The sequence below is a fragment of the Asterias amurensis genome, chromosome 18 (assembly GCF_032118995.1).
Source record: "Asterias amurensis chromosome 18, ASM3211899v1".
NCBI classification, from domain to species: Eukaryota; Metazoa; Echinodermata; class Asteroidea; order Forcipulatida; family Asteriidae; genus Asterias; species Asterias amurensis.
The window spans coordinates 2784270-3203603 of record NC_092665.1 but is presented as its reverse complement, the minus strand read 5'-3'; the positions used below and the strand labels follow the sequence as shown (position 1 = coordinate 3203603).

At 39.1% G+C, this 419334-nt stretch overlaps 21 protein-coding genes, 2 long non-coding RNA genes and 1 other non-coding gene across 42 annotated transcripts; 11 read left to right on the top strand and 13 right to left on the bottom strand.

Annotated features, from left to right (window-relative positions):
• Nucleotides 1-3148: 3148 nt before the first annotated feature.
• LOC139950881 (alanine--glyoxylate aminotransferase-like) lies at nt 3149-13017 on the bottom strand. Of its 2 annotated transcripts, XM_071949722.1 has the most exons (11): nt 12825-13017; nt 11828-12020; nt 11039-11103; nt 10374-10474; nt 9507-9577; nt 8886-8970; nt 7693-7788; nt 6552-6800; nt 5931-5976; nt 5108-5250; nt 3149-4972 (listed from the first exon to the last, which is right to left on the bottom strand). In XM_071949722.1, the coding sequence occupies exons 1-10, from the start codon at nt 13005-13007 to the stop codon at nt 5131-5133; spliced, it is 1209 nt and encodes a 402-aa protein (XP_071805823.1). In that variant the 5' UTR covers nt 13008-13017; the 3' UTR covers nt 3149-4972; nt 5108-5130. The 2 variants fall into 2 exon arrangements, with proteins under 2 accessions (XP_071805823.1, XP_071805822.1); XM_071949721.1 differs by having other exon boundaries at nt 3149-5250.
• Nucleotides 13018-13730: 713 nt separating this feature from the next.
• On the top strand, nt 13731-40012 carry LOC139950448 (phosphatidylinositol 4,5-bisphosphate 3-kinase catalytic subunit beta isoform-like). Its single transcript, XM_071949128.1, has 18 exons — nt 13731-13921; nt 20568-20786; nt 22286-22514; nt 22990-23225; nt 24259-24429; nt 24852-25091; nt 25634-25867; nt 26627-26923; nt 27236-27412; nt 28188-28309; nt 29541-29684; nt 29926-30025; nt 30528-30709; nt 31301-31410; nt 31811-31889; nt 32379-32558; nt 32862-33128; nt 33915-40012. Exons 2-18 carry the CDS (start codon nt 20652-20654, stop codon nt 34177-34179), a joined length of 3168 nt encoding a protein of 1055 aa, XP_071805229.1. The 5' UTR covers nt 13731-13921; nt 20568-20651; the 3' UTR covers nt 34180-40012.
• A 7036-nt stretch (nt 40013-47048) lies between these two features.
• LOC139951112 (cholecystokinin receptor-like) lies at nt 47049-48332 on the top strand. Its single transcript, XM_071949950.1, has one exon. The coding sequence runs from the start codon at nt 47049-47051 to the stop codon at nt 48330-48332; it is 1284 nt and encodes a 427-aa protein (XP_071806051.1).
• A 12530-nt stretch (nt 48333-60862) lies between these two features.
• On the bottom strand, nt 60863-63427 carry LOC139950919 (uncharacterized). Its single transcript, XM_071949758.1, has 4 exons — nt 63302-63427; nt 62454-62618; nt 61940-62164; nt 60863-61449 (listed from the first exon to the last, which is right to left on the bottom strand). The coding sequence occupies exons 2-4, from the start codon at nt 62587-62589 to the stop codon at nt 60863-60865; spliced, it is 948 nt and encodes a 315-aa protein (XP_071805859.1). The 5' UTR covers nt 62590-62618; nt 63302-63427.
• Nucleotides 63428-65527: 2100 nt separating this feature from the next.
• Nucleotides 65528-68464, bottom strand: LOC139951053 (uncharacterized). Its single transcript, XM_071949872.1, has 4 exons — nt 68285-68464; nt 67575-67697; nt 66701-66961; nt 65528-66090 (listed from the first exon to the last, which is right to left on the bottom strand). Exons 1-4 carry the CDS (start codon nt 68322-68324, stop codon nt 66074-66076), a joined length of 441 nt encoding a protein of 146 aa, XP_071805973.1. The 5' UTR covers nt 68325-68464; the 3' UTR covers nt 65528-66073.
• Nucleotides 68465-70202: 1738 nt separating this feature from the next.
• Nucleotides 70203-75399, bottom strand: LOC139950826 (ubiA prenyltransferase domain-containing protein 1-like). Of its 2 annotated transcripts, none has more exons than XM_071949653.1 (2): nt 75161-75399; nt 70203-74896 (listed from the first exon to the last, which is right to left on the bottom strand). In XM_071949653.1, exon 2 carries the CDS (start codon nt 74885-74887, stop codon nt 73844-73846), a length of 1044 nt encoding a protein of 347 aa, XP_071805754.1. In that variant the 5' UTR covers nt 74888-74896; nt 75161-75399; the 3' UTR covers nt 70203-73843. The 2 variants fall into 2 exon arrangements, with proteins under 2 accessions (XP_071805754.1, XP_071805755.1); XM_071949654.1 differs by having other exon boundaries at nt 75255-75399.
• A 272-nt stretch (nt 75400-75671) lies between these two features.
• LOC139950614 (serine/threonine-protein kinase mTOR-like) lies at nt 75672-179182 on the top strand. Of its 5 annotated transcripts, none has more exons than XM_071949376.1 (58): nt 75672-75773; nt 76564-76801; nt 77271-77503; nt 78288-78389; nt 79648-79746; nt 80595-80729; nt 81587-81649; nt 84592-84645; nt 89043-89234; nt 89729-89841; nt 89944-89989; nt 90277-90410; nt 90911-91039; nt 91563-91726; nt 92620-92822; nt 93534-93630; nt 94488-94693; nt 95244-95366; nt 95967-96050; nt 96663-96755; nt 97026-97160; nt 97530-97659; nt 98291-98541; nt 98912-98998; nt 99515-99682; nt 100394-100506; nt 100867-101122; nt 101267-101404; nt 101981-102123; nt 102591-102753; nt 103308-103441; nt 104011-104095; nt 104263-104402; nt 104861-105077; nt 105590-105775; nt 106130-106255; nt 106848-106991; nt 107496-107614; nt 108257-108374; nt 108996-109241; nt 109778-109966; nt 158629-158727; nt 159355-159477; nt 160230-160412; nt 160604-160738; nt 161100-161274; nt 162075-162210; nt 169461-169611; nt 170200-170322; nt 170584-170666; nt 171604-171676; nt 172039-172113; nt 172735-172870; nt 173486-173551; nt 174462-174536; nt 175232-175312; nt 175543-175648; nt 176281-179182. In XM_071949376.1, the coding sequence occupies exons 2-58, from the start codon at nt 76591-76593 to the stop codon at nt 176294-176296; spliced, it is 7605 nt and encodes a 2534-aa protein (XP_071805477.1). In that variant the 5' UTR covers nt 75672-75773; nt 76564-76590; the 3' UTR covers nt 176297-179182. The 5 variants fall into 5 exon arrangements, with proteins under 5 accessions (XP_071805477.1, XP_071805479.1, XP_071805481.1 ...); XM_071949377.1 differs by lacking the exon at nt 75672-75773 and adding an exon at nt 75943-76000; XM_071949378.1 differs by lacking the exon at nt 84592-84645.
• Nucleotides 111688-139579, bottom strand: LOC139950620 (complement C1q tumor necrosis factor-related protein 4-like). Of its 3 annotated transcripts, none has more exons than XM_071949391.1 (2): nt 139388-139579; nt 111688-114911 (listed from the first exon to the last, which is right to left on the bottom strand). In XM_071949391.1, the coding sequence occupies exon 2, from the start codon at nt 114589-114591 to the stop codon at nt 113731-113733; it is 861 nt and encodes a 286-aa protein (XP_071805492.1). In that variant the 5' UTR covers nt 114592-114911; nt 139388-139579; the 3' UTR covers nt 111688-113730. The 3 variants fall into 3 exon arrangements, with proteins under 3 accessions (XP_071805492.1, XP_071805491.1, XP_071805493.1); XM_071949390.1 differs by lacking the exon at nt 139388-139579 and adding an exon at nt 131514-131644; XM_071949392.1 differs by lacking the exon at nt 139388-139579 and adding an exon at nt 115845-115862.
• A 1591-nt stretch (nt 179183-180773) lies between the features above and the next one.
• On the top strand, nt 180774-190121 carry LOC139950478 (uncharacterized). Its single transcript, XR_011787659.1, has 3 exons — nt 180774-180888; nt 185637-185794; nt 186475-190121. It is a non-coding gene; the product is annotated as an uncharacterized lncRNA (long non-coding RNA).
• A 149-nt stretch (nt 190122-190270) lies between these two features.
• Nucleotides 190271-207288, bottom strand: LOC139950477 (mitotic spindle assembly checkpoint protein MAD2B-like). 2 transcript variants are annotated; one of them, XR_011787658.1, is made up of 9 exons: nt 207132-207288; nt 206259-206377; nt 205659-205730; nt 205145-205245; nt 204633-204727; nt 204364-204437; nt 203735-203827; nt 192291-192598; nt 190271-190738 (listed from the first exon to the last, which is right to left on the bottom strand). XR_011787658.1 is itself a non-coding variant. In XM_071949169.1 (8 exons), the coding sequence occupies exons 1-8, from the start codon at nt 207178-207180 to the stop codon at nt 198688-198690; spliced, it is 660 nt and encodes a 219-aa protein (XP_071805270.1). In that variant the 5' UTR covers nt 207181-207288; the 3' UTR covers nt 198612-198687. The 2 variants fall into 2 exon arrangements, 1 of the variants encoding a protein (XP_071805270.1); XM_071949169.1 differs by lacking the exons at nt 190271-190738; nt 192291-192598 and adding an exon at nt 198612-198744.
• Nucleotides 192777-196169, top strand: LOC139950476 (uncharacterized). The gene is made up of 5 exons (XM_071949167.1): nt 192777-193064; nt 193870-193993; nt 194458-194517; nt 195266-195427; nt 195791-196169. Exons 1-5 carry the CDS (start codon nt 192844-192846, stop codon nt 196136-196138), a joined length of 915 nt encoding a protein of 304 aa, XP_071805268.1. The 5' UTR covers nt 192777-192843; the 3' UTR covers nt 196139-196169.
• A 1779-nt stretch (nt 207289-209067) lies between the features above and the next one.
• Nucleotides 209068-292840, bottom strand: LOC139950619 (uncharacterized). Of its 2 annotated transcripts, XM_071949388.1 has the most exons (8): nt 292542-292840; nt 280268-280396; nt 274284-274390; nt 239790-240069; nt 230307-231215; nt 220848-221013; nt 220314-220416; nt 209068-212914 (listed from the first exon to the last, which is right to left on the bottom strand). In XM_071949388.1, exons 4-8 carry the CDS (start codon nt 239860-239862, stop codon nt 212744-212746), a joined length of 1422 nt encoding a protein of 473 aa, XP_071805489.1. In that variant the 5' UTR covers nt 239863-240069; nt 274284-274390; nt 280268-280396; nt 292542-292840; the 3' UTR covers nt 209068-212743. The 2 variants fall into 2 exon arrangements, with proteins under 2 accessions (XP_071805489.1, XP_071805490.1); XM_071949389.1 differs by lacking the exons at nt 280268-280396; nt 292542-292840 and adding an exon at nt 275360-275428.
• LOC139950622 (neuroblastoma suppressor of tumorigenicity 1-like) lies at nt 279735-295037 on the top strand. Of its 3 annotated transcripts, none has more exons than XM_071949394.1 (5): nt 279738-280032; nt 286241-286369; nt 291143-291391; nt 292099-292212; nt 293427-295037. In XM_071949394.1, exons 3-5 carry the CDS (start codon nt 291164-291166, stop codon nt 293556-293558), a joined length of 474 nt encoding a protein of 157 aa, XP_071805495.1. In that variant the 5' UTR covers nt 279738-280032; nt 286241-286369; nt 291143-291163; the 3' UTR covers nt 293559-295037. The 3 variants fall into 3 exon arrangements, with proteins under 3 accessions (XP_071805497.1, XP_071805495.1, XP_071805496.1); XM_071949395.1 differs by lacking the exon at nt 279738-280032 and adding an exon at nt 283257-283425; XM_071949396.1 differs by lacking the exon at nt 286241-286369 and having other exon boundaries at nt 279735-280032.
• Nucleotides 295038-295182: 145 nt separating this feature from the next.
• Nucleotides 295183-301992, bottom strand: LOC139950617 (D-2-hydroxyglutarate dehydrogenase, mitochondrial-like). 2 transcript variants are annotated; one of them, XM_071949384.1, is made up of 8 exons: nt 301935-301992; nt 300608-301084; nt 299901-300098; nt 299323-299516; nt 298545-298713; nt 297995-298098; nt 297225-297410; nt 295183-296312 (listed from the first exon to the last, which is right to left on the bottom strand). In XM_071949384.1, the coding sequence occupies exons 2-8, from the start codon at nt 301041-301043 to the stop codon at nt 295863-295865; spliced, it is 1737 nt and encodes a 578-aa protein (XP_071805485.1). In that variant the 5' UTR covers nt 301044-301084; nt 301935-301992; the 3' UTR covers nt 295183-295862. The 2 variants fall into 2 exon arrangements, with proteins under 2 accessions (XP_071805485.1, XP_071805486.1); XM_071949385.1 differs by lacking the exon at nt 301935-301992 and adding an exon at nt 301499-301850.
• A 400-nt stretch (nt 301993-302392) lies between these two features.
• Nucleotides 302393-305673, bottom strand: LOC139950621 (ciliogenesis and planar polarity effector 2-like). The gene is made up of 4 exons (XM_071949393.1): nt 305485-305673; nt 304655-304807; nt 304057-304181; nt 302393-303621 (listed from the first exon to the last, which is right to left on the bottom strand). Exons 1-4 carry the CDS (start codon nt 305603-305605, stop codon nt 303199-303201), a joined length of 822 nt encoding a protein of 273 aa, XP_071805494.1. The 5' UTR covers nt 305606-305673; the 3' UTR covers nt 302393-303198.
• Nucleotides 305674-306312: 639 nt separating this feature from the next.
• LOC139950618 (F-box only protein 42-like) lies at nt 306313-311629 on the top strand. The gene is made up of 7 exons (XM_071949386.1): nt 306313-306531; nt 307363-307614; nt 308204-308468; nt 309027-309123; nt 309826-309882; nt 310481-310597; nt 310768-311629. The coding sequence occupies exons 1-7, from the start codon at nt 306345-306347 to the stop codon at nt 311476-311478; spliced, it is 1686 nt and encodes a 561-aa protein (XP_071805487.1). The 5' UTR covers nt 306313-306344; the 3' UTR covers nt 311479-311629.
• A 1710-nt stretch (nt 311630-313339) lies between these two features.
• Nucleotides 313340-316210, bottom strand: LOC139950616 (uncharacterized). Its single transcript, XM_071949383.1, has one exon. It carries the CDS (start codon nt 315993-315995, stop codon nt 314052-314054), a length of 1944 nt encoding a protein of 647 aa, XP_071805484.1. The 5' UTR covers nt 315996-316210; the 3' UTR covers nt 313340-314051.
• Nucleotides 316211-326330: 10120 nt separating this feature from the next.
• On the bottom strand, nt 326331-333334 carry LOC139950615 (uncharacterized). The gene is made up of 3 exons (XM_071949382.1): nt 333203-333334; nt 331510-331591; nt 326331-329967 (listed from the first exon to the last, which is right to left on the bottom strand). The coding sequence occupies exon 3, from the start codon at nt 329930-329932 to the stop codon at nt 326333-326335; it is 3600 nt and encodes a 1199-aa protein (XP_071805483.1). The 5' UTR covers nt 329933-329967; nt 331510-331591; nt 333203-333334; the 3' UTR covers nt 326331-326332.
• An 856-nt stretch (nt 333335-334190) lies between these two features.
• LOC139950612 (ribonuclease Oy-like) lies at nt 334191-347647 on the top strand. Its single transcript, XM_071949375.1, has 8 exons — nt 334191-334612; nt 336149-336239; nt 336796-336872; nt 337147-337219; nt 338188-338255; nt 341541-341654; nt 342412-342538; nt 345289-347647. The coding sequence occupies exons 1-8, from the start codon at nt 334515-334517 to the stop codon at nt 345454-345456; spliced, it is 816 nt and encodes a 271-aa protein (XP_071805476.1). The 5' UTR covers nt 334191-334514; the 3' UTR covers nt 345457-347647.
• Nucleotides 334750-334822, bottom strand: Trnak-uuu (transfer RNA lysine (anticodon UUU)). The gene has a single exon. It is a non-coding gene; the product is annotated as a tRNA-Lys (tRNA).
• Nucleotides 347648-347798: 151 nt separating the features above from the next.
• LOC139950611 (sulfotransferase 1B1-like) lies at nt 347799-368265 on the top strand. Of its 6 annotated transcripts, none has more exons than XR_011787678.1 (7): nt 360626-361120; nt 361954-362168; nt 362567-362693; nt 363269-363363; nt 364923-365082; nt 365454-367055; nt 367673-367796. XR_011787678.1 is itself a non-coding variant. In XM_071949371.1 (7 exons), the coding sequence occupies exons 1-6, from the start codon at nt 360967-360969 to the stop codon at nt 365582-365584; spliced, it is 882 nt and encodes a 293-aa protein (XP_071805472.1). In that variant the 5' UTR covers nt 360626-360966; the 3' UTR covers nt 365585-365614; nt 367673-367796. The 6 variants fall into 6 exon arrangements, 5 of the variants coding, with proteins under 5 accessions (XP_071805475.1, XP_071805474.1, XP_071805473.1 ...); XM_071949371.1 differs by having other exon boundaries at nt 365454-365614; XM_071949374.1 differs by lacking the exons at nt 360626-361120; nt 361954-362168; nt 362567-362693; ... (1 more) ...; nt 364923-365082; nt 365454-367055 and adding exons at nt 347799-349170; nt 355525-355742; nt 356545-356668; nt 357756-357850; nt 359022-359181 and having other exon boundaries at nt 367673-368265.
• A 1585-nt stretch (nt 368266-369850) lies between these two features.
• On the top strand, nt 369851-376153 carry LOC139950613 (uncharacterized). Its single transcript, XR_011787679.1, has 3 exons — nt 369851-369999; nt 371113-371220; nt 376014-376153. It is a non-coding gene; the product is annotated as an uncharacterized lncRNA (long non-coding RNA).
• On the bottom strand, nt 373310-389314 carry LOC139950609 (probable polyketide synthase 1). Its single transcript, XM_071949367.1, has 4 exons — nt 389214-389314; nt 384870-385038; nt 376920-383806; nt 373310-376319 (listed from the first exon to the last, which is right to left on the bottom strand). Exons 2-4 carry the CDS (start codon nt 384940-384942, stop codon nt 375984-375986), a joined length of 7296 nt encoding a protein of 2431 aa, XP_071805468.1. The 5' UTR covers nt 384943-385038; nt 389214-389314; the 3' UTR covers nt 373310-375983.
• Nucleotides 389315-402663: 13349 nt separating this feature from the next.
• Nucleotides 402664-416711, top strand: LOC139950610 (flavin-containing monooxygenase 3-like). The gene is made up of 9 exons (XM_071949368.1): nt 402664-402744; nt 406238-406356; nt 408489-408947; nt 409463-409636; nt 410516-410601; nt 410971-411160; nt 411497-411741; nt 412272-412370; nt 413601-416711. Exons 2-9 carry the CDS (start codon nt 406251-406253, stop codon nt 413832-413834), a joined length of 1593 nt encoding a protein of 530 aa, XP_071805469.1. The 5' UTR covers nt 402664-402744; nt 406238-406250; the 3' UTR covers nt 413835-416711.
• The last annotated feature ends 2623 nt before the right edge of the window (nt 416712-419334 follow it).

The following is a 419334-nucleotide window of genomic DNA, read 5'->3' as shown; positions in this document are numbered from 1 at the left end:
TCACTGTGATCAAAACCACCTGGTTCACAAAACGAGAGTGCGACACATAATGTGGTTGGTCTATTGTGTTAGAAGGGAGAGTCGCCATTTTGAGTAAACTACATTAATCACGTAAAAACCCAAGAATTTGTACACAAAACTGAGGTGAACCCAAACAGAGTTGAATATAATTTGATTTGTATAATCCCTAAAATAGGAACTTGTTTCCTGTTTGAGCTTTAGGCATACACACACAACATCCCATAGGAAGTATATGCTCGATTGTTGCCTTTGTTTCATTTTAAACATCCGATGACGTCATAAGTTACAAGAAGGGAACTATAACTTAGACACTGGATACCAAAGGCACTGGATACGTTTGGTTATTGTCAAAGACCAGGCCCCAATTTCAAAGAGCTGCTTAAGCAAAAATATTTGCTTAAGCAAAAAAATCATTGCTTAGTAAAACCAGATTACAGGCCAAGACTCCACTCAATTGTTACGCTAAGTAAACAACAGCTAAATACCAGTCAAAAGCAATGTATATGGAAAGAAATTTCGGCCAGTAACATGTGTAAAATAAGCAAGCTATTGTAGTGCTTTAGCAAATTATTTGCTTAAGCAGCTCTATGAAATTGGCCCCAGTATTCTCACTTGGTGTATCCCAACATTCCCATAAAATAACAAATATGGTTACATTTTGATTCAAATGGTCATCGAAGTTGCACGAGATTAGTGACAGAAAAACACCCTTGTTGCACTTTGTGTGCTTTCAGATGCCTAGTTATAAACCTCATTCTCAACGACTATGATGCTTTAGAGGGAGCCGTTTCTCACAATGTTATATACTATCAACAGCTCTCCAATGCTCGTCACCAAGTAAGGTTTTATGCTAACAGTTATGCCGAGTAATTACCAATAGTGTCCAGGGGTGGATTTCACAAAGGTAGTCCTAACTTAGGAATAGTCCTAGGCAATGCTAAGAGATAGGACCAGTCCTAAGTTAGGATGAGTTACTGGTCCTAACTTAGGACTAGTCCTATCTCTTAGCATTGCCTAGGACTAGTCCTAAGTTAGGACTACCTTTACTAGTCCTAGGCAATGCTAAGAGATAGGACCAGTCCTAAGTTAGGATGAGTTACTGGTCCTAACTTAGGACTGGTCCTATCTCCTAGCATTGCCTAGGACTAGTCCTAAGTTAGGACTACCTTTGTGAAATCCACCCAGTGCCTTTAAGCACTTGGACCACTATACCCCATTCCCCCACATGAGATCGAAGTTATATCCTTGATTATCGATTATCGAGTTGCACACCAACTTTTTACAAGCTGTCTAAACCCATGTACATGAACATTGTTGGTACACTCTAAAAACTAAAAAGTTGAGTCCAACACTTGCATGAGTTCGGTGAGTGACTACACTTTGAAAGTGTTGAATCCAGCATTTAATGTTAAATCCAGAATTTTAAAGTATTCAGTCAACAACTTAAGTGACAGTTTAACGTTTAAAAAGCTACTCCAATAATTCATATTAGGAATTTGTTTGAGAAATGTTGAAATAACACTTAATAAATTGTTGAATTAACCCTTTTTGTGTTGGATCAAAAATTTAAACTGCTAGATTTAACAAACCAAACGCTGGACCCAACACTTTCAAAGTGTAGTCACTCACGTCACCGAACTCATGCAAGTGTTGGATTCAACTGTTTAGTTTTTAGTGTAAATGTCAGTCGACAGTGTGAGTATCACGGGTACACTTTCCAGCTGAATATAGAGGTACGATCGATTATCTTGTTGTCTCCAAAACGTGGCCTATCGTCAACTCAAGTTAATAATTTTCCAACATCAAGTTATTGGTATACGTACATGTATTTTGTAACATGTAGGGATTTGCTTATAAACTATTCGCTTTATGTTGACAGTCTGTTGTGTTTGTTGATTTATCACTTTGTGCACACAATGTCGGGAGTAGATTTTACTCGTCTTGTACATTAGACTTTGTACATAGTAGGCCTTCTATATAAAACACATTATTGGCGTACACTCGGCCGGATTTCCCCGGGCCCGGATGCCTGACCTTTTTTCGTGGAAATACAACTACCTCACTCCACATAAAATATACAGAAATATTTGCATAATTACAAGAAATATCACGTGACACGCTAATAGGTACCCAGGTGCCATTGTAGCTCTGTATAGAATAATGCAAAACCTATGGTGTGCAGCAAAAAACAGCAAAATGTTGACAGTATTTATATTGTAGGCCTAAAAAGCGGCCATTTTGAAATTATTTGTGAAAATATAAAGCGTGTCTAAATCGACCAAGTAAAACCCCTGATGAGTAACTTTGTTGTGTGAACACATACCCGATTCGCAATATTTTGGGAGTGGACATATTTCGAACAGAAATGATACATATTGGGTTGTAAACATCACCGCCTGCAAATGGGAAGTATAGCTTAGTACAGGGTTTGTAAAGGTTTTCCAGGTCAATTTCATCAAAAGTGTAAGGTATTCAAGTACACGTATTTTCCCCGATTCGATCAAAACAAAGGTGAAACTTTTTAGCTACAACATGCATTGCATTTAATTTAGTTTTCGTGGACGTGTTATTCCGTTCTGCTCAGTAATTAAAGTTAATTCTAGACATTCATTTCATTTTAGATTTTCAAGACTACATTTTTCATTATTCTTCAATTTCATTTCAATGGCGGCGCGCCACGGATCATGTTTCCACCTAGACTGGTCCCCTGTCTTCATCCGCAAGGGTAAGCGATTTCATTTGAGAGACACCAGCGATTTAATTTGATACAATCATTTCATTGGATAAACGTGCAGTGACGTAGGCTTTCTATATCTGTTTTGATTGGTCCGAGGTGACGTTTGGCAGCTGCACTTGCGCTCGTCTGCATATGAATGCAGGTGAAAGGTGATTATGGACGAGAATTTACCATTATGCACTCTCTGGAGTTATTCACAAACTCGAAGTGTGACGTCAGATGTTCAGGCTAGTTTGCACCCTCCTTTTTTTCGAAGACACTACCCGTACCTGTTTTTTGTGTGGGCACCTTTTTTGGCGTTCCCTTATGGGCTTTCCGGTCTTATATAATTTAAAACAAAACTACTTTAATTGATGTTTATTGAGACGGTGAAACAAATTGGAACTCTTATTTACTCATTTTAATTGGTAATTTCAAAATAGATATTAAATTTTTATTGAAATATTAACAATATTGTTCTTTATGGATTACCGAATACTGATCATAAAAAGCAACTTCGTTGATAAACGAGACCACCAGATAATGTTTGGACGTAGTTTCGCATAAATTAAAACTGAATTCTAACATTAAAGGCAGTGGACACTATTGGTAATTACTCAAAATAATTATTTACATTAAACCTTTCTTGGTGACCAGTAATGGGGAGAGGTTGATAGTATAAAACATTGCGAGAAACGGCTTCCTCTGAAGTGCTATATACTTTCCGAGAAGAAGTAATTTTCCACGAATTTGATTTCGTGACCTCAGATTTAGAACTTGAGGTCTCGAAATCAAGCATCTGAAAGCACACAACTTCGTGTGACAAGGGTGTTTTTTGCTTTCATTATTATCTCGCAAGTTCGATGACCGATTGAGCTCAAATTTTCACAGGTTAGTTATTTTTTGCATATGTTGAGATTCACCAAGTGTGAAGGCTAGTCTTTGATAATTACCAATAGTGTCCACTGCCTTTAAGAACAAAAATTTTTTTAAATGAAAGTTTAGAAGTAATAGTTGTCCCTATGTTCAAATCTATAAGTCATAAAGACAAGAAAACATGTTTATTAATTTGTTTGTCATAATTTCATTGTTTCTAATCTAATTTCTGTATAAATCTAGTTTATAGTATACTTTTGAAATATACAACATAGGCTATGGTTCAAAAGCTAAGGCCAGCTAACCCATTCATTAAATAGGCAACGTATATAAAAATCTTTAATAATTAAACAAATCAGTTTACCCGCCACTAAATAGTTAATATTGAAACATTTGTTAACTTACAGAAAGGGAAAATATATTAACCCTGTGATTGACGCTTAAGTAGAAAAAGCTAACCAGTCAAAATGCCAAAAAACTTTACGGTGCCTTTGTAAGTTTGGCTTAAAAAGTAGTGGCTTATGAAATTTTGCTTAGTTTAAAATAATTACCAAAGTTTTATTCATTTGTTAAGTTGGCATCGATGCAATGCAAAATTTGTAATTGGTTTGTCACTGTTCTCTTGTGACCCAGATGGCCGATCGATCTCAAACTTCTACAGGTTTGTCAGATTTTGTTTATGGTGGATTACATAAAGTGCTTATAACACTGCCAGCAACCTGTGAAAATTTGAGCATGATCGGTCGTCGGAGTTGCAAGATAACTATGAAAGAAAAGAAAAAACCTTGTCACTCGAAGTTGTGTACTTTCAGATGCTCAATTTTGAGACCTCAAACATTGTCAAATTCTCAACTTGAGGTCTCAAAATTAAATTTATGGAAAATTACTTCTTTCGTGAAAACTACTTCACTTCAGAGGGAGCCAAATGTTTTATACTACCAACCTCTCCACATTACTGATATTTAGTTTCAGTAATTACCAATAGTGTCCACTCCCTTTAAATAATAATAATAACAAATTCTTATATAGCGCATTTCACAATAAACCGTATCAATGCGCTTTACACTAGTCCCCTGGTCATTGGGCCAATAAACATCCCTTTAATCTTTCTCAGCTCCCATTAGGGAGTATACAGCCCCGAGCTGCCGTGGCGCTCCGAAAGCTTTTCATTCACAATATCAACCTCTACCCTGGCAGGTACCCATTTATACCCCTGGGTGAAGAGAAGCAATTATAGTAAAGTATCTTGCTCAAGGACACAAGGGTCACGACCGGGATTCGAACCCACACTCCGGTGAATTAGCACCAGAACTTGAATTCGATGCACTTAACCACTCGCCGTGACACTCTACAAATGATCTGGGGATTAAACAAAGAGTTGACTGGAGTGGAAAACAGCACTCTACCAACTGATATATAATCCTATGTTGGCGGCATTAGATAAAATGATTATCAAAGTGGAAGAATTAGGATCTTTGGTTAATTTTTTTTTACCTCTTCCTTGTAGAGTAGTGCGACTACAGTTTGGATGATGGGATCGTCATTCCGCAGTGTTGAAGTGCTTCCTTGAAGGCATTTAAGAGCTTGTCAACGTTGTATGGTCGACAGTTGTGCCCCATCAGACCAATCCTCCAGATCTGAAAAGAAAAACCATATCAAAAATCAAGTGGTCCTCATTGGAATTTGAACCCAAAGACCCACGACTTCCCGGGTAGATGCTCTACCAACTGGGACGGGTTGCAATAAAATGGTCTAAGTCAGCGGTCTGGGACCAGTCAGTTATCATCATCATAATGCCTCCCATGGGTGTAATCTATTTCTAAAATAAAATCTAATCCTAGAGCTCTTTGTATCAAATCATCTACAACTAACAAATGTAGTGCCATCTTTAAAAACAAAAAACAAAGATCGATTATAGCCAGCTCAGAGCAGGCTACAGATTAAAGACTGGCTATAATTATAGACCGCGCTATTGCAATCGGTCTATAATTGAAGACTGTCTAAGCGCGTCTCAAGTTAGCCGACTATAGCGCATAGACAGCAGTATCAGAACCACATTTTTCTCTCAGTGTTGCACGTATACGCAATTTTTGGTTTTTGAATTTGGTTTTTGGTGTGAATTTATTTCATACTTTCTGGAAATGATATGTTGGGATTCAACTGGTCTAACTAATAATGATAGCATGCATTGATAGCGCTTAATACAGGGTTTCCAAGACCCCCCCCCCCCCCCCCCCTATGCCATCTGTAGCATGAGGAGTCCATGAGAAGTCAACTTTTGAGAATGTTACTTTTCTGTAAGAGAAGTGCACCCTACCTTTCCAGCCAAAGCACCAAGTCCGCCAGAGATCTCAATCTTATGCCTGTGATGACGAAAAAAGAAGAATATATCACTGACCGCAACTACACCTGGGTCACAACCCTCAGAGTCCCTGTACTGAGGGCACAATAGGAATGTTGTTCAAAGCAAAACAACGAACCAGTACAAGTTTTAAAGGTAGGTCATAGATTGGTTAGACTCTCGGTGAGCAGCAATGCAACTGTTCAGAGCATAAAGTATTTTGAGAAAGTTTTCCTTTGGCAAAAAAAAAAATGTAAATTAATTTCACCCCAAATTACTCAAATCTAAAGATGAATCATTTCTTGGATTTCTGAGGGTTTGTGTCATTCGTGAACGCTGCAGCCTGAGATGCGGTTGGAAACCACTGTCCCTTGGTACACAATGATAGATTTGAAGTTCTCGGAAATCACCAGGACAGTTTTGTTTCTGATTTCTCAGAAACCAGGGGCATATCAAAGCACTCAGTATTTTGTAATGCAAGGTATGTGGAGCTAGGTTTTGAAGTATGAGGCATGTATTCCTTTAAAGCACCATGTATACAGTGCTAACACACGTCGGTGTAAGGGTGAAACCGGAATGAACATAATGTCTTATTACTTGTCCATCATATACACGGCAACCTCCTTCCATGGGACACCAACAGGTACCATTACCCCTGTCACTGTGGGTAGACGCACTGAGGGGTCCGATACCAGTAGCTTCAGGCCGAGTTTGTCCAGTCCAGCATACAGCATCTTGGAACACTCCTTGTGTCTCTTCCAGGAGTTCTCTAGACCTTCCTCAGCTAGCATCGCTAGGCCTTCTCGTAAAGCGTAGACAGAGTTGATCATGCCGGTGTGATGATACCTTAAGGGTGAAGACAGGTGAATGTTTCAATCGAGAGATCTTATTAATACAATTAACCAATAAAACTTATCTCATTATTAATAATCATTATAAATAATCATTATGGTGAGGGTCAATTCCGATAATCAATTAATACTTAAGAGAGCATTGCTAGGCCTTCTCGCAAAGCGAAGACAGAGTTGATCATTCCGGTGTGACGATACCTTTAGGGTGAAGACAGATGAATGTCTCAATTGAGAGATCTTATCAATACAACTTATTAATAAATCTTGAAAATTTGCAGCAGGGATAAAGAATGTTCATTTTTGGTTTTTGGTTAAAAATATATAAATATAACAAAATAATAATAAGCCTAATCTCTTTACTAATAATAATAATGGTTAGGGTTTAATCCAATAATCTCACAATCCTTCTCAAAAAAGTGTTGCTGGTTTTTGTTCTTCAAAATTAACGTAATGGCTTATAAGCCGCCAAGCGTATCAATATAAAATAATCAATGGCAATACATTAAACCTGTCAGGGAAATAAATCAATCACTTAAGCAATCAATCAATCAATCAATCAATCAATTATAAAATATTCAAGCTGATCAATAAATCAAAACAATAAATGAAATGTTTCAAAAATAAATACATTTATTAATTCAATGCAATCAATTACTTAATCAATCAATCAAGCAGTTAGTCAATTAATCACATTTCAGGAAAGTTCTATATCCAAACTATTTGAAAATCAACAAATCAATCAATAGTCACATTTCACATAAATGAGTCAATCAAGAATCACCATTCAACAATCAATAAAACAAAAAAATCAATCAGCAATCACCAAATCAATAAGTCAATCACAATTCTCCAATCAATCAATAAATCAATGAATTGATTAAACTGACCTCCTGGGATTCTCGTCACATCCCCAATAATTGCCCAACTCAGCCATATCCAGGTAGAACGAAGGAACTTTGGTCTTCCTGCGAGCCATCTTCTCTCTAACAAACAAATACAATCGACCAAAATTGGTAAGAAACAAAAATCACGAAGATCACAGATTTACATAAAACTTACACGGTCTAATGATGATGATAGTAGAAAACATCCCTTGAAATATTTCTGTCTGAAATGTCATATTTGATGAGAAATAAACAATCTAATTTTGCGTTTGGAGTTTATCGCTCAGTGAGCGCTTTATTCATTTTTGTTTTGGCAGCGATGCAATGCAAAATTTTTAATCGGTTTTTCACTATTCTCTCGTGACCCAGACGGCCGATCGATCTCAAACTTCTACAGGTTTGTCAGTTTATGTACATGGTGGATTACACTGCCAGCAGCTAATTTGCAAGCAAAACCAATTCTGTAATGTTCCTTTAAAGCTCAAATTTAATTCCGAAAACCTTTCCATAAACTTATTACAATAACATGAATTTAACATGGGTGTACAGAGATTCTCTGGTAAAAAGGGAGGCACAAAAGAAGAATTGTCTAAACCTATACAGAATAAATCAAAATATGTCATATTCACTACCAATATCGAGACCGAAAAAGAAAAGGGAACACACAAAAAGGGAACACTAAAGACTGGGGAGTTCCAAAAAAAATGTTATGTAAAGCCATTGGACACTTTCAGAACAGAACAAAAATGAAAAGTTCACAGATTTACAAATAACTTTTACAGGGTTTACAGAAGGTAATGGTGAAAGACTTCCCTTGAAATATTATTCCATGAAATGCTTTGCTTTTTGAGAAAACAATAAAATAATTATCAATTCTCGTTATCAAGAATAACACATCATGACACGGCGAAACGTGCGGAAACAAGGGTGGGTTTTCCCGTTATTTTCTCCCGACTCTGACAAACGACTGAGCCTAAATTTTCCCAGGTTTGTTATTTTATATATAAGTTGTGATACACGAAGTGTGGGCCTTTGGACAATACTGTTTATCGATGTTTTAACTACAGGGACAAACGTTAGAACAAAAGATGCAAACAAACTGAATATTTGTACTTGTTTCTAACAATATACTCTGCTCCTCTTCAGGAGAATGAAGACAATACTTATGGTAATCATTGTTTCGAGATGTCTCTTACCTGGCCCTCAGACTGAACGAGATGGGCGCGGTACCGGGCGGGGCACCAAGCACTTTCTGGGAACCGCTGTAGATAACATCAATACCTAGGAGACATTACAAGTTATAGGGGGTGTCAAGGTTACAGCACTTCTATTCAGAGCAGGGACCAACTTCATTGCTTTACTAAGCACAATCACAATGGTGGACTTATGGGCACTAGGTGGCATGGGTCGATTTTACAAAGAGTTAAGGCCCGGTCCCACTGCAGCGATAACGGGATGATAACGAGAACGATAACAATAACGACGCCAAGTTTTGTGAAATCGACGACAGCAGACTTACCAGGTTAAACCATTGACGTTGGTAGTTTGCGCATGCTCAGAACAATCTAAACAATGGAAATTTACCCGTTCAGTCTGCTGCCAAACAGCATTCCAAAGTCTCTCATTTCTGTCTCAACAGCGCTTCATACTTCACGCAAAAGGAATGTGAAGCAGTTCTGTGTCACAAACGATATGTAACGTTTTCCAGACAGTGACATAAGAAAATTTGCTTTGCTTTTGCGATTCGCGTTAAGTATCAATAGGGCTGGATGCTGTTATAAATTCTTTTATTGTGTTTGGTTGTATTAATATCTTACCCCAATCATCAACAAGTAACGGCACACCTCCCATTGATGCTACTGTGTCCACGAGTAAAAGACAGTTATACCTGATAATATAACAGAATAGGGGTGGGAGTCATCAGTTACTAAAATGTATTAATAATTTTCGCAGATTTCTAAGGGTTGGTGTCCATTCCGGAATGCTGCTGACAGATATACGGTTGGTACTCGCTGTCACCTGGATCGCGTTTTCTCGGTCATAACCTATAACTGTTTTGGTTGAATTTGCCATTGGCTGATCACTTGCCATTGAGTGAAATTTTGTTTGGTTAAGGCCGCGAAAATGCACTCCTGCATTTGTGGATTCCACATTCTTGATGAAAAGACTGTGACAGTTTTCTACTGTTTTCTTAAAGGATTTGGGTACCTTTTCAAAATGTCCATAGATTTACATTAAACTTACAGGGTTTGAAGATAATGATGGTAGAAAGCTTCCCTTGAAATATTACTTACTGAGGTGCTGTAGGTTTTTGAGAAATGAGTAAAACAATGTCATAAAAATAAGTTTGTAAATGATTAAAATAATTGTCGTCTCATGAGACGAAAATTATTTTCATGACATTGTTTTACTCATTTCCCAAAAACTACAGCACATCAGCACGTAACTTTTTCAGGAAAGCTTTCTACTATCATTATCTTCAAACTGTGTAAGTTTAGTGTAAATCTGTGGAAATTGTGTTTTTTGTCCTACAAAAGTTACATAGACCCTTTAACAAGTAGACACTGAATTCAGCAAAACTTTTCACAGGTGAATTTTATTCTTCCCATACATGTAATTGAGCATTACTTTGACAACAACCAATCGTTGACCCAACTTTAAAAAGTAGGAAGATTATGACCAACCTGTGACAAAGGTCTCCGACACCCTGGAGGGGCTGAAGTGATGTACCGGAGGATTCTCCTTGAGTGATGAAGAAGACGGAAGGTCTGTACATCTTAAGACCCTGGTTGAAGAGGACGGAGAGGAATGATTAGGAGTTGGAGTTGTTGCTTGTAATGATTGCGAGTAATGGGGAGAAGTTGCTGGTATAAAACATTGTGAGAAACCGACTCCCTCTGAAGTGACATAGTGTTCGAGAAAGAAGTATTTTTTCACAAATTTGATTTCGAGACCTCAAGTTTAGATTTTGAGGTCTCGAAATCAAGCATCAGAAAGCACACAACTTCCTGTGACAAGGGTGTTTTTTCTTTCATTATTATCTCGCAAACTCGACGACCGATTGAGCTCAAATTTTCACAGGTTTGTTATTTTATGCATATGTTGAGATACACCAAGCGAGAAGACTGGTCTTTGACAGTTACCAATAGTGTCCAGTGTCTTTACATCCTAAGACTAATCCTAAGTTAGGAAGAGTTTGGTGAAATCGACGGCTGGAGTTATAGAATTCAAGGACTGAGATTGAACCCCTCGGCCATGACACCAAACATGTACATAGGCTGGTTCAATAACTGAATCCTGGCAGCTGCAAGATTGGAAGTGTTTTTAAATAAATAATTCCTGTACTTACGTTTTCAATGTCAAGCAGTGAGAAGACTTGACCCATTGGCTTTTTAATGACTTTCACATTGGCTCCTAGAGATGAAATAAAAGAAGAACAAAGTGATAATAATAAAATATTAATATTAATATAAGGAGAAGATGAGTGGTGAATAAATTGTTAACAACAATGTTGATTTAAGAGATGTTAAATTTGCATCAGGGATAAAGAATATTAATTTTTGTTTTTACCCTTACACCGATGTGTGTTAGCACTGTATACTCAGTACTTTCCCGAGTCCTGTGAAAAAATATCACAGGCATGTTACTCGGGTGGGATTCAAACCCACGACCCTTGCAATTCTAGAGCAGTGTCTAACCAACTAGACTACCGAGGTTGCGCGATAGCTTTAGAGGCAGTTAGAATCCTATGTTTTGGCAGCAATACCGCAGCGATATAAAGAGATGTTAAATTTGCATCGGGGATAAAGAATGTTGATTGTTGACAGAAATACTGTTCCCTAGGGCTCATCACGTATCAATTTACGTAGTACCAGTATGAATACAGTACAACCTCTCAATCTCTATTTCTAATACTGTACAAAGCGCTGGAAATTATCAACAATGGGCATGTTAAAAGAAATATATCTGGTTGGGTACATCAGTCACTCATGACAGGAGTGATGTACCCAACCGAATATATTTCTTTTAGGCATGCTCCCCTAAGCCATTCATGCCATGACGGCAGCATTACATTACTGGCTCTCGACCCCCAAAAAATTCACGATCTATATCATGGTTGACTGTGTCTCTTGTTTACCAAGTCTATCGGCCAGACCAGCGAGTCTTTGTCCCCATAATCCACTCTCAGCTACCAGGATTGTATCTCCTCTCTCTACGATGTTCATTGTCGCTGCCTCCATACCAGCATGTCCAGTCCCACTCACAGCTAACGTCAGTTCGTTCTTAGTTTGAAAGGCATATTGAATTCCTGCTTTCACGTCATCCATTACCTGTTGACAAAACAAACACCATGCAACCACTCTGTTAAAATTTGGAAAATGGTAAAAATCTGAGTTCTAAAAGTACTAAAGATTTGAGGCAATTCTTTTCACAGATCCAGTTTTTGTGCGTTTTCTTTTTAAGGGGGGAACTTCGACAAGCAAAACATCTTGATAGAGTTACAACTGGAATTATTCTGAGTTTTGTTCCAGTTACTTATCACCTCTGAGTGATAGTATAGTACACTGATAGCAAAACAAACTCATATAGTTCTATGGACTGGTAGAAGGCCTAAGTATAATAATATTAATACTACTAGTACTACCACTAATATATTTTGATTCAATAGACAATACAACTTGTTTTATCAAATTTATACCTTTCCATTCTGTTTTCAGGGCCTATAAATAGATAAATAAGTATTTTAAATCCACTTTGAACCAAGGGCAAGGCCAAGAGAGTAGAGATATTTGTCTGTTTTATACTGAGTGCTCACTGACCGCTTGCTTGTTCTTGGTGTTGCCATTCATTTCAGCTAGTGGCTAGGCATGATTTGTTGTGGGGGAGCTTTCTTTGCCAGTTTGCAGAGTAAATAACCAACAAACGAACAGTAATTTTGTAAGGGGCGAGCTAGCTAGGATTAGGAACGACACGTTGGCAAGTCTGACAGTTGTAGTAGTAGTAGTAGTAGTAGGACCACACATTATTCCGAAATAAAGGAATAACTAAGACGTGGCACGTACGTCGCGCACTGATGACGGCACTTTTTTTGGCAGATCAATCAATTAAAAGTTTGATGTAAATATGAAACTTACCTTTAAAAACTCAGGGTGTAAATGTCCCAAAACAGGCAGAGAACCGGCAGCAAGAACTCTGGGCGGAATATTAGACGGCCCCGGTCCCATTAGCAACTTATGTGGGACATTAATGGGCTTGAGTAGCTCACTAGAAGGAGAAATGCGGAGCTTAAAAGTCGGTTCTCTCGAAAGATGCGCCATGTTTACAAACTTTTCACGAACGACGTTTGGGTACAGTGGTACGGTACGGGTACCCGTCTAAACAAATATTGACATTATGCTCAACAGAGGGCAGTATACATGATTACCGTAGAAGTTTTTTGTCTGTCAAATCTTGAGTTAACATTAAAAAAAAATTCTGTCCGCTGTCTTCCTGTCTCTCTGACTACATGTATCCTTACCGATTTTACCCATGTCATTTTGCTCTACAATAAATTGCTCAAAAGATATTATTTGAAAAGGGCGATTGTAATTACACTTCCAAGGTCATAAAAGCAATGTATATTAGCGAAATAAAAATAAACAACTTGACACAACTTGGGTCTGGGATTTGGGGAGGGGCCGATTTCTGTGTGTGGTGCTTCTTGCAAATGGGTGACTCTCAGCTTTTATTTTAATATGAAAGTATTTTTGGAGCACAAAATATTAATAGTAATAACTTGGTTTTTGTTTTTTATGAAAACATTGTTCAATCACAAAAACAAACTAATAAACTTTCAGATAAACTCAATTTTTTTCACTTTTATATATGTACAAAGATAATGTGGGAGCGAAAATCACAGTTTTAAAAACATTACTAAAACACCCTGGGGACGAGAAAAATTTAGCCAGGTACCGTCAAAGTGAAAATAAATCATGTGTTTCGTGTATAGAGGCATCGGGTTCCATGCACAAGATTTAGAATTTTATTTTCACTTCCTTGTCCGCTCTATCTAGTTCGAAGTCAACATCGGAAATTTTCCCACACCAAATGTTCTAATCTTTTCGGAAACTTTTTACAAATGACATTTTGAGAAGTGAGGTATGCGTATCATTGATTGTATTTCGAGCTACTCTTTGTGGTGAAATCAGCTGAAAGGATGGGATTCAAGGTCGATTACGGGCGAGCTGTTCAGGTAAAGTTCTGAAAAAAATATTTTCTGTTTGACTTTTCGACTTCTTCGTGTGATGTAACTCATTGAACTTCAACTTGCTAACAAAAAACATAAACAATGCTTTGTAAACAAATGTATCACCCGTAACTGTGTGTGCAAAACAATTTGCATTGTTGATGTTCACTAGTAACTGGAGATTGTTAGATATGTGTGGTATTGAGGGATTTGAGAAAGTAAGGAAAGAAAGCAATGGCAATATTCTGATAGAGAAACTTAGCCCCACCCATAATCATGAACATTATTAGTTCAACTTAGGAAATTTATTTGTGACCATTTCACTCCAGGCTCTGGTAAGTTCTGGTACATTATCTGGTTCTGGTACATTGTCGCTTGCCGCTCGAGAGAACCTTGTAAACTTCGTAATTGCACAGGGCAATGGAGGCGATGAAATATTCGGGCCCAATTTCATAAAGCAAATTTCTTTGCTGTAAGCAAGAAATGAGTAGGGTACCAGTCAGTCACAGCATGTAGGAAGGAAGAGAAGGAGCTCGAACGACCCGCAAAACCGCAGAGTAACAAAAGAATACCCTGACAATGCCCATTCTGACCAGTGGAAAAAGATAGGAGACCTCTAGCTGGACGGCCGATTAACGAGCAGGATTAGATCTCTTTGTACAGAAGGTGTGGTACCGCCAGACTGCGCTGTTGCCTTCGTGTAAAGTTGAATCATTGGAGACAAGAATTGTGAATATATACGTTTTCATTTACCGTTTGTGGTGTTTCACGGAAACATCATGGCATATTTTTACATTTTTGTGACTTTCCGCTCACTAGCGCTGGTCTCAAAAAAAGTTGTTTTTTCTGTATTATATCCATACGACATACGACACCATAGTTGAGTGAAGAACCAAGTGCGCACGCACAAACTCACATACGCCAGGTCGCCCATTGTTTGTAAGGTATGTGGGTGATTATGAGGTGTCGTTAAACGACCGCGGTACCGCAGGTTCGACTTTTGAAGTCCCTTCGTTCGAGCTCCTTCTCTTCCTTCCTCCATGGTCACAGCAATGTTAATGTGCAGTATCTTAGCTGGTAATCTCTTGTTACTAAGCAAGAGTTTTCTGTGCTTAGCATTAGCAAGTTTTATTGCTTACAGGCTTTATGAAAATTGGGCAGTTGTCATGAGGAAGTTAAGGCCTGAAATGATCCTATCGGCCCATCAGAGGGATTTCCCCTAAAAATGTCTGTCTTTTGTTTGTCAATAAATTGTTGTTGTTGATCCTCACTGTAGTGTTTTATTTTAAATCCACTAGGGCCTAACAGTCCCAAACTCGAAGCAAAGTACGCAGAAACACTGAAGTAAGAGCAAACTCTTTGTTTGTTTGATACAACAGTCACATGTAGTACATATGTACATACATGTATGAACAATGTACATTGATAACATTACAGAATTGTGCATTATAATTTTTATAAAAGAAATCGAGGGAATTTTCACTGAAATAATAAAGGTAAAAAGTGTCATTTACTAGTGAAACAGACAACACCATTGAACACACTGATAATCACAACCATAACAAATAATTAAATTCAAAATTTTGACAACATACATGTTGGCCTACTTACAATGTAGAAACTCTCAACCAGGGCCCAATTTCATAGAGCTGCTATGTAAGCACCAAAATTTGCTTTGCATGAAATTTCTTCCTTCATAAAAACAGGATTATCAACTAAATTTCCATTTGTTGCATATTGCTTGTTACTGGTATTCAGCTGTTGTTTGCTTATCCTGAAAATCACGTGGACATTTGGCTGGTTATCCTGTTTTTATCAAGGAAGAAATTTCATGCTTAGCAAATTTTGGTGCTTAGCAGCTCTATGAAATTGGGCCCAGGCTTGTACATCCTTCTTATTATACATGTTATAGGGTAAGACAATTTTTCCAAGGGGCACTTCTATAAGACAGGGTTACAACATTTGTACTGTAAACATTCTTCAAAAGGCATCAAAGGCATTAACTTGGGGCATTGAGGCGATTGCCTCAATCGCTGTGATTTCCTCAACCGCTGTGATTGCCTCAATCGCTGTGAAGACTTGCTCATGATGCTCCAGAAAATAATCCAAAATAATCCTACATACATTGTAATTGAAGCGGAACAAAAGATGACAAAAAAAATACAAATACGGTCTTCACACTGACCAGTAACAACCGAAAAAATTGTGCTGGCCACAAGCAGGATTAATCTGTTTTCATGGTCATGGTGACTGACTGAAGGATGTTGTATTCTGCTATTACTTTATCACTAGCAACTCGGAACAAACAGGAAATTGACAATTCCCTTTGGGTAGATAATAAGGGTGAACGTTTAGTTGTCCATACGTTTGGATTGTTGTACGAAGGACCAGGGATATTCTACGGGTCTTACGAGCCGGTGGCCAAATCAACACGTCTTTTTGTATGCTGGAGTCGAAAGTAGGTCATTCGCATGCATTTCTAACATTCTAATCTGGTGTTTTTTTATGGCCTCATAAATTTTCTTTATGGTTTGAGTATTAGGGCAGTGGATTGGTATTTACTCAAAGCATTATTAGCATAAAACCTTATTTGGTAATATCATGTTCCTCCATGTGAATGGGGAGCTGTTGATAGTATATTATAAAACAAATTTGATTTTGAGACCTCAGATTTAGAATTTGAGGTCTTGAAATCAAGCATCTGAAAGCACACAACTTCGTGTGACAAGGGTGTTTTTTCTTTCATTATTATCTCGCGACTTTGATGACCGATTGAGCTCAAATTTTCACAGGTTTGTTATTTTATGCATATATGTTGAGATACATCAAGTGAGAAGACTGGTCTTTGACAATACCAATAGTGTCTGGACAGTGTTTTTAAAGAATTGGTTTGTAATCACTCTCAATGGAACAAGTAGTTGGATCTGGATAGAATAATGTAGAAAAGTGCTTTGTTTTCCACACTGATGCATATTACCAACAATTTAATTTTCTCTAAACTGAAAACGAGGAGAGGTGTGTTATTATGCATCCTCTGTATGTTATGTTGCAGAAACGTTGGCATATTTTTTGGTAATGTCATGAAACAAGTACGGCTCATAATTGAACTTAATCACTGTAGCTCATAAGCCTGAGGAACAAACAAGGGAGCATTTCTTTTCACTACAATTTATTTTGTTTACAGTGTATGTTAAAAACAACAATTGAGTTAAGTACGCATGACCATTTTTTATTTGTACTTTTATATTTGATTTGATTTTATTTGCAAAGTTCTCTGTGTGCATTGTAAATAAGACAAAAAGGAACGCTGTTTTTAATACATGATGTAAAGTGTATCATGTACTCATTTGATGGGTTTTTCATTGCGTTGCCAAAAAATGGAGAAGAAAAATAAATGCACAAGGCAACATGCAGGGAACGATTTCATCTGGCAATTTTGCATAGCAAAACATTTTGACTGAACCGATTTTGTGCACCATAAATGCCAATATTGAGTAGTAAATGATGATTTTTGAACAGCAACGACTCATTTTGCGTAGCATTTTGCTCTGCTATACAAAGGAAATCGTTCTCTGACATGTCATTTTTTTCATCTCTGCTTACACCCAGTGTTGTGTAAAGTTCACATGATGATAACCCTGGGAAAACCCCAAGAGATTTGGGTAATTCACACTTGCATTGTGTTCATGGTTTACCCTTGAGAAAATGTGATTATGGAGGTTGTACTTAATGAACAGTGTGAACATGTATGAATGAATTGACTGAGTCTATTCATTAAACCATTTATAGTGACAACATGTGCCATTTCAATTAAAACCAGTCCAAAACAAGGCCAGACAAGAACAAAATTATGTTTCTTTGCAAAACATCTTGACTATAGATACAATGAAGGCCTACATTGTAGGGTACTTGGGCAGGATATGTTGATGGCAGTTGGATGACAGGTGAATTTATATTGATATTAAATTATGATCAATTGCATTGTACAGTATCTGTTATGGATTGCACAGTATGGTGACGATGCATCTGATTGCTTTGAAAAGAATCATCAACAATTTCAGGCCTGTATACTTAAAGGCTGTGTACACTATTGGTAATTGTCAAAGACCAGCCTTCACACTTGGTGTATCTCAACATATGCATTTAAAATAATAAACCTGTGAAAATTTGAGCGCAATCGGTCATCAAAGTTGCGAGATAATAATGAAAGAAGAAAACACCCTTGTCACACGAAGTTGTGTGCGTTTAGATGGTTGATTTCGAGACCTCAAGTTCTAAACTTGAGGTCTTGAAATCAAATTCGTGGAAAATTACTTCTTTCTCCAAAATTATGGCACTTCAGAGGGAGCCGTTTCTCACAATGTGTTATACCACCAACCTCTCCCCATTACTTGTCACCAAGAAAGGTTTTATGCTAATAATTATTTTGAGTAATTACCAATAGTGTCCACTGCCTTTAACTTTTGAAAGGGCAAGGGCACCAAGGTATTTTCTCCTTGGTAAAAGGCACCCATCGAGGAAATTGTAAATATCTACTGTAAGGGCACCTACATGTACATAGGCAACGACGGGGCATGGAGGCAAACCCCTACGATGCCTCTGTGAAGTACATGTAGCAGGCCTGCTGTGTAGATGGCGGTTGGATGACAAGTGAATTTACATAAAAATGTATTTATATTTGATAATGACCAATTGCACTGTACAGATGTAGAATGGATCACAGTATGGTGTGTGTAGGATGCATCTAGTTTGCTAATTGAAAAGAATCGTCAACGGTTTGTGCTGAAGGAAGGTCTATTTGCATGACTGGGGTTAGGGTGTGTGGGCACAGTGCGGGGGCTGTTAATAGGCACTCATATTTGCCATGTTTGCAGTCCATTTAAAAATAATTGTAAAATATTGTGTACATCATATTCCATACTCTGCTGAGAAATGAATTTCAAAATAATGTGCATCGGGCAAAACAAATTTCACTCATTAAAGCCATTGGACCCTTTCGGTACAGAAAAAAAAAGTTCACAGATTTACAAACAATTTACAGGGTTTACAGAAGGCAATGGTGAAAGACTTCTCTTGAAATATTAGTCCATGAAATGCTTTACTTTTTGAGAAAACGGTAAAACAATATAAATTCTCGTTAACGAGAATTACGGATTTGTTATAAACACATGTCATGACACGGCGAAACGCGCGAAAACAGGAGTGGGTTTTCCCGTTATTTTCTCCCGACTCCGATGTCCGATTGAGCCTAAATTTCCACAGGATTGTTATTTTATATATAAGTTGTGATACACGAAGTATGGGACTTGGACAATACTGTTTACCAAAAGTGTATAATGGCTTTAAAGCAAGGCTCAATCCAACAAAATCTTCCTAAACACCATAAATGGTAATTGTCAAAATTGATAACTTCTTTAAAGGGTGCCCTTTACCCAGGAGAAAATGCCTTGGTGCCCTTGCCCGAACAGTCGTCGATTTCACCCAACTCTTCCTAACTTAGGATTAATCTTGGGACTTAAGACGAGTCCCAGCCTTGAACTGACACAAGTAAACATTGAGGTTAAGTTACATGTGTATGTGTATGTATGTAGGACTAGTTAGTTCCGCGCCCTAACTCGAGATACAGTACTTAGGATTAATCCTAGCATTTTGTATTCAGCTGTTGTTGAAAATTTGGTTGGTAATCCTGTTTTTGGTGCTTAGCAGCTCTATGAAATGGGGCCCTGCTGTAATGTAAAAACAACTGAGCCAACGATAAGCAAATGACATTATTTTTTTATCCCCACAAAAACAAGTACGGTACATTACAGCAAAGTCCGGGTCGGATACCGCATTATTATTGCAAGATGCTTGAACAGTGTTTCTGAATTAATACATGTAAAGTCATTGGGTTGGCTTGGGTGATCAAGCGTGAAGACTGTACCACTGCCCATGCTCAGATGCCAGTGATGTTGCGATAGACTCTGGAATGCATTGAGTCATACTGAAGGCCAATATCATAAAATGTAAAAAATATGAATAAATTATTTTTAATTGAGTAATGATCTAGAATTTGAGGCATTGCATGGTGAGGTATCAGTATTTATATATATTTGGTTTGTGGTAACACCATGTGTGTATCTACTTGCCAGGTAGAGTTTGTTCTTAGAGAACTGTCTTGCTTAATTCTACTACTTAAGATTAATTGTGAAGTTTTATAAAAACACCCCGACCCTAATTTTGAGTGTTGGCAAGAGGTTCCTGGTTTTTAGCATACAATGGATTTTTTGTGACCTACATTACATGTATGCGCAATACATCCTGGACTTAAACCAAATTTCGCAAACTTTACTGCGTAGTTAGTTTAATTTGCATGAACATGTAATGCAGTCCTGTATGCTTTGTTTTTGAAAGGGCAAGTGCACCAAGGCATTAACCAGGGGGCATGGAGGCAATCGCCTTCGTTGCCTCCGTGAAGTATCAAGCCTGGTAACTACTTATGTCATGATCATGACTGTGTAGTATTTAAGACTACACACATCATGAAAATTGTTTGGTAGATCAGGAAACTGAGTGTCATGTTCATATGGCAAGCAGATCTTCCTCAAAGTACAAAGTCTAATCTTGGATTGGCTCGGTGAATTAAATCGTTTACATCTTTTTTCCACTCCAGGCCTAACATCATCGGTTCAAGTCTCCTTGTTGACAGTTTCAATCTTACCGGCACATTACCATAGCAACAACAACAATAACAACGATGCCTCCCTCGGTTTATGACCTTTGGAGCGAAGAGGAGGTGACTACTGAGATTGAGATTACGTGTTTTCTACCGAACTCCATCGTTATTCCGCTGAAGTGTAAACGAGACGCGACCATCACATCAATCAAAAGGGTAAGTAAACTCAAATTTTTATTTTAGGTGAAAAAGTGCAATTTGCTGGAGTGGGACTGGTGTGGCGGTTTCAACTTTCCGCTGTGTTCAGTTTTCCGAATGACCAAATACGGTAGCATTACGTCATGCGATGCCTGCGCACAGCAAGCGAAAGTAGTCCATTTTTAGTGCCGTATTGAGTCATCCCCGTTACCCTCCGGTAGCTGTCATGGCGGCGTTCACGAGTCGAGTACAACTAGCGGCAAACGCGTGGATCATATGAGTTGTTTTTTATGCAAGCAGAGTGTGACCTGCCTAAAGTTGTACCCATGAATACATGTAAAGATGGGGCAAGAGATTATGTGACTACACATAAAAGAATCGTAATATAAACAATGTGGGTTACTGCTGAGAGAACTACCTACAGTACTCGCCAGGGTACTCGCGGCGGTATCTGACAGGTCACCCGGAAAACTGAACACGCCGAAAGCTAAAACCGTTCGGACAACGTGCTGATATGTCCGACTACATCACCCGGAAAACTGAACACGGCGGAAGACTGAAACCGCCACACCAGCACTCTACAAAACGAGTTGGTCAACCTCTATGGTAGTAGGCCCCATTCACCCAATGGTACACATGTCACAACTATAGACCTTTATCACGCTGTCACCATCTTTGTCATGTTCCCTGTTTCCATAACAGTAATGAATGCTAACATTCATTGCACACACATGGCACCAGACTATTATTTCGTCCAGCCTCAGTTTGGTTACAATGAGTTGGAATGGAGTAAAATCAAGACGGCCACACTGCGATAAAGGTCTATTTACTGGAGTGGGACCGGCACTCTACGAAATGATTAGTCTTGGTGAAAGACATTCTTGCTGAGTTAGTGAAAATTAAAAGTGTGTCTAATTAATGGAGTTATATATAAGAACTAGAGGGCGCACTGGTGATGCTTCTTGCCCGAACGCGACGGGACCGCAAGGAGACACGCGCGCGCCATTCCGTGCAAGCGTTGAATATGAAACACACGTTGGAGTTTGTGTTTACTGAAAGCTACGCGATGCTGTTTTGTCAACGTACAAAATGGCCGCAAAAACACACGCTGTGCGATGCCTGTTTTGTCAACTTAGAAAATGGCCGCCTGCGCGCATGCCGGGGCGCGTATATAGGCCAGTGCGCCCTCTAGTTCTTATATAACTCTATGGTCTAATTTCATCTCGTAGGCTCCCCTGAGCAAATTTTTGGTGTTTAGAAAGGCCAGATTCGCAATACTTTAAAGTTAAAAATTGTTTCGACCGGGGCCCAATTTCATAGAGCTACTTAATTATGCTTACCAGAATAAGATTACCAGCCAAGTAACCATGTCACATGCACTGTTTATGATCGGTATCCCGCTCTTTTCTGCTGAGCAAAAAATTGTTAAGCAGTATTTTCTGCTTAAGCAGTATTTTCTGCTTAAGCAGCTCAATGAAATTGGGCCCTGAAACGCGTTATCATTTTGCTGTTTCCAGGATCTATGGAAGCTCGCGGAGACTTACCCTCTTTATGGCAGCCTCCTTGACCTCAACTACTACATCTTCCAGTGTATCAACCAAAGTGCTGAGCAAGAGGAACTTCTGGATGGAAATCGAAAACTTTGTGATGTCAAGCCGTTCTGGCCCATGCTTAGGGTCATCCGTAAAGCAAGCGACGTTGAAGAGAAGGTGTTGAACTCCAAGATCGGGCTGCTCATTGGCAAAAGTAAGTAAGAGAATGACATAAATGGATGTTATTGTTTGTTTGTTTGTTTGTTGGGGTGTTATAATTGCTTTTCTTTACTTGGGGGTATAAATGGGTACCTCCTATTTAGAGGTTGATAAGTGTGTTTGAAATAGCCTTTGGATCACCATGGCAGCGCAGGGCTGTACACTCTCCAGGGAGCTGAGAAAGATTGTAGGAATGCTACTGGCCCAGTCGCCAGCCGCTGATTTCACCAAACGCATTCTTACTTAGGATTAATCTTAGGACTTAGGACGAGTCCCAGCCTTGCACGGTAGCATGTAAAACTTAATCTTAAGCTAGGACGGGTTACTCATCCTTACTCAAGATAGGATTAATCCTAGCGTTTCGTGAAATCGGCTACTGGGCACTAATGTAAAGCGTGGTTATTGTAAAATGTGCTATATAAGAACTAGTTGCTATTGTTATTATTCATTAATATTATTATTATCTACAGGTTTGCATGAATGGGACATGATGAAAAACCCAGAGGTGGATGATTTCCGTCGTAACAATCGACGGATGTGTATGACGATCCAAAGACAACGAGCCTCCTGGGAGTGGGAGAGAAAAGCCCTCTATCTCTATCCTCCTCAAGTCAGCGCCTCCAGCGAGTTGCCTGAACACATCTCCAAGATCTTCAAGAGGAACAACAGTGCGTTTTATGCTGACATTACCTTCGTCTCCAGTAAGGTGGGTGGAATATTTACATTGCTCTAGAATTGCTCTAGAATTGCAGGGGTCGTGGGTTCGAATCCCACCCGAGTAACATGCCTGTGATATTTTTTCACAGGACTCGGGGGGAAAGTACTGAGTATACAGTGCTAACACACAACGGTGTATGGGTAAAAACCAATTAATATTCTTTATCCCTGATGCAAATTTAACATACTCTTATTATCGTTGCGGTACCCGCTGCCAAAACATAGGATTCGAACTGCCTCTAGCTACCGGGCAACCTCGGTAGTCTAGTTGGTAAGACACTGCTCTAGAATTGCAAGGGTCGTGGGTTCGAATCCCACCCGAGTAACATGCCTGTGATAATTTTTCACAGGACTCGGGAAAGTACTGAGTATACAGTGCTAACACACATCGGTGTATGGGTAAAAAACTATTAATAATATTTACAGAGAAGTCCATTCTCTTACTGCAGGCAGTTTGGCTGGCATGGTTGGCTTGTGCGTAAAGCGCTCGCCTCTCACCAAGGTGGGCCCGGTTCAATTCCCGGCCAGGGCCATATGTGAGTTGAGTTGTCTGTGGTTCTCTGCTATGCCATGAGGGTTTTCCAGACCATCCGGTTTTCCTCCCTCGGGGAAAAATCAAACACTTTCGATCTTTGGCTGTGTTCCGTGGTCATAATGGGTTGATGTGGCTGGCAGCCAAAGGCGCCCTTGCATGCCTGCTTCTCGAACACGTTGTAGCCGCGTCCTTCGCAATTCAGGTCTTACGTAGCTGCGAGTAAGAATAATTACTCTCACCCTGGTGTTCCTGGCTGTGGCTGCTGTATGCGCCATAGCACCTTGTTAACCCTTATAAGGTGCTAACTAATTGGGTCTCAAAATTCATCACTGCAATAACGTATCTTTCTGAAAGTTTGTATATATACTCAGCACCTTGAGTACCTTGTTTTACGTGCGCTATATAAGACTTCGATTCTACATTATTATAAGACTTCGATATTATTATTACTATTATTACACCCCCCTCTTATCGTTACATTCACCAGGCCAAGCAGAAGTCTGTCCTCCCAGTTAGCTGTCATGATTACCCGTCCGATCTCATCAAGCGAGCCGTCAGGAAGGTCCATCAGCAAGGCATCGCTGAGGATCAGTATGTCATCAAAGTGAGAGGCCGAGAAGACTTTCTAATGGGCAACTATCCTCTTAGTCAATTTATTGTAAGGACGTTGTACGATCTCATAACCCCTGACCCTCAGATTTCTTGACCCCTAACCCCTGACCCCTGACCCTCAGATTTCTTGACTAGGACTATTCTCATCTATTTGAAATTAACCTTTAGACTGTCGGAACTTGACATTGTAACCCGCAACAATTTTCAGTAGCTGCTACCTGGACCCAATTTTATAGAGCTGCTTAAGCAGAAAATAGTGCTTAACAATTTTTTGCTAAGCGGAAATGAGAAGAGTACCAGTCACAAATTGAACAAAAGAACATAATCTAACCAGCAAGTAGATATACACATGGTGTTACCACAAACCAAATATACATTGATACCTCACCATGCAATGCCTCAAATCCCTTATAACTTTCCAAAATAACTTTTTTATTATTTCTCCAACCCCATTTTTTTTTCTCACAGTACATCAGACAGTGTGTTAGTAAGGACATAAGACCTGAGTTGCTCCTTCTCCAGAAGTCCGAGATGAAAGTTGAGGAGATGTTCATCGATCCGATGCTCAACGCCCTCCTCCAGAAAGAGGAAGAGTCTCCAGTCATTCCGGCCAAGAAGGGGAAGACGCTGAGCTGGGACATCCACAAGGAGAAGATCCGGGTGACCTTTCATGGTGCTTTCAACGTCAACTTTGTTGAAAAAGCTGGGGTGAGTAAAACCTGGTTCATACTTAAGACACTGGACACCTTTGGTAATTGTCAAAGACCAGTCCTCTCACTTTGTGTATCTCAACATATGCATAAAACAACAAACCTGTGAAAATTTGAGCTCAATTGGTCGTCGAAGTTGTGAGACAATAATGAAAGAAAAAAACACCCTTGTCACGAAAAGTTGTGTTCTTTCAGATGCTTGAAATCAAATTCAGGGAAAATGATCTCTTTCTCGAAAACTACGTTACTTCAGAGGGAGCCGTTTCTTACAAAGTTTTGTACTATCAACAGCTCTCCATTACTTGTAACTACCAAGTAAGGTTTTATGCTAATAATTATTTTGAGTAATTACCAATAGTGACCAGTGCCTTTTAGCGAATGCGAAGCCAAATGTGAACTCACATGGCTGTTTTCGCAGCGAACTTTTTGCAGGAGTTTGACACATTTCAACTGTTTTATTCGTTGCGAGTTTGTGTCGTAAAAAGAAGTATGAACCAGTCTTTAGTTCTAGTTTCAACTATTATTTGTCTTTCCTCTTAGCTGCGTGTTCGTGCCGGGGTCTACCACGGCGGCGAAGAGCTCTGTGAGAAGTTTTTCTCCAAGGAGGCAGAAGCGCCGGACCCGGTGTGGAACGAAGAGTTCTGCGCCGATATTGAAGTCAGTAACTTACCCCGTATGGCCCGGCTCTGCATCCTCATCTGTTCTCTCAATAAGAAACTCGCTAAGAACCTGTCTGAGAAGGAGAAGGCAAAACGTCTTAAATATCAGAAGAAGGTAATCCTATCAACAATTTCATTTCCTGAAACGTACTTTTTTCTTCACGAATGCTTTTAGTGTTTACAAAACAATTTTCAGAAGTCAAAAACTTCATTTCCTAGTTTCATCAATCAGACTTTTATTTCTTCAAGATTACTTTTAGAGTTTACAAAGAAGAATGAGAAGTCAGAACACATAAACTTCTTTTATCAGAACTCTCAATTATCCTAGTTTCAGCAATTGTACTTTAAAGGAACGTTACAGAATTGGTAAGAAACATAAATCATGAAGATCACAGATTTACATAAAATTGATACGGTCTAATGATGATGATAGTTGAAAACATCCCTTGAAATTTTTCTGTCTGAAATGTTATATTATTTGATGAGAAATAAAGAATCTAACTTCGCGTTTGGAGTTTATCGCTCAGTGAACGTTTTATTCATTTTTATTTTGGCATCGATGCAATGCAAAATTTGTAATCGGTTTTTCACTATTCTCTCGTGACCCAGATGGCCGATCAATCTCAAACTTCTACAGGTTTGTCAGTTTATGTATATGGTGGATTACATAAAGTGCCTACACTGTCAGCAACTGTTTTGTGGATTACATAAAGTGCCTACACTGTCAGCAACTGTTTTGTTAGCAAAAACCAATTCTGTAATGTTCCTTTAATTTCTTCATGATTACTTTTAAGGGTTTACCAAAAAAAAAAAATATTATTATTATTATTATTACATTTTTGAAATTATTGAAATTTATTTTTTTATTTTGCAGGAACTGATACCCCTAGCGTGGGTCAACACAACGTTCTTCAACTACCAGAACAATCTCCAAGCGGGCCGGATCAAGTTCTACATGTGGCCTGCGTCAGAGGACGTTGATCTGAATCCCCTCGGGTGTGTGGGTTCGAATCCAAACCATGAAGATACAACGATGATCGAGGTTTCCTTCAGTACGTACAAGGCGGCACAAAGAGGGACCGTGTCCTATCCACCTTTCGATACGGTCTTGGAGAGGGCGGCCATGATTGCCAAGAAAGAAGAGAGGAATTTTACGCACGAGTCAATAAATGTACGTACATCCTATTAATAATAATTATGGACCTTTGTTTACAATAAGTGTGACCTTGTACAACCTTGTCATACGATGTTGGGTGCTTTTTAGATGCTTGATTTCGAGACCTATACTTCTAAATCTGAGGTCTCGAAATCAAATTCATGGAAAATAACTTCTTTCTCGAAAACTACGTTACTTCAGAGGGAGCCGTTTCTCACAATGTTTTATACTATCAACCTCTTTTATGATAATAATTATTTTGAGTAATTACCGAAAGTGTCCACTGCCTTTAATATATGTCATGTCATGGTTTTGTTTAATATCTAGGACCAAAAGCTGGAACAGCTTCGCAATATGGTGGAGAAGGAGCCTTTAGAGCCTCTGAGTGAACAAGAAAATGAACATCTCTGGGCGGCCAGGCAAGATTGCCGGGATCACATCCCGCATTCACTACCCCGCCTGCTGACGTGTGTACGATGGTCCGATAAAGACTGCGTGGCTCAGGTACAAAAAGATTTCATTTCAGTTATTCATTCTGGTTGTGGAGCCAGGGACTCACAGAGAAGGGAACTTAAAGGCACTGGACACTATTGGTAATTGTCAAAGACAAGTCTTCTCACTTGGTGAGAAAATAACAAACCTGTGAAAATTTCAGCTCAATCGGTCATCGAAGTTGCGAGATAATAATGAATGTAAAACACCCTTGTCACACAAAGTTGTGTGCTTTCAGATACTTGATTTCAAGACCTCAAAATCCAAACTTGAGGTCTTGAAATCAAATTCGTGGAAAATTACTTCTTTCTCGAAATCTGCGTCACTTTAGAGGGAGCTGTTTCTCACAATGTTTTATACTCTCAACCTCTCCCCATTACTCGTAATCAAGAAAGATTTTATGATGGTAATTATTTTGAGTAGGCTAATTACCGATAGTGTCCACTGCCTTTAAGGGGAGAGGACAAGGAAGGAAGTATCAGTTTTAAACATTGGAAGGAAACACCATGAAAATCCGCCCAGCATAATTGACCTGTCATTGAAAACAATGTTGATGAGATTGAATGGTTAGACAATAGGGCTATTTTCAGTGTACTGGTGTATGACATCATATTGATGATATTTAATGGTCCTAGAGTAGGAGGGTTAACGGTTATATCATAGGCTTGCACAGTTTTTTATTCAAACCACAGTGGGTGATATTGAAAAGTAAGACCGTTTTGAAGAATTTCTTGATAAATTGACTAGGGGTTTTAACATTTGAGTGACTGATTATGTTTGAACATAGATGCAAGCTTTACTTCAGATCTGGCCTGAGTTGAAGCCAGAGGAAGCAATGGAACTATTGGATTACAGATATCCAGATTTGTCCGTCAGGAAGTTTGCAGTAGAATGCCTCAGCAACCTACAGTAAGTCAAAGATTATCTGTGTTTTACCCTAAAATCGATGCAAAGGTTGTGGGTTCGAATCCCACCCGAGTGATTTGCCTGTGTGTTTTTTTTCCAGGGAGCTCTGGAAAGTACTGAGTATACCATGCTCATTGCATGATTCAGCACTGTATACTCAGTACTTTCCCAAGTTCTGGGGGAAAAAAAACCCAGCAAATCACTCGAGTGGAATTTGAACCCAGGACTTTTGCATTGCTAAAAAAAAATGATTTTACCCTGAGCCCGATGTTTGTTTGCACTGTATGCTCCAAGTTTCCCAAGTTCTGTGAAAAACCCAACAGGCAAATCACTCTTAAGTCAAAGATACCATTCATTTCCAGTATTTTCTTGCAAGTTTTCTTTGTTTTATATATCTTGAAGGTACTTAAAGGTCATACTGGATCCTTCCCTTAATCCCCTTTTCCTTTTTTTTTGTATAAATGGATAAATGTATTTGTTTGCACTTGCCTCTGAAGAAGGTCCGGTTTGGATCGAAAGCTAAGGCCATCTACCCTACTCATATTATTTTTTTAATTACTGATTTGTTTTCTTCCATTTTACCTATTGAAATGTTGTTGCTACTATAATGGCTTGTTAAGAAAAATATTTATTGACTTTCATTTGTTATATGAGTTTTTATTGTCATGTATTTTGTATCACTGTTTTTTGTGTAATTTTGTCTAATAATTTTCTATTTTTTTGTTTGTGATGTTTACATACACCTCATTTGATTTGGTTATTTCAATGTAATTTTAATAGTGTTTTAATAATGATGTTTGTGTTTATTTGAAGCATGTTCTTTTGTTTTTGTTTAAGTTTTAAAGCAATAATGTGTAGAATCATAAACATAATATTTTGTTTGTTAAGTAAGTAAATTTGATTAAATATCTTAGCCAGTGTTTTAAATGTTTTTCAAAACAGTTCTTAATCAAGTGTTAAAGAACTATGAAACGATACGTAATGTGTTCATCAAAATTTGCATAACTACATCCTAATGTAATTTGTTTTGTTTAGAATACTTCTTAACAACTTTGAAACTAGGCTTAATGTTTTCTATTGTTTTTAATACTTTTCTAACATTAATGGATAGTTTTGAGTTTACTTCTTAAAAACTTTCATACAAGGGAAATAGTATTCTATTATCCATTACATACTCTATTTAAAATTAAACATGGATAAATTTGAGCTAAACTTTTAAAACTTTGTTCCACAGCGATTCCCAACTTTCACAGTATCTCCTGCAACTCGTTCAAGCCCTGAAGTACGAAACACATCTTGACTGTGAGTTGGGACAGTTCCTACTCAGGAGGGCATTAGCCAATCAGAGGATAGGACACTTCTTGTTCTGGCATCTCAGGTGAGATATGTGTGCGTGTGGTAAAGTACAAGTGTCCTGATTGGCTGGTGCTGTGTAGTGTTAAAAAGCAAAAATACATGTAGGTGGATGAAATGATTTAGAAGTGTGTTAGCCAATCAGGTAATAGGTTTCTTGCTGTTCTGAACACTAGGGTGAGATAATTATGTGTGGGTATTATACAGTGTTTTTGATTGGTTATAATCTAAATAGTTATAAATTTAAATATTTATGTTGATGACAGGGCTGAGATGCACCAGGCAGCTGTAACGACAAGGTTTGGTTTAATGCTGGAGGCATACTGTCGAGGTAGCATTGCACACATGGCAGCTTTAATCAGACAGGTTCGTAAACGTTCTATTTCTTTTTAAAGACACTGGACACTATTGGTAATTGGCAAAGACCAGTCTTCTCACTTGTTGTATCTCAACATATGCATATTAAGTAACAAACCTGCGAAAATTTGAGCTCAATCGGTCGTCGAAGTTGTGAGATAATAATGAAAGAAAAAACAACCTTGTCACACGAAGTTGTGTGCTGTCAGATGCTTGATTTCGAGACCCTCAAATTCTAATTCTGAGGTCTCGAAATCAAATTCGTGGAAAATTACTTCTTTCTCTAAAACTACGTCACTTCAGAGGGAGCCTGTTCTCACAATGTTTTATACTATCAACCTCTCCCCATTACTCGTAATCAATAAAGGTTTTATGCTAATAATTATTTTGAGTAATTACCAATAGTGTCCACTGCCTTTAATCAAATGCCTCTGGGACTATCTCAACCGGTACCGGCCTACTATTTTATTTATTTTAAAGTTATTCAAGTGTTTCTTTTGATGTTTTCCAGGTGGAAAGCCTGAACAAGATGCGGACAGTCAATGAGCTGATTAAGACCAAACAAGCCAAATCGCAGACCAATTTTGACTTACTGACCAACATGAGAGAGATCTTAAACCAAGAGTCTTATCATGAAGCCATGTCTAACTTCCTATCACCTCTGTCTCCATCGTACAAACTCAAGGGACTACGGTAAGCAGATCATTTAGAATTAGTTTTATTTTTGCATTTTCTGATATGTATGTTATCTCTACTTAGTGAAGGCTATTTTGATAAAGCCATTCTCCTCGCTTCAGGTGTTTTAAACAAAATGTCAAAAACAATATTCACTGATGAATAAAAAACATTTTTCATTTGTTATAAACTGGGTTGACTACAACCTGGGCCAAACCATACATGGCCCTATGTCAAAAAGCCAGTGCATATAAACTTGCTAAGCACAACAAATTTTGCTTAATAGAAACTGATTACCAGCTAAACATTTCTTAAAGTTAGCCTGTAAGTATAAAAACCTGCTAAGCACAAATGTATCTTGGGTACCAGCTAAAGAATCCGTAAAGTTTACAGTTGTTGCAACTGTAGCCTAACTCAATTTTTGCTTAGCAAAGAAATTTGCTAAGCATTGTTTTCTGTTTAATAGCTTTATGACATTGGGCTGTGTGCCGTTGAATGATTTCAAATGGTTGATCGACATGCTTGAAAATGTTACTTAGAGTGTAGAAGGGTAAACATTGCCTTGTACGAGCTCTCCGTCATGCTGATATTTTCCCTCCATTTTTTCAGACTCAAGAAGTGTAAGTTCATTTCGTCCAAGATGCGCCCTCTATGGTTGGTTTTTGAAAACAATGATCCAATGGGAGACGACATCTACATCATCTTCAAGAATGGAGACGGTAAGTGAATAATAAAAGCGTCGAGTTGAAACCAACGGTTCTTTTCAGAACCACCCCAACTCATTTAGAGATTGCCATTACATGGTGTTACAGCAAACCTTTCTATATATCGTATTTCCACCATGCAAAGTTTCAAATCCTACTTTATAGTAATCATAATAGTTGCTTCTTATATAGCGCCCATATTCACCACTCAGTGGCGCTCAAGACGCTTTAACATACAGTATTTTCCTGCAAGGTATGTGGGACTACGTTTGAGTTATGAGACCTACTCCTTTTACATAGCACCATGTTATGGTTTACAAGGTGCTGTGGCACAATATGCTACCAATCAAACCAGGAACACCAGGGCGGACCCCTTCTCTTTTAATTATTGCAGTTTATTATTTTCTTGTCACAGATCTCCGCCAGGACATGTTGACGCTTCAAGTTATGCAAATCATGGACAATATCTGGCAAGAGGAAGGGCTTGACCTCAGGTCAGTTTCACTGGGGTCATGGGTCATATCTTAGGATCAGAAGTCAGATTCTTGTTTCAGGGTCAGGAGCACTGCAGATATTAGGAGAAACTTACATTGCATAAACTGTTATACTTTTTATACACTACCAACTGGGAACCTTCACCCAACTGGGAACCCTCACCCAACTGGGAATCCTCACCCAACTGGGAATCATATTGTCTTAACACATTCAATTGCGGATCTTGTATTACCCCAATTTTGTTTGTCCTTTAAAAAACAAAAAAAATGAGACTTCCTTTTAGATAAAAGATCTTGATTTTATTTCAGGGGCATACCCTTGGGGTCAGGGTTCAGATTTTTGGTTTAGAATCAGGGTAGAACAATGTAAGCATATTCTAAGGTGTCCCAAATGTTAGGCATTTTTAATTTTCTAGTTTTAAGTTCTTCTGAAACAAAGTTCTTTATTCTTGATTATAAATCTTCTACATTTACTTTTCCCATCCCTAGGTTGATTCCTTACAAGACCTTAGCGACGGGGAACAAAGTCGGAATGATCCAAGTCGTGACGGAGGCTGAAACAATCGCAAAGATACAAAAAGAACACATTGGTGCTACCAAATTCAGCGCAGCGTTCCGCAAGGGGGCGCTGTTTGAATGGTTGAAGAAACAAAACCCTACAGAAGCTCAGTAAGTTGTAGTAATAGTAAATAATAATAATAGTTGTGCAATTAGTATTCTCATCATTGTTGTCTTCATCATGTCTGTCTTTGTTCTATTTGTCAGTCCGTTCGTTCTTGTCCCCGTTTATTGTCTGTCCCCAGGCATCCCTACATAAGCCTCGGCTTCCAGATGATGCCTCCATACTCTATTTACTTATTTATTTTTCTCACCCTCATTAAATAGCTTTATTCCTTTCTATCTGATATTCCGGATATTGATAACAGAAATATCGATATTGTTTTAATATCGATGTTGTTCTTTATTGTACAGATTCACACATGCCATTGAGGACTTCACGCTTTCCTGTGCTGGTTACTGTGTGGCTACATATGTGCTGGGCATCGGCGACAGACATAACGATAATATCATGATCAAGAAAACAGGCCAGCTTTTCCACATTGACTTTGGTCACTTCTTGGGAAACTACAAGCGTAAGTTTGGCTTCAAACGAGAGCGTGTCCCCTTCGTGCTGGTCCACGACTTTGTACACGTCATTACCCGCGGGAAAGGCAACAACACTACGACGGAGTTTGAAACGTAAGTGATGCAAAATCTCATAAGATTCCTGCAATCCAAAATTTCTCAGTGTGATTTTGATTTGAACGTAACAGTGTTTTATAAATTGAATCACCTCAACGCAGTAAACTTGACTTTGTTTATTCCAAAAGTGGGTGTTCTGAAACTGCTGTTTCCTCAAAGTAAATGGACTTTCAGTTATGAATAAATATTTCTGGTGCGGTATGAAATTTACAATCACAATTGACCTCTCAGACCAAATTAGCCATATTTGTTTTTGGCTGACATGTAATGAATACCAAGCCTGTACTCTGATCTTGGCGATCGTGCTTTTCGGTCATAGCTCCAACACTTAGGAACAAGCTATCCACCCACATTCAAGAGCAAGTTCGAGTGGGCACAATTAGTCGACTCGTGGTAGACTACTGACCAGCAACGCACATGCGCAGTGTCGCACCCACCCGAACGACTCATTTGGAAGTCTAGTCAACCTTCCGCCTTTTCGCTACAGTGTCACTGGTTCCCCTCTGCGCTTTACACATGTCAGAATGGAACATGCTGTTGGGACCAGTGAAGAAACCATGGGCTCGAGGCTGGTTCCAAATGGTCGACCACAGTAGTCAACCAATGGTCGACCAGTCTGGGTTCGAGTCAAAATAGTCAACCTTTAGTTAACCATTGTGCACACTCGAACTTGCTCAAAGCAGCACCTTCATTGAAAACTTTATCTGGTGTTAGCAATTACAAACATCTGTATTTAGCACTTTATAAATGGTGTATATATTATTATCATCTTGAAAAAAACAGTTTCCGGAAGTGTTGCGAGGATGCGTTTATGATCTTACGCCAGCGTGGCAACCTCCTCATCAACCTCTTTGCCATGATGTTATCAAGCGGCATTCCCGAGCTGTCGGATGAGACAATCAAGTACCTCCGAGACACCCTCGTCTTAGATCGCAGCGATGACGAGGCACTGAAACACTTCAAAGGGAAGTTCAACGAGGCACTTAAGAACAGCTGGAAGACGAGTATAGACTGGATGGCACACATCATCGCACACGCTAGGGACTAGTTAGAATACTCGGCTCTGAGTACCTCCGAGCACATTTTCATGAGTAAATTTGTTAAGGAGTAACATGAGTACAGAGCAAAATTAGTGCAAAAACATAGAGTTAAGACCAGTCCTATCGCCAGTTAGGACGAGTTACTCGTCCGAGTATAGCTCGGATGGCACACATCATCGCACATGCTAGGGACTAGTTCGAATACTCGGCCCTTGAGTTCCTCGGAGTACATTTTTATGAGTAAATTTTTTTAAGGAATAACATGAGTACAGAGCAAAATTAGTGCAAGAAAATAGAGTTAAGACCAGTCCTTTCTCCAGTTAGGACGAGTTACTCGTCCGAGTATAGATTGGATGGCACACATCATCGCACATGCTAGGGACTAGTTCGAATACTTGACCCTTGAGTACCTCCGAGTACATTTTCATGAGTAAATTTTTTAAGGAGTAACATGAGTACAGAGCAAAATTAGTGCAAAAACATAGAGTTAAGACCAGTCCTTTCTCCAGTTAGGACGCGTTACTCGTCCGAGTATAGCTCGGATGGCACACATCATCGCACATGCTAGGGACTAGTTCGAATACTCGCCCCTTGAGTACCTCGGAGTACATTTTCATGAGTACATTTTTACAAGGTCTGATACTTCACGGAGGCAACAAAGGCGATTGCCTCGATGCCCCCTGGTCATTGCCTTGGTGCCCTTGAAATGCTCCTGTAGAAATTTACAATTTCCTCATAAGGAGAAAATGCCTTGGTGCCCTTGCCCTTTCAAACATGAAGCATACAGGCCTGGAATATATGTACATATATACTATACTATACTACTATACTACTATAGTATACTATACTATACTACTATAGTATACTATACTATACTATACTATACTACTATAGTATACTATATTATACTCTACTACTATAGTATACTATACTATACTACTATAGTATACTATACTATACTATACTACTATAGTATACTATACTATACTATACTATACTACTATGTATAAGAAGAATGACTCAAGAAGTAAGGAATATCATTGCACACACTCGGGACTAGTTTTAAAATACTCAGCCCTCGACTTCCATGGACACTTTCCTGAGTATAAGGAATAACATGAGTACAGATCTAGAGTACAGATCTAGAGTACGTGTACAAATGTATGAGATGTATAGTTTAAGAGTACTTAACTTTTAAGTTGTAGATGAGTACATATACATCTGAGGAAATGTACTATGAGTACAGAAAAGTATCAAGACATGCAGGAGTAAAAGAACACAATGCTACTGCTGAAAGTTGTAGTGGAGACTATTTGTACATTATATACCTGTATAGAATAAGTGTTTTGTATGAAGAGCTGTTTATAAGTACTGCAACTCTTAGACAGAGTTAGGTCAGCATTTATAGAAGTATTTCTGTTATATAAATTTGCAAATTTTGAAGAGAGACTTTTCCAAAGGCAAGCTGCAAAACAGAGCTTTGCGTTAACTGAAGTATGTGACATGCTGATGGTAAAGTCATCTGGACCTTTTGACAAATGTTTCAGTCATCGATCACACACTAAAGGAGCAGCAATTATATTTAAAGGCAGTGGACACTATTAGTAATTACTCAAAGTAGTTATTAGCCTAAAACCTTTCTTGGTGACGAGTAATGGGGAGAGGTTGGTGGTATAAAACATTGTGAGAAACGGCTCCCTCTGAAGTGTTATAGTTTTCGAGAAGGAAGTAATTTTCCACGAATTTGATTTCGAGACCTCAGATTTAGAACTTGAAGTCTCGAAATCAACCATCTAAACGCACACAACTTCGAGTGACAAGGGTGTTTTTCTATCATTATTGTCTCGCAAGTTCGATGACCAGTTTGGCTCAAATTTTCGCAGGTTTGTTAATTTATGCATATGTTGAGATACACCAACTGTGAAGGCTAGTCTTTGACAACTACCAATAGTGTCCAGTGTCTTTAAAAAGCTGTATACATTGTACACGTTTTGCTTCCATGTTGGGTTACCCCCCAAAACAAATTTCTTTGCAGTTTTGTATTTTGGTATTAATTTTTGTGAGGCTTTTCTAGTAAAAGCTGTACAAAATAAAGTCTTTGTTGAATGTAATAAAGTTAGAAATTGTATTTATATATTGTGTTATATTATTTCAATTCAATTGATAGAAAAGAGAACTATTGTTATTTTTGCAAATCTCAATCTGTACATTACAGAGGTTTTATATTATTTTTTCTTTCTTTCTCGAAAACTTTCTCTCACAAGTAAATAAATATATGAATAAGTGATCAAAAACAGCTGGGAAAGTTGGTACCAAACATCATAAATTAAAAAAATCTTATGTTTTACCTAAAGAGCAATTTTTTTTTTTCATGTCGCCTGACACACAAGGCCTGAAGGCCACTTCAAGGTGTGGGCTACAATTATTTTTTTTCCAGAGGCCATTGCTACCTACTTCTAGGGCTGAAACGGGGTTGCCCCTTTTACAGTCCTTACAGATGTAGGGCTTGGGTATCATCAGTCCGAAGCCTGGCCGGTAGAGCAGAAAACACTACCTCCCAAATTTTACGTAGCAAGTGCCACGACCGGGATTCGAACCCACACTCTGCTGATCAAACACCAGAGCTTGAATCCGGTGCTCTTACCGCTCGACTATGACACGCCACAATGACAGGCCACACGTTTACAACAATAGAACATTAAGTACAATTTCATTTCTTATAATGTTAATTTGTAGATTATTATGTTCAATTCAATTCAATTCACACTTTTTTCCCCAAAAAAATTTCCACATATTATCACAGAACTAGAAAAAAATTGCGGGCAAGGCCCAAAATAAGCCAGGTAGGTTGTAGCGGCTTGCCTTTACATAATAAAATACATAAAATGTTAACTATATTTTTGATGTAACTGTTCTTGCTGATAATTATGCACTTTATACTGTTTTCTATTATTTCGTAAATTCATATTTTTGCTATATATGTGTTTTTGTGCATTTAGTTGACTTTTCCTGCGACAACACATGTTTCTGTGTGTTTATAACTGTCGCATTGAAGAATGGAGCTCTGTAGCAAACGTGCAATTGTGTTTTGGGGTAGGCCTACCTTTTGTATCTATATCAAAACCACTAATAGTTCTTGGTTAACATTCTTAATTCAAGGGCCTTTTCGAAACCTTGACTTTAATCATCCGGCTCTGGCTTGGGGTTTGTCATCCACTTTGAAGCAATGTGAGTTTTGCACAGTGTTTTCAACTTTAAACGGATCCGGAAGCCGAAGCATGGGCCGAGGTTTGGACAAAGCCCAAGTTTCACAGGACTGCTAAACCGCACACATTCACTAAAGACTTAAGACTTTTCCTCAGCAGAATCTGGGCACCAGTGGAACTACAATGAATTGTGTATAGTATTTATACTGGTCCCCACGTATTGTTGTTAACGAGATAACTTATGCTTATATATCCGATTTTGTACACATAAATTAGGCTGAGGATGTGCGGCCATCTTGATTTTCTCCCATGCAACTCAATGTTATAATACCAAACGAAGGAGAAATAGTCTGGTTCCCGTTGTGTTAAATATTAGCATTGATTACTGTTACTGGGTACAGGTGATGACCAAATTGGTATGATATAGACCTTTCTTTTGTTGATAAACAAACCGCCTTGGTTGGCATGGTCGGCCGAATGTTAGTAAAACACTAAATCTTAAAAACAGATGTTTTAACCAAATTCAGCATTTTCTGCAAACTTTCAATTAAATTAAATACCTCTCACAACTAATTGTTTTGTTTTTAACAAAATCAACAAATTTGGTTACATTGTCACCAAAAATAACGATCTTTTATTGTTTTGCACTTATGGCTTTCCATAGTTTTCCAATCTGGGTTGGCAAAAACTCGGGCTGTGACGTTGCAAAAGAAAGGTCTATAAGGTTAGATGTTAAAGGTATTAGCGGGAAAACCCAGACAAGGTATTTATTCAAACAATCAAAAATCATGTAATCCATTAAATTTTACATTCGTACTAACTTTGGCTATTGGTTAACTTCAGACAATTATTTATCTTTATGACCAAAGTATATACACTGTACATAATAATTTTTCAACGGCTACAAATAAGGTAATTTTGCACGTGGAATATCCATTCGAAGCTTTAAATACTTAAAGGATTTGGGTACTTTTTGTAACATAAAACACAATGTCCACAGATTTACATTGAACTTACACAGTTTGAAGATAATGATAGTAGTTGTAGTTTTTGAGAAATGAGTAAAACAAGGTCACTAAAATAATGTGCGTCTCACTGAGATGAACATTTTCGTGACTTGTTTTACTCATTAAAAAAAAAAAAACCTACATCACCTCAGTAAGTAATATTGTAAGGAAAGCTTTCTACCATCATTCTCATTAACTGTGTAATTTGAATGTAAATCTGTGGACATTGTGTTTGGTGTCCTTCAAAAAGTACACAGACTTTTAGTCTTTATTTTTTGACTATATTTTAATGGTTCATTTTCGCAGCTGTGGTGCTGAAATTATGCGGTGCATAAGTACAATTTCTAGTCAGACAACGACGTTACGTATCTGCTTTAAAAGTACACTATATATATGGAATAAAAGAAATCTACTCGGTGATAAATTACTTCGGTTCTTTACTCGAATAAAACCTGTAAACAATCTTTTACTATAGAAGAAAATTCGACAGTATATGTGTGTAGATTATGAGGCTGGTTGTCTTAATGCGAAACTTAGTTTTTGTACGAAAAAAAAACTCGATTTATTTTATGATCACCAGGTATATGTTGTACTTTGATATGAGTTTCTGACTTAGTGTTTCTCAGCTCTTGTCATCGACAATTTAAAATTTGAAACTTAAAATTGAAGTACAGAATCTTGCCGTTCCTAGAAAGGTCCTCATTTTGGTTAACATGCTTGGAAGTACAATTTAAAAATAACTTGGGCCAATTTCTTGGGCCAAAAATGCTTAAGCACGAAAACAGCTTGCTTATTTTATATAGTGTAACTGGCCAAAATTTCATGTCGTATACATTGCTTGTGACTGGTATTTAGCTGTTGTTTACTTATAGCATAATAATTGAGTGGAGTCTTGGCCAGTAATATGATTTTACTAAGCAAGGATTTTTTTGCTTAAGCACAATCTAGTGCTTAAGCAGCTCCATGAAATTGGGCCCTGGTGTGAGAGCAACATTGAATTGGTTCCCAAACTATCAGTTGGTGTAAAACTCGACGTTTCGATCCGTTCTTTTGATCATCTTCAGCATTTATAGATTTATTTTCGTAAGTTTTAAAATCATCAAACTTTATGTTATAGCAATACTAGAGAGTTTTTTTTCTCTGGATTTGTTGTGAAGCTACTGGTCAGGCTTAAAGGCACTGGACACACTTTGTAATTGTCAAAGACCACTCTCCTCAGTTGGTGTATCTCAACATATATGCATAAAATAACAGACCTGTGAAAATTTGAGCTCAATCGGTCGTCGAAGTTGCGAGAAAATAACAAAAGAAAAAACACCCCTGTCGCATAAGTTGTGTGCTTTCAGATGCCTTGAATTCGAGACCTGAGCTGAGGTCTCGAATTAAATTCAAATATTTTAGTAAGCAATTACTTCTTTCTCAAAAACTACGTTACTTCAGAGGGAGCCGCTTCTCACAATGTTTTATACTATCAGCAGCTCTCCGTTGCTCGTTACCAAGTAAGATTTTATGCTCACAATTTTTTTGAGTAAATACCATTAGTGTCCGGTTCCTTTAACTCCTTTCAAAACAGTCTTATTTTATTGTAGATGTTTATTTTGTTTCCCAAGTGTACAGTGATTACTTTGAAGAGCTAAGTTAAATAAATAAAATATTGAAAATTTTGAATCTGAATCAATTTTGTGAATATAATTTCCAATCCTAGGTTTGTTCTCACCCAAAGCCTATAATATTAAAAGCAAGGTAGACGTTTGCTAATATTGTCGAAGACCAGTATTTCCACTTGTACTCCAACATGTAAAGACACTGGACACCTTTGGTAGTTATCAAAGATCTGTCTTCTCACTTGGTGTATCTCAACATATGCAAAAAATAACAAACCTGTAAAAGGTTGAGCTCAATCGGTCGTCGAAGTTGCAAGATAATAATGAAAGAAAAAAAAAAACACCCACGTCACACGAAGTTGTGTGCTTTCAGATGCTTGATTCCGAGACCTTAAATTCTAAATCTTAGGTCTCGAAATCAAATTCGTGGAAAATTACTTCTTTCTTGAAAACTACGTTACTCCAGAGGGAGCCGTTTCTCACAATGTTTTATACTATCAACCTCCCCCCATTACTCGTTACCAAGTAAAGTTTTATGCTAATAACTAGTTTGAGTAAATTACCAATAGTGTCCACTGCCTTTAAAGGGTGACGTTTCTATCAATGTATCAATGTTGTATACTGCCAACAGCTCTCCAGTGCTCTCTACCGAGTTGTTATGGCCACCAATTTTTGGAATACATTTTTAATAGCCAAAGGTATAGTTTATTACCTCCCTTCAATGCAAAATAACAGTTTTCAAAATATTTGTAGCTACCAGTTTTGCTGATATGAAAACCCTTCTCGATTCAAAGCAAGCCGCGATGTTACATCACTATATTCTCGTGCCTTGTATTGATTCAAAAGCCCCATTCAAACGACAGCACTTTAACTTGGGTCCCTCGCTTAATTTAAGCATGGTTGTAAAATGTTGCACTGTTTGACAATATTTTACAAGGAACTTGGACTGTGAACAAATTGTTTGTTCTTTCACACGAGGGTTAACTTTACATTAATGCTACAATTTAGCAAGGGAACCTTGCTAAATTACTCTCGTGTGAAAGGGGCTCAAGAGTACGCTGAATAAAATATACAAGAACACCGGTGCAACAGGTTCAATGTCATCATCATCACGTTAATGTGCGTTTTATTCTTACACTGATGACTCAAATTCTACAGCCCCATTATAGTATATTCCGCCTAATGGTTATCGTACTAGTCTGAAATGAGCCATTACTGTGAAAAAATACATTTATATTGATGTTTCTTTGTCTCGCAATGTGATTAACTCATGATGTCTTGCTCTATTACCCAGTGGATTTATTATTAGTCCATTAAACTATAATGAAAGTACTATGCGCGCACGTCGGAAACGTTTCTGTAACACAGGCTTGAGCTTAGGCTCACGCATAGTCTTGGTGCAAGACGTTGTTATTTACTATCACTCAAATCGCGAACCATACGGCCTATGGTTTTACCATAGAAAATTTACCAACTTAACAAGAACGTCTTGCACTAAGACTAGCTGCGCACAACTCTTAGCCAATGATAGCTCTTCATTGCCTCAGTCAAGGGCTCTTTTGGGATGTGACTTCATATGAAAGGGGTGTATAGACATTTTGTTAACGAACATAAACCCTCGATTTGTATGGATGCCCAACCCATTGAATAGCTTAAATGCAAAAAGTGCCTTTTCAGCAAAACATTAAAAAAAAAATTATTAAGTAAACGTTTACCTTGTTTAAAAGGTACTAATTAGTAATATGAGTTTTAACTTGATAAGAAACTGCTGTACTTTTTGGCAGTGAGGGTCACCCGTACTTTCGCCTACCAAGGTTTGCAAAACTTTTGTCTGTGGCAAGAAAAAAAGAAGGTATTTATATAACATAACACAGTGTGTGCGTCATTGCAGGTTTATGATTTATGACAAATGAAAACATTGTATTTGCAAGAGCAGGCTGGATTTCACAAAGCTCTTAAAGATACTTTAAAATATCAGTATCACCATAGTGATTTATATTGTGGCATCACACTGTGCTTATCCGATAAATCTACTCCGCGATAGTAAAATAAAGTAAGACGGTTCTCTAAGAACAAACTCTACCTGGCAAGTAGATACACACATGGTGTTACCGCAAACCGACGGTTCTCTAAGAACAAACTCTACCTGGCAAGTAGATACACACATGGTGTTACCGCAAACCAAATATATATTGATACCTCACCATACAATGCCCCAAATCATAATTTGTTATACACTGTACTAAGTCATTTAGAGTGATACACAGCTATGATCGATCTTTTATTTGCAATCAGCACCAGTGCGAAGACAAGGGACCAATCTACTTTGACTGCGGTCAATGTCTGCAGCGGCAATCAGCTGATACCACTCGGAGGCAACGCATGCGAGAAAATGCCTTGGTGCCCTTGCCCTTTCAAAAACGAAACATAACATGCCTTGGCAATGAATGTGACTTGTTGGTATCCCGGCTTATAGCCACTGCTGGAAGCAAATACGTCATACCCGCGGCTTCTCTCTTATGGTGTACCGGTGTCGCATGCAATGATGTCATCTATGCGATACTATCCGGAGGATTATTGCATATGCATATGCTGCTGCATAATACAATTGTGTCCACCCGGACACATTTGCATATGCAGTTGTGTCCCCCCCCCACCGTGCAAAACCGTCCTTGAAATTTAACGCACGTGGTCGACGGAACACGTTCGCCAGTTTTTTATAAGCTAAGTGCATGTCATGAATGACATGGGAAATGTTCGGCCGTTGGGTATTCGCTGCAATCATAAAATACGTGAATATTCATGATGCATATATACACTCACGTAGGTTCAGTGCATGCACGCTTGCTTACGCGCGCGCATACATGTACAGTCATGCAGGTTTTTGCGATTGCATATGCAAAAGTGTCCGGAGCGAACAGTATTGCATGGCGGACTCAATTGCATCTGACACCGGTAAGCGTAATATCTAGATTCCATTATTGTGAATGAAGACTGGTTTCGTACCAGCCTCGGTTTGGTTGGACCACAGATTATAACAAGTACTACGTCACCATGACGTAACCGAAGCGGTTTCATCACCTATGAAGTTTCAAGTTCATAATAAGCTTTTAAAATAATCTGTATTGTTTTACTACTAAATCCTGTTCACGGTGTTCATTAGACCGGCTAACTCCCATAAAGAAAAAAAAGAATGAATAAATAATGACCATTAGTGGCAATTTTCAGCTTTCATAATGTCGCGTTAGTACAACTCCATACTGCAGTGTCAAATGACTTTCCAGGGTAACTGGTATCCAATAGCAACTATTATTCTCTTGCTAAGGTGTGAGGAAAAATACCAAACAATGGGCCTTGGATCTGTGAAAATTTTGTCAGACCACATATTTAAAGACACTGGACACTATTGGTAATTGTCAAAGACCAGACTTCTCACTTGGTGTATCTCAACATATGCATACAATATCAAACCTGTGAAACTTTGATCTCGATTGGTCGTTGAAGTTGTGAGATTTTATATTCAATTCAAATATTTCAGTTAGAAATTACTTCCTCTCAAAAACTAAGTTACTTCAAGGGGAGCCGTTTCTCACAATGTTGTTATCGATAGCCGTCCATTGATTGTAACAAGTAAGTTTTTATGCTAACAATTATTTTGAGTAATTACCAATAGTGTCCAGTGCTTTTAACAGTGATGCAGAGCCGCAATTTTTATGGTGGCATAACATACTTTGCACGTAAAAAATTCAGAAACCCATTGTGTTAGAAATAATAAGCGTTCGATCCACGATACGTGTTTGAATTTCATATAAGGCACTTATTGGGCTTTAAATGAACCCGTTCAGGAGTCACTAACGTAATTAGGTCTGGTACCCAACTTCTTGTAAACCGTATGGACGAGCGAATACACGGCATCGCTTTGTTCACATACTTATTAATAAAGACCGCAGCGAGGAATTTAGAAAAAAGGCTCTTGATTCGCTCCTGCTTGTCTGCACAGAATTGACCCGAATTCTGTGTTCTATACAGGGCGGGTTTGATCCATTTCAGGTCAGGCTGACCCGAAACATGGATTACCAATTGATTTTTAACTCGGGTACCATTGGGTCATTTTGACAGAGGTTCCAGTGACCCTGGAAAAGGGTAAAGCCTCACGGGACCCTGATCCGGGTCAAGTTTGACCCTGAAGTGTTTAGAGTGTGTGCTTATGGGCTCCATCAGTTATTTAGAAAACATGCGCTTGTCTTATGGAACTTCAGTCAGGTGGACGGAGCCCAATACAAAGCCCAAACCCAATTTAGAAACCATGTAATTAGCTAATCATAGGGGTGGAGTAAGTAGATTGGCTGAAATTGAGAATATGCAACATATTTCTGAATTGAGAAAAAAAAAATAACCGAAAATTGACAAGAAACAAAACCCCTGGGTTTTATCTAGGGCAGGTATGATGAATTGTTAATTTATGGGCCAGTTATGGTTCCATTGTTGTGTTTCACAATGTGAAATTGCCGTCCGTTTGTTCCCGCACGCTCAACTACAAAGACACACCCGTCCTTGGGGGGGGCTGGCGGCTAGCTAGCAATGTTTCATCGAATACTGTAGAAGATGGCCTTCCAGTTATTTCACGATCAAAACCAAACAAGCCACCGTTCTATTAGACTTGTGGACAAGTCGTTAAATGTCTGTCGCGGTGATAGCGTTCAGAGTCTCCCCGCGATTCCCGCGGTATTGCACTACTGCTGTCACGACTACGGTCCCAGTTAAGGGACACGCCGCTTGGATCGGTCGAGTTGGTCTTTGAAAAGCTATGGAACGTATGACTCGAAATAGCGTGGTTTTCCTTTTATCTCGTCGACTAACACGGTCGGCCATTAATGGGAGTCAAATTTTTGACTCCCATAAATGGTTTTATAACAAACGGTTCGAACGCTTTTCAAAGACCAACTCGACCGATCCAAGGCAACGTGTTCCTTTAACGGGGAGCAGAAGTCGGCAACCAGCAGTTCGCACGAGAGCAGTGATCTCGCCGTAGCACCACAACAACTCGACTATCTCACCGCGTGGGACCATTAACGACTTGTCCACAAGTCTACCATTCTATCGATGTCAGCACAAGGTAATTATACGCCGTGGTTATTTCTATGGAAACCAATTTTGTTTAGACCGCGCACGTTTTTTTTCCTGTTAATTTTTTTTCTTTTTTTTTTCTTTTTTTTTTTTACATCTGCGCATCACACATTTTCATCGGTACAGTAATCATTGTGAGCGGCGGACAAGATGATATCCCCTCGTTGCTATGGTAACGCGTCCTCCCAATTTGCTTTGCGTTTAGGTGTCGACGAAGTGTGCGGAACGGTTCTTTAGGATTAAACACTTCGGTTAACAAGAGCTCATATCCGATTTATGAAGAACTAACGACAGTAAACAAAACGACCGTGTTTCTTTGGACCTGGTGTACCGTGATAAGGCTCAAGATCACCGGTGCAACAGGTTAAACTTTCCGGTCGTTGCACGGTGCACCGAATCATGCATGGAGATGACTGTCACGTTCACGCTATATGACTACGATGCTGACTGCATGAATTAAGAAATATTACATCTGAAACTACCCACTGATGTCGCAGTTGGTGTCTTTACTGGTGTAGTTGAGACACAACCAAAGGGAACGCGACCGATTGTCTATTTGTTGCAGCTACAACAAGCATTCATGATAACAATATTCCGATGACAACTGGAGCTGGCTTCCCGCCGCCTTTAACCACCTCAAGAGACAATACAATATGCTTCTCTGCTAATGCCAGAACAAGAAACTCAAACATGAAGAGATTCCACTGATATAGAATTGCTTCATAATAATCTTCGTCTGAATTATTAAAAATGCAACCACTCGATCTACAAATTTGCTGATTCTCGCACCACCTGAACAACAACCACAATATGAATTTCAACCTTAAAGTCAACATTGCGATACTTTTGGAAAACAATACTATCTTTGCTGTTGCAAAACGGTCGATCAAATCCAAACCATGCATTGTTGCAACTATTTAAAATCTCCCTAAAAAAATGGTAAAACGTCGTCTCCAGCGCAGAGTGACTGCTGGTCAGTTAATATCAAACCCCGTTCTCTAAAACTGGGACTGAGAAGGATGTCTGGACAATAGAACTTCAAGTTAATATTAAACCTTTTCATTTTGAGCACAGATAGATCTGAAATGGCGAAACCCGGATTGTGAGTTTACGTTGACCAGCACACCTTCATTGAATGTCTAAGTGACTTATACATACATTAGCTCGACTTAGGTTCCCCGGTTAACTATTAGCAAGATGGCTTGTAATTACTGGCTATTGTGGACGCTGGTAATCTATTAATTAACGGGTTGACGGCACGACCATAAGGGGACTCGAGCTGAAACCTTGGCCGTGCGTTGGTTGTGAAGCAACGGCGAGAGCACTTCCGTTTTCTCGGTGGATATCTGTAAGGGAGTTGTTGTCCAGGATAACTTGCCTCGTTTTTTTTTAATACAATAAGGGACATTTCTTTAAAGGTAGGGCTTCGTAACAATTAAGTTTTAAACTATTAAAACAGACGATAACGGTATTTGCTATATGTCCTACTCTTTATAGAATGGAAAACTATTCCAGCCGACTTCAAAGGTTTTGACGAGTGCACATTGTGTCGCAAAAACTGGTTTGGTAATTAAATGGTGCCGATATTGGGCATGAAACAGTCGGATAGTGCCTGTCATCTTGCAAAGACAATGGAGATTAGCACCCTGTGACTATTTCAAAGTTTGTTTGAATTTCTGTTCATTGGAGTATTGACGCATTGCAGAGGCAAATGTTTGGACTGCCGAATTTGGGCATGAATCAGCCGTTTATTCTTTACTTTACTAAGAAATGATTCTTAAATCCGGTAACTATTCTATGCTTAGTTCATTTCAGTAGAGTTGTGCTCAGAGAAACTGTTAAACTTGTTTTATAAACAGCAACTGATAATCAATGTACAAATCGTGACGTACACATTTGATACAGCGACGGTTGATGGAGACTATTTCAAACAATGGCTTTATACACGTGGTTTCTAGTGGGATTGCTTTGCATTGTCGCTATCATCGGAATACCAGGTAACATTCTGGTTATTGTAGTCTACTACTCCAAAACAAAGCGAAATGGGACCCGTGTGTTTATCTTAGCCCTAGCTGGGGTGGACTTCTTCATTTGTGCCCTTTCATCTTATCGATTTTATTTCTGGATTGAGGAGAATAGTTTCTCAGACGTCTTCGTCTGCCGGCTGTTCACATGGACCGGCTTGGCTAGCGAGTTATCATCCGCGTTTGTTACTACAGCAGTAGCCGTGGATCGCTACCTAGCCATATGTCGGCCGCATCTAGGATGGATGACGCACGCACGCGCGCAAAACTTGAGCATAGCTGGTATAATAGCCTCTGCTTTCCTCACTTTACCCGCTTTCCTAATCTACGATGTTATTACTGAAACTGTAAATGGAGAGGTAACGACTCAATGCAAGACTAATGATGACATTAACGAGTGGGTGTTCATAGCCTTGTTTCTAATCGTTATTGCCTTCGCTGGTATGATGACGCTATCTTTAATCATGTACTTGCTCATCTATAGAGAAGTCCGAAAGCGACTGAAAGTCAAGCCTGCTTTGGTGAAAGTTGCCCAAGTAGAGAACACCACTGAACAAGAACGACCTCCGCCAATGTCCAGCCTACTCGAAGTGACTGAAATGGACTCCATTATAGGTATATCACTCAAACCAAGACAGAGTAGGAATACTCGCCGACACAGCATTGGAGGAGTTGAAGGGATTGCAAGTAAAATTTGCCAGGCTCATCAGACCCAGCGTCAGCGCGCCGGATCACCCGTGGCAAAGCACATGAGTCTACGGGATCGCTTCGTAGCTGCTGCAACATCCCGCGATAAGAGCTCCTCCCTGGTCAACAAACGCTTGACTTTAACCGCTTTGGGGTCATCAAGCGAGGACACAGACAACCCTAAGACCAAACTGAACAACGGACAGAACGAAACCGTCGATCAACCCAAGATAAAGAAGAACAAGACAGGCAAGATGCTCCTTCTGGCTACCGTCGTCTTTGTAGTGACATGGTCTGCACGTTGGATAATGTGGATCATATCGTACCTCTTGCACGCAGAGTGGACATATTTGGAACAAAATAATGAAGTCGGTTTTGCGTTTTTGATCCTCTTGCAGCATTTGTACTACACCACGCCCGCAGTCAACCCCGCTATTTATAGCTTTGTTAATAACAGATTCAGGGAGGATTGTGTGAAGGTTTTACGTAGAATGCGATGGAGGTAATCGGGATTTTATGATTTCTTGACAATCATGCCCAATGAATACAGTTGTAACTTAAAGGCAGAGGACACTATTATAAGTTATCTTCAAGTACGCGCTAATCATCCAATCAGATTGGAAGAATGGAGTGGTGATAACTTATATTATCACACAAGCGCGAGTGGAATACGGACAAATATAGCGCTTCTGCGTCCCATATCCAACGAGGCCGAAGGCCGAGTTGGATATGGGACGTGACTCCCGAGGTGATCCCCGGAGCGTTCTATTTTCCCGAGGCGAAGCCGAGGGAAAATAGAACGCTACGGGGATCACCGAGGGAGTCATAGTTTTTAACCATTGCACGAGTAAAAGCAGTCAATATTTGTTTTATAACACCCCAAACATTTCTAAATACTGTACTATTATTATTAAGTTACAGACCTGAATGCTACAATCCACGGACGACGCGAATACAGATTGCAAACACTTTTACTTACTGTGTTGTTGCATGTAGTGTCGTGCAATACGAAGTGGTTACAGACTATTAATTTATCATCCCAGTACACGCAACGGACGTCTGGGTACTGCACGCCATGTGCTAGTCTGTCGGACTAGCGCATGGCAAACCGACGCTCTATCACACGGCCGTCGTCTGGCAAAACTAAGACATGTCATGTGACGCGCTCTAAACAAATGAGCAGGCAGAATACTTGCAAGGGGTGTTATAAAGGTTTTTATCACCACTCCATTCTGCCAATCTGATTGGAGGATTAGCGCGTACTTGAAGATAATGGTAATTGTCAAAGACTAGCCTTCACAGTTGGTGTATCTCAACATATGCATAAAATAACAAACCTGTGCAAATTTGAGCTGAATCAGTCATCAAAGTTGCGAGATAATCAGGAAAGAAGAAAACACCCTTGTCACACGAAGATGTGTGCGTTTAGATGGTTGATTTCGAGTCCTCCAGTTCTAAACTTGAGGTCTCGAAATGAAATTCGTGGAAAATTACTTCTTTCTCGAAAACTATGGCACTTCAGAGGGAGCGGTTTCTCACAATGTTTTATACCACCAACCTCTCCCCATTACTTGTCACCAAGAAAGGTTTTATGCGAATATTTATTTTGAGTAATTACCAATAGTATCCACTGCCTTTAAACTTTAATATTGAATTAGCACTAAAAAGATGGGATGGGCAAACGTAGTAACCACGCTCATTTGTCTATCTAGAAAATACTCAATCCCATCATGCATAACACTCACATTGCACTATAGAAATACACTGCACGCGTGACATACTTCCTGATCAAGAATCTGCGCAAGCGATTAGCCCATCCCAGCGGTCCTGGATAGACCCACGTTCATGTGATGCTGTTCTAATAATGACAATTTTGTTTGTCATAATCTAAACCATCAACAACGACAACAAAAATAAGCCTAAGAAAGAAAACAAAATCTAACAACTATGTTGTTGTTGAATTCCACGTTGATCTTGATAAAACAAGCTAGTTTTCCAACATGTACCATCACAAATAAGTAGAATTTGAAACTTTGCATGGTGGAAATACCATATAGAAAGGTTTGCGGTAACACCATGTAATGACTATCTCTAATGAGTTGGGGGGGGGGGGGGTTCTAAAAAGAGCCCTTGGTTTCAACTCGACGTTTCGATCAGTATGCTCTGATCGTCTTCTGGAGAAAGCTGCATCATCACTACATCAGAACAAATATGTAATATCAAATAATTTGTTATGGTAAAATGATAATTGAAACATGAAGCCTGTTTGATATACGGTGGTAAGATGGTTGACGATGTACAATGGTTTTTATTGAATATTTAGGTTTTATATTTTGTATATTTCTTTTGCACTTATCTTAATATAAAACCACTTTAATCCAGCGAGTGCTGCTAACTTGTCATCAGAGTAGTTATCATTCACCCAAACTGTAATAAACACAGACTTCTTTTGCGATTACAAAGGCGCTGGACACTATTGGTAATTGTCAAAGCAGTCTTCTCACTTGGCGTATTACAACATTTGTGCACAACAACAAACCTGTGCAAATTGAACTCAATTGGTCATGGAAGTGGCGAGATTTTAATGGAAGAAAAAAACACCATTGTTGCACAAGTTGTGTGATTTCAGATGCTTGATTTCTGGACTTCAAAATCTAATTCCGAGGTCTCGAAATCAAATTAAAATATTTTAGTCGAAAATTACTTCGTCCTCGAAAACAATTCAGAGCGAGCCGTTTCTCACAGTGTTTTATACTATCAACAGCTCTCCATTGCTCGTTACCAAGTAAGATTTCATGCTAATTACCAATAGTGTCCAGTGCCTTTAATCCAAGTGCCAGTGCTGCTAGCCTATCATCAAAGTAATTGTTATCACCCAAACTGTAATAAACACTGCCTTTTTTGCGATTTTAACATGTAATTTACGACTTTCAATTAAACTGCGTGCGCAGCGATCGTTGATTTACACTACTGCTCTGAAAGTGTTTAGACCAACAACTTGATGGGCAATAATTCATGACAGTTTGCTGTTTAAAGTTTCCAAACCGAAAGACGCCTCAGTTTAATTACATTTGACTTTGATGTTGTTCGGTTTGGAAAGGTTGCATCCGCTTGTTGCATCTATAGTAAATTAGGCCTATAATATTAAAGGCACTGGACACTATTGATAACTCCTCAATGGCATAAAAACTACCATGGTAACGAGCAATGGAGAGCTGTTGGTAGTATAAAACATTGTGAGCAACGGCCCCCTCTGAAGTAACGTAATATTTGAAAAGGGGGTAATTTCTCGAGCAAATATTAAAATACTTCAGGCATAAATATTGTACATCAGAAAGCACACAGGTGCAACAGTGGTGTGTTTTCTTTCACCATTATCTTGCAACTTCGATGGGGGCCAATAATTGAGTCAACATTTCCACATATTATTTTTCATTTCATGCATAATGTTGTGTTAGCACCAAATGGGAACACCGCTCGTTGACAATTACCAAACGGGTCCAGTACCTTTAAGAAGTACGTGGTTCTTTAGAGTTAATCACCGTTTTCTTCTGGCCTCCACAGATGATTTATTCAGCACAAAGCGAAGCCAGACAGACAAAAACGCAGACAGGATTAAATGTTACAATTGCTTAACACCATACCTTTTCAGTGTATAAACGAACAACTTGCACTTACATATTCATAACATAAGTGCAAAAGAAAAACAGTTCAAAGAATTTTAAATATAATATTTAAGTATTTTTAATGTAGATTTTATGGGAGAGGCTAAGGACTACAGCCTATTTTATTGTCTTAAAGGTAATCAAAATGGTTAAAATGAAATTTGTTGATGTACCCATCAATCCAAAATAATTTGCCGTTTCTCGGTTTTAATCGACCTTTTTATGTGATTTCTAAACTACAATCCATGGCCTAATTTCTTGGCAATTTGGTGTGAATTTAAATAATAAGATTATGACGGTTTCATGGAGTCGACGGAGAGGCAATTTTGACCCGCATTTCCGGGGCATTTTGAAGACTACGGGTCGTACAAAGCTCAGAATTAGGTCAGCCACGCCCCGATTCTCGGTCAATTCTCAATTCTGACGGAAAATGACCAGCCCCCCCCCCCCCCGCCAATCCTTTGGGGCCAAGCCCTAGTTTAATAAAGCATTGTAAGCATAGAAACTCGCTAAGCGTAAACGAATGTTGCTTAAAGAAAAAGAAAAAAAAAAACAGGTTACCAGACAAAATATTTTACAGTTTATATTGCTGCGACAGGTACCCCGCTCAATTATTGCTCAGCAAAAATATATTTACTAAGGAAACATTATCTGCTTAACAGCTTTATGAAATTGCGCCCAAATATGGAAGAAAAATACAAAAAAGTGGGCGTGGCCTAAACACCAATTCTCGATGCTGATGATGACGTTCCACGATGCGTTAAATCTGATTGCACATTCTCATGATTTGCAAAACGCCATAACGATATCTACAGGTCTAACATATTAAATGACTGTTTGAAAAGGAGGTTGGGTCATCTGACTATAATAATATCAGAATTTTTCTCTCGAACAGTATAAAGGCATAACTAGATAGCCACCAGTTGCATGGCTCTCAAACCATTACAACCTTGAGGTGTTAAAGGCAGTGGACACTATTGGTAATTACTCAAAATAATTATAAGCATAAAACCCTCCTTGGTAACAAGTAATGGGGAGAGGTTCGTAGTATAAAACATTGTGAGAAACGGCTCCCTCTGAAGTGGAGTAGTTTTCGAGAATTTTCCACGAATTTGATTTCGAGACCTCAAGTTTAGAATTTGAGGTATCGAAATCAAGCATCTGAACGCGCACAACATCGTGTGACAAGGGTGTTTTCTTCTTTCATAGTTATCTCGCAACTCCGACAACCAATTGAGCTCAAATTTTCACAGGCTTGTTATTTTATGCATAATTATGTTGAGATAGAGCAAGTGAGAAGACTGGTCTTTGACATTTTACCAATAGTGTCAACTGGCTTTAAGGAGATTGACATTTTTTAATACTTTTTTCATGGCTCTAGAAAATAGAAGCAAACTGCCACTGGATATCGTCTAAGCTGTTGAGATGTCAATTAAGTGAATTGATTTTGAAAGGTATGTTTAAAGACACTGGACACTATTGGTAAATGTCAAAGACCAGTCTTCTCACTTGGTGTATTGCATAAAATAATAAACCTGTGAAAATTTGAGCCCAATTGGTCGTCGAAGTTGCAAAGTAATAGTGAAAGAAAAAACACCCTAGTCACACAAAGTTGTGTGCTTTCAGATGCTTGATTTCGAGACGTCAAATCCTAAATCTGAGATCTTGAAATCAAATTCGTGGAAAATTACTCCTTTCTCAAAAACTTCGTCACTTCAGATGGAGCCGTTTCTCACAATTTGTTATACTATCAACCTCCCCCCATTACTCGTTGCCAAGTAAGGTTTATGTTAATAATTGTTTTGAGTAATTACCAATAGTGTCCACTGCCTTTAAACCAGTATGTTAGCCTTATCATGACCCGGGGGTGCCCCTACCATATTCGTGCCCGTAAATTTTAACGTTTTTCAATAAGTAAAACATGATTTATCGTCGGGATGAAGACACCATCTTGCATCAATTTCGAATGTAAAATTAATTGTGTGTGTTGTCCGTGGTTGTGTGCAAAACAAATAGCATGCTTTTCGATTTGTCACCTGTCAAAATTCGTTCAGAGAAAAAAAATCCCAAATAAAAACACTTCTTGCGGCAAAGAGAGGTGTCATGCATCTTGAATATTGTTAATTCACGATTCATGTTTTAATGTGGGGATTAAGTTCCGATCAAAATCGTTGTTCACCTTTGACCCCAACCCTACATGTTATGTATACGGAACCACAGGGGAGCCAATTGTCACTCAATCTATAAACAAAATGGCGCATTCAACATAAGCGACATGACATTTTGTCCAGAAAAATCTTGCACAGATCTTTTTTAAACAAAGTAAGTTACCAGTATTTCACTATAATTCTTTTAAAAAAACCTTAAGTTTCCCCAAGTTCGCAGTTTGGCGAATATTGGCTGAAGATTTTGAAACACTTTTCAACAACCCCCTTTTGTCGCAATGAAACATGCCGATCGTTGGCGCAATTACCAGTTGCATGCATGCCTCTTGCCAATAATGTTTTTAACCCGGGAGTCAATAACGTGACAATGGTTGGTTACGTGTGGCAAACTAGAAGGTTTTCCCAAGGATATGTTCAGTTATATGTTTGGAGGACGAGAGTTCGCCATTTTGTTTTCTGGTATCAGAATAGCAGAAAAAGCAGATTTTATGTGTTTTTAATATGAATTTTTCTTTCTTTTCACCTTTCCTGCTATCTGAAAATCAGACTAAATATTTTTCTTCATTCCTGCTATCTGAAAATCAGACTGAAGTTTTGTGAAAATTGCATTTCATAAAAAAATATATATATAAAATCTGCTTTTTCGGCTATTCTGAAAAAATGGCCACTTTTCGTCCTCCATAGTTACTTTTAATTATCTGTTGACGCTGTTAAAAACGGGGTTTGTTTTATTAATAATTTGTGTCGTATACAGGGGAAAATTCAAAATTTTCCCTATAAGGTTTGGTGCACAATGTTTCTTATCCTCTAAGAAAAAAAATATGTTTGTAAAAATAGAGCATTTTCAATGGTTGGTTTTGTTGTGGCAAACAAGAAGGTTTTCGATGTAAACGTTCAGTTACCTTTGATTCTCTATAGACTCTGATGAAAAAAAACCTATTATATTTGAAATACATTGTGTGGACAGGGGAGACCGAATGGTTCTTATCCCACGAGCAAACAAGGAATTAAAACAAATAATTTTTTTTATCTCGTCTCTCTTTTCGGCACACAAAAAAAAAAAACTAAAATAGACATAAATCACACTGAAACAAAACCAGAATAAATCTATCGGCAGACAAACCCACAGAACGAATTATCTGAATTTAAATATTAAAACAAATGATTGTCTTCGAATTCCGTTTTTCGAAGCAGGGTTTTCTCTTGATTTCCCCCGTGACTATTACTCCAGTGTTTCTGTCATCACCAAAAAGCAAGAAACAATACACGTCATCACAAAGCCACAAAGGCTTCTCATGCCCCAATGCTCGGCCAACGCCCTCATTATTCAGAGTAGGTTTTGTAATCAATGATTGAAAACACAGTAAATAATGCTCTTTTGATGGATTCAAGAATCATCTTTTCTTAATTTCCGAGCACTCTCTTCCATCTTAATCCATCTACAATCCTGCCACATCAGACGGGGGAAAAATCACGTTCGCTGTCCATCCTATTAGCTTCAACTCCACTATCCCCATCACTCATTGTGGACATTTCGTTTCCGAGAGTATAAAAAGCACACACACGCTCGTCAATTATTTTTTTATTATTCGGTGGTGGTTTTAATCGAAGTCATGTCTGTGCATTAAAGGCAGTGGACACTATTGGTAATTACTCAAAATAATTATTAGCATAAAACCTTTCTTGGTGACAAGTAATGGGGAGAGGTTGATGGTATAAAACATTGTGAGAAACGGCTCCCTCTGCAGTGCCATAGTTTTCGAGAAAGAAGTAATTTTCCACGAATTTGATTTCGAGACCTCAGATTTAGAACTTGAGGTCCCGAAATCAACCATCTAAACGCATACAACTTCGTGTGACAAGGGTGTTTTTTCTTTCAGTATTATCTCGCAACTTTGATGACCGATTGAGCTCAAATTTGCACAGGTTAGTTATTTTATGCATATGTTGAGATACACCAACTGTGAAGCCTAATCTTTGACAATTACCAATAGTGTCCACTGCCTTTAAGTTGGCTCATAAGGTGGGTAAAGCTAATTCTGAAGACACTAACAGAAATAATTGAAACGTTGCGGTGTTTCAATGTACTCAGCTGGTTTATCAAAGTCTTATAAAAATTTCAAAAATGTCTCTGCAATCAAGTTGGCTAATAAGGTGGGTGGTAATCATGAAGACACTCACATAAATGATTGAAACGTCGCTGTGTTTCAGTACGAGGTTATTGTCTTATTATGGTGTGGTGATTCATAAAAATCTAAATTGCAAACATGTATCTACACTAATATTGGCTGATAATAATCCTGAAGACACTTACATAAATAATCGAAACGTCGCGGTGTTTCACCAGCAGGTTATTATCTTATTATGCTGTGGCGGTTAATCAAAGTCTAGACTAGACTTTTGCTATAATTTAAAACATTATCCATCTTTAAACCTTTACAAGGCGAAACATTGCCCGTAGGATAGCTTTTCAATATGGAATTATCCAAAACTTGTCTAATCAGTGCCCAATAAAAAAAAAAAAACTAATTTCGTTCTGGATGAATGCGAATTAGAAAATGCAAGTGTCTGTGATACGGACCCTATCTATTGATCACTTATGAATACAAAAGGGGAAGGAAAGCTTGCTCAATATTGGTCTTATAATTTCCCCTCGGTTGGGTCACATAGACTTGAATGGTTGCAAGAAATATTGACATCAAGGCAATTAGTGGTGGTCGACTTAATTGCAATGATCATTGATATCAATTTTGATCAGTAGACTATTTCCCTAACGTTCACTTTCCAAGTACCCCAGGTCAAATCCATCCTTGGGGGGGGGGGGGGGGGGGCCCGGTATCAACTGGATTTTTTAATGGGATAGTACACAACCATACACCAGTCAATGGGAAACTACACAACCATACACAAGTCAATGGGAAACTATATAACCATACACAAGTCAATGGGAAACTAAACAACCATACACATGTCAATGGAAAACTACACAACCATACACAAGTCAATGGGAAACTAGACAACCATACACATGTCAATGGGAAACTACACAACCATACACAAGTCAATGGACACTTCACAACCATACACAAGTCAATGGGAATTGACACAACCATACATAAGTCAATGGAAAACTACACAACCATACACAAGTCAATGGGAAACTACACAACCATACACAAGTCAATGGGAAACTACACAACCATACACAAGTCAATGGGAATTGACACAACCATACACAAGTCAATGGGAATTGACACAACCATACACAAGTCAATGGGAAACTACACAACCATACACAAGTCAATGGGAAACTACACAACCATACACAAGTCAATGGGAAACTACACAACCATACACCAGTCAATGGGAAACTACACAACCATACACAAGTCAATGGTAAACTAAACAACCATACACATGTCAATGGGAAACTACACAACCATACACAAGTCAATGGGAAACTAGACAACCATACACAAGTCAATGGGACACTTCACAACCATACACAAGTCAATGGGAAACTACACAACCATACACAAGTCAATAGGACACTTAATACAACCATACACATGTCAATGGGAAACTACACAACCATACACAAGTCAATGGACACTTCACAACCATACACAAGTCGATGGGAATTGACACAACCATACACAAGTCAATGGGAAACTACACAACCATACACAAGTCAATAGGACACTTAATACAACCATACACATGTCAATGGGAAACTACACAACCATACACAAGTCAATGGACACTTCACAACCATACACAAGTCGATGGGAATTGACACAACCATACACAAGTCAATGGGAAACTACACAACCATACACAAGTTGATGGGAATTGACACAACCATACACAAGTCAATGGGAAACTACACAACCATACACAAGTCAATGGGAAACTACACAACCATACACAAGTCAATGGGAAACTACACAACCATACACCAGTCAATGGGAAACTACACAACCATACACAAGTCAATGGTAAACTAAACAACCATACACATGTCAATGGGAAACTACACAACCATACACAAGTCAATGGGAAACTAGACAACCATACACAAGTCAATGGGACACTTCACAACCATACACAAGTCAATGGGAAACTACACAACCATACACAAGTCAATAGGACACTTAATACAACCATACACATGTCAATGGGAAACTACACAACCATACACAAGTCAATGGACACTTCACAACCATACACAAGTCGATGGGAATTGACACAACCATACACAAGTCAATGGGAAACTACACAACCATACACAAGTCAATAGGACACTTAATACAACCATACACATGTCAATGGGAAACTACACAACCATACACAAGTCAATGGACACTTCACAACCATACACAAGTCGATGGGAATTGACACAACCATACACAAGTCAATGGGAAACTACACAACCATACACAAGTCAATGGGAAACTACACAACCATACACAAGTCAATGGGAAACTACACAACCATACACCAGTCAATGGGAAACTACACAACCATACACAAGTCAATGGGAAACTAAACAACCATACACATGTCAATGGGAAACTACACAACCATACACAAGTCAATGGGAAACTAGACAACCATACGCAAGTCAATGGGACACTTCACAACCATACACAAGTCAATGGGAAACTACACAACCATACACAATTCCAGAGATGCCAAGTCCAGAGGCCAGCTATGCGTGAGATTTTTCAAAGCTCAACCCCCCCCCCCCCCCCGAAAAAATTGCCAGTTTTAGAAGGCCTTCCGAAATCGCCCACATCATGAAGTGACCGGGTTTTTTTCCCAGGACAAACGTGGGTAATTATCATCACACGTTCGTCCTGGGAAAAATAAAAAAAAACACGCCACACACCGGGGTCAACCCAGGCAAGCTAAACGAACGCACCCGTTATAAGACGTGGGGCCAGTCTAGTTCTCGCCAATTTACACGACCGTTAGAATTAAAGAGCGCCCTCAATCAGGTAGTTGCAGCAATTTATTGACATTGTAGAAACTTGTGGAATAAAGTTTGCTCTACCGTCTTGCTGCTGTGTTCTTCTTGTAAAATGCGGTTAATTTACGGTTTCCAGTTGCCCAGGATGGCCATATAGAACGCCGTTTTCATTGTACAAGCTATACACGTAAATTCTCGCAAGTTGTGTTTGGAACTGTCAACAACTTTGCAAGAAAAATGACAACATGTGATTGTGTGTTGTGAGCAGACGATAAATCTACCTCAGACAATACTCATGAAAACCGGAAACCAAAAAGTCGCCGTTCACCCTCGCTGAGTTGTCGAACCAAGGTAAGCCAATTCAAAAAGGTTTTTGTTCAAGAATTATACACATTGTATGTGTGTACAACAGCTGCTGCCATTGTTATGTTTTTAGGCTGTGAATGGTGCTTTTGACTTGTAAGTTATGTCAAACATTAAACATGCGGTAACGTTTCGTATTGAATGTATGTCATGGCGAAGTGAACTCAGAGTATACTTTGAGTCCGGAATGTTTGATAGAATACACTGTTGCTTCATTGTCCGCAGTTTAAATGAAAACAGTTGTTACTATTTATCAGTACATGTGATTGACTTAATGTACAACATAACCTACAAACTTATCAGAGAACTTATCGAGATACTACTGTGGTATGAACATGTTCTTCAAAACTTCATGTCAGTCTCATGTGTGGTGGCGCCATGTTTGTTAACCACTAATTAATTAGTAATTTTAACATCGGGAATGGGCAGTCTGGGAAACCGACAAAGTGAGTAGTGAATCAACAAGTTGTGTTATTCATTAGCCCTTCTCTACAAACAGTACTACTCCTTCGTCACATCACAGATGATGCTTACAAAAACCCACAATTTCGTGAACCTAGTTTTAAACTTTTCATGAGTTTTAGCATTTTAGAAAAAGATGCATAACATTTCGTACTATTTAGTAAAAAAACTTCCGTGAAAATGGTGTACAAAGACAAATCCAAACGATCTCAGAGCTTGTTCATCAAAAAATCTAAGTCATTCACAAGCCAAATTCTAACATTTTTAAAACTTTGTAAAAAACTAAGAAATTTAACGTCTGCTCATTTTTACGTCGTACGACCTCCGGATAATTAATAGGCGTGCACTTGTCTGTGCAAAATATGACCGCGCGTGACAAATCCACTGAACTTCATTGGCTGCGAGAGACGCGTGCGCGTCGCAGGAACGACCAATGAAATTTGGTGAAACTGCAAAACAGGTGCAACTCAATACCTGTGCACAATAAGATCGACCAATGAAATTGCGTGAAATTGCAAAACTATTTATATATTGTGCACTAGGGACGTGAAACGCCTGGTTGTTGATTTACGTATAATTTGCGTGTAGTTTTGTAGGATTTATTTCGCAAATATTTGAACCTTTGAAACATTGAGTATATTATTTCACGCAGAATAATATTAAAATATTTTCTACTAAAACATAATGTGACACACTGATAAGAAATACTCTAATATAACTTTGCCTTTTTTAATGAACACAATTCAAACTTTGATTAAAAGTCGACAATTTTAAGGAATGCAAATAATTAATATAAACAGGATAAGTATAGGCCTATAGTGAACGCACACATTGAACTTGCCCACGTCCACGGGCCCAATGTCAGATGCAGAAAAAGGAGCCAAGACCAACAAATTAAGTAGTAATCAGCCAAAACACTATTCCTCGTGCACCATCTTTGACTGGTATCATGCTAATATTTTTGCTTAGCAGAAAACGGTTAATCAATATTTTGTTGTTTAAGCAGCTTTGTGGTTGGTCCATTGTCTTCATACTTATCTCGCCACATGGATCGAGCCTTCTTCGTTTGTGCTCACAAACGTTAACTTTGAAACAATCTCCTCGACGTCATTATGTGATTCCCGACAGTAAACACTTTCGAAAATTATATTTGGAAACAATATTCTACTTTGTTTTGGATGTATAACATTGTATTCATTTTTTTGTCAATGCTTATGATATTTCATGTTCTTGTAATTCTTTGTAAAATACTTATTCACTGTGTATGAAGCACTAAATATAATGTTAACAAATAAAGTGGTTTTGTTTTTCAAAAAACAAGTTAATGGATAAATAAATTACAATTAAAATTAATAAGAATATGATAGGAGAGTTGTTACGTATAAATGCATCATGCCCCACTGAGGTCTTTAACTGATAATATCTTCCTTGTTTTCAACCACCACTTTAATTTGTTTATCCTTTACTTGTTCTTCCCTGGCTTTCTTGGATCCCTTCTGCGGCACACCCTCGCCTTCTTTACCCGTCTCAGGCCCCTTCTGATTGTTGCCCTTACCCTGCCCATCATCTTCTTCCATGTCAACATTAACCTCCTTAACTTTCTCCTTCCCTTCCTCCTTATGATCCACCACCCCATCCCCAGCTCCACCATCCCGCCCCTCCCCTTCTTGCAGTGTATCCTCCCCTTCTTCCCCCTCCCCTTCCACATCCTCCTCCTCTTCTACTTCTGCATCATCCTCCCCTTCTACTTCAATATCTTCATACTCCTCCTCATAATATTCCCATTCATGGAGCTCCTCATCTTCAGTATAACCATACCCCCCGTCTACCATCTCCTCGTCCCCTCTCTGTGAGTACCCATCCAGCTCGTGGATGACATCCCCGTTCTCGTATTGCTCTCGGGTGTATTCGGGATACGAGTATTTAGCCTCGGGTGCTTCGACATCCAGCCCGTAGTCTTCGTCGTAGTGGTCGGAAGCATCTACCGCACATTTGCCTGTATTTGTCCAGAAGAAAAACCAATTGATTATTTATGAATGAAAATGTTCTATGGCTTTCTGACTGTCATCCCCAAATTACAGATATTGACAAAATAGGGAGACCGACAACATGTAGGGCTAGATAGCTCAGTTGGTGGAGCACCGGCACGTTTGTTAAGGAGGTCGTTGGTTCAAACTTCAAATCCCGATCAGGTGATTCTTTTAGTTTTTCAACCCCAAATAGATTAACTAACAAAACCATTGTTCCTTGTGGTTTGTTATTTGAATGAGAAGAATTATAGAGGTGAAGAACAAAACATAAAAAGAGAAAAAGAGAGAGAAGACATGGAAACTTTCCCGCAGTTTGAAACTTTTTTGGGGATGCGACGTGCCATGGCCAACGTGGAAACGGACCTACTCTCGGAGCGCATACGAGTCAACGGATTTTTACCTTGTATATGCGTTACTAGCATTCAAAAGCTAACAGGAATCTTTATTTTGACTTACCGTCTTTGCAATCCTCTACTGTCTTCATGACATCATCGTGGGGTTTCCCCTTACATGGGCACCGCCCATCGCATACTTTAAAGATAGGCCTGTCCGGATTGTTACACGCGTCCTTACACAGGAAACACTCGTTAATGTGACTCGTGCCATCATTTGCACAAGCCATCTCGACCTTTGTTGGGCACCTGAATACACATGGGTTGGGGTCGACCAGCTTTGGTATATCTGGGAACGAGGAAAGAAAACATTACATTTTAAATTAATCGTTTGTAATCTCTTTAAACAACCTTTCTTTTTGGAGGACCACAATGGAAATACGCTTTTTCTAGTATGTATTATCTTTGACAACACCTCAGATTCCCATGTAGTTTATGGTTGTAATTAATTTACTATTATGTGTCCACTCGTTGTATTTTAAAGAACTCTAAAAGATAAACAAACTAATAAATAAACAAATCAATATTAAATGAGCATCTTAAATGAGTAAATAATGCATTAACAGCATAATACTTACTGATGGCGTGGGTTCTTTCTTTGCAAGCCGGGAAAATCGAATCCACTTTCTCTGCTGCCCCCAGCGTCAGAAAGAGGTACACGATGACGATGGGTGATATGATCACCCTAATGACCCCACAGCCACATCCTTCCATTATAGCCGATAATCGATCTGCTGATCAACCTTTCAATGATAAAATCGATAAATCAATTCACACCCTTACGAGTTGACACCCTTACGAGTTGAAATGGAACACAACAGTGCAGTTTCATAGACTAGAAGACTGGAGGTGTAAAAAGTTAAGCTTACCAGTTTTCTGCTTAGCAGACATGAGCATGGAACCAGTTATTAATTGTACATGTGACATGATCGTTTGGCCGGTAACCTTATTCTGGTAAGCGTACTTTTATTGTGCTAAGCAGCTCTACGAATTTGGGCCAAAGTCAGAGTCATCCACTCGTCTCGTGAACTAGATAGTAGCTAAAAAGAAACCCTATTTTATTTATTAAGGAGGAAACTTGTAAGTTGTGCAAATGATATTTAAATGAATTTTTGCTGAAGTTAACAGGGAGAAGTTAAGTCGAAAATATTTCAAACATTCAAATTGTTAAATACAAAATGCATGTTTAACAAGTCAGTTTTAAACTTTTCATCACACCAAACAGAACTCAAAAATCAAAGTTTACCCCCTTCAAGGAAGCGAGCATTACACTTTAGCGTCATTGTCACAAAGCTATTAATTATTAGTTTGTCATAATGATTTTTCTCGACAACCGGAGAGTTAAAACATAACTTTGATTCTTCACACACACAAAGTCAGTTGTAGGCCTACCTCCGTAATATTTGAAAACAATCTACAAACTTACCCTTGTACGTCAGTTTTCAAAACAAAAGTTGATGAAAATCTTTCACGCTGTCTGATGAGTAAAAAATATATTCGAAGGTATTCCCGTAACAAAAAACCAGGATCTCCGCTACGCACAACACACAAATACCGCTTCGGCAAAATATGACCTCTATTTTCACTCAAATCTCAGTCAGTGTTTTGGTTATTTTGTTCTATAAATTATTGTCACAATACCTTTTGATTTTAAGCCACGTATATGTAACGCGAACGACAAAGCCAAAGTGTATTAAGTACACGTGGCTACGGTTCAGGGGATGATGAAGGGGGGGGGGGGGGGTGGGGGGGGGGACACCAGACCAACAGATGTGGTATTTTAAATCTGAGAGTATTTCTGTAATACTTTATTAAAGGGAACCAACTTTATTTACATCTCCATTCGTGTTTGTGTTGTTTCCATGTTCAAAATTAGTAGTGTTTGGAAATCCATTGTAAGTTATTTTAAAAATACCAACCGTGGTAAATAATTTTAATTCCTTGTGTTGACGTCTGAAGAATTATAACAAAATCATTTCCTTCTGTCAAGAAAGGGCAGAAATGTTGGGTACAGGTTTGATATGTTAAAAAAGCATTTTCCCAGAAATTCTGCCCTTTACTTTAATCAGTAATGCGCTGACAATGTCATTTTAATTCTTCATAATTCTCTGTTTTAAGAGGGGACTGGTGTTCTGGCTTGTGGCAGAACTTGGGGTCTTTATGTTTTGACGCATCTACTTTTTAAAACAAACAAATCTGTGGCACAACTTAGCTCACCACAATAAAATAGAGCCTAGTGTGTTGTCGTTATAAAAGTATAATTAATCAAACTTGGCAGTACTGTAGATAAATCAGAACCATGGACCATTCGATTGGAGTGCCCCTTTAAAAGATACAGACCAGTGAGAACAAATCGATAACATTCACAATTCATTGCAAAATCAGAATACAAGGGTAAATATAATGTGGATACCTCTGATTGGTTGGTCCGAGAGAAAACAGGTGGCTCATTTGCATATTGCTCAGCGTGTGTGCGCACAGGTGTCCATGCTAGGGCATTGTCTGGAAAAACAATAGTGCGACAGGCGCGTCTAACAAAACAGTAGTTTGAGAAAAAAAAATCAGAAGTGTTTTTTTGAGGGCGCTCTTTAATTCTAACGGTCGTCAAGTTTGGTGGGAAGTATACACTGGCCCCCAACAACTGACGTCAAACTTCGTGGCTCGCGAATTACCATATCATGATCTTCAGCCTTTAGCCTATAAAATGACGTCACACTGCAGATTTGCATAAGTGAATTATTATTTTAAAACGTTTATTGCACGTCCGATTTCTGCAAAATACTTGCCCACCATGACTTCAACTACGTACCCAAAATACCCCCTTTCCAAATTTCTTAGAGGATTATTATTTCACAACAAATTTCATGAGACAAATGATAAACCAGGCCGAAGACATTGCTGAAATGATTCAGCCCCGGGAGTCACGAAGCACAAGGTGACCCCCTAAAGAAGCTAAAGATAGATTAAAGACACTGGATACTATTGATCATTACTTCAAAATAATAGTAGGTACATAACGTCCTTGGACATGAGTAAAGGAAATATGATAATGGTATAATGTATTATCAATGTAACTCATAAAATCAATAAAACATATTGTGAGAAATTGCTCCTTCTGAAGTTATGTAAATTATTAGAAAGAGGTAAATTTCCCCTCAAATAATATAACAAGGGGTCTCAGCTTAAACATTTTTTTAAACCGTCTGAAAGCACACAGAGTAAAACAAGGGTGTTTTCTTTTGTTATTCTCTTGCAAACTCGATGACCAGTTCATCCCAAAATTTCACAGGTATGTTATTTTATGCATATGTTGGTATACACCAAGTAAGAAAACTGGCCTTTGTTATTACCAAACGTATCCAGTGCCTTTAAAGACAAATGGAACCAATTGACAAGCAATGATTATCAATTGAATACCGCCCTCTTGAAGCACACATGAGCTTTGATTGATATCTCTCTGATAGAACAGGTGTCTCATTTGCTTATTGCACACTGTGTATGCGCACAGGTGTTCACGCTGGGGCATTGTCTGGGAAAACAATAGCGACAGGCGGGGTTAACAATACAGTAGTTTGAGAGCAATAAGTATACGTTGGGAAATATATTTTACTGCAATGGTATTAGTTTATTTACAATTTAACTACCCTTTTAACATGACATCAACACATGTTACTAAACAATAATAAATATTAATGAAATGAAGACAATTTATCACAAATTGACCCTTACATTTATCTGCCTGACTGGTAGAACACAAACACAGTTCCTGAAGCCATTTATTTTGTACGGCCTTGCATACAAACATACCCTGAGTGTATACCGTTAGCAAGGGCACCCCAATTTTATTTAATGTAATACATTATTCGGTCATTGTTTCCCATCTCATTATCACTAGAAATTGGAGTATACAGAAAATACACAAACGTCTTGTTCATCTACTGATTTCCCCGTGTTTCAATAGATTATGGATTAATGTTGATTACAATGTTGATCAATGTTGAATAATAATAACAAAACAATAGCCCTTATGAAATTGTATTCTAAACTATTTACAGCACAACGGGGGTTCTTTGTTCTTTGTTATTAACTGCAAGCGGGCTGATTAATTGTGAATCATTTTTTTATGACTAGCTCGTTCTTATTCAGTTTAGTAGATTTGAAACTCCGTTCTGCTCTGAGTCGGCGAAATACTTTAACGTCATTTTGGGCATGTTCCTGCAATGACAAAAGAAAAACCAATCGTTTTATGGCGTTATAAATATTAGAACATTTTACGAAGCTAGAGGGTGTCTTTCAGCAGGTGCCATTTTCACATAATTTATTTTTTACATAGTAATTGTTCGTTTGTTATTGTATAATTAACCCCTTGAAAAAAAATGTCAAAGGTAGCAATGGTCTGCCAATGGTCTATCCTTTTTTTGCGAACTGTCAGAACACACTAGGGCCTTTTCGAAGCTACAGCTAGGCTTATAGGCTGCATCATGGGCACCTTCTGTACTTTCTGTAAGGAGCTTTGATCAAAGCGGTATGTGCTTAAAGTCCGGACCAACTAAACCATGGTTTCGAAAACGGCTGGAGGAAATAATTATGAATCCAAAGCAAAGGAAAATATTGCTTAGCAGAAACAGGTTACCAGCCAAAATACCTTGTCATGTATAAATTGTTTGTAACTGGTACCCTTTTTACTTGTGTAATGAGTAATGACGTCATTGTGTCTTGTTTTTGTTTTCTTCTTATATAAATCGCGATAGCGCAAAAACTGAAGCCACGGTTGTTTTATCAGTTAGTCATTCGACAGATATAAATTATTTCAGTATATGCTTACCATCCATTAAGCAAAACCCACTTGCTGCAATCTTCGGAAGTTTTGGGTCTAAAACTTTGGGGTCTAAAACAGTCGCCGGGTTCTTCAGTGCCCCACAAGGACAAAATCCATCACACTGTTTAATCAACTTGTGATTGGTGCATGCTGCTTTGCACAGTGAACAGTCGTTGAGATATTCCTCCCCATCGCCGCCACAAACCGGTTTATACCGGCTGGAGCACAGAATGTTCGAACAATTATTTGTTCCCATTTTGGGAATTGCTAAAAGGGGAAACAAAATATGAACAAAAAGAAATGGTCATTCATAATTCTTCATCCGGGGACTTTGGGATAATATTAAGTGGGCGCAGACATTACAAACTGAGCATGCGTAAGCTTTTGAGAACAATGTATAATTATATCTGCCAAATGTTTTTCTTTGAGCAAATTCAAATGTTAAAGGTAGGTTTTGGTTTTTATCAACGTAGATTTATAGGAAAATGCAAAAAGATGCAATTGTAGTGCTCTTGAAAGTTTCAGCTATCTACAGGATGGGCATATTATTGTCGAATTCGTAAGGCTTTATGAGGTGACGCCGCGGGTACCAGCCGTATCTCTGGGCGCATAATTTTAAACCAGGGAAATTTCGAATCTCCAAAAGTCGTCTCGGGGTGATCTTTGGAAATTCAAATTTTTATTTAATTGAATTCTAATCCTTAATTGATCGAGAGCACGTCAGATGAAATAACTTCTCAGGATGCTTACTACCAACTACCATCTTGGCTTTCGAATCGAAGTTTCAAGGTCATTACCCGAGAATTAAGTAATTGTTATGATAAACCTGAGAAAATAGAAGTAGAAATAATTAAATGAACCTGATATTACTTTTTCTCACATTTGATGCCATTTCGGCAGCTTGGGTAGTACGGTGTCTCAGCCATGACACTTGAAAACACAACAAAGAACGCGCAATGTATCAATGAAGCCTTCATGGTGTGATAGAGTGGGGGTGGCTTTCCTGAATACAAAATAAAATAAAGTGTACAGTACTTTATATGATTGCAAAATCAAATAAGGTATAGTTTAAGGTCACTTGTATTAAAAACAGTGGACACTATTGGTAATTACTCAAAATAATTATTAGCATAAAACCTTTCTTGGTAACGAGTAATGGGGAGAGGTTGATAGTATAAAACATTGTGAGAAACGGCTCCCTCTGAAGTAATGTAGTTTTCGAGAAAATAGTAGTTTTCCACGATTTTGATTTCGAGACCTCAGATATAGAATTTGAGGTCTCGAAATCAAGCAACTGAAAGCACACAACTTTGTGTTACAAGAATTTTTTTTCTTTCTTTCATTATTATCTCGCAACTTCGATGACCGATTGAGCTCAAATTTTCACAAGTTTGTTATTTTATGCATATGTTGAGATACACCAACTGTGAAGGCTAGTCTTTGACAACTACCAATAGTGTCCAGTGTCTTTAACATTCCCCTCAACACCAATATTATTTTATTTATGGATTAATTTGGTTTAACAATATTTCTGAACACAAGTATATCGCAATATTTAAAACTGGGTACCACAAAAATACAATTACTCACCGATAACTGGATGACGTTTTTCAACCACAAAGCGGGGCATCAATTGCACACAAAGGCTCGAATAAACTCACATGGTTTGCTCAAATTTTTGTTTCACTATCTATCGAGGAAATGTTGATTACAAAATTGTGGGTTTTTTTAAGTAAAAAACCCTCGTACTCTGATCGGAGCTTTGCAGGAAAAAATATGTGCAGTTTTCATAGTCCTATTGTTCTGATAGGTAATGAATAGATCAATAGTCTGAATTTGTTTTCTCTTACACGTGACCAAAAAATAAATCAATCAGTGTGCGGGCAAAAGCGTTGTCATTATTAGTAAGGTCATAATCGATCAATACTAGTTGAGAGCCCCCCCCCCCTTCTAACCCCGCCCGAATGACGCGGCCAGAACTCACAACCGCAAGAGGGCGCAATTAATGAAAATCGTTTTACTGTTTTGCCAACTTTCTAATAACGCGAACCAATTAAAGTTCACTGTGTGGGCAAATTAAAATAAACTATCAAATAAAATGTGTTGTTAAAACTGTAGTTTACCAAACTTGAAAGGGCCTATGCGAAAAGAAAGACAGTCTTTTATTAAAGTCAGATGTAAAACTGTGAATTAGCGAGTCATATGCATAGAGCTAAGCTCTGTGGTATATGTCATAAGTAATTGAGTCCAAGAATTACGAAAGACTTGTAACTAAGTCATAATTATTATATTTTCTTCTTCAACGGTTTCGTATCATTTTAGGTAATTGGGATGAAAGATAAATTAATGTTATACAACAAAATTAATTGCTTGCTGGTAGAATATATCTCATACAACTCTAAAAACGTAGGCCTACACGAAGCCTAATTTGCACACATGTACACGTGTCCAAATTAACAAAGAGCAATAATATTAGTACCGGCAAGTTGATGCTCTTGACAAAATGTTTCAATTATAATGTAGATTCTGCTGGTAATTAATGAAAAGTAAAACACTTAAAACAACCCGTACATTAACTAATTAGCGAAATAACAGGACACAATCCATCCGAGTTGAGTGTTCTGCCCTTGTAATTTTCAAGGTGAATTAACTCTGTGCTCTTTAAATAAAGTATTAATTATTTTTATAGAGCGAGTCTGAAAAAAGTGGATTACGAAAACCAATATTTCATGTATATTCCCCCACAAAATTGAATTCCTAATTTGTATAATGGTTAATGAGGGATAAAGCAACCTGGGACCATTTTATAAAAGCTGCCTCTAAGGACGAATGATGATGATTGTGGTTAATTAAAGATTGGTAATCATTATAAGAAACGAGCAAGGGCGTTGCAAAGACTGTCTTGATGTTGTGACGAGAGGGCGCTGTCGCAATTGATGACAAACCGACGATGGCGCGCCAGAATTTGTTTTGGGAGGTTGGGGTGTGCGAGGAAGAACGAGGTACATGTAAAAAGGGTGCCTTTCATTGTAATCTTCGATTTTCAATACATGAATGAAGGGAGTGGGTCATGTTCCCTCGCATTGTTTCGTATTAAAGTTTTTATTGGTAAAAGTTGTATGCATATAATACAACTTGCGGTGACACCATGGGTGGGTATAGTCTCTTTTTTTTTCTTTTTCTTTTTTTTTTAGTTAGAGGCATATGATGACGTTTCTACCCTAGCAGAAGGCTAAAAAGTTAACAATCTTTTTAAATAAAAGTAGTGGCTTTCAGAGTACCAGTGGTTGTATGCCACGTATCTGTTAGCCTTTTTTCAAGGCCTGGCTTCGCCACTCGCGTGCGTGGTCTCCCGTTCAAGTCGCTTGGGATCGCGGCTCTCCAAGCCACAAGGGCATTGACAAAAGGCTACGTATGTGTTGGCAGGGAAGGCTGTACGGATGACGAGTTGACGATTTTGACCAAAAACGCAATAATTCAAACCCAACTAGATATGCACATTATCATCGTTTGACAAACTGGCTTAAATACCACATTTTAATTGCAGCAAATCGAAAATGCAAACTATTAAGAAACATGTCAAGACTTTCAACCACAGAGGAAGGTTCCTTTCTATATGTTTAAACAACAAACAGGTTCTGACTTTAACACGAAGAAACTGGGATTAATAATGCCCATAGTGCATGTCCATTGCATTGGTGCCCTTATGTTAACTTTTACCCTAACCCTTTTGATTGTATATCAATAATTTTAAAGATGCTATGTCAGATTTTTGGCCCCAAACATTAAAAAGTAGATTTTTTGAGTGAATGGTATTTCAAAGAGTATCACCCGCTCTAAGGAACAACAGTTTAACATTTACTTTTAATGGTCAGGAACCATGACACAAAGTTAAAACGTTTCTTATAAAACACATAAGAATTGGTCACGTGATATATTGTCGGGATCCAGACAAAAACTAATTTTGAGCACTTTATTTCACTGCTACTAACAACTGGCGGACTTTTTCGAACAATGGCTCAAATGAAAGCTTGTAACTTTCCCGACCCCCATCAAAATACCTATTGAATTTTAAATCAAAATTTTTGGGTCAAATCGGCAAATAAATCTGACATAGCATCTTTAAATTGCAAAGTGCCTTTGCAAATTAGGAGATAGAATGTGTAATTAATGCCTACCACATATTCAGGGCAAGTCTAATCATATTATTAGATTAAATTTGATTATTAGTTATGTATTAACTATTTATAACAAATCATTTCATTAGGTGTTTATCTTTTAATAACTAACATTTTTAACTTTTCAGACAAAGTATGTGACATTTAAGATTAAATTTTGTAGTAAAGGTGTTATCTTTTCCCTGTCATTTTCAGCAAAGATTAGTTCAGTTTCATCATCACCACGCATTCAAATTCACTGAAACAAACAAGTTAAATCTCCAAACAAAAGAGAAATTAGTTTCTTAGAAAATATTCATCAACAGAAGACAAAATAAAAACGGATAATTTATTATTTAGATGGATACTGTATAATTATTAGTAGAGTATCTGAGACATTTATTAAGATTCTTCCTCGCTTTTACAAATTCCAAAGCCATGGTACATGTACATAACTCAACTGGGCTCTGATAGTATGGTGGTACAGTATGCCTGATCCAGGCCTGATACTTCACGGAGGCAACGGAGGCGATTGCCTTCGTTGCCCCTTGTCATTGCCTTGGTGCCCTTGAAATGTTACAGTAGAAATTTACAATATCCTCATAGGGTGCCCTTTGCCAAAGAGAAAATGCCTTGGTGCCCTTGCCCTTTCAAAAACGAAGCATACAGCCCTGCAGTGATCCAATGTAAAAGCACTTAGTCCAGTACTCAGTCTAACACCATAGGTAACTGACTCCACACCCAAACTATTGGACTCTGATTATGGTGGTATACCTGATCCCATGTAAAGCATTTTAAAAGTTAACCAGTGTAGTCTTCAGTCAAACAGAATCAATCAAACAAACACACATTAGATTTTGATGGTTGAGGGATGGCTAGGGTTAAATGATTAACAAAGGGAAAGTCTTGCCATATTTTTTTATACATATTTAAATTGTTGGCCCATCCCTCCGAAATCAAGTAACCAATGAGTTGGATTAAACATTTGAGAGAAACAAAAGAAACACAAAGAAATTAAATGTAAATTTAAAAATAACGGAACATCTTAACTTATTTAAAGTATTAGTAAACCATATACATGTAAGCCCCAATAAAATCAAAGGTAATCCATACTAAATAAAAACAGAACAAAGCAATAGTTCAAATAAATACAACATGGTGATGATGAATAAATAACTTTCATAGTATTGCACATGTACATGTTACCTTAAAATGTACATTGTATGTAATGTATTTGTGTTTTTAAGCTAACGTGCATACTCATAGATGTCTGTGCATTGCTAAAAAGCCATTTGTGAGAGCTCTAGGTTTGAATGTCTAAAACCATGCATCGTTTGGTCAAAACTGGATGCTCATTTTGAATTCCTCAGACTACATCCAGTATTGCTGTGAACATTGTATGCCACATGGTCAGCTAGGCAAGCATTTTTTTAACGCCCATACACAATTCTCAATGCAATGTGTGTTTAAAGGCAGTGGACACTATTGGTTATTACTCAAAATAATTATTATCATAAAACCTCACTTGGTAACAAGTAATGGGGAGAGGTTGATAGCATAAAACATAGTGAGAAACGGCTCCCTCTAAAGTGGCGAAGTTTTCGAGAAAAAAGTCATTTTCCACGAATTTGATTTTGAGACCTCGGATTTATATTAGACTTTGAGGTCAAGAAATCAAGGATCTGAAAGCACACAACATCGTGTGACCAGGGTGTTTTTACTTTCATTATTATCTCGCAACTTCGAAGACCAATTGAGCTCAAGTTTTCACAGGCTCGTTACTTTATGCATATTGTTGAGATACAACAAGTGAGAAGACTGGTCTTTGTTAACTACCAATAGTGTCCAGTGTCTTTAATAAGGACATCAGTCTGTGCTGATCTGAACTCGGGAGGTTGTAATGTAAAAGCTTGCGCTGAATCACATGTGCATTTGCATCCATATGGCTACAAAAGGATAGTCTAAGGAATTCAAATTGCGCATTTACTTTAAGCGACAGTAACCAAACAATGTACATGTACATGTATTGTTATTCTAGACATTCAAATCTGAATAGCAAATGACTTTTCACAATGTTTCAATTTGTCCTTTCTATGACAACTGGTTTTGTCATTAAAGACACTGGACACTATTGGTAATTGTCAAAGACCAGTCTTCTCACTTGGTTTGGTGTATCTCAACATATGCATAAAATAACCAACCTGTGAAAATTTGAGCTTGATTGGTAGTCGGAGTTGCGAGATAAGTATGAAAGAAAAAACACCCTTGTCACACAAAGTTGTGTGCTTTCAGATGTTTGATTTCGAGACCTCAAATTCTAAACTTGGTCTCGAAATCAAATTCGTGGAAATTTACTTCTTTCTTGAAAACTACGTCACTTCAGAGGGAGCCGTTTCTCACAATGTTTTATATTATCAACCTCTCCCCATAACTTGTTACCAAGTGAGGTTTTATACTGATAATTATTTTGAGTAATTACCAATAGTGTCTACTGCCTTTAAAAACCTTCACACTGCATGCACACAGGTACAAACAAATCCACTTGTTACGTTCAGTTAGATCGATGGCGAACTTGACAAAAGGCGAACTTGTATAAAAAAACATGGGCCTTCATTCAAAGAGATCTCACAAACACACAAAAATGCTAAGCGTTAACACATGTTGCTTAGCAGCTAGCAAGTACAGTACCAGCCAGAGTGCAATGTAAAGTACATGTGTATTGCAAGTGACTGGTTGGTTCTCTGTTAATTTCTAAATTCATATTTGTTTATGAAGTTAGACCTTGGTGATAAATTGTGATGGTTTATGTACTGTTGTGTCAAGTTTCTACATGTACAACCCAATTGAACTAGCTTCACTGACCAAGATCAAACAATGTAAAGCTATGTGAGAGGGCACTGTTTGAGCTTGTGTTGTCATACATCAGGAGCAAATTCAATAAGTTATCAATAATCAACAACTTAATATTTTACACACAATTTTTAGAACACAGTTACTCTGATAGAGCCGCAACATCTAAAACTCCTGGCATAGCATTCCTATTTACAAGCAAACATGCTAGGATATACAACGCTCCGAATAAGAGGTTTAGTTTCGCTGTTCGCTGGGGTAGCTTCGCCATCTCGCCTCTCCGGAAATCCTTCTCCAGACTAAAAGCCATCGGAAGAGTCAAAAACGGAAGTAGATACGCCAAGGAGAAGTTGACGCCCATAATTGCAAATGTGATGTAAGGGACGAACATAAGGAGGGTGTAGAGAATATAGGAGCCTGTCTTGCCTAAACACATCGCAATTGTGACTATCCCAGCTTTCTTATCAGCTTCCATGTCTCGCGTGTTATTGCTATGAAGTATAGCTTCAGTGTTCATAGCTAGTGGGATGGCATATAACAATGGTAGAGTATGCATTGTGCCGATTTGCATCGTGTAAGCGAACATAACGGATAATGGTCCAAAAGTAAACATAATCACAAGATCTCCGAGCGCTAAGTACTTCAGTCCGAGTCCGCCTGTGTATAGGAACGAGCTGGATAACCCGCCGAAGTATAAAAGAGCAATATGCTCCAGTTTAGCCGGCGAGAAAAAGTACAAGACTGCGATGGCGAGACAACCAACAATATACAAGACTTGGCCGAATGTCGCTACATCATCCGGGGAGAGAATTCCATCGACTAAAGTTCTATCGTCACTCTTTTTGCTGTCGATTCCTTTCATATAATCATAGTATGTGTTGACAAGATTTCCTGCACCGTGCACAGACAGTACAGCGACCAAAGCGGCCATGAAGATTACAAAGTTACCAGATGTCACGCTCTGCTCCGGCTGTGTCTTAAACGCTATCGCTGAACCGAGAATGACGGGGTTGAGCGATGCACTGAATGACCACGGACGTAATGCAACGATGTATGACTTCAACGTTTTTCTCAGGTCAGGTTTGACTGATACTTGGGGTGATACTCGTCCGTCCGGTTCTGAAACTGTTGTTATACTCAAAGCTGAACCGTTGCCATTCATCATTTTATTATTCGAATGGTCCATTTTGAAAACCTGAAATAAAACAAAATTAAAGATTTTCCATCATTTCAAAGAAAAAAAAAGTTATGTAGTTTGAGAAAATTGATGACAACAAAAACTGACATGATTAATTTTTAAACACTAAAGTGTAGTGCAGTGTAACGTGTACTGTAGCATGTGGTGCAGTGCAGTGGAATTCAGATATGGCGCGCGCGTACATTTATGTACGTAGTCGTAGCCTAGGCGTAGTAGTAGGCGTAGGCCCTAACTAGCCTAGCACAAAATCTTTTTACTTACTTCAGAGTTCAGAAGATGAAAAACTCAAAATTAACACCTTTCTTACAGCTCAATCAAAGTCAAAGAAATCAAACACGACCAAAACCTGTTATACCTCAAGCCCTTCACTGCATCTGAGTGTTAGTCAGTCGCAACTTCCACTAGTTAAATGTTACAAACAATGAGTGTTTTTCGGGTGATGCAAAACCCGTCGCATATGTCATTTCGAGATTACAAAATAGTACATGTGTGTATCAGCTAAAAATAGATCATTGCGATGACTAGTTGGTGCCGCACAAATGTATTGGCTTACACCTGGAATTGCACACGCGTACCAGTTACAATTTAGTGACATTTGACATTTAGCCTCCGTCCAAATATTCTTATTTAGATTTATTAATATAATATTAAAAATAAATAATATTTAATAACGCAGTCACTAATGTAGTTTTCTCAAGCAATAAGAGTTTTTAATTTTATAAAATATATAAAAACAAGATGTAAACACTAAATAGACCATCTGTTTGAAAGAGGTTACATGAAAAATGGCGACTTCCAGGGCCGATAAACTTTTCGGAGTTTGATGTTGTCTGTTTCATGAGGTTGCAGAGCGAGAAATACGCTTAGTTTTTGGGTAAGAAAATAATACAGACACACCTCGTTTATGGAGATAATCTTGAGCTACAGACTGTGGTTTAAAGCGACCCACGAGCATTTGTTTTTTTCTTACAAAACGCAACTTGAACTTTAATTTTTTTTATCGTAGGCTGCACTGTGGGTCAAAGGTCAAACATGTTGACATTAATTTTTTCGCGAAGGAGTAAATGTTGCCAAAAAGTGTTCTAAATGTCAAATGACAAAGTAAGATTGAACATATATTTCCATTATTTCATTTGTTTCATATTAATTATTATTTCTGTTTGTGTTGTTGTTTCCAATCAATTCATGCAAAAAAATTGATAATTTTGTCAAATTACAGTTTCTAAAAAATCCCCGCCCACACCACAAGTCCAAGTCCAAAGTTGAGCGCAAGTGCATATATAAAATGGATATCTTTCCGTTTGGTGCCACCACTTTTTTACTATTTTTCTTTTCAAAAAGGGATATCTCATTGAGGTAAATTAGGCCTACTAGTAATTAGGCTGTATTTTTATTATTTCATATGGAATGAAAAGTGGTGGCGCCACATCGCCATATGGAAACTTTTCTAATAAAGTATCAGGATAAATTTTCCCAATATGGCTGTATCCTCTCTAACCTCTCTAAAATGAAATTCTTGAATGAAAGATTTATGAATCCTGTCCTGACTTTTTCACTTAAAAATCATCTTATATTTTAGAAAAGAATCACATTTTTAAGTAAAAAAGAATAGATGCTACTTTATTTCATAACTAATGAAAAACTTATGACGTTTCATTTAACAGTCATTCAGTTAACCACCAAACGCTACGATGATTAACCAGTTTGTAAGCGGCCTGAAGAGCCGCAACGAAGAGACACGGACAAAGACGGCAAAAAACCTGCAGCATTATGTAACGACGGAGCTACGTGAGATGTCGCAAGATGAGAGGACGTCATTCATGGATGAACTCAACCATCACATCTTTGAATTGGTTTCTAGTCAAGATGTGAATGAGAAGAAGGGAGGAATCATGGCTATTGGTAAGTAGTCAATTTATTAATCAACCACTTTCTGGTTTACTGATTATTTGAATGGCTTAAGGGTCTGTGTGGTCGTGATTGAATTGGTTTCCAGTCAATACGTGAACGAGAAGAAGGGAGGAATAATAGCTGTCAGTAAGTAGTCAATTTATTAATCAATCACTTCTTGATTTATTGATTTGTTCCCTAGTGCTTTGGGAGTGATGCCAAGTGCTCCAACTGCTACAGGGACTACCTTCACTTTCACCTGGTAAACCTTACAGTGTTCCTTGGCCATGTCTTGGTACTTTTGGATCTTTTCCATCTCATGTGAAGCTACCCTTAAATCTTCCGACACAGCTATGTCTAGTATAAGATGACACACCTTCTTCACCTTATCTAAGACTACAACATCCGGACAATTTTCTAAATTGTTCTACCCGAATCTTATTATTGTTAATTATCCCCTACTTTTCTGACTATTTTACAGTAAGCCTGATCAGCATTGATAGTGACAACGCCAATCGTATCACCCGCTTTGCCAACTACCTTCGTATCCTTCTCCCATCTAATGATGTTGCCGTTATGGAGATGGCTGCTAAGGCGATTGGAAGACTCGCTATGGCCGGAGGTACCTTCACTCCCGAGTACGTGGAGTTTGAAGTTCGTAGAGCGCTGGAATGGCTTGGAGGGGACCGGAATGAGGGAAGGAGACATGCAGCTGTGAGTTTACATTAATAATAATACAATAATTTATTCATCTCTTAAATGCAAGACATGTTTCGACGGCTAGGGTTGGCGAATTTGAGGTGTACATGTACTTCATTCATTTCACAGATTTATTCTGGAGCTTCTGTGTGTCAGTGATTCCATGTTCCTTTACACATTGATTCCAGGAATTGCGGTTTACTTTCTTTAATAGTGTCTAGTCAGCAGGTCCAGTTAGCTTGTCATTTTACTAACTCTGTCAGCTTTTTTTACTTGACCTTATTCAAATATAGTATGGTTGCTTACCAACGCAATGCTAGCCAGCTGAACCATTTTAAAAGAATTCTGACTAGTGACCAAGGTCCAGTTTCATGTCTCTGCTTACCGTAAGCACAGAATCGGCGCTTACAGAAGCGGGGAATTCTGTGTTTACGGCAAGCGTATTTCATGGGTAAGGGGCAAATTTTGGCTTCTGCGCGTGCATACTCTGCATTACTAGGCATTCTACGCTTACAAGGCTAGCGCAGAAATTTGGCATTTGCAGGTAAGCGGGGAATCGCGATCGTAAGCGCAGAATTTGGCGGTAAGCAGAGCCATGAAATTGGGCCCTGGTGTTTTAACTGGCATTTGGCCAGTGGACCACTGTTAAGGGAGAAACTGACTGATTAGTGAGATCAATGATTTTACCATATACATGCGTATTATTAACCCTTTTTGACAAATGTGGGAAGGTGCCCCATTCAAACGATGCTGAGTGCTAAAACAGTATTTGATTGTGTTTTGTTTGATCTTGATGTAGGTTCTTGTGCTTCGGGAGCTAGCAGAGAACACCCCGACATTCTTCTTCCAGCAGGTGCAGAGTTTCTTTGATCATATTTTCAATGCTGTCAGAGATCCAAAGGTAAGAAGCATTTTAACATCTCTTCATTCTTCCATCTTTATTAGGCCTGGGCGAATTATTCGAATATCCGGTTAATGGCGAATAGGTTTTCCTATCCGTAACCGCGAATGCCTTTTTTTTCTTAACCGGATATCCGCATAGGGCGCGAATACCTATTTACAAACCGGATATTTCTGTAATTACAACCGAGTAACCGGATATTCTTTAATATCCGAATATCCGCGGACGTCGGGCGACAACTGACATGAATGTTTTCTCTGAATCCTTATGAAACTTCTATTAAAACAGCATAAAACAGCATATATTAAGTATTTAACTATGCTCACCTCCGTGAAGATTTAAAACAATGACATTTCTGACGTAATTTGTTCAAAGATTACAAAAGTTTTCCTTCACGTAGAGTCAATCACGATCAAAAGAAAAAGCAAATCGCCATCTTTAAATAAGATCCGGTCATTTTTATGAATGAACCGAGTGACACTGTCTAAAACTTATATCAATCCGCCCATATGATCTCATTCACAAACGAACAGCGCCCTCTAGCGGCAAAAAAAAAAATTTTTTATTTTTTATTTTTTATTGTTTATTAAATAGCGCCCTCTAGCGGCGAAAAAAATTATTCGAATATCCGGTTAATTTCGGATAGTTGGCCAGCGGTATCCGAATAACAAAATTTCACTATTCGCCCAGCACTAATCTTTATACAAGTCCTTAGCCCTGTAAAAGAGCCTATAAAAGCCCAAGCCCGAGGCCAATGAATTTAACATCTGTCCAGTAAATTCAGAACCAAACAAGTCCAGCAGTCTTGGCTTTTCAATCGAGGAGCAATAACAAAACAAATTGGGTTCAAACGTTGTCTTGGGGGCGGATTTTAAATACCTTTTATTCTGTTGAGTGACAAAGTATACTTTTGAAAGACGAAAGAGATTTATATCCTCTTCACTGTCTTAGTGTATTCAAATAAATACAATAAATTGAATGCATGTTCAATTCTGTCTTAGTAAGTTTTGCTCTCATTTTGAATCTTATCTTCTACAAAAAAATCTGGTCCAGTAGTTATTTTGAGCTACAAGCTCTGTGTTCTTGTGGATATTCCCTCCAAATTCGAACCCTGCACAAGTGACTTGTGCCAAAAATAGTCATAGCAGTCATAACGACCCAAAATTTTACCCACATCGATTCCACTTACAACCAAACAGGTTGAAACAGATGTTGTCTCTCATTGTTTCATAATTCTTTATATCCCTTTTAATTTCAGCAATCCATTCGGGAGGCTGCCGTGGCAGCGCTTAGGGCATGTCTAGAGCTGACGTCACAGCGAGAGACCAAGGAAATGCAAAAACCACAGTGGTACAAGGTACAGAAACTTGCTTAGTCTCTTCTTCCCAAGTGACAGGAATAAAAAACTCAATCTTGCCAACGGTAGTCGAGCAGATCACATTCAAAAAATAAAGAATAAAAAAAGTTGCACAAAAGCAAAATGTGAAATAATTCAGAGGTACCTTTGAACAGGGAACTTGACACCATTATGTTAGAGTGTCTTGATATAACAAGCCCTCAAATTTGATTTGGTGCTGCATACTCTTCAGGAGTTCTCGAAGATCTTTCAAGGATCACAGCATGCCAAAGAAAGATCACTTTCCTCTGTGCCGGTAAATCCTTGAATCAGGCTTAGATACCAAAGGTATTTCTCAGAACCCTTGATGTTCCCAAAAGCGTTGCCCTCTGTAAGGAACCACCCTCACATATATGCCCCTTTTACATAAACATAGGTCCCCAGTGATTTGGGAATGGTGCCAAGTGCTCCGACCACCACAGCGACTACTTTCACTTTCACCTGCCAAATCTTTTGAAGTTCCATGGCCAGGTCTTGGTACATTATTATTACTAGGCTGTTGGATTGGCGTCTTGGTATCTTGCCTTGCCTTCCACCTCTAGGCCACTGGTTCAAATCCCATTAGGGGAACTACAATGAACTACGTGGATTGGGTTTTCAGTCCCTACCTGACTGCGTTGGTTTTCCCTGGAGTAATTCTCTGGCGTTTTCCTCCCACATCTAAAACTGAAACTTCCTTCATTGTCTTCTCTCTATTGGGTGCTTGGTTAGTACAGTGATTAAGTTCGCATTTCTGAGAATCCTTGGTTCACAGCCAGAATTAATAAATGACAAATGAAACTCTTATTATAATTTTTCTTTTCCTGAAGCAAACTTACGAAGAGGCAGAAAAGGGGTTCGAGGAAGTAACTTCGAGGGAGAAGGGTCTTAACCGAGATGATCGAGTCCACGGTTCCCTTCTAATCGTCAATGAGCTCATTAGGAACAGCAGCATGGAAGGAGAGGTTGGTTACCAGTCACAAGTTGACATTAACTTTTTATTTTAAGGAACTAAATTTTATCAGATGAAATAAAGATTTTTGTTTGTTCTGAGAAAAAGCTTGAAGACGCTCTTGCTCGGGATGAAAAATTCCGATCTGCAGGTGTATTCAAAGGGATTGTTTAAGATGGCAATTGTTTCTTTCTTTGACGGCGGTTTTTTTTCATCTCAGTTTGGGAGGAATGCAAAATTAAATGTGCTGAGGGGTCCATTGCACCAGTTTCTGGTTCTTTCTTTGTATAAAAAGTTGATAAAAATTGGATAGGGCGATCTTCTTTAAATACAATATTTGATGTGTTTTTTTCCCTTCGGGCTGTGTACAGTTCTTGCCTGCAGGAAGTCCATGCTTTGTGGCTCTTTTGTAAACATGTGATGTCATGGGTCACACGGTCCATAACAACTGGGTACATGTACTTGAACCTTATGTAATCCCAAGGTTTTACTGAAGTACACGACGGCTTTAATATTAAAAGCACTTCAACGCTGACTTGCCATTTTTTTAATCTCGCATTCCACCCTTACTAAATCTGAGTAAGTATTTGCATGAATCAAAAATTTTGGAGTAAAACATCCTTTTTTTTCGCAGGTTGTATTCGAAATTCATGCTTAAAGTTGTTGATGTTTTTGAGTGTACGAAATTGTTATAGGAACAACCACTAATGCATGCAGTGTGTGTATGTCTTACCCAAAAGTGTTTTACCCATAAACCCTACGGCTGTTGCATGTCTCATTTTACACCAAAAAGAAGGTATGTTTTCCGCCCCTGTCTGTTTGAACAAATTTCAAGTATTTTCTTTTGTCCACATATATTTGATTCCACAGCGTCTTCGTCAAGAGATGGAAGAAGTTTCACATCAACAATCACAACATGAACACAGCTTTAAGGTATAATAATAAAATAGAACGCACACTTTTTCTTTTACACACTTTCCGTAGCGAAGATTCTCACCCTGTACCTGTTAGTTGATGAGTCACAATTTTTTCTGGGCGGGAATGGATGTGTATGGTACAATGGTAGCAGGGTTCGCTCATCTGTTGGTTGCTATACAAAAGCTTGTCTGGAACCATTTGACATAGCAACTATCTTTATAGTCTGAGGAATTCAATTGTAAGCGGTACATTTTGACTAAGTAAGTCATTTTACCAGACATTTTTTACCCGACTCTAACTCGTAGCCTGGAACGAATGTGGCTTGTTGTGCGGATATTTGGTGGTGGCCATTCTTGTCTGATTTGTCTTTGCCTTTTCCTTGGTGGCTATTTGCTGTTGTGGCTTGCAGAAATTGCCTGCTTTATAAAGTGATTCACTTGTCTTGCCTCTTGGCTTTTGTTATATTAGGCTTGGTACAGGTTTGTTGGCTTGTGCACAGGTTTGTTGACTTGTCTTTTGCCTAATCGCTGCTGGCCGTCTGATTTTCTGGCTTGCTAAATTGGCTGATGTTTCGGGGTAGCAATTAAAGGTTTATTCATTGTATTGGTTTGGATTTCGATTATCGGGCTTGTTGATTAAAAATGGCTGGTTTGGAGGTCACTAGTTGAGCGGTTGATCGACCTTCTTAAGTTGCCTAATGGCTTTTCTCGATGGCTTGTGCTGGTAGGGTTTTGGGTATGTGGCTTGTAGATTGTGGTTGGTTAGAAAGTGCTGGCTTTCACTTTTGAAAAAATGGCTTGAACATTGAATCTGGCTGGTTGGTGGTAGCATAGGGTAATTCATGGTGTGGTTGGCCAAATTTCATGAAAATTTCTACTAATTTTACTCACTGATGAATTCTCCAGTTCGCAGTAGAAAATGTTGGAAAATGTATAATAATAATAATAATAATAATATCGGAGTCTTATATAGCGCACGTATCTACCAAACAAGGTACTCAAGGCGCTGAGTATATACAAACTTTCAGAAAGATAGGTTATTGCAGCCACAACCAGGAACACCGGGGCGAACCCCTTCTCTTTTCGACAAGTGCACTGGGTTCTTTTACATGCGTTACACAACACATGGGACCAACGGCTTAACGTCCCATCCGAAGGACAAAGCAATGGTAAAGTGTCTTGCTTAAGGACACAAGTGTCACGGCTCGGGATTCACAATAACTAACTGAAGTACACTTAAACATCACATGCATTAAACATAGAACTGCATGCCTTTTACATGATATGATTTTTCTCTATTTCCCCTTGTGCATGTGCATTGCCAGTATTTAATTTTCCAAATGTTTGTTCAGTTGTATTATTTACTCTGCATGTGGCATTCATGTTTGCTGAACAATATTAATCGATATGAAAATAGAAATTAAACCCAATTGTCCTGAATCCTCCTCAGGAAGATGTTTGGTTGCAGAGGACTGTAAGACCAGCAGGACCAAATAACAATTGCATATTCGCTGCATGGGACAGGCATGTTAATTAACGTTTGGACAGTTGGTTGTTGAGTTACCATAGAGTGGAGTATTTTGGTGGATTTGGAACTGTTCCCCAAACCACACACTCTAGACATGCTAGATATGAAGCCAAGAAAATTTTATTAGAGTCCGATCATTTGAGTTTTGAGTTACCATAGAGTGGAGTATTTTGGTGGATTTGGAACTGTACCCTCAAACCACACACTCTTAGCATGAGGCCAGGCATACCAGTCTAAACAAAGTCCAAATATGTTGGTGTTGAGTTAACATAGAGTTGAGGATAGCGGAGGATTGAGGAAGATTGCTTTTTTGGAGGTCTGTTAAGTGGTTTCATGGAACTATTTTTGCAGAGGTTTTTCAAAACATTTCTACGTCTTCACTTAATTTACTTCAAGATAAATAGCCTTAATATCCCTTATAACTGTTTTTATAATCAAATACTTTGCAAGATGAATGTCACTTAAAAAAATACTGTCTGATGAAGAAGAATTTGGTTTGCTCTGGTAAAACCCCTAACTTTGCCAGAGGTAGTCATGTGCTTGCAAATTAACCTTGCAGTCTTTCCCATTTAGGCATTAACGAAGGAACAATTATTTTACTAACTCATACATGATGTCATTTTTAACCCATTTATATACACTGTGACAATAGTTTCATTTGTTACATCAACTGCACTGTGAAAAATCACATAACATTGGTACAGCTCACTGCATACGAAAATGGAAAGTAGTGGATATTGAACCTTGTAATTTATATTCCTACACATGGTGTGGCATGTATTTAAACAATGTCATGAAAATAATTTTGGTCTCATAAGACCAAAATTATTGTAAGCATTTACAAACGTATTTTCATGACATTGTTTTGTTAATAATTATCTCCAAAACAGCACCTCAGTAAGTAATATTTGAAGGGAAGCTTTCCACTACCATTACATTCAAACCCTGTAAGTTTAATGTAAATCTATGGACATTTTGAAAAAGTACCCAAATCCTTTAATGTATTTTCATTGCATGAGTATGCTGCATGGTTTGTGATTTGGATTATTTGTTAGTTTCTGTTGTATTCTAAACATAACGTACATGTAGCAACACTGAATTAAGTCTTGTGAATTCAAATTGAGCATTTACTTGTAACTGGACAAGGCATTGTACTTGACATCATTCTGAATCTAACTCACAAATTCTCAGTCATACAAATATCAGTCACTAAAATAATGTCATAGAAACACACTCTCAAAACAATACTAATCTTGCACTTTTGAGTGGGTGGGGCTTGGGATTGGTTTAGGAAGGGGGTCAGCAAATGAGTTTGGGAGGCATTCATTGTAGGTAGCTCCCAAACTCTGAACATGGAGGCCGTTTGAATTCCAAACCCTCCATTTTTAGTACTTTGTTCCACCTTGATTCATTTATTCCTCTTGTTGCAGCCGATCTCAGCCGACAGTTGGTATAGGCGCAATCGCTTCCTGCGGTTGCCGAAGGTATAAATCTATCTCGCTACGGCTCTAAAATACCCATACGCCCTCTAGAGGCTTCGTTTTTGCGTGGCTACCCATAGAAATTTGCGCTTTTGGTGATACAACTTTTGTGGTTGTTTCGAGTAACAACTTTTTCTGGTGTCCCTGTGTGTCTACAAATAATTGAATATTTTATTTTCTGGAAAAACTGTTTCAAGAAAGTGGAAAATAAATTTACCACAAACTGTTGTTAAATTTTGCTTACAACTACAGATATGTACATAGTGTACAAAATTGTGAAGAAGTGCAAACCTTTTTTTTATATACAGTTTTATATTTTGGAAGAATTAAGAAACTAAAAAACTTTCCGAAACCCTTGCTCCAGCTTAGGCTCCAGCTCTGTCTCCAATAGAAACTGTATGGGCTAAGCTGAAGAGCTATCATCTAAAAACTGCCAGTATATTTACATTGTGTACATCACCCACACCGCGTTGCGACAATGAAAAAGCGCCCTCTATAGAGCATGGGTATTCTAGAACGTAGAGAGTTTCTGACGAGGTTTGCAGAGTTTCTCGGAGGTCATATATCCTAACACCAACTCGACACATGTTTGAAGTTAAACCTGCACAGTTGACATTCACATTTTTACTGCAACATCTTTAAGGAGGGGCTCTATGGTAAAATTCAGTTTTGTGATGCACTCATTTTCTAATAGTAGAGTCCTTGTGAGAGTGGGAAAAATGTTACAAGTCTCCTACCTCATATTAATTTTGGTTTTTACCCATACACCGATGTGTGTTACTGTTAGCACTGTATACTCAGTACTTTCCCGAGTCCTGTGAAAAAATATCACAGGCATGTTACTCGGGTGGGATTCGAACCCACGACCCTTACCATTCTAGAGCAGTGTCTTACCAACTAGACTACCCAGGTTGCCCGGTAGCTAGAGGCAGTTCGAATCCTCATGTTAAAATTGGTGTACAATGTCTTTTATTTGATACTCTTTAAGAGCAAAGTTTGAAACGTTGTCAAAAGGTTCACACTCAACAACATAGTGATTAAATTTCATTGTGTTTTAGGATTTAACTCAGAGTAGAGATGAAAATAATGTCATAGGACGGTTTTGGATATTACAAATTTTTACACTAGAAGGGCACCAGATACCATGGTATTTGAAACATTTTTAACGGGTGTTTATTTAAAAGACTTTTACGTTTTTCCCACTTTCATAAGGACTATATATAATGGAAAATGATAGTATTACAAAACTGAATTTGACCTCAGAGCCCCTCTGTAAACATAACAGCTTTTCCTATTGCTATCCTTTTTCACTTACAATTTCCTAAAAGCAGAAATGTCTTCACAAAGAGTTAAGATTAGTCTTATCTCAAGTTAGGACGAGCTAACTTAGGACTAGCCTTAAGTGTTTAACAACTCCTAGGACTTGTCCTAAGTTAGGACTATCTTTGTCAAATCAACCCCAGGTCACTTAAAGACACTGGACACCTTTGGTAATTGCCAAAGACCAGTCTTCTCACTTGGTGTATCTCAACATGTGCACAAAATAACAAACTTGTGAAAATTTGAGCTCAATTGGTCGTCGAAGTTGCAAGATAATAATGGACGAAAAAAACACCCTTGTCACATGAAGTTGTGTGCTTTCACATGCTTGATTTCCGAACCTCAAAATCTAATTCTGAGGTATCAAATTCAAATATTTTAGTTGAAAATTACTTCTTTCTCGAAAATTACATTACTTCAGAGGGAGCCGTTTCTCACAACGTTTTATACTACCAACAGCTCCCCATTGCTTGTTACCAAGTAAGTTTTTATGCTAACAATTATTTTGAGTAATTACCAATAGTGTCCAGTGCCTTTAACACTGGAACAGAACTATGGTGTCTAGAAAATACCTGTTGGTGGATTGGGTGAATAGTGACAGTTGTAGTTACATGTAGCAAGTGTCACAACCGGGATTCGAACCTACACTCTCATTTAGGGCTACACATATCTTTGTGAAATCAACCCCAGGTCACTTAACAATGGAACAGAACTAGGGTGTCTAGCAAATACCTGATGGTGGATTGGGTGAATAGTGGCAGTTGTAGTTACAAGTACCAAGTGTCACAACCGGGATTCGAACCCACACTCTGAAGACTCAGACATCAGAACTTGAGTTTGATGCTCTATCTAGTCCATGCGGCAGGCATGCCATTGCCAGGACACGCTCGCTCATCATGTCATATTCAAGTGCGACACAATTTTTACTTCTTTCTTGCTTTTTCTCGTACTGTAATAATATTCTCTCCAAGCTTGCTGTGTTTCACTACCACGACGTTTCTTCTATTTCTTCCGCTATCCTTTAAAGCTCTTGCTCTAACTGAACTTTCTTCCCGAATTTTGGCCTAACATTACGCTAGCTTTTCTCCATACAGCTGATTAATCAGAGACATGCAAAAGTGTCTCGCATATAATCTTGCCTTCACTGCATGTGCATCTTGCTTCTTTTCATATATCTTTGTTTTATTATACTTTCTCAGACAACGGTGAGTATTTAAATACTGGCATTTCACAATGAAGTGCCCCCTCTACAGTTTGACCTAGGAGAGGCCATTTTTGTAGTGTATCACGTGAGAAACGTTAACAAAAATGTGGTTGCTGCTAGTGCCTGGCAGCGACCTCGCTTGTTTGTGTTTGTTTTTAGGTTTACATGCTCTCAGTTGCAAAGCATTACAGGGTCCAATTTCATAAAGCTGCTTAATCACAAAAAGCAGCTAAGCACAACAATATTATGCTTACCAGAAAAACGTTGCTAGCCAAACTACCATGTCACAATTTGTGAGTGGTATCCTGCTCATTTCTGCTAAGCAGAAACATGTCGAGCAGTATTTTCTGGTTAAGCAGCTCTATGAAATTGGGCCCATGAGTGATGTTGGCGTACCTTCATACATCAGCAAGGTTGTGTTTCTCTGCCATGTTTATGGCATAAGATCCTTGTTTTGTGAAGCTGGTGAACATTTTACACATTAATGTCGGCCATTTAAAACTACCAAACTGTCCCACCCGCACTGAGTTGTGAGTGCAATTTTGTAAGTTGACCTATTTTTTTTCGGAGGACGGCTACTCTTAATTAAACTGTAAGGGTGCAATGCATTGTGAATCAGTTGTATTGAATGACACGTTCTTGCCTTTTTTAACGGATGTAACAATTAACAATTTCTTCCTTTCTTTGTCTACTCTGTTGAAACAATGCTATACATTTTGGACTAACAAATATTTTTTACTTCCACTAAACAAAACAAATCAGGTTACCAGTCAAAGTCGTTACATCTGATAAGATATTTTTGCTGGTAACCTTGTTCTGGTTAGCACAATGTTTTGTGCATTGTTACTGTTAGTTCTTTATGAAAATCTAGTTATTCGATTTTCCTCATTATAGCGACTCAATCTTTAGTGACTGTTCGGATCAAACTACCATACTTCTGATAGAAGTTAGCGCCAGTCTAGAAAAAACCCATCATGCCTGCGTTAATCATGAATATACAGTAGGTGTACTTACTCACCCTTCCCTAAGTCATAACCAACGTCCTTTACATATCTAGTGAAGTTTGCTGGAACACCATAGCTTGAAATCTCTTTCATGTGTTGTGGTGTTTCTGAAAAAATAACAAGTGGTGAAACAACTTGATGTTTCGATCAGTTGTCTTCAGGACATAGCTTTCTCCTGAAGACCATCAGGGCCCAGTTTCATAAACCTGTATTAAGCAGAAATTCTGCTTAGCATATTTCTTGGCCAAGCACGAAATGAGTTGGGTACCAGTCACAGCAATGGTAACTGAATGGTATTTTGGCTGGTAACCTATTTTTGCTAAGTAAATATTTGTTTGTGCTAAGCAAGTTTTTGTGCTAACAGGCTTTATGAAATTTGGCCCTGAGAATATTGATCTAAATATGGAGTTGTAACACCATTAGTTTGTCTCAGAACCGCCACAGCTCATAATTTCATGTAGAAGATAATACCCCAAGCCTCGCTTATCCTCCATGCTAAGTTTCAAATCCTACTTGACTATCACCTAATTTCATGATGCTTTGTCACACATCCCTTCTAAGCATAGAAAAAAAGATGCTAAGCTCAAACTGCATACCAGTCAAACATACACTGCTTTCAAGTGATCTCTGCTAATCCATGCTCAGCAGGTAAAAGTAGTAAGCGATATTTGCATTTCGGTCCAACCAAACCAATTTATGCTATGTCACAAATCACTCTGCTATGCAAAGAAAAATTATGCTTAGCTCAAACACATACCAGTCAAATACACTGCTTTCAAACGGATCCTCGCTAATCCATGCTCAGCTAGTAAATCTTTTAAGCGATATTTGCATGTCAGTCAATTTAACTGAGACTTGTGTTTTCTTTGAAGGAGTTTTCTGGTTCGTCCGGGTCCAAGTCTAAATTCCACATCCTGACTGCAGGGATAGGTCATAGCCTTCAGCACTCTCAGCGTTCGTCTAGCGCCCTCTCTTCATTGGTGTCGCCCAACCTCGTGCAGCAGAAACCACGCTTTGTTGAGAGCCGTTATTGCCGTGAACTCATGGAATCCAAGTTTGATGAGGTACATGTATGAACCAGTCTTGTTGTCAAGTCCTCACTCCTTTCCTCACTTCCATTCCTCAGTGTCGGCAATTTACAGGGATGTGATTTCTCTGTTTTTTTTCTGGAAAGGCGTTTTTTTTAACTACCCCAACCTTGACAAAAAAGGAAAACTAATTATTATTATTATGCTATTTTTTAATTAAAATCAAAGTCATTAAAACCTAAAGATAAAACCAAATTGACTGCCCCAGACCGATCAGGGTTTTTAAAACCAATAATAGGCTTTGCACTTGAAAGCTTTCAACACTTGCAAACATTCACGCTCTGCGCACACAGTTCAATTTGTTTTTCAACAGCCCTGACTTTAACTTTAGGGCGGCGGTTTCAAATTCTGCTCTAGTAAATTCGTCTTTGTTCAACCCAAAACTATATTGAAATCTGCCCAATCGGTTTTCCCTGTAGTTTATTACTTGATGTTGTTTAATGAAATCATTTGATCTTGGATATTGGCAGGTTTGTCAGCAAGTCTTAAAGTACCGGAACAGTCGTAGTCCTCTGATTCAGCAGACTCTCCTGACCCTCATCCCACGTCTCGCTGCTTTTCAACCCACTCTATTTGTCAGCCAGTAAGTACCACCGATTTTTTTTCTTTCTGTATAAAACCCTTTTTTTTTTTGTACAAGCCAGTTGACATAAACTTACATTTATCCACATTTTTCAATCCTCAGTTACCTAGATGACTCTGTTCAGCATCTACTCAGCAGTTTAAGAAGGGTAAGGACTTTCACATCATTGTTTAACCCTCCTACTTTTGGTACCATTCTCCATCCAGAACTAACTGTGTACATCTGTGTAGATATTTAGGCTAGTATGTTTCAAAATATGAAGAATTGATATGATATTCCACACTGAAGTATACATATTGAACTGAAAAACATAAGCCAGGTGGACTATCCAGTAGTAAGTTTACTACCCGAACGCTCTAATCGCTCTTATTATTGATCCCTGATAAATTCATTGATGTGACCTCTGACCTTTGTTCCTAAATCTTAATTGATTAGGAGCGAGAACGAAGCAGTGCCTTCCAAGCTGTGGGTCTACTCTCGGTGGCCGTCAAGCATGAGATTATGCCTCATCTACCCAACATACTGGCCATCGTCAAGTCTGCCTTGCCGCATAAAGACTACCACAACAAGTACGTATGACCTCTGGATCTTTGATATGACCTTTGACCTTATTTGTAATGACCTTTTATGAGATCATGCCTCATCTCCCCCAGTCATACATGTGTTAAAATATTACCTACTGACTGTTATTGACCTTTTATTTTGATTGAGCAAATTTCAAGTGCATTCATACAAACAAACTAACAGTGGGGCATTTGAAAAACATGTTAACCCCCTTTGTGTTTTTAAATTCTGAACATTCAAACATCGGAACATTATTAGGTTGGCTCAGTTGTTTTTTTCAGAGCCTTTTTCACCTCTGTGGACCCAGTTTGAGTTCCACCTCAGACCGGAGCCTTGCATGTGGATTGGGTTTTCAGTCTCTACTTGATTGTGTGGGTTATCCCCATTAAGATTTTCCTCCCACATCTAAAACGTAACACCTCGTCTTGTTCTTATTCATCCTAGTTATAGTTATTGGCGCTTTTTGTGCTGTTGGATTTGATAAATTATTGTTTCATGAATTTAGGAAACATAAGACGAGTCCAGTAGACCCATCAGTCTTCACTTGTATTAGTATGCTGGCTAGAGCCGTCGGGAGCAACATCTACGCTGACGTCAAAGATATACTGGAACCTATGCTAGCTGTTGGTCTCAGGTAGGGAAATTGTAGTATTGTAAGAGCAAGACAGTTTGTCACTTTAATAAGGATAATGTAAATTGTACTTGAACATTTAAAGAAGCACTATGTCAAAGATATACTAAATAATAATAAATAATAATAATATCGAAGTCTTATACAGCGCACGTATCTACCAAACAAGGTACTCAAGGCGCTGAGTATATACAAACTTTCTGAAAGATGAATTTTGAGACCCAATTATTTAGTGTCTTGCTTAAGGACACAAGTGTCACGGCTGGGGATTTGAACCCACACTCTGCTACTTGAACCTATGCTAGCTGTTGGGCTTATTTCAGGGCATGACGTTTGTATTGTTGAAAGAAGAAGGTAGTTACTCACAATGTTTTATACTAGCAACAGCTCTCCATTGCTCTGTACAAAATAAGTTTTTATGCTAACAACAAATATTTTTTAGTAATTACCAACATTGTCCTGTGCCTTTAAGTAAGACAAAATAAATAAATGAATAAGTCAATACTTTTTTGTGTCTTTGATGCAGCCCTGCTTTGACCGCCTCCCTGCATGACCTGGCTCAGCAGATTCCTCATCTCAAGAAAGATATTCAAGATGGTCTGCTGAAGATGCTCTCCCTCGTCTTGATGAATAAACCACTCAAGCATCCGGGCACTCCAAAGGGCCTCATGTCACCAGGCGTTCTAGCTGGTAGGTTGTTCTTCACCCCACCCCATCCCCAACATCCTACCCCAACACCCCAACCCTGATAATAATAGTGGCTTCTTATACCGCGCTCGGGTCCGTCACGCAGTGACGCTCATTGCGCTCCAACATTATTACCCCTGGTCACTGGACCTTAAATCAATCCTTAAACCATCTCAGCTCCCTGGGGAGTATACAGCCTTGTGCAACAAATGCGCTACTCGGCTAAATGAATCACAAGAACCATCTCTGCCCTTACAGGTACCCATTTACCCCTGGGTGGAGAGAAGCAATTGTAGTGAAGTGTCTTGCTCAGAGACACAAGTGTCACGACTGGGATGAACCCACACTCTGCTGAACAGAATCACCAGAGCTTGAGTTCGGTGCTCTTATCCTCTCGGCCACGACACCCCACCTGATAATATAAGGCCCATGTCACACCATGCTTTTTACAGGCAATCAGTTCCAGGCAATCTCCAATAAGAAATGGCATACACATTCTAATGTTTACATAGTTTTCTTTGGTAAGACATTGTTTTGAAATTTACTTGTGTGCCACCGCAGTGGTCCTGCAGCGTGCCCTACAGTTGGTGGTCCCTGTAAAAGTTGTCTCAGGGGACAAGTCCACAGGGGTCTAACTTTACTGTGGTAATTTTTTTAGAAAAATTATGAACTATAAAGCGCATTGATACTCTGGAAGGTTTTTAAAAGTCACCTGGGCTCGATTCCACAACACTAAGATTCATCTCAAGATGAGTGGCCAGTATTAGCAACCAAAAGCAGTTGAATGGTTCAATTTGTTTTGTTGGCTCGCTGGCAAATATGAATAGTAGGATGAATATTAGAAAACTTTTCCTTGGCCCTCCAAGAAACCTTTTTTTGAATCTTTTTGTTTTAAGGCTCAAACCAAGGAGGTACAGACTTTGGAGACATCACCAGCACAGTCCTGGCTCTGCAGACCCTAGGAAGCTTTGATTTCGAGGGTCACTCCTTGACTCAGTTTGTCCGTCATTGCGCCGATCATTTTCTCTCTAGTGAGCATAAAGAGATACGGGCTAAGGCTGCTAGAACCTGTGCACAACTCCTGCAGCCTTCCATCAATGTAAGTAAGGAACTTAGGGCTTAGACTTTCATCTTTGGGAGGGCAAGGCCATTTTCATTTGAAACCAAAATGAACAACATATATATATTAAGTAGTTCTTTGCAGATCTTGTATTTGACAAAATGACCTTTCATTCATCATTGACACAGCGATGGTAATTGATAAATAAATAACATTGAGATAACTGCTACATCAGTGGTTTTCAAACTGTTCGTTCATTATGTGGACGAGGACAAATGTTTACCCAGGATTGTGGCCTTGCACTTTTGCAAACGGCACTTTCATTAGAAAATCTTAAAATCTATACAATTTATTTGAAGTGGGGCCAAGGCCAAGACCAGGGGCAACAAAGACCATGACCTCTGTGACCTTCATGTAGTTTCAGGCTTGGATTGTTGGAACTTTGTATTGTTTAACGTAGTCTGCACCTTACTTATGGAACAATCTCCCTCTACACATCAAACAAGCCACCACGATCTCAAGTTTCAAGACTCTTCTCAAAACACATCTATTTAAATTAGACTTTCTTTTGGAGGTGTTACATGTAGGCGCTATAGAAATGTGGTTGTTGTTACTATTATTATTATTATTTAAATTGCCCTCTATAAAAAATCTGCCGACACACCATGTTTTTCACAAGTTTGGTTAAGTACAATAAAGGAGTGAAGTCAAATGTGACATAATTCAAAAATTTGATTTATTCTTTTGTAGCTTCGTTCTAATCGCCCTCACCCAGTGAGTACTACCAATATACAGGTGGTTGCGGATGTACTCAGTAAACTACTCGTTGTTGCTATCACTGACTCAGGTACGTCGGTTTTCTGACTCGTAACATTAATCACAATTTAACATTTTTCAAGAGGTTGGCTCGGTGGTATATTTCCCTGCCTTTCACCACCTCTGTTGACCTCAGTTCGAATCCATGGTGAAAATTGTTCTCAAATTCTATTCCTGGTTTTAGTGCTAAATTAATGTTATGTTACAGGCAGTGGACACTATTGGTAAACACTCAAAATAATTATTAGCATAAAACCTCACTTGGTAACGAGTAATGGGGAGAGGTTGATAGTATAAAACATTGTGAGAAACGGCTCCCTCTGAAGTGCCACAGTTTTCGAGAGAGAAGTAATTTTTCACGAATTTGATTTCGAGACCTCAAGTTTAGAACTTGAGGTCTCGAAATCAACTATCTAAACGCACACAACTTCGTGTGACAAGGGTATTTTTTTCTTTCATTATTATCTCAGAAGTTCGATAACTGATTGAGCACAAATTTTCACAGGTTTGTTATTTTGAGATGCATATGTTGAGATACAACAACTGTGAAGGCTAGTCTTTGACAATTACCAATAGTGTCCAGTGTCTTTAAAACACCAAAGGACCAGTCATAATACACTATTTTCTATTTCATTTGAAATATTGACTAGTGATAAAGATAACAGAATAGTGAAATGACAAGCTAAACTGGTCCTGCTGGCTAATCACTAAAGAAGTGAAGAGCAAACACCGTGACGTGATGTTGGATGAATAAAAGTACTGTACTTTAACAAATGCAAAAAAAACTTATAAAGAAGTGAAAATCATATAGAAAAATAGATTTGTTAATAATTCCGCTGTTGAATTTACTCTTTAACAATTTCCTCTCTTTCTACAAAATCCTTTCAGATCCAGACATTCGTTACTGCGTCCTTGCATCACTCGATGATCGTTTCGATGGTCACCTTGCGCAAGCCGAGAACCTCGGCGCCCTCTTTGTTGCGCTTCATGATGAGATATTTGAGATCCGAGAGCTAGCCATGTGCACCATCGGTAGACTGAGTAATCTTAACCCAGCATTTGTTATGCCGTCTCTACGTAAGACATTAATTCAGGTATGTTTGTTTTTAATATTTTCCCCTTCTTGGGCGATACTATTTTTCAATGGTTGGTGTACATTTTTCTTCATATTAATGTTGCACAGGCTGCATACTCCCCACCAGGGAGCTGAGATGGTTTAAAGAATGAATTAAGGCCCAGTGACCAGAGGTAATAATATTGGAGGCGCTTTGAGATGCCCTACGGATGTGAAAAGCCGATATAAAAGCTGGTTATTATTATTAGTAGTATTCTTTTGTTATGAAACAAAAAGTTGTAACAAGTGTATTTACTCAAAAAATATTTAAAGTCTCTCATCCTGTCAATCAATCAAACATGTTTTTCTGACAAATAAAGTTCTGGGCCAAGTTTCATAGAGCTGCTTAATCTGTAAACTTTGCTTGATGACTTTCTGCTTAGCAGAAGTGAGCAGGATACCAGTCACAAGCTTAATACACAACGTACAAAGTGTTGCAATCTGAACAAATAGAATTTTAAACGAATATTTGTGTGACCATTTCCATTACGAAGCTTTTACACCGGAATCGTTTTCAAATTGTATTCCAGATATTAACAGAGTTGGAGCATAGCGGAGTAGGGCGTAACAAGGAGCAGAGTGCTAGGATGTTAGCTCATTTAGTCTCCAATGCACCACGGCTGATCAGACCCTACATGGAACCTATCCTCAAGGTAAAATAAACAAGAACAATGGTCTTAGTTCAAACAAAATGAAAACCCTATGTAAGTGTGGGCCTAATTTGCGCATCATGGTAGAGCGGTTAAGAGCACCGGACTTAAACTCTGTTGTTTTTTGATCAGCAGAGTGTTGGCTCGAGCCCCAGTCGTTGCACTCGTGTCCTTTAGCATAATAATTCACCATAATAGCTTTCCTGGGGTTTTCCTCCCACGTCTATAAGCTGAAACTCCATTGTCTTCTCATGAGGTTCTTGGCTAGTTACAGTGATTAAGTTCACTTTTCTGAGTAGGAGAGTTCTTGGCTTCACAGCCAGAATAAATAAATGAAAAGGAAACAAAGATTAATGAAATTTGTCAATCAGAAAGAGTTAAGTTAAGGAAAAAGTGTAGATTCGTGAATAGAACATGTAGAATGTACGAGCCGAAGGCGAGTACATTGTATTCACGAATCTATACTTTAGAGTATTCTCTGTAACGAGTCTACAGTTAAGTGTACATTCGTAAAAATAATCCACACTTTCAACAATAGAGTGACGTCACAGAAATAGTTTAATATCAAATATTTGGTAACTCATGTCTGTTTTTCTTGATCAGGCTCTGATTCCGAAACTGAAGGAGGCAGATCCAAACCCAAGTGTGGTTATAAACGTCCTGGCTGCAATCGGAGAACAGGCTCAGGTAAGAGCCCATATTACAAATGAGATAAATCTTATCAAAGTGCTTTTTCAAACTCAAAACAGTTCAGTAATTGGTAAACTGTATGAGGTATTTTTTCTTCTCATTTTGAATCTGCTCTTGTACACAAACTTCTGGTTGAGTAAATATCTTGAGCTACAATCTCTGTGCGGACTTGTTCAATCCTTGATATCCTATTTGATCTGGCAATTTCATTGGATGTATTGGCTCTGCATTTAAGAGCCCTTTGAAGTATGCCTGCCACTCTGATAGTAGATCTTTTGTGTTTTTTAACCAGGTGCGATCCCTATTGGCCTTGTTCTTTCCAGGGATTTTGTTAATAACTACCCATGCTCGGTTTACTTGGCCCGTCGTTGCTGCAGCGTTAAGAACAACAAGCTCCTCTTTAAGATATAGAACGCCCCCCACCCAACACCCACACCCTCGACAATCCTAAGGTTTAACTTTACCATGTAGATTTGATAGAAAAAGTACAAACCATAAAGTACCTTGATACCCTAGAAAGATTTATGTCACCAGGCATTCTAGCTGGTAGGTTGAGCTAAAATCTCTGTGTGGTGTTTTCAATCCCTGATATCCTATTTGATTTGCCAGGTGAGTGGTATCGAGATGAGAAAGTGGATGGATGAACTCTGCCCCATCATTCTAGACATGTTACAAGACTCTGCGTCACTCAGGAAGAGAGAGGTAAGAACATTAATCAGTTCATCTTCCTTGTACAAATACTCTCTTCAATCGATGGACTTCTCACAAGTTCTGTTAACAGGGCTCGAACTTAAAACTAGACTGCAGACCTGTGGCCAGTAAGTTTAGCATCGTTTAGTAAGTTTAGTATCAAAATTTGAGCCCTGTTAAACCCTTACTCCCATGGCTGATTTACTAGGATCCTTCCTATTTTGTTTGTTCAGCCATTCCCAATGATTTATTAAACCTTCTACCTAAATCTTTTTTTGTTAGGTTGCCTTGTGGACTCTGGGACAGCTCGTTGAAAGCACAGGGTCTGTCGTTCATCCCTATAAGAAATATTCCAACTTGTTAGACGTACTTCTGAACTTCTTGAAGACTGAGCAGTCTCCTAATATCCGCAGAGAGGTGAGTCTATTTTATTAGTTTATTATTTGATATTTGAGATAAATAGTCGCAGTCAATTGTCTATGTTCAACCCAATATTATTCTTATTATTCTTCAGACCATCCAAGTGCTGGGTCTCCTGTGGGTCTTAGACCCTTACAAACATAATCTGGAGGTCTCAGGTTCAGGTCCTGCTGTAGTCAATTGTTCTACATTGTGTATGCTCATCCAAACGTTATTTTCTTATTCTTCAGACCATCCGAGTGCTGGGTCTCCTGTGGGTCGTAGACCCATACAAACATAATCTGGAGGTCTCAGGTTCACGTCCTGCTGTAGTCAATTGTTCTACATTGTGTATGCTCATCCAAACGTTATTTTCTTATTCTTCAGACCATCCGAGTGCTGGGTCTTCTAGGCGCCTTGGACCCTTACAAACATAAAGTCAATCAAGGCTTCGTAGACAGCCACGGTGAGGGAGGTGCAGCGCTGAGTATCTCAGAGGTCAAGATTGGAACCGAAGGTAAGTCGCCCTCAGGCCTCGAAATAGCCCACGACACCCCCAGCCGTACAGCCCACAGCAGTTGATGTGGTGCCCTGTGCTTTTGCTGTGGTGCCCACTGCAAGGTTCAAATAAAAACTTACTATTTCTTCAAAGAAGTACCCTTAACAAAGGAAAACTGCTGTGCCCCTTCAAGAGTGAAGTTCAAGGCGTGCACCCACAAATAAGATTGGAAACTTTGCATGTGAAGTTAAAAGGAGCACAAGTTTGTTGGTGATGACACAGGTTGATGTTTTGGGCGACTTGCATTAAAAGAAAAAAACAAAACAAAAACGTAAACCTCTTGCGTATGACCTCATCAACTGAAACAGTCCCCTCACTGGGTTCAAAGGAAGACTTATCATATTTGAGAATTTTGTTTATGGTGTGCACACAAGTGCAGGTTAACATTATTTTACTTCACGATGGTGGCCTACGCCAAGCATTTCTATCCCATCGGTCTACTTCGGGAGTGATTTTATTAGATGCAAAGTGCTAGTCAGTCCTATGAGGGTATCCGTTATTGGAGTGTGAGCATCAGAACAAAATGGTTGGATCTGCTGCCACCAACATGTACCAGCTAAAAATTTGACGTCTTTGGTTTTTATGATAGGGGAGTACACAGCGAGTGAGATGCTAGTTAACATGGGCAGCGCCACTCTGGAGGAGTTTTATCCGGCTGTTGCCATAGCAACACTGATGCGCATCATGCGAGACTCCTCATTGGCCAATCACCACACTGGAGTTGTCCAGGGGATTACGTTCATCTTCAAGAGCCTTGGAGTGAAATGCGTGCAGTTCCTTCCACAGATTATGCCGACGTACCTGAATGTTATTCGCACTAGCGATGCAGGAATAAGAGAGGTAAGCCCATCAATCAATCAATTAACCAGTCTGTCCGACCGAAGTGACCCACCTGATTGACCTGATCGATTTTGACAAATCTGATTGACCAACCGGCCGACTGACCTGGCTGACCAGCCTGACCAACCTGAATGACCTAACCAACCTCACTGACCTCATCGGTCGACTGTCTAACCTGACTGATTGACCCACCGACCTGACCGGCCAACAGACCAGACCAACCTGACCAAAAGTCAGTGGTTTGAATCCCATTCGATTGATGTGCCCGTGGATTTTTTCTTAGGACTCAGGGGTAAAGTACTGAGTATATGTCAGTGTATGGTTAAAATACTAAAAATAGCCCCTATAACATTCTTTTTATTTTATCCAGTTTTTGTTCCAGCAGCTAGGCATCATGATCTCGATCGTCAAACAGCATATCAGGAACTATCTGGATGATATCTTTGATCTTATTAGAGTAAGTATGATCTATTTCACTCCTGCTTTCATGACCGTAAGAATTTCATGCTGATTTTGTGGTCATAGTCTGTCTGCTTGTGAGAGTGTGTGAATCAGGAAAAATCTCCTCTTTTGTTTCTTGATTTATTTGTAGATTCTGGTTTTGATGTTGAATGTCTCAATTTTTTTGATTTTGGGGGTTTGTTTGTTGTTGTTTTTTTGTTTTTTTTCTTGATATCTAGTCCTCTTTGTTTCTTGTTTTCTAGATTTCTTGATTTTCTGTTTTTTATTTTCTTTATTTCCTCAAATCTTGATTTCTTGATTTCTTGATTTCTTGATTTCTTGATTTCTCGATTTCTTGATTTCTTGATTTCTTGATTTCTTGATTTCTTGATTTCTTGATTTCTTGATTTCTTGATTTCTTGATTTCATAAAAACATATTTTCTTGATTTCTTACTTTCTTGATATCTTGTTACCTTTATTTCTTCTTCTGTTATTAAAGAAGACTGTTGTCTATTTTGTTACAATTTCCAGGATTTCTGGACAGTAAACAGTCCCCTGCAGAACACTGTGATTCAGTTAGTGGAGCAGACAGTGGTGGCCCTCGGGGGTGAATTTAAGCTTTACCTCCCACGGATTGTTCCTCAAATGCTGCGTGTCTTCATGCATGATAACAGCCAGGGGCGGATGGTCACAACAAAGGTAAAACAAATTATTATTGATAAAATTAATACATATGTGTACATTAAAATGCGCATAATTTTTTTTTTAATTCACTGTTCGTTTTTATGTCTAATCTCGTTTTGGGGTTTTTGTAGTGCCTTTTTGGAAATTGTGTATACCTGCTCCCTAGTGTAAAATGTGTCTGTTTAACTTTAATGGTTTTTGTATATATGCATCCGCAATTCGGCTTTTTGGCCGCCATTTTTGCATTTTTAATAAACCAATAATAATCATATAAACTATACTCCCTACATGCTGAGAGAGGGCTAGATATGAAATTCTTCAGGATTTTTTACTGATAGAAGGATTTTCTCAAAATCTCAGTTATTTTCATCTTAAATGTTTTTGTCTTTTAGCCCCTTATCGAGAGTTGCTTTAGCCTTGTTTTGGGGGAACTTGCATAAAGAAAGGAAACAATTTAAGTTAAACGAACTATGTTCGACACAAGTACTGGGACCCGAACCCACTCATTGACGTCACCCGGGCCTCAATTTCATTGTTATGTGTACAACTTCTGCGAAGGGGAAAAATGTTAAGCAACACTTTCTGATTAAGTAACTCTATGAAATCGGGCCAAGAACTTGAGACCAATGCACTAAACCAGTTCAGACTCATCACTCCACTTCCAGTTTTCAATAATTGTTTTTAAAAGATTTCTTTTCATTGTTTGAAATGTTCTTGTTGTTTTAGCTTCTGAAAGCTATGCAGAAGTTTGGTGCCAACTTAGACGACTATCTTCATCTACTTTTGCCACCGGTGGTGAAACTGTTTGACTCAAACGACATCCCCATGCCAGTGAAGAGGTAAGCATAGAGTTAACTCTTACAGTATTTTAATTGTAAATACATTTAATTCACACTTTTGATTTGAATAAAGACTTCTTTTTCAACAGACTGATTTATAAACAGATCTTGTGTATTTTGACTGGCACTTATTTCCACATAAAGTTCCCATAAAAAAGCTGTATCTCATAATTTTTACACCAAATAAATTTGATGTTGGAACGACCACTTTAAAGGAATTGAAATTGTTGATCAATTAAACAGAGTGTATAAATATGGGAAGGAATTAAAAAAAAAAAGTTTTCAAAGTTGATCAGTTCTTTTTAAAATTTATTATGCCAATCAATAAAATAACTTTTTCTGTTTTGTTTGTTGTTTCAGAACCGCTCTTGAGACCATCGACCTCCTCTGCGGAACCCTCGACTTCACCGATTTCGCTTCCCGCATCATCCACCCCTTGGTTCGCTCCTTAGACACCACCCCCGAGTTGCGTATCATCGCCATGGATACCCTTGCCTCCCTCGTCCTCCAACTGGGCAAGAAATACCAGATCTTCGTCCCGATGGTTAACAAGGTGTTGGTGAAACATCGAATCAGCCATCAGAAGTATGAAACGCTGGTGCTGAAAATTATCAAGGTAAGTCAGCAAATGTTATTGGCATGTCGTGGATTTGACGTGACGACACCCTGCATAGTGACTACCGGCCTGATGAAAAGTACAATTTAGGAAATCTGAATGTTGGGAACTTAATTTTTCAATTGAATGGTTCACCTTTTTCAGGGAAACTCAATCGCCGAGGATGAGATTTTGTTGATGCGTACAAAGGCCAAGAAAGCAACCCAGAAGGACGATGGAAACGCTGGGATGGAACCTGTCAGTCTCAAGAAACTACACGTCAAGACAAATAATCTGACCAAGGTAAGAAAGAAACTTCTCTGCAGAACTTGAAAGATGAGAGCTGCTGTAGCAAAAACCAAAACTCCTCTTTAAGAACTCACTCCGTGGTAGTGAAGTTAATAACTAGAAGTCCCCTTGATCCACTTAGCCCAAGTAGTAAGTCTTGGCCGATTTCCTACCTTCCTCCTATGTTGTAGTTTAAAAGCAGGATAGTTCATTTCAGAACTGAAAAGTCTCCCGAAAATCTACTCCGCGGTGGTAGTGAAGTCTCCTGAATTGCGAAGCTCCTTTTCATCAATGGGTGTGTTTACATTGAATTACTTGAGCAGTTAATCTACCTAAGGTAGTCAGCAGCCCTTTATTTGTGCATGATCCAATTAAGTCCACTGATTGTTAAAGGAATTACATAAAGATAACAGGTGTGAGTTGGTTAAGACGAAAATGATGTGTTATTCTAGCCTTTCCTTTAATGGAGCTTTCCAGTAATGATAGTTTTTTATCATTCTCTGAAAAAGATAATTTGATCATTCTAAGAAAAATACTCATAAAAACCACGTTTTTATTCAGTGACTCATCATCCGCTTTTTGTTTGGACAGGCCTGGGCAGTTACTCGCCGAGTGTCTCGTGATGACTGGGTTGAGTGGTTGAGGAGATTGAGTGTTGAGTTACTCAAGGAGTCACCATCTCATGCTCTAAGATCCTGCTGGGCTCTCGCTCAAGCCTACAACACCCTGGCAAGGTATGACCCTTGAGCCATGACCCCTGATACTAACCATACATGTAAATCGTTTTCTTTGAGCTGTAAGAATTTTTTTTCATGAAAGTGGCAACAAACTGCACACTCTTAGCATGAGGCCAGGCATACCACAGACTCCAAACATTTAGGCATTGGGTTATCATACAGTGGAGAATTTTGATGGATTTGGTACTATACCGCCAAAACACGCTCTTTATGCGCTTAGTATTAGAGACTAGGGCCCAATCTCATAAAGCCTGTAAGCACAAAAAATTTGCTTAGCATAAAAAAGTGTTGACTTTGGGTGAAGAAATGGGTTATCAGCCGAATTTATGTTAGGTTTACATTGTTGGGACTAATGCCCTACTCAATTTTTGCTTAGCAATGAAATTCATCAAGCAGCTCATGTTTCAAATCCTACAATCAAGCTTTGTTTATTTTGAAGGGATTTGTATATATTTATTTTGAAGGGATTTGTTCAATGCTGCGTTTGTTTCTTGTTGGTCGGAGCTGACGGAGACGGATCAAGATGGACTCATTCAGAGTTTGCAGAAGGCTTTGACGTCTCAAGATATCCCAGAGATTGTTCAGATTCTGCTGAATCTTGCTGAATTCATGGAACATTCCGACAAGGTAAGGTTAGCGTATTGTCATTGAGCAGTCAAGCACATCTGACTCAAGCTCTGGTGTTTCTGACCATCAGAGTGTGGGTTTGAGTCCTGGTCCCAATTTCATTCTGCTTGGCAAACTTCTTAGCTTAGCAAGAAATGACTAGGGTACCAGTCGCAGCAATGATATCTGTATGGTATTCTGGCTGGTAACTCTTTTTTGCTAAGCAAGGTTTTGTATGCTAAGCAAGTTTTTGTCCTTAGAGGTTTTATGAAAAGGGGCCCTGGTCTTGACACTTGTGCACTTAAGCAAGATACCTTACCTTAACTTTCTAGGGTTTTCTTCCACCATGCAAAATTGAAACTTCCTTGTCTGCTTGCTCTATGCAATCCTCAGAAAGCACCATCAGTTTTTTCAATTGCCCCTTGCCATGTGTAAACACTCCATACTTGTTTATATCATACGTTTAAACATGACCACAAGGTCTGCTTTAGACCAATAAGAATGGATAAGCTATACCAGCTATTTATGAATAACATTGTTACTAATTTTACTTTTATTGATTAAACCTCTGCCAGGGTCCGCTACCTCTGAATACAATTCTGTTGGGGGAATGTGCTTCAAAATGCAGAGCGTACGCTAAGGCACTCCACTACAAGGAAGAGGAGTTCAACCGCGGACCAAACACTGAAATACTAGAAGCTCTTATCAGGTGAGGACCAAGTTAAACATGACTGCGGTATTTTGCTGGTTGACTCACAGACATTTGAAAATTTACACAAGTGTATAGGAGTGAGTTTAACGGAGGACCAAATACTGAAATACTAGAAGCTCTCATCAGGTGATATTTCATATTTTGTCATGATTGACGCGCGGACATTTGAAAATTTACACAAGTGTATAGGAGTGAGTTTAACCGAGGACCAAGTACTGAAGTGCTAGAAGCTCTCATCAGGTGAGGATTAAATTAAAACAGGGCTGCAGTATTTTGCTGGTTTGGTTATTTTGATGGAAATTACTTGTTCCAGCTTTGGGCCAGATTTCACAGAGAAAACAGAGTGGCTGAATCTTGAATGTTTTGTAGGCCCTCAATTTGTCATTCTATACTAGACAGATTTAAGAGTCAAATAAAAGGGGTACAGTGTAAAAACGTTTTCCAATTCGTTGGCTGTTGACTTGAAACTTCAACTTGAACTTTTCCTGACTTGGCTTCACTTTGTTTTGAGATGCTTAGTCTTAGTGACGTAAATATCTTTCTGTTTTGTTTGTGGTAATCTTCAGCATCAACAACAAACTGCATCAGCCGGAAGCGGCCTATGGTGTCTTACAGTATGCTATGAAGAACTACATCAACAGAGCTGAGCTGGTAAGTATGTTGCCTTTTCAAAGTTCCACTCTTTCAGATTGGCTAGCTCCTCACCACTTATCAGAATCCAACTACATTTTGCTTAAATCTGTTGGACAGAGGACTGCACCAGTAAATTATTTACATATTAGTTTAGCTGATTGTGAACTTCTGATTTTGACTTTCAGCAAATCCAAGAGACGTGGTACGAGAAACTGCACGATTGGGACAACGCCCTCGCTGCGTATGAGAAGAAGCAGAAGGAAGATCCAGAAGACTTTGATCTGACCATTGGAAGGATGCGCTGCATGGAAGCTCTTGGAGACTGGTAAGGTTTCATTTAAGATTTGTCATGCGGTGTCATGGCCGAGCAGTTTAAGGTATCGAATTCAAATTCAAGTTCAGAGTGTGGGTTCGAATCCCAGTCATAACACGTGTGCCCTTAAACAAAATGCTTTAGTATAACTGCTTCTCTTCGCCCAGGGTTATAAATGGGTACCTGTAAGGGTAGAGGTTGATATTGTGTATGAAAAAGCCTTCCAAGCGCCACGGCAGTTCAGGGCTGTATACACCCCAGGGAGCTGAGAAATATTATTTGCCCAATGACCAGTAGATCGGCGCGACGGGATCGGCACGACAGACCCTTGCTGTCTCTGCGGTCGATTGATTGATTGAATGACACAGGCACTAATCTAAAGCGCATTACATTAGTGTTAAATGAGCTACATGTATATAAGAACTAGTTATTATTAGTAATAATTATGTTGTATCTTTTTGATTGTCTAGGCGGCAGCTCCATGATCTTGCCTGTGAGAGGTGGCCGATGGTTTCTGATGACGGCCGGCAGCAGATGGCCCGGATGGCCGCCGCAGCAGCATGGGGGCTAGGCAATTGGGACAGCATGGAGGAATATTCCTGCTTGATCCCTCGGGAGTCGTACGACGGGGCGTTCTACCGTGCCGTCTTGGCCGTGCACCAGGATCACTTCGGACAAGCTCAACAGGTTCGTAAAAGTCTTGATTTTTTTTCTTGAAGGGGTACAGCAATTTTCTTCTGGTAAGGGGCACTTCGATGAAGAAAGTTTATATTTGTTCTAAAAACCTTGCAAAGGGCACCACAGCCAAAGCACGGGGCACTACAACATTTTCTGTGGGTACCGTAGGTTGTCTCAAGGCCTGCCACATACTGAGCAACACAGACTGCATTCTCCAAGCTGGGCTATGATGGCTTTCAGAATAGACCGATCCATTAGGCTCCGTCCACGGCGCATGTGTGAGCAAGAATACCTGAGCCTCTCCAATGCTATTCTGCACAACTCTGCCGCGCACGCCAAACATACGGACAGGCATGTCGGACCCTATTTGTCGGACCTTTGGTTGCGCCATGGGTTGTGATTGGTCAATGCGCAATTGGGCGGAACTTAATGATTCGGTCTGTTTGAACAAACAACTTTCGAAAGTATGGGGGTACACCATTAACATCATAAACACATTCTTTATTGTATTTTTGTATTAGTGCATTGACAAGGCTCGCGATATTCTTGACACGGAGTTGACAGCCATGGCTGGTGAGAGTTACGATCGAGCCTACGGAGCGATGGTCTCGGCTCAGATGTTGTCAGAACTGGAAGAGATTATTCGATACAAGCTGGTCTCGGAGAGACGAGATATTATCAAGCAGATGTGGTGGGATCGACTACAGGTTTGTGAAAAATTGTAAAAGAATGTAAGAACAGCCTCTGGCCACTGGACTAGCTTGGTGGTCTAGTGTTCAAACATCTGCTTTAGCATTGCCAATGTCTTTGGTTCAAATCCCATCCGAGTGACCTGCCTGTGGATTTTTTTTTTCACAGAACTTGGGAATGTTCTGAGTTTACAGTGTTTGATACACTTCAGTGTCAGGGTAAAAACAAAAGATACTATTCATGGTATTCTAAGGTCGTGCTGAAGACGATAAACCAAAATGAACTGAAATCATGTACTCTTTTCGAAAGAAAAAGTGTTGTAAATTTTGTACCTTTTTCGTGAAGACTTTCATGTGATTTTTTTATGACAGGGATGCCAGCGTAACGTTGAGGATTGGCAGAGGATTATCCAAGTGAGATCTCTGGTCATTAATCCTCAAGATGATCTCCGCACATGGCTCAAGTATGCCAGCCTCTGCCGCAAGACTGGACGAATGGTATGTATAGTCTGATGTATAGTCTTTTAACCCCTTAACGTCGGTATTATCAGGCCTCAATGCCCAGCTTACACGCATGACTGCATAGCAGCCTTTGTTTCCCCACAGCTGTACCGGCCACAGACTGCATTTCACGACTTACCACATACTCAGTCCACAGCATTCCGGAAAAGCCTTCCGCCTTCAAGGGGTTAATGCACAACTATGTGCTATGCATTATATCGCATGTGGCACCCGGTGGGGCTTTATCAAATTTCTTTCATGATTGGTCACCCTCTTGAGGCGTAGCCGGACCCGGTCTTCACTGCGTGGTAATGGCCTTGGTTGGTGGCTGGCGCTGTTAACGGACCTCGTCGTTAACCACCATAGCTGTGTAGAAAAGTAACAGTGCTGACACAGCCTTAAGCCAAAACCCAAGTTTTCCGTAAAGTTGGCATCTATTGAAATCTATCTGTAGAAATAATTGTAACAGTCTCTTTGGAAGCTTACAGTATCAGAACCATTGTTTTCCCCTGCTCAAGTCCAATTTTAAAACCTCCACTTGTAAAGATTCAATTCGCTTACACCATTTTGTGCTTTCTTTTTTACACAGCAACTTTCCCACAAGACTCTGGTGATGTTGCTCGGGGTAGACCCTAAGAGTGTTCCAGACACGCCCTTTGAGACTCTAACGACGGTCAAACACCCTCGCGTTGTCTTTGCGTACCTCAAACACATGTGGAAGGAGGATAAACAGGTAGGAATGTTGGCGGAATTAGAAAACAATTTCTAGAATTATTACCACTTGAGCAATTCGCAAGACTCTCCACAAAAATTTGATGATGCAATTCTTCAACAGGCATTACAAAGTACTCAATATTTTTATGACAGACATTATGAAACCAATTTTTATTCCACCTTGTAAGAGTTTACAAGTTGCAGTTAGTAGCTTGGTTCCAGAGCCTGTCGATCTTGCTGGGTGGACCCAGTTGCTTGATCCAAGATGTTTCTGGATGGCCTCTACAGGGCCCAATTTCATAGAGCTGCTAAGCACAATAATTTGCTTAGCATGAAATTTCATCCTTGATAAAAACAAGGAAGAAATTTCATGCTAAGCAAATTTTTGTGCTTAGCAGTTCTATGAATTTGGGCCCAGGTCTTGACCATCTAACAGCCAGAGGAATTCTGCCTTTGCCTATGTTGTCCTTATCAATCACAGTTCCATTATCGATCCGTTATCCTTGATTTCTCTTGATTACAGTCCCAGGCGTTTGAGCATTTGCATCACTTTGTCCATTCGACACTGACCCAACACATGCAAGGTGTGCTAGGCTCCTCAGACGAAGCTGAACGTCGAGAGCTACAAACACTCATGGCAAGGTAGGGCACATTTTTCTTCCTAAACTTGGGTGTTATCCCTGGCTACACAACAGTTTTTTGGGTTATTTTATTTTAGATGATCTTCTCCTTCAGGGGAACTCAGTAAAGCTCCCTCAAGGGGATATAAACACCATGCTGGCAACAGCCAATCTCTCTCATACAAACAATGTTTTAACATTTATGATTATGAATTGCACTTATTGGGAAACCATTTGAACAAGTCATGCAGTCCAAGCACTGGACCACTGGCAACCCCCGAACAAAGCTATTGACTAATAGGGAGACCACCAACATACAGTAGGGGCTGGATAGCTCAGTTGGTAGAGCGCTGGCATGTTATCCATGGTAAATGTTTCTTTTTTTTCAACCCCAAATATTTTATTTGTAGGAGTTGGAACCATACAGCGTTCACCAGGGCCAAATTTCATAGAGCTGCTTAAGCACAACACTAATGCTAAATAAGGTTACCAACCAAACTACTATGTCACATATACAATTTGTGAATGGTACTCTGCTCATTTCTGCTTACCCGACTATTGATTCAAAAAAGTTACCTACTTAAGCAGCTCTATGAAATTGGGCCCGGATTCTGTTTTTGTTGGACAAATGTTCACTGGTACTCTGCCCCCTCTATCAATGTAGGTGTTATTTGAAGCTTGGTGAATGGCAACAGAGTCTGGAGGAAACCAGTCAACACACCATTGAAGACAGTCTGGTGTACTTCAGTAAAGCCACTGAGCATGATCGGGATTGGTATAAGGTAGGGGGACACTTTTTACCATTTCATTTCATTTGTCTTTCTGGTTTAATTGTGAACCAAATTTCTTTAGTCTTTGACTTTTATTTGCTGATGTAATTTTTTAAATAAACAAAAATTTAATTGAACTGAACTGAATTGAATTGAATTGGATGGAAGCCAAGGACTCTCGGAAAAGCGATCTTAGCCACTGTACTAGACTAGAACCCCATGGAGAGAATTCTGTTTTAGATGCACGAGGAAAACCCCAGAGAATTATTCTGTGGAAAACAGAAGGGACTGAAAACCAAATCCACATGATGCTCAACAACATTAAAATCGGAGTCCTAGATGTGGAAGTCGAGGAAAAATACCACTACACTGACCTGACAGCCCAAATAAATGTAATGGATCAGACCTATCTATCGCTGCGTCACAGCCAAAGTTTTTGCCTACCGAGGTTGGAAATCTATGGAAAGCCATAAATGTGAAGCAAAATCAAATGGGCACAGTTTGTATCATTGTCAAGCACAGTTCTGTTGTGCTTAGCTACTTTTGAGGGCGTAAGCAGCTCAATAAAATTGGGCCCAGATTAGAAGTTGAAGATATTTCTTGTTTTCAAACGTTTCTTTTTTCTCAAACCAGGCGTGGCATTCTTGGGCGTTTATGAACTACGAGGCCACCTTGTACTACAAGAATCAACCCAGCTCGGCATTCCAAGTCGTTCCTGCACAGCCATCCTCCAGCACCCCTAAGAGCAAGACGGATGAGGAGGAGGAAGAGGAAGGGGAGGGGCCTACTGAGGAGAAGAAGGGGGAGGACTTGTCCGAAACGTCAGATGAACTGAGATCGGAAATAACCCCGCATCAACAACCAACAACAACTCAGATGGTAAGCGAGTATGCTGAAAGATTTTTTTCTTTTGAAGGTGCCAAAAATCCACCCACACTTAGCATTGTGGTGTGTCACGGCCTAGGGGTTAAGAGCACTGGAATCAAGTGTGGGTTTGATTCTGGTCGTGACACTTGTGTCCTTTAGCAAGACATTTAACCATGATTGCTTCATCAAGTTGGGGAGGTAGTGCTTTCTGCTTAACCAGCCAGGCTTTTTATTGATGCTACCCAAGCCTGCATCCGTACGGACTGTATTAAAGGGGGTAACCCTGTTTCAGCCACAGTAGTAGGTGGAAATGGCCCCTGGAAAAATAGTTGATGTGTAGCCCACACCTTGAAGTGGCCTTCAGGCCTTGTGAGATTGTTCATGTGAATGTTAAGGCTCAGCAACAAAAATCAAATTACTCCGTCGATTGTTGAAATTTTGAAATTATTTTGGGATCATGTTTTACATTTTCATACTGAGAAACAAAGTTGATTTATGGTCAAACAGGGCCACTATTACAATCTTATTGTTGCTTGTTGTTCTTGTAGAGTCACATTGAGAAGTACGCAGTGCCGGCTGTCCAAGGATTCTTCCGTTCTATATCCCTGTCGAGAGGGAATTCCCTACAAGACACGCTTCGTCTCTTGACGCTATGGTTCGATTACGGACAATGTAGTGACGTCTACGACGCTCTTGTTGAAGGGATCAAGTCTATACAGATCGACACTTGGCTCCAGGTAAGTGGAACTTTCCAAATATCCTAATATTTGACCCACTAATAAAATATAGGATTCAAACTGCCTCTACATGTAGCTACCTGGCAATCTCAGTAGTTTAGTTGGTAAGACACTGCTGTAGAGCGGCAAAGGTCATGGGTTCGAACCCCACCCGAGTAATCATGTGATTTAGTCACAGAAGCGGCACTGAGTATACAGTGCTTACACACATTGCTTTGATGGTAAAACCAAAATGAATATTCCTAATTTAGTTCAGCAGAATTTGGTCACCAGCCAAAGTGACATGTTATGTATGTTCGTTGTTGATGGTTCCCTGCTTGTCTTTACTGATTGGTTCTGGGATAGTGAGATCGTATTACTCCACAGTGAATGATTTTTTTTGGTGAAGTTAGAGACTTACGGGGTACAGGTTCCATGGAAAACAATCAGATCGACAAACTTTGGAAAATTATCAGTTTCCTTCCATCTGCCACCACTTACACTGGCATATATAGAAGTATACCGTTTAAAGGATGTCTGCTGCCACCTAGCGTATTGGAGTCCACTATTTATAATGTCTGCTGCCATCTAGTGTTTGGTGTCACCCTATTTGTTTTCTTTCCATGTACCCTTTTCTATACCAAAATTTACTGTTGGACATGTTGGAAATATTTGTAGTGGTTTTTGGAAATGGGCTATGTAATATTTGAAAGTTCATAGAGTATATAAGAAAGAGAATGGTAAATTTCTTTGTCAACGTACTGGGAAAAGTTGGTATGACCTTCAAATGGTTTATAATTCTTAGTATTTGAAAAAAAAATTATATAAAAATCATTGATATCTTTTTGTGTTCCTGCTGCGGTCTTGCAAAGAATTACCCGTAAAGGATCCCAAAGAAGTTCTTTCAACCTAGTTGATTAGTGAGAGATTCACTATACAAATAATGTTTTAATCTTTCTTCAGAGCTGTATAATTTAGTCGCCATTCATTACCCCCGCCCCCCCCCCCCCCCCCCCCCCCCACCTGTCAAAACTTTGTGACAAGTCAAAACAAATGTGTGAAGGATTGTGTGTTGATGGTTGAATTTTAGTTTAGAAAAAAACTTCTAAAACCGGAAAAGATTAGAGTGTATTCAAACGTGAAGTACTTAAAATGTCTTGAAATCCTTCAGGGGTGTTGGTTTTAAGTCTTGGTCTAATTCTGTGTCCTTGTGCAAGACACTTTGACTGTAATTGCTTCTCTCCATGGTTTAAAGGAACATGTTGCCTTGGATCGGACGAGTTGGTCTATAAAAAGCATTTGAAACCGTTTGTTATGAAATGCATATAATGGTTAGAAAGATGTTTTAAAAGTAGAATATAATGATCCACACAAGTATCACTCAAAATTGCACGGTTTTCCTTTTACGTCGCGAACTAACGCGGTCGGCCATTTATGGGAGTCAACCATTTGACTCCCATTAATGGCCGACCGTGTTAGTCGACGAGGTAAAACGAAAACCACGCAATTTCGAGGCATATTTGTGTAGATCATTGTATTCTACTTTTACAACATCTTTCTAACCATATCAATTTTATAACAAACGGTTACGGAACGCTTTTCAAAGACCAACTCGACCGATCCAAGGCAACGTGTTCCTTTAAGGATGAAATAAATGGCCCAGTGACCAGGGTAATAATGTTCGAGCGTCATTACTTGGTTGATTAATTTTTACAAAACTTTTGTTTTATTTATATCACTCATCAACTTCTGTCAACTTATGTGAACTTTTACAAGAATCTAATTTCAGTAACATTGTTAAGAAATATATATAATTATAAGCCTGAGCTTGCAAAATGAAATTATTTAATTTTTTTTTTAAAGAACTTTGATGGATTTCAAAGAGCAGTAGTCATTTAGATTTTCCACTGACTAAATATCCAAATAATTGTTACTTGTGAGGCCCCTCTCCTCCCCACAAAAATCAGGCAGTTATTGGATAAAGTGAAAATGACTTGCTATTTTAAATTTAAAAGGAGGGTATAACTGTGGTAATTGCTCCAAAAATTAATGATCATAAACATTGTTTTGGTAAAAAGCATTGGTGAGCTGTTAATATAAAATATTGTTAGAAAGCAGTTTTAGGGAAAGAGGTGATTTTTAACACAAAAAAAATTAAATCTGAGAAAGGCTCCAGGCATGGAAGCCTTTTCAGGCAACTTAAAGCAAAACATTTTAATGCAACAATTTTTTTCTTCTTTCATAATTTTCTTGCAACGTCAATGACCATTTCAGCCCCAATTTTTATTTTATTTTATATGTTAGTCTGTGACAGTTACCAAACGTATACCCTGCCTTTTAGATTTTTTGTTGCAATGTTCTTGGCTCTGAATCCAAGTCCCTTTTATTCAATCCATTTTGATTTCGTTTTTTTTTTTTTTTAAATGAGTCGTATTAAATTACTTTAAATACCCCCAAATTACTGTTGATACTTCTAAACATTGCCTTAAAGATAAATAGTTAAAAACAAATGCAGTTTACAAGATTACTTAAAAAATCCTAATATTTCATTAGAATATCTGTCGCTTACAAAGTTTCAAGTTAAAATTAAAACATAACAATAATACCATTCTATTAGTATTAGAAGCAATAATTTGTAAAATTTCTTGACAAACCTTAAAGTCTGATACTTTAAGGTGAAGTTGATTTCTTTAGAACAACAGTAGTGATTGATTCTTGAACAGTGGTGTAAAATAGGGACATTATGTTTTAGTTTCAACAAATAAATTCTTGAAATTCTTGGAGTGGAAATTCTCAAAAAGTTATTCAAGATTTCCACTCCAATTTTATAGCATTCAAAATTTCATTTGCTTTCGATCATAACAAAGCTAGATACTTATTTTTAATCTAAAAATACATAAACAACTCAAATCTAAATCAATTTTAACAGCTGCCATCTTTGTCTTGTTCCTGATAGGCATGCTTAACATTAACTATAACAGAATCAGTCCATCATAAGCACCATACTATTTTCACCACAAGCCTCGCTTTCACTCTCATAGCCTTGTGTGTAAACATTTCCAAAATGGTAATTTTTCTATGATGTACAGCTTCACTGTACATAGCACCCTGTATTTTTCTACTCTATTCAAATAATTTTGAGTGATTTGCGATTACAAAAATAAAGCAGTGGGGGTGCAGGGATTAGTGGAGAACCTTTGCTTTTGCACTTGTATACTCCACGTCTCTAGACATTCTTTGCTTAGACTGCTAGCGCTTAAAATCTGCGCTTACCCTGTTACTGTTAGTGAAGAGTGCTTATAACAAGCGTAGAAGTCGGAAGTAAGCAGAGACTATAAAAGTGGACCCTTGTTGCCTTTTAGAATTTTGGTTGTATACAACAAGGAGTTTCTTCTACGTTTTTGTAAATTTGATTGTAAGAAACTCTTATTCTTATAACTTGATGACTCAAAAGTAACTGGGTTTGATGACAATATATTTATCTATAAGTAGGAAATACATACAGTTTTGTTCATGCCTGGAATAACACCGTTGCGCTGGTCTTGGCCTTGGTTCCCCAAGACCTATCAAAAGATAGACTTGACATTTTTCGAATGGAATTGCCCTTTGCAAATTGAAAGTGGTCTTGCCCTTTAACAGATGAAACTCCAGGCCTGGGTTTTGCAGACAAGTTCCCAGAGTGTCATTAGAACAATTTACTGTCTACTATGATTATGGTTCTTCGTGGATGCTGAGTTTGAGGAATTGTAAAACTGTCTCTATATATTCCCCATGGAGTTACAATTCTAAGGCAGTTCAAATAGCATGTTTCCAGAAAACGTAGTGTAGCGATTTGAGTTACTGTGAACTTCGTTCCCCATGTCGAGCTGCAGCCATACCTGATCTCCCTCTTCTAGCTCGATGATTAAGCTGTTACTCGCAGAGTCGTACGCATCGCTGGCGTCGTAATCATGAACCGCGAGAAGCATCTGGTTGTTATGCATCAATTTCACGTAAGGGCTGTTTGTGGTCGACGCCATGTGGATGTTGATGAGGAAGGTGTAGGCGCCATGTCGAGGGGCCCTGTAAATGCCAGTTTTAAGATCCATATGTTGACCGATGTTACAGAAGACGTGCTCATACTTGATGTTGACATCTCTGTCCGACGGGGCGACTAGCGTTGTCGTACGGGCCACGGAGAACGCAGAATGGAATGCTGGAGTCGGGACTGTGGATGGGGCTAGTACGTTAGCTTGCTGCTCGCTTGGTGAATGTCTCTCACCAGAGCGACCTTGGAGTCCTGCGATGCCGGCTGGACCGGATTCACCCTGGTCACCACGTGGACCTGCCTCGCCCCGCTCACCAGCCTCGCCTTTCGGTCCTGGCGGTCCAGGCATCCCGTTCATCCCATTCCCACCGTGGTTACCGGGGATTCCATGCATGCCAGCTGCACCGGGGGTACCAGGGGGACCGGGTGGGCCTGCTGGCCCCTGCATGCAACACGACCCACATTGTCCCTCGGTGTTACTCGTCGTTGGCGCGGCATCGGCAATCTCTGCCCCCCTGGAGGAGGCTGACCTCGTTGAGGATGATCTGGCAAAACCAGATACGACATCCTGTGTCACAAATGCTAACAGTACTATCACAAGCACAATTTTCTCCATCATTGTCAATAGATAACTTCAAAAATCAAAACTGACGACGAGTTTTTAGTTCAGATCTCCAGTGCGTCACAATCCACTCTGAACACTGAAAATTTCTGAACACTATTTGTCGGTATCTCGGAAGCGGATGTCAAATAGGGCCACCGACAATTTTACTTTTGAGGAGATCTCTGTGAGTTGAGACGTCCTCTGAACACAAAGTGAAAGTTGTTTCAGTTGAATTCTTGGGCTGCGCTCATACACTTGAGTTGTTCACATGTCCTTGACTGTGACGCTATTCCAATAAAGTCAGTTGCAGCACTTGTTTATCAGGGAATCATCCACTAAAATTTAAAAACATAAGAAAATTTGTTAGTATTTGAGCGACGGTTTTCAGTATGATCTGCCCTCTAAGCAGATTCAATTTATTCTAGACTGCAAATCAACAGCACGTCTTTATATATATGAGAAAGGTTGCAACTATTCACTACAAATGACTTTGGGTGATCCAGAAACAACAAAAGAGTTCTTTGTCAAAAGTTGTGACATCAAAAGTCTGGGAGCGGCTGACTGACGAGACAGTTTGCTGGGAGTTTTTTAGGGGCCGTCCTGTCATGCATTCTAGAGAGGTGGTGTTAGAGTTCAGATGGATAACAATAGGGTTCCTTACATCTGCCTGGTTGGTAGTTTTGTGGTCTATTGTTATGCAGGACAATAGATACCTCTGAGGGACAACAGAACAGGCCTAGAGGGTATTATTCAAACAACACTTTTCATGGAATATGATCATTGCCGAGGTCCTTGGATGTCAGGGGATACGCAAATAATTATTTAATACATGCTGGGAAGGGCTATTGAAGTGGGAAACATGATATGGTGGGGCTGGGAACGTGCAGTCCCTTGTTCTATTTTAGTTGGCTGTGGACCAAGAATGAAGTCCTGAGAAGTGAAATTCAATGTTTAACTGTTTGTGACCCTTTTTTTGGGTGACATTGTAAGTTAGATTTGCATTGGTGTTGGCTTATTTACATTTCATTCGTGGTTACAGGCCAAATTGATTGAATGTTACAATAATATAAAAACAAACATTTAAGTGGTACCGAAGATTCATGCAAAACACTGAAGCCATAGAGAAAGGAACACTCCTTTATCTATAGATACTAAAACAAACAAACAAACAAACAAACAAAACAACAAACAAAAGTTGTGTACCATTGTAAGTGATCAAAATGTTTCTATGCTTTAAAAACTCCCAGTTTGCCCAGTTTAAATTTTACCTTAAGAGGACAAGACCATTTTGCTTGAAGTGTAATTCCAGGCCTGTTAAACACTCACAGACACTGCAACAGAGAAGTTTATTGGATTTATTTGTGGTTGATCTTTACCATCTCACTTGTGATGGAGTTTGTTTTGTACAAGTTTTTATGAATGTTTATTGTACCAATAGGGATACTGAATAACAAATATTTGTTGGGGAGTGCGTTAGACATCTTCACTTCACTGCGCAGCTCAGTGTTTTTTGTGTGGTATTATTTGCTTTTGTGCTAAGAACTTCGCCCCGATGCTCTTTCCAATAGTACACATGGCCGGAGGGGGTTATTTCACACAAACATGTGTTTACTATTAGTAAATGTATAAACCTCTAGGGTTTACAGAATTTTTTTTTAAACTAACTTTGAAAGAGGACAGGATCTGGTTCACAAAAGCTGTGTCAGACAGGGGAGATTTCCACTTTCAGTTATTAATACACAAGCACGCCAGTTCCTCAACAATGAAAACATTTCAATCAGAGATTCCTGTGCCATGGAGCTCTGATCAAAATGATTTTGCAGTGTAATCATAAATCAGAACAACTGATTTTGTTTTTTTCTGCGAAAAATAAGTCATACTTTAAAGAAATAAAGAACTCACTCCCCGATAGTGAAGTTTACATCAAGAAGTCCCATTGATCCACTAAAGCTAAAGTAGTAGTCCCAACCAATTTTCTACCTTCCACTTGGGTAGTTATAGTAAGCAGAACAGTTCTTTTCAGAACTGAGAAGGTTCTGAAAATCTACTAGGGGTAGTAGAATACAAAGCAAGACAAGTTCTCAAAAGAATATGATCTACCTGGCGAGTACATGTAGATGCACACATGGTGTCACCCTAAAACCAAATTTACACAGCTTTATAAAAATTTGGCTCTGAATTGTACAGGCTGTAAGAGCATACAGCAGTATTCCTGCTCATCTGTTGTGGATTATTTCCCACTGGCCATCCACGTGAAAAAATCAAAATTCATAACTGCCTAATTTCTACCCGGTGAAACAATTTCGGACTTAGCCTTGCCTCACCCCATGACCCCCTCGGGTGGTCCCTTCATCTTTATTTGCCACAATTTTACAACATATTTTCTGGGTCGGTCTAAACTGACCAACCGCAAAGTACCCCCTGTGATTGGGAAAATATATTTTGCGTGTTGGAAACAATTTGATTATGTATGAACTTGATGTTTGTAGAGTCGAAGAAGCAGTTGTTCAAATTATTTGTTTTGTAAATTGCACCTTTGTGTGTGAATTCGTCTTGGGCTGTTCACTCTGGACTTAAAGTATACAAGTTGCCCGATTTGCTCAGTTAGTTAACCCCCCAAAAAGTCCAGTGTGAACACCACATAAAGATGATATTTGGCCGTTACAAAATACACCATTAGCGGTCTTAACTTTGATCAAGCAAATCACTTTATCACTAAACTAAGAATTCCTAGTCGGTGGTAATAGAAACTACAAGTTATGTACTTCGATAACGCTTTAACAGCCCTTGGGAGGGCGCTCTAATCGCCCCTGGGAGGGCTTAGATTGCACCAGCGAGACACCTTAAAACGGCCTTACCTACCTCACCCCTAACACTCAATCCCTCCCCACCCCTGACTCTAAGGGTCATCCATATGTGTCAATTTTCTCCTCAAGAAGGACGCCTAGAGCTGCTCTAGGGTCTGAAGGATCTTTAATGATGGGTCGCTTGGGGGTTGGTGACCAATCACTTTGCAGTCAGTGATACAGTGGTAGATAATAACTGGTCCCCCGATGAATGGAAGGAATGTGTGTGGATCGATCCTTGTGGATTGAGGACTGTCAAGGAGTAGTTTCGAGGTGGATTTGAAAGTTTTGTGTTGTTTTGTGTTCCAATTGGGGATTGATAAAAATTGTCCAACATTACTTGTTCTGTCGGCTTGTATTCCTCAAATTCTCAAGAAGTTCTTTTTTTTAGTATTTGTGAAATGCATAAAGTATTAGACCTACATAGTACATTTACAAATTTTTCCTTTCCAACATACACTGTGTTAGATACATTGTAATACCAGTCACATTTATGTATCGGCTCTTTAGAAACATTTTTCAGCAAGTTGGGCAATTGTTTGATGGAATTCAGTGGGTTGTGTTAGTTGGCACAATTGTGCACAAAAGTAACTGTGTACTGTTCAATGTACATTGTGTTGAGTAGAGATGTTACGTAGTACTCAACACATGATATTACTATTGCAGGCTGGCAAAGCTTATCGACCATTCACAACTACAGAGGATGATATTGACTGATCACATAGTAGGAGGGTTAACTGTGTGATATCAAATACTAGGTTATCATCATTATTGTCAGACCGTTAAATGTACTTTCTCATGGTTCTAAAGATGGTTTAAATAAAACAATCTCTGCGATTTCCTTTAACAGTTTTATCAGTCGTCAATCACTCCAATATAAAATCATTATGGGGAATTTGTACTTGCGCACAGGTTAGATATTTTGATTATTTTTTAACAAGTTTTTCATCAGAGAATGTCTCGTGAGATCCCAGTCAGTGCAACCGGACTTGCTCATTCATCATGAACATCTCTCATGTTTCTCTTTAATTATATGATGAGACATTTTGATTATGAGTGATGGATTTATTTTACTAATTGGAGTAAATAGTGCAGGCATGACCCAGTTCAGTAGCAGCAGCGAGCATGGACTCATTTTGTCAACATCTCAAATATTTTATGATCTAATTTGACATTTTATTATGATGTATCTGTCGGAAAAATTATTGCAATACCTGAATATGTCAAAGAAACTGTCTAAAAAATACTTAGTAACTTTGAGACCTTGGCCCAATTTCATAGCGCTGCTAAGCACACAAATTTGCTAAGCATGAAATTTCTTTCTCGATAAAAACAGGATTACCAACCAAATTTCCACTTGTTGCATATTGCTTGTTACTGGTGTTCAGCTGTTGTTTGCTTATCCTGAACATCACGTGAAAATTTGGTTGGTAATCCTGTTTTTATCACTTGAGGAAGAAATGTCATACTAAGCAAAGTTTTTTGTTTAGAAGCTCAATGAAATTGGGCCCTTGTTTCAAAAATTAACAACTTTGGGTCCAGAATGGACAACAGTTTTGGAAGAAAAAATACTACGGACATGACAGAGAACCCTGATAATGATACCGATCAGGCAAAAGCCTGTAAGGCACCCAGGCATTTTCTTTTTGGCACCCTAAAGCCCGGTTCATACTCCCTGCGAATGCGAATGCGAATGCGAAGCGAATCTTGACGTCATAAATTCGCAACGAACAATTTGCAGCAGTTGAACTCTGCTCTACTCCCTTGCGAATAATCGCTGCGAAAGGAGGGGTGTGACGTCAAATTCGCAACGCATTCGCATTCGCAGGAAGTATGAACCGGGCTTTATAAGTAAATTGTAAATTTCTACTATAGAAATTTCAAGGGCACCAAGGCAATGACTAGGGATCATGGAGGCAATCGCCTTCCTGGAAATACATCATGTATCAGGACTGCAGGCATAACCTAAGGGACATGGCAGCGGGCTGTAGCCCTGCTCTAAAAAACTATTTTTGCTTTATTTCATTACCTTAAACGTATTTTTTTTCTTCTGAATTCCAATGTGCAGCATGTTCTACATGTTGATATTCATCTCAAATATGAAAAAGAGCTGTGGATTTTCCTTTAAAGAACCTTTAAAGTTTGGCCTACATAATAGTGGTCTGATAAAAGAGTGAGTAGTTTAACATTACTTGTGTCTGTAACACTCCTTCGAAAAAATCCTACAAACTAATTTATCATGTTGATTTCTCTGTTAACCTTTTAAAGTTTGGCTACATTAGTAGACTGATATAAGAGTGAATAGTTTTTACACTACTGTTGTCTGTACCTCAGATGAAAAATCCTACAAACTACAACCCAGACTTGCGGTAGCCAGACCCACATTATTTTCATTTCTGTTATCACAGCAGGTGTTCTATTACTGTCAAAGATGACACAATTTGCTTTGTTAGAACCCTGCGAGTTTAACCTAGTTTGTAAAGATCCTAAACTCGCAGACAACTCGCTGCCGACCCCCTGTGGATTCCTGCGTGGTGCCTCCCACCTTTAGAGGGAGGGCTTGGATGGGTGAAGAAAATGTTTTATCGTTGGACTGTGAGAGATGATAAGTTTTGCATGAAGGATGAGCTAGATTGGTCATGTTGGGTCTGCGGCTTTGCAAAGGTGTTGGACGACCGGCCGGCTGGCATACCAATAAGCTGAGATCATCATGGGATAGTCCTGGTTGTCTTGTGGGATTTATAGGTCCCCAGGGGTGGATTTCACAAAGGTAGTCCTAACTTAGGACTAGTCCTAGGCAATGCTAAGAGACAGGACCAGTCCTAAGTTAGGATGAGTTACTGGTCCTAACTTAGGACCAGTCCTATCTCTTAGCATTGCCTAGGACTAGTCCTAAGTTAGGACTACCTTTGTGAAATCCACCCCAGGAACTTCAATTTTGTATTTATTGAGTTTGTTTGTTTGAGTGTCAAAGTGAGTGTTGTTATAGTGTCAAATAGTACTTTCTTTTAATTTTCCATATAATATCTGCTTTGGAGACTGCTAAAGAGGCCATGATTCTTTTTTTTTTTTTACACAATGCACAGCGGACAATTTTAATTTGGAAGCAGTTTGCACTGTTTTTGTGAACTCTCTGTATTGATGCAAGGCAATCGTGTCCATGTACTAGTAGCTAATACATAGAACATCGTCTACAGTACATGGCCCAACCGGTGAATTAATAAATTGAACTACCCTACTCACACTTAAAAGTTCCTACTGTACCCGACAGTACATTTGTAGCTTAGTTTACTTATTTTTTGCCAGACAACATAAAAAAAATAAACATCGAAAAAATGTATTCAGCCACAAAATAATAACCTAGAAAGATTAGTAGCTTCTGTGAAATTTTCTACCCCAGAACGGACCCTCATATCCCAGGACATCACTGTAGAATGTATAGGCCTAATAACTTCAAAGCGCTAGTCCTCCTTGGCGAGCTTTACCAAGTAACAAGTTCAGGTTTTCAATGTTGCCCCACCACAGATTTACTCCCAAGCTACAATGCCCCACGAGGCCCCTACATTGATTTACTCCCATGCCACAATGCCCCACGAGGGCGCTAAACAATCACAGCACGTACAGGAATAAAACGGCATTGTGAAAACGGAGTAGTAGTGTTGTTATGTTGACCTTGGGAGGTGGGGTCCTTAGGGAGGGTCTGTGCTGTCAGTCTAGTGGGGGACAACAAACCATAATTTGTTTTGTACGTATGTATCATCAGATTTTCATAGTGTTGGAGCTCATACTTTAAAGTAGCTATGTCAGATTTTTGGCCCCAAACATTAAAAAATAGATTTTTTTTGAGGGAATGGTATTTCAAAGCGTATCACCCGCTCTAACGAAAACAAGTTTAACTTTTACTTTTAATGGTCAGGAACCATGACCAAAATTTAAAACGTTTCTTACAAAACACATAAGAATTGGTCACGTGATATATTGTCGGGATCCCGACAAAAACTTATTTTGAGCACTTTATTTCACTGCTACTAATAATTGGCGGACTTTTTCGAGCAATGGCTCAAATGAAAGCTTGTAACTTTCTCGACCCCCATCAAAATACCTGTTGAATTTTAAATCAACATTTAGGGGTCAAATCGGCCAAAAATCTGACATAGCATCTTTAAAAGCCGTAGTTATATACAAGAATTCATATGTGAGCAGCAACTACCAGTACTTATGTTATAATAAGCAAGGAAATGTCAGAGCTTTTGTTAACACCCTGTCACTGTTTTCACAAAGAGTTACTTAACCCTATTTCGAGACTATTCAATACTGTACACCAATGTATTTATAATCATTTTACCATAGCCCAGACATGGGTTTATTGTTGATTTTCTTTTTATGTCTGAAAAAATAGTATAATACAGAAAGGTTTATTAAAGTCAACAATCTTTCATGTTGTGAGAAAATTGGGTTTGTGTGTACGTGTACTTCAACAATGTTTATCAATCATTGCTTCTGAGATTTTGTATTCACTTTATTTTTGACATTTGACTAACCATGCAAGTAGATAACTCAACTGAAAATGAAAATATGCAATTCTGTTATTACTCATGGCACCTTTTATTATTGAGAAGTTAATCTTAAAAAAACCCAGAGCCCGCAAATGATTTTTGAGAAAATCTTACTAGTCTATCAACGCAAATACATTTTTACACTTTACATGGGTGTGTTTCAGAGAGCTACAGCTGCTCACATTTCTCCCTCATAACATTGTCGGAAATAAATCTGGATCGCTGCGTCCACAAGGCGGTCTGCACTGATGAGATATGAGGCTCCCACTGGAGTATATTAAAGATGTATCAAACAAAAAGTTTTGAAGGTTTTTCTGCTTGTTATACATTTTGATATTTTAAAGGCAATGGACACCTTGTTGCACAAAATTTGTGTGTTTTCAGATGGCTAATTTTAGGGGCTTGTCACACGAGGCAACGTTTGCAGGCAACTTGGAGACAACCACTGCAGTGCACGCTACAGGACCACTGTGGTAGCAATTGAGTAATTTTTGAAACAATGTCTTACAATCCCAAAGAGTAATTTGTGAACATTTAAATGTGAATTGATTCTTTTCATGGAGATTGCCTGGAACTGGTTGCCGGTATTAAAATTACCTCGTGTGACATGGCTTTTAGGCTTCGGGCATGAAGTCATTTGATTTTTGTGTGAGAAATTACATACAGTACTTCTTTCTCAAAAATTATGTTACTTTAGAGGGAGTCGTTTCTGGGGGAACATGTAGGGGGAAGGGGTAGGGTTGGCATGCCTCGAAGAACTTCAATCTTGAAGGGGCACAACAACTGCCTCTGGCGGGGCATTTCTATGAGGAAAATTGTCAATTTGTATTGAAACCTTGCGAGTGGCACCCCAGCAAAAGCACGGGGCACCACTGCAATTGCTGTGGGCTATTTCAAGGCCAACAAGTTCTCGATAAAAAAAAAGAGTTTCTCAACACAAACATTCATGACTGATGATGTTCTGAACAGGTTCAATTCCCTTTTAGACACACTGTTAAAGCTTCAACATTTTACTTTCTGTTATTCTTTCTGCCATTCAGCAAGTTTCCTCCTTTGTTTGTCCCTTTTCCGATGTTGTTCCAGACCCTTAAAACCTCGCCCTTGCACCAATCCCTAAAATTACCCAATGGCTACCTTATTTATCTTACGCCTTGCTTAGTTTATCCAGCGACTGGTACCTTATAATCCAGATAATTTGAAGTTGTTAACCCCAACACTGTCACAAAGCAAAATTTTCTGGGAGTAGAATTTTTTCAGTGTCAGTCAGACTCAATTATCATGGGCACTCTAGAGACGTTAGGGGACTGGCCACATTATAAAGGTCGCTGCCGTGTGGGTGTGTGTATAATGTTAGAAATCTGTCAGGGATATGAGTGACTGCCCACAATGGACAGGTGTGCTGGTTGTTGCACTTAAGTGGGTAAAATGGTTACCAATTAAAGACGTTGGACACTATTGCTAATTGTCTAAGACCAGTCTTCTAACTTGGTGTATCTCAACATAAGCATAAAATAACAAACCTGTGAAAATTTGAGCTCAATTGGTCGTCGAAGTTGCGGGATAATAATGAAAGAAAAAACACCCTTGTCACACGAACTTGTGTGCTTTCAGATGCTTGATTTTGAGACCTCAAATTCTAAATCTGAGGTCTCGAAATCAAATTCGTGGAAAATTACTTCTTTCTCGAAAACTATGTTACTTCAGAGGGAGCCGTTTCTCACAATGTTTTATACTATCAACAGCTCCCCATTCATCGTTACCAATTAAGGTTTTATGCTAATAATTATTGTGAGAAGTTACCAATAGTGTCCACTGCCTTTAAGTCAGACCTGGAATTTCATCTTTGAGAGGGGGAGGCCTTTTTGATTTTGCAAAGGGCACATCCATTAGGCTCCGCCCACCAGGCATGTGTGCGTGAGCCTCTCCAATGCCACTCCACACAACTCTGCCGCGCGCGCCAAGCATAGGCGCACGCATGTCGGACTTTTGGTTGTACAATGGGTTGTGATTGGTCAATACGCAATGGGGGGGGGGGGGAGCTTACTGGATCTACATGTATTGGTCTACTGGTCTATTGGAACATCTGCAAAGAGAATTGTTTTTTGTTTAACCCACCAAGAACATTAGGTTTTGTAGCCAATGTTAACAGCCTGCCAAACTATTATTTTGACAGACGGAAGGAAAATATTTGTAGAGGTTGACAACATTACACGTCCTAAAATTACCATCTTTCAACGAGCTAAACTTAGTTGTTTGTTTAGTAAAGGAGGCTTTGTGAATTAACAGACTTCCACTGGTTTCCTTGACAGGAAAACATCACGGATACCGGTGATAACATGCTGTGACAAAACCATAAGTCATAAGATGGGTATTTGCTTGTAGGTGATTTTAAAATGGCTCCTGTCAACTTTAGTTAAATCGTTTTTCCTTTGTCATGGTTGAAGAATGTTGCTTTTTGGTCAAAGTGTATAATTTGTACTTTCAGAAGTTATAAAGCAATTTGGGTCTCTGCACATAGTATGCAATATGTGGATAACTTGACGGAATTTCTCAGCAACAAAAAAATAAGTTAAAGATTATTTAGATAATGTTCTTTGGTCAAAATGGATTTGGTCTTGGTTATGATGGTTTTGATCTTTTGTTAAACTGGGATTGATCCTAGTTGTTAAAATATCTTTGATCTTGGTTTGATTATGGTTAAACTGGCTTTGATCTTGGTGAAACTGGCTGACATCTTTTTTTCTTTAAACTGGTTTTAGAAACTGGTCATGCTCTTGGTTATACTGGCTTTGATCTTGGGTAAAATAGTATGATCCTTTTAAGAAATGAAATTTGAGTTGCCTTTACTTCTGGGTGCCGATTTCTCCAGCCAGCTTTCGTGGCACTCAATTTCTCCCCAAGGCTCTTTAACCAATTTTACTGGTTAATTTATAACTTCCCTCCAGTTATGTCCCCCTGTGGTTGGTTGCAGATGAACTGTCAAATGATCTTAGCTCTCAGACCATTGACGACCGGTCAAACCATGGGTGTACAGACCCTCCATAGACCCACTGTGTCTGACCCTTCAGCCTGGTGAAATTATGACCAAATTATTAGAGTAAATTGTGTAATCAACACTTGTATTAAATGGTCACCCGTGAAACTCACCTGTTCTCATACTTCACCCTAAATTCCTGATGGAAATTTTCCCCCAAAATGTGGTTAATTTCTTGTAACTTAACTGTCGAATCAACTTCATTTCTTAGATGTTGTTTCAATTTGGTACTGTTTAGACCACCTACCCTGCTGATATTTTTTTAACAAAAAAATAATTGTATAAATTATGTTTCCCATTTTGCCAAATGCATAGAAGTATCATATTTCCATTTACAATTAATCTGAATGCAAAACTGTTCTTGATGACACAAAAGAATGTCTAACTCTTGGTATCACAATTTGTTTATATGTTTTGATAAAGAAAGACCTAATAATAGTAATAAAAGCATTTGTAAAGCACCTTTCGCAAAAACCTCTAAGACGTACGGTCTACACTGCCCTACACATATTGTTCCTCTAGATTCTTAGACCAAGAATAATAATTGTAGATTGCGCTTGCGCATAATGAGAACATTTTCTGCCCACAAGAAATTTTGTCAGTTTTAACTTGTATCTTTTTATACAAGAAAACATGCCCCCAAACTTTTATTGAACCTACCACACAAGAACTTTTCCACAAAGCCCCAGAAAACAACTTTTACATTTCATCCAAACACACAAACATTTTCCAGATGGACAAAACTGAACTCCACACCAACCCCTTACTGTGATAATTTAGTTTCAAGAATAGGTTAATACGCCTACATGTACATAAATATAATTTAAAAAATATAAACAACTAAATAGCTACCCATATCTTGAATACATTCTTTGACTGATTACTAAAACGTTTTGCGATAATTGAAAGGTCACACCACAGCTGTAGGTATTTCATGGTTTATTAGAGTGTGGTTTGAGAAATTCAACATCTGTGTTCAAGACAACTTCCTTTCGAACTTGCTGAAAATATCCTCAACACACACCACTTGTACTCACAGCATACTTTTCAACAGGTCAGTAATTGGGTTGATACATCAAATGCACTCCTTATTTTTTTGTTAGTTTATCTTGATCTGACCATGGAGCATGGTCTGACAGTAAAGGTATTTGTTTTCTGTTGTTAGGGGGGGGGGGGTTGGATTGCAAAATTTGTAGAATCATGGAGGAAGTTTCTCATGGAGGAAGGAAACTTCCTCCATGGTAGAATCTAGTACAAAAGGCTTTTTAGGTAATGGCCAATGCTTCGATTGAATGTAGTGTGTCGTGGTCGAGCATTTAATAGCACAGGACTTAAGTTCTAGTGTTCTGATCAGCAGAGTGTGGGTTTGAGTCCTGCTGGTATTGGCACTTGTGTCCTTAAAGCAAGACACTTTACCATCATTTATTTGTTCTTCGGATGGGACATTAAAGCCGTTGGACACTTTCTGAACAGAACAAAAATTAAAAGTTCACAGATTTATAACTTACAGGGTTTACAAATGGTGAAAGACTTCCCTTGAAATATTATTCCATGAAATGCTTTACTTTTTGAGAAAACATGAAAACAATTGTCAATTCTCGATATCGAGAATAACAGATTTATTTTAAACACATGTCATGGCACCGCGAAACGTGCGGGAACAAGGGTGGGTTTTCCTGTTATTTTCTCCCGACTCCGACGAACGACTGAGCCTAAATTTTCCCAGGTTTGTTATTTTATATCTAAGTTGTGATACACGAAGTGTGGGCTTTTGGACAATACTGTTTACCGATGTTGTGCGATTGCTTTAAGCCGTAGGTCCTGTTTACTAGGATTCATAGCGCCCAGAAAACTTAGGAAGAGTAGGGTTTTTCTCCCTTAAATTCTCTCAAATGTAACACCCCGAAAAAACAGAGATAAAACAGCTATATCAGCACTTTCCATTTCCCCAAGATTGTTTTTTTTTCGAAATGTACATTTATTTCACCTTTCAACACTCTGAGCTTGAACTTTGGTCAAATCATCACAACCAATTGCTAAGTAATCATTATGGGGCTACATTACAGCATTTCCCCACAAGTCCAAGGTAAACTTTTAATTTCTTCCAACTGTCAAAATTAATCACACTCAAACAAGCCATCTGTGATGTCGGAAATTGTACTGATTACTTGTAAAAGTGTGTATATTTGGTAACACCTGTTACAGTTTGAGGATAATTATTTTAATTAAATTACCCGTCCTCCCCCCTGCTGGACACAGTTGACACCTCTGTTTAATGAAGTCTTGATCTTGTTATGGAGCAATCCATTAATGGATCCAGGGGAGTAAAGGGAGGCATGCCTGGATTAGTGGCTGTCCACTAATTGAAAGAAGATTCAAATCCGACCTTTCCTCACATATAAAGTCTGGGGAAAAAACAAAACACTAAGGCCTGTGTGTGTCGTTTTTGAAAGGGCAGGGGCACCAAGGCATTTCCTTCTTGGTGAAGGGCACCCTAGATGAGGATATTGTAAATTTCTACTGGAGCAATTCAAGGGCACCAAGGCAATGACAAGGGGGGCATGGAGGCAATCGTCTTCATTGCCTCCCCGCAGTATCAGGCCTGCACTTAAAAAAGGGTTTAGGATCGTTAACTCTCACTACCGTGGAATAACTTCCGACTCGAAAGTTTTTTTTTCCTAAAGTGATGATACAAAAGTTCTTCAAGTTTTTCAATCTCCCAGTTTAATTTTAGTCCATGATTCATAAGAACTGACTCACAGTTCTTCTTTAAACCCCTAGTAAAGTCAGTCTCACCTATCACGTACCGGCTTGTAAATTTCTCTTATCACATATGCTCATGTGAAATCACTCTTCCTTCACCCTCCCTTAACACCCTCCCCTCTACCCCAATTTCTTACCCTCTAGAGGTATTTTCATGTTACCAAACCTCTTAATAAAATGATTGCATATGAAGTTGGTCTTTCCTCAGGGTGTTATTAGGCACTGGACACCTTCGGTAATTGTCAAAGACCAGTATTCTTAAGCCCAGTTCATACTTCCTGCGAATGCGAAGCGAAGTTGACGTGAATTTGAAATCACAACTCTGTTTTCCCTGCGATATTGGTGTATGCCAGTAATATGCATAAAATAACAAACCTGTGGAAATTTTTTGCTCAATTTTTGCTCAATCAAATTCGCAATGAAAGAAAAAACACCCTTGTTCGATTACTTTGTGTGCTTCTGATGATGCATAAGAAAAGGCTTCTCACGTGACAAGTAGCATGTCTTAAAGCCATTGGACCCTTTCGGTAAACAGTATTGTCCAAGGCCCACACTTCGTGTATCACAACTTCTATATCAAATAACAAACCTGTGAAAATTTGGGCTTAATCGGTCATCGGAGTCGGGAGAAAATAACGGGAAAACCCACCCTTGTATCCGCGCGTTTCGCCGTGTGATGACATGTGTTTAAAATAAATCCGTAATTCTCGTTAACGAGAATTGATATTGTTTTACTGTTTTCTCAAAAAGTAAAGCATTTCATGGAACAATATTTCAAGAGAAGTATTTCACCACTACCTTCTGTATAAACTGTAAGTTATTTGTAAATCTGTGAACTTTTTTTTTTTTCCCTGTACCGAAAGGGTCCAATGGCTTTAAGAATAATTTAGTTTTTATGATTAATGACATGGGCTCCAGGGGCATTACAGGGAGGACATTCTGCTCGAGTAGATTTCCTGCCTCGCCGCTTCCTCAAATCATTCCCAAAACTATGTCAAATGAGCTGAGAAATATCCGAATGTAGTTAAAATGATCAAAACAAGTTTCTTTGAACAAAGTTAGGAGTGAGTGGAGGAAACTGAGTACATCTTCCCTCGAGATGGGATCTTCAACTGGGTCATCCATTAGCCAATCCCGCCTCAATTAATGGCAAGTTGTATAAATGTGCCCGGAATAACAAAAAGGTTTCATAAAACCCTCGCAAGATTTATTAAGGACTCTTTGGTCATTTGATGATCTCATATTCCATTAGATAGAATCCTTATGAAAGTGGAAGATACTTGAGTGTCTTAAACCATAATTGCTTCTCATCACCCAGGAGTTAATTGATGCCTGTGTGGTTGGACATTGTTGGTGTGAATGATCAGCAACCTGTCCTACCATTTGGTTGCAAGTTCTGCATACACCTAAGGAGTTTAAATTTTCAGTTTCCCTTGTGGTCTATTACTTGATATTATTTGACAGAACACAAAAACACCATACTTTTGAAAACTTACAAACTTGAAACTGATATTACATGTATTGAAGTTACAGACTACACGTTGACATGAAGTTGAACAATTTCTGACATGCAAGGGTTTGGCTCCGAGCAGCTGAGTTCAATCTTCACAGAGGAAATTCCCTCGTTTACTTTCGCTCACATGACAAGAAAAGGGAACTTGCTGATAACAAACTTTTACCTCAGTGTTGAAAGCCGAAAGGGAATTCCTCAACGCCAAATAGTTTTTATTTTTAGATTTTTTTTTTCTTGAGGCGCATTTCCCCCAAATTTCTCTAGGAATGTATCAGACACAGTGACAAGCTACATGTACATGTATCTTGAATCTTTTTAATGGAGTTAATTGAGAGATCGGTGGTTTTAGCAATCTTTGTTCAAGTGTTCTGGAAAGTTCAACGACAATTATGACACAACTACATGTACTTCTGTCAGCATACCCAAAGCTTGTAAAAACGTGGAACAGTTTTGATTTTCAGACATACTATGAACTGCATACTATGAACATGGTGAAGTAACAACTCTAGATCACAGACTTCCACAAGGTACCTTACCTTCCAGGCTAGCTTTTGGTTCATGGTTTCTTATGTTTGTATATATTGTATTATCAAGAAACTCTATGATCTGTGTGCTGTGGACTTGGTCTTCTGTGGCATTTTGTGGCAAGAGCCAGTTGGGCAGGAGAATAAACTGATCGTGGATTGTGTACTATGAACTTAGTCTCCACAATCTCTTGTGGTATTTTGTGGCAAGAGCCAGTTAGGCAGGAGAGTGACGAATGGTTTTAATAAAAACATGAAACTGAATTCCAGGCCTGAAATATGGTTGATTAGGGCAACAGAGGGCAATGCCTCCGTGGCTAATTGTCATTTTAAGTTCATATAGAAGAGAACAGAACAATCCTGATTCCTGACATATGTAGGCACGCGTGGTACAAACAACCCAGAGTTTCAAACCAGCAACATTTTTACAAGATATTGTTTTTAATATACACAAACTCTCACAGCAAATAACCCCTTTTGATTGTGGATAGAAACCATTTAACAATAGCTCCGTGGGTGACATTTCCAAATTAAGCCGCAGGTCCTAGCCTTTGTAAACGAATGTCAATACTGGAGGTGGAGTGATTTATGTGGATTTATAAATTATAAACATACACTAAGAGAGACATGGCATGGATGTAATCAAAATCTACAATGAACATGTTTGGATAGCACCATAAATAGTGGCAATACTCTTATGATTATGAGCGGTGATTTGATTTGCTGCAGCATCGACATTAACTACTCCTAGAAATATGAGGTTCTTTCTGCTATAGTACAAACCTTTAGTTCTAGGTGTAGGCATTACCTATCTAGTCTATCTAGTCAGGGAAAACCATAGAGTTATATATAAGAACTAGAGGGCGCACTGGTGATGCTTCGTGCACAAACGCCACGGGACCGCAAGATGACAAGCGCGTCATTCTGCACGCGCGTTGAATATGAAATACACGTTTGAGGTTTTGTTTTATTGAACGCTCACGCGATGCTGTTTGTTCAACTTACAAAATGGCCGCACAAACACACGCTGTGAGATGCTAGTTTTGTCAACTTAGAAAATGGCGACATAAGCGCATGCCGGGGCGCGTATTTAGGCCAGTGCGCTCTCTAGTTCTTATATATTACTCTATGGGGAAAACCCACGGAATCATGTAGGGACTGAAAACCCACTCCTCGTATAGTGCCCCTGGCATAATTCGAACCAGGGTCCTAGAGGTGGAAGGCAAGGAAAGATTTAAAAAAAAACTACTAAAAAGTACTATGCCAATCCAACCACCCCTAGTCCTGCCGTCGATTTCACAAAGAGTTAGGACTAGTCTTATCTTGAGTTAGGACGAGTAACTCGTCCTAACTTAGGATTAATCTTAAGGTCTGCATGCTACAGTGCAGGGTTGGGACTCGTCCTAAGTCATAAGATTAATCCTAAGTTAGGAAGAGTTTAGTGAAATCGACGGCTGATCTCTGAAGCAAAATCTTGAAGATCTTTTGTTCTAAAAAAGACCCAAAGTCACAAATTTATCTTTATTATCTTCAAAAAAATTTCATGTCAAAATTCATTTTATTTTGCTTAAAGCCTCTAGAAATTTATACAAACCAACCCAAATCAATTTCAGCTTCACGCGAAGTTTCAACTTAAAAACTAAAAAAAAAAAACTAAAAAACTATTTCTAACACTTGCAAACTGTTAACCAGTGAACTTACCAACAACTAAGCAGCCCTGTAGAAATTCACCTTTAGTCCTGACTCAAGAAAAAGATTCCTGACAAAAACGGCTTGTCGAAGTGTGATTTGAGGTAAAATTGATCCAAGTTCACACGAGTGTGGCATTTACTACAATGTGAGTGTCTGTGGTACTGCATTAGCTTTTGTCCACTTGATAAGCTTTATTCATTGGCTTTCACTGGATGTGCAATTGACCAATGAAATTAGCCCTGATGAGCCATAGAAAAAGGAATTTATGTTCCTTGGGCATGTGGGGTAGACTCTTGTACAGCCAGTGGATTTATTTTTGCACAGTGAATGATGAATAACTTAGCAGTGCTAGTGTAACAACCGAATCTGGCATTTTGTACTATAGAAATAAAAAGTTATGTTAGTTGGGTCTGTGGTGTACATTCTTATACAGCCAGTGGATTGTTTTCTTCATACACAGTTGGATGATTTGGGCTCACAAGTAGCTTAGCAGAAACAGTGTACCAACTGCATAGTGTACCAACTGAGTATGGTATGTTGTGTGTAGTGTTTGCAACTGACCCCCGCTGTTTTTTTATTCAGCTACGCACTAGGAATTTTTTAAGAGTCACTAAATAAGCACAGTGAATTCTACTCACTGGTTAGATTCAACTGGTCCCCTGCTGTTTTTCACTGAACAAATGTTTTTTTTTACTCATATTTTCGGCTTTTCATCAAAATTTGGCCCAAAGTAAAAAGAAGAAGTGAACAGTCAGTTGGGGGGGGGGGATTAGTCGACTCAAATAACATATCCTAAGGGAAAATATTCAACGGGAAACGCAGTCAAAGGCTTTCACTATCGGAAGCAATTATTGTTAGCGCTAACTTTTCTATCGCTTGTGTAAAAGTCACCAAGCTGGTGTGAGAGCCAGGAATTCCTTGGTAGGAACCAAGTTTGACGTTATGTTAGTCACTTGAGTGATTCTTGTCATGGAACTCTTAAACAGATGTGAGGGTTTTTTTTTTCCTGTTTTTTTTTCATCTAAATTTGATAAGATCAGGGATTAACTTCATGTTCATCAGCAGGTCTGGAATTAATTGGAGGCCACGGTGGCATCGACCTCTGTTACCCCAATTCTTGGCCTTGGTGCCCGTTCAAAAGTTTTCCGTAGATTTTATGATTATCTAATGGAAGTGCCCTGTGTAAAATGAAAATGGCCTGAGACCTTCTAAAGATGAAATCCCAAACCTGCCGCAAAAAACAAAAACAAAACACTTTTTAGAAAATGTCCTTGCTTAGCAAACAAGTAGTGGGGCACCAGTTGCAACAGTGTAAACTGTACGGACGGTTGGCCAGTAACCAGTTTCTGCTAAAAGATTTTTCTGTGCTAAGCATGCTAAGCAAGTTTTGTGCTTACATGTAACAGCCTTTATGAAACTGTAAAGTGATGTTAGAGACTTTTTTCCCCCAGCTATCATGAGGACTCTTATCTGTTGAAAAAGGAGTGCATCACAAAACTGAATTCGATCTTGTAAAGTTTCTTACATCAATCCTGAAGAGAAACAAATGTAACTTTTGAATCAGAGGTCATGTAGTTATTGGTCAAAATTTTTCAAGATTATGGCCATAAAGAAAACATTGACAATTTGTTTTATCCTTGGTTCTAGAACATAAATCGCTAGAACAAAGGTTGATGTTGGCCTTGAAAGTTTACGACTTGAATCTTTCCAAATTTCGAGAAAGACTCTGCTATGTCACCATCTATAACCATACATGTAGGTCCTTTTTCATTTCATTTCATTTTATTTGCCAGCAAACATGAATAACACAAACATGTATTAACAAAATTGCACATCAAAGATTTACAGGTAAAAGCGATACAATGGTTAAAAAGAATGATAAGCCAGTTGCAAACAGCTACATGTGGTTCTATTTTTCACATAAATCTTTCATTAAAGAGGCACTTCAGGGAGAGGGCGAGAATTTTTATGAAGGTCAAAAAAGTCCCCCCATTAAAATTGTTGGCTCCTTCGTCAAGTTTCTGTTACAGTTCAAATCAGGTTCATGTTAAAAAATATCTGCTGAACCATAAATAACTTAAATCTGACAAATCAAGGTACAAAATTCTGAATCTTACATTTACCTCATGTTGAATTTTGTCGTGAGTTTTGATTCACTGCCCGTCCCAGTAACCCCAAAATTGATAAACAAATAATATTTCAGTCGAATCATGAGTAACCGAAACTAAGATACATGTAGTATACAAATATGGTTTGAGGGCGGACAGATGATATTTAAATGTGCATGTATTTAGCGACGTCTACAGCTTAGTTCTTTGGCACACTTCCAATGGAACGATGCACCACCCTGCATTGACTTGTGTGCTTCTGACAATTTTGGATTGATTTAGGCATTGTTGTGTAAGCCATTACCTTTATGCATTTATTTATTTATTTATTGTTGTATCTAATTTATTGATATAACACATCCAACTGTATAAGCAGACCTCACATGATGAATTGCAGCTATAATATTTGTGGATACGTGAGCGATATGTGACGCTGCCCCTGGTTGTGATGCACCGGCGCCCTTGGGTCAACAATACACCCTCAAAAAGACTGGCAATGAGGGCACTAGTGCACATCTATCGCCCTCAGGGTCTTTAAGTTATCCCCAAGAGGACATTATGAATTCAAGGAAGCTTGGAAAGCATTGACAAAGTCACAACAGGATATCTTTACATTAATTTGCCATGGTAAATCCACAGCAACAAAGCAGCTTTAGGCAGCAGCGTGCTCTCTACATTATTAAAATGTTTTGGAATGAAGAAAAAAAATCATTTCAAATTTTAAAATACAATGAATTATATAGGATTTTTATACATGTACTTTGAAGCGTTATTGCAGGGTCTAGCCTTTAAAAAAGTACGTCTTGCAGTTTTCAAGGCATGTAACATGGAGGTAGGATTACCTCCATGTGTGTAAACTAATCTACTCAAAAGCATTACCATTACACGGGTCTGTTACTGACATGTACTTCCTTCATGCAACAGTAGCAAATGCCCTTTATACAGTTTATACATGTATTCCTGGCAAATGCCCCATTGCAGGTCTGGAATTACACAAAGGCAACGAAGGCCTTTGTTGCCTCTTGTATTGGCCATAGTGCCCCCTTCAAAAGTGTATTCAGAGACTTTAAGTTCTAATGGTAGTGCCATTTGCAAAATGAGAATGGCATTGCCCTTTCAAAGATGAAATTCTTGGCCAAACATGCCAAATGACAACAACTTGACTTGCCGCCCAGGCTCTTGTCTTGGAAAAAGGGCACTATTTACAAAAATGTAGCTAGCAAATTAGGGCTATTTTTTGCCAGTTGGTGTTTTGTTTAAGGGGGGAAAAAGGAAAGTTATGCCATAAAAGAGAGAGAGTGTTTTTGAAGGGATTGAGGTTTTTCTCATAAATCAGTCAAGGAATTCCAGTGATAGAGGAGCAAGGTTTGAGTCAAGGGCTGAGTCATTAAGGATCAGAAGCTATTTCTGTTGGAACCTTTTTAAAAGGTATCAAGGCCTACAATGCAGACCAGCTGAGACCGTGAACTTAGTTGACCCCATGTCACACCACCTTTAACATTCTTTAGGGAAGGAAAATATACTCAAATAGTCTCAAACATTTTTGCTACATGTACTTGCCAAAATAAAGCAACAATATGAAATTTACTGATTGTAATAAAAAAAAGGGAAAAGGTGGAGACCAAGGTCAACGAATGTAATGTAAATATTCAGCCCTAAATCCAAATCTTTGTGGCGCCCGTTTCCAGAACTATTTTCTGCCATGTTATGTTTTCATTGTAGTCGATATTTACTTAAGGGTCTTTCCACTTGGTACTAACTAATTGGTTCTGGGTATTCTGTTGTCACGTACACGCGTATCAAGTTCAAATGAGGTGGATACAACTTGGAGAAACCATGAGCATGCATTTAGTTCGGTGACGAGTTTGTGTGTGACTGGGCTGCGCAAATATGCCCCCAACCCCCCCACCATGCTTCCCCCTTGTACACGTACTTCCATTATTTCTGACTGGCTCAGTTTAGTTACATTTTTTACTCAACCAAGGTAGCCCCATCAGTTTTCAAATCGTCCAATGTTTGTTTGCTGTTGTACATCGTGCCAGTTTTAAAGACACTGGACTAAATGGTAATCGTCTAAGACCAGTCTTCTCACTTGGTGTATCTCAACATAATAAATATCAAACCTGTGAAAATTTTAGCTCAATTGGTCGTCGAAGTTGCAAAATAATAATGAAAGAAAAAACACCCTTGTCACAAGAAGTTGTGTGCTTTCAGATACTTGATTTCGAGACCTCAATTCTAAATCTGCTAAGGTCTCAAAATCAAATTCATAGAAAATTACTTCTTTCTCGAAAACTATGTTACGTCAGAGGGAGCCATTTCTCACAGTGTCATACTATCAACAGCTCCCCGTTGCTCGTTATCAAATAATGTTTTATGCTAATAATTATTTTGAGTAATTACCAATAGTGTCCACTGCTGTCCAGTCTGTTCTGGGTTGGTACAAATGTGTTAATTCCCATTTTGTCAGATTGTATTTATATAATTTATCAATGTATCTATACAAGTTTCAATTTACCTTATCATGCAGTTTCTTTGAAATCAAATCCCCTGCAATTTCTTTCCCTAAAAATAAAAAATTGATGAATTCATCTTCAATCACAGGAAAAAAGGCAATAAATTCTGGGTGAGGCTTCGACAAAAGAAAACGGGTTGCGGAAAAACAATTTCCCAGGGCGTCCGGCTCAAATCCCACACCCTGAATTCCTGGGAGTCTATCAGCCATACAGAAAGGCTCAGTGACAATCTTTTAAATATTCTATAATGATTAATTGCATTTAGCTACAGGTGCATGACCAACAATATTTTTGTGAAAAAGTTACTTTGTTGATCATTTTGAACTTGACTTGTGGAAAAAGGAAATATTTATTTGAGAAACCTACAAGGGGAAAGTTATTGTTGTTGAAATGCAACATGCAACCCTTGTTGACGCTGCTGAAATTATTTAAGGGGTTTACAGTGTATGATCATGAGCATGATTGAGCATTGGGCATTCTAGACCCAAAGTGTTGGAAGTTTTGCCAAAGCACACTGACTTGAAAAAAGTGTTTTCTATTTTTCTGTTAAAAAGCTGTACTGTGCAATATGGATTAATCCAAACGAACCAGCGCTTTAAACCTTTGTAAAAGGGGCTTTGTGAATATTATTTTGCGGTTGCACAAATCAAAATTTACTAGAGCAAGACTTAAATCAGCGACCTCAAGATTAACATGTCGGTGCTCTACGAACTGAGCTATCTAGCCCTATGTTTATAGGATTTGAGGCATTGCATGGTGAGGTATCAATTTGGTTTGCGGTAACACCATGTGTGTATCTACTTGCCAGGTAGAGTTTGTTCTTAGAAAACTGTCTTGCTTAATTCTACTACCGCGGAGTAGATTGTTCGGGTGTTCGGGAGACTTCTCAGTTCTGAAAAGAACTGTCCTGCTTATTAACTATTACCCGGGCGGACGGTAAAGAAACAGGCTTGGACTACTACTTAAGCTTATAGGATTGTAATTAACTGTACTACCGCGGATCCGTTCTTGGGTTGGTCTCAACGTTTCGACTAGCTTGCTCTAGTCATCGTCAGGATGGCAGACTTTTTATTTTTATTCAAAATCGTTGTTCAGGGATGTCAGTTAGAAGCCATTCAACGTGATAGTGCAGGTTGCAATTTTAGCTGCAATTTTCTAGGCAATCCCAATGTTAGACTTTAAAAGTACAGAGTACTGCCTCTGTTTATTGAGAGATTCTGCCAGAACTTAAAGGGTTGCTGTACTTTATTTTGAACCAGGTTGACGAAAGTATCCCCTAAGTGAACTTCGGTGTTGTGGTTTAACCCTTCCTTTCAATCGAGGGATTCAAATTGCCGAGGGGATTTGCGGGTGTATGTGGTTAGCCACAAACCTTATGATACATTGTCAAACCACAACACATGGATTTTCTACGTGGTCAGACTTGTGAAATTTAAGATAAATTCTAACCCTGTAAAATCTTTCCTTTACTATTAGTTTTCAAATGACATTTTAAAAGCAGAAAATAAAGTTTGGCCGAGCAGAAAAGAATTATGTTTAAGGTCTATGTGTATTTATAAACTCATCAAGGTATGAAGGTTTTTACACCACAATGTGGTTAGGTTTGAATGTCAAATAAAGAGGTTGGCTCGGTGGTTTCCTCTCCTTCCTTTCACTTCTGTGGACCCCGCGGTTCCAATCCCACTTCAGATCTGGAGCCTTGCATGTGGAATGGGTTTTCAGTCCATGTTTGATTTCGTGGATTTTTCCCCCACTGGGGTTTTCCTCCCACATCTAAAACTTAACTGTTTTTATTGGTTCCTATTCATTTTTTTAATGGCCCTATTTGTGCTGTTGGATGTGTAATAAAATTAGTAAATTTTGGGTTGAACAAATACAAATTTTCTAGAGCAGGACTTGAACTTGTGACTTCTGGATTACTGTGCTGGCACTCTACCAACTGAGCCATCTAACCTTAAAGTTGACAGTCTTTCTATTTGTCAATATTTTTGTTTGGGGTTACCAGTCAGAAGCCATACAACTGACTACTGCCGAATAGCCAGGGATCACACCCAAGTTTACGATACAACCTGGGAAGTAGCTGCAGAGGGATCACCTTAAGTAGATTCGACTTGAGTATTTTTCAAATATCAATGTGGTAAACCACAAGGGAAACGGACTGGGAAACATAAAATAAACAAATAGATATTGAATAATGAGTATTTCTTGGAAGAGTATTCCAAACTTGCAGAGCTGCCACTACGAGCAATTCGTTAACCAGATACACATCTTGATCCAGTCCCAGACATCCTTTAGATTTAAAGACAGTGGACACTATTGGTACATGTAATTGTCAAAGACCAGTCTTCTCACTTGGTGTATCTCAACGTATACATAAAATAACAAACCTGTGAAAATTTGAGCTCAATCGGTCGTCGAAGTTGCGAGATAATAATGAAAGAACAAAACACCCTTGTCACACTAAGTTGTGTGCTTTTAGATGGTTGATTTCGAGACCTCAAATTCTAAACTTGAGGTCTTGAAATCAAATTTGTGGAAAAATACTTACTATGTCACTTCAGAGGGAGCCGTTTCTCACAATGTTTTATACCATCAACCTCTCCCCATTACTCATTGCAAAGTAAAGTTTTATGCTAATAATTATTTTGTGTAAATACCAATAGTGTCCACTGCCTTTAAAGACCAGAGCAGCTAAGCATATGGGTCTGAAGAAGCTCCGAAATGTGACATGTACATGCAGGAACCTAACATTTTATCATTCCTGACTTTCTCATCCGACTCCAAATTTGGTTAAAAATTTCTGTCGCTCCCTTGGGAATCCACATGATAAAATGCATCACAAAGAATCATACCCTCATGCAACCAGTAATCAGAAATGTTCTCCCAAGCATACCACTCGTTTATTTGGTGAAAGGGCAGTTGCAATTGCCAGGCAAAGGTATGTGGGGACAGTTTGTCGGTAGGAGAGTCCAATGCATTCCTCTTTTTTGTTGAATTCATTTCAACAAAATGGAGCTGGCCGTGGTTGAGGTGTTTGAGGGTTGTGGGTTCAAATCCCACTCAAGTACTGTGGGTTTGTTTTTAAAAACAAGACTCTTGTAAAGTTGAAATTGTTTGAAAAATAATTTAGTTTGACAGTGGACGTCATATATTATTGTAACGGCTGCCAATCCCAATAAATTCTGTTGAATTAGAATAACATAGAAGAGAGAACTGGCTTTTTACAAATTTTAGAAATCAAACCAAACATTGTCCTTACCACTTTGTTGCTTGCTGCTGCTGCTGTTGTTGTTGTTGTTGCTGTTGTTGGTGTTGTTGCTGTTGTTGTTTTCAAGAACACGAAGTTTATACGGTTACATCCGTGTGTAGTACGATCATCTAGCAATATGGCGCCCTACATATCTGTTATGTACATGTAGCTCTCCGCAAAAACGTTTTTAACCCAATTTTGAAAATAGAATGACGGGCTTGTGGCTAAATAAATATTGGAGCATTATCGTTTACATTAAACATGGTTAACGTTGTTAAAATTGTTATTGACCCAGTCGTTTCGTTTCAATTGTGCACACATTGTTGTTTCATAGACAGTTGAAAAGTTTGGTGGCTCGGAAGGGTAGAAACTCACCATTGAATTTGACTATTTGACTGGGTTTTTTGTTGTTGGAGTCGCTGAATAATTGAGGAAGGTCTTGTTGACAAATGGGGGATTAACTTCAAAGTTTTTTATGGTTTGTAAAATTTGGCACGGTTCGTTTAATTTGTGGTGTTTGAAATGGCCTAGTAGGAAAAAATTTTGTTTCTGTGTCGGAACTATGCTTTATTGGACATAAGTTTTAAAATTTGTATAAGGAGTAAAATCAATAGTCATGACTCAAGCTCTTGTTGCTACTTGTTAGTTATCTACTATGGGTCTACCGTCTGTAAACCCAGTCTTGAAGGGAAGGTACACGTTTGGTAGTTACTCAAAACAAATATTAACTTAAAAACTGACTTGGTATTAAGCATTGGAGAGCTGTTGATAGTATAAAACATTGTGGGAAACGACTCCCTCTGAAGTAACATAGTTTTTGAGAAAGAGGTAATTTCTCACTAAAATAATAAAAGACTTCTAGCTAGAGGTATTTTATTCTTATCTGAAAGCACACAAATTCGTCAAACAAGGGTGTTTTTTTCTTTCATCATATTTGTACAACTCCAATGACCAATTGAGCTCAAATTTTCACAGGCTTGTTATTTTATGCTAATGATGGGATACACCAAGTGAGGACATTGGTCTTTGACAATTACCAAGCGTGTACCTTCCCTTTAACACTTGTGTCTTTGAGCAAGGCACTTAACCTGTTAAGTACATGACTACAATTGCTTCTCTTCACTCAGTGGTAAATGGGTACCTCAGAGGGCAGAGATGGTTCTTGTGATTGATTTAGCTCAGTGCGCTACATGTTTGGCAGCACAAGCTGTATACTCCCAAGGGAGCTGAGATGGTTTAAAGAAGGAAATATTCAGTCCAATGACTGCAGTAATAATGTTCATTCAAAGTGACGTCTACTACTGTACGCTATACAAAATGCCTATCGTGCTTTGTTAAGCAGAAAATATTTGGTTTACTAAATGCCCAGTCAGCATGGAACATCAAATACTTATTTAAACTAAGCCAACGTTTTTAGTTTCCCTCCAAAGATTACTACTACCAGAAGTAGATGTCAAATAAATTTATTTTTGAACTTGAAAACAGCTGACCGGATCTCGGCCGACACCAATTTTGGACTTATTCTTTATCCTTTGCCAGTTTACCTTGAATTTGACCAATATAATACCTTAATCTTTCACTTTTATTATCCAATTTTAAGGACGCTTGAACATTTTTTGTAACTCTCGGGTCATCAAAGAAGTTTGATGGAGAAACCGCGACTAAATTGTGATGGATCAACAGATTTCGCTCGGACAGTTAGAGGGATTTTTTAGTTTGTTTTATTGGTTTACGGAAGTATTAGTTTATCAAAAGCAGGGGGTGGAGGTTTAACGACCACCCAACCTCAAATATGTGACCTACTCTCGCAGAATTGGAGTCAAATTGGAATGGCCTGCCAGTGAGATTAACTAATAAAATGGGAATGTTGAAACAGTTTCAGATTTAGGCTCTGAAGAGCGCAAATTTCGGCCAATACACCCCCCTAAAAAAAAATTCAGAAAAAAAAATTTTCATTTTAAAGTCATCATGATGATACTAGTGCTCCAGAGTGCACATTAGGGCATTTATAACCAAGATAAAAAACTTTCCGAAGTCCTTGTTTCGGTTCAGCGTCCTTTCAAATCTTTGGTCCCGAACATCCTGGGGAGAACCTTGAGGTGGTAGAAATTGAAACTGACGGTTGAAGCAAATATTACCAATGAATGGACTATTAGGAATGTAATGCTCACACAAATGCCTGACTTTTCCATCTGCACATCCAGATTCTGAATTCTTAATTACATTGAGGGTAAGGACAAAGCTCATTTAAATTACACAAAAGGAAAAAGGTTGGGCTATAAAGCCACTAACCATCTATCATTTGTTCATTTAGGTGTTGGGCATTAATCTCCGAAACGCCTTTTATCTTGTCATCACTTTGACAACATTCTTTGTGATGCTTGAATTTTGGAGTCCACCCAGGGTCGTAGGGGGTCACTGTCCACCGATTCCAAATAGCCGGCCGACATCAAAGAACTTCTTAACAACTGTTTGACTGACAGCGTGAGCAATTTGAAGTCAATTTGCTCCCCTATTCACACATAAACCCAATATAATGGAGTCTAAGCAAAACTATAGACTTGTGATTTGGGACATGTCGAGGACAATGAACTGGCGGAGCGTAGTCGGGGTTTTCACAAGACCGTGAAAGTGTCGAGGAGGGGAAGTCACCTTGGCCGGCTTGCATGATTTGAAGTGTTGAAAGTTTTTATAAGGATGCGCATTCATGCTTGGTGTGAAGGACATGGTGGCTGAGATTGAATAGATGGGAAAGTCCTGGCAGTTGGCGGTCTTGGAACATGCTGAACTTTGAGTATTGAGGGAGTGTGTTAACTTTTGTTTTGGTGTGCGTGCATCCATTTGTAATGTAGTGTGTGTATAGCAAACGGTCATGGTTAATCTTGAGCAGACGTTTCCCTGAACTTGTATTTTCACTTGCCTGCTGCCTGCCTGACTAATTTTTATTTACTTTTAAAACAAAATTTCTTACACATCCAATCAGTATAATAAGCACAAACAGTGTCCAGGATGAATGGGAACCAAGAAATTTTCTTTTTAAGATGTGGGAAGAAAACTCCTTTTGGGAAAAACCCGCATGATCAGGTAGGGACTGAAAACCCTATCCCAATACAATGTCTGAGGTGGGATTCGAACTAGGGTCCCTGGAGGTGACGCAGGAAAGGAAACCACTGAGCCAACCTAAGCAATGCAATTTGTTCTTTTTGGAGACAAAGTTTTTTTGATGTCTCATGTCTTAAGCCTTCACAGCTTATCCTAAATCATGGACCACACTATACTTATTTACAAAGCCCACAAATATTTACACTATTTATTTCACTGTCATAAACTTGACTGCAGTTTTAGTCTTTCAAGCTGGTATGCACTCTGTAGCTGCATTGTTGGTTTTTTGTGTTGTATTTGTGTCAAACGATCTTGTCATGTTGGTCTGTTTTGAGGTCGTTCACCTCAGGTTTAGTTACAACTCTCGTTCATCTATAAGGGATACAAGTTCAAACCTTTCAGATTGGTTAAAGCCATTGGACCCTTTCATTACAGAACAAAGAAAAAGTTCACAAATTTTCAAATAACTTACAGGGTTTACAGAAGGTAGTGGTGAAAACCAGTATAAACACCGACCTAGGTTTCAAATCCTTTAATTGGACCAAGAATTATACCTCAGAATTTCACAAGAGCATTCACCAAATTGTATGTCTCTTATACAGTAGCCATTTTGTCACAAAATCCAGAAACAACTTATCACTCTGGAAGTGCATAAGTACATTCCTGCACATGCTATGTGGAGTTGGCACAACATTCTGGATGTCACATTCACTGTACTGTAGCTATGGTAGGAAATTCCAACTGGTGTGTTTGAAACCGACCCATAGAATTTAGAGCTAAACTGGGAGCCAATCCTGTAGTATAAAATACAAAGCCTGAACTTGTCTGCGTGTGAATGTTTTGCTTTAACATTCACGAGCAAGCGTTATAGATCAATAGAAGTGTTTGTTTGGAGTCAAAGGGAAACTTTGCAGGGAATTCCGCACTTACGTCATGCGTATTTCACCGGTTAGCAGGGAGTTTTGCTTGGAGTGTGCGTTCTCCACTTTACTACGTAGGTACATGCTTGCACAGTAAGCGGAAAATGGAGATCATAAGCGCAGAATTTGGCGTTTAGCAGAGCCTTGAAATTTGGACCTGGTTTGTAATACACATTACTCTGATTGCATGTTTCATGAAATCGGTGACAACATTTCTTTTCTTACGAAGATACTGATGAAAACACCCAGTAATTCTTACACCAATAATGTTTAAAGTTATCCCGAAACATTTCTCACTTCCAAGCACCTGGAGCTTCAGGCTTGGACACCATATTCTTCTGGCAGTCGTTCCATCTTTAACTAATTGAGATTAATATATGATTTCCAAAACGATTTTGTTGTGGCTCAGTTTAAAAGGAAGCTTCCGTCTAGACGTTGTTCCTGGGTGTTGTGGGATCTTAGCAGGCCTGCTGTTGTTGTCCAGAAAACACCCTTGTAAATGATCCCAAATAGTTTTTTTATTTGTCGTCTCTTAGCACATGTTTTCACACGCTTAAGTTACTGTAAGTTAGTCTTTGGAACAGTTTTGGCGATTTGGTGCTAATTGTTTCTCATAAATCAGGTTATGCACGTTAGCATCAGTCATAACTGAGGAAAAACTATGGTTTATTTTTTTAGGTATTATTTATATTCATTTGACTCTTAACATTCCCAAATTCTCCGAAATCCTATGACTAAGTTTTAAAGGCAGTGGACACTATTGGTAATTGTCAAAGACTAGCCTTCACAGTTGGTGTATCTCAACATATGCATAAAATAATAAACCTGTGAAAATTTGAGCTCAATCGGTCATTGAAGTTGCGAGATAATAATGAATGAAAAACAACCCTTGCAACACGAAGTTGTGTGCGTTTAGATGGTTGATTTCGAGACCTCAAGTTCTAAAGGTCAAATTCCTGGAAAATTACTTCTTTCTTGAAAACTATGGCACTTCTCACAATGTTTCTCACAATGTTTTATACCATCAACCTCTCCCCATTACTCGTCACCAAGAAAGGTGTTATGCCAATAATTATTTTGAGTAATTACCAAGTGTCCACTGCTTTAAGGATTGAGAATATTTTGATGGATTTGGTACTGCTCTACTCCCCAGCCACCAACATTGAGTTACTACGGACGGAGCATGTAGAGTTGAGTATTTTGATGAATTTTCATGTGTAGTACTGTACCCCAAAACCACCCACTCTTAGCATGAGACCAAACATTTGGGTGTTGAGTTATCGTAGAGTCATTTAGGGGATGGAAGGGTCTCAAGCCAAAATAATTACAGGTGAAGGTTAATAAAAAATAGTGAAAATAAAGTTCACATCATTGTCAAAATATTGTTTCTCCAAAACTCCTGAAATAACTGTTTATCAACCCAAATCAAGGCTGATTTGCAGTCACAAATCACTGTGTTTAAAGCCATTGGACACTTTCAGTAAACAGTATTGTCCAAGGCCCACACTTCGTGTATCACAACTTCTAAATAAAATAACAAACTGACAAACCTGTGAAAGTTTAGGCTCAATTGGTCATCGGAGTCAAGAGAAAATAACGGGAAAACCCAACCTTGTTTCCCCACGTTTCGCCGTGTCATGACATGTACTGTTTAAAATAAATCTGTAATTCTCGATATCGAGAATTGATATTGTTTTAATGTTTTCTCAAAAAGTAAAGTATTTCATGGAAAAATATTTCAAGAGAAGTCTTTCACCATTACCTTCTGTAAACCTTGTAAGTTATTTGTAAATCTGTGAACTTTTTTCTGTACCGAAAGTGTCCAATGGCTTTAAGATCTACCCAAACATACGTACATCTTTCATACATGTAGATAGATAAAAGTGTACACTTTAATACATACATGTAGATAGAAAAAAGTGCAGAGATTTTGACAATAATTTGCAATTACAACTAGGTTAATTCAATAATCAAATCAAACCTCCTAGGCCCATAATCCATGTGCAGAACTCCTTCAATCTCATTTACTTGAGTCTAAACCGCATGAGGAAACTGAGCTATCGCCCATGTGTCCTTCTACCGTAACCCACCAAGTAAGCATGTAATGCTAACCGTAGGAAACATGTTGCTAATTGTGACGGGCAGGAAGGGAATGAGCTCAGACATGAATGCTGAGATAAGACGTTCCCTTAGGGATACATCAAGATCAGGTTCGGACTACTGGGGGATTGTAGAGAGATTCGCAGGATGGAAGTTCGTCCAATGTGATCCCAATTCCAAATTGTTTTCTTGGGATTTTTGGGAATGAGAAATGAAATGTCTAGCTACCATTCATTGATTGTGATTTCGGAAGAAGTTAATTCATAAGGCATGGGGAAGAGACTCAGGTACATGTATTGCCATTTTGTTATTCTTCATTTCAAACTGATGCAACTAAAATGAGATTTGAGGGATAGAAACAGTAATAGTAATAGTTTAAAGTAATAATAGTAATAGTATTAGTAATAGTAATGGTAATGGCAAGTGTGTGAACACTTTTGCTTTATTATTCCTTGAATTTTGTATTGGAGTTAACAAATAATTCTGTTAAACTGAGGCTAGTGTTGCCTTTTTTCTGAGTCAGTTTTCAGAATGGCTTTAAAATATTTTAGGATGATCAACCAATGACAAATCACTGATTAGAAGTCGTTGCCAAGTTGTCAAGCCTACTGGACTGAAGCAGGCATTCAAACCTTTATTATTCCTTGAATTTTGTGTGTGAGGTAAAAAACAATTCTGTGAAACTGACACTGGCATCGCATTTTTTCAAAGTCAGTTTTCAGAATGGCTAGGAAGTGTTTTAGAATTGAAGAGATAAATCAATAGATCATGGAGTTAGAGGTCGTGGCCAAGCGGTCAAGCCCACTGGACTCAAACTCTTTATTCAGACCTTCATTATTCCTTGATTTTTGTGTGTGAGTTCAAAAACAATTCTGTGAAACTGAAACTGCCTCGCATTTTTTCAAAGTCAGTTTTCAGAATGGCTATAAAGTGTTTTAGCATAGAAGATATAAACCAATAGATCATGGAGGTAGAGGTTGTGGCCAAACAGTCAAGCCCACTCGGCTCTAGTCTTGAAGTCAAGACGGTAATTGTTAAGCGCGGTGTGTAGTTACAGCGCGGCGTAGCTACGGGGACGATACACACACCCTCGATCCCAGTATGTGTGTGTGTGGGTCAGTCGCGCGCTACCTACGACTGTTGCATGTGTAATATCGCACTGTGACTGTTGCATGAAAGGCAGACAAATAGGCAGCGCCTAACGACTTGTCATCAAGTCTAACTCGGCTCAAACACACAATTCAGACCTCCATTATTGTTTGAATGTTGTGTGGTAGTTCAAAAACAATTCTGTGAAACTGACACTATAACGGTATTTTTTTCTGAGTCAGTTTTCAGAAAGTCTGTCAAGTGTTTTATGAGAGATAAACCAATAAATCAAATTAGCGAAGGTCGTGGCCAAGTGGTCAAGCCGGCTGGAATCAAACTCTTTTTATGTCCGCTTGTAATAATTTGTTTTTACTCTTACACTGATGTGTACGTATTAAGCACTGTGTACTCTCAGTTCTTTCCAGGGTTTTGAGAAAACAAGTCCACAGGCAAATCACTTGGGTGGGATTTGAACCCATGACCTCTGCATTGCTAGAGCAAAATGTTAAAAAAAAATTGTTTTTTCAGATATAAAGAAATCCAAGCTTTTCGATCTAATAAAGAAATCGTGCTTTTTTATCTACTTTTCAAGTACTGAGGATAATGTTTCGTGGGGTGTATTTCACAAAGGTAGTCCTAACTTAGGACTAGTCCTAGGCAATGCTAAGAGATAGGACTGGTCCTAAGTTAGGACCAGTAACTCATCCTAACTTAGGACTGGTGAAAATCCACCCCAGAAACTTATTGAAATCTACAGTTTCAGGGGTTACCTAAAAGTGGCAATGCCCTCATTTCTACTAATACCTCATAGCATATGGATCCAATGTTTCAGACCTTGTTGTCAGCGATAACGCTCACCTCTGTTACAAGCGGTGTAAGAGGATCATTGTCAGCTGAACGCTTGACTTGAAATCTGAAAGAACAATGTTACACAGAATGTTTCCTATGTTGTTCTTCTGGCTACCTCTCTCAACCTAGAGCAATTAGAAAATACTGTAACTGAACTCTCTGGACATCTTGAAACGATTATTGGAACTCCGGGCTACCTCCTGCGAGAAAACAAAACCCAGATTGTGTCTTATTTAGGTCGGAGAAAACATTATAATAACATCCTGGTATCTTTCATATCCTTAAAGTCAAAGAGTCATTGAAACAAAAACAATACTTTTGAAGTTCAGTGGTTATACAGTTTTATGTTGAACAAGGAAAGGTTTGGCGAGACTTTGGTTGACTTCCTACTCTGCTTTGCTTTCCGTTTCTTCTTAAAGATTTTATAATAGAAATATAATGTAGTGTAAAAATCAGGGTGATTTCACTTAAAGACACTGGGCACTTTTGGCAATTGTCAAAGACCAGTCTTCCCACTTGATGTATCTCAACATAATAACAAACCTGTGAAAATTTGAGCTCAATTTGGTCGTCGAAGTTGCGAGATATGAATGAAATAAAAAAAAACACTTGTCACACGAAGTTGTGTGCTTTTAGATGATTTCGAGACGTCAAAATTCCAAATCTGAGGTCTCGAAATCAAATTCGTGGAAAATTACTTCTTTCTCGAAAACTACATTACTTCAGAAGGTGCCGTTTCTCACAATGTTGTAGACTATCAACAGCTCCAAATTACTCTTTACCAAGTAAGTTCTTATGTAAAAAATTATTTGAGTAATTACCAGTAGTGTCCACTACCTTTAAACTACCCTCATTTGGGTATACCTGTACCCCAATGGAAACTCTCTACCTAAATGAGGGTATAAGTCATAACCAATCTGGAGAAACCCTCATGAGACAGCCCACTCTCGTTGAAATATTCTCATCGGCATCGATGAAACATTTGTATTATATCTGTCACTTAGACCAGTGTCAAGGGAATTGTTACATTTGTAAATGGTAGATGCGTGATGAAGCTATCAAGTTGTCCCTTCAGGGGGATATGAATATTCTATCTCCATACTTCTCTAGTTTGGAAGATAAATACCTCGCCAGGTGTCTCAGAACATGAGCAGCCCTAAAGGAAAGGCAACACTCTTTCTCAAAAAAAGAAAATTTCAAAGATGTCAAATATCTCCTGTCGTGACCTCAAATTCTCTTTTTCGGTTCTGAGCCTTCGAGCTCCAGAAACCTAAATAGTTTCTGAAGTATTTAGGTTGAAAATTATTGAAATTTTCTTTGATTTAGTTTGGAGGAACCGTTGTATGGAAGAAATGGCAAGGATAAAAAAGCAGGGTACAAGTGAAACTGACAAAAACAGTCACTTCTACTTTACCATTTAAATTAACAGTTAACTTTGTTCTCTGCGTGTACATACTTCATATTGCTAAGCATATTTGCTTATACAGCTAGCACATATTCAGTGCTGATCCTGTAAACCCTGTAAGCAGAAATGGTTACTGTAAGTGCAAAATTTCTTGATAAGCAGATCCCACCACAACAGGTTTCACTTGATAATGTCTTCCAGACTCGCGACAACATCAAAGTTTGCTGTACCAAAATCTCAAATTTCCTCGGGAAAAAACAAAAAGACTGAAACAATGTTCTCCAGATTGCATAGGTCACATAGATATAGGTTAAAGCATTCTGTATTGAAAGCCTCACTAAACTCAACAATATTTCTTCCTGAGACGGGATTTATCAAAACAAAAACACAAGCAGTCTCCTAAAAGCATTATTTATTTCCTATAAAAAAAAAGAGAGACACAAAGTGTCCTGAAAGTTCTTGCGTAAGAATGAAACAAACAATTTGGAGACTTAAAGGTTGTACCAATCCTAGTAGTACAAATGGCTTAATGTCCCATCCAAAGGATAAAGCAATAATGGTGAACTGTCTTGCACAAGGACGCAGGTGCCACAACCAGGACTTGAACCTTCACTCTGCTGATTAGAAACACCAGAGCTTAAATTCGGCCTCCTAGCCAATATACGTCGAGCCATACCTACACATTACAAACTTTTCCTGTTAGCTGGCACATTTGAGCTAAGCGTTCAAAGTTTGTTTCAGTTAGTGAATTTCAAATCACAAACTGGTTTCTAATTCTAGTAAAGGTAAACCAAACTCACCTCAGATCAAATAAAAAGAAACATTTAATACATCCAAAACATTGTTAACCTCATCCACAAGATAGTAAACGCAACTTAGTTTCCTCATGGCCATAGTTCATACTGAACTTCAAGAAATGTAGTACCTCTACATTACACTTCAGCTGTTGTTCTTTCATTGATTCTAATTAAAAATGAAAACAACAACACATGTTGATATATATACATGTGTGTGTATACTGGGATTGATTGCACCCATCTGGACCTACAGAGGCCAAAGCAAGGGTGGACATTTTTTCATCCTAAACAATTTGAAGTGAAGAGTGAAGTTCTACCCTTGCGTTGTTGCTTTTGACTCTAAACATGCTAAAAAGTTCCATTAATTTGTTTGTGAGAACAAAAAATTCATAAGTTATTAAGGGGTTTCTTTGAAAAAATACCTCCCTGGCTCGCACATGTGAGAGAGCCCAATTTCTGAGTACTCTGCAAGATTTTTTTCAATTGAAAATGCAATCACCATGTGGAAGTGTTATGAATTTTCAACCGTTTTAACTCCCATTTGGCAAGCAGCCGACTGCTAAGGTCAAACTTAGCTGTTAAAAAAGGGAAAACATTGCTTAACCTATTTTAGCTTATGATACTTTCATAGCTTCTCACAATTATCAGGGAAACCCTTTCAATGCTTCGCACATTATATGCCATTGCATGGTGTGCCCAATTTCATAAAAGCCTGTAAGCACAAAAGTGTGCCAAGTATAGAAAACTGTTGCTTAGTAGAAACTGGGTACCTGCCAAAACTCCATATAGTTTACATTGTTGCAACTGGTGCCTCACTCAAATTTTGCTGAACAAAGATATTTGTTAAGTATCTTCTGCTTAACAGCTTTTTGAAATGTGGCCCTGTGGTCATTTTGGATCCAACAAAACTTTTAAGAGAATGTATTTTGTAGCTGCCACAGATTTCCACTCAGTCTCTGCACCCTGAAAAAAATAAATTGTTTCATTTAATTTTAATATGGACAATTCCATTCTAACATCCGATCAGAAAATAGAATTAGCTGTTGCAAACTGCTTACCAACCAAAAAGACCTACATGTACAATGTATGGTATGAATGCAATAAAAACTAGTTTGTCCTGACGTTTCGACCCTAGCAGAGTCTTTCTCGAAAAGGACCTACAGGTACAAATGCAAACAAAACAGGTTTGTCCTGACGTTTTGACCCTATCAGAGTCTGTCTCAAGGGCTAAATCCTTACAACCAATCCACTCCCAACATTAATTTCACAGCAGCAGGTTTGATCGAGCCTGAGTTCAAATCTTGGCACTGATCTTCTTAAATAGGTTACAGTCGAGGAATTCCGGAACTGACCTATATTTTCAAAACCTTGGGAGACTAACCTAGCCAAGATTTGAAAACAACAAACTAATAACTGCAAACCAAGTTGTAGTCTATTGATTTGCTACAGTGCAAGGGCAACAATTATGCAGGGTTCTGCTGTGAGATTTAAAGGCACTGGACACCTTTGGTAATTGTCAAAGACCAGTTTTCTCACTTGGTGTATAGTATCTCAACACATAAAATAACAAACCTGTGAAAATTTGAACTCAATTGGTCGTCAAAGTTAAAAAACACCCTTGTCACAAAAGTTGTGTGCTTCAGATGCTTGCATTTGCTATATATTTTGCCTTAAAGGCAGTGGACACAATTGGTAATTACTAAAAAATAAGTATTAGCATAAAACCTTTCTTTTTGAGTACGAGTAATGGCGAGAGGTTGATAGTATAAAACATTGTGAGAAACAGCTCCCTCTGAAGTGACGTAGTTTTCGAGAAAGAATTAATTTTCCACGAATTTGATTTTAAGACCTCAGATTTAGAATTTGAGGTCTCGAAATCAAGCGTCTGAAAAGCACACAACTTCATGTGACAAGGGTGTTTTTTTCTTTTGTTATTATCTCGCAACTTTGACGACCGATTGAGCTCAAATTTTCACAGGTTTATTATTTTATGCATATGTTGAGATACACCAACTGTGAAGGCTAGTCTTTGACAATTACCAATAGTGTCCAGTGTCTTTAACTACAGTGCTAGGGAAACATTCATGCAGGGTTTTGCCTTGAGATTTAACTTCAGTGACGAAAAAGGGTCAGAAATAAATCAAGAGGTCCATTGGACAATGTTGGATCCAAGATACTTGATCAGTAAACTTTCCTCCCATGTCATCATTCCCTGGCCTGTCATCAGCGCCTGGCCTGTCATCAACATTAGGAACCCAGTCTCAACTCATCCTTGTCAAACTTGTCACATATCTCAAGAACTTTCCTATTGTCTTAAAAAGAAAACCTACAATGTCTGAACAGTGCATTTATATTCTCTTTATCAAAAGTCAAGGTCATGTTTTGATTTGAATTTTCTTGTGGGTCATGAGGGTCATACTTTCTGGCGGCAGATGCTTGATCCTGCCCTAGATCGATCAACAGCTGAGTTAGACTCCTGTCGCTATCGGTAGCAAAGTTCAGGCCCTATGCTAGGGTGGTAGTCTATAGTGGTTTATCCTTAAGGGACCACACCTCCAATCTGGCTTCAAGCACCGCCGACTGTCTCCCCCCTTTGGTTCACTACACTCCTGCTATCTTAACCTTTCATCTAGTACCCAGTAACCTACATTTACCACCCAATGTATCCCAGGTGGGATATGGTTAAAGCCATTATACACTTTCGGTAAACAGTATTGTCCAAGTCCCACACTTCGTGTATCACAACTTATATATAAAATAACAATCCCGTGGAAATTTAGGCTCAATCGGACATCGGAGTCGGGAGAAAATAACGGGAAAACCCACTCCTGTTTTCGCGCGTTTCGCCGTGTCATGACATGTGTTTATAACAAATCCGTAATTCTCGTTAACGAGAATTTATATTGTTTTACCGTTTTCTCAAAAAGTAAAGCATTTCATGGACTAATATTTCAAGAGAAGTCTTTCACCATTACCTTCTGTAAACCCTGTAAATTATTTGTAAATCTGTGAACTTTTTTTTTTTCCCCTGTACCGAAAGGGTCCAATGGCTTTAAAGACAGCAGACACTATTTGTAATTGTCAAAGACAAGTCTTCTCACTTGGTGTATCTTAACATGCATAAAATAACAACCCTGTGAAAATTTGAGCTCAATTGGTCATCGAAGTTGCGAGATAATAATGAAAGAAAAAACACCCTTGTCACACGAAAATGTGTGCTTTCTGATGCTTGATTTCGAGACCTAAAGTTCTTAACTTGAGGTCTCAAAATCAAATTCGTGGAAAATTACTTCTTTCTCGAAAACTACGTCACTTCAGAGGGAGCCGTTTCTCACACTGTTTTATACTATCAACCTCTCCCCATTACTCGTTACCAAGTAAGGTTTTATGCTAATAATTATTTTGAGTAATTAACAATAGTGTCCACTGCCTTTAATTCTATAGATGGTACGCAGTGGTACCTATTAATTAGTTAATGTCCCTGAAGTAAGAACTCATCACTTGAAAATAATGTTAATACAATAAACCAGGGGTCGATTTCACAAATAGTTAGGACTAGTCCTAACTTAGGACTAGTCCTAGGAGATATACAAATTGCATGGATAGTCCTAAGTTAGGACGAGTTACTGGTCCTAACTTGAGATAAGACTAGTCCTAACTCTTTGTGAAATCCACCCCAGAATCCTTTATATAAACTGATATCTTTCTCCATAAACCACATTAATTCAAAGTGAAACGATTCTCAAAAATGCTTTATAAAACTATCGGAAGCTGCTGTACTTCTAACCAAGTAAGTTTTTATTGCCATTAAGTTTAAAGGAACACGTTGCCTTGGCTCGGACGAGTTGGTCTATAAAAAGCGTTTGTAACCGTTTTTTATAAAATGCATATGGTTGGAAAGATGTTTTAAAAGTAGAATACAATAATCCACACAAGTTTACCTCGAAATTGCGTGGTTTACCTTTTACTGTGCGAACTAACACGGTCGGCCATTTATGGGAGTCAAAAATTTGACTCCCATAAATGGCCGACCGTGTTAGTCGACGAGGTAAAAGGAAAACCGCGCAATTTCGAGGCATGTTTGTGTGGATCATTGTATTCTACTTTTACAACATCTTTCCAACCATATGCATTTTGTAAAAAATGGTTACAAACGCTTTTCAAAGTCCAACTCGACCGATCCAAGGCAACGTGTTCCTTTAACAGTGATTACCAAACATGTACACTAATCACCCTTATTGTTCAGTTTTTCTTTACAGCAACTGCTTTGCATTGAGCTAAATATTTGGCAAATATTCAGTTTATATTTGGTTTGCGGTAACACCATGTGTGTATCTACTTGCCAGGTAGAGTTTGTTCTTAGGGAACTTGTCTTGCTTATTCTACTGCCGTGGAGTAGATAATCGGAGGTTCGGGAGACTTCTCAGTTCTGGAAAGAACTGTCCTGCTTTTTAACTATTACCAGGGCGGATGGTATAGAAATTAGACTGGACTACTACTTTAGCTTATAGGATCGTAATAACTGTACTGCCGCGGAGTCAGTTCTGAATTGGTCTCAGAACAAGGCTTTTCTGGTGAAAAAGTTATTCTGTATTTGACCTTGACTTTGTTGCTACTTTCCCCCTAAAAAATAACTGCTCTGAGTAGGTCCTTCCTATAGAAACCCACCACCATCATTCATTGTGTCCATTTACGCATCAATTATTCCTACTGCCTTTTGTATTTCTTTTTTCATGGAAACACCTGTTTTTATCTCTTGAACTTTGACGACAGCCAGCTGCGGATACCGGTCACTGTCAAAGAACGAATTCTTTCTTTTTTCATGAAATCTTTTTGACTTTTGCAAATCCGGGCTCATCTCCTTTGGGGATTGGTCAGCTTAGAAGTTTTATTAACTGGAGAAATTCCAGTGAAACTGGTAGTGGCGTGATGTAACCATCATGGGTGAACTTTGTCAACCCATCGGGGTCCAATTTTATGGCACTGTTTACAACAAAATTCTAGGCTTACAGCACCCTATAAAGTTTTGAAGTTAGTGCTCTACCAACCAGGTTACTATAGTGGTTGATACCCATGCCTACATCCTTGTGGAATGTGAAGGGGTTAACCCTGTTTCAGCCCCAGGAGTATGTGCACATCATTGTTGGTGGCATTGTGCTCCTGGTGACAGTTGATTTGGGTCAACAGCCTGGAGTTGAGTGATATATTTCATTTAAAAAACGGTTTTTAAATAAATAAAACAATTGGCCCTATAACGATGGTCACAGAGGAATCCATGTAACTGCCTTTGAAATAATTTTGTGTGATACCCTCACATTTTTAGTCAAAACCACATTTTCATATAATTTGCCAATAGAGGGAGCCCTTGTGCCCGTTACCATGTTCAGTTTTATGTTGTACTCCAGAATTCCAAGCAATGCACACACTTGTCATAGTTTACAAAATTATCGTTTTCCTGTAAACAAGAAGCTTGCTGTAAACCCAACTTGAGCAATCAATCATTTGTCATTTGTAAAGATGCAAGTAAGGCTGCATTCCATTTGTCTCTGTGTATTTTGGGAGAATATTATGGCATTACCCCGTAGAGAGACCATTGATTTCTGTACTTAATCATTCGTAATACCAAGTTGTGGTTGGTGCCCATCGGGTCCGACCACTGTAGCTACAACCTTACCTGACACAACTGAAATAAAAACCATTCCAAAGTGCTGTCAGATTTTGTGCGACTTTAAGAAGTAAGACGATTGAGGAGCTCAGTCTCCCACCCCTTCATTCCCCGGAAGATCGTCAACGAGACCTGTCTATAGTTACCCATCAATCCCTCAGGAACATCTGCGCATTTCTTTGAACCGTAAATATTTTTTACGGAAGTAGATAAAAAACTGCCAATGCGTGATCAATAATGAATTATGATTGGGAAAACCATGTCCGCTTACATATAACAAACCTCAGATGGTTAGGGTGGGGGAAGCCGGGGGAGGGTGGAAGGGGTAGGTTCATGCTGAGGCCAGGAGGGTCTTGGCACGCAAGGAAGTCAGCCAATTGTAGTTTCCTCAATTTCCCACCAAAAGTTGTTCCCAGCCAGGGTGGAGGCAGAGCGTGAAGCGGCTCGGAAGGCCCACATGAACCGAGAAGTTTTAAAAGTTGTACGGAAGGCCGTTTTCACCAAGTACATGTAGTTTTAAAAAAAGGTACTTGAAGAAATGACTTGCTTAAAGGAACACGTTGCCTTGGATCGGATGAGTTGGTCTATTAAAAGCGTTTGAAACTGTTTGTTATGAAATGCATACGGTTAGAAAGATGTTTTAAAAGTAGAATATAATGATCCACACAAGTATCACTCGAAACTGCACGGTTTTCCTTATACGTCGCGAACTATCACGGTCGGCCATTTATGGGAGTCAAAATTCTAACCATATACATTTTACAACAAACGGTTACAGAACGATTTTCAAAGACCAACTCGACCGATCCAAGGCAACGTGTTCCTTTAATGGAGAACATCTTTAGGAAGAATATTTGCTAAGAAAATGAGCCAAGGTGTGATCTGTAAAGTGGGCGTACATGTATCTGCTTGCCAACCCAAAGTACCATGTGTCATGTGAACTGTTCATAATAGGATCCCTGCTTATTCTTCGTAGCAAAGTTAATTTGGGGGTACAACAGAAATGGATTTGAACCTGCTACCGCTGGGTTTACGTACCAGTGCTCTACCAACTAAGCTATCCAGCCCTTTTGCTGTCTTCCTATTTTGTCAATGTTTGAGAAGGTGCCAGAAGTCATACAACAGCTGCGCTCCCCCATAACAGTGGCTCGCTGGTCAAATAACACAATTAAAACACCTGGGGACCAGTCAAAAATTCAGTTCAAGTGGTCCAACTGGCTAGTTCATTTTTTTTTAAAGCTTCCCTATTTTGATTGAAATATGGACCAGTGAAAAAAGTTTTGGACTAGTGAAAAGCCAAGCTACATGTAGCTGGTCCTGCTGGTCAATTCACTAAAAAAAGTTACAGGGAAACTGTAACCCTAAACTGCCGTGTTGCAAAGGAATCACACCAAATTGTGATATTACCTAGTAAACAGATATGAAATTTGACCTCTGTGGTTTTATTAAAAATTCAAAACTTTTGGCGGTCAAGATGAGTTAAACTGTCATCAATGTTGGATCTTGTCTCGTTAGGATGAAAGTATCGTCTGGTCAACTGACAAACTTGGCAGGATAACTAAGTGATAGTTTCCCTATTGACTGCCTTCTAGTTGAACATCAAGCCTGGGACGTCATAGTTGACCTATATTGAGATGACAGGCCGAATTCCGTCTCAAAATAATAAGAATATAAACCACAAGGGAAACTGACCGGGTAAATTTGTAAATGATTTTTGGGGTTGAACAAAGAATTGGCTAGAGTGGGATTCGAACCAACGACCTCCGGATTAACGTGCCGGCGCTCTACCAACTGAGATATCTGGCTAGATAGCTCAGTTGGTAGAGCGCCGGCACGTTAATCCGGAGGTCGTTACAGATAGCTCAGTTGGTAGAGCGCCGGCACGTTAATCCGGAGGTCGTTGGTTCGAATCCCACTCTAGTCAATTCTTTGTTCAACCCCAAACATCAAAATAATAAGAAAACGGAAAAAGCATCATCCACCAAAGATTTTATCTAAACATTTAGAGATCAGTGTATAAAAAAGACTTGGCCGACGTTAGCCCCAAATAGTCTTAAAAAGCAGGGCTTGAACTACAAGGGGGCCCTGTAGGTCATGGTCTCTGTTGCCCTAGTTTTGGCCTTGGTGCCCCTTCAAAAGTTTCCCAATAAGATTTTGCAGTGGAAGTACCCTTTGCAAAATGAATATGCCCTTGCCCTGAAACGTTTTTAATTCCATACTTGAAACAGCAATCAAATTTGAGTTAAGCATTATAAATAAGTAGAATAATGCGGGCAACACAGGTTGAGGTCACTGTGGTCAAGTGGTTAGACTGCAGGACTTGCAGTCACAAGGTTGTGGGTTCAAACCCTATCAAGCTAACTGCTGACTTCACAATGACAAGAATAAGTATAAGCATCTACGATTTCTTGATTTGTGCAATTTATAATCACAGACATTAAACCAATGTTTGTATGAGAGAAATTATAGCTGTTGCCAGCTTGGCGTTTGTATCCCCCTTGTGGGAGTTTGCTGAGTTCCTTTGACGGGAAGATCATGCAAAACAAACAAACATTTCTATCAAGGAATGGATACCGGTTACCGCTGGGATATGACTTTGCATTTACCTCCTAGCCACTTGTGCCACCAGCTCGTACCCCGCTAAAAATAGAAACATTTAGGTGCCACAATCTTGAAGCCGAGCAACGTTGCCGTCTCATCAGGAAGTTGGTTTTTAGCGGAGGGGTTAGAATGAGCATCTTTTGGGTCGTGGTTCGTTTGAAACACAAGTAATCTTGAAACGTTTGATTTCCTGATTTGAAAGACCTAGTTTTTTTTCTGACATGCCTGAGGAAATAACCAAATTACCTTTAAAGGGGGTACTAGTTAGAGTTTGTATAGGCAAAGTTGACTGACTTAAAGGAACTGTACTGGTTATTGGAAGAGTACATTCATTCCAATCATGTAGTTGTGTTAAGAAACATTTCATAGAGGGATGGTACACAGAATAGACTAAAGCAGGATTCGAACCTTTGACTCAACGACCAATTAAGCTCAAATTTTCACAGGTTTATTATTTTACGCATATGTTAAGATACACCAAGTGAGAAGACTAGTCTTTGACAATTACCAATAGTGTCCAGTGTCTTTGAAGGGAATGTGACTTTTTATCTGAAATAGGAAATGATTTGGAGTTGAACAAGGAAAATTTTGCCAGAGCGGGATTCGAACCTGCAACCACCGGTTTAACGTGCCAGCGCTTTACCAACTGAGCTATCTAGCCATATGTTGGTGATCTTTCTATTTATATAAATTAATTATATTTTTAATTTGTCATTATTCAGGTTATTCCACAACTCATTGCGAGAATAGACACACCAAGACAACTAGTAGGTCGGTTGATTCATCAGCTACTGATGGACATCGGAAAACAACATCCACAGGTAAGAGGCGAGGGAAATTTAGGAAGGGTGTTGGGAGGCAGTAGAGGAAAGAACAAAGTTCATATTTGGACAAAAACATTTGCTCCAGTCTTCAATTTTCCAGAAGCCTTAACCCGTATCATACTTCCTGCGAATGTGAATGCGATACGAATGTTGACGTCACATATTCGCAACAAATAATTGGCAGCAGTTGAGTTGTGCTCAACTCTCTTGCGAATATCGCTGCGAGAACAGAGTTGTGACGTCAAATTCACGTCAAGTTCGCATTGCGCACGGTATGAACCCGGCTTTAAGAAGAATCCATGGCTCAGTTTCACAAAACATTGTTATTTTTGGTATAACAAAAACGTTCAAGCTTCGCAGCCAAAGGCTGGAATTGTGTTTAAAATACAGAGTTTTATAAAAAATAAATTTAAGATTCATCTTATAAGATGAGTTTTCATGATTTTTGCAGTGATTAGTATTGTGATATATCACATTTTGCTTAGCAATTTTTTATACCGACTTAAGATCAAACTCGTTGTCTCTTAGTGAAATCAAGCCCTGTATACATATCTTGCTGAGTTTAATATTTTTATTTGTGGTTAAAAGGGAGGAAAACTGTTTTTTTTATTTTGTGTTTCACAGGCCTTGATTTACCCACTGACCGTGGCCTCCAAATCGCAGAGTACGGCTCGACACAATGCTGCAAATAAGGTGCTCAAGAACATGTGTGATCACAGCAACACGCTAGTTCAGCAAGCTATGATGGTATGTATTCTTGTGTCTTATTTCTAAAGAATCGTGGTGAGGTAATCTTGAAGAAAGATATAAAAAAGATATAAGGAAACAAAAGAAAGAGTTTGGAGGTAAAGGTGTCACATTGGTATCTGTGACTGGTTTGAGGGTTCGAAGAAGTAAGCTTCACAGTGATACATGTAAGGGCCCATTCAGTAATGTCAATGTAAAAATATTTCAATTTTGCAAATTGGTTTGACCCCCCCACCCACCCCAAATTTTATGATACACGTGTAGTGTTAACACTGAAGGACAGAGTAATGCCTCAAATAAACCACATATGTTAGATCAACTGTCTCTTACATCAGTTAATTTCAATCTTGCCAGCTTATATAATTTGTCTTCTTATGATTTGACTTTAATAAAAACTCAATTTGAATTTTTAGATTTTAAATTTCTTTTTACCCACCCACAAAAAAAAAAAATTGAGAAAAAAAAAATCACAATTTTTAAACATTGACTTTTCTGAATGGCCCCTTGATGTACATTGTAACTCTGCTTTAAATTATTCTTCCATTGCATCTTCCTCCGGTTTGAGGGTTTAAAGGAATAAGCCTCTTATAAGTACCTCAGTTTGACTCTTTGTATCTTGCTTTTGTTTCAGGTCAGTGAGGAGCTGACTCGAGTAGCAATCCTCTGGCATGAGTTATGGCATGAGGGTCTAGAGGAATAAACCTCACATTTAGTACCTCAGTTTGACTCCGTGTATCTTGCTTTTGTTTCAGGTCAGTGAGGAGCTGATTCGAGTAGCAATCCTCTGGCATGAGTTGTGGCACGAGGGTCTTGAGGAAGCCTCACGACTCTACTTTGGGGAGAGGAACGTGAAGGGAATGTTTGGGGTTCTGGAACCTCTTCATGCTATGATGGAACGCGGACCTCAAACCATGAAGGAAACCTCATTCAATCAGGTATTTATTCTGCCTCAAACCGCCTTCTCAAAATTTTTTCGCAGGAGTTGAGATTTCAACTGATGTGAATTATTCATTGCGAATTTGTGCTGTCAAAATTTGTATCGCATTCGTATTCGCAGGAAGTTTGAACCCTGCTTTAGGGCATCCCTTTGAATCCAAACCTAATCAGATTAATTTCTTTCATACAGGCGTATGGTCGTGATTTAATGGAAGCGCAGGAATGGTGCCGGAAGTACACACGCTCCCGCAACGTCAAAGACCTGACGCAAGCCTGGGACCTGTACTACCACGTGTTTAGACGTATATCAAAACAACTCCCTCAGGTAAGTCTCAGTCTAAATTAAGATGATCTTTCAAAGCTTTTGCGAAGTTACGTAAGAGACGGTGAACACCCATACACCATTCCGAAAGAATGAGGATGGCACAATGGTACCACGGTGTGCTCATCTGGAGGTTGCTATACAAAAGCTTGCCCGAGCCATTTGACATAGCAACTGTCTTCTATCGTCTGAGGAATTCAATTGTAAACAGTAACTTGTGACTAAGCAAAATATTGTACCGGGCATTATTCAAATCTAACTGGCAAATGGCTTATCACATGATCTCAGAAATTATTGTCAAAAAAAATTTTTGCTTTGGTATTGTCAATAATTTATTTTCAATTTGTGTTTTTTTTTCTTGTAGTTAACTCAGCTTGAGCTGCAGCTTGTATCTCCCAAACTCTTGATGTGTCGAGACCTTGAACTGGCCGTCCCGGGAACTTACAACCCAAATCGACCAATCGTACGCATCCAACGAGTCCAATCATCACTACAGGTCATCACCTCTAAACAGCGCCCTCGCAAGCTCAGTATCTTTGGTATGTTCATCCGCTGAAATATCTCCATATTTACCTGATTCATTTTTAAGATAATAATAAAAATAATGATATCGAAGTCTTATATAGCGCATGTATCTACCAAACAAGGTACTCAAGGCGCTGAGTATATACAAAGTTGTTGCAGAGATGCATTCTGAGACCCAATATAGTTGCACCTTATATGGGTTTACAAGGTGTTATAAGGGACAAGTACTGGAAATTCAATCTGAAAGCTCGCTGATTTTAAAGTTCATTCCAGAACAGATTCTCCAGCAGAGAAATAAATCCATCTGAAGTGCTGCCAAAGTTGAGGAAACTACATTTCAAGACCCTCCCACTAAAAACCTGGGGCCACGTTCATGAAGCTGTTAAGCAGAAAATACTGCTAGACAAACTTCTTTGCTAAGCAAACATTTAGTGGGGCACCAGTTACAAACAATAATATCTTAATGCTGTTTTGGCTGGTAACCTTTTTCTGTTAAGCAATACATTTCTGTGCTTACATGGCTTAGCAATCTTTTGTGCTTGAGGAGGAATTTCCAATATTGAAAAAAAAAACAGTGGTCACAAGGTCTAGAGCGGAGTTCAGCCCGAGTAGCATCAACAATGAAATTTGGCCCCGATTGTCAAGGTTTTCCCAGTTGGGGTTTCCCTATCCCTTCTAAAACTTATAAAATTCTGTAACATCTACTGCTTATAGTGCAGTTACTTTTGAGGGTTTCTTGGTTTAATTACTAGAACCTGGTCGTTATTTAAAAAAAATGTGTCTTTGATTTTTTAATTTTGTGTTTTTGCTTTAGGGAGTGATGGAGCAGAATACATGTATCTGTTGAAGGGACATGAAGATCTAAGACAGGACGAAAGAGTGATGCAACTGTTTGGTTTGGTCAACACCCTCCTCGCTAACAACCCAGATACATTCAGAAGGCATCTCAAGTAAGTTGGGAGAAAAGTCTTAAAACCTAACCCCAAATACAGAAACTAACCTTGAGTTCCCAGGCCTCGTAATAACCCATGGGACCAACAGACTTTTGGACAGTCCTTTGTTACAGTTCTCACCAGGGCCCAATTTCATAGAGCTGCTAAGCACAAAAATTTGCTTAGCATGAAATTTCTTCCGTTTTCGCAGTTCTCGCCAGTAGTGCGCATGCTCAGACCTTCGCACGCAATAATGAGCATGCGCGCACACTCAGAGCCACAAAAAAGGACCGTTATGTCTGCTGCCGCCAGCATCTCAAAAGTCTCCCATTGCCCATTGCCATGACGCCCTGTGCCCTGTGCAAAGTTCCAATACAAACTTACATTTTCCTCATAGAAGTGCCACTTCAAGAGAGAAGTTCAAGGCTTGTAGTCATCAACATGCCCTGCAGTTTGAATGTATTGATATTGACATCGTTATCTTGCACACCATTTTCTGTCCCACAGGAACTGCTTGGTTGCTGATAAAAGGGCTTGTTCACACCTCCACCCCCCCCCCCACCTCCTTCCCCCATCGGACTCCCAAAAAAAGTTTCAGCATATACAGACAAAGAAAAAGCTACCCACATTTTAGAACATGCCCACTGTGGTTTAAAATTGCAGACTTTTTAATTCGTAGTCTCAGATACAATGTCCCCCGGAAGTAACCACTGATTTTTATGAAGGGCAGGCCTTTTAACTTTTTTGAGGGCCCAGCAATTTTTCTCTGGTAAGGGGCACTCTAAGAGGAAAATGTAAGTTTGTATTGGAACTTTACATTGGGCTGCAGTGGGTTAAAGGCAGTGGACACTATTGGTAATTACTCAAAATATTTATTAGCATAAAACCTTTCTTGGTGACGAGTAATAGGGAGAGGTTGATGGTATAAAACATTGTAAGAAACGGCTCCCTCTGAAGTGACATAGTTTTCGAGAAAGAAGTAATTTTCCACGAATTTGATTTCGAGACCTCAGGTTTAGAACTTGAGGTCTTGAAATCAACCATCTAAACGCACACAACTTCGGGTGACAAGGGTGGGTTTTTTCTTTCATTGTTATCTCGCAAGTTCGATGACCGATTGAGCTAAAATTTTCACAGGTTTGTTATTTTATGTATATGTTTAGATACACCAACTGTGAAGGCTAGTCTTTGACAATTACCAATAGTGTCCACTGCCTTTAAAGGTCCTAGCTCTATGGTTAATTCAAGGCCTAGAAGGGGTTAAAGCCATTGGACCCTTTCGGTACAGAAAAAAAAAAAAGTTCACAGATTTACAAATAACTTACAGGGTTTACAGAAGGTAGTGGTGAAATACTTCTCTTGAAATATTATTCCATGAAATGCTTTACTTTTTGAGAAAACAATAAAACAATATCAATTCTCGTTAACGAGAATTGCGGATTTATTTTAAACACATGTCATAACACGGCGAAACGCGCGGATACAAGGGTGGGTTTTCCCGTTATTTTCTCCCGACTCCGATGACCGATTAAGCCCAAATCTTCACAGGTTTGTTATTTGATATAGAAGTTGTGATACACGAAGTGTGGGCCTTGGACAATACTGTTTACCGAAAGGGTCCAATGGCTTTAACATCACCACATAGCCCACCTTCATCTTAGCCCCCCACCCCTCGTTCCCCAATACCAAACACAGAGGGCTGTTCTGACAAACCAGGCAAATCTAACTTGATACTTCCCTTAACATCAATCCAAAAGGAAATCAGAGTTCCTTTTCCCACTTGTGGCTGAAACTCTCGTAATAGGAAGTCGAAATTGTGATCTCTTAGATTAGACTGTTTTGCAGTGGGTCGTCCAAGCTGGGGTTGATTACCATAATACCTTGCCCAATCCTGAAACTTGATTTCAGAAAGAGATAAGATTTAGATCTAGATGTGGTTCCATCACATGATGATTTGTGTTGTGACATCACATTTTACTTACATAGGAGTAAAGATTGATTTAAGACTGATTTGTGGTCTAACTGTAAGAATAGAACATGGCAAAAATTCTGAGTGAAGTTGAAGTCTGTGTCTGCCTTTCATACCCTCTTTGTCAGCTGTGAAAACAGAGTATCAATACCAGTTAGCAATTTTGTAAAGCTGTTCAGCAGAAATTGCTGTTTAGCAAATTTTTGGTTCTTTTACATGCAGTACCAATCCTAAGAACAGTGCAATAATGGTAAAATGCAGGCATGTCAGACTTCCTCTTTTCAGCTGATTTCCTCTTATTTGGTTTTGACTTTCCTCTTTTTTCTTCACTTTCTGTGTAAAAAAGTATAGGAATATTATATTTTCCTCTTTTTTCTTGTCCAGTTTTCTCTTTTCCTCTTTTTTCATGGATAGTTACTCACATGCCTGAAAATGTCTTGCACAAGGACACAAATGTCATGGCCGGGACTCGAACCCACACTCTGCTGATTATAAACACCAGAGCTTGTGTCCGATGCTCTTAACCGATCATCCACGACACACGGTTACCCTGCAAGTTCCTTGGCTTCTTTGTAAACTTCCAACCAAACGAGGACTCTTGTTAAAACGATCAGTGACTTACGATCAGAATAAAACAAATCGATTTAGGTGATCATCAACCTTGTACTTTGCCTTTGAAGTACATTGTCCAAGGCGGTGACTCAGGCAAGTAAGGTGCTGGAAAATTGAGTAAAACAAGATTGCGTCAGTCCTTGTAGATTTCATATTTAGGAGGGAGCAAATCCCAGTGTCCCTAGGTCCTTACGCCCTACACTATAACCCCTATCATCTAACCCACTTTCTCTCCAATGTATTCCTTGACAAAACAAACAAGGCATTGACTTCATCTCCAGAGGCGGATGGTCGACTATTTTAAGACTTTGTTTTTCAATATACCTTCCTGTACCCATCACCGAAGCGGTTTGAGATTTTGCCGCCAGCAAACTTCCCAGTGGGACTTCAGGTATCAGGTAGTTTTGCCATATCCTGAGTTCTGGCCAGCTCTTGTTGATCCTTTTTCGGATATGGAATCTTGAAGTTATTTTGGCAACAACAAGTTTCTTGGTGTTTAATTTGTGACTCCGTATTTTGAAGCCATTTATGCACGTTCAGAAAACTTCTTTAGGCCAGCGACAGTAGGTGTTTTCTTACATTGGTATCAACTCAAGTTCCTGAACAAAACCATGGAATTAATTAAGATCCCATCAAGAACACTATTTAAGATTGATTTTTATTTTTGTCCAGACATCTTGACATAATAAGTGATAATGATCAGGCCTTTCTATTCTGAATACGCTTTTAGGTCACCAACTTGCAGATGGTTTATATTGTTTTTTCAATCATGGCGTGTTGTGGCCGAGTGGCAAAGAACTCAAACTCTGCTGGTGTCTCTGATCAGCAGAGTGTGGGTTAGAGTCCTGCTTGTGGTACTTGTGTCCTTTAGCAAAGTACTTGACTATAATTGCTCTGTCCTCCGAATGGGACATTAAGCGGTAGGATCGGTAATGCACGTAGGACCAGAACACTTTGTCGTGGGAGAGTAGGGGTTGACCAGGTGTTTTTGGTTTATTACAAGCACCCTTGTTAACAGGTTTCCTTTGCCTTAAGAGTTACAGCGATTAGGTTCACCTTTTTGTTATGGTGTGACTGCAGGTTTTGGATTGTACTTCACTTGTGTTTTCTGTCTGTCAGTGAAATTAACTCTGTGACTCCTTTTTTTAGGGTTGTCAGTTAGAGGTGATTTTGTTTGAACCAGCCTCCTGCAACCACTTTTTACAACCACATTAATTCGGATTTTCCTTTAGGAGTCCCTTTTTACGAATAAACTGCTAGTTTTAGATTACATATTCAATTGTAGATTAACTATGTCCCTGCCAGTGAAATTAACAGCATTGCTTTGACTTCCATTTCAGCCATTGATAACTTGTACGTGTTTTTGTTCCAACCTTCTGCAACCACCTTGATGTAATCATCAATTTAATTGACAAGACCCTTTTTGAAGCCCTGGAGGCCCCTTAACAAGTTTTCTTTAGACAATAGGATTTTTCAATTGAGGTGCCCTTTGCAAAATTAAACTGGCCCTCTCAAAGATGAAATTCCAAGCCTGATTTTAGACTAATAATCTTGTTATCGTGGAAGTGTCGTGGCCGAGCGGTTAAGATCACCGAATTCAAACTCTGGTGTTTCTCATCAGCAGAGTGTGGGTTCAAATCCCTAGCTGTGACACTTGTGTCCTTAAGCAAGACACTTGACCATTGCTTCGTCCTTCGGATGGGACGTAAAGCCGTTGGTCCCATGTGTTGTGTAACACATGTAAAAGAACCCAGTGCACTTATCGAAAAGAGAAGGGGTTCGCCCTGGTGTTCCTGGCTGTGGCTGCTTAACGCGCCGTAGCACCTTGTAAACCCTTATAAGGTGCTAACTAATTGGGTCTCAAAATTAATCACTGCAATATTCTTTCTGATAGTTTGTATATACTCAGCGCCTTGAGTACCTTGTTTGGTAGATACGTGCGTTATATAAGACTTCGATATTATTATTATTATTATCTGGTACTCCCTTTAACCACTTTCCTGTACCTATCAAAGAAATAGAGTATAATTTGTAGTCGCAACTTATGTACGCCAGCATTTACTGGCATTAGTTGTGAACTTCCTCCTACATGTGACTCTACTAACTATCAGGGTAATTGATTGAGATTTTCCGTTCTGAGAACCCCTTTTAAAACTATCAATTGCTGAGTATTTAAAGAGGCTTTAACTTTTAACCACAGTGAAATTTGTTGCTGTTGTTGGTGGGGCTGGGGTGGTTTTGTTTGTGTTACTGTGCCTGTCTTTTAAGCCCTCCGATCATTTGCGGAAATTCTTTTTTAAATGGACTTCCTGTCTGCTAAAGTCTTGGATTCATCAAAGAAATTGATTGATTTTTCTGCTCTGAGAACCCCTTTTAAAACTATCAATTGCTGGGTATTTAAAGAGGCTTTAACTTGTAACCACAGTGAAATTTGCTGTTGTTGTTGTTGTGTCTCTATTTTCCGATCATTTGCGGAATTCATTTTAAAGTGGACTTCCTTCCAGCCCAAGTCTTGAAATCATCATCAAATTTTGTTGTAATTTTCCGTTTGTAGTTTTAAAAACTGGCGATTGTCAGTGAAATTCACAGAAATTTGTTGTTGTGTCTCCTTTAAGGCACTGGACACCTTTGGTTATTGCCAAAGACCAGTATTCTCACTTGATGTATCCCAACATACATGTATGCATCGAATAACAAACCTGTGAAAACTTGAACTCAGTTGGTTATCAAAGTTTCAAGAGAATAATTAAAGAAAAACACCCTTGTTGCAGAAATGTTTGTGCTTTCAGATGCATAATAAAAGGCTTTAGGCCTGAAGTCTTTTAATATTTGACAGAGAAATAACCTTTTTCTCAAAAACTACATTACTTGAGAGGGAGCCGTTTCTCACAAAGTTTTATACTATCCAACTCGTTACCAAGTAAGGTTTTATGCTAACAATTATTTTGAGTAATTACCAATAGTGTCTAGTGCCTTTAAGTTAACCAGGGACTGTTATTTATTTTTAGTTGGACATGGGTTGAGGTTTGACCCGACGGGGAAACCTGTTGACTTTTAATTCCAGATCTTAGGTTGTTTGACGGGGAAACTATTTGTCAAGGGAGTAATTGGACATAGCACTGTCCATGGTGGATTGCTGTGCAATCTGTTACGTTTTAATCATTTGAGTCTAGACGTAAACCTGTTAATTCTTACCACGCAAGACTGGTACGGTGTCCTGAAATTACCATCCACATTTCTCTGTTTCAAGCTGACTTATTGTTTTTGTAGATGTTAAATTTGCATCGGGGATAAAGAATATTAATTGGGATTACCCTTACACCGTTGTGTGTAAGCACTGTGTACTCGAGAGTTCTGTGGGGGAAAAAATCACTGGAATATTACTCAGGTGGGTTTCGAAACCACAACCTTTGCCAATCTAGAGCAGATATCTTACCAAGTAGACCACCAAGATTGCCCGGTAGCTAGACACAGTTCGACTCCTATATTTTAGCAGCAGGTACTGTAACAATTAAGTAGATGTTAATTTTACAACTGGGATAAAGAATACAATTTGTTTTTACCCGTACTCCGATGTGTGTAAACACTGTACAATGTATGCTTGGGTTCTGGGTTCTGTGCAAAAAAATCACAGCCGTCTGTTTGTGTTTTGACCTACTTTGTGGACAAACCAATATTCAGTCAACCAGCCCGTCTAGTGTGCGCAGTTTATCACCATGATTTATGCTGTTTCCAAAAATAGTTGTTTTAAAGTCGGAGAAAATGTAAACAGCAAAGTGTTTTCGGTCAGGTTTGAAACTCTCGTAGAATAAGAGATTTGAAAGTAACTGTTTTGTCTTGAGTTTATTAGAGCTGCTGAGGTTTATAAATGGTCCCAAGCATAAACACGTGTGGTTTGTCAATGAAGATTATGGGTTCCAGTTAAAGAGGGGCTCTAAGGTCTAACAGGTTTTTTTTTAAAGCTGCAACAATATTCCGGAGAAGAGATCCAAAAATAGGATATATGTCCTTTAAGGATTTCCACTGGGTCAAGGCTTTTACAGGAAATATTTTTGATCCAAAAACTTCCTGAATTTATTAGATAATTCAATGAATGTTCAAGTGATAAGAAATGCATGACGGCATGTTTGCTGGTCCATGTACCATCCTATCTCCCCCCCCCATTCCAATTAAAGTATTTGAGCTGATGGGGCAATTGCCCTGCGGTTACTTTCTTTGCCCCACCCCCAATTTCTACCTTAAGTTTTTCCCCTTTGGTCGGACACCAACGCAACAACATACCACAACTATACTTAGAAGCAAATGAACATTCTATAACACCAAATATGCTTTATACTAATTTTAGTTTTAACCTTATATGTTACATCAATGTTTTATAGCACTGTATACTCAATACTTTCTGAAGTCCTGTAAACAAAATCACACGCATATAACACTTGGGTGAGACTCGAACCCACGACCCTTTGCAGTTCTAGAGCAGTGTCTTACCAACTACCAACTTTATGGAAATAAAACAAACAACCAAAGACTACCAAGATTGCCTGATAGCTATAGGCAAGTTTGAATCCTTTGTTTCAGCAAATGGAAATTGCCTAGCCACTTGAAGAGAGAAGTTCCAGACCTGCTGTTTTTTTTTTTTAATGGAAAAAGCACATAACCAATATGATTTGTTCTTGTTTTCATTTAGCATCCAGCGTTACTCCATCATCCCACTGTCGACTAACTCTGGTTTAATCGGATGGCTGCGTCACTGTGACACTCTTCATACCCTCATCAGAGATTACCGAGATAAGAAAAAGAAGATCTTGCTCAACATCGAGCACAGAATCATGCTTAGGGTAAGTTGAAATAAACCAGGGGTGGATTTCACATCAAACTATTAAAGCCACTAGTCTTATCTCGAGTTAGGACATGTTACGCGTCCCATGGAGGTCGTCCTAACTTAGGACTAGCCTTAAGTTTTTAATAACTCCCAGTTAGTACTATCTTTGTAAAATCAAACCCAGAGCCTAGTTTAAGGGCAATGCTTACTACAGAGTTCTGCGCTTACAGCCAGCACCAAAACTAGGGTAAAAAGTTAGGGGGGACAAAGGGTTGCACCATGTTTTCTATGGAGGGTTTCTGGCCAATTAACAGTAGTTTCCGTTTTTCTATTTAACAAGCTTTTTTCAGCATTCTTGTTATGTAATTTACTATTGTTGATAAGATCATCTGAGTAGGATTTGAAACTTTGCATGGTGTCAGGGAGTATAATTAAGTATGGTTTGTGAAAGCACCATGTGTAAATCTCTTTTGGGTAGTGTTGGTTATGAGAAGAACCAGTGGTTGACAAGTCAACATCATCTGAAGTGAGTTTCAAAACAAATACAACTCACCATGGACTCACAGACTTTTAATGAGGATAGTTGTTTATTTTCTGACACTAGATGGCGCCAGACTATGAGCATCTGACCTTAATGCAGAAGGTAGAGGTATTTGAGCATGCATTGGAACACACTCAAGGAGATGATTTGGCTAAGCTGCTTTGGCTCAAGAGTCCAAGCTCAGAGGTAAGTAGACATGACTATACTTAGGGGAAAAAAAGGGTAGCGACGAAAACAAATCCTTTCGCATATATCACTTCAGTGGTATCCGACGACCTTTGCCGTTCCAGAGCAGATATCTTACCAACTAAACAACCAAGACTGCCTGGTAGCTAGAGGCAGTTCAAATAATATAACATAAGCAGCTCAAGGTGTTTTCTTCTACATAATATTACTGTGATTATTATTTAGTTCAGTTCTTTACCATGTTGTTGATCTTCTCTCTAGGTTTGGTTTGAGAGGCGTACCAACTACACACGATCTCTTGCAGTCATGTCCATGGTGGGTTACATTCTAGGACTTGGAGATCGGTAAGTCACTAATTATTTTGTCCACTTATTTTATGCCAGCTCCGCAGCAGGCTATTAGTGATGAAGTGGTGTGTTTGGGTGTTTGCTGTTGTACCTTACAGTTAGCTCATTGGAAGAGAGGGTGGTCAATCATTGGATGGGAGACTATTCCATGTTTTGTCACGTTTAGTGGCTTGTCTGACACATAATAATAATGTAATAATAATGGCTTCTTATATCGCGCTCAGGTCCGTCACGCAGTGACACTCATGGCGCTCCAACATTATTATCCCTGGTCACTGGGCCTTAAATCATTCCTTAAACCATCTCAGCTCCCTGGGGAGTATACAGCCTTGAGCAACAAATGCGCTACTCGGCTAAATCAATTACAAGAACCATCTCTGCCCTCATAAGTACCCATTTACCCCTGGGTGGAGAGAAGCAATTATAGTGAAGTGTCATGTTCAGGGACACAAGTGTCACGATCAGGATTCGAACCCACACTCTGCTTAACAGAATCACCAGGGCTTGAATTCGGTGCTCTTATCCGCTCGGCTACGACATGATAGTAATAGAGCTCTGTACCATCAAGCCTGCATCTTCTGGCTGTGACATAATGTTCCCTAAAAATAAACAAATCTTTCTATGTTCTGATGAACAATTTGAAAATCTTCCTGGAAACTCTTTCCCCATTATGTTAAATGTAATTCTAAATATATCTCCCTGATTGTTGTACACAATCTCCCTGATTGCAAGATGCAAATGTTGGATGGTTTGTTAATTAACATTAAACACTTTATTCTGAAAGTAAGAAGCTGGCCAAATGGTGTAATACAATGTTGTAAACTCCTGACTCGTTTTATTTGTAACCACCTCAAGTTTTAGTTTTATTGACAGGGAATGTTTTGTTAAAGTATGTCAAAGAAAGTTTATAATTGAAAGTCTTATTTTTTTTCAGCCATCCGTCAAATTTGATGTTGGATCGTATGTCAGGAAAGATCATTCACATTGACTTTGGTGATTGCTTTGAGGTGAGACGTAATTCTTGAATATTGGAATAAAAAAGCAGGTGACAAGGGGCCTTTCTCAAAGCTCGGCTTGGGCTCCGGCTCAGGCTCCGCGTGCTGATATTATCCGTGCAATACGCGCTGCTCCAAAATGCAGGTTAAATGCAAGCTGCGTACACAGTACGCGGAGCCTAAGCCTGAGCCGGAGCCCAAGCCGTGGTTTGAGAAAGGCCCCTAGTCTTAAAACAGCCGTTTAAATCTGGGCGGGTCATTGCTGTGCAAGGTTTTAACTGGCCATTTAAGATGGATTCACATGAAATGTTTGTAACATCAACTTGGCAAAAAAAAAAGGCGATGTATTTAAAATCTTTTTGGGGTTTTGATAGGTTGCCATGACGAGGGAAAAGTTTCCAGAGAAGATTCCGTTCCGTCTCACGAGGATGCTCATAAATGCCATGGAGGTAAGTAGACTTGTGTCAGTCCAGTTTCCTGATCATGTTCTGATGAAAAATTCTGAAAATCTCCCTGTTATGGAAACCTTGTGCCTATTTATGTTGAATGTAATTCTAAATAACTGGCCTTCCCGCACCACCCAGCCAAGCCCAGCTACCAGTTAATCCCCCCGCAAGGCAGTTCATAAGCAGCATTCAGCAACAGAGTCCATTTATCTCCTAAAGACGATCAGAGCATACTGATCGAAACGTTGTGTTGTTTTAAAACCACTGGTTCTTTCCAGAACAAACACTACACAAAAATAGTGGTCACCTGATGTTATCTCAAATCTCTTATTTATACTTCTACCATGCAAAGTTTCAAATCCTACTTACATGTATGTTCTCCCTGATCGTTGTGCAAAATCTCCAGTGCAAAATGCAAATGTTGGCAGCTCTTTGCAAATACTTTAAATTCTGCAAAGTTTCAAATCCTACTTATATGTATGTATCTCCCTGATCGTTGTGCAAAATCTCCAGTGCAAAATGCAAATGTTGGCAGCTCTTTGCAAATACTTTAATTCTTAAAAAGATACTAATTTATACAGTCCATTTTGAGTGACTTAAATTTGTATTCTGTCTCTTAAAAAGGTTACCGGTATTGATGGGAACTACAGGATCACGTGTGCTAGTCTCATGCAGGTGCTGAGAGAGCATAAAGACAGTATTATGGCTGTGCTGGAGGCTTTCGTCTATGATCCACTGCTGAATTGGAGACTAATGGATAGTAAGTAACTTTATCCAGTTACATTAGTGTTACTAACAGGTTGAATGTTTTTAAGAATATTTATTCCTATTGTTATAATTCAGGTTGTCCATACAAAAGGAGATTTTTGAAATGCTGGCGGCAGCAGACATAACGATCCTTTTTTTTTGCTCTGAGCGTGCGTGCGTATGCTCAGTATTGCGAGTGTACATATGTAGGTCTGAGCACACACAGTACTGTGAAAAAGGATTGTCTAAAAGTCTCCAATTGTACCTGCTTTGTTTTTGACTAGTGCCTCTTATTCAGCACCCTAGAGCATGTCTTAAAGGTGCTATGTAAGTTTTGGTATTATGATGATAAAGTGGTTGGAAGTGGGTGAATAACGGCTTGAAAGATAGACTAGCATCACTCATTGATGGGGGAGATTTGGGGTGTACAGATGTATGTGATGTCCCACAACATTGAGTGTGAATCCAGGCTTTCTGCTGTTCTCACCCATACACTTTTTCTTTGCTGAGATGAAGAACAAAAAGCCAGCTGTATCCAATTTCTACCACAAACACTCCAAGTTTAAATGTACTTCTAAATGTACTTGAAATATTCCTGAGTTAATCGTGTATTCTACTTTTATTACAGCTGCTCCGAAAGCCAAGCGCTCCAAGGCACGATCAGATTCCTTCTCATCAAGTCAGAATAATGCAGGTGAGTGTCGGTATGAATTGCCTCGGTGCCCCTGAGCAATGCCGTCTTGCCCCTGGGTCTGGGCATTGCCCCTGGGTCTGGGCATTGCCCCTGACCCCTTGGCATTGACTCCTTGGTTCTTGACATTGCACCCCCATCCCCCAGGGTATTGCTTCCATGCCCCCCTGGACATTGCCTCCTTGGTCCTGGGCCTTGCCCCCTGGACATTGCATCCTTGCCCTTTGGGTATTGCCTCCTTGCCCCCTGGGCATCGCCTTCATCAATTCCGACATGACTAAGAGTTACCTAGCAAGCCTGCTGCCATCTAGTGTCCCTAAATGTTCCCATTGGTAGTCGTACAAACTTTCTGCCAAGAAGGCTACATGTACCTGGTGTTATTTTGATATTTCACCGATTATTAAGTAATCAGATGAATGTTTTCTGCATCCTTTTCATGCTTTCATGTTCAACAAACATTGTGTTTTTTACTAGATGCCCACTTTTTCATATTTCACTTCAGAGCTGTTGCATAACATCCATCGCTCTGCATCCATTGTTCTGATTGATTCACTAAATAAATAAAAAGAATAGTTTGTCAAAATCAATGACTAGAAGCAGCTGAAACTTGGTTACCGTTTTGAGCAGGATTTTTACATGAGCTATTAGCTTTTGAAAACTGCTAACTAACCAAAAGGACCTGTGGTATAAAAGCAAACAAATAGTTAATGACCTGACGCTTCAACCCTAGCAGAGTCTTTCTCAAAGGCTAAAAACATATCAAGTTTTTTCTGGGACTTTAAGGCATGAATCCAAAGCTGTGATTGGTCAGCACATTCAGAGGATTGGCCAATCAGAAACCCTACATTCCTTTGTTCTATTTTTAGTCATTCATTATTGCACAAGCTTGCTTTTCCCGATTCATGCATTTTAGATCTCCTTGACGATGTGAATATAGACACACCCAAACAGAAGAAGGCGGGCGAGGCCGGGTCGTTGCAATCATCTGGTAAGGTCAAAGTTCAAGCAGAACATTTTTTCTTCATCAGATATTTTCACCTCATGTTACCGAGAACATTAATTTCACTGCTGAGTGCAATAGCTTACTTTTCATGAATTGAGAAATGCTCCCTGGAAAGTGAGATTTACGCCCTCATTTTTGTTATCAGACACAAGCTCTGGTGTTTCTGATCTGCTGGGTGTGGGTTCAAGTGTCCTTGAGCAGGATCTCTCTCTATTAGACATACATGTGCATGTAGGTATTTGCCTGTGGTCCCCTCGTGTTTTACCCTGCTTGAATCACTGGTTGCTCCCATCACAGCCCATCTCTCCAGTGCTGCTGCTTTTTGTTCGGTGGTATCACAACCTGACCAATCATGGATAATAATAATAATAGTAATAATAATAATAATAATATTAATAAAGACTTGTATTGCGCACATATCGACCCTGCTGGGTGTTTAAGGCGCAGATGGATGTTGTCCACTCAGTGCATCTTTGGTCTGCCCACCGAACGGTGGCATCCGTCTGGCATCCCATCTTCATCGGCTGCTGCCATATCGCCTTCGGCGGACCACATGGCCCAACGAGATACTTTACCATAATTGTTTTAATCTATAGGTCCTGTGTACTAGGACTGGATTACCAGAAATATATAATAATAATATGATTAATACAATGTATACATTATACTTTCTCAACTAGACATTGAGGGCGCTGTTCAACCGGAGGCTCTTAACAAGAAAGCCATCAGTATTATCAACAGAGTTCGAGACAAACTCACAGGTACGTACATGTAGTTTTTTTTTGTTTTTTTCTCTCTTCCATTTTTTTTCTTTTAGCAAAATATTCATGCCCCCGCTCCCCAACAAGTTGTTCCTGTTTTTACCACTAGCCTTTGTAGTTGACATTTCAAAATTGTTTACAGTAAATGGTTTTATGCTTACAGTACATGTGTAAATGGTTTTATGCTAACCGTAAATGGTTTCTTGCTAATTTTGTTTTGATTCCCCCAGGTTGTGACTTCGCTCAGAAGGATTCTGTGGACGTCGCTAAGCAAGTTGAGCTGCTGATACAGCAGGCTACATCCCATGAAAACCTCTGCCAGTGCTACATTGGATGGTATGTATACATTGTAGCTCCATAGGTCAGAGGTCATTGTAGGCTCCACTCAAGGCTGAAACCTTGACCGTTGTCGCTATAGTCTGTGTATGGGATGTTTGCAAGTGCTGACTGGGGACTGGTTGTCATACACAACATGACGCCAGTCTGACCATTTAGCCTCACTTGGATAGAATTAAAGGCACTGGACACCTTTGGTAATTGTCAAAGACCGGTATTCTCACGTGGTGTATCTCAATAAATGCATCAAATTACAAATCTGTGCAAATTTGGGCTCAAGTGGTCTTCGCAGTTGCAAGAAAATAATCCCCCCAAAAAACACCCTTGTTGCGCAAATTTGTGTGCTTTCAGATGCCTGAGAGAGGCTTCAGGCCTGAAGTCTTTCACAGATTCAAATGTTCAATTGAGAAATTACCTCTTTCTTAAACAAAACTACGATACTTCAGGGGGAGCCGTTTTTCACAATGCTTTATACTTTCAACAGCTCTCTATTGCTCGTTACCAAGTATGTTTTATGGTAATATATTTTGAATAATTACCATAAGTGCCTTTAATTAATTGTATTCCAATACACCTTATTCTGATTGCCATTATTGTTTCGCTAACATTTGTTCTTGTGGTTCTTTGTGCAGGTGCCCGTTCTGGTAAAGTGAGCTGCAGGCACACATGCGTAAAGCTCAACAAAGATGGCTTCCAATTGGTGAAGATCTATACCCACAGAGTTTAAGATCATCCTATAATCTATTTATACTTGCAAGCGCAGTGTCCGTTCTGGTAAAGTGAGCCGCAGTCACACATGCGTACAGCTCAACAAAGATGGCCTTCAACTGGTGAAGGTCTACCATAGAGTTATATATAAGAACTAGAAGGCGTACTGGTGATGCTTCTTGCACAAACGCGACGGGACCGCAAGGAGACCCGCGCGCCATTCTGCACGCGCCTTGAATATGAAGTACACGTTTGAGTTTGTGTTTATTGAACGCTACGCGATATGCTGTTTTGTCAACTAAAAAAATGGCCGCACAAACACACGCTGTGCGATGCCGGTTTTGTCAACTTACAAAATGGCCGCCTGCGCGCATTTCGGGTCGCGTATGTAGGCCAGTGCACCCTCTAGTTCTTATATATATAACTCTATGAGATCTACCCACAGAGTTTAAGATCATCCTACAATCTATTTATACTTGCAAGTAAATGTGCCAAATACTTCAAAGGGAAAATACAGAATCTAGGGGGGGTTTTGGGTTTGGGTGGTTTTATTTCTGAAGAGCAAATTAAAGCTTAGTTCTCATACAGAGTGATCTGTCTATCTAGATAATCTATGAATTTAGAACAAATTAAATTCTACGTAACATTGTTTTGATTATGAAAAATGCATTATTTTCTACTTAATGTTTTTCCAAATGCCTAACCTCAGGGGTTTAGCACTACAGTTTATGGCCTTCATTTTGTGATGGTTTAGCAAGGAAATGTTGTAGTGAAGATTGCTTAAATATTACACTAAGCCACAATAAGCCACAAGAAGCCTCAAGAAGAGAGTGGTTTTATCAAATCCTGCTGTAACCAAAAACCATTTAACGTAGCCCTGGACACAAATTGTAGGCGCAGAGTTAGTTTAAGTTTTCATCTCCCACCAATGTTTACACAATCAAATTAGTAAACAACAACAATCGCCCCAGAAGTAAAAAATGGTCTCAAAAGGTGACTTGACTTTTTAAAACAGTTTAAGGAAATAAATTTAGATATGTTTACTCTTAGAAGATGTGTATCTAGAGACAGTTTAAGGGTGTTTGTTCGGGGGGAATGGGGGGGGGGGTTCGTTTTTTTTTTCTTTGGCATTGTCAAAAGAAGATATCTTTGCTTTGTGTAATTCTTGTACTCGTGTCATGTGTGGAGTAATGTTACTTTCCTTATACAAAAAAGTTGCAAACATGTATGAATAATCATGTGAGGATTTGCATAAATTACCATAAATTATGTATATAATATTGATTGTGTAATGCTTTATATAAGTTACTTCAAATGTCAACAGATTTTTGGTTTGTCTCACTAACTTCAGCCATTGCAACAGAAACAGATGTCATATGTAGTCATTATTTCTTTTAAAAATAACAAAGATTTTATTTGTTGATAAGCAATTTACTTCTGTGCTTAGCAATTGTATGATAAAGGGGCTGTGTCATTATTGGTAATTGTCAAAGACCAGTCTTTTCACTTGGTTTATCTAAACATATGCATACATGTACAATAACAAACCTGTGAAAATTTGAGCTCAATTGGTCGTCGAAGTTGCGAGATAATAATGAAAGAAAAAAACACCCTTGTCACACGAAGTTGTGTGCTTTTAGATGGTTGATTTCGACACCTCAAATTCTAAATCTGAGGTCTCGAAATCAAATTCATGGAAAATTACTTCTTTCTCGAAAACTACATTGCTTCAGAGGGAGCCGTTTCTCACAATGTTTTATACTACCAACCTCTGACAATTACTCGTTACCAAGCAAGGTTTAATGCTAATAATTATTTTGAGTAATTCCCAATAGTGTCCACTGCCTTTAAAGCAGGCCTGTAGCTATAAGTATGAACTCTAAGACAGTTACTGCACGTGCACGCATCCCTTCATATCTATGGAGAGCATGCATGCAGTAACTGGAATGGATTTAATTATTACAGACACAGACTGGTTTTGATCAAGATGACACAGCCCCTTTAACTTCAAGGAGTCCACCGAGCTTGCCTATTGAGAAGCCAGCCTAATTTATGTATAAGTAAGCGGAATATATTTCAATTTAAAGGGTCTTGGTGTTTTTTGTAGAACACAAAACACAATGTCCACAGAATTACATCAAACTCACACAGTTTGATGGCAGAAAGCTTCCCTTAAAATATTAGTTGCTGAGGTGCTGTAGTTTTTGAGAAATGAGTCAAACAAGTCAAAAAAATAATTTTCGTCTTAGGAGAACTTCAGCATATAATACTTTTTTTCGTGAAAATGTTCATTTCTCAAAAAAATACAGCACCTCAGCAAGTAATATTTTAAGGAATGCTTTCTACTATCATTATCTTTAAATGGTGTAAGTTTAATGTAAATCTGTGGACATTGTATTTTGTACCCAAATCCTTTAAAAAAATTGATACAAAATCATGCGATTCTTTACCGATGTACATATCAAAACGGTGGCGTTGAAGGGACTTTGCAAATCTCAAATACAATTTTGTGCACATTATTTGCGAGGTTTTCTATCATCTTGTGCAGGTATTGCATAATGATGTTACATTATGACGGCAAATGTAGGCAACATCACAAATGCGCATATTATATTTATGACTTGCGATGTCTCTTCAGGGCCACCACAGCTTAAGGACTTTCTTTTTATTTAATTTTTTATATTATTTTGTTGCGCGCTAAAGACTTTTGGGTACTACCAGACAAACTAAGAAATGTCAATGTTGTTGTCGGAGAGTAGTTTACAAAATGATTAAAAACAACTTAACAGTGAAATAATTGAAGTAAAGACACATGAAAGAATAATGTTTTTATCACATTAAATAATCTACAAGAACAATTGTTCAATATAAAAGTCTTGTTTACATCGTGTTTGATTAAGTTTTTCTCTCCACATTATTTTTTTAAAAAGACAGTCTGTAAGAAAGCCTTAAAGTGGCATTGGGAAAAATTAGTGAAACTTGTCTGTTATTCCATTCCATTCCAGCGCTATACCCCTTTGACTTTAAATCTGTTTTAAAATGTTGGGGCGGATCAAGAATGGCGAAAAATTGGGGTGCATTTGGGATTGATACCGATTTGAAGTTAAAGGGGTAAAATGTTGGGGGTGGGTCCTGAATAGCAAAAAAGTGGAGTGCTTTTGGGGTTGATTTTTTTTAATTAAAAGGGTAAAATGTTGGGGCGTGTCTAGAATAGCAGAAAAGTGGGGTGCATTTTGGATGGATTTATATTTGAAGTTAATGGGGTGGGTCCTGAATGGCATAAAATTGGGATGCATTTGCAACTGATTTATTATTTGAATTCAAAGGGGTAAAATGTTGGAGGGGGTTCTAGAATAGCAGAAAAGTGGGGTGCATTTGAGATTGACTTATATTTGAAGTAAAAGAGGTAAGATATGGGGCAGGTCCTGAATGTCAGACAAGTGGGGTGCATTTGGATTGAAACAGATTTGATGTAATTCAATTAAGGGGTAAAATGTTTGGGGCGGGTCCTGAATGGCAGAACAAGGGGGTGCATTTGGATTGGAACAGATTTGAAGTAATTCAAAGGGGTAAAATGTTTGGGCGGGTCTTGAATGGCAGAACAGTGGGGTGCATTTGGGATTGGCACAGATTTAGAATAAAACGGGTTAAATGTTCGAGGGGATTCTAGAGTAGGTGGGGTGCATAGTTGAAGTAAAAGGGATAAAATGTTGGAGGCGGGTCCTGAACGGCAGAAAGATGGGTACATAATGGAATTGTTTTATATTATTTGAAGTAAAAGGGGTACAAATGTGTGGGCGGGTCCTGAATAGTAGAAAAGTGGGGTTCATTTTGGATGATTTTTTTTTTTTTTTTTTGGGTGGGGGGGTGGAGGGGCTGGGCTGTCATAGCTATAGAAAGCACTAAATAAAACTTATAATTGTATAATGGCAATAGGTAAGATGTCTCTGCGGTTCTCGTCTTTGCAGATAGCAACCTTCATCTCTGTTTCTCACAATCTCATTTCAAGAAGACATTTGGGTTAAATATTCAAAATAAAATGATAATTATGAGGTTTTTCTGCAAAAATGGACTTGGATCACATTCTCTAATTGTGGCAGGCTATGAACAGGCATAGACGCAAAAAGATAATGCTGGAAATAAATGTTTATTGAAAATTGAACATGAAGGCGTCATGAAGGCGAATTGATAAATGTTGGTGTCCATTTTTATTTTTTGTCTGATTAGTATAAAGGCCATGAAATCACTCCTAAAAATTATATGCTTCCCCTCTCTGCAGCGAACTTGTTACTCTCCCTCAATTACCCCCAACTGTGTCGAAAAGCCGATGTTGTGAAATATCTTCCGGTAAAAATAAGCACGTGGATTTGTTTATGAAGTGCGCCCTCCATAGTCCAATCTGAGGCAGTTTCTAAACAATGGAGGGAGGTTTGACGTCTGACAGGATGGGACGTCTATCTAACAACCTCTTTTTGCTGTTTTGTCTCCTCCAAGACCACCATAATGCTCCATCTTTCGTTCACCAATGATGGGTAAGTTAGTCCATATTGTAAGGGTAAATTTTGGGGGTATACTAGTGTAACAAGTTGCAAATTTTCCGGGTTTTGTGTTACTGTTCTGTTGCGTTTGTCAGCTATCCGTATACACAGTCGAGTCGTAGTTTGTGTTTATTTACGTGTAGTGTAATGCCATGTGTCTTGCACCGTTCTACGACATGACGCTAGCCTAGACAGGGCAAATTTCATAGAGCTACTGAACGGCAGATTTCATGCTTACTGTGCAAAGCCCTGCTAACTGTATGAGCATGCAAAAAAGGTATGACAACCTTCCAGTGCTTACTAAGTTCTGTAATAAAGTTAATAAGTATGAAATTGAAAATGATCGACGTGACATAAATCAGTACACACAAGAATTGCCGCCTTCTTTTCTTTGCCACCCTTTGAAATACGCTTGTTAATGCTTCAGCACATTTTTCTGCTATAGTTAGCATGAGAATGTGCTCGTTGTTAAGCGGCACTATCTGATAGAAATTGGGCAGTGGTTGAATTTGAACCTCTCCGTTGCAGTAACGGGGACTGGCGAGACGTCTCTTTAGGAGTCAAGAATAAGGCAACTAGGTCTAGGCATTGTCCAATCAATAATAAAATTCATTCACGTTTAATATTCAATCATTATTTCCTTCGGGATGTTAGAAAGTACTTAGAAGTAGGAATTCTGTCAAAGGCAACCCACTTTTCAGAAATTCTAGATCCGCCCCACAAGTTGTTACCCCTTTTACTTCAAATCGGAATAAATCCAATATGAACCCCACTTCTATGACATTCTAGACCCGCCCCCAACATTTTCCCCATATACCCACTTTTCTTTAAATCTGTATCAATCCTAAACGCACCCCACTTTTCTGCTCATCTAGACCCGCCCCAAACATTTTACCCCTTTTATTTTAAATCTGTATCGATCCCAAATGCATCCCACTTTTCTGCCATTCTAGACCAACCCCCAACATTTTTCTGCCACCCCCAACATTTTACCCCTTTTATTTCAAATCTGCATCAATCTTAAATGCACCCCTTGTCTGCTATTCCAGACCCGCCCCAAAATTTTTACCCCCTTTATTTTAAATCTGCATCAATCTTAAATGCACCCGACTTTTCTGCTATTCTAGACTCGCCCCCCCCCCAACATTTTCCTGCCCCCCCAACATTTTACCCCTGTTATTTCAAATCTGCATCAATTTTAAATGTACCCCACTTGTCTACTATTCTAGACCTGCCCCCCCCCCCAACATTTTCCTGCCCCCCCAACATTTTACCCCTTTTATTTCAAATCTGTATCGATCCCAAATGCATCCCACTTTTCTGCCATTCTACACGTACCCCCAACATTTTACAGACTTTTCTTTAAAACTGTATCAATCCTAAATGCACCCCACTTTTCTGCTATTTTAGGTCTGCCCCAACATTTTACCCCTTTTATTTTAAATCTGTATCAATCCCAAATGCATCCCACTTTTCTGCCATTCAACAACCCACCTCAACATTTTACCTTTACTTAAAATAAATCAATCCCATATGCACCCCACTTTTCTGCTATTCTAGACCAACCCCCAAAATTTCCCTGCCACCCCCCCCAACATTTTACCCCTTTTATTTCAAATCTGCATCAATTTTAAATGTACCCCACTTGTCTGCTATTCCAGATCCGCTCCAAAAATGTTACCCCTTTTATTTCAAATCTCAATCCCAAACGTACCCCACTTTTCTGCTGTTCTAGACCCACCCCAACATTTCCCTGCCCCCAGTATTTTACCCTTTTTATTTAAAATCTGTATCAATCCCAAATGCAACCCACTTTTCTGCATTGTAGACCAACCTCCAACATTTTACCCCCTATTTTTCACATCTGTATTAATCCCAAATGCACCCCACTTTTTTACTATTCTAGACCCACCCCCACATTTTACCCTTTTCATTTCAATTCTTTATTAATCCCAAATGCACCCCACTTTTCTGCTATTCTAGACCCACCCCATCATACATTATCCTGCCCCCAACATTTTACTCCTTTTATTTTAAATCTGTATCAATCTTAAATGCACCCCATTTGTCTGCTAAAGACTCGCCCCAAAAATTTACCCCTTTTATTTCAAATCTCAATCCCAAACGCAGCCCACTTTTCTGCTATTCTAGACTCGCCCCAACATTTTACCCCTTTTATTTCAAATCTGTATCAATCCTAAACGCACCCCACTTTTCTGCTACTCTAAACCAACCCCCAAAATTTACCCCTTTTACTTAAAATCTGTATCAATCCCAATCCCAAATTCCCAAATGAACCCACTTCTATGACATTCTAGACCCGCCCCCAAAATTTTACCCATTTTCCTTCAAATCTGTATCAATCCCAAACGCACCCCCCTTTTCTTCTATTCTAGACCCAACCCCAACATTTTACCCACTAAATTTACTTCAAATCTGTATCAATACTAACTTTACCCCCTTTTTCTGCTAAGACCCGCCCCCAACATTTTACCCATTTTATTTCAAATCTGTATCAATCCTAAAAAATGGACCCCACTTTTCTGCTAATCTAGACCCGCCCCCAACATTTTACCCCTTTTATTTCAAATCTGTATCAATCCTAAAAAATGGACCCCACTTTTCTGCTAATCTAGACCCGCCCCCAACATTTTACCCCTTTTATTTCACATCTGTATTAATCCTAAACGCATCCCACTTTTCAGCTAATCTAGACCCGCCCTCAATATTTTACCCCTTTTATTTTAAATCTGTGTCTGTATCAATTCTAAACGCGCCCCCTTTTTCTGCTATTCTAAACCCACTCCGTATATTTTACCCTTTTTATTTCAAATCTCAATCCCAAACGCAAACCACTTTGCTGCTATTCTATTAAACCAACCCCAAAATTTTACCCCTTGTACTTCAAATCTGTATCAATTCAAAATGCACCCCACTTTTCTGCCATTCTAGACCAACCCCCACCATTTTACCCCTTTTCAAATATCAACCAATCCCAAATGAACCCCACTTCTATGATATTCTAGACCCGCCCCCAATATTTCCCCTTTTATTTCAAATGTGTTTCTATCCCAGATGCATCCCACTTTTCTGCCATTCAGGACCAACCCCCAACATTTTACCCCTTTAATTTCACTTCAAATCTGCATCAATCCCAAATGCACCCCACTTTTCTGCCATTCTAGACCAACCCCCAACATTTTACCCCTTTCACTTAAAATCTGCATCAATCCCAAATGCACCCCACTTTTCTGCCATTCTAGACCAACCCCCAACATTTTACCCCTTTCACTTAAAATCTGTATCAATCCCAAATGCACCCCACTTTTCTGCTATTCCCAGACACGCCCTCAACATTTTACCCCTTTAAATCTGTATCAATCCCCAATACACCCCACCTTTCTGCCAAGCTAGACCCGCCCCCAACATTTTACCCCTTCTACTTCAAATTTGCATCAATCCCAAATGCACCCCACTTTTCTGCTATTCCAGACACGCCCTCAACATTTTACCCCTTTAAATCTGTATCAACCCCAATTACACCCCACTTTTCTGCCATTCTAGACCCGCCCCAACATTTTACCTCTTTTACTTAAAATAAATCAATCCCATATGCACCCCACTTTTCTGGCATTCAGAACCCGCTCCCAACGATTGACCCCTTTTACTTGACCTATAAATACCAATTGCACCCCACTTTTCTGCCATTCAGGACCCGCGCTGAACATGTTACCCCTTTTACTTAAACTATAAATCAATCCCAATTGCACCCCACTTTTCTGCCATTCTAGACCCACCCACAAATGTGTACCCCTTCTACTTCAAATCAGTACCTTATGCACCCCACTTTTCTGCCATTCAGGACCTGCCCCCGACGTTTTACCCCTTATACTTCAAAATATACATCAATACCAAATTCACCCCATATTGCTGCAATTCAGGACCAGCCCCTAATTACCTTTTCTTCACCTCAAATCTCTCTCAAAAATGGACCCACTTGTCTCCCTTTTCGAGACTTCCTCCCAACAATGTGTCTCCAAACATCACCCCACTGTTGCCATTCTTAAAGACAGTGGACACTATTGGTAATTGTCAAAGACCAGTCTTCTCACTTGGTGTATCTCAACATACATAAAATAATAAACCTGTGAAAATTTGAGCTCAATTGGTCGTTGAAGTTGCGAGATAATAATGAAAGAAAAAACAACCGTGTCACTCGAAGTTGTGTGCTTTCAGATGCAAGTTGATTTCGAAACCTCATCTAACTCTGAGGTCTCGAAATCAAATTTGTGGAAAATTACTTCTTTCTTGAAAACTACGTTACTTCAGAGGGAGCCGTTTCTCACAGTGCTTTATACTATCAACATCTCCTCATTACTTGTTACCAAGTAAGGTTTTATGCGAATAAATATTTTGAGTAATTACCAATAGTGTCCACTGCCTTTAACCCCCCTCCCCCAATCCCCTATCTTCATATACTTTAATACCAAGTAAAACCTTTTTTTGATTGGGGGGGGGGGGGGGACACACGAATTTATGTGCATCTAAGGATTTGCCTTTTATGATTTCATCAATGGGGGAAAGGGGGAGGAAGTGGGCAAAGTTTCTATGGGGCGTGGGGGGGGGGGGACTGCCCATATTCCTCTCCTCACGGTTATTGACCTTTAAACATGTGATTAGTTTTCGTTCTTAACTAAAATGTAAGTCATGCAATTATTGATTCTTTTAATTTCTGTTTCTAGAACACTCAAGGTGATGGCGAGCCCTGATATGAAAGATGGGCCAGCTTGCCTGAAGAGAGCCCCAGCATCATCATGAATTCAAGTACATCATCTCCTCACTGCATGCCCCAAGCTACTTCAGTTCAACTCGGCTAGTTACTCAATACTTGGATATTAAGGTACAATGATGTAAATTTTTCAACTATAAATACTGCCAATTTGGACCCATCCAAGAATATTTGTTGACCCGTTGTGCTTCAAATCTGCATCAATGCCAAAAAGGAACAACATCCACTTGCACCCCCTATTCTACAATCCCGGCCATATCTCGTTGGGCCCCCCCGCCCCCTTTCAATGTTGGTTCTGATTCATGGTCTTCTGCATTACAGTCTTCTGCGTTACAGTCAACATTGAGCAAGGGAACGGGGGATGGGGGACGGAGGAGAGAATGATTAATGTCAGTGGGAAGTGTAAAGGGAATGGTTTTATGTAACGTTATAGGAATGGGTGGCCCAAGCAATTAGGCCGGGATTGTAGGCCTGTCCCCAATACTATATTGCCCCTTGTACTTCTTTGCACACAACTTGTCCGTTAATCTAGACCCATCTCCAATACTATTACCCTTTCGACTTCAATATGTATCAACGCCAAAGATGCACAAAACTTGTCTGCTGTTCTTGACCTGTCCCCAGTATGATCACCCCTTGGGATGTACGACACTTTTCTGCCAATCTGTATCCACCATCAATCATTAGCCCCTTCTATGAACTGAATTACACACGTCATACAATATGCAACTGTTTTCCTCTTGGCATATATTTCATGCATTAATTTTGTCCTTTGAATGTTTTGTTTATAGAACACTCAAGATGATGACAAGCCTTGGTATGAAAGATACGCCAGCTTGACTGACGAGAGTCGTGAGATGCTGCCTCATCATCTCAGCGTCTCAAGCTAATTCAGTTCAACTTTGTGATTCATTCAATACTAAGATGTTAAGGTACGTCTCACGCAGTGAGTTTTATTTATTGTAAAAAGATCTGTTTACATGGACTCTTATAAACCACTCAGACAAAAGTTGTTTGATGTTTACAACTGAAACAAAGTTGTTATTTATTTCAAAAGCTATGAATTTAATTCAAAGCAAAAGTGTACTTCGTGAACAGATCTTTACCACGTACAGCCCTATGAGGCTGTTTTTGTTATGGAGTGAAAGCTTTGCTGAATATAGTTGTGTACATTTTGTAACTCCTTTGAGTCATCAGGCCTGATACTTTGCGGAGACAAGTTACGCAGCAATTGCCTCTATGCATACGGTCTTAGTCATTGCCTTGGTGCCCATTGAAGGTTCTTGTACTAATTCAAATTTCCCTCACAATCTTGCGTTGTACTGAGAATTGCTGCCTTGCCCTTACAAGAATGAAGCATCAGGCCTGAAGAATGGGTAGTGAAATGCAGAAATCAAAGGGCTTCTAGCTACGACTACAGTTTTTACTGAATACCAAAGCAGTGTAGTGTACAATCATGCAATCTTGTTGTGCGTATATGCTAACATGTACAGTTTTAAAACATAACTTTACACAGATGTCAGAGTTTGAAACATGTTTTAAATACTTAGTTTGATATTTATATGTGGTAAATTTGATGCATTTGTATCACACGTGATGATATTCATCTCCAAAACATTGTACGAACCGAGTAGGGCTCTTAGTTTTAACGGAATCCAAATGTATGGAAACTTAGAGTGAACATCTGCATTGCAATAAAGTTTTATGCTTATTACTGAAAGTACTGTACAGTATCTTTCCACCACTTTATATTGAAAGCCAGATACCGCAAATCCATCAGAACCCAAAAATAAATAGTTATCATATTTTTGTATGATTTTTTTGATGTGTTTAACTTGGAAACTTGGCAATGCAGATGGTCCTTCTAAGCTTCCATACAATTTTTGTCACATCTTTTGAAGTCTGGCTCCTAGTCTCTCAGTGCTAATACAACACATATTCTTTTTTTAGGTGCCAGACTAATTTCTTCACACACTTGTTTGATTTCTCCTATACATGTATATAGGTATACACTTAGCTGATAAGTTATCAAGGTTATGTGTGTAAAGGCCCCTTTTAAACAGCTTTTAATGTATGCCAGCTTCGGAATTCACAGCTAAGCTGAGCAGACATACTTTGAAATACTTAAAATAAGAAGTTTGAAGGTTCCCAGAATTCACAAACGTGTGTTTACCTCCGTGTTTCTGTGCAATTAAATTGTAAACAGTTCTATAGCACTTATAATAATATTACAACTTTCGCTAAGTGCCGTTTGAGAGTAATTTTAAGCAATTATTTATTAAAAAGAGACTTTTCTGTAAGTTTGTTTGTCACCAGAATGCGCATTGCATGTAGAATGTTAATAGGACACTATTCCGCACTGTTTAGGGGGTGTAATGAAGGTTTTGACTCTCAATTTTTGTAATTTTCAGTGATTTTTATGGTTTTTTTCCCCAAAAAATTTTGATTTCAAAAAAAATTAACGAGCATGCGTTTCAGGCGATTTTAAGAAAATGAATTACCAAAAAAAAAAATTAATGGTGATTTTTGCAAGTTTTTACAATTTTGGATTTTTTTTAATGGAAAATGAAAAAAATTAACGAGCGTGCGTTTCAGGCGATTTTAAGAAAACCATTCACCGTTAATTTTTACTTTTTTTTTTTTTTTTTTAATTAAAATTAAATAAAAATTAATTAAAAAAAAAATCTCGTCTCCACTTTCCTTCCTACCCGGTCCACCTCTCCCCCCTCTCTCTCTCTCCGGGTCCACGCCTCCCCCTGGTGTATCTCCGCCTTGTTGCCTCCTCGTCGTGGTCCGGGGTCCGTGGGCGTTCCTCTGGTGTCTCCATGGTGGTGGTGTCCTGGCCGGGGCTCGAACCCGCACAGATGTCTCCAGTGTAGTCCTCCGAAGCCGTCTCCTTATCCGCTAGGCTATGGCGTCTTCCGGGTTGGAAAAAAAATTTTTGAGGTGATAAACATTAGAACGAAGTGTTGATGCGCACATGCATTATACGCGTATATATACACAGTAGCGATTAGTCTCTGGATCAGTCGTCGAGAGAGCGCCCTCTTGTGACGATAACAATTAATCTGTTGTTAATAGTGCCGCAAACAATTAATATTGCCACAAGAGGGCGCTCTCTCAAGAGTATTGTCTTGAATCAAGACTACCAATCAATAGCTTACTCGGCCACGAGGAAACATAAACTTGTTTGTCGGTTTTGTTTTAATATAAAATTTAATACGTTTGTCGCTTTTTTAAATAAAATTTGAATGAGCTAAGATTGCCTGATGTGCACATTTTTGTTTCGTTTAATGAAGTGAAATAAATCTTGTTTAACAAATAAATACAAATTTGACCAAAAATAAGTCAACCAGAGACAAAATGATTCAGATTCTTCATAGTTTTATTATTTATAAATTTTAATATTGATTCATTGTTAATTATTGATTCATTGTTAATATAATAAACTTTTACCAGTAAAATATTGACAAGTCACTTGTTTGCTTATTAATCAATTTTAAAATTCTGATGTGGAAATAATTGTGCCAACACTAACGACATGGCTCTTCAGAATTTGTATATCTCAACACATGCATTAAATAACACCATGTGAAAATTTGAGCTGAATTGGCCGTCAAAGTTGCGAGATAATAATGAAAGAAAAAAGTTGTGTGCTTTTTGATGCTTGATTTCGAGACCTCAAATTCTAAATCTGAGGTCTCAAAATCAAATTCGATGAAAATTACTTCTTTCTCGAAAAATACTTCACTTCTGAGGGAGCCGTTTCTCACAATGTTTGTTACTATCAACCTCTCCCAATTACTCCCTACCAAGTAAGGTTTTGTGCTGATAATTATTTTGAGTAATTACCAAGAGTGTCAACTGCCTTTAATAACAACATGATGAAATAAAACTTGACTTTTCAAATCTGAGTACATTAAATGTTATCAATATAAACCACAAGGGAAACTGACTGGGTAGTTAAATGTTGTTTCAATTATCCATCAAGCCGAGAATAGTCGTTTCTTGATAAGGGATATTTTTCCTGATTATCACAGTGCACACTATGGTTATTACTCAAAATATTTGATAAGCGTAAAACTTTATGAACCGTAAGGGAGTAGTAATGTTTTTGCAGAAAGAGATTATTTCTCGGTCAAACAATTTAGTGCAACTGCATGCAACAAGAAGGCACTGGCCACTACTGGTTGTTACTCAAAACAGTGTTGGCATAAAAACTCACAAAATAATAAAAGACTTCAGATCTGAAGCTTTTTATTATGCATTTGACAGCACCCAAACTTAATGCATGCAACAAGAGGGCACTAGCCACTATGTGTGATTACTCAAAATAATGGTTGGTAAAAAAACTTACAAATAATAAAAGACTTCAGGCCTGAAGCCTTTTATTATGAATGCAACTTAAAACCCACAATATCATGCAACACAGGCGTTTTTATAATAAAAATTCGTGACGATTGAGGGAGCCAAGGTCTCACAAAAGTCTCTTCTCACTGACTAAGTTTCTCTTTGCTACATTAGTCACAAAAATCAGCTTTTCCACAGTACAATAAAATGTCCATGTGAGAATCAGATTATATGGCTCTCCATGTATGAATCAGTTGTTGCTCTCCATGTAGGATCAAGCGTTGATCACCTTGTAAAAATCAGACGGTTACTGTCCATGTGTCCATGTAGGAGTAAGACGTTGCTGACCATGTAGGAATCATGCGTTGCTGTCCAAGTAGGAATCGGAAGTTGCTGTCCATGAATCTTTGAAGTTGCTGCCCGCTTAAGAATCTCATTGCTGTCCATGTAGGAATCAGATGTTGCTGTCCATCTCAAAATCGGAAGTTGCTGTCCATCTCAAAATCAGAAGTTGCTGTTCAGTTAGGAATGGTGTGGATGTCCATGTAGGCATCAGAAGTTGCTGCCTAGTTCTTTGGTTCCAGTTAGGTGTTGCTGTCCATGTAAGAACCAGACGTTCCTGCCCAACTGATGTTCTCCGACCTGAATTGTTGTGTTACTCATCAGGGCAGACATCTCATTAGATTCCAATTGCCCATGTGAGACCTGCAGACAAGAAAAGTAAACCAAAAATAATGCATGAAGCAATGAGCATCGTGTATAACAAATTGCTAACCATTCAAGTTTGTTAGAGAATTCTCAAACTGTATTATTTAGCATCAAACTGACAAAAAAATATTCTACTTTATAAAACCAAGGGAAAAAATATGTTTCTCAAAATGAAACCCAATTAAAAATTTAACAAAGTTGAAAAAAAACCTCTTTGGTGATCAATTAAAATAAGTTAGTATTTAAAGCAAACAAAATTAAAATCTTTTCTTTAAATAGAATGATTTTTGGGGATAAAAATTAAAGCAAAAGCATATTTATTTGTGTTCAATCCTTTAAGCAGATTTATTTGTGTTCAATCCTTTGAAACATCCCCAGTTTAGATTGACATGTCTTTTTTTGCATCAATTAATTTAAAACTTTTGAAGTGGATGCCAATACTGATGACATGGATCATGAATAATCGTAACATTTTAAAGTTTTAAACATTTAAATCATTTTAAAGTCAATCTAACTGGGATGCTTTATAAAATTCTCAATTCATTTTGCATCAAGCCATTGAACTGTCAAAGAAATTCATTTTTTTGTTTTGAGAAACACAATTCTTTTCTTGAACCAGGAAAAATAAATTGTGTTTCTCAAAAAAAAAGGGCAAAAAATAAATTTACTAAACTGAAGAAAACAAATTCAGGGCGAAACAAAAACAAGTTAACAGCCAAGTATTTGAAACTCAATGCATGGTTGGGTTGGATTATAAATGGGGTTTCAGCCCAACATTTTTTGCTAAGTTGGCAGAAAACAAAACAGTTTTTGCGGTGACAGGTACCCACATATTTTCTTGCTAAGCCAAGAAATTTGCTAAGCAGAATTCGTCTGCTTTTATTTTATTTTTAAGAGCTTTATAGATTTAAATGGCCCTAGTCCCAATGGTACAAGGGGGTCAATTGACGAGAGGATAAATACCTTCAAATTTTCAATGTCTTGTCTTTAATAAGCAAGCACAATTTAAAAACTTGCTAACCTCAGAACCGAATAATTTTGCTTAGCAGGTAACCAGTCAAAAGTTCCATTGATTGTGGCTGGTGCCGCACTCAATGTTTGTTTAGCAAAGAAGAAGTTTGTCAGCAGTATTTTCTGCTTTTCAGCTTTATGGAAGTGGGCCGTGGTCATGGTGTTCAGAATTGTTTTCCTCCATGTCGAATGTCATGATATCCTACATGATGTCAATCATCAAGGGTCAGTACTTAATTGGTCAGGAAAAAACTCTGCCAGAAATCCCTTTTGGACAAATTTTTTAGCTGTGAGTGAGTAACCCTTTGACTTTGTGTTTTTCAAAGTGACAGTTGAGAATATAATTTATTAATTTCACAGTTTCAATTTTTTTGGGTATTATGGGCATGATGGGTCACTGACTGTGACAGTATATGTTGTTTAACTTGTTACTGACTATCACTATTAACAGACAATGACAAGAATTGGCAGAACTTGTCCTGCAAATCCGAGTGAGATTTTAAGTTGTTTAAAATAATATTGCATTTGCAGTACTCACATCCATTGTCGATCATTCTGCTGTTCCATGTTGGATCTGACATACTCCATGAAATACTGTGAAGATCATGACTTTCCTTGCCTGCCTGATGGCTGGTCACGTACGTCGCCATGGCTCCAGCTGGCTCAAATTTCTGTAAAACGGGGCGTCTAGCTCGGCAGGAAGTGAAGTGAAGTAGCCCCATATGATATACTCCTGGCTGAAGTCGAAGATATCAAATTAAAACAGTCGAAGGTTGCCCGTTGTTTTTCTTTAGTGTCAGAGTTGTGTACATTGTATCCACTGTCAGCATGTCCATAGAACAAATCCTAGTTGATAAACGATCAAAAGAAACACGATCACTTTTAATGTGTTGAATATGTCTGTCGCACTTTTTTTTGACAGTTGACAACATGTGTTGTCAACAAATTGACAAAAATAAATATTTCAGATCAGCTGTCTAGACAGCGCCCTCAAGAGTCGACACTGAATGAAAACAAATACACGTTGATACACCTCTCTGCCTTTTGTCCTTTGATTTTGAGCAATACAATTAGAAATTACAGCAAAAACAATGAGCAATTGTCCTCAGTTACGAGTGGAATGTATTGTAAAACTTGGTGGGAGTGCCGTCACTGTGAAAGACCGCGTAGAAACGGAAAAACTTGATGAAATCAGGAAGATTGCTGAGTTTCTAAAAGTAAAATTACAACAACAGCAGCAGACGGCGGTACACAGCGACAACATTGAAGAACGCCATCAAAACAAACCGTGCATTTTGGTTCATGGCGCTGGGTAAGCAAAGCGGAACTTTCTGTATCCTGCCAACACTTATTCACTAATTTTTGCCAACAGGAATATCTCATTTGAGTATACTACGTTTATTCAACCATCATCATTCACATGAAAGTAACACAAAAGGGATTACTTTCCGTATGGCGCCACCACTTTTTCACTCATTTTTACAAAAAGGGATATCTCATGAGATAAATTAGATACTGTATTATTTCATATCGAATGAAAAAGTGGTGGCGCCATACAGATACTTTTCCCCAAAAAAAGAAGCAAATGAAAAAAAAAAAAAAACCATCAGGATGATCAGCAAACCCCCAAACTCTGTCTGTTCATACGGTTTATGTAAGCTTCGTTGCCCATGCTTGGGTGAACTTAAAAAGGATTAAAACCTTTAATATCCACAACAAGACTTACTTGAGCTTTTGTTTTAAATGGGGTTCTCTCCTGGAGTCCCGTTACTGGTAGCCAATCAGAAGAGTTGTCAGCATGAATATTCATAAAAGGTCAGTTAAAGGACTCAACTCAAGGGCCTGCACACTTTTATTGATCACAATGAAGTTGTGGGCCTACTGTAAATATATGCCCTAAGTTGGCATTTGGCATTGTTTCATAATATTTGGGTCTTATTAGACCCAGTTACTGGGGCACTGTGCTGCTTTTTTAAAGAAATTTGTCATTATTGCCAGTACGATCGATGATGGCAAATTTCGAAAAAAAGGAGTACAGCGCCCCAGTAACTGGGTCAAACAAAGGCCTTATTTGTGAAAACGTAGTTAATAATTAAATTGTCTAATTCTTCCGACAGGTCATTCGGCCATTTCCAGGCTAAGGAATATGGTGTGGCAGATGGTTACCATAGCAACATGGATGATGAGCAGATCAGGAAAGTCAAGGAAGGCTTTTGCAAAACGAGAATATCTGTTACAAAAGTATGCTTTGTTATTGGTATCTATGTCAATATTTTTTTACAGTAAAGTGACTATTTGAAAACAGTAAAAAAAGGAAGCATATTGAATATTGAAGAAGGATTTAAAAAAGTAATGTTTGAGAAACTGATGTTTTAAATCATTTGGTTTCAAAACTTTACATGATGGGCTCGGTGACACAATCTTTGCGGTAACACCATACAAATCTCCATTTATAAATAAATATTCTGGTGGTTCTGAAAAGTTAGTGTTTTAACAAATCACAGCTTTCTTTTGCAGACTCTAGGAGCATACTGATTGCAATGTCAAGTTATACCATTGTTTTGTTTTTTCAGAACTACCACAACTCATAGAGAGAGATATTTCAAGTATGGTGTTACCGCAAACATTACAAGAATGATTCGAGTTGCTGATGAAGTTCAATTCTAAAGCGATTTTTGATTTTGTTTGACCACTTTTTTTTATAGTTAAATCACATCATTGTAACGGAGCTGAATGCACACGGTGTCAACGCAGTTGGAGTATCAGTGAGTAATATCGAATAATAATATCAAAGTCTTATATAGCGCACGTATCTACCAAACAAGGTACTCAAGGCGCTGAGTATATACAAACTTTCAGAAAGATAGGTTATTGCAGTGATGAATTCTGAGACCCAAGTACAAATTACAATAACATTTCTGTTTTAAAAAGATTGAATTAAACTTTACTATTTTAAGACAGTGACAAAAGTACAAAAAGGTTTAGTGGTTGCAAAACTCTTTTTTGACTTTTGTGGCATATCATGTTGAGCAGAGCCCAATTTCATAGTTTCTTAAAAGCACAAAAGTTGCCAAGCACCACAAAATCATGCTTACCAGCCAAACTACCATCTCACATGTACAACTAATGACTAGTACTATGCGTATTTCTGCTTAGCATGGCCCAATTCTGCTCAGTAAATTTCTTTGCTAAGCAAGAAATGAGTGGGGTACCAGCCACAGCGATGGTAATGGTATTGTAGTTATGCTGGCAACCTAATTTTTCCATGTAAGAGTTTTCTGTGCTAAGCAAGTTTTTGTGCTTACATGCTTTATGTAAAGGGTAATCCATCCTGTGAAATTTTTATCAAGCTAGGTAAAACAATAAGCCATTTTGAGATATGGTGGACACAATACTATGACACTAACTAGGGTTGGGTAAATTTCTGTATAACACCCAAACTAAACTCCTATAGTGTCCACTATATTTCAAAATGGCTAATGACATCGGTTGTCTTTATGTTCTTTCTTAAAGCCATGCGGTGGATGGGAAACAGACGACAGGCGAGTGGTGAAATCGGACATTGTTTCCATCCAGAACCTATTGGCTGCAGGGTACCTCCCTGTACTGCATGGAGACTGTGTACTGGATAGACAGAGAGGCTGTACAATACTCAGTGGGGATACGATCATTGAGGTAAACATTTGACCATGAAAAAGGAAATTTTGCCAAGTGGAGAGAACTTTAGCTCGAATTGTAAACAGGATTTCCAAAACCAAATTTGCTGTATTTTAAAAAAGAAAATTGCTCACTTTTCCACTTGACTTGAACATGCTGACCCTAAACCACCCTGCAAGTCATCAAAACCTAACATCATGTTTTGATTAACTCTGTGGGATTCAGGACTTCGCTAGTAAAGTGATTATGATTCTTAATGGGATCAGGCATACCACCAAAAAAAGAGTCCAACAGTTTGGGTGTTCATATTAATATGAGTTTAAAGTTATGACTTGCAAAATGTAAATCACATTTTTATCATCAACATTCTTGTATTTTCAGGCGCTATGTTCAGAATTCAACCCTAAACGAGTAATTTTTCTTGCCGACGTGGACGGAATTTACGACATGCCACCATCGGATCCAAACTCTAGCACACTGCCTGTTGTCACGGTAACTGAAGATGGCAGCATCACTGCTGCCATAGCAACCTCTTGCCTAGAGCATGACGTCACCGGTGGCATCCAGAAGAAATTAAAGTCAGCGACTTCAATCGTGACGGAGAGCAAAGGAGCGACGAAGGTTTTTGTGTGTAGGATCAATGCTGTGGGAGCTTACAACGCTTATACACAAGGGAATCTATTAGGAGAACTCGGAACGGAAATTCGATTCCAGGACTCAGTTTCCTAAACTTAAGTAGTTTTTTTCCAATATCGGCAAATATGGCGAGGTATCAATGTATTTATGTCTACTTGCTGGGAGAGAACTTGTCTTCCTTTATATTCCACTACCCAGAGTAGATTTTACTAAACAGTTAAAAATAGTGCAATTTTAATATACAGCTTTTAAGAATTTCTAAATGTTTTTTTTTTTTTTTTTAATGATAATCTTTTTAACAACAGGCCTGGAATTACACAGAGACCACGGCCTCTGCTGCCCCCAGTTTTTGCCTTGGTGCCCCTCAAAAAGTTCACAATAGATAGTCAGACTGTCCAACGCAGTAAATATGAAACGGAAATTGAAATACAGCAAAGCACACATGCTTAAAGACACTGGACTCGTTTGGTAATTACTCAAAATATATATTAGCATTAAAACTTACTGGGTAATGACCAACACAGAGCTTTTGATAGTACAAAACATTGTGCGAAATAACTCTGAAGTAACATAGTTTTTGAGAAAGAGGTAATTCTCACTAAAATATTTGAATCTGAGAAAGACATCCGAAAGTACACAATGGCATTTTGTTCTTCATTATTTTCTTGCAACTTCAACGACCAATTAAGCCCACATTTTCACAGGTTTTTATTTTTTGAATATGTTGGGATACACCAAGTTAAAATACTTGTCTTTGGCAATTTACAAACATGTCTATAATCCAGTGCCTTTTAGGACGAGTTGTCGGTATTACCATAGTGATTTGTATTAAGACATCCCACTTTGCTTAGCATTTAAGATTGATAAACATCTTAAGATCGATCTTGGCTCTTTGTAAAACCTGTAGAAGAATGATGAACTGCAGTGGAACAAATAAAGTCAGTACAAATTACAAATTTATTTCAGTCTTTCTTGCACTTTTATAACTACAAAATATAACATATTTATTGTCTTCAAGCAAATTTGAAACCTTGAGACCAATAGGTCAATCCATAGCAACAAGATTCTGATTGCATGGCCTGTATCAAAACCAGTTTGATTGCGCTGTTTTAACTCCACAAATTGCGCTACTTTAAGCTATGCATCAAGTTTGCTTGAAGATTAATTCTTTATCACAAGCGCGCTTGTGGAATCTGGAAAAATCTTGCGTGTCTGCGTACCATGACTTTCGGCCTTGGATATGGCAGCCGCTTTTATGGGGTGCAGAAGCGCTATATTTTTCAACAAATTTCTAGGTACCCTGTAAAGTACGCTTGCTTTAAAGCATATTTTCCTGCTATAGTAAGCAAAATAAATCAGAAAATCTGCTTACTAAAAGGAGCTCTATGAACTTTTCTACTCGTGGAAGGCAAGACTGAGGTATACTACATGTAAGTTCTAGTAAAGTCCTCTATGCTTTTTGGAAGCGCTCAGTAAAAAATACATTAAAGGTAGAGTCATAGATTGTTGCAAACATTAATGATCATAAAAAGTTACTTAGAAAGAAGCACTGCAGCTTATACATAGTAAAAGCTATTCTGAAAAAGGATTCCCTTTAAAGTTAAATGGTATTGATATCTTTTCACCACAAACAATTTAATTTGAGAAACGGTTTATGCATGAAACATTTCTCAGACTTCTATAGGGTTTCCCTGGTGCCCGTTTGTGAATGCTGCCGCCAGAGATGCGAATGGCACCCGCTTTCACCTAACGTGGATGGATTCAAAGCACTGTATTCAGCTAAAACTTTCTCAGGTGACTTTAAAGGCAGTGGACACTATTGGTATTTGTCAAAGACCAGTCTTCTCAATTGGTATGTCTCAACATGTGCATAAAATAACAAACCTGTAAAAAAATTTGTCGGACTTAAACGGAAAAAAACACCCTTGTCACACGAAATTGTGTGCTTTTAGATGCTTGATTTCGAGGCCTCAAATTCTAAATCTGACATCTCGAAATCAAATTTGTGGAAAATTACTTCTTTCTCCAAAATTACATCACTTCAGTGGGCGCCGTTTCTCACAATGTTTTACACTATCAACCTCTCCCCATTACTCATTACCAAGTGAGTTTTTATGCTAGTAATTGTTTTGAGCAATTATTACACATAGTGTCAACTGCCTTTAAAGCCATTATACACTTTCGGTAAAAGGTATTGTACAAGTCCCACACTTCGTTTATCACAACTTCTATATAAAATAACAAACCTGTGAAAATTTAGGCTCGATCGGTCATCGGAGTCGGGAGAAAATAGCGGGAAAACCCACCTTTGTTTCTGCGCGTTTCGCCATGTCATGACATATTATATTAAAATAAATCTGTAATTCTCGCTATCGAGAATTTATATTGTTTTACTGTTTTCTCAAAAAGTAAAGCATTTCATGGACTAATATTTCAAGAGAAGTCTTTCACCATTACCTTCTGTTAACCCTGTAAATTATTTGTTAATCGGTGAACTTTTTTTTTTTTTTTTAACCGAAAGTTAACATTTTGCCTACAAATCAGCATAACATCCACAAAAAAACAATCTATGACCATACCTTTAAAAGATGTTCTAAATTATTTTGGTTTATACAAACATTGACATGATGTTATCCCAGCTGTCATAAATGATCTTCAATGGAGGATTTGATTGCCGCTTCCTCAACATACAGTTGCATCTGATGGGTAGAAAAGTGTTATGAAAAAAAGCACATTTAATTGATGGAAATCCGGGAATATTAATTTTGGTATTTTGGTGAAAGTTAAGTGTAACCACACCTTGAAGTGACCATCCACGGCCTTCTAAAAGAGCTGGTTACAAATAAAACTTAAAAATATAAATAAGTTATTTACAAACCTGTAAAGAGAAACACAAATTAAATAGTTATTTACAAACCTGTTAAGAAAAACAAAAATTAATTAGTTATTTACAAACCTGAAAAGAGAAACAAAAATTAAATAGTTATTTACAAACCTGTAAAGAGAAACAAAAATTAAATAGTTATTTACAAACCTGTAAAGAGAAACAAAAATTAGTTACTTATTTACAAACCTGTAAAGAGAAACTAAAATTAATTAGTTATTTACAAACCTGTAAAGAGAAACAAAAATTAAATAGTTATTTACAAACATGTAAAGAGAAACAAAAATTAATTAATTATTTACAAACCTGTAAAGAGAAACAAAACCTGCAAACAAATTAAATAGTTATTTACAAACCTGTAAAGAGAAACAAAAATTAATTAGTTATTTACAAACCTGTACAGAGAAACAAAAATAATTAGTTATTTACAAACCTGTAAAGAGAAACAACAATTAAATAGTTATTTACAAACCTGTAAAGAGAAACAAAACCTGCAAACAAATTAAATAGTTATTTACAAACCTGTACAGAGAAAAAAAAATTAATTAGTCATTTACAAACCTGTAAAGAGAAACAAAAATTAAATAGTTATTGACAACCTGTAAAGAGAAACTAAACCTGCAAACAAATTAAATAGTTATTTACAAACCTGTAAAGAGAGAAAAAAAATAATTAGTTATTTACAAACCTGTACAGAGAAACAAAAATAATTAGTTATTTACAAACCTGTAAAGAGAAACAAAAATTAAATAGTTATTTACAAACCTGTAAAGATAAACAAATCCTGCAAACAAACTAAATAGTTATTTACAAACCTGTAAAGAGAAACAAAAATTAAATAGTTATTTACAAACCTGTAAAGAGAAACAAAAATTAAATAGTTATTTACAAACCTGTACAGAGAAACAAAAATAATTAGTTATTTACAAACCTGTAAAGAGAAACAAAAATTAAATAGTTATTTACAAACCTGTAAAGAGAAACAAAACCTGCAAACAAATTAAATATATAATTACAAACCTGTAAAGAGAAACAAAAATTAAATAGTTATTAACAAACCTGTAAAGAGAAACAAAAATTCAATAGTTATTTACAAACCTGTTAAGAGAAACACAATTTAATTAGTTATTTACAAACCTGTACAGAGAAACAAAAATTAATAAGTTATTTACAAACCTGTAAAGAGAAACAAAAATTAAATAGTTATTTACAAACCTGTAAAGTGAAACGAAAATTAGTTAGTTATTTACAAACCTGTAAAGAGAAACAAAACCTGCAAACAAATTGACTAGTTATTTACAAACCTGTAAAGAGAAACACAAATTAAATAGTTATTTACAAAATTATAAAGAGAAACAAAAATTAATTAGTTGTTTGCAAACCTGTACAGAGAAACAAAAATGAATTAGTTATTTACAAACCTGTACAGAGAAACAAAAATTAATTAGTTATTTACAAACCTGTAAAGAGAAACAAAAATTAAATAGTTATTTACAAACCTGTAAAGAGAAACAAAAATTAAATAGTTATTTACAAACCTGTAAAGAGAAACAAAAATTAATTAGTTATTTACAAACCTGTAAAGAGAAACAAAACCTGCAAACAAATTAAATAGTTATTTACAAACCTGTAAGGAGAAACAAAAATTAAATAGTTATTTACAAACCTGTAAAGAGAAACAAAAATTAATTAGTTATTTACAAACCTGTACAGAGAAACAAAAAATAATTAGTTATTTACAAACCTGTACAGAGAAACAAAAATTAATTATTTATTTACAAACCTGTAAAGAGAAACAAAAATTGATTAGTTATTTACAAACCTGTAAAGAGAAACAAAACCTGCAAACAAATTAAATAGTTATTTACAAACCTGTACAGAGAAACAAAAGATAATTAGTTATTTACAAACCTGTAAAGAGAAAGAAAAATTAATTAGTTATTTATAAACCTGTAAAGAGAAAAAACCTGCAAAAAAATTTAATAGTTATTTACAAACCTGTAAAGAGAAACAAAAATTATTTAGTTATTTACAAACCTGTAAAGAGAAACAAAAATTAATTAGTTATTTACAAACCTGTAAAGAGAAACTAAAGTTAATTAGTTATTTACAAACCTGTAAAGAGAAACAAAAATTAAATAGTTATTTACAAACATGTAAAGAGAAACAAAAATTAATTAATTATTTACAAACCTGTAAAGAGAAACAAAACCTGCAAACAAATTAAATAGTTATTTACAAACCTGTAAAGAGAAACAAAAATTAATTAGTTATTTCCAAACCTGTACAGAGAAACAAAAATAATTAGTTATTTACAAACCTGTAAAGAGAAACAACAATTAAATAGTTATTTACAAACCTGTAAAGAGAAACAAAAGATAGTTAGTTATTTACAAACCTGTAAAGAGAAAGAAAAATTAATTAGTTATTTGTAAACCTGTAAAGAGAAAAAACCTGCAAAAAAAATTAATAGTTATTTACAAACCTGTAAAGAGAAACAAAAATTATTTAGTTATTTACAAACCTGTACAGAGAAACAAAAATTAATTAGTTATTTACAAACCTGTACAGAGAAACAAAAATTAATTAGTCATTTACAAACCTGTAAAGAGAAACAAAAATTTATTAATAATTTACATACCTGTAAAGAGGAACAAAAATAAATTAGTTATTTACAAACCTGTACAGAGAAACAAAAATTAAATAGTTATTTACAAACCTGTAAAGAGAAACAAAAATTAATTAGTTATTTACAAACCTGTACAGAGAAACAAAAATTAATTAGTTATTAACAAACCTGTAAAGAGAAACATAAATTAATTAGTAATTTACAAACCTGTACAGAGAAACAAAAATTAAATAGTTATTTACAAACCTGTTAGGAGAAACAAAAATTAACTAGTTATTTACAAACCTGTAAAGAGAAACAAAAATTAATTAGTTATTTACACACCTGTAAAGAGAAACAAAAATTAATTAGTTATTTACAAACCTGTAAAGAGAAACAAAAATTAATTAGTTATTTACAAACCTGTACAGAGAAAGAAAAATTAAATAGTTATTTACAAACCTGTAAAGAGAAACAAAAATTTATTAGTTATTTACAAACCTGTACAGAGAAACATAAATTAAATAGTTATTTACAAACCTGTAAAGAGAAACAAAAATTAATTAGTTATTTACAAACCTGTACAGAGAAACAAAAAATAATTAGTTATTAACAAACCTGTTAGGAGAAACAAAAATTAACTAGTTATTTACAAACCTGTAAAGAGAAACAAAAATTAATTAGTTATTTACACACCTGTAAAGAGAAACAAAAATTAATTAGTTATTTACAAACCTGTAAAGAGAAACAAAAATTAATTAGTTATTTACAAACCTGTACAGAGAAAGAAAAATTAAATAGTTATTTACAAACCTGTAAAGAGAAACAAAAATTTATTAGTTATTTACAAACCTGTACAGAGAAACAAAAATTAAATAGTTATTTACAAACCTGTAAAGAGAAACAAAAATTAATTAGTTATTTACAAACCTGTACAGAGAAACAAAAAATAATTAGTTATTAACAAACCTGTAAAGAGAAACAAAAATTAATTAGTTATATACAAACCTGTACAGAGAAACAAAAACTAAATAGTTATTTACAAACCTGTAAAGAGAAACAAAAATTAATTAGTTATTTACAAACCTGTAAAGAGAAACAAAAATTAATTAGTTATTTACAAAACTGTACAGAGAAAGAAAAATTAATTAGTTATTTACAAACCTGTAAAGAGAAAAACCTGCAAAAAAATTAAATAGTTATTTACAAACCTGTAATAGAAACAAAAATTAATTAGTTATTTACAAACATGTATAGAGAAACAAAAATTAAAAAGTTATTTACAAACCTGTAAAAAATAAAAAAAATTAAATTGTTATTTACAAACCTGTAAAGAGAAACTAGAATTAATTAGTTATTTACAAACCTGTACAGAGAAACACAAATTAATAAGTTATTTACAAATCTGTAAAGAGAAACAAAACCTGCAAACAAATTAAATAGTTATTTACAAACCTTTAAAGAGAAACAAAAATGAAGTATTATTTGTGTTGTGTAAGGCATGTAAAAGAACTCAGTAAACTTATCAAAAAGAGAAGGGGTTTTACCTGGGTGTTCCTGGCAGTAGCTGCTAAATGCGCCGCAGCACCTTGTAAACCCTTATAAGGTTCTACATATTTGGGTCTCATTATTCGTCAATTCAATATCTTTTAGAAAGTTCGTATTTACCCAGCGCCGCGGGTACCTTGTTTGCTATATATGTGCGCTAGACTTGCTCTGTGAAAATGAGTCAGATGTTGACAATTTAAAGAATTGAGTTATATACATGGCTGGAAAGAACACACCAGCAGCAGTTATTTGGTATATATGTCTAAGCTTTGGGTGTATCGCGTTGCTGAGTTACTCCCGTTTGAAATTAGCCAATACATCATTTTATGTGAAAAACAAATTACAAGTAAAGTGATGTTTTAAACTACCATTTCGCGAAAAAAGGATACAAATTAGACTAAAGTATAATCACAAAATTGTTGTTTTTCATAGCTTTATTGCCTAAAAGTGAGGCTTCTACAGGTTTACCATGCAAATATAGATCTTAAAAATAATAAAAAATAAAAAAAATAAAAATAAAAACTTTTTTTGGTGGGACATTTTCCACATTAAACTGTCCATGACTTAGTGCATTGGGCGCAATCTGACTCATTTTCAAAGAGTGGGTCACAGACTTTGATATTATTATATTATTATCTCTAAGACGTACCTTGATAAGATCAGAAGACATCATCTTGAGTGGTGTCATGGAAGAATCTTTTAGAGCACTGAGATGTTCATCTGCTTCGATCCATGGAAAATCCTGAAGCACATCAAGAAAAATGTATAGAGATTGAAGGCCTATTAAAGAGCTCAGCGCAAAAAATCTGGATTATGTTAGAAGAAATTCCATTCTAAATTCAGAAATTAACAAAATTCCACTGAAGTAGTTATAAAGGCAGTGGACACTATTGGTAATTACTCAAAATAATTATTGACATAAAACCATGGGGAGAGGTTGATAGTATAAAACATTGTGAGAAACGGCTCCTTCTAAAGTAACGTAGTTCTCGAGAAAGAAGTAATTTTACACGAATTTTATTTCGAGACCTCAGATTTAGAATTTGAGGTCTCAAATTCAAGCATCTGAAAGCACACAACTTCTTGTGACAAGGGTGTTTTTTCTTTTATTATTATATCGCAAGTTCGACGACCGATTGAGCTCAAATTTTCACAAGTTTGTTATTTTATGCATATGTTGAGATACACCAAGTGAGAAGACTGGTATTTGACAAATACCAATAGTGTCAAGTGTCTTTAAGAGGACAATTACAAGGAAAGACTTTGTTGTGAGTGTACCTGAATAAACTGACTATCTTCCATGGAAAAGACCGCCGAACTCTTGGTGTGGACGAGGATCTTAAAGGAGCAGTCTGAAAACAAATAAAAAGGTAAACATTTAAAGGGCAGGTCACATTCTGATTTCAAAGAGCTAGTACTTCCCTAGTCTTGGTTCAAGACGCTTCTGTTGTTTATTTTGGTGGATCATAGGGAGATATTAATAACAGGCGAGAGTCTTGAACCAAGACTGGCATTTCTCGGACAAACTATTTCCTAACTTAAAGTACCTGGCGGGTTAGACTGTAGTGCAGCATCACATGTGTTGATTCTCAGGAGGAAGGCTCTCAGTGACTGTTCTATGTTGATTAGGAAGCTGTCATTGCTACAAAGAGATGTATAAACATGAAATAGTCAAGAGTTCCTGGTTGTACCGTTTAATAGTGTGGGTTCGAATCCCCCAGTAACACTTGCAAGACAGTTAACCATTGTGTCGTCCTTCCGATGGGGGCATGGTAAAAAAGCCATTAGTACCATGTGTTGTGTAACGCATGTAAAAGAACCTGGTGCACTTATTGAAAAGAGAAGAGGTTTGGCCCGGTGTTCCTGGCTGTGGCTGCTGTATGCGCCATAGCACCTTGTAAACCCTTATAAGGTGCTAAATAATTGGGTCTCAGAATTCATCACCCTCAATTACCTATCTTTCTGTATAAATGTATACCATTTTACTTGAGTACCTTGTTGGTAGATCTGGCATATAAAACTTTGATATTGTTATCATTGTTAAAATGTAGTATCATACCTGAGTGACCTTGAAGATGTGGGCGCTATCTCAAAGACAAAGCGCTCAACTGGATGTTGCAGTGCGTGAATGATCACCACAGAGATGCACTGAATTTCATCCTGGATAGTAATACACAGAAGTGAGAATCATTGCAGACAAAAAAGGTCTGAAACTTTACTCCGGGGCCCAATTTCATAGAGCAGCTCAGGCACAGAAACTAGCTAAGCAACAATTTTGCTTACCAGAATAAGGTTACCAGCACAAATACCATCTCACATTAAACTATCTGAAGCTGGTATCCTGCTTAATTTTGTAATTCTAGGGCCCTTTAATTCAAGTTTTGGAATCGGCTTCAGCATGCGCATGTCAAAACAACCCTGGGCCAAGCTAGCCTGAGCCGAATCTGAAGCCTACGATTTGTAATGGGTTGAGGTCTTTAAGTATGACAATTTAATGAGTAAGTAATGAGGGAAAGATGTGTTTACCTCGAAATTGCTTTTATTTAAAAAATAGTTATTAATATTGAGCTCACTTTGGCTAAAAGAGGTTTTATTCCTGCCATGACATCTGTGATGTACTGATTGAGTTCTGGATGGCGGGACATCTACATGTAAGTACAAAGACAAACAACATGTTTTAAAACAGGGATAATACATCATCGTAACAATATGGGGTGTCGTCGTGTCCGAGCGGCCTGGAGTGGTGGAATTCTGTACTTTGGGTTTGAATCCTGGCCTGGTCAGTCGCAACTTGTGTCCTTGAGCAACGCACCAGGAGTACAAATGGGTACTGGTGAGAGTTTCAACTGCCATTGATAAATCTTTGAAAAGCTTATCAGTATTGACTTGATTCCAAGACCAGAGGACCAGGGGCAACAGAGCCCCTATGGCCTCCATCCATAACCTAAGTACTATTCCAGGCCTGCAAATTGGGGAGACTGCCTTTAAACACATGTATGTCGGTACATGTATTTGAAAGGTAGCAGACAGGCCTCAAAGTCTTGTTTGTGACCGAACATTTTTGGGAACACTTTTTTAGTCCCATTTATAAGTAAACATTGTTCAATTATGTGCAAGACTTGCACATTATGATTACATGGTGGATACTGCACCATGGGTAAATTTCCACTTACCTGTACCGGCACATTGTACTTTTTCCTGCGATCGAAAATTCCAGATGGGTACAAATTTCTGACGTACAAAATTTGATTTACTGCAACCTCCAGAAATTCACACAAGATATCGGCCGCAACTTTTAACAAAAAGAAATCAAGTTGTTACAAAACTGTGCAAAATAAGAGTTAAGTCCGTCTTCTTTTGTCGGCCGGTCGGCCCTTTCTTATGATTTATGTATTGCATCAGATGATGGAAAAGATTCCGTATGGCGCCACCACTTTTTCATTCGAAATAAAATAATATAGTATCTAATTTACCTGATTGATATATCCCTTTTTGTAAAAATGAGTGAAAAAGTGGTGGCGCCATACGGAAAGTTATCCCAGATGATTTAGAGCATCATTATAATGTTGTGTTGAATTTCCATCTTCTACGATTACCAGTTACATTACTTGGATAACTTTCCGTATGGCGCCACCACTTTTTCACTCATTTTTACAAAAAGGGATATATCAGTCAGGTAAATTAGATACTATATTATTTTATTTCGAATGAAAAAGTGGTGGCGCCATACGGAAACTTTTCCCTAGAAGTAATCATTCATTTACATTTAATTACAATCATATTCATACTACTAGTTAGTATCATGACAATTTAAAATGCAAACAATATCACTGTATCGTCACTGTTTGTAGACTGAGAGAATCAAATATGCCCGATTTTAGTGTAACTGTAACACCAAATACCGAAAACTTCAAGAAACACCAGAAAAGGACCAAAGGAGGGTTACATTATTTTATCACGAAACAGATGCAGTGACAATTCCGCTTCAGTCAGGTAAACCAAACAAACAAAACAAAAACAAGAGTGAATTATTTTTCAGCTCAAACCTTGAGACAACTTTATCCCGTTGCCATAACTCCCTTCCTCGGTAGCCATGGTCAATAGTTCATCTTGAATTCAACTATTTAAGAGCTTTCAATGTCACTAAAACAAAATATGCCGAAGAAACATACTGACATTTTTGCTACGACTTCCTTCCTTGTCCAAAATTTATTTTTCGCGGTAGGTTGAAATAGCGCCACCAAGCGTCCGTCGTAAAAAAAAAACGGGGACTAGAGATCAATGAGAGAAACACTAGCTTGAATAAAATATTTGGAGGCAACTGAACTTATTTTATCTTTTTGAGAGACTAAAAAGAGGGAGGGGGCAAATGCACCCAGTCCCCTGGTGCAGTGCCCCCTACATAGCCCCGGTGCCCCGCTTTTGAAATTATTCAACTTTTCAGATTGAACATTTCCAGAGATTTGGCCTTGGTCTATACACTTTTGTCTTTTAAAACACCATTTCCATTTAAACGTGCGCGTTCACGCAAGATTAGGGAAATTAACGTTAAAAAGGACCCCCCCCTAAAAAAAACTACCCTCCTTTCGGCGCAGTGGCGGCCCAGTGCTTCCCCCTATAGCTGTTGATTTGTTTTTATAGCTAACATCGAGATGAAGACCGTCAGAACTTAATGATCGAAACGTCGACTTAAACTAACGGTTACACCAAACTTTAAGGGATGCTGTCAACCCTGGCCAGCTCAACTTTTCAAACAAACTAAAAGAGTCGTCTCTACGAACATTAGTAAAAACTCTTCCAGCCTCATTTTTACGGCAAGAAATAAAAAAATAAAAAAATAATGTTTTCCTTACACCCGAGTCTTTTTTCCACATCAATCGTTGTGAATTACATACAAAAGTAGAAGAAATATAACCCATGCATCGTGACCAGAGGGTTATAATTTTGTCACTTTATATCATTCTGAAAATGAACATGGTTTACTGTTACTCCCCTTCTATTAAAACTTCCAAGTAATAGATTGTGACTGTGCCCCGAAGCCATGCCGTAACAAGAGGCGGATTTTTTTCCCAGAAATAAATTCTATTATCGTTTTGTTTTCATCATAAACGATTTGTATTCAGGTTTCAATGCAAAAGGTCGAGCGAAATTGATTATTCTCTTACTTCAGTCATTGTGTCTACTTGAATTCGGGACCAGAGGTGCTTTTTAAGAAAACAAATTCAGTGCATCGAAGACGCTCCAAAGAGACAGGGAGCAAACAGAAAAAAGCAACAACACAGACAACAATCCAAAAGCAACATATGCAATCAACAATGAAGATTGCTCAAAAATATTTTGGGAAAATTATCCGTTTACCATGTAGCCACCATTAGTTTTGAAATAAAAATTAGTATCTAATTTACCTATTAATTAGTATGGGTGAAAAAATATATAGTGGCTGGGATACGGAAAGTTTTCTATTACATTGCCATCAGTTTAAAAACATTTATTTTTAGTCTGCGAATACGACATGTACGCAGAATTCTCTCTCCTTACTACTTGTTGTGATTCTGAAAAGAACCTGTGAATTATCAACTTGACGTTTCGATCAGTATGCTCTGATCGTCTTCAGGAGAATAATGAAGACACTCATGCATTCTCCTGGAGACCCTCACAGCATTCTGATCAAACGTTAACTTTTTAGACAACCGGTTCTTAGGGGTAGAGAGTTATACATACAATAGTGTCTCAACAATAGAGTTTTATCAACCAACATCCAATTTACCATTATACAAACAAACAAACAAACAAACAAACAAACAAACGCAGATGAACACCTCAACAAAAACCCAAACCCAAACCGCAAACAAACAAATATACACGGCAGCAATTATTTTGCATCCTCTCACCACACACAACATCTCACAACAGACAACGATAAACACACAACATTGTAACTAAATCAATCACTTAAAAACAAGACATGAAGAACAAAATGACTGAAACTGTTCACTATAATCAGCAGTGTTTTAATGACGTCATACCTGCACAATTACAAGCAAAAGTATGTACAAAAGAGTAGTATAACAGTGTGAACTGTACCTACTATTAACATTAATTTACAAAATATATCCATTAAAGTTGGACAGATGATTGAAATCGAAGTTATTCCCGTTTGTTTTTTAAGTAGAAGTCCAGAATAGAAATGTTTAGATCAAGAAAAGGACGAGTATACGTTTTATTTAGCTTTTCCCTTGGCGCCTTACGGAGATCACTATTACAGATTCGTTTAGAATGAATTCAAGTGGCACAAACACAACGATCAGGGGCATGGAATGACCCACTCCTTCTGTGAAGCATCATGACTGGCAGGGTGTGGTATAAAACCCGAGGATTTGCAATAAATGTGGACAACTTTTAGAGTAACAAGTGTTCCGATACAAACAATTAGTAAAACATGTTGGGACATTATCTTGCAGGCAAAGCTAATAAGGGTCTTTATCAAATCAAAGCCCCTTGCTTTTTTTCACTTGTCTTTTTACAAAAGAAAATACACTACACCATATTTACATTCATTGCCTAGAAACTGATTGTACCGTTCCTTCTAATCAATTAAACAATTCTCGGCAATCCAAACAGTTGTTGTTGGGGTTCACAGAATAGTGCGCCCCAGAGTTTGGGCATCACATAGGGTGCATTCGTTTAGCTTCCCTGGGTCGACCCCGGTGTGTGGCGGTTTTTTTCCAGGACGAACGTGGGTAATTATCTGCACACGTTCGTCCTGGACAAATATAAACGCCACACACCGGGGTTGACCCGGGGAAGCTAATCGAACGCACCCAATATATGGATCATTTTACAAACACACCAGCAGCTTATGGTCTGGTAGTCTGAACATCTGACGTCACACTTCGAGGCTCGTGAACAACGCCAGAGACCGGCATCAAACACTGGGGCACTAAAAACTAACCTCTACAGCGGTTCGGAACTTTTTCGTGTGCTCTCGGAACATTCCGGCACGGTTCGTGACGATCCCCCACGCAGCAGGTTTGGGGAGTTGTTACATAAGAGTGGACTAACCACTAGGACCTGGTTGTTAATGATTTCATGTCTAAAAGATGCAAGTACTGCTTCAGACCTCTTTATTCAAGTACATTTGTAGCAGCAGGTTTGGGGAGTTGTTACATAAGAGTGGACTAACCACTAGGACCTGGTTGTTAATATTTTGCAAAATGACGTCATAAGGTCATCCTCGCTCGGGTATTCTCCGATGGGCCGAACCGCTGTGGAGTTTAGTATTTAGTGCCTTCCTCAAACACTGGCGTGTAGATTCACCTTTGATCTCATTAATGTCCCATAGAGATACACAGTCAAATTCTATGTGGACTTGAGAGCGGTGTACTGTTTGGGCAGCTAGCTCATGTCACTGCACGTTTATCAAAATGATATAATCACGGAACCTGTCTATAGCGTTACGGATAAAGACATGAACCCAGTCTAATGGTCTGGTAGCCTGAACATCTGACGTCTCACTTCGAGGCTCGTGAATAACCCTTGCGGACAAAGACAACGGACCAGCCTAATGATGTGGTTCCCCGTCTTTGCCCATCAGACACTGGTATAAGAATTCATTGAATGATATTGAAGACGAAATAAGGCCCTGGTTATAGAGATGGTCAGTATTATTATGTGTACAACTATTGAAGACACCGGGCGAAAGGTTGCAATGGGTGCGTTTGATTAGCTCCCCCGGGTTGACCCCGCGGTGCTCACTCAGGTGAGCCCCTGACAAGAGCTAAACGAACGATCACTCACCGCTCTCGTGGTGACGTCATGCACCTCGGGTCATGTCAGTGACCCGTTCCATAAGCAGGGCACCTTGGGGCTGACCTGGGTGAGCCCCTGGAATGACGTCAAAAGCTATTCGAACGTACCGGGCAGACCGGGGTCAAGACCGGGGTCAACCCGGGAAAGAAAATCGAACGCACCCACAGACCTTTTTACATATACCCGTTGGGCAAGCGCTAACTGTTGAATGTGATGCCTGCTGGTCTAGCTAACGATAAGACAAGAGCCTGACATTTCCAAGCCTCCCTCCCAAACATCCCCCAAAAAGAAACCCCCACACGTATACACTACCGTCAAGTTTAGTTCAATTACTCCAAGGTGAACGAACTCAGTCGAGTCTCGATGATAAAAGACAGAAAACTCTATATGTCAATTCAGGATTTACCTTGTGTATCAAGGCTTGAGTGCATTCTTCGAAAACCACCTGCACGATCTTAAATCAATTTCATTATTACAGAACGTCGAGCACAAAGGTAAAATAATGGTAAATCACAGAGTATATAGGGGAAGTACACTGTTACAAATCATCTAGATGTCATAAAAATAACCCGTAGTTTGAACCTAAAATTGTGAGCATTTTACCAAACCAGGGGTGGATTTCACAAAGAGTTAAGACTAGTCTCATCTCGAGTTAGAGGACGAGTCACTCAACCTTTGTTGGGACTAGCCTTAAGTTTTTTTCAAATATCTCCTCGGACTAGTCCCAACTCTTTTTGAAATCTACCCTAGGTGTTTACTATGTGCTCAAAACATAAGAAGTGCCCACTCATGTTTACTGAAAATTATTTTTCATTAAGATTTTGTATCAGCAGATTGCTTAACAAAATATCTCCGCAAAGTAAAAATAGCAGGAAACCCGTGACAAATAGTATACACGTGACGTGAAATATTGGTTGGTAACCTCTTTATGCTTAGCATAATATATTTTGTTTGAGATTGATAAATTAACTGTGTGCACATAATGAGATTAGCCACACCAAGTTTTTGCAAATAGATTTTTGTAGATGTGATAGTAGTTATAGTTTTACAAAGTTGTTTGCTATATAATAGTTAATCTCTGACTGCAGTTTATAAAATTATGCATCGGCAGTTGCTTAGCAAAATAATTTCTACTTTAAAAGTATTTATACAGGATTTGTAGAGCTCACACAGTAGTCACAGACAGTGTTCATGTTTTGAAATACATGACATAATGTGTAAATTTGGGCTTAATCTTTTGTGTGAAATCAGGAGAAATAGTAAAACCGTGCTCAATTTCAGCATGTAAATATTTAGTTTTTTCCCTGACCAATCCTGTATGAACACCTTAAAGACAGTGGACACTATTGGTAGTTATTATTGGTCAAAATAATTATTAGCATTAAACTTTTCTTGGTGACGAGTAATGGGGAGAGGTTGATGGTATTGTGAGAAACGGTTTCCTCGGAAGTGCCATAGTTTTCGAGAAAGCAGTAATTTTCAATGAATTTGATTTCGAGACCTCAGATTTAAAACTTGAGGTCTCGAAATCAACCATCTAAACGCACATAACTTCGTGTGACAAGGGTGTTGTTTTCTTTCATTATTAACTCGCAAGTTCGATGACCGATTGAGCTCAAGTTTTCACAGGTTTGATATTTTATGCATATGTTGAGATACACCAACTGTGAAGGCTAATTTTTGACAATTACCAATAGTGTCCACTGCCTTTAAAACTATTTAGTTTTTATACAAACTTTACATAGCTTAAACGCGGTAACAGACAGGGGGGGGGGGGGTATTTTGAAGGATGTCACGTATGAAAGGAAGAAGGGGCGAGGGGAGGGGCACGGGGTTAATAGGGGGTATACTAGCACTCGTCATGATACGAGAAGTCTGTACACGTTGCTTGATCAATGTACGTTGGGTCTTCGTAGAGTAAATATTCCTGCTCTCCTCCGTCACATGGTGGGAAATCCCGCGGATCCACGGACTGAGAGAAGTCTCGCCGATTCTCGTGCTGTGGGAAATCATCTGTGACCTATAGGAATACGGACAAAAAGACACAAACATTGATAATATATAACGAGTTCTAAAATACACCTTAACCTTCATTCTGTGTCACTATATTCTGTGTCACTATATTCTATGTCACTGTATTCTGTATGATTATATTCTGTGTCACCATTATTCTGTGTCACTCTAAGTTTTTATCTTAAACCTTGCAAAGGTTGTGGGTTCGAATCCCAACTGAGTAATATGCCTGTAATAAACTCGGGAAAGCTTTGAGTATACAGTGCTAACACACATCGGTGTATAAGGGTAAAACCAAAATTAATATCTAAAATCTTGCTAACCATCTTCGATTCAAATTTTGTGATTTGTTGTAGTCATCATAACATGCACTTTAACTATTAAAGGTAGGATCATTGATGTTTTTGTTATAGATACAATATAAAGTCACATGGGGAAGTTGCAGCTGGATCTTTGGGACGGGACACCAACCCTCGTAGTCTAAGAAATGATTCATGCATAAATAGTTTCTCAGAAAAATATCCATATTACCTCGAAGGGAATCTATTTTTAGGATAGTTTAACTATCAACAGCTGCAGCGCTTCTCGCCAAGTAAGTTATGGTAATTTTTGACCAATTTACTAACCTATACCTTTAAAGCGACATTTATAAATATAAATTCGGGTTTTTGCCTTCTCTCAAATCACATTAATGATCGTAAGAATTGACAAATTACTGCTTTTAGGAAAACTACAAATCAAATCTAAAACACACGTCCGAGCAAAGTCCCACATTCTGGCAAACATATCGATTGAGCCGGCGGGCCGAGAGCTTCGCACCGCCCGTATGGGAGGTGCCTCGTCGACCGGCCGGCCAAACCCGTATAATGACCCGTGTAGAACAACCTTAAAACCTGGCGGCTAGTCATCATTGGGGATCGTTAATATAGCCGGGTGAATAATAAATCAACTCTTCCAACTGCTTGAAAAAAAAAAAAAAACTACCAAGTAATTTTTTTGTGAAGTCATGGGTTCGTAAAGGCACAGTCTGAAGCCAGATTCAAGTAGTGTTAATAACTCAATTAAACAGAATACGTATTTGAAATGAATTATTGATGAAGTTGTCTATGAGGGGAATAAAAGGTTGACGTCCAGCGTATGATTAGATGGTGACAAATCTGCGGGGATCGATGTACTTGAGATCGAGGGAGCTTCACAGTACAAAGGGTTCAGCAAAAAAGCCATGGGATTTCCAACACAAGATTCATGTGTAGTTCATTGAACTTAGTGGCGTAACTAAGAGGGAGTGGCGTGGGTGAGCAAGTTGGGGGGTGGAAATTTTGAACTTATACATTCTAATAAGCTTTAACGTGATAATGTCAATTTGACACACGTCAGAATACCTTCTTTAAAATAGTAAATACAAACGAAACTAAAGGTTAATTAATTGGACAGAAGTGCCAGAATTGAATTTAAATGAATTGAATGGACAATGACGATACCATGTGTGCTTAGCCTCCGTTAAATTCCACCCTAGCTACAATGCTGCTTATAATGGGTTGCGTTCATTTAGCTTCCATTGGTCGACCCGCTGTGCATGGGTGCATGCTCGATCGGGTGAGCCCCTGACAAGAGCTAATCAAACGATCACTCACCGCTGTCGTAGTGACGTCATACCCCTGGGGCCAGCCCCAAGTGACCCACTCCACAAGCAGGGCACTTTGGGCTGACCCAGGGGCCAATTTCATAGAGCTGCTTAAGCAAAAAATTCGCTTAAGCACGAAAATAGCTCGCTTATTTTACACATGTTACTGGCAAAAATGTCATGCCATACACATTGCTTGTGACTGGTATTTAGCTGTTGTTTACTTAGCATAACAATTGAGTGGAGTTTTGGCCGGTAAATTAATTTTACTAGGCAAATATTTTTTTGCTTAAGCAAAATTTCGTGCTTAAGCAGCTCTATGAAATTGGGCCCAGGTGAGCCCCTGTAATGACGTACATGCTATTCGAACGTACCGGGGGCAGACCGGGGTCAAACCAGGGAAGCTATTCGAACGCACCCATGTTCTGGTGGCCATCTTTATTTTCTCCCATTTAAACTCATTGCCAACCAAACTTAGAGAATGAAACAGTCTGGTTCTTACACAACATAGATGGTTTTGTGATTGTTTAGTGACCACAGGGTGCACGACAATGGTGGCTGCAGCCAAGACATAGGCCATTTTTCGAAACCATGGCTTCAGCTTTGGATTCGGCTTCAGGCTCCGTCCTCTCGTCTGAAACCCTGAGCACGTCATAAAGGCCAAGCTAGCCTGAGCCGTCCAAAGCAGAAGCCATGGTTTCGAAAAGGGTCTTAGTTTCACAAATGAAAACAAAAAGCATGTACCTTTGAACTCTATGGAGAATTGTACAAAAGCATCTGAAGATATGACTTGTGCTAACCTTTGACTATAAGGGCTTGTTTATAATCACAGTACCGTGTCTATGGGAGAGCGATCGATGGGATAAGAATGAGAGCGAGTCCAAGTTATTTTATCAATAGTTAATTTACATATTCATGAAGCTTGGAATCCAATAAAGGTATGGAGGCTGGAGAGGAACGTTGACCGGTGTGTTATTTTTGTTCCTGTTCAAGCACCCGAACGATCGAATAGTTTCTAATTAAACACGGATAGAAGCGACAAGATTGTATGCAAAGTTTCTTCTTGATCTTGATATTTTGTTAGCACAAATAACCTTTAGATGTGGCTGATGACGTGCAGTCCCACATGCATCACTAAATTTCGCACTTTTCTAGCCTAAACGCTGGGACATCTGGGCCATTTTTGCTTCAAGTGGTAATGTGTTCCTTTGGGGAATAGTGCGTGGGTGAAGAGATTGTCTGTGTCCTTGTTTGTTTGTGGGATTTGAAAATTTAGTCCATCAGTTTCATGTTTAAAAACCCTGATATAGGAGGAACTCGGAGAGACACACTGGTGGCACATTTACCATGAAACTATTCATGTATAGAAAGGGTATCCGACTACAGACTAGACTTGACTCAAGTCCCAATCCCGCGCCATCGCCAGAAAACTATCGTTTTGTGATGCTCTGCATTTCCCAACCTGTTCTCGGGACTACGCGCACTGCTTTAAGGCCGGCTTGTTTGCTATTGGTGCGATATGCTTTTCAGGGACCTCTTACACGAGAACGGGACTTGAATCAAGTCTAGCTACCGTCGCGACGTTGGGAAAGAGGTTGTGCCAATGATCCAAACCCTTCACCCACAAGATACGGGACAGTTGATGTACCCCAAAGCAAACGATATTCGACTTGTTCAACAAGAGTTTGACAAACAAAAATGACAATACGTCACAGGCTACAACATGCACTAGAACTCACGACAATTTACCAATAAAAACCGTACATTCAATTGATGTTATATCACAGCTAAAGAAACGCCACGCATTTTTGTCCACAAATATTTAATTTAATTACTACACGTATCTCGCAAACTTAATTAAATGAAAACAAATCCATATAGCTCCTGGGAGGTTCAATATAAACGGAATAAATTTTGCAGTACAACACGGTAAAAATGATATAAACATTATTCCCAACAGAAATTTATTTCACTGCGAGTTCTCCAAGAATTGTCCTTCATTCATAAACATTTCTTGCTTGACAACATACATTACTGCATGTTTTGTGTCCATTGTACACGCAAACGCACTAATGAAATTTGATAACATTGATTGGCAACAAAATAAATAGTCACATACACTAGGCTTTGTTGGGACTTAAGTGCAAGGCATTGATAGAAAATAAACAATACCGTGTGCCTTCTAAAGCGCTGTAATGGACAAACTGCATTCGAACGCCGGTCAGCAACCCCGAAGCACAAACAACGAATCCAAGTTTGATTTGTGTGCCGTTAATTTAAATATTCAAAGGTCCAGTGGGAATGTCCGGTTCAGTATTAGATTAAAAGGCTTTGTAGGGCTTAGAAATATTCAGGAATATTTAGTTCTTATTTTTCTAGAAGAAGGGCACTGCGCCATGTCAAGGCTTCGTTCGGGTAAACTGTTTTGATTTCGAAATTTTAAACAGTTGGGGAAACTGCATTTAATTTTTTTTTTTAAACAAATTTTGTGAGAGCAATCTGGCAGAAATCTTTTAGATTGTGTGATGGAGGGAAACATGCACCAGACAAAGAGTTCTAAAGAGTTGCAATACATGTAATAAAGCTGTTGGAATGGGTCTTTGTTCTACATCTCAGCAAAATATGCTCAGAAATTAGAAGAAAGAAAAAAATTCTTTAAATAGATGTTACTGCCTCCAAGGGAAATAAATTATTTGAGCGATCGCCAGATTAAAAAACGATATCGAAACATTGCTGTATTTTTGTTACCTGCGAAAAGAGAATGTTTAAGTAAAAAATGTGGACCACAGCACAAAAGCGGTCCACATAATGTAGGGATTAAACCATTATGTGGACGTACACTCGTCCACATTGTGTTTTCGTACAGTATTGAAGAATAATACTCTGCCATACTGATTGAGTAGGGTAGATGGACTCAGCTTTCGATCCAAACCGGACCTTCTTCAGAGGCATAAACAAATTAAAAACAAATACATATGCATTTATAGCAAAAGAAAAGGGGAAATGGATTAAGGGAAGGACCCAGCCGTACTTTTATATAATATATCTTGTCCATAAGTGCACGGAACAAAGGGAGTGTCCGCGCCACATATAGAGTCGTGTGAGTGCAGCGGACTTGTACGTGATGCATAAAGGAAAAAAGCCAGTGCACGTACATGCATTTTTTAAAACACTTCAAGAAAATACAATCATGATCAAATCCAGCTATTCACTTGAATTGATTCCGTCTCTACACGTGCTCTTCGCAGTTCCGACCGTTGATGTATTTTCTATTTCCTAAATCTAATCGCATCTTCTTATCCGAAAGAAAATGCTTCGCATACAGTGGCATATAATACTCGCAGTTAATACAGCTATTGATGCCAAACTTACAAACGAGGATCAAAAATTGCTAAGTGCTCACGGTGTCTTTAGATAGATTAATATGAATTGTTTTGTACAACAATCAAAACCACTGGGGAATGGTTTCCCCCAGAGTCGCCAAGAGTACAACAAAATAAAAATCCAATGTCCTTACTGCGAATCCCGAGTGATTTGTACAAACGTACGCACTTCTTTAGTCTACCAACCTACCTCCATGAGTCTACAGACTTAGCGCGTCAGTGAGGGACAGACGACAGAATGGTTGGGGCTTGTTTGCACAGGCAGAGAAAGTCAACTTGAAGTTCGCCTATACTGCAAGCATTAAACTCTTAAGTGGCTGTCAAGTGTATAATGGCGGGTCCTACTGCGCCGTATCGACCGATGTACACAGCCAAAAAATTATCTTGCGCTTGGTTTGAAGCTTCTAAACATCTTCTGGCCGTGTAGAGAGCCACACGTGTCTAAAAGTGGCCAGTGGGCCAATGATGTAGCCTTGAGGAGAGTGACAAAGGAAGGTGTGAAACACAAGACCCAAACATAAACAAAGAATGACTTGTGTTTAAAGGCAGTGCACACTATTGGTAATTACTCAAAATAATTATTAGCATAAAACCTTTCTTGGTGACGAGTAATGGGGAGAGGTTGATGGTATAAAACAATGTGAGAAACGGCTCCCTCTGAAGTGCCATAGTTTTCGAGACAGAAGAAATTTTTCACGAATTTGATTTCGAGACCTCAAGTTAAGAATTTGAGGTCTCGAAATCAAGCATCTGAAAGCACACAACTTCGTGTGACAAGGGTGTTTTTCTTCTTTCATAGTTATCTCGCAACTCCGACGACCAATCGAGCTCAAACTTTCACAGGTTTGTTATTTCATGCATATGTTGAGATACACCAAGTGAGAAGACTGGTCTGTGACAATTACCAATAGTGTCCATAGATAAGAGAAAAACCCAAGAGAAATACTCCAGGGGTAACCCACTCAATCAGGCAGGGACGGAAAACACAATTCACATAGTGACCCAGCTAGCAGGATTCGAACCATGGTCCCAGAGGAGGACGGAAAGAAAAGTTAAAATATTTTGTCAACCCGATTGCCCGTTGAATCCCGAGTTAGTGCCGGTCATGAAAAAGGTGTTGTCCACAAACAAATGTATAGGTTTTACTAAACCGGCTCTTGTTAGAAACACCACAACAATTAAAGTGTTTTAGTTTGTTAATAAATGGAACTAGACGGCTGGTGACAACCACATGAAATTGATCCCTTCAGAAGGAAGTGGCGGTTTTGAGGGAAGCTGTTGTTGATATATATATCAGTAGGTCCAAACTGTCTTCAGGAAAAGACAGATTTTTATGGTGCCACGGCAAACCTCGCATCAGTCTCTACATTTTCCCGTAGAAGTGAAGTTTGACATGTAATAATTGAGAGATTAAATTTATCTGATTCAATCTCCACTGCGGTTAAATGATGCCTTATGGTTTCCCAATCTCTTGAAAAATAAGGAACCCCAGACGGTCCGAGCCATAGGCCATATATAGATGAGTCATTTTTTTTTATAGTGATTTTTGTATTAGGAATGGCTCGCTAGTCGGCAGACGATTTTCAAATTCCTTCCGCTTATGTCGTGTGCCCGAGTGATTTTTTTAATAACAGTGGCAGCAAGAAACGCACGGGACATTGAATTTGCACTATTTGTGTTTGAAATTAAACACGGGGCCTTGGGGGTTAGTCTCCGTAAATTTGAGCATAAATCAAAAAAATCTTCAGAAAACCCATGTTTTTGAATGATGCGGTATGCGTAGTCAGTATGGTTAAACTGACTGGGTTTAGATAAGAGCGGTGGGTGGGGTCCCTACACCGGGAGTTCATTTCAGCTTGGCCAAAATCCAAGATGGAATAGACCCATTGCATTGGCCGACATCGTTGATGTAAACGTGCATTGGTTGTCATCAAAGATGGCGGTCAATGACGTCATGAGCAAGCCATCTGTGGGTGCGTTCGTTTAGCTTCCCTTGGTCGACCCCGGTGTGTGGCGGTTTTTTTTACAGGACGAACGTGGGTAATTATCTGCACACAGTCGTCCTGGAAGAAAAAACTGCCACACACCGGGGTCGACCCAAGGAAGCTAAACGAACGCACCCTGTATGAACTGTAGATCCACAGAGTGGAAAGGCACGGGACAAGCTGCATTAATGATTGCCAATAGTACACAATATAACACGTAGGCCTGACTGGGTAACTATAATAGCACAACGTTCAGTGAAAAATTACAGGCGTGAATGGAAGTTTATGGGTTGCTACCAGGTTCAGTACGTATTTTTACGAAACAGAAATTAGCAGAGAGCCCAGTACACAAAATAAACGTTAAAATAGCATTTTGGTCGGTGTAACTGTTCTTGCAAATTAGCCCAAACTTACACCATAGTTGTCGTATTCCATGTTGTTGTCGTCGTACTCCGGCAGGTTTTCAGGCTCATTCTCGAATCGTGAATAAGGACGGAGTGAGTCTTGCCAGTCGGGTCTGGGGAGAAACAACAAAAATACAAAGGTCAAAGTTCATGTAAAGGTGGATTAACAAATCTTTGAACTGACACTCTGTTTCTCAAACAGCATCTTACCAAAGTCAGCTTCGAAAAGAACTATCTCTGAGCTAAAAGCGGGGGCAAAAGCGGGGAGAAACATCTTAAATTATATTTCTGTTAAACTTTAACAAAATAATAAACAAAACACGCAATAAAGATTTAAGATTATTTTTTGCTATTGACCAGTAAAGTGTCGACTTGGGGCGCCGTCAAGAGACATGAAGCTTCATCCTTCATTGATTTTGGCGCCGTGCGTATTTTGCAAGGTGTCTCACCATCGACAATAGTGAGACAAAGCTTGATACGTCATCCTACCCAACATTTAAATTTAACCACCACCTAGGGCGCCCTCAAGAGTCATTATGCCTACCTTGTTCTGTTGTATATGACAAGAGCTGTGATGTATGACACCAAGACGACTACAAAGCCTATGGTAATCCATAATGCAGCGTGATTGATGACTCGTCTGGTTCTCAGAGACCGCTCGTATTCTGTCTCGACGCTGTCGCTGTATTCCTCGTCATATCCATCTTCATCTGAAAAAAATCCCCAAATTAAACATATATTTCAAATAGTTTTATTTTCAGAAATTTCGAACGTCAACTATCATTAGTTTGTGATTGCTCGAAAATGCTTCTTGGACCAGGATGGATTTCACAAAGAGTTTTAACTCTTAAGTCAAGACTTATCTCGAATTAGGATAAGTTACTGACGTCCTTACTTATGACTAGCCCCAAGTTTGTAATATCTCCTAGGACTATATAGTCCTTAGTTAGGACTATAGTCCTTAGTTAGGACTAGTCCAAACTATTTGTGAACTCGGCCCAGGCCCTTACTCTCTGAAAAAGCTCGGTCAAAATTGACCCAAAGAAGGGTCCGTGCGGGCCACAATCAAGACCGGGTCTTTACGACTCACTTGGGGGGGGGGGGGGGGAGATCAAAAACACTTTCAGTCACGTTTAGCCCCCAACAAATAAAACAGGTACTGTTTGGAAAATAAGTAAGGTACCTAATCTAAGACGCTCTATATTCTAGTCAATTCTAACCCGGTCCAGTGTCTGTACGAACAAATAAGAGTTACCAAAATTGTAAAGACATGGAAATTACACATCCTAAAGAAACATATCCATAACCACACATCCTTACTGCTTTTTGTAAGTCAGCATAATACCCGTGCACTCCAATATGCTTTCAAATTCATCTACCTCGATATTTATGAATGATTGCCACCTGTTCAATTCAAGTCTCTCCTTTTTCAATCAACAGCAAAACAAGTTCGATCCAATCACACAAAAGACCCTCATGAAAATCACACTTTCGGGTGGCAAGGTTATGTCAGTATCCTTGTCAACTGAACAACAAGGATGTATGATAAAGTCTTGTGAATTTCTATCACTGGTACATGTAATATTGTGAGCTGACTGTTAAAGGCACTGGACGATAATGGTAATTACTCAAAATAGTTGTAAGCGTAAAAACTGACTTGGTATGAGCGAGCAATGCAGAGTTGTTCGTTTATAAAACAGTGTGAGAAACGGATCCCTCTGAAGTAACGTAGTTTGTGAGAAAGAGGTGATTTCTAACTAAAATTTCTCACTCAAATAACAAAAGGCTTCAGATGTGAGGCCTTTTAATTATGCACCTGAAAGCACACTAAGTAATGCAACAATGGTGTTTTTTCTTTCAAAATTATTCTCTTGCAACTTCGATAACCAAATGAGCCAAAATTTCCACAGGTTTGTTATTTCATGTGTGAATACTGCCGTCGATTTCACCAAACTCCTCCCAACTTTAATTGGGTTTGATCTTATGACTTTTGGGACGAGTTAAGTTCCGTATCCAAAGGTGTAAGATGCATTGAACCCATCCTAAGGACGGATTACTCGTCCTTACCCGAGATGGGTTTAACCCTAGAGTTTGTTGAAATCGGCTGCTGGTCTTTGACAATTACCAAACGTGTCCAGTGCCTTTAAAGTCTTTTGCCTCCGACTGTGTTTATTACTGGTCACACTGTTGAAGGACGGTACGGGAAATAGTGGCGGGTATCCGGGTATGGTGACGGGTGTCCTCAAGGAGACTGAGGGATATGCATACGGATGACGTCACGGCTACGGGTTCAGTGTATTGCTATGAAGACCATCTGCGGTTGGCACCCTGTACACGTGCTGGTATTTTTAAGTTGTAATCATTGGTTCTCATTAAGGGGCCAGACTGTTGTCGCGTTGGGCCCAATTTCATAAAGCCTGTTAGCCCAACAACTTGCTAAACACAAAGAAGGATCGCTTCACAGAAACAAGTTACCAGCCAAAATGACTTAAGTTGACATCGTTGTGAATGTTTGCTAAACAAAGATGAAATTGGTCCCTTTATAATTCTGCCAAAATGGCACCTGACCATATTGCTAACTAAATCTGTTTCCTAACTAGTGGCTACGACTTTGGCTTTGCCACCGCATCATCGCGCGTTGAAGCTGCCCTTGCCAACACCCTTGGCAACAACCATAGCCGCTAATTCTAAGTCTAAATGTGGTTCCATTGATTTTGAACGAGAGAAATCAAAGATGACTGCAAATTATATTATAGTCTGTTGACTTTTCTGTTACGATGAGAATCAGCATGTCGTATTGTGTTGAAGACAGGGGACGTGACAAAGGTGGTGGCATAAGGAGGGAGTTTAATAACTTTCAGACGAGAGGTTACCCTTTGTCCCTGTTTATACACAGACTCAATTATAGTTTTGTAGAGGCACGCGACTGAGGCGGCCCTCTCGTTTAAAAGAAAGAGCATTCACTAAAATACAACAGCAAAATCCACACAACGATGTCTAATAAGATAATCTCTTGTACTAGAATTGCTTTGAACCATCCAATCAATAGCATACAATACAAACAGAAAACAGCGCATGTTCATTTTATTTCATTATCGTATTCTGACTGTGAAGCCAAGGACTCTCGGTAAAGTGATTTTAATCACTGTCCTACTCTCTAAATGTAAAAGAGTGAAAAACACCACTCTTTACATTATGAGTTGTCCCTCATATGGCTCCAAGAGCGCCACGGTGGAATTCGAGCCGGGCCGGGATCTTAAAGGTGGAAGGTTAGGAAAGAAGTCACTAAGTCAAACCGAACGCCCCCCCCCTTTAAATATATATTTCAAAAAATAGCACAGATCAGACAACAGTTAAATGACAGACAACAATAGTGGATAGAAACACACTTCAGTTGACACACAGCAATGCTTTCAGAAGAAAAATCAACCCTACAAAAAAAAAAACAATCTAGTAAAAAGCTTCACAGAGCGCGTCCCTTGTTCTGAACTCACAACATGATGTCATTAAATGATCAAGTTCTAGAATTGACAGGCGCCGTTTAGAGCCCCCAACTAAAGGCAGACAATCATATTTTCAGAGAGGGAAAAGGGAAATTACGGCTAACAAAAATTGACGTTGAGAGTCTAAATTAATTTACACCGTTTTACAGTGAGGTATCAAATTTCTCGTTCGATAAAAAAAAAACACTCTTTAAAACTCGGGGTATTTGCCACGTTATAAATAAACCTTATCTACGTCGCTCTGTTTTGCCCCATCTATATCTGAATACCGTGTTTTATCACTATATGAAGGGTATTTTCCAGAAGCTAAGAGAGGGCGATATTGAACGGTGAGAATAATTAAATCAGCCCCATCACATTCTAGCGCAAGCAACGTGAACATGATATCTTTCTCTCTTCGTAGCATTAACGAGGACGGGGTCTTTGCACGCGCGTCCCGGCCACCGGCCCTGCCAACGAACGGGGGAAAAAATCCCGGACTCGTGCTCCGGAAATTTAACCATCGTTTCGTAAGATATGGGAAACGATTGGTGGCTATAAGTAAAAGAAGGAGACTTATTGAGTTTACACAAAAGGGCATTCAACTGCATATTGTCTAGATAACTGTCTATAAGTACGACTGTTTTTGCCTCGGCATTGTGGTCTAAAAATAGAGCTTTTATTTGGAAAACGTTGAAAGCATGTGTCCTTGGGTAGTCGCGGCTGTAGCGTCCAGCTGAATTCAAATGCGAAATGTGATTGCAAATAGTATTAAGTACTTCAAAAGCATGAGAGAATACGATTTAATAGTGTTGTGTTGCAAATGTACTTCAAAAACATTAGTGGATACAACTTAATTATGTTGTGTTTAAAGGAACACGTTGCCTTGGATCAGTCGAGTTGGTCTTTGAAAATCGTTCTATAACCGTTTGTTGTAAAATGTATATGGTTAGAAAGATATTGTAAAGGTAGAATACAATGATCTACACAAATATGCCTCGAAATTGCGTGGTTTTCTTTTTACCCTGTCGACTAACACGGTCGGCCATTTATGGGAGTCAAAATTTTGACTCCCATAAATGGCCGACCGTGATAGTTCGCCACGTCAAAGGAAAACCGTGCAGTTTCGAGTGATACTTGTGTGGATCATTATATTCTATTTTTAAAACATCTTTCTAACCATATGCATTTCATAACAAACGGTTTCAAACGCTTTTAATAAACCAACTCGTCCGATCCAAGGCAACGTGTTCCTTTAATGTCTGGAGTGCGAACTTCAATCATAATGGAAATGTTTCCACTTATAGGTCTCCCCTTCTCACAATATGAAAACTAAACTATGGATACATTACGAAGACGTTTGGAGCACATTGACCGAAACGCAATTACAAAATGTCGAGCAGTACACAACGGCTTTTCTCAGGGCCACCACTACTCACTAAAGAGATGTTTACAGAGTGTCACCGCGAACCTTACTTTCTAAGCATTTCACAAATCTTCTCTAAAAAGTTTCAATCTGAAATTCATCAATTAGAAATTCATACCATTTTCAATTTTCCACACATTCTTTTAGTCTGAAATACTGTCAAAATTGTTTTTTAATGCAGACTTGTGCATTAAAAACACTGTTTTCTCCCGACTCACACAACGGGTAAAGCCCAAATTTTCACAATAATTTTGTTATTCCATGTGCTTATTTTTGTTGTTAACCTTATACACCGATATGTGTTAAAGTTAAGGTACACGTTTGGTAATTACTCAAAACAAATATTAACTAAAACTGACTTGGTAACGAGCATTGGAGAGCTGCTGTTAATAGTATAAAACATTGTCAGAAATAAGTAGAAGTAGCATAGATTTTGAGAAAGAGTTAATTGCTCACTAAAATAACAAAAGACTTTCAGCCAGAAGTCTTTTATTCCTTTCTGAAAGCACACAAATTCAGCCAACAAGGTTTGTTTTTCTCTCATCATTTTCTCGCCACTTCGATGACCAACTTAGCTCAAGTTTTAACAGGGTTGTTATTTTATGCTTATGCTTTGATACACCAAGTGAGAAGACTGTTTTTTTGACAATTACCAAATGTGTACCTTCCCTTTAAGCACTGTATGCCGAGTACTTTCCTGATTTATGGAAAAAAATCCACAGGCAAACCACTCAGGTGGGATTCCAACCCACGACATTTGCATTGCTAGACCACCGACCTAGCCCGGTAGAGGCAGTTCGAATCATACTACATCAGGTACCACACATCGATGGTTGACCACACACAACATGAACACTGTTTTGCCAGCTCTATACCAATCATGGTACCTTTAAAAGGCAGTGGACACTATTGGTAATTGTCAAAGACTAGCCTTCACAGTTGGTGTATCTCAACATATGCATAAAATAACTAAACTGTGAAAATTTGAGCTCAATCGGTCATTGAAGTTGCGAGCTAATAATGAAAGAAAAAACACCCTTGTCACACGAAGTTGTGTGCGTTTAGATGGTTGATTTCGAGACCTCAGGTTCTAAATCTGAGGTCTCGAAATCAAATTCGTGGAAAATTACTTCTTTCTCGAGAGGGAGCAGTTTCTCACAATGTTTGATATCATCAAGCTCTCCCCATTACTCGTCACCAAGTAAGATTTTATGTTCATAATTATTTTGAGTAATTACCAATAGTGTCCACTGCCTTTAAGTAGGCCTGTCAGTTGTCACGATTTCAGGATACCATGATTATTGGTTCATGTTTTTGTTGCAAATCTAAGGCAACGTGTTGTCTCATAATTAGATTTTTTGCTTTCTAATTTGACACTGTGTCACATCATGGTAATGTATTGCGCTTTGGTGAGTGATTTTGGAGTGATATGTGTTAATGCACTAATGACCAGTCACTCACCACAAAGCAATATTCCAACATCATGCGTGAAAACTGTATCCAACGAACACGGGCTCATTTTCAAAGAGCTGTTCAAGCAGAATATGTTTAACACTTCTGCTTAACACCATTTAGTAGCAAGACACCAGTCACAAGTTTATGGGCTCAGAACGTGCGTCAATTTGAAACAAAAAATAAGCTAATTTTGAGGAATGCATTTGTAAAGAGAAGTAGACCTATGCCTAACCATGGCCTAACCATGGCCTAACTAAGCATCGACCTTCAGTCTGTATAGGCACTCTAAACTATTTCTTGCTTCATAATGAGAATGCGTCTTGAATATCCATCCCTGAAACCCAATCGCCCAACTGGTAATCCGAGATGGAGGGAGCCCCACATTAAAATGGACTCGAATCCGGTGTCTTAATATCCCCCGGATCCACCTCCGGCTGGGATCCGGTTGTGAAAATAATCCGGCGAACATAATCCGGCAAATGTAACATCTGTGGTCTGTGTGTATATATTCAAGCATTACAGAGATAAACCCTTCCCATGTAACACCAGTGTATCATTCGTGTCTAGCTCTCTAGCGACATATGTCTTCATTTGTATATTTCAAAATAAATGGAAGAAAAAAAAACCCAAAACAACTGAAAACACAGAGTTCAGAATTCGATACTTTTGAGAGTGATGCACGAGGCCTTTCGGTCCACATGGCCGCTTTTCAGGCCGTCTAGCGCGGCGCAACACCCCGCAAGGGGCGAACTTAATCACCGTAGCTAAGTGGGTCCGTACTCCCATGTGATATCAACTCATCAAAAAATTAAAGATTTTTTTCTTTGTGAAAGAAAGGAAAACAACAGTCATTTCGTGGTGTTGCTGTACATTTCGCGGACGAGGTGGAAATACAGTGCGAGGAATTCGCCCCTGGCCTTAAGTATAACACTTTTCATGTGAAATGATGAGTTGTTGGGTCTTATCTCACGTCTTGTAGATTGAAACTTTGGTAACGGGGGTGATGTGTTCTACCCGGAGACCGAGCAGCTGATGTGCTTCGCCTAAGGCGTAAGAACTGGTTTAATTACACGATAGTAACACCACAGGCACGGCTGGCACGGAATAAAAGCCTCCAAAATAAGAGCAAGATATGCCGGAGTCTGGCGAGAGGTGCGGAAGGGGCGTCTGTGCTTATCGCACAAGGCGGGATCCTGTTTAAACACAATTTAACGAGACGGGAGAGACTAATTTCGACCGATTCTCTTTTTTTTTTTGCCTTATGGAAATTGAATTAAAAAAAGGAAATCGATCGAAACTTTGTGGCGAGCGGTATTCAAATTAGTCAGAGTTCTTGGCACTATTTGTATGATTCAATACAAGTCCATACATCTTGTACTTTTTAATTTAGTACCAAAACGCTGCACACAAGAACTACGTGTTGCGATCAGGGCCCAGTTTCATAAGACTGCTTTAGCAGAAAATTGTGCTTAACAATACCATGCTTAGCAGAAATGAGCAGGATACCAGTCACAAATTGTACGCTTGACATGGCATTTGGGCCCGCAACTTTAATCTGGTAAGAATAATGTTGCTTTTAGTTACTTTTTATGCTCAAGTAGCATCGCTAAGTAGCTCTGTGAAATTGGACCCTGGTCTTTAGAAGAGCCCATCTCGACTTCTTAGAAGTTTGCAGAACCGGTGACTAAATGCCCGTACTTGTTGCTAGTTTTACACCAACAATCTCTACTCTTACAAAAAGTAACCGTTTAGTGTTTATTGAAAGCATAGTCTAATGTCTTGTCAATGCAAGAGCGCCACTACCGGGATTCGAACCCACAGTCCGGTGATTCAGAGATCAGAAATTGAGTCAAAATGTCACTAAATAATTATAATTTGGGAGGCTAACCATCCTTGCAGCTGGGAAGCTGAACTGCGAAGGACGTGGCATCAGCGTGCTCGATGAGCCGCAAGTATGCAAGGGGGAGCCTTTGGGCAACCAGCCACGATCAACTCTTGTATAACCCCGGAGCACGGCCAGCTATCGAAAGTGTTTGATTTTTCAGAAATGATACTCACCAATTAAAAAATATTGTTGATGACCACCAAATCATGCACGATGTCTTTAAACAAAATTACAGGGCTGGACGTAGAATCAAACAAAATGTTCACTTACTGAATCAATATTTTTCCACACTTAAAGACGGAAATTCCCCGAACACTTTTACCTTCAAGTCGAACACTTTTTCCTTCAAGTCGATGAGTTTAAGTAAACGGAAAACACCGGGGCTCTTCATATGCCGTTTAGGAAAACGACAACTCAGACCAAGTTAAGTACAAGGATCTGAAGCGTATAAATTCATCTCAAGACGGCACCAAGGTGTCATCAGCGCACGGTGAGAGCATCTTGACAGGCCACTTAAACCATCTTGAAGATTTGTTGTTTTAGACTCACGGGCACCGAAGAGTAACTACATCATCTTTTTCTCTCTTCCTTTGATAGTTAGTATTGATTGATAGATGCTTCTTATTTTTTTAGTTGGAGATTTTGTTTGATGTCCATAAATTTTGATCTAGCCCGAGGGTGTATATTTCTATCGAATGTTTTTCGTTTCTTGTCTTAAGTGGAGACGATAGATACTTGTTACTTACTATCGGTTGACGACGTCTTGAGAAATTATCACTTCAAGGACGTAAGAAATTACATTTATGAGCAGTTTTAAACCAATAATCAATAGTGCTTGGTAGCTCTTCCCAGGCCTGTAATTGCACGGGGGCCAAAAACTCTGTTGTTGGCCCTTGTCCTGGCCTTGATGCCCCTTCAAAAGTTTCCCAAGTTTCAAAAGACTTTAAGAAAAATGCCATAGACCCCTGTACACGCCGCATATGTTCAGACTACATTCTAGACTAACATGTGCACACATTGCACCGAGTTGCATACACTCTGTGGACATTTCTATGCAAAACACTCTTCAAGAATGTAAAAAATAAACTGTGTGGACGTCTGTAAGTCCACATAGTGTTTCAGATCTCTACATTAAGTGGAATTCCTTTGTTCCCCGGTCCACACTTCGCTCAAACATCTACCAACTTTCGGTCAGTGACACACCTTCTTTATAATAATAATAGTCGATATTTATATAACGCTTTATACACCCGAAGGGCGTCTCAAAGCGCTGAAACATACAGCATTTTATGCAAGGTATGGGACTAAGGTTGAATAATTGTGAGATCTACTCCTTCTATAGCACCATGTTATGGTTTACACAAGGTGTTGTGGCGCAATATGCCGCAAAATGGCAGGCACCATTGACGACGCATACGTCACAGCATACGTCACAGCATGGTGCACATTGGCATTGTCAATGCGTTTAGGCAAAAAACTTCAAGGAACTTTTTCCTAAACTACGGCTTCATCATAGGCTCGTTTTAACCATAGGCCGTGTCCGAATTGTCGTCTACAGCTACGGCTACGGCTACAGCTGTTGGGAAGGGTTGTTGCTAAAGGACATCCTATAACTCAACGCATGATGATGCGGAAATCTAGCTGTAGCCCTAGCTGTATAGCTGGCAGTTCGGACATTGCCCTGGTACATTTCAAGATAGCTTGACGTAGCCGTAGCCCGAATAAGCCGCTTAAAAATGGATGTCTATGGCTTACCAGTTACTTCCTCCGTTACTTGCAAGGTTGAAGCACCAGGGGGAGATTCCTCAAATAATTTAGGTGTTGCATGTTTCACAGGAAGGTCAGCCGTTGTCCGAATCTCGTATTCCTTCGAAACTGTTTCAGAAGTTTTAACAGTCTTAACCTCAGTTGGCGAGTTTTTTTCTGTCCGAGTTAATCTCTCTGTTGTTGGAGGTGTTTGAGTCGGTGTGGGGTAGGTTATGGTCGACGTAGAGGGCGTCGTGAGAAGACTGTCCTTAGGCACTGACGAGGTTGAGGTAATTGTTGCTGCTCTGTAAGAGCTTGAGTTTGTATTGGACACTAGACTAGCCACTAAGTCCTCCGTGACATCACTTCTCCCATTAGCACCTGCGGTGCTCGAACTCGTACCTGGTGAGGTCACTACTGACGAGTCTAATGTTTTGCCAATTGGTGTCACTGAAGATGACGGATGTAATGTGGTGGTTACAGATTCAAGAGTTGAAATAAGCTCTTTTTGGTGTGTGTTAACTGTCTGCAGTTCAGTTTCTGTGGCATAACTTGTAACTATCTCAGTTTGTAAAGTCGTTAGTGGTTCTATTGTTAAAGTATAACCAGAAAGATCGGTTGATTCATTTTGCGAGCTCTCAAATCCAGTGGATTTTTCTTGGCTCTTGCTGTCGTTATCTTTCACCACTTGTACCAGTGTTTTATTTCCCGACTGTGTGTCGTTAATCAGTGTGTGCTCCACATGCACCAAAGTGGACAGAGAGGGCGCTTCAGATGTTGTAACGTCGTGAACACTTGTGTCGACGTCATCAGATTCTGCTGTGACGTATACAGCCTCGGTGTCGTTGCCTACGACGTCAGTCTGTAATTCCACATAGTATTCTGACGCTGGCACAACTTCAGTGGTCGTGTCATTATCTAAGGATATAAAGAAACATAAGCCATTATTAGAAATACAATAACAAATCTTTTAATTCAATACACACACAAATCAACAACACCAAAAACATAGATGCAAAGATTTGAAACAATAGATCTTATAGAACTACGTAAATGATGGAGACCGACTTGGTGTGTCTGCTGCCACCTAGCATTCCAAAGTCTCCCATTTGTACCCATTCGTTTCTTGTGCAAACACTTTTGTGATAGTACATGAATCTTCATGAACGATTTATTAAAAGGGTTAAATACGTATTTAAATAACGGGATAATAATATAAGGTCAGTTTCAAAGTGATTGGATTATCTTTAATCCGGGTCCCGTGTTTTGATCCAATTTATCATGTCGTAGTCGATTTATGCCTCCCCGCTAATATAGTTTCTGGTATCCAACATTTCCCCCGTCAACTGGACAATAATAATTAATTAAAAAGAGTAAACAGTTCACTTTCTGGGTATTACATCATTTGAGACCTTTCATTGCTGTAAACGATCCTACCACATTTCTTTTTGTATAGTGGTGGTGGTTCTGAAGAGAACCAGTTGTGTACCGACTCGACGTTTCGATCAGATGGTCGTCATCAAGATTGTCTTTTCCAAAAGCTTACAAAACACTAGACTTGAATCTGACAAACCCAGTACCATGCCGAGTACCTGCAACCTTCAAAGGACTTCTAATATTTAATTTGGGCAAAACATATCTGGGCCAAATTTCATGGCTCTGCTTCCCGCTGAACTCTGCGCTTACGATCACGATTCCCAGCTTACTTGCAAGCGCCGAACTTTTTGCGCTAGCCTTATAAGCATGTATTGTGGAGTAGTACGTATACGCGCAGAAGCCAAAATTCCCCACTAACCCTTGAAATACGCTTGCCTTAAGCACATAATTCCCTGCTTCATCAACCGCTTACGGTAAGCAGAGCCATGAAATTGGGCCCGGACTGTTGGTTTCTTTCATCTGGCAATACATTTATATTATTAAAACAAGACACGCAGGTATAGTGTTAACCGAACGCAGGTGTTCGCAAGAACGTAATTATAAATAACACTAACGAGTATTTACATCTGTAGTGTCAGCTTTCCCATCAATCACATGTTTCCGGGTGCCATTTATCCCGATCTTGAAGAAGATCATTTTAATTTGCATAATTTCTCAGATAAATCATCATCGTGGTGGTCCTTCAACTCAAATGCTTTTAAAATAATTATTCTTAAGAATTAAACCCCAGGGGAATTGCAAGCGAGTGCTCCGCACCATTCAATGTGACAATAACAGAAACACAAACGTTAGCAACAAAATACAACAATCTGTGAACTCGGGAAATATAAATGAAATTTTGAATTTGAATCTTTAAAAATAGTATTATTAAAAATAAAACCCAAGACGAATTGCATGTGCTGGGTGCTCTGAACCAGTCAATGTGAAAATAGCAGAAATATGAACAATAACAATAACAAACATGTGGCATTGGAAACTGATCCATCTGAAATGTAAATAATGTTTTTTTTTTTTTTTTTTTTTTTTTTTTATATATTATTATTAAGAACTAAACCTAAGTTGCATGTAAATGCTCCACACCATTCAATGTGAAATTAAGAAACATATGAACAATAACAATACAATACACACGTGATCCCGAGAACTGGGATACCTCTGAAATGTAAATTAGATTTTTAATTTGAATATTTTGAAGTATTATTATTCAGAGTTAAACGTATGTGAAATTTCCGCACCACTCAATGTGAAAATAACAGAGTTATGAACAATAACATCCGTGACCTTGAAAAACTGATCCATCTGAAATGTAAATAAAATTATTAGGATTGAGTTTGGTTCCTCGGGCACTGTATGAAAATATATTCCAAGCACAAGGGTCTGGCTCACCGAATCTCATATGCACAAGGCTGTCACCAACGAACCACGTTTGTATTCATGGGGTCACATGAGCTTGCCGTTAAGTTAAAGACAAAGTCCAAGTCTATAGTTGGAGACAACGTAACCAACACAGCAAGTAGAAACATGTATACACATGGACAAGTTTGCGGCAGCAGCATGTAATGAGTATCTCTCAATGAGTTGGGGTGGTTCTGACTTGTACCTCACCATGTATTTCATGAAATCCTATAAAGAACAGATGTTGCTATTAAGCTCATACTAGAAAGCTAACTGTTTAACAATTTAAACCACAACCAATCCTGGTCTGATACTTCACCGAGGCAACTGCCTCTGCCGCCACTGGTCAAGTTGCCCCGGTGCCCTTTGAATGTTTCAAGGAGAAAACGTTCCATTGAATTTCCAAAAACGAACCATGGCCTGCAATCGTCTCAAAATCAAGAAACATGTAAATTAAAAATGGAAAAACACCTGCCCTGTTCCATTCAAAAGCTACACACGTGCCTATGTGCCCCAATGAACATCGTGGTTTATAATATGCTGCTGGTCTCAAAATAATGTCCAAGTCGAGAAAGGTTAAATTTTAAGACCATTTTGTAATTACTGATGCTCTTGTATAGGTTGCAACATGCATGAATTTGAACTTGCCCGTTGTGTATAAAACCCCCTTATTAATTACTACCACACTATTCTGGATATCTGTTCATACAATCTGATGAATTTCGCACAGATTAGTGTTTATTGAAACTAGGGATAGAGGATGATACAATACTGTACTAATAAGTATGGGTTTGCGGTGACACCCATGCAAACATCTCTTTCGTGAGTATGGTGGCTGCTGGGGAAGAGCCGGTTTTTCTGCTCGACGTTGCGATAATTTTACTCTGCCCGTCTTCTTCTACTCTTCCAAAAAACGAAGATGTATTCTTCCCTTTAACGCGGGGAGAATTTCAGAGGCATCTGATAAATCACGTGCGATGAGGGAAAAACTGCAGCGCGGCTGCGAAATTACGTTTTACGCTCGAGTGGTTTGTTCAAGGGCAGTCATGCAAGGCCCTCTATTGGCTTCATTAGTTTTGTTTGTCGAGTAATTCAGGGATTTCCGAACTGATAATTGGAATGTGGTGACATGGATACCCGGTATAGAACGTGGGGGCACGGGTCGAATGCGTTTATCCAATTTCGAATGTTTTCGAGTAGAAAAACGAGGGAAGATTTCTTCGTTTAAAGGTAAATTATGTGTGTAAGTTGAAGGCATCGGTGAGGGGTGGGTCTAATGTCACGACTCGGCCAACGTTAGCGAGAAATCGGTGATTACGGTGGAAGAAGAATGTGCGCTCTATTAATGTATGCGTATTCACAAAAGACTAGTCTCATCTCGAGTTTAGGACGATTTACTCGTCCTAACTCAGGACCAGCCTTAGTTTTTCAATATCTCCAAGCACTAGTCCTTTAGGACTTAATCCTAACTCTTTGTGAAGTCGACCACAGGATTTTTTAATGTGCGCTTGTGTTTTCACGTCTTCATTAAAGCATTCTTCGCTAAAAGTTTGTGCTAAATCTGTAAGTGGAGAGTAATGGCAATGGGCTTAATTTCGTTGTTAAGCTGTTTAGCAGAAAACTCTGCTTATGAGAGTGGGGTAAGTTTGTGTGCTTACATGATATAAGAGAATTGGACTAAGAGCAGAATTCCTCGGTGAGCAGGGCATGAAATTGGCTGCTCTATAAAATGTAAACAGCTTCATTCCGAAAACAGTCGAACCTATATTTTGTTTTCCCTCTATAATCCAAATCTGGGACAAATTCCATAGAGCCACTTAAAGGCACTGGACACTATTGGTAATTGTCAAAGACCATTATTCTCACTTGTATCTCAACATAATATGCATAACATAATAAACCTGAGAAAATTTGAACTCAATTGGTCGTCGAAGTTGCGAGATAAACATGGGGAAAAAACCTTGCTACACGAAGTTGTGTGCTTTCAGCGGGACCTCAAAATCTAAATCTGAGGTCTCGAAATCAAATTCGTTTAAAATTACTTCTTTCTCGAAAACTACGTTTACTTCAGAGGGAGCTGTTTCTCACAAGATTTTATACCATTAACCTCTCCCCATTACTCGTTACCAAAAGTTGTTATGCTAACAATTATTTTCAGTAATTACCAATAGTGTCCAGTGCCTAACAGCACCATGCTTACCAGAGTAAAGGTTACACGCCAAATTACCACGCCACATGCACCATCTGTGCCAATAATATTTCTACTCAGCAGAAAGTGTTTAAGCAAGCTCAAGAATCTCTAATGATTTTGGGACCATGTCTAGAATATTAACGACCAGGAGTTCGATTGCTTCATAGTTCAACCGTTCACAGAACTCGGGCAAGGACATCAGAAAAGGTTAACTTTAAAGGCACCGGACACCTTTGGTATTTTCTGTAACAGAATAACAAATCTGTAAACATTTTGGCTCAACTGGTCATCGAAGTTGCAAGAAAATAATGAAATTAAAAAACACCCTTGTTACTACAAGTTTGTGTGTGCTTTCAGATGCCTTTACAAAGGCTTCAGGCCTTTCGAGTGAGAAATTACCCCTTTCTCATAAACAAAAGGGTGCCGTTTCTCACAATGTTTTATAGGTCTACTGTCAACAGCTCTCCATTGCTCGTTACCAAGTAAGTTTTGATGCTACCAATTATTTAGAGTAATTACCAATAGTGCCCAGTGCCTTTAAAATAGTTTCTTTCTCGTTTTCTCCTCGCAATGATGATATCTTTCTTATGACATAAAGCATGAACGCTCTAGCGAGGGCATTAATTTTTAATTACGGCGGGCCTTTGTTAGCATTATTGGCCCGCAGTCATAGACGAAGATATGGGGGCATGTTTTATTATTGTGCCCTCAGAACCCTCAAGACCGGAACTCTACACAAATTGAGCTAATTATAATTAATCATGGAGTTACGGTGATTAGTATGTTTTCTTATCTAATAGGCACTAGTCAGTCTCCTGACGATAAAAAAATGTTGTTGGCAGCAAAAGTCAGTCCAATTTGTAAAAACATTCTTCTTCCTTCACGTAAACAAAATCTGCTCGCGAGTTTGAAGTGCTACCTCGCCATGCTCAGGGGCTGGAAGCGAACATTGTGTCTTTAAGGCAGTGGACAGTGGACACAATTGGTAATTACTCAAAATAATGATTAGCATAAAACCATACTTGGTAACGAGAAATGGGGAGAGGTCGATAGTATTAAACATTTTGGGAAACGGCTCCCTCTGAAGTTACAAAGTTTTCAAAAAAAGAAGCAATTTTCCATGAATTTGATTTCGAGACATCATATTTAGAATTTGAGGTCTCGAAATCTACCATCTAAACGCACACGCCAAGTGAGAAGACTGGTCTTTGACATTTACCAATAGTGTCCAGTGCCTTTAACGTCAATGGTAATGAGCAGCACGACTAAATTAATAACGGTAGCCTAAACCGGACGACCCATTTTACCCGTAATTGGCTTTGTGGTGTCGTGTAGAATATTGACATGTACATTGCTTATAGCCATCAAGATTTTGAACCCGTAACCTTCTGATAGCTATATGTCCCGAGCAATGGGAGACTTTTGGGACGCTAGGTGGCAGCAGACTTACGAGGTAAATTTCCATTGTTTACGTAGTTCTGAGCGTGCGCACATAACCGAGAACAATGGATTTTACCTGGTAAGTCTGCTGCCACCTAGCGTTCCAAAGTCTCCCATTGGATGATACCAAATCGACTTCAATGTTTTTCGTCGAGGAAGCATCGATTTTGAACTGAAAGCAATCTTCTTATATGCATACACTCGACTTATTTGATAATAAACAATTCAAGACAAAAATAAAGCACTGGCGAGTTTTATAGAAATTGATTTCGAACACAGCAAGATCAGATCATACTGATCGAAACGTTCAGTTGTCAACCACCGGTTCTTCTCAGAACCAACACTATACTCAAAAGAGATTTACTCATGGTGCTACCTAGACTTGATTCAAGTCCCATTGTCGTGTGAGAGGTCCCTAAGCATATCACCCCAACTTATAAAACAACACGTAGCATACACAGTACAGTGCGCGCCCTCCGTCAGGTTGGGGAATGCAGAGCATCACAAAACACTAGTTTCCGTGGGATGGCACAAAACACTAGTTTCCGTGGGATGGCGCGGGATTTGGGACTTGAGTCAAGTCTAGGTGCTTCCTAAGCAACATTTTTGTTGTGCAAGTTTGTCTGTGTACTTGACCGCAAACGGTTCGCGAAATCGAGATAAGGGAACAACAATGTGTCAATCGAACAGTTGAGAAACAAATTTGTGTACGTATAATTAACCCTCCATGCTCAAAGCTTAAAACACAGACTCTAACAAGGAAGATGGAACCACTTTTGAAGTCAAGTTATTAAAACAAAGCGATGATAACTTTCCAATAATTGTAATTTTTTAAATACAGTCCTAAATATAACACATTGATTTACTTGTAACCGAGAATATATTTGACGAAGAACTGGAATACGAGAATCGACTGATATGTATATGACTTTGGTGAAGAACTCTTGATCTTCAGCTAAACAGTCGAATACATCTAATCGATTCTACGATTTAGTCAAACCGATTAGTTCTGATGTCGTACACCGAAAAATAGACAATGATTTCAGATCAAAGATATATTATCTGTCCTTCAATGAAAGAGAGTCCAAATTAAAATAATCGATTTTGTTTCCTTTCATTGGCAAACCGCCCCCACGTTTCCGCCCCGTCCGTCCTTCAAACCTTCTATCGTGACGTCACAACTGCAGTCAGCCGATAATGCAGATTTGAACTTCTAGCACAATCTCTGTCACTTAATTAATCATTTGTTGCTGGACGTATGTAATTAAATTTACACATAGTATCATTCGCTAAGACAATACTTTTGAGTGCGTTAATTGATTTTTTAATGGAAAGATGCCAAATGTGTTTTCAGAAAACTAATACTATTTTTTTGAATTCGAGTTTCTAGAAAAATGTGTTTTAGACGAACCGTCTCAGTGTGCAATATTGTAAGCGCGAATGTGCCTAAAAACAAGACAATGCCTATACTCATTGCAGGATTTTCGGTAATGGTCAATCGGTATTAAATTTAATAAATTTAATTCAATTAGTCAGAATCACTGAATTAATTTCAATTGCATCTAAAATTTAGTACCAGTGATAAAGACAATCGCTAAGATATAAAACCTTTGTTTTGTTTAGAGTGGGTCCTACATATGCATCGTACAGCAATTCCAGTAACAATCCACCATAACAATACACAGAGAAGAAAAGCAATTTGCAAACTTTGAAGTCCCACAACATAAGTTTTCGCTTTTAGAAATAGAACGGGCCCATATAGCACAACTTGACAACCCGAACCGTGAAACTTCACGCCCTAATACTCCAGACTGCAACATTTCTAGAACAGTTGAGAGAGAAAAAAAAACCCGGACATGATTAAACATTCCATTAAGGCCTGTCAGGATTCATGCATTAACAGATTATCTATGCCACTTCATCAATCAGCACAGCTTCTCTATTGACCAAAAACTAGGGGAAAGCGAAATCCACCGGATTGTCTTGTCTACCGACGCCGTCATTCCAGTCGTAATGACGGCGCGGGCGATGGGTAAAGACTCGGTGACAAATCTCTCAAAGGCTATGGCTATCGCTATGGATACAGCTGAATCGCTACGTCATCATGCTTTGATGTAAAGGACGACCATAGTAACTCCCCTACAAACTGTCATAGCCATAGCCTAATAGCCGACAATTCGGATACTGCCCAAGCAGCTTTGAAGTAAAAAAGGAATATTTCATGTTTTGGAAAGAGTGCAACATACCGAGAACCAATGACCATCCACCGTGCAGTATAACACAATAAGTGGTGTTTGAAACTAAAGAAGAACCAGGGTGTCAAACTCACCGGACGCAGAAATCCTCTAAGAAATTCCTGAGATTCTCAGAACAAATCAGGACACATTTAGGTGGGGTTACACAGTGCTCCATTTTGAGCCCAAAATGACCACCGTGCAGTATAATTAACAAAAACAATAGTGTTCGAAAAAGAAAAAAGAAAAAAGAAGAAGAAAAAAAAACTCACCAGAGGAAGAAATCCTCCAAGACATTCCTGAAATTCCCATAAAAACAACGAAGACACCATACTATTGAGCCCAAAAATTACCACCGTAAATGTTTGAAACCATAAGAAGAACTGGGATGTGAAACTCACCAGTGGAAGCAACTTGGATATGAGCAAAACAGACTGTCAGCAGCCACATACTACCAGAGGAAAAACATCCTCAAAGGATATTCCCAGAACACAATGAACACACATTATGAGGGCGTTACACAAGGCTCCATTTTGAGCCCCAAAAGACCACCGTTACTGTTTGAAACTAAAGAAGAACAAGGGTGTTTTACTCACAAGTTGAAGCAACTTCGAGATGAGTAATACAGACTGTCACCAGCCGGCCACATACTACCAGAGGAAAAAATCCTCGAAGGATATTCCCAGAACACAATGAACACAAATTATGAGGGGGTTACACAAGGCTCCATTTTGAGCCCCAAAAGACCACCGTCACTGTTTTAACCTAAAGAAGAACTATAGGGTATTTACTCACCAGTGGAAGCATCTTGGAGATGAGCAATACAGACTATTATCAGCCACATCCACTGCATCATCTTGAGTATCATCCTATCCTCCGGAGTAGGAGCAGGCAACCTTGTCTCATCCTCAGCTGAGACCAAATGACACGCACGGCGTAGTCTCACCCTCTCATATTAGGATTTACATCACGGCGCGTTGTTACAATGCACAGTCTAAGTGGTCAAAGGCTGTGTGTAATGGTATATGCGTTGAGTCAGCTAGCGATGGGTACTACGGGAAGTGTTTCGAGGATTCTGGAATGGGAAATTTAATAAGAGATACTAATGTGGTACATCTTTTATCAAGGTTATTTGTACGGAAACAATTTGGCTGGAGGGTTTGCATACGATTGAACTAGATATTTTTGTTTGAACCTTTGCAAAAAACAAACTGTTTTTGAGTTTGTATGACATGAATTTATGTTTTAACAAACGATGGTTTACAATAAAGTTTAACTATATGGGGGAATTAGAAAACAAAACAAAACAAAAAGGTGGTGACATTATTTAGATATACTTGCGTTATTCAAGCACCTTTGTTTACGGGTTTTCTTAGTCGTGTGAGCCACAGTGATTAAGTTAACTCATGAGGCCTCCTTGGATGCATTGCCAGAAACATATATTAGCAATAATTAAATAAACAAATTTCAAACATCAATATATTAAAATGATCCACACAATGTTTCCGTATTGGCAAGTTAGCATATTATTTATAAATAAACACAAATATGTCCCCAATTCTTGCATAATCAAGACCCGATGAACCAATCCCAATAATCCCTAATGAATATTCAACGACGGTCGATGAGTTCGTGCACTATTGGCCAGATGTCATCAATCGGACATGCATAATTAATGAACGCTCATATAACCATGAATAATTCATGAGGCTACCGCTCCAGTCAAAGGTGTTGCACTGAAACAACATGATTTATTCATGAGTGAGATACATCATGAATAACTCAAACATAATTATTTCCTGTGGTATATCTTACAACCCTCAAGGAGTTATCGACTTCTTAAAGAGACAAGTGGAGGTCAATAAGTGATGGGGATGTTCCTTCAGATATTGGTCAAGTTTACGGTTCAAGGTGGGGAGTTATTCTCTGCGGGCCCGCGGGCAAGGACGGTTTTGCTGGAGATTTTAAAGGTAAACTTCGAACCCTCTGTATAGTAAATTTGACCAGAACCCCCCCCCCCTCCCCAGCGTCCTAAAAGCACCCCACTCCATACGGCAATTCAGCACCCAAACCTTTGGTTATTTAGTGAAAGGGTTGATGTGCCTGTTCAAATGAAAAGCCATTGTATTGGCTTGTAGTACCTTTATCCTACACAACCAGACAATGACGAGGATTTTGGAGGACTTCAGACTGGTGCTCTTTAAGTTCATAGGCTTCATGATTTGCTTTTGCTACCATTTTTTAACGAACAAATGTCTAACAAATATCTAATGTTGTCATCTATCATTTATCTAAGTTGAACATGGACAGAGAAGGAACGCAGAATAAGGGTGGCGTCTTATGAATTTATATTAGATTAAAAATGAAATAAAAACAAGTTCGGCAGAATTTAATTAGTGTTGATTTTTCACGTATGGTGCATCAAACTGGAAACCAAGCGTGGTCAGGCCAGAGTTCTGCTTTGACGTAGCTCCGTACATGCATGGTAATGAGGCACCGGCCACTCGGTTTTAAGGATATTCAACTTTGACCCTTAAGGCTGGTACCGGTTCCAGCCAGCAATGCATTGTTACATGCTTACCAGCTCGTAGGTGCCGTCTTTACCAATGACGTGCTTGCAATGCAGCACTCGGGAGTGTGGCCTTAAAAACAAGCGTAAAATGAGGCAGCCTCAGCAGAGAGTCCTAGCTTTGACGTATCTTGGTACATGACGTCACGAGCAATGAGGCATCGGCCATTTGGTTTTGAGGCTAGTCCCATATGCATACCAGCTAATAGGTGCCATTTTACACCAATGACGTGCTTGCAATGCATCACCCGGAGTGTGTCCTTTATAAGACAAGCGTAAAATGACGCGAGATACGCTGCTTCTATGTGGAACTATTTGCCCCAGCCTGTATTGTATTTACACAGCGTGAGTTAAATAACTACTGATGTTGTAATGTCTGTTTGGCTTGGACATTAGAGCTCGCATCGTGACGGGACATGGTAAAACAATATGACATGTAGCTTTGGAAACGGAACCAACATTATACGACGGGGGCGCACTGAAATTAATGTGTTTTTGCCTGTAAGTGTTTAATTAATGAATGTGCTAAGAGGGTGAGACAGTGAGGGGGCGGGAGTCTACGTAAAAACAATGTGATGCTGTTTGTTCTTGGGCTGCATTTATGCATTGGGGAAAATGCATGAAATACCTTCGAGCGAAACTAAATTGCATGTGTGCGAAAGATTTGCTATAAAAAGATTTCATGGGTTATTTTTATTTTTTATAGTATTTATAGTTGTTTGCCTGTACTTGTGCTTGTCCCTGTCTTTCGGTTTTATTGTGTGAACATGTGTCCCCATTTAGTGGGCCTGTGCGGGGTTTCCCTTTTGCACCGAGGTCATTTTTAATGTATTTATGCATTGAAGGTAATACACGAACAGATAGAAAATAAAACAAATTATACATAAATCGGGGAAGATAAACAGGTTAAAAATTAGTGAACTGTTATATCTTCAACATTGCCCCGTTTCTTCTCGTATGCAATTCAATTCAAGAATACATTTATTTCCACACTATCATACAAGAATAACGACAGTTACATGTAATACGGAGTAAACCAAAACATCTTTAAGAAACAGTAAACATAAATAAATAAATAGAGTACAGGGCCATTTTGGTAAGCGTGAGCTTGTAAAAAACAGCCAGACAGACAAGAAAACAAGACAACCACACAGACAGACAAACAGACAAAAGGACACAGATGAACATAATACATGACACAACGCGTTCGTTATAAAAGCGACAAGATGGCAAAACAGTTTAAGCTGTAAATAAGTTAATACTCCCGGGTCAAAAATGATCCGGGTCCTAGGTGGACCTGACCAATTTGCGGGTCACGCTGACCACATAAAAGGTTAAACATATGATTGTTCTGCGTCATTTTGACCATTTTCTGTGTCACTTTGAAACACATTTCTGGTTTATACTGACCCAAATAATGTTTTTTAGCCCACGGACATGGATTCAGGTAAACTCCGTCCAGGATGTTTGTTTTGGAGTATAAGACGCTATTGGAAATTATCAGTCTTGTACTTATTACACAATATTGTACTTAAACAGGCAATAGCTTGTACTTATTCTGATATTTTGATAATCACCAATCAATATGCAGGGGACAAGTCAAATCAATACACACACATGGCATTTTGGATGGTGGTCTGTTTCGTGAAACATAAGCAACATGTTGGTTTATAAAAAACAACAAATTATGGAACTGGGTCGAGGCCGTACACAAAAATCAATCCGGCTCATAAGACATGTTTACTGTTCCACCTTTCAGTGCAGTTAAAGGCACTGGACACCTTCGGTAATTGTCAAAGACCAGTCTTCTCACTTGGCGTATCTCAACATATGCCTAAAATAACAAATCTGTGAAAATGTGAGCTCAATATTGGTCGTCGAAATGCGATAAAAATAATGGACGAAAAAAAAACACCCTTGTCACATGAAGTTGTGTGCTTTCAGTTGCTTGATTTCGAGAGCCCAAAATCTTATTTTGAGGTCTCGAAATCAAATTCGTGGAAAAATTGCTTCTTTCTCGAAAACTACGTTGCTTCAGAGGGAGCCGTTTCTCAGAATGTTTTATACTACCAACAGCTCCCCATTACTCTTTACGAAGTAAGATTTTATGCTCATAATTATTTTGAGTAATTACCAATAGTGTCCACTACCTTTAAGAAGGAATAGGAGTTGGAATACTAAACTGGTAGGCTATGCGCTCCCCTGGGAATATTATTAGCGCTGCCTGACCAAGATTTTTACGATGGATCGATAAGGATCTGAAACACCGCAAATTTGATCAGACTCCTTCATAACACAATCAAAACTCAACAGGGTTAAAAAGTGTTTGGCTGTTGAGCGGCAAGCTGCGAGAGATACTTGTTTATATTTTTTTCTATAAAGATAGGTGTTGCGTTTTGCAAACTATTGCTGCATCCGATGTTATGATCACATTACATGTATTTATGAAGTAGCTTACAGCATGGCAGTACTGCCTTATAAGTTATAACTCGAGTTCTTCGAGTTCTTACTCTCTTTGAATCAATACAATGTACAACAAAATGGTTTGAGTTGATATAAGGTACAGCACGAAGTATTTTTTATAAATGTTTGTTAAAAGCATGTGTAATATAGCTGAATCAAGATAAGGTACAACACTAATGTAAAAGCGTTGTGTAATGTAGCTGAATCAAGATAATGTACAACACTAATTGTATGTAAAAGCATTGTGTAATATTGCTGAATCAAGATAAGGTACAGCACTAATTGTATGTAAAAAGCATTGTGTAATATAGCTGAATCAAGATAATGTACAGCACTAATTGTATGTAAAAGCCTTGTGTAATATAGCTGAAGCAAGATTAGGTACACGAGCTTGCCTTGAATTGCTAAAGGTACAGCACTAATAGTGTTTGATAAATGTTTGTAAAACATGCGTTACAAAGCTAAAGCAAGATAAGGTACAAGAACTTGCTTTGAGTTGATAATAAGGTACACCACTGGTAGTACTTTTTTAATCGTTTGCATCAACACGCGTAGCTGAAGCAAGATAAGGTGTAAGGTGCAATAACTTGGTTGAGTTGATAATAAGGTATACCACTGGTAGTATTTTGTAATCGTTTGCATCAACACGCGTAGCTGAAGCACGATAAGGTGCAATACCTTGGTTGAGTTGATAATAAGGTATACCACTGGTAGTGTTTTAATTTCGAGGCGCACTTTTTTCAATAAAATATGTCGAGTAAACCGATGTAAAGTCCATATATTTAATTCATATACCCAGCAGCAGAGCATTTAATGCCATTTTGTTTCATTTAAGAATTTTAATTCAATTACGATGCGTGGATCTCATCGACTAAGTAGCAACGAAGTCCAGTTACCACATAATCTGAAGGTTCTTATTGATTCGATATCTATCCCGAAATCAGATTAAACTCCCGTTCCAGAAAACTAATTTTACAATCCAAATTATCCTGGATAAGGTTGGCGCAATCCTTCAACGTCTTAATGGCGTTCTCATGGTAACCATAAATTTGAAATGCCCTGGGTGTTCCATCAAAAATCGCGATGACCTTCTCTCTCTACGGCTGTTTGCTGTGCGAGTAACAATATCTTCACTTTCCTATCAGTGGAGTTTTTATTGACTTGCAAATATTGAAGTTATCGCGGCACGCCATCGCTCCGAAAGGAATATATAAGTGACTATCTTAAACAGATAGTGATAGAGATTTTGGCCATTATTGGCTAACGCTGCGATGAAATCCATCTAACGATCTTATATATTCTATAATGGAATTGAAAAATGCGCCATTAAAGGTTGAGTAACTTTCATCCTATTTGGACTGGTTCATTGTAAACATACTTTATACCCTCCAGCCATATTGGCCTGACTGATCATAACATATTAAAGACACGAGACCAACACAATTTCGAAACGATCACACAGAAAATTCGAGGGAAAGTTGGTGCGGGGAAGAGAAAAAGAGCAATTATGTCATCGTGAACTTGTGCAGACTGAGACCAACACTGAAATCCAGACGTCAAGGTCCCAGACTGAGAAATAGAGCAATGTTGTCGCCGATAGCTCGTAGACTAAGACCAACACCGATATTAAGACGTCAAGGTCCCAGACTGAGAAATAGAGCAATGTTGCTGTTGAGAGCCCGTAGACTAAGACCAACACCGATATTAAGACGTCGAGGTCCCAGACTGAGAAATAGAGCAATGTTGCTGTTTAGAGCACGTAGACCGAGACCAACAACTATATTAAGACGTCAAGGTCCCAGACTGAGAAATAGAGCAATGTTGTTGTTGGGCGCTCGTAGACTGAGACCAACAACTATACAAAGACGTCAGGGTCCCACACTGAGAAACAGAGCAATTGTCGTCGATAGCCCGTAGACTGAGACGAACACCCATATCAAGACGTCAAGGTCCCAGACTGCATGGGAGACTAAAACCCAATAGGCCTGACACTGACACCAAGCTCGTGACCGGTGCATAGAAAATGTATGTAATAAGATACTAATTTGGGGTAAGAGAAAACTGAGCTATATCGTCAATGAATATTTACATTGTCTTATCCACATCGTACACACTGACCAACGCATATGACAACAGCCTAAGCTGGACCATGCCACACATCCGAGAGGGAGTGTGAATTAACAGGGGATGGTGATTTAGATAGGAGTGTGGGCAGGAAACAACTCTGCTAGCATCATTTGTGTACAAAAATCGTTATGTCAATTGTGAACGGTAGATCAACCCAAATTATTAAACTTATTTTTTTAGGCAAACTAATCAATCGAACAACAAGCTGTAGCACAGCTCGAGAGGAAAGAAGGAAGAGCAGTAAAATCTTACGCTGTGAAAGTATTATGGAATGTCCCACTGTCAACAAATATTGACTTAACGGATCACTCAGAGGTGTGCATGTGAAATTAGCGTCTACATCTCTAATGTGGAGGGTGTTGCACATGGAACTACACTTCAGATTATGAATCACTTTGCTTAAGGCAAAATACCAAAGTGCGAGTATGAGCTACACGGTAGCGCCCTTGTGGGATATTTTACACGATGGAACAATGGACCCCACTGGGAAAATATTTGTTCAAGTTCGACACCACAGGGGAATTCTGTAGAAAAGGGAAAAATTTAACAACAAAAACCGGAACCGTAAGGTGGTGTACACGTAAGTCAATTTAACTTTAAGCGCCTAGTACAAGTCTATTCCACATTTGACTAAAAGCACTCAGAACAAGTCTAAATATACACAAAATGCATTCTATCTGAGTGAACGAACGGGAGTCTCAGACCGCAGAGATGTATACTCTATAATTATTTCAAGATGTGGCACATTTTCCCCGCAGGACCAACAAACCACGTGGACGCACTTTCCTGTTTTCTTTAGCTGCTTGTATGTTCCAGCTTGAACCGTTGTTTTAAATCAATCAAATTTCAATGCGTAATGTCAACATTTACCCACCATAGGGATTCACTTATTGCGTCCAGAGGGAGGTAACCGCACCGATTAAGCAGCATTGATTATGCAAATGTGTGTAACCGGGCGCCCTCTTGTGACATTATGCCGGCAAATAACCCAATTGTAGAACTGAGATGCATTGAGTGTTTACACATCTACGGGGAAAGCTTGAATACGATCGTGACTAACGACTGCAAGGGTTTTTGTGAGGGGAAAAACAAGAAATGTGGCTAGTAGAGAATTTACTTCTTCAAAGAGTCCCCTGGCAAAGATATCTAATCACTTAACAAGTTACAGTAACCTCATGGGATAAAAGCAATCAGATTAATGTTCCATGCTTAACGTTCTATAGACCCAACGACACCGTCAAACCCATACGGGGGAACGTCTACGACAGTTTCTTTTCTGCAAAATAAACATCTACGATGAATCGAGAGGATGAATGTGAATTTAATTTTAATTTCTTAGAAAGGGGTTATCAGTTTTAAACAAATGGGATATACAAGTTTATTAACATAAAAATGCAGGAGTTTCACGAGGAACCTGGAATAGGAACCTGGCAAAAAAACAAACTCATAAAACAAGAAGGATAAAATAACAAAATATCCATGTACATTTTTTAAAGATTCAAGTTACATGCGTTTTTGTTTCTAAATGTGTAATTCTTATACTCCCTCCTCGTTTTTTTAAATTGTTTTATTTTATTTTTTATTATAGATTTACAGAAATCTTTCGCAGCCATGACCTCATCGCCCATGCAATAATTTCTTTTGGTACGCGTTTGGTTTTAACATTTCGATTGTTTGGGTCTGATTTCAACATGAAACGTTTTAGCACAAAATGCACGGTATACAGGATCGACACTAAATTTCTATAGCCTGGGCCCAATTTCATAGAGCTGCTTAAGCACAAAATTGTGCTTAAGCAAAAAAATCCTTGCTTCGTAAAATCAGATTACCGGCCAAGACTCCACTCAATTGTTATGCTAAAGTAAACAACAGCTAAATACCAGTCACAAGCAATGTATATCGCATGGAATTTTGGCCAGTAACATGTGTAAAATAAGCGAGCTATTTTCTTTTTTGCTTAAGCAGCTCTATGAAACTGGCCCCTGGCTGTTGATGATGGAGACAGTTGTATCAGTTACTTCTTTGAGATATGAAAGCAAGTGTTTTAAGCACATGCTGTCGGATAAAATGACTGCAATGTATTACGACGGTGCATTATAAACGAGACATGAGATGGAAAACTATAACCTTCTGATACAAAAGCAATTAAATTAATGTTCCATGCTTCACTTTCGGTTTGGGCCAAGTTTAGCGTCGCCATGAAACTGATATGGGGGAACATCTACGACAGTTTCTTAAAAATGAAACTGCGATCGTGAATTTTAGTTTGCTTTCTAAGATTAAAGACATAGCCTTGGATGTGTTCATTTTATGACATTAATAATTTTGAGCACATGCTATCAGTAAAATCACCGTAAATTGACTGGATAAAAACAGTGGTACATCGAATGCTGAACCAAGACACCAGGACACAATTTCATAAAGCTGTTGAGCAGAAAATACTGCTTGACAAATTTCTTTGCTGATGAAATTTTAGTGGGGCACCAGCCACAGTAATGCAAACTAAATGTAATTTTTGATGGCAACATGTTTCCCCTAAGCAACACTTTTATGTGCTTAGCAAGTTTTTGTGCTAAGAGGCTTTATGAAATTGAGCCCAGATATGAAATATAACGGCGAACGCACACTGGCACGTACAAACTATGAAAAAAATAATTATGGTATTTATTTTACAAATACTCTCTAGTCAGGGTCGCCAACACGCAACCCTCGAAGCAGAAATGCACAACAATCGGGCAGATATTTAACATTATTTTCAACAGAATAGGGACAAGGTTGGCATAACCGGAGCGTGCAACGATTCGTTTAGTGTTTGCGTGTCGAAGCCGATCGACCTTTGCTCAGGTGTTTCTGATCAGCAGAGTGTGGGTTCGAGTCCCAGTTATGACGCGTGTATCCTTGAGCAAGATTGACCATAATTTCTTTGTCCTTCCGATGGGAAATTAAGCTGTAGGTCATGTGCACTACTCTAGTGAATGTAAAAGAACCAAGAACACTTATCTTGGAAGAGTAGGGGTTAACCCCGGCGTTTCTGGGTTTACATAGCAAGCACCCTTAATAAACTGTATGATCATGTTCACTCATAAACCATCCTTGGTTTCCTTAATACCAGTATGTAATAATAATAACACATTTCAGGAAACCTTCAGCAGAATCAGGGAGAGTTTGAAGCTCTCTTGAAAATATCCAGTACAATAAATGTGAATTTCCAACACTTTGGCCTGCCTCGCACATATCAAACTACACGGAGACAACAAAACGCAATTGCCTCCGTGGTCATTGCCTTGGGGCCCTTGAAATGCGACCAGTAGAAATTTAAAATGTCCGCATAGGGTGCCCTTTACCAAGGAGAAAATGCGTTGGTGCCCTTGCCCTTTCAAAAACGAAGCATACAGTCCTGCCTATGTTCACCATTATTCCTTCAATTCTCTCAGAGGAGCATCCATCCATGCGTGTTTGGCTGAGAGAGTTATTCTACACGGAATTCAATACAACCCAGCGAAACAAAGCTCCAAAAAGGAAATATCATGCCGTATAAATGTATACAAAAGGATTTATCATAACAGCATCTCTCGCATAAACAATCGCACTGAAAAGCTTTGGGAATAAATTGCCATTACGATATTATGGCCGCGGGTATAGGTCTCGTCGAGTTCTTAGAAAGGAAACGACGATGGAGGAACCATGGTACTGGCTAAAGATATCAATGGTAAATGCAATATGGTAAACAACACATTTAGGATTTTTTTTTTCAAAACAACATGAAGCTAATACTTATTCATTTTATCAGCACCCCAGCTTGGTGTGGAGAAATAGGAAGAAACTATAAATAAATAGTAAACTTGCGGGTACAACCATGTGTAAATCTCTTTTGAGTGAGTGTGGGCTCTTGAGAACAAACCGGCTCTTCTAAAAGCCAACACTCACACAAAAGAGAGTTACAAACGAAAATAAACAAACACAAGTATTCAAGTTTGTATAAGGTTTTATATATTAAAATGAGTAGGGTAAATGGCCTTAGTTTTCGATCCAAACTGGACCTCTTTAGAGGTTATATATGTTATATAAATATACATTCACAATAAATTTAGTGAATAAAAAATAATGATATAAAAATGGTAATACTAATGTTAACAAACATTTAATCAACCAACCAAACAAACCAAAAAAAACCAAACAAATATGCCTACACAACAAATTAGTTGATAATAAGTTAATATGGGCGCCAATAAGTACATTCGTGGAGTGCATAACTTGAACCAATTATAACCCCAGATCAGACTCACGTTATACCGTGTTCAGTTCATTTTTTTAAACTTAACTCAAAACACAAAAGGTTCTCTATGTGCAATCAAATGTAATAGCCTGTAGGGTGAAATATCTCTAATTCAACTTTTGACCTCTGTGTCTATTATTAGATATCAAAATGGACCAGACAGCTATACGTCACACCATGGGTACTACATGAAGAGCAAATTACTATCAACGCCAGTTAGACACCCTTTGCTCTAACGATATGCTGCCTCCTCAAAATAACCAAAGTTCATTTCTAGTTCTAACAAAAAAGCTTTTAAAAAATTCCAGGAGTAACGAAATCTTACAGCACAATGACGTGAACAGATCGTGGAATATGCGCGGGAATGGATATGTTGACAAAACTGAAGAAACATACACTTTGCCTTCTTGAAAGCCAAGATGTGAAAGTTAATTGGGAATGAACGTGAAGTGGCTGCTCAATACCTTGAATCAAAACAAAGTACAGCGTCTGATAGAAAATGAGAGTTGGTGCTTCACGGAGTCTACGTGTCCCTGGTCATTACATACGTGCCCCCAAGCGATTGCCTATACGTCAACGCCTTGATGCCCCTTAATAATAACAAATTCTTGTATAGTGCATTTCACAATAAACCGTATCAATGCGCTTTTACATTAGTCCCTTACATTCTGTTGAACCAAATAAAAGTACAGCTTGTTGATAGAAAATCCGAACAGATGCTTCACGGGGGCTACGTGTCCCTGGTCATTACATACGTACCCCAAGCGATTGCCTATACCTCATTGCATGGGTGCCCCTTACATTCTGTTGAACCAAAATAAAGTACAGCTTTTGGTTGAAAATCAAAATTGATGCTTCACGGAGGCAACGAAATGCCTACGTGTCCCTGGTCATTACATACGTGCCCCAAGCAATTGCCTAAACGGCATTGCCTTGGTGCCCCTTACATTATGTGGATCAAGACAAGATCAAAAACTGCCGCAATGTTTTTGTGGCTCGTGACTCTTTATGTCAAGGATAAGACGCCATGTACCACCATCAATACTTCAACGTTTACTGTCTTTGAATCAAGATAATGTACACTTCACTACATTTTGGTATGGATAGTAAAAGTGCGATTTCAATGATTTATCCACTCTCTCCAGGAAACAAAACTGGTCAAAAGTTTCACGAATCTCATAGTCATAGTTCACCCGCATTTGCGATGTAAGTGGACCCCGGGCTAATCAAGGCACCAGCCTCCCTTCAGTGTGGCGTCAATGGCTCTAGCTTGAAATTTACGCGTGCTGCTTCGGTCATTATAAAACAAAATTAAGATATATATTGTGATCGAGTATGGCTAAATAGAGCGAAAACATCAATAAAATTCGTAAAAAAAAAAATCAGAGATTTGTCCTCAGCACTACTAATTAAAATTTGACAGTTTTAAGTTGCTTTTGGTGAAGATCGATTGCACGTTTCGTAATAAGCAAGAGGCGACAGAAGTCCAACACCGAAGCGTGCTAATTACCTCTCCACCAAGCAAGTCGTAACAAAATGTCTTCCTTTGCGTTTTTGTTTTCAAATTAAAAATGACGTTGAATATCGCGATAAAGCAATTAAGTTTTGCTGCAATCGAGACGTAATTTCATATCCCATGAGCTGGCCTATCCGCCTAATTAAGAAAGAAAGAGAGAGGAAAAAAGAGAGAGAAAAAGGAAAGAAAAAAGGCTCTCGTTTCACCACTCGTCTGAGCGCGACATTCTTTTAATTTAGCTTCGCCCGGAAGAATAAAACCGTAGATTTTTTCCCCTTGAAGCAAAAATTGAATGACGAAGTTACAACAAAACAACTACTCAAATGAAACACGGTATGAAATTCTAAATTCTAGTATTCAAGAGCTTCAATTTCAACTTGATGAATGTAGGCGACAAGAACGTAGAAAAGCAGTGGCAGATCAGTCAGAAATGACGTCATTGAAATAAGTCATTCTCGTCGATGTAAATGTCGCTCGAGTTGCCCGACTCATTTTGGGTCATATGACCCGGAATATGTGAATTGAACACGGGAATTTAGGCATGGCGTAAGGCTGACCCAATCTTCAACATAGAGCAAGTTCGAGTGCGCACAATTTAGTCGACCAGTGACCAGCAACGTACACGCATGCGCTGTGGCGCACTCACTCGAACGAGTCGTTTGGAAGCATATCCGCCTTTTCGCTATAGTGTCACTGGTTCCCCTTTGCGCTTTACACATGTTAGCATGGAACATGCTATTGGGACCAGTGAAGAAACCTTGGTCATGAGGCCGGTTCCAAATGGTTGACAACGGTAGTCAACCAATGGTCGACCAGTCTGGGTTTGAGTCAAAATAGTCAACCTTTAGTTAACCATAGTGCACACTCGAACTTGCTCATAGTTAATTCAATTGGAATATAGTATTTACGTTTCTATCCGTCGACCTACATGTCACAACTCGTCACGGATGTCAACGCACATTTTATTGTTATGGCAGCTGCAACTTAGAGTGTTTTGAACTAGAAATTAAGGTTGTAAGTAGTGATTGGGGACGTGTGTTTAAGACCAGCTGGGCCGGGTGGTTCCAGCAACTTGTCGCCGGTCGTTATTTTAATTTCCGTCGTGAGGAATTTGCGTTTGGATATAAAAAAGTACCAAGATTCTGGCAGGCTACACCATTGGCATTTTTGTTTCATGAAGTAAAGAACTACCATCCTAAAAACTGTTTTGTTTTAAGGATTCCTTTTTTCTTCTTTTTCGATTAAGACAAAAAATCCCCATTGAAAAGCACTACGACAGAGGCAAGTTTGATGTATACAGAAAACAAATTTGCTACACCGATCGGTAATGTGGCCGTTCATGACAATCCATAGTTTAAAGGATGTTTTATCAATATATTTATAGATTTACATCAGAAGGATTAATTTGTTTTTAGATTTAATCTGTTTCCATGTCCTGGTTTCGCTGTTTGTCTCTGGTGACGAAATATTGAGCCACTGTCTGGTTCCCATGTTCACAATACACGGTTTATAAAAAACAACAACAAAGGTACCACACTATTTCACATTTGGCACGACAGTGTTTTGTACCAAACTTCTTGGCAGCGTATAGAAAAGTTAGGAAGCTTGCTGAGCTCAAACCCAATTACCCAAGTCTATAAGGAACAACATAAAAATGCTTGCTGTTTACGCCAATGTATCTATTCTGCTGAATTTCACTCAATCGTCCATAAAATTAAATGATTTGTTTCGGGCTTCAGTTGTTACAAGTTATTGTTCCAAAATACTTGCATCGGCAGCAGTGGGTCAGACTCAAATAACTCGTATCACAAAACGGAGCTCCAAAATGGGGACAACGTTCGGCAGGATCAAGCGCTGAACTACATCACCGGATTGTGTTACCATTTGTTCCTCTTCTTGGATAAAAGGAAAACACAAAACGAGGTCTCCCTCATCCATTTTCATCACCGATTCATGTTAGAAACTAGACCAAAAGGATTTGAACTCAGCTTCTGTGTATAGCCGATTGGAATTACTCACCGAAGTGCCCAGAGTGCTAATTTTGACAGCAACGATGACAGTAAAGGAGCCCGATGGGGCAATCGGAGCGCCGGAGCCCCTCTGTAATTGCGCTCAAATCGCGCTGAAATCGCCGTTTCAGGTCGTCGACAGGAATATGCACCTTAAAGGCACTGGACACTATTGGTAATTACTCCAAATAATCGTTAGCATGAAAACTTGGTATTACGAGCAATGGGGAGCTGTTGATGGTATAAAGCAACGTGAGAAATGGCTCCCTCTGAAGTAACGGAGTTTTTAAGAAAGAGATCATTTCTCACTCCAAGAATAAAACCCCCCAGCTCCGACAAACCTTTTAATATGCATCTGAAAGCGCACAGAGTAATGCAACAAGGGTGTTTTTCTTATATTATTCTCTTGCAACATCGATAACCAGTTGAGGCCACATTTTTTCAAAATTTGTTATTTTATGTGTATTTCGGGATACACCAAGTGAGGATACTGGTCTTTGACAATTACCAAAGGTGAACAGTGTCTTTAATACAGCGATAAGGGATTTGTCAGCTGGCTCTATTAAAATTGGCGGGAACGAGTTTCGGCTGAGAGGACGCTCACGGTGAAACGCAGGGGCTGTGTACAGGTGGAATAAATTGGTGCGAGAAAGTTAATGCTTGTCTGTTTCTCTTTGTGTGGTGGAATGAAATTACTTCTTGGTTAAAGTTCAAACTAGTTCTCTTTTAGTTTAGTGAGATATCTTCAACACTGACTCGAACATCTTGGCTGAAGTACATTGAGAAATTAAGACCGGTACGTCGGTACGACTCATAAATAAATATATATCACCATTGGACCTTTTGGCAATGACGTCATCAAACTGCCATGAAACAATGAGCAAGTTCTGTTGGCAACTAGACCGACTAGACTAACCAGAAACCATGGAGCACAGGGAGGTTGACTACATCGAACCGTTGGAGCATGGTCGATATGTTCATTTTGAGAGCCACGTCACAGTTTCTGGTCAAGTCCCTAGCCACTCACCCGAACTTGCTCAATGGAAAGCGCACAATACACGCGAAACACACATCATGGGCCAAATACATTCTTTGACCTGTAGACGAGATGCCCCCATCAAATGACTTATTGTCCATAAAGTCTAAGGAAAACCAAACAGCTTGTACAAGTCAAGAACGTTTTCTGTTATTATTGCTGATTAATTACACACGATTGCATTTAACTTTTTGTGATTTTACTAGTCTCTTTTCGGTTATTCCAAACCATAGCTATTTCTTTGAGTTATGGAAACACACGTTAATTCTGAATTATTTTACATTCATACATACAATAGGCTACCCAGTATAAATTTTAATAATAAATTATAAATTACATTCACTTGAGTTAGTTGTAAATTTCCAGATACATTGACAAAATAATGGCGAAACAAGAGAGATCACCAATCATAACGAGTCACTTTAAAATTGCAATGAAAAGAGAAATTGACTTGGAAAATATTGAACAAACTTGAATAATGGAAAATGCACTCCTCTCCTTGGTCGACGAAAACCTTTTTCATAATTTATTCCTAGATGTTACGGTAGATTGTACCTTCTCACTCAGTGACTGTGTAATGAGTGTTCCACAAACGCCTCGGTTTGTTCAAAGCAATAATAACCAATTTGAATTATTTCTGTCCGACTGGCCGCCAAGACGGGAGAGGTTTGTGTCCCAGGTATGAAATTAAATTACACCAGGAGCTAGAAAGAAGAACTTTGTTTACGGTTACTGGGTGCGGGCACAGTAACGGGCGCAGGCGACTCGGCTACGCCGTCCGAGCGGCTCATTGCACCGGCCAATTTCCGCTTACTCGCGATGGTAGCCCACGGGCTATTAAGGGCGAAATGAACAGCATTTGGGAGACGATAAATTGAAGTTGATTGATCCAATTTGGCGCGTATTTTCGGGACATTTGTCCTCCATTATGACCTCATCGTTATTTAATTACAGTCGTAAATGGATTGGTGATTGGCGCTATACGAGCCGTTACTAAGTGACGTCACGGTCTACGTTGTAATGGGCACCAACGCTATATAACAGTCGCAAATAAAGTTCTTCTTGTTAAAAGGTTTACAGAAAAGATTTTCTGATTGGCGCTACGAGCCGTAACTCGGTGACGTCACGGTCTACATTGTAAGGAGCATCAGCTATATAATAGACTTTATAACAGTCGAAAATAAAGTTACCTCTTGTTAAAAGGATCACGGAAAAGATTTTCTGCGCTATTGCAAACATTATTGTGCTTAACCACTGTCTCAATGACGCTTGCTTACCAAATAATTAGATTGTTTTCTTAAGAAAGTGACGTAAATGAATGGGAAATCACGTGGTATGTTTGCTGCCGCCAAGCGTCCTGAAGTCCCCCTTGGGTTCTGATCCTACCATAATTTTGTACTTTGGAATGAATTTCTTAAACATGAAATTAATTTCTGGGATAGGTAACTTTAAAAACACAGCACAAAAGGCAAAGCTTTGAAAAAGCGTTTGCGAAACCAAGTACAATCAGTTCTTTAGCAACGGGCCCGTATAGGTGTTCATCGATTGAAAATGGCCGAAGAACATAAGCCTGATTCGGAACTGTAGTCTGTGTTTCGAAAACACGAGATGCATTTACACCACCGGCTAAACACATTATGCAGACCGAATTAAAATACAAAATGGACCCACTTTAAATGGAATGTTGTAATGTGTCTAAACACCAGACAGCAATTTTTACCATGAAATCTTCTCAGCTCTCATAATAGCACTGAAAATGATAACAGTATTAAGTATGTTAGAAGGTCAGAAACCGGTTGACACAAATTTATGATTTCTTTGTAGTCGTCATTTCGAGGAAACAGTGAAGAGGTAGTCAAGGATTGTGGATCAGCTTAAAGACACTGGACAAAAGTGGTAATTGTCAAAGACCAGTCTTCTCACTTGGTGTGTCTCAACATATGCATTAAGTAACAAACCTTTGAAAATTTAAGCTCAATTGGTCGTCGAAGTTGCGAGATATAACTATGAAAGAAAAACACCGTTATCACACGAAGTTGTATGCTTTCAGATGCTTGATTTCGAGACCTAAAATCTAATTCTGATGTATCGAAATCAAATTGTGGAAAATTACTTTCTTCTCGAAAACTACGTTACTTCAGAGGGAGCCGTTTCTCACAATGTTTTATACTATCAACCTCTCCCCCTTACTCGTTACCAGGTAAGGGTTTCATGCTAATGATTATTTTTTAGTAATTACAAAGTGTTCATCTGCCTTTAATGTAGGTCTAAATTTAGGTTAAGTTTGGATTCAATAAAGGGTACATTTCATGCATTTACTGCCAAGAATCCGAGATCATAAGTTTTTGTAAGATGTAGAAAGCCCTGTGCATACACTGGAATGTGTGTGATGATAATCGAAACTAGCAACGCATTTTAATGACAATGATTTTTACTTTCCGAGAAAAAAACAACAGACAAACAAATTATTAGTAACAATAATGATTTTAAAACAATCCCCTCAGAACAACACATTATTGCCAATTTCAATACTATACAATTTGAAGACTAGTCATAGTTGATTGCGTCCCTTTCCACCGCCAATAACACAATTTAAAAAAGCACACGCACACGTGTTATTTCGCTTTAAAGCAAGCTTTTCCAAAAACTATACACAAACAGTTCGCTTAATTCCTTTTCATAAACCAAGACCATACCTCCCCTTTAAAGTTATGCACATTTATTTCCCTACAAATCACATACCACGTCACATCTCTTCCAGTCATCATTTTGATTGATATTACAAATGAACGCTCTAATCGCGCCATAATTAACTTCCATTATGCCGTGATCCGAAGCATTAAGAATGATGGCTCACAAAAAAAATCATCCCCAACCAAAATCTCTACTGACTACTCGAGAATTCATCTTAATTCCCGCGAGGTTCCCACTCCTTCTTAAACTAAACTCCTTTGTCATTCTCTTGTTTCACCCGAAATGCCGTTTCTGACAGCGAAAATAGTCTGAAGGGCCTGGTGCCGAAACTGAAAAATCCAATAAAAACGTCAGATTTGCTATGGGAGGGTACTTCAGCGACGCTCACATAAATAAAGAAAAGGTCGGGGTGTCCGACTTGGTATATTCTTTACAAGTCATGAAAGGGAAGGCATGAGGGAAGAGTTTAAGTGTGTGATAGAAGACTGACATCCAAGTACAGAAGTACAAATGACAAATGAAATCGTGGACGGCGGGTTATCAATATTTAGAGTCAGCAACGTTGGAACAAACACTAACAGAGGCCGCTGGCACAGCTTCGAGAGCGTATTGTACACCGTTAATTGCATGGTAGGGACACGGACGCCATTTTAAAGGTGTACAAGGTTAGCTCTTTCAACACGCTGCAAGAGCCTCTGACCTAGTCTACAGCAAGTAGCTGCACAAGCTCTGCTGTTGAGAAGTGACCCGGATCAAAAATCTCGACCCATATCTGCAATTGCACGGTAGTCTTTGACACGGACGCCATTTTAAAGGTGTCGTTGGGTACCAGGTAGCTCTTCCAATACGGTGCAACAACCTCTTGCCTATATCCCACATCAGCTGCTACAAGAAATGGGCTCTGCTGTTAAGAATTGACTCGGATAAAAAATCTCGACCCCGATCAGCAATTGCATGGTAGTCTGTGACACGGACGCCATTTTAAAGGTATTGTTTGTGTACCAGGTAGCTCTTCCATTACATTGCAACAACCTCTAGCCTAGCTGCACATGTAACAAGCTGTGCGGTCACGGGACCCGGATCAGAAATCTCGATCCTGATCTGCAATTTGTCTGCCTGATCTGTTTAACAAAAAACGAATCCACGTTGGGGGTCCGGACGCGACTGCCCCAACTCTTAAACTTTGACCTCAGTGGCTGTCTAATATATTACAAAGATGGTGACTTGTGCGACGTTCCAGCACCGTTATGCATATATAAGAAGAACAAACTCCAATTGCAGCTCCGCAAAATACACCGGAAGTTGTTTATGCCCAATGTTGTATTTCTATAAAGAAATATTGCATCAAAGTGTCATCTTTAATTACTTTTTATCCACAGTAAGTATACAAGCCCAAGTAAAATATGTATCATTTTCTGGTTTGAAATGGGTTAGTTTTAACAATTCCATTTACCCATATTTCATAAGGTTTGTTTCGAAAAGAAGTTGTAATTTTCATAACAGGTGTTCGAATCTGAAGCTCTCAAAAGCACCACTGGTTTTAGACAACATCTCCTAAAAACGGCTGTATATACTGTTAGTAAGGAAACCCCTTTGTGCTGCGTCGTCTTTAAGAAGAGATGAAGGCATGCACCGTCAAATTATATTCTAGAAAATGAGTTCAACCAGGCGATTCCATGACATTTTTATCGGAAGAAGCGGTGATGTCCCACCAAACATAACATGCCGAAGGAGGTGGCTTTATTATGCTTCAAAGCAATTCCAAACAAGACATGTTTATCCTAACCATGGGCTAAGACGGTCACACAAACTGTTTCCATATCAAAAATCCCCAGGGGTAGACTTGTATTAAGTCGTTTGCTCATACCGGCAGCTGAATAACCCTTTTGAGACTTTAGATCGTATTCTTTGTGCTCATATTGTGTTGTTTAAGGGGCAATCTGCGGTGCTTGTGGGGTACCGTTTTGGTGATCATGCGCTGGAGTGGATCTGCGCTATAGCGGAAAGCTTAAGGGTGGCTGTGTGGATATTCAACCTAGACTCGCCATCAAGCTCTGACTGCCTTTAATAGCATATCAGCCTGTTCAACTACCGCAATTATTTAAAAAATTCAGTCGTGAGAGTATGAGCCGTATAGCCATTTAAAGACAGTTGAACTCGCAGCAAAACAAAAATTGGACAGTTTGAGCTCTAACACCAAATAAACTGTTCAAGTTGCGAAAAGTAACAAAGTCAAAACAAAAAGCAACTACGTCAAGTCGAGATCGCAATTGTGGATGCTTGAGTTTCAACCTGCCGGCAGGCTGTGACTGGTTTAAAATCTAATCACTTGGTCAACGTATCGTAGGTGTAGAGAGCGACTTGGTCAAGTATTTTCCCTTCCAAAAATGTAGGAGAAAAAACACCAGAGTTTGGGGAGACAGGAAGTAAGAACGCTGCATGGTGAGACTGCCAAAAGACGAAGATTGAGAAACTCAGTGGTTCTAATTCCCATATCTTAAATAACGTATACGTAAGTGTAGTAGGAAGCGACTTGGTGAAGTCTTTTCCCCTCACAAAAGTAGGAGGAAAAAGAGACAGGAAGCGCATGGTGAGACTGACAAATGTAGAAGATGCAGAGAAAATGTATCGCAGGTCTAGAGAGCGACTTGGTCAAGTCTTGTCCCTTCAAAAAAGAGGGGGAAAAAACAACAGAGTTTGGGGGAAGACAGGAAGCGCATGGTGAGACTGCCAAAGATGGAGAAGAAGAAAAAAACTACGCTGAGAAAACTCCGCACATAATACCGGATGAGTCGATCCCTAGGGTGATCACGCCATCGATCCCGATCCTGCCTGGACTCCCGATGGAGACCCTCCATCGTGCCAGGGTTGCCGGGAGGATATGCACATAATCACCGGGCAGAGAGAGGGGCACGAGGGAAATCTAAAGCCCGGATTGTTTGGCGGACAACAAACAACCGGTTTTACCAGTTTGGTGATGAAAAGGTCATCAATACTTCTCCTTTGAAGAGTGGGTGAAATATTCTGTATTTCAAGTGACTTGCCTGAACGACATTTTGAGTGGGAGAGCTGTCCCATCGGACTATTCAAATATTTACTTTGCCGCTGGTGGGTTTTATATTTAGGAGTGATTTTATGAGGAGCGAGGAGTCCAATTTGTACAGTGGAGGCTCCTTATCACTGAACTCGCACAGTTGTCACATTTTTTGCTCAAGATTTGACACAAATTTTGTTCAGTTACCTACGCAGTTACCCGACATAATACCGCCTAAAACATATTTTACCTCAAAATAAAACATTAGTTTCTTGTGAGTTGTGGTGGTTCTCTAATTAAGAGAACCAGTGTTTACCAAATTTACGTTTCGCTCATTATATACTGACGAGAGCGAATAGCCGTAAACCTCGGGTCAGAATTGACTTTGGCCCTTTTTGAAATAACGGCTTCGGTTCCAGATTCAGCTCAGGCTAGCTTGGCCCTGCGGTTGTTTTGCTTTGCGTACGTGCACACTGCACACGGCTTCGGACGAGAGAACGGAGCCTGAAGCCGAATCCAAAGCCGTGGTTTCGAAAAGGGCCATCGGTTCCAGATACCAGGGTTCCTGACCTGATTCTAGGTCAGGCTGACCCGGCAAATGGTTTTAAAAACCGGACTTTTACTCGGATTAATCGCATTAACATTGCTGTGTCATTTTGACACAGACTCCGGACCATACAGAACACGAGACATGGGTCCGGGTGAATTCCACCCGGATATTTGTTATAGAGTATACGTTGACAGTACGTACGTCCAACAACAGTTGAATTTTGTATAATGCGATTGTTTTGTGTACGTTACCTCTACAGAATGCAATTTGCAAGTACTTTGCCATGTAAACCAACGTAAGCCACACGTGTACACAAATGAAACCGACCACGGGTGGGATTACATTACAATACGGGTTTACATCAACGGGCAGTCAGTAAGTAAAACCCAACGCAAGATATCATGGCGAAAGTGGATAGCTGATATCTCCATTTTATCTATTATACATCGTAAGCCAACTTGCGGGGAAAAACAGGTCAGCACGGAATACGGTAGGGAGTAACAACTTCATTAAAATGCACCAGCATTCACGTACCCCAGATTGGGAAAAAAGAGAGAATTAAAGAACTCTTCGGATCGCATCGCCATTTAGATTCTAGTCATGAATGTTGGCTGGTGTTTTGGTAAGCTTCGGATTACCAGTGTCTGCATATAAAGGTCGGTTGCAATGTCCGTGAAGGAGGGGCGAGGACCCACGGGAGACGGTCATACACTGTTCTTTCTTTAAAGATGTCTGCTAACTCTATTTGCACACAAATCACCCCAAGGACGATGGTGCTGTACTCTTCGGATGTGACGTAAAGCCGTTGGTCCCATGTGTTGTGTTGTAACGCATGTAACAGAACCCAGTGCACTTATCGAAAAGAGAAGGGGTTCGCCCCGGTGTTCCTGGCTGTGGCTGCTGTATGCGCCGTAGCACTTGTAAACCCTCAGAATGTGCTAAATAATTGGGTCTCAGAATTCATCACTGCAATAAAACATATCGTTCTGAAAGTTTGTATAATCCTCAGCGCCTCGAGTACCTTGTTTGGTAGATACGTGCGCTATATTAGACTTCGATACTATTACTCTCTTGAATCAAGATAAGGCACACATCGCTATGGTGGCTGAGCTGGGCACAATGTTCATATCAAGCTGTTACTCTTTACTAAGCAGAATAACTTCTACCGGGCACCAGGCAGAACAATGTGAATGAAATACCCTTTGGACCGGTAACCGGTGTCTTCTTTGCATTACATCGACTCTCTTTTTGAAGCAATTTTGGGTGCGTCTTTACAAGATTAATTTAGCTGACTTTGCTATAAGCAAAGTGATGCTACAATAAAAATCACTATTGCATTACTGACAAATCATCTTAAAATCTGAGTGCTGTGTGAAATCGAATCCGTGTATGAATGTTCCGATGACTCTCTTCGAATAAAAGTAAAGTTTTGCATGAAGCTGAGTGAAAGTGAAAGCAATATCTTTGAATCAATATGAATAGGTGGCTGTATCTGTATGAATACAAATATTATTATAGCACTTATATGCTCACTATATTTGAATCAAGATGAGATATATTTACAATGCTTCTCCCCTGTTTCCCTTTTTCATTGTCAAATGCGAATTACATTTTAATCGACGAATGTTAACAATGTATTTTTTGGTGAAGGGGTACCCTCTTCTGCATTTCCTTTGCGTTAAACTCGAGTTCCATTCGCCTCATGGTTTTGCCATTTGTAAAACATCTTTAAACCAACCATCCCACTGGCTACTTTTTGTTATTTAAGGCTAAAGCCCTAACGGAAGACAGCTCGCTACTCCAAGGGGAAAACATCTTTGAATGCATTGGGAAGTGTTGCCTAATAACTCTGGCATTCCGCTCGAGTTTGATGTGCAGACACGTGTGACCAGGGGATGGTGTGATGAGCATGAAGCAGGGCTTCACTTAGAATATGTTAACAATCCAAAAGTGGCTGTGTGCATAATGTACCAAACTTATCAAAGATGTTCCAGTGAATGGGGAAACTTGTAGATTTAAACATTGCTCTGTGATAATAGTATATACTCTTTGTCAGTTTAGCAAGGCATGGTGTATTTTTGTATGCTTCACAAGTTAAAGGCCATGAACCTACTATGAAGTAATTTTAGAGAAAGAGGTATTTTTCACCCGAAAGATTAAAGCTTGGAAACATTTCAGACATGAAGCCTTTCTTACGCATCTAAAAGCACACAATCTTATAAAACAAGTGTGTTTCCTTTGCATCTCTATCCATGGTTTTTCAACCTTGGTTGTCAAAATCTCGGGCTGTGGCTTGCAATAGAAGAGGTCTATATTGGGAACTTTTTATAAGCTGATCACAGTTTATGTCATCTTCGTCAGGTTTCCTGTATACACAATACAAACACAAGTTTGTATGATCATTTCATACAAAGGGGCCTGACTATTTTTTGTATGCCAGCCTCAATTTGAATACAATAAGCGAAGAGAGTTGATTCAGGACGACTAACAAGGTTCATTAAAGGGAATTATTTAAAATGAGGATCAATATAACCCGTTTCTGTCACTGACAATTGGAAGTGCACAGTGCGGCCTCAGGACAAAAACAAGCATTATTGAAACAAATTTGTAATGAAAATTGACAGAAACACGGTTGGATATGTAGGTTAGGAAACGACCTGAACAAATCGATAGTGAATGCTACGTGTAAAGACAACATGAGAGAGGCACTTATTTTAAAGGAGCACTCTGGGTGTGTATTCGGCTGTGTCTACTCCGGCACACAGGGATCAGAGAAATGTTTTAATGGGGCACTCTTTAACAAAAATTCCCTTGTCTTTTATTGTTCATTCTATTTTATAATTTAATGTAAGCATTTGCTTTTAAAATATATTTGTAATATTTTTCTCAGTCGTTCATGCTGATTTGTTTCTGTTACAAATTGTATTTTATTTAATCTTCAATGTATGCTTTAATTTTATTTTCTAATGATTCTATTTTAATTGTTAACTTTGTACATGTACGTGTTGTTTTTATATAGGCTATATGAATATTTTTAATTGTGTATTATCCTTTCCTGTAATTGGCGGCTCGTCCGCTGTTGGTTTGGTCAATAAATACATATCTTATATGGCGTAAAAACCAATTGATCACTATGAAAAATGCTCATTACTCTGAAACTGTCCGATTCAAAATTTACCCGGGGTCTCAGAGGACTGATCCATTTCAGGTCAGTGTGATCGGAGTGATCTGTGTTAAAATGATCCAGAAATGGGTCAAACTGACGCAGAATCTAAAATGAAGTCCCATTTTATGAAATCGCCTTTCTTTTGTAGCAAGGTTAAATTTAAAGTTTATGCAAAGGTTTACGTAAGGGTTATACACATTTATAGGGTTGGTTAAGGTAAATAACTAGGTTTATGTACAGAAAATGTTATAGTAAAGGTAAACGATAAGGTTTATGTAAATGTTTACGAAGGCATGTAAAGGTTAATTTGAAGGTACGGTTTAAGTTAAAGGTAAACGTAAAGGTTTATATAAAAGTTTACGTTAGTGCGGAGGTTCTAGTAAAGGTAAATCAAAAGGTTTAGTTAACGTGAATGTAGATGTTTATGCAAAGGTAAGGCTGACGTAAAAGTAAACGTTTATGCACAAGTTAACGTTAAGGTAAACGGTTTATCGTAAGTCTTGTGTAAAGTTATGGCTGATGTATTGGTAAATGTAAAGAACAAAGGTAGTGTAAAGTCAATTGTGAGAAAGGGAATTACAAATGCAGATGAGACAGTGTTCTAGATCTTCGAGAATGCTCCCATGCCTAAGATAGTCGTGTCACAAATTGAAATGGTAACTGAACACCGTCAATACCCTCTTCAATGTATTAGCACGTTCATGATCCAAGCCTGATTGATTTGACCCTGCAGACAAATATCTACTTAACACTGTGACAGAGCGATAGGTTACACAATCGTAATGGAGCGAGCAAACTGACCTTTAACGGCACTGGACGCTATTGGTGAGTACTCAAAGAAAATTAGCATAAAAACTTACTTGGTAACCAGCGCAGAATCAGAGAGCTTACTCTCAAAGGCACTGGACTATTGGTAAAATGTCAGAGAAAAGTATTCTCACTTGGTGTATCCCAAACATGCATCTAACAAACCTGTGAAATATGGGCTCAATTGGTCATCGAATTTGCGAAAGAATAAAGAAAAATAAAAAAAAACTTGCTCCCCAAATGTATGTTTTCATCTGTCTAATAAAAGGCTTCAGATGAAGTCTTTTTATTATTTGAGCTAGAAATTACCTCTTTCTCAAAAACTACGTTACTCCAGAGGGAGCCGTTTCTCACAATGTGTTATACTAGTAGCAGCTACCCATTGCTTGATACCAAGTAAGCGCTTGTGCTAAAAATTAATTTGAATAATTACCAATAGTGTCCAGTGCCTTTAAGAATCTACAAAGAACTTGAGAGGCTTCGAAACTTATGGGCACTTCCTGTCCTGCGCGTAAGTAGTGACGTACTTCCGGTTGCAGTCTAAAGATGAGCGCGAAGCGTTAGTGCTTGAGAACTGCGTCTGTGCTTTTCGTTTGTGAGGCACTTCCGGCTCAAATTACGTCATAGTGATTACGAACAGGAAAACTAACTATAGGCTCTATGGCGGGATTTATGCCGTTGTCTAAACTTGCAAGTGCCCGCTTTCGCCTACGGTCACTGTCACGCCTACGGTCACTGTCAAGGCCAAACACTCTGAAAACGAGTCTGGATTCCGAATCTCAATAATTTAATCTGAATTATGTAGTCGGCAAAGCATCCTAATGGATCTAGTAAGGTTTGCGGTAAATTTAGTAAAGAAGACAACGAAGAAATTTCAGTTTTAGACGTGGGAGGGAAAAACCCCTATAGGGGAAAACCCACGCAGTCAGGTATAGGGACTGAGAGAGTTGACACGGAGGGACCAGTTTACTTCGGTGAGTCACATTGGGTCCGTTTTGGCGGTCGTAACCAACAACCGTTTAGGTCATTGGCCACTGATTTACCAACTTCCAGTTCAACCGAAATAATTGTTTGTAACAACCGCCAACAAACGCACCCCAGGTTGCTGGACGCCATTTTGGTCAAAATGCAGCACAACCACAGCCCATGGGCAGACTAGTATGGCACCCGCTTGCACCACAACCCAATGGGCAGACTAGTATGGCACCCGTTTGCACCACAACCCAATGGGCAGACTAGTATGGCACCCGTTTGCACCACAACCCAATGGGCAGACTAGTATGGCACCCGCTTGCACCACAACCCAATGGGCAGACTAGTATGGCACCCGTTTGCACAACAACACAATGGGCAGACTAGTATGGCACCCGTTTGCACCACAACCCAATTGGCAGACTAGTATGGCACCCGTTTGCACCACAACACAGTGGGCAGACTAGTATGGCACCCGTTTGCACCACAACACAGTGGGCAGACTAGTATGGCACTCGTTTGCACCACAACATAATGGGCAGACTAGTATGGCACCCGTTTGCACCACAACACAGTGGGCAGACTAGTATGGCACTCGTTTGCACCACAACATAATGGGCAGACTAGTATGGCACCAAAATGGATTCTAATCGCTAGTTGTCGCAATTCTCACTGTCAGCAGGATCACGAAAACGGCGCCCTCTACAGACCATGCATTATGAAAACTCGTCCCGACCGTAAATAACCCACCTTTAAACAGTGCGGAGGCTGTGGGTTCAAATTCAAATTGATTCTATTTGCTGCCATCACAATGAGAGATAAAAGTCTCCGTGGGACACCCACCGATCACGTTTCACCGAGTCGCTTCAAATTAAAGCGGGGAGGAATAACGGCTCCACACCGGGAGGGAAATCTAGGGGTGTGTAAGCCAAGAAGAAGTTTCGACCGGGCCCCTGTGACAAATCTATTCCTTTGAGATCCGTTATTGCGAGTGTGTGACAAATTAGTGGGTCCCAGGAAAGGTCCCTATAGCGATTTCGTCACGGGCGAAAGTACATTGTGTAGATTAAGGAAAGACAAACTGTGAATAATAAAAATGCTAACGCACTATAATGTTTTGTACAAATGAGGTTCACCTATAAGCTTGCGACATTGTTTCGAAATTGAACGCGATTAAATCCGTGCGTTCATACTCAATCACAAAATGCTTACAGAAATTGTAACAAAAATCTTTGAAGATAACATCCAAAAGATGTTTAACATATAGTTTTCTAGCCACAGTTGACCCAGTTGCTGCGTCCCGTAGGACTATATGCACTGCCGGGCCGAGTTTATTAAACCTGGAGTCTGTGTCAAAGTGACAGAGAAACGGGTCAAACTGACGCAGAATCCCAATTAAAACCCCTTCTTTAACCAGATTCCGGGTCAGCCTGACCCAGAAATGGATCAAGGCCTCCCGGATGGGACATGGAATCCGGGTCAAATTTGACCCAGAAGTTTCTACACTACAAGCGTTAATAAACAACCATTAACAACCTCGAACACGGAAATAAGACCCCCTTTAAAATCAATTTCATTTTCTTTCATAGGCTCATCCCCGAATACACATCCTACATGCTCACAACAATACAGCATGCATGTCGCCAAAAAGGGGCAACATCTACACATCCCCACTCCTTAGGCATCATTACAAGATGCCTGTATACAACAGGTGCATAAGGACCTTTCAATGGAGCAACAAACCAGTACCCATCAGCCCCCCCAACCTTTCATATTCCTGCAGGCCCATCCCCCGAACACACCCCCAAAACATGCTCACAACAATACAACATTCATGCCGCCAAAAAGGGGCATCATATACACATCCCCACTTAGGCATCATTACAAGATGCCTATATACAACAGGTGCATAAGGACCTTTCAATGGAGCAACAAACCAGTACCCATCAGCCCCCCCCCCCCCCAACCTTTCATTTTCCTGTAGGCCCATCCCCGAATACACATCCAACACGAACACGACCACAACAATACGACAACCATGTCGACAAAAAGAAACATGAACACCCATCCCCAATCCTAAGGCATCAATACAGAATGCCTACTATACAACAGGTGACGAGGACCTCTATACAATGGTGCAAACCGGTACCAAGCCATCCCCAACCCCAAACAACCTTCAATGCCCGTGCGGGTGTGAGGATGCATCAATCGATCGAAACTCATCCTTGAATTCCATTCCTCATCCCGGGATGGAGGTGACTCACAGGCGAGGTTGAAAAGAGGTGTGAAGGAGATATATGAATATCTTTCCTTGTTGTCCTTTAAAGGGATCTAATAAAAAAAGCCCTTAAGTGTTGGAAATTTATCCAGGGCTGGATACTTTCAGGCGCCATTTTGAGTTAAGCTGTGCTTTAAAGGCACTGTCGTTAATTTCACCAAATTCTTCCTAACTTAGGATTAACCATAGACGTATCGGCTGCAGGACACCTTTGGTAATTAACAAAGACCAGTATTCTCTCTTGGTGTATCCAAACTTATGCTTAAAATTAAAAATCTGTCAAAATTTCGGCTAAATTGGTACTCATCGAAGTTGCAAGAAAATAATGAAAGAAAAAAAAACACAATTTTTGCACATTGTGTTGTTTTGAAGTCTTTCTCGGATTCAAATATTTTAGTGAAAAATTACAACTTTCAAAAAATAATAATACAAAAAATAGGTCACTTCAAATGGAGTCGTTTCTCACATTGTTTTATACTATCAACATCTCTCCGTTGCTCGTAACCAAGTAAGTTGTTACAATGCTAATTGTGAGATAACCAAAGGTGTCTAGTGTCTTTAAAGAGATCCTGACAAAAAGCCCTCAAGTGGTGAAAATCTATCCAGTGCTGGATACTCTGAGGCGCCATTTTGAGTTCTTAAGTTTGTGCTTTAATAAGCCCTTCGACTGGTCATACAAGAAGTAAACGGTCGTAGCGAATACCGGACCCAGTTTCATAGAACTTGCTTCAGCATAAACAAGAGCTGAGCATAAAAATTTGCCAAAAATGGTTATCAGGCAAATTAAACTAGCATGTCATAATATGAACCATTGGCGACTGGGTTGCTGGTTATTTTTGCTTGCCAAAAATTGAAAACAACAAGGCTGACCTACATCATTAATATGGTATTTGCTTATTTTTTGGCTTAAAGACACTGGACACTATATGTAATTGTCTAAGACTAGCCTTCACAGTTGATGTATCTCAACATATGCACAAAATAACAAACCTGTGAAAATTTGAGCTCAATCGGTCGTCGAAGTTGCAAGATAATAATGAAAGGAAAAACACCCTTGTCACACGAAGATGTGTGCTTTCAGATGCAGACCTCAAATTCTAAATCTGAGGTCTCGAAATCAAACTCGAGGAAAATTACTTCTTTCTCGAAAACTACATTACTTCAGAGGAAGCCGTTTCTCACAATGTTTTATACTATCAACCTCTTCACATTACTCGTTACCAAGTAAGGTTTCATGCTAATAATTATTTTGAGTAATTACCAATAGTGTCCACTGCCTTTAAGTGATCTTAAGAGCTGCTTGGTGCCGAGCACAAAACATACCAGAAAAAAAGGTTATCATGCAAAATATCACCAACGGACCATTGGTGATTTGGCTCCTACTTCAATTTTGCTTTGCAGGAAACTGAAGAAAACTATAGGCTGACCCACATTACTGATTTTCTGAGTAAAATTTCAGATATGCCACTTTAACGACCAAAAAGATAGGCTGTCTATAGAGTAAGACGATAAAGTGAAAATATGATAACACAATTATTAATGCAGGTACAACCCGATGGACCAAAAGAAAGTAAATAGTTCATGACAGTTCTGGCACAGGCTCGCTCATGAGAGATGACACACATTCTGACAGTGATTTGTCGTCCACAGAAATGACATGAGAATGGCCGTGGAAAATTAAAGAAAACAAATACATTAAAGAAAAAATGTGTGCCCGGCATTGTCGTTCTGTCGCCTTAAATGCATCACAGACTGTGAATTCACCCTGGATTGTGTGAATACAAGGACGAGGCTTCGATTGTGAAATAGAAACACCACCACAACATCAGAGCCGATTTTAATAACGCTTTAACAATTTCAATTAGCAGCATTTGACAGCCGCGAGCAACGTACGTTCCGCTGTGTTTCCGCAGGTAGCCCATTTTGCTTAGCAATTTTTGTCTTTGCTTAGCACATTTTGGGTCAAACAGTCTTTTGAGTTTGGAAAGTACAATTATGCACCCATCTCGCTTGTTACTACATTTAAAGTTAAAGGGCTAGGGGTATTGGTTTTGGTCTTGTTCCCAGACGACGGTAACCTGAACGCACAAAAGACCTTAGAGTCCCCTTCATTGGCGAATCTGATACTCTTGAGGGCCTAAGAACATGCATGACTCACTCATCATTCTGCACACATTTTAATAATAGAAATTGGTCGTGTCCCCAGACGCTGGTTATTTAAACATAAACAATGCCCCGAAGTATGAACGCTGGCGATAATAATCCGCTTGAGGGCTTCGGTGCGGTGAAAATAATGAGTCACACTTAAATTTGAAATCTATAATCTGGAATATTTCTAATGCTGAAATCGGTCGTGTCCCCAGACGTCAGTAATTTGATATACACATTGAATTGTCCAACTTAACGGCTGTGGCAGTGTATGGCTTCGGCTGAAACGCTGAATATCCGTAGCCGATTGTGTGGCACTAAACCTTTACACGTTATTTATAGATGATGATGACATCAATGAAGTTTTATCCAGCAGCAATTTTTTTTCTGCACCAAACATGTTCCTGATGTCTTATTTAAGGATTCCTTTTTTGAATCGAATTAGAAGAAACAAACATCCCCCTTTGAAAAGCACTACGACAGTGGCAATTTCGATGCACAGAACAAATTTTTTATCCAGCCAAAGTGTGCACACATGTACATGAAAGAGACCAATGCACCCTACACTGCACAAAATGCCAAATTAATTGACCATTGTTTGTTATAATATTTAGTTACGGAAAATGGATCCTCATATTCAATCAATGGTCTTTCCTTGCATCATTATCCCACGGGTAATCAAAATCCAATATCCATTTCACGATAATTAGAAAGAAAAACACAACTCAAACCGTAAATGAAATTGATTGGAACCCGAACCATAAACTGATCAAACGGCGAGTTCGTCCCAAGTCCCCAAGGACGATGCAAGCGTAGGGCTGTGTCATGTAGAAGTGTTTTACAGCGTATCGATCCGTGTGGTATTGAGGGATAACAGTTGCAGTTTTTTGTGGGGCGTACCGAGAGGTTTTACAGCAGGCAGTGGGAAAGTAAAACGGTCTTGACACATTATTCGGTCTTTTTAGATCATTATTAAAGAACTCCGACTTCCTATAGCACTGTCGTTGAGTTGGCCAACCTTGAACTGCACAGGCTGTGTTGGGTAGATATCACAACTTTGCACATAACTATGTGCGAAGTATGCAACCAATGAACTCTTCCAGGAACAACGATGCATTCCATCTTTAATTTGAAAAGTTCCCGATGAAAACATGATATAATATTGATAACTCCAACAACACATTTACAAAAAGTGCCCGGGCCTTTCAGCTCCATCATAAAATACTTAACAAGACAATCCACAATCGCAGCTGCTTTCCTAATGAATTTCCCCTTGAACTCAGTCTCGATAAACAAGTACCGCCCTTTTCCCTTCTCAATCATGGTCCAATCCCTCGGATGTAAAAACAAATTTATTCAAAAGGGAATTGTGAGTTTCCCCTCGAGCCCCATCAAATATTCATAAAAAACACCAGAACATCTGTGCTCAAGAGTTCATCTTATATGCATCCTATAGGAGGAGAATCCCTTGCATCTCTAGACATACATATTTCACTCGTGTGGTATGAACGTATCCTTAAAGGCACTGGACACTATTGGTAATTACTCAAAATAATTATTAGCATAAAACCTAACTTGGTATTAACGAGTAATGGGGAGAGGATGATAGTATAAAACATTGTGAGAAACGGCTCCCTCTGATGTGAAGTAGTTTTCGAGAAAGAAGTAATTTTCCACGAATTTGATTTCGAGACCTCAGATTTAGAATTTGAGGTCTCAAAATCAAGCATCTGAACGCACACAACTTCGTATGACAAGGGTGTTCTTTTCTTTCATAGTTATCTCGCAACTTGGACGACCAATTGAGCTGAAATTTAAACAGGTTTGATATTTTATGCATAGGGGGGCCTATGTTGAGATACACCAAGTGAGAAGACTGGTCTTTGACAATTACCAATAGTATCCAGTGTCTTTAAAGTGTCTGGGTACTTTTTGTCGGAGACAAAACACAATGTCCACAGATTAACATTAAACTCATACAGTTTGAAGATAACGATGGTGGGGAGGTTCCCTTAAAATATTACTTGCCGAGGTGCTGCAGTTTCTGAGAAATGAGTAAAACATTGTCACAAAAATACGTTTTACATTCCAAAACAATGTTCGTCTCCCGAGACGAAAATTATTTTCGTCACTTGTTTTACTCATTTCTCAAAAACTACAGCACATCAGCAAGTAATATTTTAAGGGACTCTTTCTACCATCACTATCTTCAAACTATAAGATGAGTTTTGCAGATGATTTCACGAAGCGCTAGGATTAATCCTAGCTCGAGTTAGGATGTGTAACTCGTCCTAACAGAGGATGGGTCCAATGCGTCCTTACGTATATGGATACGGAACTTAACTCGTCCTTAGTCCTGAGATTAATCCTAAGTTAGGATTGATTTTGGCGAAGTTGACAGCTGGACACTACTGGTAATTACTCAAAATAATTGTTAGGATAAAAACTTACTTGGTCGAGAAATGGAGAGCTGTTGATGGTAAAACATTGTGAAAAACGGTTCTCTCTGAAGAAACGTATAGCTTCTGAGAAAGAGTTTATTTCTCAATCAATAATGATCTAAGACCTCAGCTTAATTAAACCTTTTATTGCGCGTCTGGACAAAAGAATAAAACAAGTGTGTTTGTTCTTTCATTGTTCTCTTGCAATAACTTCGATAACCAATTGAGCCCAAGTTTTCACAGGTTTGTTATTTTATGCACAATATTGGGATACACCCAAGAGAGAATACTGGTCTTTGACAATTGCCAAAAGTGTCCAGCCGTCAATTTACCCAAACTCTTCCCAACTTAGGATTAATCTTAGGACGAGTTAAGTTCCGTATCCATAGGCGTATATAAAAGGACGCATTGAACCCATCCTAGTTAGGACGACTCGTCCTAACTTGAGACAGAATTAGCGTTTCGTGTAATCGGCTGCTGGTCTTTGACAATATTACCAAACGTGTCCAGTGCCTTTAAAGTCTTTTCTCTTTCTTCGTCTTGGGCCTTCTTCAATCATTTATATTACCCCGGGGGCATGGATGCGTTCTGGATGAGAGTCCAAAGAGACGCCTTGAAGGAAATCTCATCAAGGTTTCGTCCGCGTCTTCAGACAAAAATCATTACTTCTTGAATATCAAAAGCCGAATCGTGCACAGACACACGATGGCATTTTATCTCGCGAGTCCCGCGCGGTGTTTTAAAAAAAACGGTTCACTATTGTTTTTTAATAAATATTATTTCATATTCTGGATGGAATTATGCAAAAGAATAATCATGAACCCTGCTTGATGGCGTTTGAAAGCCAATGAGCCATTTAATTTATTATGACGTCACATAGCGAAGTTAGAATGCACAAACGCATAAGCCAATTCTTGATGTCTGTATTTGATAAGGTCCGAGTTTGAAACACTTTTGGGAAACCTTATTTTAACCAATTATTCTTTGGGAAATGGAAAGCTTCAACGCCGACATCAAGTTTTAAACAAACTTGTGCAAGAAGTACGGGTAAGTCCATGGTAGCAGCGCATCGTCCAAATTAGAAAATATATACCTTGATTCATAACGTGTAAAGATATCAAAAGCAGAAACTTTCCAGTCCTCGATGCCCATCTCATATACAAACAAGATTTGAAAAATTTGGAAAAAATGAACAAAGCTTACCTTCACCGATGGTTCTCGTAGAACGAATGAAAATTCATCATAAAGTGAGTGCCTTGAAAAGTGCAATATTGTTCACAAGTGCGTCTTAGGATCTCTGCATCAAAGATCTGTTGAAAGAAAAACAATGGCCCATATTATTTCTTTAAACATAAATTTATGGGTATTTGACTCAAGCTGGTCTTTGATGATATCAAAAAAAAAATGTGTTTACTAATAAAAAAATAAAACACAGCACTTACAAAGCGCACAGCATCTGACAAAAATGTAAGTACGCCGGTTCGTAAAGACAAAAGTCCTTATATAGGATTGCTGGCATTCTTGAATGACCACCATTTAATCAACTTTTTTTCTTACAGAAACACACAGAAATTGCAGTACAATATTCCCCTAAAAGAGTAAGAACGTTTCTCCCAAATGGTAAATCTTGCAAGTAAGATATCCCTGGTTCTGCTTACCAGAACTTTGCGCTCCGCAGAGGCCTAGAAAACACGGCAACTGTACGCGAACAATTCCGCAAGGGAAGGTAGCATGAACCTACGGCTGGTCCGGCCGCAATTTTTTTTGCAGTTTAGAATATTGCCATCCTCAAACATTTTCCTACTTTTTATTTTAAGTACTCCCCTTTTTGAATCGATTTAGAAGAAGAAAAAACCTGTTGAAAAGCAATACGACAGTGGTAATTTCAGTGCTTAAAAAACCTAAAGATTTGTAAACAAATTCTTGATGTAATTTAAGAAAAAATTCAAAACTAGACCAGAGGTTGTTACTCCCTCTTTTATAATTAAGCCAACGCATTGCTGTAAAAATACGAGAAAATGATCAGGGACCAATTTCAAAGAGCTGTTTAACACAAAAACATTGCTAAGCATACAAAAAATATGCTTACACGAGTAAGGTTACCAGCCAAACTTCAATGTCCAATATACAATTTGTGACTGGTTTCCTGCTCATTTCAGCTTAGCATACAATTGTTAAGCAATCTGCTGAAGCAGCTCTATGAAATTGGGCCCCGATGTAAAGCACACATGATGTGAAGACAGACACAAACCACGTTGAACCAATGAATGTCACTTTACCTGCTTGGGAAACTGAAACCCGATCGACAAGATGCAAACAAGACAAGCTTAAACGTATCTATCTCAAACTTCACTCCACCCTGTCTGCAGAGTGCAACGCCATATATAAGAACCCGATATCCTAGGAAGTATCAGGGACTTGAAATGAGCTGATTATCACTGATCTACCACCAAAAGCTTTTAGTACACTATACCCTTCCCGAAGTGCCCACTAATACTGTTAAAGATTTCCCGTCACTGACTATACATAAAGAAGGCGGTATGTATGAGCGCGAAGCTCAGGTATAGCCATGGGGCATGTTCAATGCTATCTTCTGAAGATAGTAGAAACTATACATGTCATATGTACATGTATAACCTTGATGTAAGGTGCGATTAGCCTGTGCCACGTGGTGCGTGTTTAAAGCCGCCGTATAATGCGATAAATGTACACTTTCCAGACATGGTAGTAGAGTTTGGTATACAATGGCGAGGTAAAATGTTAACAGATTTCCTTTAAAGCCACCATTCGGTGTTTGTCATCTTCTTAAAACACCATCATAAGCAAGTGGTTCCCCTCCAAAGGTAAAATATATCAATTTGTCCCTTTAAAACTTCAGGTCAGTTTGACACCCAATTCCAGGTCATACTCAGAAGTAGGCTTGGCACCCTGTGACTTGTAGAATACCGGTTAACTTTAACCCGGGGGTTTCTAAAGTGCCTCTGCGCAATTGGCTCTCTGAGATTCACATTTATTGTTTATACACCTGGGTGAAGAGAATAAATTATGGTTAAGTGCCACAACAGAGTCTGAGTCGGTCAGCGTGGCGAATATATACTGGTTATGTCATTCCATAATGAACATGGACTCAAAGTATAGTCTTTCTGTCCGTTTTTTATTTGCTGGAAGGGACACTTTTTTTGATAACATTCTTATCATTAATGATGGCGTAATGCTCAATGCATGACGAAGAACCAATCTGGTGCCATCGCCATAGAGTGAGAGACAAACTATTTCTGTGACGTCACACTATTGATGAAAGTGTAGATTATTTTTAGGAATCTACACTTACGAATCTACAGTTGAGTGTACAAACTAAAGTGTACAAAGACTGGGGGAAATTAGAAGTCAGATAATAGACTCTAAAGTGAAGATTCGCGAGTACTCGCCTTCGGCTCGTACTTTCTGCGAATCAACACGTTATCGTCTATTCTCACACAAACACATGCACACAAACATGCCTCTAAATTGCACGGTTTTCCCTTTACCTCGTCGACTAAACACGGTCGGCCATTTATGGCAGTCAAATTTTTGACTCCCATAACTGGCCGACCGTGTTAGTTTGCACAGTAAAAGGAAAACCACGCAATTTCGAGGAAAATTTGTGTGGATCATTGTATTCTACTTTTTAAACATTTTTCAAACCATATGCATTTTTATAAAAAAAACGGTTACAAACGTTTTACGAAGACCAACTCGACCGATCCAAGGCAACGTGTTGCTTTAACATAGCTAACAACAGTCGGCTATAGTTTCGTCTTGAATCCAACGATTAGGGTTTCGGGGTTCATTACAATCGGTACTGCTGTGAGAACCAGTGAACCATACTCGAGTTACATTCATGCACTGATTGGAATTGTTCCTCGCTAGTCAATTCCAAACACAAACAACCAACATAGTCCAGAAAATACGGAAATTGGAAGAGGTTCAAATTCACCGGGAGTAATGACCGTCAACTGTGCCCAATTCAATGGCTCTACATTACGGGGTAATTTTGCACTTCCAATGGTCGACATTCGCCGGGTACAATGGTCGACATTTGCGGGTACAATGCCCCCAAGTTTTGTCTTCATTTGTTTTTGCAAGTTCGACCCAAACTAGGCTAAAAACCACTCTTTGTAAGGGGATTAGAAGACAAATATTAAAGATTAAAGTAACTCAGGGGAGCTAAAGGTAGGATTTGATACTCCTCTAAAACAGTCTAGATTGTAGGATGGAGGGAAACATGCACCAGGCGAGGAGTTCCAGATATATGCAGTATGAAGCTATAGACTTTTACATGCTGCCTCCGTGTTGGTCATGTTCCTCGTATCGGCAAACAATAATGAATGCTATAATAATCATTTTGCAAATAGGAACCAGACTATTTTGCTCATCCAGCCTCGGTATGGTAATATTGGTATCAATGGGAGAAATTCAAGATGGCTGCACCATGATAAAGGTCTATTGAATAGACTCCTTGTTCTACATCTCAGCAAGCCTGGTGTCACGCTCAAACGTTGTAATGTGGATGAAATCGTTGACTCTCAGAACCAAATTATTGCCCATCCGCCAACAACCACGTCGGCAACCATGCAGTACAAAACTCCATCAAAAGATGTGATCGCGTCAAACAAACAATCTTGCTTATTTCAATTGCTCCGATCAAAATGAGTGTTTATTTGGGGATCTTCATCTGCTATTTAATGTTTTCTACCGTTGATATCATTTCAGGCAGAAATGTTTCTCTGGAGGATTGGTGCTGGATCGATCGATCTTCATAATCAGTGAAACTGAAACTGGTTATAAGTTCTTGGATTTGTTTATGTTAATAAGAGAAACAGACGCAAGCTGCCCCCCCCCCGCTTTGGTTGGATGTATTTGGTCGTTAGATGGCGCTATTTAAACAAACCGCCAGCTGACCTGACTTGCCTTCGTAGGTGACATGACAAAATGAAAACTACTTATGATTTGTAAAATAAAATAAAAACAATTTAATGGCATAACAAATTAGAAACGCACTTTAAAAAATGACATAGCAGCTTTCCTTCATGTGCTTTACAGAATGACTAATATTGATTCCAAGGTCTGTTTTAGGTTTCTAAAATGCACATTATGGAAGGAAGTATCGCTCAATCAGTCAGGCCGATCTGGGGCCTGGATTGACGGCTTGGCATGGGAGTAGGTTTCCGGTAAGAGTGTGGTCTTTCTGCACTGACTGGACCACAAAGACCGCAACCCAAATGATGTGTAAAACCACTATCAGCCTTGCATGAACTGTAAAGTGCTATTCACACAACAGCAATTAACTAGGGTCCCTTGCTTAAGTTTAGCAAGGTTGTAAAATGAACAAATGTTTGACAAGATTTCGCAAGAGAACTTCGACAATTTCTTCACAATGAAAAGCTTCAAACACCATTAACAAGTTGACACACAATGTGGACTACGTTCTACCTTTCAAGGAAAATTTGAAGGAAAATTTGAAGGCTTCATTAGATTTTGAGAAAATTTTGAAATCAGGAGGAACACAATATTTTATTTTGTTGTGCTTCCTGGGAGCTACAAGTGAATTTAAATAGTTTATCTTCCTGAATCTGCAATCGGTACACTCACCGCGCTTTAAGTTCCCTTCTCAATACCCTTAATTAATATGTCAATACCGCACATGCCGCTCGGAAAAATCATTCAACATTCTGCTTTTCCCGGAAACGAAAGAATTGAGAAGCGATGTGTAATAGTTCAGTTTGGAGGCCTTTTTATTTATATCAAGTAATAGACCTCAACTTGAGGAAACTGACTTTGTAAATTTGGAAAAAGAAAAGTTGGAGTAGCAGGTTCAAATTTCACTTTGTCTTTGTTCAAACCAAAAATTATTACAATTTACCTGGACAGTTTCCCTTGTGGTTTATTACTTGAAATAAATAAATTTGTCCACCCTTTTGTAATTATTATTTATTTGACAAAAGGCACGACATTGAATCGAATACACAACAATTGAAATAATGTAGTACCACACTTAAAGTATACGAAGAGAAACATGAAAAAAACATATCAAAGTTATTCTCTCTGCATTTAAACTTCCGCTGGTGCTCCTTTTTCACCAAACATGTTGAACAAATAATTTCACATGCTTGAGAGAAATAAGACAACTGTGAACACACGGAGTTCTCATCACGATGTAGGTCAAACAGTCGGCAGGTTGTGGTTTTTATTTGAAGTCCCTTAGTTCAAAAGGTCACAAAACCGTACCTTGAGGGAATTCCGGATCCTTCTAACAGAAACCCTTCTCTTTTAGACAGGACGTGGGAAATAAGCAGACAGAAACAGTGTGCGTGTTTGTACTGCATGTTTGGAAAAACAATCTCAGGTAACACAGAAAGAAAGAGGTTTTCAATGAATTTCTTCAATCAGAAAACCAAACGAACCACCCCTTTAATCTAAAACCACATTGTAAATTGAGGCCTTCCACTTTCTCTCCCGACAGCAGAGCGGATGTTTTATTTGTGAATTCCTCTTGATTGACACGCCAATTACTGTATTAGCGTGAATTGTTTCCAAATCATGCCAACGAAAAGGCTCTGAAGTACCCCCTGCCCGAACCAAAAGGCCACGAGTGTCCACGGTTAAACAACCATCATTTTCAAGTACCTCCACATACCCTCGCCATCTCTCACAAGGGACTTGGTGTTACGGTTTTCTGTACAGTACTACGGTTAGCTGTTACTCAAGTTGAAAGCTCTGTGACAAAAGGGGAACTTTGGCTGAAGAGCTTGCGGCTGGCTGGGTTGTTTTTGTTGAAGGGGTTCGTAGCTGGAGATTACTATAAACTACAATAACGGCTGTATCGATCGTGGTTTATGCCAAAACTGTTGAGCATCCTACCATTTTTCGGTGTTCTTTAGTATCGGCAAGGGAACAAGTTGTGAAGTTACAGGTGAGTTTTGTTGGTTTCTTTCCTCCCAATTCTTGCAGCTTATTCACCACTTTTTTTTCTCGTTTGTTGGTAAATGTATGAGGTTCCTAAATTAGAAACGGGTCCATTTCTGGGTCATTTTAACACAGATTCGAGGTCGCGGTGACCAAGAAAATGTGCCAGTGCCCACGGGACCCGGAACCCGAGTCACTTCTGAACCGGTAGTTTTTAGAGCGAAATATGTTGTTATGCTTACCATTATCCGTATGAGCAGTACATCATTGGCGATGGCTGATATAAAATGCAGGAATTCCATCTTTCACTTAGTCAAGATAAGGTACACCATCATTCATGTTGTTAGGGTCGATGTACTTGGAATTCCAACCTTTTGAATAAAAATAAAGTGCATGAATGTGTCTTACAGCACGCAGCTTCTTTTAAATTAAAACAAAGGTAAAAGCTTGCAAAACTGCTGCCATGTGTTTTTCACTATACACGGTACAACGTTGGCAAACATTCATAGTTTACTTATCCTAAAAGTACCTGTACTGGTTTTCGTTTTACGGTTTGAACCAAGATCAGCCATATTACTAAACTACTGGTACTAGTTTTTGGTTATTTTCTTCGAATCAAGGTACAGTAAGTTAAACAACTGATACAAGTTTCTTTACTCTACTCCCGCTGGTTTCTTTACTCTCTTTGAATCAATATAAGGTACGACGGTTCACTATTAGCAAGTGGTACTTGTTTACTACTGTTTGAATCAAGATAGGGTGCAGTGTACTAAGTTACTGTTGCCTATTGCTTTACGCTGTTTGAATAAAGATATGGTACAGTATATTGAAGACATTGGACACTATTGGTAATTGTCAAAGACCAGTCTTCTCACTTGGTGTATCTCAACATATGCATAAATCAACAAACCTGTGAAAATTTGAGCGCGATTGGTCGTCGGAGTTCGAAGATAACTATGAACTAAAAAAAAGAACACCCTTGTCACACGAAGTTGTGTGCTTTCAGATGCTTGATTTTTCGAGACCTCAAATTTTAAAATTGAGGTCCCGAAATCAAATTCGTGGAAAATTACTTCTTTCTCGAAAACTATGTCACTTCCGAGGGAGCCGTTCCTCACAATGTTGTATACTATCATTACTTTGAGTACTGCAATTACCAATAGTGTCCACTGCCTTTAAGCTACTGCTGCCTGTATGATAGACCCTTCATATCAAGGTAAGGTACAGTAAACTTAACGAATATAGTACCGGGTTCTTTAATCTCTTTGAAGATAAAGTACATAAATAGTGTTGGCCAAAACGTTTGTTACTAAACGTTGTATCATGCACCAGGCACATCCAGTGTACTGTTTAAGTGTAGTGTCCAAAGAAATAGTGACAGATTATTTGCGACTTTCTGTAATAATGACATATTTAAGACAGAGGAACCATCAAGCATGTTCCTTTATTCAAAACTGGTCGTCTCCAGAGGGAGATTTATCACAAGGTTGCTTCGCGATGAAGTAGGTCATTATTTCATAGGTCAGAATAATACAGAGAAGGAAGTGGCGCCCTCTAGCCAAGGTTGTCCTAAAGGTTACGGGTTCGGAAGAGCCGACAAAACAGTTTTCATGTTTGGGGTGATCAACCATTTTTTAAAGGCCTATAATAATAACAGTATTTATAAAGCGCCATATATCAAAAAAATTGCTCAAAGGCGCTGTACATTAAAAAGGCAAAACACACTAAACATTATAAAAGCAAAACGAAGCCAAAACAGGAGAAATTTATCAAACAAGGCAATAAATTTAAAAAGTACAAAGGGAACAAAAGGAGCCTACGTGAAATAACAAACCTGTGAAATTTTCAGCTTAATCTGTTGTGCGAGTCAGGAGACGAGATAGTGAAAAACATGCACAATTCTCAGCGTATAAACACATTGTCCTTAATTTTGGTTGTTACAACCAAAATGAGCTTTTGCGTTCTTTTAAACTTTCTCGAAAAAGACTTAATTGCAGAGGCAAATATTACCTAGAAAAGTTGCCCCTTTTAAATTTCATTTCAAAAGGTTGTAGCGATTTTGAGACATTGCCAAAATCCGGGCGATTACATCCATGCGGGAAGAATTATTCGTAATTGGAATACACAATCTGAAAAACGTTTCTGACTGTACGTTTCTCAAATTCAAACTTTTTTGGATGGAATAAAACAAACCTGACATGATTCCCATAGTTCGAAGCGAAATAATTCTCAAAACGCTTCATTATCGAAGCTGATGTACTTTAAACAAGAACATTTATTAACATTAATTGTATACCTTCCCTTTAATGTCAAATAAAACGAGGGGAAACAAAAATGTACAGACATTATTTTTCTCACGTACAGCTTACTCGAAAACGCCTCATTGAGCTCCCATTCATGGTTTTTCCGGAACATTTCAAGAATTTATTAAAAAATCCATGGAATTAATTAAATTTTGATGATTGGGTAGTCCGGGGAGACTTAGATGGCTCCCCAGAGCACAGGAAGGCCTTGTCGGCCGTTCTTTTCGTCGTTCGTCAGGGTGCTTGGAGGGGGCTAGGGCCACCGACTGGCCTCGCAACGTACTCATCACTTTCGCTTGTGCTACCGGGGCCACGAACCTTTACAGGCAGTATAGCTTTATTACGTTCAGATCAAATTACTTAGGCGTTCAACAAAGGTAGAGTATTTGATAACAAATATATAGACAAGTATATGATTTGAAACTTTGCATGGTGGAAATACGGTATAAAAAGGGTTTACGGTAACACCATGTAATGATTGTCTCTAATATCATTGAGTTGGGATGGTTCTGAAAAGAATTGTGTAACAATGTATTTGTTTTGGCAAAAATAGGTGCTATTTTAACACCCTGTGTTGTAGTTTTGTATCATTTTTTGCAAATGACGACACCCACGTGCCAATTTGAACGTAGCATTGTACTTTGTCTATGCAAGTCTGTAGAAAATTCCCAATTATTGGAAATGATAAAATCATAAACAGTTTGCAAACAACTTAAAATAGCCCATTCAAGTACATAAAGTGTTATGACATAAGTGTAAAAATAGTTAGAATAAGCACTTTCATACAGAAAATCTCGTTTGAATTGGTTCATTTCTTTGAATGATTGATAGCCATACATAGTTTACATGACATTTGATTTATAGGGTACGCTTGCGATTACCCATGTTCCCACTTCAAAGCACTCTAAACTCTAGTTTCAACGACAGACCACGACGCAAACAAGATGCATTTGTCAAATTCACAGTTCGTTCTTCCACTTCACGAAACGTCGATGAACTATGTAGTATAGATCTCTGTTTTTAGAAATTCGGACCAGCATTTTTGATATTCGTAAGACTGCTTCAAATCGGTGTATAGGTACTCTCTTTGACTCAAGGTAAGGTACGACATCTGTAAAATTATTGCAAAGGTTCTTATAACCTCACTGTTCGCTTACACTCTTTACATCAATATAATGTACATAACGTGTATTTAAAGTGTTAGCTAATATAAGTTTATTCAATTTGCATCAATGTAAGGTACAATACTGGTACAAATGTTGCTAGCTTTGTATTTATATAAGGTCTCTGGTATAAGTGTTAGCTACTGTTAGTTTACTCTCTCTGCATCAAGATAAGGTACATCACTGGTATAAATGTACCTACTGTGAGTTAGCTTACTAATTTGCATCCACATGCAAGGTGCATTTGTAAAAATACTGCTAGCTTATTGCATTATAGACAGTGGACACTATTGGTAATTGTCAAAGACCAGTCTTCTCACTTGGTGTATCTCAACATATACATAAAATAACAAACCTGTGACAATTTGAGCTCAATCGGTGGTCGAAGTTGCGAGATAATAATGAAAGAAAAAACACCCTTGTCACACGAAGTTGTGTGCTTTTAGATGGTTGATTTCGAGACCTCAAATTCTAAACTTGAGGTCTCGAAATCAAATTCGTGGAAAAATACTTCTTTCTCGAAAACTATGTTACTTCAGATGGAGCCGTTTATCACAATGTTTTATACTATCATCCTCTCCCCATTACTCATTACCAAGTAAAGTGTTATGCTGATCATTATTTTGAGTAATTACCAATAGTGTACACTGCCTTTAATAACAGGTATTTTTCACTGGTATAAGTGAAGCTACTGTAAATTTACTCTCTTTGTAGCAAGAAGGTACAACACTGGTATAAATGTAGCTACTGTAGTGTTTTGTTCTATTTGCATTCTTAAAAGGTAATCACTGGTAGATACTGCAACTCTTTGCATCAACAAGGTACATCACTGTAATAATTATTGCTACTGTACGTTTGAACATGTATGTGCATCAATATCAGGTACATCACTGTATAAGCATGGAAGCTTACTGTCTTTGAATCAATATAATGTACATCACTGTATAAGCATGGAAGCTTACTGTCTTTGAATCAATATAAAGTACATCACTGTATAAGCATGGAAGCTTACTGTCTTTGAATCAATATAATGTACATCACTGTATAAGCTCGTAGACACTCTTTGCATCATGGATACGGTACAGCTCAGTTTTGCTGCTGTAAGTGTCATATTAGTTGCATCAAGATAAGGGTCAGCACTGGTTTTGATGCTTCTACTGTTACTTTATATGCATCAAGATATCTACTATCCCCAACGTGGAATGCAACTCTGAGAAAACATTTCATGTGGACATGTGAAGAACCCAAACAAGTAACTGATACTGCTCAATGTATTTTGGCCAAGTGCCCATCTCTATCAAAGCGTGCCTGGAATTGTTTCACGAACTACAATCCATTAAAGAAAGCGTGTAAAACATCATCACTTGTGATTGACGAGCCGGAGGACACCTCGAGAGACTTTCTCCAATCTATAACAATCATTTTATGGGTTCAGCACAACGAGTTGGTTGTTGATTTATACACCATAATAACACCCAAGGAGTTAGGAGTTTTATGGGCGCATTAAAGGGTTGAGAGCACGACTATGCATGTAGTTGTCATAAAAAGCACAATGGTAAATGGATTTCATTTCAAGCCACATTTTAAAAAGTGGTTGTATATTGGATTTTAATTGATATTGCGACAAATTGCGAATAGAAGCCATTTTGTTTGGGTTATTCGAAAAATGCATGGGCGAACACAAGGTGCCAGTTCTGCAGTTGAACCGAAACCACGCGACCAAAGAAAACTGGTCCCTCTATGTCAAAACACAGCACTGAACTTTCTTAAAGTCAGTGGTAACTATTGGTAATTGTCAAAGACTAGCCTTCACAGTTGGTGCATCTCAGCTCAATCGGCCATTGAAGTTGCGAGATAATAATGAAAGAAAAAAAACCTTGTCACACGAAGTTGTGTGCGTTTAAGATGGTTGATTTTGAGAACTCAAGTTCTAAATCTGAGGTCTCGAAATCAAATTCGTGGAATTTACTTCTTTTTCAAAAACTATGGCACTTCAAAGGGAGCCGTTTCTCACAATGTTTTATACCATCAACTTCTCCCCATTACTTGTCGCCAAAAAAAGGTTTTATGCTAATAATTATTTTGGGTAGTTACCAAAAGTGTCCACTGCCTTTATAAGCAACTTGGTTTGGAGAGTAGAGTTTTCAAGAAACATCATGGGAATGCCAAGTTAGAACATAGGTTAAAAAACAACCTTTGAATAAATAATATGCATTTTATTTTAATTGTTTGCTAACCAAATTATTTGGATTGAATGAGCAGATCAATAAGTGAAATCAGATTAGGGATGTATTTTTTATAGGTATATTACGACCACTTTAACAAAGTTAGCAACGTCCACCAAGGAACAGAAAAAAAAATACAGCAAAAAGTTCAAAACTACGACGCTAAATTTCTCCATACAAGGTGACAACATTTCCAATTTGTACTAAATTTACCCTCATACATGACACAAAGGCGTTTTTATTGGGTCATTTTCACTCCCTTCTTGACAAATCACAGGCGCGGACCGCGGGTCACCAAAAGTTACCAAAACGCGCTTTAAAAGAACAGTCAGACACCGCTCAATAAATCAAAATGATAAATAGTTCTCGAACGAGGCGTTGCTTTTTATCTAAAGCGACCGGTGCCGTAATTTATAGCTATACAGCTCTCTTTCAGCAAGCGAGCTTCGTTAAAGAAAACAAGTCCTGCCCCCGATGGGGAGAATTAGGGCAATAATAATACACACCTTGTTGGCTTTTTGCAGGTGGGGATAAATTCAGGTTTGGAAGTTGGAGGTAGAGAGCAGTGAATTTAGAGTTGGAATTCAGACGTTCTGGTTGAGGAGGGAAGGAGGTTTTTAAAAGAGAGTCGTGCGGAACACTTTTTGTATAAGGTAAGTTTTGTGGAGTTTTTATTTTGTTGTTGTTTACGTTTATGAAGGAAGCCATCTTTGAAATTAGCATCTGCATTGAATTTTGGTTAGCAAAATTATTTTGTGCTTAGCTACTTTTTGTATTTATTAAGTAACTCCATGGAATAGGACATCGCATTCCACTTCATTTACAGCTTCCGTATATAGAAAAACAAGTAATTAAAAATGTTCAGTTCTGCAAAACTACTGCAGGAGACCAGTCAAAGACGGCGCAGTGTGAACAGGCTGGTAAACTTTTGTGCTATATATATATATTTTTTATATAAGCAACTTTTGTTTGTTCTTGAGCAGTTCTACAACCAATTCGCTGTATTGGGTTGGGAACAAAGAATCTCCTTTCACATAGACATAATGACAGACTAACAGAACTATATTGTTTTTAAATTTGGGTTCTTTTTAGGTTGGTTGTTAATTTACTAGGAAAAAAACAGAAAACTATAATTTCTAAATAGCACAAAATGCATAGGTCTTTGACACCAACTGTGCGTTTCTAAAGACTTCATGAAATACGCGTTCCGAGCCAACATATCGCCACGAATCATTTCCTACCAACCAACCCTCCCGAATAATCCGGAATACCACAGACCTGATTGAATGGAACCGTGTCGTCACGGTTGACTTACAGAAGACAGAACACTACTCTAAAGGTAACAATAGTTAAGACGTTTTGATGTTCCCAAAAATTGCTTTCGAAACTTAGAATTTGACATTAAAGGCACTGGACACCTTTTGGTAATTGTAGACCAGTATTCTCACTTGGTGTATCCTAACAAATGCATAAAACAGAAACTTTTGTGAAAATTTTGACTTAATTGGTCATCAAAGTTACAAGAAGATAATGAAAGAAAAAACACCCTTGTTGCACAAAAATGTTTGCGCTTTCAGATGCCCGATAAAAGGCTTGAACGAGAGAAGTACACTCTTACTCAAAAACTATACGCTACTTCAGAAAGAGCCATTTCTCACATTGTTGTATAATATTCTTTCACTTGAGGAAAATTCTTCAACAGTGGTGAAAATCTTGTGAAGTTGTGCTTGTGTAAAATCAACAGAATGTTTCAGAACCTTGCTTTATGAGGACATATTTTTTTCTCAGGTTCACACGTGTAATGCTAACTCAAGTACAAAACTGAGGGCATCCCTGTTTTATTTTGTAAGACCAATCATGCTATTATAACAAAAAACAACAATAATATTTGAGAGTAAACATCTGGCAAGTCAAAAAAAAAGCTCCAGAACATCAAATGCAAAGCCTCAACTTTCTTATGTTCTCAAATCCACACTAGGTTTGCAATGCCACCTCAAAAATCCACTTCTCGAGATCTTGAAGACAACGATATAAACACAAAATACACTTTGTGAGGAGCGATTATTTTATGAGTCCGTACGTGATGTTTTTTCAAGATGCAGCTAACTACCCCAAAAGGTGGGGACGCTGTCGGAAGATTTAGGATCAACTGTCAATTCTTTTACCAAGTTTGACCTGACCGCAAACAGCATGTCATAAATACGATAATAATGACTGATTTAAGACTAACTTATGAAGATTTAAGACTAACTTATGGAGCGGTAAAAAGGCTCCGAAGTACCACCACATCAACCACTTGAGAAGTATAACTATTGTGTTTAACACCTAATAATGACAATTTTAGGAGAGTTATTACACGATTGCCCACACCCGAACGGTAATGGTTTTCCATTGCTCGGAAAACACCTTAAAGGTGCTACTGCATTGCATTATTACCAACAAAAAAACTGTTTCGTCGTTAGAGGGCCAAATCAATAGTGTGCACAACTCTTGCCGAGTATCAATGTGAGAATTTTTTTGAACGATGATGACAAAGAACTCTCACAACATCCAGGTCAGAATTGACCCAGATCCGGGTCAGAATTGACCCGGATCCGGGTACCGTGGGCACTGACCCACTTCTGACCCGAAATATGTGTCAAAATGACACAAACAATGGTCAAAATGACGCAGAAACCGAGGTAAAAATCCACTTCAATACTTCTAAATGTCTTTAAGATGTGAGCAAAAGCAGAACTTTAGGTCTGCAAGTGATATACGTTTTCCTTTAAAGACACTTCACACTATTGGTAATTGTCAAAGACCAGTCTTCTCACTTGATGTATCTCAATACATCCATAAAATAACAAACCTGTGAACATTTGAGCTCAATTGGTCGTCGAGTTGCGAGATAATATTGAAAGAAAAAAACACCCTTGTCACACGAAGTTGTGTGCTTTCAGATCTAATCTCAAAATCTAATTCTGAGGTCTGGAAATCAAACTGGAAAATTACTTCTGTCTCGAAAACTACGTCACTTCAGAGGGAGCCGTTTCTCACAATGTTTTATACTATCAACCTCTCCCCATTACTTGTTATCAAGTAAGGTTTTATGCTAATAATTATTTTGAGTAACTACCAATAGTGTCCACTGCCTTTAATTCACCATAAATAACGTTTTATTTGTAATTGCACGTGCAAATCCCATAATGATTTACGACATTTACGATCTTTGCAATTCCTCACATTATTGTCTTCATCTTCATAACATCTCGGCTGGTTGATGAGTCGAGTTTAAACAGAGGTTGGAATAAACGCATTCACAAGATTTATCACCCTGTGTGAAATTTTACTGTCCAAGGCTTGATCAGCTACTGCTCATCGGCCACGGTCTCAGACTTGGTTCCAAGTCTGAGATCGTGGCTGGTCTACCCGATAGCCAGAACATTATTGCACAAAATAGCGCCCTCTTGTGGATTAACCTCCGTCATTAGCCTACATTCCTCGTCTCAGACTTGAAAGTAAGACTACCATTCAGACAGCATCGGTTACTGATCAAAACAGGATTCAATACGGAACAAACACCGTCAAAGAAAAATGAGCTGAAATCCGGCTGTCAAGATTATCAAAATAATTCGAAACACGGCCAATAAGAACGTGCGTAAAAACCCTGACAATAAGCATACATTGCATTTTCTTTGTTTTAACCGAGGCATGGTCACCGAAATTTAGTGAAAGTTCACAGAAAGCAAGATATAATTGAACTAAATTGAGGCATCCCCATCCAACTTCCCTTTAAAGACACTGGACACCTTTGGTAATTGCCAAAGACCAGTCTTCTCACTTGGTGTATCTCAACATGTGCATAAAATAACCAACCTGGGAAAATTTCAGCTCAAGTGATCGTCAAAGTTAAGAGATAACTATGAAAAAGAAAAAAAACAACCTTGTCACACGAAGTTGTGCGCTTTTAGATGCTTGATTTCGAGAGCTCGAATTCGAATTCGTGGAAAATTACTTCTTTCTCGAAAACTGCGTCATTTCAGAGGGAGCTGTTTCTCACAATGTTTTATACTATTAATCTCTCCCCATTACTCGTAATCAAGAAAGGTTTTTGATACAAATTATTTTGAGCAATTACCAATAGTGTCCACTGTCTTTAAGCAGCAACACTGTTTATACTTGCCCCGTTTGCATCCTTTCTCCTTTACAAAGTGAAACCGACTAAACAAGCCCGGGGCAATTGACCCGTCTAGACTTTTACAAGTTAAGTTGACCCAAGGGTCAAGTACGTTGGGAATTATTGATAGACGCTTAGTTTAGTTTTCATAAGAGATTCGGTATAAACAGATTAGTGATTTTTTTATATTTTTTTCCCCCAAGTGATTTTGTTATCTCTTTGTTGCTGTTGGCAAGTAAGCATTAGAAGAAAGCGTCTTCTTTCCCTAACTTGTCATTGTAAATAATTTTCGTTTTGTTTATTTTACATACTGGTATCTGTACACAATCGCGTAATTTTCTCAAAAATAATTGAGACCAACCGAACAAATAAACTAACAAACAAATGTATCGCTACACATTCATGCAGGTTTGAAAAAAACGCAGGTTATACAAAACATCGCTCTTGCTGCTAAGTTTATTACATTCTGACCAGTAGATGGCGCTAGTTAGTATGTTACAGTACTTGACTAATAACTTTCGGCGCTCAACTCTCAGTATATAGGTCTGCATTGGTCGTACTGTACCGAGGGCGTTATGTGAGTTTGTGACGTTATGTGCGTTGAGTGTAACGCCTCGAGGCAAGACTATGGTATACAAATCACACGTTTCACGCTGCCGCAGTTGTCTTTGCGGGTTTATGCGGGGCAAACATCGGGTGAAGGGGTTAAGCGGTCGGTCACACCCAAAACCTATACCCGTGACAAATTATATATACGAAGTTATACGTCTTGTCTCACAAGGATATTATTTCAGCTGCAGAACTAGCCCTACCGTCGGCCTTTTACTTTCGTAGTATACTACAGTTTATACAGCACAAAGGACAAGTCCTTTGAAATACTCAAAAAGACATACGTGCGTCTAGCTTCGCACTTCTGCAGTGTACTCGAATTATTCTCGCATGTCATAAGGTTGGAGGATAAAATTCGGTGAACTCTTCGAATTTAGTAAAAAAAAACTAATAGTTTGCTAAATGCCGTTTATTCAAAATGGCGGACGCGGGGAAAACTTTGCTAGAGATTCATGTTTCATTATTGCAATTAGAGCTGTGACACTCAAAATATTAATAATCATACGTTCTCTACCTTAAATTTTGTCACGAGATTATTTGAGGGCATATTTGGCAGTTCGAGACGGCAATGTTTCTCTGTTGAACCATAAAGGACTCTTATGAAATTAATAACCCATAATTTTCTTTTAAAACAATCAATATTTTCCCCTCACCACAGGTACACACACTGAAACTCACTATGACTTCAAACAGCACCCTCACACACTTGCTAACCATAGCAGTTTGGATAACGATCTTGGCCCTTTCCACAGCGTGGGCTCGGCCCGGTGGTAGGGGCGGCCACACCGGGGGACAACCCGTGGACAGATTGCCTCTGTTCCCGGACAAGTCAGCTTGGTGTGAGGCGCAAGGTATACAGCAAGTTATCAGCCATGAAGGATGCACGTCAAAGAAAATTTCTAACAAGGTTTTAATTTTTTATTTTATTTTTAAGATACAAGAATATTGTGCCAGGTTGTTCTCCTCTTTTTGATGGGTTTGCACACAATTATACGTAGTTTGTTCCCCCCCCCCCAAAAAAAAAAAAAAACCCAAAACATGACGATTCACTTATATGGACAAAGACAAATTGACAAGAGCGGAAATCTCAACAGGGCCAAATTAAATCAATACTAATCAAGTTTCCTGTAAGATCATGAAAAAACAAGAGGGAAAAAAACTAATTTTCGTTTAAGTCTATAAGCATTAATGTCCACTTGAACCTATATCTATTTTATTCATTTAAACATTGATCAATTAATTTATTCATTAATTTCAAGGCAGCACTCGTACAATATCCAAAGAACTAACAATACAAATATAGAGCACAATTCTGCGGATAGTCAAAAAGCGGAAAATAATCACTATCTAAAGACGATCCAGATCAAAAATACAACGACATTACGAAGGAAAACATGAACAAAGACTTCATAAACAAATTGAAAAATAAAATCAACACGTTCTTTTCTTTCTGGCATCTCCTGTGCAATTTTGGCCTATTTTAGTTTGAGGGAGGGGTCCACTACTCTTCACTCGACGAATAAACCATTCAATTCAATTCAATTCAATTAAATTCAAGTCAATTCAATTTAATTCAACGCATTGATAGTAAATACAAATTGATTTGTGATTCAGGTGTGTCTTGGTCAGTGTTATAGCTACAGTGTACCCCGCACGATGCCGGTCGAGCCAAACTCACAGCTTCATTACTGCAGTTGCTGTAAACCTTCAAGAGCCACATGGCAAAAGGTAACTATGGAAAGATTTCCGTATCCTGTAGCACTTGTTCACTCATTTTTACCAAAAGGAATATCTGGGGTTGTTTTTTACCGAAAAGAATACGGCATTTTAACCAAAAAAGAGTATTTTCTCATTTTTACAAAAAGGAATATCTCATTTTTACCAAAAGAAATAGCTCATTTAAGTAACTTGGGTACTAAATTATTTCATAATGAAAAAGTGGTGGCAGGATACGGACTTTTTCCCGGCATTTTTATTATTATAAACATCTCAATTAATTTACGCAGCAGCTTTTCTGAAGGTTCGTTAAAACAATTATTTTCTACATTTCAACTCACCAGTTCACTGTCTGTAAGGCCATGCTGTTCCCAATACTTTTATAGTCACAGAAGTAACCAGTAACACAAAAATTGGCTGAACATAACGAATTAAGAAACGGAAACATAGCTGTTACCTATACGGTACAGAAGACCTCTCGTCTTGACGGCAAATGCAGGAATGAACCCAAATTCCGGTAAAGGGGCGTTCGTTATATTCTAATTGACTACAGGTATTTCTTCAGCAATGACGCCCAGTCATATTCAAATGTTTGCAACTAATGGGTCCCGTTACTCAGGAATTTACTTTCACCAATGAAAGGAATTCTCTTCAGTGGACTTGTGCCCTACTTCATTCAATGCACCTCACAAAGTTACGGGTATGTGGCGTTACGAATAATAATGCGTACAATGACCATTACCATGGCATGCCCCACTGAGCAACCCCCCCCCCCATGTTCCAACGCTTTAACCAATACCATCACACACTCTTTTACTATAGTACAGAACACCCCCCCCCCTTAAAGTCCTCTAAGGATTCCTGAGATTTCAAGAGCACATTGAGAACACAAAAGCTGTAGGGTTGGGGGGGGGGGTACAAGCTGTTGATCACTATATTTTGGTGTTCGCACAATCATTGTAATACTGGTGCACCATTTCAAGGAAAGACTGACCGTAAAATATGACATTCAATGTATAGTTAAAACATAGCTTGCAATTTTATGTGCCAAGCTAAAAGTTACAAGCCAACAGCAATGTATAATACGCCATGACTCGGCTTGTATGTAACGTTTTTAGGTTGCTTAGCATTTGTCTGTCTATCTTTATTGTCGTATGTTCATCCATACTGTTCTGGTAAGGATTTGGCAGAAATTCTTCTTTAAATCCACAAATTTTCTTCAACAGATGCCGCTGGATTGCGTCATAGACACCGTTTCCCAAAAGGTGGACAAATTGGTGGAATTGGTGCAAGAATGCGAATGCCAGAGTTGTACTGGTACAACCTCCAGCGGCTTCGACGGATTCATTAACCTGTAAACTTTATCTGAGCGACTGAGGGCGCTCCATAAACTCACACCAAACCGCTTTTCACCTTTCAGTGAAGTCAAGGAGGAAATGGTCAAGGTTTTCTTTGGACATTACGGGAAATGTAAGACACAGGGTTTGAAATCGCAAATGAAAGCCAAACAACACCTGACCCGCTAGACGTGATTTTGAATAGTTTATGAGTGTGCCCTTACAATTGATTTCTTTCAGAAGAAATTTCTTATGTATAAATATGAAGTAATAAACCACAAGGGAAACTGACTGGGTCCAAAGTTAAATCATTTGGGGTTGATCATAGACAAATTGACTTGAGCTGGAATTGAACCTGCGACCCCCCGGATTCTGCCAACTGAGCTATCTATCCCTATAATGCGCACAAGCTGGTGTGATGTGTCTTTCAGACATGTTTTTTGCCGGCTCAATATACAGACAGACGTTGGCGGTCTTTACTATTTTGTCAATATTTTGGTTTAGGGTGCCAGCCATAATCCTTTCAACCTGTAATTGCCATATATCAAGGGATCCCACCAAAGTTTATGAATTTAACCTGGGAAGCGGCAGCAGATGGATTAATGGGAGACTTTTGGGACGCTTGGTGGCAGCAGACTTACCAGGTAAAATCCTTTGTTCTCAGTAAAGTGCGCATGCTCAGAACTACGTAAACACTGGAAATTTACCTGTTAAGTCTGCTGCCACCTAGCGTTCCAAAGTCTCCCATTGTAAATATTTATAACAAAAATATGTACATATTAAATAATAACTATAATTTAAATCTTATTATTGCACCCGTTCCCTTAAAAATGTAGCTTAATCTTTTCATGATAAGGCTATTTTTATTCTAGCTTACCGTACATCATCACATCAGTGCCAGTATTAAATAAATTGTAATTCTAGATATTATGTAACATTTATCTCGTAAGTATAAGATTTCATCTGTAGATATAAAGATTAAAACTGAGGCACAGTAGCGATTACATTTCTAAAGCAAACAACGTGCAGGGCTTATGGTATGTTCTGACATGTAAAAAGGTATCAAGTTGTTCAAGAGCGGCCATTTTGTTTCTGTTTGCTTGCAGTTCCTTGCGACCAATATGGGGACGTTTCTTAATGGCTAGATGATTTTGGCTAAGGTTATGGCTTGATAACCACACACATACATGCGGTGTGTTTATGTGGTAAAAGTCACAGCCATAGCCAAAGATTCTAAATTTAGCCAAAGCAAGACAGAGTAATCCTCTCTCGTTATGATACACGACATAAATTAATCAAATAGACAACGTGATTTTGTGGGTAGAACAAAAATTATCTTGTCAATTTCGTATTTATTATCTTCTTTCTTTTCAAAAAATATGATTTGTACAACTTCATCTATTATAAACTGTAAAATTAATTTAATAATCTCTATGCCAACTTAAAGTTTATTCTTTATGTTTTAAGAATAAAGCTCAACCCTTAAGTGAGCCTCAATAATTGGTGGTGCTATAGATTATTTCTCATAATTTATATAATATTTATAAATATTTTCAACTTATCTTAAAACTTTATCATACATTTTCAAAAGGTCATTAGAAATATTGGAGCAATGGCATTTTAACCCCCCAAAAAGAAGTAACATTTAAAACTATTTTGCAACTTGTGTGAAATGAAGCCATTTTGTAGTACCACTAATCCCACTATAAAAGAAAAAACGAAAAAGTAACCAAATTTCAGCCAATTTTCAGCCAATCGTCTTTTCATGGTTGATTTGAAAATAGAAAATAATTTTTTTTTGTAGCGTGCATGCATTGCTGGAAAGGAACCTCAAATCTTAAACACCATTTCTTCACATCATTATTAATAAACAAGATGTCTCTCTTTCTTGTCATTTACCAAAATACAAAAAGGCAAACCTTTGCCCCTCCTACAAGCAAGCAAAAACAGTCTGCGCGGGTAACCATACTAAGCGATGCATGTCTACAACACCTTTCAACGTGGGGGATAAGACCTAAAGTATGGCAAACTAAGCACAAGATCGATACCTTAAAGCCGTAAGTTTTGGACTTCTTGTGCTGGAATTGTTTTATAAGGATTCAAAATCCCTTTGGGATCAAACATACTCTTCATTTCATGCATGACATTAACTTTATTAAACGAGATGGCGCTCACTCTTCAACTTTGCCCCTTGATCCTCCAAACAGGTACAATCAGTCTGGTTACCACACTAAACGAAACATGCCTACATGTACAACCCTTTGAATGCAGGGGATAAGACCCAAGTATGGCAAACTCATGATTAAGATCGCTACTTCAAGAGCGTCAGTTTTGGACTTCTGGATCCGGAACAGTTTTATACGGATTCAAAATCCCTTTGGGATCGAACAGCCTCTTCATTTGTTGCATGACCCTCACAGCTTCGTCCGTCTTACTGTACCCGATAAACTTCCTCTTATTGAAGCCGAGTCCGTGCTCCGCACTTATACTTCCCTTTTTCTCCGACGTCAGAGCGAACACAAATGGCTCGAGGGCATTTTTGATCTCGCTCGAAAACTCCTCGACTATAACGTTCATGTGTAGGTTTCCGTCACCCACGTGGCCGTAGCCGATTACATCACAAATGGGTAACTCTGGGTGGTTGTCACGAAGGTGGGCGCGCACTTCACGGATGACGTCGTAATACGCCTTGTGGGGAAGTGTGAGGTCGTATTTGTACTGAACCTTGGTTCGTTGGATAGCTTCGTTAACGCCCTCTCGCATGTACCATATCATCTACAATGAGTAGATATTTATTCATTAACCTAAAGTTGTTTTCCTAATTACGGAACAATGTAAGTTTGTAGCTAGACAGGCCCTTCGGCTTGGGCCTTTATTGCCTGGCCCTCCCCCTGCTGGTTATAAACGGCCAGTTTAATAACTCGTCGCCAATCTTTCATTCCCTAAACTATAATGCATTGGATGATGTTAAATGGTCAGCCAGAAGCTCAATGCTGTTTGTTGCTGCGCTGTTTCAACGAAATAATCAAACTAAGACCTCAAATTAACCCACCGACCCCATAGAAACTGCAGTGGTGCCCTGTGCTTTGGCGCTGCTGCCCTTTGCAAGGTTTTAACACAAAACGTAATTTTTCCTCATAGAAGTGCCCCTTAGAGGAGGACAATTGCTGTGCCCCTTCAAGAGCGAAATTCAAGGCCTCCAAACTTGACTTAAAGCCATTGGACCCTTTCGGTAAACAGTATTGTCCAAGGCCCACACATCGTGTATCACAACTTATATTATAAAATAACAAACCTGTGAACATTTAGGCTCAATCGGTCATCAGAGTCGCGAGAAAATAACGGGAAAACCCACCCTTGTATCTGCACGTTTCGCCGTGTCATGACATGTGTTTAAAATAAATCCGTAATTCTCGATATCGAGAATTGATATTGTTTTACTGTTTTCTCAAAAAGTAAAGCATTTCATGGAACAATATTTCAAGAGAAGTCTTTCACCACTACCTTCAGTAAACCCTGTAAGTTATTTGTAAATCTGTGAACTTTTATTTTTTTTTCTGTACCGAGGGTACCTAAGGGTCCAATGGCTTTAATTAGTACATAACCACAGATCTGAACCACTTTGTTGATCAATAAGAGATACTAAAACTTTTAGCGGAACTAAACATAAAGGAACTGTTGTCTTACCTTGATTTTGCTGTAGTCAGTTGCCACTGTTCCGTCGCACACCAGCTCCGTTTCCATTATGTGCTGTAGGAAGTCGTTTAACTTCTCTTCGTCGTGGGTGGCGTTGGATCCAGAGGTTTCGATCAGAATGTAGAACGGATACTCCTGGCTGAGGGGGTTCTTCAACTTCAAGTACTTAGTGACGTACTGTGAAAGGGAATTATTTCATAATCACTTTAAACAAGATCATTTCTGCAGAATTTGAAAGTGGGCAGGGTGGGATTGCAAACTATAGGAAAGTTTGCAGTAGCACTGAGAGAAGAATCTGAAGAATTTCTAGGTTAAAAAAAGTATTATGGCATATCGTGGCTGAGGGGATAAGAGCACTTGACTCCAGCTCTGTTGTTTCTGTGCAGCAGAGATTAGGTTTGAGTTCCAGTCATGACACTCTTGTCTTTTAAAGCAAGGAAAACGCTTAACCATTAGTCATGTGCCCTTTGGATGCTATGTTTGGGCCATTGGTCCTGTGTTTTGTGCACCGCACATAAAAGACCCCAAGGGGTTCCCCCAGATGTTACTGGTTTGATTGGCTGCATATTTCAACACAGCACCTTGTAAACCAATACATAGTACTTTGTCAAGGAGGTCTCATACTTCATAAATGTAGTTCCACAATACCTTTAGGCAAATACTGAATTTGAGCATCTTGAGCACCCATTGAATGACGGATATAAGCGCTATATAAAAGAGGCCACAACATGTAGTATTAATATTATTTATACATATCTTACCATCATAGATTCTTTGTCCATACACTCAAATGCCGACAAGATCTCCACCAAGTGTGCTTTGCTTTCCTTATACGTATCCAGTACTTTCTCAAAACTTTCACAACCTTTTAGGTGTAAAAATATTTGCCATTAATAATTACATTAAACATAGAGTTAACAAACTTCATGAGCTCTTAAAGGGATTATACAGCATCTTCCGGTTCTTATTATACAGCATCTTCCGGTTTTTGCGCCAACTTCAAATAACTGAAGACTGAGGCACATTGTGATAATAATAAAAATAATAATACAAATTTGGGAGGCTAATCATCCTTACTCCCAGCTAAGAGCTGAATTGCGAAGGACGCTGCTACAACGTGACAGTCAGCCACAATACATCTTTTGGTGCAGGTTGGAACTCTGTATGCATGTAAGTTTTGTGTGGGGGAAGATTCGGTAGTTTTTTTTTTTTTTTCACAGCATATTGACTGCAACTAAACCACGGTTGATTTTGTAAATTATGGATAGTCCAGAAACTTCTCAGCACCCAAAGAGAATTTTGTTGACTTACCAAAGAAAGCGAGATTGACAGACTGAGGACGTGGTGGACACAGAATGGACACTCCGGTGACAATGCCAAGAGTGCCTTCGGACCCGATGAACATCTGTTTCAAATCATACCCTGTGTTGTCTTTACGTAGGCTTGACAAGCAGTCAATAATACGTCCATCGGCTAAAACCTGTAATCAATTATTTGTCAGAAAACTGTTGAAGGCACTGGCCACTATTGGTAATTACTCAAAATATTGGTTAGCCAAACAAATTAATTTGGTAATGGGCAATGGAGAGCTGTTGATAGTTTAAAACATTGTGAGAAACTGCTCCCTCTGAAGTACCGTAGTTTTTGAGACAGAGGTAATTTCTCACTCAAGAATTTGAATCTGATAAACGATTTCAGGCCTGCGGCCTTTTTTAAGCATCGAATAGCGCATTAGTTTGTGCAACAAGGAAGTTTTTCTTTTATTATTCTCTTGCAACTTCGATGACCAACTGACTAAATGCTTTCACAGATTTGTTAATTTATGCATGTTGGGATACACCAAGTGAGAATAATGGTCTTTGACAATAAGAGACTTTGGGACGCTAGGTGGCAGCAGACTTACCAGGTAAATTTCCATTGTTTACGTAGTTCTGAGCGTGCGCACATGACCGAGAACAATGAATTTTACCTGGTAAGTCTGCTGCCACCAAGCGTCTCACATTACCAAAGGTGTCCAGTGCCTTTAATAAAGGGGTCAACTGTCACAAATTAAAAAAAAATTAACAAAGACACAATTCTTAAACCTCACCGCTTCAATTCCTAGCACTGTTCCTCGTAAACTCCCATAGCGTAGAAGCCTGAGACCACCAGCATTGGTGGAGACATTGCCACCTATATGACAACTGCCTTTGGCACCGAGGTCTAAGGGCATCGTGTGGCCATGGCCCGCTAGATACATGTCCAACTTCTCCAGGATGCACCCTGCTTGACATACAAGTGCTCCTATAGATGAACAAACAGGGAAAAGGTCTTAAAATGATGATACATGTATATTTGTCTGTGGAAGAGGCAACTTTTTCGATAAACACACCAAACAACCAACTTGTAATTATGGTTATGAGTGCAGTGGACTAAGGTCATCTAAGATAAGGACAAAGGGGTGTGAGTGCAGTCATCTAAAGTCACTTAGGTAAGAAAGAGGGGGTTTGAGTGCGGTCGGCTTTAAGTGTAGGTAAGCTAGGGTTAAAAAAGTGATAAAGTGTTACATTTTGTGATTGTAAAATCTAGAGAGCTCGAGGTGCACTACAATTTCCGAAGATTTGGTTTTTAACTTTTTAACCTTGGCTGAATAAATAATTCTAATCTAATCTATAAATCTAAACCAACCTGACGGTGAATCAAAATCTATAATCTTGTTCATCAGAGCAGTTGATAGGATGATCTCATCAAACACCGGTACGCTACCCCCTACTAGTCCTGTGTTACCCCCCTGGGGTACGACAGCCAGGTTGCGGCTGTTACAGTACGCCATGATCTTGGAGACTTCTTGAGTAGTCTTCGGCTTTAGAAGGACTTGGCTTGAACCTGAAATTGTATCAAAATCAATCAAAACATTCAATATTTGTTTCATTTTGAACAAATCTTATCTTGATTTTGTAGAGCTACTGCTTGATCTCCCACAAAAGAGGGATGGTATTTTTAATGGATGTAAAAATGTTTGACAAAAGCTTTTCTGGTCTGTGTCCACCACTGTCCGTCCAGCAGTGCTGTTCGATCTGCAGGCCTGAAATTCCATCATTGTGGGGGCAAGGCCATTTTCATTTTGCAATGGGTACTTTCATTAAAAAATCTTTAAGTCCATGGGAAACTATTGAAGGGGCAGCAAGGCCGAGACCATGGCAGAATAGCACAATAACAAGCAATGGCAACCAATTTTAAAACTTTTAATTGCTTGAGGACCTTTAGTTTTTCAAAGGACTAATCTGCAATGGCCCTATCCTCGTTTCTCATCACATACGCTAAGTTGTTACCAAATTCCATGCTTGTATCATCAAAGGGGGAAATTCTGACTCTCAATGATTTTTGTTTGTTACCTCTTAGCGACCCTAGCCAGTCAGTATTGTGGGCGACTAAGTCCTCTTCATCTGTAACAACCCTCTGGGGTAGCAGCTCCTTGAAGAAGATTACATCTTCCGGGGTTATCTTTGAAAAAGTACCTCGTTCCAGATTTGGATACACCGTTGAGGTTAGTGGTACCTCCCTTGATGACTGAGTAGATGCTGAGGTCGTGGACAGCTGTCTAAATATGAAGTCTGGGTGGGTTCTACCGTGGTACTGGAGGCTTGGAGTACATGCAAGGAAGCCTCTTGAATCAGTCGGAAAAGACTTCCGTGAGATTGTTCTTGCTTGGTTGTGGTAAAGCTGGGTGGGCGGTCTAACCGCTGGGGAGTTGGCGTCTAGGCTTCGCAGAAGAGCCAGTTTGTGACGAAGGCCTTTGAGAGACGGATTCTGTAGTACTTTAGAGGCCATCCTTCTTTCTCCATCAGACTTGACTTGTGTTCAAGCTCAACCTGAGTGTACAGTGAGGGAAAATGGTTTGAGAAGGTTGAAAGAGAAAATTTACATGGGGAGAGCATGGAGGAATGGGGGGAGGGAGCTACTCAGTTCAGCTAGCAAGAAGTTCCCTTGAATCCTTGATGCCTTTATGTGGTTTGAAATGATGACCTGAACTTTAAAAGCCTGGTCATCAACCTTCCTGCAACAAAAGCACAATATCATACATGGAGTATTGGCCTGATATAATTTATGATATAAAAGCGATAACGATGTGTACAGCCAGCCTATTTTACAACTATTACTACAAAGTAAAGATTACTTTTTATTAGGACACAAAACTATTTTTCTGATAATAATTGACACACTGTCAATTTCTCTTAAAAAAGTTTGTTTGTTCATTAATCCAAAATTATTTAATTAAAACTTACACTAGAGTTTAGGGCTGCCAGAGTTTAGACTAGAAAAGTAGAACTGACTGTCACCGAGACTCAGTCCTCTAGTTTAATTTTTTTTTTTGGATTGAACAAAGAGAAATTGACAACAGCAAAACTTGAGGTGAACCCACGTCCACCTCATGAAAAACATGCGCTACCGCGCTCGTCAGCACCAAACGCCCAACGTCAGCAGCGAGCATGCAGTGAGTGACTAGTTACGTCATACAATACATAAAAATAGAAGACGAACTTGATTGTTGAAGTCGAAGTGTCTGCCGAGCATGCTAACATTTATTTCCCACTTATTTTATCGCTTTGCTGCACGCCAGGCGACCCTAATTTTCCCATTTTTTGTTTCAAAGTTGCGGTTTAAATCGTCATATATATTTTTTGGGCACTACCCGGACGTTTTTCTTCAGGAATACTTTACCTCAAAAAGTGTCCAGTCCAGCAGCAAACACTTCGTGCGAGTTGTAATTTTGGCGATTGATGGAGGGGATCTGACTATTGATATCATGTAATCCTAAACCATTAAACTGAAAGAGGAACCCAACTTGCCGTATGCGTGTGCTTTTGAGGTCTGAATTGTCGTCTGCATCACCTTACAAAACGCGCCCACAAGAGGGCGCTACTTAAAAAATACATAGATAGAACTTCAATTTTTATGAAAAAAACAAGCAGTTTCTTTCAAACCAAGGTGAAAACCCTGGGTATTTTTGAAACCCCGCATTAATATTCTGAGCTTCCAGCTGTTTTCAAAACCTCAACAAATAGGTTTCGCAAAGATCCTGATTTTTTTTTCCAAAAGAAAGGAACACCATGTGTATGGAAAAAGTGAGAATATGATTGAAATGAATGATTCTCATAAATTTTATTTAACATCACATGAGGAAAAAAACAAAAAATACAGAAAATATTAAACAAAATAACTCAATTTGTACTTGATTTCCATAATTAACAGAAACAATTACAATTCTAGTTGGCCGCTGGCCAGCATCGTCCCACAGGTAAACAGAGAAACAATAACGCAAAAGCATAATACAGTTTCACTAAGGAGGAGTTTTCGAAGCAGTTTGGTATCTTGCTTATTGCTGAAAAGAAAAAAGATTTTGAATTATGTATATTTCTAATAGGTTTTTAAATTTGCATCATCAGGGATAAAGAATACTAATTTTGGTTTTATCTTTACACTGATGTGTGTAAGCACTGTATACATGTACTAAGTACTTTTCCCAATTATGTGAAGAAGAAAAAAAATCAGAGGCGTATAACTCGGGAGGGATTCTAACCCTTTGACATTTTCAATTCTTGAGCAGTGTCTTTAATTGAGACACCGATTCTGGCCCGTGGCCCTCGCACCTAGCCACCTACGGGTAATGATACAGTAAATTTTAGAGCAACAACATGCTTGTACTTGCACAGTGATTTATTGCAAGGCATGCCCAACACTTCACATCACAGAGGCAACGGAGGGCAGAGGCGATTGCCTCCATGCCCCCTGGTCATTGCCTTGGTGCCCTAAAAATGCTCCAGTAGCAATTTACAAGTTCCTCATTGTGCGCCCTTTACCAAGGAGAAAATGGCTTGCTGCCCTTGCCCTTTCAAAACCGAAGCATACAGGCCTGGCAAGGCAATTCAGGGTTCAGAAGTGCTCAAACATAAATGGAAATTTAGACGGCAGATTTTTCCAAATTTCAAACATAAGACGCTTCATCTGATTGCATCTCCTCACTCCCGCCATCTACTCCTGTCCTCCTCAGATCCTCAGGTTTCAATTCACCAGACGCAATTTTTTTCTGCGTCCAAATATAATCCACAAGACTATTCATGACTGTCGATACCTCGTTGATTTCTTGCATCGTGTCCACAGAGTACAAGAGATCATTCCCCGCAGGTTTGCTGACGTTTTTAATCTTTAAGATCGGGACTGTCCACTGATCTTGGAAATCTTGGAGCTCCCGCGACGTGATTTCGCTGTTGCTGTAAAGGTCGTACTTGGTTCCAACAACAATGCGTATAACTCGGTCGCCAGACATCTGTGTCCTTAGATCTTCAAAACTTTGTCGATCCGTGAAAGAGAAGAGGTTCAGAGTTGCGTCTGCACCAGCCTTGCATGCCTGTAATAAACACATGAAATAATGATTCAAGACAAGGTACAACAAATTATCATCATTCAAGTAAAAATTCAATCTCAACCTTCCTTGATAAAGTTCATATCAAAACAAATCCTCCACATTATTATTTACTTTAGAAATACTGTATAAGTAAAGAAAGTAGCTTTAGAGAACTCCTGAAATCACAATCGATTGCTTGTTTTATACTGTGTGGTGACCATCGTCATCATCTGTTAAGATTTCCGTCTGTGGGCGCCTCATCCTCAGGTTGTACAAATAGGGGCCAATTCCTGGAGTCGCTGCCATCACCAGTGTTCTCTTTCAATCGCCACCCACTATTCTCAGCTCTTGCAAACTTCTACAACTCAACTTTGTCACATTGTCTAAACGTTTATGATGATTTGGGTTAAATGTTGCTTGTGTTTACTAAATACTTACAGGCAGAATGTGGTCAAACTTCTTAATGGCATTTTCCCCTGCATCCCAAAACTGAAGTCGGAAGAGCAGTACTTTATCAGAGTGTAGCAGCTTCGCTGGCCAAAAAACTACCGATGATACAATTCCTAAATAATGAAAACAATAAATTAATTAGTATCGCCGTTTTGAAGAAGAAGAGTAAATTTTGCCATCCCCTTGTTTAAGATAACAAATATTATCAAACAAATCTATAAAAAAAGTAGTAGATTATAAGTGGTCCTGTCCTTACTAACTAGCGTTAACAATGAAAAACAATTGCAGCAGTCAAAATATTGAAGATTTAGCAATAGCTTCACTATACCTCAGCTGCGATAATCGTGAGCCTCCATCCTGGTCGGAAGATTGGATGGAGGATGTGGGTTTTACAACTATTGGATAACTTTCCGTATGGCGCCACCACTTTTTCACTTATTTTTACAAAAAGGGATATCTCATTGAGGTAAATTAGATACTATATTATTTCATATCAAATGAAAAAGTGTTGGCGCCATACGGAAACTTTTCCCAACTATTGAACTACTGTGAACGAACTAACGCAACCACTGTACACTAAGCTAACCTGGTGTTTCACTGTGTGATGTCGGAACTTGCAACCCTACAAGCTTTGCAATCGTACTCGTCTTTCCAACTCCAGCCTTTCCCCTCAAAATCACTTTGTAAGATACCACATCAGGAATCAAGTTTGGCGGAAGCGATGGTCTCTCCAGAAACCCTGAAAAAGAGAAGCGAATTTTATACTTGAAATTATTCCTTGAATTGAAGGCTTCAGCATCAAGAACCACCCAAGCCATCCTAAACAGATAAGGATAACTGACGATAGACAACTATATACTATTCAATTTGAACAGTTTCAATAAAACTGTTCAAATTCAATTTGAACAGTTTCAATAAAACTGTTCAAATTGAATAGTATAAAAAAATATATGAAACTTTCATAAAACATAGACAATATTATTATATACACTGTACTGTCTAGTTGCGATAACGTAAACGCCGTCGGCAGGAGGGTTACGTTATCGCAACTATGTACTGTCATGACTCATGTCACCGTCACCCATTTAGTAATAATTTTTAATACAATCTGACAATTACATTAACAACAAAAACGAAACCTTTTAAATTTTACTTTTTAATAATAAATTAATAATATAAAACTTATTAAAACATTTTCAAGGGACATGTGGACAAATTCCTAAAGAACGTCAGGGGGCTCTACACATAAGCTTATTTAAGCTGTCTGCCCCAGTAACCAAAACCACCGTCTCCTCCCCAGTTGTGTGATGGCGTCGGTGGATTCAATTCAAGTAAGTTCAAGTAAGTTAAGTTACTTTAAAACAAAAAAATTAAAAAGAAATTGCCTAGTAAAAAAAAAAATAGTATAATTCTCACCATAAATTCTCCTTTTCCCCTTCCTCACAATGCTTAAAAAATACTCTTTTCCTTTGGGTGTTTTAGGCCAGTTTGTGTCTATCTGTTGGCCGTATAGTTGGAAGGTTGTACTCAGAGACATCGCTGCAGCACTCCACAACAACAAGAGCTGAAGTAGAATTAATTCAGTTCCCAGCACGGGCGCTGACATGACAGGCTCGATCAAAACGAGTTGCACAATTTTAGCAAGTTTTGTGTTTTTCTTTTAGAACAAAAATACATTAAAGTATTAAATAAACCTAGAAATGATTATTTTGTATTTACTTATTGTAAAACTGTTGTATAAACACAGCCACGTAGTAAACAAAATGTAAAAATTTTTGATTTAATTGCCGTCTGTCATGTCTGTGAAAGCAGACGGCTGTGTTGTGTAAGCTTTTACGACTGAACAGACGTCTAGATGTTCCGTCCCAACTTAGGAAAATCCCAACTTGAGTGTTACAGTTGGGCGTCCAAACTATAGTTCGGATCGCCCATAGAACTCTACTGTGAGGTAAAAATTTCTACCTCCATGACCACATTATCAAGATAATGTTAATTTTGTTGAAGATAACTCATAAAAAACAACCAATTATCTTCAAAAAAAAAATACAAACTTCTGGGATTTTGCCATCACGGAGCTCGTTGGTTGCAAATTCAGCAGAGACCCACTGGTTTAATAATAACGGTACAAAACCATTGTCCAACTCTAGTTGGGATGTAATGCCCAAATTGAACACTCAAGTCCCAACTACAGTTGGTGCGATGGTCAAGTTGGGCGGAACATGGAGACGTGAACTGTGTGTGTGTTGTGTGTGTGGTGTGTGTGTGGTGGATAGTTGATGGGCGCTCGACGAGCAGAAGGCAGGCTGGCAGACATGGCGAGCATCCGTGGAGAAACTTGTAACTGTTTACAGATAGAAAACTTGCCTGAGGAGATTTTAGAGAGAATTATGTCATATCTGTCTCCTTACAGTGACTGCAAAAATGCATCTCTTGTGTCGAGAAAGTGGCATCGACTAATGCGGGGTAAGCAGCTATTGTGTGTCATTCACATAAATCATTGGGAATTCCCAATCTGAATGAAATGTAAACTATTGATGGAGTATTGTCGATATTGAATCTTGATTAATTTAACAACATGAAAAAGTGACTATTTCTTTCACTGGTTGTTTTAACATGCTGGGACTCGTGAGTGTGAACACAGCAATAAAACGGCAGGAATGTAATTGTGGTAGTAGCAATGGCAAAAAGGGAATTTGGAAGCCAAACGAAGCAACGGCAAGAATGTTGCTCTCTGTAGTTTTTCATTGAGTGGGTCAGTGTTTTGTTGGGACCACTTATCTTATATACCGCCCTCTAGTGACAACTCTAATGTATAATGCCCCTAATGTAAAGCATTACTTGTGTTTCCTTCATCCATTCTTGAACTGAGTTCTAAACAAGACAAGTAGTGATTGCCTCTTCCTTTCAATCCTTTGATTGAGACTTAATAGTTATGAACCCATAACAAATGTCATATTAAAGGATGGAGGCTTTCCCCTTCCTGACCTTGTTAAGTTGTAAGAAGATGCTTGCCCCTTACTAAAAATTACTAATTCATTCCAATTGGGGTGTGGTCCAACCAACACACTTGACTTTATACACGTTTCCCCCAAGCCAACTTCACACAAACTGGCTCCACTGGCACTTGGCTTGGGTGACAGAATGTGCTGCAAAGGGTCAATAAAATACTTTGAATGAACCAATGATTTGGAGGTCTTAAAAGTAATTTGTTAACAATAAAAACTTAAAACTTTTATGAACTTCAGGTTGAAACTTTTGTCTAACAAAAACAAATAATGATCTTTTGATTGACAGGTGTAATAAAACAGCGAGAGCAAGCCTTCTGCCTGGCTGCCCGATCCGGCTCGCTCAAATGGTCGCATCATGAGTGTAATGGCAACTCGCTTTTTGGCCGTTCCATGCACAGTGTGTGCTATGTTGAGGGTACGATGTACATGTTTGGGGGCACTGTACCCTCTGAAATGAGATCCGCAAGTGGGACCTGTTACTGTGACTTGCAGCAAATGGACGTCGGTACTAGGACCTGGAAAAGGCTTATGGCACTCGGTAATGTATATACAATACCAGGCCTCGAGATAACCCACGGCACCCACAGCAAATGCCATGGTGCCCTGTGCTTTTGCTGTGGTGCCCTTTGCAAAGTTCCCATACAAATGTACATGGTTCCTCATGGAAGTTTCCCTTACCAGAGAAAAATTACCGTGCCCCTTCAAGAGCTAAGTTCAAGGCCTGTAATACATCATATAAAAAAGAACCCTTAATATATTCATCCCAGGATCCCTTAAAGGGGCCGTGCCATCATGATCTAAGCAGGCATGTCATTAACCCATTTCACATGCATCAGGCCTGTTACTTCACAGAGACAATATAGGCGACTGCCCTGGTCCTTGCCTAGGTGCCCTTGAAATGCTCCAGTAGAAATTTACGGTTTCCTCAGAAAGTGGCCTTCACCAAGGAGAAAATGTCTGATAATGAGCAAGTTCTTAGTGTAGATTTCTACTGGATCATTTCAATGGCATGAAGGGGGCATGGAGGCGATCGCCTTTGTTGCCTCAGTAAGTATCAGGCCAGAAATATTGGTACATGTATAATATGATTGTTAACAATAGAATGATTGTTTTCTTCTTTCCTTTAGGGGAATACCCGTCCCCCAAAGCAGCAGCCTCAATGGTCCACCACGACGGCTCTCTCATTCTCTTTGGCGGATGGGCTCCCCCGGTCCCAAACCCCCCTCACCAGCCACCCCATATCTCCGACGATCTTCACATCTATGATATTCCGAAGAACAAATGGCGGGCGGTGGTCACGAGTCTCTGCCCGCCACCAATGGCCAGCCACAGGGCAAGCATGGTGAACGACCTCATGGTCATATTTGGTGGCAATTGCGGGAATCAAACAAAGTAAGCAGTGGATTTTACTTTGGTCATAAAAAATCTCTATATTTTTTTTCATTCAGGGAACGGTCATCTCTTTTGAAATCTGCTTTTTTCAAACAAAGTTCAAACTTGGGGGAGGGAATCCATAATTGGTTGTTGCTTTAACATCTTATTGGACCAGCATTTTGTTTTGAAAAGACTATAATCCAAATGAGAAAAAACTAGTGGAACATTTAACATACAATAAACTGTTTATTGTAAGCACTCAAATGTCTTATGAAGAAAAGTGTACTTTCATACTCAATTGAGGGCTGAACAAATCGCAGGATGTGAACCTGTAGTCTGTAGATTAATGAGTCTATGCTCTACCAACTGATCCATCTAGCCCCTTACGTTGGTAGTCTCCCTATTTTGTCTTATTGGAGGTGCCAGTCAGAAACCTTGCATCTTGTAATCGCTGAGCCGGAGGTCACAGGTTCACGTCCCGTTCTAGTCAATTTCTCTTTTTTTAAACACGAAAAACTTTACAATTAGTGAGCTCTGGGATTGACTACCAACCTTTTTTTTCTTATAACTCTTAAGGTACGATGGTGTATGGGTTCTGTCACTCCAGAGCATGACATGGAGTTGTATGAAGATGGAAGGGAAGAGGCCACCAGCCAGGGAAAAACATGTACAGGTAGAAGAAATCCATCTCAAATGCCCATCACATTACATGTTTGAAAGAACAGACTCATTGACCCCTTGCACGCCATCACACGCTGCGACTGTGCCACGCTCACCTTTTTGGTGGGCAATAGGTTTACAAGTAAATGCAGCGTCGCCAAAAATGTGAACTTCACTGAATAATGCACAGAGACATTGCCCAACAAAAGGGTGCGTCGATTGCCCACCAATAGCGTGAGTCGCGGATTATTCTGATGATGACGTCGGGTGAATCGGGTCAATAGAAAATAGCGATACCATCTAAGCACATTACCATCTGCCTGCAATGCAATCTTTTGAACCGCTAGACTGCATCATTATACTGAATTGATACTGCACCAGATAATAATCACATTGGCATTGTTAACCTTTAAAATGGAATGTTCCATGGGTGCTACAGACCAGAGCAAGTTTCATAGTGCTGCTAAACTGTAAGCCAATGTTGCAGAAAAATTTGCTTAGGCATAAGCATATTTCACAGGTTAGCACAAAAAAAAAACGCTTTCACCATGGATGCAGTCATTAAAAAAAAAATTCTACCCCCACCCTTTCTTCCCTGCCATTCAACCCCCTCCACCTATAAAAAATAAATGTGTCAGGACAAGACCTTTAGAAAAACTTTTTACTTTCATTTCTTCCCTTCAAACATTGAATGTTTGTATTATTTTTATCTCAGGTTGTTCTGGACGATGGGCATATCTTAATCGTTGGGGGAGTGGGCAATTATGAAAAGGTAGGTTCCCCTAGTTGAAAAGAATGTGTCAAACTTTGCCATTATGATACCTTGGGAGGCTAAATCATTCTTACTTGCAGCCAAGAAGCTGAATTGCGAAGGATGCGTCTACAATGTGTTCAAGCCACAGGCATGCAAACGGTGCTTATGGTAGTCAGTGACATTGACTCATATGACCCCAATGCACAGCCAGAGATTGAAAGTGTTTAATTTTTTTTGGGAGGGAGGAAAACTAGGGGCCTGGAGAAAAACCCTCATGACATAGGAGAGAACCAACGTACAAATCTACTCACAATGTCTTTAGTCGGGAATCGAACCCGGGCCACAGTGGTGATAGACGAGTGCTTTACTCACTAGCCAACCAGATAAAACCAACGCACAACTCTAAATCACATACGGCTCTAGCCGGAAGTCGAACCAGGGCCCAGAAGTGAGATTAAAACTTTACGCACTCGATGATGTTTTAACTATCATAATCAAGGAGGCCAGCAGTTTGACTGGCCAAGCTGGGGTTTGAACCCACTTCAACACGAACTTTCAATACAACGCTCTTTTAGCGAACCACTTGAAGTGACAGTATTTATTGTTTCATAACCAGGTATTAAATGACGTTTGGATGCTGGATATAAGTGAAGTACCCTGGAAATGGAGAGAGATTAACATCGTACATCAGGAATATGCTGCCCCTCAAATATTCAGCCATTCTTCTTGTAAGGTAAAGGCGCACCTGAAATCTTGAAGTCTTTATACAGTGTTTCGTTTTCATATGGAAGTTCACCCCAATTAAAGCTCAAAGCCATGGAGAAACAAATACTTTCGCAGCTCTTGTTTTAAACATGTGCAGCATTTTTAAATTTAACTAATATTTTCTCCTTTATTTTATAGATTGGCGACAGCATTGTGTTTTTCAGTAAACTCCGGAGCAGCTTAAGCTTGGCCCTCAACTCTCACAGATCAGCGCCAGCAATGCGTGCCCCGCAACGACCCCAGCCAAACAGCCGAACGCAGTCTCACCACCCGCCCCGCCCACAAGGAGGTGTGGAGAGAGGATCCCTGAGCGACCTCCACACCAATGCTAAACGTCTTCGAGGTCAATCTAGTGACAAGTCAGACACTAGGAATCACATCATCCCAGCAGCTTCTTGTAACTCGTCGCCCGGTGAAAGCCAAGACCCTTCCCTGGTCGATCAAACCCCAGTAGGCTGCCCATGTTCACCAACTTGCCAATGCAAAACTCCGATATCAAACTCAATCTGCACTTTCAATGAGAAATACGGGTGCTGCAAATCGCCGTCCAAATTGGGGCTTAATCCTCCACTGTATACACGCATACCACACGGCGAACAACAGTATGTTTTAGACGTGAGTACAGCGATAAGTGATCTTCAAGTGGCATGGTTGGATACACCTGATCAGAATGAACACAGAGCTCCGATTAATCCGGGCCATCCACACAGCGAGATGAAATACGGGTACGCGCCCGAAACTTTGTTCCCGTCGCTGTGTGTCGGACGGGCTGAGATCATCAGATTTGGTGGCATCTTGAAAGCGTCTATTTATCCTAGAGCTTTGAACAATCACTACTTTGCTTATTAATGACATATCAGGAGAAAAACCTACAAGACCGCGGGGCTTGTAGCTCAACATTTGTAATGGACCAGAATTATAATTTTGGTTTTTACCCATACACCGATGTGTATTAGCACTGTATACTCAGTACTTTCCCGGAGTACTGTGAAAAAATATCACAGGCATGTTACTCAGTTGGGATTCGAACCCACGAACCTTGCAATTCTAGAGCAGTGTCTAGAAAGGGTCGTGGGTCAAATCCCACCGAGTAACATGCCTGTTGTTATTTTTTCACAGGACTAGGGAAAGTACTGAGTTTACAGTGCTAACACACATCGGTGTATGGGTAAAAACCAAAATTATTATTCTTTACCCCCAAATGCAAATTTAACATCTCTCGGACCAGAACTGTTTGTACTAGACCAGAGTCAAAATTAAGAAACAAACTTTCCGAGTCCTAAATCAGATTACCATGCATTTTACTGTTTTTATTTTAACTATTCAGCGCTAAGATATAGAGAAGATTGATCTCATCTGTATACTTTCCGATTTCTTTTAGTTGGGCTGAACTTGAAGGGAGCAACCCAAAAGTTGGACATGATAGACCTTAAGGAATGTTCTTGTGGAATGTTTCAATGGACAGCCAGAACATTCCACCAGAACATTCCGCTAGATCATGTCATTGTGCTGAAGTAGTGGGGCTTTGAATGTTCCAGCGTTTCAACAGATTATTCCATGTGCAATTAGAACATTCTGACCGATTAAGTTTTCGAAACGCTCCCTAACATTGCTGCTACATCCATGACCATTCTATATTAATCAGGCAGGTGATTGCTCAGGAATTTTCTTGATTTTTGGATTTTCTCAAATCCTCCTTTCAGTCAAAATGTCTTGAAAGTAAAGCAATCACCAATTGGTGAAAAATACAGCTCACACTGTGTCAAATTTTGAAGTTTTTTTTTCTGGTGACGCCCTCAGTCTGTAAACCTCCTGAGTTGTTACTAGAGGGAGGTTCTAGGTCTAGAATAAGGGAGACTAAAACCTGTAAGCCATTTTTTATTTTGAATTTTCACTTTCGTTTAATTTCATCCCCGTATCTTTACGTTGGTTTTAGCTACTTTGTTTTATCAAAATGAAAGCATCTGTAATATCACTTTATGCATAATATCAGAATTATTAATATGAATTCAAGCATACCAGCTATAACATTAAGATACAAGCAAACAGCAAACATTTACAAAGTACTCTTGGGTTACTTGTTGATTTCTTTCACTCTTTTGTACATCCGAAAACATTTACAAATTGAACAAATAAATGTTTGTTATTCATCTGAAAATGACTTTGTATACAGTTAATACTAGCATCAGGCATTTGTTCTGAGATCTTTGTCTGGAGCATTGTCAATTGTCATGCTCGAGAAAATCCCCTGCCGCCCAAAAGTACCCGGTTCTTTATTTTAATTTACCAAATTGAAATAAACCCTTGCATATTTACAAAAGAGCCGAAGAGCCCAGATTTCTGGATAGGAAGATTTGTACAAAGCCACTCAAAAAAAATAAACATGCCAATAACCCAACGGAGAGAAGACTAGGTTTTCAGTTTCAAATCTTAAATGTTTGTCTGATTGTTAAAAATTTGTGAAAAAAACGAGGCTTACCTCAAAACTTACTTTCGTTACTTTTACAACATTGGATGCATAAGGAAGTTAAGGAGCATAAAATGTAAATTTCCTGTATGGCCTGTGTAGTATCTTGACTGCCAATAAGGACATGGACATGGAATGTACCAGGTCACTCCTTTGGTAAATAAAGGTTGCATGCAAAGGGGTTACCCCCCCCCTTTAAAATCCGGACTTTTTAGATTACAAATTACAATAGTAAAATTTAACATTTTAGAAGGTTTTATGTGATAACTTCAATGTTTTCAAAATTCTTTCTATTTACAAACGCAAACAAAGTTTGAGTTTTTAACAAATTGCATACAAAGAGCACTGAAACGGGGGGGCTTGTTTTTTTAAAGGGAAGGTATAATAATTAATGTGGTTATATAAAAATATTTTTGTTTTAAATCCCAAAATATTGAATCTGAGAATCGTTTTCGCGTCTATAAAGCCACGATTTCCCAAACGGCCTATTTAATAATGTAGTAATGCAAAAATCGTGAGTTCGAAATCCACACGAGTGATGCCTGTGACTTTGTTTTCACAAGTACTGAGTGTACAGTGTGCTAATAACACATCGGTGTATATATTGGGTAAGACCAAAAACTAATATTATTTATCCCCGATGCAAATTTCATTTCCATCCATTAGCCTATAGCGGGTTACATTCTCTACGACTAAGGCCCAATTTCATAAAGCCTGTAAGCACAAAAAGTTGCTTAGCATGAAATTTCTTCCTTAATAAAAACAGGATTTCCAACCAAATTTCACGTGATTTTCAAGTTCAGCAAACAACAGCTGAATGCCAGTAACAAGCAATTTATGCAAAACAAATTAAAATTCGGTTGGTAATCTTGTTTTTTATTCGAGGAAGAAATTTCACGCAAAGCAAAATTTTGTGCTTACAGACTTTATGAAATTGGGCCCAGGATTTGGATTGTCATTCGGACTTCTCGTTGTTGTCGGCTTCAAGAACCGCATAGACCGGTGGTTCACATGAAATAGATTGCTGCTGGCGATTAGAACTCGACGCAGTTGGTGTCCCTGGTTTATCAGGGACAGCATAAATGAGCTCTGATTTCTTTGAAGTTTGAGATCCCGAGGTAGTCCCACGATGTCCCTTCTTTGCTTTCGATGAATCTCCAATTGATGCAGGCTTGTTGGGTTTGCATTGTGGCTTATGTGGGACAGCGTACAAAACATCCTGGCTCGAAGGTGTCAAAGAGGTTGATATCCCATGATTCATTAAGTATCGGGGTGGTTGGCAAAGAGGCGTAACAACACATACTTTCTTATTGGAGTACCCACTTGCTCGAGAAGGGCTACCTGAAGAGGTGTGCTTCTCAGGGTCTAGATCCTGGTCTAAGATATCATCAATGCTTATGGAAGCATATCCACAGTCGACTTGAGTTATTCCACCTGCTGGATGCGACTTGTTGACGGTCTGAGATGATGACTCTGGGTTAATCAGACAATAACCGTAGTGCAGAGGTTCGGATTCAATGTCCTTCTTAGAGCCGCCCTCTGCTGCGTCTTGAACTGCATCCCAAACACCCCACTGTTGATCTTCTCCAAGAGGTTCTCTAAAGAGAGGATCTGATTGAAGAGGTTGACTCGACTCCTGAAGATCATCATCCTCTTGGTGCGTGGTGATTTGTTTCCGGTTCCTTTGGCATGATCCATGACAGGGTTCGTTTGAAGCACCACGTGCGTCCAGCAAAGTACTTCCAGCTACAAGGGCGCAACCACACTCATCACCCAGCTCATCGTTCTTTTTACCTCCTTCCCCGGGGTTGCCGCGTCTCTCTTCGTCCCCCTGACGGCTTGGATGCAGAGGGAGTGAGCTTCTCGGAACTTCCGGTGATGATACGTCAACTGGGGATTCCACACTTCCAACATTCATCATTATGATGGCATTGTCTTCTGAACTTCCAGTCAAGACGTGGATATCATTGACGCAGAGCCTACGGCGTTGTCCCGAAGACCTGCCTTGTCTATCGCTCAATGCTACCCCATCAAATTTGCCTCCGGATGTCTTCCTCCTTTGCAATCTCATGAACCTCAAAATCCAGATGCACGAAACAGTAGTGATTGTGGTAATAATCAAAACCGATAAAACGATCTTGACAAGTTTGCCTGCGTCACTCATGTCGACATCTATGGTTGATACCATTGTCAGCATGGCGGGTGTTGTAGGAACGCTTTGATTCGGGACAAATTGATACTTACACGTATCTGACGCAGTCAATCCCAGCTCATTTGACGCTGTGCAAGCAACTAATACAGACCTTGAAGCAATGTTCCCGAGTGAGATGACTAGGACAGTGCCATTGTCAGATATTCGTTTGTCGTCACCTTGAAGTTCCACCGAATTATTATCCGAAGAGCTTTCAGCTCCTAACACGCCCCACACGTAAGACGTAACGCGAGGGACGGCTTCTGCGTCACATTTAAACGTAATGGTGCCGTCATCTGTTCCGTTGTCCACAATACGAAGTGTTACGTTTGTTGGAATCTGCAACGGAGTTAACGAGCAGTTTGGCCCGTGGTTATGAGGACCAGCAACACAAGTGAATTCCCGGTAGTTGTCCATTTCACTGAAAAGGTGGTTTGGAGCAAATGATGATGATTTTTCTTCCACAAGAACACTCCTCGCGCACGAAAAGAGCCACTTTAATCTAACGCTTTCATTGCCTTGAAAAGACTTAAGTTGGCATATTAATTGTGCCGTGGTGTTTATGGAGACCTTGGTGTTAACCCTACAAACAGGGGTTGGAATCGTCCATTCGACCGTGTCTTCAAATGGGCTGCTGTGGTGCTGTCCCAAAACATCCATACATCCAACTATTAAACAAAAGCATATCAACCGAATATAAAGAGCCATGACTATCCAATGCGTGTCCTGTTGATGAATGACCGACTTGAGATGTTGTCTAATTGCAAATTATGAACAAATTAATAGTAACAACTTGTAGAAAATTATGAATGCCCTCAAAAGTTACCAGCATGCACACCTTTTCAATCACATCGAATAAATTGGCCGTGTTCCCCCTGTGTCTTGCTTTATATAAGGAGGCACATGCGTATAGTGATACATACTAAGAATGTTTTTCTTTCTGTTTCAGATCTAGAAAATAAAATTAGCTGTTGAAAACAACTTAGAAGTTAGAATGAAGTATACGTCACACACACTGTCATGTGGCCATATTGTGTCACAAATGATAATGCGTACAACGTCCTCTAGAGTATGAAAAAAGGAAGAAAAATACAGAAAAACAACAACAACACAGCAAGGGACTTGTATAATAAAAACTGCAAGCAGGAGAGTGCTCACGTGACTGTGGTGGTGATTGAATGACATGAACCGAAAAGCGAAAGTTGGCATTGTTCAATCCATCATCAAGAAAAAACAAAAATGGTTATGGTTGCTTTTTTGTTTCTTTGCTTGTGTTAACATTCACAAAGCGAAACGTCAAGATTTGAATCAGCCCTGGTGGCCTTACACTTTCGTATTTTATACTACAGCACAGCAGAGGAAAAGTCCTACCATATAATAGGGCTAGAATTGAAGTAGGCTTTTGTTTCATTTGCGTGGGAATCCTAGCCTACCGAATCGTATTCTTTTGGTGTACACAATTTTGTTATCACTGATATTTTTGCTGTGCCTTGTAATTGTAAGCTCACCAAATCACACTCTAAATGTTGCATTGTTGAGAAGACGAATAAACAAAAGACAGGAACAATTCGGTATCATTGTTGCTTCTATTTCGCATTATCTTCCTTGTGTTGATAATGATCAGCACTAAACTGCATGGAGTATACAAAACAACATGTGACATCCTTTGCGGCGAACATTGGCAATGCCTATATTCCATCAGCACGAATATTATGGTACATAGGCCTAACTTGAAATCCCATGCTTACACAAGCAAACCTATCATACTTCCTAGTCACTACTACACGGAACTTAACAGTCCAAATTACAGATGCAAGCTTGCACTTTAGCAAATTCGTGCCAAAAAGTCACATTTTGAACCCTTGCTGAACACGTGGTCGCGCGGCCTGCCCCCCCCCCCGCTCTTTTAAACACGAGGGGTACTTAGCCTTAGCCTTAACTTCATCTGACGTCACACATCGAGGCTCGTGAATAATGCCAGAGAGTGACCTCTGGCCTATAGGTCAATCCCCGTCCATAATCACCTTTCACCTACACTCATTTCATACATCGAATCCTATACCAATATTAAGTGCAGACAGCTTAAATTGCAAGTAGACGACCGAAAGTTTGGTTGGTCCGAGGTGATGTTTGTCAGCTGCACTCACATCACCTCCAGACCAATCAAAACACAGGCATGGAAAGCTAGTGATTCACTGCATGTTTATCCAGTGACATCATTGTATCCAATGAAATACTGGTTCTGAAAAGCAAGTACTTGCCGTTACCGTTATCCTTGCAGATAAAGAAAGGATCGACGTGGGGCGCGGGGGGTGGGGGGGGGGGGACACCGCTGTGTGCCGGTGTCGCATGCAATTATGTCCTCTATGCAATACTATGCGGAGGACATTTTTGCATATGCAATTATGTCCGCCGGACGGTTTTGCATATGCAATCGTGTCCGCCCGGTCGCTGCTGCACAATGCAATTGTGTCCGCCCGGACACATTTGCTTATGCAGTTGTGTCCGCCCCGTACAAAACCGTCGTTGCAGTAAATTAAACGCCCTTGGTCGACGGAACACGTTCACCATTTTTTTTACAAGCTAAGTGCATGTCATGAATGACATGGGAAATGCCCCGCCGTTGGGTATTTGCTGCAATCATTCGTGAATATTCATGCTGCATATACGTAGGTTCAGTGCTACACGCTCACTTACGTGCGCACATGTACATGTACAGTCATGTACATGTACTTGTCCACCGGACGGTTTTTGCATAGCCCCGGACACTATTGCATATGCAAAAGTGTCCGGACCGGACAGTGTTGCATGGCGGACACCGGCCCAGTCTAAAATTAGTACAGGACACGCGCGCTTAACCTGGAACGCTCATTATGTATGCAGCGCGCTCATTATTATGCAGATGATTTTGTCGACAACATTGACACCATGATACATGCATGATAAAGATACAATAAACTGAGTTATACCTGCTGGCGCGTGATGGCCAGCCATCAACAGTAAACATGACTCGAACACAAACTCTTACTTCAATTCTTATTTGAAATACTGGAGTGAACCTCTTTATCTCAGTAAATGACATTTGCATTGAATTATTCTTCTATGCACAAAAAAGTCAATAAGTTACAAGAAAGTCAACATAATTATTCGTGTAGGTCTAAAAGGGCAACTGCCAGCCAAAATGCCATGTCACGACGTGTAAACCATTTTATGGCTGCATTCTGCTTATGTTTACCAGAATAAGGTTACCATCCCGATACTATGTCACATGTACAAATTTATGACTGGTATCCTGCTCCTTTTAGCTAAGTGGAAAATATTGTTAAGATATTTCCTGCTTCAGCAGCTGTATGAAACTGGGCCCCGTTCTTAAAGAAAGTAGAATTTGGATGAAAGTGAGGTATCCCACTGTGCCGAAAGTGATGTTAGTAATCTCACACACGGATTCAGTTTCGTTAAAAAAAAAGGAACTATCCATTTATTTTTGACACCTGTTAATAAGTGAATGTAATACAAAGTACAGGAGAACATGGCTTTTGAAAAGTTATGAGGATAAAGTTCACTAATAATATTAATACACTCAATTATAATAATTGACAAATAACTTTTAAAGGTGCACTCTAGTCAGTGATTTTATCGAACAATATTTAGTCTGAGTTAATAAGCAACCTTTGACCACACAAATTTACGCCTTTCGATCGGGCAAACGATTGATAGGAAATAAATGTGCACAAATATTTCGGTAATGAGTTTTTATGATTAAGAAGTATGAAATCATGTAAACAATCGAAAATGATATACACCGTCATCAAAAAAGTAATGGAGTAACTAAATGTACCGTTTGAATATCCACCCGGCACACCTCCGTGTAGTCTTGGCCCAAGACGATGGTGCTTGATTCTGGATAGTATACTACGCGCGGTTGAATCGCCAAAGCACGCCCGCCACGGTATGATTTAGTTACGTGGACGGCTCGAAATCTAGACTACACTCTGCAAGTGGCGATTCAACCGCGCGTAGTATACTATCCAGAATCAAGCACCATCGTCTTGGGCCAAGACTTACCTCCGTGTGGTTCAAAATGGACCAAAAACATGTATACACTGTAGCCTAATCTACATAAAATTTGAAAAGTATTTACCATAAGATTTATAATACTCTCAATCCAATGTTATACTGTGATACAAAAGCGAAACGGTTCTTTGTAAACATTCACTTTCACGTCATGAAAACTGCTTTGCCTTTTGCGACTGCTCCTGGTTGCTGAAATGGTTGTATAAAATAAAACCTTGTTTTAGCATTGTTATTTTTAACACTATTGTGGTGAAAATATTATTGTGATTTTTGGGGGGTAACAGTTATTTGACAACACCAATGGTGTCAAATTTTAACACTCCAGTTTTTGCAGTGCATGGCCCACTCTACCTTTTGTTCACAATAGTGTCTTTCAGACAAAGTGTACCCACGAATCTGGCTGGTGTGCATATTTCTTTCTCCACGGGTACCAGTAAACTTATACAATATATTTCATGTCGTCACACCACGCGAGTCATTATCAACAAAGTGTACATACAACTCTGCTTCTTTAAAAGGGAAGCGTTCTGCCCTTTAAAGGGAAGCTACACGTTTGGTAATTACTCAAAACAAATATTAACTTATAAACTCACTTGAAAACGAGCATTGGCGAGCTATTGATAATATAAAATAATAAAAAAAACATTGTGGGAAACGACTCCCTCTGAAGTAGCATATGTTTTGAGAAAGAGCTAATTTCTCACTAAAATAATAAAAGACTTCTAGCCAGAAGACATTTATTCCTATCTGAAAGCACAAAAAAATCGTCCAACAAGGGTGTTTTTTTTCTCTTATCATTTTCTCGCAACTTCGATGACCAATTTAGCTCAAATTTGTACAGGCTTGCTACTTTATGCTTATGTTGGGATACACCAAGTGAGTAGACTGGTCTTTGACAATTACCAAACGTGTACTTTCCCGTTAAGGCCACGCGTAATTCCCGATTCGGAAATAGGTTAATCATAAGGAAATGGTATAAGTCTTCCGGATGAGATTCTTTATCTCTAACTGTCACAAAATGTCACAGACCAATTCTACTGATCGTTCTATTAGAATAAATATAGACATTTATTGTTTTACAACAAAGAAAACATTTCGTTTAAGTATACCTCATTCGCGAACTTAAGAGGAAACAAATTGTTTAAAACATATTTTAGACTCGTCGTTTATTAGGTCTATATACAATAACAATGCTTGTTAAAGGAACACGTTGCCTTGGATCGGACGAGTTGGTCTTTAAAAAGCGTTTGTTACCGTTTGTTATAAAATGCATATGGTTGAAAAGACGTTTTAAAAGTAGAACACAATGATCCACACAAATTTGTCTCGAAATTGCGTGGTTTTCCTTTGACTTTGCGAACTAACACGGTCGGCCATTTATGGGAGTCAAAAATTTGACTCCCATAAATGGCTGACCGTGTTAGTCGACGAGGTAAAAAGAAAACCGTGCAATTTCGAGGCATGTTTGTGTGGATCATTGTATTCTACTTTTGCAACTTCTTTCTACCCATATGCATTTTATAACAAACGGTTTCAAAGACCAACTCGACCGATCCAAGGCAACGTGTTCCTTTAATAAAGCACTTACAACTTAAACTTTCGACAAAAACACACAAACCGCATTTCTGTTTCGATATAATACCATTAACAAAACCAATGGCACTGGTTTTGATATGAATCCCATAGGTTTCGCAGCCAGGGTCCAATTTCATAAAGCTGCTTAAGCAAATAAATGTGCTTACCAATTGCCTATTTAGCAGAAATGACGTGACACCAGTCACAAATTGAACATTTACGACATCGTAGTTTGGATGGTATAACATCTGGTAAGCATCATTTTGTTGAGCTTAGCTACTTGTTGCGTAGCTCTATGGAATTGGGTTTAATCTCTTGTGAAAACTATATAATTATTTTTACAAATAAAAGAGCTAATGATCGAAGTACTCGATACACAAGCATCCAACCGAATATTATTCGAAATGCAAATATTGCGTACTTTTGAAACCATAGAGCACAGACAGAGACCTAAGCTTGCTCTATAGTCCTGGGCCCAATTTCATAAAGAGTGAAACACAACAGTTTGCAAAGCACAGAAAAGTATTGCACAACAGAAACATGTTGCCAGCCAAAACTCCGTAACTGGTACCCCACGCAATGTTTGCTAAGCAAAGAAATTTGTCAAGCAGTATTTTATGCTCAACAGCTTTATGCAATTGTGCCCTTATCGCAAATACGCGCAGGTTAGGCTTGGAATGAGGTAGGTGCAATCTGTTTTAGCTGGCGATCGCCCAATTTCATAGCGCTGCTTAGCGGCCAATTTTGGGCTTACTGTGCAAATTCTTTTTCATAGCGCTGCTAACCGTAAGCACACGAAAAGGCATGTACTAACCTTCCGGTTCTACCGCACGAAAATAAATGACGTCACAATGCAAATCCACGGTAAACACGCGATATGGCCGCCCAATTCTTCTGCTAACCTGTGAAATACGCTAGGGCTTAAGCAAATTTGCTTACTGTTAAGCAGCAGCGCTATGAATTTAGGTCCTGGTCTGATCGCTAGCTAGACCAGCATGCGCCTCGTTCAACACATAGCGCTTGCGCATTGGGTATTTGCGAAAAGGTCTATGCTGATGAAACACACAAAGGATTCATACTGATATTTTCAAATAAATCCAGTCGGGTTTGCTTTTATTGTGAACCCTTTTCAAGCACTGCGTAGATCGGTATACTCGAAGAAGTGTCTTCTTTCCGAACGATGTCTGATTCAGCAGGAACGACAGAGGGCGTGCTTGCTTCCAGGTTGTCCTCAGTTGAAGAACTCCTTGAAATAGATCGTGAATCGCTTTGCCTTTTGATAGAATCTCTCAAAATCTTCGAGCCAGCAACTTTGGAACTAGCAGTGCGGTGTGGTTTCTTCGGCGTTATGGAATTACTCCTATATAAAGCTTGGTTCTGGATCTTAGATGGCAAATCCTTTTCTGAGATTGCACTCCTCAAGTTGGTGCTATCATCTCTTGCATCTTGAGGGTTCACTGATGAGGAAACTGATGATCTGTTTTGTGACTTGTCTGGCATTGCGTAAAGACCTTCGGGAACATTTTGTGGTCTTGATTTGGTTGAAGGGTTTGAAGTGTTGTCACTATTAGTGGACTTCTTCCTATACTTTTCAACAGGCTTCTTGTGCTTTTTATCTGGCTTGGCGTAGACAATGCCAGCCGGAGGTTCCTGATCGGTTTTGCTGTCACCGTTGTCTATTTTGGACTTTCGCTGTTTGTCTGGCATCGCATATACAACCTGGTTATCAGCACCATCATTTAGGTGACAAGTTGGTGAAACGACACATACTTTCTTCAGCGACGAAGAGTCTCGAACGGAAGTGCGAACTTGAGAGGTGTTAAGATCAATAGACTCATATGCACAAGGTTGAGTGGCAAGCTCTGGTGGGATTCGAACCTCATCATGTCGGTCGTTACCGACTGACGCATATGTACTGTCAACTAAGTCTACCTCTGAAGGGTTTCTTCGTGTACCTCCATCAAAGCTTACAGACTGCTGAAAGATGTCTGGTCCAATTGTATCGTACCCATCGTGGCTCGACTTGTGAGGACCTGAACTTAAATCCCCTGCTGAGTGACGAAGTCCTGATTGATTGGGTCTCTGTGGTTGGTGAAAATTATCGATTGATGCGTAGGTTTCTCCGTACCCAAGCCCGTCATTCGACACGGGTGCAACGATCCGAGGAGAGTTGTTCCCGGTTGTCTGCTCAAGACGGTTATCGAGTTGTTGTAAAGATGAATTGGATGCTGCCAGAACAACTTCAGCTTCCATCATGAGCGCGTTGGACTCTGATGTACCGGTGTGACTGCGAAGATCAACCGATCCCATGTCGGTATTATACGCTACCCCCATTTTAATGAGATCATTGTCTGTTGCTTTCTTGCTCTTACTTGTTCGTCTGTACCTAACCAAGAAGATACAGCAGATAATAGCGACTATCACCAATAATGCCACCGCAGCTACTATGATCCAGACATAAATACCAATACCATCGTCAGTTCCCTGAGGACGACCTGTTCTTACAGAGCGTGTTGATTTCTCAGTAGTTACCATAGCTGAGGTAGTCTCAGGTAGGTCTTCGCAACGGGTCAACTCTGTAACTATCACACCACTGCTGCACTGAAGTGTACTAACTGGGGCGCTAGAGTTGGTTAATCCAATGCTATTTGAAGCTGTGCAGGTGGTCGACATCCTAAGTCCAATGTCCCTTCCAGTGGTCAATACAAGAGTTGCACCCTCGTTTTCTATATGACTCCTATCTATCTGGATATCCGTCCACTCATTGGAAGAACTGTCCATCTCCTGAATACTCCAGTGGTAATTTGTAACAGGGGGCACGGCATCCACATTACAGATAAACTTGGTTTCAGCTTCACCGAAGACGGGGGTTATTTCAACCGTCATTGGAATCTGCAGTGGAGAAAGCGTGCAGTTCGGTCCATTGGTGTTGTCTGCACCTGCAACACAAGTGAACACCTTGTAGTTGTCACTCTCTGAGAGCGTGTAGCAAGGTAAGCTGAAGGTCTCCCCACGTTGGGCTTGCACACTTCGTACTGATCCCGTAGAATCATACACCCAAGTAAGTTTGACTGTTTCCATAAACGCATCACGCGGTACCCCACAAGTTAACTGCACCTCGCTGCCTATAGACACAACCTCCGGGGTATACCTACAAAGTGGAGTTGGCACGGGCGAGAGGACCGTCAGAAACGCTACCGCCGAGTACTCAGTAATTGCGTCGCCTCCAACAGCCTTCGTCACCCAGCAGCTGTAGCGTCCACTGTCTCCGTAACTAACGTTTGTAATGTGCAACCCAAATCTTCCATGTTCGAACGACTGGGTGAGGCGTTGATTCACGGAACTGTCCCATGAACTTGGGGTCCTGCATGTTCCGATGACACCGAATGGATCACCTTCAGTCTTCGAAGCTGTAAACACCCAGTTCATGTTAACACATTTAAAAGTGTCTGCAGTTTGGCACCAGAAATGTACGTCTCCACCGAGTGTCACCTCTATGGACATAGGGTTTTCCACAAAGAAATCCTCAGCGGCTGAGGTGTACAAAACTCCAACCAGGAAAAACACAAATCGGCACAACGTCGCCATACTTAATAATTGATTTCTTGACAGTAAATTTTCAAAATGCCAATCTGAATAGATTTCCACGCTAGAGTTTACAACATAAACTTGTTACCATGACCATTCGACTACTGAAACTGAGACACAGACAAATGAAGCTAATGATCTTTGCTTTTCCTTATTAAAAGTTAATCCTCCAAAGGATGTGCGACTGGTTGACAACAAAAAATGAACTCTACCCTTTTCCGGCCCAAAACAAAACAAACTGTTTTAACAACGCTTTCCGCTCAGGATCTCATAACGTCATACACTGTATAACAAGTCTGCTGGAACAGTTATTTGAGGGAAGCTTATGGGTTGATTTTGTTATCTTCTTTTTTTTGCAACGAAAATAAATTACGCAGATTCATGGCTTCTGTGTGAAAACGCACCGGTGGAAACCAGTGCTTGGCCTGCGGGTTGCGTAATACCATGGGTGTGCCGTGGCCTTGCCCAATTGGCTGTAGTGTTAGAGGGTGATTAATTGTTATTCGTGGGAAAGACCTATAATCTTCAATGTAATCACTTGATCAAAATTATTTTAACACGGCCTTTATTGTGTAATTTGCAAACTCATAGACCGTGTGTTTACTGTGAACAATAAACAGGTGTACGAAATGCTTTAAGGAAAGACACCCCGTCGGTATTGCTTTTACCTGTGAACAATTATTGTTCGCTTCTATAAAGTGAGAAATAGCTATCGATACATTCATATGTACAAGCATAACAATACTTAAAATATATACTAAAGTAAGGCCTTGTCACACTAATGTAATTGTGTTGGGATAAATAGGTATTATTTAAACACCCAGGTGTATATTTTAACTCTTGTTTTGGTGTAAAGTAATGACAACACCAATGGTGTGTCATTTTAACACCCCAGTTTTTGCACGAGTGCACTCAGTATACAGTTCTCCTTCAAACAATAATCACAACACCGTACTTCAGACTATTTTTTTGTTTTTTTTGTAGACAACCGGGGATGGATGAGTCATACGTTTTAAATGGCATGCCAGTTTCCTCCTTTTGTTTAACGCAAATCAGTCAAGTACTTCCTCAGACCCCTAATAAGTGCATTATTTCAGTTATCCACACATAACCATTGACTGACGTGTTATAGCGTGGCAATGTATTGTCCAGCTGTATCCGCATCAGATGCCCTTGGTTTACTCGACTGAACCACCATTTCCTTCAAATGAAGCCCCTCGATAACCAGAATTTGGTAGGTTGTACTTTTTGTTTTACTATTAAATGAAAAAAAAACCCGGGGTGATCAAAAGTACACCATGGTGTTGTCACATGATACCGATGAGATAATCCAGTTTACACCAAAAAGAAGGTTGATAAAAGTTTACTTATGTTTGGAGTATAAAGGGAACATTGACGTCACATGGGTAAACTTCTTACCCAACTGTGCTGTTAAGATGCTGCACCTGTCACTTAAAGACACTGTACACTATTGGTAATTGTCAAAGACCAGTATTCTCACTTGGTTTATCTATGATGTTTTTTTTGCTTTACACTTTGATGTTCTGCAACAATTTTTACCGCAAGTGAACGACCAATTTCCCTTTTTAAAGCGAAAGGGTAAGAATCTTAGCCAAGGTTGAGCAGGTTTTTTAGAGTGTGTCCATACTCAGCTTCTGAAGATGCTGGTCATAAATGCGAAGAATTGTTAAACAAAAATTTCTGCACTAGTTGTTTTACAGTCTATATAATTGCTTAGTGTGCCCAACTCCGTACCTCTCACTCAAGTAGAGTGTAAGCTCAAAGTTCACACAGTACACGCTTATTAGTTAGTACAAACTTTCGTGAAGTTTTATGCAGCATATTCCACCCAGGCCATCTGTGAAGTACAGGTACCATACTCCCCGATCCCCATCGGCTCCTTTTCCTACAGATACTTGTTCAACTCTTCCTGCATTCATGTTGTTTGGTTCATTGAGATGTACAGCGTAAAAGCCATGTGGCCCTTGCCCAAGAAACGGGTGAATGCCTCGGATGTGTCCATTTAGGTCAAACCAGTACAGGTTTTCTCGATACAGTGGTAGTTTAGAGCTTTCAAATATCGAGGCTGTAACAACGAACCCTGCCATCCGATTGATGAAGCACGCCTCTGTGGGGACACCAGGCACAAGTACTTCAGTTATAAGTGTTACTGGTCCGGGTGGAGTGATTATGGGGCATTCCTCATCAGGAGCCTTCGGGGACTGCTTAGCCCGTTGAAGAACAAACACATGGTTGGCAACTCCAAGTATTACCCTGAAGTGAGCATCTGTAGTGGAGGATGAGGAGGGTTCGGAGGAGGGGGTAGAGGAGGCTGTGGAGGAGGGGGCTGAAGTGGGGGAGGATGTCGAAGCAACCTCGTACTTGTACAGGACTTTCATGAAGCTCCTCTCCCCTGTCAAGAGAACACCAACTTCCCGCTCTACATGACGCTGGGAACCAGCCTCATCGGTAAGAGCAGCGTCTTGTACAATTTGGACAGGCTCAAGTGTACTCGAATCAAAAACAAGAATCCGGTCCCTGAGAGAGACAAAAATCATGTCGAACACAGCGATAAAATGTTCAACGATTCCAAGCGCGCCAATCGGTTTGGTTTGGTGGTGCACGGTTCCTTTGGTGTCCGTCAATATGAGCTTTGATCTGCTACGGTTGGTACCCACCATCATGTCATCATTTCCCACATCCGTTTTAACACAGACATTTGATACTTGACTAATCTTTAGTTCATCATGGATGTGTACAATTTCTCCTTTATTATCGAAGACATACACCCTGTCTTTGTCGTGATCATAAATGGAAACCTCTGAAACAATCAAGATATTTCCATCGTTACTTTTGAATCCTTCTTTAACTGGTATCTTCCAGACTGTATCAGGCCTTTGCGGGTACTGAACAACTGGATTCTGAAACGATCCCATATTGGAGCAGTCCAAGAAAACTAATGCATCGATGGACTGAGAACGGGACTGTTGACACAAGCCTGTTGAAAAGGCTATAACAGCTGTCGACTGTCCAACCAAAACGACCCTCTTGAGATTAAAGAATTCTGGCTCAAGCAAATCATTAAGCTGGTTCTTAGTCATGCTACTCAGTTTGACTTTTACATCTTCAAGGGGGTTCCTCTTGCTGGATTCTGCAGATTTGAAGAAGCTGTACTGCATGTTCTTTGTCTTAGAGATACATAAATCAAGAAAATCTGAAGCATCTTTCATCCTTTCTTGATTCTGATCGTTTCCCTCATTTCTCAGAAGCTGCAGAATGACTTCCTTCTTGGCCTTCAAAACCACCTCGGCTATATTGATTTCACAAAGACCGTCACAACCAGAATACACAAGCTTCGCTTTAGAGCTTTGTGTTTCGGCGACAACCGGAATGCCATCATCATTAACTGTGGTGTGTCTGTTTTGCCATGTCAGCAGAGAGACTGATCTCCCATCTTTGGAGTCATCAAATGTCAAAATGGGCGTTGGAATAAAGGTTTCAAAACTAAAACGGTCTTTCCTGGAATCACTTCTTCCACCGATATCTTGGATGTCACCGTAAGTTACGGTGTCTGCCTCTTGAAACTGTTCAGGCAGATACAACGCCCCTGTAAAAGGATCTAGAGATACTGAGATCAGTGGGGGTAGATTTTCAGAGAAGGATCCAATCAACCGTCCGTCTTGGGTAAGGCAAAGGTAGGGCAAGATACTTTGCACCTCGGCTACGCGACATGAGGCTTCCCGGCTGCTGTTGAATTGGTTTCCATCAAATGTCTCCATATCACAACTACAATGCCTCAACACCCTCCTCCAATGTAAAGGTAGCACAGTGAGATGTTTGTTTGCTGTCACTCTCCCAGATCTTTTGCCTGCCCAGTTAGGAAATACCCACCAAGGATGATTCTTCATCTCTGCACCAATAAACATAGACACAGCTCCTGGTATCTGCTGCTGAAATGCTGGGTGATGAGATGCATATTCCTGGACATACGTCATGTACGCATCTTCTGCTGCATTGTCATCACCAAGTATCGCAAGGATCAGCGAGAGATGGAGGCTCACCTTAGGCACTGAAGTGGCCAGAACTTGTAACCGAAGCCTAGCTTCCAGCAACCAAGCGGTATTTTGGTCTTCTTCTTCTGTTGTTGAATTATACAACGGGTAACCTGCATGGCAGTGCAGGAATGATTCCGCAGCCATTTGGACTAAATTGGGGTTACACCCCGGCTCTGAAGTAACTCTATCCCACAAACCTGCTGCTCGGGTAGCTTTTAAGGTATCCATCAATCCTTGATCAAATGCATTGGCTTGGAGCATCAAGCTCTGTATTGTGCAATCAGGAAATATTTCTTGGCAGAAGCCCGAGATCAAATCAACAGCTCCTTTGTAAAAATTTGCAGCTTCCTGTGGTTGGTTGAAGTACGAATGCATGCGTCCGATTTCATTCAGGTACAATGCTTTCTGGCGGGTCCATAGGGAAACATCTCCAGCCATATCTTGTCCACCCATGATGTCAGATTGAGTAAACAGGTCATTCGGAATCCGGTCAATAATCCTTAGAAACATCCCCTCAGCTTTATTAACATCCCCTCTTCCCCACCATACGTATGCTAAGGCAGGATCCAGGCAGAAGTGGACAAGCTTTGGGCAGATTTTTACAAGGGCAGACTTAACTCGAGCCACAGCTGCTAGCAGTTCTCTGTTCAACACATCATCTACTGTTTTAACACTTCCAGGTGGTACCCTATCCTCTTGGATCAAGAATCTATGTGGAAGCATTAGCTCAACTGTATGAGCTAAAGCAGCGATTGGCCAGTTGCCTTTGTCCCTTCCTTCGACAGCTACTGGGAGGAAGCACCAGCTCATCCCATCATAGTCTTGAAACATCTCGCCATCGTTAAAATTATCGTGTGCCTTGACATCTGTTTCCCATGCTGAGCGGCAGTTTCGAGGGAATACATTGGTGGTCGCCTGAGTCACTTGTGGTACTTTTGATTGGACATGTAGCCTGGAGGCAAGGCTATCCTCCTGGTGGAGTAGCTCTTTCAGAAGCCATTCAAGTCTTAGGCGCTCAAGGCGTTTCCTTTTTCTCTGATTCTCCAAACGAGGAACGAGCCCAGGAGGTACCTGTACAAACCCGCTCACCTCATTTGGCAGTCCGAGAATCCTATCAATGCATAAGTTCACTAAGAGTGGAACCTTCTTGGATAAATTAAATCCTCCAAGCTTACCATTTGAGCCGAAAGCAGAGAAGCTCACCTGCTCATCGCTTATGTCGAGATGCTGAAAGGTTTCCCTGCTCTCAGGGAGACATATAAATTTACCAGAATAAAAATCCTCTTCCCACCACAAAAATAGATCCGTTGGGATGCTAGACAAAGATGACTGTGTTGTGGCCACTTGAGACATCTTCAGTTATGAGAACGACTCATCAAGAAGTGGGCCTATACAAAAAACGGATATAGCATCCATTAGATTCAGAATAAAATTTTGAGTGCCTTATAATAATTATTTTAAACCCCCTTCTCCCCCCCCCCACAAAAACCCCACATAACAGCGTTGCTGCTAAACACTTCATCAGTAGATTACATGCTTGCTAATCAAACATACCACCAAACAATGTTCCTGCACCACTGTAACATTGACCTTTGCAAAGGTCAAGCTTTGGTCTTGTGACTTGAATTTTGACCTTGAACTTTCCTTTTTACCCCTATCAATTCAACTTTCCTTAATAATCCAAGAGCTACCAGTCATTCAGGTCAGAAGCAAACAAAATGTCACTTCTAACTGGAGTTACAGTCCTGTGTGGCTGTAACTCACCACCATAACCTTCGACTTTTCAACGCAAAAACAATCCAAACTTTCCTGTCACCAAGGGCAACAACTTCACCCAAGTTAAATGTCACTTCTATCTCAAGTTACAGTCCGCAAACAAAAGTGCCCAGCTGGATAAACGACAAATGCCAAAGGCAATGAAAATACACTCCATTGGGTAAAAAGTATAATGACCTGTTAAAAGAACTAGCTGAGGTCTTAGGTCCTACCACAAAAAAACGCATTTAGGTCAATTTCCAAGCTGTTGCCATGAGGTAAGCACTTTGCATTTTATGTTTTAGTGACACTTCGAAATAGGGGTGTTTATAGCATATCTAACTATTCAACCATATTGTACTGGTAAACATCCAACAAGAGAGGTCGCTATACACAGACTACTTTATGTAATAGTCTCGGTGGTGAAAAAACAGTACGGCTCGATGCCTGAGGGGCAAAGACATAGCAGGCAGGTCGAAACATGTGAATAAACCAAAAGAGGAATGTCTCTCTTACAAGTCTCGGTGAATGAGTGTGTTTGAAATCAGAAGTTGAAATATTTTGAACAAACGCTTACTGCACAAAACCTTAAAATTCAACTATTTAAATTGTACCACAGGATGCCTGTTAAATTAATACTAAATATTAATGCACTCTAAGTCAAAAACTAGTCATATGGGGGTGTATAAAGTGATATAAAAACCGGCTCTGTGAACTCGCTAAATCGTGTAAACCATATAAACAAGCATTCATTGTGCACATTTTTTTATACTGTTATGTGGGACTATCAAACACTGTTACCGCACTGTAAATGGCATGTAACACCTCATTTTGTTTTCATACATCTATACCTGGCCATTTAATATGAAAGAAATTAAATTAAGCCCTCTCAGATTTTCAGGGGGGAGACATACTCATCTAACTAATGTTAAAAGCGGTTTCCTTATTGACTTGAGCCGCCCCCCCCCCATCTCTCCCTCCCCTATTAAAGGTTATAAACCAATGACGTAATTTTTACTTAGAAAAGGGTAGGCCTACTAAGGCAATTTACAGTTAATGGGTACACATGGCTGTGTCTTTGAGTGAAATCTGTTATAGGTTCCTGCCAAAAGTATGCAACAACCGAGTATGATATCCAGTAAAATTAAGTTTACAAATAGAGTATTCAAACTCACCCAATCCAAATTCTACGGCTTGAATGTGCTTTTAAAGACTTGGCAATGAAGACTGGGATCGCTGTTGCAAAGAAGAGGGGATCTGCAGAGCAAAAGAACATTAATCAGCCTTTAGAAGTTGAACATTAATTTCATTTTTTCAATGCTTTGCCAAAGCATTGAAGAATGCAAAGAGAGATGGAAATTAAACTCATTGTTGTACATACTATTAATGAACATACCTTTATAAAAGCCCTATCTTTGTAAGGTTTTCTCCTTCCTTATGAACAGGAAAATCTCATATCTGAAGTAACGTAGTTTTCGAGGAAGAAGTAATTTTCCACAAATTTGATTTTGAAACCTCAGAATTAGATTTTGAGGTCTCGAAATCAAGCATCTGAAAGCACACAACTTTGTGTGAAAAGGGTGTTTTTTCCCTTTCATTATTATCTCGCAAATTCGACGACCAATTGAGCTCAAATTTTCACGGGTTTATTATTTTGTGCATATGTTGAGATACACCAAGTGAGACGACTGGTCTTTGACAATTACCAATACTATCCAGTGTCTTTAATTTGAATTCGCACCAAACAGGCCGCCGTGTTAAATGTAGCTTACATTGTAGGTGAGACCCAATAACTAACTGGTGGGACGCTGTGTTTGAAAATGTTGACGCCTGCAGTCGTAATATATCCTTTTTCATTGTACGACTGCAGGTGTCAACATTTCCCAAATACGAGTACAGCTCCTCAGTTACTGGGTCTGCACATGGAGGTAGAATTACATATAATGCGCTGCTTTGCTCCAATGCCGAGTGTATCTTTTGTCACTTTTTCCAAGATGAAGTCATCTAGCTAGCCCTCCTTGCTTGTTGGGCTTTTTAAACGGCTCTCTGCTGAGCTCTTGAAAGTATTTTTTGTATTATTGATTGTATTATAGTCGCCATAGGCATGAATGATACGGATTGGAATCATCTGTTGCACCGAGTTGCAAACAATACAACGAATGGAGTTCAGGGCTAAAAAGGTCGCCTACCATTGCGAAAAATATATACCCCAAATAAATGCTGTTTCATTGTTGAAAAGGCTATACCCAGGTCCAGGAAGTCAGTGCAGGGCAACAGACACTGACATCCAGAAAGATTCCAGTATCCCTGACCCTGCCACTACTTTTTTTACAATACTCGTACATATTTTATTGCTCCATATAGTAGGGATAATAGTAGTAGGCCTAGTAGCCAAATGTTTACCAAAAAAGGGGACTATACTCATGTATTGAGCAACCAGCAAATTAATTAGTGTATTCCTATTCCTCCACGGTTTCATAGATACTATTTTCATATTTATAACAAATGAAAAGGTGGTGGCATGAACCGGACATTTCCCCGATCCCCTGACCGTGTGACGTCCAAGAAGGATAGCCATGCACGTCACCAGAACAGGTGAGTTTGCATGGCATTGGTGTATTAATTTAACTTGGCATTAACTCGGCCCTTACAAACACTTATACAATCTATATATTGACCATACAACATCCACAGAGTCACGACTGACACAGTGACAGACAAAAGTTCAGTGTGTCTCCACACCATGCCAGAGTAGTCTAAAAATGTAATTTAGGTATGTTGCCCGCCAAATGTGAACCGTACGTATGGAATGGTACTTACTACCATTGTTTTTTCTCTTTTCTTTTTACCTTAATGTACATAACTTACTTGTATTTCATATGAACCAAATGAGCACATCTCTTGTCATTCAGAATTGTTTGAATTCCCGTCTCTTTTCTCCCTCAAACAGTTGAGTTTTGCTTCCAAATTTGCAGCCGAAAACGCAGACGTACAAAAATGTGTACATTATTTACTTTCATGGTTTGGTCAACTGGGGGCGCCAGTCTTGTTTAACGGTGTCCCAAAACACGACAAAAAAGCATGACGATATGATACACGTTAACAGGCCCATCCTCGAAACCACGGTTTTCGCTCACAGACTCGGCGCAAGCTAGCTTGGCCCAGTGGTTGTTTTGACAATTATTGCGCGTGCTTTGCGTACGCGCTTAGGGTTTCAGACTACACTGTATTCTACAGGACGGAGCCTGAAGCCGAATCCAAAGCTGAAGCCGTGGTTTCGAAAAGGGCTAAAGGTTGAGGTGAGTGACAGTTGGACCAATTCACCTTTATTCTTACGGGAAACAAGGGCAGTATCGAAGAGCAAAAAACAAAACCAAGTAAATAAATAACGAGAAAGTTTTGTCTTTGATATTATTTGGCAAAAGAAAGCAAGAAAGTGGTCACGTGTCACGTGCCGATTGTCGTCTGCTGCTGCTCCCCACTGTTACGACAATTTTGTTGTAGAAATCTGCAATCCTCCTCGATTTCATCAAATTTTTCCGTTTTCAACAGTTAAAAAACTCCCAACAAGTTCTAGGATAAATTTCCGTATGGCGCCACCACTTTTTCACTAATTTTTACAAAAGGGGATATATCAATCAGGTAAATTAGATACTATATTATTTTATTTCGAATGAAAAAGTGGTGGCGCCATACGGAAACTTTTCCAAGTTCTACAATACATTCAACTTATTACTGAACACTCTTGTTCGTTGTTTTGCTGGTTTTTATACTCAAGTTTTCCTTTTGGATTGTGTTGCTAAACAAAATAATTCAAGTTTGAAGGTTAGCTATTGAGGGCGCTGTCTAACTAAACACAGCTGCTGAAAACAAAAAGTCAGAGAAAAGTCAGGGACAATTTGTTTAACAACTAGTGCGACACAATTCACAACAACAAAAGCGATTGTGTGACTTTGCTTTGTTTAAATTTGATCAACTGGGATGTGTCCTTGCCCAAGGACCTTTGTTAACACCTTTTGTTGCTGGCAGAATCAAATTAGTTGAACTTACTTACAATTAAGATACGTAGCTTTGTTGGTTTGCGTCGGCGAACAACACAAGTTTCCTTGTTCCTCCTCAGTCCACCAGTCAGTCAGTGCTATTTTATTTTGCATGCAATTGTGCATCAAGAAAAATAAGCATGGCTGCAACTTCTTCTTTTGTGAAGTGGACTGTTTTCCTCGTCATTTTTACTTCAGCATTTGCCCTCAGTTCTTCCAAACCAACAAAATGTGCTGGGTAAGTGTGTACATGTATGATAGTATTTATTTTATCAATATAAACCACAAGGAAAACTGACTGGGTAAGTTTGTAGATGATTTTGGGGGTTGAACCATGGAGGTAGGATTACCTACCTCCATGGTTGAACAAAGAGTTGACTAGAGTGGGATTCGAACCAACGACCTCCGGATTAAAGTGCCGGCGCTCTACCAACTGAGCTATCTAGCCCTATATTGGCGGTGTCCCTATTTTGTCAATAACTTTGTTCAGGGGTGCCAGTCAGAAGCCATACAACCGTTAACTGCCGTGTAGCCAGGGATCACACCCAATTTACGATACAACCTGGGAAGCGGCAGCTAGGGGATCACCTTAAGGGGATGCGACTTTTTGTTTCAGATATCAATATAAACCACAAGGGAAACTGACTGACCAGGTTGTATCGTAATTTGGGTGTGATCCCTGGCTACACAGCAGTTAACGGTTGTATGGCTTCTGACTGGCACCCCCGAACAAAGATATTGACAAAATAGGGACACCGCCAATATAGGGCTAGATAGCTCAGTTGGTAGAGCGCCGGCATGTTAATCCGGAGGTCGTTGGTTCTAATCCCATTCTAGTCAATTCTTTGTTCAACCCCAAAAAGTATTTATTTTACAAACAATTAATCGTTGTTTTATGGTGAAAGAATGAAGGTGGAGGAAGTGAACCATGAATTGTATTGTTAAAGTTAGGGCATACTTAAAAATTAAAAGTTTTTATTTTATTTTTTTAAGATGATTATTTAGGTGCATTCAACAGATGTGACATTGTCCCCCCCCCCCCCCCTCCCGTTTGATATTGGGTAAATGTTGGCTGAAGGAGGAGGACAAAAAAAAAAGAAAATATCCGAAAGTACACAGTCACAGCACAGTTCTCCGTTTAGTTAGTGGGGGGGGGGGGTACTTCTTAGTTCTAGAAATGTGAGGGGAGCCGTGCCTAAATAGAAGCAGGATAGTTCTCACCTACCACAGTGACATTAATAAAAGTTTTATAAATTATAAGACTCGAAGAGTTGTCTATTCACATGATATGATTTTGCCTAGCTATTTTTCATCCCAACAATTTTTTAGACAGAACATTCCCTTTAAAGGGAGTGGACACTTTTGGTAACTGTCAAAGACTAGCCTTCACAGTTGTTGTATCTCAACATATGCATAAAATAACAAACCTGTGAAAATTTGAGCTCAATCGGTCATCGAAATTGCGACATAATAATGAAAGAAAAATAACCCTTGTCACACTAAATTTCGAGGCCTCAAGTTCTAAATCTAAGGTCTTGAAATCAAACTTGTGGAAAATTACTTCTTTCTCGGAAACTACGTCACTTCAGAGGGAGCCATTTCTCACAAAGTTTTATACTATCAACCTCTCCCCATTACTCGTCACCAAGAAAGGTTTTATGCCAATAATTATTTTGAGTAATTACCAATAGTGTCCACTGCCTTTAAATAGAAACATAAGTAATGTATTTGCCATTTAGGCCTATTAACATTCTAAATGCTTTTGTTTTTACAGGGAGACCTGCAAGGGAGTTGAGGCAATCCCAGACTGGGACTACCTTCTGTTTGTCGTCCAGTGGCCGGAAAGCTTTTGCCTCTACTATAATGTACGTACCTGAAATTATCATGACTTAGAAATCTCCTTCTTACTTGTAAAGTGCAGCCTTCAAATGATTGAACATGAAGCACTGCTGTGGTCTCTTTCTCCTTGATTTTACCCTCAGAGATGCCCCAGTTAAAGACACTGGACACTATTGGCATTTGTCAATGATCAGTCTTCTCACTGCGTGTATCTCAACATATGCATAAAATAACAAACCTGTGAAAATTTGAGCCCAATTGGTCGTCGAAGTTGCGAGATAATAATGAAAGAAAAAACACCCTTGTCACACGAAGTTGTGTGCTTTCTGATGCTTGATTTCGGGACCTCAAATTCTAAATCTGAGGTCTCGAAATCAAATTCGCGGAAAATTACTTCTTTCTCGGAAACTACTCCACAGACGGAGCTGTTTCGCACAATGTTTCATACTATCAACCTCTCCCCATAACTCGTTACCAAGATTTTATGCTGATAATCATTTTGAGTAATTACCCGTAGTGTCCACTGCCTTTAAATAAATAACTAACGTCTACCTTGTGTCTTTTTTCAACATGTTTTAACAGGCGTCCCGTTCTACAAACGGTGATCAAAAGTGCATCATACCAAGTGGGGTCAGGGACTGGACTGTCCATGGAACTTGGTAAGAATATTAATTGTCATATGTGCCCCCCTCCCTATCTGGGGCGGCCCACCCCTCCCCTGAACCCCTGTCTTGTGCCTCCCCCCTTGTGTGACTGGAATTATTTAGAGGAGTGTTCTAAGGGTGGGGGGGGGGTACTTCTGCTCAAGAGGAAACTGGTGTGTTCAAGTATGGGAACATCTAGGGAGAAGGGGATACCATCAACCTCAAATTGGGCATGGTATAAACAATTTTTTTTTTTTAAATCAACGATATATATTTTTATTTTTTTTAGGCCGACAAAGATTGGAACTGAAGGACCTACCAATTGCAACAACACCTGGACGTTCGATTTCAGCAAAGTTAAGGTAAATAAGCACGTACTCCTTTTGCAAAGGGGCACTTCCATTGGAAAATCTTCAAGCTTCTTAAGTCGGCCTCAAGTCGCACATTCTCACATTTTGCTCCACACACCTGGAATGCACTCCCCCCCCCCTCAATCATGAAATCCGACTCTCACCGAACATTTAAGAAGTGTATCAAACATTCTCTATACCCTATCTAATGCGCTGCGTTCTTGACGTAGTGGCGCTATATAAATGCCCTATGTGTATGTATGTATGTATGTAAGCCTACGGGAAACCTCTTAAAGGAACACGTTGCCTTGGATCGGTCGAGTTGGTCTTTAAAAAGCGTTTGTAACCGTTTTTTATGAAATGCATATGGGTAGAAAGATGTTGTAAAAGTAGAATACAATGATCCACACAAACATGCCTCGAAATTGCGTGGTTTTCCTTTTACCTCGTCGACTAACACGTCGGCCATTTATGGGGGTCAAAATTTTGACTCCCATAAATGGCCGACCGTGTTAGTTCTCACAGTAGAAGGAAAACCACGCAATTTCGAGGCAAACTTGTGTGGATCATTGTATTCTACTTTTAAATCATCTTTCCAACCATATGCATTATATACAAAACGGTTACAAACGCTTTTGTTTTGACCAACTCGTCCGATCCAAGGCAACGTGTTCCTTTAAAGGGGCACCGAGGTCAAGACGAGGGGAAACCGGCAAGGTGCCATGGCCTTCGTGATTTTTCAGGCCTGGTAGGTACTCTGTCAGCATTCTTTTTTCTTTTTACACCAGACTCTGTAGATCAAATATTAGACTAGATTGGAATTTGTTCTTTCTTCCCTGAAATGTGTTTTGGGTTTTGTTTTTACTAGTATCTTGAGAGCCAGTTGCAAAAACTGAAATGTGTTTTGGGTTTTGTTTTTACTAGGATCTTGTGAGCCAGTTGCAAAAACTGAAATGTGTTTTGGGTTTTGTTTTTATTAGGATCTTGAGAGCCAGTTGCAAAAAGCGTGGCCAGATTTGCTCTCAGGCAGTACCTATGATAGCTTTTGGTAAGTTTTGAATTTGTACGAACTTTGATGGTTTTTTAATTCAAATTTTTAATGAAAATGTTGTCTATGGATTTTGTTTGTATGTTTTTTTTTTGTAATTATTTGTTAAAGGAAGGTACACTATTGGTAATTGTCAAAGACCATTGTTGTCACTTAGTGTATCTCAACATATGCATAACATAACAAACCTGTGAAAATTTGAGCTCAATTGGTCATCAGAGTTGGGAGAAAATGAAGAAAGAAAATAACACCCTTGTTAAACGCATTTGTGTACTTTCAGATAGGAATAAAAAAGTTCGAGCTAGAAGTCTTTTATTATTTTAGTGAGAAATTACCTCTATTTCAAAATCTGTGCTACTTCAAAGGGAGCCGTTTCTCACAATGTTTTATACTATCAACAGCTCTCCAATGCTCGTTACCAAGTCAGTTTTTAAGTTAATATTTGTTTTGAGTAATTACCAAACGTGTACCTTCCCTTTAATCAAAACGGCAAACAACTTTAAAGTAAGCTTGTACATGTTGGTGCACGGTATTTTCACAAGAACATTAAACCCATCCAAGTTTATAAGTTGACTGGGTTTCAACCGCATCTCTGGTCTCATCATTTTTTAACGGACATAAATCAGAAATTTAAAAAATGGAACATGCATAAATCATTTCTCAGATAACAATGTGAAAATTTTTCCAAACCGCATTACTTTAAAGGGAATCCTTTCTCAAAATAGATCATCAACAGCTGCAGTGACCAAAGAATTTTGTATATGGTCATTGTTTTTTTAGGTATTAACCAATCTATGAACTTACATGAAACACCTCATCGCCTACTCTTTTATTACATCCATAACCTACTATGTATTGATCATCCTCAAAATTTGCTGGAAGTTTACAAACTAGGAATCCAGTTTTGTTATTTACAATACATTTTGGTTGTTCACACATTTACATTAAGAGAGTAAGTAAGAATGAATCTTGATTGATTCCAGTCCGCTAAACAAAACCAAAAAGACAGCGATCTGTTTATAATACCGATAAAATTGTTATGGGTTAGAGTCATGCCAGTAGGAGATACACTGACAATACAAGGTTTTTACTGATAAGATGTGTAGATTACACACATTGGATTCTTCCTGCTTTATTGGGCAAACATTGCAACACTACTCATACTTCCTTCCTCCTTTCCTCCTATTGTGTATTGCATGGTGTCGTGCATGGTATTATGATAATAAGCCCAATCGTTTCCTTGTTTTAGGCTTGGAATGCCATGGGCAGAGAGTTACATGTAACTTCCCTGCGAAAAAAAATAGAATCTGTATTTTGGGGGACTTTTTTTTAAGGTTCCCTCTTTTATTATTCATTTTTAGAAAATTTACAAATTCTACAGTGAGCAGTTTTATGGGACAGTTATTAGGGAAAGGACGTAGCTGTGTTGTATAAAATATATTACATGTATATTCAGTAGGATTTGAAACTTTGCATGGTGAGAGTATAGCTAAGAGAGGTTTGCAGTAACACCATTTGAATATATTTTATTTTAGTAGTGGTGGTTCTGAAAAGAACTGGTGTGGATGAGTAGATAAGAACCCAGGGGTGGTTTTCACAAAGGTAGTCCTAACTTAGGACTAGTCATGTCTCTTAGCATTGCCTAGGATTAGTCCTAAGTTAGGACTACCTTTGTGAAATCCACCCCAGTGCACTTATCGAAAAGAGAAGGGGTTCGCCCCGGTGTTCCTGGCTGTGGCTGCTGTATGCGCCGTAGCACCTTGTAAATTCTTATAAGGTGCTAACTAACTGGGTCTCAAAATTCATCACTGAAATAACCTATCTTTCTGAAAGTTTGTATATAACTCATCAGCGCCTTGAGTACCATGTTTGGTAGACCCCTTGGACCATGTTGGTGGGCAAGTTAGGTTTACGTGTATTAACGCCGCGTCGCCTAAAATGCACACTTCACTGCATAACGCACAGCATACTCTATGCAAAGAGTTATATATGAAAACGCACAGTGAAATTGCCCACCAGTATGGCGCATTCAAGATTTTTCTGATGATGAGGTCAGGTGAAATGGGTCAATATAAGACTTTGATATTATGTGGAACAATAGATAAGAGTTCTGCGTAGTCTATGTTATCTGTGATTAAACTGTCACCATAATAGGCTTCTGGAAACTTGAACCTTGGCTGTTCTATTGATGATGGGAACAGTGTTTGTTTTGAAGTAACAAAGTTTGTTTTGATTAAACTGTCACCATAATAGGCTTCTGGAAACTTGAACCTTGGCTGTTCTATTGATGATGGGAACAGTGTTTGTTTTGAAGTACTTATGTTTGATATTGCTACATTGTTAACCCGTAAACTAAAAAAACCATTGTATTGCATTTTATTGTTCACTTTTAAAGGGAAGGTACATGTATATTTCTAGTAACCACTCTTAAAGGCAGTGGACACTATTGGTAATTACTCAAAATAGTTATTACCATAAAACCTTACTTGGTAACGAGTAATGGGGAGAACTTGATAGTATAAAACATTGTTAAAAACGGCTCCCTCTGAGTAATGTAGTTTTGAAGAAAGAAGTAATGTTCCACAAATTTGATTTCGAGTCCTCAGATTTAAGCTTGGGCGATATCACGATATTATCGAATATCGCGATATTAAGTTGGACACGATTTCGATATCGGATGGATTTGGTTTTAATCGAAATATCGATATATCGCGATATATCGCGATGATCGCGATATATCGATATATCGATGAAATATTGCGATGTATTTGCTAGCTGAGACATCTTGCACCCCATAGGTTTGGAGTAAAACCAGAAGAATAGGTCATTAGAACACCTTTCTTATGCTAGGACTGTCTCTTCTACAACTTTCACTTGAAAGACTGATTATGTCAAATTTCATTAATCGCGATTATATCGAATATCGCGATATATTGTCGGCGATATATTGTGAATAAAATAAATCAATATCGCCCAAGCGTACTCAGATTTAGAATTTGAGGTCTCAAAACCAAGCATCTGAAAGCACACATCTTTTGTTTGACAAGGTTTTTTTTTCTTTCACTATTATCTCGCAACTTTGATGACCAATTGAGCTCAAATTTTTACAGGTTTGTTATATTATGCATATGTTGAGATTTATCTAGTAACCACTCTTAAAGGCAGTGGACACTGTTGGTAATTGTCAAAGACTAGCCTTCACAATTGGTGTGAATGTTGTTACACAATTGTGCTGCAGTTATTAACAAACCGTAACACACGCTTTTCATGTCTTCTTTGTTTTAGGGCTCATGAGTGGGACAAGCACGGCACCTGTGCCTCGTCTCTTCCGGCGCTCTACGGAGAACACAACTATTTTGGATCCACGCTTAAAATGCACTCACATTTCAACATGGACAGGTAGGTCCTTAGGCATAGTTTTCTCATGGGTTCAAATCCCACCTGTGGTACTGGTGGATTGTCCTTTGAAATGTCGATTTCCCCTCGGGAGCTGCGTTCTACATTATGCAATTGTTGCATGCTGTGAGAGGATCCATGGTGTTTGGTACACCCAAGGGGGGCAAACGCCATCTGAGGCGAAGCTTAAGCTGAGTCCGAAATGGCGACTGTGGCTACAGCTTCGGCTAGATCAGCGCGTCTGCCTATTCTTCAACACTGGCAGATACGCTGATCTAGCCGTAGCTGTAGCCGAAGTCACTGTTTCAGACACGGCCTTAATTGGATGCCACGGAGACTATGGCCTCTGTTGCCCTCGTCTTGGGTTTGATGCCTCGTCAAAAGTGTCCTTATAGACTTCTAAGATTTTCCAATGGCCATGCCCTTTGCAATATGTCAAATGGCCTTGCCCTCTCAAAGATGAAATCCCAGGCCTGTATATACCCTATGCACAACGCACATACACGCGCGTCTCCTGTCTGACTTTTTTTTGGTCAAAATGTGCACAAAAGGAATAGATCCCCCAAAAGGCTCCAATGATTGACGCGCTTTGTTCTGCGGTGCCTAAATACATGTATCATCCTTTTGTGCACGTTTTGACACTCAAAATGGCATACAGGAGATGCGTTCAAAGTACGCTGCGCATTCATAGGGTCTTTTGAATGACATTTTATCACCTTCAGTTCAAACCACTGAGTTATGAATTTGTTTTATTCCCTAGCATCCTCAGTGCTGCAGAAATTGTACCGTCCAAGACCAGCAATTACACCCGGGATGCCATATTCAATGCAATCAAGGCGGGAGCAGGCGGGATGCCAGACCTAACCTGCTACCAAAAAAACCTACACGTAAGTCTACCCATTCTAATTGCCTTTATCACAACATATGCTTTTTACTTCCATGCAAGCATACATATATTATTGGTTTATTAAAAAACATCCAAACTTGGCAGCCAGAGGCTGAATTGCGTTTAAAATTACAGACCATAAGAAAATATATATACTATTTTTAAAATTACAGAAAAACATGCAATAGCAAACGCCATCAAGTTGTGCATTGAGGGTTTGGGTTAGAACTCCACTTGTAGAAGGGGGGGTTCAATTCATAGAGCTGCTTTGGAAACAATATTAGCTTAAAATGTTTCTGCTTAAAATGTTTCTGCTTAGCAAACACAAGCAGGAAAAAAGTCACAGTTGGTACATGTGTCATAGTATGTTTGGCTGGTATTCTTACACTAGTAAGCAAACTTGATATGTGCTTTTTTAGCTATTTTCTATGCTTAAGCAGCTCTATGAAATTTTGGTCTTGGGGGCAATTCCACCAAAAAGTGTCCTCGGCCCAAAAAATTGAAGTCAAATTTGTGGATTTAAATTTAAAGTAGCAAGAAAGAGTGATACCTAGTGATTTCAAATCTATGTTTGTTTCATTTTTTTTCCTTGGTTTTCCATGTTTTTCATCGTTTATTAAAAAAGTTTTTTTTGTGCCAAATTCATGATTTTTGGGAAATGTTTGGCACAATTGTCTAAAATGCCCTCCTGGTTACATTTTAGATGATATTTCAATTATTCTTGGCTTAAAACATATAACTGGTGGTAAGTATTCACAATTTTAAAGAAACTTCATTGTCAATTTATTCACAGGGTGCTGCCACTCGTTTTAATTAGCCCTTAATTACCAATTATGAAATGTAATGTCCATGACATTGCATGGTGTTTAGTTTCATATTTTAAAGCCAGTAAGAGATATTTTCATGAGACTTCATACGCAAAGCTAGTTTTTAGGGGCTAATCCTATAATGCAAGAAAATTAATAAAAAATTAATTACAACTGTGCTAACGAGCGTCATGGACATTACATTTAGCGTCATGGACATTACGTCATGGACATTACATGTCACATGAAACTTACCTTTTTGAAGGTAAATGCTACAATTTATCAATTGGACCTATTGTAGGTAAACCTGGACTAGTCAAAGAGAACATTTGTCATAGACTTCATCAGAAATTTGTTTCAAGCTCTTTTTTTAGCAGCGCGTTTAGTGGCAACATCGTGCACAGATTCTACAAACTGACAGCCCAAATCCGAGATTTTCAGGTGAGTTTTCTCATGGAACTGATCTTTCCTAAAAACATTCAAGTGACATTTTCATACTGAAATGTATGTGAACTGTTGCTGAGACAAGTTTAAATGAATGTAGGACATAATAAACACACTTTATCATCAAAGAAGACTTCTCGAGGCCTAGGCGTAATGCAGATTTGTACACATCTGCGGATAGCTTGGATACAAAGACGTCATACATAAAGTAATTTTTTATTTTTACATAATTTCAGAATGGCTAAGACTTGAGTAGAGAGGCAGAAAAGGTATAGAGAGAAAACAAGACAAAACATGGAAACATGATTGTGATAAACAAAGCCCCATGCAGCCAATCTTTCCTTCATTTGTTGTTCTCTGTTCTTGTTTTGCATGTCAATCTAGGTGGAACGTGTAGAGGATGACCTCGGTGACTGTCTCGTATTTGGAAAACTAAGGAAGCATCTACGTTTGACCTGTTCCTCCCAAGAAGTCCTCCCAACTCATTTTAACTGATCTTCTGGGAATTGTTCACCCAGTCTTGAACATAGCAGTATCCAGATCAACTTTGAAAATTACAGAAACCTTTGATGTTTAATTTCCATTTACTGTCGTCACAAAATGTTGACGCAAGATGTTCAGTATATTACTCAAGATGAACAATCACCTTGTGAGAAACACATAAAAGGGAATTATGTTAAAGATAATTGGAAAAAAAAGGTTACTTCATGTATACCTACATCTTTGGTCTATCATAACTACTCCAAAGCAGAAGCCAGCCTGGTTGGATGTGGACGGAAAGTGCAAAAAGGGGACTTACCGAGGGGCGGGGTTTAAGTGAGATTCTGGGGGAGGTTTGGTTCTTAAAAATGTTTGGAAGAGGTTAAACATTAAGATAGGGACATTCATTATAGTTTAAAACCCATATTAAGAGCAAGGCAGCACATGGGTTTACAAATTCAGGGTAAAAGCATGATGCATCATTTTACAAGTTTGACGTAATGTCCATGACGCTAAAAATAACCCAAAATGTAATGTCCATGACGCTCTATTAAGACGTGTAACAAGAAAGTTGACAGGTTTTCTTAAAAATATTATCACTGTTCATGTTAACTACTTCCCTGTTTAGCAAATAAAAAGGTATTCTAAAAATTTTGAACTTTAACTTCACAGAGTTTTGGAATTGAGTGTGTTGTACCCAAAACCCACTTCCGTTTTTCGTAATGTCCATGACGCTCGTTAGTAGTGCTCTGACTCCTTAATTAATTTGAACTTTTCCAAATACATAGTATCATTTGACTTACTAGGACACAAGATACTAGTATCAAGCACAAAACTATAAATCAAAGCTACTTGGTGTGTTTAACTGACCAACAAAGTTCTAAAAATGTCTCAAAACGTAATGTCCATGACGTGGAATTGCCCCTTGGACAGCATGGTGTACACACAGTGTTCTATCAGACATACAACAGTGTATTAACGATACGTCAATATTTATTGATGTACTTCTGTTTTCTTTCAGGATGGGAGTGGGATCCAGCAGTACCTAGCAGAGGTAAGGCTCTGTATTGACAAAACGTTTAAACCCATGGATTGCCCGAAACCCAGCTCCAAACATGTCACCAGGACAGCGTATTATGAACCCTGCTCCTCCAAGGTTCCTATCATGTTACCCCCTATCACTGCTTAAAGGTGTGTACTTCGGGTTATTACTCTACTAAGTAGATGACCATAAAAACTTACTTGGTAAAGAGCACTGGAGAGCTGTTGATATTAAAAAATATTGTCAGACACAACCCCCTTTGAAGTACTCAAGTTTAGAGAAAGAAGTAAGTTTGTAATCAAATTAAGTAGAAAAATTTAATATGGAAAGGTTTGCGGTAACACCATGTAATGGCTATCCCTAATGAGTTGGGGTGGTTCTGAAAAGAACGGTTGGTTTCAACTCGACGTTTCGATCAGTATGCTCTGAGCGTCTTCTTGAGAAAAATGCAAGAAAAGTCATGTGTGAAGATTTCAGCTGAATACAGTGTCTACTAGAAAGCGGTCAGCAAAAATCTGCCATGCATTATTTTCACAATAGCGTCAAATTCAACCGTAGCATTCATGGACGGACACCAGTCCCCACCAAGCCTCAGAAATCTGAACAACAATTTCAAGCATGAATCGTTTCTCACATTCAAATATTTTTAGGTGAAAAGTTCTCCACCTCGTAAGCAATCCAGTCTTAAAAATAGTTTACTTGTACTTTCAACAGCTGCAGTGCTTCTCACCAAGTAAATTTTCATGTTCATTGTTTTTTGGAATATTAACCAACTTATGACACTACCTTTAAATTACAACGGCTGCCATTTTGGAGAAGCTGGAGTTTGCATTAAAAATTCGGGATTTGTTAGTTGTATAATTATTTTTACAAAACACGGAATGAAAATAGTAAAGCACTTTTAAAAATGACCAATGCCTAAAGATGTAAACAAAAATAAATTGTTTACAGTATTTATGTAATCAGATGCAAACTTGCTGCTGTAAAAGCTTAGAATGCATTATTTATAACCTAAAAAACAGTAATTAAGGTGCTTTTCTATCTTTTTATCTTGTGGTTTTCATGAATAACCCTCCTGCCGACCACTTGTATTTTTGAATTTGGTGATAGAAAACGACAAATTTAAGATCAGTTTGTTTAAAGGATTTGGGTACTTTTTGTAACACAAAACACCATGTCCACAGATTTACATTATACTTACGTTTGAAGATAATGATAGGAGAAAGCGTACCTTAAAATATTAGTTGCTGAGGTGCTGTAGTTTTTTGAGAAATAAGTAAAACAATATCATGAAAATACATTTTTATATGCTTAAATATTTTTCGTCTCATGATCACTGAGACGAAAATTATTTTCATGACATTGTTTTACTCATTTTTTTTTTTTTTAACTAGAGCACCTCAGCAAGTAATATTTTCAGGGAAGCTTTCTACTAATATTATCTTCAAACTATGTAAGTTTAATGTAAATCTGTAGACATTGTGTTTTTGTCCTACAAACAGTACATAGATTCTGTAAAATAAAATAAAAACTCACATATACTCGGATACTCGCCGGGTTCGACAGCTTGTAATTCTGCCATTTTATTGTTACAATTTGCTTTATTTGGATACAACAAGATGCATGTGCCATATAATACACACTTGCCTGTATGCCTCATTTTTGAAAGGACAAGGGCACCAAGGCATTTTTTCCTTGGTAAAGGGCACCCTATGAAGACATTTTAAATTTCTACTGGAGTATTTCAAGGGCACTTTAAGGCAATGATCAGGGGCATGGAGGCAACCGCATTAATTACCTCCGTGAAGTATCAGGCCTATGTACATGCTACCCATTTGGGTGGTAAAGGCATTACAGGCAGTGGACACTATGGTAATTGTCAAAGACTAGCCTTCACAGTTGGTGTATCTCAACATATGCATAAAATAACAAACCTGTGAAAATTTGAGCTCAATCGGTCATCGAACTTGCGAGATAATAATGAAAGAAAAAAACACCCATGTCGCACGAAGTTGTGTGCGTTTAGATGGTTGATTTCGAGACCTCAAGTTCTAAATCTGAGGTCTCGAAATCAAATTCGTGGAAAATTACTTCTTTCTCAAAAACTATGGCACTTCAGAGGGAGCCGTTTCTCACAATGTTTTATACCATCAACCTCTCCCCATTACTCGTCACCAAGAAAGGTTTTATGCTAAAAAATATTTTGAGTAGTTACCAATAGTGTCCACTGCCTTTAACTGCTGCTGTGATGGGCATTGCTTTCTGGATCATTTAATAAAATAACTGCCAATCTTAGAATTATTAAACCAAATGAAGTATTATTTAGTACAACACTGCATTGGTGAGCTTTGGTGGTGGTGTTATGTTGGTGTTTGCAGTTTTGGTTGATTCTGTTACTTGTTTTTGTTGATTTCAATTTCCGAATTTGATTAAATTATTCTCATGTTGGTTGTTTTTTGTGTTTGCTGTAAACTGTTTTCTTTGGAGTTATTTAACTCCTTTCAAAAACATTTTATGAACTTGTCTATGTGAGAGGTATTATTATACACATATTGACTGGCAATGAGGTAACTAGTATAGTACGTCTATTCCCACGAGGGACTTTGAGTGACCAGAAGTGAGCGACCTATTTCCCGAGGCCGAAGGTCTCTTCTGGTCACTCACAGGCCCGAGGGGGAATAGACGTACACTAGTTACCGAATTATGCCAGTCAATATGTGTTTTATACCACAGCTCGGTCTTAAAATGTCAAACAAGAACAGAAAAAGGAATTTTGTGGTTTGTTCACGGTTCAAGTCAAGGGAGGGCGCTGTTACCGCGGGCACTATTTGCAAAGACTAGTGCCCGCTCTGGTACTATTCCCGCAAAACACGCGCGCGCGATCACGAGCCTATATTAGTTCATCCCACGTGACCGTGTTTCAGCCAACCAGAATACAGAATAAGCAAGAGGTGTGTTATAAACAAGATTGGTAGAGCTGAAATAAATAGTCACAGACAGTGTTCATGTTTTAAGCCAATATTTCTTCTATTGGTTGAGGGAGAACAACAGAGAAATAGACAGTGTCATCTTTATAAGAATTTGTGTTATCTTCAATTGGGTTGTGTACACATTGTGCCTGCAGAAAGTCCAGGCTCTGTGGCTCTTGTGTAAAATATGATGTCACGGGTTACATGCATGCGTTATACTGCATTTATATATCGCCAATATGACTAATGAATTTTAAACAATGTTTTTATAAGAAGGTTTGGGTTATTTATAACGACAAAAATAAAAATTTGTGGAGTCTTTTTCCCACATGTTTTGGCCATATTTAGTTGGTTTGGCTGCGTTTTTGTTTGTTATGGGGTTATTGTTGAGTTTATGTTTTAATGCATAGTTTGGCAACTATTCGTCAAGCGTGAAGAATCAATATAAAAACATTTGTTGAAGAGCACTGGAGAGGGTGTTGGTATTTTAACTTTATCACAAACGACCCTCTTTGAAGTAGTTTTAAAATAATAATAATTTAATAATATTCTGTTTTTATATAGCGCTTTATACACCATGTCTCAAAGCGCTTCCAACATTATACCCCTGATTACTGGGCCATTTCATTCCTTAAACCATCTCAGCTCCGTGGGGAGTATACAGCCTGTGCCGCCAAATATGTAGCGCCCTTACCTAAGCCAACCACAAGAACCAACTCTGCCTTCACAGGTACCCTCTACCCCTCGATGGAGAGAAGCAATTATAGTAAAGTGTCTTGTTCAGGGACACAAGTGTCACGACCGGGATTCGAACCCACACTATGCTGAAGAGAAACACCAGAGCTTGAGTTCGGTGCTCTTATGCGTTCGGCCACGACACCCCACCAAAGAGGTAATTTTTCACCGACGAAAATTTCTTGCCACTTTTTGATGAAAGTGAGCCAAAATATTCACAGATTTGTTATTTTGTGCGTAATGGTTGATACACTGAGTGAAGATCTGGGCCAAGTTCACGAAGCACTAAGATTTATTATCGCTGTAGTGTACCCCGTGCTGATTCGTATTGTGACTATTTTTGCCTGGCAGTTAATAATTTATTGATAAGGTCAAAACTAATCTTTGTGAAATCGGATGCTTGGTCTTTAACCATTTAAAAAGAGGCTGGATAGTTAATTTTTTTATATCATCCGACAAAACAGCTTTGTGGTTTAATCAGTTATAAAATTTTCGATCTTGGCCAGTTCGGTATTTTTAACCTCTTCAATAATTAGGCCGGATAGTATTTTGGACTTGGCACTGAATTAAGGTGTATATATAAACCATCAAAGAAAACAACATGTAGACTTGAGGTATTATTAGGCTTGCAGTGGTTTAAAGGGACAGTCTTGTCTGTACTTAGAAACATTTTCATGTCCACCCGTTTAATCGTTGCTTCTCTTTAATAAATCCTTAAAAAACATTGAACATTGGTCCCACTTTACATCTATGTTTTGCTCAAGTGTTAAACATTTTCTTATCTTAAAGTGGAAATCAGATAAAAGCTGTATTGTCTTAAGTATAAAGTACAGTTTTTCCACGGCGTGGTTTTCTTTTTACCGATCCGCTGACAAACGATATTAGATCTACATTCTGGATTTGCAGTATTGAGAAAAAGACCTAAATTTTGAAATCCAAAATGCCCGGTCCCGCTCCTCATTCCGATGAGGTATTGTACCTTCATAAAGGTATTCCTTTTGACGAAAGATTCGTCCCATTGAACAGCTGGAATGAAATCGAGAGGTTCCAGGCTCGTCCAAATGACATCATCATCAATACATTCCCAAGAAGTGGTAAATATACGGTCATTATACAGATGGGTTGCAATCATACGCGTCATCGACCGCCATCTTGTATGCATTTTACATGTGAAAGGTGGACGAGAGTCACGCGCAGCGAGTACACGCGTGCACTTTTTCTCGGACATGAAAGATGGCGGTCGATGACGCGTATTGCAAGCCATCTAAAATTTCTAGGTTTCAGAAATACTGAATTTGCTTTCGTTTTATTGTTTTCTAGTGTGTGAATTTTATGCGTTTGGGTGCAATCTCATTTTTATATTATATATGGCCTAATTTTATTTGTATCGTTTGGCAGAGGTCAGGTTTTACACATCTCTAGATGACAGTTTTTAGACTTTTGTATAACCTTAAAGGCAGTGGACACTATTGGTAATTACTCAAAATAATTATTAGCATAAAACCTTTCTTGGTGACGAGTAATGGGGAGAGGTTGATGGTATAAAACATTGTGAGAAACGGCTCCCTCTGAAGTGCCATAGTTTTTGAGAAAGAAGTAATTTTCCACGAATTTGATTTCGAGACCTCAAGTTTAGAACTTGAGGTCTCGAAATCAACCATCTAAACGCACACAACTTCGTGTGACATGGGTGTTTTTTTCTTTCATTATTATCTCGCAAGTTCGATGACCGATTGTGCTCAAATTTTCACAGGTTTGCTATTTTATGCATATGTTGAGATACACTAACTGTGAAGGCTAGTCTTTGACCAATTCCAATAGTGTCCACTGCCTTTAACAGCCCCTGTCACCGTGTTGTGGCACCGTAAAACCTTTGCGTACCAAAATTATACTATCGGATCTATTTTAGATCCTGAAGAAATACAGAACAGCTTTTGGACCAGAAAATTACTCCGAAATTGCCCAAGTCATCGAAATAGAAAGGAAGTACAATAACCAGTACTACATTATTAAGTTGAAATAAATGAAGAAATACTACTTACGAAATCGGCAATGAAAACTAACTGGAGTTGACTACGGAAATTTACCAAACGGAACGAGAAGCAGAAATGACTTATAGAAATACAGGCACCCAGGTACCTGCGTCAAGACAATGGTCTTGCCACACCCTAAAACAAAATTCCTAAGATGCCAGCAGGCGATTGGCAGTGGTCACTGAACTGTGACATCTGCACAAAAGGAATAAACCGATAAACGTATGAGAGACGTTCAAAAAATTAGCAACAGTATGTACACACATCACCGGTGGGAGATGACAGCCCCTGTCTAACTAGTAATCATTGTATATATTCAAAGAGTTTTGAACTAAATAATTAAATAATTTGCAATTAAAGGGAAGGTACACGAATGCCAACATAAGCATAACATAATAAGCCTGTGAAAATTTGAGCTAAAACCTTACTATTTTGTAGCATTGTAATTTTGCTTGCTGTTTACCTCATTGGTTCGCCCGTACAATAACTTATTGGGACCAATAATTTGCGATTGTTTGGATACTTTTTAAATTATTGTTTTTGTAACAAATATTTTATTTTCATAAATAGAAAATATTTAAGGCCCATTTAATTATTCAGATGAATATTCTTTCTAGAGTGAAACAGTTCATCATTGGCCCAGGATATTGACCAAGCTGTTAAATTAGCATTAACAATCCATAAAGTACTTTGTTTTCTTTTTATCGTGACATCTTTTCTTAGCAGCCTTTTGGTCCTTGACAATTTAAAATTAGGCTGGATAACTCTGCACTGATCTCTGTTTTAAAAAAAAATCATCCGACAAAACAGATTTGTAGTTTAAAGCCATTGGACACTTTCGGTAAACAGTATTGTCCAAGTCCCACACTTCGTGTATCACAACTTATATATAAAATAACAAACCTGTGAAAATTTAGGCTCAATCGGTCATCGGAGTCGGGAGAAAATAACGGGAAAACACACTCTTGTTTCCGCACGTTTCGCCGCGTCATGACATTGTGCTTAAAATAACTCCGTAATTCTCGCTATCGAGAATTGATATTGTTTTAATGTTTTCTCAAAAAGTAAAGCATTTCATGGAATAATATTTCATGGGAGGTCTGTCACCATTACCTTCTGTAAACCCTGTAAATTATTTGTAAATCTGTGAACTTTTTTTCTGTACCGAAAGTGTCCAATAGCTTTATTGAGTAATGAAATTGTTGATCTTGACCAGTCAGGTATTCGATAATAAGGCCGGATAGTATTTTGGACTCGGCTCTGAACTCTTGTGTATATATAAACCATCAAAGAAAACAACAAAGATTTTATAAGTTATCACACAAGCGCGAGTGGAATACGGAAAAATATAGCGCTTCTGCGTCCCATATCCAACGAGGCCGAAGGCCGAGTTGGATATGGGACGCAGACGCGCTATATTTTCCGTATTTCCACGAGCGCGCGTGTGATAACGTATTTATCTTCAAGCAAACTTGGCGCGTGACATAGAACACACAAGACGCATGGTAGTGATATTAGCCGTGCAATATAGGTTTTTATCACCACTCCATTCTGCCAATCTGATTGGATGATTAGCGCGTACTTGAAGATAAGAGGTATTGTGTGTTCTATGTCACGCGCCAAGTTTGCTTGAAGATAAATACGTTATCACACGCGCGCTCGTGGAAATACGGAAAATATAGCGCGTCTGCGTCCCATATCCAACTCGGCCTTCGGCCCATAGATATAGAATTATAATAACTAGATCGGCCGCGCGTACATACGCGCCATTGCCTGTGTAGAACAAGTTTTGGTTCGCCATGGACGCGGTAAAAATTTCACGTTCGAAAGGTAACGCGCGAAAATGAACACAGGAGATAGGCCTTTGACGCGCTAAATGTCACGTGCTGACGGCACAAAGTCACGTGCTGACGGCAACGCACAGAAAATGTACAAGGGAGATAGGCAATGGCAGCCCCCATGCCAGAACCCGCGTATGTACGCGCGGCCGATCTAGTTGTTCTATTTTATATCTATGCTTCGGCCTCGTTGGATATGGGACGCAGAAGCGCTATATTTTTCCGTATTCCACTCGCGCTTGTGTGATAACTTATATTATTAGGCTTGCAGTGGTTTAAAGGGGCAGTCTCGTCGTGATCAAAGCAGGCCTGTGGTTGTACTTATATGGCCACCTGTTGAAACTTTGCTTCTCTATAACAAATCCTTTAAAAACATTGACCGTTGGACCCACTTAACGCGGTTTGGTGACTAGATATTATTTTGCTCCAGTTTTAGATCAACTCTTAGCGGTAAATTGGATATCAGATAAATGCAGTATTGTAACAAGTACAAAGTACCGGGGTTTTCCTCATCGTGGTTTTCATTCCCGACCCGCTGACAAACAATATTAGATCTACATTCTGGGTTTGCAGTATTAGGAAAAAGACATACTAATTTGAAATCCAAATGGCCGAGGAAATGTACCTTCATAAAGGTATTCCTTTTGACAAAAGATTCGTCCCGATGAACAGCTGGAATGACATCGAGAGTTTCCAGGCTCGTCCAAATGACATCATCATCAATACATATCCAAGAAGCGGTAAATATAAAGCCATTTCTAGATTTCAGAAATACACTGCATTAACTGGTGTGTTAAAATTTACAACACGGATAAAATTGTAACATCAGCTACACGGAAAAGAGAATCAAAATTACTACCTTGCGGTTTAACAGAGTACCATGTTGCAGAAAAATTTTAGTTTTATTTGACACTCATAATGTTAACAAAAACAGTTGGTTGGGTTAAAGGCAGTGGACACTATTGGTAATTACTCAAAATAATTATTAGCATAAAACCTTACACGGTGACGAGATAATGGGGAGAGGTTGACAGTATGAAACAGTGTGAGAAACGGCTCCCTCTGAAGTGACACAGTTTTCGAGAAAGAAGTAATTTTCAACGAATTTGATTCCGAGACCTCAGATTTAGAATTTTTAGTTCTCGAAATCAACCATCTGAAAGCACACAACTTCATGTGACAAGGGTGTTTTTCCTTTCATTTTTATCTCGCAACTTCGACTACCAATTGAGCTAAAATTTTCACAGGTTTGTTATTTTCTGCATATGTTGAGACACACCAAGTGAGACAAACTAGTCTTTGAAAATTACCAATAGTGTCCAGTGTCTTTAAAGTTTTCACAGTTTATACTTTGATAAAAGTGAGCCAAAATATTCACAGATTTGTTATTTTGTGGCGTAATGTTTGATACACTGAGTGAAGATCTGGGCCGAGTTCACGAAGCACTAAGATTTATTATCGCTATAGTGTATCCCGTACTGATTCGTATTGTGACTATTTTTGCCTAGCAGTTAATAATACATTGATAAGGTCAAAACTGATGATTCTCTGTGAAATCGGATGTTTGGTCTTTAACCATTTAAAAAGATGCTGGATAGTTGTTTTTACATCATCCGACAAAACAGTTTTGTGGTTTAATCAGTAATGAAATTTTCGATCTTAGCCAGTTAGGTATTTTTAAATTGTTTTTATCTTAAAGTGGAAATCAGATAAATGCTGTATTGTCTTAAGTATAAAGTACAGTTTTTCCCCGGCGTGGTTTTCTTTAAACCGATCCGCCGACAAACGATATTAGATCTACATTAGCAGTATTAAGAAAAAGTATTTGCAGTATTAAGAAAAAGACCTAAATTTTGAAATCCAAAATGGCCGGTCCCACTCCTCATTCCGATGAGGTATTGTACCTTCACAAAGGTATTCCTTTTGACAAAAGATTCGTCTTGATGAATAGCTGGAATGACATCGAGAGGTTCCAGGCTCGTCCAAATAACATCATCATCAATACATTTCCAAGAAGTGGTTAATATTTCTATAATTACTTCAGAAATACACTGCATATCCTAGGGTGTTAAATATTGAGAACACGGATAAAATTGTCACATATTTTGACACGGAAGAGAGAATCAAATTAATACCTTACGGTTTAAAAGAACACCAATGTGATTGTTGTTGCAGAAATTTTAGTTTTATTTGACACTCATGATGTTAACAAAAACAATTGGTTGGGTTAAAGGCAGTGGACACTATTGGTAATTACTCAAAATAATTATTAGCATAAAACCTTACACGGTGACGAGTAATGGGGTCGACAGTATAAAACATTGTGAGAAACGGCTCCCTCTAAAGTGACACAGTTTTCGAGAAAGAAGTAATTTTCCACGAATTTGATTTCGAGACCTCGGATTTAGAGCTTGAGGTCTCGAAATCAACTATCTAAACGCAGACAACTAATCGTGTGACAAGGGTGTTTTTTCTTTCATTTTTATCTCGCAACTTCGACTACCAATTGAACAAGTTTGTTATTGTATGCATATGTTGAGACACACCAAGTGAGAAGACTGGTCTTTGACAATTACCAATATAGTGTCAAGTGTCTTTAAAGTTTTCACAGTTTATACTTGGAATTGTGTATTCCCTTAGGAACCCACTGGCTTTGGCGAATCGTAGAGATCATTTTGGACCATCCCGCCTTGACCCCCACAGTCGACATGGGTATTATGGAAGTCGCACTACAGAACAGTGCCAAGCCATTCATCCAAGAGCTTCAACAACTGAGGACAGACAGATCGCGGATTATCGCCACACATTTGCCACTCACGCTCTTCCCAAAATCAATCTTGGAGACTGAGGGTGTTAAGGTACTACTAATAATAATATCGAAGTCTTATACAGCGCACGTATCCTACCAAACAAGGTACTCAAGGCGCTGAGTAATACAAACTTTCAGAAAGATAGGTAATTGCAGTGATGAATTTTGAGACCCAATTATTAGCACCGTATAAGGGTTTACAAGGTACTACGGCGCATAAAGCAGCCACAGCTAGGAACACCGGGGTGAACCCCTTCTCTTTTCGAAAAGTGCACTGGGTTCTTTTACATGCGTTACACAACACATGGGACCAACGGCTTTACGTCCCACCCGAAGGACAAAACAATTGTTAAAAGTCTTGCTTAAGGACACAAGTGTCACGGCTGGGGATTCTAACCCACACTCTGCTGATCAGAAACACCAGAGTTTGAATTCGGTGCTTTTAACCGCTCGGCCACGCACTGTACTATAGTGCAAGTACCATAGTTTCCGAGAGAGAAGTAATTTTCCACGAATTTGATTTCGAGACCTCAGATTTAGAACTTGAGGTCTCGAAATCAACCATCTATAAAACGTACACACCTTCGTCTGACAAGGGTGTTTTTTTCTTTCATTATTATCTCGCAAGTTCGATGACCGATTGAGCTCAAATTTTCACAGGTTTGCTATTTTATGCATTTGTTGAGATACACCAACTGTGAAGGCTAGTCTTTGACAATTACCAATAGTGTCCACTTCCTTTAACGTACTTGTTTTGTTTTTTTATTGCCATGAGGCTAATTTTAAGACCGATTACCGAGCGATAAACATTCCCTTAAACTGAAATTGTTTCCATATTTTTCTCTCTATAGATAATCTACTGTATGCGGAATTTCTTTGACGTCGTCGCGTCTTCAATCAAGTTTGCGATGAAACTATTTCCTGTCAACTTGCAAGATAACTCCATGCGCACCAATTTTCTTTCTGACGGCAAATGTAAGCACTACTGTATCTTCCTCCATGCTCTAACCCAAACAAAACTCGCCCAATTAGGCTAATTTTTGCGGATTTGTGCAATATTCTTGAATATTGTATTTTAATGTTTTGTCTATAGATTTCATTCATTGTGATTGGTATTTTCTATGTTATTTTAAACTTTTTATGACGTGTTTTTGTTGCACTTGTATGTGCTTTTGTAGGTTGTTTTTGTCTGGATCGCCCTTAGATTGTGGTTTTTTTCTTTTCTTTTCGCTTTTTGGTTATCCGCAGGCTCGTTCTATGTAGTATTTTTGTATATTTTTCTCTGTTTGAACCGATTGCCTCGGAAAAAGGGTAAATAAATAAATGAATCATTCGGATACAATCAGATTGTTTAAAAAAAACCTGTATTACGTCCCCAGAATTGCGAGAAACTAAAATAAAGCTGGTCTAAAAAAATAAAATAAAAATAAAAATAAAAACCACCCAGAACTACGAAAGCCCAATAGTACCATTTTCATTTTTGTTTTGAGTACGGTTAATTATATTTTTCATGCCATTTTTATGTCCAATGCAGCTAATTTTGTTTTCCAGTGGTCGATTTCACAAAGAGTTCGGACTAAGGACTAGTCCTAGGAGATATACAAATTGCATGGATAGTCCTAAGTTAGGACTAGTAACTGGTCCTAACTCGAGATAAGACTAGTCCTAACTCTTTGTTAAATCTACCCCAGAGCAGTTAGTTTTATTCTTAGTAATTTTACGAAACCAGGTTTGGATTGCAGGCCTTAGTACAATATCGAATACAGGCCTTGTTTAGTTCAATGACCCCGATTCACAAAGGCAGGAGGATGCGCAGTCGATTTTTAGTAAGATTTTTTGCTTCTGCATTTATTCATTTGGGCTAGTGCATGCATTTATATTTTCAGTGCAGCTGCTTATTATTTTTGATGCATTTATTTTCTTTTTTCAATGCATTAATTTATATTTTCGAAACATTTTTTTATATTTTTAATGCATTTAATTTATAATTTTCTTTTGATGATTAGTCTAGTAGGCCCTACTAACATTTGTAGTTCGCTTATTATTTTGGTTGTCTTTAAAGGTATGTATGGGGGTTGGGCTGAGCATATCAAGTTGATGTGGGCGCGAAGAGAAGAGAAAAACACACTTGTGATCAAATTCGAGGAACTGAAGACGGTGAGTGACAATATGGTTGACTTCTGTGGTCGACCATTATTTTGGAACCAGCCCCATGACCATGGTTTCTTCACTGGTCCCAATAGATTGTTCCATGCTTACATTAATACATGTGTAAAGTGTAGAGAGGAACCAGCGACACTATAGACCTTATGCAATGACGTCATCCAGCGGCCATCTTAGTGGAAAAACGGTGACGAAATAATCGAAACGCACAGATTTGTACGCGCGGCGCACAGGATTGGCCAATGAACAACCTCCTTTTGACCTCTAGGTGAGGGCGCCCTACTGAAAAATGACGTCATGTGCATAGACCTTATCGCAAATACCAATGCGCAAGCGCAGACTGTTGAATGAGGTGCATTGTGGGATAGATACGCATCAAATTTTGCTACCAGCTAGACCACAATGCACCTAATTCCAAGCTTTACGCGCGCGCCCCGGTATTTGCGAAAAGGTCTATAGACCTTTTCGCAAATACTGGGGCGCGCGCGTAAAGCTTGGAATTAGGTGCATTGTGGTCTAGCTGATTACAAATTTGATTCATATATATCCCACAATGCACCTCATTCAACAGTTTGCGCTTGCGCATTGGTATTTGTGGCTGGTACAATCAGCAATACGCGCTGAAAATGCATGTTAAAGGCCGAGCTGCGTACACAGCGCGCGGAGCCTAAGCCTGAGCCGGAGCCCAAGCCGTGGTTTGAGAAAGGCCCTAGGCTTCCAAACGAGTCGTTCGAGTGAGTGTGTCACTGCGCATGTGCGTTGCTGGTCAGTGTGCGCACTCGAACTCGCTCTAGCCATGGAGGTAGAAATCAGGTCACCGATACGCCTTTCTTAATATTTAAATGCATGAGATACGTCACAATGCTAACCCAAAACGAGGCGACGGGCACAGCCACTGCAAGTGATTTGGGACGTGCGCCCATAGCCTCATTTTGGGTAAGAATTATGACGTCATGCATAGATATTAAGAGAGGCGTGTAGACCACTAGAGGATCGTGCCTCCATTAGTTCAATTAGATATGAACAACATATTCAATTAGATATTTAATCAACAAGACTAACGCTTGCACATTCCCCCACATGTTTACACTGCGAAGACAGATTGATGATCCAGTATGAGTCACCTGGTAATGTATAATTGCAGCTCGACTTTCTCTTTGTGTAGGATTTCGAACAAACAGCCAGAGTTATTGGGGACTTTTTAGGGCGCCCTCTGTCGCCAGACAAACTTCGGCAGTTGGGTGAAGGTTCGTCTATTGATCGGATGAAAACGGAACAGACAGATGGCGTTGAATTGGTAAAACACGGCAAGATTGTAGATAAAGGTTGGTGTAACACAAAATATATGTCACGTTTCTCTGGAGACTGGCAATGAGGGTAATAATCTGAGGTCACCGTGGTCAAGTGGTTATGTTTTATACTTTAATAGCTGCAGGACTTGCAATACATTTTGGTTGTGGGTTCGATTCACACCTAGCTAACAGCTGTTTTACAATGAATAGAATAATTTAAGTCGCTAAATAATTATTGATTTGTGCAATTCATGTTGGTCATAATCGATGTTAAATTTGCGTCGGGGAATAAAGAATGTTAATTTTGTTTTTTTACCCATACACCGATGTTTGTTTTAAAGCACTGAATACTCAGTACTTCCCCGAGTCCTGTAATATGCCTGTGAATTTTTTTCACAGGACTCGGGGGAAGTACTGAGTACAGTGCTATATAACACACATCGGTGTATGGGTAAAAAAAAAAATTAATACTCGTGTTGGTCAGTTCGGCTTGTCAGGTCGGTTGGGTCGGTCAGTCGGGTAGGTCAGTATACAGTCGGGTCGGTCAGTTGGGGGTGTTCAGTCAGTTGGTCAGTCGGGTCGGTCATTCGGGTCGGTCAGTCGGGTCGGTCATTCGGGTCGGTCAGTCGGGGGGGGGGGGGTTCAGTCAGTTGGTTAGTCGGTTCGGTCAGTCGGGTTGGTTAGTCAGGTCAGTCATCAGTCGGGTCGGTCAGTCGGGTTGGTCAGTGCGGTCGGCAACAAGTCTGGTTTTGTTGTCATTACTTTCAATTTATGACAACATTGAATTGAGCCAAAATGTTCACAGCAGGTTTCATGGTGCCTAATGTTGGACACACCAAGTGAGGAGCTCGGCTGCTTTCACAAAGCACCAAGATTCATTATCAGTCAGGCAACTTTTCACTGACCACCTGATTTCCTCTTTTTCTTTACAAAACAGTGCCATAGAAAACTTAAAAACATTGTATACAAAAGTTCAGTGTGATTGGCCGTTTCCTCAGTATATGCCATAATACTGATGTGTGTTGTGACATCTCTGCTATTAAAGGGAATGTACACGTTTTCTAATTGTTAAAGACCAGTGTCCTCACTTGGTGTATCCCATCATAAGATAAAAATAACAAGCCTGTGAACATTTGAGCTTAATTGGTCATCGAAGTTGCGAGAAAATGATGAAAGAAAAAAATACCCTTGTTGGACGAGTTTGTGTGCTTTCATACAAAAATAAAAGACTTCTAGCTAAGTGTCTTTTATTATTTTAGAGGGAAATTATCTCTTTCTCAAAAACTACGTTACTTCAGAGGGAGTCTTTTCCCACAATGTTTTATACTATCAACAGCTCTCCAATGCTCGTTACCAAGTCAGTTTTTGTTTGTTTTGAGTAACTACCAAACGTGTACTTTCCCTTTAAAGCATTTAAAATTGTGAAATCGGTCTTTGACCTTTTATAATTAGGCTGGATAGGAATGTTCAATTCTGCACTGACCTCTGTTTTGTAAAGTAATCCGGCAAAACAACCTGGTTCAGTAATGAAATTGTCGTTTTTGAACTTCTTCGATAATTAGGCCGGATGGTATTTTGGACTCTCGTGTATGTATACATATAAATTATCAAAAACAACATGTAGATTTGTGGTATTGTTAATTTGTAAACGTTTTCTTAGCGTACAAGTGGATATCAGATAACATTGTGCATTGTGTCAAGTATAAAGTACAGTTTTTCCCGGCGTGGTTATCTTTCCCGACCCGCTGACAAACGATATTAGATCTACATTCTGGATTTGCAGTATTTGGGAAAAGACCTACAAGTTTGAAATCTAAAATGGCTGGTCCCACTCCTCATTCCGATGAGGTATTGTACCTTCATAAAGGTATTCCTTTTGACAAAAGATTCGTCCCGATGAACAGCTGGAATGACATCGAGAGGTTCCAGGCTCGTCCAAATGACATCATCATCAATACATTTCCAAGAAGCGGTAAATATAAAGTCATTTCTAGATTTCAGAAATACACTGCATAAACTGGGGTGTTAAAATTGACACCGGGGATAAAATTGTCACATCAGTAACACGGTAGACTTGTGGACAAGTCGTTTAAATCGATCCCACGCGGTGAGATAGTCGAGTTGTGTGAGGAGTAGAAATCGGGGAGTCAGCAGTTCCCACGAGAGCAGTGATTTCGCTAGAGCACCGCCACAACTCGACTATCTCACCGCGTGGGACCGATTTAACGACTTGTCCACAAGTCTAGTAACACGGAAGAGAGAATCAAAATTACTACCTTACGGCTTTAAAAGAACACCAATGTGATTGGGTTTTTTTTTTTGCAGAAATTTTAGTTCTATTTTACACCCTGTGTTAAAGGCACTGGACACCTTAGGTAATTGTCAAAGACCAGTCTTCTCACTTGGTGTATCTCAACATGTGCATACAATAACAAACCTGTGAAAATTTGAACTCAATTTGTCGTCGAAGTTGCGGGATAAGTTATGGAAGAAAAACACACCCTTGTCGCAAAAGTTGTGTGCTTTAAGATGCTTGATTTCGGGACCAATATCTAATTCTACGGTCTCGAAACCAAATTCAAATATTTTAGTGGAAAATTACTTCTTTCTCGAAAACTACATTACTTCAGAGGGAGCCGTTTCTCACAATGTTTTATACTATCAACAGCTCTCCGTTGCTCGTTACCAAGTTAGTTTACATGCTAAGAATTATTTCGAGTTGTTACCATTAGTGTCCAGTGCCTTTAAAAAGATTGGTTTTGTGAAAGTTTTCACAGGTAAACTTGGAATTATGTATTTACGTAGGAACCCACTGGCTACTGCGAATCGTAGAGATCATTATGGACTATCCCTTGACTTCCATAGTCGACATGGCTGTTATGGAGATCACAATACCCGACAATGCCAAGCCATTTTACAAAGAGCTTCAACAACTGAGGACAAACAGACCACGGGTGATCGTTACCCATCTACCACTCACGCTCTTCCCAAAATCCATCTTGGAGACGGAGGGTGTTAAGGTACACTCTTTGACGTTGGTTACAAAATACTTAAAATTATTGTTAGCATAACAAAAACAACAATTATTAAAGAGCAATGGAGAGCTGTTGGTGTAAAACATTGTGAGAACGGCTCTTGAAGTGACGTAGCTTTTTGATGGAAAAAAAATTCTTACTCAACATTTGAATTTATTGTGATACCTTAGTTAGTTTAAAGCAATCTGAAAGCACACAATTTGTGCGACAACTGTGTTTATCTTCCAGATTCTCTCACAACTTCGACGACCAATTGAGTTCACAAATTCACAGTTTTTTAATGCAAATTTTGAGATACACCAAGTGAGAGGACTGTTCTTTGACAATTACCAAAGGTTTTCAGTGTCTTTAAGTTTCTTGTACTTATTCCACTTTCTCTCCAGATAATCTACTGTATGCGGAATGTCTTAGACGTCGTCGCATCTTCGTTCGAGTTTGGAAAGAAAAGTATAAATCCGATCGACGTGCAAGATTTCTCCAAGTTTGTCAAGTTTATGTCTGACGGCAAATGTAAGCTCTACAACTGTTTCTTCGCTCTAACCCAAACAAAAGTCGTCCAAATACCCCAGGTTCAGACGAATTTTTGCGTGGTGTGCAATACTCTTGATCAGTCTAGCTAGGCCTATGGGTTTTCTCGGTCAATTTCGGTAAAACTTAAAAAATTACAGCCAATTTAATTTCCATGCGTTCGAATTAAAGCGATTTTGCCAAACCTTATTATCCTGTGTTTAAAATTCAGAATTCGTGCATTATTATTTCCTTTTTTTTGCATTCGAATTCCTACATCAATGTGTTCAACTATCATAACATTTAAAACTGGTTGGACTATAGAAAAGCCCCTGTGAATTTGAATATTGTTTGGTTGAATGTTAAATTTGATGTTTATTTTGTTAAATCGAATGACACAACATTTACTAGTGACAGGCTCAAAACGAAATTGAATGTCCAATTTAAGCAGCATTCAATTTTTGGCAAAATAGAGTGGTTTAGTAGTTTAATTGGCTTCTCGTTTGCCGAAATTTACCGCGAAAACCTATAACATTTTTTTTGTAGTTCGATAATTGTTTTGGTTTTGTCTTTTACAGGTATGTTTGGGAGTTGGGCTGAGCACACCAAGTTGATGTGGGCTCGAAGGGAAGAGAAAAACACTCTTGTGATCAAATACGAGGAACTGAAGACGGTGGGTATCCCCGCCCCCCCCCCTTCTGAAAAAATACCCCCAACCTTGTGACTGGTACTCTGTCTTTATCATATCCGCAAATGATAAAGACTTGCTTTTCAGGACATGTGGTTTCATTGGTTACAATAATTTGATTGTTTACAATGTGCAGTGACGTAAGCGTTATCGGTCTGAGTTATTTGCCAGCTGCACTAGACTGTGCAAGTCTCGCACGTAGCGAAAACGAGAACTTAATTCGAAAAAAAGTATATTTTTGTACAAAACCAAATTGTATTGAAATTGTTATTTGTTAACAAATTCTTAAAGATTATTATTTTTAACGTACTCTTTGTATAATTATTATTTTAATTCGTGTACATAATAATTGTTTTGTTTAAATTAACGTAAAAATTATACATTTATCGGGACGAGGATCGCTGTTCGACATCGACCTGGATGGTTTTTCTAATACACCCCGTTTGTGAATCACGTCCAATTGGTGCGATCATCACATAGGTTCAGCGATAATGGGAACGTCAATTGGGTAATATTCTTAATTGTTTAGAGTAAACCGGAAACTGGAGGTCAAGTTTTTTTCTTTAGTTTTCTTCATTAATTTGTTGAATTGATTTTACTTTTCTGTTTTTAATTACTTATTTTTACATTCCCAAGAATATATTCACTTTTTAGAGTCATAACTTATGTTAAACTAAAATTATTGGCAGAACAAAATCTCCCCAACGTAAAACTCCATTAGGTTGGGACCACAATGGTCCCGGAAGTTCAATTTCTCGCGAGACTTGCACAGTCTCTTGTCATCGTTTGCATATTAAATCAATGTGGATATGTATTGAAAGGTGTATTGACGAAGATTGACCTAAGTAGAGGCCACTCTCTGACGTTCACGACCCTCGAAGTGTGACGTCAAATGTGCAGGCTCTTCCCGAACCTAGCCTGAACATCTGACGTCACATTTCTTGGCTCGTGAATAACGCATAATATGTCAATGATCCTTCTTCACCTTTCACCTACATTCTGTATGCAGACGATCGAAAGCTCAGCTGCCAAACGTCACCGTTGACCAATCATAACAAATCTAGAATACTCACGTCACTGCACGTTTATCCAATTAACTTATTGTAGGGCTGTGATTCTCATCCCCCTCAGAGGTCACGAAAAGATCATGATTTCTACGCGAATAGCCATTGCGCAAGCGCTAACTGTTGAATGAGGTGCATGCTGGTCTACCCAGGGATCAGACTATAGGCGCTATAGCTAGACCAGCATTAGCCTTTAGTCAAGGCGCACGCGGCACCCCCAGATGTCAAGCTTGCGCTGTTTTTGTTCTTTTTCGAGCGTGATATATAGGGGTGCCGCCGCCGCGTGCGCCTTGATTAAAGGCTAGACCAGCATGCCTACAGCGCACGACCAAGTATTCGCGATAAGTCCTGTGGAGGTAGTGACAGTTATATTCAAAGATATTCAAACAACAAAACCGACGCTTGCACATTCCCCTCAATACATTATTGTCATAACAGTTTTATTGACTTCCATTTTTTACATGGCACCTTTTTGTCTAGGATTTCGAACAAACAACCAGAATTATTGGGGACTTTTTAGGGCGCCCTCTGTCGCCAGACAAACTTCGGCAGTTGGATGAAGGCTCCTCGCTCGAACGGATGAGAGCGGACCAGGAAGATGGTGTTGAATGGATTAAATACACCAAGCCTGTACACAAAGGTTGGTTTTAACACAATATCACAATATTTACTAACAGTATTTCTCTTGAGACAAGTACTGAGGGTTTGAAGTCACCGTCGTCCATCAGTGGTAGTTTTTAGATTGCATCGCCGTCGATTTCACAAAACTCTTCCTAACTTAAGACTAATCTTAGGACTTGGGACGAGTCCCAACCATGCAATCCTAAGTTAGGACGAGTTACTCAGGGTCAGTTTACTTGGTCAGTCGGGTTGGTCAGTCCAATCGATTGGGTCGATCAGGTCAAGTTGTCTTTTACTTAGGTCAGTCAGGTCAGGTAGGTCAGGGTCAAAGGTTGAAAATAAGGTATACGTTCTATTTAATAATGCGGTGTCCTTGTGATTTGTTTTTAGGTGAGATACGTTTTGGGAGAGGGCTGTATTCTGATGAAGATTTCGCTTTATTGAAGAAATATTTGAAGGAGTCTCTAGCTGGAACTGGAATTCACTTTCCAACGGGTGACGATATTAAAAGGCATTATTGATGCATTATTGAAATGCAGTGGACACACTAGGTAATTACTCAAAATAATCTGTTATATACTGTTGATAGTATACAACTTTGTGAGAAACGGCTCCCTGTGAAATACTTTTTGAGAAAGCAGTAATTTACAACGAATTTGATTTCGGGACATCAGAATTAGATGTTGAGGTTCCGAAATCAAGCATCTGAAAGCACCCAACTTTGTGTAACAAGGGTGTTTTTATTTCCATTTGTTATACCTCGCAACTTCGACGACCAATATTGAGTTCAAATTTTCACAGGTTTGTTATTTTGTGCACAATTTTATGATGTTGGGATGCACAAAGTGGAAAGATTGGTCTTTGACAATAACAAAAGGTGTCCAGTGTCTTTAAAGGCAGTGGACACTATTGGTAATTACTCAAAATAATTATCATCATAAAACCTTTCTTGATTACGAATAATGGGGAGATGTTGATAGTATCAAACAATGTGAGAAACAGCTCCCTCTGAAGTGACGTAGTTTTCGAGAAAGAAGTAATTTTCCATGAATTTGATTTCGAGACCTCAAGTTTAGAATTTGAGGTCTCGAAATCAAGCATCTGAAAGCACACAACTTCGTGTGACAAGGTTGTTTTTTACTTCATTCTTATCTCGCAACTTCGACGCCCAATTGAGCTCAAATTTGTACATGCTTGTTATTTTATGCATGTTTAGATACACTAAGTGAGAAGACCGATCTTTGACAATTACCAATAGTGTCCAGTGTCTTTAAGAGAGAAAAGTCACACCTTATTAGAATAACTATTTGTAAAAAAAAAAATCATACCTAGTGGTTATTGTTTACTTTTTGTGTTGTTTTCACCTTCCGAATTTGATAAAATCTTTTTCTCAGGATGGTGCTGAAAACCTTTGGCTGGGAATTATTTAACTCTTTTCTAAAAACCTACGATAAACTTTTGTGATTTGTTTTTGAAATAAATAAAAAATAACATGTATATAGCTGACAAAACTCACTGGCTGTGTTCATGTTTTGTGCAAACTTGTGCTTTATAATTCGTTGAGAAAACATTGAAAGGCTGTGCACACTTTCCAATCAGAACCAGCTGAATCCGGGAGTTGTTTAAAATGATTTTGTGTGTGTTTTATAGCAGTTTTCTAGAATATAAGCCTTTATATTGTAACCACTGACTCTCCATGGAAGTACCATGGAGCAATAAACTCCATGGGAGTACCCAGTCATTATTGATTACGTAGTTATTTTAATTCATCAAATTCCTTTCCTCACAAGTACTCAAAACTCAAATTTATAAAGAATACGTGCAGTCCGCTGAGGCGTTAAGGGTGTGGCGCGGAGCTTTCGTTCATTGGCATACGGTATGGGCAGACTTAACTCAATTAATGGGTGAAGGTTCGTCTCTCGATCGGATGAAAGCAGAACAGTCAGATGGCGTTGAATGGGTAAAATACAACAAGCCTACAACAAGACAAAGGTTGGTTTAAACACAAATCTATCACAGTATTTAAAAATAATATGGAAATATTGCTCTGGAGACTGGCACTATTATGGTAATAATCTAAGGTTACCGTGGCGCGGTCCTAGCTGTGCCAGGGGGATTACTGCAGACTTGCAATCTCAATCGGATCGGTCACTTGGGTTGGTCAGTCGGGTTGGCCAGTCGGATTGGTCAGTTTGGTTGGTCAGTCGGGTTGGTCAGTTGGGTTGGTCAGTCGGGTTGACCAGTTGGGTTGGTCATTCGGATCGGTCAGTCGGGTTGACGGGTTGGTCAGTCGGGTTGGTCATCAGTACAGTCGGGTTGTCAGTTGGATAGGTCATTAGGGTTGTCAGTCGGTCGTTTCGGTCAATCGGGTTATATACTCAGTCGGGTTGGCCAGTAGAGTCGGGTTGGTAAATACAGTCTGTTTGGTCAGTTGTGTTGGTAAGTGGGTTTGATCGGTTAGTGGGTCAGTTGGTCAGTCAGGTCGGTTAGGCTGGTCCGTCCTCAGAGCAAGAAGAGTCAGGTCATGATGTAGGTTATGGTCAAACGGATCCCAAAACCCAAAGGTATACGTTCCCTTTATGCTGTGTATCCTTGTGATTTATTTCTAGGCGAGATCAGTTCTTGGAGAGGACTGTATTCTGATGAAGATTTCGCTTTATTGAAGAAATATGTGGAGGAGTCTCTTACTGGAACTGGAATTCACTTTCCAACGGGTGACGATATTAATTAAAGGCATCATTGGTGCTTCATGTTGCATCATTAATTTGAGAGAAAAATCATACCTTGGCATAAATTTGATAACTAATCTTTGTTGATTTGTTTGTGACTTTTTGTGTGTCTTGTTTTCACCTTCCGAATTTGGTGAATTTTATTTAATGTTTACTGTTGACTGTGAATTATTTAACCCCTCCCAAAGACCTCCTATGATGAACTTTTATGAATTGTTTTTTTTTTATTATTTAATACAAAATAACATTTATTTTGTAAACTTTTCTGTTTAAAGTCACCTGGAAATATAATTTTTTTTTCTTTCAAACATAAGAGTATATGCTTACGAACAATAAAACAATTTTTTTAGTAATTGTTTGTCACGATTTATATGTTTAAAAAATATATAAAGTTGTTTGGGGGCTGACTCCGCCTACCCCTTTTGTGACGTCAATCGAGGCAGACTTTGCCTGCAATGCGTATAGTAAACACACGTGCTAAGTACATGTTCGTTCCAAGTCGTGAGTTGGTACATTTCAAAAAGTGTTTTTCTGCATTCATTTTTTTTTTTTTTTGAAACGTACAAACTCACGACTTGGTCCGTACATGTACTTTGCAATTGTGTTTACTCTACGCATTACAGGCAAAGTCTGCCTCGATTGACGTCACGAACAGCGCCCTAACATAAGAACTGATTTTTTAAAACCTTAGTTAACTGTTTATTCACATTCCACTCATCAAAACACATATATTAGTGACAAAAGCTTTATTTTGAAATAATACCACTTCCAGGTGACTTTAAGGTATTAATACAAAGGATTGGTAGAGCTGACAGTCACTGACTGTGTTCTAGCCTTGCTCAAGGCAGTCCAATTATTTACTCCGAATAAAGACCGCCGCTGTAAGAGCCCACCCCTATACACTGTACGTAAAATGTGTGTACCGGTGCCACATCGCACGACACGACCCCCCCCCCCCCCCCCCCCGCCCCGTACGCTATCCGCATGCATCGGCCGTTGTCGGTACGAGTGCGGGTGACTTGTGCACAGTAATCGTACAGTGGGCGTTGAGCGATGTGACAGTGTGTACGGTCGGGTCGTGCGGTTTGATTACACACGCCTAAGCACAGGGTGTACGGGTGGGTTTACAGCGGAGTCTTTTCGGAGTGAATAATGCGACTGCCTTGAGCAAGGCTAACTGTGTTCATGTTTTGTGCAAACTTGTATACATTTTGGACTTAATTCAGCGAGAAAATAGTGAAATGTTCAGACAAAATCAGCTGCATCTCGGGGGTTGGGGTGGATATTTTATGGTGTTTCATAGCAGTTTTCTCAAACTAGCCTATAACATCATTTCAGAGGCAAAGTGTTTCATAGAAAAAATTTGTAACTATGAACTTCATGTTCAGCAGGCCAGTGTCAGATTAAAATTTAACAAGTATGGTTTTTGGGTATTCTTATCAACATTATACAAAATAGTTTTGAATTCACCAATTATGTAATATTTTTTATTTATAATTCATTTATATTGGTTTGTGTGGTTATAACATGAAGTACTAGGTGGTATGTATACAGCTCCAGTTAGTATATTAGTACTGTGAGAGGAGTTAATGGTCTCAGTGTAGCAACATTTCCATTTCTGAGTTATTAATACACAGATCTTTACGAATTTTACATCATTTTTAATGTAAAGTGCAACTCCGTTACTGGATTTATATCGAAACGACTATTTACAAAGTATTTATAAGAAGACAAAATTAAATAATTTGTGAAGCATGAAACCACCTGTCTGGTCAAAGTACACACGCTGTTCCTGGCTTTAAGTGAAGACAAAATTAAAGAATTTGTGAAGTCTTTTCCCGCATGTTTTGGGTAAAAGTTGGTTGGTCAGCTTTTTTTGATTGAGTTATTGTTGAGTTTATGTCTTGCGCATCTAGCCACAGTTCATACATCGAAGCGCCCACGACGCGCCACTAGCCCCCTTCGCCCTCCACCCGCAGCCCCACCCCCTTTTCCCGGTCCACCTTGATAGAGGGCGCTTCATGATAATGAGTCACGTGGTCGTCAAAAGATGTGCTCGAGCTAGTGTAGCTAGCTGCTGCGGATGAGTTGTCTGTGCTGTGATTATCATCAGGATTTTACGAGTTCGATAGTTAGAGGTTTGTCACGCTGCACACTCCCCCAGATGTTTAATGCACTGTGAAGATACTTTGACACTCTGTCACCTGGTAATGTATTGACTTTTCATGTTTAAAACGGCACCTGTTTGTGTAAGATTTCCAGACAGACGACCACTACACTATTTTGGTGACTTCTTGGGGCGCCCTCTGTCGCCAAACACAAACTTCTGAAGCATCGATATGAGATGAAGAAAGCGAACTTAGCACACGCTATTATTTTTATCAATGGTTGAAATTCTGCAATTTATTATAAACAAAGGTTGGTTTATACCTCTTTCCTTTCACAAATCGATCAATGTAATTAATAATCAAATGGAAACGTTTCTCTTGAGACATTTAATGATTTTTTGCACTGAGAATAATTGTATCGTATTTTTGTAATTGTAATTTGTCTTGAATTTTAAATTTAATAACAAATGTTTCCAAAACAACGGAGCAGAATCTGACTCGAGGAGCTGAAAAATCTTGCTGAAAATTTTGGCCCATGGTCATAAATGATGATAAACACGATGCATGAAACCACCTGTCTGGTCAAAGTACACACGCTGTTCCTTGCTTTAAGTTTAAGCCCATGTATGGCTTAATTAATTAGTTCATTTAACAATGAATATGAAAACGGTGCCTTGTTGCAGTAAACAAAACAAAATATGCGGAAAATTGCATGCTTTATTTGAACTGTTTGAAAGACCACAATAAATCTGACACAAATGTGCTAATAAAACTAAAAGACATTATTAAAGACACTGGACACTGGACACTATTGGTAATTCAAAAAACTTACTTGGTAACAAGCAATGGAGAGCTGTTGATAGTATACATTGTTGAAACGGCTCCCTCTGGAAGTAACATAGCTTTCAAGAAATAAATAATTTTCCACAAATGTGTTTTTGAAACGTCAGATTTAGATTTTGAGGTCCCGAAATCAAGCATACTATGAAAGCACACAACTTTGTGTGACAAGGGTGTTTTTTCTTCCATTATTATCTCGCAATTCTGACGACCAATTGAGTTCAAATTTTCACAGGTTTGTTATTGTATGCACTATGTTGAAATACACCACCAAGTTGAAAAGACTGGTCTTTGACAATTACCAAAGGTGTCCAGTGTCTTTATTAAAGGTCCCATTAATAATAAGAATTATCCTTAATTTATCTTTTACAGAGGCGAGAGGGCTGTATTCTGATGAAGATTTTGCTTCTGTGAAGAAATATATGGATGAATCTGTTGCCGGAACTGGAATTCACTTTTCAATGGGTGACGATAGTTAAGGTATGATATTTTTTGACAGAGGGCAATCCAGTGTATAGTGAGCATCATAAAGTTGGGTTGATAATGTAGTAGCCACTACTGGTGCCTTTTTTTTACCTCTCCAGAGTGTTTGCAACTCCTGGGAAAATAGCGTTTTTGGGGGGTTAAAAATATGAAAACATTTGCAGGTAACTAACTTAGTAACCAAACATAATGCGGTATATGAAGTATCCACTGAAAAATCAAATTCAGCCGATTCAATTGCCCTGAATCCTAATCCTAATTTTAGTTAGGACGAGTAACCCGTCCTAACTTAGGATGGATTCAATGCGTCTTACTGCTATAGATACGGAACTGAACTCGTCTTAAGTCCTAAGATTAATCCTAAAGTTAGGAAGGGTTTGGTGAAATCGACAGCTGGCCTTTTAATGTCCATCCATAGAGTAAGTATGGTCTACCTAGCCCAGAGGTTCAACGAAAGTCCCAATTGAGACATAGGGGTGCTATGACTACACATTGCAGGAATTACGCGCAGGCCACAGAGGCCATCCATGGCCTTCGTTGCCCCTGGGCTTGGCCTTGGTGCCCCACCGAAAGTTTCCCATTGCCCTTTCAAAGATGAAATTCCAGGCCAGTAATGATAATTCATAGCCATAAACCTTTTAGAACAGTCATTAGTTATCTTCGGACATTATTGTAGTAAACAAATGTCCAGTTCTTAATGTTGTTGATAAAAACATGAATATTATTTGTCCTTGTTAAAGACAGTGGACACTATTGGTAATACTCAAAATAATTATTGGCATAAAACCTTTCTTGGAGACGAGTAATGGGGAGAGGTTGATGGTATAAAACATTGTGAGAGACGGCTCCCTCTGAAGTGCCATAGTTCTCAACCAACCGGAAATCAACCATCTAAACGCACACAACTTCATGTGACAATGTCAAGTGTTATTTTTCTTTCATTATTATCTCGCAACTTCGATGACCGATTGAGCTCAAATTTTCACAGGTTTGTTATTTTATGCATATATGTTGAGATACACCAACTGTGAAGGCTAGTCTTTGACAATTACCAATAGTGTCCACTGCCTTTAAAGACACTGGACACTATTGGTAGTTGTCAAAGACCAGTCTTCTCACTTGCTGTATCTCAACATTATGCATAAAACAGTCAAGCCTGTGAAAATTAAATTTTGTGCTCAATTGGTTGTTGAAGTTGCGTGATAATAATGAAAGAAATAACACCCTTGTCACACGAAGTTGTATGCTTTCAGATGCTTGATTTCAGGACCTCTTATTCTAAATCTAAGGTCTCGAAATCAAGTTCGTGGAAAATTACTTCTTTCTCGAAAACTACTACACTTCAGAGGGAGCCGTTTCTCACAATGTTTTATACTACCAACCCCTCCCCATTACTCATTACCAAGAAAGGATTTATGCTAATAATTATTTTGAGTACTTACCAATAGTGTCCACTGAAAAGTTGATTAAAGGATTCGGGTACTTTTTCAAAATGTCCACAGATTTACATTAAACTTACAGGGTTTGAAGATAATGATAGTGGAAAGCTTCCCTTCAAATATTACTAACTAAGGTTGTGTAGTTTTTGAGAAATGAGTAAAACAAGTCACAACCAAAACTATTTTAGCATGTAAAATCCCCTTAACCAGTTATGATACAATGTATTATACCAAAACCATAGCATAACTGGTTAATACGTTTTTACATGCTAAAACTGAGACGAAAATTATTACTTTTACTCATTTCTCAAAAACTGCAGCACCTCAGTAAGTAAAATTTCAAGGGAAGCTTTCTACTATCATAATCTTCAAACTGTGTAAGTTTAATGTAAATCTGTTGACATTGTGTTTTTTGTTAGGAAAAAGTACATACACCCTTTAAAGCCTATACCACATGAACCATGGAGGAAGAAATAGAAATGTTTTCTTCCTCCATGCATGAACATAAGTAAGTCCCCTTGTTAGGCTCAATAAAGTGTCCCTACTTTTTTTCTAAAGGAACAATATTGTGTCTGTTAATAACAAAATTCATAAACTGAGCTCTAATGTTACACACTAATTGATAGACAATAATTCTTAAATGCAAGTTCGATCGTTTCTTTTTATAGTCTGTTTTATTTCCCAATTTTTTCTATAAGCTATTTATAACAATATAAATCACCAACTTATTTGGCAGGATTTAAATAACATAACATGGTGACTTTAAAGTTGTTGTTTTTGTTTTTGTTAGAGATAACTTGGCTCGAATAGACAATATTTTAAGACAACATTTTAAGACACATTCTATTATTCAGTTAAATATTCTTTTAAGAGTGGAATAATATGTAGTTTATTATTGGTGCAGTATATATTGACCTTGCTGTTATATCAGCATTAAAATGCCATTTTTATAGTACTTTGACTTCTTCGTTGCAAACAATCAAGAGCTGTTACAAAGCAAAGTGAACCTTTGGTTATAGACTGTGCAAGTCTCGCGAGAAATTGAACTTCCGGGACCATTGTGGTCCCAACCTAATGGAGTTTTACGTTGGGGAGATTTTGTTCTGTCAATAATTTTAGTTTAACATAAGTTATGACTCTAAAAAGTGAATATGTTCTTGGGAATGTAAAAATAAGTGATTAAAAACAGAAAAGTAAAATCAATTTAACAAATTAACGAAGAAAACTAAAGAAAAAAACTTGACTTCCAGTTTCCGGTTTACTCTAAACAATTAAGAATATTACCCAATTGGAACCGTTCACGTTGAGATATAGGCCTAATATACACTGTACAACAAAACTAAAATATGAAAAATTCATTTCAAAAGGTGATACATTTTTTTTTTTTTTAATAAACAAAATATCTGGAATATCATGTAGTATTGACGGTTTTTATGCACCACCTCTAAGATATTGTACCAATGAGTACATTCATAGTTTTCAAGGAATGTGCTAGTCTAATTGTTTGATATTTTTAAAATCTCATGCAAAACAATGTAAGGGCCATGTCACCACATAAAATTTACAGGCAGTCAGTTCCAGGCAATCTCAAAAAAAAAAAAAAATCATACACAACTTTTTTTTTCTTCACTTGTCTTGGAGACAGTCCAGTGTGAAACACTAAAAATGTCTGTTGTGCTCATGGAGTGGTCATTTTGCTTGCAGCAGGGGTCGAAATTGCCACTAGCCCGCTTGCCTGGGACTACCAGATTTACAGCCGGGCTACTGATTTTTCCAGTTTGATAGCCCGACGGGCTAGTGGAAAAACAATGCAAAAATCATCATTACAAACAACAAAGAACTGTGCTATGGTGTATTATAAAGTTTGAGCCGTGACGCGAGACATAATGTGTCTTTCGGGCAACCAAAATCTCATCAGGGCTACTAAAAATTATTGGTTACTAGCCCTGCTGACTACCATGAAAATACACTTAATTTCGACCCCTGTTGCAGTGATATTGTTTTCCTCCAAGCTGCCTGTATAAATTGGTCCAGTGTGACATGGCTTTTAGAGTTATAACATTAGGAAGACTATTATTTTCAATCCACTACCATAAAACAATGTACAGTACAAAAATACAGTTTAAGCTTTAAGGAATGACTAGAGTTGAATTTGCTTAAAAATATGGAAAATATTCATAAATAACATTTTTAGTTTAGAAACATTTAAAAGTTTGAAAAATTGAGATGTTTTCCCTGTTTCATCCGTTACGTAATTTGTAGGCTATCATACAAAATTAAATTGGATCGTCAGTAATATATTATTGTTGAATAAACGTTTTTATGTTTGTATATTTACAAATTTTCTGACAGATATTGTCTGCTTTCTTATCTATCAAACATACTTTTCAGTCCTGGATTAATATTGGGGCCAATCAGGCCTACATAGGCCTTGATGCCCCTCAATTTTTTTTATATATAGATTTTCCAGTGGCAGTGCACTTTTCCAATATAAAGATGGGCTTGCTCTCTAAAACACTTAATTTCTTCCTGAATTTTGAGGTTAAAACTCCCAATTCAGGTTGTTATATTTTACCCTCTACAGAGTTCATGATAAATACTTATAAATAAACACAAAAATCATAAATGTTTCTTTTGTTTGAGCACACATAAAATAAAATTTTGTTATACATCAAAATTTAGCACTGATACCTATTGGTGTAGCCATGTAGGAAATATAGGGCAAAGCAGTGTTGCTGTTAAGTTCACTTTCGTAAGGGAAATTTATATATTTACAGGACTGTTCAAAGGGTTGATATGCATCAACCAGTAGCTTTTTCTTCAATTGGCCCCTGTGTTGCAGGTGAGCAGTTTTCTCCAAGATGTAAATAAAAAAATGGCACATCACCAAGCTTTCTGTGGCACCAGCCGTGTTTAAGAAGTTACAGCAAAGAATTTTAAAACCCCTCTGTCAACTTCCCCACCCACCTTTTTCAAGTTATTGCATTTCAGAGTTCAAGTGCAATCACTACAGAGTCAACATAGTGAACACCATGATCACAGAGCACACACAATCAGAATTTGTAAAGACCCTTAAGGCCCGGTCCAACTGCAGCGATAACGAGAAAGATAACGATCATGACGCAAAGAGAACGCGTTCTATTGATTGAATTGCTCCACGCTTGGCGTCGTTATCGTTATTGCAGTGGGACCGGGCCTTTAGGCGGCACCTGAACCCCATACCGTAAAAGCCTCAAATTTTTGCTTATTGAATTCTCATAAATGGATAATAATAGAGAAATGCATGAATGGAAGTAGAAAATGGAATTTTGAAAACTAATCTCATCTTGCTTCTGTTGCCTTCTCCAACAGAGCTGCCGTTGTAATTCCACCCAGAATGTCCAGTTGCGATATTGTCACTCCAAGCTGATTGGTCGCCCAGTTCACCATCTCCAGGGCAACCAATGAATCCACACCGTAGTTCACCATCGGCTGGCTGACGTCGATTGCATCATCTGACATACACAGGAGGTCGGCCATCTTGGATTTGATGCTGGTCTCTAAGTCTGCGATGTCCATGCTGCTAGCATCGCTGGCTGATGATTTGTTGCTGAGTGCGGCCAAATGGTGGAACTTGAGCATAGATTTATAGCAGAACTGCTGAGTCGCTCCCCATTCCTAGTGAAGGTAAACAAAAATAGAAAGAAACATATTATAGATCTTGTTGTTACAGCTTCCTGAAGGTAAACAACAACAAAATAAAAAAATAATATAGATCTTGTTGTTTAAAAATCAAGAGCAGTAGTCTTGGTTGCAAGATGCTGCTAGAGGGTTGTGTCAGTTGTAAACAAAATCACAGAGGGTGCGAAAAAATGCCGTCTGTGAGCATCGTTTTTTTCCTCAACTAATACAACAGTAGCATCTTGGAACTAAGATTAAGTAACGATGAAACGTACCTCTTTTCTTACAACAAACAAATACTTAAAACTCCACTTCTTTCTCTCACATGGTAGGCTATAGAGTGAATTATCTAGAAAAAATGTATTTCATACACTAAGTGGTTCTCACATTATTTTCAAATGCTTCAGAGGTTCCCTAAATTTTTCATATTCAGCTTTCGAGGCAGATATAATGTACATGTCATTGTAGTTGGTACTTTGTAGGTTGGATTGATTGATTGATTGATTGATTGATTGATTGATTGATTGATTGATTGATTGATTGACTTTTTTGTAGAACAAGTCCTTATGAATCTAAACGGTATTTCAATAGACATACCTGATTGGCTAGGCAGACTGTTGGGAGGTCGCCACGTGACAGCAGTTGACCAAGTACTTGAAGGAACTCATCTACATACAGCTGGTGGTTTCCCTTCATAGCTAGAACCTTGACAGTTTGACCTTTGTCCTCCAGATACCCTGCCCCTTTAACAGGTGCCAGTTGCACAGAGAGAGCTGGTAGTCCATCTATGTGTCTTTTCTCGGCTAGAGCATCGAGGTATGCATTAGCAGCACAGTAGCATGGCTGTGCCGGATGTCCCCAAGTAGTAGAGATTGAGGAAAGCATGAAGAAGACATCAAGTTGATCATCCTTGGTCAGATCATGGAGGATTTTGGCTCCAGTTGCCTTGGCACCCAGGATTCTGTTCATCTGATCGGCCGTGATTTCCGGAAGGTTCTCCTCCTCGATGACGCCTGCCAGATGAAAGACACCTTTGATTGCGGGGATACGTTTATCGTCACGAAGGTTCTCTAACATCTTGTTCACACTCTGTCTGTTTGAGATGTCTAGTGAGTACTCCTTCAGGTTGACTTTGTTGCGTTTGAGGTAGCTCACGGTCCTCTTGGCAGCGGCTGTTTTTGCCCCTTTCCTGGAGACGAGAACGATGTGCTTGGCCCCGTTTTGGCACAACCATCTTGAAAGAGCTTGACCAATTCCTCCAAATCCACCAGTGACTATGTACGTTGCGTTTGATTTGAACTGACTGAGAGGAAGTTTAATCTCAGCCGGCTGGAAACCCTCTGGCACCTCAAAGACGATCTTGCCAATGTGAGCTCCCTTTGACATCATACGGAAGGTCTCCTTCAAGTTGCCGAGGGGTTGTACGGTAGTTGGAATCGGCTTCAGCTTGTTGTTGTCAAACAGTTTAACAACCTTTCTCATTATACCTTGCACCGTGGCTGGTCGTTGTCGCATCAGGACATCAACTTGGCAGGAATTGAATGATTTGTTCTCCAAGAAGAAACCCATGGGGATGTTGGAGCTCTGCAAGATGTCACGTTTACCAATCTCACAAAACCGTCCGCCTTGCCCCAGAAGTGAGATACCTGTTTGAAGGAGCTTTCCAGAGAGCGAGTTCAGAATGACATCTACTCCTCGGCCATTGGTCCATTCCATGACATCATCATGAAAGCGGTCAGTACGTGAATCACTGACCATCTCAATGCCAACATGTTTCCTCAAGTAGCTCCTCTTCTCCTCTGTACCAGCGGTGCAGATGATCTTGGCACCAATCATCTGTGCAATCTGAATGGCTGCAAGTCCGACTCCTCCACAGGCAGAATGAATAAGAACTGTCTCATCTTTCTTCAAGTTGGCTCTTTCAATCAGGCTAAGGTATGCCGTCACGAAAACTACTCCGATGCTAGAACTTTCAAGGAAGTCAAGATTATCCGGCTTGTGGACAGTGAGTTTAGCATCACAGATTGCATGAGAGGCAAAGCAGCTTTTCCCAAATGCTATCACCTCATCACCAATCCTAAGACCAGATACCCTTGAACCAATCTCAACCACAACACCTGAACACTCAATACCGAATGAGGGATGTGTGTCATTCTCCAATCCTTCAAGAAGCCCCAACGCCATCATGACATCTTTGAAGTTGAGCGGTGCAGCTTTCACCTTGATCTTCACATGACCTGAAGGAACTTCAATCTCCTGAACATCATGGAATGCCAGGTCATCAATGGATGCTCCTTTGCCTGCTTTACCTTTTAGATCCTGCTCAACTCGCCACTTTTTGGAGTCGATGCTTTTGATGTTGTTCAAATCTTGGTGAACAACACGGGGGACGTACCTCCCCTTACGCAGGACAATCTCACGCTCAGCGAGGCTGCTGTCGTCCATCAGTTTCAGTAGTTCTTGGACATTTTCAGCAAGTGAGTTCTCGGGGTCGAAATCTACAGAACAAATTGACATCCCTGGGATCTGGTTACTGACAGCTCGAGTCAACCCAACGGTCAGAGAACCACTTGGCTTAGTGCAGTCCATGTTTGCACCTTTCGTCAAGATCCACACCCGTTTGACTGCTTCTGGATAGGACTCCACTGCCTGAAAGAGTCTCAGGAGCGCAACAGCCTTGGAATCTTCATCACTGTAGATGTAGATCACCTCCATCGGAGAGTCGGAGTGTTCACTGAAAAGACGGTCCAGTGACTTGGATTCAGAAAAGGTACTTATGTGAACCTCACCATGATAGAAAGGGAGAAACTCTGATGAGAACCTGTTGCTTTCATCTCGAACAATTATCATCTTGTCTTGCTTGATGACCTCCCTCAGGCAATCCCGTTCTGAAAGTGATGACTTCCGCCCAGCAAAAACGCAGTGGAAGAATTCATTCGATGAAGATGCAGATTGAATGTCTTTGAGGCCAACTTGAGTCATTGTGTCTAACCAGCCCTGTCGATCCATCCAGCAACGCTCCTTACGGAAGTCATCAAATGCCCAGCAGACATCCAAAGCTCCGAACCACAGCTCAGTCAGGTAGTGCGTGTTAGTACCCTCAATGATAAACATCAGGCCATCTGGGCTCACCAAGTTACTCATGTAAGCTGTGCTGCGTTGTACGTTCACTGCTGCATGCAAAGTGTCCAGACAGACTATCACGTCAAAGCTCCCTGGAACAAACCCTTGTTCGTCAATGTCGCTTTCAATATCTATCTGCTTGTATTGGATGAAGGGAAACTCCTTCAAATTTTCTTGAGCCTGCTGGAAGAAAGTTGCAGTCACGTCTGTGAAAACATACTCCATTCGCTTCTCTTCTCCCAAGTCTTTAAGTTGGTCGGCAATGAAGCGTGTCAATCCTCCAATACGAGCACCGAGTTCCAGAACTCGAACAACCTTCTTGTGTTTAGCAGCTTCCCTGATAGCACTGACAACTGCTTCTGCCCCAGCTTTGTAGTACAGCCTAGTACTTAGTGAGTCGTAGAAGTACCTGTCAAGACCTTCTGCACAGAACATGATAGGAACTGCAGTTTGTGGGTCCCGTAGTGTGTCAGGAAGAACATCTCCAAGGCTCTTGATCAGACTGACCTCAGAGTCAAGCTCAGGAACATGTTCAAGAATCTTGTCCAAGACTGATGGAATGTCGTTGAATGGGATGGATTTGCTGGATTTGCTCTCGGCGATGGTCTGGAACCGATCCATGTACTTGGTGTAACTCTTCCCCTGAGCACGCTCTTCAAGAGGGACTGTCTCGATTGCATGTCGGATGTAGGAGACACAGACACCTTCAATATCATCAAGTACGTCTTCAGCTCGGTTAATGGCATTCAACTCATCCCCATATTTCTCACGAAGATTGCTCTCCTTGAAGACTTCGGTAACAACTGATGTCGGCAAGGTGTTAGCTGAGACTGGTTGCCACTGTGTTGTGTAGATACATGACTCGATAGGAACATCGGACTGATTGCCATTGAAGTTTTGTGCTTGGAATCCCTTTACAGAAGCAAGACATTCACCATTCTCAGTTGCAATAGTGATATCTGCTGAGAGGAGCATGCTGTCACAGTCGATGATTCTAGTGTAGGCCAGAAGCTTCTCACCAGATGGAATAGACTCTGCAGACATCTCAAGTGAATCGATATGTACTGGGAGGTACATAGCGCTGCTTGAACCTACTGCAGAAAGAACAAGCTGGAATGTAGCATCAAGATGGGCTATTTGTATTCTCTGCTTGTTGTCTGGAACTGGATGAAGGATAGCTAGTGCCTCACCATCACCCAGAAACATCTTTTCCACCATCTGGAAAGCGGGTCCGTAGCTGAGGCCGACATCTTGAAGGCGCTCATAAAAGACCTCACTGGTGACCTCAGTTGAGCATCTCTCTGTGATTTTCTCAAGTGGAAGACAATTGTCCTTCTCTTTGGAGCTGGTGCTGGTCTGAGCATTGCTGTGCTCATTGCCTTCACTTGTTACGTGCATCACTGCTCCATCTTTCTCCAATCCGAGCTTGAGAGTGCACTTCTTTGAGTCAGATTCTTCAGGCCATGGTAGAACACGGATGAAGTTGATGTTCTTCAAAGCCGGTGTCTCTGTCTCAGAAAATGTCATCTGAATCATGTGTTCGATGTAGCCGGCTCCTGGAAAGACAACCCGGTTTCCAACTACGTGGTCGGCTAAGAAGGGGAACATCTCCAAAGTAAGGTTGCCACTCTGTCCCTTGAATGTCCGGTCATCTAACCCAAGACGACGTTTCTGCCTCTCTTCAGTTTCCAGCCAGAAGGATTGGTGTTGCCATGGATATGTAGGAACTGGTGCCCATTCTGCTGTTTCGTGAGTTAAGCAGGACCAGTCGAGAGCAACTCCACTAGTGTAGAGAGTACCAATGGCACGCTGGATGCTGTGAAGGTCATCTTTGTCTCTCAAGCTTGAGTTGATGGTGGTAGGTGGGTGTTTTGGGTCCAAGCCACGGGCGATCTGTTTGACTGAAGACAGAAGTGTGTTTGATGCAGCGATCTCCAGGAACACATCAGCTTTCGTCTCTTGGAGAATTGCTTCGATAGCAGGCTGGAAAAGAACGGCGTTTCGGATGTTGCTCCACCAGTATTCTGTTCCAAAGCTTGCATCATAGTATTCACCTGTCACTGTAGAGTAGAAAGGAACAGTTCTCTTGCCAACCGCACTTTTAACCACACCTTCCATTGCTGTTGAAAAGGGCTCTTTGATTGGGTCCATCTCAGGAGTATGGAAGGCACAGGTTACTCTAAGTTGCTTAGCCTTTCCTGGGTTTTGCTCCACCACGGTAGCTACAACTTCACAATTGCCTGCGAGGGTAATTGCACCGGGTGCGTTGACTGCAGCGATGTAGAGATTCTCATGCTCCAGACACATTTTCTCAGCTTGCTCTCTTGTAGCTCGTAGTGCAGCCATTCTTCCTGTACCTTCCTGCTTGGCTTGTGCATGGCTACGGTGATAAATAACAGCCACAGCTTCCTCTAGTGTCAGACCACCACAGGCATATGCTGCAGAAATCTCACCAAGACTGTGTCCAACAACAACATCGGGTTGAACTCCCCAGTGCTGCCACTGGTGAAAGAGTGCCACCTGGATGAACATTATGGCTGGCTGGATGACCTCAACTTGACCCAAGGCTTCTTCCACGGAGGTATAGGGTGACGAGTCTGTGATACTGCCTTCTTCATTGAACAAGCCGCAGTATTCCAGCAGAGACCAACCAGACATCCTTTGGAAGATTTTGTCGCAGGAATCGATGGTCTCTCTGAATACACTCTCGGAGCTGTACAACTTGCGGCCCATATCTACCCACTGCTGTCCCTGTCCTGGAAACACGAAACAGACCTTTGGTTTTCCCTGAGGGGCTGTTCCAGTCACAGCAGCTTCAGATCCAGCACCTTCAAGAAATCCCTCCAGAGTCTGTCTGCAAGAGGAGCTTGAATTAGCAATGATGGCCATACGGTATGGGTGGTGCTCCCTTCGTGTTGCTTGCCAAGATGCTACATGAAGAGCATCAGTGTCACAGTTGAAGTCTAGCCACTTCTTGATGAGGTCTTTTAGGGCATCACCAGATTTAGCTGACAACGGCAGAACAATTGGTCTTCCAGCATTTTTGTCGTCTCCAAACTTCCAGCCAGCCGTCTCTGTAACTATGGCGTTTGTGGTCGGTTTTGGAGCATTCTGAAATATCATGTGAGCAACTGCTCCTGCGAAACCAAAGCTGTTCAGTCCAATGGTGTACTTGTCAGTATCAGTCTCATCGTTGGTGCTCTGCATTGGCTCCAGGGTCGTCTGAACTTTCAGATTAAGTTCTTGCAGATCAATATTTGGGTTTGGTTCGTTGTAGTTAATAGTGGGGACCAGCATCTTCTTCTCAAGCATGAGGGCTACTTTTATGGCAGCAGTGATACCAGCAGCACATTCACTGTGGCCAAAGTTACTCTTGACAGATCCTATCTTGACTGGGTTGTCCTTCAGGTGACCAAATGTGCGACCGATGGCTCCAGCTTCAATGGGATCCCCGACTGGAGTTCCTGTGCCATGTGCTTCTACATACTGGACGGAGGACAATGGGACTCCACAGCGTTCATAGGCATTTTTCATTACCATCTCCTGGGCAGGTGCGGAGGGCATTGTAAGACTCTTGCTGAAGCCGTTTGCTGCAATTGCACTCCCCCTGATGACGGCGTACACGTGGTCATTCTCAGCTAGAGCTGCGTCAAGTGGCTTCAGAATGAATGCCCCAAATCCCTCACTTCGGACGTATCCCTTGGCCGTATCGGAGAACGGGCAACACTTTCCCTCTGGAGAGAGGACACCAAGAGCGCTGAAACCCACAGTTACCTCGGGGAGGAGGAGCGTGTTGCAGCCTCCTGCGACAGCTGAGGTGCATTCGCCATCCCAGATGGCGTTACAGGCTACGTGCATGGCTGTCATGGATGAGGCACAGGCAGTGTCCACTACGTAGGAGGGTCCACGAAGGTCAAAGGCGTAGGAGATACGGTTGGCCACTGCAGAATGGCCAACACCTGTGTGGGTGTAGGGGTTGATGAGAGATGTCTCCATGATCATGATAGGGTAGTCCATCATCCCCACCCCGATGTAGACGCCACAGGTTTCGCCCAGCGTGCTTGGGATGATACCAGCATCCTCGAACGCCTCATAGGTGACCTCAAGTATATGACGCTGTTGAGGGTCCATGGAGCTAGCCTCACGAGGTGATATCTTGAAGAAGGTGTTGTCGAACTTGTCAATGTCTTTGATGAACCCACAGCGTTTTGTGACCATCTTGCTGTGGTTGGTTTGATCGGGATCGTGGAAGGACTCGAGGGACCATCTGTCGGAAGGCACCTCACTGATCATGTCTTCACCTTGAACGACGGCATCCCAGAATGCCTTCGGAGAGTCCACTCCACCAGGCATGCGGCAGCCTGTAATACAAGAAATTAAAAAAAAACAACTTCATGTTATTTCAAAAATTCTGGGAGAAAAGTGCAACATTGATATTCTTTATACAAAAGGGAATCTCTCTAAAATCCTTGATGACGTTATCAAAAATTTTAAACATCGGAGAGTCATTTTAAAACTATGAGTGTGTCACATATACCCAAGAGAAAATAAAGTTTTACATCATAGGAGAAAGGTGTTAAAAATAACACCAACGTAATTGTTGGTGTCAATTTCAATGCCGCGGGTTTTGCAGTGAAGCAACTTTCCTTCTATTCATTCCTATTTGCAAGCAGTGTGAATATTAAACATCTTCATAGAAAAAAAACAAGTTTTCGGATGTACCACATCCTATTCATCTGAGTGTAAAAGTTTATGAAATCTATTCCCTTGTTTTTATTAGGAAATACGATCAAGTGAGGTCTGCGGTGACACCATACGCTTAACCAGGAACCAAGCTACCCTACCACGGACACAGGAAAACAGCGCGATGGATCACAAATGCACTAGAGTGAGTAATATACCTTTCGCAGAGTGTTTTTTTAGGGTTCGGAAGCGTGACGCTGCCACATAAAATCTTATGATGTACGTACACAATAACTTATTGTGTACGTGCACAATAACTTATAGTGTACGTACACAACAAGTTAAGTTTGGATTTATTGTGTACGTTCAAGATTATTGTCTTAAATACATGTGGCAGCAATACGCTTCTGTATTATAGTTTGTCCGTTTTCCTTTTAAAGTGCAGCCTTCAAATCATTATGTGTTTATTTTTGAGAATTAAATGAACTATTAATTGTACTAAAAAACACAATGATTCATTATTGTTACCTATAATTGTTTAAGAAAGAAGCGCTGTAAACTAATCTAAATTAATCGTAAGCTTCAAGTGTACCATCAACAGGTTATATGTTTGGTGTTACGGATAACTGCATTTAGTTTTGTTGTGGCACATTTTGCAATCTGATAACAGTGCTTTTAATCTTCGTTACAAATTTTGATAATGTGGGATAACGAACATGAAAGAGTTAAGAGTTTTCTTACCAATTCCAACAACTGCTATTGGGATCTTGGCTGCACGAGACGGCTGTTGTGTGTTTGCTTGTTTGCTGTTCATCTTGCTGATGTGAAGTTACTATGACGACGAAAACGATGACGTACGATGCTGAGTTGACAGTGCTCAATAAATAATGGTGTGAAATAAATAGTTTCTCTGTAACAGAAAAAGAAGAAGGAAAAACAGGTTGTTAGATTTTTTGAAATATGAAAATAACCTCTTTCATGAGACTAAGTGGTGATGGAGCTTTGCATGGTGTGAAAATCTCCTTTGGATGAGTGCTGCGTGTGAGTCTTGTAGTTTTAAACAGTACACTCTGCCCGTCTTCAGGAGAAAGCTGGACTGCTGATGGTGGTGCAACTTAAAGCCATTGGACACTTTCGGTACAGAAAAAAAATGCTTTACTTTTTGACAAAACATTAAAACAATATCAATTCTCGATATCGAGAATTACGGATTTATTTTAAACACATGTCATGACACGGCGAAACGTGCGGAAATAAGGGTGTGATTTCCCGTTATTTTCTCCCGACTCCGATGACCGATTGAGCCTAAATTTTCACAGGTTTAAGTGTGGGCCTTCGACTATTACCGAAAGTGTCCAATGGCTTTAAACGATTTGAGTCATGGTTGTACCCGCAAAATTACTACTTATCCATAGTTAATTCTTATCTTTGCAAGACTGTTGTAAAGGTTTCTCATAGACAAAAACAAATTTGAATTAACACTCGAGAATCATAGACCCACACGGAAAATATAAAGTGAGTTAGATTATTTTCCATGCCCGCAAAGTTGCTAAAGAAAGATAAAAACTGCCGCTTCCGCACGGAAAATCAAAGCGAGTTATGCCTAGAATGCCAAACTAAACACACCTCACGTGGTCCCAATACAAGTAGCGAACGGACGAAGTGTAGAACTCGCGCCACATCAAACAAAACTGACAGTCGAGGAAGATTCATGGGTTTATATACTCTTTTTGTTTCCTTAAATAAAAACTGAAAAAGAAGCTGGAAAAACCAGAACTGACTTCTGAAAGTGATTTTGTTTCCTCGTTCAGGAAAGTTGCGCCACCCGACCGGAAGTTAAAACACATTAATTTAATTCGAAAGCATGTGTTAGTTTCTCAATATTTCTCATGATGTCATGCCTTAACTTGTGTAGAATGGTCGTCACTTGCTGGAACAAATATTGTGGATTTGGTCTATCAATTTGGAAACGCAGTTTAGGGAAATTTCATGCTCAGAATAACCTTTGATAAAACATGAACTGAAAAAAACATTGCTCTTTTTGGTTTTATAAGTATTTATTAGTTTGATCGCTAGCGAGACCAGCATGCACCATATTCAACAGTTAAAGCGCTTGCGCACGCAATGGGTATTTGCGAAAATGTCTATGTAAGCATGCTTACAATGCATGATGTAAGTCGGCCCTTGTACTGAAAAGTGTCTAGGGCTTAAATATCACGCCTGAATTTTTACGTTTTTGCTGTATTCGTTTGTCATTTGGCAGCCGGTGTGTGGATGGGGGAAAACGTTCTCTGAGATTGAGCAAGCACGAGATAAACTTATATTTTTGTTACAGATGTTATTCGTCATCAATGTAGGCATACAATGTACGTAGTACAGCTTTCATTTTCTTAACTGTATTGCTTTAATAAACAAAAAGAAAGCAGTTGCGAAATGATGTGACTTGAAAGCCAACACTTCCGGCTTAGTGCCTGACGTGTGTGCTTACCTTTTTAGGGGATTCTGTTTTTGTTTTGTGTGTCATATTACTATGAGTTTCGTTCTGTCTTTTAAAATTATTTTGTTTTGTTCTATACAACTTAAGTTCCATATGGAGGTGTCGGAACAAACCTAGTCCCCCTCTTGTGCTTCACGATACACTGAATAAAACTCGGAGAGAATTTCTAATCACAATTTCGTTTGCCGACAAGGGTGGGGGAGGGGAGACAGAAAAAAAAGCGTGCCGATTGGTCCCTTTGTCTTGCATTGTAACTGAGGCAAACAAACTTCACCCGTAAATTAAAAAGTTTATTATACTATACAGCAGCGCCTGCTAGTACATTGTCTAATGGTTTATTGATCCATGGTCTAAATTGCTACGCTAGGCTAAGTAAGTCACCGGTGAGGGCGCAGCATCCACTTGGCAACTGTGTTTTATCATAAGATAAACAACAGGCAACAATTGAGTGCAGTGTGGATAAAAATCATACCCGTTGCTTTAGAGGACTAAAACTTTTAGCAGACAACGCAGAAGACAAACCAACAGAACAAAATCACCCTATTCCTTTAACAAAAAAAGTTATTATCTGAGTAGTATGAGGGCTTCCTTCATGGTTTAAGGAGTTGCTCAAGTTTTTAAATTCTCGTTTAATTGTCTTATTTCTTGCTGTTTAAAGACATGGACACTATTGGTAATTGTCAAAGACCAGTCACCCCACTTGGTGTATCTCAACATACGCATAAAATAACAAACCTAGGTGAAAATTTGAGCTCATTTAGTCGTCGAAGTTGCGAGATAATTATGAAAGAAAAAAAAAACACCCCTGTAACACAAAGTTGTGTGCTTTTAGATGCTTGATTTCGAGACCTCAAATTCTAAATTTGAGGTCTCGAAATCAAATTCGTGGAAAATCACTTCTTTCTCGAAAACTACATCACTTCAGACGGAGCCGTTTCTCACAATGTTGTATACTATTCTCTCCCTACTGCTAGTTACCAAGTAAGGTTTTATGCCAATAATTACTTTGTGTAATTACCAACAGTGTCCACTGCCTTTTGATGAAAGGAGTGATTGCCCAAAGTTAATGTTTTCTTTAGGGATGATCCTCGATTGCAAATACCCCGATACAAAACACTGAATAATAAATCTTTGATATTTGAGGAGACGACGATCAGACTGGTGTAGTCATTTTGATCAAAACTTTGATCCATGTTTTTGTATACATACTTCTCTCGACACCGTTTATTTGTTTTACGTAACTGCACTTAACTGGCTGATTAAGGGTGCCCTTCCCGTTTGCAACAAGGAACCCCACTAAGAAAAGCACAGGGGAAATATGTGCAAGGTCACAAAAAGACCAACTGGACGGGTTTAAAAAACCCCACACAACATGACAAGGTGGCACCACACAACAGGAACAAGGTTATGAATAAGGTATTTTATTCGCAAGTGATCAAATGAATTATTATGATGCAACATCGATGACTACGTTAAAGACATGCAGTGGACACTATTGGTAATTACTCAAAATAATTATCATAAAACCTTTCTTGATTACGAGTAATGGGGAGAGGTTGGTAGTATAAAATATTGAGAGAAACGGCTCCCTCTGAAGTGACGTAGTTTTCGAGAAAGAAGTAATTTTCCACGAATTTGATTTCGATTAGAATTTGAGTTCTCGAAATCAAGCATCTGAACACACACAACTTCGTGCGACAAGGGTGTTTTTTCTTTCATTGTTATCTCGCAACTTCGACGACCGATTGAGCTCAAATTTTTACAGGTTTGGTTTTTTTTGCACATGTTGAGATACACCAACTGTGAAGACTAGTCTTTGACAATTACCAAAAGTGTCTAGTGTCTTCAACAAAAACGAATGTCTTCAATCTATAGGGACTAGCTGATGGGTGCATGGGGTGTAGACCACATAACCAATGACGTCACTGATCTTAGATAGAATAGTTTTGCTGTTGTGTTTTAATCAAGTTGTCACAATCTGTGATAATGACACCGTGAATCACATTTTTAATTGTATAGTTTTTATATCCTTGAACATGGATATACATTTGTTATATTGACTTTTTTTTATGGATATTTAATTTCTAGGGCAATCATTAAAACAAGTATAGTTAAAACAGCAAAATCGTAAAAATGAAACTTCATATACAATAAATGCCATGTATACACAGAAATAATTCACATTTGTTTTAACTGTGCAGAGGTTGACTTAACTAGAAATATATAAAATACATTAAATACAAGAATTATATAAAATAAGCGCATATGGACTCGGTCAAACATGGAGAAAATCAATTTACAAAAAGACACATGACAAGGCCTGGAAGGTAGTCCCGGGCAAGACACTGGACACTCTTGGTAATTGTCAAAGACCAGTCTTCTCACTTGGTGTATCTCAACATATGCATAAAATAACAAACCTGTGAAAATTTGGACCCAATTGGTTGTCGAAGTTGCAAGAGAAGGATGAAAGGCTATGCTAACAATTATTTTGAGTGACTCCCAATAATGTCTATGTGCCTTTAAGGAACAAATTAACATTGTATATACATAAAATGAAACCAAATAATAACAAAATAAACACTTACATGATTGCCGACTTGCTCTCTTTCGTCTTGCCACCAATAACGAAGTGTTTCTTCCGCACTAGTGATCTTCTGATTGTCTTACAAACTTTTAATTCTCTGGTTGCAATTTCAGCTTCTTTTATCCCCATATGCAAATGAGAACCTGTGACTAAACAGGTTCCACAAAGTCAGCCAATCAAAGCGGATCCCCAGAACACCGATTGTGAGTTTAGCCAATGAGCGATGGGTATATCCCTGAGTGGCAATTTGCGTAGGATTTCGTCATCAATCGGGCTGTCTGTCAGGACGAACTTGACAAGGCTCATGCGTGGGGCTCTCTGCGATTACACAAGTAGAGGGGTTTTCCCCCAATATTATACCACGCAGTGATAAGCAAAATCACGGATGTGTGCTAATTCCAAAGTTTGCTGTCCGAGTTCAAACAGCTCAAGTTACCGCGTGGACACCTCTGGGGTTACAGTAAACTTGAAAGCTTAAAGGGCATTTTCGTATACAAATATCATATAAGTTTGGCCATGAAACTTTTCAGCTGATCAGCTGATTTACTCTTTCTTTTCAAAACAGTGCCATAGAAAATTGTGATACTATACAAAAGTAATAAAAGTGTGAGCGGCCATTTTCTTTTTCTTTTTTTGCAATTAGAAAATCTGTTTTTATGCGACCGTGCTGGGGTATCAATCTGCCAGAGAAATGTCCGCCTCTACTCTGCTAAAGGCAGGATACCTTTGGGAATTGTCATCAGTGGTGATATTGTTAGAAGCAAGTTTTCACAGGTTTGCTATGCATCAGTGAGTATAGTGTGCGGCGTATATCAGGCGCGGATCCAGGATTTTATTTTATTCGGGGGCACAACTTTGTAGTCATAATACTTTGGTAAAAGAAATTTCAGGGGTGGGGTCCAGGGGCCGGCCGTACGGCCCCTGGTGGGGTCCAGGGGCGAAGCCCCGGCGGGGGTCCAGGGGGAGAAGCCCCCGGGAGCTCTGAGCGTTTGGAGGTTTTTTTTCTCGAAAAATCAAGCCTCCGTGTGCCTAAATACAGAGTTCAAGAAACACTTTCATTTTAGAACTCCTAGAAAGTTTTAATCGCACACCTTTCTTGAGTCTTTCAGTGAAATGCTTCTCCCTCTTGTTGACAATAAACTGAATTTACGCTGTACATCGTCGGCAAGCGTTTTTCTTATAAGAGTATTAATAATAGGCCTATACTACTGACGTTAACTTCTGGGCGATGAAATATGTACATGTACTTTATGTATAGGATAATGCCCGAGGTGCGCGCCATTCGTACCCACGAATGGCGCGTTCACCGAGGGCATTATGCGACTTAACCAACACCTGTGACGTCATGCTATTGTTAAAATCGCTCCATTATTTCGCACGAATGGCGCGATATTGTTTAACTTTTAAGTCAATTGTTTGTATGTATTACGTAAGCTTGTTCACTCCAGGGAACACCACTGGTGGTGTGTGAACAATGGACGAAGACCAACATTTAGGAAATATGCTCTTCCTTCGATAGTGGCATCATAGATCGGGAGCGAAAGTGGCGGCAGATAAGTGATTTTGTTTCTTGACTTTAAGTAAATTTATACAAGTTAGTGATAGAAACAGACTATCAGATGATGTTGTAGCCGACTTTCTCGGTCTACAAAAAACCCCAAAGGTGAAGATAAAAGAAGTGACCTACCCGCGTACAAGCCTGTAGTTTCAGATTTGTTTTTAATAAACAAATTTAAGCTACCTTTATGATCAACAATTTCAGTTGAATTCCTGTTATTTTATGATGATATTGAAAAAAGTATCTTTGCAATCTTAAATTTTAGGGACTTTACTCACTTACCATGTTTGTGTATGATAAATTAAGCATTTTGAATTAATAAAAACAAAAAACAAAAATACTGGTTAAAATGAAATTGATTTATCTGACTTTAAGACCTGCTTAAATTACTGTTGTAGTTCTATAATTATTTTTTAACATCTCAGCTAAATAATAATTTAATAATATAGCTGTTCACTTGTGTGTCAACGATCATTTTGCAATACATGTGTAGCTCTATTAACCTGTGTTAAAAACCATTAAAACAAAATAATATATGGTCCATGGCGTCATTGACTTGATTTACTTTGTTCCCTAACTCTTTTATGCACAATGGGTGAATAGATGTACCCATCGCGCCATTCGTGCAAAATAATGGAGCGATTTAACAATAGCATGACGTCACAGGTGTGGGTTAAAATTTGTTATCTGATGGGCGGCAAATTCCATGAATATAAGTGGGCAGCTAACCCAGATCCGCCCGATAATCGTATGTTGCAAGCAGGGTTCTAGTCGGAAGAAATTATAGACGATGTTTCCTCTCACATCACAGGAAAACCATAATATGATCCGCGCGCATACGGGGGCAAAACCTTTGTGTTTTGGCAGAGGGCGTTTTTAATGTCAACATGGGTCACATCGTCTATAGGGTAGAGGCATTAACAAATCTGAAGTTGCGAAGCGCGACGCCATTACGGCGTGGGGTCCGGGGCCCCCTTTAGGGCCCCGGGAAAAATTGTATGTCGTAGATGCTCTCTGGTGCAATCTAAGGCCTTCGCAGAGACATTTCTTTGACCCTTTACCTTCATCTAAACACTTAAAAGTAATACAAATAATGCAGTAAAAGTTTGTTTTCGTTTTTTTCCCGGCGGGCACGTGCCCCCTGCCCCCTCCCCCCTTGGATCCGCGCCTGTATATGACCCAGTTTTTGAGAGGTCTCCCATCCTCCGCAGTGACTGGTAGATCAATTACACCGTTTTGGTTTTTTTCGGTTTTTTTCCCCGTTTTTTTTTGCTAACACACTACGTTTTATATTGAGAGATATTGGACAATTGTCACATAATGTTTGTATAGTACACAGATTGTTTAAACATTGATGTAATGTAGGCCTACACCTTTCGAATCCAGTCCCTTGATCGATAACAAGCGGATTACGTCCAGACATGATAAAGCAAAGAGGCTTTGCTAACATGATAAGCAACCCAACACACGGCCTCCACCCCCACCCCCCCCCCCCCATGCAAATGGCCCTACTTCCACCAGGAATACTCTCTATGATAGCACTGGCAAGGTCATTTCTAACCGCATCAAAGTGGACACCCGGAACCCAACCTCCAACCCTCACCCCAACAAATGTAAAAAGTAAAAAGTGTGTCATCTGCTTCCCTTAATGTTTAATAACATTAGATATTGTGTGTAATTCAATCTTGTGTTTATTGTATATCAATCTGTAGTAATTTAGACGTCCTGTTCTGTATATTCCCTGGACAATTCCTTATCAAACAAATTTAAATAAATGAATATGGTAAATAACTAGAATTTAGTTGAAATTCTTTTTGCAGCGAATTTGAAAGATGACGTCATCGGACACATTATTGAAAAAGCTTGTTTTTTTTTTCTTTCATTAGTTTAGCCACTTCGATGACCAATTAAGCCAAAAATGTCAGAGGTTTGTTATTTTATGTTGGGATACACCATAACGAGTGATGGGGAGAGGTTGATAGTATAAAACATTGTGAGAATCGGCTCCCAATGAAGTAACGTAGTTTTCGAGAAAAGAAGTATTATTTTCCACGAATTTGATTTCGAGACAACTTCGTGTGATAAGAGTGTTTTTTCTTTCATTACTACTCGCAACCTCGACGACCAAATGAGCTCAATTTTTCACAGGTTAGTGTTAGTATATGCAGATGACATACACCAAGTGAGAAGACTGGTCTTTGACAATTACCACTAGTGTCCAGTGTCTTTTACAATAAACAAAACGTACTCTGTCTACCTCCATGGTTAAAGGAACACGTTGCCTTGGATCGGACGAGTTGGTCTATAAAAAGCGTTTGTAACCCTTTTTTATAAAATGCATATTGTTGGAAAGATGTTTTAAAAGTAGAATACAATGATCCACACAAGTTTACCTCGAAATTGCGTGGTTTTCCTTTTACTGTGCGAACTAACACGGTCGGCCATTTATGGGAGTCAAAAATTTGACTCCCATAAATGGCCGACCGTGTTCTAGTCGACGAGGTAAAAGGAAAACCGTGCAATTTAGAGGCATGTTTGTGTGGATCATTGTATTCTACTTTTACAACATCTTTCTACCCAAATGCATTTTATAAAAAACACGGTTACAAACGCTTTTCAAAGACCAACTCGACCGATCCAAGGCAACGCGTTCCTTTAACTATCTGTCTTGTATATTTCCATGTGAAGTAGTATTCGGTCTGCAAGCTGTGATGGAATAAAATAGTCGGAATTTCATCGAAATTACTCGGAAATAAGTGTTATTCGCACAACAGCAATTTTAACAGTGGTCCCTTGCTTATTTTAGCATGGTTGCCAAAATAATGTAGCACTTGTTTAACAAGATTTTACAAGACAATTCTTGGATAGTACACAAGTTTTTGTCCTTTCACACGAGGTACATGCTAATTATGTAGCTCTTGTGTTAAAATGGCTCTTGTGTGAAGGGACTATAAAGAGACTATATACATTTACACGTACATGAGATTCTTCCTACTATGCTTTATAAGGAAGAGAAGGAGTTACAACTATAGTCGAACTTAAAAGGTACATGCTAATTATGTAGCTAAGGGACCCTTGCTCAAGTGGCTCTTGTGTGAAGGGACTATAAAGAGACTATCATTTACCCGTTCATGAGATTCTTCCTACTATGTTTTATAAGGAAGAGAAGGACTCATAGTCGAACATGGTTCCATGTGTGTTACCGCGGTCAGTTTTACGACCAGATGAATTTATAAACAAGCCCTGGACGCATTTCTTTTATTCCATTGGGCTTTGTGCAAATCTTCTCCGCAGGAAGTCTATGCTTTCTCACACACGTCACATTGTTGGTTGGAAAATGAATTATCTCAAGACTGAATTTGACCTTGCTCTATTGACACTTTAACCCTGCGCACGCAATATGTCGCAGTTTGTGATAGACACTGTAATGTTGGGGCTTTCCACACACGAGGGGCTTTAATTAGGGTTGGTAACTACTAAAAAAATAACTGTTAGCATATTAAACTTGGGAACGAGTATTAAATGGAGAGCTGTTGAAAACATTGTGACGATAACGTAGTTTTTGAGAAAGAGGTAATTTCTCACTCAAATATTTGAATTGAATTGAGAAGAAATGCCCCTGTTCTTTGTTCATCCCTCAATCTTCTGTTTTGTTTCTCTTTTTCTTGTCCGGTTTCCTTAGAGAGTACACCAAAAAATCGGGATTCAAGTAAGACGTCTAAAAGTCTTTACTTTGGTGTCTACGTGTATTTTTTTAAAAGTTTTTTAACTAAAATGAAGAGGACAAATTTACCGGAATGATACACAGGGAAGGCCCTTTTGGAAACCATGGCTTCGGCTCCAGATTCGACTCAGGCTAGCTTGGCCCCGCGGTTGTTTTGACAATTGTGCGCGTGCTTTGCGTATACGTGCTCAGGGCTTCAGACGAGAGAACGTCAGACGAGAGAACGTCAGACGAGAAGCCGAATGATCCAAAGCCGAAGCGGCCTGCCGTGGTTTGGAAAACGGCCTTGAGTACAAGGGCGAATTGATACTTTTGTATGCAATAGAAAACCCCTAAAAAACCCTTTGACAGTATTTAAGATAACGTTTTCATTGGGGAATTCGAAAAATTCCCCTCGAGATATTTTCAAGTTCTTATCAATCTTATACCTTACAATTATAGGCGAAGTGCTGTCTGTCCACTTTATCCGGTTCGTTATCTACTGAAGGTTTGGTGAGACCTCGTACCCGGATGTCGAGGGACCGTACGGAGCTAGCTCGGTGCCAGTGGTAACCATTGACCGCTCTATGATGCTGTGAGTCACCTGTTGCAGGCTGATAAGCAAATACGGTTGTGATTTTTCAACGAAAAGATGGCTGTCAGTTATTTGTTTTATGTTGGTATCTTTATTTGCATCTGATGACGTACTTGTTGCTGTGGTACCTTATAAGGAGATATTTCTCACTAGTGTAGTCAATAAACTGGGCCATATATACAATTTATTTTCTGCAAATACCTAAGTTTACATGGCGATGCCTATATACACGCCTTTTGTGTAATTCTACCAAAAATATCTCAGGACAGAAATTTGTCAATCCTGCAAAAACCTGAGTCCATGAAGAACGAGTGTAAAGCTGCCCTATAGCTGTGACCTTAGAGCTTTGATGAAGGTTCTATAAACAGCCTTTTTAAGAGTTATTTCTTATCATGGTTCATCCCCCTCCTCCATAAAACAATAGACTCGCCTGTTATAGCTTGGTGTACGAGGTTGTAAAAGTGTATCTTACAGAGGTACGTTAGAGCATAGAGGTAGCTACTTCCACGGTTGGAGGCTCTCTAGTGCAGCCCTCCCCCATTCAGAACTGCTGCCCACGCCCCCTCCTCACTTTAGATCGAAGGCTGGTACGTAAGATCGGAGCTGCTGGTAGTATTTAAAACACATGCGTAGCCTGATAACTACAATAAAAATTGGTCTATCGATTAAAAAGTTATTGACCGCGTGGGCCTAGGATTAGTGCACTTTGTTGCAACATAGTTTAATTGGTAAAGCACCCCCCACCCCAATCTTGTTATTTTTGTTTTCTTCATTGCTCCAGGCACAACATGCAGTATGGCAACACCTGTTCTTCTACGTGGCAAATGTGCCACCATGGGGGCTCTCTAGTGCAGCCCTCCCCCATTCAGAACTGCTGCCCACGCCCCCTCCTCACTTTAGATCGAAGGCTGGTACATACCAATCTTGTTGTTATTTTTGTTAACTTCATTGCTCCTGGCAAAATAGGCAGTATGGCAACACCTGTTCTTCTACGTGGCAAACGTGCCACTGATGTAGCGTGGCAAACGTGACACTGATGTAGCGTGCTAAAGCCCTAACCGGCACGCTAATCCGGAGGTCGTTGGTTCAAACCCATAATTTGTATTGTTTACAAACCCATAAGTATTGTTTACTTTAATTTCAACCCAATTTCAAACTTTTAAACCCTTAATGTCATATTCTGTACTTAGACCAAGGTTGTTTCCCCCCCCCCCAAAAAAAAAGGGAAAGAAAAATGTTCTTTCTTCATCATCAAGTCGAGCGCCATGTTAGAAGCTCGAGCCTGCCCAGTGACTCAATTTCATAGAGCTGCTAAGCACAAACATTTTTAGCATGAAATTTCTCCCTTAATAAAAATAGGATTACCAACAAAAATGTCCATTTGTTGCATATTGCTTGTTACTGATATTCAGCTGTTGTTTGCTTATAGACTGTGCAAGTCTCGCACGTTGCGAAAACGAGAACTTAATTTTTGTACAAAACCAAATTGTATTGAAATTGTTATTTGTTAACAAATTCTTAAAGATTATTATTTTTAACGTACTTTTTGTATAATTATTATTTTAATTCGTGTACACAATAATTGTTTTGTTTAAATTAACGTAAAAACTATACATTTATCGGGACGAGGATCGCTGTTCGACATCGGCCTTGATGGTTTTTCTAATAAACCCCGTTTGTAAATCACGTCCAATTGGTGCAATCATCACATAGTTTCAGCGATAATGTGAACGTCAATTGGGTAATATTCTTAATTGTTTAGAGTAAACCGGAAACTGGAGGTCAAGTTTTTTTCTTTAGTTTTCTTCGTTAATTTGTTGAATTGATTTTACTTTTCTGTTTTTAATCACTTATTTTTACATTCCCAAGAACATATTCACTTTTTAGGGTCATAACGTATGTTAAACTAAAATTATTGACAGAACAAAATCTCCCCAACGTAAAACTCCATTAGGTTGGGACCACAATGGTCCAAGAAGTTCAATTTCTCGCGAGACTTGCACATTCTATTTTGAAAATCAAGTGGACATTTGGTTGATAATCCTGTTTTTATCCATCAAAGAAGACGTTTCATGCCATGCTAATTGGTGTGCTCAGCATGCAATGTAAATTGGGCCCTGAACGCCAGGGCCCAATTTCATAGCGCTGCTTAACGGTTAGCATATTTGCGTGCTTACTGTAGCAGAGAATTTTGCTTAAGCCTTAGCTTATTTCACAGGTTAGCTGAAACATTGGGCGGACATATTGCGTGTTTACCGTGGATTTGCATTGTGACGTCATTTTTTTTCGTGCGGTAAGCACCGGAAGGTTAGCATGCCTTTTCGTGTGCTTACGGTTAGCAGCGCTATGAAATAGAAATCGCACACTAAGCAAAAAAATCGGCCGCTAAGCAGCTCTATGAAATTAGGCCCAGGAGCGTATAGTTCCTTAGCGCTGGCCAAGCAGGGCCCAATTTCATAGAGCTGCTAAGCACAAACATTTGCTTAGCATGAAATGTCTTCCTTGATAAAAACAGGATTACCAACCACATTTCCATTTGTTGCATATTGCTTGTTACTGGTATTCAGCTGTTGTTTGCTTTTTTTGAAAATCAAGTGGAGATTTGGTTGGTAATCCTTTTGTTTTCAAGGCAAACATTTCATGCTAAGCAATTTTTTTGCGAAACAGCTCTATGAAATTGGGTCAGAGTGTCACGTTTCAGGGTGTCTCGTTTCAGCATGGAGGAAGGCCTCCGAAGGAAAGACGTATTTCCCCACGGGAAACCCAGCCTTGTGGGCTGCCAGAGGATGGTTGTGCTTCTTCAAATTTGCTAACGGGCAATAAGCGTATTTCACAGGTTAGCAGATGAATAAAGGGGGCCATATTGTGCGTTCTTCATTGATTTGCATTGTGACGTCATTTAATTTCGGGCAGTAAGCACCGGAAAGTGAACACGTCTTCTCGTGTGCTTACGTACGGTATATAAGCAGAGCTATGAAATGTAAATTGAACAGTAAGCACAAAATCGGCCGCTAAGCAGCTCTATGTGATTGTTGGGAATCATGTGCATCGTGTTCGCGGTTGACACATTGGTATTACTATGTCACGTTGGTACCGATGTAAGCGGTCTACCGGATGAAAATGTGTCTGGGGAACGAGCCAACAACAGCTGGGTTTTAAAGCGTGCAAATAGCCTTGATACGTTTTCACGCGGGGTCAAAAGAAAATAGGTCTCGGGAACGATCCCTAGTCATATTCGAAAGCGTGCAAAAGGTCTCGTGACACGTTCCCCGAGTAGCAAGTTAAGGAAGCTCATGTGTGCCAAGTTGCGTTTCTCTTTCTTGTGAAAGTGTTTCCTCTTTTACCAAGTTGTTACCACCATCACGGACTCCGTTGCTCGTACTCTTGGTGCCTCTTCAAAAAGTTGTCCATTGTTTTTAAGATTTTCCAATGAGAAGTGCCCTTTTTTAGAATGAAACCGACCTTGCGCTTTCAAAGATGAAAATCCAGGCCTGCAGAAGGTTCTGCTTTTAGAGGCAGTGGACACTATTGGTAATTGTCAAAGACTAGCCTTCACAGTTGTTATATCTCAACATATGCATAAAATAACAAACCTGTGAAAATTTGAGCTCAATCGGTCATCAAACTTGCGAGATAATAATGAAAGAAAAAACACGAAGTTGTGTGCGTTTAGATGGTTGATTTCGAGACCTCAAGTTCTAAACTTGAGGTCGAAATCAAATTTGTGGAAAATTACTTCTTTCTCGAAAACTATGGCACTTCAGAGGGAGCCGTTTCTAACAATATTTTAAACCGTCAACCTCTCCCCATTACTCGTCACCAAGAAAGGTTTTATGCTTATAATTTGTTTGAGTAATTACCAATAGTATCCTCTGCCTTTAATATATAGATTTTAAATTTCGTAACATCTGGGCCCAATTTCATAGCGCTGCTTTAAAGGTGTAGCAAATTTGCATGCTTACTGTAGCAGAAAAATTTGCTTAAGCTTTAGTTTGTTTCACAGATTAGCAGAAAAATTGGGCTGCCATTTTGCGTGTTTACCGTGGATTTGCATTGTGACGTCATTTATTTTCGTGCGGTAAGAACCGGAAGGTTAGCATGCCTTTTCGTGTGCGGTTAGCAGTGATATGAAATAGAAATCGCACAGTAAGCACAAACTCGGCCGCTAAGTAGCGCTATGAAATCGGCCCTGTGGGAGTGTTTGTGGTTGTGCATTGTGGTACAGATAAATCTTGGTGTAGACCTTCCAGCTGGCCAGACCGTGTACTTTTTAACACGGGTCAAACAAACAAATAATTATGTCATTAACAGCTGAGTGTGTTCGAAATTGAAAGCGTGCCAAGGGTATCGTGACTCGAGACGAAAACGTCCTTACCCTTTCAGAGATGAAAATCCAGGCCTAGCCTGCAGGAAGTTTTGCTTTTAAAGTCACCTGGAAGTGGTATTTTTTTAAAATAAAGCTTTTGTCACTAATATATGTGTTTTGATGAGTGGAATGTGAATAAACAGTTAACTAAGGTTTACAAAATCAGTTCTTATGTTATTTTCAAATTTAAGAGTAGACCCCGGCAATGCCGACCAGGTGTATTGCTGCTGAATGCAGAAAAACACTTTTTGAAATGTACCAACTCACGACTTGGACATACATGTACTTTGCACGTGTGTTTACTATACGCATTGCAGGCAAAGTCTGCCTCGATTGACGTCACAAAAGGGGTAGGCGGAGTCAGCCCCCCAAACAACTTTATATATTTTTTTTAACATATAAATCGTGACAAACAATTACTAAAAAAATTGCTTTATTGTTCTTAAGCATATACTCTTATGTTTGAAAGAAAAAAAAATTCCATTTCCAGGTGACTTTAAGTTTAGTATATAGATTTTAAATCTCGTTAAAACATCTGTTCGCGCACCACATTCTGCTGTGGGACACAATATTAAAGCGCGCACTTATTGAATTGAATTTTTTTAAGATAAACATATGCCCATGTTGCCCTGTGATGACGTAATGTCACTAGATGGCCTTTTTATGACAACCCGGTATAGATAATTAAATTGTGATAAGCTGACATTGTTTTGTGATGACAAAACAAATAGTATGATAGTTAAAGGCAGTGGACACTATTGGTAATTGTCAAAGACTAGCCTTCACAGTTGGTGTATCTCAACATATGCAAGAAATAACTAACCTGTGAAAATTTGAGCGCAATCGGTCATCGAAGTTGCGAGATAATAAAGAAAGAAAAAACACCCTTGTCACACGAAGTTGTGTGCGTTTAGATGGTTGATTTCGAGACCTCAAGTTCTAAACCTGAGGTCTCGAAATCAAATTCGTGGAAAATTACTTCTTTCTCAAAAAATATGGCACTTCAGAGTGAGCTGTTTCTCACAATGTTTTATACCATCAACCTCTCCCCATTACTGGTCACCAAGAAAGGTTTTATGCTAATAATTATTTTGAGTAATTACCAATAGTGTCCACTGCCTTTAAAGACAGTGGACACTATTGGTAATTGTCTCCTATTGACAAGAACCGCTTTTGAAAATTCCCGCTATTAGCTGCACACTTAATCAGAGGAGAGACGATCATGTCAATAGGAGTTACTGCAGCAATGGAAATGGGCACCTTTCACCTGTAAGCACGTACCGCGACAACAACACTCGACCGATTGTTACAAACAAGGTGTCAAAATCACCGTAGTTAAATTGTCCGTCTCCTGGTATTTTCATTTTTGGAATACGAGTAACAATTTTAAAATTATAGGTGCTTTTACAACAGATGCGTTATTTTTTTTTTTTTGCTAGCTTTATGTTAAAAATTAGGGTCTTGGAATGTAAAATTGTAGCTCAATTAATAATATCTACTCAGTCTAGTATTTCATTTAGATTTTTTTTTATTTTTATGTAAAATTATATATAATAAATTGATGCATCGGGCCCGTATGCTTCGTTTTTGAAAGGGGAAGGGAACCAAGGGCACCCTGAGGAAACTCAATTTCTACTGGATCATTTTAAGGGCATCAAGGCAATGACCGGGGGGCATGGAGGCAATTGCCTTCGTTGCCTCTGTCTGTGAATACTTATCAGGCCAGGGGTGGATTTCACAAAGAGTTAGGACTAGTCTTATCTCGAGTTAGGACCGGTTACTCGTCCTAACTTAGGACTATCCATGCAAATTGTATATCTCCTAGGACTAGTCCTAAGTTAGGACTAGTCCTAACTTTTTGTGAAATCGACCCCTGGTCTTTATGTCGTCTGACATTTTTTAGGCCAATAACTAAAATCTACAGTGTCCCGTCACTGTATAACTGACAACAGTTTGACAATCAGCTGTGTCTCTTTGAGTAATGAAAATTTTGACCAAAAAAAAAAGATTAATATAACATTCATCTCGCTCAAACTTGGCTAATTAATTGTACTAAAATTTTAGCTGCTAAGTCATAGAGTGCTGTTGTTGCTTTTGTGGAGTTTGTTCTTTGTACATGTTTATTTGTTTATCTCTACACATCGGTGTATATGGGTAAAAACCAAAAATTAATATTGTTTATCTCTTGTTCTGTGTATTGCTTGTCTACAGGACCCCAGGGAGAACAGTGTTTTACACTGATGGGGCTACCCTGTATAAATAACACTTAATAATAAAAATAATAACAATAGCTTAAGCATAGTGGTTTAAGATTTGATGAATAAACCTTTTTTTTTGAAAGAGAGTGGTTGTTGGCAGCTTGAAGTGAGTTTGTTGAGTTCCCTGGACGGGAAGATAAGAAAGACACACAGTTATTAAGTGGCGGCAAGCAACCGGGCCCATTTGCGGAATGGAAACACAATAGTGCTATTAATCACAGAAAACTTTGCTTCAACACAACAGAAACAGGATACCGCAGCCGAAATCACATTAAGCTTACACTGTTTTGACTGGTGCCCCACTCAGTTTGTGCTAAGCAAAATCAATATTCTCTCCTTAACAGCTTGAGGAGATTGGGCATAGGTGAAAGAGAAACACTACCACTGTGGTGAAAGAGAAACGCAACATGGCACCAATGGACTTCCGTAGCAAATCGTATAATAATTGTCCTTTATACCATAGAGATACACGATCAAAATCACCCGGATATTAACCAACTGAAAAGCAAGTGGCACCATAGAGATTTAATATGTCACTACTGGGCTTCCGTATACTATAGCCAATCGTTTATTGTCGTTGACGCATTTCAAAGTCTTCCTTATTATTAAACCAGCCAGAGGTGTCGAGTTAATCACGTGAAAAACCAAGACGCCGTTTGGTTTGATTGTTTTTGCCTTGTCGCTAAAGGAATGTGACCTCGCTAAACCCCCAAATCCGTTATCGTTTGAAGGCCGGACATGTGCGTAGGTACATGTGCGTAGGCTTCTCTGCCGTTCTCGTGGTATCTGGTGACGGCTTTAGTGGGAAAAGCGCTGCTTGGAACCGGATATAAAGCTAACCAGATTACGTCGTTGGTGTTTCCCCTTTTTAGGACTTAGTGGTAGGCGTGGCTAAAAACGGTTAGTCTCATGAATATGCAAATTAGTGACTGTACAATGGCTACAATCATGGAGGAAGGGCTTACGAATTTGGGGTATTTAATAGGCAAGAAGACTCGTTGGAAGAAAGAATAAGCCCGTCTGCCTCGTCACGTTGAGACCACGTAAAGAAGGTGAGTTACACATTTTAGACTTTATTTTAAAGGAACACGTTGCCTTGGATCGGTCGAGTTGGTCATTGAAAAGCGTTTGTTATAATATGCATATAGGTAGAAAGATGCTGTAAAAGTAGAATACAATGATCCACATAAACATGCCTCGAAATTGCACGGTTTTCCTTTTACCTCGTCGGCTAACACGGTCGACCATTTATGGGAGTCAAATTTTTGACTCCCATAAATGGCCGACCGTGTTCGTTCGCACAGTAAAAGGAAAACCACGCATTTTCGAGGCAAACTTGTGTGGATAATTGTATTCTACTTTTAAATTATCTTTCCAACTATATGCATTTTATAACAAACGGTTACAAACGCTTCTTTATAGACCAACTCGTCCGATCCAAGGCAACGTGTTCCTTTAATGTCTAAAACTAAAAATCTAATTTGTTATTGTCTGATGAGAAGAACTATTGTTAATTTCATTCTGAAAAAAGAAAGTCGGTAATTATAAGTTGATGTTGGCGTGTGTGTTGCTGGTGCACAAGGAGGGGGTGGCAAAAGGTGGTGGGATTTTGCCATAAGGTTAAGATATAGGCGTAAGTGGAATTTTGCACACATCATGTACAGTTTCAAAGAGAGAGACCTTACCAACCATGGCATTACTGTCCTTGCTGTGACCTTTGGTATTTGGTGGCGGTTGGTTCACCGTTGACATTTATCCGTTGTACCATGGTTGTACTATCTTCCTCCCTCCATACAGTGCACCCAGGAAGAAGCTATATATTCCTTCATTGTTGTGTGTACCATGTTGGTTGTAGTCCTCCACCATCCATCCCTACCAGGGCCCAATTTCATAGAGCTGCTTAACGGTCGATTTTGTGCTTAACGGGTGCACCTAGCAAGTTTTTCATTTCATAGCCTTGCTTAAGCAAGGTTTTTTTGCTTTAAACGGCGAGGCAAGCAAGCAAAAAGGGTCCTTCAAGCCCCATTGCTTAAGCACCCTGTTTAAGCGCCGGGCCCAGTTTCAAAGAGCTGCATCCCGTAACGGTCGATTTTGTGCTTATAACGGGCGCACCTAGCAAATTGTTCATTTCATATCCTTGCTTAAGCAAGGTTTTTGGCTTACATGGGTAAGCAAACAAAAAGGGTCCTTAAAGCCTCTATTTTGCTTAAGCACCCTATTCACACAGCGCATAGTGCAACACTCATTGCAAACGATGTTATTGTGCCGGCACAGCGGTGATTGCGAATAAACGAGTGTCTATTGCTTCAGAATCATGCTGTACAATGTATTATCTTCTTGTTTACTTTCAAGTTAGTGTGTAAACCTTTCGAGGGGCACTTTGAACCATTACAAATAATACATATCAGACACAGAATGTGATGATTTTTTTTTATCGCCACTCGAGTGCACTCCGCATTTATTTCGCCCGCCATTTTGTCAGCACATTGGGTCGTATGAATAAAAAGTAGTATTTACTGACAAGTACTAGCAAAAAGTAAAAGCATAAACTTCCAAGTAGAAGCATTCAGTAAAAGCATCTTCTAAATTCCATATGAATAAACCTATTCTTTTACTGCAAAGTATTCACTTAATGCTTTGGAGTAAATACTTCTGATATACCATGGCTGAATGGCTCTTAACAAAAGGTTTCCTTTGTATAACAACTTCCATTCACGTCTACGTACGCACTCACACACACAGCCAAAGCAGCATTTGGTTTAACAGAAACATAAAAATCTTCAAGTCAGCCATGAGGTTTTTATTCTGACAACATTTTGATGAAGACGACTCATCTGGACACACAGAATAAAAACTATTTTTGTTAAGCTTTTGAAACTTGGAGTGGAGCATGACAGCGCTGTATAGAGAAGATGAGAGCTGGATATGAGCATAGCTATTTAAACTTAAACTTAAAAGTTTTAATAATAACACGAACAACATTCTATTGAAATGCATTTAATTGTTTAAAAAATTACTTCTTCTGATTTTATGAACAATAAGCCTTAATGATCGAGGCATTCATTTCTGAGTTGAACAAATTCTTTATATCTTTGTAAAAAGCTTACTGTAATGATACAAAACGGTTTTTTTTACAAACGGTTTTATTTTATCCTCAGCATATATAAACAAGTTTGATTAAAAGCAGTTTGAGTTTGTGTGTATTGTTTCGGTTGTGAAACACTGTGTATGTGTCTATTTAATATTTCAGTGATGTCTTTTCTTTGGACTAAAACATTTATCCTGTGAGGAACATTCATAAACACTGTCATTTCTTCGGACGAGCCTTTTACTTCTGTGCCCAAGGTAGCTCTGGAGCTACCTTGAAAAATCACTAGTATTTACTTGCTTTTTGTAGTATATTCTCCGTTTTATTCATATGGAAGTAAGTAAGTGCTAAAATTAAAAGAATTTACTTTTTGGTAAAAGTAGATACTTTTAGCATTTTAGTAAATACTTTTAAGTAACAGTTTTTACTTCCTTTTATTCATATGGATGGTAGTAAATACTTGAAATTTTCTAGTAAAAGTAAGTACTACTTTTTATTCATACGACCCCTTCTTCATTTTCGCTTAAGCAAACGATCTAAAATGTGGCGCGCGCAGTTTGTTTACGTGCTTATAAGCTAGCAACCGCTGGTGAAATAGGTTTACGCTTAAGCAATTTTTGTTGCTACGTTAAGCCAACATATTTGCTTACCGTTAAGCAGCCCTAGGCCATGCACACAGTGCAAAATACACTGCCTTCTTCTGTTCTGCTTAAGCAAACGATCTAAAATCTCCGCGCGCATTGTTTACGTGCTTAAGCTCGTGTACGTTTAGCATGGAATCCGAATGGTTTTAAGCAATTATTTTTGCTACGTTAAGCAAAAAAAATTGCTTACCGTTAAGCAGCTCTATGAAACTGGGCCCTGGTTGTACCCATAAGATAGTCGTGTCACAAATTCATCTGTTTGTTTCAGAGAGAGCTTTCTCGCCTGTCGTGTAGTGACAAACTTGTCCTGATTTACATGGATATCTCAGGATATGGAGCTGACAGTTTACACGTATACGATGTGGTTGACTTGTAGGACATCTGTATGTTTTTACTATTGTAATGCGCCTCTGTACATATTTGTTTGTGTAACTTGCGCATAATAAATAAATAAATTACAATGTTGTTAACACTATGGTAATTTCTTAATTTATGTAACGGTGTTTGCAGACAGCAGCCCCAATTGCATGCAGGGAATAAGATTGTTTTCATTTTTAACCGGTCCCTTTAAAATAACTTTATGCCTGATACTTTACGGAGGCACCGATCCATGCCCCCTGGTCATTGCCTTGGTGCCCTTGAATAGCTTCAGTAGAAATTTACATTTTCCCCATAGGGTGCCATTAACCAAGGAGAAAATGCCTTGGTGCCCTTGCCCTTTCAAAAACAAAGCATACATGCCTGATTCACTATCTCATCTTCATGAACGTGTGACGGTCACGTAAAATGTTTTTTCTCTCTGATTAATTCCAGAAAATTTTCCAAAATGAAAGCTGCAATAATCGGAGGTGGTTTCAGCGGCTTGCTGTCCATTAAGGCATGCCTAGAAGAAGGAATTGAACCCCATTGCTTCGAAAGATACGACCAACTCGGTAAGTCAATTAGAAGCCGAGAACAAAAATGATGTTTAGGCCTACCCCAGTTTGTTACGCGCGTTGATTACTTTGTTTGGTTTGTCGTTTCATGCTCAAAGATTCTACTACACCACTTTTGGGTCCCGCTTCAAAAAGGATGGACAATCTTAAAGACAGTGGACACTATTGGTAATTGTCAAAAACTAGTCTTCAGAGTTGGTGTATCTCAACATATGCATACAATAACAAACCTGTGAAAAGTTGAGCTTAATCGGTCGTCGAAGTTGCGAGATATTAACGAAAGAAAAAACACCCTTGTCGCACCATGGTCACACGAAGTTGTGTGCTTTCAGATGCTTGATTTCGAGACCTCAAATTCTAAACTTGAGGTCTCGAAATCAAATTTGTGGAAAATTACTTCTTTCTCAAAAACTATGTCACTTCAGAGGGAGCTGTTTCGCACAATCTTTTATACTATCAACCTCTCCCCATTACTCGTAAGAAAGGTTTTATGATAATAATAATTTTGAGTAATTACCAATAGTGTCCACTGCCTTTAAAGCATGGAGCCATATGTGAACGCACTTGTAGGGCTAGGGCCTAGCCCTGGCGGCCTTACACTTTCGTTTTGTACTACAGTGACGTCCTGGACATCAGGGTAAATTTCTGGGGCGGAAAATTTTCACAGCTTCATAACTCAAATCTTACCTGCAAGAAAGCACCAATTTCAACAGGTTCACATTCCATTGCAGCATGTGTTTTTCTGCGGTGGGTTTTGATCGTCATATATTCTTCACAAATCCGTCATTTTCATGAAATAATGCAGCTCCCAACGTTAAGGAATACCCATTTTTGTCCGTACTCTCACAGTCTGCCGTTTGTACGCAAGACGCGCGACGCGCACATTTTTGAATTGTGTTGTTAACGCTGTGTGCAGTCAAGATACGGTGACCAAGAATTCATGCGTCTAAGCTTGCATCATGCGTCTTGCACGCGAATGTATACGCGTACGCACGACAACAGACAACACTGTGAGAAAACGATCGAAACGGGAATTTTTTAACGTTGGAAGCTGCATTATTTCACAAAAATGACGGATTTGTGAGGAAAATATGAGGACCAAAACCCACCGCAGAAAAATGTATGCCGTCATGGAATGTGAATCTGTTGAAATTAATGGCTTGTTGCAGGTAAGATTTAAGTTATGAAGCTGTGAAATTTTTCCGCCCCAGAAACGGACCTCAATACTTAGGACTCTGTTCCTGTGTACAGAGAAAGAGTCCTATATAGGGCTAGGCTAGGGCCCTTCTGCCAATACCATCATGGAGCAACACTTGTTAGGCCTGATGAATTGTCATTCACTTATGTGACGTAAAGTTTGGCCAGAATTTTAGTTTCAACTTCAGTAATAGCTAGATACGTTTATTCAATGTTGCAAATAATGTATAATACAGAGTAACTTATGGTCAAAATTGGTGAATATAAAAGAGAATAATAAAGTGAATCAAGAAAATGCAACATCTATGCCCGGGTAGTAGAAGCACAGCTTTTTGTTCCCCAGCCTATGATCATACAGACAAAAAAAAACCAGACAGACATTAAAATACAGGACAAAACAGGTGCAAGACGGGGAAAAAAGCCGTTATTATTTCCACACATACACAAATTGCACATCTTAGTGTTGGTATTGAAAACGATTTTTTTTTTTTTTTTTTTTGGTAAAAGTTGAGAGAGTACGCAGTGATTTAAAAAAGAGTCACTCTTTACCACTCTTTTGGTAATGTGCTCTTTAAAAGTATTAAAATATTATTATGGGTGGTTCTTGGCGCTTTCCAACATAAACCATGCTAAAAGAACATGTTCGTAGTACATATGATATTTCAAGATGTGGGTGAACATTATTTTATACGCATTTTGAAACAATCCATAGCACACACAGTGGAAATGATGGGAGGCAGCTCGAGAACGGTATTAATTTTGAGAAGAATGGGGAGTCTTAACAGCACGCCCGACCCTCATGACCTTGGGTGAATAAACAATCTAAAACAATGGAGAGAGGAAGTGCAGTCAAATTGAGACCGCACCCGGATATCATTATGATCTGTTTTTCGAAAGTGCATGAATACTAATACCATACATTTATATTCCAGGAGGTGTTTGGGTTTACCAAGAAGGCCTCCGTCCGGGTCAAGGGTCAGCTATATATGACTCACTGATCACGAACTCCAGCAAGGTCATGATGGCTCTAAGCGACTATCCCTTCCCCAAGAATGCACCACCGTACCCACGTCCCAAACACATCCTCAAATACATGCAAGACTACGCAGCCCACTTCGACCTCGAGAAGTATATCCAGTACAACACGTCCGTACTCCGGGTCGAGCCGACGGCTGATTTTGAGACTACGGGACAGTGGCTGGTGCGCACGCGCATGGACGGCTGTGAGGAAAAGGCGGTAGTTTTTGATGCAGTTTTCGTCTGCTCTGGAATGTACAAGAAGCCTTTCGTGCCAGAGTATCCGGGACTTGATGAATTTGAGGGACAGAAAATACACACAAATGAATTCAGAAAGCCCGACTCTTTCGCCGGGAAAACAGTAGTTGTTATGGGTAAGTGTAAATAACGTTGACAGACTAAACACTCTTATTTGTGTATGTTGCAAAATAAACAGGTTATTAAGCAGTAAGAAATTTTGTTAAAAAAAGCAAGAATCAGAAATGTAATGGGCAAGATCGTCAATTTCATTCCAAAGTAAAGGTTGTTTGTTTATGCCAGAAAAAGCCATTGAAGACTACTGTTGGAGACCTCTAAATCTGACCTAAATTATCTGGTTCGTTTCAGACCTTCATTTTTTTTCTTGGATATAGATTGTATTAAGAAGCCATATCAAAATTTTGTGGGGATTTAAGCTTTCTGAATTGTGCCTAATAGTTGAAACGAGTTTAATACCCACTTATCATCATACTAAAGTAGGTATAGGAGGGCCCACCACTATTTTTACCCAAATCTTTTTCTTCTTTTTTATAAATAAAAGCCATAAGAAAGAAAGGTATCAAGTAATTTCACAGAGTCCCTTTTTTCTATCAAAATCATCCAGCTGACATGTCTTCTGCTTTTTCCCCAGGTTCGTCGAACTCAGCCGGTGATGTCGCCGTTGATTTGAGCCGATGTGCCCACCAGGTCCACCTGACGATGAGGCACGGTTGCTGGGTCGTCAAACGCATGTCTTCGGACGGTGTTCCCGTTGATATGACAGTCAACAAAAGAATCATACAGTTTGCTCCAACTGCCTTAGTTGGTAGGTTTGATAAATCATAAAAGAATCACATTTTTTGTTTTAAAGACAGTGGACACTATTGGTAATTGTCAAAGACTAGCCTTCACAATTGGTGTATCTCAACATATGTATAAAATAACAAACCTGTGAAAATTTGAGCTCAATCGGTCATCGAACTTGTGAGATAATAATGAAAGAAAAGTTCCTTGTCACACGAAGTTGTGTGCGTTTAGATAGTTAATTTCGAGACCTCAAGTTCTAAACTTGAGGTTTCGAAATCAAATTCGTGGAAAATTACTTCTTTCTCGAAAACTATGGCACTTCAGAGGGAACAGTTTCTCACAAGTTTCTCCATCAACCTCTCCCCATTACTCGTAACCAAGAAAGGTTTTACGCTAATAATTATTTTTAGTAATTACCATAGTGTCCACTGCCTTTGAGGCACTGAAGTTGTAACACCTTTTGTAATATTGTCAAAGAACTGTATTCTCACTTTGTGTATCCCGATGTACGCAAGGAGTAACAAACCTGTGAACATTTGGACTCAAGTGGTCATCGAAGATGTGCGTTTCGGTCATTCTATTATTTGTATAATCATTTTAGACAACATTTTCAGTAATCTGAAGTTGGATTTCTACTGCCTTTTTACACCACTGTTGAAGTTACATGGTTGACCAGCCTCCTGTGGATGGATTTTGCGAAATTTAATATTTGCGACCTGATTAATTTGAGTCGTAATTATTTGATGAGTGAATTAAATTTAACTGTAACACCTTTTTTACTGGAGCAAAACAAAATTTAATGAGCCGAATGGCAAAATTAAAAGATACTTTTTTTAAATTGGCCTGGAATACATATATCAATAATTTAATAGTTTTTTTTTAAATTGTTGTATTGCAGGTAAGATTGCCGAGTCCAAAGCCAACGTGAATTTCAACCATAGTAAACTCGGCCTGTCTGCAGAAGCTGGTCTCCTGAACAGTGAGGTAAACAAACACTTTGGAGAAAATCTGCCTTTGACACTTGACCATTCCTTCGGCAACTATAAAGATTGGGTCACAACCGATCTTTCATCAAAAATATTTGCTAATAGGCATTTTGTTGCAGTGACTCATAAATGTACGTAATCATGACCTATTTTTATGGCAGTATCTTTGCAGCAATCGGCCGGATTTTGGTCCAGATCGAGAGTCTAAATATTTCATTGCGTCGCCAGCTTAACAGTTCGTTGACCGCTCGCTATTCCTTCTGGGCTATTCCATACTTGCAAAGTAATCGTGTACCCAGATCATTTTTTTTTTTTTTAGAACAAGTAGTTCGTGTACCACTAATGTCTTTATTTACTGTATATGTAGGTCATGATAAACGATGAAATTGGAGACCGAATTATGTGCGGTGCGATCCAGTGCAGACCCGGGGTCAAACGATTTACAAAGAACGGCGTGGAGTTTGTCGATGGGGTCAAGGTTGATAACGTTGATGCCGTTATGTTCGCCACTGGGTACGAGCTTGGCTACGACTTCATTGACAGGTCGATTATACAAGGTGAGGTTTGAGATCGAGGTGATGTTTGAGATCGATCCCGAATATAAAATGTTGGGGTTTGAGATCGTTCCAATTCTATATGTGGTTTCAGAACGATCCCGAATAAAAAGACAAGGTGGGGTTTGAGATAGATCCCGCCAAGGAAATTTCTGGCTTTATCCCCTTTTGTTAAGCAGTCCTTAAACATTTTTTTAGCAAAACTTGCTTCAGTAAAACTCTTATTAAGCTTACAAATCATGGAAGCTGGGAAGTTCAATTCAATTAAAATAATCTTTATTAGATCCAAAAAAGGGTAATTCTAATGATCGTTAATTCATTCCTTCTGAAACCCCACAGACAACTTTGCCGATTTGGACTTGTACCTGCACGTTTTCCCGCCAAAACTACGTCACCAGACCCTCGCTGTGATTGGTTGCGTAACAACGCTTGGGGGACAGCCCCCTGTCTTCGAACTCCAAACCAGATTGGCTGCTCAGGTATTCAAAGGGAAAGTGCGCATGCCCGATGAGCAGACGATGATGGATGACGTCATAAGGAGAAGGGATGTCCTCTTCCAAACATTTGGAAAACACAGACTTTTTGTAAGTATTTATGTCATGCGGACCTCGAGATAGACTGGTCCCCTGTCTTTATCCCAAGAATCAAGACATGTATTGGCTTTATATGTTTTCACATGTACGTCGGATTTAACTACGAATCGCCAGAACAATGAAAGCCATGTGAAATAACGTGAGGCCAAAGGTGATTATGTACGTTTGCCATCAGCAGATCTCCTCTGGCGTAATTCACGAGCCTTGAAGTGTGACGTCAGATGTTCAGGCTAACTTCGAGACAGCTGTTTATATTTTTTCTTCTAATTGTACAGTTTCCTTTACATCATAATTTCGACCAAAAGGAGTGCTTCTTTTTTTCACAAAATTTTTCACAAAATGTCTCATCCCCATCAAGTTGCAAAGTATTAGACTCTGTACTGTACTTCAATGTACTATAAACGTCAGATTACATAGTGTGTCAATAAATAAACTTGTTATTTATTATTATTTTGAAAAATAAGTTCTGCACATCCATGACATAAAATTCATGACGATTTGTTTTCTTTCTTCTATTTCAGTTCCCGCCTATACCTTATCAAGATCACCTGGCCGATCTGATGGGCGCAAAACCAAAGTTCACTAAACTCTTTCTGACCAATCCAAGGCTTGCGTTCCAGGTAAACAAAAACTTCTTTATTAGTTCAGAATTTGGACACATTCAAATAATGTTCAACCTTCTTACAACTAACTTTTATTAACTTCAAATTAAGCCCCGTTCATACTTCCTGCGAATGCAAAATGCGATACGAATTTTGACGTCACAAAATTAGTCGCAACGAATAATTCGTATCAGTTGAATTGAGAAACATTTGCTGCGAAAACAACCATGTGACATACAAAAGTTGTGAATGAATTCGCACGAACTATGAACCGAACTTTAAGCCACCACACCACACAATATAATTGGTCACTTGATTGATGTTCCAAGGCCCATGTCACACGATAAAACCTACAGGCAACCAGTTTCAGGCATTATCCAAGAAGAAAAGGCATACACGTTTGAATTTTAACATGCTTGTCTTGGGGATTGTAAGACACTGTTTTGAAAAACAATTACTCCTGTGCTACCAAAGTGGTCATGTATGCGCTGCAGTTGGTTGCTCCAAGTTTGGCCTGTAAAAGTTGTCTTAGACATAGCCTATGTTTATATCCCAAGTCGGAGTTATAGCACCACGCGATCCTGTGCTTGAACAACGTATAGTTTGGCCATGACAAACCTGGAAGTTCCCTATCACTTCAGCTTTCCACAGTGGGAGTGTATATGGATTTTTTGTGTGTTCCGTTTACCTTTCCTGTATGAAGATATATGGCCATTTAGTAGTAGCGCAACGTCCTCCACGATAAGGCCTTAGTAGTAACTTCCTCTCGAAAACTTCGTTTCGGAAACACTCTCTCTGATAAAGGGATACTTTGCCATCGCATTGGGAACTTTGATTGTTAAAAGCATTTGTTGTAAATGGAAATATATTTTGTTTAAATGCACTGGGCACTATTGGTAATTACTCACAATAATTCTAAGCATAAAACCTTACTTGGTAGCGAGCAATGGAGAGCGGTTGATAGTCTTAAACATTGTGAGAAATGGCTCCCTCTGAAGTAACGTAGTTTTTGAGAAAAAAAAGTAAATTATCACGAATTTGATTTCGATTAGAACTTGAGGTCTCGAAATCAACCATCTAAACGCACACAACTTCTTGTGACAAGGGTTATTTTTCTTTCATTATTACCTTGCAACTTCGACGACCATTTATTGAGTTCAAATTTTCGCAGGTTTGTTATTTTTAGATTTTAACATCTCTTATCCCCTTTTTAAAAGATTTCAACAACTTTTACCCCTTTTTTTATAGGTGCTTTTCGGACCCTGCTACCCAGCAACCTATCGCCTTTGTGGCCCACATTCTTGGAGCGGTGCCAAGAAAGCTGTCGAAGAATCATGGGATAGCATCATACACGCAACACAGACGCGGGTACCCGTGAAGCAGCGCAAGCAAAAGAGCGCGGTGACGTCTGGAGGGCAATTCTTCGGAGCGCTCGTATCTTTGATGGTATTAGTCGCTACGCTTTTGCTTGTGTTGAACTAAAAGAACTGTGTTATGGTTTTTGAACACACCCTTTCAAACTGACCATTTTCAACTCACAAAAAGTACCCAAAACCTTTTATAGAATCATTTTAAACCTTGTCCTATCTCGTATCGTTGTTAGTATTTGTTGCTACGCTTTTGCTTGTGTTGGACTATTAATGAGCATAATTTGAGCACATACATTCAAACCAATCAGTTTTCAACCCACAAAAAAACACCGAAAACCTTTGCAGAATCTTTTTCAGGCATGATATTTTTCCTACTTAAGTCTGATTTCCGATCTTTGTTTTGCTCTTTGGAAAAGTCTGAAACATTATGATTAAAGGAACACGTTGCCTTGGATCGGACGAGTTGGTCTATGAGGCGTTTGAAACCGTTTGTTATGAAATGCATATGGTTAGAAAGATGTTTTAAAAGTAGAATATAATGATCCACACAAGTATCACTCGAAACTGCACGGTTTTCCTTTGACGTGGCGAACTATCATGGTCGGCCATTTATGGGAGTCAAAATTTTGACTCCCATAAATGGCCGACCGTGTTAGTCGACAGGGTAAAAAGAAAACCACGCAATTTCGATGCATATTTGTGTAGATCATTGTATTCTACTTTTACAATATCTTTCTAACCGTATACATTTTACAACAAACGGTTACAGAACGATTTTCAAAGACCAACTCGACCGATCCAAGGCAACGTGTTCCTTTAAATTACTATCCTGAAATGTAAATAAAGACTACACCGTGTGTATATGTATATAGGTCAGCCCTGGTTTCCTACTTTTTTTTTACAAAGGACCAAATTTCATGCCTGCATTTAAACCAGGTAATATTTTGTATCTTTACTCTAGAGATTATTTTTGACAAATAAAAATACAAAAGAGATTTAGTCACTGCCATTATTTCACGAGAAAAGCAAAATGCATTTTTTCAATTTTTAATTATAGATTTTACTTTCTAACTCAATTTTTGTATTCGCGTTTTGCATTGTATTTTCAAACTACAATATTTTATGGTGAAACTGTAGACCAATATATATCCTCTGTTTTAGAAAGAGGGTGCCTTTGTACATTTGATAGCCCTTCTGGCAGGCAAATTTTGCATTTTGCTGTCATGATTTCAACATAGCATGGCGTCATCAACCTTTTTTTTTAAATATTTTTTGACATAAAAAAAACTATAGACTGGTATCAAACACAATGTATTTTTTCACCGTTTTATAGAGACTTGTATTTATTGATTTATTAATGTTTTCAAATTTTCATAAGGACTCTATATTTTGGAAACTAGTGGTAAAAGGGAATCAAACATTGAAGCTCATCCTAAAAAGAAGGTTTCACTACCAGGGCAAAATTTCATAGAGCTGCTTAAGAAAACACCGCTTAAAAATGTCCTGCTTAGCACAATATGCAGGATACCAGTCACAAGTTTTAGATGTGACATGGTATTTTGTTTGGTAAACATTATTTTGTTGTGCTTATCTACTTTTGTCCTCAAGTTATCTCGATTGGGGCCCAGATGGCAAGGGGTGATCAAAGCGAATGAACCACTGTAATTTGTTGACCTATTGCCCCACCAACTTGTAAAAAGCAGGACCCTATTTAAAACGCCCTGCTTAGCAGCGTGAGCAGGATACCAGTCATAAATTGTACATGTTACACGGTACTTTGGCTGGTAACCTTATTCTGTTAAGCTTAAAGTTCCTTAGCTATTTTTGTGCTAAGCAGCTCTAAGAAATTTGGTCCAGATACCAATTAGGTATTTTTGTTTTATATATTGTTTATACACATTTATATCATATTAACAATTAAAACATTCCACTTCAAGACATTAGACACTATAATTGGTAATTGTCAAAGACCAGTCTTCTCACTTGGTATATGCACAAAATAATAAACCTGATGTTAACATTTGAGCTCAATTGGTCGTCGAAGTTGCGAGATATGAACGAAATAAAAAACACCCTTGTCACACGAAGTTGTGTGCTTTCAGATGCTTGATTTCGAGACCTTAAATTCTAAATCTGAGGTCTCGAAATCAAACTCGTGGGAAATTACTTATTTCTCGAAAATTACGTTACTTCAGATGGAGCCGCTTCTCACAATGTTTTATACTATCAACAGCTCCCCATTACTCATAACCAAGTAAGGTTTATGCTAATAATTATTTTGAGTAATTACAAATAGTGTCCACTGCCTTTAACGTATAGATTACATGACATTAAAGGAACACGTTGCCTTGGATCGGACGAGTTGGTCTATAAAAAAGCGTTTGTAACCGTTTGTTATAAAATGCATATGGTTGGAAAGATCATTTAAAAGTAGAATACAATGATCCACACAAGTTTGCCTCGAAATTGCGTGGTTTTCCTTTTACTGTGCGAACTAACACGGTCGGCCATTTATGGGAGTCAAAAATTTGACTCCCATAAATGGCCGACCGTGTTAGTCGACGAGGTTTAAGGAAAACCGTGCAATTTCGAGGCATGTTTGTGTGGATCATTGTATTCTACTTTTACAGCATCTTTCTACCCATATGCATATTATAACAAACGCTTTTCAAAGACCAACTCGACCCATCCAAGGCAACGTGTTCCTTTAAGTTTGACACTGTAAAGCCAGGTGCATACTTCCTTCTCGAATGCGATACGAACTATGACTAAAAATTCGCATCAGTTGAAATGTGTTCAACCCCTGCGAAACATTCGCTGAGAAAACTGGGCTGTGACGTCAAAATTCGCGTTCGCAGGAACTATGCACCGGGCATTGGTCAATGATCATCTGTAAATGGTTTTATTTTCTATTTAAAAAATAAAGATATTAATATATATGTACAGATAGCCTTTGATAGCATTAAAATATCAAGGTGACTTTGTTTTACATCTTGTGTGTGTGTGTAAATAATTTGTTAGTGGTCTGAATCGGATGTTTCAAGCCTATATAATAGAGTATTTCTCGATGGCTGAAATGACAATACAACAAATATAACTTTCGTCGGGCACCACGTGGTGCGGTAGCCGTCATGCAGAATGAAAAAAATATCGTTGAAACTTTCAATTACAGTCTACAATTTCTAGCCTACAAATGACTTGGCTATTTATGAATATAGTATCAAGTTTTTATCGTTTTTAGTTAAATGGACACTGATAAATACAACTTGCACCGTTAAATTTTTGCCACATAAATTTCGAGCAAAACATTTGATGTCAATGGCAATCTCCAGCAAGTGCTATTTCTAAAATGTTAACTTTATATAGTCAAAAGAAAGATAAACTAGTTTGAATAAAGATTTTCAAGCTGTCGGTTTTGCGTTTTAGTCAAAGCTAAAATTATAATACAGGATTGGTAAAAGCTAAAAAAAATAGTTGCAGATTGTCTTCATGTTTTGTGTGATCAGGGCCCAATTTCATAGAGCTGCTAAGCACAAAAATTTGCTAAGCATGAAATTTCTTCCTTGATAAAAACAGGTTTACCAACCAAATTTCCATGTGATTTTCAGGATACGCAAACAAAAGCTGAATACGAGTAACAAGCACTATGTAACAAATGTAAATTTGGCTGGTAATCCTGTTTTTATCAGGGAAGAAATTTCATGCTTAGCAAATTGTTGTGCTTAGCAGCTCTATGAAATTGGGCCCAGATCAACCACATGAAATAACAAGCCTGTGAAAATTGTGGCTTATTTCCGCTGTATCAGTCAGGAGAAAAATTAGGGATAAAACAACCACAGTTTTCAGCATGTGAACGCAATTATTGGCCTTTGGTTGTAAAGACCCGGTCCCACTGCAGCGATAACGATGACGACGCAAAGAGAAGGCATTATATTGGTTGAATTTGCCCCACACAGAATACGCACACGCTTATTCAACCAATCGAGGGCGTGTATTGGTAACGTTTTCATTCTAGTTCTCTTTATCGAGGCCTGTGTGACCGGGCCTTTATACAATCGAAATCAGCTATTGCGTTTTGGAGTGTTCTCAGATCCACTTTTCTTGAATATATATGAGGGAAATATTTCACAGAAAAAAAGGTTCTATACTTTGATAACTTCATGTAATCAACGTTCATGCAATATTTTCTATATCCTTACCAATCATGTGTTATATCTTTATCTTTTTACAGATCGAAATGGTAGCAGTTCTTGCTGTCGCTTATAGCTTCTGGCGGTACTTCATGACGATTGGCAGATATCAGCTGACAAACCATCTCTCCATCTTCCTCCAGCAGATTGAAGGAGTGACATCGGAGCTCTTCACGACATGCCTTGCCACAGGACACCACACCACCACCTCGTAGCTCACGCACTGTGTAACTCTTGATACATCCTCGGGCGGTAAGCCGGCCGTTGCTATCGGTATCAAAGCAGAACACCTCGGGCGCTGAGCTGGGAGCGCGTTCACAAACAACCCCTCTTGCATTTGAGCACAATTGAGTGCCCCATTTCCCTCCTGACTCTAGACCCATAGCAACACATTTCCTATTTATATTTCTAGGTTGGTTATTTGCCAAGTTGTTAGTGTACAGAGACGACGGCTGCAAGTTTCCATCAATGTAGCTGTAACCAGTCCAGACACCAACTGTCAATTTCTTTTTTTTAAACAAATTCAAGATGAATCGGTTTTCCGAGCTTGAACTAGCAGCTGCAATGTGGGCATCTAGTTTCTCGCAGGCAGAACGACCATCTGCCCAAGAGAAAGGTTTTCTGAGAACTTGGTAGCACTTCCTCTCAAAAAGACTCCAGTCTGGTGGACAGAGGCCAGCGGCAGTAGGTCCACACCCAAAGCTCAATACGATAAACACGTATAATTTCATCATCAGGCGCGTTGACTGAGTGGGAGTACCGAAGCCTCTCTCTTTTAGTGGTACAAATAAACGTTCGTAATAGTAGTTCTATTCAAGTTTCTACTCAGTGTTTTGTGGAAACTTTTTAGCTTCCAAAAGTAACCTGGCCGTCTTGTGGCAGAAAAGGTAGACACAAAAAGTTATCTTTCTGTTTAAAAAGATTATTGTTCTAGTCTCAAATCAAATTTGACAAAGATAGTCATGAACCAATTTCAGAAAAATGTGTATAACGACGTGGTGGTTTAGACGTCCTTGGTGTTGCGATGATGAAGAGCAGTCTGAAAGCTGTTATTATGGCGGCATAGATGCGTTTCCATGGTAGCAATCCATGGATAATGGTCTCATTAGGCTGCCATAAACAATGTATTAATCTATCACCATTATCAGTATTAATTATTTGCCTTCTTAAGGTCTGTTTGGAAGTGCTTCACTATGGCAACGATTTCATTTCAAAAGGCTTATACGGTTAACCTTTTGATCATCAATCATTCCTTCGGAATTACAAATGAGCGTGTCAGTGTTGGTGAGACCATGGTAAGACCTACAATCATCATTAGCGATACCATTACAAGTCAAGTGTGAATGAAACAATGAAAATAATGTATTTTCAAGAATTGCCATTTTAAAGGAAGGAACCCTTCTTTTTTAATCCAATAGGCCT

What these genes read in the sequence shown, in the direction of transcription:
- LOC139950881 (XM_071949721.1), bottom strand. Translation starts at nt 13,007, where the DNA reads ATGGCGCATCTTTCGAGAGAACCGACTTTTAAGCTCCGCATTTCTCCT. An exon ending in GTCGGAGACCTTTGTCACAG is followed by an intron (nt 9,578 to 10,373) that starts GTTGGTCATAAT and finishes TTATATTATCAG; the next exon opens with GTATAACTGTCTTTTACTCG. An exon ending in TCGTTCAGTCTGAGGGCCAG is followed by an intron (nt 7,789 to 8,885) that starts GTAAGAGACATC and finishes TTTGTTTGTTAG; the next exon opens with AGAGAAGATGGCTCGCAGGA.
- LOC139950448 (XM_071949128.1), top strand. Translation starts at nt 20,652, where the DNA reads ATGCCTCCCTCGGTTTATGACCTTTGGAGCGAAGAGGAGGTGACTACT. An exon ending in CGGGCTGCTCATTGGCAAAA is followed by an intron (nt 22,515 to 22,989) that starts GTAAGTAAGAGA and finishes TATTATCTACAG; the next exon opens with GTTTGCATGAATGGGACATG. An exon ending in TTACGCACGAGTCAATAAAT is followed by an intron (nt 26,924 to 27,235) that starts GTACGTACATCC and finishes TTTAATATCTAG; the next exon opens with GACCAAAAGCTGGAACAGCT.
- LOC139951112 (XM_071949950.1), top strand. Translation starts at nt 47,049, where the DNA reads ATGGCTTTATACACGTGGTTTCTAGTGGGATTGCTTTGCATTGTCGCT.
- LOC139950919 (XM_071949758.1), bottom strand. Translation starts at nt 62,589, where the DNA reads ATGGAAGGATGTGGCTGTGGGGTCATTAGGGTGATCATATCACCCATC. An exon ending in AGAAAGAACCCACGCCATCA is followed by an intron (nt 62,165 to 62,453) that starts GTAAGTATTATG and finishes CCTCGTTCCCAG; the next exon opens with ATATACCAAAGCTGGTCGAC. An exon ending in AGTAGAGGATTGCAAAGACG is followed by an intron (nt 61,450 to 61,939) that starts GTAAGTCAAAAT and finishes GGACAAATACAG; the next exon opens with GCAAATGTGCGGTAGATGCT.
- LOC139951053 (XM_071949872.1), bottom strand. Translation starts at nt 68,324, where the DNA reads ATGCCCCGCTTTGTGGTTGAAAAACGTCATCCAGTTATCG. An exon ending in AAAACGTCATCCAGTTATCG is followed by an intron (nt 67,698 to 68,284) that starts GTGAGTAATTGT and finishes TTTTGTATTCAG; the next exon opens with GAAAGCCACCCCCACTCTAT. An exon ending in CTGCCGAAATGGCATCAAAT is followed by an intron (nt 66,962 to 67,574) that starts GTGAGAAAAAGT and finishes TTCCCCTTTTAG; the next exon opens with CAATTCCCAAAATGGGAACA.
- LOC139950826 (XM_071949653.1), bottom strand. Translation starts at nt 74,887, where the DNA reads ATGGACCATTCGAATAATAAAATGATGAATGGCAACGGTTCAGCTTTG.
- LOC139950614 (XM_071949376.1), top strand. Translation starts at nt 76,591, where the DNA reads ATGATTAACCAGTTTGTAAGCGGCCTGAAGAGCCGCAACGAAGAGACA. An exon ending in TCGCAAGCTCAGTATCTTTG is followed by an intron (nt 161,275 to 162,074) that starts GTATGTTCATCC and finishes TTTTTGCTTTAG; the next exon opens with GGAGTGATGGAGCAGAATAC. An exon ending in ACTTTGGTGATTGCTTTGAG is followed by an intron (nt 171,677 to 172,038) that starts GTGAGACGTAAT and finishes GGGTTTTGATAG; the next exon opens with GTTGCCATGACGAGGGAAAA.
- LOC139950620 (XM_071949391.1), bottom strand. Translation starts at nt 114,591, where the DNA reads ATGATGGAGAAAATTGTGCTTGTGATAGTACTGTTAGCATTTGTGACA.
- LOC139950476 (XM_071949167.1), top strand. Translation starts at nt 192,844, where the DNA reads ATGAGCAATTGTCCTCAGTTACGAGTGGAATGTATTGTAAAACTTGGT. An exon ending in TCAACGCAGTTGGAGTATCA is followed by an intron (nt 194,518 to 195,265) that starts GTGAGTAATATC and finishes TCTTTCTTAAAG; the next exon opens with CCATGCGGTGGATGGGAAAC. An exon ending in GTGGGGATACGATCATTGAG is followed by an intron (nt 195,428 to 195,790) that starts GTAAACATTTGA and finishes TTGTATTTTCAG; the next exon opens with GCGCTATGTTCAGAATTCAA.
- LOC139950477 (XM_071949169.1), bottom strand. Translation starts at nt 207,180, where the DNA reads ATGGCTACCGAGGAAGGGAGTTATGGCAACGGGATAAAGTTGTCTCAA. An exon ending in CGGGATAAAGTTGTCTCAAG is followed by an intron (nt 206,378 to 207,131) that starts GTTTGAGCTGAA and finishes TTTTGTTAAAAG; the next exon opens with TTGCGGCCGATATCTTGTGT. An exon ending in AGTACAATGTGCCGGTACAG is followed by an intron (nt 205,731 to 206,258) that starts GTAAGTGGAAAT and finishes ACTTACATGTAG; the next exon opens with ATGTCCCGCCATCCAGAACT.
- LOC139950619 (XM_071949388.1), bottom strand. Translation starts at nt 239,862, where the DNA reads ATGATACTCAAGATGATGCAGTGGATGTGGCTGATAATAGTCTGTATT. An exon ending in TCTCCAAGATGCTTCCACTG is followed by an intron (nt 231,216 to 239,789) that starts GTGAGTAAATAC and finishes TTATATCCTTAG; the next exon opens with ATAATGACACGACCACTGAA. An exon ending in TGGAATACGACAACTATGGT is followed by an intron (nt 212,915 to 220,313) that starts GTAAGTTTGGGC and finishes GTATTCCTATAG; the next exon opens with GTCACAGATGATTTCCCACA.
- LOC139950622 (XM_071949396.1), top strand. Translation starts at nt 291,164, where the DNA reads ATGACTTCAAACAGCACCCTCACACACTTGCTAACCATAGCAGTTTGG. An exon ending in CAAAGAAAATTTCTAACAAG is followed by an intron (nt 291,392 to 292,098) that starts GTTTTAATTTTT and finishes TTTGTGATTCAG; the next exon opens with GTGTGTCTTGGTCAGTGTTA. An exon ending in CAAGAGCCACATGGCAAAAG is followed by an intron (nt 292,213 to 293,426) that starts GTAACTATGGAA and finishes TTTCTTCAACAG; the next exon opens with ATGCCGCTGGATTGCGTCAT.
- LOC139950617 (XM_071949384.1), bottom strand. Translation starts at nt 301,043, where the DNA reads ATGGCCTCTAAAGTACTACAGAATCCGTCTCTCAAAGGCCTTCGTCAC. An exon ending in AGATTTTGATTCACCGTCAG is followed by an intron (nt 299,517 to 299,900) that starts GTTGGTTTAGAT and finishes GTTCATCTATAG; the next exon opens with GAGCACTTGTATGTCAAGCA. An exon ending in TGGACAAAGAATCTATGATG is followed by an intron (nt 297,411 to 297,994) that starts GTAAGATATGTA and finishes TCCCTTTCACAG; the next exon opens with TACGTCACTAAGTACTTGAA.
- LOC139950621 (XM_071949393.1), bottom strand. Translation starts at nt 305,605, where the DNA reads ATGTCTCTGAGTACAACCTTCCAACTATACGGCCAACAGATAGACACA. An exon ending in GGGGAAAAGGAGAATTTATG is followed by an intron (nt 304,808 to 305,484) that starts GTGAGAATTATA and finishes TCTCTTTTTCAG; the next exon opens with GGTTTCTGGAGAGACCATCG. An exon ending in ATCACACAGTGAAACACCAG is followed by an intron (nt 304,182 to 304,654) that starts GTTAGCTTAGTG and finishes TTCATTATTTAG; the next exon opens with GAATTGTATCATCGGTAGTT.
- LOC139950618 (XM_071949386.1), top strand. Translation starts at nt 306,345, where the DNA reads ATGGGCGCTCGACGAGCAGAAGGCAGGCTGGCAGACATGGCGAGCATC. An exon ending in AATTGCGGGAATCAAACAAA is followed by an intron (nt 308,469 to 309,026) that starts GTAAGCAGTGGA and finishes ATAACTCTTAAG; the next exon opens with GTACGATGGTGTATGGGTTC. An exon ending in GAGTGGGCAATTATGAAAAG is followed by an intron (nt 309,883 to 310,480) that starts GTAGGTTCCCCT and finishes TTTCATAACCAG; the next exon opens with GTATTAAATGACGTTTGGAT.
- LOC139950616 (XM_071949383.1), bottom strand. Translation starts at nt 315,995, where the DNA reads ATGGCTCTTTATATTCGGTTGATATGCTTTTGTTTAATAGTTGGATGT.
- LOC139950615 (XM_071949382.1), bottom strand. Translation starts at nt 329,932, where the DNA reads ATGTCTCAAGTGGCCACAACACAGTCATCTTTGTCTAGCATCCCAACG.
- LOC139950612 (XM_071949375.1), top strand. Translation starts at nt 334,515, where the DNA reads ATGGCTGCAACTTCTTCTTTTGTGAAGTGGACTGTTTTCCTCGTCATT. An exon ending in GCTTTTGCCTCTACTATAAT is followed by an intron (nt 336,240 to 336,795) that starts GTACGTACCTGA and finishes ATGTTTTAACAG; the next exon opens with GCGTCCCGTTCTACAAACGG. An exon ending in TCGATTTCAGCAAAGTTAAG is followed by an intron (nt 337,220 to 338,187) that starts GTAAATAAGCAC and finishes TGTTTTTATTAG; the next exon opens with GATCTTGAGAGCCAGTTGCA.
- LOC139950611 (XM_071949369.1), top strand. Translation starts at nt 360,967, where the DNA reads ATGGCTGGTCCCACTCCTCATTCCGATGAGGTATTGTACCTTCATAAA. An exon ending in TGGAGACGGAGGGTGTTAAG is followed by an intron (nt 362,169 to 362,566) that starts GTACACTCTTTG and finishes CTTTCTCTCCAG; the next exon opens with ATAATCTACTGTATGCGGAA. An exon ending in CACCAAGCCTGTACACAAAG is followed by an intron (nt 365,083 to 365,453) that starts GTTGGTTTTAAC and finishes ATTTGTTTTTAG; the next exon opens with GTGAGATACGTTTTGGGAGA.
- LOC139950609 (XM_071949367.1), bottom strand. Translation starts at nt 384,942, where the DNA reads ATGAACAGCAAACAAGCAAACACACAACAGCCGTCTCGTGCAGCCAAG. An exon ending in AATAGCAGTTGTTGGAATTG is followed by an intron (nt 383,807 to 384,869) that starts GTAAGAAAACTC and finishes CTTGTATTACAG; the next exon opens with GCTGCCGCATGCCTGGTGGA. An exon ending in CAGTCTGCCTAGCCAATCAG is followed by an intron (nt 376,320 to 376,919) that starts GTATGTCTATTG and finishes TACCTTCACTAG; the next exon opens with GAATGGGGAGCGACTCAGCA.
- LOC139950610 (XM_071949368.1), top strand. Translation starts at nt 406,251, where the DNA reads ATGAAAGCTGCAATAATCGGAGGTGGTTTCAGCGGCTTGCTGTCCATT. An exon ending in TGCTCCAACTGCCTTAGTTG is followed by an intron (nt 409,637 to 410,515) that starts GTAGGTTTGATA and finishes GTTGTATTGCAG; the next exon opens with GTAAGATTGCCGAGTCCAAA. An exon ending in ATCCAAGGCTTGCGTTCCAG is followed by an intron (nt 412,371 to 413,600) that starts GTAAACAAAAAC and finishes CTTTTTTTATAG; the next exon opens with GTGCTTTTCGGACCCTGCTA.